The sequence below is a fragment of the Mustela lutreola genome, chromosome 2 (assembly GCF_030435805.1).
Source record: "Mustela lutreola isolate mMusLut2 chromosome 2, mMusLut2.pri, whole genome shotgun sequence".
NCBI classification, from domain to species: Eukaryota; Metazoa; Chordata; class Mammalia; order Carnivora; family Mustelidae; genus Mustela; species Mustela lutreola.
The window spans coordinates 22,516,341-23,091,589 of NC_081291.1; the positions used below are offsets into that span (position 1 = coordinate 22,516,341).

General features: G+C 46.4%; 5 protein-coding genes and 2 long non-coding RNA genes across 35 annotated transcripts; 4 read left to right on the plus strand and 3 right to left on the minus strand.

Annotated features, from left to right (window-relative positions):
* Positions 1–100,610: 100,610 nt before the first annotated feature.
* Positions 100,611–398,059, plus strand: CACNA1D (calcium voltage-gated channel subunit alpha1 D). 19 transcript variants are annotated; one of them, XM_059161179.1, is made up of 50 exons: positions 100,623–101,200; positions 103,384–103,693; positions 107,474–107,579; positions 242,289–242,428; positions 251,623–251,765; positions 256,184–256,336; positions 256,850–257,046; positions 263,455–263,558; positions 293,934–294,103; positions 308,783–308,870; positions 309,173–309,232; positions 310,292–310,318; positions 313,590–313,750; positions 314,667–314,892; positions 315,026–315,233; positions 317,882–318,002; positions 320,946–321,060; positions 321,442–321,511; positions 322,358–322,424; positions 323,170–323,317; positions 325,887–326,016; positions 329,397–329,456; positions 332,160–332,266; positions 333,659–333,746; positions 334,565–334,672; positions 334,765–334,817; positions 336,236–336,382; positions 338,110–338,311; positions 340,305–340,463; positions 341,797–341,907; positions 350,198–350,281; positions 350,777–350,860; positions 357,769–357,813; positions 358,212–358,340; positions 360,902–360,967; positions 362,530–362,621; positions 363,746–363,905; positions 364,473–364,600; positions 364,739–364,835; positions 367,122–367,224; positions 368,525–368,626; positions 373,679–373,809; positions 386,850–386,966; positions 387,648–388,015; positions 388,689–388,715; positions 390,218–390,367; positions 390,688–390,851; positions 393,463–393,584; positions 395,126–395,446; positions 395,922–398,059. In XM_059161179.1, the coding sequence occupies exons 1-50, from the start codon at positions 101,134–101,136 to the stop codon at positions 396,213–396,215; spliced, it is 6,630 nt and encodes a 2,209-aa protein (XP_059017162.1). In that variant the 5' UTR covers positions 100,623–101,133; the 3' UTR covers positions 396,216–398,059. The 19 variants fall into 19 exon arrangements, with proteins under 19 accessions (XP_059017177.1, XP_059017176.1, XP_059017178.1 ...); XM_059161178.1 differs by lacking the exon at positions 263,455–263,558 and adding an exon at positions 264,109–264,212 and having other exon boundaries at positions 100,624–101,200; XM_059161181.1 differs by lacking the exon at positions 263,455–263,558 and adding an exon at positions 264,109–264,212 and having other exon boundaries at positions 100,624–101,200; positions 323,173–323,317.
* Positions 397,073–432,747, minus strand: CHDH (choline dehydrogenase). 5 transcript variants are annotated; one of them, XM_059161203.1, is made up of 10 exons: positions 432,613–432,716; positions 428,472–428,529; positions 407,396–408,153; positions 406,675–406,826; positions 405,946–406,075; positions 404,879–405,013; positions 403,574–403,716; positions 402,976–403,078; positions 401,830–402,288; positions 397,073–397,783 (listed from the first exon to the last, which is right to left on the minus strand). In XM_059161203.1, the coding sequence occupies exons 3-9, from the start codon at positions 408,096–408,098 to the stop codon at positions 401,870–401,872; spliced, it is 1,785 nt and encodes a 594-aa protein (XP_059017186.1). In that variant the 5' UTR covers positions 408,099–408,153; positions 428,472–428,529; positions 432,613–432,716; the 3' UTR covers positions 397,073–397,783; positions 401,830–401,869. The 5 variants fall into 5 exon arrangements, with proteins under 5 accessions (XP_059017186.1, XP_059017190.1, XP_059017187.1 ...); XM_059161207.1 differs by lacking the exons at positions 428,472–428,529; positions 432,613–432,716 and adding exons at positions 428,577–428,632; positions 431,195–431,328; XM_059161204.1 differs by lacking the exon at positions 432,613–432,716 and adding an exon at positions 431,195–431,298.
* On the plus strand, positions 403,693–405,952 carry LOC131824043 (uncharacterized). The gene is made up of 3 exons (XR_009350735.1): positions 403,693–403,765; positions 403,854–404,560; positions 405,259–405,952. It is a non-coding gene; the product is annotated as an uncharacterized LOC131824043 (long non-coding RNA).
* Positions 429,560–430,263, plus strand: LOC131824042 (uncharacterized). Its single transcript, XR_009350734.1, has 3 exons — positions 429,560–429,650; positions 429,805–430,077; positions 430,166–430,263. It is a non-coding gene; the product is annotated as an uncharacterized LOC131824042 (long non-coding RNA).
* Positions 432,748–432,979: 232 nt separating the features above from the next.
* Positions 432,980–447,720, plus strand: IL17RB (interleukin 17 receptor B). Of its 3 annotated transcripts, XM_059161208.1 has the most exons (11): positions 432,980–433,126; positions 435,109–435,133; positions 435,873–436,013; positions 438,017–438,144; positions 438,526–438,652; positions 440,415–440,462; positions 442,162–442,304; positions 442,688–442,756; positions 443,750–443,849; positions 445,003–445,098; positions 446,283–447,720. In XM_059161208.1, exons 1-11 carry the CDS (start codon positions 433,067–433,069, stop codon positions 446,828–446,830), a joined length of 1,485 nt encoding a protein of 494 aa, XP_059017191.1. In that variant the 5' UTR covers positions 432,980–433,066; the 3' UTR covers positions 446,831–447,720. The 3 variants fall into 3 exon arrangements, with proteins under 3 accessions (XP_059017191.1, XP_059017192.1, XP_059017193.1); XM_059161209.1 differs by lacking the exon at positions 440,415–440,462; XM_059161210.1 differs by lacking the exon at positions 435,109–435,133 and having other exon boundaries at positions 433,047–433,126.
* On the minus strand, positions 444,985–466,298 carry ACTR8 (actin related protein 8). Of its 5 annotated transcripts, none has more exons than XR_009350733.1 (15): positions 466,041–466,297; positions 461,937–462,107; positions 460,388–460,498; positions 459,441–459,545; positions 459,037–459,210; positions 456,697–456,790; positions 456,350–456,482; positions 454,517–454,670; positions 453,718–453,813; positions 452,893–453,033; positions 451,705–451,969; positions 450,813–450,976; positions 449,807–449,992; positions 448,156–448,257; positions 444,985–445,118 (listed from the first exon to the last, which is right to left on the minus strand). XR_009350733.1 is itself a non-coding variant. In XM_059161199.1 (13 exons), the coding sequence occupies exons 1-13, from the start codon at positions 466,161–466,163 to the stop codon at positions 449,849–449,851; spliced, it is 1,875 nt and encodes a 624-aa protein (XP_059017182.1). In that variant the 5' UTR covers positions 466,164–466,297; the 3' UTR covers positions 448,456–449,848. The 5 variants fall into 5 exon arrangements, 3 of the variants coding, with proteins under 3 accessions (XP_059017182.1, XP_059017184.1, XP_059017183.1); XR_009350732.1 differs by lacking the exon at positions 444,985–445,118 and adding an exon at positions 445,144–445,349; XM_059161199.1 differs by lacking the exons at positions 444,985–445,118; positions 448,156–448,257 and having other exon boundaries at positions 448,456–449,992.
* Positions 466,299–469,519: 3,221 nt separating this feature from the next.
* Positions 469,520–476,244, minus strand: SELENOK (selenoprotein K). The gene is made up of 4 exons (XM_059161211.1): positions 476,094–476,244; positions 471,733–471,823; positions 470,185–470,268; positions 469,520–469,610 (listed from the first exon to the last, which is right to left on the minus strand). Exons 1-4 carry the CDS (start codon positions 476,110–476,112, stop codon positions 469,520–469,522), a joined length of 285 nt encoding a protein of 94 aa, XP_059017194.1. The 5' UTR covers positions 476,113–476,244.
* Positions 476,245–575,249: the final 99,005 nt, after the last annotated feature.

Consider the following 575,249-nt stretch of genomic DNA (forward strand, 5'->3'; position numbering starts at 1 on the left):
CCACACTTCCTGGTACATGGCCCTCCATGTCCCTCAAGAGCCCTGGGGCCCATCCTAGCCTTCAAGAAGATTAAAGCACAGCAGAGTTTAGGACTGAAAAGTGCTGAGGCCAGGCATATATGTTACAAAGTGAGGACATTTGTTAGCCAAGGACAAGGGCATACTTCTAGGTAACTAGAAGTTTCCCAGTGAGCCATTCCAGCATGGAGTTACTTAATTTTTCTTGCATATATTTTCCTGGGGGGCATTCCCAAATCCTCTACTAGCGCAGTCAGAGAGGGCAAGACATTAAACCTGCTCTTTACCAGCAGAGAGTGGGAGAAATAGCCTCTGTGCTCTATTTCATTGACTAAAATATCTTACCGGGAAAGTGGCCACAAGGAAGGGGAGAATCTTGTTTTGGTTGTAAGACTAGGAATTGAAGAAAGGGGGTGCTTGCGTTGTCACAGGCCTCCCTCCCCCAACCCCCTGCAAACTGGATAATATCCCTATAAAAGCTAAACGGCAACGAAGAAGTCAAACTCTCTCTCTTCGCAGATGACATGATTCTTTATATGGAAAACCCAAAAGACTCCACCCCCAAACTACTAGAACTCATACAGCAATTCAGCAACGTGGCAGGATACAAAGTCAATGTACAGAAATCAGTGGCTTTCTTATACACTAAACGTAATTTCAAAGTGAGTCGGGGACATACCTCAATATCCTGGGTCCCTATGCTCCAGGGTTTTGGCTGAATTAACAACAAAACCAGTAACACAGAGAAAGTATTTCCAGTCAGAGAAATGGATCTAAGCCCCCAAACTGCCCCCAACCCCCAAAGGCGAAACCACCTGTTTTAACATGTGCTGCCACTCTTGGAAGGGAGGGGCTCTGTGGCTCTGAGGAGTGGCTTCCGCAGACTCACCACATTCTGAGTCTGTAAGGGCCTCTGTTCGCTCTCCCTTGGACATGGTGGAGGGGAACTGAATTTATGTTGAAGAAAGTGTTTATTCTCTGGGAGATGAGGTGTTAGGGACAGAGTCTTAGGAGAAACTCTTAGAGGTAAGAAAATGACATGATTATTTTTTAAGATTTTTATTTTTGTATATTTTTAATTTTTTAGTTTTCTTTATTTGATGGGGTGTGGGGAGCGTGAGTGCAAGCAGGGAGAGCCACTGAGGGAGAGGGAGAAACAGGTTCCCCGCTGAGTAGTGAGCCAGGTTCGGAGTTTGATCCCCCTCCCCACCCACAAAGATGGATTGTGACCCAAGCTAGTGAACCACCCAAGAGCCCCTAGATTTTTATTTTTTTAAAGTAATCTCTACAACCAATGCAAGGCTCTAACTCACAACCCTGAAATCAAGAGTTGCATGATTGAGGGACCGACCGAGCCAGCTAGGTATCCTGAAAATAATGTTATTATTATTACCCTCTTTTCCTTTTTCTTGCCTTATCATTAGTGAAAAAAAAGATCATTAAAAAACATATTCGAAGATAGCCTTTTTATGTTTTAGGCAGATGACTAAACTCTTGTTTAGAACCCCTTTTGGACTGGAAAGTTGAATAGTTACCACGTAGAAAAGAGAAATTAAAGGTAGTTTTAACGATGTGAAGAAAAAATTGATACGCTCTTTGTATCAGTGTTATATGCAGACTCCATTCCGATGGGGACCTGAGCCTTCCTAAGGTGATGTTCTCAGACACCTCAGAAAAGTATGCCCTAATTAGAGGAGAGGATTTTAAAAGTGCTAGAAAAATGGATTTTCTTTAGGGAGGGTTTTTGCCATTCCAAAGCCAAAGGACAAATTTCTCTGTCCTTGAGCTTCCTTATGTTTTTGAAGCCCCTCATTAATTGATGGTATGAGGAATTCTCTATCCCTATTCAAAGCCTGGATTTTTGTTTAGTTTCGTTTTGTCCTCAGTGTAATTCAAGACCAAACATCAACTCCTCACTATGTAATCTAGGTCAAATCTTTTTTTTTTTTTTTTTAAAGATTCTATTTATTTATTTGAGAGTGAGAGAGAGCATGAGCGAGGAGAAGGTCAGAGGGAGAAGCAGACTCCCCATGCAGCTGGGAGCCCGATGTGGGACTCGACCCCGGGACTCTGGGATCATGACCTGAGCCGAAGGCAGTCGTCCAACCAACTGAGCCACCCAGGCGTCCCCTAGGTCAAATCTTAATTTTTTAAATTAAGATTTCAAATTTGAATTTAAATTCAAATCTTAATCTTCATCTTTTTAGTTGAAAACCTTTTTCAATGGAAATTGAAATTTAATTCCATCCTTTTTAAAACATTTGAAACAAAATATTTCAGTGTGTTCAGATTGTCAGTGATAGCTGACTTCATACTGAGCTATTCCTAAACAACCAACCAGGCTGAGAAGATGTGCACATATGCTAAAAGTTAGAATGAATTAAAAGCAGAGAGTGACGCTGATGAAAATGTTGTAGATAGACTCAGGTGTAGCAAAACTGGAAGGTGGCTTTTAACCTGGGGCCTGTGGATGGCCCTTAGAAATTCTGTGAATGTCCTGGGATTAAAAATAAGATTTTGTGTGTGCTTTTTTGTCTCAGGAGAGGATTGGCAGTTTTCATGAGATCTCAAAAAGGTCCATGTTGCCCCACCTCCAAAAGATGAGAAACTACAAGCATTTGAAAATGCTCAGTACATTGGACTAAATTTAAGAAACTGCTAAAAAGAAACTTCTCTATCGGGGCACCTGGATGGCTCAGTTGATTAAGTGTCTGTCTTTGGCTCAAGCCATGATCTTGGGATCAAGTCCCGCACTGGGCTCCCTGCTCATCGGGGACCCAGCTTCACCCTCTCCCTCTGCCCCTTCCCCCGCTCGTGCGCTCTCTCTCTCTCTCAAATAAGTAAATAATATCTTAAAACAACAACAACAACAAAAAAAACTCCTCTTTCTACTTGGAAGTCTTTGAATATTAGGTACAGGATCTACAACTTAACAATCTATTAAGAATTTCAAAGCCAAATGCCATGGTTATAAAAATTATGTCATAAAGAAACTAGATTTAAAAAGGAGATGCCTGTCTTCTGGTGTGGGATGGTCTTAATTCAAATGAAAAATTTACCGAGAACTGGTAAATCTGTCTGGAGCCTGGAAGCCAGGTGCTGTAAGAGGAAAAATGCCAACTGAATGCCACTAGGAGGCGCTGTGGCACAGGGAGAGAAAGGAATTCCGGGTCGACTTCCTCAGCTTCCACCACCCGGGAGACCTTGGGCAGGTCATTTAATTTCTCCTCGGGTCAGCTTTGTTATCTGCAAAATAAGATCTGGTCTCAAAATGTTTCAGTGAGATTAAAGTATGACAGCAAAGCGCGTTTAAAAAAAGTGCGCTATGGCCATTAAAAGAAACGTTGATAAAGGTTGCTAAGATACATGATTAAAGAGTTGAGATACAATCCATGTGCCTTAATAAGAGTCACTCTTTTAAAGTTTACAATGCAGTGGTTTTCGGTTTATTCACAAAGCTGTGCTGTCATCGGCACTCTCTAATCCCAGAGCATTTTCATCAACCCCCAAAAGGAAGCCTCATACCGACTAGCAGTTTCTGTCTGTTTCTCCCTCCCTCTAGTTTCTGGTAACCACTAATCTACTTTCCGTCTCTGTGGATATGTCTCTTCTGGACATTTTTGACATTCCATATGTAATGTTCATATTCTGGACATTCCATAAATGGAATCCTATATGTGGCCCTTTGTAACTGGCTTCTTTTACTTATCATTGTGTTTTCAAGATTCCTCCACGTTGTGGTGTGAATCATGAGTGCTCATCCCGACCGGTCAGGGGCACTTGACATGACAATCGCTTTCTTTTCCTTTCGATTTCTGGAGCACCCTCCCTTTTATGTCCCTCCTGCTCCCTGGTTACAACTCTCGGCTTCCTTACCTGTTTCCTCCTTATCTTTCAGTCCTCTTCATGTCAGTAAACCCCAGGGCTCAGACATCGGACGTCTTCTCTTCTTTATTCCTGCTCCCATGGGGCCCTCGTGCAGGCTCATGGGTTTATATCCCATATGTGCCATCAACTCCTAAATTGGTATCCCCAGCCCAGACTTTCTTCTGAATTCCAGAGCTGTGTCTCCATCTCGCCTTGGGTCTCTAATATGCATTGCAAAACCAGCATGTTACCACACCTCCTGCCTTCCAATTTCTCTCACAGCCTTCCTTCAAGTTGCCTAGACCAAAAATTTTGCAGTCATGCTTGAGTTTCCTTCTGCACTGCATCTATGAGCAAATCCTGCTTGCCTTTTCTTCAAAATTCACCCCAAATTCAGTCCCTTCTCATTGCTTTCATTGCTAAGCCCCTGGTCTAAGCCCCTTTCACCTCCTGTTGGATAATTGGAATGAACTCCTGACTGGTGTCCCGGCCACCACCCCTCGCAGTATATTCTTAGAAGCTTGAGAGATCATTTTAAAGTTTTATTTGTTTATTTGAGAGAGAAAGGTGGGGGAGAGAGAGCAGGGGGAGGGGTAAAGGGAGAGAGAGAAAATCTGCAAGACTTTCCTGCTGAGAGCTGAGCCCAATGCAGGGCTTGCTCCCGGGACCCTGAGATTGTGTCCTGAGCTTAAATCAAGTATTGGCCACGTAACTGACCGAGCTACCCAGGTGCCCCAATTATTCAGTGGATTCCCATGTTGGTTAGAATAAAATCCAAACTTCTCACAGTGTCTTACGAGCCCTACATGACGAGCCCGGTCCCTCATCCCATCTCACTAACTGCCTGCTGCTCTCTGTCTTGATTTCTTAGATTCAGCCGCCCTGGATTCCTCGCTCTCCTTCACAGACAACACACATGTTCTCACCTCAAGGCTTCTGCACGTGCTGTCCCTTCTGCCTAGAATGCTCTTCCTCCAGATGTCTCAGTTCCTCATCTTTTAGTTCTGTGTTCAGATGTCACCTAACGAAGGAAGCCGACACTGACCACGATATTTAAAAGGCAACTTGCACCCAGTCTTGCCCCCACATTTCCAATGCCAATTTCTTACAATTTCTCTTTCCTTTTTCCTGCAGTACTTGCCTATTGGCAAACACAGATACACAGAAGTATAAGCAGCCACAGGTGCACGCATTTTCCACCTCTAGACCGAGAGCACACGTGTGCACACAGGTTTGCACCTATGCAAACATGTATGCACACACCTGCACTTGATTGTTTGTCTGTTACCTGTCCTCCCCACTAGCCTTGTTGTTATAGGAACTTAATTTTGTTCCCTGTTGTATTCCCAGGGCCTAGAATCCTGCTCAGCACATCGCAGGCTCTCAAAATATTTTCACCAAATGAATGAATCAACTGAATATATACTTCATCTCCCCCCAAGAGATAAGTGGCAAGAACAGAAACTTAGAGCATTATTTTGATTGCCTTCTGCTTGAGGTGAAGTGGTAGGGGGCTTTCTGTTTCCTTGCAAACTCAGGCTGATCAGGGATGACACAGCCCCTCTGAGCTCTGGGCTAACAGTGATTTCTCCTGGATGTTTAAACAGCACATTTCCCATCTTTGATCTCCTGCAGTCATTGGGGAGTGAACATTGATGCCCATCTGTGAGCCTGGCACAGAGCCTTCCTTCCTTCCAGATGTGTGGATGCTTGACTTTTGGGTATAGATGCCAAACAGAGAAAGGAAGATTATTTGGGGGGCTAGGGATTACTTCCAAAAGCCGAATGTGATAGAAGTGTTATCACAAAGGCTAGCACACATAAGCAGCTTGGAACCTGGTTTGAACAATTCTGCTGGCTGTAAGTCGAGATGAAAAGAAATGCTAAGTGTAGTTCCAAACAATCGGACTTTCAGAATCAGAAGGGCATGTCTTGTCCTCACTCCTTTTCTCCTTTCCTTCCTCAAATAGGACACCAAGGGCCAAAGAAATGAGGCAAATCTCCAGGATCACACAGTTAATGGCAGAGTCAGAGCCAAACTCAGGTTTCCCGATTCTCACTCTTTGGAATACATTATGCTGCCCTCTCAGTCAATATTAAGGGAAGAGTCAGAAAAATGCTCAACTAAATATCTTGGAAAATTTGACTGCCTAGCTCTCACAAACTCAATGCCAATGGGCAAGTAGCTTGAGTGTCACCCAAGAGATGGAGAAATGAACATTTCTTGGCCTTTAACCACTCTGAAGTTTCCAGTTGCTCTCTCTAATTTTTTAGATCTCTTCCAAGGTAATTCATCTTTAGCTCAAGACATCATCTGCTCACTTGCATAGAGCTTGTATTCTTCTATGGGCAAGAGGGAGTAGAGAGTGTCCCAAGGAAAATGCAGTGTTGAGAAAATTACTACCAAAAATGTAATGTACATGAAACATAGTAAAAGTAATAATAGCCAACATTTGTTGAGCATCTTATGTGTGACCAATGCTATCATTACTTTTCATAGATTATCGTACCTAATCTTCCTAACCTGAGGTGGGTACATGTTATGGAGACGAAAGCTGAGGCTAGGAGAGGTTAGGTAACTGGGCTTGAGGGTTTTTTTTGTTTGTTTGTTTGTTTTTCCCCAGTCTTAAAATATTTATTTATTTGCGCGCGAGAGACAGCATGAGTAGGTGGGAGGGGCAGAGGAAGGGGGAGAAGCAGATCCCCCTCCAAGCAGCAAGCCTGGTGATGCTACTGAGCTTGATCCCAGAACACCAGAATCATGACCTGAGGTGAAGGCAGCCGCTTAACTGACTGAGCCACCTAGGCACCCCTTAAAATATGCTAGTAATAGGGGCGCCTGGGTGGCTCAGTGGGTTAAGCGGCTACCTTCGGCTCAGGTCATGATCTCAAGGGTCCTCTCTACTCAGCAGGGAGCCTGCTTCCCTCTCTCTCTCTCTGCCTGCCTCTCCATCTACTTGTGATTTCTCTCTGTCAAATAAATAAATAAAATCTTAAAAAAATATGCTAGTAATATTATATCAAGAGGCAGTTCTTTTTTAAAAAAAAATTTATTTAGTTATTTTGACAGAGAGAGAGAGACACAGTGAGAGAGGGAACACAGGTAGAGGGAGTGGGAGAGGGGGAAGCAGACTTCCTGCTGAGCAGAGACCCCCAATGTGGGGCTTGATCCCAGGACCCTGAGATCATGACCTGAGCTGAAGGCAGACATTTAACCAACTGAGCCACCCAGGCGCCCTCAACATAAAGTTCTTTTCCCATTCACATACACTTTGTCTCTCTCTGTCTTGGGGGGTATGGGAATATATCTATATACAGTTTCTGGATCCCCCCCTCCACATTAGTGGTTTCTGGTGGCAGGACAATATATTACAGTGATGTAGACTTGGATAAACAGATCGCATAGAGAATAGAACACACATATAATTTGTATAATCCTTACACATGTTGAATCTAGGATTTGATGCCAGTGGCTACATTCCAAACAACTATGTTATAGAAGGTAAAACTAGAATATATTTTGTGTGATTTCTTTGTATTTTTTTAGCACTTATAATAGAAGATCCTTAGTATGACAGTTGTCTTATGTAAGTCAAAGGATCATTTAATACAATGGCATTTTACCAAGCTATACAACTCTGAGCAGAAACTATAGATGTGAACCTTCATGATGGTGGAGTAGGCAATGGTTTCTTAAATATAATACCAAAAGCATAAGTAACTGAAGAAAAAACAGATAAATTGGACTTTTTAAAAGTTGAAAACTTCTGTGTATCAAAGGACACTACTGAGAAAGTGAGAAAATGATCCCCAGAGTGAGAGAAAACATTTGCAAATCTTGTATATCAGATGAGTCTAGGAACCACAATGCATAAAGAACTCTTACAACTCGATAATGAAAAGACAATCCAATTTAAAACTAAAGGAGGGGCACCTGGGTGACCTGATGGGTCAAGCGGCTGATTCTTGGTTTCAGCTCTGGTCATGATATTGGGGCGCTGGGATCGAGCCCTGCATTGAGCTCTGTGCTCATCAGGGATTCTGCTTGAGGATTCTCTCTTCCTCCCCCTCCAGCTCCCCACACTCATGCACATGCACTCTCTCTCTCTCTAATAAATAAATAAATATTTTTAAAAAATCAGCAAAGGATCAGAATAGAATTTCTCCACAGTAGTCTTACCCGTGGCCAATGAGAGCAGGAAAAGTTGCTCAGCATCATTAGTCATTAAGGAAATAAGTTGAAAACACAATGAGACACCACTTCATCCCCAACCACCACCAAGAAAAGAACAAGGGACAAGAGCTGGTGAGGACATGGAGAAATTGGAAGCTTTCCGTGTTGGTGAGGGAGAAGTAAAATGGTGCAGCCACTTTAGAAAACACAGACTGGGAGCTTCTCAAAACAAGAGCTACCTTTACAAGAAGTAAAATGGTGCAGCCACTTTGGAAAACACAGACTGGGAGCTTCTCAAAACAAGAGCTACCTCAAAACAAGAGGACCCAGCAATTCAATTCAATACATGTATACCAAAGAAACATGTTTCCATATGAAAACAAGTACACAAGTGAACTTGTACATGAAGACCCATAGCAACATTTTTGGTAGCCAAAGGGCACAAACAACCCAATACCCATCAACTGATGATGCATGAACGAAATGTGGTGTATTCACATGATGTAATATTATTAAACCAAAAAAGGAACAAAGAACTGACGAGTATGAACTTTGAAAACATCGTGCTAAGTGAGAGAAGCTAGACACCAAAGACCACATATTGTCTGATGCCATTGACATGTAGGGTCCAGAATAGGCAAACCTACAGAGACTGAAAGTAGACTGGTGGTTGCCAGAGGCTGGGAGGAAGGGGGAATTGGGAGTAACTGCTAACAGACCAGGGCTTTCTTTTTTGGCATAATGCCCCAGTCCTATAGGTACATAGTGTTGATGGTTGTACAACTCTGTGAGTATGCCACTGAATTATACATTTGAAAATGGGAGATTTTTAAAAATCTCAATAAAAAATGGCATTTTGCAGGCTTTAAGTGATACATATATTTGAATCATCTTATTTAAATTAGGTTTCTGTGCTCTTTATTACAAGCAAACGTTGCCTTTTTTTTTTAAATATTCTGTCAGGGTTTGGTTTTGAGGCACTGCCAACGTGGGGTGAGAACATGTGTGTTTTGAATTGTCAGGACCTGTATCCTAGTTCTTTTGCTTCCACTCCCCCCAGCTCATTTTACAGAAGAGAGGGAGGAGACCGGCTCATCACCCAAACTGGGTCTCCCTAATGGCAAAATGTTGGATGAATAGAATCTAAGAATCAGACAAGAGAAAGTGGACCTTGGTAGTCAGGATTGCGGTTGCCTTTGGTGGGGATGATTATGACTTGGAAGGAAACAGGAGGGACATTTCTGCAGTTCTGGACATATTCTATTTTTTGTTCTGCACACTGTCTACAGGAGTGTGTTCAATTTGTGAAAATTCCTCCCGGGGTGTGCACTGTTCTGCATATTTGTGATACTTCAATAACAAGGAAGCAATTCAGTCTGACCTCCAGATCTGTGTCTGTGATATCAGCAAACTGGGGTGGTGAGCCGGGGACCAGAGTTCACTGATTTGGCCTGCTGCTTTGGAGGTGACATCAAGCCATGGCCATTGCATAAGGTCTGTTTGCATGGACACGATTTTGTAGGTGCTCTCTGAGTCCTGCTTCAGGGCCCTGTCACTCTGATAGTGATAGTCCTCACTATCTCCTAATGACTGTTTTCAAGAGCAAGGTTGTGGCTAACCTGTGCTGCTATGCATTGGAGCTGCTGGACCAGGTGATGGTGAATCAGGTAGATGTGACCCACTCCCTGCTCAGTCATCCATATCAGACACTCAGAAGTCACCTACCATGTCCTTGCTCTTTCCACCTGGACCCAGAGATGTTCTTGTGGGTGCTGCCACCAAATGACCCTACTGGCCTTCTAGTGGCTCAAGTCCACAATACCATATCGAAAATACTTAGTGACAGATGTCCTTGGGCATCTAGATGTGTTTGGATTTGAGCAAGGTGATACGTTTGTATGTACTGGATATTATGTAACATAGCAGAGACAGCCCGAGGCAGCTCTCTGTAATCAGACAATGATGAGTATTTACAACGAAGTATGATAAAGACTATAAATGGTCTCATGTCAGTTCAGGCCTGGGCATGCTGTCAAGGGCGTTTGCATCAAACTTCAAAAAGCTTTTTGGCTTTCAGAGATTTGGGATTTGGAATTGCTTAAGAGAGAACATGGACCTGTATCAGTTAATTTTACTGTGGAGTGAATGAGTTTTCAGTTCTTTCTTGACAGAGATTTTCATGGCGCAGGTGCTGCGTGGGAAAGGTAGTGGGGAAGTGTATTGGGTGGGGAGGAATTTCAGAGTCCCTGGGCAGTGCCTCGGGGTCAGCAGATGCAGGGGGAGGAGTGGCAGGAAGATACCCTCGAGGAGGCGTCGCAGAGATGCCTGGTGTAGCGCCATCCTGTTTGGGATTCTACTCTCCTTCATGACACCTGCTAAACTGTCAATGCTTGTTAACATTTCATCGATTTCTGCAGCACAGTGGGGGCTTTCTGGAGCGCTCAACCAGAGCCACAATTATAATGTAAAATTTCTGGAGACTAATATTTATCTAAATGAAGTTAATTATAGGCGAGATAAAGCTCACTGAGACATGTGTTTTGAAGAGATTAGAATTGAATTCCTTGAACAAGAAGCAGGGGAAACCATTCTTGGAAAATTGATTTGCCGTCCTTCCTGCTAATCATGCAACAGGACAGAAGAAGTTCACTGTGGGAATGACTTCTAAACGCCTCTCTTTAGAACTCTCTATGCTGGTAGGAGAGGAATAAACAGACAAATCTCTCATCACATGGGGAAGGCGTCTCCCACAACCACACCCTTGTTAATTAATCTTGGTTTAAACAGTTTAAAAGCGGGGCGCCTGGGTGGCTCAGTGGGTTAGGCCGCTGCCTTCGGCTCGGGTCATGATCTCAGGGTCCTGGGATCGAGCCCCGCATTGGGCTCTCTGCTCGGCGGGGAGCCTGCTTCCTCCTCTCTGCCTGCCTCTGCCTGCTTGTGATCTCTCTCTGTCAAATAAACAAGTAAAATCTTTAAGAAAAAAAACAGTTTAAAAGGAACAGCAAAGAAAATGGTGGTGAGGGATTGTTTATATGTATATGGGATGGAAGAGGGCAGGTAACAGTGAGTGTGGTTGGTAAGCTGATTTTAATTGTGATTGGTGATTACAGTTTACTAAAATGTAACATTTTGGGGGCTTTTTTACAACCTCAGAAATCACTTCTGGACTCTCTCTTGCTTCTTCTGTCACCTGCCTATCAATATATTTCATTTTGATCCATTTAATAGATATTTGTTTAATAAATGCTTTCTGTGATGCTGGAGATGCCATGAAGGTGTAGGAGGTGTTAGGGAAATCCAGCTGTTAAGACATGGTCCTGGTCCTCTAAAGCTTATTGTCTGGTGAGGCAGACAAATAAATTTGTTAGTCACGTATGTGCAGTGGGAGAAGTGAAGTCCTGTGATAGACGTATTTGTCGAGTGTTGTTGTGGCTGAGAGGAGGGTTATCTAAATCACCCTGGTGCTCAGGGAAAACTTCTTATAGGAAATGGAACTTTGAATGAAACATTTTCTTGTTGCGTACCCGTACAAAAAATTTAAATAATTTAAACAAAAGGCACAGATTGTGATATAGGTCATTGAATTTTGACAAGTGTATACATCCATGTAAATACCACTCAATCAAGATATAAATCATTTTCACAGAAATTCCCTTCATGCTTCCTTCCAGCCAGCATCCCAGCCCCATCCACCACTGCAGAAGCAATCAGGTGCATTGCCCTTGGTCTAGGCATTGACAGTAGGAAGAGGAAGAGAGAGGGCAATTCCCTGGGGAGGAATACTCTGCAAAGGCATGGACATGTGAGAAATTGTGGCATAATGTAAAGGGCCTCCAGTCCTCTGGTATCGTATTGCTGGGGCTGAGGCATGTCCTCTCTGTTGGGGTAGAATCTCACAGAGATGACACTAGGAGCCAGTTCACCAAGGGATGGGAAGCCAAACAACTTGATTTTCATCCCCTAAAACAAAGGGGGTGTGGAAGTGTTTTGGGGAGGGAGTAGTACTGGTACTATGACCAGTATACTTATTATGCTTATTATTATTATTATTTTTGCTAATTAAACAAGGTAATTTTTCCCCGATTTTTTATTGTAGTGAAATATACACAATGGAACATTTGCTTTCTTAACCATTTTTAAGTATACAGTTCAATGGTCTTTTTTTTTTTTTTAAAGATTTTATTTATTTATTCGACAGAGAGAGATCACAAGTAGGCAGAGAGGCAGGCAGAGAGAGAGAGAGGAGGAAGCAGGCTCCCTGCTGAGCACAGAGCCCGATGCGGGACTCGATCCCAGGACCCTGAGATCATGACCTGAGCCAAAGGCAGCGGCTTAACCCACTGAGCCACCCAGGCGCCCCCAGTCCAATGGTCTTAAATACATTTGTTATTGTGCAACAATCACCACTACCCATCTCCATCTCCAGATCTCTTTTTATCTTATAAAACTGAAACATACTTATGAAATAATAACTCCCCATTTCCCCCTGTCCCCCAGTCCCTGGAACCCACTGTCCTACCTTCCTTCTGTATGTATTTGACTACTTTAGAGACCTCATCTGAGTGGATGCCTGGCTGGCTCAGTCAGTAGAGCATGTGACCCTTGATCTTGGGGTTCTAAGTTCAAGCCCCATGCTGGGTGTAGAAACTATTTAAAAAAAATAAAGGCACCCCGTGTAGGTGGAATCATAGAATATTTGCCCTTTTGTGACTGATGTACTTCTCTTAGCATAATGTCCTCAAGGTTCATCCGTCAAGAATATGACAATTTTCTTCAAGACTGAATCCTTTATATATATATATAGACACACAGTTTACTTCTGCATTCATCCTTTAATGGACTTTTGAGTTGCTTCCACATTTTACCTACTGTGAATAATGCTGTTATGAATTTAAATGTACAAATATCTGTTTGAGACTCTGCTTTCAGTTCTTTTGAGGATATACCCAGAAGTGGAATGGCTGGATCATATGGTAATTCTACATTTATTTTTTTGAGGAACCACCCAACTGTTTTCCACAGTAGGCATCCTATGTTATACTCCCACCAGCAGAACACAGGGTTCCAAATTGTCCAAACCTTTGCCAACACTTGTTGTTTTCTGTCTTTTTTTTTTTTTTTTCTTTTTTGATAGCAGCCACTCTAATGGGTATGAGTGGTATCTCACTGTAGTTTTGATTTGCATTTCCCTGGTAACTGAGACCTTAATTTTAAAGCGGTCACTCTGGCAGAAGTGAAGTTGGAGGAATGGATGGAAACCACAGTGGAGGAAGAGAGACCCTGACAGATGTGATTACTGTAATTTGGAAGTGATGGAGACTCGAGGCAAGATGGTGGTTGGTGGAAATGGAGCAAAGCAAGTAGATGGTAGAGGAGTTAAGGAGACAGACTCTCCACGACTTGGTGGTTAGATAGAGGTTGAAGGAAAGGGAAGAATTTACAAACTAAGGCACCTACAAAGCAGAACACACATGTTTTTCCCTCAGCAACACCAGATTTTGTGCATGCTTCGTGCCCCACCATATTTCAAGATTTTCCTCATTCAGTTACCAGCTAGTTGGTGGCGAACACTAGAACTCAGAACCCTGGCTCCCAGCCCAGGTGGGGAGTTATTTCAACCATATTTTTAGGGCCCCTTAAATATCTCAAGAATGGGCTAATTGTTTTTTTGTTTGTTTGATTTTTGAATAGGCTAATTATTATGCTTAAGCCAATCAGTCTTGGGCTCCTTTCCTCAAGGAGTGACTGGTATTTTCAATCTATGACTTTTTAAAAAAGAAGATGTATTTATCATTTGAGAGGGAGAGAGAGAGAGTGCATAAATAGGAGGGGCAGAGGCAGAAGGAACAAGAACCCCAAGTGGACTCTGCTCTGAGCGCTGGGCCAGAGGTGGGGGGCTTGATCCCTGAGGCCATGACCAAACTGAAACTGAATCCTTATCTCAATAACGATGCCATCCAGCTGTCCTCATCGACGACTTTTTAAAAACAGCTTTATAAAGATATGATTCACATGCTGAATCTGCAATTCAGTCCAATCTGCAATTGGTCCATTTAAAGGGTGTAATTCAGTGGTTTTAATATATTGACACATTGTGTAGCCACCACCACAATCAATATTAGAATATTTTTATCGCCCAAAAAAGAAAGCCCATACACATGAGTATCACTCCCAAACACCACCTCCCCCACCAGCAGTAGGCATCCACTAATTTGCTTCCGTTCCTATAGATAATGTCGATTCTGGAGTACTGACATAAATGGAATCATACAATATGTGGTATTTTATAATGAACTTCTTCCTTTTAGGGTGTTTCCAAGATTTAGCCATGCTGTAGCGAGTGTTAGCACTTTATTTCTTCTTCTTCTCAATGAATAATATTCCATTGTATGGATATGCCAAATTTTGTGCACTAATCAGTGATGGACATTTAGTTTTTTTCCACTTTTGGGCTAATATGAACAGTGCTGCCATGAACACTCATGTACAAATCATCTATGATTTTATTTTTTTATTTTTAATTTTTTAAAACATATAATGTATTATTTGCTTTAGGATTCACAGGTCTGTGAATCATCAGTCTTACACATTTCACGGCACTCACCATAGCACATACCCTCCCAGTGTCCATCACCCAGCCATCCTATTCCTACCCTCTCACCCCCTAGCAACCCTCAGTTTGTTTCCTGAGATTAAGAGTCTCTTATGGTTTGTCTCCCTTCCCGGTCCCATCTGGTTTCATTTTTTCCCTCCATTCTGTCCACAACTCCACCTTGCCTCTCAAATTCCTCATATCAGAGAGATATATGATTATTGTCTTTCTCTGTGAAATAATTGTATTTTGCTTAGCATAATACCCTCTAGTTCCATCCACATTATTACAAATGTCAGGATTTCAATTTTTGATGGCTGAATAATATTCCATTGTATATCTATACCACAGCTTCTTTATCCATTCATCTGTTGATGGACATCTAGGCTCTTTCCATAGTTTGGCTATTGAGGACATTGCCACTATAAACATTCGGGTGCATGTGCCCCTTTGGATCACTACATTTGTATCTTTAGGGTAAATACTCAGTAGTGCAAAGGATAGCTCTATTTTCAACACTTGAGGAACCTCCATGCTGTTTTCCAGAGTGGCTGCACCAGCTTGCATTCCCACCAACAGTATAGGAGGGTTCCTCTTTCTCCACATCCTTGCCAGCATCTGTTGTTTCTTGACTTGTTAATTTTAGGCATTCTGACTGGTGTGAGGTGGTGTCTCATTGTGGTTTTGATTTGTATTTTCCTGTTGTTGAGTGATGTGGAGCACTTTTTCTTGTGTTTGTTGGCTATCTGGACGTCTTCTTTGCAGAAATGTCTATTCATGTCCTCTGCCCATTTCTTGATATTTGTTCTTTTGGTGTAGAGTTTGATAAGTTCTTTATATATTTTGGATACCGGCCCTTTATCTGGTATGTCGTTTGCAAATATCTTCTCCCATTCTGTCAGTTGTCTTTTGGTTTTGTTAACTGTTTCCTGTGCTGTGCAAAAGCTTTTGATCTTGATGAAGTCCCAATAGTTTATTTTTGCCCTTGCTTCCTCGCCTTTGAGATGTTTCTAGGAAGAAGTTGCTGTGGCTGAGGTAGAAGAGGTTGCTGCTTGTGTTCTCCTCAAGGATTTTGATGGGTTCCTTTCTCACACTGAGGTCGTTCATCCATTTTGAGTCTATTTTTGTGGGTGATGTAAGGAAATGATCCAGTTTCATTCTCCTGCATGTGGCTGTCCAATTTTCCCAACACAATTTGTTAAAGAGGCTGTCTTTTTTCCATTGGACATTCTTTCCAGTTTTGTCAATGTTTAGTTGACCATAGAGTTGAGGGTCTACTTCTGGGCTCTCTATTCTGGCCCATTGATCTATGTGTCTGTTTTCTGCCAGTACCATACTGTCTTGATGATGACAGCTTTGTAATAGAGCTTGAAGTCTGTAATTGTGATACCACCAACTTTGGCTTTCTTTTTCAACATTCCTCTGGCTATTCGAGGTCTTTTTTGGTTCCATATAAATTTTAGGATTATTTGTTCCATTTCTTTGAAAAAAATTGGTGGTGCTTTGATAGGGATTGCATTAAGTGTGTAGATTGCCTTAAGTGGCATAGACATTTTTACAATATTTGTTCTTCCAATCCATGAGCATCGAACGTTTTCCCATTTCTTTGAGACTTCCTCAATTTCTTTCATGAGTACTTTATAGTTTTCCTAGTACAGATTCTTTGCTTCTTTGGTTAGGTAGGTATCTTATGGTTTTGGGTACAATTGTAAATGGGATAGACTCCTTCATTTCTCTTTCTTCTGTCTTCTTGTTGGTGTATAGAAATGCAACTGATTTCTGTGCATTGATTTTATATCCTGACACTTTACTGAATTCCTGAATAAGTTCTACAAGATTTGGAGTGGAGTCTTTTGGGTTTTCCACATAAAGTATCATATCATCTGCAAAGAGTGATAGTTTGACTTCTTCTTTGCCTATTCAGATGCCTTTTATTTCTTTTTGTTGTCTGACTGTTGAGGCTAGGGCTTTTAGTACCACGTTGAATAGCAGTGATGATAGGGGACATCACTGCTGTGTTCCTGACCTTAGTGGAAAAGCTCTCAGTTTTTCCCCATTGAGAATGATATTCACTGTGAGTTTTTCATAGGTGGCTTTTATGATATTGAGGTATGTACCCTCTATCCTACACTTTGAAGAGTTTAGATCAAGAAAGTATGCTGTACTTTGTCAAATGCTTTTTTCATTATCTATTGAGAGTATCATATGGTTCTTGTTCTTTCTTTTATTAATGTCCTGTATCACATTGGTTGATTTGCAGATGTTGAGCCAACCTCGCAGCCCAGGAATAAGTCCCAATTGGTCATGGTGAATAATCCTTTTAATGTACTATTGGATCCTATTGGCTAGTATTTTGGTGAGAATTTTTGTATCCGTGTTCATCAAGGGCATTGGTCTGTAATTCTCTTTTTTGTTGGGGTCTTTCTCTGGTTTTGGGATCAAGGTAGCGCTGGCCTCATAAATGAGTTTGGAAGTTTTTCTTCCATATCTATTTTCTGGAACAATTTCAGGAGAATAGGTATTAATTCCTTAAGTGTTTGGTAGAATTCCTCTGGGAAGACATCTGGCCCTGGACTCTTGTTTGTTGGGAGATTTTTGGTGACTGCTTCAATCTCCTTACCAGTTATGGGACTGCAGTTCTTCTATTTCTTCCCGGTTCAGTTTTGGTCATTTATATGTCTCTAGAAATGCATCCATTTCTTCCAGATTGTCAAATTTGCTGGTGTATTGTTGCTCACAATATGTTCTTATAGTTGTTTGTATTTCTTTGGTGTTGGTTGTGATCTCTCCTCTTTCGTTCATGATTTTATTAATTTGGGTCCTTTCTCTTTTCTTTTTGATAAGTCTGGCCAGGGGTTTATCAACCTTATTAATTCTTTCAAAGAACCAGCTCTTAATTTTGTTAATCTGTTCTACTGTTCTTTTAGTTTCTATTTCATTGATTTCTGCTCTGGTCTTTATTATTTCCCTTCTCCTGCTGGATTTGGGCTTTCTTTGCTGTTCTTTCTCCAGCTCCTTTAGGTAGGTTTAGGTTGTGTATTTGAGACCTTTCTTGTTTCTTGAGAAATCCTTGTATCACTATATATTTTTCTCTCAGGACTGCCTTTTCTGTGTCCCACAGATTTTGAACAGTTGTGTTCTCATTATCATTTGTTTCCATGTATTTTTAAAATTCTTCTTTAATTTCCTGGTTGACACATTCATTCTTTAGTAGGATGCTCTTTAACCTCCATGTATTTGAGTTCTTTCCAACTTTCCTCTTGTGATTGAGTTCTAGCTTCACAGCATTGTGGTCTGAAAATATGTAGGGAATGATCCCAATCTTTTGGTACTGGCTGAGGCCTGATTTGTGACCCAGGATGTGATCTATTCTGGAGAATGTTCCATGTGCACTAGAGAAGAAAGTGTTTTCTGTTGCTTTGGGATGGAATGTTCTGAATAGATCTATGATGTCCATCTGGTCCAATGTGTCATTAAAGCCTTTATTTCCTTGTTGACCTTTTGGTTGGATGATCTGTCCAGTGGGTGTGTGTGTGTTAAAGTCCAGTGAGGGGATGCTAAAGTCCCCTACTATTATTATATGATTGTCAATGTGTTTCTTTGATTTTGTTATTAATTGGTTTATATAGTTGGCTGCTCCCAGGTTAGAGGCATATATATTTAAAATTGTTAGCTCTTCTTATTGGACAGACCCTTTGAGTATGATATAGTGTCCTTCCTCATTTCTTATTATAGTCTTTGGCTTAAAATCTAATTAATCTGATAGAAGGATTGCCACCCCAACTTTCTTTTGATGTCCATTAGTATGGTAAATTGTTTTCCACCCCTCACTTTAAATCTGGATGTGTCTTTGGGTATAATATAACTCTATATAATAGAGTTTCTTGAAGACAACATAATGATAGGTCTTGTTTTTTATCCATTTTGATACCCTGTGTCTTTTGATTGGGGCATTTAGCCCATTTACATTCAGGGTAACTCTTGAGAGATATGAATTTAGTGCCATTGTATTGCCTGTAAGGTAACTGTTACTGTATATTGTCTCTGTTCCTTTCTGGTCTGTTACTTTTAGGCTCTCTCTTTGCTTAGAGGATCGCTTTCGATATTTCCTATAGGGCTGGTTTGGTGTTTACAAATTCTTTTAGTTTTTGTTTGTTCTGGAAGTTTTTTTTATCTCTCCTTCTATTTTCAATGATAGCCTACCTGGATATAGAATTCTTGGCTTCATGTTTTTTTCTCATTTAGTGCTCTGAATATATCATGCCAGTCCTTTTTGGCCTGCCAGGTCTCTGTGGATAAGTCTGCTGCCAATCTCATATTTTTTCCAGTTGTATGTTACAGACTTCTTGTCCCGGGCTGCTTTCAGGATTTTCTCTTGGTCACTAAGACTTCTAAGTTTTGCTATTAGATGATGGGGTGTGGACCTATTTTTATTGATTTTGAGGGGGGTTCTCTCCACCTCCTGGATTTTGATGCTTGTTCTCTTTGCCATAATAAGGAAATTCTCTACAATAATTCACTCCAATATACCTTCTGCCCCCCTCTCTCTTTCTTCTTCATCTGGAATCCCAATTATTCTAATATTGTTTCATCGTATGATATCACGTATCTCCAAATTCTCCCCTCGTGGCCCAGGGGTTGTTTGCCTCTCTTTTGCTCAGCTCCTTTATTCTCCATCACATGTTCTTCTGTATCACTGATTCTTTCTTCTGTTTCATTTATCCTAGCAGTAAGAACCTCCATTTTTTATTGCACCTCATTAATAGCTTTTAAAATTTCAACTTGGTTAGATTTTAGTTCTTTTATTTCTCCAGAAAGGGCTTTTGTTTCCCCAGAAAGGGATTCTATAGTATCTTTCATGCTTTTTTTTTTTTTAAATTCCAGCTAGCACCCTGATAATCATCATTCTGAACTCTAGATCTGACATCTTAGTAATGTCCATATTGATTAGGTTCCTAGCCATCAGTACTGCCTCTTGTTCTTCTTTTTGAGGTGTGTTTTTCCACTTTGTCCTTTTATCAAGATAAGAATAGATTAATGAGAGAACAAAATACTAAAAGTGTAGCAGTGACCCCAGAAAAATATGCACTAACCAAATCTGAACTTGGTGGTGGTGGGGGGAGTTGAGGAGAAGAAAGGAGGGAAAAAAAAAAAAAAAAATATATATATATATATATATATATATATATATATATATATTAGACTGGTGAATAGAATAGAGCCACTCACTTGATTTTGGGTGTATTTTGGTCTGTTGGAAGAAAGTGCCTCCCAAAATTTTAAAGGAAAAGAAATATATATATATGGATAAACACAATGAAGGGATGGAATATGACTGTAAAGATGAAAATTTAAAAAGATTCTAAAAAAGGATCTGATTATCTTATCTGATAAGATAAGAAACTGGTTGAAAAAAGAAAAAAGAAAAAGAGGAAAGAATGTCACCAGGTTGGAGACTAGAACAAAGTCGTGTGCTAGATTGAGGGTATATTTTGATCTGTTAGCAGAAACTGTATCCCAAAAATTTAAAGGAAGAAAAACCTATGTATACAAAAAATAAGACTAAATATGGTGAAAGACTAGAACATGAGTATAATAATGAAAATTTAAAAAGATTTTTAAGAGATATTGATAAGATAAAATAGTTAAAAAATATTAAAATAAGAAAGAGGAAAATTTTTAAAAATAGAATGAGAAAAAAATAAAGTTAAAAAAATTTAACTTTGAAAGACTAAGGAATCATGGGGAAAAGCCCCATGAATTCTATGTGCTGTATCCCCATAGCTCTGAAGTTTTGCAGTTCTCATTGATTGGTGAACTTGTTCTTGGCTGGATATTCTTGCTGATCTTCTGGGGGAGGGGCCTGTTGCAGTGATTCTGAAATGTTTTTGCCCAATGTAGAATTGTACTGCCCTTGCCAGGCGCTGGGCTAAGCAATCTGCTTGGTTTCACTCTCAATAGCTTTTGTTCCCTGAACGCTTTCCATACTACTTTGGAGGACAGGAATGAAGATGGTGGCCTCCAGATTTCCATCCAGGAAGAGCTGAGAGCTCAGGGCCCCATTCCTCAGTGTGCTCTCAGAGAAAAGCAGTCAATCCCTCCCATCTCCCTGGTCTCTGGCCCCACTCTGAACTCGCCCAGCCTGTGACCAAGCATTCCTATCTCTAGTGTATGGCCCCATTTGGAGTCTCTAATCCCAGCAGATTCCTGCTATGTGCTCCCATGCAGCTCTTCCTGGAGGAAGAAGGAGGGGGTCTCCTGGATCTGCCACTTCTGAGGTTCCTGATCGAAGAGCAGTGGTCCAACTGTGCTTTGGATCATGGTTTAAGGTAACCTCAAGCTGAAAGCCCACTCCTCAGCTCTGTCTCTGCAGCTGGCTTCCTTGCTCTGATACCTGGGAGCTCTGCCACACTCAGGCACCCCTGGTCTTTTTGTGACCCTGCAGTTCCTGAGACCACACTGTCTCAGCAAGGGCTCTACCTCCTGCTTAGCCTCTAGAGCAATGTCCCTCAGTGGAGAAGACTTCTAAAACCTCTGACTTTGTGCTCTGGGACTCTACTGCTTGCTGGGAGCCAACCCCTCCCCCCATGATCTATCTTCCCATATATTGCCTCAGATTCACTTCTCTACACATCCTACCTTCCAGAAGGTGGTCACTTTTCTGTTCCTAGAATTGCTGCTCCTCTTCTCTCCGATCTCCTGTTGAGTTTGTAGATGTTCAGAATGGTTTGATAACTAGCTGAACTCCTGGGACCTGATGATATTTGGGTCTCCTCCTCCTCCTCCATCTTGCTCCCCCTTCCCAAATCAATCTATGATTTTAGATGGGAATGGCTACCTAGTGGGGTTGTTGCAAAAATAAAGTGAGAGAGTACATGCAAAGCAACAAATTCAGTGCTTAATATATGGCCAAGTGAAAACTAAATGGTGTTTCCATATGAGGATGGTGATAATGATGACAGGAGTCTCTTTTAGGAACAAGAGTTTGTTTTTTTTTAATTGAAATATAATTGGCATATTACATTGTATTAGTTTCAGGTGTACAGCATAATGATTTGACATTTTCATGCATTATGAAATGACCACCACAATAAGTCTAACTGGCATCCATCACCATCCAGTCTCAAATTATCTCTTTTTCTTTTAAAGATTTTATTTATTTATTAGACAGACAGAGATCACAAGTAGGCAGAGAGGCAGGCAGAGAAAGAGGGGAAGCAGGCTCCCTGCTGAGCAGAGAGCCTGATGCGGGGCTCAATTCCAGGACCCTGGGATCATGACCTGAGCCGAAGACAGAGGCTTTAACCCATTGAGCCACCACCCCTCAAATTATCTTTTTCTTATGATGAGAAGTTTTAAGATCTATCTTCTTAGCAAGTTTTGACTATGCAGTATAGTTTGTTTTTTTTTTTTTTAAGAGAGAGAGAGCGAGCTTGTGAGTTGGGGCAGGGTCAAAAGGAGAGGGAGAGAATCCCAAGCAGACTCTCTGCTCAGTGTGGAGCCCTACATGGCTCTTGATCTCATAACCCCAAGACCGTGACGCAAAGCAGAACCAAGAGTTGGATGCTCAACCAACTGAGCCACTCCTATAGTAATCCTAACTATGGTCACCATGCTGTACATTCCTAGAGGTGGTTATTAATGTATGCCAAGCATTTCTTTCTTTCCTTTTGTCCTATTCTCCAAATCATGTTCATCTTTCCCTTTTAAGTTTCTCCTTCTTTTCTCTTGTTTTCTTTCCCCTTTCCCACCCAAGTTATACTTTAACGTTATTGATGATTCCCTTATGTATTGCTTAGTGCCTTGTAGCCTGAGCACAGGGCTGTAACTTTTGTTATATTTTGGGAATGACCTGGACCATGTCTTGGGTGCAAGTAGGGAAATGCATGGGAGATTATTGCTGGGGAAGTCTAGAAGAATTTTTATGGACTCAAGAGGCTCTATTTAGGTGGCCAGACCTAATGTAAGGTTTTCACAATTATCCATGTTTTATAATTCCTTTTTATAGCAAATGCTCAGAGGTTTTTGTCCTTAACAGTGCTTGGGTGTTTCTATACTTCCTGTGCAAGATAATTATTTTTCATAGGCATTTGTTTTAATATTAAATAAATTCTTTTTATCAACCCAAAGAAAATGGCAAATAACCATGAAGAAAACTTGCATTTCAAAGTTCAAGTGGTTAAAACATTTTGAGAGCAAAGTTCTATTTTATTGATAGGAAATTGTTAAATTTGTTTCTCTGTAAAATCTAGTAATCTGTTCCCTTAAGTGAAGAGAGATAAATATGTAATTAAATAAATATTGCTTGGCATCAAACAATTGATCAAATATTTCAATGAAGACAATTTTATGCTCAGTGTTGGTGTTGGATGGTGCCGGCATTTGAAACTTCCTTTCATATTAATTCATATTAATTCAATATGTCACTGATCTCTCTCTTTGATTCACACAAAGGAACAGAGACAGTTCTTTTCTATGGGATCTCAAAAGCAAAAGCTGAACTGACACAAGCAGAGGAAATGAAACAAGATTCATTAGGCCTTTTTGAAAACATGTGACGTGGTTGTGCTTTCTTCTGACTAAATTGATAGTTTATTTGCTTTTGAAGTATGAAAAAGGAAAACAGTTACCTGAAAGAAGCGCCAATCTCTGGAGGAAGGACAGCCTGCCTTTGGGAATTCTCAGCCCCTCGTGGACTGTTCGCTTTTGTGAACCGCTTCTACAAAGACAACATTAGAATACAAATTTGTTTGAAAAATTAAGTTGTTTTTCATGCTCTGAAAAGTGAACTTGTATGAGTAAACACTTTCTGGCTTAGTTTTTCTTTCTTTCTTTCTTTCTTTCTTTCTTTCTTTCTTTCAAGATCTTGTTTATTTATTTGAAAGAGAGCAAGAACACTAGCAGGGGAAGGGGCAGAGGAAGAAATAGACTCCCTGCTGAGCAGGGAGCGCAATACAGGGGCTCCATCCAGGGATCTTGAGATCATGACCTGAGATGAAGGCAGATGCTTACCTGACTGAGCCACCCAGGCACCCCTGGGTTTACTGTTTCCATGTGAAAAATAAAGGAACTGTAGACCATGAAACCATGCCAGAAAGACCTGATGGGAAAGAGCTAGATGCAGTGATATACTATTTCAAAAGAGCTACAAGTCAATAAGAAAATGATAAAAGATACAAATAACAGAATTCAAGAAAGAACTAGAATTAAGAGGAGAAAAATCATTTTGGAAAAGAAGGCCAAACCAGAAGGAATGGTAGAGCAGACATAACAGAAGGTAAAAATAATTATAATTAATCAAAAATAAAGGAAAAATAAAAAAGGATTTGAGAGAAATGACAAATAGAAATTATAAGAAAAGTCTGAAATATGGATAATTGGAGACTGTGGAGAGGAAAAAGGGAAAAGAAATGGAACTGAACCTGTGTTAGAATTAAAAATCAAGAAAAATTACCTGTAATATTTTCTGGAGTGTTTTGTCCTACAGATTGAAAGGGCACACCATGTACCTAAGGATTCTGACCCAGAAATACCAACACCAGCACATTTTATAGAACAATTGCTGGACTTTAAAGAGACAGAAAAATTTTCTTAGAGCAGTTAGACACAAAAAGAAAATCAGCTTATTACTAGAATTTTGACAGCAAAGCTTTATTCCAGAGGAAAGTGGAATAATATATTTAAGATACTCAAGGAAGGAAAATATGAGTGAAGGATTTTATATCCAGTAAGACTGACACAAACTTGATCAACAAACAAGGGGAATACCGTTCTTGTGGACCTTTATTAGAGTATCTGCTGGACATCAAGTCCACCATGAAGATTAGGGAGACATTGACACAAGACTGATGGTGAGCACGAGATACTCTGTTGTTTATAGAACTAAGAATTAGTGAGGATTTTAAAAGGGAGATTACAATATGTCTATTGGAGGTAATATGGTCTATCAACATAGATCTGGCACCACTACTGAAAAAGAGGGTGGGGGGACCTATGTGGTACAGTTGGTTGAGCATCTGACTCTTGGCTTTAGCTCAGGTCATAACTTCATGGATTATGAGATTTAGGTCCCTGTCCTCCATACTCAGTGGGAGTCTACTTGAGAGTTTTTCCTCTCTCTCCCTCCCCCTCTGCCCTTCCCCATACTCTTCTTTCTTTCTCAAAGAAATAAACCAATCTTTAAAAAAAAAGAAAAAGAAAAAGAAAAAGAGGAGAGAATGAGGTCCACTTAAGAAAAAAAAATTCAACTATTTTCTCTAATCATAATTTGTGATGGCTTTATTATTATGATTCTGACTATTGTATCATTATTACAGGTAGAGCAAACAATGGGATATTCTGTTCTATCATCCTCTTGATAGATGGATTGTCCTTGAGAAGTAGAAATCTTACTATAGAAGAAAGGAAATGCCATTCTCTAGGAACCATGAATGGCTCTAGTGCCCAGTTTATGGTCTTGAAATACTATATTTTGTTAAAAGAAACTAGGGCTTCTTGGCAAAATGGCTGATTCTAGATCTGGAGTAGGAAATATAGAGATGAACTGGAGCATCTTGACTACCATGTAGTAAGGAGGCTTTCGAAGGATACCAGAGATATGGACAAGAGGCTCAGCAGCCATTTTGAAGAGACCACCACAGGTCAAAGGTGAAACAATTTGAGACCTAATAAGAATAATATTTAAATCCATTATTTCATAATGATATCTAAAAAGAAAACTAGTTGCTCCCCTTTTGAAGATGACAACAAATTTATAATTGTGAAAACTGAACAAAAACAAAAAATTGACTGCTCATTCTGCCTATCCTTTATCAACCTTGCAATTGGGTAACCAAAATGGTAGATGAGGGGAAATATCTTTTTTATAAGATTATTCCAGCCAACCAATGAAAACAATGTGATACAATTAGAATACCACCATCCTCTCTATCTCAAATGAATTCATGAACCTAGGCACTGATCACAAACCAAGGCCAACGTTAAAAAGTGTGAAAAGCAGACATATACTTCCTGGTGCAAGAACACATCACCATTTCATTTTGCCAAAAGAATGGAATTTGTGTGTCATCAACCCTCTGGATCCAGTGGCCAATGTGTAGGAAATACAGAGGATGGAGGAACATGCCAGTCTGCACCATGAGCACACAGTCATCCAAGTCTAGATGAGAGGAAACTCCATGGGTGGAAGAATGTAGGTCCTTCTACAGATACGTTGTAAGGGAGAGAAAGGGACAGAGTGGGGAGTATACCAAGTTAAAAGGGAACAAACTAAATTATGCACCCTTGGGTAATAAAACCCTACATAACACAAGAAGGTGATTATCATTTTAGAGAGAGAGATAGAGGCTGTGTTTAGTATGGGGCACACGGAGGATAGTTCACCAAGTTGTTCCATCATTAACACATTACCATCCTTGCTTTATCACATACATGGCCATCTGTCTATCCCTCCCTCCATCCATCAGTCCGTCTTATTTTCTGATACATTTCAATGTAAATTTCAGACATTTGTAAATTTCCCTTTCAGTACTTTTGTACTTCAATATCATTAGCTAGAGTTCAATATTTTACTTATAGGGTCTTTTGATGTAAAATTTACATAAAATGAAAATCACAAATCTGAGTTTTAACCAATGCGTAACTCAGACTCCTATTAAGATGTACATTACCTGGCAGTTTAAATGTATAAAATTCCAGATATAAAATAAGTCATGAGGATGCAAAATACAGCATATGTAAGATAATAATATTATAATAATGTTACCTGGTGACAGATGATGACTACATTTATCATGGTGAGCACAGCTTAACATATAGAATTATTGAATTACTATTTGTGCCACTGAAGCTACTATAACATTTTATGTCAACTATACTTCAATAACAAAAGTTTTAAAAAGATATACATTATCATCACTCCAAAAAAATTACCCTCATGTCCCTTCCAGTTCTCTAAATCTGAATGTGTTTTTTCTCAAATAATCAAATGTAAGAATGAAATTGATTTCCTTTTGAGTAAAATTTTTAAAATCACATCTTCTACTTCCTCTCTTGATTCCTTGACATTGCTAATTTTTGTAGATCTACTCCAGGTACCTCACTCTGGAGTATTGTTAATAATAGTACTGAAAGACAGTGTAGAATGGTGGTTAAGATTCTGGAACCAGACTTCCTGAAATCCCAGCTCTTTCCTTTACCAACAGTGTGACCTTGCTTACTTAACTCTTCTGCCGCAGTTTCCTTCTTTGCAAGATGGGGATAATAGTAATATCTTCATCAAAGGATGGTTGTGAGGATTAAGTGAGGTAATACAGGTAAAGCACTTACAGTAGTACCTGGCACACAGTAAACAAGATAGAAGTGCTTGCTATTTATGTCATTAAATTACCATTTTACTTTGTGTGTTACTTCTTTCAAGAACTACTTGAGGGTTACCTTCAGATTTAAAATTACATTAATAAAAATTATATTCACAACCTTATTCATACCCAGCCAGATTTGAGGGTTGATTTAAGGCAGCCAGTGACTTAACTCTGGGTCATTCATGTAATCTGGAATGATTTGTTCTAGAATCCTCTTGAGACCATCCATCTGGTGTGGATCCCATGTGGTCTTGGGGAAGGCATGTACCTTCTCTCTTTAGTTTCCTCTCCTGTGAGATGTAAGGAATACTATAGACTCACACAGAAGATTCATCAGACCATCATAGGAACTTGGTTGTAAATTAGATTAGTCATGTGAAAACCTGTGAAGTCTCAGGGAAATCAGTACTCTACAAATGCCTGTGATTGTTGCTATTAATCATTCTCCTGGTGAGTCAGTCCTTTTCGTGACACGGGCTTACCACTGGGTCAGTCTGCAGAAGATCCATTACTGCTGCCTCTTTTTTCCTTCCTCCTTGAGTCATCCTCTCCCAAAAGGCCCCCGTCTCTACCACCACCTTCCAACCACCTCTCCTGCACAACATGGTCAGCAGCCATTATAACAGCTCCAGCCCACCCAGGGCTCTCATAGAGGCTGGATTGATCTTTTCTTGGTGAGTGAGCAGGAAGACTTATGTCAGTTTTTCAAAATACTTAGCTTTGCAGCTATGGAATTTAGTGCAGCCATTTGGAATTCTGTTTGATTTTCACCTTGTGCATTTTTGCTCCTATATTTTGCTCCTCAAAACCTCTGAGGTTTACTGACAGGATGTGCAACAGATACTTTGTCCCATCAAGATGGATTTTTTTGGATCACATGAAGAATCTTTCTGTCTTTTGAGGCTCCTTAATTTCTCCTTTCTCTCAGATGAGAGAACCTAACTTTACAGTTGAAAAACACATCAAAACTATCAATATCTATTGTCTTACTAATTAATAAATCAGATTGAATTTAACTTATTTAAATCTCATATGTTCTCTGCATAGGTCATGTTAAAATTTTCAAAGATTCAGTAGAATTTTATATATCCTATTACATTTAAGTTTTAAAAATGTCTAGTATATGAATTGATGCCTAACATCAGAAAACGGATTCATAATAAGTCCAGCAAACTGGAAGACAGCAAGCCATTAAAGAAAGGACTAACTAGCTGGGATGGTTGTCAATCTACAAAGTTCAAGTACATCATTTCTGCAGAAGGAGTACACTCTCCCGTCCTTTCTGTTGTTCCTCTCCAAACAGCCCGTCTTTTTTCTCTCCTGTGTTCCTTATTACCATCCCTGGAGTGAGATACTCCACGTTGTAGTCTCATGGCTGGCCCCACTTCCATGAAAGAAAAGCAGCTGGATGTCAATTATGGCTCCTTATCTTCTGCTCTCATGGGCTCACACACATGGACACACATGTTTCTTGAAGCAGAGAGTACCCTGTCCTTGAAGATATACAGAAAACTCACCTGCCCCCCTAGTTTTCATCTGGCCTATGAATTTCTGGGCACTTATGTTCTCGTGGTCACCTCTGGAACTATCTTGATCTTTTGAACTATAAATTTCACTCAGGTCTCCCTGCTGTTCAGATATTCTCTCTCTTTCCTTGACCCTTGCTTAGACATGGAACATGACACTTTTTCTTTGCACATCCCAAAACACCTTATGCAAAAGGCCTTGTGCATAACAGATTGATCACTGGATGGCAAAGAATTTTCAGAAAGTGGTTACCAGAGATCCTGTCCTTCCTCAGTGGATCTCCATGGGAATCTTCTCCCTGCTGTCCCACTATCCTTCTCTACCACTTCTCTTTCTTATGTCTCCACTCAATCTCATCCCCCTGTTCCTCTTTGTGTCTTACGCAGAGGAGTTCAGCTATCTCTTGGCTTCTCAGTTTTCTTCGAAGTCATGACTCAGCCTCATTTTGGGACACCTAAATCAGTGTGCACTGCTACATAACAATCCATGGTTCTGGACAGGATTGTGCCATTTCCATTGGGTCAGAAGTGATTATAGTCAAAAGTATTTTTAAGTAGTAGTGTTTTACTTTCTCCCTCTGTCACTAGTCCAGAAGCCAGAAGTTGACTGAGATCATGTTGGAATTTTGCTAGCAATTGATCTGCTCTTAGCTGATTCTTTCTTCAGTTGTAAAGCACTACAGAAGGCCTTGATTCTACCTTATGGCAATCAGAAAACACTACTACACTAACTACACTTCATGTAGTTATTGCTTTTTGTTATACACGGTGTGTCCATGTGGATATTTCTGCATATATCCCAATCACTCCTTTATATAACTGAGAGGTGACAGCTTGACTTGATGATACAGATTTATTAAAATTGATTTGGGCTACTATGTCTGGAATGAGGTAGAGTAGATGCACTTTTCCTGGTCCCTTTCTCTAAATATAGCTAAACACACTTGGAATTATTGAGCAGACAAGGATAAATGGTCTCTGAAGGCTAAACAGAAGAAGCACACTGGTAGGAAAGCTTAGGACCTGAAGAACAATAACATGGTGAGTTCCCTGGGTTCTCTTGTCTCCCACATATTCCCGGACCAGAGATGCCTGCTATCTGGAACCACCAACAGGCATAGACAAAAGAACCCAAGAAAAGCCTGTTCTCTCTCGCCAAATGACCAGGAGAGAAGCCCACAGAAACTCAGTGGGGAGCTGCAACCTCTCTTTTATGTCTTAGGTCAGTAGGCAGTCCTAAATGCTGGTAGCAGCAACCCCCTGGGCCATTGCAGATGCTGCTCCACAACCAGGACTCAGGCAGGCAGTCTGATCTGAACACAGTGGCAGGTGCAGTAAAGTCCTGTGTGTCTCTGCCCTCTACCCTCTGGCAAAAGGAGATGCAAACTCAGTGGTTTCTGCTCCATCTTTCTCCCCCAGAAGATCACCCAGCAACAGCAGCTGGCTGAAGAAAGAGCTTTTTGCCCCCGCAGATGGTACCAATGGGAACCCTGGCAGCACCAAAGAATGAATTAGACCAGAACAGCACTGCAAGGGCTCTGAAACTAAACTCTCATTGGAAATAAAGCCCACAAAGTAGGCCAGAACTTATAGGCTAAACCTGAACAGAGTGACAGCCTGCCAAAAAAGAAGGCTTAAATAGGATCAGGAGTCTCCTACCATAATGATCAAAGGTCCAATGATAAAAGAAGTCACTCATATCAAGAACCAGGGAAACTGCAATTTGAATGAGAAAAGACAATCCAGTGAAGCTAATACTGAGATGAGTCAGATGTTGGAATTATGTGACATGGATTTTATAGGTTGTTTTTTTTTTTTTTTAAAGAGGTGGGAGAGGGGCAGAGGGAGATAGAAAGAGAGAGAATCCCAAGCAGACTCCACGGCCAGCACAGTGCCCGATGTGGGGCTCTATATCACGACCCTGAGATCATGACCTGAGCTGAAATCAAGAGTTGGACGTTTAACCAACTGATCCACCCAGGCGCCTCTCTATGACATAGATTTTATTTATTTATTTAAGATTATTTATTTATTATTTATTTGACAGAGAGATAGAGAGTACATGCAGGCAGTGTGGCAGGCAAAGGGAGATAGAGAAGCAGGCTCCCCACCAAGCAAGGAGCCTGATGCGGGACTCCATCCCAGGACCCTGGGATCACGACCTGAGCCGAAGGCAGCCGCTTATCCGACTGAGCCACCCAGGCGTCCCTATGACATAGATTTTAAAGCAGCCATCATAAAAATGCTTCAGCAACCCATTACAAATTCACTTGAAACAAGGGAGAAAATAGATAACATCAGCAAAATAACACAAGTTATAACAAAGAAACAAAGGGACATCATAGAATTGAAAAATTCAATAACTAAAATAAAAGCTCACTGGAACGACTTCATTGTGGAGTGGAGAATAACAGAAGACTGAACCAGTGAACTCCAAAAGAGATCAAAAGAATTTCCTCAGTTTGAGCAACAGAAAGGAAATGAGCAGGGTCTCAAGGGATCTGGGGGTCACTGGCAAAAGAGCTCACACTCCTATCATCAGAGTTGCAGAAAGAGAAGAACAACTCAATGATGCTGAAAGAGTATTTGAAATATTCAAATGACTGAAAACTTCCTAAACATAGTGAAAGACATAGACTTACATATTCAAGAAGTGAGTGAACCCCAAATAAGACAAAAAAAAATCTCCACCAACTTCTGAAATCTACCAACTTTGAAAAACTAAGAGAAAAAAGATCTCTAAAGTAGCCAAAGAGAAGCAACATGGTATCTATAAAAGAATACTGGGGCGCCTGGGTGGCTCAGTGGGTTAAAGCCCCTGCCTTCGGCTCAGGTCATGATCCCGGGGTCCTGGGATCGAGCCCTGCATCGGGCTCTCTGCTCAGCGGGGAGCCTGCTTCCTCCTCTCTCTCTCTCTGCCTGCCTCTCTGCCTACTTGTGATCTCTCTCTGTCAAATCAATAAATAAATTCTTAAAAAAAAAAAAAGAATACCAATTTAAGTAACAGCAGATTTCTCCTCCGAAACAATGGGGTTCAGGGGGAGGCAGCCCAGCATTTTTCAAGTGCAGAGAGAAAGGAATTGCCAAGCCCAAATCCTATATTGAGACTGATTACCCTTTAGGAATAAAGGGGAAATACAGACATTCTCAAACAAAGAAACACTAAGAGAGCTTGTTGCCAGCAGATCGATCTTTAAAGAATGGACAAAGAAAGTTCTAGACACAAACACACATGATAATAGAAGTAGTCTGGGGTCTTCACAGAGGATAGAAGAACAACAGAATGGGTAAAAATACATGTGAATGTAATAGAATACACCTTAACACCATCTGAGGTGGTGCCCAATATATAGAGGAAATAGTATTTTGAAATTAGGGGAGCAAAGCAAGCTAAATGGACATATGTTAGCAAGACTTTATTTTTTACTTGAAAACATCAGCCCAAGGAGGCTGTGATAAGTTACGCACATCCATGTGGTGATGTCAACAGAGACCAACATGAAACTGCAAAATGGTGTTTTAGAAAACAGCACGAAACAAATAAAAATGGAACTTTAAAGAAACGTACCCCAAAGAATTGAAAGCAAGGGCTCAAACAGGTCTTTGTACATCAGTGCTCATAGCATTAGTCACAGAGCCAAAAGGCGGGAACAACCTGGGTGTCCTTCAATGGATGAGCCAATAAACAAAATGTGTCCCATACATGATGGAACATGATTCAGCCCTAAAAAGGAAGGAAAATCTGATGTCTGCACCACATGGATGAACCATGAGGACATGATACCGAGGGAAATAAGCCAGACACAAAAGAACCAATGTTGTATGGTTCTCCTTCTATGTGGTACTTAGAAAAGTCGGACTCATAGAGATGGAAAGGAGAACCATGCTTCCCAGAGGATGGGAGAGGGGTCATTGGCAGTCACTGCTTAATGGTTAGAGCATTTTTGCTTGGAATGATGAGAGGGTTTTGGAAGTAGATAGCATGGTGGTTGCCCAAGATTGTGAATGTACTTAATGTAACTGAATTGTACACTTAAAAGTAACAAAATAGAGAATTTTATAGTATAGGTATATTTTACTACAATGAAAGGAATGTGGTTAGGATATGGAACTCCTGTGACTCAATGGCAAGGACTGGTAAGGGGGGAGAAACAGATGGCTTATCACCATCCTCTAGAGACCCGTAGGAGAGGAGCTGCCCTCCACATAGGTCTGCTGAACAGACTGTGTTCAGTGAAGCCTCGATCTATTAAGACAAGGCATGGAAAGAAAAGCTACCTTCTGAACCGTGAGGATCTTTGAGTATGAACTTCGGTACTCAGCCACGAAGTCAGCTGAATGAGCAGGGGCAGCTTTGTATCACTTCGTTTCCCTCTGGTTTCTCTGAATACAAATCTGATGATCAGAGAAGAGAGAAAGAACCCAGGGTTTTCAGCCAGGGTTACTGGAAACCCTCCCAGTGACCGTATCTAACACCACTCCCTTTGTGCTCGCACATTCATTCATTGTGTCCCTGAGCCATATGCCATCTCCGGAAAGTGAAATGCTCAGGCTTCACCTCATCATGGGGTCAGTGTGTCATACCGTCCGTCACTGGGGATGCCAGAGAAGTGGCCTAATGTATGAGGTGAGTTCCTTCCTCAAGACCTGGATTCTCAGGGCCCCTTCGGTTGCACAAAGAAGCCTGTTTGGATGGGTTTTTGGCAGAGTTATCTCCAAAGCTTGGCTGTTGAAACATTCCTTTGGCCTTAACCTAATAAAGAAACCAAGAGAACATTTATATAATGGGTGAAACATAAATATACTGAGTTCAAGAACAAGATCCTCCATATAGACATTTGGAGCACATTCTGCATACGGTTATGTTGACCCGCTTAAAGTGCTAATTAAGTTCTTAGACATTAATTATCATGTTAATACATCCGGGTGTGTTGAATGCCATGCAGTTTGTATCTTAGGAATCATCTGGTCCTGGGCATGGCTAGCTGGCAGATCATTCATTAATTCATTAAGCATTTAATCAATTAGTATGTGTGAGGTCCTCTGCTCTAGTTTGGAGCCAGATGTAGAGCCTCTCCCTGTGGTCCTGACTGCCATCAGTATGCCAGGAGTAGGGGATGAACCCGGGCAGCCATGGGCCGGAGCCCTCTCACTGCACAGAAGCTGATGTTCTCCAGCAAAGCCTAGGCTTGCTCTGCTGACTTCTCAGGAATGCAGAGAACAAGGGGACCAGGTGTCGGTGTTTGGGGTACGGCGTTCTTTTTCCTATGGATCCTATCAATAAAGGGTTTTGTTAATTTCGCACTTTCTCCTAAATATCCCTTGAAAGCAGATGAGGTTGATCTCCTCCCCAGAAAGTGGAACTTGAGAATGGACATGACCTGGCCTGCTCAACTCAGGCAGGAGGTCATGGGCAGCAAGGGGACCCCAGGTGCCAGGAAAGGAAGGCCTCTCATGCACCCTTCCAGGTCCTGACTGCCTCTTTTCCTTTGAGACCTTCCTTTACTTCCTAGGTTGGTCCTGATTTCTCCCACCTCTTTCCTACAGAATCCACTCTCTGGGCTGTCGTCGCATACCAGATACTGTGTCCTATTCTGCAACTAGACTGTGGGCTCCTGGAGTCTCTCAAGCAGAGAGTAGCACCCAGTGGGCTCCTGTGGCAATGCTTCCGTATCTTTGCCATCTCCACTAACCCTTCACAACGTATCTGTCTTTTCTATGTCTCATCCTGCATAGGACAGTGACACTCTCAAAAAACATTCTGTCTCTATTACACTTAAGATGGGCTGCTCTTGAGACAAAGCCTCCTGTTTATGTCTCCTAATCTGAAGGCAGTGATCCCCTTGAAATACCTAAGGGAAGGACTGAGAATTGAGATGCACCTGGAAAGCATGGTTTTATGTATGTAAAACTATTTATTGTAAAAAATTATGATGCATAGTGAAATACGTGTATATGTACACACAGAACCATGTAAGTTATGAAGGTTAATAATAAAATGAATACCACTGGTGCTGATACTCAACTTCATAATAAGACAAAACCAATCCTGGTGAAACTGCCTTTGGATTTCTCCTTAATTTTATTCCTCTGGATCCTCAGCCTCACCCCGGGGAACGGCCAGCTGGAATTTCATGTTTATCATTTCCTTACCTTTCTTTATAATTTTAACACATAGGTATATACCACAAAATGCTGTGTTGTTTACTTCTCCATTTTTGGACTTTAGATAAATTATACCAAACAGCATACTTTTTGGTATCTTCTTCTTCTCCTTCTTCTTCTTATTATTTTACTGAGCATTAATTTTTCAGATTTAAATGTTACCACGTGTAGCCATAGTTCTTCTCCCTGCTGTGTAACATTCCATTGTGTGAATGTTCTGCAGGGTTTTGACCATCCTCCTGTTGGTTGAGACTTCGGTTGTTTCCAGTGTTTTCCTGAGGAAGCTGCTCGAGCATTCCTATCCGTGTCTCTTGGTGCAGAGGTGCGAGAGTTTCTCTAAGACACTTGGCAGTTCTTGGTTCCGTTTACCTTCCAGCCTCACTCTTGCCTGTCTGCTGCTCGGCTTTGTGTCACAGGGGGCTGACTCGTTGTGTTTCAGCCTTTCTGTCAGCTGGGTTTGGCAAAGGGGAGGCCCTGGGGGGAGGCTGGAGGGGACAAGGAAGAGAGAAGCCAGGTATCTCTTCTCTCCCTCTGATTTGAGCAGTGTTTCTAGAAAGGGCGGTGCCTGCTTGGTTTCAGCTTCTGTTAGTGACTGTTGTCCACATGGTTCTATAACGTTGCTTTCTCCCATTGTCCCTCTTGCCTAAGTCATCCAACTTTTCCTATAAAGGGCCAGAGAGTAAATATTTTAGGCTTTGCAGGCCATGCAGTCTCTGTTAGAGCTACTCAACCCTGTGAGCGAGTGTGGCTGTGTTCTAATAAAACTTTATTTCCAAAAATTAGACAACACACATATAGATGATCTGATTATTGTTTTATAAATTCCTGAGGCTCAGTTCACTTCTCTGGAGTTTGATTCTTTTTGTTTTTGTTTGTTTGTTTTGCACATCCCTTTAAAGGAATTATTATTATTTTTTTAAGATTTTATTTCTTTATCTGAGGAGGGAGGCACACTTATGGGAATGGGCAGAGGGACAAGCAAATGCCCACTGAGCCAGGAGCCTGATGCAGGGCTCAATCCCAGGACCCAGAGTTCATGAGCTGAGCAGAAGGCAGATGCTTAACCCACTGGGCCACCCAGGTGCCCCAGTATTTTCTATTTACATTACAAAATTAGCCTTGAGTGAATGTCATCCATCCCCTGAATTTCTTTCTTTTTTATTTTTTATCTATTTTAAAATTTTTCATTCCAACTATGCAGCTGTCAAAAGAAATGAAATCTTGCCATTTGCAATGACGTGGATGGAACTAGAGGGTATTATGCTGAGTGAAGTAAGTCAATCAGAGAAAGACAATTATCATATGATCTCCCTGATATGAGGAATTTGAGAGGCAGGGTGGCGGGTTGTGGGGGTAGGGAAGGAAAAAAATGAAACAAGATGGGATCGGGAGGGGGACAAACCATCAGAGACTCTTAATTTCACAAAACAAACTGAGGGTTGCTGGGGGGAGTGGGTAGGAATAGGGTGGCTGGGTTATGGACATTGGGGAGGGTATGTGCTATGGTGAGTGCTGTGAAGTGTGTAAGGCTTATGATTCACAGACCTGTACCCCTGGGGCTAATAATACAATTTATTAAATAACAAAATAAATAAATAAATAAATAAATTTAAAGAAACATTTTAAATCCAGTGTAGTTAATGGACAGTGCTATGTTAGTTTCAGGTGTGCAGTATAGTGACTCAACACTTCCCTACACCACTCAGCGCTCATCATGTGTGTTCTTAATCTCATTCACTTATTTCACCCATACCCCCACCCACCTCCCCTCTGGTAATCATAGCTAAGAATCTGTTTTTGTTTGTTGTGGTTGTTTATTTCTTTATCTCTTTTTTCCTTTCTCTTTTTCCTTTGTGCATTTATTTTCTTAAATTCCACATACGAGTGAAATCATACGGTATTTGTCTTTCTCTGAATGACTTATTTTGCTTAGCATGATACTTTTTAGCTCCATCCGGTTGTTGCAAATGGCTGGATTTTGTTCCTTCTTGTTCTTTTTTATGGGGGGATAACATTACAGTGTGTGTGTGTGTGTGTCTATATATATATACACCACATCTCCTTTATCCATCATCTAGAGATGGACATAGGCTGCTGTCATAATTAGGCTATTGTAGATAGTGCTGTTATAAACATAGGTGGGCATATATCCCTTTGAATTTATATATATATATATAGCCATTGAATATATATATATATATGTATATGTATATATATGTATATGTATATATATGTATGTATATATATTTGTAAATATCCAGTAGCACAATTACTGGATGGTAGGGTATTTCTATTTTTCACTTTTTGAAGAAACTCCATCCTGTTTTCCAGAGTGGCTGCACCAGCTTGCATTCCCACCAACAATGTAGGAGGGTTCGTTCCCCCTTCACCACATCCGTGTCAACACCCGTTTCTCGAGTTTTTTGTTTTAGCCATTCTGACAGTCGTGAGTTGATATCTAGCATGTAGTTTTGATTTGCATTTCCCGGGTGATGAGTGATGTTGAGCATCTTTTATTTTCTTTGTTTTTAAGGTTGGATCATTTTTATTGATTCGTCTTCAAGTTTGCTAACACTTTCTTCTTCTATTGAGCCCAGCCAGGGAAATTTTCATTTCAGTTCTTGTTCTTTTCAATTCTTCGATTTCCATTTCAAGCTTTAAACATTGTTTTATTGCTGACATTCCCTGTGTGTTCACTCAATGGGACCATATGTCCCTTTAAGTCCTGGAACGTACTTATAGCGGCTTAAAGTTGTTTGCTGAATCCAACATCCAAGCCAATCCAGGGTCACACTTTCCTCATTCTTTGCATGTCTAACACTTTTGAATTGTGTACTGAAGATTGTTCCAGATATATTTTAGAGAAGCTGGATTTTGTTATCTTTATCTGAAAGGTAATGATTTTTATTCTAGCAGGCAGTTCCATTACTGGCAGGTCACCTTGAATTTGTGCAGAATTAGTTTTATGCTTTGTTAGGATAGATCCGTGCAAAGCCCGTATCTCTGGCAAGCCCACCCACAGCCCCTCAAACTTGGCAGGACTCAATCTCCAAAACTATGCCTCCCCTGCAGACCTTGTCAAGGCTGCTGAGCCATCTTTTTCTTTCTACTGTTTATATGTTCTGGGTACTAACCTTTTGTTCCTTGGACGTGTTGCCAATACATCCTCTCAGATTATGATTTGCCTTTTCATTTCCTTTATGATATCTTGGTGGATGGATTAGCTATTAATTAGCTAACTAAATTAGTTATTAATTTTAATGCAGTAAAAATGTTCAAATTTTAAAAAAATGTTAGCACTTTCCTCATCTTCTTTAAAAAATCTCTTTCAAAGTCATTAAGAGAACCATTTCTAAAAATGTGTTTGCCTTTCCCAGTTAAGCCTTTAAGGCATCTAGAATTGATTTTTATACCTGGTGTGAAATGTGAATCTGATTTTTAAAAAAAGATTTATTTACTTACTTATTTGAGAAAGAGAGAGCAAGAGAGTACAGGGGGAGAGGGGCAGAGGGAGAGAGAGAGAAAGGGAGACTCCCCAGTGAGTGTGGAGCCTAACAGAAGTGGGGCTTGATCCCAAGACCTTGAGATCATGACCTGAGCCAGAACCAAGAGTCAGACACTTAACCGACTGTGCCACCCAGGGTCCCTGAGGTAGGAATCCAATTTAACTATTCCATGTGGATAGCCCATTGTCTTAGCACCATTATAGCCTGTCTTTTTTTCTCTGGGTCATATACAATGTCACTTTTGAGATATATTACATTTCTGTAAATGCATGTCATGGTTTCACATTGTCTTTATTCTGTTCCACTAGTTACTTTGTCTATCTGTGTGCCAATAAATCTCACCTTAATTACTATAATTTTGCAAGTCTTGGTGCCTTGGCAGAAAGTCTTCTCATATTATTTCCTTTCAAGAGTGTTTTGGCTATTTTGCTATTGCATATATATATTTTAGAATCCGTTTGTCATCTTCCTATCTATTGGGGATCTATCACATTTTCTACTAAAGAAAAGTGGTTTAAGAATAGGTGTTATGGCTTTTGTTTATTGAGAGTTTACATTCAAATTGCAGAGGACGAATACGTGTGAAACCATGAAGAGGGAAAATAGTACGCAAAGTGTGTGGTTGTGTAAACTGTGTTAGTGAATGGGGAAACCTTGAACACAGTCAGACAGAGAAGGTAGAAGAGATCAAGCACATCCCAGACAGGGTGATGGGTCTGGTGAGGTGAGACGAAAGGAAGGAAGGAGGTGATAGAAATAAAACTTAGCTGAGTGTTAAGGTTCTTACAAAGTGCTTTCACATCTATAATTTCATTCAGTCCCCAAAGAATACTATTGAGTAGGACAGGCAATATTCTTACTTTAAGAGACATACAGGTAACATGATTTGCCGAAGAATCCTGTTTGCAAATGCAAAGCGGGGACCTCAGATCTTCTGCGTCTAGGTGAGAGTTCTTTCCGTAGTGCCTCCTCTTATCATTCCGTTTGTAAGTATGGCTTCTTAAGAAAGCTGGGAGACCAGGAATTGGTGGTCTGTGTTACACATGTCCGTTTTTCCTTACCCAGAACATGTCAGGAAGCAGGAAAAGCTGTTTGATCTGAGATCCTGTTTAAGGCTTTTAGCATCTAAGCTCACTCAGTGGGAGGGGGGGCTGCAGAGGAGACTGGGGGGGGGGCAACAAAATAAGGTTGGCAGATAAGAATCACGGAGTCTCCAAAGGATCTAGCATACCTCTTAGGAAATTAAATTTAACATAGGATCTGCTACGTTAACATAGCGGCTCTATTCTTACAGGCTTGTTTTTTCTTAAAAAGAATGTCACAAAGTAATTATATATTTTTATCAGGCAAAATTTGGGGTTACTATAATTTGTTCTCAGCTTACATCTGCACAACATCATTTTGAGCACAGAACTAAGTCTCCAATGCAAAACAGCTGAAGCTGGCAAGGTTTCCACAGGTGTCCCTTGTTTTTTTGAAAGTTCACAGTATGTCGTCTCACTTTTACGAAAACACCTACATCAGTCCCTGTTTTTGCCAACCTAAGAAACTGAAGAGCATTTTCGCTTTCATGAGAAAGGAAAAAAGGCAGAAAGCAAAAACAGTGTTCAGCGTCGTGTTCCTGCAAGTCCTTATGAAGGCGGTACGCAGCCCCACGCGGCCCCATGCAGGCCTCACGCAGCTCCTTCTCAGGAACCACACTCAGCATCTAAGTGTCAAGCCACCACAGATTGAAATGGATCCGTGAGCATCTATGCTTTATCTTGATTTATTTTGTGCGTCTGTTAGCAAGATGTGCCCCAAGGTATCAGAAAGGCCGAAGAGAGGTTATTTTGGGGGGTCTGGAAAGGCTCAAATTCTTTCCATATAAACTAATGATAATTGCTTCTTTTTTCCCCCCCCTGCCATTTTGGCTCAAAAAGGGTTTCGTAAAAATGCTTTACTTTCCAGTACCAGGGGGAAACATACTCATTTCCAGCAATTTCCCTTCGTCTTTCCCCAACCCATCAATTTCCAAGTCCCACCTGGCATTCAGAGTCCTCTTGAAAACTGTCCCTCACGTCTAAGGAACACTAGTGATCACGGGTGAATGTGAACCAATTCATGCTTGGGTAGACTGATTGATGAGAAGTTATTATTTTTTTTAATGGTAAGTTATTTTGCTATTTTTCAAGAGCATCTTCCTTTAATTGAAACGAAGCCACAAGCTAAAGAGATAAAGGTGTGCAGTGGTGGGCTTTCCGGGGGTCACCGCCGTAGGGAGGGAGGCGGGTGGCACAATTGGGAGGAAAATGTCTCTTTTTGTCCACCACCTTATAGCTGAAAGCACACCAAATCAGCAAGTGTTTATTAAGTGCCTGTGAAATGCAAACCAGCAAACGTTCCCTAAATGCCTACAAAATGTCTCATGGGAAATATGGCTTATTCTCAAGACATTTAGGGTCTGCTGGAGCTGATGTAAATTGGGCATTCTTTTATTTAAAAAAATATTTATTTATTTATTTATTTATTTGACAGAGAGCGAGAGAAAGAGATCACAAGTAGGCAGGGAGGCAGGCAGAGAGAGAGCGGGAAGCAGGCTCCTCAATGAACAGAGAGCCTGATACAGGGCTCGATCCCAGGACCCTGAGATCAGGACCCTGAGATCAAGACCTGAGCTGAAGGCAGAGGCTTAACCCACTGAGCCACCCAGGCGCCCCCAAATTGGGCATTCTTAATTTGGGGTCTTTAGATATTTCGTGAGCTATCTGAAGTTTATGCAGTATTTTCTGCATATGTGTGTATGTATGAATATGCACACACATATGCATTTTTAGGGGCCACGCATTAGAATCTCAAAGGGGCCTAGAGTTCCCCACAAAAGCTTCAGAATGACAGGAACTGGTCTGTACTCTGCACACTGTTGTTTGTTCTAAGTGATCCTGAACTGTTTCTGACCTTTTCTGAGAGAGACTGAAGACAATGCAATTTCCAGGTTGGACCACATAGCTGAGTCCCCCTTAATCTGCTCTACCAAAGACAGCACATCTGGCCCAACAGCTGCCTCGGGGATACTTCTTTGTTGAATTTGCAAAAGTCTCCTTTCATCCTCCAGGTTTTATTTCCTGCAGGAGCCAGACTGGTGGATTCAAGGAAGACATGATGGGGACCGTCCTTTCTGTATCCTTTCCCTCTTTAAGGGTGGCATTAATTTTTGCCATTTCCCCTCGATGCTGTATTGATCTGGAGTTATTATCTTGGCTTCTTTGTAAGCCAAAGGGTGGGGATCTGTTTCAGAGTTTCTGTTGCCCCTCCTCCCACCACGATTGCTCTTACCCACTGATGTGGAGCTCCACCAGTGACACATTTGGGCATCAGAAGCATGACTGCTAGGTGGTTTGCAGACCAGCAGGCTTTCTGTGAGTAGTGCCTGGGCCAGGATTCTGGCCGTTACTAAAGTCCCATATGACCCCACTGAAATGGGGGGCCTTGGTGCTGTTTTTGATCTCTGGAAATTAATGTAAAAACTTCAGTCCATATGTCCAACAGTCCTTTTAAGTAGTCCCCTTTTCTCAGTGTGCGGTTACCTGAGTCAGGGTTATAAGCCTATGTGGGGAGGGAACAGGAAAAACATTAATAGGAACACTTGCCATGTTGTTACAGGATCTTTCCATTTGGGGGTCTGACTTCTCCTTCAGGGAATAATTTCCGTATCTGAAAACTGGCTTAGGTTTAGAAACTGGGCAAGGGACCCCATAACCGATCTGGGGAGGCAATGGCCCTCAACCTCCTCATGATCTAGACTTGATTTCTTTTGATTCTACAGTATTATTCAAGAGTAATACTCTTGTTGGCAGCCCACCTACTTGTCCCTAAGGATCTTGTGTTCTAGAACTGTCTCCATAACTCTGTGTCTCAAACCCTTGGGCTGCCCTCACAGCCTTGCCACTCCTTGTGGTGCTTATGTCCAGCTGCCCTCTGACGGATAAGTATCGCCACCTGGCATCTTTTGGGCAGCAGCAAGGCAGGGTTCTGGGGGTGGGTCCTACGAGCCTCAGACTCATTGCTATTAATAAATTCAGTTTCGCAATGGCATCTCTACTATCAGCTCGGGGCCAAGATGGCAGCCACCGTTGAACTTCTTAGCTTTGGTAAGCAGTGCCTTCTCCTCTGGAGGGTTTTCTGGCCTCGCATGTATGCTCACTAAGGTATCACCCGCACTAGCTTTTTCATTCTTCTGTTATCTGCCATGGCACTTCTGGAATTTCTCCTTCCCTTAGTGTGGCCCATTGCCTTTTCTCTGCTTCTAGGAATCATCCTAGTAAAGCGTCTGCACTCTGTCTCCTGGGATCCTTGCCAGGCTGTTCTATCGTGTATCCCAGGAGAGTGCTCCCAAAGCGATAAACCCTCCATCAGTCAACCTTATGTTCTGCCCTCCTTGATGGAGTCCCCTCGGGAGTCCTCCTAGGTGGAGTCCCCTCGGGAGCCAGGCCATGTGGCCTCTCCTCACTCCAGCCTCCACATGCTGGCTAGGTGTCCCTCTCCTTTGCGCTGTGGTCTCCTTCCTCCCTGCTGGGCCACCGGCTCAGATCCCCTTCTCTGCCGGGTTGCCTCAACTTAGACACTAGCCATCCAGTTTCATGATCCTTATTGTTACCATGTTGCCCATCCTTCTCCAACGTGGTACATCACGCCAGCCAGTGCCGTTCCTTCTGAAGTAGACCCTCCCAGGTCACCACTGATAAGAACTTCCCACGCAGTGCCACACAGTCCCACCGGTGATGGAGCCTCACTGCCAACTGGGACGTCCAGCTCCCAATTCGTGACCTGATGTCTGCTTTCTCAGATGACACGTGGTACCAGGTGAAGATGAGCGTGCAAGAGCTTTATTAGGAGTTGCTCTTGGGATCCTGTGGACCCCGTGGAAATGAAGGGAAATCGAGCTGAGATGCAGTCTTGGTAGTAGCCTCAGCTGACCCTAGAGGGAGTTCAGAAGTTGGGGTGGCCTGACCCCAAGTTGGGGCAAGAGGGCTGAGTCTTTAGGCCCCCATGTCAAAGAGCCATTGGATGCAGGATGCTTTGGTAAAGGGTTTTGACCTTGGCAATGTGGTTGTCATGAGCTGGGTTGATCCGTGTGGGGGTTGACAGTGGAGGGCCTTTCGTTGGCAGCATTCCTAGGAGCTGGGGGAGACTTTTATCCCAGAAGGGAGATCAGTGTGGAACATCACAGCATCTAGTACAATCAGTAGTTAGGATTTTAAAAATCTTGAACGTGACATCTCCTGATCCTGTCTGCCTTAGTTTATGAAATAGACGGGACTGTCTCGATAGTAAAGAGTAAATCGTGAATTTAAAGACTAAAAGTTCTTTAGGGTTAGGCAAGCTGGTAGGGAGGTGAGAAGAGCAGGATCTGACCTGGTGACCTAGAGCAAATCCCTTCTTCACCTTTGAGCCTTCTCTGAACACAGTGTCAGCCCCTGCCCTGCTTGCCTTTTGTTGTTGATGGAGGATCTCGTTAGCCACGAGACAATATGTTTGAAAGTAATTCTGATTTTAAAGCTTCAGCCAGCCTCGTGTGGCTTCTTACCTGTGGTAGCACCTGTTGTAGTGATAGGTGGTGGAAGGCTCCCTCTCTCCCAAAAGAGTTCCTTTACACTTAAAAAGTTCATGTCACTCGAAGTCTTTTCAGAATGCTACAGCTTTGGGAAAGAAGGCATGTGAGGTTGCTGTCCTCATCCACATCCTAGGATAATGGAGGAGCCTCCAGATGGGAAGAGAGGGGTCCCAGGAAGGAGCTAGGGGCGTGTTGAAAGTATACTGACCAGCCCTGGCTTTGTGCTGACTCTTGCCTCCCTGGCTAGGTTTGGTAGGACGAGCCGGCTGCGGCTCATGGGTCTGCTCTGATGGGAGCTTGGAGCTCTCCCACGGCAGCAAAAGGAGCATGCCTATTTCCAGTCAGATCCCAAATCATCGAATGTTTCACTCCAGTCCTACTGAATGGCACAGAAACCCGCGTCGCTTCGTGTACTCCAGACCCTAGCTCCGCCCGCGGTGTGAGGAACCGTGCACCATCCTTAGTCTACTCAGTAGAAATTGAGTGGATAAAGGGAACCGATAAAAGCCAGTTTCCAAATCTACCTCATTCATCATTTCTTGTGTTTTAGATTACAGCAAGTGCCCTCCACTCAATCACTCCTCATCTCCCGGTGGGAGGTAATAATGACACCTATTTTGGGCAGAGTGGATAATGATAAAATCCCCTGTGCCCACAAAGTGCCTTTCACCACGTTGCTCTCTGCTCGCAGAGCTCAGCTAACACACAGCCCGCCTTCCATCCATTTGGCACAGAAGCAGGCTGGGAGATGGTGTGTAGAGTTGTCTGTTTGCGGGGAGGGGGTGGCGGGCAGCAGGAGGAGGCAGACAGCCGCACGCCAGTCGGACACCTGAGGAAGGAGGCATGGAAGGAGCAGGGCTTGGTGAGGTGTCTGGGACCACAGAACAGTCCAGAAGAGGGGCAGCGAGGCCAGTGGGGAGTCCTTCAGATGCCACGTCCCACAGCAGGAAGTCCGAGCTGGGCATTTCCATGGCCGCCAATGTCCATTCCTTGCCCTGCACCAATCTCTTCTCCCCACAGCTCAGGGAGCAGCTTCTTCCTAGTTCCCACTGGCCTCTCTTTCCGGGAGGAACCTAGAAGAGGTTAATGGGGTGAACAGTGGCCCACTGTTGTGGTTGGTCTTGGTGCTCCCCCATCTCATCCTACCTCCCCTTCTGAGTTCCCCTCACCCTTGGCAGGTCATGGTGACTTACTGGCATTGGGACTCAAATCTTCGTTGGAGAGGCTGAGCCCTTGGTAATCGTCCCCTTCTCAGGCTGAAGCTGTTATGTCTATCTGCTTATAGTTAAAAGGAGGCAAGGGAGTACCAGCAGGCGCTGCCCCCGGCCCCTGGGCAAAGGGCCAGCCACCGCCCCTGGGCTCCAGTACCTTTGCACAGTCTCACCTCAGGCCACTTCCGGCTTGTGTGTAACTTCAAGCACCGCTCATGACCCCGCGGGGAAGACTTCCCTTCTCTGCCAGCTCTCAAGGCCAACTCTGAATGTGGCCGCAACCCAGCTGCTGTCCATCTCTGCTTGTAACCATGCACAGCTTGTGTCCAACACTGGGAAAAAATAGAGCTGTAATTCACATGCCATGCAGATTTGTAAGTCATCTGTAAGCCAGACTTGGGCCATCTCCTGCCCTTTCTCTGTCAGGCCATAGGTGCAGACCTGGAGAGGGGCCCTGGTGGCGGTCTGGGGTCTGAGCTCCCTGCAGCTTTCTTGTCCCTCTGTCCCTGCTCAGACTTACTCCCAGGTGCACCTCGTCAGTCTCAGGATGAACTGCTGCTGGGCCTATCCCCCTTTGGGACTTGGCAGATCCCACAGAATAGAGCTCTTCATGGACAGCTGTATGTTTGCTGGATTACCTCAGGGCCAAGCATTGTGTCTCTATCAGGGCCCCATCAGGAACCATTTTCTGGAAGGCATAACAACCCTCTGCCGCAGATGGTATGGCCTTGTTCCAGAATCCCGGGGGCCTGTATTGTGTTCTCCTGCTGGGCCTTGCCAGAGGCTCCACAATGCATCCTGTTTCCTCCTGCTAATACCCCCAACATGACGGGTCTGATGGAGAGTATGGTTCATGTAGCAGGGCAGGTCGGCTATATCGGCTGCATTGGGCCTTCCTGCTTGGGGCTCTCCCCAGCCTTCCGTGTTACCCGGCGTGGGTGGGAGCAGAACTCCTGGGTGTGTAATGCATTGCTTCCAGAACCCCAAGAGGTCTACCAGGTACTGTATTTCCTCCTTTGTGGTATGGAATGTAAGATGCAGCTAGTTATTATTACTACTATTATTTTGGTTTAGAAGGGATATTCTGCCATGCCCCTGACCATCGAACCTCTACAAATTTCACCAAAGTCACAGGTTCCTGCTGCTTCATAGGGTGTATCTCTCACCCCCTGCCACATGTGTGCTTCATCAAGGCCTCCAGGACACTCTGTACCTTTTGCTTGGACTGGATCTGTGTGATGTTCTGGGCAATGTCCAGGAGGCCAGACCATTGCATGACAGAGGTCAGGAGAAATGAACCTAACCTCGGGGCAGTTTTGTAAATGAAGTTGTCGTTGGTCCCATGTGAATGCAGAATGGAAAAGAATGCACTTGCCAAGTCAAGTATGTATTCTGTACTTGAGGCCTTGTTAGTGTATGCTAGCATTAATACTATGCCCAGCACAGCACCTACTGTGACTACTACTTGGGTGAGCTTGTAGTCTGTAGACCTCCTTTAGGATCTATTTGGTTTCTGCAGGGGCCAGACTGCTGAATTCAATGGATATGTTGTAGGTCTTATATTCTTTTGGTTTCTAATGATGGCACTCATCTCCAGTTTCCCCCAAGTGATTTTTTTTTTTACTCATTTGAGAGAGAGAGAGAGAGAGAGAGAAAGAACAAGCAGGGGGAAAGGCTGAAGGAGAGGGAGAAGCAGACTCCCCGCAGAGCTGCGAGCCTGACATGGGGATCCATTCCAGGACCCTGAGATTATGACCTGAGCTGAAGGCAGACGCTCAAACATCTGAGCCAGCCAGGCATCCCTAAGTGATATTGTTTTTGATTTATTATCTTGGCTTGTGGGGGTTCAGTTTCAGAGTTCCCACTTGGTCTTTTGTACTTATGATAGCTCTTACCTCCACAAGCCGAGGACCCAATGTGGGATTTACTCCAACTCCCAAGTCTATCAATTCCCATTACACATTCAGAGACTGGGGGGGATGACCACTGGGTAATCCACAGACCCATTGGGCCTACTGTGAGCCAGACTGTAGCCGAGACTCTCTTTGTTGCCAGGTCCCCCTGGGGTAGGGGGTTTATAATGATGTTTTGGGTCTCTAGGTATCAATGGTAGCTCAGATTATGTCAAATTGTTCTTAAAATGTCTGGGAGTTTTCTTACCTCTGCTCAGTAATCCCATGAGTGACTGGCTCTTGCAGTCCCATGGGGAAGAACTGAGGATCATTATAGCATGTATCTTCTATGCTATTATGAGGCCTACCGCTCTGCCCACCTCACCTCTGTTAGGCAGTCGATTTCAGATCTAAAATATGCCTTGAGTCTGGGAACTGAGAAGGGAAAGTAGCTCTTTATTGAGGTAACCACCTTCAGCCTCTTGTTCCTACATTTTTGCTTTATTTTTTCTTCTGCACTTATAGATGTTAAATTAAGTAACGCTCTTGATCTGCTGCTGATCTATTTTACTCCTGTGGATGCTGGGTGCTATTTACCATCTCCAAACTCTGTGTGTGTCAGGCCCCCTTGACTACCCCCAGGCCTCTATGACTTTGGGCCCCATCTTCCCAGAGAGATCAGTGAAGCCAGCTCCGTGATCATGATCGTGATCGCTCTCATGGGCTTGGCTGCAGAGGAGAGCTGCCACTCAGTTGCTCAGTGATGCCAGGTGGATGGGGGAGTCCTCCAACCAAAGTTGCCTGGTGGCAGAGTCTGTGTCTTGCTGGAATGAGCCTGCCTTCATTCCCCTGTTGTGCTCAGTCACTGGCGGGGAGCAGCCAGCGGAAGCCTGGCACAAATGTGGTGACAAATCGAGAGGAGGAGCAGCTGGGGCCATCAGTCACTTATCGTCTCTGCAGCAGGGCATCCGAGCAGGGTTTTCCTGGGGGCAGCCCAACCCCTCTCAGGAAACCATCAAGAGTGAAGAAGACCTCTTGATCATAACATGGTCACAGGAAGGAACAATTGTACCAAAGTCACTAGGCTTAGTCTCTCTCTCTCTTTTTTCTTTTCCTAAAATATTTCTGGAAACTTCACTTTCAAACACTAATTCTCTGTGCCCAGCACTGTCTAATTTCAGAACGTTTTTATCACCCCAAAAAGAAACCCTATACCCATTAGCAGTCTCTCCCCACTCTTCCCTCCCACCAGGTCCCTGGCAACCACCAATCTACTTTCTGTCTCTATGGATTTGTCCATTCTGAATATTTTATATAAATGGAATCACACAATATATGGCCTTTTGTGTCGGGACATCATATTTTCAAGATTCATCCATGTTGCAGTGTATATCTTCCTTCCCTATCCAGGTTAAATGATAGTCCTTCACATGGCTATCCATGTTGGTTCCTCCATTGACCAGCTGGGAGACATTTGGATTGTTTCCACTTCTTGGCAATCATGAATAATGCTGTTCTGAATATTTGGGTATGTGTTTTTGTGTGAATTTATGTTTTCAGTTCTCTCGGGTATAAGAGTGGACTGAAGGATGAGAGGCTAACTCAATGCTTAGTTTTTGGAGGAAATGCCCAACTCTTTTCCAAAGTGTACGCCCAACATTTTTATAGGCATTTTGGAAGATGCACAAGCAAAGATAATCCCTTATTCCAAGGAGCTTACGATTTACAGTAGATGGGGAGATGAGATTAACATCCATACATTGAAAGTATAATTATAATATAGCATATGATTAAGAGCCAAACCATGGAACTCTACACTCACGGGGTATCTATGGTCATATAGTCTTAGAATTGGAGAGAGGCAACAGGCAGGAAATGATGAATGTGCTTTAGATCATTAGAGCTCTGCGCCCCCCAAACCTGCATTTTCCAATCCTCTTCAGCAACACAGAATGGGATTACAGAGACAAAGAAGTAGCCATTGCTTGAAACTCTGGAAAGCCTTCCCTGTGTCCTCTGTGTTCATTCACGTTATATTTTAAGATAAGAATCTGATACGGTGGACATAGTTTGAACCTATGTTTTAGATACCTTCTCCAAAAGCGAACATAAATTTGAGTAGAGCTATTTTCATTCTTTGAACTGGTCTCCCTTGTGACATAGGGAGCCCACTTGCGGGCTAACTGGTGGGGTCATGGTTGGGATCTGTGAACAGCACCCGCTTCACAGCGGAAATGAGCCCCTAACCCTGCTGTTAGAACAATGGAAAGAAGCATCTTGGGGGCATTTTCTACTTCAGGCTAAAACAATCTTATGGCATTAGTGATCTCCCCTATTTCTTCGTGCAGTGGACTTCTTCTTCTTTTTTTTTTTTAATGATTTATTTATTTATTTATTTTCAGCATAACAGTATTCATTATTTTTTCACCACACCCAGTGCTCCGTGCAATCCGTGCCCTCTATAATACCCACCACCTGATACCCCAACCTCTCACCGCCCCCCCACCACTTCAAACCCCTTAGATTGTTTTTTCAGAGTCCATAGTCTCTCATGGTTCACCTCCCCTTCCAATTTCCCCCAACTCCCTTTTCCTCTCTAACTCCCCATGTCCTCCATGCTATTTGTTATGCTCCACAAATAAGTGAAACCACATGATAACTGACTCTCTCTGCTTGACTTATTTCACTCAGCATACTTCTTAATGGATGAAGTCAATAAATTTCCTTATTCTATCCATTTGTCTTTCAGAGGCCGTATAAATGACAGGATACAAGTTATTCCAACTCAGTTATCCCAAGGTACTTCTTAAATAAAACTGGTATCACCTTCGGGCTGCTTCACCTTGATATTCATGAGTGATCTCCCACTTCCTGAACTTTGACATTCCTCTCTCAGCACCCGGAGCCTGCCGCCGTCCTTGGGGAACCCAGCCACCAGCCGCCCCAAAACCCCCCAGCTCACTGCATGCTCACCCGAAATGGCTCACCCAAGGTGTCCACACCCCTCTTTCTTAGCTTCCTCACCTTACAAGGCCGGCATTCATTCTGAATGCTAAGTAACAAAACCGAGGGAGCTGGGGCGAGGGAAGCTGTCTCCATCTGTGTGCCGCAGAGCACGTGGTTCCCCGTGTTGAAGGAGTAGAGATTTGGTAATGGACTGGTTCCTTCCACTTGTTCAAACTCTCATCTTTTAGGATCACAAAAAAAAAAAAACCCAAATTGCATAGTGAATCTGTCTTTATTTTCTCCATGACTGAACACTGCATTTTCCAGCACTTAACAAGTCATTGTTCTGAAAAATTGGTTTCAGATCAGACCCTGCTTCCTAATGAGGCAATGACTTGGGTAATACATTTTTTTTTCTTGGACTGTAAACAGCAGCCGACGTGGGGAAAAAGCACAAAAGATAGATGAGAAATAAAATTATGCAATTGCCCCCTCCCAGAGGGGCCTGTGAGTAATAAAGGATTATGGAAGACCCAGGTCTTTGATTGAAATTCCATTGATCAGCAGATGTTAATTAAGCAATTACTGTAAGACTAGCCCTGGTCCTTGTTTGCGGAAGACCCAGGAAAAGCAGAGTTGCTGTGATGCAGTGTGGGAGGCAAGATTTTAATCTTGTTATTTCTGGGCTTCCTTCCTATTTTTCTATCACATGAAATCTGAACCCTTCTCTTTTCTTGGAGATCTTCTGTAATCTGTGATTCACCTGCTCTTATAACTTAACTTTCGATTTTCTTTCCCAAAAGGAACTCCTAAAATCTGTGTGGGTTTTTTTTTGTTTTGTTTTTAAAGATTTCATTTATTTATTTGACAGAGAGATAGTGAGCAGAAGTAGACAGAGCAGCAGGCAGAGGGAGAAGGAGAAGCAGGCTCTGCTGAGCAGGGATCAGATTGATCCATGTTGCAGGACCCTGGGATTATGACCTGAGCCAAAGGCAGCCGCTTAACTGACTGAGCCACCCGGGCGTCCTTTGTGGTCTTCTGATGGACCATTTTCACTCATTCCATTCCACCTGCCTTATCCCAAACACCAAACTTTCTACCTTTCAGAGTCTGATTCAGGTTCTACTTCTTTTGGAAGCTTCTCCAATCACTAGAGCATTAAAAAAAAATTTTTTTTTAATGTGATATTTTTTAAGTAATCCCTATGCCCAAAGTAGGGCTTGAACTCACAACCCCAAGATCAAGGGTCACATGCTCCCCCAGCTGAGTCAGCCAGGTGCCCCCCAATCATTATATCATTTACTCATCATTTTACTCTATTTTGTCAACATTACAGCACAAATCTATGTTAAACACTTTGGTGTTCACTTATAAGTTATTTTGTATTGTTCAACAGTTCCAAGTGCCCAGTGAAAATTTCCTTCAGAGTTGAGAAAATATCTTACGTTGTTTTTCTATCTCAGAATACTTAACACCCAGGCATCTAATCAACAATATTTACTCTGTAAATATTTACTCTGTAAATTTTACAGAGTCAATGAATTTCCTTATTCTTACTCTGTAAATATGGTCCAGTGCAAGGTACTTGGAGATACAGTCAGATGGAATAAAGTTCCTGCCCACATGGATCTTGCACTCTAGTGGGGGGAGGCAGGTAATAAACAGTCCAAACAAATAGGTGATTTAACAGTGGATAGTGGTAAGCGACGAGCATGGTGTTGAATACAAGTGAGTTCTGAGTGAATCACCCATTTGGAGAACAAGAGGGGACCCATGAGAGAAGAGCATAGTAAACAATCTCACACAAATTCTTTGTACATTTTATGGCGGATCTATGGTACCATCTTGGGCATGGAACTTTGCTATGCTTCAGTTTTCTCCATCTCGAAGATATCTATCACATGACTTCCCCCCCCCCCCAAACCTAGCTGATGGGGAGCTGAATCAGGTCAAGTGTCTAGGGTGTGCTGATTCTTGAAGAGAGCCCCTCTGTTCATGTTCTGCAACATGTACACACAGGACCGCACAGAAGGGAATATCGTTATCTCCCACCACACTCCAGTGATCTTACTTGGTCACTTGCCTATTGCACTGGTCTACCACGTGTGGAAACCTCGCCTCTGAGATCTATTGTCTGTTGTGACTCATACTGGATGGAAGGGACTTCAGAATCACCTCGTCCACTCCCTCACGTTGCTGGTGGGGAAATTGAGGCTCAACGTGTATACATGCCATGTTCCCGAAACCATATAGCCATTTATTGGCAAAATCAGACCTACAACCTGAGCGTCAGCTACTTTCCTCCTGCCCCACCCTGCTGTGATTTCACCATCTGGTCTGAAATAGCTCCTCCTTGACCCATACAGGCTACCAAGGCCAGTAGTACAGCCTGTTGTATTTTCTGGCGTGGGACTATTTTTCCCACCAGACAGTGTGCTCTGAAAGCCCACCTTACTCAAGCTTTCCTTGCACTTACTGAACAGGGAACTGCCAAGCACATGCATGTATCCAGCAAATGTTGGGTGAATGAAGGCATCGGCGAACAATTTAAGTGCATTTCACTTTGGCAAGAAATACCTTTCTAAAAGGCAATTAGCAAAATGAACTTCAGCAAATAGAATGTGAATTTATTTTTGATTATTATTTGGAGTAGAAAGATGACTATCTTCACTTTTTTCCAAAGATTTTATTTATTTATCTAGAGCAAGAAAGAGTGAGAGAGCGTGAGCAGTGAAGGAGGGGGAGGGGCAGAGGGAGAGGGAAAAAGCAGACTTCCTGCTAAGCAGGAAGTCTGACACAGGGTGGGTGGGGGGGCGCGGAGGGGGTCCTTGATCCCAGGACCCTGGGATCAAGACCTGAGCGGAAGGGAGATGCTCAAACTGCTGAGCAGCCCAGGTGGCCCTATTCTTATTTTTTTATTTACCTTTGATTCAAGAGTAGTTCCTTACATTCTAAGCTTTAAGTTTTTCCCCTTAGCTCAGCAACTTTGAAAAGCAGTTTATGGTGTGTAAACTAACACCATCATATACAGTAAGAGCTATCATCTAAAATCACTGTGATTAACTTTGGAGGTTGAAGAGTGATTTATTCTGTCCCTTTTCTCAACCTATTATATGTCTTTCTACCACTCTTGGATTTCACCTACTGAACTTTCTTTGGCGCTCACATGTGTGGGGGGTGGGGAGAGGGACAAGGAGTATATTGAGAATCAAAGCCAAGGTTCGAGGGGCCAAGAGTCAGGAAGAGGGAAGAAGTGGAAGCCGCACCACAGAACCGTCAGTCAGTGTGAAAGGCTGGCAAGGAAGAGAGGGAGCCAGGTCGTAGTCTGAGTCACACTGGAAAGAGCCTTGACTGCCAGAACAAGGACGCTGCATGAATTTTGGAGTCGCTGAAGATCTTTAACAGAGTTTATAATAACCTTGATCTGCCCTCCACTGGTCTTCCTGGCCCCATTCCACGCACATCTGCACTCGCAGGCTCACACCCGCTGAAATGGTGAACTAGCAGCGGATTACAAAGCATCCCCCACTCCACGGCCTGTCTTCACCTTCTCTCCATCCCTTAATTTACGTTGAACTCTAACTTGTTCTTGAGGTTTCTCCTATCACTTCTTCCAGAAGTCTTCCCTGGCTCCTAATAATGGAGTTGGACCCGGGTTCTGTGTGTCCCTCAGACCCCATGGTTACGTTGTCATTCCCCCTATCTCTCTGAACTGCAAGGCTGCTCAATTTTCTGTATCCATGTCCAGAGAGTAAGCTCCTCTAGGAAGGAAGGTGACACACTTGCCACCGGATTCCTGTTGCCTGGCACATATGGCAGAAGCATTTGATGCATGCATGAAAGAAAGAATGAGCAAACCAACGCAGGGATGGAAGCACGTACTTGGTGCTGACTTTAAGGACGTTCCTGGCAAGGCAAATGGGGAGAAGGAAGGGAAGTTAAGACAGTTTCTATGGCAATCTGGGTAAAAAAGGATGAGGCTTAAACTAGTAGCAGAAAGAGTACAGAATGGCGACACAAGAAAATTGCAGAGGAAATCTAGCAACTGATTGAGGGCACGGAGTGAGGACGCAGAAGTAGTTTAAATGCTGAGATTTGGAGCTTTTAAGAATAGTGGCCCCCTGAGTGGAGATCGGGAGGTCAGCAGAAGTGAGAGCTGGTTTTGGCTGGTAGTGGTGGGGAGATAGATGCTGTCTAGGATTGTACAGAATACCGGGGTCATGCACATTTAGTACTACCTACTGAAGCCGACTTTATACTTAGTTTTCCTGATTCATGAAGGTGTATCAGAATTAAGCGACTCATGCCTAAATGGCAGACCTGCCATCTTCATCCTCATTATTGATCCTTGGATTGCCAGAAAGACAATCTTTCAGCGTGGATTTCTAGGTTACTTGGGAAACCACCTAGTTTTTGCCCCTCCATCCAGGTCAGATCCTATATGCCCAGGAAATTCACGTTTTTTTTTTTTTTTGTTTTTGTTTTTTTGTTTTGTTTTTAAAGATTTTATTTATTTATTTGACAGAGAGAGATCACAAGTAGGCAGAGAGGCAGGCAGAGAGAGAGAGAGGAGGAAGCAGGCTCCCTGCTGAGCAGAGAGCCCGATGCGGGACTCGATCCCAGGACCCTGAGATCATGACCTGAGCCGAAGGCAGCGGCTTAACCCACTGAGCCACCCAGGCGCCCTGGAAATTCACGTTTTGAACCTGAACTCAGGATAGTTGGAATTAAGCTCACTTACATGAGAGGTCTCTCAAGTTTCTTCCAGGACAATCCCTACAACTAGTGATAGTTCCTCCCTTCCCAGCACCCTGGGTCAGACATGTGCTGAGAATTTGCACTGGTGGGCGCCTGTGTGGCTCAGTTGGTTAAGCGACTGCCTGGAGCTCAGGTCATGATCCTGGAGTCCCAGGATGGAGTCCCACATCAAGCTCCCTGCTTGACAGGGAGTCTGCTTCTCCTGCTGATCTCTCTCCTCTCATGCTCTCTCTCTCTCATTCTTTCTCAAATAATAGATAAATAAGAAATCTAAAAAAAAGAAGAAGAAGCTGCATTGGTGAATGCATTGGTCATCACAAAGCCAGGGTGAGGTCTGATGGCAAAAGAAATGTCTTCTCTGGCAGGATTACACTCAGGATTAGCATTTAGCAGAAGAATGCCACTGAGGAAGTTTGTCTTTGGCATTTTTTGGTCACTGTTTTTCTCCATGTGCTTTCATAATAGATCTTTCCTGCTCTGATACTCTTCCCAGTAACTGGTCTAGGCAGGAAGCTTCTCTAAACTTCTGGGAAAAGAATAAGGTCATACCATTCAAACTTAGGTGTTAATGTTGGACCGTAACTTATTTTTTCTCCCTTCTCTGTGACACTCCTATCCTAATAGGGGCCAGCTTCTTCATAATGTCTGACAATGTTGAAAAGTTGCTTGGGGGGCACCTGGGTGGCTCAGAGGGTTAAAGCCTCTGCCTTCGGCTCAGGTCATGATCTCAGGGTCCTGGGATCGAGCCCCGCATCGGGCCCTCTGTTCAGCAGGGAGCCTGCTTCCTCCTCTCTCTCTGCCTGCCTCTCTGCCTACTTGTGATCTCTGTCTGTCAAATAAATAAATAAAATTAAAAAAGAAGAAGAAGAAGAAGAAAAGTTGCTTGGTCCATCGATATGGCCCCCAAAGGCAAGAGGGGTCCTGGGTTCTGATCCTAGCACTGTATTAACAGACTCTGTAACCTGGACCAATTGAATGGATGGAGCCTCAGTTTCTTTATTTGTGAAATGAGGCAGTTAAATGGAATCAATGGTTTTCTATCAGCCACATCAGTGTCTTCCTTTTGTCTGAAGCTCCCCTTTTACTAAATGAAATAAAATCCAGGGATAACATAAGTTTCTTAGATACATCATTTAAAAATCAATATAGTGCCTTAAATGTAATAGAGAAAGACAAAAGGGGAAAGTAGTCCCATAAAACATATATAATGTGTAAATGCTCAGGCCCACCCACACTGGGCGGCATATTTGTTAGATGTTCGCATCTACACATAGATGTAAATGTGACAGTTACACAAGCCACAGCTACGACTTTGTGGTACTGGCCCTTGTGTATCATTTTTATGGGCCATCAAATACAACTAGTGGCATTGCTGTCAGTGATGTGATTTTTTGAATGGTGAACATTTCTTGGTAAGTTTCCAAACAAAATAAACTATGATCTTCCCTTCTTGGTTGCTTTCCTTTAAAAAAATCAGTATATATTTAAACTGCCAAAAAAAAAAAATCAAACCAAAACAAAACATGTGTTTATATACAGAAAGGAGTTTTGTTCTAGGTTCACATATTGAAATACACTTTTTTTTTTTTCCCACTTATGTGATTGACTGGGAAGTCAGAGTAGAAGTGAGATGATGCTCTGGGGAAGCAGGGACTTCTGTGCATTGCAGGCTGTTGGGTGTATCTCTCCCCACCACCTACCAAATGCTGGTAGGTTCCTCTAAATTATTAGGAGGTCAGCAAAAGTAATGGTATTTTTATAATTTGCATTGGTCCTTATTATCAAATCTACTTCTTTTAGAAGAGAGCTTCCCTTTTGACTTGGTATTGTTGAAAACTTCACCCTTCCTTTACAATTTCACATGTTCAATAATTGGAAGAATTTTCCATAGATTTACATCTAGTGATGTGCATTTCAAATCTTGTTTCCCCTCCATCTGTCCTGTACTTCTGGCTGGTAGTGTAGCACATGCTCATAGCAATGCCTGGTGCCTGGGTGGCTTAGCTGAACGTCTGACTCTTAATCTCAGCTCAGGTCATGATTGCTGGGTCATGGGTTCGAGCCCTGTGTTGGGCTCCATGCTGGGCATGGAACTTGCTTTAAAAAATTTTCCGGGACGCCTGGGTGGCTCAGTGGGTTGGGCGGCTGCCTTCGGTTCGGGTCATGGTCCCGGAGTCCTGGGATCAAGTCCCGCATGGGCTCTCCTTGCTTGGCGGGGAGCCTGCTTCTCTCTCTGCCTCTGCCTGCCTCTCTGCCTGCTGGTGTGCTCTCGCTCTCTCTCCTTCTCTCTGACAAATAAAGAAATAAAATATTTTTTAAAAAATTTCCTAGTGGGGCACCTGTGTGGCTCAGTTGGTGGGGCACCTGCCTTCAGCACAGGTCATGATCCTGGGATCCCTGGTCAGGGAGAGTCTGCTTCTTCCTCTCCCTATGCTAACCTCCTGCTTGTTCTCTTTCTTTCTCTGTCAAGCAAATAAATAAAATCTAAAAAAATTTTTTCTACTGTATCAGAATTCTGAAGGCATCCTTCCAGTGCTTTTCAGCTTCAGTGTTACTGTTGATAAGTCTAGTACCACAGGATTTCCACTCTTTTGTAGGTAACGTTTCTCCTCACTGAATGTTTTGGTATCCCTTATTTAATCCTAGTGATTTGAAAGTGTACAATAATTTGCCTCACCTGTGTAGGGTTTTAGTCATTGTTTTGGACACTTGGAAAATGGAAAAGTCATTGTTGCAGACATTGTTTTCGAGGACTACGTCCTTTAGTTCTTAGAAATGTCCCTTTTCTTTTTTTTAAGATTTTATGTATTTATTTGACAGAGAGAGATCACAAGTAGGCAGAGAGGCAGGCAGAGAGAGAGGGGGAAGCAGGCTCCCTGCTGAGCAGAGAGCCTGATGTGGGGTTCAATCCCAGGACCCTGAGATCATGACCAGAGCTAAAGGCAGAGGCTTTAACCCACTGAGCCACCGAAGCGCCCCCCTGTTTTTTTTTTAATATATTTTTTGTTAATAATTTTTCTTCCTACTGTTGTTGTTGTTCTCTGGCTGAAATTATTATTCAGAAATTGGACCTACTTTTCTTTTCGTTATTATTGTCTGTTCCTTGGTCTTTCTGCTTAACTTCTATTTTTAAGAAGATCTTCCTAGACTTAAAAATGTTATATATTTTTAATAGGAAAAGGGTTTTTTGTTGTTGTTCTTGGAGTATTACTTCAAAGCCTTTGTATATATTATTATTATTATTTCAAGGATGAAATTTTTTTTTAATTTTTCTGATATTTTTTTTTTTACGTAGGCCCTACACTCGACATGGGGTTTGAACTCACAGCCCTGAGATCAAGAGTCACAGGCTTTATTGACTGAGACAGTCAGTGCCCCTTATTTCCTTGGGATTCTTAATGAGTTTTCTTCTGCTTCTTGGATTTTATCTGCTTTCTCTGAGTTTTTGTTTGTTTGATTTTCTCCTGCCTTATTAGAAATATTCCTAATATTTCTAATATTTCTCAAATGTCTGATGTTCCTAGACTGTCTATTCATATTTAAGGATGAGGCCTAAGTCTTGTCTGTGTATCTTAAAAAATATCTAGAATCCTACAGCTTCTCATCACTGTCACCTGTATCATCTTGTTTCAAACCACCATCATCTCTTTCCTGAATTATTTTAAGACTCTCCTAATTGGACCCTCAGCTTCTATACCAATGCACTATAGACTATTCTCCACAGAGGATAGTGTTATCTTTTAAAAATATAAATCATATTATATCACATCTTCTCCAGATGCTCCAGCTGATGGCTTTCCATCTTGTTCCAAATAAAAATTAAAGTCTCGACAATAATGTATTCATTTTCTATGCCATGTAACAGGTTGCCACAAATTTAATGGTTTAAAACAATACACATTTATTGTTTCACAGTCCCTGTGGTTCAGGCCTGACTTAGCTGGGTCCACTGCTTAGGGTCTCACAAGGCTGCAGTCATGGTATTGACTAGGGTTAGTTTCTCATCTGGAGGCTCAACTGGGGAAACACCTGTTCTGTAACCTTGCATGGTTGTTGGCAGCCAGCAGTTCCTTGTGGTGGTAGGATTCATAGATGTTTGCCTCCTCAAGCCATCAAGGAGGGAGAGAGAGAGACAGAGACAGAGACAGAGACAGAGACTGAGACTGAGACCAGGGTATGTTTTCTAGCAGGACAGAGTCTCACATAACGCAACAGAATTATGACAGTGACATCTTCTCATATTTGCTGTAGTCTTGTGGTTAGAATCAAGTTACAGATCTTGTCCACACTCAGAAGGAAGGAATTGAACAGAGGTGTGAAGGTGGGTGCCACCTTGAGTCTGTGCCACAAATGTTCTACATGGCCTGGCTCTCTACTACTTCTCTACCCTTATTTCCTACACTTATCATTCCTATTCAATCTTCTACAGCCACAAGGGTTTTAGGACTTTTGCATTTTCTCTTGCCTCTGCCTAGAACCCTCTTCTCCCAAGTACCCACCCACATGATCCACTTTCTCACCTCCTTCACGTCTAGTGAAGTGTCTCTTTCTCAGAGGGTCCTTCTCTGATCACCTTATTTAGAATCATTGGCACTCCCTATTCCCCTCTCTTGCTTTAGTTTTCTTCATACACTATGTCGTGTCCTTTTTTGTTGTGTTTACTATCTGTTTTCCCCTACTAGAATGGAAGCTCTATGAAGATAGGGATTTCTATCTCTTTTGTTTATTACAGAATCCCTTGTACTTAAGACATAGTGGTCACTCTATACATATTTATTAAGTGCATGGATGTGTATGTGAAAGAATTGCTGTCTGATGGGCTCAACCAGAGGACAAATGGATGGGTATCTGGCTGGCTTTTCTGTTGGGGACTCCCAAATATCAGTGTCTATAGATCTTGGTTCAAGCTTCATCCAGCTTCTCTAAGAAAGGATCATCCAATCCCTGCCCAAAGATTGTGAGAAGCCTGGCTGACATTATTTTGTAGTATGCAGCCCCTCCCAGGGAGGGGCTAATAGTCTTAAATATGTGTAGAGTCTTACATGCAGTTTGCAAATTATCATTTTATCTCCTGAGTTTTAGTTCTGTCCCTCACCAAAAGCCCTCTTGTCTCTAAGCCTAATATCCTTTAGATCTGCAGGAAGGGGAATCCATTGAATATACAAGGTAGAGGTTGGGATATTGGGGTTTATCTGCTGTCCCTGGCTCACCTCTGCCTTCTATTCAGTGCTTACAATATTCTGAATTCTTCTAGAGTTCTTGTGGGTGAATTAGCTTCTTTTTCACTGGCATATCCTTTTGTTTGCCCTCAGGTTTGACATTTCTCTCTCTCTCTCTCTCTCTTTTTTAGATTTTATTTATTTATTTGAGAGAGAGAGAGAGAGTGAGAGAGCACCTGCGGCATTGAGGGGGGGGCAGTGGGAGAGGGAGAGAGACTAAGTACACTCTATGCTGAGCATGGAGACTGAGATGGGGCTCAATCTCATGACCCTGAGCTCATGACCTGAGCTGAAACCAAGAGTCAGATGCTTAACCGACTGAGTCACCCAGGTGCCCCTGACCTTTCTCTGTTCTGTTAAGTCATTCAACCTTCTTCCGTCTACTTTCTGACTTTACATGGAGTTTCTATTTCTGTTTCTTTTACTCTTTGTTTTGTCTAAACCTTTTTTTTCTTTTTTTAAGATTTACTTATTTGTTTATTTGACACACACAGAGAGAGAGAGAGTACAAGTAGGCAGGGCACGGAGCAGAGGGAGAAGGAGAAGCCTGCTCCCCATGGAGCAGGGAGCCCGATGCAGGGCTCAGTGTGGGGCTCGATCCCAGGACCGTGGGATCGTGACCCAAGCTGAAGACAGATGGTCAACTGATTGAGCCACCCAGGGTGCCCCTCTTTTCCTCCCTGTTTTGGAGAATTTAGAGAGAAGAAGACCATCTTGATACTGCAAAATCCCAAAAAAACATTTGCATCCAGATGTCTAACATCTCCCTGGGGATAGGCTTAAAGTCTAAAAATATTGATGGCAAATGGAAACTCTTATTAAGGCTGCTTGATTTTGTACTAAAGGTGAACAGTAGGAAAAGGATCTCAGATAATTCACATGTTAAAGGGGATTGGAGGAGGAGGTGGGAAGTACTATCTACAGTCAACACTTCAGGTAGTTCATACATTTTGATCCTATAATCATCATTATAGAACTCTCTGTCTTAAAGGCATAATCAGAAACTCAAGCAAATATAGAAGTACAACCATGTTCATCACAATACTAGTCATATGATCAAACCTGGAGAAACCACAACAAGATAAAATATGACACATTCATTGGAATGTGATGCAGACATTAAAAGAGGTATTCTTGAAGCTGTTTTGAAAAGTGAAAACAGTAAGATTTTTTAGGACTGTTTAATGACATGAGAAAGAGCTCATGATATATATTAAATGATAAAACAAGATGTGTATATATTACTTTTATTGTAAGAAAGCTTTTAAAAGGCACAACTAAATTAGAAGCCATAGATTTATTTTAAACCATTAAAAAATATTTCTAAGGTACAAAAAATGAGTATTATATGCACCAGAAATTATCAAGTTGTGGTTTATAAATTTGTTCTAAAGAAAACATGTTTCCTTCCTTAGGTACCTTCTTCCTTTCCTTATACTCCTCTAGGTAGATGTGGAAGGGAATGAAGTGGTCACTCCTTTTCAAGGAAACCTATTACCTTTCCTTCAGACTGTTTGGTAAACTTATAAGCCCTCACTTTCCAGCTTTCCAAAATAATCTTTGTATGTACTTTAAAAGAATGGCCTTTTCCGATAGTCTGCCAAGCTTTTAAAGAAAGAACTATTCTTGACCAAGTTTGGAAAAACGTGGAAGTGTTCACTGCACATAAAATCAGTGTGTTTGTTTCAAAGGAAAATTCTCAAGTAGGACAATTATAGGTATGCAGATAACACTTACTCTAAAATTAATTGTTAGTACTAGAGGAGTTTAGTTCAGAGAAACATTGACTTAGGGAAGAGGCCCGTCCCTCTGCCTGAACTCTTGATGACATAAAGTAGATGTTGGGAAATGTCATGGTTCAGGAAATAATCATCACAACGAGCTTTTGTGCTCTGCTAGCATTCATCTACACAATTCACAGGCATAGTGAGTATGAAAGTTCTAGAGGGGACCTTTAGCCCTTGGGGGGAAGCAAGAGCTAGGCTGGCAAGCAGAAATTACATCAGGATATGTTCTGTGCCCTGTCAGCTTTCCGTTCTCTTATTGTTACTCTTCCTCTCCCCCCCCCCCCCAACCTGGCCCCTTACCTCCATTAGAAATGGGGAGGATAAATCCTATCTGTTTGCATTTGCTGTTCTAGCCCAGAAGTGCTTCTCAAACACCCATAAGACCCGGAAGTGCTTCTCCAACACCGACATGACACTGCGTGCCTCACCAGTATGAGCTTCCATCCTTCATCTCTCATATACATTGATGGAAAACTTTATTACACAAGGCGTTAGGCGGGGGTACCTGGCCCCAAGGAGCTTATGATCAGGCCCACGATCCAAGGTAGTTCATGTACAGTGAAGGCAGGCAGGAAGAGAGATCATTGTGGGTAGGTGCCTTAGGGAATAGCTCCCGCTCTGTGCATTTAGCCTTTTGGAATAAGGGGACTTCCCTCTTCGTTTAGCTTGAATTTTATTTTTGTAGTCGTGCTTTTGCAACCACTCAAGGAGCTGTGTCCGTTGGACCTATGCTTAGCAAACTGACTGCCCAAGGACGATGTGGGTTTGCTCCTGCAAACTTAAAGGGGTGAAATCTCCCTGCATGGGTCACCACGGGAGAATTTGTTTGGTAGAATTGCTAGATCCGAGCACTTTAAAAAATAAGGATGCTAGATTAATTAAACATAGGTTGAAAGTTTCGTTTTTTTACCTATTTCAAACACTTGCTGTGTTTTTGTGGAGGACGTGTTACTGATTGGAGTGGATAGTCACATTAGAGCTTCCCTATTTCAGATCTTCTGATTCTCTGGCTTGCCTTTGGAGGACCCAGCATCGCTCTCCCATGCCTCGATCCACGTGGTGGTGTTTTCAGGTTATCTGAAAGGGGAAGTTTGGGGTGACTGGATCTTTTCTCTAGTTCCATTGTTGAATCTTGTTCACTGATTTCTAAATGCAAAGCTGATCGTTCTAGAATCCTACTCCGGTATCCGCAGTTGTAAAGGTGAATTCAGAGTGGACTCGGTCAGTCTTGGACCTTCCCAAGGACATTTAGTTATGGGAAGGCACTTCGAACAACACTAAGCACACAGTGAGAGGTTAATACATGGTGATTCCACAAACCATGAGTCTTTGGGAAGCAATGCTACTGTCTTTTAAAAGAATTCACATATTTCATGTAAAGCAGTGGTTTTTTAGAATAACTTGTTTGTGCCGCTTCATGGGACCAGAAAGGTACAGCGGATGGTCGAGACAGGCTGCCCTGCAAGGAGAAACAAGGGAAATCTGGATACACTTCAGATCCCGGCTTAATCCTGTGAAGGTTTTTCTGTCCACCTGAGGCTCATTGCTCTCTTCCGGCTTTCCAATCTTACAGCCTCTCCCTATGATTTCTGCCTTCATTCACATGCAGCACAGCAACCCCTGTTCTGGAACCTGCTTTGCACCAGGCACTATCCTAGGTGTTAGGGAGCAGAACAGTCATTCCTGCCTTCCTGGACATTAGAAGGAAGTGAGAGAGTCGGACAGCACGTGAATAACAAAATAAACAGTTCACGGAGGCTTCTCATTTCATTTGAGATAGACTTGACACAGATGAATTTTTTTCCGGTGACTGCTTTCAACCTTGTTCACCAATTCCCCATTTCTTAGCGAATGTTTGGCATATCCTGCAGCTTTCTAGTCAAGTCAAGTGGTTAAAATACAGTCCAGGCCAGCTCAGAATTCTACGAGATGGCCAATTCAAAGTAAAGCCCTCCCCCACAATGTACTGTGCTTCTGTTTACCCCATCTGGGAAAAGATCCTGGGCTGGTCTCTTTTCCTAAGAAAACCTGTAAGAGCAAAGTTAGTGGGAGGAAATATCTCCCCAAGGCAGCTAGTGCTGAGGCTACAACGGGTTTCACTGTGTCCTTTTGCTGTACCCATTCTACAGTCTTTTCACACCGAGCTCACCCAGCTGCTGGCTTACCTTACGTGGGAAGGGCTGAGCCCTTGGTCATTCCTGAAACATCTGCGGTCCAAGTCTGCCGTATTGTCCATGTATCATCCAGTCGGGCAGGGGAATGCCAGGACAGGTATCAATAGGCCACCTGGGGTCAGGCACACTCACACTCTTCCCCGTCCCTCGTCCTACTTCCCACGGAGGCTCAACATCAGTGTCCCCTGCTGGTATGGTGTCACCTTTCCTTGCCTGTTGTTCTTTTAGAACAAGGAGCTCCAAGTGACTAGGGGGCAGCTGTAGCTACAATGTCCCCTGGTGGAAGTATGGGAAACAAGATCTTTAAACCCACTGCCTCTGAAGTTGCAGGGGGAAGAAACACAAGTTCCTTTCCTGGGTTGCTGGGGTGATGGCAGGTGGGGACACTCTTACTTTTATCCCTTGGTTCCAGACCCATGTATTCCTCCTCTTGGGGACACAGCCCAGTATAATGGTCACTGATCTGGCTGGAAACTTATTTATATCCTGTGGGTATCACTTCTAAGCTGCCACCTCAGATAAACCTTCAACATGCTGTCCTACCATTCTGTCAATGTGGCAACTTCTAGAGAGGAGAGCAATATGGTGGGACCAGAAGTATCATGGTTACACGCTATGTGGCTTTAGGTCTTCTGCCGTAAGATGAGTCCCTTGGTCTAAGGTACTGTCGTGCAGGAGCCTGGGTTGGTGACTGCATGTTCTGCCAACCCTTGGGTAATTGGGCTGGTCAGGGCCTTGAGGGCATAAAAGACAAGGGTAAGCTGTCAAATCCCAGCAGATGAAATGCTGCCCCTTCCAGCTAGTAGGGGTCCAATGCAATCAACTTGCCACAAGCTGGCTGGTTGGTCTCCAAGAAGGATGCAGTTTTAGGCACTCAGAGTTGCTAGAAGATTAGATATTTTGTAGCAGCAGCAGCAGCAGCAGCAGCAGCAGCAGCAGCAGCAAGATCAGTTGAATGAGAACCCAGGCACAACCTCCATCCCTGAGCCACGGCTACTCCCTTCATGAGCCCACGGTAGCAGCACTGTGACAGCTAATGACAAAGGAAGGTCAAATCATTCTGTCTACGTGGTTGTTCAATGCCTTTCTGTGGCAGGCGCTCTCTGGTGAACACTAATATGGGATACAAGTATCTCCACATTTTGTGTCTCTCCCTATAGATCCATTCTTGTCTCTTCCCCAAAACTCCTTGTCCTTGAGTTTCCAAACTTGTTCCTTCCATGCCCCTGACCAACAAGTCAAGCCATTCCCTTCTGCCCATAAGTCTATGTATATTCCTACTTTAGGCTACTTCTCTTCCTACATATAGTAGGTGGCCATGTGCAACACACACACAGCTTCTGTCTTTCACTGTCACCCCACAGCGCAGCGGGTCCAGTAGGGGCTTACTCCTATACAACGAGTCACTCTCCCTGTGAAACAGTCTTCCATTTTCCTCCTCTGTCAGCTGTTCTGCCAGGACATCCCAGGTGGCCAGAGGAGTGAGTTGAAGGAGATGTGCTCACCATGGTGGTGGAGGAGGTGGTAGTCTGGGTTACCTGCTTCATGTTTTCTTTTGTTCCTATTTCTGTTTTTGTTTTTTTGTTTGTTTTTTGTCTTCTGTCGCTCAATGTACTACTTCAGTCTTAAGAGGTGTCACGGTTGGGCCCATCCGACCTCATGACGTGGTGGGACTGATAGAACCATGTTCATGTTGGGCAGCTGCAGCCATATGGTCCCTCGAGCTCTCATTACCAGACACTGCCTGTCCCAGACCACCCAGCAGCACATGAGAAGTTAAAAAAAAATGGTATACAGTTCTCTACTGTAGATATCATGGCTTTACTCTAGAACCCACGGGATCTATGTTCTGATTCTCCCTTGGGAATTTCTCCTGCAGGAGTAGACCCTAAACCCCTCAGGGCATTTGCTCCATGTCCCCCGAGTCCCTGTCAGTATGCCTCTAGAGTCACAGGTTCTGCCAGGTTGGGTGGTTCGAGGGACAGGGCTAAATCGCTGCTCCCACTGCTCAGATTTGCTACGGAGTCTTTCCTACCCTAGACCTCTTAGAACTTGCAGCCTTCCTGCCGCCGGGTGAATGAGTCTGAGCAGCGTTCCTGGGTGTGGGACGTGCAGCTTCCAGAACTCAGGGGCAGACATGGTAAAGGAAGATGTCCAAATATATCCAAGCAGGGAGGTTTGGGCAGGGTGGTACAAAAGTAGGAGAGGCAAGAGTGTCAGGAGGATTTGTAAGGAGGTGGTTATAGAGACGGAACAAAGAGCATAGGAGGGAAGAGGAGGGAGAGAGGTTGATGGTTGTGAAAAAGTGCACAGTAACGTCAAAGTGATGTTAAGAACCACTGTCGTTGGGATGCTCATGGAGGTAGAACAAATAAGTAGGAGGTTGGAGTTTGACTTGGAAAAACAGAAGTGATATTGTGTGTGTGTGTGTGAGTGTGTGTGTGTGTGTGTGTGTGTGTGTATGTGCATGTGTGATGTCAGCATGAGGGTAGGTAAGTGCAATGGAGCAGAGGAAAGATTCTCTTGAAACCAGAAGACAGAGAGGCCAATGCACGTCTCTGTTTTGGTGGTTGTTGATTTCACTGTGGTGTGTATCTTGACAACCAGACTCCATGTTCTTTTATATTTGGCACTGAACAGTGCTGTGCCCATTGTAAGGATTCAATGCATACACAGAGGAATAACTTTAAGATCTCATGTTACACATACAAAGAAAAACGTGAGGTTCCATCCAGGTCGAACAGCTAGAGCTGCTTAAACTGAGTGTACCATGGGGCGCTTGGGTGGCTCACTCTGTTAAGTGTCTGCCTTTAGCTCGGGTCATGGTCCTGGGGTCCTGGGATTGAGCCCCACGTCGGGCTCCCTGCTGAGCAGAGTCTGCTTCTCCCTCTCCATCTGCCCCTCTCCCCTGATTGTGTGCGCTCTCTTTCGCTTGCTCTTTCTCAAGTCAATAAATAATGTCTTTTAAAAAATAAAAAAAAAAAAAGAACTGAGTGTACAGTGATGAGCTTACTTGTGAGCAGACATGGGGTTACAGTCTGCAAGGAGGCTAGAGGAGAAAGCGTGGAGAGGAGGTTTGATGATGTTTGATGTCCGCCTTTGGCAGAGTGCCCAGTGAATGGGCGATGGGACCAGAAGACAGAGTCAGCGCAGGTGTTTTCTTAGGTATTATTTCCAAACTGATTTTCCTCCCTTGTATACAGTTGTCTGGTTCATTATTTTTAATGTCAAGGAGAGGCTGAATAAGATTTTTTTTTCCCTTATGCTATAAATCCATATTATTTGTTCTTTCTTCCCAAGAAAGCCGGGGATGGCTTTGGATTTTAGGGGCACTAAGAAGCTTCTTCAGCTTGGGGTGTGTTTCTGTTGGGGAGGGGGTGTATGCAGATTTTCCCTTAAAGTGGTTGACTAAAGCTAAAAATTCCCTTCGTTAAGGTGGTGTCTTTCTTCCAGTAAAGAAAAGATTGAAAAGGCAAACTCCTGAAGGAAAGATAATATAATGCCTGAAATACGTATTCAGGTGCCATGACTGAGGCTAGAGTCTTCTCTGAGTCAAAGGGGAGGAGGGTCAGAAGACGGTGATGGGGGGCGTGTGGGTGTCAATGGGTTAAAGTCTCTGCCTTCAGCTCAGGTCATAATCTCAGGGTCCTAGGATCGAGCCCTGCGTTGGGCTCTCTGCTCAGCGGGGAGCCTGCTTCCCCCTCTCTCTCTGCCTGCCTCTCTGCCTACTTGTGATCTCTGTCACATAAATAAATAAAATCTTAAAAAAAAAAAAAGACAGTGATGGTGCAGGAGTGGGGAGAAACTGCTCTCAGGTGACAGAAAGGGACAGGAGCTAAGCTCTTTGCTCTGCCCTCTGTAAGCCTCTGGGTGGCGGGGTTTAGTGGTGAGCATCATTTGTGAGTTCTGAAGACTGAGCTAGTGCTCTCAGAAAGTTGTTGAGACTAGCAGAAATATTTACCTCTCTATTCGGGCTGGGTTCTCCTTCTTTCGCTCTTCTGGGATGTCACCTGGCTCATCAGACTTACGCTTCCTCAAATATGTGGGACTTCTATGTCCATCTAGTCTCCCTCTCTGTGTACTCCACTCCCGTCTTCCAGCGATTTCCTAGCCCCTGTAGGCAGAAACAAATCCGTTTATACAGGAACTGCCCAGTGATCAAACTAGAAGAAGCTGAATTCAGAGATTTGAAACAAGCAGAATTTTTTTTTAGAAACTTTTTCCAAACTAAAGTCACCTGAGATTCCAAAGATCTGAGTTTTTGTTTCTAGTTCTACCACTAAAGAGCAGTGTGACCTTGGAGAAGCAATTGTGCCTTTTCGGGGAGCCTCAGTTCCCTCACGGATCAAGAGAAAAACTTCATTGATGTAATTAATGACGTAAAAGTGCTTGTGAATTCTAAAGAGCCAGGTGACGGGTGGATGGCATTGCTAAACGGAGTGGTGTGGCTCTCGGTGAATATCCCACAGTTCACAATCACTTGGGGAATTTGGTCCGGGTTTTGCCGCCTTCCTCTGATCAGTTTTTGCACCTGTTTTCGGTGGTTTAAGACAACATTAGAATCATTGATGAGCGTTGTGTTGTTGTGTTTTATTTTTCTGGCCATGGTATCCTCCTGAAAGCTAATTCCCAGGCTTAAGAGTTATTGCTGAGTCCGATCCCTGCCCCGCCCCTGCTTTCTTCTTCCAGAAGTGGTGTTGACGTTTCTGGCTTTTTATTTCTGTTCTCCTTTGAGACCTCTTAAGTTGGAGAACTCATTTAATTACCCCGTCTCCAGCTGGGAGTGTTCTCGAGTTCTGTTTTTCCTCCAAGATCTGTGAGGAGACTGTTTGCTCGTTCCTGGATATTCTTTGCCTCGTGTTTTCAAGCCCACTGCTTGACCTCCGTTTCTCACCGTTGTCTCTCCCCGACCCGTCCCCCGTCTCCACCCACTGTTAGCCTGTTTTCTAAACATCGCTGTTGCGGCAAGAGTCCCCTTCAAGGCCTTTAGTGAGATCGTGAATATTGGACAATGTGGTTCTTCCCTGGCCTGTTACTACTTTTTTTGTAATTTTTTAAAAAAGATCTTATTTTTTTATTTGACAGAGATCACAGGTAGGCAGAGAGGCAGGCAGAGAGAGAGAGGAGGAAGCAGGCTCCCTGTGGAGCAGAGAGTCCCATGTGGGGCTCGATCCCAGGACCCCAGGATCATGACCTAAGCCAAAGGCAGGGGCTTTAATCCACTGGGCCACCCAGGCATTCCCTGGGCCTGTTATTTTTAACCCAGCTCCTCCACAGCAGTTCAGACCTAACAGTTACCCTTTCTCCTTTCTTTTCATTTCTCACCCTATGGCTCTGGCTTGACCAAGGAGTCTGGCAGCGGGCACAGGATTAGAGCAGTTGGTGTTTTGGATGGCTGGAGTTGACCTACCGACCTTGGAGTCACAGAGGTGATTTTTCATCCCCAATTGCCTCCTACTTGCTGTGGGACATCAGGAAGTTGGTTCACATCTCTGAGTCTTCCGATTCCTTATCTGTACAGTGGGTATTGTCACTTCTTGCCTGCTTCACAGTTAGGATAAGGAAATGAAGCAAACTTGGTGATCTGTAAAGTACTCTCTCTATATAAGGGATGTTTGTCATGATTATTATTCTTGCGGCTTATTTTCTGGGAGTTTGCCACCCATATCATCAGTGCTGGGGCTCTGAGACTGGCTGGTTTACTGAACCCCAGATGGGCTATGTGGGAGTGGTGGAGAGAGGGCACAGTGACGGAATAGGGCTGTGGTACCTGAGATTCCAAAGGATGCCAGTGAGTGTTGATGAATATGACTTGGGCATGAGGTCCCACCTGTCATCCCAAGATAAGGGTTTCCTTAGCAACGCCGTATCAGTCATTCTCTTCTGGGGAGGAGCTGGCTCACAACTTCATTTCCTAGAGCACTGCCACCCCATAGCACTTATCTGATTATGTCAGGGTAAACCTGTGCCATTTATTTGTTCAATTTCTATCTTCCTTCTCCCCTATTGGATTACAGGTGTTTCAAAGTCTGCAACCATGTGTATGCACGTCTGTCATCCCACAGTGACAGCACGTCACGGTGATTTATACATGGTAGACACCAGCAATGCATTGTATTTATGTGAAGCGAGGCCGTGTTTTCCTTTGTTGAGGATGGGAGGGAAGAAAGTCTTCTGAGTGTGTTCTGTTATTCTGTAAAATGTTTTATTTTTAACGAAGTCATAAATGAACATACATTAGAAAGTTAAAAAGTGGTACAGGCTTAGGAAAACAGTAGTCCCTGCCAACCACACATTCTAATCTGTTCCCCAGAAATAACCACTTCTTAACTGTTTAACTGTTTTCCCTCCTCGATATTATCCTCCATATTTATAAATATTTTCTGTCTGTAGACTATCTCCTCGTTTATCAATTTTATACGTTATCTACTAACTTTAAAAATTGGAAGATGAAAACTTTTTTCTTTTAAGTAGGCGCCATACCCAGTGTGAAGCCCACCACGGGGCTTGAACTCACGACGCTAGGATCAAGACCTGAGCTGAGATCAGCAGTGGGACACTTAACTGACAGAGCCCTCCCAGATGCTCTGGTAGATGAAATCTTTTATTCCCCTTTCACTCCCCTCTCTTTGTTCCATAATCCAGCCTAGTTCTATCTCAAAGTTTGGTTAACTCGATTGCCAATGTCCCAGCTACCTATGGCCATGTAACAAATAATCACAAACACTTAAGGGCTTAAAACAACTACGATGATTTTATTTTCTCCCCTAGCTCCTTGGGTCAGGAATTTGGAAGGGCTTGGCATGCTGGTTCTTGCTCTGGGTGTCTCGCACAATGGCAGCAGCCAGTGGATCTAGGTGGAGTAGCAGGAGGTGGCCCAAATGTCGTATAGCTGGAATCGTGCAGTACGTAACCCTGGTAATTGGCTTCTGTCACTTAGTAATATGCATTTACATTCCCCCATGTCTTCAAATGGCTTGATAATTCATTCTTTTAAGTTCTGAATACTATTCCAATGTCTGGGTGTCCCACAGTTTATTTATCCATTCATCTACTGAAAAACATCTTCGTTGCTTCCAAGTTTTGGCAATTATAAATAAATTTGCTATAAATATCCGTGTGCAGGCTTTTGTGTGAACATAAATTTTCAACTCTTTGGGGTAAATGCCATGGAGTGTGATTGCTGGATTATATGGATAGAGTATAGAGTATGTTTAGTTTTGTGAGAAACCACCAAACTACCTTCCAAAGCGGCTGTACCATTTTGCATTCCTACCAGCAAAGAATGAATGAAAATTCCTATTACTCCACATCCTTGCCTGTATTTGGTAGCATTGCTGTTCCAGATTTTGGCCATTATAATAGATGTGTAATGATATCTTCATTGTTGTTTTAATTTGCATTTTCCAGAGGGCATGGACTATAGAGCATTAAAAAGAAATACTTCTTTGTCATTTGTATATCTCCTTTGGTGAAGTGTTTGTTAAGGTCTTTGGCCCACCTTTTTAATTTATTTTATTTTATTTTTTAAATTAACATATCATCTATTATTTGCCCCAGGGGTACAGGTCTGTGAATCGTCAGCTTACAGACTTCACAGCACTCACCATAGCACATACCCTCCCCAATGTCCATAACCCCACCACCATCTCCCTACCCCTTTCCCCCCGGCAAACCTCAGTTTGTTTTGTGAAATTAAGAGTCTCTTATGGTTTGTCTCCCTCCTGATCCCATCTTGTTTCATTTTTTTCTTCCCTACTCCCACAACCCCCCACCCTGCCTTTCAAATTCCTCATATCATAGAGCTCATACGATAATTATCTTTCTCTGAAGGACTTATTTCGCTCAGCATAATACCCTCTAGTTCCATCCACGTCGTTGCAAAAAGCAAGATTTCATTTTTTGATGGCTGCATAGTATTCCATTGTATATATACACCACATCTTCTTTATCCATTCATCGGTTGATGGACATCTAGGTTCTTTCCATAGTTTGGCTGTTGTGGACATTGCTGTTATAAACATTCAGGTGCACGTGCCCCTTCAGATCACTACGTTTGTATCTTTAGGGTAAATACCCAGTAGTGCAACTGCTGGGTTGTAGGGCAGCTCTATTTTCAACTTTCTGAGAACTCTATGCTGTTTTCCAAAGTGGCCACATCAGCTTGCATTCCCACCAACAGTGTAGGAGGGTTCACCTTTCTCTGCATCCTTGTCAACATCTGTCATTTCCCGACTTGTTGATTTTATTTGGCCCCCCCTTTTAAAAAAATTTTCAGCATAACAGTATTCATTATTTTTGCCCCACACCCAGTGCTCCATGCAATCCGTGCCCTCTATAATACCCACCTGGCCCACTTTTTAATCAAGTTCTTTGTTTTCTTGTTGTTGAGTTTATATATATGATCTTTTCTTTCCCCCTTCCTTCCTACTTTTTTTTTTTTTTTTTTTTTTTTTTTTTTTTAAGAAAGAGTGCTTGTGGCTTGGTTTTACCACCCTGAGAGCATGACCCCAGCTGAAATCAAGAGCTGGATGCTTAGCCAACTGAGCCAACCAGGTGCCCCTAGTTCTTTGTATATTTTAGATAACAGTCCTTTATGAGATGTACCTTTTGCAAATATTTTCTCTGAGGCGGTGGCTTGTCTTCTCATTCACTTGATATTGTCTTTCACAGAGCAGAAGTTTTTCATCTTGAGGAAGTTCAGTTTATCAATTATTTTTTTCATAGCTCATGCATTTGGTGTTTTAATAAAAAATTAATTACCATGCGCAAGTTAATCTAAGTTTTTCTTATATTATCTTCTGGAAGTTTTGTGGGGTTTTTTTGCATTTTACTTTTAGGTCTGTGATCCGCACTGAATTAATTTTGTGTATGATCTGTGTGTAGATTCAAATTTTTATGTGGGGATGTCTGATTGTTCCAGTACTTCTTGAAGAGACTGTTTTGCTTCCTTGTATTTCCTTTGCTTCTCTGTCAAAGATCAGTTGATTTTATTTATGTGGTCTGATTCTTGGGTCTTTATTTCATTGATCTATATGTTTATTTTTTCACCAATACCAAACTTTCCTGATTATTGTAGCTTTATAGTAAGTCTTGAAGTCAGATAGTGTCAGTCTTCTGACTTTGTTTTCCTCCTTCAATATTGTGTTGTCTGTTCTGGGTCATTTGCTTTTCCATATACGTTTTAGGATATTTGTCGATATCCACAAAATAGTTTGCAATGTTTTGAATCTACAGATCAGAATGATGGCATTGAATCTACAGATCAAGTTGGGAATAACTTACATCTTGATAACATTGAGTCTTCCTATCTTGAATATGAAATATCTCTACATTTATTTAATTGTTTGATTTTATTCATCAGAGTTTTAGAGTTTTCTTCATACAGGTTTTGCACATATTTTGTTAGACTCATAGCATAGTTAAGTCATTTTTAGGGAGGGTGTAATGTAAATAGTGTTCTATTTTCAATTTCAAATTCCACTTATTTATTGCTGCTCTATATGAAAGTGATTGAATTTTGTACATTAACTTTGTATCCTGAAACGTTGCTATAATTGCTTATTAGTTCCAATAGTTTTTTTTTCTGATTCTTTTGGATTTTCCACATAGACAATCATGTCTTCTTTGAACAAAGACAATTTTCTTTCTTCTCAATCTTTATACCTTTTATTTATTTTTCTCATCTTATTGCATTAGCTAGGACTACCAGTACAATGTTGAAAAGATGTGATGATAGGAGACATACTTGTCTTGTTCCTGATCTTAGTGGGAAAGATTCTAGTTTCTTTCCATTAAATATGTTAGCTGTAGGTTTTTTGTAGGTATTCTTTATCAAGTAGAGGAAATTCTCCTCTATTTCTATTTTACTGAGAGCTTTTTTTAAAAAAATTGTGAATGGGTGTTGCATTTTGTCAAATGCTTTTTTTGTATTTATTGATATTATCAAATTATATTTCTTCTTTAGCCTATTACTGTGATGGATTACATTAATTGATTTTTAAATGTTGAACCAGCCTTGCATTTGTGGGATAAATTTCATTTGGTCATGGAATATAATTCCTTTATGCATTGTTGAATTCAGTTTGCTAATTCATTGTTTGGGATTTTGCATATATTTTCATGAGAAATATTAATCTGTAGTTTTCTTTTTTTCCTAATGTTTTTGTCTGGTTTTAGTATTAGGGTAATTCTGGCTTCATAGAATAACTTAAGAAGTATTCCTTCTGTTTCTATCCTCTGACAAAGATTGTGGAGAATTGATATAATTTCTTTTTTTTTTTTTTTAGAGAGATTTTATTTATTTATTTGACAGACAGAGATCACAAGTAGGCAGAGAGGCAGGCAAAGAGAGAGGAAGGGAAGCAGGTTCCCTGCTGAGCAGAGAGCCCAGTGTGGGATCATGACCTGAGCCGAAGGCAGAGGCTTTAACCCACTGAGCCACCCAGGCACCCTGATATAATTTCTTTCTTAAGTGTTTGGTGGAATTTACCAGTGAATCTTTCTGGGTCTAGTGCGTTCTATTTTAGAATATTTTAAATTATTGATTCAATTTTAAAAGTAGATATAAGCCTATTCAGAAAGCTTATTTCTTCCTGTGTGTGTTTTGACACATTGTATCTTTCCAAAATTTGGTCCATTTCATCTTGGTTATCAAATCTGAGGGTATAGAGTTGTTCATACTATTCCTTTATTATCTTTTTAATGTACATGGGCTCTGTAGTAATGTCCCCTGTTTCATTTGTGTCCTCTCTCATTTTTTTCTTGATTAGCCTAAATAAAGGTTTATCAATTTTGTTGTTCTTTTCTAAGAAGCAGCTTTTGGTTTTGTTGATTTTCTCTATTGGTTTCCTGTTTTTTATTTCATTGATTTCTGCTTTTATGTTTATTGTTTACTTCTTCTTACTTTGGATTTAATTTTGTCTTTTTTCTTTTTTAAGTAAACTCTAGCCCATTGTGGAGCTCAAACTCATGACCCTGAGATCAAGAGTCACATGCTCTACTGACTGAGTCAGCCAGGCACCCCTAATTTTTTGTCTTTTTCTAGTTTCCTGAGATAGAAGTTTAGGTGACTTATCTTAGATCTTTATCCTTCCTCTTTTCTAATACATACTTTCAATGCTACAAATTTCCCTTTAGGCACTGTTTTCACTTTATCCTATAAGTTTTGATAAGTTGTGTCTTCACTTTCATTTAGTTAAAATGTTTAAAAATTTTTCTTGAGACTTCTTTAATTCACATGTGATTTAGAAGCATGTTGTTCAACCTTCAAGAATTTGGGGATTTTCTTTCTATTTTTCTGCTATTGATTTCTGGTTTAATTCCACTGTGGTCTGAGAGCGGACATTGTATAATTCCTTTCTGCTTAAATTTAAGATGTGTTTTATGGTCCAGAATGTGGTCAATGATCCATGTGGTCTTGAGAAGAATGAGTGTTCTGATGTTGTTGGATGAAATAGACTATAGATGTTTATTATATTAATTGATTGGTGGTGTTGAGCCCAGGCTATGTCCTTGCTGATTTTTGGCCTGCTGGATCTGTCCATTTCTGAGAGAGGGATGTTGAAGTCTCCAACTATAATAAGTGGATTTATCTATTTATCCCTGTAGTTTGATCAGTTTTTGCCTCATGTGTTTTGATGCTCTGTTGTTAAGGACAAACACTTTAAGGATTGTCATGTCTTTTTGGACAACATTTAATCATTATATAATGCTCTTCTTTAACCCTGATATCTTTCCTTTTTTATTAAAGATTTTAATTTATTTAGTTGAGAAAGAAAGAGAGAGAACAAGGGTGCAAGCATGAACTGGGGGAATGAGCAGAGAGAGAAGCAGCCTCCCAACTGAGCAAGGAGCCTGATGTGGAGCTTGATCCCAGGACCCTGAGATCATGACCTGAGCCAAAGGCAGTTGCTTAATCGACTGAGCCACCCAGATGCCCTCGTCCATTCTCCCTGCCTCCCTAAATCTTTTTTTACTCTGAAGTCTGCTCTGTCTGGAATTAATATAGCTTTTTGAAAATTAGTATTAGTATGGTGATTTATTTCCCATCCATTTACTTTTTTTTTTTTTTTAAATGAAGAAGGTTCTTAAACCCCAGGGGATGTGAGAGATCCAAGATGGAGTAAACCTGGTTCCCTAAATATGAGTGAGAAATAAACTTTTATTTTATTATGTCACTGACATTTTGAAGTTTATCACTAGTTAGCATTACCTAAATAATAAATATATCACTGCTAGTATTGCTAATTTATCTATTCTCTTTTGTGTGTGTGTATTGACCAACATTGTCAGAGATTTGTCTGTTTTATTAATATACAATTTTAAAAAGATTTTATTTTTCTGGGAGATAGAATGAGCAGGGAGAGAAGCAGAGGGAGAGACAGAAGCAGAATCCCCACTGAGCAGGGGACCTGACATGGGGTTTGATTCTAGGGTCCTGGGATCATGACCTGAGCCAAAGGCAGATGCCTAATAGACTGAGACACACAGGTGCCCTATTTTACTAATATTTTTAAGAAACATTTTCTGTTTTTGATACTATTCTCTATCATTTCTTTTGTTTCTATTTCATTAATTTATACTGCCTTCAATAATTTCTTCCTTCCATCTGAGCTTAGTTTTTTGTTCTTTTTGTAAGTTCTTAAAGTGCTTGAGTAGATCATAATCCTTAATACTAGATATATTTTAATATACATGTGCAGGCACATCAATCATCATTAACTTAGTTGCATTTTACAAGTAATTCTAATTATTTAATAATATTAATTGTTTTTTAAAGCCATGAGTTATTCAAATGCATGTTTTATTATTTTTGTAATAGATGAGCTTTGGGGGTCCAGTTTTGTTATTGCTTTCTGGTTGTGTCATGAGAAAGGCCATCCATTTATTCTTTTTTTCTAGAGTATTCATTGTTTTTTATTTTATTTTATTGGGGTATAATCAACACACAATATTATATTAGTTTTAGGTCTACAATGTAGTGATTTGATATTTGTACAGATTACAAAGTGATCACCACAATAAGTCTGGTTACCATCTGTCAACATACAAAGTTAATACAATATTAGTGACTATATTCCCCATGCTGTATATTACATTCCCATGACTTATTTTATAACTGGAAGTTTGTTGATCCCAGTCACCCATTTCCCAACCCCCTTCTGCAACCTCCTTCTCCTCTGTCAATTACAAATCTGTTTTCTGTATCTGTGAATCTGGGTTTTGTTTGTTTGTTTGTTTGTTTGTTTTGATTTGACATGTAAATGGAATCATGTAGTATTTATCTTTCTGTGTCTGACTTGTTTCATTTAGCACAATACCCTCAAGGCCCATCCATATTGTTTCAAATGGCAAAATTTCATTCTTTTTTATGATTAAGTAATATTGCATTATGTCTCACACATTTTTTATCCATTTATCCATTGATGAACACTTGGGTTGCTTCCCTATCTTGGCTATTATGAATAATGTAACAATGATCTTATGGGTGTATATGTTTTTTCAAGTTAGTATTTTTGTTTTCTTCAAAAGGTAGATACCCATAATAGAATTGCTGGATCATATAGTAGTTCTATTTTTAATTTTTTAAGGAATCTGATATTGTTTTCCACAGTGGATGCACCAATTTACATTCCCCCCAACAGTGTACAAGGGCTATTTTTTTCTCTACATCTTTGCCAACACTTGTTATTTCTTGTCTTTTTGATAATAGTCATTCTAACATGTATGATATGATGTCTCATTGTCGTTTTGATTTGCATTTCCCTGATGATTAGTGATGTGGAACATCTTTTCATGTGTCTGTTGGCCATCTGGATGTATTTTTTGGAAAGAGGTCTATTCAGATTCTCTGCCCATTTTTTAATTGGATTGTTTGGCTTTTTTTCTTATTCAGTTGTATGAGTTCTTTATATACTTTGAGTATTACCAGGATGTGATTTTCAAATACCTTCTCTTATTCAGTAGGTTGCCTTTCATTTAATTGCTGGCTTCCTTTGCTGTGCAGTAGATTTTTAGACTGATATAGTCCTTTTTTAAAAATGTTTCCTCTTTTGCCCTTGCCTTTGGAGTCAGATCCAAAAACAAACAAATAAACAAACAAACACACAAACACATTGCTAAGATGGATGCCAAAGAGCTTAACTGCCTATATTTTCTTCTTGGAGTTTTATGATTTCAGGTCTTAAGTTCAAGTTAATTTAAATTAAAAAAATAATTTTTTATGTGATGTAAGATTGTGATCCAGTTTCACTCTTTTTGCATGTAGCTGTCCAGTTTTTCAACTGTGTTTATTGAAGAGACTGTTTTTTCTCCATTTTATATTCTTGCCTTCTTTGTTATAAATTAATTGATATATGTGTGGGTTCATTTCTGGGCTTTGTATTCTGGTCCATTGATTCATGTGTCTGTTTTTATGCTAATACCATAATGTTTTGATTACTATAGCTTTGTAACATAGTTTGAAATCAGAGAGCATGCTACCTCCAGCTTTGTTGTTCTTTCTCAAGATTGCTTTGGCTATTAAGGGTCTTTTGTGGTTCCATACAAACTTTAGAATTATTTATTCTAGTTCTGTGAAAAATGCCAGTGGAATTTGATAGGGATTGCACTGAATCTGTGGATTGCTTCGGGTAGTATGGACATTTAAACAATATATTAAGTCTTCCAACTCATAAGCATGAAATACTTTTCTATTTATATTTTCTTCAAATTCTTCCACCAATGTCTTATAGTTTTCAGTATATAAGTCTTCTATCTCCTTGGTTAAATTTATTCCTAAATATTTTAATCTTTCTGATGTGGTTGTGAGCTAGATTGTTTTCTTGATTTCTCTTTCTGATAGCTCATTATTAGCATATAGAAATGAAACAGATTTTTTTTTCCCTAGAGGGATAGAGAGAAACTAGAGAGAAAGAAAGGGGAGCAGGGAGGGACAGAGGGAGAGAGAGAATACCAAGCAGGCTCCATCCCCAATGCAGAGCCCAATGCAGGGCTCAAACCCACAGCCCTGAGATCAGGATCTGAGCAAAAATCAGGAGTTGGTTGCTTAAGTGACTGAGGCACCCAGGTACCTACAACAGATTTTTGCAGATTAATTTTGTATGCTGCAACTTTTCTAATTTATTTATTTATTTATCCACTACCTTTACTACAGATTTGTCTTTTCCACTGAGATATTTACTTCTGTGTATTTACTAATTTTTAATTAGCGTCATTTCTTTTCAGTTTAAGGAAGCCTCTTTAACATGTCTTGTAAGGCTGGTTTAGTAGTGATATACTCCTTTAGCTTTTGCTTGTCTGGAAAATTTTTTATTTGTCCTTCAATTCTGAATGATTACCTTGTTAGATAGAGTATTCTTGGTTAGATTTTTTTTTCCTTTCAGACTTTGAATATGCCATGCCATGTCTGCAGTTTCTGCTGAGAAATCTGTTTATAGCCTTATGGGATTTCCCCCTTATGTAACAATTTACTTTGTCTTGCTGCTTTTAAGATTCTCTTTCTATCCTTAACTTTTGACATTTTAATTATAATTGTGTCTTAATGTGGATCTTTTTGTTTTCCACTTACTTGAAACTCTCTGAACTTTCTGGAGCTGTGTATTTCTTTTCCATGGTAGGGAAGTTTTCAGCCATATTTTTTTCTTTATTTTTGTGTCTCTATTTCTTCTTTACTCTTCATACCTTACAGACTATGGAATTCTACATTGGTGGTTTTTCTCTTTCAACACTTTTCACTCCATTCCTTTCTTGTTTGCATGCTTTCTGAGAAGCCAGGTGTAATTCACTATAATTCTTATCTTTGCGTCTCTGTAGATAAAGTGTTGTTTTCCTTTGATTTCTTTTAGGATATTTTCTTTAGCTTTGATTTTTTTTTTTTTTTTTTTTTGTAGTTTGAATATGGTGTGTCTACAGATAGGCTGTTTGTTTATTTATTTTTGCATTTATCTTGCTTGGTACTCTCTGAGTTTCCTGGAATTGTGGGTTGGTGTTTGACATTAATTTTGGGGTAATTCCGAGGCATTATTGTTTCAAATATTTTTTCTGTTCATTTCTCTTTCTTCTCCTTCTGGTATTACCATTACATGTATATTATACATTTTGTAGTTAATCCAGTTCTTGGTTACTCTGTTTTCTTAATTTTTTTTTCTCTTTGCTTTTTAGCTGTTACAGTTTCTCAAGCTTGGAAATTCTTTCCTTACCTGTGTCTATTCTACTAATAAGCCATCAAAGGCATTCTTCATCTCTGTTACAGTGTTTTTTTCCTCTAGCATTTCTTTTGCTTTTATTTCTTAGAAATTACATCTTTCTGCTTACACTGCCCATCTGTTTTTATGTGTTGCCTATTTTATCCTTAGAGCCATTAGCATAATAATCATATGGTTTTACTATGATAATTCCAATATCCCTACCATAACTAAGTCTGGTTCTGATGCTTGCTCTGTGTCTTTGGACTCTATTTTTTGCCTTTTAGAATGTCTTGTAATTTTTTCCTTGATAGATGTATCTGATGAACTATATAAAAGAACTTCTGTAAATAGGCTTTAGTAATGTGGTGGTAAGATGTGGGGGAAGGGAAGTGTTTTATAGTCTTATGATTCAGTCTCAGCCTTTTAGTGAGTCTGTGCCTCTAGACTGTGAACTTCCCAAGTGCTTCTCTGTCTTCACCCCCTTAGATGGGACAGGATGACTATAGTGACGTGGAGTTTGATATTTCCCTTATCCCAGGTAGTTAGGTTTTGATACAACTACAGCAGGCAAGGCTTTGGTAAAATATTTTCTCATGGGGGCAGGTCTTTTTAAGGACAGAATGCTCTGGACTATTTCAGAATTGTTCCCTTTCCTCTCCCATTTCCAGAAGCACAAGGGGATTTTTTTTTCTCTGATATTCACTGAAGGACCTGGTAGAGCTACTGGAGATAAAGCTTACAAAATTATGGGGCTCCCAGGATGACTAGGGCTCCCAGGATGACTAGGTCCCCCTGGAGTTCTCTCTCAGGCTTGTCCATACTGAGTCTCTAGCAACCTCTCACTACAGTTCAGATTTTCCTAACCTGATACCTGATTCCTAAGGAGGTTTCTTTTTGTAGATGTTTGCTCTGTAAAAGCAGTATTGCATGAAAGTTGTGGTTAATCCATATCCTTGCCAAGATTTGATGTTGACTGTCTTTTTAACCTTTGTTGAATTGTAGGAATTCTTCATTTTGGATATAAGCCCTTTTCCAGTTATGATTTGTCTGTCAGTATTTTTCTGCAATTTGTGGCTTTCCTACTCATTTTCCTAGTGACTTTTTCAATGAAGAAAAGTTTTAATTCGATGAAGCCTAAAGGTTACTTTTTTCTTTTTAAGGAATATTGCTTTCTGTGTCCTCTCTAAGAGATCTCTGCCTAACTCCAGTTTGTAAAGTTAAAAATCCTGTGTTTATTTCTAAAATCTTTAGTTTTAACTTTTTATGTTTTGGTTTCTGATCCATCTTGAATTTTTTTTTTTTTTTTTTTTTTGTCTAGTGTGTGGTAGGAGATTAAGTTTCATTTTTAAGTCTTACATAGATATCTAGTTGTTCTAGTATCATTTACTAAAAAAATTTTCTTTTTTAGTTGAACATTTTTGGCAAATGTATCAAGAGCCAGTTGATTGTATGAGTCAGTTTCTGCACTCTCTTCCCACTTTTCCATGGACCTATTTTTCTATTTTTATGCCAATATCTTATTGTCTTGATTATTCTAGCTTTGTGATAGGTTTTGAAGTCAGGTAGAAGTCCTCCAAATTGTGGGTTTTTTAAAACTATTTTTGTTTTGACTAATCCACATCCTTGGCACTTATATATACAAATTTTGGAATCAGCTTGTCAATTTCAAAATAATGAAGATAATAATATATAGTATTTGGATTGTATTGCATTGAATGGATAGATGAATCTGGGGAGAATTGACATAGTTCACTTCATCTTGTTAATGTTTTTTAGCCTTTTGTAGATGACATGTAATTGGATTAGGCTTTCTTCTCTAGCCTGAAAAACCTATTTCTTTTAACTATTTTATTTATTTAATCTACATTTAAAGTAATTATTGGTACATTTGGATATAGGTCTCTTTTTCTTTTGTTTTCTATTTGTCTGGGCTCTCTTTTCTGGGCTTTCCCTTATAACTTTCTCTGGTAACCTGAAGTCTGTCTCTAGCACTTCAAGGCTATGAGACTATAGCTTTGGACCAGCCCACGCTACACAGATAAGGGCCTGTTCTCAGGCCAAAAGCCACAAACATCAAATCTCACTCAATGTAGTCCCCATCTTGTAAGGGTTACCTTCCCTCCAATTTCTGCCTCCTTTAGATCAATATCCAATGCTTTCAGAGTTAAAAAGTTTTTTTGGTCTTGATTTTATAATTGTTACTTGTAAGCATGACATTTTGATCAAGTTTCTCTACTGTAGTCAGATTAGAACCTCAACCACAGCTCTTTGTAGTATCTGGTACACCAATTCCTATGACTTTCTGTGTTTTGAGGGGTGTTGAATTGGTTTGCTTCCTGCTGGAATCTCTCCCTGGAGGTACTAAATTTTTACTTTATTCTGCTCTAAGTCATTAACATTTCTTCATGTGTTTTTTCTCTTCATGTATTGTGGCTCAGGGTTACAAATGTCATTGAGTTTCAACAAAGTTGGATTTTTTCCCTTATTACTTTTAGAATTAGTTCCTAGGGATGCCTGGGTGGCTCAGTTGGTTAAGCAGCTGCCTCTGGCTCAGGTCATGGTCCCAGCGTCCTGGGATCGAGTCCCACATCGGGCTCCTTGCTTGGCGGGGAACCTGCTTCTCCCTCTACCTCTGCCTGCCATTCTGTCTGCCTGTGCTTGCTCTCTCTCCCTCTCTCTCTGACAAATAAATAAATTTAAAAAAAAATTTAGAATTAGTTTCTAGAAAGGGAATGGAGGTGGAAATACTCTGTCCTCTTGAAACCTGAAGTCTTTTGAGTTATTCTTTAGCATGTTTAGATTGTAAATTTTGGGGCTAGGATAGTGTGTCTTTTGCATTCTCTCAACATCAGGAATTTATAGGAGCCACATTCCCAAAATTCATGTTGAAATCCGGGTGCTTTGGGCACACAAAACTCTCTTATGGGTCAGTGTTTCTGGCTGTTTTGGCTTAGTTGTTGTCAAAGAAACAAACTTCAATATTCCTATCTTCTCTGAACCACTGCCCTTGGCCTCTGCTTACCCAGATTTCTTCCAGGGCTAGAGCTGTACCCTATGCCTTCTCAGCGATGTATAGATCATACTGACTGAAAGGTGAAAAGCTTTTCAAGGAGAAAGCTTAAAAGATGAATTCTCTCAGTGGTTTCAGGAAAAGTATCATCCCTCAAGCCTTCAAAACTTGTGTGTGTGTGTGTGTGTGTATGTGTGTGTATGGACGTGTGTGTTGTGGGGGGGGGGCAATCTTAAAGTTCAGCATTAGGAAAATATGTTTATTCCCATGGTTTTTTCCTAAGGTCTTCCTGAGAAAAGTAATTCAAACAAATCACTTCACATATCTAGTGGCAGATCTGGTCTGCCAGAGCCCTACTCATGCTGAAGATGAATCTAGAAATCCGGTCCACACCATACACTCAGTCTCAGAGTAACTTCCATGGGTTCTCCTCCTTAGCCATGAGCTTTTCATAGACTGGTAAACTCTTTGGGGCCTAGAAGCAGCCCACAGACATCCTCCTGCGCCCTGGAAATGTCTGGGTTTCTGTGCGAAGTCTCTGTCAATCCTAAGATGAAGGGGGTATGTGGGAACTTCCATTTTTAATTAGCCTTTAGGGCACAGCCTGCTCTCTCCGCACTGTCACAACAAAGGGAGCTTTCTTTCTCTGGGAAAGAGTATTAAGATGCAGAATTGAAATTGTATACCTATCATGTATGAAACAGCTTTTATCTACTTTTTCATCACTGACAAGTGATCTCCAGTTCTGGCTCAACCATTTACCAGTTGTATAACCTTGGGCAAGTTCATGTCTTAGCCTAATTAATCTAGTTTGCTCCTTTATAAACTGGGGATGATCACATTTTCCCTGACCATCTACCTCAGACACTCAGCAAGGCTTACAGGGTGGCCTGGAAATGGACAAGTGTTATTAAGAATATAAAAATGGGGGTGCCTGGAGAGCTCAGTCTGTTGAGCATCTGACCCTTGATTTTGGCTCAGGTCATGATCTCAGGGTGGTGAGATGGAGCCTTGTGTCAGGCTCTGTGCTCAGCGGGGAGTTTGCTTGGGATTCTCTCTGTTTCTCTGTCTCTCTCTGGCCCTCCCCCTCACTCTCTCTCATCCTCTCTGTCTAATAAATAAATAAACTGTTAAGAAAAAATAGAAAAATAAATTATTGATACTACTGCTGAGAGAAAAATTTCTTATGAGGAGGGATGAGTTAAAAAGGAAATCTTGGGGAGCGCCTGGGTGGCTCAGTAGGTTAAAGCCTCTGCCTTCAGCTCAGGTCATGATCTCAGGGTCCTGGGATTGAGCCCCACATCAGGCTCTCTGCTCAGCAGGGAGCCTGCTTCCCCCTCTTTCTCTGCCTGCCTCGCTGCCTACTTGTGATCTTTCTCTCTGTCAAATAAATAAATAAAATCTTAAAAAAAAAAAAGGAAATCTTGGGACACCTGAGTGGCTCAGTTTGTTAAGTGGCTGCCTTTAGCTCAGGTCATGATCCCAGGGTCATGGGATGGAGCCCCGAATCGGGGTCCCTGCTCAGGGGAGGACCTGCTTCTCCCTCTCCCTCTGCCTGCTGCTTTGCTTACTTGCGCTCTCTTTCTCTCTCTCTGTCAGATAAATAAATAATCTTTTTTTAAAAGATTTTATTTATTTATTTGACAGACAGATCACAAGTAGGCCAAGAGGCAAGCAGAGAGAGAGAGAGGGAAGCAGGTTCCCCACTGAGCAGAGAGCGCAATGCAGGGCTTGATCCCAGGACCCTGGGATCATGACCTGAGCTGAAGGCAGAGGCTTTAACCCACTGAGCCACCCAGGTGCCCCAAATAAATAAAATCTTGGGAAAAAAAAAAAAAAAGGGAAATCTTGGTTGCTTTCTGAGACAGCTCAGTTCTGGGACTAAAAGCAGAATATAGGGCAACGTGGCAGTGAGTTTACAGAAGGCTCTACGGCCACTGCCACATGTCCCCTCCTTTCCTCAGCCCTCCCTGTCCCCGGGAGGAGACAGTAATCTACACTGGGCAGGACACCCCTCCCCCGTGCTGCCAGGCCACCTATGCCGCTGGGCCTTGTCAGAGGGCTGACAATCAGCTCCCTGCTGCTTTCTCATCTTTTAAAATCCAATTAAACATCTCTGGCCACAGCTTGACAATTGTCTGGGCTCCACATGGTAGAGCTTCACCTGAGGTGGCATTAGGAAGCCAACAGAGAAAAAGAAAAACTTCTTTATCCTGGAAAGACCATGCCCCCAGTTCCTGAAGGGGTGGAGCCATTGTGAGGTCTGACTGAGAAGGTGCCTGGTTCAATTCTGCATGTCAAGATGTCAAAGGTCAGGTAGCAGATTTAAACTCATCAACGTGGGTTCCTGTGCCTAGGAGCGATCTGGTGGTTTAAGCGTCAGCAATGGCATAAGGTATGTGTGACAAACAGCAGGTCTGAGTGGGATGTCCGGGCAGGGGGGGATGCTGGAAGCTTAGGAAAGGACAGATGACAGGGGACCTTGAATCTAAGAGTTATGCTGAACCGTTGGGCCTGACCTTTTATAGAAGGCGGGAGGATTGTGCTGGGCGCGGGGTGTTCCACCTTACAGGTTGCCATCTTGTAATGTCTAGCCATTCCCGAAGTTTTCTGAGGTCCGTCCGGCCCAGCTAATCATAGTGCACTGGCACGGTTTTTGCTGAATATAATGTGGCTCCCTAACCACGTCAGAGGACGAATGCTACATCTAGAAGGATCAAAGCTTCTTGTTCTGAAGAAGTGCTGTATGGTTACTGGGTCAACCAGGCCAAACCAACCCAGGAATCTGGGGTCTGGTCCTGAATCTGCTACTAACCAGTTGGACATATGAGGAAGTTCTTTTCTGGGGGCCTCAGCTTTCTTGCTAAGAAAATGATGGGGAAAGGGACAGCTTGGACTAATGATCTCTAGAGCTCCTCTAGGGGGCACCTGGGTGGTTCAGTGGGTTAAAGCCTCTGCCTCCGGCTCAGGTCGTGATCCCACATCTTGGGATCCAACCCCGCATCGGGCTCTCTGCTCAGAGAGGAGCCTGCTTCCTCCTCTCTCTCTGCCTGCCTTTCTGCCTACTTGTGATCTTTCTCTGTCAAATAAATAAATAAAATAAAAAAAAAAAATAAGGAGCTCCTCTAGAGCTAAGCCTCCTCTTTCTTTCTAACATATAATCTATTATTTGCCTTTGTGGTGCAGGTCTGTGAATCATCAGTCTTACACATTCACAGGACTCACCATAGCACACACCCTCCCCAGTGTCCATCACCCAGCCACCCTATCCCTTCTACCCCTTTCAACTCCAGCAACCCTCAGTTTGTTTCCTGAGATTAAGAGTCTCTTATGGTTTGTCTCCCTCCCTGGTCCCATCTTGTTTCATTTTTCCCTCCCTTCCCCCTACCCCTGTCCTGCCTCTCAAATTCCTCATATCAGAGCGATCATATGATAATTGTCTTTTTCTGATTGACTAATTTAACTCAGCATAATACCTTCTAGGTCCATCCATGTCCTTGCAAATGGCAAGGTTTCATGTCTTTTGATGGCTGCATAGTATTCCATTGTATATATACACCACTTCTTCTTCATCCATTCATCTGTTGATGGACATCTAGATTCTTTCCATAGTTTGGCTGTTGTGGACATTGCTGCAATAAACATTTTTGTGCACGTGCCCCTTAGGATAACTATTTGTATCTTTAGGTTAAACACCCAGTAGTGCAATTGCTGGTCGAAGGGTAGCTCTATTTTCAACTTTTTGAGGAACCTCCATGCTGTTTTTCAGAGTGGCCACACCAGCTTGCATTCCCACCAACAGTGTAGGAGGGTTCCCCTTTCTCCACATCCTCACCAACACCATCGTTTCCTGACTGGTTAATTTTAAGTGCTCCACTTTCACAAAGAATAGTTTCTGGTGATGACATGTCTGCATTTTAGTACCGCCATTCTTCTCACACATCTGGAGAACCATTTGGTTGGACCAAGTTTTTGAGGAGATTTTAAAGATAGAATAAGTGATTAAAAAAAAAAAAAAAAGACCACTGCCCTAATTTAGCCTTTAATAGATGGACTTTGGCCAATTTGGAGCATGTTTCAGAAACGGAAGCTGACTTGCCAGCAGACACAATGTGTCAACAATGCAGCCCAGTTTCCGTCTCTCTCGCCATCCACTTCTCTTCCTGCTCTTGGCTGCCGAGCTTACTGTGCAATGGGAGGGGAGACCGAGGGGAACGGGGTGAAAAGACCCTGGAGTGGTTGAGGAAAGACTGAAGGACAAGGCCTGGGCTGGAAACCAGCAGAGGGGTGGGATTCAACAAGACAGAGAGAAGGGAGTCAGGCTTTGGGAGGAAACCAGATGGGGAGGCGGGCCTGTGTGCTGGGGCAAGTTGGGAGCAGGCCTGGTGAGAGCAGGAAGCCTGGGAAGGGTCAGAGGGCCTGCAGCCTCCACTGCCTCTGGGCAGATGAACGCTCCCACACTTGCTGGACCAGGACTTCAAGACCCAAACTGGGTCTCATTGCCTGAGGGCCTGTTAGAAACACAGCATCTCGGGGCCCATCCCGGCCCTCCTGAATCTGAATAGTCATTTTAACGAGATCTAAAGGAGATTCCCATGCACCTTAAAGATGGACAAGTACTGTCATTAAGGCCCATGGTTCTCAGTCATACTGATGACTGGGCTCTCTGCCCAGACCCTCCCTCCCCCCACCCCAAACCAGAATTTTCTAGTGATGGGGCTTAGACATTGGAAGTTTTTTTTTTTTTTTTTAAAGGTTTTATTTATTTATTTATTTGAGAGAGAAAGGGAGTGAGAGAGCACGAATAGGAGGAGAGGCAGACTCCGACTCCCTTACTAAGCAAGGAGCCCAATGTGGGACCCCAGGATCATGACCCACGCTGAACACAGATGCTTAACTGACTCAGCCACCCAGGCGCCCCAATAATGGAAGTTTCCGGAAGCTCTATAACCTGTAGCCAGGGCTGAGATGTGCTGTTCTCAGGGCTATAAAGCAAGAATGAAATGTGGGATTGGAGAACAGCATGGTGAAGGATTTTATAAGGGTCAGTCAGGCAGCCGTGTGAAGAAAGTCCTCAGCAAGCGGCCATCAGTGATGGCAAACCAAACACACGGGATGAAGGGGAACGACTTCGCCATGTTGAGCCTCGATGGTTGAGAAAGCGGTTATGCTGGAAGTTGCTGCGGGGAGCTGGCTTGTCGAGGATAATGAGAGCTTAGTCTGGTTTAAGACATTGCCACTTAGATACGATGGCGAGCACGCCTGGCGGCTTTAGGTGGTGTGGAATCGGAGCACAGGTTAAAAAGGGTCAGGACCAGATTTGTAATCTATCATCATGGAGAGGGGAGCTTGAGTCATACAAATGGTACCTGGTGACCCGATAACAAAATAAAGCCTTTTGTTGTGTATAATATTAGGATGGTAGCCCAGAAGGAATTTTAGAAAAATGTAAGCCAAACTTCCGTGTGTGAACCAAGTGTCCTGACCTCAGCGATAGGGCAAGGGACGTCTTTCCAGCTTGACCTCAGCAACCCTCTGCTCAGGCTCAGGGAAGGGTTGTGTCCTGGGCCACCTTGCAGAGCCGTGGAGTTCATTCCCAGAAGAGCCTAGCCTGCATGAGTTTCCCTGCCAACTCTGTGACTCAGCTACACACTTCCACTGTGGTATTTTCAGAGTACAATTATGTGTAGCAGAATCTCTTCCATGGCTGACAGAGTTGCCCATCTGTGGAGTCGTTAAGCTCTGTGCTCTAAAAAGCAGGCAGGAGGTACACAGTGGGAGCAGATCGGGGACCTGATCTGATGATGGTGGCGGGGGATTCAGGTTCTGCCCCAGGGCTCTGGGGCCCCAGCAACCCTCTCCCCTAGGGACCGCGGGAGCTGAGCAGGAATGCACAGATCATCTTGGCAGGAGGCTGCAAAACAGACTGAAAATACACATTGAGACAAAAGAAGCAGGCTTGGAGTCAGAACGTCGGGGTTCAAATCTAAGTCGGGGTTCAAAACTCTTCTCCGTATTGCCAGTAGCCTTGCCTGTTTCTTCCTCAGCGAAATGAGGGATTTTCTCTTCCTCAATGAGCTGCTATGAGTAAATGCAATGTTGCATGGGAGCAGTGTAACAAAGACACAGATAAGGAAGAAGAAGACCAAAGAAAATGAGACTACCCATTTCCTTGACAGTCTGGGAGGTTTGGTAACTTTCCAAGGGCATCACAGAGTAAGAATCAGCCCATTTGGTTCTTCTCTGTGCTAGTCTACCCAGGTTTTCCTCCTTCAGCCTGTGACTACCTCCCCCCGCCCCCGCCAAGTCAGTCCTTAAGGTTTTCTACACACCTATGATCCACACCTGGTTCTGTTTGCACACCTGGCCTTTGGCAAAACTGTGAAGTTAGCAAAATCACCTGTAGTGACCCTAGATCCTCCTTTTAGGGTGTGCTTCCCAAAGTAGGGTGGGCACCCCCTTCCTGAGAACAAGACCCTCCCATTCTCTTCCGTGTCCCTCCTTTACCTGAGAAGTAAAAGGCTCACTGTGGTATTTCCTGGGATACTGGCTTTCGGATATTGGACGAAAGCTTTAAGCCTTCATGATGGAATTTCTGGCATCAGTGCCCTGGATGGAAATGTGTAGATTCAGATTTTTCTGGTATCCTTGAAACTGTAGTGCGCAGGCTTCTAACAAGTCATAGGGCTGGCCTCGTGAGCGAGTTTTTCCCAGCCCTCCAAGAAGGCGTAAGTCGTGCCATCCACATTATCAGGGCTCTGGGATTCCCTAAAATGGGCCCAATTGCATCACTTTGCCAGGATCCCGTGAGAATCAAGCAGAGGACAGAAGAGCGTGAGTTATCATGCTCCTCACACGATACAAGCGAATTTGCATTTCTCACACTGGCAGAATCTACCCGGAACTGTATGCAGAAAGCTACAACCAGAAGAAATCTCATGAAAATCAGTTCCTCTGTGGAGTGCCGTGTTCTCAAGCATTAGTGTGAATCAGAATCACTTGGAGGACTTCTTAAAATACAGAGCGCTGGGCCCCACGTCAGAGTGTGTGATTCAGTAGGTCTGGGGTGAGCTGAAGAATTTGTGGTTCTAGCAGGTTCTCAGGTGGTGCTGATGCTGCCGTTGTGGAGAGTATACTGTCCAGCCACGGGTCTTGTGCTTTGTATTTCATAAAACGCCTTCCCATCCCAGTGTCCTGTGGACCTCCAGCTCCTTGTGACCTCGAGAGGTAGGTCCTTCTGGAGGGAGAAGCCCGTTCAGGAAGACTGTGGGTGCTGAAGGTCGTCCTGCCCTTCAGGGGCGATGATCAGTAGAGCCGGGAGTCCAGCCTGTCAGTACTGCTGCCCTTCCTCTGGTTCGAGCGTGTCCCACTGCCAAGTTGTAGGACGTCAGCAAAGTGGGGCCAGAAGCAGAACCTCAACCTTCTAACTCTTTCGGTGGGATTCTTCTCATCCACTTTGCCTTCAGCAGTCTACTGTAAGCTGTAATAATCGAGGTATTTTGGACATTTACAGAGGAATATTTGGAGGGTGAAGATGAAGGGGCTGGGGGGTAGAAACTTCCAAGAAGAAAGGTCTCTGAGGGTTGAGAGGAGCCTAGTCAGGCAGGGTCGGGGAAATGAAGCCAAGGAGGGGCCTGCTGGAGGGCAGGGTGGGGGGAAGAGAGAAGGGAAGAGGGAAGAGATGGGGAGCAAACTTTGGGTAGAAAGTTAAGAAACCAGAAGACATTTTATACCACTCAGGCATTTAGCTTCATGGGAAAAGATGTTCAATGTTCTGTCTGTTAGCTGCTTGGATGCTGGGCCACATCAAAGGTCTGGTCTGCGGCTGATGTAGTGTGTTTGCAAAATCCCTCCCATTCACTCTGGCATTCTTTGCTATTTACCATTAGAGTAGTGTCAGTATTTGAAAAATTATGGAGCCCTTGATGTGTTTCCCTTTCAGCCCCATGTGTTTCTTGTATTTATCAAAATGGAACACTAACAAATATTTATTCAGTTTTATAAGACATGTTGACAATAAAGACTACCATGTGTGTCTCCCTGCTATGGTGATTATTTTGCTCAATACATGATTGACTAAGATGTCTTCAGTGTATTATAAACACAAATTAAAAATAGCAACCTTAAAAAAAAAAGATAAAACTGACAAATGGGAAGGTCCATATTTTTGGATGCAACACAGTGCCAACCTGGTTATTAGAACACGAAACAGATAATCCTTACTGAGTTATCTAAGTTTGTATAATGAGTCTTCTTCAAATAAGTATTTTTGGCTCCTACAATGTTCCTCTTCATTTATAAAAGTCTCTCAACTTGGAACCTTTTTTTTTCTGCATGTATGTTCTAGTAACCTTGGATCTTTAAAGATCTAGCTATTTTATCAAATTTTCAAGATCAAGGTCCAATTCCGATTTTTAGCACCCATTTAATGACCATAATCACGAAGCAAGGCAGAGGTTACTGCATTTTCTTAATGCATTTTTGTCAAACAGATAGAAACGATTCCCAAAATGGCTAAGTACTCTCTACTTCTTTAGTGATAGGGGATGTTGGCTTTTGGGGGTACAAAGCACTCAAGAGTTGTATTGCTTATTTCTAAGAGTTTTATTAGTAAAACTGACAAAGCAAAGATTCTTAATATTTTTTATCATTTCCTACTGAATATTCATCAAACACATTGATTTAGAAGCTGAAGAGACTTATGTCAGGACCAAGGATTTTGTGACTTAGATTTTTTCCTTTAAGTAAGAAATGGAAGCATCTCAACCTATTACACGGAGCCAGGTCTGACACGTACTGGGGCTGTTTCACTGCAGTTTTTGTTTCATGAATTGAATATTGAAACAACTGTTCTGAAGAAACAGAGAGGAAACTATAATTTTTTAAAGATTATTTATTTGACAGACAGGGAGCACAAGCAGGCAGAGAGGCAGGCAGAGAGAGTTGGGGGAATTAGACTCCCTGCTGAGCAGAGAGCCCGGATGCGGGGCTCAATCCCAGGACCCTGAGATCATGACCTGAGCCGAAGGAAGAGGCTTAACCCACTGAGCCACCCAGGCACCCCGAAACTATAATGTTTAAACCATAGCATTTCTGACATTTATTGACTGAATCTCCCAAACAACTTCCCATCCTCATAAATTTGCTCCCGCGGTTGATTAAGATACAGACCTGTGTGATTTTTTTCCGTCACGGTGTGCGCATCTACCAGTTTTATTTCCAGAGTTTAGCTAACGCTTTTAACCTGGAGGTGGCCGGGAAATACTGTTGACCACAACCAATGTTGGGTGTGTGTGTATGCGTATGTGTGTGTGTGTTCATGTCCACATTCAACATGTGCCATGGGGCTGCACTTATGTGCGTGTATGTAAATACCCATTTTATTATTATCTCCACCCTTCTATTTGATCTGATTTGGGGTTATGAATATGGACAGTTGAGTCTTATATCCTAAAGCATGTACCAGAAATTAAACTTAAGCAAAATACAAAGATTATTAAAAAAAAAAAAAAAAAACACGCCACTGGGTTCTGTTGTTTTGAGACTGGATGAATGACAGAATGCTGTTAACAAAAAGGATTGGTATTGGAGCGCCTGGGTGTCTCAGTATAGGTTAAAGCCTCTGCCTTTGGCTCAGGTCATGATCCCAGGGTCCTGGGATCGAGCCCCTCAATAAGGGCTCTCTGCTCAATGGGGAGCCTGGTTCCCTCTCTCTCTCTGCCCGCCTCTCTGCCTACTTGTGATCTCTGCCTTTCAAATAAATAAATAAAATCTTAAAAAAAATATTTTAAAAGGATTGATATTAATGGGGTAAGGAGTTAAAGTCAGGGCAGAGAGGTAAGAACTAAAACCAAGTGGAGGAAGGATAGACTCCTGATACCATTATTTAAATGGTGCCCTCTGTTCCTCTCTTCCTTTCTCTCTCTGTAACTGCCTCTACTTGAATTCATATAAGGCCCATGATTCAGCTTGATAGTATGCATCAGAAGCTCTACAATATTGTTTTAAATCTTTGCAGTAAATCAATGAGATGGGTGATGTTATTCCAGTTTTACCCCAGGAGGGTAAATGACTTCCCCCCCAATAACGTAGCTGGTGACCTGCAAGACCTGGATTAGAGCCCCTTATGAATCTGACTCTAAAATCTAAGCTGATACACCACATTAGAATGCTAAGAACCTTTAGAGATCATGTTTTATAACCCAATTTATTTCACAGATGGGAAACTCAAGGCGTGCCCCCTGCATAGCTTCCCTCCGTCAGTGTGGATAATGGGGAGTTGACTGTGCCCACTAGGCTCTGCCAGGACTTCCCAACCGGGGAAATGGAGAGGATTTAGTGCTTCAGAGAGTCCTAGATAAGATTTAAGAATTGGGTCAAGGGGGGACGGGAATGAACCAGTTAAAGGAACGGGAATTACTTAGTTTGATGTGAAATGTAAATCGTTTGCTCTTCAAGGGAAGAGTTAGCTGATGAAGGATAAAGACCAGCTGGCATCTACTTTCCATTTCGCCAAAGCAAGAAGGCAAAATAGTGCTGGGTGGGGGCTAAGTCAGTTACAATCAAGAAGACCTGAAAAGGGGAGGGTGTTGGAAGGAGGGTGGCTAGGTAGGGGATCGAGACCCCCACCAGGCTGGGAACTGTTTTTGGCCGGTTTTTCTGGTTTTTGTTGTTTTTTTCCCCCCACGTTTAGAATAGCATTGCCCCTCTGCACAACTACCCTTAAGAAGTAACATCAGAATGGGGGCACCTGGGTGACTCAGTGGGTTAAGCCTCTGCCTTCAGCTCAGGTCATGATCTCAGGGTCCTGGGATCAAGCCCTACCTTGGGCTCTCTGCTCAGCAGGATGCCTGCTTCCCCCTGCCTCTCTGCCTACTTGTGATCTCTCTTTGTCAAATAAATAAATAAAATCTTAAAAAAAAAAAAAAAGTAACATCAGAATGTCCTGCACCTGCAAATCTTTCCACCCTCTGATCCATCTTGCCTCCTGTTTTAGAGCTGTTCTCATCTCTCCAGAGAGGGTTTCTCTAATAACTTCCATGTAGAGCTGTTCTCATGAAGCACAAATCTGATATTAATTTTCTGCTCCAAATGACCCCATAGTAGCTATGTTTAAGGTGTAGTCTGTAGATCCTGAGAGGTAAGTTTGCCAGTTGAAGCAAACTAAAATATAGGACACCCCATTAAGTTTGAATTTCAAATAAATGGTAATTATTTAGTATAAATATGTCCTGGGAAATATTTGAGCATCTTGTAGATTATCTAGTGACTCCAGCTGTGGAGACCTAAAACCCTTTCAAGGGGTCTCTGCAGGTCAGATCTATTTGCATAGTAACATGAAGACTTTTTTGTCTTTTCTAGAGTGTTGGTATGTGCAAATTCAACTGTAGTTTAAACTGCTGGTGTCTTAGCATGAATCAAGGCAGGGACATTAAAGTATACCGGGGGACGTTGCATTATGCACAATGTCTGCCATTGACTCACAGTAAAAATGTTGCCAATTCTATTTAAGAATCTCCTTGATGAAGCAGTAAAAATTATTAGTTTTATTATATCTCAACCCTTGTATAGAAGTCTTCTTAACACCCCAGGTGAAAAACTAGGACATATACATAAAACACCTCTGCTGAATACAGTGGTTGTTTTTCTTTGTGATAGTTTGGATAGGTTGCTTTTTCCATGGAACACCATTTTTTTTACTGACAAATTTTGGTTATTCATACCTAAGCCTTTGGCAGTTATTTTCCTGAAAATGAGTGAAGTGAGCCAGTCACCTCAAAGAAAAAAAAAAACAAAACTTGACAGTATTTGTGCCAATTATAAAATTTGAGCTTTCAAGTGAAAATTAGAACTTTGAAAAACTTCTTTCTACCACTGAGAGCTTGACAGCTTCCCAATATTTAAGACTTTCTGAAGAGATTGGTGGCGATAACAATGAATGTGGAGTTTTCTTTTATACGGTATAATGAGATGTGTCAACATTTGGAAAGTCTGTGTACCTCAGTGAACCAATATTTTCCAAATGACCAATATGTGTTACCAAATTATGCATGAGTAACAAGATCCATTCAAAGCACAATATAAACTGGTAGATTTTAATGTAACAGTATGAGAAGTTTCACTGCTATGGTTTCAGATTCCACATTTCAACTAACCTTTAAAAGTCAAGTTTAATGTCATAGCAAAGGAGTATATCTACAATTATCTGAAAAGGCTATTAAAATGGCTCTCCCTTTTCCAACTAGATATCTGTATAGGGCTCGATATTATTCATACATGTCAGCCCAAGTCCTGTCACTGTGGATTGAATGTATGAGAATCCAGGTGTCTTCTTTTCAGCCAGGCAGTAAAGAGATTTGCAGAAATGTAAAGGAATGCTCTCCTTCTCACTATTTTGTATTGGGAATTATAGAAACTTTCCTTAAAAAATGTTAACAGGTAGGGGCACCTGGGTGGCTCAGTGGGTTAAAGCCTCTGCCTTCGGCTCAGGTCATGATCCCAGGGTCCTGGGATTGAGCCCCGCATTGGGTTCTCTGCTCCGTGGGGAGCCTGCTTCCCTCTCTCTCTCTGCTTGCCTCTTTGCCTACTTGTGATCTCTCTCTCTCTGTCAGATAAATAAATAAAATCTTTTTAAAAAAATGTTAACATGTAATGAGCTTTTTACTATTTTTAAGTGAATGATAAATGATTTTTAAATGTTCTTAGTTCGAATTTTACAGATAAACACCTATTGATAAAATCTATCCGGCAAAAGCTCTTTGAGGTCTACCATAGTTTATCTTTAAGATTTGTTTATTTATTCTGGAGAGAGAGAGAGAGAGAGAGAGAGAGCAAGCAGGGGGAGGGAGGCAGAGGAAGAGAGAGAGAATCCTGACACAGACTCCCCACTGAGCACGGAGCCCTACAGGGGACTCAAAGTGGGGCTTGATTCCAGGACTCCCAGGTGCCCCAAGGTGTACCATAACTTTTAAGAGTGTAAAGGGGTCCTGAGACCAAAGGGCTTGAGAACCACTAGACCACAGGAGGATACCCTGACTGGTGAGCCAGATGTTTGGGAATTTCCACCATCCCCTTCACTTAATATCACCATCTCTGAAGTTACCCCCATGTTGCAGCATAACCATGTTGCTGATTTCTGCACACGTTCTGGACTTTGGGGCTGAACTTTGTGCATACCATTTCTTTACCTGGAACATATGTCCTGTACCCTTTATCTACTTATCTAGTGGTTAGGGGGTCAGAGCTATCATCTTAGCATGAAGGCCTGAGAATGCAGAGAATCAGAGACCCAACTTCAGTTTGTTTATAGGTATGCTCTGCATATAACCTTTAGGATTTTTGTTTGTTTGTTTGCTTGTTTTTACCATCTAAGGGCCAAATGTCCTGCCATAAACTTATGGGGTTTTTGTAAATATTAGCTGACAATTTCTAGTGATATCTGTGGGCTGTTTTGATCCAGTGCAGATTAATCAGAGTGTTTTGCGCCTGCTGTGAGCAGAACACTTGGCAGTGGGGGCAGGGACTTAAGGACCTACACCATGGTTGGAGACACAGGATTCATAGTCAAGGAGTTAATTAAACAGGACACAAGAAAGCATGTAATTGAAGGGGTAACCAGGTGCTGTAGGCCTTTAGGGACGGGGTGGTGGAAGCAGGGGTGGGCACATATGTGTTTCCTGTGGCTGGAGAAATCAAAGAAGGCTTCTGGGAGGAGGCAGGGACTTGCTGGGGACTTGTTAGGTAGGCAGGGTTTAGTTAGAGGTCAGCAAGGCAGGATTTCAGGTCAGCGAATAAACACGAGCCAGGGCAGAGAGTCAGAAATGAGCACAGCATGTTCACGGCCTAATGAGACTGCTGACCATGGCGAAGGTGAATGGTGCGAGGTGATAAGGTTGAAAGCTAGTCAGAGGTTTTTTAGCTTGGACGTGGAAGGAAGGAGGAATCAGCCTTTTTTTTTTTTTTTTTTTTTTTTTTTTTGGTTAGGGAAGGGGCATGGTGTTTTCTGAGCATGGGATGGTTTATTACCGAATGGATTTAGGGCATCTAGTTAGTGATGTAGGGATGTGAGGTGGCAAGGCTCTGGACTGGGGTAGCAGCAAGGTTTTTTTGGTTTGTTGTTTGTTTTTTAAGATTTTATTTATCTATTTGACACAGAGAGAGAGAGCACAAGCAGGGGGAACAGCAGGAAGAGGGAGAGGCAGGCACCCCGCCGAGCAGGGATCCCATTGTGGGACACTATCCCAGGACCCCAGGATCATGACCTGAGCTGAAAGCAGATGCCTAAACAACTGAGCCACCCAGGTGCCCGAGGATTTTTAAAAAATGAAATACATGCAGGGAACTGCTTCCAGAATGCTTGCTCAGTGCCTTTAAATGGGAGTGTTTTACATATGAGGACATGGGGATTAAAGCCCCACAAGAGCATGTTTGTGACATAACTGGGTCTTATGACATGTGGCTGCCTTTTATTCGAGCCTTTCTTGGGTCTTATCCTCCCGGCCACTAAATAATCATCTGGGTTGGGGCAGGTCCTTTAACTCCTCTGTGTCTTGGTTTTGTCATCTGTAAAATGAGGGTGTTAATAGGCCTTGTCTCCTGGACTTGTTATGAGAATTGCATGAGTTCATACATGTAAAGTGTTTATTTTTATTTTTTTTAAAGATTTTTATTTATTTATTTGATAGAGAAAGATCACAAGTAGGCAGAAGGCAGGCAGAGAGGCAGGGGGAAGCAGGCTCCCCGCTGAGCAGAGAGCCTGATGTGGGGCTGGATCCCAGGACCCTGAGATCATGACCTGAGCCGAAGGCAGAGGCCTAAACCACTGAGCCACCCAGGCGCCCCATGTAAAGTGTTTATACTGGGTCCTGGGACATAGGAAGCCTTTAAAAAATACTAGCTATTATTTATTTATTCAGTCATTCGTGTTATGTTGGGAATATAAGTATTTAAATTACCCAGTGGGCCAAAGCATTCAGAGCTGTGCTGAATCAAATCTCTTCACCACCTGCCCCCCCACCCCCGCACCCCCAAAGAAAGCTGGCTGGAGACATTGTGAAGATGGGACTCAGGATCTAGGGTGGAACAATGTTAAAAACTCTAATTCCACGAATACCTTAAGATCTAAAGTATAAAGCCCGGAGACCCGAGTCACAATATAATCCTGCCACTTCACTGGCTCCCACTGCAGAGAAGATAAATCTGGATTACTCAGCGAGCCAGCAAGCCTTCTTGACTGGCTTTGTGTTGTCCCGGCCTCCTTCCTCCCCCAGCCTGGGAGGCCTGCCCCTCCAACCTGCACTCCTGCTTCTTTTCAAACACATCCCACCCTGGACGTGGGCCTCCCCCGCCTTCACTCTTTCCCCCAAAGCTCATTCCTCTTACTCCACTTGTGCCCAATAAAATTAGTCACCTGTTTTTAATAGACTTTATTTTTTAAGAGCAGTTTTAGGTTTACAGAAAAAATTGCAGAGAAAGTGTAGAGTTCCCCTATACTCTCTCTCCCAACTGTTTCTCCTATTAGTAACATCTTGGATGAGTGTGCTACATTTGTTACAATTGATGAGCCAATATTGATACATTGTTATAAGTACATTGTTATATAAGCCCATAATTTACATTAGGGTTTACTCTTTGTGTTGTACATTCTATGGGTTCTGACAAAGGCATAGTGTACTATAATCATGACAGTATCATACAGAACAGCTTCAATGCCTTAAAATTGCCCTGTGCTCCATCAGCTCACTCCTCCCCTTTCCTCCCCTCATCAATTTTTAAGAATCTGAATGCCATGTCTTCAGTGAAAACATCTCGAATGAATCTCTTTGATGCTTTCGTGGCATTTTCTTCATACCTATGACAGCTCCTGTGTCCCACATAGTACTACAGATGGACCCACACTCTTCTTCCTTCCCTAGGTTGTATCTCCATGAGGGAGAGAATGTACTATGGATTTGGACAACACCTAGCCTAGACCCTGTTCTTAACAAGTGTCTTATACATGCTGGCTGACCTGAATTGTGAGCAAATATCAGGGTGGGTCTTTGCAGAATAGAGGCAGGGCTTTAGACCTTGAAGTCTGGAAGGGACAGGTAAATGAATTTAATACTTGCATCAGCACTCGAGGTCTGTGGATGGGAAAGTTCTCTGAAGGCAACTATCTTCGGTCCCTTCAGATTGGGGCTCAGGAGCAGGCTTACTGCTAGGCCACAGGGCTCTTCCCCTGCCTTGCCACCTCTCCAGAAAGAAAAAGTGAAACAACAAAAGAAGAGAAAGGAACAAGGAGCCTGATTGTTTTTATCCTTCCATCCTTGTGCCCCTATCAGGAAGGCCCCTGGAAAGCCTTATGTTTGGTCCTCACTGTCTCTTCCCAGGTGGCCCCCAACAATTGATGCCCAGAGCGCTTTCTTTGGCCAAGGAGCACCTTCTCATAAACGCTCATTTTCTTAAGTCACGCTGAGCTTTTTGCTTTAAAGACGCTGTTCTCAGACGTTCTAAAACGCTGTAGGAACATGCAGATCGGAACAAAAGCAAATAAATCGAATCTTGTGAAGTAAAGCAGAAGCCCTTCTCCAACAGCCAGCACAACGCTAAAAGAGAAATAATCAGTCATCCACTAGATACAGTACTTTCCCCTCTAGACAGGAGCTGCCCTTGGCAGAAACCCCCACCCCAAATACAGGGAAGGCACAGGGAAGGCGACAGGGAAGGCACTCTCCTCCGCTGCCACACGAGAGGCCGCAGTTTTAGCGCACTACCTATTCCTTTAACCAACACTCGCTGTTTGAAAGACCTTGGCCTTTACTTCCTCGTACCTGCCCGCAAACACACGTAAGGTGGGGGGAGGGAGAGACGCAGACAGAAAGTGCCCCCTGTCACTCCCCGAATCTTTGGGCCCACAGTGGCGCCAGACCCGGCCCGGGTTAGAGGCGGGGGACACTCTGGAAACCCGGTTAGATCTCCAGGTGCCCTTACCTGGGACAGTGAATGCTTTCGAGAAAGCAGGGCTCCCCCATCCCCCCGCACCCAGGAAAAGCCTGAGGAAGCAGGAGGGGGAGTAGGGAGGTAGCCTGGCAAAGCCCCTCCACCCACAGACGACCGCCCGCGGGCACCTGGGCTCCCAGGGGGCGGGGCTTCCTCCAGGTGTGCGGAGGAGAGGGACGCCGAGGGCCGAGGCCAGCGCGGGAGCCTAAGCAGCGCACTCTCCAGCTCTCCCCCTTCCCATCCCCATTCCCATCCCCAACCCCGCCCCGCCTAAATGAAGGGGAGGAGCGGTTAATCCGCAGCCGGCGTCCGCGGGCTCCGCAGGCCCCGCCCACCTCAGTCGGGCGACCGCCCGGAGCACGCTGCGGCGCGCAGGGGGTTAAGCGGCAGCCGGCGGCCGGAGCGCGCTTAACCCTTTGGCGCCCGCGGGTCCTCCGAGCCAGGCGGGGTGGCGGTACCCCAAGCCCCACGCGGCGGCCACCCCGGGCGCGCGGGCCGAGCGGGTACAGCCGCGGGCCGGGCCCGGCCCCTGGGGTGCGGCGCGGCCCGTGGGAGGCTCGGCGGGCGGGGGGGAGGGAGGGGACGGCGGCGGCGGGCGCGCAGCGTCGCCAGGGCGAAGCCGGCGTGCGGCGCGGCGCGGCGGGCGCGGAGCGAGCGAGCGAGCGAGCGCCTCCGTCCCCGGATGTGAGCTCGGGGCGCCCGCGGTCCCGAGCCAGCGGCGGCGCGGGCGGCGGCGGCGGCGGCGGGCACCGGGCACCGCGGCGGGCGGGCGGGCATGGGGGGCGCTCCGAGCGGCCCCGGCGGCCGGGCCGGCATCTCCGCGGCGTCCCTCCGCTAGAGGAGGGGACCAAGCCAATTCTCCTTTGCAGCAAAAAATTACATGTATATATTATTAAGATAATATATACATCTTATCTTATTTTTTTAAAAAAGTTTATTTTGCTCCATTTTTGAAAAAGAAGGAGCGTGGGTGGCGAGCGGTTTTTACAAATTATTCTTATTTTCTGCTATCTGTCCCCGTCCCTCCCCACCCCCTGCTGAAGCGACAATAAGGGCAGGGACCGCGGCTCCTATCTATTGGTCACCCCCTTACCCGTTCCTCCCCCGCCCCAACGCCCAGCACCGTGCCCTGCACACAGTAGGCGCTCAATAAATGTTCGTGGATGATGATGATGATGATGATGAAAAACATGCACCATCAACGGCAGCAGCAAGCGGACCACGCGAACGGTGAGCAGCCAGAGCCTGGGCACCCGCTGCCAAATCTCATCCTTGTCATGGTCCTCCTCTTCCCACCCCCTCTCCCTTCCCACCCCCTCCCGTCTCTGATGCGCTGGGTGGGTTGAGGGGGTTGGAAAGGATGCTTCTAGCTCGGTGCCATCTACACAGAAAGGGGAGATGCGTGACAGCCACTCCGTTCTCCCCTTCAGGCCTTGAATGTCAGAGTTAATTCTGCATTTGTGGGGTGGGGGCGGCCGTGGAGTCCTTGGAGTACTGTGCCGCCGGAGGGGCGGCGAGCCGAGGTGATTCGGGTTCAGTGTCCTCGGGCTCAACTTTCCTCCAACGCTTGCGAGCGATGGAAGGGGGGGATGGCTGTTAGTCCTCAGCCTGAGCCCCCTTTTCAGCCTCTTCTCGCCTTCCCCTCCTTCCCCGCCCCCTGGTCTCCAGTGGCATCCGGAAAATTCTAGGATTGCCCGGTTTCCCTCTTCGCGTCGGTGGGCGAAGCACACCCCGCCCCTGGAGAGGGAGGCCGGGTCTCGGAATCGCGGCCAGGGGGTCGGGAGGAGAGTATTCCCGCTCCCAGCGCCGCGGTGCACACGTCGGTAACCTAGCAATGCCCGGGGAGTCGCGGCCGCTGTGGGGCTCCCCTCCCCAGCCCGGCCTGGGCACCACGTGCAGTCACCACGCCGGCCTGGCTGGGTCGAGACGGTGCCTGGAACAGCTTCTGGTCAGCCCTCCTACCTCCTCCTTGGAGGCCGGGGGGCGCTCCCCCACCCCCCAACCTCAGTGGGCTCACAGCCTTCCCGGGAGAGCGCTTCCCAAGGGAAGGTTCCGCAGGATTCCTCCCCAGCTCGGTTTGCAGCTGGGGACTGCTGCTGCCCCAGGCCGGTGGCCCCCTTCTCTGGTTGCTGGGCAGGCAGACTTGTGCTTGCTTCTACTCTCTCTCATTCTTTACTTAGCAAGAAATGGTTTTGCCACGGCCCATCCCTCTACCTTTGCCACCACTCTCACTTTGACTTCTGTCTCAGTAAGGAGGTTGTGACTCAAGGTAGGCAAGTGCCTGGGAGACCTGCCTAGGTGGAGGCCTGACCCAAAGTCTGAGGGGGCTTTGCACTTGCAGCCCCTTTGGGGTTCTGCCCTGTACCTAGATGCCAGCCTGCAGTTATGCCAGCCTGCACTTCAGTGACTCCTGCTTGGGCCTTGAGGGCCCCTGGCATAATCCATCCTGTCTTTCCTAGGGATAGGGGTGCAGGCTGTCTGCCTTGACTGTATCTCTGGATGCTGGCTTGGCTGCTGCGGCTGCAATTTAAAATGCAAAAAAGCCCTAAAGATGTTTTCTGTTTTCGGAAGCCTGTGGAGGAAATGAGTCCCAAGCATCATGAATTTTCATTTGCAGGAAGTGTCAGTGCATAATCTGGATATTTGTTAGGGGCTTTTGGTATTGCCCTGGTGCCAGTGGAGGAGTTTTTTTTTTTTTTTTTTCTCCCCCTATGCCGAAAAACATGCATTTGTGGCTGTACAGAGATGTTGGAGTGACATCCTGAAAATGATTAAGACTATTGAGTTATTGGCACTGCCGCCCCCCACCCCGTGGGGGATCTCATTAGAGATCCATGGTTTTTTTTTTTTTTTTTTTTTAAAGATTTTATTTATTTATTTGACAGAGAGAAATTACAAGTACACTGAGAGGCAGGCAGAGAGAGAGAGAGAGAGAGAGAGAGAGAGGGAAGCAAGCTCCCTGCTGAGCAGAGAGCCCGACGCGGGACTCGATCCCAGGACCCTGAGATCACGACCTGAGCCGAAGGCAGTGGCTTAACCCACTGAGCCACCCAGGCGCCCCAAGATCCATGGGTTTTTAAATGTCAGAAAAGGTGGGATAAATGTGGATGGCCTCAGTTTGAAGAAGGGCACCAGCGGAGTCCTTGGGAAACCGTGAATATAGAAAGGAGCTCACCTCATTGCACCAGGGGGTCCCGTGGCGCCCAGGATCTAGCGCGAGCACTTCTTTTCCTGCTCTGGTTGACCACATTCCTGCTTCTGAAAAATAGGACATGAGGTTCTAAATGGAAACATGGGAACCATACCCCCCCCACCCGTTATTGATGGGAGACAGCCTTTGCTTTTTTCCTGAGACTGGATTCTCATTGTTTGTTTGTTTGTTTGTTCATTTTTCCTTTTCTCCTTCTTCCCAGAGGCAAACTATGCAAGAGGCACCAGACTCCCTCTTTCTGGTGAAGGACCAACTTCTCAGCCGAATAGCTCCAAGCAAACCGTCCTATCTTGGCAAGCTGCAATCGATGCTGCCAGACAGGCCAAGGCTGCCCAGACTATGAGCACCTCCGCACCCCCACCTGTGGGATCTCTCTCCCAAAGAAAACGTCAGCAATACGCCAAGAGCAAAAAACAGGGTAACTCGTCCAACAGCCGACCTGCCCGCGCCCTTTTCTGTTTGTCACTCAATAACCCCATCCGAAGAGCCTGCATTAGTATAGTGGAATGGAAGTATCCTTTTTTTTTCGGGGAAGTCTTTCTCATTTTCTCTTGAACATCTGTTCTTTAAAAGGATCTGCTTTCCGAAATGGCACTTACAAAGTCGTAGCCGTCTGGGATGTGAACATGGGAAAGCTCTGTGTACAGGGTCTCATTGTATATACCTTCCTATCTCCTCGGGGTGTGGAGGGCTGGCTCTCTGGGTATATTTAGCCGTGTGTGTGTGTGTGTGTGTGTGTGTGTGTGTGTGTGTGTGTTGTGATGGAGGGAGGGGGTGACAAAAACTTCAAAGTGGCAGTCAAATAGGAAGCTGACATTTGGTCATTTGATACTAGGTGGTTAGTTTAAACCCACCATTGCTTTGGGGATTGTGATAGGCATGGAACCTCTTGCAAATGAGGTATGCTGATTTAAAACAAAAAGACTGTATGAGACTTTGCTAGAAATAGATACATTTTTGACCTTTAGTGGCATCTTCCCATTCTGATGTTTAGAATTTTTTTTCTGCAACTTCCCACGAAGGCTGAGGTTGCTTCCAGCTCTGACATTTGCTGATCTGATCGTTCAGGTAGCTACAAATATGAACACTTGCTTCATGGGGAGGGAGCAATTTGCTCATCAATGCTATGACTTCCTGGAATTTCCTTTTGACATGTTCCAAAAAAGCATTTGAAACGTGAGCGTGAGGGAGCATGTGGAGGGAGAGGCTTGTGAGCGCCTCTCCTTCCCAGGCCCTGTGAGCTAGAGAGCAGTCTGTCAGTGGGGGAATTTGCAGTTGCTGCCTTTATAAAACATTCTGTCTGTGTCCTTGGACTGGAGTTACATTTCTGAGTGTCTCCTATGTATTTTTAAAACTGAACTCCAAATGCCCCAGGATGGTTGTTAACATCCCAGATCTTGAAAAACTGGGGTGCTTGGCCTGATCACCCCTTCCCCAAATCTGGAAGCCAGTCTCCAGTTACTGTCACCCTCCAGAAACGTTGACTGAGGCCTCCTTTCTGAACAAATGGCTTTCTAATTAGTCAGATGATTCACTGGTCTGGGTAAAACAAAGCATTTCCTTTTCCCAGAAGTGTATTTGGGACTACAGGAGCCTTCAAGTAGCTCCTAAGCATAAGGAGGAGTGAGGAGGTCAGGCTTTCCCCAGCACCCCCAGGGTGAAGGAGCTCAAAAGGGAGGAGCTTGGCCGCCAGCTGGAAGGTGGAGCTGTAACCCCCTTAGAACCTGGGCACCTAGCTGGGCTCCTCTTTGCAGGCCTTCTGTTGTAGCTGGTGGTTTTCTGTGCTCACAGACACAAGTTAAAATGAGGTAACTTTGTGGAGAAAGGTTTTGGAGAGGGCAGCCAAAGGCGAGGGTAGGATTTGAGGGGTTTTCGTGAGCTTTTCCTTTTTAGAACAGATGTCCGCTCTCTAGAGGGAGTTATGGTATCTCTCGCATAGCTGGGGGTGCGTGGACCTGTTTTCTGTGTAAGTTCTCTTCTAGTCTGAGAATGAATGCTAGTGTCAGCCCAGAGGCAGCTAGGCGCATGGGGGCATGCCTCGATGGCATCGCTGCCAGCAGAAGCATAGTTGCACTCAGCCAGAGAGATCTCCTCCTCCTGAGGTCGGCCTGACATGACTTGGGGTGAGCAGAGCCCTCTCTGGGGTCCTTCATTGCATGTGGAGTAAGGTGGGAGGCCTGACACTGTTCCTCTTCGTGCACAGTAATGTGTATATCGCAATTTATGTGTACAGAATGAATTCCTGGATTGTACAGCTGACTCCCTTTCCCGCATGGCCGGCCACATGTGTACAGGAACTAGGGGATGTGGGCTGCCAATGTAGGGAGAAGCCTGCCTACAAATGGGACAGTCCGTAGAACAGATCTTTAAACAACATATGATCTGTTTGTCTTTCCCAGTGACAGTTCCCTTCTAGTTCAGGGAGCAGGTCATAGAAATCCTCTGAGAGCCAGCTGTGCCAGGCCCAGTCCGCACTGGGAGAGTGAGAACCTTGCTGGTCTGTATACCCAGACAAGGCAAGAGTGTCCTGCATCTTGGGGGGAATGAGGAGTGTTTGCCTTATCAGAAGGACTTTTTGGGAGCAGACCCATCTATTTCTCTGTTGCTCTGTTGTGTGTGGCTTGTAAAAATCTTGGGGCAGTGAGATAATTAACCATCCACACTTGGCAGCTGAAATCAGACCCCCATAAGGAAAAAAAAAAAGTGTTTGGCTTTCCTGAATAGCATTGGTATTTCTTGGATTTGCTGGTCTGTCATTTAGGTACTGGGAACTAAAAGGGAAAGAATGGGGATGGGAGAGATCACAGGGTGTGTTTTCTCTGTAGGATAACAGTGGGGCAGTTGGCTTTTAAAATTGCAGTAGGAATGGCAAAAAAAAAAAAAAAAAAAAAAGAAAGAAAAACGAAAAGAGGATCCTGAAGTCTTCTGAAGGGGGACTGTCTTGAGGTTGGATCCTTGGATAAGAGATTTTGTAATACTAGAAGAGGTAAAAGAATAAATATGAATGAAAGCTAATTGGCTTTAAAAATAAACCCATCAAAATTAGTAAGAAAAGAAAGTCACTCGTTGTCCTTATTTCAATGAGTGTCGAAACACTTTAAAGGGGTGACTTTTCATAAGACTCAGGGTATCCACAGGGAGGTAGTGGGCCTTTGTTTCCTTCAGCATTTTTGGATTTCCCAGAAGGGTATCAGGATGAATGGAGAAGGCTCTGTTCACATCCTCAAAGCTTTAATACTTGGAGATGTTTAGTATCAGTGGCTTTGCCTTTTGTGAGTGAGGTTATGGCAGAAACACTTATAAAATCAAGCCATTCCCCCACCCCACCCCCCAAAGTTGCAGATTATGTTGGTGCTGAGAAACCTTGCATTCGGAAAGCCTGAAAGCCAAAAGAAGAAAAACCGTCATTTTGGCAGAAGTCAAATTTTGCATTGCCAGTTTTGACAATGTCTCTTAATAACACCAGAATGTTGAAGCAAGTATCTGTTGCAAGCTGATTTCAAAGTGATTTCTTCCAGACAGACCCCCGAGATTTAGAATTGTTCAATTGTACTTTCAGAGTGTCTGGTGCTGATTTCTTATGGCTTTTTATTTAATTTGTTTATAAATTGAATGCAGTAACAGCTCATTAGAAACCAAGCTCCAGTCCAGCTGTAATCCGAAACAGTGATAGGCATTGATTAGTAAAGGAAGCAGAGGGGGAGCTGGAGCCTGGCTGCTTGTCACAGTGTCTGAGGTATTGGAACATGCCACGAGACGGTCACAGGTAGAGTGCAGAAAGTTCTGGTGCCTTGGCCTGCCCCGGTCCAGACAGGAGACTGACCCAGCCAAGAATAGCCCCCGAGAAAATGGCTTTAACACATGGAAGCAAGGATTTGTGGAAGAGATTTGTCTCATGGGGACTTCCCTTTGTGTCTATGGCACCAGGAGTGTAGTGTTCTCAGGCCTTTGTCGCCTTTAAAACTCGAAGAAGCAGAAACATGTTTCATAGGGTGCCCTCACTGGATGTGTGGGTAGGTTTCAATATAAAACGCACAGCAAAGCACGAGCGTAACATGGTCCTTGCAAGAGAAAGAAAGGACCCGAAAAAGTCATTCGATAGGAACATCTGCCAGATGACCACGGACGATGATATTTGCTGGAGACAGAGCGGGCACAACAGTGGGTCGAGAGAGGACTCGAGTGCGTAATTTTCGTTTCAAAAGTGATTCAAGAGTGGTGTGATCGAGAGTGTGATGGGAGAGATGGTTTGCGTTTGCATAAGACATATATGCCTTAACAACATTTTCCAGACCATTTGACATATTTATATTATTGGCTATTTTTGCCAATTGTGTGGCCTTAGCTATTTACATCCCATTCCCTGAAGATGATTCTAATTCAACAAATCATAACTTGGTAAGTGTCCTTAGAGTTCCTGCTTGTCCTGATATGTGGTTTTCATTGGCCTCTCTACTTAAACTGGCAGCTGGCTTTCTGGGTGGTGGAAGTTTACAGCTATGCCTGTGATATTTCCTGGAGCTTTGCAACAGGGGGTTTGTTTGTGGGGTTTTTTTTTTTTTTTTTCCTTCTGACCTGTATTCTCAAATTTATACTGAATGAAAGTGTTTAAAGTCATGAATCTTGCATAAATAGATGTGGCACTTTTTTATGGAAGAGGTTTGTAGCAGATTTTAAAATAACTTTTCTCTCTGCATAGGGTTTTGCTGTCTACCATTCTTTTCCGGATAATATTAGCTCCTTTTGTTTTTGTTTTTGTTTTAAATCCAGTGTTTATTTGAGAGTGATGGGTATTTTGTTTGGTCAATTTTTCTGGTAAGTAGAGAATTATCGTAGATTTTGTACATGAACTATTCATTTTTAGAGCATCAGAATACTATAGAATGACTAGATCTACGTTGGAACATAATTTGGAGAATACAGTGTAGTGTTGCATTAGGAGGATCCTATGAAGATACATTTTATTCCAGGATAAAATGATTCTAGGGTTAAATAAATTGGGATACTTCCACATACTTTATTGCCCTCTTAAAGATTTATAGTGCACATAAGCTCAGTAAGAGCTCCGGGAAGGTCTGTAGTTAAAAAACTGGTTTCATTTTGTTTAACTCAGCTAGTCTCTAAAAGTAATTGGTCATGGATTCTTCAAACAGTTTTTTGGCAGACCACATCACGGAACCATTGCTTCATGAAACTTCCTTTGGGAAAGGTTGATGTAGTTTAAAAAAAAAAAAAAAAAAAAAAGACAGAAATTTAAAAAAAAGAAAAGAAAAGAAAAAAAAGCCCGAAGTTGCTCCTGAGTTGGGACTAGGAGCTTGTCCCACTGGGCTGGGACAACTAGCTGTGTTTTGGGGGGGCATTTCCTAAATCCTTTCCACATTGCTGTTCAGCCACTTGTCAGGGGGTTCTGGATGAGGTGATCACTGGGATTGTATTTGCTTCTGACATTCTGTAATCTTTTCTTGATGATTCAGAAGCCATGTCGGGATTTTTCTGGAGTGGCTGCATCCTCCTTGGGGGGCGGGGGGCGCTGTGCAGAAAGGCAGGTGGAGGAGGGGGCTGGTGCTGGGTAACAGGGAGCTCTCTTTCTTGTTTTGCTCTCTCTTTTAGCTAGATTCATTTCTGGTTTTCCATGTTGCAGCTGTATTGGAGTAAGGTGGCTGTTTGTAACTGAGTGAGTGGTAAAAAGGCAGAGCCGGGGCTTATGGGGGGACTGCTGGGTTCTGAAGATACTGAAAGGATGCTCTTGTGATTTTATTGATTTGATTTGATTTTTTAAAGATTTTCCTTAGTTGTCAGAGAGAGAGAGAGAGGGAGAGAGGATAAGCAGGGAGAGTGGCAGGCAGAGGGAGAGGGAGAAGCAGGCCCCCTGCTGAGCAAGGAGCCCAGTGCTGGACTCCATCCAAGGACCCCAGGACCATGACCCAAGCCAAAGGCAGACGCTCAACCAACTGAGCCATCCAGCCATCCCTGCTCTTGTGATTTTAGCTTTAATCATGTGTACACAGGATTTCATGTTACACTTAAAACGTTGTAGCCTATGTTAGGTGTAACATGAGGTCTGTTCATATTTGGGCTTTTGTAATCTGAATTCTAGAGAATGTAAAAAAAGTTTTGGGTATTGCTACTGAAAATATAAGTCAGCAGGAGTTGGATACGCATACACACATTTGCCGTGAGTGTGGGTTTCTGCTTTGCTGGGGGTGATTTGTGTGCTTTGCTCGTAGACGGGCGACATCAGATGATCCTTCTAAAGGAAGAGCAGAAGTGGCGGAGAGCCCCCATCGAAGGGGGTGGTTCATCAGAGGCGAGGCCACAGATGGTGTCAGCCTTGTTACCAAATTTAACAACGTGGATGGTGACCCAGTTTGTTGCTTTTTGTAGCTCAAGAGAACATGATTAAACAAACTTAGAAAATAAATACCTTTCAGAAAGGCCGATTAATTCAGATCAATGGAATAATTAATGGAGCTGCCTGCGTAAGCCAATTAATATTCTGATTTTTCCCAGGGAAATTCAGGGCACTGATATCTGCCGTCAGACCGGTTGGATTTCTCAGGGAATGAGTAAGGGAATAAAATAGAGGAAATGGATAAATCTCTCTCCTTCTCCCTTGCAATCCCTCCCCTGCGGATGCTTTCTTAACCGTTCTTACACAGTGGTATTTTAAGGGGTGGGCGGAGGGAGGCCCTGTATTCGTTTGGCAGGCCTTTCTAAAAACCAACATCTACTCCTTTGACCTCTTACTGTTCTGAAACTCTAGCATTTGAGTTTCTGTCTTGTTTCACTTGGATGGTCACATGGCTAGAGGAGTTTATTCTCTGCTCGACTCTTTAAATATTTCCTTTCCCACTGTGGGAAGGGAAGATCTTTGCGGATTTCCCCCTGACTCTCTGCAAGGTCACAGGCCGTGTCAGTGCTCCCACCAGGGAGCCAGTTTTTTTTTTTTTTTTTTTTTTAATACATTTGACCCAATTTGTACCCAAGTGATTGCTCTATTTTTGGGATCTGTTGAGAGGCGGCTGAACGAAGCTTATTTTTCATCTGTAGTAAATACCTTCCAGTTAACGTGAATGGCAAATCAAAGGGCAAAGAGCGATACGGGTTGCAAAGCAGCACGCGTCAGGGAGCTGGTGGGTTTTTCCTTTGCGCCTTCGCTCTCTGGGAACTGGGTATGTTGAACCCTTAGAGCCAACTTTGTGCCGAGCTCTGTCTGCCTCTTAAGGTCATCTGTAGTGACACGATTACTTCTGTCGGGTGAGAAAGGTGACTAGTGTGTGTTTGGTCTGGCTTGCTTGTAACTGAGCCAGCTTTGGGCATCTGGAGACTGCCTTGGGGGCAGCAAGTTTTCCCAGGCTTAGGTCTCCTCATCGTCGTCGTCTTCTCTTTTTTTTTTTTTTTTTTCTTAAAATATAAACAGTCTCAAGTTTCTAGGCAGTTTCATTTGTGGACTTGCAGGGACTCGCGGAGGTTGAAGCCATGGAAACGGTACGACTGAGTTCCCACAGTGAGATGCTTTTTGGCTCCGTCTGTCGCGCTAGCTCCCCAGTTCCACTTACTGAAAGTGTGTATCACTTATTTAATTTCTTCTTAGCCCGGGGTGGGGAGCAGGGCGAGCTCTGCCTTCCCGAGTGTCAGAGCGGGGCTGCTTATAATACTGTGTGCCTCACTGTGTCGAAGAACTCCCTGCTTTGCTTCCCAGACTTCAGTTTCTCAAGGGCGACGGTGTGGTACCCTCTGGAGCGCTCAGTTGCCTCAGATTAGTAGGACTGTCCCACCTCTGGGTGCTCATCTGCCAATTCAGGCCTCCCCTGATGTCTGCTAATGACACCAGCCACAGAGGGCAAGGCCTCTCTGCCCCTTCATCAGGCATAGTGGCTCTGACCAGGGGCTCAGCAAATGCTCCTTTAATTCAGTGGGAGGTTTTACCAAGTCTTTGACCCCTTTCCCATCCCCTTCCTCATCTTGTTGTTGTGGCCTGTTTTTTGTTTTTGTTTTTCTTGAGCGCCTTGATGTTTTGCCTTTACAGACCCCTTCCCATCTTACCCCTCCTGCTTAGCCATGCCCCCGTTGCCGTGACCAGGCCCTCCTGGGCTGTATGAGCTTTCTGAGTCCCTCCTTCCCAGAGCAGCAGCACCCCCACCCCCCATTGGCGCTCGCCCACCTTCTGGCCTCTTCTCCACCTGCAGTGCCTCTTCCGCTCCGGCCCCTGGAGGAGTTCAGGAATCCTCTCAAACGACGTCTCTTCCATGAGAGCTTTTCCCACTGTGATCGGAAGTAACACTCTTCTCTGAGCCTCTCTCATGGCAGTTCACGTACAAAATACCCGATGTTTTCGGTCTTTATATGCATGTCTTATCTCTGTCTTACTAAGCATCTTCAGAATACAATTCTTAAGTGAGTCATTTTGGGATCCCGGACAGTGCCTGGCCCCGGGGGAACCAAGTAGCTGTTCAGTAAACACGGGTAGTTAGTTGCTGTGGCTGCCCTGAGAAGCACCTCACTCATTCTTTCCTCTGAGCTGTATTTGGGATTTCCTTGGGTGGCAGGTCCTTCTGGGGACTCCTTGGAGGTCCTTAGCCAGGAGTGGGTGGGACGTGGTGAGCGCTTGTTCCTGAAAAGCTTAGGGTCTTGTGACTCTGCTTCTCAAGAGCCTCTGGCTGAAGGAACCTGGGAGCCAAGGTGTCAGGGCTGAACCGTCTAGCGCATTTTGTGCTCAGACTAGCAGAGTGGTGGGAACGCCTCTGACCAGCCATAATGGCCGTGGACTCCTGGCAGTGGGACCATTGTAAGATGCCTTACACCGGCTGGGAATGTTGTGGGACGGTGCTCTCTGATGCTCTCTGATGGTGATCTCTCTTCCATGGCTGAGGTCCCAGTGCACAGTGTTTCCTGGGCTTAGCAATCGAGCTCATTGGATCTGTATGGTCCTGTGGGTTAGGATCTTACAGTTTTTGCACCTAGGGGGATTTCCTGAAACACGGTTTCATAACTTGGTTTGTTGGGCTTAGCCTGTAAGGTGGGTTTTAGGTCTGTACTTTCCACACACCGTGTATTTGCTCCGTCGTCTTTCTGTTTGAACCGTGCGCTCTTTTTTCTGCACGACAAGATTCTGTCTGTTCCAGGACAGCTTCTCTGCTACCTCCTCAGCTCAGCTTCCTCCGAGCCTCACCCACTCCTGCCTCCCACCCCACCTGCCTGAGTTTAAGTACTGACTCTCCCTCTGCCCTCCAATGAGCTCGGTTAACTCCTCTTTATGGACGTTTGCTGCTTTCCGCCTCTTTTTATAACAGCTCTGGGGCGTGGCTAGGTGGGTGGCGGTTCTGCACATGCGCTCTGGGGTCCACTGGTTGCTGCTTCAGCTCATTAGCTAAGTGACTTGGGGTGAAACTGGGGAATGACTTCCTAGAAACAGAGGCTGGCGTCTGATTAGTCTTGTAGTGTTGGAAACTAACCCTGTGCCTGGTGCACAGGAGGCACTGGGAAATGTGTGTGGAATGACGGAATAAGTACATGAATGGATGTCCAAGGGCTTTGTGGTATGTCCTTATGGATCAGTAGTTAATTTTCAACAATTGGCTAATGATTAATGGTTGCCTGAGAGGCTGACTTTTGTTGTCTGATATTAATGAGAATCCCAGGAAACACCTGTCAGAGTTTGCCTCTAATTTCAGGATCGAGTCTTTCTTGGCAAATTTAACTCTTATATCTGAAGCAGGAAGAAAGGGAAGTCCTTGTTGATACTTTTCTAATCCCTAGGTCGTAAGCTGGCTTCTGTGTTCCGTGTTGTGTGTGCCCTGTCTGTGCGTGTGAGCGTCACAGTTCAGGAAGGAAAATGACCAGAGTAGGTAGACTTGTGTAGTAAGGCGTTACCCAGCAGTGGTTTCCTAATCATAAAACGTGTGCCAGTTTATGTGCTGCACAAAACAAATCACATGTCTTTTCCAGTGTTAACCTCATTTTGACAAAGAGCAAGTTACTGGGCCCCATCTTTTACTGAATGCACTTTGGTTGGGTGTTGACAGTTTTTCAGAGACCAAATCCAGCTCTTAAAGAATTCAGATCTACTACTATTAATGTTCCTTAAGAATTTCAAAAGGGTCCCCAGTCTTTCAGTTGCTTTGCCATAAAAGTGAATCTCACTGTTGTATAGTCATACCTTGAACACTGGAACTTCCTCGCTCAGACCCTTTAAAAATGAGCTGGTTGCTGTTTGTAGAGTATAGATATTTGGACATGTTGGGGGATTAGCCAGCCCTTATAGGGTTATGGGGTGCAGAAACACAACTCAGATGGGCTTAGTTGAAAAAAAAAATGTGTATGGGTGAGTTTGTGTGATTATTAACGTAGCTAACTGAAAAGTCCAAGGGGTAGAAATCCTATCAGAGACAGCTGGAAAGGGGGCTTCCAAGAGGGTATCAGGATGCCACCCTGCACCCCGGATGCACCCGGCACCACAGCTGGCGGAGTCCAGCCAGCTCGCAGTGGGTCTGCCTCTCCGTGTCTGAAGTGTGCGTCCCCCTTAACCCATCTGGGGGAGGGTCTGTGGGGAGATGCATTCCTTCCTTAACCTCAGCTCAGTATTCTAAAAATGATTATGTGAGAAACAAGAAACCCCTGTGGTAGATTTGTGGGTAGTTTCTTTCTTTCTTTCTTTTTTGAACTTTCTCATCAGAATTTAATTTTTAACTGTCTGCAAAATATGAGAAGTTCCAGAATCAGCAGGGGCAATTTGCCCAGCACTGGAGGTCCTTATGTCTCGTTAAATACTGGTGGTGGTGCTTGGGATCCAGAACAGACCCCCAGTAGCTCCTCCCCTAAGAAGGTCCCTAAAGAAATTGTGGACGTTTTGGAACCGTGGTGCTTGAGCTCTGGGGAAGGGCCTCATGAGTTGATACTGCTGCTTGGATGCCATGCCAAGGGAGGGGGTGCTGGTGGGTGTCCTTGTGGGTGGGGTGGGGATGGGGGTGGGAGATTGGCAGGTCATCCAGGAATTAGATGTTAGCCTTTCTGCTTCTGCCTCCCACTGTGCTCAGACTCCGGGGGCCTCTCTGCCAGCAACAGCACAGGGTATGTCCCCTGAGTCCCATTCTGCCCACGTGAGGAAAGTGGCAGAAGATTTCCTCTCTTTTTCGTTCATGTGGGATTGGAGTTCTTGCAGTTGGGGTGCTTGGGGACAGTCCGGCTGTGTGGCTGGGCAGGCAAAGCTGGTCATGCCTGGTGGGGAGGACACAGTGAGCAAAGCTGAAGATTGGGGCTAAAGGAGGAATTGTGTGAGGTGACTAGCCCTCTGTGTGTGTGTGTGTGTGTGTGTGTGTGTGTGTGTGTTGTTGGTGGTGGTGGTGGGGGGGATGTGTGTGGGTGTATAGATGGTTGGGTGTTTTTGACACACACCTTGAAGAGTGAAGCCTTCTGGTGATTTTCACTAAGCAGGCCCCCAGACACTGCCCAGATAGGGGAAAATGGCTTTCTTCTCCTGAACCTCCAAGCAGTGCTCTCTGCCAGTTTTTTTTATCCTTCTCCCTATTGGCTGAGTGGCAGTTCTAGAAATCACAGGACATCTGTTGAAATTATTGAATGAGTGACCTTGAGGGGCAGGCTGGAGGGAATTGGGAGGCTGACCTGAGGGAGGAAAGGCAGGCTGCTGGCTGCTCAGGGAAAAGGAAGCTGGCTGGGGGACCCAGCCAGGGAAGTGGGGAGGGGTCTCGAAGCAGGCTGGGTGGAAGGCTCCCACCTTTCCCTGCCTCCTGTGACCACAGGGAAGCCTGGCACAGCGTGCTCACAGGTAATTTTGTAGAGCTGTACGGACCCTGGTTTATGAGGCAGGAAGTCAAGGCACCATCATTCAACAGATATTTTATTGAGACTTGCTCTGCAGGGCACACCAGGTTCCTGTGTCCCTGACTGGTGTAGCCACTGTGGCTCACTGTGCCCAGGAAAACCCACCACACGGGTTCGGAGAACAGCCTTCTTTGTTTTGTCATATCTTGCATTCTTAGAACCGGTCATCATTCGAGATTTGCAGATTTGCCCGAATGCATCCTTCCAGACAAGAAAACAATATCAAGTGACGGCCTGTTTTGGCCCCTCCAGCTCATTTTTAATCAGTCCTCAGTTTGGTGAGATCCTTTCAGAACTGCTTTTCACTGTGTCTGTGCCTGTGCACTTGGAAGTGTGTGTCTCTACAGTTGGGGTATTTGAAATTGTACACAAGTGGGAGCAGAACGCACCTGTTAAATAGCTTCGCTTCCCCCCACGTAATGTAACTTGCAGACCTTTCCACGTCGGTATGTAGAGATCTAACAACTTCATGTTGGTGTAAAATATTCCCTGTGTGAACATGCCGTGGTTGACTGGTTCTCTTTCTGATGAGCCTTTAGGTTAGTTCCTGAAGTTTTGCTATTTCAACGAGTACCACATCAAATATCTTTGTATGAGCTTCTTCCTGCACACAAGGAAACATTCCTCTGGGTTAAGTACTTAGGAGTCAACTCTCTGGGCAGAGGACGGTGCGTTTTTAATTCCTTTACTGCCAATTCGCCCTCCCCTGAGCCTGTGTCGATTTAAATTCCCGCCCTCACATCTTGAGATCTGCTGTCATTTAACTCTGATGACCTCATGTGTTTTCTAGCTTCGGCTATGGGAAGGGAGACTTTGGGAGTAGGGTTCTGCCTTCTTGTTGGATGTCTGGTAGGCATCCAGAGCCCCTGGTTAGAGCAGAAAGTCCACAGCCCCTGAGCACGATTTCTAATTTCTTCCAAACCACAGATCCAGATGAAAGGCCCCAAAGCTTATCATTCTCCCCCATACTTTTAAGTCCTTTGCCACAGGTTTGGTGCTGTAGCGCTTTCAAGTGAAACATTCATTCTAGGCGGCTAATAGGTAAGAAAGTTCCTTACCCTAAAATGGATTCTTCGTTTTGGCTTATTTGCACGCTACCATTTAAAGATGAGCACTGCCTTGGTGTTCCTTTCCACTGGGGAAGGAAAACGTAACCTGCTATGTTTCTACCGTCCCGTGTTCTTTGGTTATTAATTATTTTATTTTCATGCATATTAACATCTCGCTGTTATGATATTTATGATAGAGTTTATGTACCCCTCCTCCCTTCCTATGGCTTTGAGGAGGCTTAGGAAAGTGAAGTTGATGGGATATGGGGCAATGCAGAGTCTGGCTCAGTGGGTTAAAGCCTCTGCCTTCAGCTCGGGTCATGGTCCCAGGGTCCTGGGATCGAGCCCCGCATCGGGCCCTCTGTTCCAGCAGGGAGCCTGCTTCCTCCTCTCTCTCTGCGTGCCTCTCTGCCTCCTTGTGATCTCTGTCAAATAAATAAATAAAATCTTTAAAAACAAAAAACAAAAACAAAGTCGACTTGAAGCTAACCGGTTGCTAACACCTGGGCACTGATCTGGCCTTTAGGAATTCCAGCAGGGGCGGGCCGAAGGAGGCACATCCTCACTTACAAGGCTTTTATCTTCTCAACAATGGGAAGCAGCTGCATTCATTCGGAGAAGCACTTTTTAGGAACCAGCTCCAAGGAGGAATGTGCAGCGTGGGTCCTTGTACAGAGTACACTGTCAGGCCTGGTGAGCCCTGTCGTCGCTGTGCTTTTGTTAGAGAATCAGAAACGCCCTGCGAGCAGATGGTCTCAGGATTTGTAGTTTCTAAAGGGGGACGTTTTAAAGGGGGAACGTGAGGAAGGCGATTCTGGGTTCTAGGAGAGCTTGGCTTTTCGATTATATAAATTACTATAGGAGTAAAGCTGGGAAGCCCAAAAAGCAGTTGAACACAGCTATCGTGAAATCATGCATAAAGTGCTCTTTTTGAGCGTTTATTATGTGTAAAATAGAGGCCATTAAACACATTTGCTTCCTGTCTTGTTTAAGTCAGAATATAAAAGGATACTATGAATTAGCGCAGAGAACCCCTCCAAGCCCCTTGTGCTGGAAGAGATGTGGTTTTATTATTTTACTCTGACATGAAGTGAGGAAGTGACCAACATGTTTTTTAAAAAAGACATCCTTGAGTGCTCTTCGGTAAATAGATAACAATGGGGCATAATGACTGTTTATATTTAAATGACTGCTTTTAAATGGTACAAAACCAGCCATTAATTAGCCCCGTTAGTCCTTTTTTTTTTTTTTCATGATAATGCAAAAATGAATTCCTCTTCCGGCTTTCACAAATTCTGAATTGTTGAAATATAAATGAATAGTGAATCCATCTAAAGCTCTTTTTGGAGGTTTTATCAGGAGGGAATGAAATGAAAACATCTACAGTTCTGAATTAAGATTCCTGGAAGTGGTGACAGCCAGCAGGAATTCGTTAAGAGGTGGGTGGTGGAGAGGTCTTTTTCTAGGACACACGGGGTGGGGCTAGTGCGGTCAGGTTAGAGAAGGCTCTGCCCTGTGTTCCTTTGGCCAGCGGTGAAGCTCGCTGACAGGAGGAAAACCGCGTGGGGCAGCCATCGGTAGGTTAGATGGCACGTTCTCATACACCAGAGTGGTGCTGGTTGTGAGTCGCAGACTGGTGGAGGTGGGGATGGAAAAGGGTCCCCGAAACCTGCAGATGGATGTGTTCCTTTCAGATGCAGCAGCTGACTTGCCCAGGGTCCCCTGGTGACAGAGGAACCAAGCCGGGACCCAGGCCCAGTCTCCTGTCTCCCAGTCTGTCTCTTCCCATGCCCTCCAGTTACAGCTGTGACTCCGGGGGGGAAGCCTGGCACTTCCCCTCTGGACAGGGCAGGGTCTGAGACTACCAGGGCCAGTTGGGACAGCCGGAACATCAGACGACAGAAGAACGCCTCTTCATAGCATGCCAGACATTCAGGCAGTGGACGTCTCATTCTCTCCTCGATTTTTATTTTATTTTTATCTTCCCAGAGAGAGTTTTGATCACTCCTTCCCCCGTTTTACTTTGGAAACTCTTCTCGTTCTTCATGCACACCCAACATGCAGGAATCATTTGACCATACTTAGCCACAGTATTTTACGGAATGGGTCAGGGGAGGGCTGTGGGGAGAGCAGGAGAGCACCAGCGGTTCCTCTGTTTCCTGGTTCTCATGTGGGTCGTATTCCCTGCCTTTTGACAGTCACTGGAGGCATGGAGACTGTTGCCTTTGTGACTAGCTCATGGCTGACATCTCCTGAGCTAGGGGGCTCTGTATACATAGTAGCCTTTCATTTTTATTTAATCTTTGCCATAAACACCTAAGAATCCTCACTGTACAGGCGAGGAGAAAAGGCTCATTCTGAGTGGCTAAATTGCTTCCCTGAGGCTACAAGGCCTTGGAATCAATCTGCAGGACCAGGGTTCACAGCTGGGCTTCCTGACTTAAGCGCCCACCCACCTCGACGGGGCTGTGAGGGGACGCCAAGGCTCATGGCTGACGCCATTTTAATCCTGAGGAGAGGAGGGTGAAGCCAAGGGGCAGAGAGGTGTCAGAATATCAAGGTGGGTCTTTGGGGCCGGTGCCCCGTTTACGATTTTGGTTGGGGTTTGGAGCCTGGGTTTGGGGGTGCTGGCAGAGAAACTTTTCATGCCCACTGCCCAGAGGCATTTCCAGGTAGGTGTTGTGGCTAGAGAGAGTCGGGGGGATGGAGGTTTTTACGCACCCCATAGCCCTTCGCTAACCTTCTGAATCACCCGGTTAAAATGGGAATGAGTAGGGAAGTTCAAGTTTGGGTACGAAGTAGATTTGATGGCATTTTAATTCCTGAAAAGCATGACCTACTAGTGGAAAGTGTGGGAAAACTTGGGTGGTGTGGTCAGAGGTTTGTGCTGAGTTCTGTCCTGCTGGAGAATGAAGTAGTTAGGCTTATGGGTTCTCAAGGCAGGCCGGGTTGAGTCTCCAGAGTTGCTGTCCACTGCCTGTGACCAGCAAGCTGCTTTTTCTCACCAACTTTGTGCCTTTTTGGTAAAAGGGGAAATAAGGTGGCTAGAGGGTGGTTAGTTCAGATCCTGGCTCCTAGAAAACATGGAGTCACTGTGAGTTGTCACTCTGTGAGCCACAGTGACCTGTCCTTAAGCCTCTGTACAGCCATGTGACATAGGGATGGCTGCCCTCAGCCTTAGAGCTGAAGGAAGAAGCCACGGCTTGCAAAGACAGACCCACTTGCTCCTGACCCAGTGATGGTGTGGCAGAACGGGGATTGGGTGAGCCATACCCGAGAAGTTCCCTGGGTGGTTTGCTGGGTTGGCGGTTCGCTCTCCAAAGCCACTCTGTGGGAGGTGGATTCACCAGACTGACCCAGCCCAAGACCGTAGTGGTCCTGGAAGATGATGGGTGACCCTGGTGAGGAAGTCCCTGGAAGTTAGCCTCCCTGAAAAAAGTTAGCCGGAGAAAGACCTAGGCCAGCACCATACCCCACCTTTGCATAGACAATAGGAAAGGGTTGCTTCTTTCCCTGGGAATACCAAGGAAAGAGAAGGGTCTGGTTTAATGGTCAGGATCTGATTGTACCACAGCTGGGAAGGCTGAAGCTTGCCTCTACACACTGAGTCATCTTGAAGCAGGGTAGAAAAGTCCAGAGCTCAACACCCTGCCATGAAGCTTGGGGGTGTCACCACAGACTGTTTTCTCCTCTAACTAGGAATCTGCTTACCAGCTGTGTCTTATTCCTGGTTGGCCCAGGTGGGAGACCCTTGACCATCTCTTGATTTAATTGTTACTTAGAAGAGAAAAGAAAACAAGGTCTAAGTAGCAAAGCAGGTGTCGAGAGTTCTGGCCTGACTGCCATGGCTCAGACAGGAAGATTGGGTGATGTCTAGAGTTGGAATAATGGCCATCGCTAGTGCCCTGGAGGTGCTCCTGTCAGGGCCTTTGATTCCACACTCCTGGTAAGTACTGCTCCCCGGTTACAGGGCAAGGAGCCTTGCTGGGGCAGAGAGGGCGGGAGATCTGACAGCCAGGCAGTGGCAGAGGGAGGATGCAGACCCCTCTGGCTGTGATCCTGGGCCGCAGGAGTCCTCCCTGCTCCTCACTTGGGTGGGAGACTGAGGCCTCCAGTTGGGGCGGGACTTGCCGGCCCTGAGGCTCTCTAGAACCCTGGCTTTCTGTGGCTCTTTGCCATGTGGTTCCTGGCCTCCGTTTCCTCACCTGTGACATGGGACGAGTGAGGTGATACTTGCCTTACGTTGACAGAATGAAAACATGACTTTGGCAAGGGAGCCCTCTGAACCCCAGATGCTGCACTGTTCACTTCCTTCTGCCTCGGGCCTCACTTGCACTTTGGGGCACGCCCTGATCTGCCTCCCCACCCTCCCGTCCTGTGTCTCCTCTTTCCGAGAGCAGAGGCTTGAGAGGACTGAGATCGACTTGGGTTCCAGGTTTCTGCTTGCTGGCTTTGTTTGTTTGTTTAAATTTTATTTATTTGACAGAGATGACAAGTAGGCAGAGAGGCAGGCAGAGACAGGAGAAAGCAGGCTTCCTGCTGAGCAGAGAGCCCGATGTGGGGCTCGATCCCAGGACCCTGGGATCATGACCTGAGCTGAAGGCTGAGGCTTTAACCCACTGAGCCACCCAGGTGCCCCTGCTTGCTGGCTTTGTGATTGAACATTGTACTCCCCTCTCCCTTGTTCTTGGACATGGGGATGGTCGTACCCTTCCCTTGTGGAGTATGGGGTCTTTATGAGGAGGCCATAGAAGAACACGAGGGGGAGCTGCAGGTTACCAGAGACCTTGTTCACTTACGAATGCTCGCAAGGCGGGGGGGCTCTCACTTTCCAGTGAAGTTCAAGGGTCAGCAGTGTCTGAGCGTGGGGGGACCTTCTGAATTCCCCTGCAGGAGTGCTGCGGGGGGGAGGTGTGGGGGGTTAAACCCCACTGACAAGTCATGCCTGCTCAATCCCTGTGCTCTCTTGTGAGCGCTGCTCTCTTGGCCCTTGGGGCCCAGTGCATGGTGGTGGGAGGAGGGCCATGCCTTTGCCTGTTCTTCAGCGAGGGGCTGGTCACGGCTCCTAGCATGGGGCTTGCTGGCAGCTGACCGAGAGTTGGGGAACGAGAGAGGTGTGGGGGGCCTGGTTGTGGCAGCGGAGCGTGCGGCGCTTTGGAGCGGCCTTGGCCAAGCTTGCCCACGTGCTGAGGTCAGCATTTTCAGCAGCTGGGAGCCTGTGTTGATAGTCCTCCGTGACTGGAAGCAGAAAGAGCGAGTATGGCCTGGGGGTTCCGAGGTTGTTATTTGTGGCCACACTGATGTTTCCGAGCACAGCGTTTTGCCATCTGGGCAGGGAGCCCATAGGGCCGGTGCCTCGTACTTTGGACCCTTTGATTTCTGGCAGTGGGCTAGGCATTTTGGACCTGTTTGGTCTGTTCTTCACCAACCAGTTGGGCCACTAGGACTGGCACTTCTGTTGTGCAGATAAGGCAAATCAAGCTCAGAGGGGTTCATGGAATTACTACAAGCCCCTGAGATTATAAACCCATCCCAGGTCACTCTGCACAGCTTCAGGACTGTGCCCCGTGGTGTGTCTGAGGCATGGCATGGGAAGAATGCTGAATTTGGAGGCAACTGAAGTAGCCCTGGGCTCATGCTCTCTGTGTGATCCCTGCTTTCCTCCCTGGTCATAAAGTAGGGCGTGAAAGCTCAGCAGGACACGTGTGAAAGTGTTCTGTAGCTTGGAAAGCAGTGCACACCTGCAGAGCGATATCCTTCTTATCTGCCGAGGGACTCCAAGGAGAGGACACCGCTTCACCTTCCCTTGGATCCCATTAAAAGTCAGTGCAAGGCTGAGTCCCAGATCCACTCTTGTCTCCCCGTGATGCCAGTGCCCCATGGGGCCCCCCCACGGAAGAAAAGTTACCCCTGCCAGTGCAGCCGCGGTGATGGTACTGGGGGTGCTGGGGAGAGGCTTGAGCTGTTGTGGGCAGAGAACAAAACCTATCAGATCTAAGCTCCAGGGACCAACCCCCACGCTTCACGATTTTCAAAGACCAGCTGTTATTTGAAGTCCTGACTGTTCCTTGAGCTCCTTGAGAGTAGTGGAATTCATCGTGCTGTGCTCGTGAAACGCAAGCCACAAATGATTTTGCCTGGTAACGGATAGGCTTGTGACCTAGCCAGCCCTGGAGGCAAGCAAACGGATCTCCTGGTTCCTCCTGTGAATAGAGCCTCGTTAATAGCCTCTCTTCACTCTGTTCCTAGATCTCTCTTCCCTGGCCTGTGATGAAAAACTGAAACACTGAGGGTAGTCCCTGCCGGCAGCTGGGTGGCCGTCCGAGGCTGGGGGTTCTGCTATGTGGGTCCTGACGTGTTCCCGTGCTTGCAGTGTGCTAAAGCTGGAGGCGTGTTCTTTGTGGAAGTTGGAGACCAGCACCTGGGGTGGAAGCATCCGGGTGCTCTGAACCACAGACTTGCTTGCGTTTGACCTTGTGCTGTTCTCTGACCTCTAACAAGAGCGTGAAAAGGCAGGGACCCAGCCTGGCCTGGGTCTTCTCCTCCACCTCCAGGCCTGGGGCAGCTTGGTAAATGATTGATTACTTAATGAAGCATCACTGTGTCTACAGGAGGCACCCCCAGGCTGGTTTAATTGCTGTGACTATTTTCCTAACCCAGGCCTGATGGTGTCTCTTTCCAACCTGGGAGCAGGACAGAGCATGTAGGTGTGCCTGACTGACACCCCCACCCCCTTTGGTAGACTGATTGCTTAATGAAAATATCAGAACTTACTCAAAAAGACAGTATCCCCACCCCCCAAAGTCCTTAGTCTCAGGACTGCATCCTCATCCTGGTGATGCTGGAATGCTTGTCTTCAGAATTCCTCCCGGAGCTAGTTTCTGCTTTTCATTTTGCCTCGCTTCTGGTGAAAAATGGGGTGACGGGGGTTGATCACTGACCTTATTCCCAGCCTTTTCTTAAAGGTTATTCGTAAGAAAAATCCCACCGACCTCAACCCAGTTTTCATATCTTTGAGGATCTTGGAAGGTGAGAGGAAGGTCGTGGACTTCGAAGAGGGTCAGACAGTAGCATTTTGGAAATGTTCTGAGGAATGGCCGTATTACTAAAATTAGGTGTCCTGCTTCCCAAGCTTACTACTTAGAAGGGAATGCCACTTATTTACATGACTCTGGTGTGCTTATTAAACTGAACAGACTCACTGCTTTAGTCCTACTTCTTCTAAGTCTGCAGTCTTTCCATCTGCTAGACTTTCTTCTCATGCCAAGAATTCTTCCACCTAGGCTCTGCTCTTTTTGCCCCTGGCCCCAGGAAAAGGGTCAAGTGAGATCTTTCACTCCCCACAGAGTCTGGTTCTTAAAGACCCCCCCCCCCCCCAATCCCAGGCAAGGCACATTTTCATGTCACCCCAGGGTCTGGGGACTCTGCCATGGGGTTCTGGGGGGTTACGATCGGGGTCCTTAGGAAGAGATATAATGAATGACCGTTCACAGCTGTCATTCAGGGGCTCTACTCAAGCAGACAGAATTCAAGGGCAGAACCGAGACAGAATTCAAGAACCAGCCAAGGGCTCCTTGGGCTGGACTATGAAGAAGACGTAAGTTCCTGGATTTCTTTCTTCTTGCCTTTTAAAAAAAAAATGTACTTTTGATACAAGTTAAGTTAAACATTTTAATCTTAGCAGCAGCAGAGTTCCACTCTAGCTGCCTGTGAAACTGTGCGAGACAACAAAGGAAGCTTTAAAAATAGTCTCCTTGTTTGTAAGAGGAGCTTCTTTGACTTAAGTCCGTGCCCTGTGGCTGGGTTCCCAAGACCACCACTGCTCACTGGCCTGTGGCATAGGGACTGGGGGGGGGGGTGGCAATAAATACCAGGACTGGTCTCTGCTAAGTAGATATTTGCATGTCTCTGCCTGTAGAAACTTTATAATTTGCATACCATACAATCTACTGTTTTAAATTATATAATTCAGGGGATTTTACTATATTCGCAGTGGTGAAACCATCATCAAAATGAACTTTAGAACCTTTCATTAGCCCGTAAAGAAACCCCACACTTGTTAGCTATCACTCCCTGTCTCCCTCGAACCCTTACTTCGCCAGCCCCAGACAACCACTAAGCTACTGTCTGTCTCTGTGGGTTTTCCTAGTTGAGACATTTTATTTAAATTGTTTCATCTACCATCTCTCTACGAAAACTTAAGTTTATTCTCCAGGTTCTATATTTTATCTCATTTAGAAATAGCATGCATTATTATACTTGAGTTGTAGGAGTTCTTTATATATTCTGGATACTAGTCCCTTGTCAGATACAGGATTTGCAAACATTTCTCCCTTTCTGTGGGCTGTCTCTTTATTTACTTGGTGGTGTCCTTTGAGGACAAAAGTTCTTAATTTTGATGAAGTGGCCTGCACATTCTTAGAATCTTAGAGCTGAAGAAGGCCTTTGAGGTTGCCTGTTCTGCCTCTTTGCCATAGTGATTGGAGGCTCTGTGGCTCAGAGAGAAGGGGTCTTCCTCAAGGTCACAGGCCAAGTTTCATCTCCTGATTTTCACTTCCATGTATCCTCCATTTCTACTCCTATTTTTTCTGAAGGTCAGAAGCTTAGTTTAGGTGTGTTAGGTTTGTGGGGCAAGAGAGTTGGTAGCTTCCCTCTCCCTTGAAGCACAATGTCTCTTTGCTCATAGGTGGGACTGACCTTAAGGTGCTTCTCCATGGTTCATTTGTGTGTCCCACCCTTCCCACCCTGACCCTGCCCAGCTTTACTGAGATATAACTGACACCGTTCCTTTATCTGTCCCATCAGAAATTTAGTCCTGTCTCAGAGCGTGTGCTATATGAGAGTTGCTTAGAGCAGTGCTCTTTGGAATGTACAAGTTGCATGTGGCTCTAAGAACGTGAGTTCATTACAATAGAATTTAAAATTCGGCTCCTCAGTCATGCAGGCCGCATTTCCACTGTTCAGAATTCACATATGGCTAACATATTCGCACATACTGGGGGCATTTTTCTTTTTTTCTTTTTCTTTTTCCTTTTCCCTTTTCCTTCCTTTTCTTTCTCTTTTTCTTATTTCTTTTTACTCTTCTTCCTCTCCTTCCTCTCTCTTTTCTTTTTCTTTTTTCCTTTTTCCTTCCTTCCTTTCTTCTCTTTTTTCTTTTTCTTTTCTTTCTTTAGGTGTATTTATTTGAGAGAGCAAATCAGCAACTGTGTGTGTGGGGGGTGGGGGGAGGTTTTTCTGGCCAACTCCCTGTTGCGTGCAGAGCCCACAGTGGGACTCCATCTCAGGCCTCTAAGATAATGATTTGAACTGAAATCATGGGTCGGATGCTCAACAGACTGAGCATCCCGGGCGCCGCCCCCCCCACCCCCCCCCCCGCCCCGGAACTTTTCTAGCCCTGCAGCAGATACTGTTGAGCAGCACTGGCCTGGAGAGGTTGAGGGTCCCCTGCCCACTGACCTTTTGTCCCTGCCCCTGACCCAGGCTGGCATCCTGGACTTGCAGCCATGATCTGTCTTCTCTGTGTGTTCTTCGTCCACCTGCCACTCAGACTACCTGCTTACAGGTTGCCTCTGAGCTTCTTGGTGAACCCCCTGTTCAGATCAGGTGGTTGTGGGCCCTGCTGGCAGAGACCCTTCTTTTCCGTAGTTTCTGGATTTGGTTGCCAGTAAAGAGTCTAGTGCCTTTCCTCACCTCCGCCAATAGACATGACTTGCAGAAATAGAGCTGAAAAGTGCTTAAAGGAGTCTGTGCCCTCAAGAAGTTAGTCCTAAGAGTGAATGAGTGAATCGATCTACTCTTGGACAGGGGGAAGAGGCTGAAGAACTTACAGGTTTGGTTCTTTTGGCTGCATTGGTTGGTGGACTTCAGATGCGTACTTTCCTGTAGAGGTTGTTGGTCTCAAGAATTTACAAGATTGTAAGGCGACATGGAGGTGGGAGGTAGGAAGCATGGGAACCACGGTGTCCTCAGACGGTAACAAGACCGATTCTGGCTAGTCCTGCTTAGTGCTCTGGGGGGAGTGCCTGGAAACCTGAGGGCCATCCGAGGCCCTGATCCCAAGGTCATGAGGCCATACAATCTCGGAAGTGCTTTATGTGAAAAGATGGAAGACCTTGTGCTTGTACCAAATTGGAATATTAGTCCTAAAATGAGTGTCGGGAAGATCTTCAGGGAGAGAGGGAGTCACCCAGGCTCATACCAAGTTAGCGGTGGCAGAGTTGAGCATAGACTCCAGGCCCTCAGGCATGTTCCATGTGCTGTGCCATGTCTCTTTATTGACATAAGGAAGAGGTACTTCAAACACACACACAAAGAAACCAAACAACTTCTTGGAGAGATATTGCGTGGGCTTAGACGTGGATTGACTTAACCCATGAGGTCCTAGGTCTTGCTGGAAGCTCTCCTTTGTCACTCTCATCACTAGAAAGTATTAAAAAAACCTCCCAGTTAAGGTGAGGCCACCCAGGTCCTCATTCTGTCTCTCCAGCTTGTCTTCAGGATCTGTTTTCTGCAGGAACATCTGTCCTTGACCTCAAAGTGTTTGGAAACAGACTTGTTATGGAACTCAGCCTGTCCGCCAGACTGAAGAGCCTTGAGAGCAAGGACCACGTACTGTCTGTCATCCTTTGGGATGTCCCTTGCCTTGGGGACAGGCCCACCATGTTCATTTAGTGAATATATGTGGATGTTCTCTTTTTCAGGAAAAGTCCCCTTTTGATGGGCTTTGGATGTATGAGGCCCCTCCCTTCTCCCTGTGGTCCTGGATCTTTGTCCATTGTGATTTGGAAATCGTGACCAGGAGAAATGGGCTCATTTTTCTTTCCGCCACAGGGAGAGCTGTCCATTTTGCCTCTGAACTTTATAAGAGCTAGAGGACTTCTATATTTGTGCTGAGAAAGGAAGGGTTATGTTTTGCTGAATTGGGCATTAAGTAGACCAATCCCAACAGGACATACTGGGAAGAAGTCCTAGAGCAGTGAGGGTCAAACAGGGAATTGTGGAAGGAATTCCATGCCGTAAACACAGAATCTCTTGCTTAACATTGGAACTTTTCTGCCTTTTCCTTCAGCGGTGGAAGACCGTTCTTGTCAAAGACAAGCTTTATGACTGCTGTGCCAGCAGGTACAATTGCAAGATAAATTTATGCACCGGTTTAGCCCTAGCAATGCAGTTTACAAAAGATGGGACAAAAATCTTAAAAACAGGTTGAAATGTCTTAGGCTCAGCTGATAGGATTTTAGGTGAGTTATTAGGGACAGGGCTCTAGGGACAAGCTCATGCGACAGAGAGGTGAGCCAGGTCAGAGCACCTGTCTGCCTGGCCTTAGAAGTCCCTTTTTGGGTTCATCTAAATCAATTCCTTGTTCAGTTTTTACTAGAACCTGAGTTTCTCTGGTTGGAGCAGAGTAAGTTTTCAGGTTGAATTACTTGGACCATTGCCTGTGTTTTCTTTTTCACATAGCCTGTGGGTATCTGGCCTTTTCAGCCAAGGAAAATGGAAATGGTTCTAAACGCTCACTTGCGCCATGAATTTCAGCCGGGTATTAATTTGCTGCTTATTCCTTGCTTTTTGTGTCTTCTGAGAAGCAGTGAGGGGACCCTAGGGCGGGCTGCAAGGATCCTTTGTGGGTGCTGCGGGGTTCTGGAGCTGGGGGGAGGGCAGGGAAGCGGAACTGTGCCCTCCCACCGTGTTACCCACAGCACATCTCCCTACTCTCCTGTGTGCCCTCTTGTGTGTGCATATGTGTAAGGTTGCACTAAAGATCTCATTTGGAAAGTTTCCAAAACTCCCTATGTAGGGAATACAGGGCAGATTGCTCTGTGTCTTACCCTCCCCTTACTCCGCAAGGAATCTGGGCTGAAAATTTAAGGCTTAGTTCTTGTTCCTTCCTCCTCCATGAGCTGCAAGACAGACTCAGTAGGAGGGTCTTGATTTTTTTTTTGCCTCTAACTCATGGCTACTGCTTGGCTTTTCAGGGGCCTTAGAAGTAAGAAACCCGGTACCATCAGTGAGCGCAGGCCACATAATAAGTGATTTCTGTGTATTACAGAGATCTTAAAGTATTCAGCATTCCCCCAATTTTCTTAAAATATATAAAAGGGTTAGATCAGGGTGTGGACTCATTCCTTTCTTCTTTTATAACTGGTTCCTAAGGAGGAGAAGATCCAGGGATGAAGAGTAGTAGGCAGAAGGCTGTCTGACATGCGGCAGCTTTATGGGCGGGAGTGGAAACACAGTGGGAATAAGCTAGAAGTGATGAATAAATGATCAGTATACAGCTTTGCCCTGTCTTTGTTTTTTGTTGTTGTTTTCTGATTTTTGTTACTTTCTGCATTGGGCATCACTTTTGCTCTGTAAAGCCCAGAGGTGACCTATTTAATTCCTATATTTGGACCTCTCCGTGTGCTGAGGGTCAGCGCAACTCACTGAACGTGAACAGGAGTGAGAAGTCCATGCCTGACCACAAAGCACTCACAGTTCAGAGGGGGAGCCGGTGTGTGTGTGTGTGTGTGTGTGTGTGCGTGCGTGCGTGCGTGCGTGCGTACGTTCGTATGTACGTATTCCCTTGGTCACAAGTAATGAGCCCAAACCCCAGCACAGGCTGGGTTAAGTCCAAGAGGAATTGATTGGCTCCCATCACTGACCAGCCCAGAGATAAATCTGGAGTCTGCTCAGGGACCCAAATGTGGTCCTCAGCACCTGGTTTCTCTCTCCCCATCCTGCCTCCGCTTCCTGTGTGTTGACTCCATGCTCATGCATGCCTCCCTCTGGAACTGCAGAATGGCTGCCAGCACTCTCTAGGCCTGCATCTACCTTTCTTCCAGCAAGAGCGTGTGAGCGTCTTGGTCCAGCCATACGGGACCAAGCCATTCCGGCTTGGGCTCCAATGTGTGCACATCATCTGGATTCCGTCACGTGGGCAGGGGCACATGAAACCCTTTAAGCCCTGATCCTGTGCATTGTCCCTGAACCTAGTGGCACCAACTCTACCCTAAAACCCCAGGCTGAGAATGGAGAAAAAGCACTGATTGCTGGGGAAAGGGGTCAAGCTCGAACTGTGGCCTGTGCCATTGTTGAGGCAGGATGAACTTGGGGCTCTGTTCTCACCTAACCTACCCTGGAGTCAGAATGGATTCTGAAATGAGGACTGTGCCTTGTTACCATGTGGTTTAGGTGGCCCAGGCATTTAGACACCAAATCTTTCCTCCCCTGAGAACATCGCCCTGGCCCAGGATGGGGTGGGGAAATTTATTTCAGGTGGGCATCAGGCCCTTGACTTCAGTATTCGATACCTTAGAGCCTTCTGACTTAGACGATCACTTCAATGCATAAGGGTGAGTAAGCATAATTAGGGCAATGGCACCCCGTCACCCCGCTGCTCTTTCAATTAGCCACATTATTCAGATAAACGTGTTTTAATCTCTCTGGGGTTGATCTAGCAGAGTGGGAGATGGTACAGACTTCTGATTTGGGAGAAAGATCCCAGGGTACATCTTGATTTGGCAACTGAAGTTTCCTTACTCGTAAATGGTAACTAATTCCTAGATCTGTGAAGCATGAAATGATGTGAGTAAAGCACAGTGCCTGGGTTATAGTAAACAGTCCATCAGAAGTGACTTATTATTTTTTTAAGATGGTATTTTATTTTATTTTTAAAATTTATTTATTTTTAAAATATTTTTATTTTTATTATTTATTTGACAGAGAGAGAGATCGCAAGTAGGCAGAGAGACAGGCAGAGAGAGGGGGGAAGCAGGCTCCCTGCTGAGCAGAGAGCCTGATGTGGGGCTTGATCCCAGGACCCTGAGATCATGACCAGAGCTGAAGGCAGAGGCTTTAACCCGCTGAGCCACCCAGGCGCCCTGTGACTGTTATTTTTTAATTTTTTGAATGAGTTGGGTGTGCTGCCAGATAATGTCTGTAAAGTTCGGCGTTACCATTCTCTAAATCTATGAAAAATCTTCCATGCTCATACTCGGTCAGTTTGGGGTGAGGTACTAGGAAGCTCTCAAAGTCCTCATGAAGTATAGTGCTTTATAAGTCATGGTACTTCTGTGTTCTCCAGGGTGTGAATGACTTCTCCAAGGGCACAGGGCTGCAAAGTTGTGGGGCAGGCTCTGTGGCCAGCATCTTCTCAGATATCCCGTGCCCGTAGCATTCTGCTACTCCAGTGAGGGTTTGCCTTTCTAATTCATTGAATTCGTTGGCTATCTACCCTGGTTTCAGATGGATTTCACTGGAGAACCACGCTGTGTAGTTCCTTGAAATAAACCTTGACTTCATTTATTGAAAAATGATTGTCCTTTCACTTTTGTCTTTGTTCATTGGCCTGATTTATTGGGACTGTATCACAAACCTCTCTTGTCCTTAGAGCAAATTAGCTCAATTTGTGTTGTATGAAGTAACACAAATCACGTTTATAACGTTTCAAAGTTCTAGTCAGTAGCTCCTTAATTAGAAACTGGAAAGCTCCCCTAACTGACGTCTGAGTCATTCATCTTGGTGAAGGTAAAGGTTTCTCAGGGAGGATGGACTCCTGTGAAAGATCCCTAAACCCTGCGTTCTTAATCCATTAGGGCGTAGCTCATTTCTTCCTAGCCTTGCTTCTCGGAGCATTGTGTGCTAAAGTACCACTTAAACTATTGGATAATAATTACGATGGCATTAACTATTGGAGAGAAATTGAGTGTGTGCCCAGTAGCCAATAGACTGTTGTTAGAGGCTTATCCAAAAGACATAATACAATAATGTTCTATTTCAAGACCTTTTGAAGGACGTAGACCAGACTAGTCAACTGCACTGTGCATTCTAAGTGTTACTGTCTCATTTATGTGTGAGCTAGTCACAGGAGTCTGCAGAAGCAGAACCATCTAGGGCACGCTTATCAGTTGTTAGGGGGTTTTAGGGTGGATAACATCTGGTTGACCGAGGGTGGAGACTAAAGCCAGATGACTGGCCTCTTGATACACCAGGAATGGGTGTTCTGTGAAGACCCACAAGGCCCTGACTCACATTGCTCGTCTAAGGACACTGTTGTCTCCGTGAAGACAGCTTCTGCAGTAGAATACACCAGCCTCTGAGACCAAAGCATAGATTAGTAACAAATGTCTTTGAGGTATGCCATATGTATGATGAAAGGCATGAAGGGCATAACTGGGAAGTCTGCAGCTCAGTGAATTGTTCTGTACCCATGTCCAGTGAGCACCACCCAGATCAAGGTATAGACCCTTTCTGTCCCTCCAGAGGGCTGCCTCATGTCCTTGCTCACTCCTCCTCCCCTGAATCCTCCCCCCGCCACTGGAAATCACTATTTTGACTTCTCCCAGCATCAGTGAAGGTTTGCCTCTTCATGAGCTTCATCATAAATGGAATCCTACAGTGTGTAGTGTTGTGCAGCTGGCTTCTTTCACTCAACATCATGTCCAGAGGACTGTCTTCTGCAGTCAGGTTTGGTTTGAGAACTCACGTGGAGTTAAAAAGGGTTTGAGAAACTTTGATTTATACTGGTAGACAGCACACCTTCTGAGATAAGAGATGCCCCAGAAACATGATGAAATGGAAGTATAAAAGCCAAGGGAAGTAGACATTGCCTAGGAAAGAACTTCCATGAAATTGGAAGCGTCTGGTATTGCATGTTTTTTCTTGACCTAGTGGAGGGGGTATTTTCTCCCACCACCACCAACCTGGTCCCACATCTTCCACGTAGATGCTGGGGAGTTTGTGTATAACATCATGTGTGATAAATGACATTTGAATGAATGCGTGATGGGGTCAATGAATATGTTAGCTGCCATTTTGTATCTGCTCTCTTCCTATCTTGGAATAATTTCCTCATGTTTAATGGGAGTGGTTGTAAAAGTCCTTGCAGAAAGAGACCTTATATATGTATTTTTTAATTAGTTCCATTCCTTGTTTTATTAGTCCCCTCTCTTCTTTTGACATTCATCATTTCCTGTTTGGTTTTTGTTTGTTTTTTGTCTGCGTAAATCCTGAATAGTCTTTATTTTATCTGTAGTCCTTTAATTTGGAGAAGCTAGGGTTTTAGCTGTATTGGGGAGTATAATCTATGCAACAACTTTTTTTTCTTTCAAAGATCTTAGAACGTTCTGGAAATGTTCTCAAATATACACAACCAGACCCTATTAAATACTAATAACTAGAAGGGAAGACTTGAGTTTGAATTGCAGAATATTTGAAGGAAGAATCTAGTTTTATTACTTTAAATTTTGAACTCGATCTTTGATGTTTGAAAAAAATGTTATGGTTCATTTCACTGTTTTCTTTAGAAGTCTGAAAATTTAGGTTTTACATCTAGGTCTGTGGTCCCATATCAAAGTTTTCCCCTCTCTGGTGTGAAGTGGGGGGTCCAAGTTCATTGCCCCCTCATTGGATATCTAGTTCTTCCAGCAACATATGTTGAAAACACTTTCCTGTCCCCATTGAATTGCTTTGATACCTTTGTTGAAAATCAATTGATCACATTAAGTGTAGCCTATTTCTAGACTTTCTTTTCTCTTTCATTGATCTGTTTACCTTCATGTCATTACTACTGATTTGATTACCAAAGTTTTATTGTTGTAAGTCTTAAAATGAGATAGTATAAGTTGTCTGATTTTTTTGTTCTCCATGCCCTCCTCCAAGATTTTATTGGCTATTATAGGTCCTTTGTGTTTCTATAGATTTTAGACTCAACCTGCTAATTTTTACAAACAGCCTTCTGGAATTTTGATTAAGAGGACATTGAGGCCTTCAGCTCCGGCCATGATCCCAGAGTTCTGGGATTGAGCCCAGCCATCTGGGCTCTCTGTTCGGCAGGGAGGCTGCTTCTTCCTCTCCCTCTGCTCCTCCTTCCTCCCCCGCCCTTCCCCGTGCCCCTTTCCCCGCCACACTTGTGCGCTCTCTCTCTCTCTCAAAATCTTTAAAAATAAAAGTTGGGGGGAAACATTGAATCTATAGGTCATTCTGGGGAGAAGAACATTTTAATAATATTGAGTTTTTCAATCACTGAATGCAGAGTATCTCTTCATTTATTAGATCTCCTCTAATTTCTTTTAACAGTGTTATCCGTGTAGAGGCCCATTATGTTTTTTTATTAAATTTATCCCAAAAGCTTAATGTTTGTTGATGCTATTGTAAATGGAATTTAAAAAAAGGCTCTTCCAGTTATTTATTGCTATTATATATAGACTTGATTCTTACATATTGGCCCTGTGTCTCTCACCTTGTCCAATGTACTGATTCTGGCATTTGTTTGAAGATTCTTATTTTTTAGTATATGTGCTGCCGAAGCGAGTACTTGTTTGAAGATTCTTGAGGATTTTATAGTAATCGTTCTGCGAATAAAGACAGTTTTATTTTTTTGCAATATTTAAGTATGCATGTATATATGTATTTTTCCTACCTTGTTGCATTGGCTAAGACCTTCAGTACAGTGCCAAAATGGAAGTAGTGAGAACAGATACCCTTGCCTTTTTCTTGAACTCAGAGGAATGTATTCAGTTTCTCATCACAGAGTACAATGTTAATTGTCAGTTTTGCATAGATGTCCTTACTGCTTGAGAAGATTTCCTTCTGTTGCTGGTTTGAGAGTTTTATGACAGAGGGTGTTGAATTTTGTCCAATACTTTTTCTGCACATGTTGAGGTTATCATGATTTTTCTTTTTTTCCATTAATGTGGCAAATTCTATTGAATTTTGAATGTTAAACCAAATGTTGTAATTAGGATAAACTCTACTTGGTCCTGCTATATTATTCTTTTTATAGGATTTTTGGGTGTCTGTTCTTGAGGGACATTGGGTCTCTAATTTCTTTCTTTCTTTTTTTGGGGGGGGAGGTGGGGGAAATGTCTCTGGTTTTGGTATCAGGGTTGTGCTGGCCTCACAAAATGAATAGTCTTGTACCAGTACCAGTTATTTTGTCATGACAGCAGCTAAGTTCTAGTTTTTGTACTTTTAAGTGCATAAAGTAAGAGCTGTTAGGTAAAAGAAGAGAAATTCTTTTACCGATGAGCTAAGAATTTCTGCTTATTAATGTATGAAACATCTATAGAAGAGTATATTTATTTTATATGAAGTAATGCATCAAAGTTGTCAGAAAATATTTTATCTTAAGTAGGATAAACAACTCACACCCTCCCATATGGTAAGTTTATATTTTATTAACCAAATATCTATAATCACTGAGGGAATGAATTATCTGATTGTTATTCCTTTGTAATTCACAGAATATTCAATTAATATTGTTTTATATTGTGCTGGTATTTGGGACTTTTTTTCCTCTTTTAGTTGTATTTCCCCCTAGTAAAAGTTCATGTTCATAAGTCGGCTAGTGTTTTCACCTGCTGAGTTATTTTGGATTACGTTGGTCACGTGTGCTCAAAATATAAACTTTTTCATCTGTATTGGGGGCATTGTAGGTTGCCATTATTGCTAAGGTTTCTGTTTTGGGGAGTCTTCTGTCCAAAAAGGATTATCAATTCTGTCCTAGTCCGTGTAGAATCGAATTAGAAGAAATCAAGTCATCAGTTTTGGTGAAGCAGAAATCTGGTGTTAAGTCAGCAGTGCGTGAGCAGCCTTCCCAGTTGCCCTAATGAGGATGCATCTGGGAAAAGTACAGGGATAAAGGGAATCCTTAGGGCAGGGTTCTGGGGCCTGCTGTGATGCTTTAGGAAGCACGCCAGCTTCCGCATCTCTGTCTTCAGAGGACACACTTAGACACCTTTCCCTGCTGTGTTCAGCGACACTTAACTGTGCTCCTCTCGAGCCCCTCAACTCTAGAAGATGGCATCTCTGGGGAGTCCTGTCCCCCTGTGATTTAGAAGGATCTTCTCCTGTATTCTCTTTCCAAGAGTCCAGGGAAGGTGTGTTAGAACTCCCCTCTAAGCAGGGACCCCACGAGATTGCTTGGAGTACCTGGTGACCTCTGATCGACAGATGTCCACTGTCCACGTGGATGGTGGGCCTCGTCGCATGACACCCGTGGGGTGGTGTGCACATTCTCCAGTGCCACGGGCCTGACCTTGGTGCTGCTCCCCGTAGCAGCCCCACTTGTTCTTCTGGGGAATCCTTTCCACAGGGTCTTGGAATTGGAGACGATTCCTATGTTTGCATAGAATATTCCCCAAGCCTAGAATTGTTTTGTTTTTTGGTTTTGTTTTAGTGATTGAAAACTCAGTCTTTTCCTTACTGAATTTTCAATAAGCCTTCTAACCGAGTCCAAGTTTCTATATTTGTTTCTCTTCCTTTAAGAGCATTAATATCTTCCATTAATTAACACATCCATTGCAATATATGTACCATACACTGCTTACATATTAAAGCATTTTAATCTTTTTATATAGTATAGTGAGTTCCACCAACTTTTCTTTTTCAGTATATTATTACATAAAAAAAAATTTGGGATCGATGTGACCATTTTCACATAGACACACACACACACACAACACAACTGAAGTGTTGTCTGAAATCTTTGAATTTTTATATAAAATACAAATTGAATCAGTAGATCAATATGTTTACAATATTTAATCTTGAGAAGTATACTTGAAGTATACTTGAGAAATATCCTTATTTGCTTTTTCTTAAAGATCTTTAAATAAATTTTGTTTCATACATGAAATCCGTGCACATCTTTGGTTATATTATTCTTAAATATAGTAATTATAGCTACTGTAAATCATTTACCTTTTCAAATTGTGTTTTTAATTATATCGTATAAATGTGTGCTCATAAAATTGCTTTTTATATATTGATTTTTGAATCAAACATTGCTAAAATCTCTTATATCAATGGATTCTCTATGATTCCTCTGTTTTCTATGAAAACAATCATTTCATTGCTGAATGAACGTTTTATCTTTTTTCGTTCTTATACCCTTGCATTTTGTTTTCTTTTAACACTGTTCTACCTTGGATCTCAAGGGAAAAATAATAAAGAAATGCTTGTAAAGGCAAAAAAAAAAAAAGAATATTCCTCCAGCACGAAATGTCCCTCCTTGCTCTCATTCTTGAGAACGAGGCTTATTTCCAGTCCAGCCCCCCTTTAGGAAGCCTTCCCTAACCAATGTCTCAAGCCCCCCAGTTCCTTAAGGGAGGATTTATTCTGTGTGTGTTTACCACGGCCTTAAGGATACCGCATGTGGAACTGAACTGAGAGGATGAGGTTTACACCAGCAGATACAGACTAGATCTGATTTTTTAAAAGAAAGCGACACAAAATGGGAGGCATTTTATTTTCTTACTCAACATGCTCAGCTAGGTTTTAGTTGTTTGGAAATCATGAAAAAATGTTTCTGTAGTATGCAAGGGGAAGTGAAAGTTTGCAATAAACCAGAGAATGTAGGTTGTAAAGAATGTCCTAGCGCATAATTTATGCTAAAAGATACAAAGTTAAACTCTCTGGGGTCTCGATGTCTCAGGCGCAACCCTCTGGATATTGCCTTATTTCCTTTACTCTCAGATATATAGTGAGATTTTTCTCCTGAGGTCCCTGCCTGTCATTAATGAATTCTTCCTGCCGCACCCACTCTGTCTGAATTTTTGTTCTTTTTCCCTGTTGGTGTCTGTACCTCAGGTCTTTTTTTTTTTTTTTTTTTTTTTAATTGAGGCTCTTCTGCCAGTTGTTTTTAGGGTCGTGGTGTCCAAGACCTCCCAGGACCAGATCCCGGGTTATGTCCTCTGAGCAAGCCAGTCTCCCTGTGTCTTCCTTCTGTCCCTTTTTAAAGAAGAACTACAAAGTTTGTCTTGCAGGGTGGTGGTTAGAACTTGAGAAGATGTGTGTCCCATGCCTGGTACATGACAGGGACTCTGATGGTAATTAAGTGGGTGTCTCTTTCCTCCACCCCAGGCCTCGATTCGTCCCCGTGCATCACAGGTGCTCAGTGAGTACCCTCCCCGTGGGTCATCACCCTTCCAAGCAGGGTGATCTTAATGGTCAGTAGCCACGGGGAGACGAGTGTCTTTAAATGCAGGTTGGCTCAGCTGTTGCAAAGGTGTGTGTCATGCTGGTTACCCAGTTGTAGGTGGGACACTTATACTAGTCCCACGGCGACAACATCTGTTGGTGTGACACCTAGGAGGCAGAGCCAGAAGTCGTCAGCCTTACTCTTCATTGTGTGCGGAGATTGAAGGCTGCGTAATTAAGGAAGCCAGAGAACATGGTGAGGACAGAGGACGTTTTCCAAAGAGGTGGGACTTCCACCGCAGCCGTGGTCCTTAATGGGGTGCATTCTGTTCCAGGCACTGTCCCCAGTAGTTGCCCCTACATCACGGGGCCGAGGAGTCACCTGGGGCCCCAGAGGCTGTATCAAGGTGGGGGAGTATGGGGTGGAGAGCAGTCAGCATTTCGGGGTAGGGGAAGAGCACAAAGAGACGGGTGAGGATGAATTCTAAGCACTTTGTGGTGACACCAAAATTTTATTGCCTCTCTCTTTAGGATAAGCAGCATCGGGCCGGAGTTTGTGATTATGTCGTTGAATTGACTGTTGTACGGATGTTGCTTTTCTGCTTTTGGTCATTGTTTTTGAAAAGCCTTTACATGGATTGGATTTTATATGCTTAATTTTGAGGCCACTTTGACAGCCAGGAGGAACTGGAGAGGCAGTGAGTATAGCAGAATGTAGCAGGCTGAGATGCAGGTCCCTTTCCTGCTCTTACCTGGCCGTGCGACCTTGGGTCTGGCAATGCCACATCACTGAAGGGGAGGTGTTGACCCTGTGTCCGGCTCGGCTGTCTGGCTCCGTGGCCTTTTCTCTGTGACTGTGGATGGAACACGTTCTGTGGGGGGGTTTCGTCCCCTCGTCCGGACAGCCGGGCAGCGAGGGTGGCTGATGTGGAGCCTGAGAACTTTGCCCTCTGATCCGGGCTCTTGACTAGGTCAGACTTCTTTGATGTCTTAGCTGTGCCCCTCTTGTGGTCTCTCTGAGTTGTGAATATATCTGCACGTCCCATCCTGTTTTTCTTTTTGTCTTGGCTTCAGAGAAGCTTGGAGCTAAATTTATGGTATAGTTGCTGGGTTGGCCAGGATTTTAAATTTTTTTTTTTTTTTTTTTTTTTTTTTTACTTGATGTGATTTTTCTTTTTCTCTTGGTCCTCTTGTTTCTGTGTCCTTTCTTGCATTATCACCTTAAATTCTTTTGAAAAGTAGGTCAGGGATGCATTGAAAAATGATTTCTGAGGGAGGAGGGCCATCAGACAAAGGAAAACAGATTTGGGTGACTTTGATCCATGTTGGGGATAGAGCTTGTCTTTAAACTCCCTTTTTTATGTTATTCACTACCAAGTGGTCTAGACAGCACATCTTACTGCCCTCTCATGTGAGGTGAGCATCCGGGGTGGGGGGGAGGCATGCTACATAAAAATTGGTTTTCCCGATGAAGCTCCTCCCTGGGCAGCCTGCAGTTCTGACCTTGTAGGCAGACCTGGGAGCCCCTGAGGTTGTGGGGCCCACCCCCCTGTTCCTTGTCAGGGTCTGAGACTTCTCCCCCCAGGGTCCCAAGGACCCTTGGGCTGGGGGTGCAGAGGTGGGGTGGGGTGGCCCCCTCAGCAGATCCGATGCGGGTTAGTCCTCCTTGGATATGGAAGGAAGCCTGGCGTTTAGAAGTAGCTTTTATTTGCTGGGGACTGGGCACTGACCTAGGTGCTGTATTTTTTTAACACTCCGTGATGGCAGTAGAGATGCTGGTAATCACAAGTACAGCACATTTCGGAGGAATGCTCTTGAAAAGACTGCTCGTGGCAGATGTGTGCAGCTCTAGTAGAGGAACGGAGGATGTGGGTTACCTTGGGGCAACGTAGGGAGCACAGTTCCCCTCTCCAGATTGTGTTCATCGTGCGCCAGAGTCCTTTGGGACACATCTTCGGAGTCATTCCAGATACCTGGGTTTGCAAAGACAGTGTGTCAGATCACTCAGCTTTTGGTGTGCCCCTCCCCCCGCCCCCAGAGATGCTGGAGTTATTTGCAGAAATGATGCGGGAGGGGGCGGAGTGTGTAGGCTGGCCATGCTTACCCAGCCCACCCCCCACGCCCCAATGTGGCTATTCCTTCTGTAATTCAACTGATTGCTTTTCTTTCCAAATTGCTGGCTTAAGCTTTATCTTACCTAATTTTATCTCCTCCAGCCTCATACAACCGGAACATCATTAGGGCCTGTGCTCATTCTGTCCCTTCCACTTCTCCTGTGCTCCCTCTGCATCCCCAGGGGATAGGGACTGGATTTGCATCATCTACATTTTCTGGCACTGGGAGGTGGCTGGGCTGGCGAGGGCTTTTCAGCCTCTGGAACCTCTCTCTCCTGTGTCCCCCTTGTCATTGTGTCTCACGAACATCTTTTGCTTCCTCTAGGACCGGTCCTGCCTCCTCTTTCCTCCTCTCTCTCAACCTTGTTTCTTTTGACCCATGTCCTTCCCACCCCTGTCCTGCCCTTCTGCTGGCCGCCTGGCTCTCCTCACCTTCTGTCAGATTGACAGGCTCAGTCTTTCTTTTTACTCCAAGCATCTGTTCCTCTAAATCGTGAACTGCCGTTGGTAGAATTAAATATGTAATGTGTTTATTTTAATATCAACATGTCTCTTCATGCACATACTAGTAAGGGACTTGGCTGTCAGTGGGGACCGGAGCACTGTCTGCAAATGTCCGCTCCTGCCAGCCCCTCCCCTCAGGACGCTGGTTATGACCCTCATCGGTTCTCTCTCTCTCTGTGTCTGTCCCTTTGCTGTGTGCATGTCTCTGTGTTCTGTCTTTGAGACACACAGAGCTCAGAGAGGCTGGCCCATTTTTCTCCCCATAAATCTGTTTGGAAACACACACACACGGCGAGTGAGGAGGAACGAAAAAGGCTTAGTCAAGAGGCTGCACACGAGAACCCGTAGAGAACTAGCATTTCAGGCCCCCGTCTCTATGATCCTTTGACTAGGTCCTGTGCTAGGTCCTTGTGTTTGGAACATGGAGTCTGAGCACCCTCCCCTGAGTATTTTGCTGATGCAAAGGAGGGAAGGAGGGAGCAATCCTAGCCTCGCCTCCCTCCCTCGCCTGTGGTCCCTAGTGGTGCCCCCTCCCCAAATGGCAGGGAAACCAGCCCGGCTGTGAGGCATCTGTGAGGCATCTGAGCGAAGGGCCAGGAGACAGAGGGCGCTGCATCAGAATAGATAATGTGGTATTTTCTTGTCACTCCTGTATCAAGGTAAATAAAAATCTATCTTTGGCTTAGAATTCTTGCCTCCCAGCCTGTGGGGGAATATTGACTGACAAGCATTACCTCCCATGTAGAACAGCCTGGCATGCCGGGCTGTAAATGTTGGTATATCTTCTTAATGTTTTCCACAGAGTGGAATTAGAACACATTGTTTCTTCTGAGGTTATAAAAAGCAAACAAGGATCCCCTTCCTCCCTGACCAGCGGAAAGTAAATGAAATCCTGTCTTATCAGCCATAAAACTTCGATGAGAGCTTGGGCAGATGAACCAGGAGATCATGATCTATCTGGGACCACAGATTTCTCTTCCTTTTCTGGAAAAGAAAAACTGCATTTAGACGTGGACAATTCAGTTAAATTTTGCAGGCTATCAAACACAAAGGATACCGGATTAAGTCTCCAGAGTTTCAAGTTTTAGCTCAGGGAGAAGCAAGGCACTTCAGCTCCCCAGGCTCTGGTTTCCTTGGCTCTCCAAGTGGAATAAAAATTCCTGCCTCACAGGTGGCGGCAACAGTGAAGTGAGAAATTTGTGCCAAGCCCGGAATATGTATTAATAAATATTAGTAACTGATAAGCCCTTTAATGAGCCCACTGAAGGCCTGGGGGGGGGTGGTTTTGCGTTTTGTTTTGTTTTGCTCTCATTTGTTGATTTCATTTTGTTGTGATGCATGGTAACAGGCTGTCCGTGCCTCTGTGGACACCTGCACTTTGACCATCTTAACTCTACTGTTGTCATGAATTTTTGAAAGGACCATGACTTCAAAAAAGACTGCAGGAATTTTGAATTTCCTTTTTTCTTTGCAAAAGATTTTGAAGCTTAAGTCATGTAATTAATAACAGGGGAGGTTAAGAGTCAAAGATTTTTCTCTGACGCTGGTCATTTTTTAAGCTGAACTTGGCATGGGTTGAAGCAAATCCATGTCGTCTTGACCATTCACTTTTTTTTTTTTAAGCTGAGAAAATAGATTCTATCTCTAATGAAGTAATTGCAAACAGTCCTATTAACATATGGTACTGATTTTTCACAGAAGCATTGTTGAAATGCTTGGAAACTACCAGGTTAAAAGTTGTAAAAATAGCCAGCACTCTTTAGAGTGCAGATGGTATCTGCAGACTTGAGGGTCCAAATAGCATGAGAATTGTCTAGAGCAGGGGTTAGCAAACCATGACTCCTGGGCCGAACCCAGCCTGCTGCCTGTTTTTACATGGCCTGTGGATGAATGATGGCATTTCCCATGAAAAAATGGTTAAGAGAGAATCCAAAGAATAACACTATTCCGTGACATGTAGAAATTATATAAAATTCACGTTGGTGTCCATCAGTAAGGTTTCATTGGAACACAGCCACACCAATTTGTTGACGTATCGTCTAAGGCTGCCTTTGTACTAATAACGGCAAAACTGAGGACTTGCCTAAAATACTTACTGGCTGGAAATACGCATAAAGAGATTTACTGGTCCCGGGTCTAGATAGTGAAGAATTTCAGTTCTAATACTTATTCACTGGTCTGTGGCTTCTTTTCAACGTTCAGCTTTTGACGGTAGGGTGGTTTTTTAATTTTTTTTTTAACTTTTATTTCCTATTAATAAAAGTATGAAGAAGACCAGGCATGACCCCTTAATGCCACTATGCAGACTACCCTGTTCAACATTTTTGATGGCAAAAAATAAAAATGCTCACAGTAAATCATTTCTCAAACGAGTTAAGAAAGATATAAAAACCTATTCCTGCATTTTCCCTACCCCAATTCCTCTATCCAAAGGTAGCACTGTTAATAATTTAACATTCCAAACATTTGCCGGCGGGGGGTACTATTCAGAATGTATGTATGTGTTCTTTTTTAAAAAGCTTCACTTAGCATGTTTAATTTACTGTAAAAATACTTCTTAATTATTTAACCTTTTATTATGAATTTTCAGAGGTATATGTGGTAAGACAAAGTGAAATGAATGAACCCCATGAATCCATCATTCAGGTCCAACCTTTCAAATGATGACCGAATCTTGTTTCTTTTATGGAATTCACTTCCCACAATGAAGCAAAGCCCAGATACTTCATTTCATCTGTAAAGATTTCTGTACATATCTCTTAAAGATTATGATTTTTTTTTAAAAGATTTTATTTATTTGAGAGAGAGAGTGAACATGAGTAGAGGGGAGGGGCAGAGGGAGAAGGAGAAGCAGTTTCCCCACTGTGTAAGGAACCCAGTGCAGGACTCGATCCCAGGACCCTGAGATCATGACCTTAGTGGAAGGCTCAGATTGTAAGAAAACAATCGCAGACCATTAACGTAGGTCAGAAACAAAACAAAACACCAGAACAAACATTAATACCTGAATGTCAGTTCAAACACTGAGTATTAGTTTGTTGTTGTTGTTTTTATCCCTCTCATTTATCGTTCAAATAATTTCTTTTACTCGTTGAGTCATGATCTGGATAAGGCTCATGCAAGGTGATTGGTAAACCTGTATGTTCCCTCTCGACCTCTCTTTTTTTCTTCCTACTTGGCACTTAACCGTCCAAAGAAGAGAGGTCATTTCTTCTGTCCTGTTTCACATCCCTGTAGTTATGTTTAATGATCCCTCTGTCCTCTGATTAGCTAGTTGGATCTGAAGCCTGGGTCGCATTTAAGATTCATTTTATTTTTATCTTTAGCGAGGCTGCTTTATAGATGATGTCAGATCCTTCCAATAGGGGGCACTTAACATCTGGTTGCCTCTGTGTGATGTTAGCGCTGATTGGTGTTTACCGTACATGTCCAGTCATTCAGTGTGGGTTGTAAAGTGGTCACTGCTTTGCCATTTATCAGCAGAAATATTTGATTTTTCTTATACTATTCCTGAAAGCATTGGTGCATTAGCATCCTTTAACAATGCCTCTTTTTTTTTTGTAATTAAAAAAAAATTATGAAAATAAATATTTACTGTGTTCCATTGAAGTTCATGATGCTCAAAGTGTCCCTGTTTTGGCCATTTTTAGCCTTTTCAGGTTGGTCCCTGAGTGTTTTTACCATGAGCCCAGTAGTTTTTTTTTTTTTTTTTTTTTTTTTTTTTTAAAGATTTTATTTATTTATTTGACAGAGAGAAATCACAAGTAGATGGAGAGGCAGGCAGAGAGAGAGAGAGAGGGAAGCAGGCTCCCTGCTGAGCAGAGAGCCCGATGCGGGACTCGATCCCAGGACCCCGAGATCATGACCTGAGCAGAAGGCAGTGGCTTAACCCACTGAGCCACCCAGGCGCCCCGAGCCCAGTAGTTTTGATAGCTTTCTTTGTATGTGGTGTGACAGGATGTTTTGTATTCATCTTATAATGTTTTGCCCTAGATCTAGAATTGACCATTTCTACAAGGAGTCAGCCCTGTTTCTTTTTAGCCGTGAAATTGTATTTCAAGACTACCATCAAGGCTCGAAGGTGCATATCTATGAACAGAATTTCCATAGTAAAAACTCACATAGAAAATACAGCACTTATGTAACCACCCCCTCTGTGTCAAGAATGTAGAATGTGGCAGAAGCTCGTAAGTATCCTAGTGGATCCCTTTGTGGCAGTCCTCCCTTTCTTCCCCTCAAAGTAACCACTGTCCTGACTTTTATGGGAATCACTTCCTTATTCTTTTTTATCGTTTATGTACACATCCCTAAGCAAATAGAGCTTGGTTTAGTCTGCTTCTGCATATTTATGCAGATGGGTCATTTTGCATGAATTCTTTTGTATCTTCTTCTATTTAACATTGTAAGATCCATTTGTTTTCATTTTCTTTGCAGTATGGTATTCCATGGGGTGAATGAACAGACCACAGTTTATTCTCTTACTGATGTCCGTTTGAGTTGTTTCTGGTTTCGAGCTGTTTAAAAATGCGGAGACTATTTTGTATCTGTTTTTCGGTGTGCGTGGGTGATCATTTCTGAAGGATATACCTAGAAGTAGAATTGTGGGGTCAAAAGGTGTATTCCCCCCGCCACACACACAGAGTTGTACCAACTGATACTCTCCCCAACACTGAGTGTTCTCTTGCCTCACATCCTTGCCCCCATCTGGGATGGTCAGACTTTAACCGTTCCTGCCAGTCTGTTGATTCAACATGGTATCTCTCTGTGATTTTTGTTCCCTGTTTTCCTGATTACCAGTGAGGTTAAACATCTTTTTTATATGTTCAATCAATTATTTGGATTTCTTTCTTTGGGAAGTCTCTGTTCAAGTCTTTGGCTCATTTTTCCTCTGAGTTGTTGTTTTTTTTCTTTCCTATTGAGTTATAGGCATTTTATATGTATTGGATACAGATTCTTACGGGCTGTGTGTTGTGAATGTCTCCTCCCATTCTGTGGCTTTTCACATTCTTTATGGTACCTTTAGATTAGCACCAGTTCTTGTGCCCCTTAGGTCTTATTTTAGGAAGTCTTTCTCAGCCCTGAACTAGGTTAGGACATATAATATAAATACCAAATAGTCTATCTCATGGAAGAGTCTATAGTTGAGTATACATCCTAAAGGACAGGAAGGCAAGCAAATGCTTAAGGGGGCTACCACATGAGCACAGAGAAGCCTCTTCTGACGGCCGCCATGTTCTTTTTGACGACTAATTTCAGTGTGCTTGGGGTTCCTGAGTAATCCTCTCCCAAGAAGGAACTCTTACCAGCCTTTGGATTTTTAATTTTATTCAAATTAAAATGCATCTCCCACCTCTTGTTTTAGTAATTCTTCAAGCATAGCTATTTCTTTGCCAATATTTCCTGAGCACCTTCCTTCCAGGGAATAGTTGATTCTGTGAGGGAGGTGGAGGGTTGGTGACGAGAGTACTGTTGGTCCTGAGACCGTTTACCAGAAACGGACTTTGACCATGAACTGGGTTTAACTCTCTTTAGGACATCATTGAAATCCTAACAGCTGAGCCAGTCACCAAATACCACATATTGGATAATTCCATTAACATGGAAGTCCATGTTAGGTCCCCTATAGGGACAGATATTAGATGAGTGGTTGCTTTGGGCGGGGAGCTGGGGGGATTCTGGGATGATCCCTAAAGGGTACAAAGCTTCTTTCTGAAGCGATGAAATGCTCTAAAACTGACTGTGGTGAGGGATGCACATAGCTGTGAATATACTAAAACCCATTGAATCGTGTACTTTAAATGGGTGAATTGTATGGGAATTCAATGAAGTTGTTAATTTAAAAATTTTTTTTTTACATTTTTTAAGTGCAGCGGTTTTTCCTTGGTTGGCTCAGTGTGGTTTTCCCCGTAAGTTCCATTGTTACTGAAAAGAATGGGTGATATCGAATTCCCAGGTTTGATGTCCATGAACTAGCTGGTTTACTGGCCAACAGATAGGAAAGGAGTTGTGTGATTCCTTTCTTCACTCCATGACTCAGTGTTGTTCAGAGGCTCTTTATTTTTTTTTTAGATTTTTTTTTTTATTAAAGCATAATTAGCATACTGTGTTATATTAGTTTCAAGTGTACACTGTAGTGATTCAACAATTGTTTACATTACTCAGTGCTCATCCCAGTAAGTGTACTCTTAATCCTCCCTCCGCCCCCCCCCCCAACCCTGCAACCACCAGTCCTCCATAGCTATGAGTCTGTATTTTTTTTGTTTTTTTTTTTTTGTTTTTTTTTTGTATTTTCTTCTTGTTCAGAAACGGCTCTTTCAGGTAGAGGTCAACATTCTTTTTTTTTTTTTAATTTAAATTTTAGTTAAACATATAGTGCAGTATTGGTTTCTGGAGTAGAATCCAGTGATTCATGACTTACAAACATCCCCAATGCTTATCACAAGTGCTCTCTTTAATACGCATCACCCATCTAGCCCACCCCCCACGCAGCTCCCTCTGTCAACCCTCAGTGTGTTCTCTGTTGTTAAGAGTCTCTTCTGGTTTGTTTACCTCTCTTTCTTTCTTCTCTTCCCATGGGTTCATCTTTTTTTTTTTTTTTTTTCTTAAATTCCACAAGAGTGAGATGATACAGTATTTGTCTTGTTCTGACTGACTTATTTCACTTAGCATAATACACTCTAGCTCCATTAGTGTCCTTGCAAATGGCAAGATTTCATTCCTTTTGGTAGCTGAGTAATATTCCATTATATATATATATATATATATATATACACACACACACACACACACATATATGGTGTATATATAATGTATATATTATGTACAGTGTATATAATGTATATTATATATATATCCATATAAATATACATACATACCACATCTTCTTTATCCATTCATCAGTTGATGGGAATTTGGATTTTCTCCATGGATTGGCTAACTATAGATAATGCTGCTGTAGACATTGGGGTGCATGTACACTTTTGAACTTGTATTTTTGTATCCTTTGGATAAATAACTAGTAGTGCAATTGCTGGGTCATAGAATAGTTCTATTTTTAACTTTTTGAGGAACCTCCATCCTGTTTTCCAGAGTGGCTGCACCAGCTTGCATTCCCACCAACAGTGTAAGAGGGTTCCCCTTTCACCACATCCTCGCCAACACCTCTTGTTTCCTGAGTTAATTTTAGCCCTTCTGACTGGTGTGAGGTGGTATTTCAATGTGGCTTTGACTTGTCTTTCCCTGATGATGAACAATACTGAGCCTCCTTTCATGTGTCTCGTAGCCATCTGGAAGTGTTTGGAAAAGTATCTATTCATGTCTTCTGGCCACTTCATTGAATTATTTGGTTTTTGGGTGTAGAGTTTGATAAATTCTTTATAGATCTTGGATACTAACCCTTTATCAGATCTCTCTTTTAGGCTGTCTTTTAGTTTTGTTGATTGTTTCATTTGCTGTGCGAAGCTTTTCAAAAAATTTCTCTAGCTATATTTTTTAAAAAATTTATTTGACAGAGAGAGAGAGAGAGAGAGAGAGAGCGAGAGGCGAGCATGAGAGCAGGTGAGCAGGGGGAGGGGCAGAGAGAGAGAGAGAGAGAGAGAATCCTTAAGCAGACCTCCCACCAAGGGCTCCATCCCAAGACTCCAGGATCATGACCTGAGCTGAAATCAAGAGCCAGCTGCTCAACTGACTGTAATGCCTCAGTGCCCCCAGAAACTTTTTCTATTGATGAGCTCCTCATCAATAGATCCTCTGCTTTTGTTGTGCTTGCCTCCAGTGCTGTGTCTAGCAAGAAGGTGCTACGGCTGAAGTCAAAGAGGTGGCCGCCTGTGTTCTCAGGATTTTTATGGATTCCTTTCTCACACTGAGGTCTTTCATCCATTTTGAGTTTATTTTTGTGTGTGGTATAAGAATGTGGTCCAGTTTCATTCTTCCGCATGTGACTGTCCAGTTTTCCCAACATCATTTGTTGAAGAGATGGTCTTTTTTTCCATTGGACATTCTTTCCTACTTTGTTGAAGATTAGTTGACTATCATAGAATTTTGGGTCCATATCTGGGCTATCTATGCTGTTCCCATTGACCTATGTTTCTGTTTTTGTGCCAGTATCATACTCTCTTGATGATTACAGCTTTGTAATAGAGCTTGAAGTCTGGAAAAAGCCTTTAGCTTTTTGTTTTTCAGGAGTGCTTTGGCTATTCAGGGTCTTTTGTGACCCATACAAATTTTAGGACTGTTCTAGCTCTGTGAGAAATGCTGGTGGTATTTTGATCAGGATTGCTTTAAATGTGTAGATTGCTCTGGTTAGGATAGACATTTTGACAGCACTTGTTCTTCCAATCCATGAGCATAGAATGCTTTTCCATTTCTTTGTGTCCTCATTTCTTTCATAAGTGTTCTATAGTTTTCAAAGTATAGATCTCTTTGCCTCTTTGGTTACGTTTATTCCTAGGTATCTTATGGTTTCTGGTACAATTGCAAGTGGGATTTATTCCTTGATTTCTCTTTCTACTGCTTCATTATTGGTGTATAGAAATGCAACAGATTTCTGCACACTGATTATCATTAATATGAACTTTATTCTTTTTTTTTAAGATTTTATTTACTTATTTGACAGAGATTACAAGTAGGCAGAGGGGCAGTCAGAGAGAGGAGGAAGCAGGCTCCCTGCTGAGCAGAGAGCCCAATGTGGGGCTCGATCCCAGGACCCTGAGCCGAAGGCAGAGGCTTTAACCCACTGAGCCACCCAGGCGCCCCTAATATGAACTTTAAATGCTACCATTTTTCACCCCCAATTTCTCAGTAAACCTTTTCTGTTGCCCAGGGTATGTGGAGATAAAGAACTTGAGTGCCTGCAGTTGAGTTAGTATTTGTCATTCCCCAAATGTGCAGGATTCAGGGTCTTCTCATTGGGTAGGTGAAGGGTATATACCCAGGAATTGATGTGTATATATTAGGTCTTAATGCCTGCCTGTTCTTACGTAAGAACTCTGGGATTACCCAGGAATCTAGTACCTCCCTGAGACCTGTGAATAATAACTATCCTAATAATAGCTAACACTTATTGATTGTTTATGATGTGCTAGGCTTGCACATTTAAAAATTGTTATAAAAGCAGGAAAAATGTCTGAGAGGTTCTCATCAGTAAGTGATGAAGGCTCTCCTCACTTCACGGGTGAGGAAGCAGAGATTCAGAGAGGTTAGGTTTCTTGCCCAACATAACATAAGGGGTCGATTCACACCCAGATCCATCCATACTTTCTCTTGTTAGGGAAGAGGAGGCAAGGAATCAGTATCATTTTTATGACCCAGATAATACAACTTAAAAGACAAGGGAAAGCACAGAGAAGAAAATAAAAAGTCACCCATAACTCTACCACTTGGGCATGCCCATCGTTACTATTTCCGTGTATTTTCTTCTAATCTGTTTTTATGCTTTCTGATTTATTTTTACACCCATCAGAACTCTGTCAGCCCATCGCTGAAGGCTGTTACTAATTCATTAAAGGACCTTGGGTCGGACACGTCATAAATCAGGATGTTTCGTGGGCTGGGGGACGGCTGGGCGGGGGAAGACCCAGACCTGAGAAATTCATACGATGGTCCAGCCAGAAAAGGTCTTACTTGTTCCTAAGTGTCCTTCCAGTCTTTCTCCACACCCCCAAATGGTAGACGGTCTCTCCTGGGAAACCTTTAAGGAGAAAGCTCTACAAAGGGGCCACTTTCTGCAGCCCGTACAGAAAGGACATGGTACCCTATGGAAAAGTGAGGGCAGACCAGTGCTGCTTTGAGATTGCCTGGATGTGAGAGGTGGAGGTGTGGGGCCGGATCTGGCTGGAGGCTTCCTGAGACAGATGGGACTGCGGCTGGCTCTCAGCCAGATGAAAACCTGCAAATCTGAGAGTGAAAGTTCTGTGTGCTATGAAAAGGTCGTGAGAGCCTCCAGTCCCAGGAGGATCTAGGTGAGGGGGAAAAATCAGATGGGACTTTGCCCGATGAGTCACCTGTCATTTGCCTGGTGGTTGGTGGGGGTCCCCCGTGGTTGTGCCCACTCCCAGTGCAGGGGTTTGGCAGGAAGGGACGGATTAGAGCTTCCTTTCTGAATTGATATCAAAAGAAGAGCTGCGTCTGTGACCTGAGCTGCATCTCCCGTGTGCATAGCTGTGAGGGGCTGGAGTAGTGGATGCAGACGTTGGAAGGGAGCCGGGTGTCCGTACGGTTAAAGGGTCTGATCCTGGCGTTCCACAGTAACTGTTCTGATCTCAGCAGTGCTGCCTTTGAACATGTGATCTGGCAGAATGCTCAGTCTCTGGTTTGTAGAATGTGGGGCCACCCACGGCACCTGCCTCACCAGTTCCCAGGTTCACGAGAGGGCAAAATGAGATAAGGCACAAAACCACGTAGCCCAGTGCCTGGCATGCAGTAAGGGCTCAGTAAAAATGAGCTGATGGTTCGTAATTCCACAGAAAGGGGAGAGATGGACATGAAGGTTGGAAAATTACAGATTCTTCCCTTTGTGTTCACAAAAAACCATGCCGTGAGTCCTTAGGCAAATCACTTTAATGTTTCAGGTCTTAGTTTTCTTAATAGTAAGATGCCGGGTGGTTCCAAAAATGATCTTAGATTCAACCCATGATTCCAATTCTATGAGTCTGTAGTACTTTTTTTATTTTTGTTTTAACATTCATAGTTACAATCCCCCCCCCCCCCCGGGATAAGTTTTAAGACCTACTCTCTTAGGGACTTTCAAATTAGCAGTGCTGAATTATTAACTAGTGCTGTCATGCTATCATTATATCCCCAGGACTTATTTTTTTTACAACTGGAAATTTGTGCCTTTTGACCTCTACCCATTTTGCCCACCTACCCCCTCAACATACAGTTGTGTAAAAGTGTGTCTTAGTTGAATGCAAAGTTCTTAGAGTAATTCCTTGTATGCACCTCCCCGTGATATCGATAAGGTGATGACTATTCCTGCCATCTTCTGCAGACCTTGGTCCCCCAAGAACTCATATTTTAGGAGAGAGCATTTTCTAGAAAGTTAAGGCTAGGTTCCTTTAACATGAACTTTTTAAAAAAACATGGATGCCCCTTGATGGTTTTTTGACCTTGTCTTGAAACAGAGACAGAGAGGGGTTCTTGGAGAGGTTGGGTGAGGGTTTCAGGAGGAGGGATACCCTGGAGCTTCAGGCTAGGACTGTCCTTAGCGGAGCAGTGACTTAAGAAGCTTCTGGCTGCTCAGAGGTCATGCTGGTATTCTTCAGAGATGAAGACAAAATATCGTTGGGGGGGGGGGTCAAGGACAAGCAGAAGGGCCTGTAAAGACTGACCTCAAAAATCCCTGGTTATTACCATGTAAAAATTCGATTTGTTTGATGCAATTAGCCAAATCTGGACACTTTATTCTTCTCAAAGCAGCTGGGATTCAGCGCGGAGGATAAAGCCGCGTTGGGGGCCGGGGCAGGGAGGAGACCCTCTGGCAAGAGTGGAAAGGCCAGATTGTTTCTGTTGTGCGCCCTGATGTAATTCTTTTTCTTAGGCCCTCTTGATTTATCACTTTCCATTTCACACACCCTTCTTGTGAAGCAATTACAGAAGCGGGGAGAAACAGGCAGAAGCAGTGTGGATCCGTGCGTCTGGAGTTGGTAACGGGCTTCTGCACCCAGGGCTTCAGCTGACGGAGTGTGCTGTGTGCAAGGACAGGAAGAAGAGAGATTCCTTCCGAGAGGAGTGACCATGGCCACCAGGGGTCATGACTATTGCATCCTGGTCTGCTTTGGCCTGTCCTGCCAGCACCTGAGTCCCTTCTAAGCTGTCTCCTGGCTGCATGGGGACAGAGGCTGCCATGGAAGTGGAGCACTTGTAATTTAGCTGTTAGCATTGCTCAGCCAGGGAAGGTCCAGCTTCGGCTGCTCTCTCCGGTGCTGGAAGGGAGATGCGGATCCGGGGGAACTTACTTCAGGATTTGGAGTTGGGTTGACACCAGGAGCCCCTAGAAGAGTGGGTCAGGACTTGAGGTGCAGGTTCCTCAAACCAAACCGTGTCCGTCCCTGATGTGCAGGCCTGGAGTATTTTCTTATTTCGTGGTCAAGGCTCAGATTCAGTTCTGTCCTTGGTTTTGTGTTTCAGAGCACCTTTTGGCTCAGGCTGCTGGTGATGGTCTACTCACAACCATAATTTAGCCCTTGAAAGGCCATGAGAGCCAGGATTGGGCAGGCAGGGAAGAGAAGCCAACTCCAAAGCGTTCCTGTTGCCCTTAGGGTGGGGCGTGTCTCCAGGTCTTGTCCCCGGGCTCCTCCTCCCCGCCAGGCCCCTCTGTCCTTCCTGCTGGCGGTTGGCATTCTAGGGCTCAACTCACTAGCCCGACCTCCTCAGCCTGATGTTAGTCCTGCCCATCCTGGGAGGCCACGGCCAAGGAAATGCACAGAAAACAGCTGGCAAGTGGCTGACTCTGAGTTTAAGTTTCTTTACGATGGGGACAAGGATACCCTTATATGACATGGTTAAGAAGAAACACGTGCCAAAGTTATTCAAATGACAAAACATTTTACAAACTTGAGATGGCGTTTTCTTGCGTAACGTGGGACTTCCCATAGAAAAGTTGTTGGTAGTAAATCACAGTATTGCATACTGTGCTTACATAGTTCTTTGTTTGCCCACGGGGCTTCTTTAAAAAAAAAAACAAATTTATTTGACAGAGAACACAGCAAGAGAGGGGACACAAGCAGGGGGAGTGGTAGAGGGAGAAGCAGGCTTCCCACTGAGCAGAGAGCCTGATGAGGGGCTCTATCCCAGGAGCCTGGGATCCTGACCTGAGCAGAAGACAGACACTGAGCCCCCCCCCCCCCCGCGCCCCCCAGGTGCCCTAGGGCTTCTGATTTGTGATTCCTTTTTGATCCCATCAACCCTTCCCTGTGAGGAAGAGGCAGGAATTGTTACTCCCCCTCCCTCCCCCCAACTATTTTACCTTTTATGAGTGAGGGGAAGGAGGCTCCTGGATGTTGAGTGACGTGTCCAGGGTTACTTACTGAATAAATGCCAAAATATGTCCTGCACCTGGGCATCCTGAGTCCGGCCCAACAGCTCGGCACCGGGTGCTGAGTACGGAGCATGAAGGCTCCTAGGCCTGGTGCTGGCTGCTCATCTGCCTGTGTCTGCCTGCCATCCTCGTTCACGGGCTTCGTCGCTGAGGGCAGCTGGCAGCCAGGCCCTCTGCTGGGGGTGAGAAATGTCATTAACAAGGGAGATGGGGCTCCCGTTCCCTCGGAACATACAGCGTAGTGGGAGGCGAGACAGACTTTAATAATTAGTGTCAGCTGGTCCTTTCTCTTCATCCTGGGAACATGCTGGGGCCAGGGGTGGACAGTGACTTGGTCCCCTCACCTTGGATTTTGTCTGACTGTCTGCTTCGGAGGGAATCCTGGGATGACTGCTTAGCTGGGTGTCTCAGGGAGGTCCTTGTGTGTCTTTCCTCAAGACTTTGTGTACTTGGTGGTTGGAGACCTTGGGGATTTTGCAAGTGTGGGCGTGGGGAGCGTTGAAGCTGGGAAGACACAGGGAGGTTTCTCCAAGGAGGTGCTTCTTTTTTTGTTTTTATTGTAAGTTTGATGTGTACAGCTTTAATTTGACATGTGTGTAACTACAGAGTGATCGCCGCTGCAGGTGTGCTTACCTTTCATCACCATCTTAAAGATGATGACTGTGCTTCCTTGGAGGGCAGTGCCTGTCCCACCAGCTGCCATGATCCTCGGTGGGACCTTGGCAGCTTTCACTGAGATCTGTCATCCTACTTGTGAAGTTTTTGTACCGGTCTGCTTGCTCTGAGTAGAGCTGGAGATGACATGGCCATCAGGCTCAGCCTTTGTCCCTCTAACATACTCTCCTTACCAAAGCTTTCCCCTAAGGGAGTAGTAAAATGTGACCACTTACTGGGCAGCCTTTCCAGCATGAGCAAGAGGTGTGGTTCCAGGACAGAGGAGCATCAGGCCAAGGGAGATTATCCCAGATTTCACAGCTAAGTGGGTGTAAGGGAGGTCTGGGCTCATTAAGTAGAGAGCGTTTTTTTCCCCCCCTCTCTATCACAGAATCAAGGTACTTTGCAGATTTCTCTGTGGTTTGGTGTTCAGCTTCCTCTCTTGGTCCTTTGATTCATTCTGCCTTGTATCTTGCCTTTGCTCTTCCTCTTTGCACTTTCTCTGCTGAAATGTGGTTTGGCAGAATGGTTAGAAAGAATCATGTTAAAGACACTAGCTTTGTGGCTATCGATGGTGCACAAAGTAACGGGAGGGGAATATACACCATGGCGGTGCTCCCCCGCAGATTGTACACTTCCAGAGCGCTGGATTTGTTCCAGAGCGCTGAAACTGAATCTTATCCATTATAAACAACAAAGCTTCTCTTTTATTTTTGAAAATCCGTTTTATAAGGAAGTTCTCTGAAATGTATTACATGTTACACATATGGTGCCTTCCTGAGTGGTCCACTTGAAACCTACCATGATATTTTTGTCTATCACATGGGGTCACAGTTAGGGGTCACAGAATCCAAGGTTCTGCTTTGCTGGAGGAGAGATGCCTTGGGCGTGTTGGCCCCTTACAGCAAGTGGCTCGGCTCTCCTGCTTCGATGATTCTTGTTTCTCTCCCCTCAGTCCCTGGTCTGTTACGTGTTACCATACTTAACAGTTTTTCTCTCCTTCTAATTTGCGTGTTCAGGAACAAGAGAACAATTTATCTAGAAATAGAAGCGCAACATCTACCATATAGTGGGTTCTTATTCTAGGCGCTGCAGTGGGGCTACCCATGAGTGTTTCCAGCTGTAGGAGACAGAGAATATCATCCTCGTTTTACAGGAGAGAGAAATGGGCAGCCGCGAAAGCAACCTCCTATCCCTGCCTGAAATACAGGAAATTAATTCAACAGGCCACCATGGGGGGCTTCTATTGTACTTGCTGAGCATCATTAATTAAAAATAATTGGTGTGTGTGGGGGGGTTGTGGAGCAGTAAGCAGCAAAGAGTTTGAATCATCGGGGACTGTTAAATAAATAGTCCTGTTGGTTACAGGGCTTCATAAATCCTTGTGCTGTTTCAGGACCCTTACAGGGCATTGAGAATGCTAGAAACAGTCCATAAATTAAATCAAAACGCAAATGCAGTCTTTTCCCTGCTGCTTGGGGTTCAGCTCTGCAGAGGACAGCTGAGTACAGTATCATTTTTTTGGTTGTCACGTGTACTGATGTCACAATAATTTGTGTTCATTTATGCAGCCTAATTGTCCTAAACTTGGATGTGCTTTCACTGAAATCCATTTACATTGCTTCTGTCAGATGGCTGCGGCAGCCACAGATGCGAGTGGGTATATGTGTGCAGAGGCCCTTGAAACCCTGTGGATACGGTGAACCCAGCTGGAGGTGACTTGTCAGTAGATTGAAGCTCTATAGTTTTGCCCCTATTGTCAAATTTCTGCAGGTCCCTGAGCAGAAATGTTGACTTTTACTGGGCCTCCAGCTCCTCCAATTTAAAATGAGGGCGTTAAGGACATCGGACAGAACTTCTGGTCTGGGACCTTCTGTGGAGATGCTGTATTATGTCTTAAATGAGTGTGGCTGGATATGTAGGTATGTGAGTACTTGCTCTGAAGAGCGCTGTGGTCAGCAGTGGTGGTTAAATGTAAACCACTAACTTAGAAAATTCTTTGAAAGGCGATACTGATTTGAGAGAGTACAACTGGAGGAGGAGGCAGAGGGAGAAGCAGACTTCCCGCCGAGCAGGAAGCCCGATGCGGGGCTCTATCCCTGGACCCCAGGATCATGGAGCCGAAGGCAGATGCTTAACCGACTGAGCCACACAGGTGTCCCCAAAGGTTGATGCTTTTGAGGCTGTTCGACTTGTCTTTGGAACCTTGTGTGTTCACAAAAAATGTCTCATGTTCTCCTTTGACTTTTCAAGCATTTTTTGTTGTTGTTGTTGCTAGCATAGAAGTGGTTTGTAAACCTCTTTCAGATTAGTTTATCATAAATTCTAAATTGGTAGTTTTTCTTTTAATGATGGTCTCATACTGTCTGTGCAGTATGGCCTTTAGAGTAAATTAGAGCTAAAGAGACATCTTCTTCCCTGCCGGTACTCAAAGGATTATTTTTTTCCTCCTGAGCAGTTCTGCATGTCTGTATGTGATGGAAGTAGAATGAAGGGTGTTAAAGTCGAGGTGTCACATGGCTACACGGAAGGGTGACAGCAGCCGGACATTGTCTGGAACCTCTGCAGAGCCGCTGGGAGGAGCACTGGTGTGTGGCATTGACCCGGAGGAGGGCCCCCCCCAGGGAAAGGCATCCTCGGGGAGACCAGGGTGGAGTAGGGGGTGGGGAGAGCCTGGGATGCCCTTCCCAGGTGATGGCAGGTGGCAGCAGCGAGAACCCTTTCTGCACCTGGGGACTTTTATCCTGACCTGGGGAGTGACAGCACCTGACCAGGGGGCTCAGAGGAGTGGGTCAGAGGAGTGGGCTAGTCCTCTTTTGTGTTTCTGAGGTTCCCTGATGACGAAGATGGGCAAGGGCCCCAAGTGACGTGCTCAGTGACCCTGGAGCCAATGTGCGGGGTTAAGAACAGATGCCCCCTCTCCCAGCCCGGGTCTCCCCCTCAGCAGCCTGTATGACACTCGGGGGCGGCTCAGTCTCCCAGTCCGCATTCCTGGACTCCCCATGAACCATCATCAGGTTTTCCTCTGTAATTGGGTCAGGCAGCCATGTGACCTGCTCACTGCCAATTTCTTTTTCAAAAAGATGTTTATTTCATGGATCATTGTGAAGATTCTCTGTGGATATGCGAAAGGGTTCTGGAAGGTTGGATAATTTTTCATTTGCTCTTTGAGACTGGTGGTCTTTTGGTCTTCCTTGTGATTATAGGCGTTTACAGAGTTGCTCTCTTGGCTGTCTTTATTTTATTGCTTTGTGTCTGAGATGAACCACTGGAGAGGTACCCAAACCCCTATGAGTCCAAACCCACCTGAGAGGTGGTGAGGGGGAAAATAGATTTTTGTGTTAGATATTTTAGTAAGGGAGGGGAGAGGGAGAGAGGGGCAGACTGAGACCTAAACGTGTTTACTTAAATGAGCAATTATATCCTTAACTCGGAGATGGAAATTTGTTTGGAAATTTGTTTTGTCAGCTCCCTCTGAAATAAATAAAATTACAGGGATGATATCATTCCTGTTTAAGATGTTTGAATAGGTATCAGGGCAGAGTGATTAGGGCCTAATTGTTTGCCAGATTTTCTTTAAAGCTACATTGTCTTGGGGGGGGGGATTTCTATGCCAAAAAACATCTTAAACTGATGAACATATAGTTCTCCTCCTTACTTATTTTGGCCGGTGTTTAATTAGATGACTGTTTTCATAGTTGAGGAAATACATTTGCATTGGGCCCGTGCCACAGGGTGCCAGATTTCAAGCCCAGAAAAAAATGTTCTCCCTCCGTTTAGTGCTGATGTACACCTCAGTAGCACGGGAGCAGCGCTTTTCCTCCGCCAAGGTCACATGGCGACTTTCCAGGGGGTTGATTGTCTTCCCAACGGCGCAGGCGCGGGTTTCGGGTCGAGTACCCCTGCTTGCCCTCCCTTCATCCCCAGCTTGCCTTCCATCCGGGCGAGCAGTAAGGCTTTTAAGCCCGTCCTCAGTGCAATCTTTTGAAGAGGGGTCCAGGGTCCTGAGTGTCTGGGCTCCATCTGGGGCCAGAGGCGGTGGGAGTTGGAGGTAGGGAGAGGGTACAGCAGCATGTTGCCGCCCGGTGGCACAACCTGACCTCCACCTTGTACCCACTCTTTTCCGGCCGCTGGGCAGGACTTACCAGTCCCCGGGGTTATGCCCTTGCTCACGCTAAGTGCTTATAAATGAACAGTGAGGTATTTACCTTTTTGCCTCCAACTGTGGTAGTATTGGGGAAGATAAACCATAATTTTCCTAAAACCACAGTCAGGCTTACAGTGGTCACCTTCCGAGGATCTTGGCTGACCCCGGTCGGGCACCTTGGCTGGTTCCCTTTTCAGCCAGTGTGTGAAGGCGAGGCTCCTCGCTAACAGTCCGTCCACATCCCCCCCAAGCTGGTCCTCCCCACTCCCTGCTCCACCCCTGCACGGTGGCTGGGCTGCTGCTCCTCCCAGAGCAGCCGCTGATGGGAGCCACGAAGGCAGGCGGCTTCAGTGGTGGCTGGGTGACTTCTCCCAGATGCCCCTTCTGCCTTACCTGAAAGAGTTTGTCTCTTCAGGGGTTACAGATGGGGTGCTGGGAATTGTTTTCAGTTGTCTTTTCTGCACCTAACAGTCTGGAGTTGGGATGTGGGGTCTTGGCTGGCTGGAGAAGAGCAAGGACAAAGCAAGGGCTCTTGCTGGGGTGGGGGTAAGGTCCGGTTCCTGCTCGTTCTTCTGGTATCCCCTTACTGACCTGCCAGAGCCCACGCTTCCATCCGGGAGTAACCCCACTCCCAGGGCAGCACGGCACCACGCCCTACGAGATGGCAGCCTCCTGGCCTTTCTTCGGTTTGCCCATGTCCCTTGGGATTGTGTAGGTGAGGTTCTATGCCTGGCAGTTTTATTTCACTTCTTGAGGATAGTGGGCTTCCCTTTTCTCTCTGCTTCCCTTCAACTCGGAGCCCATGACCGAGAAGCACCAGGATTTTGTGGATCCTCCTTTGCCCCTCCACGGAGTGGGGGTGGGGTCAGGAGCTCTGCTGCCCTGCTCTTCCCACCAGATTGCTTTCCTGTTCTTGACATATGAAATGTAAGCTTTATTTCTGTTTCTTGTTTGATTGCTCTTGGGGTGTGTGTGTGTCTATGCCCATATGTGAACTTTTTTCCTGTCTTACCTTTTTTTTTTTTTTTGACTTTGTAGTATCAAGAGAAAAGGTTTCCACTTTACCCTCTTCTGAATTTGGAACAGCCATATACATGTTAAAAGGATTTACTAAGCCTGTGAATTTTCTTCCTTTGTGAACTGTAGACTTCTTTAGGCCAGGAACTACAATCCCCCATGTGTATCTATACCTGCTGAGTGCTTATAATCAACACACCCGGGTGATTCCATGCTGAACCTAGAGGAGAGCAGCCTGTTTCGAGTTAACCACTCCCAGGCACACGAAGCGATTACTCGCCTATAGGAAGCGAGCTCCCTGTACACCCATGAAAGCAGGAACACAAAGAACCGCTACGAGGCACCCATTTCAGCTTAGGAAACAAAGTTCGATGTTTTATGTTAACATATTCTAGTTGACGCAGTGATTCAGAATGGTGATTCAGAATGGCCGTGGTACCAATTAGTGGAACATTTTAGTGACTTTTTAGAGTGCATTCCTAGTTTCTCTGACTTGATGAATCAGGCGAGGCTTGGATGCCACACAATCCCTGTCTCTCCGTTATCAAGTTGCACAGAAATGTGATGCTCTTGTCACAGCAGCTTGTCTGTCTGCTTCAGCAGCTGTGAGTCTCCAGGGGCTCACAGCTGTCCCATTCCCTCTCCCACTCTGAGAACAGGTTCCTACCGCGGACCACATGAACCTTTTGCTGGTTGTGGGGGAGCTATCACCAGCACCCTGTCCACTGCCCCCTTCCTACTGCTAGTGGGGGCTACGACGGATGGACCCCTTTACATCGGACCCTTGTCTGAGCAGTTTACACATAGTTTCCTGTTCAAACATTACAGACCCCCCATGAGGCAGTGACCACGATTAATCCCTAGTTTCTGGGGAGGTTCGGGGAGGTTCAGTGAGGTCAAGTGACATGTGCAAATCACACAGCTTGAAAGAGTGGGGTGGCTGATTGGGTAACAAGACTTTTTTTTTTCCTTTAAGGCTACTTTCAGCAAACTGAAAAGTAATCAGAGCCTGTTGGCAGGAGAAAGCCCTTCCGCCAGGATGGAGCACAGGCTAAACATTCCCATCTGGTTAGTGACAGATCCAGAGGACTGGGGCTGGGGCAGGGCTGGGGCCATCAATGGGGGATCACCGGCTGAGAGGCACCTGTGACTCAGGTAGAAAGTGGTGCAGGTACCAGGAGTATGCTCCAAAGTGCAGCTCTGAGGTGTTGCCTCCATGCTCATGGCAAAGCACCCCCACACACAGACCTGAGAGGAGGAAATAATACCAAGTTCAAAATTCTTCTAGGTAGGTACAGCTTAAGTGTTTGGATGTAGGTGTCAGCATCTTTAGATGAGTCCTGACACAGAGCCCAAGGACTTGACCAAGTTGAACTGAGCTATATTGCAAGTCACTGGTACACAAACGCCACCTAAGCCCCTTGATTCTGTAATATTTAGCCCTGTGCAGTCCACACATCGTATTCCCCGGCCGTTAGTGGCTGCGCTGGAGGGGAGGATCAGGATGAGGACTGCTCAGATGGGGTTCACAGGTCCTTCTCTGCACTGTGGCAAGCCTCTGTGACTGCTGTCCATATGCCTTCCAAGTACTTGTTACCTACAGACTGGTGTGAAAGTAGAAATTTAGGGCACAAAACGCAGTTTTATGAATACTTTTTGAAAGCATCTTAAGCTATGTGCACGCACGTGTGTTTTAAAACCAGAATTTGCGGTACCACACCATAGGAAAAAAGATACGGAAGCTAACTGGTAAAAACTGTTTACCAAAAAGGACAGAAATTGTGAGCTAATAGACTGCTTCTCCAGGAACTAGACTCATGGCTATTACCAAGCCCTGGCGGTTCCTGTAAGTCCTGCTGTGTCTAGCCTCACCCACCCCGCCCTAGCCGCCAGGGGAGTTTTTCCTATTCACACCAGGTTGTATATGGGCCTTCCTACTGTCTGGTTCAAGAGCCTCCTCGACTGGGGCCACCAGCTGTCAGTCCACAGTGGAAGGGCCACTGGATGAAATATGCACTTAGAGTTTTCCTTACTGTTTCCTGGGTCTGCGTCAGACACATTTCATCAGCCCTCCTCAGGTACATCCATCTCATCAAGGTTAGGGAGTAGGTGCTCCTTGCTCCTGTGTCCTTTACTCATGGCACGGCCAGTGGAGCTCTTGCTGCATGAGGCTCAAACACTCTAGCGGCTGACCTTGTATTCCTCTCTTGCCACATGGGAACAAGCACATGGTCGTCCACCTTGGAAACAATCAACTATTTTATTGATTAATAATTCCTACAGCTGAGAAAGTTTCCCCACCCTGCATTCTGTTGCATTCGAGGACCATTTGCATTCTGGTTCCCAACGGGAAAAGTTGGTGTTGGGGGGTGGGGGTAGGAAACTCCCTGTGACTCTCATCAGTTTACTCACACATACCACAACGCCCCTTTTAAATTTGCATTCTCCGTGTTAATCCTACCGGCAAGTGTATAGGGTTATGTGAAGCTTTAAGGAACATACATGGAAATGCAACAAGGGTGAAAAAGGACCTTCACTTGGCAGCAGCATTCGGTTTCCTAAAGCCTGTATCCCGCTGTCTGGGGAATGAATCCAACACCAGGGTGCTATCCCCACGCGTCGGGTTAGAAACTGAGAAAGACTTACCAAGCGTTTAGTGTCAGGGCCGTGTGAGATGAGTCACTCCTGGAATCTCCAGCTATGCTTTTTATGGCCCCATGTTTTACAAAACCATGGAAAATATTGAACATCTGGACAAGGATCTCCATCACAGTGATGGAACAAGATGTGGGTCTTTGCTGATGGGGCTCAGTTGGAAAGTGGCTGGGGAGGGAGGACCTCCGGCCCTTTTCCCTCTCGCTTTCTGGATGCTTTTTCAATTTTCCTCTAAGGGGCTTCCCGGGCAATAGAGAAATCAGTGGACAAAAGGCAAGTATAAAAGAGGGATTTATGGCTTTTTGTACCTAAAGCTCAGCGCCCTTTTATTTAATGCTATATTGACTCCTCTCTTTTTTTCCTCTTTATATCATTCTCTGTGATGCTCCATTTCTCACTTCTTCCCCCTCGCTCTTATCAGTTGCAGGTGATCTATTGGGAAGGCAGAATCTGTAAACCCTTTGTGCCTTTCAGCAAACAGCCTGCCTGCCTGAATTTCATCAACGGATCCTCTCTTGCTGGTAGGAATTCGGTCCTACCTGGATAGTCCGTGCCCCGATTCTTCTTGTATTTGTTTTTAAAAATTAACCCACCGTAAACACTTTTCATTTTTGATATACAGTTCTGTGAGCTTTAACACTTCTATAAATCCTTATGCCCCCTGACTCCCTCAAGACACAGAACAGCTCAATCACCTCCCCGGACTCAATTGTCTTGCCTTACTATAGCTCTCCCTCTATCCAAAGCCTTGGCAACCACTGCTCTGTTCTCCATCACTATAGTTTTGTCTTCTCCAGAATGTCCTGGAAAGAGAATCCCTCAGTAATAACGCCTTTGAGATTCATATGTGTTCAATACCATGTATCAGTACTTAGCTCCTTTATATTGCTGACTAGTATTACATTCATAGATTGCCACAGTTGACTTATTCAGCTGTCAAAAGAAAATCGGGTCATTTCCAGTTCTGGTTGATTATGAATGGAGCTGCTATAAACTTACAGATTTTCATATGAATATGATTTTTCATTTCTCTTATGTAAGCACCTAGGAGTGAAAAGGTTAGATAATCTAGTAAGGCTCTGTTTAATATTTTAAGAAATGGCCAAACTGTTTTCCAGAGTAGCTAGACCATTTTTGCATATTCTTACCAGAAACCCATGAAAGTTCTGATTGTTTCCCATCCTTGTCAACACTTAATAGTGTCTGCATTTTTTATTTTAGCCTTTTTGACAGGTATAGAGTGGTATATCACTTTGGTTTTAATATTCATTTATCTAATAGGTAATGATATAAACGTCTTTTCATGTGCTTATTTGCCATCTGTGTATTGTTTTTGGTGAAGTGTTTGTTTACATCTCTTTAGTTTGCTAATTTCAATGGAAAAAACCCTACTATGATTTTAATTATGATTACAATGACTCTACAGATCAATTTAGGGTGAGTTAATACCGAGTTTTCCAATTCATAAATATGGTATATTTCTCCCTTTGTTCAGGTTGTCCTTGACTTACGTCATCAAAGACTACCTTTTTGTTAGTGTCTTTTATATGAAGTACATTCAATGTTATGTTTATATTGAGGTCTGCCATTTTATTGTTACTTCTCTTTCACCTATTCTCCCTTACTTGCCTCCTTTTTGGTTATTTGAATATATTTTTAAAAAGATTTTATTTATTCATTTGAGAGAGAGAGAATGAGAACGAGTGGGGGGAGGGGCAGAGGGAGACAGAGAAACAGATTCCTTGATGACCAAGGAGCCTGATGCAGGGCTTGATCTCAGGACCCTTAGATCATGACTTGAGCAGAAGGCAGACATTTAACCATCTGAGCCACCCAGGTGCCCCAATTATTTGAATAATTTTCACATTTCACTTAAATGTATTTATTGTTCCTAAGAATGGGGGAAAGCATTCAGTCTTTCAGCACTAAGTATGATGTTAGCTATGGGTTTCTGTGAGGACCTTTATTAGGTTGAGATTGTTCCTTCCTATTCCTAGTTTGTTGAGGTTTTTTTTTAATCATGAGAGGTGGTATGGATTGTGCCGAATGGTTTTTATGTTTCTTTTGAGATGGTCATGTGGTTTCTGTCCTTTATGTCATTAATGTGATGTGTTACATTGACTTTATTTTAATATGGTAAGCCAAACTTGCATTCTTGTAGCAAATCTCTCTTGGTTATAGTGTATAATAATTTTTATACATTTATATGCTGAATTCAGTTGCTAGTATTTTATTAAGGAATTTTATATATATTAAGTGATGTTGGTATATTATTTTTTGTGGTGTCTTTTTCCGGTTTGGGTATTGGGGTAATACTGGCCTCATGGTTTTCCCGTGTGTGTGTGTGTGTGTGTGTGTGTGTGTGAGAGAGAGAGAGAGAGAGAGAGAGCGCGAGCGCGCACAAGAGAGAGAGAAGGACTAGTGTTAATTCTTTAAGCATTTGTTAGAATCTACCAATTGGGCCAGTTGGTTAGGCCAGTTGATGCTGGGCTTCCCTTTGTGGGAAGTTTTCTGATGACTGATTCCATCTCTTTACTTATCATACGCTGGTTCAGCTTTTCTATTTCTTCTTGAGCAAGTTTAAGGAATTTGGTGCCCCCCCCCCCCAGAACTCGTCCATTTCATCTAGAACGTCGAATTTGTGGGCAGCCTGTCCTTCACAGTAGGCCTCCTACAAATGAATTCTTAGTTTCCATTCCTCTGAGAATGTCATTTCTCCTTTACTTATAACCATGTTTATCGCTGGACAGAGAAGTGTCGTTTGACAGTTCTTTTCACGCCCCACTTTATAAATCTTGTTCCACTTCTTCCTGACCTCCCTGGTTTCTTCTGAAAAAAGCCATACTTCTTGAAATCCTTGTTCCCTCTGTGTTAGATGTTGTTTTTGTTGTTTTTCTGTGGCTGTTGTGCAGATTTTTTTTCTGTGTCAATATTTTCAGCCATTTGATTATATCTAGATGTGGATTTCTTTGAGATTGTCCATTTTGGGGTTCGTGAGTTTCTTGAAACTGTCCATTTAGGTCTTTTGCCAAATATGGGAGTTTTCAGCCAGTATTTCTTCAAATATTTTTCCTACATAACACTGTTTATTCTCTTCTGGGATGCCAGTGACACAAATGTTGGATCTTTTGGTATTGCCCCTGGGGCTCTGCTTACTTTTGCGATATCTTTTCTTTCTGTTTTATATGGATTATCTCTATTAATCTCTCTTCGACTTCACTCACTGCTGCTTCTGTCATTTCTGTTTTGCTGCTGAATCTATCCAGTGTCATCTAAAATTGTGTGTTTTTCGATTCTTAAGCTTCCATATGGTTGTTTTTATGTCTTTTTTTGACTGAAATTATCTATCATTTCATTCATTTTAATAGGGTTCAGCCTTACTTCTTGAAGCATGGTCATAACAGCTATTTTAAACTATTTGTTAGTGAATTCCAACATCTGTGTTATCTTAAGGCTTGGTGTCTGTTGACAGCCATATTTCTTGCAAGTTGAGAGTTTCTGGATTTCCATTTGCTCAAATAATTTTAGATTGAATTCTGGATATTTTGGATCTTGTGATCCTCTGAGTTCTGTTTATATCCTTCGGAGTTCGCTTGTTGATTTTTCTTCTTGAAGCAGGTGACTGGCCCAGTTGCAGGCTCTGCCTTGCCTTCTGTGGGGTATGTTTCCAACACCAGTTCAGCTTTCAGAGACTTTGCCATGTCATTTGGATCTGGCCACGTGTGTGCAAGCCATTGGCATGCCATTTAGGATCAGATCTATAATGACCTGTTTGGAGGTCAGCCCAAATGTTAACAAATCCCTTTGTGGTACCACTCTCATGAGCTTCCTTCCTTCTGCGAGGCTCTCCAACAGTCTCTGGTTCACTTGGGGCCCTCTTTTGCTCTCCTCCAGCCAGAAATCCAGAACTTTGGTTCCCTCGCTCTGCTGTGTACTTCTGGTGACTGTCCACAGCCAAGCAGCTGAAGACCAGAGAGGAGCAGCAGTGATGAACGTTCACCTTCTTGTTCTTAGAACTATAGTTCCTCCTCCTCCTCTTCTTCTTCTTCTTTTTTTTTTTTTTTTTTTTTAAGATTTTCTTCATTCACTTGAGAGAGAGAGCACAAGCAAGGGGAGCAGCAGAAGGAGAAGGGGAAGCAGGCTCCCTGCCGAGCAGAGCACCTGATGGGGGACTCTGTCCCAGGACCCTAGGATCGTGACCTGAGCCACAGGCAGATGTTCAACTATCTGAGCCACACAGGCACCCTATAGTTCCTCTTTTTAGAATCATTCTCCCCACCCCCGACCCCAGAGTTTTCAGTGTCTGCTCACCTCTGCTCTTTGCTCTGTGGCACTGTGTGATTGCCTGCAGCGGAGGTGGGAGAGATCAGGAAAAAGCAAAAACAATCCAGGGGATTTCTCTCAACACGAGGAGTCCTATTTTTGGTGCCCAGTCTAGAAAGTGAGCGTTTTCTTTTCAGGTCATTTTGTCTACTCAGTGAGCACTACGGGGCCTTTGAATCCAGGCTGGGTGATATCAGAGGGAACAAAACAACAATAGAAGCTCCCCACTGGTTTAGTTGTGCTCTGGGTTCTATTTTCCTCCCCCAGTTTACCTGCTACCAAGTGTTTTCCAGAGTCCTCAGTTACTCTGCTTCCTGTCCAGCTTTTATGTTTGCATTCAGAGAGATACAGGGTGGGGGTTCTTACCCCTTCTTACCTGGAACCAGAGCGTCCATAGTAATCTAAACATCATTGTTTATAAACCAAACCCTGCATCGGGTGAGATTTACTAAGCCTGGTTTTCTGAGACCCTGGGATGTATTTATAACCGGTATCCTAGAATTCTCAGATCACACTTATGATGAAATGAACTTGAATTTCCTTGAAAGGAAGGGCCAAGTAGTAAGCCTTTGTCTTGTGACCACATGGTCTTTGTCACACCTTTTTAACTCATTCTGTTGCAATTTTAAAAGCAGTCATAAGCAGTGCATAAATGAATCAGGGTGGCTATGTTCTAATGTAACTTTGTTGACTCCGAAGTTTAAATTTCTTCTACTTCCCAGGTGTCATGACGCATATTATTATTTTTTATTTTATTTCTTAAAAACCATTTTGTAGTTGGTGGGCCGGTTTTTGTTCATGGGCCAACGTTTGCTGACCCCCTGGCTTTTGTCATGGATGGCTGTAGGGCCCTAACCAACAGTCTTTCTTGATAAGAAGGCTACTTTTCTTTTCTTTATTAATGATGAAAAAGTTTAGATTTCGCCGGCCAAACTCAGCTTAGATGATCCCAATCTTGTTGGCAACATCTGAAGTATCACAGTCAGGAGCTGGTTGAACATTGGCCTTCTCTCCACCAGTCCTGATTAGGGTGTTGACCTTGGCCATGTCAATGTCCTAGAGCTTTTTCTCAGCCTGTTTGATCTGGTGCTTGTTGGACTTGACATCCATGATGAACGCAGGTGTGGTGTTGTCTTCTTTTTTCTCCGTGGCTGACTTGGTATTCAGGGAACTTGATGGCATAGTGGTCAAGCTTGTTTCTCTTGGGGGTGTTCTTTTGAGGTTATTTGGGCTGCTTTTGGAGACAACGTCTTGGGCCATTGGAATGTAGTGATGCGGGGATCCTTTTAGTAGGGGCTGCGTGGTGAACATCTTTCCGCAGCGCTTTCTTGGCCTTCAGTGCCTTTGCTTTGCCTTCAGGTTTGGGAGGGGCCAGGGCTTCCCTCTTGGCCTTCAGCACCATCTTCATGAAAGGGCATACAGCTTATTTTCTGTTTGTTGCAGGGAAACCAAGGAAGGGAAGCAGCACAGGTCTCACAAATCCTATGGAGTATTTTGTAGCTGAAACTTGTAAGCCCGTATGTCTTCGGTGGTGTATCGTGAGAGGCCTTGTATATATCCCATCATTTTATCCCCATATTACTCTGCAAACACTTTCATCCTTATTTCATGGATGTAGAAACTGAGGCACAGAAACGACTACGGGCATGTCCCAAAGCATGACTGAGCTGGGGTTTGTGTTCAAGCCCATCCAGTGCCAGAGCTACTGCTCTTTATGCTCTAGGGCAGTGCAGATCTCCGTTCTCCATTTTGACTTGTCTCTGTCTGCTGCTGCCCACCGCCCCCCCCGCCCCGAGGAAAAAGGCCTTGTAGAGAATGTAGAGATCATCGAAAGATGTGGTTGGCAAGACCCCTGTGTTCTGGCCTGGACTTGTTCATTAATTCTTGGATGACAAGTCTCTTCATTTCTCTGGGTCCTACTTTTTCCTGCTTTTACAGTTGGGGGTGGTGGCAGTGCAGCAGCTAGTGTCTGTTTCTCTGTCGCTGTGGTTCTGTGGGTTTGGGCCGTGAAGGAAGAGATGCTGGTGCCCTTTAGCACCGGAGGACTGGGGAGAGTTGTGGAGCACAAGCCCAGTTTGAGGACTGCACCACAATGACCACCGATGTACAGCTCTGTAGCTATGAAGGGAAGGGAGTACACGTATTCCTTATTCTTGATCTTCATTGTTTCACGGTCTACTCTGAGATTATACTTTGACTTAGTGTTAGCTAAGTTCCATTTTCTTTGACCTTTTATCAGTGAAAGTCTGTGAGATTGCTTAAGACACCAGGGGCCTTGGAGTCCCACACCTACTGAGATTGTAAGAATGGGTGCTGTGTTGGCATATAAACCTCATGATGAGAAACGTTGGGCCATTTGCATGATTTCCTAAAATATCTGGCAAAGAATGCTGCGTCTCTGTTTACCACCAGGGATCACAGCGTGGCTTGGTCTGAGGACCGCCTCAACGCCCTGTGAGGGCCTCCTGACCTCTCGCTCTCACATCTGGTATCTGTAAACACTCTTTTTATTCTTGGTCTTTTTCTTGTATAGTTGATGTTCTTTAAAACTGTTGAGGTCTAACTGGGCTTATGTTTCCGTTAGTTTTCTGTTTTAAACAGAAAGTGAAATGAGCGTGAGCTCCCCTTCCCATTTCAAAGTTGCTACCAGCGAAAATAGTGACCGGACAAAGAGGAAACTTTTGGTAGAACGATTTATTGCCTTGTTGACAACATTGCTTGAATGCCAGTGGTTCTACCCCTTTGATACTACACGGTTTTCTAATAGGTGTTAATGCTACATGACCAAATGCCCTGCTTCCTAGTGCCAGAGGTTCAACTTCATATACATACTCCCAAATCCATGTATTGGTGTGCTTTTTTTTCCAATGGAGCTTGTAGTAAAATCGCCCATCCTCTGCAGGTTCATTCGTGTTGTTCCATGGGCATTCTGTCTTTGCTCAAATTGTTCAAGGATGGTGGTTTGCTCCATGGTTTTTGTATTTGAGTTTCATGTATGTTCTAACATGATAGAGGCAATGCATTATTGTGTAGTCATGGTTTTCTGGAGAAGTTGGTATTTTAGGAATTGGATTTCAGATCTTCAATAAAATTGGTTTCTAAATTAAAACAAAAAACAAAAAACAAAAAACAAACAAAAAAAAACAACAAACAAACCCAAAAACCCAAACCAGAAAACTGTGGGTCTTGATGCAGCTGTGCATCCTGTTCTGTAAGTAAAGCATGCTTTGAAGAATTTATGGGATAGTATGAAAGTGCTCATTGCTGTCTTTGTTCATCCTAGCATCAAAAAAATCACTTTCATATCACACATCTTTACTGTATAGTTGATTTAATGTGCTTTAGAACCCAGATAGGATCATCGCCACTTGGCTCTGACTGCTGCTTCATTTATCCGAGGCCGAGTGGAATGTCACGCGAAGTCCAGTGGGAGTCTGGAGGACAGGGTCAAGGACATAACATGCTGTTGTAAACAGACATAGCATCTTTCTGTTTAGAGATGGAGGAAATCATATTTTTTTTTGAGTTGATACTAAAGATCATCTTAAAAATATTTAATAAGTTCAATTCAAGATACAGTGAAAACCCATGGACCCATCCTGCTTCCTATAAGATAAAGCACTGTCACCTTTCACTTCCCTGTGTGCTGGTCCTTCTCTCTATACACAGGCAACTATTACTATATTATTACTATATTAATCCCTCAACAACGTATCTTTAGTTTTGTACATTTTGGAAGTTTATGTACATGGAATGAAAAATATTTTGTGACTGGTGGTTTCCTTTTAACAATATTCCTGAAATTTATCGGTAATTCACTTTTCTTCTTTATCTAGTAGCATGTACCACCACCTCTTTATACATTTACTGCTGGTCATTTGGAATGTTTCCTTTTTTTCCTAGTTCAGATGGTGCCACCGTGACTAGTCTTCTGGAGGTCCTTTGGTGCACCGGTGCAAAGGATAGGTTTTGGAGTTGCAGGGTCATAGTGTGTGTATCTCCACTGTTAGTGGGTAAAGCCCCGTTGTTTTCAAAGAGTTGTATGAATTTATACTTCCTTCCAATAATGTCTGAGGGTTGTTTGCTTTCATATCCTTGCTAACACTTGATGACACTTTTTAATTTTTCTAATAGAATGGTTTCCAAATGGTGTATTGTTGTGGTTTTAATAGGCATTTCTCTCATGAGTAATGAGTTTTGAGTGTCTTTTTATATAACCATTTTAGTATCTTTTTTCACGGAGTATCTGTTGTCAGTCTTACACCCATTTTCCAATTGGACCATCTTTTCCTTATTCATTGATGTTCTTTTATATGTTCTGGATACTAATTTTTTGACAATTATATGTTCTACAGATATTTCTCCCAGTTTGTGGTTCAGCCTTTTGATTTCTCTTTGATGTCTCTGGATGAGCAGAGTTCTTAATTTTAACAAAACTGACTTTATTCATCTTTTCCTACATGGATTTCTTTTTTTGTTTAACAAGTCCTAATGGAGAACTTTCTATATGCTAGACATTTTTCTGAGCACTCCTCACTTATTTACTCTCATAACAGCATTAGAGGAAAGTACTGTTAACTCCATTTTAGAAGTAGGAAACTGAGGTACAGAACGGGTAAGTGACTCGCCAAGGTCACCCAGCTGGTACGTTGTGGAGCCAGGAATTGAATGCAGGTAATTTGAGAAGTTCTTGCTTAAGAAGTTCTCGCAAAAAGATGGAAGAACATCCCATGCTCATGGATCAGAAGAATAAATTGTTAAAATGTCTGTGCTGTTCACAGCAATCTATACTTTCAATGTCATCATGATCAAAATACCACTGGTATTTTTCAAGGTGCTGGAACAAAAAAATCCTAAAATTTGTATGAAACCAAAAAAGACCCCGAGTCACCAAGGAAATGTTGAAAAAGAAAAACAGATCTGGGGGCATCATGTTGCCTGATTTCAAGCTCTGTTACAAAGCTGTGGTCACCAAGACAGTATGGTACTGGCACAAGAACAAACACATAAACAAATGGAACAGAATGGAGAGCCCAGATATGGACCCTCAACTCTATGATCAAATAATCTTCGACAAAGCAGGAAAAAATATCCACTGGATAAAAGACAGTCTCTTCAGTAAATGGTGCTGGGAAAGTTGGACAGCTATATACAGAAGAATGAAATTCAACCATTCTCTTACACCATACAGAATGATAAACTCAAAAGGGATGAAAGTCTCAATGTGAGGCAGGAACCCATCAAAATCCTAGAGGAGAACATAGGCAGTAACCTCACTGACATCTGCCACAGCAACTTCTTTCAAGATACATCTCCAAAGGCAAAGGAAACAAAAGTGAAAATGAACTTTTGGGACTTCATCAAGATAAAAAAACTTCTGCACAGCAACAGAAACAGTCCGTGAAACTAAGAGGCAACCCATGGAATGGGAGAAGATATTTGCAAAGGACACTACAGACAAAGGGCGGATACCCAAGATCTGTAAAGAACTTCTCAAACCCAACACCCCTCCCCCCAAAAAAAACCTATCAAGTCAAAAAATGGGCAGAAGACATGAGCAGACACTTCTCCAAAGAAGACATACAAACGGCTAACAGACACATGAAAAAATGTTCATCATCTTTAGCCATCAGGGAGATTCAAATCAAAACCATGTTGAGATACCATCTTACACCAGTTAGAATGACAAAAATTGCCAAGGTAACAAACAGCAAATGTGGAGGATTTGAAAGGATGTGGAGAAAGGGGACTCCTCTTACATTGTCGGAATGCAAGCTGGTGCAGCTACTTTGGGAACAGTGTGGAGGTTCCTCAGAAAATTAAAAATAGAGCTACTCTGTGACCCTGTAATTGCACTACTGGGTATTTACCCCAAAGATACAGGTGTAGTGAAAAGAAAGGTCATATGCACCCTAATGTTCATAGCAGCAATGTCCATAGTAGAGCTAAACGGTGGACAGAGCAGAGATGCCCTTCAGCACATGAATGGATAAAGATGTGGTCCTTAATATGCAATATTCCTCGGCCATCAGAAAGGATGAATATCCAACTTTTGCATCAACATGGATGACTGGAGATAATGCTAAGTAACATAAGTCAAGCAGAGAAAGTCAATTATCATATGGTTTCACTTATTTGTGGAACATAAGGGATAGCATGGTGGACGTTAGGAGAAGGAAGGGAAAAATGAAGGGGCGGGGAATGGGAGTGGGAGAAGAACCATGAGAGACTGTGGACTCCGAGAAACAAAGTGAGGGTTTTAGAGGGGAGGGGGTGGGGGGATGGGAAGGCCCAATGATTGGTATTAAGGAGGGCATGGATTACGTCGAGCACTGGGTGTTATACACAAACAACGCATCTTGGAACATTACATCAAAAACGAATGACATACTCTATGGTGACTAACATAACATAATAAAAAAAAAGTCCTTTCCCTCTGTGACATCATGCAGATGATTCTCTTAAGACTGTCCTCTGAAACTTGTACTTTTCCCTTGAGCATTTAGAATTTCAGATGCTCTGTAGTAGACTTTGGGGTGGTATGTGAGGTAGGGGTAATCATTTGGATAATCATTTGCTCCAGCACAGACCCAATTGCTCTGCCGCACAATCTCTGTAATGAATCCAATTTCCTTGTGTGCCCAGAGCTATTTGTGGGCTCTCTCTTTTGCTTCAGGGGTGCGTTTGGGCATCAGCACCGCACTGTGATAACGACTGTGACTTGATCTGGTGGGTCATTCTTCCGCCATGTTCTACACCATCAAGGGTGTCTTGGAGAGTTTCCTACTCTTTGAGGGCAAAAGGGTGGGAGAATTGTTCACTTTAACACCATATTCACTTCCTGGGCTCTGGGAAATGATTTGTCCCTGCGATCGTGTTTACTCGTTTCCGAAAAGTTAAGCAGGCCCGGTTTCACTTTAGTGGCTCAGGCTTGACTGATCCCACAGCAAAACTCTCCTCCTACGTGTGTACCCTGAGCCGCCTCTGGAAGGCTTTGGAGTCTTGTGACGTGGAGAGGGAAGGGATAAGGAAAGGAAGAGCGGTCTGATAGATTGACATTCTCTCCTGTTGCACATTGTCCGTTGCAGAATGCATGCTGACGAACTCCCGAGGGTATGTGGAACCTGGTGTAGTGGGATTCCATCGGTTGAAAAACAGGGTATTTCATCTTAGGATGATGCTGCCTTAGTTGACAAGGAAGAAAGGGACGGCGTCCTGCTGGTCTTAAGTGTCTGATGAACAGTCGGGTGCTTACGTTGTCTTGACTCGTTGAAGGAATCGAGCTAGAATGTTGAGCATCTGCACGGTGGCTATTTCCACTCCCTCAATGTTAACCTCCAGGTAATGGCACATAGAATGGGTCTTCGAGCTACTCAGGCACGGAGCACTCTTTGCTGTGACCCTTCTCTCTGTGGAAAGTGTTACTGACACTGCAAATAGCAGTCAACTTCCAAATAACACCAGTGCTCTGTGCCCCGGCCTTTCCCAGCCTGGTGGGCCAAAGGGCAGCCTGCTAAGGCTTTGTGAAAATAATTACTGTTTCTTTCTGACAGAGGGTTGAGAATGTCTAGGCATCGTTTCCCTAAGTAAAACCCGACAGTGTGTAGCTTTTGCAGTCTTTAGGTCCTAGCAGGGTCCTACCGTGGACTGAAAAGGTCCACCCTCTGCCCGTGCTGCTCCCTTCATCCCTTGCTCATACCCCTTGTCACTCTGCTCCTGCCGCAGTGGCTTCCTGGCTACTCAGAGTGCCAGGCACGCTGTGGCCGCAGGCTTTGGCACCTGCCTTCCTTCCGCCTGCAGTGTGCTTCTCCAGGTCTGTTCACTCCTCCTCATCCATGTCCTCTGCTCCCCTAGTCCCTGACCACACACTGTGAGGTTATCTTCTGGAGGACAGGGACTTTTCCACTGCTGTATCTTCAGTGTCTTGAACACTGAAGCGTGTTCTCCACCTCGCGGAGGCTGCTTGATCACTGTTAGCTGAGTGAATAAAGTTGCCTGCTAGAGAGAGGCACAGAGGGCCTCTAGAGCAGGCTTCTGCCCCACCACCAGCCATCTGGCCCTTTCCCAAAAGCTCTGGTAGCATCTTGCTTGCCTCCGTCAGAAACCTGCAGCCTTTATGTCGCTCTTTGCATGTGTATTGCTTTCATCACCTGCTAAGCGACTTGAGGCAAGAGTTTGAAATTTTTACCTTCCTTTAGGGCTGAGGACTGTACCTTGCATGCTGCTTTGCTCATAGTAGCCTCCCGGTTACTAGGATCCCAGTAGCGGCTGTCTACCCCAGGGAGGAGAGCAGTAAATTAGGCAACGCTGTAATTTCTTATGCAAACTTCTGGCTGAAGTAGCATTTCCACTCTGAATTCCTGGATGTACTTCTCTTGCGTGTTGTGTAAGAAAATCCCATTGACTGCGGTCTCGAGGAGAGAAGGACCAGCCTGTCTCACTCACTATAGCATCTCTTGTGCCTGGCGCAGTGCCTGACTCGTGGTACCCACGCCTGGTAAATGTCTGTTACGGATGCATTGCTGAAGTTAACTTTGGCTTACGTGAAATTTACTATCGATGTCAAAGCCTAGTCTTTACAATCACCAAACTTATTTAGACTCTCCATATAGGATCTGTGGGGAACACCAGTCTCTCACCTGACTTCCTGTGATGTTGAACAAGAGGGTCTGGGCAGTGTGCACCCCATTCTCCAGGCGGGGCATTCAGAGATGTTCTGACGTTCAGAGTCTCCTCTGAGCAATCTGTTGTTTTTACTTCCTTTAATGGTGCCCTGGTGACCTTAAACATTTCACCTGCCTTTCAAAATAGAGCTGTGTTCCTGAGCTCTCCTCACCAGAGGGTTTAAGCCTCGAGTGTTGGATTAATGAGGAATGAGACCTATGGTTCAGGATGAAAGAACTCAAGGGCAGGCAGCACTCCCACTGGTAGAAAACCCTGTATTCATAAAAAAACAGTCAAATATCCATAGTTCAGAACATGTTGCCCTCTTCAGAGCTGAGCGTGCTGAACAGCAGCCAGTGGGCTAACCTCCATGCCATCATGGACATTTCTTGTACCTGTCACCGGGGGTGCAGCTGGGGGGTGCTCAGGCAGAAGAAGGTACTAGAACTTCTGCCACTTTTGCCAGGCAGGCAGAGTTGGATCGGGAATTCCTAGAGAACGAGGAATTCTGGTTGATGGGTTTCTTTTTGACTGGCAGGAGTGTGGCCGGGGGCGAGCACAGGGCTAGCAGGCAGAGGACCTCACGTTGGGGGCCTAAGAGAGGGATTTAACCCACTGAGCCCCCGTGTCCTCCCTGAACACAGGCAGGAACATCATGAGGAAGTGTTTGCCTCAAGTGAGAGGACGTGATTCTTTGTGGACAGTGAAGTTCCGTGACCGGAAGATGGTGAGGTGTTCTTGTCGACTTGCCTGGCAATTCGGTCCTCCTCTGTACCCGCACCCACACAGCTGAGTCTTTATTTATGTTCACAATGTTCTCTTTCTGTATCGAAGTAGCATTGACACAATGTGACATTAGTTTCAACGTGTGCAACACGTTGATTCAACATCTCTATACAAAATGCCATGTTCACCATCAGCGTAGCTCCCGTCTGCCCCACACAATACTGTTCCAGTACCACTGACTCTGTTCCCTGCGCTGGGCCGTGATTCCTGTGGTTTATTTGTTCTAACTGCAAACCTGTGTCCCATACTGCCCTTGACCTTTCTCCCCTCTGGCAGCCAGCAGCTTGCACTCTGTCTGGGAAGGTCTTCTTCTGCTTATTGTTGTTTAGATTCCATGTGGAAGTGAAATCAGATGGCATTTGTGTTTCTCCGTCTGACTTATTTTACTTTGGATAACGTCCTCTAGGTTCAGCCAATGTTTTCACAGATGGCAAGATTTTATCCTTGTTTATGGTTGAGTGATATTCCTCTGTGTGTGTGTGTGTGTGTGTGTGTGTACACACCACATCTTTATCTGCTCATCTGTTGATGATGCTTCCGTATGTTGGCTGTTGTTACCAATGCTGCAGTAAACAGAAGGGGGCACATATCTGGGTGAATGAGTGTTTTCGTCTTCCGCATGTAATTACCCAGTAGTGGAATTCCTGGATGAGAGGGCAGTTGTATTGCTAATTTTTTGAGAAACCTCCATACGGTTTCCCACAGTGGTTTCACCATTTTGCCTTCCCGCCAACAGTGACTGGTAGTCTTTTAAATGACCACCGACCTCAGGAGAGAAGTTAATGTCACGGATATTGATAGCATTTTTAAACTAGCTCGTTTTGTCTCTCTCCTTTCTGGATACCAGTTACATAGAGCCTCTTCTCTCCTTAACCCCCCAGCACCTCCTTCTTCTCCTCGCTCCCCACTGGTGGCCTCACTGCCCATTTTCCCAAGTAGATCAAAGCCAGGGGAACATGCCTACAAGTTCCCACTGCCACATGCCCCCGTCCACATGTACTTGTCTGCAGCTGCTGCCGCGTCCCTGTTGATCTGAAAGAGCCAGCCACGCCGCTGGCACTCTGGATCACACCCAGCCTTGCCTGTTTGTGCCCGTGGCACTGTAGTTCTGTGTCTCCCCCGCTCTGTCAGCTCCTTCCTCCGTGCCGGACCTTTGCTGTCACTACGTAAATATGTTGTCTTCTCCACGGAGGCACAAACCCTTCACCCATCCCTCTTCAGCACTCTGCTACTACATCAGAGTTCTTTCTTCCTCTCTAGCTAAACTTTTCAGGTGATTTTCCATATACCCTGTTGCATATTTCTCCTTTCCTGTTCCTTCCTGCTACGGCCACTCTACAGCTGCTCCCCTCCAGATCACTGTTGCTCTTTGTGTTGCTAAATCCAGTGGCAAGTTTTCAGCACTTGCTATGCTCATGGGCCACATCTAGTACCGCCCCTCCTTGTTGCACTGCCTCCTCGTGGCTTCCAGGACACCCCACTCTCTGGGTTTCTCCGTGCCTCACCTGTTGCTCCCTCTCTGTCTGCTTTCTTGATTGCTCCTGGATCCTGTTGTGTGGGAGTGCTCTGGGACAGGATGTGGTGGTTGGACCTCCCCTGGTTTCTGGCAGTTCTTCCTCCCTCCAGGATCTTACACAATCTGGATTCTTGTGTATCCAGAAACTGATAGATCCCTTGTCCCTCCAGCTCCGGCCTCACTCCTGTGCTCCTGGCTTGTATACCTGCTGGCCCTAGGAAAGCCACGTTCCATCCTCCTTGCCCTGTGTTTTCTCCAAACACTTGTCACCAACTTGGTGGCTGTCATCTTTGTACCTTCCACTAGAATGGATGCTCTGCAAGGGAGGTTTTTTGTTTACTGTGGCATTCATAGCACCTAAGAGTGACTGTTAGGTCTCAGTATTCAGTGCAGACCGTGATAAATCAGTATTCTCATGTGTAGTCTTCATTCTCCCTCCATCCACTGGTGCTCTAGCTCCTCATTGCTGGCTCTGGTCTTGGAAGCCTCTTAATAAATCCATTTGGCAAAATGATATCATTGTTTCCATATAGTCCTCTTTAACTGAAATCAGACATTTTAGTAGGCACTATTAAGTATATTCCTTATGATTGATTCAGGGAGGCTATTTGGAGCAGTGGAAAGATCTTTGCTTCTAGAACCAGATAGTTCTGAGTTTAAATTCTTGTTCAGCCACTGAATAGCAGCAGAGCCTTTGTCAAAACATAGCAACACCAGGCCTTAGTGTCCTCATTGTAAAGTAACATGCTATTTGTTTCATAAGATTGTTGGCAGGAATTGCTGAAGATAGGGAAAGCATCGAGCATAATTTGGTTAAATGATCACCATCATGTTTCCTGTCCTTATTAGCTGGAGAGGTGATCTTTAGCATGACTTGGATTCTGAAACTTCTGAAAGAAAAAATTTTTCTCTTTTTCTTTTTAAATGGTGACAGTTGGTCTTTAGTCAAAAACGTGATTGTTTAATGAAACATTGTTTCTGTGGTAAAAATTACATTTGATTTACATTGCTTCAACTTAGAGTCTTTTTCAGGAATGTATTTTGCTCCAAAGTTCAAGGGCTGCCTTTTGGTAAAATTTACTTAATCATAGTACTTCGGGATGGAATGTTCTGGAGGAATTGAGTCTACTAATTAATGAGAAAGGAACTCGTTTTGTGGGAGAGGCTCTTCCTAAAATGCCTTTATATGTACACGGAGCATAATTCCAAGTGTACAGTGAGTGCTCGATAAGTACTTGGTTGCTTATCTTTACCTTTGAGACATTACCTTAATTTCTATATTGATTGCACTTGACCTATAAGCTATAGGAAGTAAAAGTGATGTTACAAAATACAAACATAACATAGGCTTAAAAAGGCAGCATTTGGCTTTGATCCCTCAATGTCAACAGTAGCCACTTTCAGGATAATGATTGATTGATTGCACCTGTTTGGATAAGAAGGCTTGCAGGTGGCTCCCGTTCAAAAGAAGCGGAGTAAATGGGAGGACGTGCATGTCAACACACCTGTCCACAGGTGTCCACGTGTCCATACATGGGCTCGCACACACTGTTAAGTGGTAATTTAAAAACAAAGTATCAAGTGCAAGATACAGTCCAGTGCGTGTCACCAAGCAGTAGGTGGTAAGTGCCAAATGAACAGAATCCATTTAAGGGCTGTAATTTTAGAGAAGGCGTGTTTAGCAAATGCCAAATATGGTCAGGGAAGACTTCCTGGAAAATGTGAGTTTGGAGCGGGGCGTTGATGGTTGTGTCTCATGATGGGGTTTATGACGGTTCGTTAAGGGGTGGGGGCAAGTGGGTTGTTCTCAGGCGAGTCCATAGCTGCCTCTGGGAGGATTGGGGTGAGTCTGGCAATCCCGCGCAGCTTCCCTGGGCTCCCAGGGTCCCTGATGCCCTAAATCTGATCCTCGCTTACCACTATAGCTTGGGTGTTTTGTGGACTGTGGGTCAAGATGGGGGCTCATACGTTGGCAGAAAGGAGAGGGGGATTTTGGACCAAGTGTGTTGTGGGCACGTGTTTGAACCATTCACAACTGACTCTTGCTTTGGAGATGGGTCCCTGAGGGTCTCCTTTGGCTATGGGCTTCTCTTTGGTGATAGGGTGGCTGATTCTGGGGAAGAAGGCAAAGCAGACCCAGGCTTTAGACAGAAGGACCCGTGTGGAACCATTCACAGATACTTTCCCCTCCACTGAAAACCAAGCACCTGGTCTATGCCCCGGAAAATGATGTATCTATCGATTGACTTGCTCAGCTCTCTGGACTGTTTACTGGGAAATCGTGGCTGGGAATAGTTGTACTGACTGGAGGTGTGGCCAAGAGCCCACAGGCTTTTCTATGAGTCACGAGAGACTCTCTGTTGGCCCAGAGGCTGGGGTGTGGGTGGGGAGGCTGGAAAAAGGGGCTCCAATTTTCATGGGTTCATGGCGGCATTTCTCCACTGGAACCACAGTTGCAGGTGTGTGCTTGGGTTAACCATGAACATGAACCAAGAACAGAATTTTGGTTTTGTGGGCTCTCCCCAATTTAAGTGTCTCTCTATAAAAGACCATGAGCTTTTATGGCAGAGGCTAACTTGAAAGCATGATCCATGTGTGACATTGATCGTGAATTCAAAGCTCTTCTGGTTTGACCCGGCAGAAAGGATCATAGCTGGTCCCAAGCCTGCTTGATAAATACGGTCTATGTAACAAGGGGTTGGGGGACTTCTGACCCTGAGTGGTTGGGACTCCTAAGACTTCCTGGAAGTGCCTTAGACATCACCCTGGTTTGACAGAGGAAAAAAAAAAAAACAACGAATATTTGGCCTATGGATTGATTGAGATCTCTAAGCTCTTTTGTCTACCGTCTCTACTTCTTAATATGTTGTTTGCTAGTGAGTCCTAAATTGATAGGTCTACCCCTGACCTGTCAGTAACCTTGACTTGAATGTAGCCAGGGCATCTCAAGCTTGGTACATCCGGGGGAACCCACATCTCCCTGCCCTGGCCTGGCTGCCCCCTCACCTTCCCGGTCCCAGCCGATGGCATCCCATCCACGCAGGTGCTGAGCCCACAAGTCTGAGTCCCTCTTGGATTCCTTCTCATCCCTATCCTACCATCAGATCATCGACAGTCTTGTGCTGCCTGTCTCTGAATTTATTCTGAACCTCTCCATGTCTCTGCTGCCACCTCCCCTATCTAAACTGGGATCATCTTCTGCATTTCCATTCTCCTCTCCACACAGTGGCCAGGTGGCCTTTTTGAAACAAGCCCGAGCATATTCATTCACCTAAGTACCCCTTGATAGACCCTTCTTCTGTGAATTGAGCTTGGGCTTCTGGGTGATTCTGCCTCCCTCCCACCACCCTGTCTTCTCCCTCCTTTGCCTGTGATATTTCAGCCACAACATCATTTTAGATTCTTTCAGGTAATAAGTTTTGTTTTGTTTTGTTTTTTTAAAGATTTTATTTATTTGACAGAGATCACAAGTAGGCAGAGAGACAGGCAGAGAGAGAGGGGGAAGCAGGCTCCCCGCCAAGCAGAGAGCCTGATGTGGGGCTCCATCCCAGGACCCTGGGATCATGACCTGAGCTGAAGGCAGAGGCTTTAACCTGCTGAGCCACCCAGGCACCCCGGGTTTTTTGTTTTTTTTTTTTTGTTTTGTTTTTTTTTTCAGATAATAAGTTCTGATGACCACAGAGCTTTCAAACCCATTACTCCCACCTGGAAGCTCCTTTTTATCCACAAGTTCTTAGTCTAACAGTCCCTTCCTTTTGTCCTTTGCTAATTCCTCTACCTAAAAAGCTCCTCCACGTTTTTCTCTATCCCTGGGCCCAATTTATTTTCTTGATAGAAGTTGTTTACTTGTTAATTTGGTTATTTTCTGTACTGACAGGGAATATGACAGGGCCAATGTTTGTCTTGCTCACCCATGTGAATCCTCCTCTGTCTCCAGCTCATCTCCTATTACACTTTCCTTTGTCCCACTCCAGCCACACTTGTCTCCTTGCCTTTCTTCAAACATGCCAGGCTTGCTTATGCCCCAGGGCCTTTGCACTTGCTGGGCTCTCAGTCCAGAAAGGTTTTATGGTTTTTTTTTTTTTTTTTTTTAATGTTCTGTTTTGTTTTTGCTCTGATATCTTAATGGCTGATTGTCATTTGCTTTATATCCTAACTCAGAGTCACCTGTTTCATGAAGACTTCTCTGGCCCATCTGTCTTACATTGCACCTGCCCCCTGCCATGCCCCAACACTTCACACTGCCTTTCTTTGCTTTATTTTTCTCCTTTGTACTTACCACCACCTACCATACGACACATCCTACTTATTTATCTCTTTGTCTGTCTCCCCCCACTTGAGTGAACACTCCATGAGTTTCTGTTCTTTGTTTCCTGTTCTTCCCATGCTGTGTGTCCAGGATCTTGGGAATAGTTCTGAGCACACGGGCCCTCTGTAAGTGTTTGTTGGAGAGGATACTTGCATGAATAATGTATGCTCCATGAAGGGCACAGAGTGGGCACTCAACACACTTTTCCTGTTGTGGTGAGATATACATAACACGTACCATTTGAACCATTTTTAAGTGTACCGCTCAGCGGCATTCCATGTGTCCACGTTGTTGTGCAAACATCACCACCATCTGCTTGTTATTTTCTGAAATGAGTGAATCCAAGAATAAGTGAGGAATGGAGTGAATGAAAAGCAGGTTCACAGTAAAGGTCTCTTGACTTGGGGCCCAGTGTTCCTTGTACTGCCTCGTGCCAGGAGGAGGGAGGCTAAGAAGAAGCATCTGAGTAGCCTCTCAGGAGGCCGGGTAACTGCAGCAAAGATGCTCAGACATGTGGCACCTGTCCCCTGTAGCCTGTCGTGAACGGTGGGGGACCCCTCTCCGCCGTGCGCACCTGCGTGCCTTCTCTTCTCCATCTGAGCTTGTGGCTCTAATGTTTCCAGCTTGTGGAATGATGCAAAAGCAAGTGTTCCTTTCTTACTGGCCCATGTGAGGGAGGACCCCCCCGCCCCCCCCCGCACCTCCCTGCCCCTCTTGGTTCTGTTCTCATTAACCCTTTAGGAGAAGAGTCCATTGATGGCAGGGTAGCGTTTATTTTTGATTCTAAAGTAAACCAGGTGTCAGGGAACCCAAAATGTTAAATGTGGGTCAGAATCACGGGCTGTGAAGTTCTCCCGAAGGGATGGAAAGGGGGGGCTCATTTCAAGCCCATCAGTTTCTTCTCATGAGCTTGTGGATTCCGTGGAAATCCACGTTTTCTTGCACTTCGCCATCTTAGGGACTTCCTGTTCCAGTTCCCATGGCAGGTTCCTGCCCTTCTCTTACCACACCCCTTGCCCCGGATACCTTGGTGATGTCGCCCTGGTGTCTTTTGTTCATGACCCCACTCGCATCTTAAGACAGAAGCGTAGGTCTAGCACATCAAGGGTTGGGGTCTTCTCTGTTGTGTTCCCCAATGTTATGGTTGCACCTATGCTCTGCCTGATGCTGTGTTGGTCTAGAGGGCTCTGGGGGCCCTGGAGCACAAGCCTGGCTCTCGGGGGCTTACAGCACCATCCTGCAGGGGGAGCTGTCCCTACCTGACTACTGATGGTGTTCCAAACCCTTCTTTCTGCACAAGAAGGTCCTGGGAGCTGTGAGGAGAGGGAGAAACTTGGTGTGTGGGGGTGGGGGTGTAGGGGCAGGTAGAGGGCAGGGGAGGGTTCTCAGAAGTACCTGTGGAGGAATGAGATCTATGTGTGGCAGAGGGTGAAGCAGAAGGCAGAAGATTTGGGGTGTGGGGTGGGGTTGTGGTTCAGGCCAGCTTCTGTTTGGCCTTGTCAAGGGCAGACGGGAACTGGATTTCGGTGGGTTTTGTTCATTTCTGTTCTCAAGCCCGACTCATTTGTTGTTTGACTTGCTTCTTGCCTTCACTAGACATACTAGTACCTGTTGGGGAGCTCCTGAGTTTCTGCAGATGTGGCCGTGTTGCACAGCCCTGCAGGGCCCAGGGTCAGGCATCATTTTGCCGATGTCAGATGGCATTCAGTGTTACCTCAGCTCCCAGGATTACCCAGCCTGGTAGAAATCTGGTAGTGTCCTTTTAGGTCATTAAATATTACTTCATGAGAGTAAAGATGCACACCAGTTGGTTTAATCTGTTTTGACAGATTTTTAACTAGTTTATGTCCATTAAAATCACCGGTCTGTTCTCTTTATGTGGAAGGGTGCTAGACATTTATAATCACTCATGTGCTAAGACTTGGTGTTAGGTTGTTAATTGCAGTATCGATAATACTTGACCCCCAGCAGAAGGCTCTCCTTTATCTTCTGATGAGCAGAAGTCCTTAAGAGAACCTTCCAGTGTTGGAAAGGGGAAGAATATGCCTTAATTGGCCATTTTTCTTATTCTTAAAATTAAGCTTACCAATGGCTAAATAGATGAAAACCTTAGTTATTTTTCCAAAGCTATCTCTAGGGTTTTAGTTGGGAGGATATTTTCGTGTCTCGTGGTCACTTCCCTCTCACAACTGAGAAATGACCAGGCTAATGGTCCCTGTTGCGTCTTTGCTTCATTCTCGTGGATTACCTTGGAGAGTTACTACTGTGTTTCAGTTGGGAAGTATTGTTTGTTTCCAAACAGTGGCTCAAGAAGTGGGAGGCCACTGATGTTTGCTACATTGTAAAAATAACAAGAGGGCCCTAAAGTTTGACCTGTAGGTCCATCTGCTTGCTTGCTTGCTTGCTTTCTTTGTTGTGTGTGTGTGTTTTTTTTAAGATTTTATTTATTTAGAGAGTGAGCATGTGAGCAGAGGGAGGAGTAGAGAAGGAGGGAGAGGGACAGAATCTCAGGCAGACTCCTTGCTGAGCGTGGGGCCTGACCTCACGACCTTGAGATCATGACCTGAGCTGCAATCAAGAGTTGGACTCTTAACTGACAGAGCCCCCCAGGGGCCCCCATCTGCTTTCTTAAAAATGACCAGTGAACTTTTTCTGGTGAGGGTATCCTCTTAAGTTTTAAATGGATTCAAATAAAATTTGGTCTGTGGATGTGACGATTCTTAGTGTGATCTTCAGTGCGCAGAAATCCTAAAGGCGACCATGTGTTCAGAGAGTCTTTGCTTTCTGTAAGGATTTCTTGTAAGAACATGTGAATCTCCATTCTCTGTCAGACTGATGGTTTTTCCCATTCAGCGCTCTGACACGAAGAGTGGGATTTTGGGGGTGGAGGGTGTCCCAGGAGGAGGGCCTGGATCCTCTTCTGGCCATCACGTTAACAATCTAGGGTGTGGTTCCAGTATGGAGAACTTCCACTAACAAGCTATCATGGAGCCATTATTCCATTATACTTGGAGGTGTCTAGCTGGCTTTGACGGCCGTTTTTATTTTGGCCTCTGCCATCTGCTGGGCCGTGGTGGCCGGTCCGAGCACAAGCCAGTTGGAACGGACCGTATCACCCATGAAGGAGTATGGCCCTTTACCCACTAAGCTCTCACTTCTTCATTTGATTGACTAAGTAGGACTGGTGGATTCATACACCGTTGACCTGTGTGTGAGAGCTTGGTCAGGGCGTGTTACTCTGAATCACGTCACCGGTGGAGCTCCCGAGGCCACTTCCTCGGTGTCATCTTGCAGTTGAGGCTGCCCGCAGGGCACGGCCACTGCTCGATCTCCCTTGTCTCAAGGTCCCCGGATGTGGTCCGCGGGGGTCCATGCTTTCCTGGCCCTGTGGCCTGTGTGCTTGACCAAACTGGAAACTCAGCTTCCACCTCTGTCCAGTGAATGTGGACTCCTTCAGACCCCCTGAGTTGTAGGAGACAGAAGCCCAGCTCAAGTTCTGCAGGACGGGAAGATGCTAGCTCAGGTAGGCTGCATGCCAGAGTGCAGCTGGGCCCGGCTCCCACGGTGCTGGGGAGGGGGCTCTCGATCTCAACAGTGCTGCTCTCCATGTGACTTTCTGTTCCAGTGTGGGGGTGAGAGGGCCACTGGCAGCCCCAAATTCCTATCTTACTAACCTGGCACACAGCCTAAAGAGATTTTTTTTTCCAATAGAAAAATGAGAGAAATCCCATGGTGGCCTCTGAGTTCTTGTCCTTTTCACTGTGGTCAGGGGGACAGAACCTTCTGGCCCTGCAGTGGCCAGGGCATGGAGACCCTGTTTCCCAAACCAGAGGGGGAAGAGGTGCCCCCCACGTGCAGCAGTGGCTCTCCCGGTGGTGGGAGGCCTGCAGCGCCCAGCAGAGAGAATTCCCCACCCTCCTTTCTCTTCTTCCCTTCAATTCCCAGGGGGAGGAAGCTGCCTTCCAGTGCTTCTAAAGCACTTGAACATTAGTGAGGTGGTTCTATCTTTAAGAGTTCTATAAACCTTGAATTTTACTTACTGCCAGCCTTGAAGTGTTTTGAGGGGCGTGGCATGGTAGAGTGAGGTGTTATTTAATCTGTTTTTGTTATTCAGTCAATGGAGAATCTGCCGTATTCAAAACCACTCAGAAGTTCTAAGAACATGGAAGAGAACAAGTAAAAGCCCCTTTCTTACGGTATATATAGCCAGTCCGACATATGTGTTACAAGGTAGGATACAGGGGGGTACTCTGTAAGAGGAAGAGGGGAGGCACTGGGGAGAACGGACTAGAGCAGGACCCCTGCCAGCTGGGAGAATACAGGAGAGCTGATGGGGACATCTGAGCTGAGCCTTGAAGGTAGGGTATGGCGTTGTAGGCATAGGCTTTAGGGAGTAAGAGGGGGTGGCCCAGAATGCCAGGTGAGGGAGAGGGAACTAATCCATTCTTTCTTGGGGCTCACTTTCCGCCAGGCTCTGTGTTTGGCACTAGGCATTCAAGGACCAATAGTCAGCCCTTGCTCTAGTAGAGGAAGAACCTCCCCAAGAGTCACAGGTGGGTCTTCAGAGACAGATGTCTGCGCTGGGTCTGATGAGGGCACAGAGGAGGGATCAGTCCACTCCCATTCAAAAGGTATGCGCAGAGGCGTAGAGATGGGACAGCGGAGGAGGATTCCATGAAATGACTAGTGTTTCTGGAGCTGGAGGTTCACAGGCAGGAAGTAGGGTGGAGCCAGGCAGTAGGACTCAGGACCTTGAATGCCAGAGCGGGAAGTGTGGCCGTGATTCTGGAGGCCCTGGCTCTGCAGGACAGGCTTCATGGGCGTGTGACCTATGCAGCTGCGCAGGACCCCACCTTGGCTGCTGCTCTGCTGCTAGCCTCTAGAAATTCTTAGTGCTTTTCATTTTGCGCTGGGCTCTGCAAGTGACATAGCCTGCAGGGAGGGGGTCACGTGCTAGCCGTCTAGCAGGGCTTCAGGACACGTCCAGCTGGAGCAAAGGGGATTGAGGGCAGTAGTTGGGAAGCTGTTTGCATAGCTTTGAGGGGGGGCCAAGGTGAGGGCAGGTGTAGGAGGATGGGGTCAGGGTGGGGGAATGCATTGGACACCTGTTGCCAGGCCTCAGTGACTGACTGAATGTCATGGGCAGGGGGAGGGAGGAGCCACAGTTAGCCTCAGCTCTCATCTGGGGTCTTTTCTAGCTCAGCACTGCTCTCTGAGCCTGAGGACTTCCGGTGGATAAGGCTGGTTTTCCAAACCGAAATTTAGAAGACTGTCTTAATATTTTTACTCTCAACAGTAAGCGAAAGCTGACATTGGCAGGCTTCTTCGATGAATGTAAAATAACCAGAAAAGACATTCTGAGGCATTCTGGAATCCAACAGATGGACCAAGTAATCATGTTAAAAACAGTAAATCACAACTTGAACTTCAGTTAATCATAATCACATTTCTCTTTCCTTATTTAATTTTCAGGCATCTTCCTAAGTAGTTTCCTTTTTTGGTTTCTTTTACTTAAAAGACCTTGTTATTATAGGGCACCCTAGTTAAGGATGCCTGATATATGACATCCAAGCCAGAAAACCTTATTTGGGAAATGACCTCCTTTCTGAGGTTTCGGAAGTGGTTATTTTGTCTCCTGCAAAGATTCATGAAGGAATTTATTTCTCCTGGTTCACTTAACATAGAAATTAAGATAACATAAGCGTGTATTTACCTAGTGATCTTTGAAAACACCCTTCAAGTAAATCAAGGTTGCCCTGAACTTGGGGTGGCAGCAAGCAGGGCTTTGAGAAGTGGGATAGGAAGGGCCATGGGGTTTTGGCCAGAAACCGGTTAGTCTCTTCAACGCTGTATTCTGCTTCCTGCCTGGTGCAGATGCAGACTGAGCACTTCTGTTGCAAGGACACGAGGTCAGGGCAGTGCCATCCAGGTCCCAGAAGCGGGGCTGGGGCGTCTTGGGATAGAGGAAGGAGCTCAGGGCTGGAGGGCCCTGGGAGGGTCTTGTGAAGAGATGAAGGGGTGTCACCACAGTCCCGTGGAGAGGTCGGCACGCCTTTTATGTTTTTATCAAAAATGGGCTCGAGGGAGTACAGAGGATCCTGCAAATCTTCCTGCCCTCAGGGTGTTGCCTCACATCAGGTCACCCACCATGGCTTTCTCTGACTTGTGTATCTTTCCTGTGGAGGGAGTGATGTGGTGCCATCCACACATGTCCTCCCCTAAAAACGGAGTTTCTGTCCGTTGCTTTTTTAAGGGGAGGAATCCATGATGTCATGAATGGGAGGCTCATTTAGCTCATGTATTTCTCAAGGTGATAGAGAAGAGTCCCCTTGCTCTGCTCTCTTGCCACGATGGGGATGTAGTTGATTTCATCCAGGTGCTCCTGCTTCATCAGCAGTGCTCTGCCACCGTGTGGGGCTGGTCAGTTACGAGCATCTCCTGGCACAGCGAAGAAAGCGCTTGGAGACCTTGGCCAGCTCCTTGGTGTCTCTCCTGACACCATGTACCTTGCTCTGCGCACAGTAGGTGCTGGTTGTTGGGGAATAAATAAATGTGCAGTTGAGTTAATCCTATTTTCTCTGTCTGAAGAAAGGGACATGGACCATCTGTAGAATGTGAATTGTGATTTCTAGGTGCAGGGACAGCTTTGGGCTAAAGTGCCCTCATAACCTTACTTGGCTCTTTTGGGCACCGAGAGCTGTGAAGGCAGAGCCCATTTCTGTTTTGCTCTGCGTTTATTCCCCAGTGCCTCGTGCAAGCCTCGACACATAGCAGATACGAAATAAATACTGGAGCGAATGGATAAATGAATAGATATGCCTGTTTTTCTTACATTTTAGAAGCTCATTTCTAAGAATCATATGGGAATGTCTCCAAGTTCCTTGAGACTTCAAGACCTCGCCCTCGCCTTTCCTCTCCCTCTAGGGCTTCACACAGTGATGGACACACAGTGGTCATTTGGTCTTTGGTATTGAGGGAAGAAGTGAGTGGCAGCAGGTAAAGGAGAGTGCCCTGACCCGGACTTAGAAGGTCTGGAACCAAGGCTACACTTTGGCCACTAACCAGTCTGAGATGTTGGTTAAATGGGCCAGATATTTTGTCTGGGCCTGGCAGAGCCCTACTTTGTCAATGAGGCTCCCAGTCACTGCCCTGCTTGTCTTGGGGCCATTTTGCTCTTCAGAGGAATGAACGGATGTGAAATGCTTGGTTCAAGTTAAGTCTTGTGCCCATGGGGACCTGGTTACCAAAACATGATGGAATCCTGATACGGTGGCTTGTGGCTAATGCGTATACACCTCCTTCCCAGCCCTCCCTGAGAACTGGGGGCTTTATTTTACCTAAGTAAGTGGATAAATACACCGGATACACTGTCAGTATAGAAAATTTAGAAATCAAACAAAAGAGAAACAGGAAAGCTATAATTACGCTAAAGAGGTAGCCCAGAGATAATCACTGTTAACCTCAGGGATTGTGTTAGAACCTTTCCCAGGCAGGTGCACACACAGGTCATACACACATGATAGGATTCCAGTCATTGAACAATTACTTTTGTAACCTTTCATTTTCTTTTTCTTTCTTTTCTTTTTTAAGATTTTAATTTATTTGAGAGAGAGTAAGAATGAGAGAGAGAGCATGAGAAGAGAGAGGTCAGTGGGAGAAGCATACTCCCTGCTGAGCAGGGAGCTCAATGCTGGGCTCAATCCCAGGACTCCGGGATCATGACCGGAGCTGAAGGCAGTTTCTTAACCAACCGAGCCATCCAGGCGCCCTCCGTTCATTTTCTGAAGTAAATGCTGTCTTAGTTCATGCTGCTATGACAAAAGTCAGAGCCTGGGTAGCTTAAACAACATTTATTTCTCCTGGAGTCCGGGAAGTTCGAAGGTCCCAGCAGATCCGGTGTGCGGTGAGAGCTTGCATTCTGGTATGTAGGTGGAGTCCTTCTAGCTTCGTCCTCACCTGGTGGTGGGGAGAGGGGAGAGAGATCATCTCTGTCTTCTCTTACAAGGGCCCTAACCCCATTCGTGAAGACTCCGCCCTCATGATCTAACTACCTCCCAAGGACCCCAAACACCATCACACTGGGTAGTAGGACTTCAACATGTGAATTTCTGGGAGGCACAACCAGTCCATAGCAAAGACCAATAACATGAGAAGAAAGAGCCTTGTCTTAGCATTTCTTCTGTAAGTGGCTTAGAGCCTAGTTTGGTGTGAGACTGCAGGATTTTGCTAAATACTTAATAGATTTCTAGAACTTCAGGACTGGAAAGATTCTGAGCTATAATTTTGAACACCCTCATTTTAAATATAGGGAAAGTAAGGCTCAGGGCAGAAAAACTGGCCCAGGGCCCCAGGGCTGGATGATCGCAGAGCTGGACCTCCAGACCTTGCCTGCTGTCTTCTGGCCTGCTCACCTCCATGCCCTGCTGATGGGTGAAAGTACAAATGCTTGGAGGTCTGTTGGCCAGACTCATCTGGCAGATAAGTCAGTGCTCCGTGAGTTTTGCCCGCATCTCCAGGCTTGTGGGTGTTCTTCTGTCTCAGGATGGCATCTGGGTGTCTAGGAACAGCTGTCTCCAGGAGAGCCTTGTGACTGTTCTCACAACATTATGCTGACTCCTGTGCTCATCAACATCTGGGGGTTCCCTCTGCTTATCACCATTTGTGTGGTGTGCAGACTCTGCATGCTGGATTTAACGTTCTAGTCTTGGTGGGAATATATTCTTCTGTGCTGCTCATGTAAATATTCTAACCTTTCTCGTGCCTTGCCTTTCAAGCCGGGTGGGAAGGGTCCTTCTTCTTAGAGGCGGTCCTCCCCTCCCTCTGTCACAGGTGTGCAGCTCCGTCCCCTCCCCTTCTGTGGCTGTCTGACTGAGCCATCTCTCCTCGACCAGCAAAGATTTCATGTTTGAGGTCCCCAGTGAGGCTACTGCCCTATGGCAGAGTCTGCCTCTGGGAACTCCCTGGCTTTAAGGATCTGAGTCTGAAGAGAGAGGGGACATGTATATAGGAAAATGATAGCTCAATTGATAAAGTGGCTGGGGGACCCGGAAGAGGGGCAGAGAGAGTGCTCTGGATCTTCCTAAGGAAGTCTGTGGCCTCCTTAGGAGCCTGCCAGTGGGAACTCAGGAGACAGGAGGCCTTCCTCATGGTTCCCAGCAGTAGAGAGATGGGCAGGCAAGGCTTTTGAAGGAGGGACATTTGAGCTTGACTTAGAAAGGATGGTCAAGGCTTGAGCCCTTGGAGGCTGTGGAGAAAGGACTGCAGCCAGAGCAGAGAGTAAGGAAGGTGAGCAGCTGGGGTCAGCCAAGAGGGAACTCCAGGAATCCTGAGCTCTGGCACTCAGTAGAGGCAAGTTGAGTCTTCCCCTTTGCAGGCTGTGACTTGGGGGACACCTGGTCTCCCACCCCACCCCTGCAGCAGTGCTGTTGGTACAAATAGTCCAAGTTGGCGCAGCTAGCTTTCCTTTGTGACAGGGCTCTTGGCCTGGGGTCTGTGGCCTCCTTAGGAGCCTGCCAGTGGGAACTCAGGTGTCTGGGACCTACCTGAAATTATGTGCATGATTTTGTATCTGTGGGTACTCCCCCACCCCTAATTGTCCGAGGTCTCTGTAACCCTCAAGAGGACATGCACCTTATATTCAAGGAGAGGAAGCTTTGTGTGTGAATGGATTTTGACAATTTATTTCAAAACTCAAATCCTGTAAAGTGATTGGGGGAAAGTTTGGAGGCTTCATCCTTCTCACGCATGGCTCAACCATCTCTTTAGACTGGTCCTGATGGGCAGGAATGAGTCTGGTTCTTTTCTCTGTCCACCCCCAACCTACTACCGTGCCCAGAACTCAGCCTTGGACACGTATGGTGACTCTTGTTTAGGAAATACAATAGTGTTGACCTGGGCTCTCACCGCACATGCGCGTTGCCTTCGATCGGGTGGACATCTCAGGCCGGTTGGCCACTTGTGGGATCCTGAGGCTGGCCCTGTGGGGAGCAGACCTCTCCAGTGCCTGTCTCCCTGCCTGGTCCCTCCCTTCTCTCAGGGATGGGTCTTGGCTCCTCCCACCAGCCGCTGAGGGCTGGGTCTGTCTGCCTAGCATCTGACAAGTGCAGTTCGAGCTGTCTTCTCCCAGAAGGGCTCTTCAGCCCCGTGCTCCACAGGTATAGGGTTAGACACAAATGTACCTCCTGGCCTATAGCAAAATGGGGGCATGATTGGGAACCTCATCTCCTCCTACCCCTTGATTTGAGAATGACTGGTGCCAGCGGCAGCCCAAGTGTGTCTTAGGCGGTGGAAGGACCCCCGTGACTGCAAAACCACCAGCTGGGACCCTCCTTGGGGCCTCTCTGCTTGGTGCCTGTACTGGTTGTAATTGGGAGCTCTGCCAGGGGGAGGGGAGGGCGGCTGGCAGCTGCCTTGGCATTCTCTTAAGTAGGTGTGCAAGTTGGGGCCCATCGGGGAGCTATAAGGAGTGGGACAGGCAAGGTCATTTGACCCCCAGGTTCATTTGTCCTGACGGAGGCAGGAGCACAGCTTCCTCTATACTCTGTCAGAGTCCTCCTTTTCCTGTTTGGGAAAGCACAAGGAGATCAGTTGGTTTCTATCACGAAGGGCCTCATTTAGGAAGACAGTGACTATGGCTAATAGTGCTTCCAGGTGACAAGTCAAGTCTGACAAGCACTGATCCAGGTGGGATCCGGAAGCCCATGCTGTCACTCCCACACACCCGGCCTCCCGACTCCCCCTACCCCATTCTCACCTGCTCAGTGGTCACTGATCTCCAACATGGGAGACCATGAACAGATACACACCCATCTTACCTCCAGGGAGCTTTTTATAATGCAAGCTAACACCTGGTGTTCTAAGAAGTTTTGATTTGCATGCTGGGGGTGGGGGGGCGGGATGGGGATGTCGTTGGATCCATGCCCTTGCTTCTGGAGAGATGTCCGTATGTTCTTCCTGCTATCTCAGACCCGCAGAATCATTACCATTAAAGAACGTTTCCACCTTCGACATCCAGTTGGTTCTGTCCATCATCTGCCTGTTCATCCTCTGCCAACCATCGTTTTTAGGCCCTCGGACAGGAAGGCAGAAAGAAAGCAGACTCGGTCCCAGTTGTCAGGGAGCTCATCTCTGATTGCCTTCTCGTGGTTTGTATTGCCTTGTGGGTTTTGTTCCGCAGCTTAACTGTAAACTTCTTGAAGGTCAAAGACGATCTCTTCTTAGACATTCTTGGAAGATGGGAAGATTGGTTTGTCAGTGGATTGCTGGAAAGGTAGTCCTGTTGTATTTGCTTAATGAGAGACTGAACAGAATGTGTCTGCAAAGTGTGCCTGCCTTCCCGCTCTGCCAGGCTGCATAGACTCCTCGCTGAGAGGCTCTTAGTTCTGGGTGTGGTGGGAAGGACTTGGGGGAAAAAAAGTACAATGTTTCAATAGTCAAAGATCCCCAAAGTGTGTCTGTGCTCCAGGCTCTTCTGAAGAATGAAAAGCTTAATTCATGCCTTCTCTTTATACTTCCACTTCTTTAAAACTTGGAGGGGAGGGGGATGTGTCAATTTCAGCTGCCTAATTCATTATTCATTTTTAATGTGGGTCAGAGTTGCCGTCTTCACCCGCCTTTGTCTCCTCACACCTCCACTGCTCCTGGAATGCTTGCCTCATAAACGAAGCTTAATTAATAGAGCTAGGAAGGTGACACACAGGGCTGACAGCACTGAGCACGGCTTCCCGCCTGCCCGGAAAGTCTCTGGGGTGGTGTCCCTCCCGAGCCTGTTGTCTGTCATCTGAGACGGATTCGCACTCAGGGAGCCAGGGTCCTGGGAGTCAGGCTGGGGTGTGTATCCACAGTGGGTGGCATTGAGTGGCTTCTTAACAGATGTGGCTGGCCCACTTACAGTCCTAATGCTGGAAAAATAGTCATTGTCTTAAAGGGGGGAAAAAAAAAAGATTTGACTTAAAAAAAAAAAAAAATCGGACTCTGGGATGAGGCCAGGTTTGAATCTTAAAGCAGGTTAACCTATTTTCATCACAGCATCATCAAAGCCTGTTTTGTGACTCTATCTCCTGAATGTGCTTCTCTTGGTGTCACATGAACTGAACACCTGATTTGAGGCGGAGCGTGTGTGAAGACCTTGTCTGGGGGAGCTGGATTTCCCATGGGTCTGGGGGCTGAGACTTAGCCTGCTGCAGCCAGTTCCTGCCCGGGGGAGAGCCGTCTAGATGCCTAGGTACAAGCATGCAGGGTTGTCCCTTCTGAAAGGGCATCTACACCTTCCTGGGTGACCTTGACAGCTGCCTGGGGTAGGAGGCCTGGTAAGCCATGTTCTCCTTGCTCCACAGAGGAGGAAACTGAAGCTTACACAGGCAGGAGGTCAGAGGGCCCAGGTAAGAACATTCAAAGTCACCAAGACCTGTCCAAGCCCCGACCCTGAGTTCCCACCTCCAAACCTTCCACTTCTTTGTTCTCTTCCTCATCAGCTGTGGTTTGGGACCAGAGGAACCCCCATACTGCATGTAGGATCTGTGTGGAATAGGCCAGGATGCTCACTCTTCTGGAAAACCTTGGAGAGTGAACTCTTCTGAGCAACCTTGCCACATAGTGAACCCCTTGGGCAGAGGAGGGAAAGGTCTCAGTTCCTGGTAAAATAGGGACAACCCTGTGGCCAGGACATTAGCCAGAGGAATTCATGCAGAGGAGAGAGAGGAGGCCTTTCCCACTGACTTTTTCCTGGCCTCTGTTCTGGGTTTTTCTCCTCTTGGAAGACAAGATGGCTCCCTGTTCCGATGGGTTATATCCTGTGGTTTATCAGTAGCCTCCATGTCTCCTACTTCGCTTTTCTTGATTATCTCGGAGGCAATGATTCCTTACCCAGTTTTTTGTGATACCCTATAATGATAAGAATGGGTATCATTAAAAAAAAAAAATCCCAAAGCAAACTTAATCCACTTCAGGGTTTTTGTTTTTTTTTTTAAAGTCATCGTATGCAACCAAAAGTATTAACAAGCACCAGAGACTGTCAGTATCATGAAAAGCAACAATAATAAATCCTTCACAGTTTTGTAAAGAGCTTAACAAATTTTAGACTGTCCTTACTTCGGTTGTCCTGTCCTTTCCAGAAACCATCTGGATTAGACAAGCGCATATTTAAATATTTCCATCTTACAGATGAAAGAACCAAGATCTGGAGAAGATAAGGATCCTGCCCAAAGTTACTGGCCAGTTAGTGAACACGCAAACTGAATGAACCCAGATTCTTTAGCTCAGAATAACACCAGTGTGGTCTTATTCTTTAATTTCACAAAGCTAATGATCTACCTGAGAAGACATGAGACGGATACAGGGACAAGTAGAAGACAGGTAGAAGGGGCATATGATGAGGGGCCTACCCTGGTCTCAGGAGTCAGGGTGGGCTTCCCTGAGACAGTGGACGTGGAGGGGGAGCTGAAGAGGAATGAAGACCATCTGGGGTGTGGTGTGTTGAGGGAAGCAGATGGAGACTCACGTGGCTGGATGAGCTGGAGCACGGTGTTGAGGACCACAGGGTCACATCATGGGGGGCCTTCAAAGCCAGGGCAAGGGCTTTGTTTTGGTCCTAAGGGCTGTGAGGAGCCACTGAAGGGTTTTGAGCAGAGGGCTACCTTGGTCACTGGGTGGAGGTCTGCTGACGGGTGGGCAAGGGACACCAAGCAGCCTGGCCACTCAGGTGCTGGAATTGCTCAGGCAGTGGGGGGGGGGCTGACATAAGGTGATGTGGACACTGGTAGGGATGGTGGAGATGAAGAGAAGGGGACAGATTGAGAAATGACTGGTGAGGGGACCAGAGAGAGTTTGGGATTGTTTTGTCATGGCAGAAGAGGAGGAGAAGCAAAGATAGACCCTGAGGGTTTGGGCATGGATGAGGGGTAGGTCTGTTTTCTGGGTTAGGGAACCCCTGGGGAAAAGGCCAGCTCAGGGGGAGAGGACAGGATCACGGGCTGTGTTTGGGACAGACTGAGTTTGAGATGCCTGTTAATTATCCAAGTGGGGACACCTGAGGGAACTTAGACACATTGGCTGGAGCTTGGTAGAGAAAACCGGGCAGATGGTTTGAATTTTGGATATCCGCAGACACAAAAGAGAGTACTTGAAACGGGTTAGGCCACCGAATGCTGTGTTTTCTCATTTTGACCACACTTGCGGAGAGGATGTTTCACTCAAGGCCTGCGTCAGGAGCCAGACCTTTGAGGGCATTATTACCAGGTCTGGATTCAGTTTAGTAAAGGCTACTCCTCAGGTCCCCGGAAAGGCCCTGGAATGCCAAAGGCAAGTCCAGTAGGAGAGCAGAACCAACAGATGATCGCAGCATCCGGAGCCATATTAATTTCATAACCAGTGGCTGGTGGAAGGAAGGCATATAGGGGGTGTGTGGTGCCACTTCTTCATGGCCGGGTCTGTCCAGCCTGTTGCTCTGCCCAGGTGTACTGCAGTACATCCCTGTGGTAACCCTGCACAACCAAATATTCTGGAAGACCTTTATAGTATCTGCAGATTGTGGATTCTTCGGTTAAGTATCCAGAGGCTGCCCTCATTGTTTTTATAGAGGATATGTTTTTTGACGGTTTCTTGTTGAGACACTGTGTGGTGGGTTCAGCCAAAACTCTGGACTTGCTGGGGCAAGAGCTTCTGGCCTGTCCTACTGAAACCCTCAAAAGTGTGCCCTCCCCAGGTTTCCACAGGAAGCCCCTCTGGGGGGGTGGCCTCTGATGACTGGGGGGTAGACGCGCTCACTCACTCACTGACTCATTCGTCAGGGCTGGCTGAGGGCCCTGCATTGCCTCTGTCCTCGCTTGCCACAGGGACAGAAGCCTGACTCAGCCTGAGACCTGCTTGCAGCCCGGGGCTGGCAGGCTCATCGCTGGGTAGATCCCACACTGATAAACGCAGCCAGGGATGAGCTCTGCTTCCTTTGAGTTCCCTGTGAGGAGGGGGTTAGCGTAGAGGAGGGAGCTGCTCCTTCTGCTTGCAGAGTAGAGAAAGGGCTTCACGGAACAGCCCTGTTCTACAGTCTTTTTGGCAGACTCAGGGAACTTTTGCCCAGAGGGCACACAGAGGTCAGCCAGTGGAGCCTCAACTTACCCACACCCACAGTAGAGCCTCAACTTACCCACAAAGACCTGTGGGCAGACCAGTGCCATAGGCCTGGCCACCATTTTTTTTTTTTTTTAATCTATTTAGTTCTTGAGGTATGAATTTTTAACCAGACTTCTTCTGATCTTAAGTTACTTAATGCTCCTGAGAAATCATTCTACGAATTGGAAATCTTAAGTTACTTGGGATTTATACAGTTAGATATATGTACTATCTACCTAAAACGTAAATTCTGCTCTCCTTTGTGTGTGTGGGGGGATCTCTTCTAGTAGAAAATGACAGGAGTTCTTGGTTAAGTTTTGTCGTGTTCACGGTTTTTGGAGAGCGTGTTTCATTTCTCTGCCCCTTCATGTCCGTTTCCGTCCTGCGCAGCGTCACCGGGGGGATTACCGAAGCTTCCGAACAGTGACAGATGCGATTCTTCCGATCTGCAGGGTTTTCCCTCATACAGAAATCTGTGTCTTTTTTTTTTCCAATTTAATTACATCTTTAATGAATATTTTATCAAATGAACTCCATGTCTTGTATTTCATTATTAATGGTGTTCGCGAGGCCCCGTCCTCATCAGCATAATTTAGAAACGAGGAGATTACAGAAAGAGGGTGGTGCTTCAGGGACAATGGGTGGAAAGAGTTCAGGAGAGAGCATCTGCACGCCTTTCTCGTGTGCAGGAATGGGGGTTCACAGGGGCTGCATGTGGGAGGGGCTGGGTCGCGTGTGCCTTTCCCCTGGAGGGACAGATTGTGTGCTTCCTGTGTGACAGCGTTGTCCTAACTGCACACCTGTCCTGCAGCATGTTGGATGCATTGCAGCTGTGAGGTGGCCTGGACTGAGCAGGTCTGTGGAGGCAGGACAGATGTGTGTGGGTCAAGGTCAGTCTCGTCCCCACTGGCTTATTCTAGTCAAGCACCCTTCCCCTGATTCAGGGTCACCTTGACCTGCCCCCTGTTCAGCTCATCCCCTGGTTCCCTGATGACCCTGGCCGCCAGCTTCTCATTTTCCTTTCTATGTGTCTGGGCTCAATTGCATGGAGGCCCATTCAGCACACTCTGGTCGCTTATTTCCAGGGACTTTCTCCTCCTCCTCCTCTGTGACACCTTGGGTCTGTGGCCACAGATGACTTTCTAGCCCCCAAGCCTCTCCCTCGGCACCCTGCACTTGTCCCGCCTCGCCTGCCTAGCACTGCCCTGGGACCTCTTTCCCCTCCTCCCTAATCCGTGTAGACCTTGGCATTCCTCCTTGGATCAGAGTCCAGAACTTTCAAATCACTGCCTCTTCCCTTGTATCTTCCCAGGAAGTTCCCAGCCCTGGGTGAATCCAGCCAGCTCTTCTGGCCCTGGCGGCCTGACCACCCCCCTCGCACCCTCCCCTCCATCTTGTTCATAGCCACTAGGCCACACTAGCCTTTGCTGTTCTGAGTGGACCTCCTTCCTGCCTCAGAGCCTCCTCAAACACTGTTCCAGCTCCCTGGGTTGTCCTTTCCTGCCTTTGTCCATTTCTTCAGGTCCCAAGTCCTCATTTGCTTCATAGGGGGCCTTGTTGGCCTGCCTGGCTGTGGTAGGATCTGCCCTACTGGGTGCTGTCTTGGCACTCTGTCTGTTCCACACTCAGGGTCATGACTTGTTTCTGTGTTCGAGACCCGGCCCAGGGGTCTTGACCACACCCAGACTTCCCAGGGCAGCCCTCACTTCAGACCTGTGTTCCTTCACACCCATGAAACATGCCAGAGATCCTATTACAGTGGCGTCCAGATGTCCTGTTTCAGACTGTCTCTTCTATTCAGAAGCGACTCGAATCTCTTCTTACCGTGACAATCCCGATTTTTGGTTTCCCAAGTCCCTGTGGTCCTCAGGGAGGTCTGGTGAGGTATTCCTGAGGGGCACAGGCTCTTGACCAAGCTGCCCGAGCTCAATCCGGACCTCACCACTTGCCGCTGGATGACCTGGGGTCAGGCTCTTGCTCAGAGCGTGTTTGCTCATCTAGGAGATCCTTGTCTCCACCTCCTGGTCTTGAGAGGACCCAGAGAGCTGATGCTGGTGTGGGTGAGTCTCCAGGAAGTGTGGGAGCTGTTCTCCTCGACGGTGGGGGATGGGGGCAGAGCGGGGGGGGGGATGTATGAGCCTACTGCTGTGTGCTTCCTATGCTTATCTTACCCGGAGGCTTTTGGCTGGAAATCAAGGTCTTGAGAAGGTGTGGGATGCTGGCTTTTGAGCCTACAGCACACAAGCCCGGTCACCTGTATGACAGCGTCTCCACTCCCACCTCCTGCCATCCCCCCTTCACCCTCGGCATCCCTGGGCGATCAGCGTCTCTCCCTCTACTGCACTTGGAACAAACGCCTCTTTGTGTACTTCCTCCTCTCCTCTTGTCTACTCGGGATACTCTAGATCTCTCCATGAAGCCAGCCTCATGTCCACCACTGCCTTTAGGACTGACTTCGCTGGCCCCCGGGGGGTGTCCTCTGACTGGCGACTTTGTATGCGCTCTTCTCTCCATTCAGTGCTGGGGTGATTGGCCTTCGTTTGTTGTTTTCTGACGCTCAGCTTCTAAACCGCTGAAGGCAGACGCGCCATTTCCTCTTCCCTGGGAGCCCCACAAAACAGAGGAAGCATGCCAGTCCTCTCCGGCATCCAGGTGAAGCTCACTGACCCAGTTCTGGTGTGAATGTTCTGATACCCGCATGCCAGGTGGACCCCGAGAGGCTGGTTAAATACCATGTCACTCAGCATATTTTGTCATCAACTTCTGGTACAACTGGGTGACAGGATCTTGTCCCACCCCCTCCCCTCTTTCCCTTTCCCTGCGTTTGCAGGAACGGCTGCTCTTTCTCTACACAAAGGTGTCCCTGCTCTCATTCCTTCGGCAGCTGGGCAGGAGCTCGAGGGCTCACCTCCCGTGTGGCAGGAGAGAACTCACCTGGGCACCACGGAGCAGCAGCGAACCAAAAGGGCCGGGTCCCATGCTACTGGAGTTTCGACCTGGTGGGAAGAGTCCGACGGTAGAGACCGCCTCTCTTCCCCGTAGACGGAGCTTGCTCTCTGGTCAGGGAAATGCAGCGACGGAATGAGGAGATAGTAGGTGTTGGTAGTCCATGGTTTGGGTAGCCAGGAGCGGCTTCTTCCATGAAGTGATATGTGAGCAGGGACCGAATGGGGTGAGGGACCAAGCCTAAAGGTATCCGAGGAAACAACATTTTTTTTAAAGATGTTTTAAAAAAAATATTTATTTATTTGACAGAGAGATAGATCACAAATAGGCAGAGTAGCAGGCAGAGAGAAGGAGAAGCAGGCTCCTTACTGAGCAGAGAGCCCGATGCAGGGATCGATCCCAGGACCCCGGGACCATGACCTGAGCTGAAGGCAGAGGCTTTAACCCTCTGAGCCACCCAGGCGCCCCACAATATTTGAGACAGAAAGCACAGCAAGTACCAAGGCCCTGAGGAGAGGGGCATGCCTATGCCGTCTTGGGAAGATCTCGAGGAGGTACCTGCCATTGGAGCGGAGAGGCTGAGCTCGGCCAGCGGAAGGGGTGGAGACACTGCTAGGGGGACCAGACCTCGTGGGCTCTGAAAGGGCCTTGGATTTGATGCTCAGTTAGATGGGGAGTCCTCTGAGCGTTTTTGAGTAGCAGAGGGACACAGTTTATGTGGTGTCACCTCCAGTCTCTCATGAGCTTAAGGAAGTTGAACGAACGAAGTCATAAGAGGAAGGAAGTTACTTGCATTTTAGCAGAAGGTCACCTGCCTAATTATGGGGAAGGCCCATAAGCAAAAAGGCTGCAGCGTACATGGGATTAAATGACTCCAGATGCCTCCTGCTTCGCTGTCTCCCAGTACGCGTATAGGTGGTACGCTCCTTGGAGGAAATCTACCTGAAGCCAGTGTGGTTTCTTTCTGGCGAGTTCTTGGCACTGCAGAACCGTCCTTTACCAACAAAACCAAAGCACTTTAAACACTTCTTGCGAATGTCAGCTTTTTTTTTTTTTTTTTTTTTTCGGATTTCAACACAGTATCGTGTGTGTACCGTATTTTAAAAGTTAGGCACATTGCGGAAGGCACACGCGCATTCACGGAATCAGCGGGAGATGTTCTGAGACGTGAATTCAAGCCCCGAGAACCCCGGATGAAGCGGATCTCTGTAAAACTCCTCAGCCGCTGAACCTGTCGTGCTGGGAAAAAGAGCTCTCGTAGGAAAGTTTGCTTCGTGTAGCTCTGTATGAAAGGCTCTGCTGTCCTCACCCTGAGGACGGTCGAATTCCCTGGGCCGTCCTATCGGGGTCGGAGTCACGAGCCAGTGAGGGAGGAGAGAGGAACAGAAGGGTGGCTGCCGTCCTTCAGCCTTGAGGTACGACAGGGGCGGAGTTCCGAGGCTGCCCAGCAGCAGGAATTTCTCCCTTCGCTGCCCAGTCTCCTCACCAGGACCCCCCACCCCAACCCCAGCAGGTGGACAGGAGGCGGCGACTCGCCTGACCTGGGCTGAGACGTGGCCACATGTGCTGCTCGCGCAGCTCGGTCACCGGCAGAGACGGCTGCCGTCCCAGCCTCCGCCGCAGGAGCCTCAGTCAGGAGGGATGATGTTTGAACCTGTCCTTCAGGGAGCTGCCGCTGTTCTTAGAAGGCATAAAAAAGCAAAGGTGTGAGGAAGGTGGAATCTTTGAAGTCAGAGGAGCAAGAATTCAGTTGAGCAGCAGAGCCCACCAGGCCTGGCGCAGTCCGGGTGGCTGAGGAGTCCGGGGGGAGGGGGCGCGCCTGGGCGCGCACGGAGGCAGAAAGACAGGACTCGCTTCTTCTTCTTCTTCTTCTTTTTTTTTTTTTAAGATTTATTTATTTATTTATTTGATAGAGAAAGAGAGAGAGAGAGATCACAAGTAGGCAGAGAAGCAGGCAGAGAGAGAGGAGGAAGAAGCAGGCTCCTCGCCAAGAGCCCGATGCGGGGCTTGATTCCAGGACCGGGGGACCATGACCTGAGCCAAAGGCAGAGGCTTTAACCCACTGAGCCACCCAGGCGCCCCAAGGCCCTCACTTCTGAGGACGACGTCTGGTTCGTGTTAGTAACGAGACTTAGAGAGCAGCGTCAAGCTGTGTGTGTGTTGTGTCACCGTAGAGCGTCTGAAATCACCTAACTGGTCTGAAAGGCAGCTGTCTCCGTCTCAACCGAGGATGGGGACAAAGTCACGCTAACACTCTTGGCTACTTGACCCTCCGGACAGCAAGTCAGAGCCAGACTTCCTCAATACCACGTGCTTCCATTAGTTCTGTCAACCACTTCCACAGGTGTGGCTGGAGTACCTAGCGCCTGGGCGGTGGCTGCTGTTCCCGGCGCTGGGGCCCTAGTCTGAACAGGCTCACGGCAGCAGGGGAACCGAGAAGAGGACTTCCCGGAGCACCACCTGCTGAAGGAAAGAAAACGACGCAGCCTGGTAGCACCTGCCAGGGTGTGCGGCGAAGGCTGCTTGGGGCCCCAGGGCAGGGTTTTCAAGGCAGGAGGGTGATGCAGACTTGATGCCAAAAGAAATGCTTTTAGGAGCAAAAGAAAGTCCAGTTGATGCCGGTGTCTTCACACGGAGGAGAACAACAGTCTCCAAGAAGCCCTTGTTTCTCCGCAAACTTGAGTGTGTGTGTGACAGGCACGGTCATGGGCGCTGGGAGCCTCTTTTTCTTTTCTTTTTAAAGATTTTATTTATTTGTTTATTTATTTGACACAGAGAGAGCAAGATCACAAGTAAGCAGAGGCAGGCAGAGAGAGAGGGGAAACCAGGCTTCCCACTGAGCAGGAAGCCCTATGTGGGGCTCGATCCCAGGACCCTGAGATCATGACCTGAGCCAGAAGCAGAGGTTTAACCCACCCGTTCTGATGCTAGTGAGAAGCCAAAGAAGGCTTCTGCAGGAGGCATGTGGGCCCCTGTTTCTGTCCCCGTGTCTGAGATGACACAGCGGCATGTCCCCTCCCAGAGGCCTGAGAGGAAGGCCATAACTGTGGGGAAAATGCTCAATTACTATTATTCTTCTGCAGTATGGCCTTTCTCAGGCAATTTGATTTTCATCATGTAGGAATACATTTTTCTAGGGTGCGACTGTGTTGTCTGAGGAAACTGTCCCTCAGAGCTCCTTCCCCCTCTGCTTCACACTAGTCCCGCTCTGACTGGAAAACTAGGTTCTTGGTCGTAAGACGGGTGGAAGTAGCGTGTTTCAGTATTAAACCCTCACCAGTCATAATTAGTAAGGAATTAGTAAGCTTTATTAATGAGTCTTGGCAGGCTTAAACAGTAGATCTTAGAGATGGTTTTTGGAATGTCTTCTGTTAAAGGGTTTTGAGGAAAAGCCTGTGGTCCTTGAGACCGTGTCCCTTTTATTTCTTCTTGCTGCTACTTCTATACAAAGCCAGAGGGAAGGCTTGCTTCAGAAGAATTGCAGAGTGCACCCCTGGGGCAGCCGCTGTGAGAGGAATTGAACTTCTACTTAATGAGTGAAGGCCCAGCACAGCCTGGGCCTGGGAGACCGGCTCTCTGCACAGCTCTGCGGCTGACAGCCAGGTCACCGTGGGGGAATCTTTCTGGGTCCTGGCACAGTTGAGAAACCCGATGCCATTTGAAAATGTTCTTGGGGGCGCCTGGGTGGCTCTGTTCGTCGGTAAAGCATCTGACTCTTGGTTTTGGCTCAGGACATGATCTCAGGGTCTTGAGATGGAGCTCTGCGTTGGGCTCCGCACTCAGCCCCTTCCCCCAGCTCCTCCCTCTCGACCCCTCCCTCCTGCTTGCTCACTTTTTCTCCTTCTCGCAAAAAAAAAAAAAAAAAAAAAAAAAAAAAACCTCATAAAATGTTCTCAAGGGCTCTAGCAGATTAGCCAGTTATGAAATACATTTTAGGTGGCCACATTTGGATATGTTATCAGTGTTCCTTTTTAGAAAATACCACAGGTATGTTCCTGGTAAACAGGGACATGTATGTAAATGGGATTTTAAGTAGTTTTCCAATGAAAGGGATCTTTTTACTTTTTAAAAAACCTATATATCTTTGGTTCCCCTGAAGGGGCAGCTCTGTCTGCATTTCCTTTCTCACACTCGCTTAAAATGTTTTCAAGTCAAACGTATTCCTTTCCAAACGTACAGGAAACCTAAACGAAAACCCGATGAAAGAATATATTTTAAAAATACGGGATCATGGGGCGCCTGGGTGGCTCAGTGGGTTAAGCCGCTGCCTTCGGCTCAGGTCATGATCTCAGGGTCCTGGGATCGAGTCCCGCATCGGGCTCTCTGCTCAGCAGGGAGCCTGCTTCCTCCTCTCTCTCTCTCTCTCTGCCTGCCTCTCCGCCTACTTGTGATCTCTCTCTGTCAAATTAATAAAATAAAATCTTTAAAAAAAAAAATACAGGATCATTTAAAATAGACCGCTGTGAAACTGAACACTGGACTGTGAATGCCTTTTGGCATGTCGTGTGATCTAGATCTGTCTTTGCTGGCTGCGTAATTTCATCAAAACGGTGGCTCCATTTAACCGTGTTCTGTTGCTGGGATTCGCGGTGGTCGTCCTGTTTCCACCACCGTAAGCCACGTCGCAGGGAGTCTGTGTGGCGAGACTGCCGTGCATATCCGTGATTATTTCCCGAGAACCCATTTTTAGATAGGAAATGGCTGTGAGAACAAGGATACAGATCACATTGATTTTTTTTGGTCTTTGCATTTGCAGAGCATTTGCTTTGTTGATTTTTATTTTTTTTTATTTTTATGTTTTTAAAAAAGATTTTATTTATTTATTTATTTGACAGGCAGGCAGAGAGAGAGGAGGAAGCAGGCTCCCCGCTGAGCAGAGAGCCCGATGCGGGGCTCGATCCCAGGACCCTGAGACCATGACCTGAGCCGAAGGCAGAGGCTTTAACCCACTCACTTTAACCCACTCGGTTTAACCCACTCAACAGGGCCACCCAGGCGCCCCTGTTGTTGATTTTTAAAAGGGAGTAAAAACTGAGAAATGTTGGTGTTGAAGTAACGGAGTCCTCTAGAGCTTGGACGTTTAGGTCAGATCCACGTCAGGCTGCTTCACATCTCCCAACCCGTTTCCTCACTTATAAATGGGCATCGTCATATCCTCTAACTGAATGTGAGCATTAAATCATGTCAGTAAAATGTGAGGCTGCATATGAACTCTGTGTGTGGAAGTTCCTCTTTGTACCTGAACCTCCCCTCGCTGGGCAGACACACCTGGGCCCCTAGCCAGCCTTGTCCCCCCCCCCCCCCCCCCGGCTTCCCGGGCCAGTACTGTAGGCACAAGCCCACCGCCATCTTGGTGCTCTGTGTCCGTCCTCATTCGGAAAGCCTGCCTTCAGACATTTATACATTCAGACAAACTAATCAGGCTGAAATTTCTCATGCTTATTTGCAGCTAGATGAAGCAATCCATTTAGTTGCTTTGGAATTACCCAGGCGTGGAAGAAATTGGTTTCTCAGCCCTGAGAAATTTTGAGGATTTTCTGAGGTACTGACAGGCACCGGGGCCAGCTTGGTGAATTCAGAAACCCAGGGGCCTGCGGTGGCTTTTGGTCGGGACCTCTGTCCTTTATCAACACCGGCACGTCCACCTAGGACGTGACCTACTCATCAGCTTTCTTCCCTCTGCATATATCCTACGGTTATTCCTTCTTTCCTCTTCTGAGAAGCTCTGAGCTCCGGAGAGAGCCTTCCCTTCCCGTTTTCTCGTTGGTTGAAAGAGCAGAGACACTTGCTAATTCTTTTTCTCCCTTGGCTGAATGAGAGGCCCAGAGGCCCTTAAATAGTTGTTTTGTGTTAGAACCAGTATTTGGGGATCAGGAGAGCTTGTGCTGAGTTTGGGATTCCAGAGTGCGTAACACCCCTTGTGCCCATCTTCACGGTCTGTGAGGACACGTGGGGAGACTGAGGTATCGAGAGGACTGAGCTGTGTGGGGATATGCGGCTAGTACCGGAGCAGGTCTGCGGTCTTGGAAACCACTGCAAGATACCGCCTTCCAAGATGCGTGTTTATCAGGATGTGTTTTGTGCCTGTCTACATGGTGGGGTTCATCTTGCCTTCACCATTCACACGACTGTTGTGCAGGAGCCTGCAAAGACACAAAGATAGGGTCCCTGCTCCTCTGTAGCTGCAATAAAGTGGCTACAAATTATTATATGAAAACACCTCCCCTGTTTGATACATAGCTCCAAACCCCCAACTCCCTGGAGAATTCTGTTCTGAATGACGAAAGTGGACGACCTGTGCACACTACACATGTCGTGTATGCCCCATGCCCACCCCAGCTGTCACCTAGCGGGTGTAGGACCCTCACACTGGTTTACCTGCTCTGGGATTCCATAGCGTCCTATAGGTTTGTGAGGAGGGGAAACCGTCCCTAGCATACACCGTGTAGAGTTATCCAGCCCCCCTACACCTTTAAAGGTCACACCCTCTTGTCATGAATGCAAAGACGCCAGCCCCCCTGCTGAGATAGCGATCCTGCTTTCGGGTTCAAGTTCCGTGCATGCCCTCTGTAGCTACCCCAGCCTCCGTGAGGATCATTCATGTGCAAGACAGTCGTCGTGTTCCTTCTCTGTACGTCCCATCAGCAAAGGTTTGATCAAGCTTTGCTTCCTGTCCTATGTATTAAGGTTTTAAGTCTTAAACTGTGAAATTACCTTCTAATACTAAATATGCTCCTTTCATCTACCCCTGCTGCTGGGAGCCTGTCCACTTTACCCAAGATGTGTCCTGCTCTGGGGCGCGCCCCTGGTTAAGAACCACTGGTTTAGTAACAGGGGAGAAGGCAGGAGACTGATTAAAACAAACCCCAGGATTCTAAAAATCCCAGGATTTTGGAAATCCTGGGGTGCTAAAAATAGCTGGGGTGATTTTAAAGCAGGGAAGAGAGCCCTGCAAACCTCAGTCACCCCTGCAGTCACTGTCCTGTCCTAGCTTGGTCACTGCCATTCCTGACTCCACGTGGGAAACGTGAGATTATGTTGCTGGTGACGATGATGAAGGTGATGGAAGTGCGTGCAAACCGTTGTGGGAGGCACTTTCCATACTCATTGAATCTCTACAGCCACCCTCTGCTAGAGGTGTTTCACCCCCATTGTAGATTGGGGCCCTGGCTCTGTCCCAGCTCTCACCTCCCACAACCAGGTAGAGTGCATTTTATTCCGAGTCTCCTGAGCCCGAAGCCCCGTCCTCCTCACCACGACACCGTGCTGCAGCTTGCAGAGCAGGTGCAGAAAAGTCGTGCTTCCGTCCTCTGCCACCTCCAAATTGCAACGGTTTTTACTCACCTGAATTGTCTTGGCTGTTGCAAACCCTTCTGGAATGAGGGTTGGATCGAGTCTCGTTCACTAGGTGAGAAGCTCTTCCGTGGTCAGAGCGGATGGCTTTTATTGTCAGAGTAGCAGTTAATAGAAGTTGATACCAGCCTCCAGGTCATGCTTGGACCCTGGTGTGAGCGTTGAGATTGAGTTCTTGTGTTTAACCTGTCTCTCCGCGGCTTTGTGACTTGGGGAAGCTCCCTGCCCATCCAACGCTGATGGGTCCTGCTTTCCTTCCCTTTGCTCTTCCTTCCCTCTTTTTTGGGGGTGGGGTGGGCGGGGGAGGGGAAGCCTCATGACTTTGCCAGTTCCAGCTGGAACATCAGCTGGAACCTGTAGAGACATGAAGGTAGGGAGGGTCTGGAGAGGAGGCCCAGACTTACACCCAACGGAACTGTGCTCCCGACTGTGGTTTTGAACTTGGGAGTGTCTGAGAGGCCGGAGCCGACACCGGGAGCAGGCGCACTCCCACCTTCAAACGTTTTCCAGTCCCCTCAGTCTTTGCAGTGGGACTCACACTCCTGCTTTGCTCTGAGGGCCGCAGAGCAGAGTGATTGAAAGCTTTCAGAGAGGTTCTAAGACTGCCAGGGTTTGAATGCCAGCTCCGGTATTAGCGGTAAGACCTCGGATAGTTTCCTTCATCTCTCTGTGCCTCGGGTTCCTCATCTGTAAAAACCAGAGGTGATCCTGAGCCCACCCCACGGAGTCGTCATGAGGACTGGGACCTGCTACCTGGAGAGCCCTCAGAACAGCTCCTGGGACATAGGATAGGATAGATGACGTGCTGTTACATCATTTAATTCTCCAGGTCAAATGAGAATGCCTCATAAATTGCAAAATAGCATTCAAATCCTCTTAGTGACAAAAGGTGAAGAGAGGCAGTGGTGTGGCCTGAGCCGTAGCTGATAATCGCGATTTATGCAGCCTTACGAAAAGTGGCCCCTGGGAGATGGTGGAGAGCCAACAGACATGAAAGCGCTCCCCAAAGCAGCGATGCCCTAACTTAGCTGTGTATGAAAGTCTGTGGGGAACTCAAAACACACAGCCTTTGGTTGCCCCTCCCCCTGCCCCACCAGACCAGTAGAATGAGAATGATGCAGGGCATGGGAAAGGTGGACCCAGGAAGCTGTGATTTTACAAAAACCTCTCCAGGTGTGTGTGCTGGTGCAGCAGGTCTGTGGACCAGTGTTTGAGAAGCTCTGGCCTGGGTGGTCTGATGGGATTAGTCGGGTGTACGGAACGAGTGGCGGGAGGATTTAGTAGAGGTCTGACAGCAGGTGTCTACATGTAAATACATTTTCATGAGGTGACGTGGGAAAGGCAACACAGGCAATTCTGTCTGGAAGAAAGCCGAGACCTCTAAAGACACCTAAAGCCTGGGGCTGAGTCCGGCTCTGTTTCTTTTCAAGGTCAGTTTTTACTGGCTGACTGGTCCCCTTGCCATGGGGTAAAGTGACCTTGGAGTCTGCCAGCCGGGTGAGGAGTGGGAGTGAGTGTCATTGAAAAGGGATTTGGAAGCAGGCAGCTTTGGATTCGGGTGTGTAGCAGGGACCCCAGACTCCTCTGTGTCTGAACGTGGGCCTGGAATGGATCTGTGGGATTTTGCAGAAGCGGCAGCTGCGGGTGAAGGGAGAGGTGCAAGAGATTAGGCGAGCAGGCACTGGGACGACCCGCCAGCAGATGGGGAGCAGAGTTGAGTAGAGAGTCGGGGCAGACCCATCCGTCCAGGAGCAGGGAGCAAGCTGGGGGACAGGTGCTAAATAGAAAGAGGGGCCGGCATGCTATTGAGGAGAAAGGAGACGCTACAAATGGAGAGCTTTTTCAAAGTCACCCAACCCTTCCTCATCCCCCTGACTCTGCACATGCAGCTAAAAAGTCTGTAAAAGCCTTTGAGGAGATCATGAAAGTTAAGTGAGATGCTTGGATGGGCCAGTGACGGCCTTTGGACCAGGGTCTAGCAGCCGGTTTGGTTATGTTGGTCCTGGCCACCAAATAGGACTAAAGAGCTTTACTCTGCTGTGCTGTCATAGAGGGGCATGAGGAGGTGGCTTCGTTAACAGTACGCGGCCATCCACGCATATGGAAGGACTGTCTATAATGTGTACAGAACATGGCCCTGGTATTGGCAGGCGAGAGCCAGCTCCGCCCCTGGATGGAGGTTGGGATACTTGCTCTACAGGGGTAGAGACCCAGACATAAAGATCTAGAAACATTTACCATCATGTCTACTTCATGGTCTGAAACATAGGCATTTGGACCTTCTGAAGATCTCTTGCAGGTCAGAGAACAGAGTTCACTCCTGGTGGTAATGGTTTGTCTGTACAGATCCTCACTACAGGCTATGGGAGTGTAGTGGTTAGATTGCTGGTTTTCCCCAGTTGCCCGAGCTCTGAGTGATGCTGTTCCTTTTTCTTCTGTGTTCTTCTACCCAAAAGCAAGACGAGTCATTAAGAGGTAACTCTGAATCTACCTGATTAAAAGAGAACCGAAAACATAATAGAGGATTGAGATTTTGATACTATGTTGTTAGCAATAAATGACCTATGATACCCCACATAGCAGTTGTCAAGGTAAGAACCCTAATTCCGGGTCAGGAGCTCCTTCCAAACGTTGACAGCAACCGTGTACTTGAGACCACCGGAGAGGGCTCCCCATGTGTCTGGCACTGTGGGAGTTCCTGGGGAGACAGACTGAGTATCATTTTCTGGCCCCTCAGAGTACTTCACTCTTTCCAGGAGCAGACTAATCAAAGTTGTCTAATTGATCAAGACACCAAAAGATAGGTAGCTAGCTGGCTGTTGATAATGCAAATCAGAGTAATAACTTCTTTTTTTAAGATTTTTTAATTTGAGAGTGAGACTGAGAGAGAGAGAGAGAGCACGCCTGAGTGGGGAGAGGGTCACTCCCATTGAGCAAGGAGTCTGACACAAGGTTCGATCGCAGGACCCCAGGATTATGACCTGAGCCAAAGGCAGATGTTTAACTCACTGTGCCAGCCAGGCCACCCAGGCGCCACCTAGAGTAATGATTTCTATGTAGAGCATTTACATTTAAAAATTTTCTGCTGGGATCATGAACTCGGACGCCTTCAGGGGCCAGGCAGGTAACAAAATTGGGGAAGCAGTGAGGATGGTGGGGATTGTAGCACCTTAAAACATGGCGATCAAATATTTAGGACAAAAGCATAGCTTATTACTTCTGATTTTCGGAGGAGGTTTATGAATATCTCATTTAATGTTCATAGCATCCTTAGGAGGCAGGACTGTTCCCCTTTTCCAAAGATAAGAAAACATTAGATGCAACAAAAGGCAGAGCTAGCTATGGTCAGAGTCTGCAGTGTCGATCTCTAGAGCACCACGCTCTTTCCCCTGGAGGCCTGGGCTCCTGGGGCTGAGTAGGAGAGAAGAAGGCATCATGCTCTCCTAAATGGTCCCCCCTCTCCCCAGAGCTACCCCAATCATTCTCTGAGCACGGCTCTGGGGAGACAGCTCCTAGACCTGTTTGTTTCTACTCTTACTCTGTTTCTTAAATGGACCCAGGAGAAAAAGGCTGGAAGACACCAGCAAGGCTGTGCAGAAGTTGAAGAAAGCCATCAGCTGAGCCAGTGTTCAGGTCCTTTTGGATCTAATAACAGGTCCCCAGTGCTGAAATCAACTTTGCTGCCACATCTAATTGGCTGATTTGAGATTTCCCAAGATTTCTGTCTCTTTTTATCTTTTTGTTATTTTTCACTGAATGAAAAAGTTAAAAGAGAAATTGAGAAGTCCAGTTGGGGTTACTTGAACCCAACATGAAGAACCCCCATACCAGGGCTGGGAACCCCTGAAAAGGGGAAGAAATGCCCATCACAATTAGTGTAAGCAGTCTCTCTGGCTCCTGAGACCTTCAGTTTCAGCTCCTGTGACAGCATGAATTACCTTCAGTTATGGTGAATTACATTTAACAGCATTATTGCCCATACACCCTGGTGGGAGACAGAAAGGAAGACTTGGGAATGACAGATGCCTGGGGTCTGGTTATGGGCCACAGCATCAGGCCAGGGACCGTGGACTTCCTATGCCATCACAAAGCTTATGTGTGGTTTGGGGTCTGATTCCCACAAGTGCTTGGGGAAGGCCCAGTCACCTCATTTATTTAGGTATAATTTACGTACTATAAAATGTACACTTACGGTATACAGATAAAGTCCCAATAAATGTTTATGCCTCTGTAACCACCACCACAGTGAAGCTGTAGATCATTCTCATCCCTCCATAAAGATCCCCGTGCTCTCTCTAGTCCGTCCCCCCACTAATTCTTTTTTTTTTTTTTTTTTTTTTTTTTTTTTTTTAAAGATTTTATTTATTTATTTGACAGAGAGAGATCACAAGTAGACAGAGAGGCAGGCAGAGAGAGAGAGAGGGAAGCAAGCTCCCTGCCAAGCAGAGAGCCCGATGCGGGACTCGATCCCAGGACCCTGAGATCATGACCTGAGCCGAAGGCAGTGGCTTAACCCACTGAGCCACCCAGGCGCCCCCCCCCCACTAATTCTTGACCCAAGGCAAATGCCGATTTGCCTTTTACGATTCCAGATTAGATTTGCGTTCCTAGAGTTTCATAGACTGCCCTCTTGTATGTGCATCAGAGTTTTGTCCTCTCTATTGCTGGGTGACATTCCATTGTGTGGATACACTACAATTTGTTTATCTACTTACCTGCCGTTGGACACTTGGGTCCAAACACTGGAAACATTGTTTTGGCTTTTACAAATAAAGCGGCTGTGACTATTTTTATACTAGTCTTTGTGTGGAGATAAATTTTTATTGCTCTTAGGAAAGATAGCCAAGACTGGGATTGCTGGTGCCTGTGGTACGGCAGGCCGGTATGTGGCCCCATAATTTCCAGCTGCCCGTGGTGCATTTCTAAATGCTACCATGTAGCAAAAGGGATTTTGCAGATGAAATTACAGTGGTCAATCAGCGGGCTTTAAGACAGGGGGATTATCCTGGGCCACATGGATGCAGCCAGGATGATCCCATAGAGGTATCCGAAAATGAAGCGGGGAAGAGGCAGTGAGAGCCCTTCTAGGAGAGGTCAAAGAGTGAGAAGGAACCAGGCACCACTTCTGATGTTGAATGTGGAGAAAGGAGGCCATGAGCCAGGCAACCCAGATGGCCTCTAGGGGAGAGGAGAATGACCCCAACTGGCAACCAGCCAGGAAAGGGGGACCTCCATCCTATAGCTATATGTAGCTGAGTACCATGAACAACCCACATCAAGTCAGTCTGGAAGCAGATCATCTGCAAGAGCCCACAGATAAGCATCTGGGCTGGCTGACACCCTGATTTTCAACCCACAAACACACAGAAACCAGCCGGACTTACTGAACTTGGCAGAAGTGAGCTAACAAATCTGTGTTGTTTTAAGCCATTAGTTGCTGCAACGAATGGATATGCAGACTAATGTATGTGCTAAGTGCCTGCTTATGAGAAACTGCCAAAGCCTTCCCAATGGGTTAAACAATTTTATATCCCCATCAGAAATAGTTTGTGAGTTGCAGTTGCTCTGTATCCTCGCTAACTCTTGTTATTGTCAGGCTATCTTTCATTTTACTGTTCTCTTGGACATGGGGTCATGTATCATCAGGGCTTTCATTTCTATTTCATTCTTAGATTGTCTGTTGCAACGTGCCTGCTCAGATCTTCTGTGCAATTTTTATTGGGCTGCCGTTGTCCTGAGCTGTGAGATATGTTCATAGATTCTGTATTTAAGTTCTTAGAAGACCTGTGAATTGCATCTGTTCATAGTCTGTGGCTTTTTCATGTCATTAATGGTGTCTCTGGAAGGACATCTTTTGTTTTGTTGAGTCAATTCTACTTTTCTCTTTGGTTCATTCCTTCTAAGTCAGGAACATTTTACCCATGATTTAAACATGTTTCTCCCATTTCTTCTAAAAGTTTTCTAATGTTAGCTTTTACAAATGCCTATGATCTGTTTTGAGTTGAAGTTCATGTTTTTACATGGGTACTGACTTGTTTCAGTGCTGTTCACTGAAAATGCTGTTTTTTACCTGTTTAGTTCTTTAGTCTCGAGTTTGTTGACCATATGTGCGTGGGCTTATTTCTGGACTTTTTATTTTCCACCAATAGGTCTATCCTTATGCAAAAACCACTCTGTCCTGATGACTGTAGCTTTATATTAGGTCCAGAAACTAGGTAGGATACATTCTTTAGCTTTCTATTAGGTCTTTTATATTCTCATCTAGATTTCAGAATTAGCTCATGAACTTCGACCAAAAAAAGCCTTCATGGGATTTTGATCTGGATGACGCTGAATCTGTGTGTGCATCTGGGGAGAACTGAAGTAGAATAGAAAAAGACTTAAAAAAAAAATTCATGGTTGAAAACTTTGGAAATTTAATAGTAACCCACATATGCTCAATAAATCTGAAGGGGAAGAAGCGACAAAGAAAAGCTCACATTGTATCAGTTTTTTACTCCAAAACTTAAATAAACAGAAACTCTTAAGAACAGAAGGGAAAAGACCTATTCTGTAAACAGATTCTGAGAAAATTCCTAATCAGAAACAATACAAGCCAGAAGATAATGCAGTAATACCTTTAAAATGCTACAAGCTGTCAAGTCTAGAATGTTTTTGAGATTTGTTTGTTTGAGAGAGAGAGAGCAAGCGATAATGTGCAGAAGCACCAGCAGGAGGAGAAGAGGGAGAGAGAATCTTAAGCAGACTCTGTGCTGAGCACAGAGCCCAACCTGGGACTTGATCTCATGACCCTGAGATCATAACCTGAGCTGAAATCATGAGGTAGGTGCTTAACCGACTGTGCCACCCAGGCGCCCCACAATCTGGAATTCTATATCCAGTGGAAACATCTGCCCCAGTGATGGTAAAATAGATGACCAGACAAACAAAAAGTTAGGGGTTCCTGGGTGGCTCAGTGGGTTAAGCCTCTGCCTTCAGCCCAGGTCATGGTCTCAGGGTCCTGGGATTGAGCCCTGCATTGGGCTCTCTGCTAAAGGGGGGAAGCCTGCTTCCCCTCTGTTCTCTGCCTGCCTCTCTGCCTGCTTGTGATCTCTCTCCCTCCGTCAAATAACTAAAATCTTAAAAAAAAAAAAAAAAAAAGAGAGAGAGAGCATTAAAGGAAAGTCTTCATACGGGCAGAAAATGACTTCAAATGAAAACTTAGATCCATACAAAGAAATGAAGAACCTTGGAAGTGGTAAATGTGTGTAAAATATAAAAGATCTACTATCCGGAAAAGATTTGTAAAATGGATGTAGCTAATATGGCAAGGGTAGAGATAAAGCGAAATGATAATACTCAGTCGTGCCCCCCCAAAAAGGCAGAACATGTGAGGAAAGGAACAATTAATATATAGAAAAAATCTCAAGAAGATAGACTTGACAGCCAAAACCTGAATGGTCCACGCACTTCAGTTAAAGGACTGCTGTACTGGGAGTGTGTGTACAGCTGGAGAGCCAGGCAGTGTGGCTAGAAGCACAGCCCACAGCAGCCTTGTTACACTTGATCTCCTGCACAATCGAGTGAAGACTGGACTGCAACCTCAGCTCCTATGGTATAATATCACTCTATAACAGGCGAAGACGTTTCCTCCCACCCCCCCAGCTTTCCTAAATGAGGAAAGCCTGTCCCAGGAGCCACAGCATTCTTCTCTGACCCTGTTGATGATGCCTGCCTTGCATCCAGCCACAATCCCACTGACTATCCTGTTACCTAAAGACTGCATTGTCCTTCAAGTTCACTTGCAATAACTTGTACATAGAATAGAAATGGGAAGGAGAAGGAAGAAAATGATCAACATAGACAAAGATACACATATAACCAGCAAGAAGAAAATATGCAAAACTGCTATAGTCCCCGTGTCATTTCTGAAATTGGTCCTGTGACTGCAATTGCTTGTTCTCAGCCACGGTCTCAGGGGGTTGGGATTTTTTTTTTTTTTTTTTTTTTTTTAATCTGGTGGAGTGACCTTAACCTACCTTCCTGAAGGTCCGAGTCCTCATTTTCCTGCCTGGTTTGGATTACTGGCATTTCCTATTAGCCTTCGTTATAGAGCATGGAACACAAAGAGGTGCCCCAGAAAACCATCTGGTTTCCACACTGCTTCCTTGGCCTCCGTTGTGTAAAAGCAACCCAGTTTCCCCCGACTACCCAGAATCAGTTCCTATGGCCAAGAGATGAACACCCTCTCCTCTTTATTGTGCTTGTTGCTCCAGCGGCATGAAGGGGCTAAACCGTCCAGGTGGTCATCTCACATTCAGATTCCGTGAAATCATGGTTGTGTATCCTGGGGGAACCGTTCCTCCCTTGGGGACTAAAGTCTCCAAACCAGCAGACCCCACTTGCTGAGATGGGAATCAGACACCTGGTGAGTTGGTTACTAGATGTAATGGTAAGAGGAGCCTCCTGCACGTGCACCCCTTAAATCCTGGTTCCATGCATTCTGGCTATGAGAGACCGTGCCACACATCCATTTCTGATTCAGAGCACCTGCTGCCTCCTATAAAACAGAATGCCATCTTCCTGGTGCCATCATGGAGTCTTGAGGAAGCCATCCTACCTTTCAGCTGGCCAGCCGTCTCCGAGTGATGGGTGCTGACTGCTTTTCTTGACCCTGGACCAATACCAGCTTTCCCGTGATTTCTCTCTTTCTCTTATGGCTGCCTTGTTGATGCTCACCTTTGCTTATGTCATCTGCTTTCTTCCATGACTGGATGTGCAGCCTTGGGTAAATCCTTCCCTCTCTCTGGATTTTTGAATCTCCATCTGAAGAGTGGGAGGTCTGGACGGGATCATGCTTTTCACATCTTTCCCTTCTGAATTTTTCTCCAGTGACCTTGCAGCATTGCTGTGAGATCTGTAGGGACAGTGCGGGTGTGAGTGAATTGTTAGCAGGAGGGATGGTGTACACGGGAGGGCTGGGGCACGGTGCCTTCTCCTCATCGTTGGCATCTGTATCCAGACCTTGACTTCTGTTTGGTCTGGAGCTGCCCTCCACCTTCATGTGGTCGTGTTTCTATGCCAGGACTCTGGGATCAGTACTCCTCTTTGTGGATGTGGCCTGGGACCTGTTGGTGAGGATGAGGAAGGGGCAACCTTGTGGGAAGGTCAGGGCATGGGAGGAGTCTGATGCTTCCCGTCTGCCTCTTGCTGCCTCCCTCTCCTCATTCCCCCTGCACAGAGGTGCACGGGCGTGCATGCACACTGTCTCTTGCTCGCCTTTCCAAACAGGTGCATGTGCTCTGGAGTCCGCCACACTTAATGAGGAGACAGCCACTCCCGGCTCTTCTTCCTGCCCCTTCCCTGGCCTGATGCTGTGCTTGGCAGTGGCAGCAGGCCTACGAGGAAATACACTATGCTTTCCCTGGGTTGTTTTTGAGCTGAAGACCTAAAAATATTCCCCTCTGTAATTGGTTATCCAATCAACCATGCAAATAAGCTCCGTGCCTGAGCCTATAGGAAACGAGGCAGGAGGCCTGAAACTCCGAATCATGCCAGCTTTGCCTTGCCTTGTTTTTCAAAATGTGCTTGGGATCGGAGCCTGAGGGTCCAGAGTGGAGGGTGTGCTGGGTGCGTTTCTATGGAGACAGGCACTTGACACTGATTTGGGGTCCACCTGGTGGGCTGAGGGCATAGGGGAATAGGGTTTGGGTCCTGGGGTGTTTCAGAGGTGGTGTTACTGAATCTAGTTGGGACAGTTTCACTTCACCTTGAACGCTCTTCCAGCCTCTGGGCCTTTCTTCTGTGTGAAATCCCCTCCCTCCCCCTCTCCCTCCTGCACAGCTGGACCGCCCCATCCTCTTTTCTGCTGTCAGGACCAGCCCTGCGTTGCCTCCCGGCACTCTGTCTGTCACAGAAGCAGCCTCTCCCTGTCCTTGTGCACAGCGCTTCTGTGCACAGAGCTCACTGGGTGCAATGTTGACCCCCCCCACCCCCAACCCCGAGTTCTCCCCGAGGCTCTCCGGTCTCAGTGGTGTTGGTGGTGAGGGGGAGGCAGGGAGAGCTAGGTCAGAGTTTGGGCTCTGAGCACAGGCTTTGGCGCAGCCTGCCTGCTGCTGCTCTGTGACCTTGGGGAAGCTGCTTTGCCCTTCTGGGCCTCAGTTTCCTCACATGGAAAACACTGAGAGGGATATTTCTGGTTTCGGAGTGAAGGCTACTGAACTGATAAGTGATCACTGAAAATACTTAGTGCGTGGCCGGCTCCGGGTCCCAGCTCAGTAAATGCCAGGTGGGGGGGAGGGTAGAACTTCCTGGTGGAGGGAAGGGGGTGCGGGTAGTAGGCGGCTTAGTGCGAGGGTGCGGTCGGTCGCGGCTTCTCTGTGAGGACTGCAGATGGTTGGCTAACTGGACTAGTCCGTGCGGACTCCCTTGGCTAGCTGGTGTGTCCTCCACGAGGGGCACAGCAAGGGGAGAGGAGTACTCCCACGGGAGCACCCTGTGCGCCAGGAGAGGCAGGATGGAGGCATCTGCACGCAGCCAGGGGCTGCGTGACCTGGAGATGGAATAGAAGCTCTGTAAGGAGAACATCTTCTGTCCTCCTCGCCTTGTGCCCCAGCACGCAGGACAGGCCCAGGTGCAGAGAAGGCACTTGGTCTGTGCCAGGGAGGTGAGGAATGGCCCCAGGCTCTCAGTCCCAGCTCCCGGGGGACCCCCCCCCCGCCCAAACACACACACCGTGCAGGAGGGCTTGGGCCTTGCACCTCCCTGGGCTGCGTCTCGGCTCTCCTCGTGGCGTCTGACCTCAGCTGTGCTTTTGGAGAACTCGGTGGAGAGGCGGGAGCATGAAAGGTGCCACGGGCTGACTGGCAGCGAGGGCGCCAGGTCCTGGCAGTGCCGCAGGCGGCGTGTGGCTGTCCTCAGATGGCCGGGCTGGCAGGAGCACTCAGCTTGTGGACAGCCTTGATTTGTGCTGATGCTGAAGGACTTCCCTGGCAGCCAGATTTGCTGCTGTTGCTACCGCATAGTCAGAGTCAAGAGCAAGTTCTGACCACGGGAGCCACACCTTGCCATCTCTCTGCTGGTCAGAAGCCTCACGTGTCCGGCTGGCTGCAGGAGAAAACTGAGCAGGGCATTCAAGGCCCTTGAGATGCTCCGGCTCATTTGGCATTTCTCGTGTCTCCGTTTGCTCACCCCCAGACCCTGGACCCCCCCAAACCATGCTGCAGTCACTTCATCTGTTTTCCTGGTCTCAAGACCTACTCAGAACCCTGAGCTTTCATTGCATCTGTTTCCCCACATGCACACCCTTGCTCTATGGCTTTTCCCCCCTTCCTCCTCAGATGCCTCCCAGAAGGAGCCTCCTCCCCTTGATCAGCATGAATTCTCTCCTCCCACGTCTAGAGCCCCTGAAGCCCCTGAAGCTTGCCGGAGCCCGTCTAGCACCTTTCGTGTCCGTAAGGTAGTGGACTCTTGTGGTTCAAGTGTGGGCTTTGCTGCCGACCAAACTGGGAATTGAATTCAGGCTCTGCCTGTCCCTAGCCGTGCGACCTTGGGTGAGTCATTTAACTTCTTGGGCCATAGTATCATTGCTGGTGAGGTGGGGTGAGCAACTCTGAGGTGACAGGGGTCTGGGACAGAATATACTTCCAGCTCTTTGTAAAGGGCCAGCAATAGGCCCTCACAGGGTAGCTGCCACCACGTCCCCCCTGTGTTGGCTCAAGTCTGTTTCACTGGCCAATTCCACCTCCTACCATGCGGAAGCTGCATGTAGAGTAGGAGCATGATGGCAGGCCCCGTCAGGACGCACAAACCCTGCTCTGAGGTTCTAATTTCTGCCCCCTCGCTGCCCCCACAGCCCTCGAATCCACGAAAGGGGCTGTTCGTGGACCCAGGCTTTTTTTTTTTTTTGGACCCAGTCTTAATAGAAAGTGGGTGAATTGGATTTTGAATTTTCCCATGCTTTCTCTGTCTTGGCCCTCCAAAAATTAAGTCAGAATTGGAATTCGGTGTGGGAAGATCTCCATTCTCTCCCTCATTTGTTACTCAGTGACGATCATAGTTTCAGGTTATTCCCTTGAATTAATTAATTTGGCACATCTCTGTGCTGCATTGGTAGTGTGCCTGGGCCATGAGGTGCTGGAAATGATAACCAGCGTTCCTAGATGGGTGCATTTTCTGGGTCCCTTTGGTGGTGCCCATTGTGGTTCCCACAGTGCTTGATGTGGCTGAGGGGCCGTTGTTACCATAACTGGCCTCATTTCACAGAGGATTCAGAGCCCAAACCCACATCTTCTAGCTCTAAGTCAGTATCCTTTCCCCGCAAAACCCAACCTCCTTGTTCGTTGGAGGGTCTGTGGAGGATATTTCTACAGAGCTTACTGGCCCACCAGTCCGGAATGGAAGGCTTCCTTGTGATCTCTCTCTCTCTCTTAAAGACATCATTATTTATTTTAGAGAGAGAATGCACGCACACCTGAGCAGGAGGGGCAAAGGGAGAGAGAGAGAGAGAAAAAGAAAATGAAAATCTCAAGTAGACTCTGCACCAAGCCCAGAGCCTGACTTGGGGCTCAGTCTCACGATCCTGAGATCCCAGCTTGAGCTAAGACCGTTTGTTAGATGCTTGGCCACCGGAGTTATCTGGGTGCCGCGATGCATCTCTTTTAAGTGTGATGAATGCTGGGCAGGTGCAGAGGAAGGGGGAAGGGGTCCCTCTCTGCCAGAAATTTAGAAACTCCCCGCAGTGCCTAGGACGCATCTATCTTTATTGAATGAAGAGTTATTGTCTGCTTCCTGCCTGGCACTTTGCTAAGGGTCAGTAATATGGGGACAAATAGGACAGAAAAAAAATCTTAGGCTTCTGGCTATGCAAATACGCAGTTTAACAAGGAAAAGAGATAAATAATCAAAATGGCTAGGTGGTTATAAGTGCTATGAAGAAAATTTATGAAAAATTAAATAGCAATACAGGTGGAACACAATAAAATGAGAACACACCAAAATAAATTATAGGTCCTTCATGTATCCATTCTGGAAAGGCCCTGGTCCTGCCTCCAGCTCTTTAAAGCAGAGAAAGCCCGTGTGAGAGGGGTGGGCTTCTAGTGAGCCAGCTTTCCACGGGCAGTGGATACAGAGGGGTCTGGGAAAGGGGAGTGCCTTTTTTTGAAAGGGGTATTGTGATCTTTAATTTCTACCATTTGAACCTGGTTCTGGTCCCTCTTTTAAAGCAGAAGAAAACACAAAGGAAGAACATTTGTACTTTGAAGGTGTGGGAACGTTTCTTCCAACTGTGAACTCCCTCTGAGCATTTGTGATCCTACATTGGTATAGGAACTTGGTTTGCACCCTGCATTTTGGCGAGAGGCTTATAGAGGTGGACTTGTGCAGTAGAAAGGACTTTAGCTCAGGGTGGCTTCTGAACGATTCCACTGCTGTGGGAACTCTAACATCAGCTAAGGACGGGGGGCAGCAGAGATGAGGGGAGGCAGGGGCAGGTTCTGAGGCCTCTGGGAAGAAGGAAGGAGTGCTCTGTCCCTCAAGTGCCAGCCATGACTCTACCCTGGGAGCAGAGAACACCTAGAAAGGACCAAGGGCGCTTTCTAAATGAGGACGAGCATATCCAGTGTGCGTACACAAATTCGGCCTCTAGATCGAAACTCTGTTTCTTCTTCTGTCCTGAACCCTCTCCTTGCCTCAGTAAGTTACAGCTTAGGGGATATATTTTTATTATAAGTGAATACAGTCTTGCCCTAAACACTGTGATAAAAGCCTGAGCCAGCAGATGAAGGAAAAGAACGGAATACACCCCAGTTGGGAATCCACAAAGGTCACTATGTTTGGGGCTGGGGTGTGGCTCCCTGAACTTTCCTCATGGTTCCTACCCGAGGCTGTATGTTGGCCGCTCTGTGTTTCAGCAACGTGTCTCCTTTATTTCGCCTTCTTGAAATCTCTGCCTCAGGACTGAGCCAGAGAGCGCTCCGAAGGGATCGAGGTGTGTCCAGAGCCAGCCTTGCCTCTTTCTCCAGCCCTTGCTGTGTGTAGGGGTGGAAAGGGCTGCACTGAGAGGGAGAAGGCGAGTGTGTGCCGCTTGCAAGTGGCCTCAGGAGAGGAGCTAGAGAAAACGAACCAAGGTAATAGCACAGTTAAATATACTTATGGGAGGAAAATCAAGGATTGGACATCAGCAAAGGTTTTTAAGATCGGCTACGGGCAGCAGTAACCATAGAAGGGAAAAATGGATACAGTAGGACCATGACAAAATGACAAACTTGTGCTCATTGAAAGCTTGCTGTAAAGAAAATGCCTAGGGACACCTGGGTGGCTCAGTGGGTTAAGCCTCTGCCTTCAGCTCAGGTCATGATCTCAGGGTCCTGGGATCGAGTCCCACATCCGCCTTTCTGCTCAGCAGGGAGCCTGCTTCCTCCTCTCTCTCTGCCTGCTTCTCTGCCTACTTGTGATCTCTGTCTGTCACATAAATAAATAACATCTTTAAGGAAAAAGTGCCTAAGCAAGCTGCCAATTGGGAGAAGTTCAGTGCAAAACACAACTGACCGACTTGTACTCAGGATGCAGAACACATTCGGGCAATGGCATGATAATCAAGAACCTCAATTTAGGAAATGGACAGAAGATGTAACGTGCCTTTCACGAAAATGGTCAAGGGCCGACAAAAAGAGTTTCGACGTTATTGACATCCGACAAATGTGTGTTAAAACCAGAGTGGGAGTGCTGCTACGCACCCATCAGAGTAACTGAAATGAGAACAGGTGATAATGCTCTCTCACATGGTTGGCAGGGCCTACAATGGTAGGAACACTTTGGAAAAGCCTCAGATGGTTCTTGAGGGGACCTGTTAACGCAGCAATTTTATTCCTGATTATTGACCCAAGAGAAAGGAAACCTCGAGTACAATTGGTTATAGCAGCTTTCTTCATAATAGAGAAAATCCTGGCAACCAGATAGGGGTCGGTCAATAAAGGAACGGACAGACTGTGGACTGTTCCTGCCACAGAATGCTACTGAGCAGTAAAAAAGGCATGAACCACTGGTCCAGGTCGCATCCTGATGCGGAGCAAAGCCTTCCATAAAAGAGCAAACACTGTACAGTCCACTTACAAGTCGTTGGACAGGCAGAACGAACTATGAGAGAGTGAAATCATGGTTGCTGCCGGAGGAGGTGGCAGGGTCTGGGGAGAAGAGGCCTAGCAGCTGTTTTCGAGGTGATGGTAATGTTCTGTATCTTGACGGGGGCCGAGGGCAAGCATTTGCCCAAACTCACAAATTGTACCCTTCCAAGGAATACATTTCTCCAGGTCTGCCTTTTGCTTTAAAGACCCTGTATCTATCAAATTTCAGAAATCAGAATGGTGCTCAGGGGTTTAGGGATAAAGTATACAGAGGTCTGAAAATAAGGCCCATTAATGTGTGCCCGGAGAGCAGCGAGCCAAAGCATTCCTAGCAAAATCTCCATTGTGGAATTTAGGTGGTGGGTGTATGGGTAGTCACTGGAACCTTCTTTCAGCCCTTCTGTGTGTTTGAAAGGGTTTTTAATGTTAGGAAAACCAGACTCAAGGGGGATGCAGGTTGCAGTAGTACGAGTGGAAAGTAATGGTGATTTATTGCCCTTGATCCATAGGGCTCTTTTGCTTACCTTCTTTGAAATTCCATTAAAGCCCACCACGGGAGCCTCTGCGACGTCACTGATTTATCGAATTCAGAAGAGTCCTTCCACCCTCCTGCACTCATTTGTAGCACCTGGATACCTTTGAGCCAATTTTCTCACCACAGTTATGATTTTCTCCCCACCACTAATGTGATCGCAGCGAAGGTGTGTTTCCCTGAGTGCTTGGAGCGGCTTGGGAAGGGTTGCTTTCGCCGTCTGTGCATTGGGGGGAACAAAAACACCCAAAACATAGGAGATCGGGACCCAGTCACGGAGAAGGACGAGGAGTTCCTTAAATGATCTGAGACCTTCTCAGTGAGCAAAATAAAGCAGTAGATTTTGAGTAAAGATTTACAGAAAGGATGGACTAGGACATCTTTTTCCCTCTGGTGACTGACGCCCTCCACCTCCCTGGCGTTGGCAGCTGTCATGTACGAAAGCTGTAGTAGGTCGCTGTTCATTTTGACTTTCAGGCCATGAGACAAAAGTGTTGGAGACGTTCAAGTTAACCGTATCAGGCAAGCCTTTCTGTGGGGGAGGGCAGGTTTCTAAACCGCCATAGATAATCCTAGAGCCAACTGAGGACAGAGATTAGATCAACACTCCTTTCTTCTTTGTTTTCCTGGAATGAAGTCAGCAGCATTGTTCTCATTTTCATTTGCAGTGAACCTGATTTTTGAACTGATCTATGTCATAATCACAGGAAAGGCAAACCAGAAGAAAGGAGATGCAGGACGTGGGCTGGTTACTTCTTGCGCGATAAAAGAAAACAGCAGAAAGGGACCCATTACAACTTTTGGCTGGCCGAGTTCACTCTACCTTCCTCCCCGCTCTGCCCCAGCCCCTTTGCCTCCTGCCAGGTGGAGATTTCCCCACCCAGGTAGTTTTTCTGGGGGATCTTAACTACCCCTTTCCCTGCCAGCCCAAGCCACTGTAATGACCTAGCTGCAAGGTGTGTTCTCCAGGAGTTTACCCTCCGTGCTATGGTGCTTCCCAAGGGAAGGACTCCAGGGAAGGCACTCTGCCTTATCTTGAAAACCCTCGGGCGGTATCCAGTTTCTTTGAAGATACAGCACAGTCCTCAATCCTAGAGCTGAGGCCTTGATGGGAGCAGTCACTAGACAAGGATTCCTGCAAGGGACAGCGAGTTCCCCTGGTGACAGGCCTGAGACTGGATTTGTCTAGTGGCCATGCGTTTGCATGGGGCCTGGTAGCAGTGCACGCTCTATGGGTACTCCGAGAAACTGTACGAAACCCAGTGCATTTAAATGAGAGCGAAAATCCTACCAACAGGTCAGGGAACGAGGAAGCTGATGAATTGCTTTGAGTTTACAAAGAAATGGAGAAAGAAGAGGTGGAAAGAGGGTGTCTTTCTGCAAACAAGTCCCCCCCGGGGCTCGTGTGTTTCTTCCATTGTTTGCAGCCCCTGAGAGATAACGACAGCTCAACTGGTCTGAGTGCCTGGCAGTCCACAGAACTCCGGACAGTGGACAGTAGTGAGTACAGAGCATGAAGGGGCAAAGACCACGTTTCCTTCATGTCTGGGTCTGCAAGGCCTGGCAGTGAAAGCATGCCCTGGAAGGAGCCCCGAAGGGCAGTGAGGGCTGCTCGTCTAGCCCCTGATACTGAAGCTGGTGAGACGGACCTCGAGGTCTACTGTCCCCGTATTTAGCAGGGCCACCCAGTTACAACTGAGTCCTGGCCAGGTCCCTGCTGTGTGTCCAGCACTTGCCACAAAGCCCTTTGTTTTATTTTCCTTATTGCTCTTTAGCTGTATTCTTGATCGGATGAGGGCTACGCTGGTACTACGGTCCTACGAAGGTTTGCTTCTCCAAATGGGAGTGTTCTCTGCTTCTCTCCTGTACTCTGTCTCAGCCAGGTTTGTGCTGTTTTCTAAAACTGTCAACGTTAGGAGGGTGGGGCAGATTTGTTTACGGACTTCATTAACTCTTAAGTGCCCTGTTGGGTCCAGTGTGGACAAAAGGACTTTGTGAAACCTACAGGTAATTTGCAATCACCCCCATTTCTCTTTGACCTTCAGATCTCTTGAAGAGCTTGCGACGGATCACAAGTCACGTGGTGGGGCAGCTGGTTCCCCTGTGATGTGTTGTTGGGGGAGTGGCCAGTTGTGTGTGCCAGAGGTTCAGGATACCCGATGCAGAGAGAACGTGGGGTCTCCTGGAGTCACTGGCTGTGGCCTCCGCCTTCAGAGCAGATTGGGGAGCCAAGCTAGAAAACTCAGAACGGGTGGGGAGCGTAGCGGAAAGAAGTTTTATTTCTTGTCCTGCTGCTTTGCATTTTGCTAGGTTATCTCAGCCATTGAAGACTGGCCAAGGAGATACACAGAGTTAGTGGAGTTCTAGAGCGGAGGGATCCGGAGCCCACTGGACTCCTCATTCAAAGTGGGGCTCGTCAGAGATGTCTCCAAGACCGCACTTGCCCTGCCTGGTGGGGGTGGGCTCTGTGCCTGTGCCCTCACGGTCAGAGGGGTGGAGAGCCCGTAGGGGCTGACGGCCGAGTTCTAGAAAGTCCTGCTCTCAAGTCATTTCCTGCTGCCTCTGGTCTCGAAGTAGTTTAGTGATTGAGGCCCGAGTATTTAGGGACAGCGTGGTCACAGAGTAAGGTCCTGACGGATTCTGACAGTTAGATGGAGGGGAGAAGAGGGACAGGTGTGGTGGATGATGGAGACAATGGGCCTGGAAGGTGGAGAAAAAGAGAAGAGGGAAAAAGCTGAAGGGTAAACCGGAGTCACTGAGTCACCGGAAGGAGGCTCTTGGGGAAAGCCCTCAAGGAGGGAGGACCTGGAACTTGACCCATGGCCCTGAGCCAATTCCTCGAATCTCTTGTCCCCCTCCAACAGGGATGAAGGGACAGTCAGCTGTTCTCGCCTTAGCTACTGTCTGGGTTGAGGACGTTGGAGAAGTTTGTTCTCTGCGAGCCTCAGTTTACCCATGTGTATTTCACTGGTTGAGGAATCTCCCGTCTCGCAGGGCACGCTTTGGCGTTCGCGATCCCTGCTCCCTCAGCTCGTACACCCCCGCCCCCCAGCCTCTCCTGTGTCTTCACACCATCCTGGGTGGACTCTTCCTTGGCAGTCCCTTGCTGTTCTTCCCCGGGAGTGTTTTAACCTGATTTAGGGCTCCCCCACCCCATGACCACTGTCCCCTCCATTCTCCCTCCCTCCCCTGCCCCACAGCAACTCCAAGTGCTCCATTTTTGAGGAATGGGAGAAGGAAGAGACGTAAAAGGACAAACACCTTTTCTCCTAGCTGGGCGTGACAGAGGATTGCCCCCTGCTTGGTTTTGCAGCCTCTGTAGCTAAAACGGGCCAGGGGGCAGACCCTCCCCCCGACAGGTGTCCAGGTGCGGATCTCCAAAATGGAGTGGGTGTGTGGCACTGGTCTGCAGAGGGCCTGCTGAGGGCCTGGTGACTCTCCCCTACCTCTCAGGTCCTGACCTGGGACGTGAGGCTCTGGCTCAGCCTCTCTTGTCCCTACTGCACAGCCTCTGTCGCTAAGGTGACTGACCTCTCATGGGGACCAGTCCCCTTGGGTGAGGTCCCAGAGATGACTCATGCCTACAAAGTACCCTGTGGGGTCTGCTTGGCTCACGGGAAGTTCACAGGTCCTTGCCAGGCCAATAGGCAGCAGGATGACTGTCCTGCCACTTTGCTTCTCCCTGTTTGGGGAAGGGGAACAGCAGCTCAGGACTATGGGGGACAAGACGCTGGGTTTTCCTTCTTGTAGGCAAGACTGTCTTTATGATTCTCCTGAGTCCTTATAGCTTGGGATTTAGGAAGAAGGGGCCTCCCCAACACTGAAGTCTCTGCCAGGCTGACAGCCAGAGGAATCTGTGTCCCCCTTCTCAGACTGTACCCGTGGGGATGGCTGGTGGGTGATGACAGAGGGCTGGCTTAGTAAGCCCTGGGCAGGGAGCATCTAGTCCCATTAGAAAATGAGGTACTTTGTGCTTCTTTCCATCAGGGAGCTCTGACCTTTAACACCTGGGTGATTTAGAAACCTCTCACCCAGCTTTAAAAAAAAAAAAAAGAAAGTGAAGAATTTTATCCTTACCTCCACTTCCCGTTACATGTTATCTGCACCCGTGCATAAGTATCGAAGGCAGAACCTGTGCCCTTTCTTTAGGACTGTCTTTTGGTGGCTTTGGTGCTCTCTGTGATGGCGTTATTTGTCAAGTCTGAGGATCAGTTCTTGCAGAAGGTTGGATGTTGAGTCTTATTTAAGGTCTTATAATCTCCCCAGCCCCCAAACCTTATCGAGTCGACATGCTCTCTTCTGGGTCTGCTGTACGCCTAACATCCGTGCTGACAGAGCAAATTATAGTACTCCCTAACCCGTCTCTAAAGGATGAATGCCACGGCACTGAAAGTATTTTGTAGAAACTATTATTTTAACTAATTTTCACAGTGGCTATGGTTTTTTTATAGTCTTGTAGGAACTTTGGTTAAATACAGAGTAAAAAACCAAAAGCTTCTTTGGGAATAATGGGGCATCGAGTCCTTCAAGGTCTTTCAAAACGTAAACCCTAAGTAGTGGTCTCTTTTGTGCTTGCGATTCTGGACTATAGCATGTACCCCTAAAGAAAGCTGCACACCGTAGGGGACGGCGCATGTGTGTGCTTCAGAAAACCTCAGCGGTCACTGTAATTGTAGTGCCTGTATGTTTTCACAGGAAGCAGCAAGGAAGGATGACCAGAGCCCGTGTTTTTAAAAAAACGCACCGGTAAAGATTTGTGCTAGCGTCCCACAGCTGTCTTGGCTATTAAGTGGAACTGTTACACTATTCATCTCAAAAGAAGGACCCCAGCTAGATAATCACGAGTGTTCTTCCTTCCCTTTTTCTGGCGGAGAAGTGAATGCCTAGAGCATTCTCTCTGACGGGCAGTAAGGATCCAGAGCAAGGGTCCCCAGACTTTTTCTATCTTGAGAGCCAGACGGTAAATAGTGGAGGTTACATGGGTCTCTACGTGGGCATCGCTTGGGCAGCCACAGACCGTTGGAAACCCGGTGAGCCTGCCGTGCCGCAGTGGAAGTATGGTGACGACCATTTGGTGGTGGACAGGATTGGCCTGTGGGCTAGGGTCTGCCCACCCCTTGTCTAGGGAGAAGTACAAGTTGTGAGCTGTCACTGAGAATCTAATGTCACCCAAGGGGGTGGCACTGCTTCCGCGGTTGCCTTTATGCAAACACGGGTGTCTTTCGGTGATCGCGGACTAGGCTGGACACTCCGGCTGGTCTCCGTTGGGCCCCTCCGATGCAGACGAGCCCATCTGAGGACAAGGATATAGACTCCTGAGAGCAAATCGTATCTCCTTCCTTCACATCACACACAGCTGATGCTCAGCAACTGGTTATCGAGATTAGGACAAAATGCAGAAGGTGAGAATCCTGACCATTTAACAGAAGTCACAGTGACGGTCAGGAGAGAGCAGGCGGCATTTCTGGGGTGATTTTCTGGGGAATTCCTACCAGTTGTGAATCTCCGGCAGTGGCTGCCCTCCTCCAGCCCCACGCGTGCCCTCCCATAGGTCTTGCGTGCTGACATGCACGCACACATTCTTCTCTTCCGTGCCCGCATGCGTTGTCTTACTCCTTTCCTTCATCTTGCCCTTGCACGTAATGCTGCCACTACCACCATGCGGACACATATGCACGAGCATTGCCCCTGCTTGTGCACACGAGGGCAGAAGTGGTGGGAAGCGTGCCAGCATGAAGCCCAAGTACACAGCAGTGGTGGTCCCCAGTGCTCACCTGTGCACCCCAGACTGTCATGAGATCAGTATATTTACTTCGACACACGTGCCCTGGTGACTGGCAACCCCTCTGCACTCGGTGCTGCTATTTGCAGAGACTCACGGCAAGTCAGGTTGCATGCCAGACCTCAGCTGGGAGCTGAGGACAGAGTGAGTCCTGCCTGGGTCCTACAGCCCCTGTACTTGTAACCCCTAAGATGGTTGTTCCAAGAAGGGAACAGTGATAGGGAGGCTCATTTAGAAAGATAGAAGCAGGGTGCCTGGGTGGCTCAGTGGGTTAAGCCACTGCCTTCGGCCCAGGTCATGATCTCGGGGTCCTGGGATCGAGCCCCACAAAGGGCTCTCTGCTCAGCGGGGAGCCTGCTTCCCCCTCTTTCTCTGCCTGCCTCTCTGCCTACCTGTGATCTCTCTCTCTCTCTCTCTCTGTCAAATAAATAAATAAATAAATCTTTTTAAAAAAAAAAAAAAAAAGAAAGATAGAAGCACATCTTAAAGGTTATTTTCACCTAGAATATTTAACCAGACATGTACCTGTCAATCTTTTGGAGTAGGGCAAAGGCTTTTTTTGAGTATTAGGCATGTACTGGTAAGAGTGTCCATCTTCTTTCTTGCATAAACTATGCCTATAATGTGCCTACAATTTCTAGTCACATTTTATTTAAAAATAGAATAAGAACTTAGATCTCCGGGAGGAAAGCTGAGAGCAGTTCTAAAAGCTTATGGGTTTTCCCTTATCTTGTCTGTCATGCCGCTCATGTTGGATTCAATGACAGAACCTTCAGCAGTGTTCTTATCCAGTGCTTCGGAAGGATGTAGCCTGTTTTTTTGTTTTTTTTTTTAATTGAAGCAACAACTCTTTTCTGCACTCCCGTCTTGCACTCCAAGCAGTGTCCACTTAAGTTGGGCAGTGCATCTGCTATAAACTTGGGAGCAAACATAAGCAGTTCTTGGTAAGCATGCAACTCCATTCTCAGGAACAAAAACACAGGAGCTGTCTAGAAACTGACCTGGGAGCCAAGTGAGTTCAGTGTGGCATGGACCTTTGTCATTGTCTTACCCAGAAGGACAAAGAACATCAGTTCATCGGATGCATTGGTTAAAAGAAAATCAATCTGGAGAGCTTCTAGTGTAGGAGAAAAGAAGTCAAGACCTGCGCTGCTCGCCTTCCTTGCCAGTATCCTAATGGCATCCATGTATCCTGTGCTTCGACATTGCACATGGTCTCATTTGTTCCTTGGACAGTGCATTCACTGACCCAGAAACCAGGGCTCAGGAGGGGTGAGGGGCTTGCCCCAGGTGGGATAGCTGGACCCAATGGGAACCTTCTACCCCAGCTGTCTGACTCCACAAATTTACTGAGCTGCCCAGCTCAGGACCAGCAGCCAGACGTCCTCCAGGTAGATTTTGTGTTCCCTGTCTGGCTTACGGATGGGTCTGGTTGTTTAAAAGTCCGTAGCAAACGAGTGGAGTGCGGGCTCTCCGGAGCGGCTCTTTCAGACCCCAGCCCTTTGCTTTTCCTTGTCTGGAAAGGGGGCTTGTCTTGCCTCCTATTTTTATGTGTCTCTTTGGACCCTCCTGTGTCTGCACTGTTTTTAAAAAAAAAAAAAGAGAGAGAGAGAGACAGAGACAGAGACAGAGAAGACTGGATGTTAACAGTTGGACTCTTTGTTCTGGATTTGGATTTTTTTTTTTTTTTAAGTGTGGCATTTGAGCAGAATCACAAGTTAGAGAAAGTAGTAATTTCCAGACGTTTGAGGTCTGATTCACCAGCATTACTGTAATTAAAGGAAAACCTGTATTTGCTCCGTTTTATCCTAACTCACTAGGACGTGTTATAAATAATGAACCTAGATATTTAGAAAAGAGCATCCATTTAGTCGTTTCAGCTTTCCTGGTTCTTTAGGTTCAGATGTCTCGAGGCGATCCTCATGATTTGAGTTTGCTCGAATGCGAACTTCATCTGGCAGTGACCCTGGGAAGTGAACTTTACCGACCTGTCAAGGCAGCTTTACTGTCGAGGAGAGAGATTAAACAACGTGGCACTTAGGAGGTGCGTTCGTGAAGTCCAAGGCTCAGAGTCAGGATTTCAGTTGGTCCCAGAGTGTTAATGAATTTTGAATTGAGGCGGTTATGACGAAGCCTGTTGCCTTTTCTAATACTAATTATTATTAAGATGATGATGGATCTTCATGATTACGAAGCCATTAAAAAGGCATTTGCCTGTGCCTGAATTAATAGGATAGATATAGCTTTGAGCTTTCCAATAGCCAAGCAGGACTCTAGTGGCTGTGATTTCAGGTTCTTGTTTATTCATGATCTTTCCTGTGTTTTCTGAGATTCCAATACTATTTTTTGTCCTGAGGTACAGTGGCAGGGGGTGGGGTGGGGTGGCTGTGTACCCTTCAGTCTTAGCTTTGTGGCCACATAAGGTGAAGTGAACTTTCCGGAAACCTGCCCTTGATTCCTTGATCGGAAAGTAGTCCTCTCCTCGCCTCCCTGCAGAGCTGGGGGAGCCCTTTCATTTCTGGGGGACATTCACAGACACCAGGGTGACGGCTGCCACGTCCTTGAAAGTCACCCAGGCTCCGGGCATCTCCCATCTGCAATACTGTGGGAGATGCCTGGAGGTGGTTGAGGAACCCGCTGCTGGAGGTTCAACCAGTCCGGGCAGGACTGGGATTCGAAGGTGTCCTTCATTAGTCATAGCCTCGTGCCTCGGTACAGGATTCTCCTTTGCGGGAAATCGGTTCTGGGTGTGAAGGAAACTGAGGGGGGACTTCATCTCAACCAGTGAATGAAGACGCACAAACTTGCCCTGCCTGGCTGTAGAGGGGCTTGGGTCTGAGCTGGCTCCCCTTTCCAAAAAGCAGCTGTAGTGATACGAGGAGCCCCTCTCTCTTGTGTCTCCTTGTGAGTCCCCAGTGCCCCTTGCTTAGACGGCTTTGCTCCAGAGCAGTCCCAGGTCTGCCTGAGGACACAGGGGACACTTGGCCACTGTTGGCCTTCTTTGGCCTGCAGGCTTCCGTCTCGGGTGGGGGCCTGTGGCCCAGGTCTTCAGACGTCCCTGTGCTCCCTGCTCGGCTTCTTTCTGACCTGTTGTCTCCGGCTTAGGACCGGGGGTGGAGGAGGTATCATTCTCTTCCTGTCCAGGTTAAGACTCTTCATGAGCCATTCCCCACTGGGCCTTGAGTGGGTCTTTATCCCTACTGGGGTACGCTGGTGGGTTCAGATTATTGGCTTCTAAAGTTGTGTGTTTCACCTTTTTCTTTCTTTCTTTCTTTTTTTTTTTTTTTTAACTTGGCCAACAGTATTATTAGATACATTTTATGTTGTAACTCACAAACACATACACATTGTATCGTCAGAAACATGAAGCTTGATGAAAATACTTACTCTTACTAGATTTTGCTCTTTTCTGTGCATTCTGATTTTTTCCATCCCATTTTCACTTTCCAAAAACTGCTAGTTGTAAACCACAAAATTAATTTCCTGCATGTTTCCTTTAAAAAGTCCTGTCTCTATTACGGTACACATTCCACAAAGACAGGCGAATGTTCGTCTACTTCCCATAATGGATGCTCGGTTCATTTTCTCAGCTGATTCTTCTCTCTATGCAAATGCTCTGGAGAAATATTGTTCTGTGCTGAGAAACAGTTTCATTCAAAGGAGAAGGTGACTTGTGTCACTGGTCTGATTTCCTCCTTTCACGACAGCGGTTAGAACTCTCCGAGACATGTTAATAAAGCTGTGTCTTCACCGCCTACATCTTTGTCATGGTCTTACTCCTGCTTCATTTCATTTTCTTTGTTAATTTTCCTTTCTCCGCTTACTCCTTTGTCTTAAACATTTAGAATTCCAGTTGGTTTTAAAGTAAAAGGCCTTCAATGAGAAAGACTCAGACAAATCAGGGATACCTAAAAGTAGAGAGAAAGTGTTCCATGATCTCACTCTCAGAGCCAAGCCTCTTCATACTTAGCTAGCTGTCTACACTGCGGACTGGTTTATTAAGAGATTTTTCCCCCCAGACCTCGAGGGGATCCTATTCGTATGATTCCTGTGGTAATGTATCTTGGGCCTCCTCTCCTGCCTTTTCAAAACATAGCTATGTAGCACTCCCTTTCTTACCTACATCAAATTTTCATATTCTTGCTGCCTAGTGTTCTTTTTTTGGAGCTAAGCAGGTATTCAACAAAAATTTGCTTTGAAAAGGATAGTAGCGTTGTGAACTCCTCTAGTAACTGCTTCCAGAACCACCCATCTTTCTGGGAGTAGGATTGCTTGTGGAAAGCCCGTGTGGGTCCTGAGCTTGGTGGGGTGGTACGGAGCCCTTCCTCCCGCCTCCAGGAGGTGTGAAGTGATGAGGGAGATATTTGACTGGCAGGACCAGAGCAGCGCAAGTGACACTTGCAGCTTGGAGCAGGTCTGCAGAGAATCTGTTCTGCGCAGTCACTGACCGTGTATTGATTTCCACTTCAAGGCCACGGTTGGGTGGTGCCTGGTTTTTAAGCTACCCAATGTCTTTTAAATTAACTCAATTTTACTTACTAATTCTAAAATAATGGTGAATTATAGGCATGGAGTTCTTAATCTTCTGAGTGAACGTATTACATACTTGATCTTAATTATAGGCTCTGCACGTTATGTATTTTTAAGCTTTGATTCATAAATTTATTCAGAAAGCAATGACCTATGTCCTCAGCACTTTCCCTGGGAAAAAGGGGACCGTGGCATAGGGTCGCTCATCACCCAATGGGCGGGGGGTTTTCTGGTGGAAGGTCACAGCTGACGAGCTGAGTGCTCTGTGTTTCCCACCACCCCACAGACGTTCGTCCTCTGTTTTCACTGTGAGGGGAGGGCAAGTAGCGTGGGGGCCTGTTTCCCCTCCTGACTGTTACGGGGATGCCGCAGATGGACTGCAGGTCGTCCGAAAGGCTAGGAGCAGGCTTATTGGAGCTGCCTTGTCTCTGCAGGTAGAGCCGTGCTCACTGGGAGTGCAGGGACCTGCAGGGCGGGCGGGGAGCTAGCAGTGTCTCTGGACCATGCCCTGTGCCTTTCGTGGGTAGTGGCCGTCGACACAATAACAGGAGCCAACGGCCATAGAGCGTGCTTCCTGCATACCGTGGTTCTCATCTTGTACACATGTGGCCTCCTTACACTCCATGAGAAACCTAGGCAGTGGCTGCCTTCCCTCCCCTCTGCCGATGGAGCAGCTGTGGTGAGGGAGGAGTTGAGTCACCTGCCTGAGTCCACAAAGCTTGGAAGTGGCAGAGCCGGACCTGCCCCAGACCCTCTGCCTCCCCCGAGTGAGGAGCAAGTACTTCCAAGGGACTGCATGCCTTCTTGAATGGGAGCAGCCCCACCCCGAGCACCAACACCCGGCAGCCTGCAGCAGGGACTTCCAGGGCATGTCCTCAGGTGGCTCAGCTGCCTGGCTGACCCTGGGCCAAGGGTGTGCTGGTATGACTTCGGCGGAACAGCCCCGAAGCCTGGGTGAGATTTGGCGGTCACGGGTTCCCACGCAGGTGGGTGTGGTCGGGGCTCCTCACCCCAGAGGGCACGATTGCTGTTCCCACGGCCTGTGGCCAGAAGTGGCTCCGTGTCTGGGACCCTCGCGTGGAGATGTGAGTGGAAATCCCTTCCCTGCCTGTCTTACCCCATCGCATAGTGTGTCTGCTGAGGGAGGAGATGGTCAGGTGTTTCCTCATGCTCCGAGTATTGTGTCCAGCGCACACACGGCACATTTCCGGGGGCCCGAGGGGACGTCGGGGGGAATGTTAGGAGATGTTGTCCAGAACTCTGATGTCAGGGAATTTAAGCATTCGCAGACTGGAAAGGCTTCTCCTCACCTCCGTTAATGAAGAAAAGAAGTGACCATTCTCTTATCACATGAAAATGTTTGGTTCCTGCCATTTTGAAACTTTCACTCATGTCTTTCTTTACAGACAGGGAGGCAGACGTGTTGGAGCATTTGGCTCACTTCGTACAAACTAACCAAAGCCAAGAGGGTGTCTTTTCTAGAATGATGGGTGTTTGACAGCTGGGACATGGCCCAGGCCCCCACATCCCAGAGAGGCAGCGCGTGGATTTGACGAGCCCCACGTAGGTCGTATATGCTTCTTGCCATCCCCCTTGACTTGAGTTGTCAGAACGGGTTGTACAGGCTTGACGTGGTTTGAAAAGGAAGCGAACCTCTGTATCTCCAAGTGGGAGAGGGCGAACAGAATTCTGGCCTGGGCCGTGGAGCTGCTGGCAGGACTCCCTGATGTGGCTAGACAAGGTCTTGGCCCCTGGAGGCTTCGCAGGAAAAGCAGGTCTCTGCTTTTCCTTCTTTGTGGTGGATGCATCATGGTGTTACGGAGGCTCAGTTCTCTGCTCGGGATGGTGAGAGAGTCTGCAGAATTAAATGCAGTGGTTCTCGCCCTCAAGGTACCCACGATCTGCAAATAAGACGAGACAACGCATCAATGGTTATCCTCCCCAACCACACCGGGAGCCCAAAGCAGGGCCATGCCCTGCCCTTCTCTGTTCTCTTTCATGGCCTCATACAAAGTTGGTGCTCAAGAGCAAATGAAACTCCCTGGCCTTCCCTGAAATGGTGACACAGGACTGAGATCAACAGAAGTGCTCTGGGTCATGGAGAAGACCTCAGGTTCTAATGACTATGACCTGTGTGCAGGGTGTTATGGGACAGATGGACGGGAGCCGAGGAGGACAAACGGAGGAGGAAGAGGAAGGGGATGAGGCAGGTTGGGCGCCCTCACCCTGTGGGGTAACGGGTATCAGCTGGTTGTTGGTAGGTAGACCACAGACAGATTGTAGAGGTTCTCAGGGATGCCACGTAGAGGAACTGTGACTCAGTCACATATGTGACACAGTCGTGTGTACTTTTAAAGAAGCTTCTGCAAATGCTTTGGACACAGAAGTTGCCCCATCCCCTCACCTTCCATTTCCACACAGATGATCCCCCGTACTTGACTTTGGCCTTGATTGTCATCTGCTGTGGGTTAAAGATTTTTATACATACCTCTGCCAGGCTGCTTTAGGACACCAAGCTGTCTTAGTTGTCTTTCACTCTGCAGTGCTCAGGACTGTGCCTGGTATGGCCCAGGTACTCCAAGAATATTGTTGAATTGAATTGAAACAGAGAGCTTGAACTGCCACTCACAATGGGCAGAGGCTTGGCACTGGAGCTGGGTGAGGAGACCCATGGCCGCCAGCTGTAGAACGTACCCGCTACCAGGGGGATTCACAGTTTGGGTCCCAGTGTGGGCAGGATGGGAAGCAAGACAAGTCCGAGGCATTGAGTTTTCAAGAAAGAATGTGTGGGGTATGGGAAACCAGTTGGAATGGAAGATAGCAACAGAGAATGGATGGGATTGAAGGAGTCTGTTTGGAAGGCTGAATTTAGATGAATTCCCAGAGGCTACGACCTGCAAGGATCATGGGTCCTATATATAGAGAACCATCCCTGAGCCTGTGGGTCAGTGAGAATCGTCAGAGGAGTTGAATCTTTTGAGAAATGAGCTGCTTAAGTTTCTCTTAGATGTTTTAGCTTTTAGGGAAGCAGAGTGATCCTGTAGGATCACTGTGTAGTTAGCTAGGACATTTTTGTTTAGAATTGACCAAAAACCCAACCCAAACTTGCTCAATGAATTGGTTTTTATAACTGAAAAGCCCAAGGCAGGGGGAAGCATTTTGGCTGCAGGTCAGCTGGATTCAGGGGCTCTTACAAAGGCATCGAAGCTAGATGCTTGCCTCTGAGTGTCTCTTCCTTCCTGTTTGTCTCTCTCCGCACACTTCGGCTCGGCTTTTGTTGGTGTTGGTTCTTCATTCTGTGTCTTCCTGGTAACTCCATGCTTAGCGCCTCTCCGAGCAAAGTCCAGCCAATGACAGAATTTCTTGCCTAGTTGCCAAAGTGAAAGTCCCAGGTGCAGCTCTCACTGGACCTGGTTGGCGGGTGTGGGTCCCCTGCCTGTCCCTGAACCAGTAACATGGGCTCCATGCCGACACCTGTAGCCCCGGGATGGACAGCAGAAAAGGAACCACTTTTAGAGGAGGGACAGGGTGTTGCTGCTACCCTGGGAGGTTTCTAGGTGGCAAGAACCACGCTTAGCCGAGTGTGGTGGCAGAGCAGCAGCTACCTCTGCTCTGCCCATGAGCCAGGAAGCCGCGTCCAGAGAGAGGGCCCTGTTCAGCCTCCTCCACCCCGGTGTGATGCTTGCTGTCCTCCCACAAACAAGAAGCTGGTCTCTGTGAGGGGCCAGCCAGGTCACCTGCTGGCTTCTTCCATTTGTCCTCGCTGGGCAGGGGTCGCTAGGCTGTCATAAGATCTTCAGAAAGTTCTAGAGCCCTTCTCCCCACCACCCCCTGCTCAGGAGTGCAGCCCCCGGGAGCTAGGAGACCTGCCTCGTATCTCTTCCCGTCCAGGTTAGGGGTGGGGAGGCTTTGACTGTGGCAGGTGAGGCAGTTTACAGAACTTGTTCCCGCCTTTCACTTCACCTGATGGTCACCATACCCTGGCTGGGCAGAGCAGGGTCCTGTTCTCCGGACGAGGACGCTGAGAAGCCCAGGGGCAGATGACTCAACCAGGGTGACTCGACCATAGAGTCTGGAATTGGACTCAGGAGACACAAACGTCATCTAGAATTTGTACTTTTAGACCGAAGGTGAAGGAAAATGAAGACCAACTGTCTATTCTAGTCCGTTTCTTTGTGGAACTTCCCTGGAGGCCCGGGGAAGTACCAGCTTCCTTACTGCCTACAGAGGAGGACGTTATCTGTTTCCATCTCAGCAGCCCTGAGCCGAGGCCTGCCTGCCAGCAGCCGCTGTCCAGCCACACACTCTCTCCATTCTGACGACACGTGTTCTGGCTTATAGAAACTGCTACCATAGCCCCACGGCGCCTGCTCTCACTTCCTGCCTTGTGCACAGCGGCTGGTGGAGGGGCCCTCAGCAAGCCTGGCCCCCCAATGTGCAGCAGGGACCTCGGGCGACCCAGCCCCTGGACAGCTCGGCCGCTGCTCTGGGCTGGCAGTCTTCCCTGGGGGGTCTCTGGGCCTCGTGGAACCTCTCTGTGAACCCGGGGTCTGGACTTTGCTCCCCAGGTGGGCAGGAATTGTAGTTTTACAACTGGAAGAGATCATCTGGTTCAGCCTGCTGGTTCTGCAGGTGAGAGACGGAGGCCAAGCCCCACAGCCCGCCATGGGAGGCCCTGCATCCTCCCGCCCCCGGCCTGTCCCTCACCCCCGTGAATGATCAGCCTTTGTGTGTGCCCCTCACTCTGACCGGAAGACCCTGTCCCACCTCTTTGGGGAGGGCCGCGGTTGCAGAGCAGAATAGCTTTTCCCTGGCATTTTGTCTCAGACCTTTTTCTTGGAACAGAGCAAAGCCAAGGGGACCCTGGTATCCTTGCTATGGACTGAACGCTGGCATCCCCTCCTCTCTTTCTCTCTCTCTTCCCCAAAACCCCTATGTTGAAATTCTAACCCCAGCCTCCAGTGTGATGATATTGGGAGGTGGGGCCTTTGTGTGTGTGTGGCGGGGGTGATTAGGTCCTGAGGGTGGAGAGCCCGTGACCAGGATCAGTGCCCTGAGAAGAAGAGGGAGAGAGAGACATCTGCTTCCACAGATACCCAGGAAGGAAAGGTCAGACGAGGACGCACGAGAGAGTCACCTGTCTGCGGGGTAGTGGGAGCGCTTTCACCAGGCACCAAACTAGCTGGCACCTTGGTCTGGGACTTCCAGCCTCCGGGACCATGAGGGATCTCTGCTGGTTAAGCCCCCTGCCGCCCCCCCCCCCCCACCCCGCCCCCAGTCTACGGCATTTCGCTATGATAGCCTGAGCAGACTAAAACAATTACGGAACTTCTTAGCAGGAAGGAACAGTGAATAATGCTCGGTCGAAACCTCGCGTTTTGCTCATTTATTTACTCATTTGTAAATACCGAATGTTTTTTATGGCAAGCCCTGAGAATACTGGGAATCGTCTCTGATCTTATAGAAATTCCTTTCTTGGAGGGGACACACACTGAAGAGATAACTTGAAGGAATTCAGCATTTCCGTGGTGAATAGGACCACGGGGGTGGGCAGGGCATCGTGAGGTCTCACCGCGTGTCTGACAGCGGGCCCTCGTTTTGTCTGGGAGGCCGGCAAAGGTTTCTCTGAGAAAGTGTTATTTAACCCTCCGTCTTGAAGGACAAGAAGCGCTTAGTCTGATGAGCCCGTGGGGTGGGGGGAACTGTTCTAGAAAATGGGAACAGGACGCGGACCTGAAACCGCGGCTGAGCCTGGAGGGCAGCGGGCTGGGAGAAAACAGATCCTGTGGCCACAAGCCCCGGGTTGCTCCTGCTCCCCCAGGTTGCGCTTCTCCCAGTCGTGTGTCCCTTGTGTGCTTGCTCTGGAGAGGGCCGTTGACACACGTGATGGGGGGGGGCACCCTAGGTGGGGAAGCAGGGGGGCCCCTAAGTGGTGTGCCGGGCGCTTGTGGAAGAGAAGCAAGGAAGCTGGAAGAGGAGGTGAGGGCAGGAGGAGTGAGGACATGCCCCGTGGGCTCGGGTCAGGAAGGAGGGAAGGGCCAGCCGAGACGTTGAGATCCCTCGTCAGTTCAGTTCGGCAATGTGACCCTTTCTTCCAAGCTCGTTGCAGAAAGGGTTAACGACAACTTAGATACATAGCCTTGTTTTTGCTTTTTTGATGTCCATGCTAGGATCATAAAACCTCCTGTTTTTCTAGTCTCCTTTAAGTCTAGCTGTGTCTGTTACATTCCTTCCCTTTTTCCTGCATGCTTCCTGTCCAGTACCTTACGAATGCCCCAGGTGGGGGTTGGGGGCCGGGACTACAAAGACCGGAAGAGATGCTCCCTGCCCATAGGGAGCCTGGGGCCGTAGGGTGAGGCGTGGTGGTGTCAGGAGGAGCAACACCACCAGGGTGGCAGCCCGGAGAGCCTTCCCGGAGATGGGGCGCTATGTGGGCGATGACCAAAGCAAGGAACTTTTCTTTGCTCATAAACCCTTGTAATCTTCTGACAGCAGGTTGAGACCTCGGGGAAGATCCAGGTCAGGCTTTCTGAGGAGGACCCTGGGATGGGTGACTGGCTGGCTGGCTGTTCACACCACAGTCCTAGAGAAAGGGCCCCTGAGAACCGGAGAGGAGAGAAACAGGTGTAATCGAGGGGTCCTGCTACCTCCCTCCCATTCCTAGTTGACAGTTCCAGTGTCTCCAGGTTCTCTTTGAGGTTAACAGGTAACAGAGGCTCTTCTCCATGGTGAATCTTCATTGTTTAAAGAAGCTCTCGGGTTTCTGAATTAGATGCGGAGCCTTTATTTCTGATGCCTTGAGGTCTCATGAGCAACTCTCATCCCTACATAAGGTGGTGCCTGGGTAAGAGGAATTTTAAAAAAATTTTTTTAAGAAGGAGATTTGACTGGTGCTGCCCACCCAGCATCTACGGCCAGTGAGAAGGATCCCCGCTGCTGGTCCGGTGAGGGCACGGGCCTGTGGTCCTGCCTGGCAAGTGTTGGGAGACTGAGGTGCAGGAATTATTTCATTTCTGTTTCTCCTGGGACTGTGAGCTTTTATGAAGCAGCCCTGCCCTCAGGATACCTTCTTTTGTGTCCAGTTCTGGAGGCTTCCTGCTTGCCTCTTCCTCAGCCATGCCCCCTTCCTGTGCGTTCTCCTGCATCTGAGGCACAGACCCTGTATCTTCTCTATGCAGCATCTCACTGGGTCTCTCCTGCTGGCTGTGCATTCCCACCTTGCCCAGGTAGGAACCGGACCTTCCTGGTGACTTCCTTTGCAAATGATGAACTCAACATTCCTTCCTCAAATGAACAATTCTTTTGTAAATAATTACCTCTTCAGCTGGTGATGGTTGTTTTGCAATTTTTTTTTTTTTTTTAAAAACATATTTGCTTACTGTGGAGGTATATTTGTTTTGCAGGAGTCCTTTTTAATGGCGGGATTTGGGGGCAAGACCAACACTGGCTTCTAGACAAACCGGTGTCTCTCTAGGCTGTCGTGGTTCAGTTGGCATCCCAGTAGAGGCTCTGTAATAAAGAATCCCATTAAAGCAAGGTTCTATTTCCTACAATCAATTCCATCAGGTAATGCACTAAGGATTTTTGGAAATAGAAACCCAGTTCTTTAAAAGGAGAGACCCATGGGGGACAAGAGAACGAGATATTAAAAAAAAACCCTAAACAATTTAGTTATACAAATGGCCCTTGTATTATTGTGGCAATATTACTTCCAAATAAAAGCCAAAGAGGAAAAACAAGCTGTGTTTGCTAGATGTACTCTCTGTTCCCTGCCTTGTTTTTCTGCTCTAAAGCATAGCACTATGTTGACGTAGGAATGTAACTGCTATGAATATTGATGGCAGCAAAAGCCTTTTTTCTCTGTCTGGCCTAGTAAATAAAGCAGAAAGGATAAAAAGGGAAAAGGAATTGTAAAATCAGCATGCTGTTTTTAGCTTATCTTGTTCCCCTAGAACTCCAAGTCTTAGGAGTATATCGACAACTGTACATTTGGTGGTCAGGGTCCAATTTGAGTGTAGTGGGTTGGTGTTTTCAGGGATTTTTGCTTCTGGTTCAAGGAACAGAGTTGTTCTCTCCTTTAAGCCCTCCAAGTTAGCATTACCTCCTCAGTGAAGCCTTCCAGGATTCCTCCTCCCTAGCCAGAGGCAAAGTTCAAGTCCTTGTCCAGGCTCCCAGGGAATTTGGAGAGTAAATGAGGGAGTCCCAGGAGGTTTGCAGGCTCATGCATGCCCAGAAGGCACGGCTGTGGGGAGGAGAAGGGGCACGTATTCAAGGAAGGTCTTGGCAGCTCCCTGGGTGGGGGTGGGGGGTGCGGTACCTGGGAGGAGCCAGGCTGAGGGCAGGGCCAGTTGGGAGGTCTGGGGAAAGCATGGGTGTGCAGGTTGGAGATGAGTGAGACCATATGGTTGAAGACACGCGGACTCTGTCTAACTCACACCACGAAAGTATTTATTAGACTCTTGGATGGTGTTCAAGGGTCAAAGGGAGCTCTGGAGGGCAGGAAGGGGGTGGTGGGGACCCGGGAGGGAGGAACCAATGACCTGGCTTTTCAGCAAGACCAAAGTGAGGCCAAGAATGGGGGCAAAGGCTGGGGGCCCAGGGGTGGTTGGATAACTGCCCTTGTGGTCGAGAGTGAGGACGTGAGGGACACCCGGGTGGCTCAGGTGGTTGAGTGTCTTCTGTCCACTCAGGTCATGATCCCTGGGTCCTGGGATCGAGACCTGAGTCGGGCTCCCTGCTCAGCGGGGAGCCTGCTTCCGCCGCTGTGGCAGTAGACAGGGGGACAGTCAGGCCAGGTGATGGTAGGAGGGTGGCTGAGGCTATCTTGCAGTCGTCACGTAGCAAAGCAGAGTCCCAGTGGGGAAGGAGGGGACCAGTCCTCCAGCCTTCTCAGAGGGCTCGGGATGCAGCAACGGCCTCTCGACATTCTGTCGTGGGGCATTGGCAGTGTTCATGTTTGGAACAGACTAACCCTCCCCCCGCCCACCGACCCCCTGGACTAAACCTTTCGAGGGTAAGGAGGGCCGTGGAGCTTTTTCTAATCCTGGCTCCTGGTGTGGGGTCCGTCATATGGAGGAGATGCTCACTCAGTGTTTCCTGAGCCAAATTCATTTGACCTCTTGCACCAGGCATCTTTGTAAGTGAATTCCGTGACTTCCATCTTCCTAAGGTATTTGTAATTTTCCTCGGGTCCCACGGGGTAGAATTAATATTTGTGGAGGGCTTTATGGCCCACGTGGAAGAGTTTTAATTGCTGATGGTTTTTCATTGAGTTATTAAGTAGCCTCTTGCCAGGGAGTGCCTCTTATAAAATTAATTGCACACATCCCAGTGGGTCGGTATTTCTATTAAAGCCGAAGCTGCATAAAGAAAACCTTTACAAAAGAGGGAAGGAGTCAACGTTTTTAGACCTGCTGAGGGATGTGTTCTCCGGACCCACAAAGTCGCCCGAGTCGGAACGGGAAGGGTTGTAAGAGTCAGCGAGTCTCCAAGGTCTGGGCAGCCAGATGGGAGTGGCCGTGGGTGGAGGGGCGCTGGCAGGAGGGGAGGACACAGGTGGAGCCTGGGCTCCAAGGGAGGGTGTGTGGCGACCACTGACCACTCAATGGTGTCAGCTGGGGAAGACCGCATGTCAGTACTCAGACAGGAGGGTTCCCATCCTGAATTTGCTCCCCTTCTGTGCCGGTGAGAAGAATGAGGTCCAGAGGAGAGGAGGGACTTGCCGAGGTCACCTTGCTGCTCTGTGGCAACGAGGACCCTGACTTCGAAATCGGGCATAAACCCAAGAGGAAGAGAGAGGGTCACAGCAGCCGCATCTTCCTTTCTTCCAAAGGACATTCTGTTCAAAGCTGCTGTAGGAATCTTGTTGCCCCCTTGTGCTTTTTTGGGCCTGACTTGGCAATCTCAGGAGGAAAACATGCCACGTTTTGCAAATGTGTGCAAATAACAAACATGCCCCTTCTGTCCCCGGCAGACTCATTGCACACGCATCAGGGCAGGTGGCAAAATGCAGTCGTGCAGCCTGGAATGAAAAGTGCTTTACACTTAGCGGCTTATGAGAAATTCAGTGTTAGAATTAAAACGCATTCCTGGCACAGGTGCTGTGTTAATGGTGCCATTTCTCATAATAAAACTTTGCTTGGAGAAAAATGCCTATATCTCAGAGATATTGATTCTAATTTCTGTTTCTTTTTCTTCTTCTCCCTCATCTCCCCCCCCCCTCCTTTTTGTTTCTCTTCACAGGAAAAAGTAGAATATGCCTTCCTGATTATTTTTACAGTCGAGACCTTTTTGAAGATTATAGCGTATGGATTATTGCTACATCCTAATGCTTATGTTAGGAATGGATGGAATTTACTGGATTTTGTTATAGTAATAGTAGGGTAAGTCCCTTTTGTTTTGGGGGAATGTTTGGAAGATCGGAGGCAGGGAATAATGGAAAGCCACAGTGTCTTAAGGGGACATCGTTGCTCAGCACTTGAGGCCAAAACTTTCAGGAGGGTTTTGAAGATGAGCAATGCTGCTATCAGTCTCTGGATTCGAATCCCCTCATTGCTTTTACTTCCTTTCCAGTAACACTTGTAGAAGGAGGTTGAAGCTCCCAAGGTAAGAGGGGTCATTTTCCAGAGGACTTGGGTTTTCACAAATAGGCCAACCCTGCTGGTGGCTAGAGTCAAATGAGTAGAACTCTTAACACTTAGCACCTGGTAAATAAAAAACAAACAAACAAACAAAAAACCCAAAACCAGTAAAATAGTAATAAACCCTTCAGAGCAGCAAGGTACTCTGCTATTTAACAGCCCTGAGCAAAGCTATTAATTTTTTTGCTGACTTATGGGAAAAACTTTGGCATGCTACTGTCCCATTTTAAATAAAAAAGCAAGTGTCTGAATAATGTCAGGTATCTGGCATGAAATGAAATAAATCAGAAAATGCAGAGAAGCAGGCATTCTCCAGAAATTGTGTCACAGGAAGGAGAGACCAACAGTTGAGTTATAGAAGAGTGTTTCAAAAAACATAAAACAAAAAACAGTGGGCTGTGTTGTGTGATTCTGGTCCTGCCACACATGGAAATTTTGCCAGTGAGAGAAAAAGAATGAATCTGCATCAGAGGAATTTTGGGTCTTTGGACCAAAGACCCACATAAGGAAAGACGATCTATCCCTTTGCTGAGTCTTCGTTACCCAACTGTAAAGTGTGTTGCTCCTGAACTTGTATGTGGTCCTACAGAGAGAGGTTGTTAATCTCTTTGTGTTCATCTCCATAACTTTGGTCAACTTCCTTTTGAAGTTGAGCAACGTAATTTTTCTTACTTTTTAAAAATCATGTATCCTGTAGATTTTCATGGGAGACTAATATAGCTGGATGTTAGAGTGGGATCAATTTTGAACCTGCCCTTTCAAACCTAAGGAAATTCAAATGGGATCCAAAATGGCCCAGTGAAATAATTAGACTCAAGGGGGAAAAGTCCGCTTTTGTAAAAACCATCATAGGGCATGGCACCTAAGGCATTAGTGCAAAGGTAGTGCAGCTGAAATGAACAGGTAGTAGGTATGTACCATATCCTGTATTTGCTGACATCTAATATGGAATGGCAAGCAGGAGTCTTGCAGGTCTCTTGGTTCTGGAACAATCTTGATGTGCCTCTCCTGAGCCTAGACTTTGTGGTCAGCTACAGGATGGAGATGCTTAGCTCCATTTCTTTTGTCCTTACCCTACAATCACCTCAGCTTTCTACCTTGAGCTATTTTTCAGACTCTAGTAGAATGCAAAGACAGGGACCCAAACAGAGGGTGGTGGTCTCACTGCACTGAGAAGAATGAGACAAGAGTCTGGGAAGGCCAATGGGGGTTGAAATTTGACAGGCATGGGATAGGAGGGAGGGGGCGCTTGTCAGAGAAAGAGCTCCATAAATATGCCTTGGGGTCCTCTTGAACTTTGCCTGAAGAATAATCTATCCTTACAGGGGGTAATAATCCATGAAGCTAGTCAAATACTACTACTAGGAGAAAAGAAAAAGAGAGCTGGAGACTATTGGCTGAACAATAATTACAAGTCCCCTAGGTCTGAGAGATGTTTGAGTTATGACCAACCAGAATGGAAAGGCCTGGACTATCAGTAGAGACCCCAGAAGGGCCATTAGTAAGTAGTAGGGCTAAACTAACTCTAGGGTAAGGGTTGGTAAACTATGGCCAATGGGCCAAATTTAGCCTGCCACAAATTTTTGTAAATAAAGTTGTACTGTAACATGGTCACATGCATTTGTTTACATAGTTGAGTAGTTGAGGTCCACAAAACATGAACTATTTACTATCTGTTTTGTCAACTCCTGCTAGAAAGTAAAGATCGTGTGAATCCCATGCTAACAATGTTTGAAAAGGAGCAAAATGATATGAAAAGCAAACTGCCTGACAAAACAAACAAACAAACAAAACAACTCAACACTTTTTAAAGGAATAAAACAAAATCCAGACACTTAACAAGTGTCCAGCATCCAGTCAAATCTTATAGCCATTAATTAAGACATATGGCCCATAAGTAGGAGGAAATTCCAGCTATAGAGACAGACCTAGAAATGACAGAGATGGTGGAATTAGTAGATAATTACTTTAAAAGACTTAAAAATAGCTATTTTGGGAAAATATGACCACAGTGAGAAAAGAAGGGACAATATAAGAAAGAACCACATGGGACTTTGAGAGTTGAAAAATTTTCCTGGACTGGCTTAATAGGAAATTAGACACAACAGAAGAAAAAAAAAAATTAAGGAACTTGAAGACCTAGCAGTAACATAAAGAATAATGATGGAGAAACACTGAACACCACCTTGGTGATCGGCAAGGTAATATCAAGTGGCCTAACATACATATATTTGGGATTCCCAGAAGAGAGGGGATAGAGGGGAGTCAGAAAAAAATATTCGAAGAAATGACTCCATATTTTCTTAATGTGATGAGCAATACAGATTCACAGATTTAGAGCTCAACAAAGCTCAAGCAAAGTCAACATGGAGAAACCTACATCAAAATACACCATAATCATCATGAAATTGCTCAAAACCAAGGATAAAGAGAAAATCTGAAAAATAAGCAGAGAAAAAGACATTCCTGGACTTTTCATCAGCATTACAGAAGCCAGAAGACAGTAGAGAGAGATCTTTAAAGTGCTAGAGAAAATGTCAACCTAGAATTCTTACTTAGTGAAAATCGCTTTCATAATTGAAGTAAAAAGACTTTCTCAGACAAACCAAAGCTGAGGATTCACCTCCAGTAAACCTGTACCTCAACCAATGTTAAAAACATTTCTCCATACTGAAGGAAAATGAAATTAAAAAAAAAAAAAAAAGAATTCCAGGAAGGGTAAATGAATGGGTAAATATAAAAACATTTTTTCCCTCATTTTAAAATCTTCTTAAAAATAATTGATTATTTAAAGCCCAAGCCCAAGTAGTAACAATGTATTTTTCATAGCTTCTATGAATGTATAATACGTGACAATAATAGCACAAAGGACAAAAAGAAGGAAATAGCTATATACTATTGAAAAGAGCTTGTACAGCTGGTGGCAAATATGATAAAATATTATTTGAAAGTAGATGGTAATAAGTTAGATATGATGATGTAAACCCTAGAGCACAGGCCAGCACATCTCAGCCCATAGACCAAATATGGTTTATTATCTTTTTTTATTTTTCACTTTGACAAAATATTTTCCTGTCTGCTTGGGAAGATAATTTTATCAGAAACCAGTCACACTCACTCATGTTTGTGGCTATTTGGTGTTAGGATGTCACTGAATAGTTGTGACAGTGACCCTATGGCCTACAAGTCCTAAAATAGTTACTATCTGACAGTCCACAGAAGACTTTTGCTAATATTTGCCATAGAGGAGGCACTAGAAAAATAAAGAGGATAGTTAATAAGCCTGTGTTGGAGATTAAATAGAATTTTTAAATGCTCAGTAATTTTAAAAAGGGATGTAGAAAAAAGGAACAATGGACAGGGCAAAGAGAAAACAAACAGCAAGATAATAGATATAAGCCCACCTAAATCTTTATTAGAATAGGGAGTTTATCAGATTTTACACATTAAAAACCCAGACCCAACTCTATAGTAGCTACAAGAAACCTAACTTATAAAGACACAAAGAATTTGAAAGTAAAAAGGCAGGAAAAAATATATACCATGTGAAAACTAATCTAAAGAAAGGTAGAGTGGCAATATTAGTCCAAAAAAGTAGAGTTCAGAACAAGGAATATTATCAAAGATATAAATATTTCCTAGTGATGAAAGAATTCTTTCATGAAGAAGATGTAATAATTATATAATATTATATATTAATTATATAATTGTATAATTATAATATACAATTATCTAATATAATAATACATTTAACATATGATATATAATTATATACATAATATATATTAATTATGTAATTTTCATATCAAATATGTAATTATAATTATATATAATTATTTATATATAATATATAAAATATAATTAATATACATTATATATATTATATATAATATATATAATTAAAATACAGAACTTCAGAATACACCAAGCTTCAAAATACACCAAGCAAACCTGGAAAGAACTGAAGAAAAGAATCTATTATTCTTATTCAAATCTATTATTGTAGTTGTACATTTCAATACTTCTCTCATGAGTATTGATAGAACATCTAGAAAGAAAATCACCAAGTATATAGGGTATTTGACCAATACCGCCTAACTTGACTTAATTGGTATTTTTAGAACACTCGGGACCAGCACATTCTTTTCGCATGCACATACATGTAGCATTGACCAAGAACTATTCTGGGTCATAAAATAAGTTTTAGTGAATTTAAGAGTATTAAAGTCATCAAAATTATGAATTCTGAATGAATTTAGCAATGTTTCTGGATAGAAGATCAGTGCTAGAACATGTGAATTTCTATATGCTAGTCATGAACAATTGGGAAATGAAATGAAATTTTAAAGACATTATTTACTATAGCATCAAAAAGCATAAATATTTAAAGATAAATAGCACACCACAAATGACTAAACTTTGCTGAGAGCAATTAAAGAATACCTAAGTAAATGGAATGATGTACCATGTTCATGGATTGGACGGCTCAGTTATTCTTAGGATATCAGTTGTTCTCAAACTGAGCTATAGATTGAATCCTAATCTAAATCCCAGGAAGATTGCTCTAGAGATTGACAGTTTATTCAAAAACTTATATGGAGGGCACCTGGCTGGCTCAGTGGGTTAATGCCTCTGCCTTCAGCTCAGGTCATGATCTCAGGGTTCTGGGATGGAGCCCTGCATCGGGCTCTCTGCTCAGCAGGGTGCCTGCTCCCCCCTGCCGCCTACTTGTGATCTCTGTCAAATAAATAAAATCTTAAAAAAAAAAAACTTATATGGAAATTAGGCTGTAGATTAGCTGAAGAAATATTTAAGAACAAAGCTGGAGCCTGATCTTAAGGCTTACTATAAAGCTACAGTAGTCAAGACTACTGTATGATGTTGGCATAAGAAGTAGACTTAAATAACAATGGAACATAATTAGGGATTCTAGAACTAGACCTATATGTATATAATCAATTTATTTTAGACAAAGTTGCCTTGTTTTAAGTGGGTTGAATTTGTTTCAGTGGGTTGAATTATAAGTTGTAGTACTAAATTGTAGTCCATTTTTAACAAATTGTACTGGAACAACTATTTATCCATATGAAAAAAAAAGATGATCTTTATTCTTACCTTATAATATACACAAATATTGCCTTAAAATGGATCATAGACCTTTGTGTGAAAGCTGGAACTATATAATGTCTAGGGGAAGAGCTTTATGATCTTGGGAAAGGCAGAGCTGTGTTTTTTTGTTTGTTTGTTTGTTTGTTTGTTTTTTAAGGATCCAAAAAGCACCAGCCATAAAAGAAATAATTGAAATTTTGGAGCTTACCAAAATTTAAAATTTTTCTTCAAAAGATAGTGTAAAGAAAATAAAAAATTAAGGCACAGGTTAGGAAAAATATTCACAATACAGATAAATGACAAAGGACTTGTATTCAGAATATATGAAGAATTCTTATTACCCCTTAGTAAGAAGACAACCTAGTATATAAATGGACAAAAGATTCGAACAGATCTTCACAAAAGAGGATATGTAAATGGTTAACAGGCACCTGAAAAGATGTTCAACATCATTAGAAATTAGAGAAGTGAAAATTAAAATCCCAGTGATATACTACATACCCACTAGCATTACTAAATATGGAAAGACTGACAGTACTAAATCTTAGCCAAGATATGGAGCAACTGGAACTCTCATACACTGCTTGTAGAAACAGAAAATGGTGTAGTCACTTTGGAAGAGTTTGCCAGCTTCTTACCATGTTAATCATACTCTAACCACAGGACCATATTACTCTTAGTTACTTACCAAGATAAATGAAAACACATGCTCACAGAGAGTTTATTCATAATGGAGAAAAACTGGAAATGACCCCGATATCACCTAACAGGTGAATGGATAGATTCATTGTGGTATATTCATACAATGGAATATCCCAACAATAAAAAGAAATGAACTGTGGATAGATGTAACAACTTTGAGAAGTCTCAAAAATGTGGTGAGCAAAAGAAGTTAAAAGAAGAACTTGTGTTGTATGATTTCATTTGTTAAAGATTCTGGAAAAGGAAAAAAAACAACCCATAGTGATAGACATCCAATCAGTGGATACCAAAGGCTGAGCCGAGAGGGAGATAATTGCACAGAGCTCTTAAAGAACTGGGAGATGGTGCAAATGTTCTCGATCTTGACTGTGGTGTTTGCACTTGGACTTCTACATTTGTTAAAATGCCTCTCATTGTACATTTTAAATAGATAATATTTTATCATATATAAGTTGAGCTGTAATAAGGTTGACTTAAAAAGTGAAAAAATCACCTAGGAAACAAAAATAGGAATGGACTCATTGGCCTTTCTCATTAAATATGAAGAACTTGAGAAGATTATTTTTTTAATCCAAAATATGCACTAAATTATAGTCAAAGAGCGGAAGAAAAATGTAAAAAAGAAAAGTTATTAGGCCTTCATGTGAATCAAATTTCTACTCACTAAAGTTTCCAACTGCAGGCTGTATCTCAATCCAGTGGATTTTCCATTCCAAGCCAACTGTGACCTATTGCTTTTGTCAAGATTCCCAATAACAGAGACATTAAGGAAGTAACTGATACTTCTGAAATGTTAACGGTAATAGTGTGACCACATGAGGACTCAATGTGTCTACCAGAGCTGATGGTGTTCCCTGCATAGGAAAGTTTACTCCACTCACTTAATGTTTCAGTCAACATACATTTCAGGCTCACCACTTCAACTTTTGTGAAGAAGAACATGGGGCGCTCATGCTAGGGCTTCCAACTTGAGTCCGTTCAAGTAGCTCCTTGCCTTTTTCCTCTGCATTGGGGTAAACTTTATAACATTCTAGGATCAAACACTTTCTCTTCATGTCCTGAACTCTCCAGGTGTGTGGTCCTTTTTCTTGTTGGGGGTGGTGGGCCTGAGTGGTGAAGGGAGTAGAATCACAGAATATTAGACTGGGAAGGGCAGGGCTCTGGATCCTTTCATCCAGTTCTCTCCTTTTACAGAGGGGGAAACTGAGGCCTAGAGGAGGAGAGGAACTTTCCTAAAGCCTCCTAACTCTTAGGAATGGAAGCCTAAGGAATGGAAGCCAGCCCCAGCCCCTTCCACCCCTGGCTATCTGGAGAAGGCCACCAGCTTCCCTCTCTGGCTCAGGTTCCTCTGTAATGGGAGAGAGACATCATTCACCTGTTTTCAAGGGCATTGCTGAAGAACAAAGGGGTAAAAGGACCATGAAGTGCGCACTGTAAAACACAGACACTTGAAAGTGATCTTCATTCACCACCTGCATAAATTACTTTCCTAACCCTTTGGGATGAAAATTCCTGTGGCTGCCACATTTCAGAAGAGTTTGAGGTTTTTCTTTCTTCCTTGTTCTTTGTTTTTGTGAAGCTATGAACTTGTTTTGGAGGGGAGACTTTTAACTGGAGCCTTGCTGCAGGGGTTTACAGTAATTAAAAAAAAAAAAAAAAAAAAAAAAAACGATTCTAATGAGAGAAACCGGTCATAAATTTGATCTGTTTCCCCAGTCATAACTAGAGAGAGCCCACCATCTGAAGGTCGGAAAGGATAGAGGTTTGATTTATCCCTCCCCGCGGGTGCCACCCCCTCTGCCCCCACCTAGGTTCACTGCTAATTGCTAGAGTGTTGTTAAAACACATGGCTGGTCTTTAAGGGCCCCAGAATGATAGGACTATGCCTGATCAGGACTGTAATCAGACCACCCTGTATTTTATGGACTTCGTGTCTTGGCGGTCCAGAGGAATGCCAGTGAGGGCAGAGTTTCTGCTTCAGCTCCTAATTAAACTTCAGAAACCTTTTCTTTGTTGCTGGGCCAGTCATCCCCACAATCTGATTGGCCAGAGTTGATTCTATTTGAAATGGGCAAATTTAGATTTATTCTGAAAAACAAGCAATAATTCCAAAGAGTAAATGTTTATTTGAAAGAGCAAAAGTAACTGTCAAGTGAGCAGATTGTCTGAAAATAGCTTTATCCAAAAAACCTTTGGAGAGTAGGAAAAAATGTGTCGTGGCTGCCAGATACAATATTAGACACATTTCAAAAGAGAAAATGATGATATTAATCCCTTACCTTGGGTTACTGCTTTTGGCCTTTGCAGAACTCCTCAGTATCTGTGATTTATATCATTCCTTGAACATCCCTGTGTGGGTAGAGGGGTGTGTGTGTGTGTGTGTGTGTGTGTGTGTGTGTGTGAGAGAGAGAGAGAAATCTTGATTAAGATTTGAGACTTTGAAGTCAATGTTCACTCACCCATTGATTTACTCCTCAGATATTTCTCGAGCATCTTCTGTGTTGAGTTCTAGGCACTAGGCTTGAACAGACTAAACAGCAAATGAACTACACAGACTAAAAGTCCCTGCTCTCATGGGACCTGGATCCTGAGAGGGCCAACCCATCTGGATTCATACATTAGTTCTACACTAATAGTGTGACCGTGAGCAAGTTACTTGTTCTCATCAAGTGTGTTTCCTCACATGTAGATAATAAGAATCTCTACTGCATCATACTTTCTAAGGACTGGGATGGTCCATGTAAAGTGTTCGGCACATAGCAAATGTGTGTATAGAAGGTGGCCGCCATGTTGGTTTTCCTGGCGACTTCTGTTCCAGGGAATCCACCTATGGTGATTGGCTCCCTGGTGAGTCTCCTCTTCACTGGGACCAGACTTGCTCAGGGATAATCTGTTGGCAGGAAAACAGCTGAGATCGGTCCTTGTCCTTGGTCATGTCAGAGGTAGGGGGTGGCTTTTGGGATTCACAGCCTGATTTGTACCTTTGCCCTGCTTCCCCTTTGCATAGGCAGCAGCCCCACAAGCCCCAGTCCTTGTGCAGAAATAACTACTATTATCCTCCTGGGTTCCTTCCCTGGGTGACAGCCTCTAATGTTTCTTCCTTTCTTCTTTTTTTTTTTTTTCAGATTGTTTAGTGTAATTCTGGAACAATTAACCAAAGAAACAGAAGGCGGTAACCACTCCAGTGGCAAGTCAGGAGGCTTCGACGTCAAAGCCCTCCGCGCCTTTCGGGTGTTACGACCACTTCGACTAGTATCAGGAGTGCCCAGTAAGCACGTCTTGTTTCCTAAAGCCAGGAGTTGGTTGACTTGGTTTTACTTCTGGGTGGGGCTCAGGATCCGGGAGCGGAGGGCTGTCAGGTGAGTTGCCAAGGGCCACCCAGACGACCCCGGAGGACTTCACGGCTCATAGCACGCTTCTGCTTGTGTGGTCCCTTTGGACCCCGTGAGGGCCCTGAGAAGGCGCTAGGAGTGATTGTCGTCTTCCCGATTTTGTGGGAGAATCTCCTCTTACAGAGACACTGAGCGAGCGGTGACACAAGGCCTTGAGGCCAGGCCTCCTGATTCCAAGCTACTTTCCCTTCTTGGACACCTCGCGGCCACCACCGCCTCCTGCTCCCAGGCCGGCCTCTCTGAAAGTGGTGGCTTATGCAGAGACACCAAGTGAGGGGGTTGGAGGGCTCCCAACAGACTGGCTTTCTTCAGCGTGAGCAGCAACAGGGGGCTGGACTCTTGGAACATCTGCTTAGCATGTCTGGCTCTGGGGGAAGAGGTGGATGCTTCCGGGTCCTCCCTGCATGTTAGGGGAGGGTTGGACCTGCTTGCATGTGGTTTGGAGGACCGAACGAGATGATGCGCAAGAGCCCCCACAGCACGAGGTCTGAAGCATAGAGGTGGCCCTTCATGGTGAGGGATGCTGTTTTCCTCCACGAGGCTGTGATACTTCTGTGTGCCAGACCCTAGTTTGCTTTTTGCTTCAGACATCTGGGCCAGGTTGAGTGCTGCCCAAGCTGGGACAGAAGCTGTCTGTGCTCTGGCCTGTAGCTTTAAGGTGCTTCTGTTCCCCTAAGGACCATGGAGTGTGCTTCACTGGCCTCTGTCCCTGATGGGACAGCCCTGGTGGGGACTTGAGGGTAGAAATCTTAGCACCTCTCCAAGGGCTGTGGTGACAGCTGCCTCCTCCAGCTGGAGGAAGGATACGGGACCATAGGGTGTGCCTGTTTTCACGACTCATAAAGCCATCAAAAGAGCACAGATCATGTTATTTTCGCCTCTCCAGGAGTTCTTCATGAAATTTTATTAAACCTGTTGGCACTCGGGACACACCAAAAATTCTCTGGAAAAAAAAAAAAAAGGTTTCCAAATTTAACATTTTAAAATGTAGGAAGTGGTGTTTTATGTGTACTTGTTTTTCCAGATGGTTCATTTATTTTCATTGAAAAAGATCAGCACAAGTCAAAACCACAGAGCTGTCTGGAAGCAATTGAGAAAAATAGAAATACCTTGGAAATGACTGGTTTTGTTATGTGGAACATGATGAAATGCGAAGTCCAACGCGCAAGCCTGTTCTATCAGATTTAATTGTTACAGCCTAATCTAATGTCAAAGTAACCACGACAGCCTTTGTCCCCCCCCCCCTCCCAAGAGCAAAGGACAGCCTGTTTGCAGCGCCTGTTGTAAGGGATGAGCGGGTACTATGGCTTCGTACGTGCAGGTCTGGTCGGGGAAGCTTCCTGAACTCACAGATCATTGCAATGGCTTCCCTGTTGCGTGAGGTTTTCTCGAAATGGCTAGGTTAGGGTGCTCTTCGGGACGGGTTTTTTTTTTTTTTTTTTTAAATTAAGATTTTATTTATTTGACAGAGATCACTTGGTTTTACTTCTGGGTGGGGAAGCAGGCTCCCCGCTGAGCAGAGAGCCCGATGCGGGGCTTGATCCCAGGAGAGATCTAGAGATCATGACCTGAGCCGAAGACAGAGGCTTACCCCACTGAGCCACCCAGGCGCCCCCAGAACAGGTTTTAAACCAATTTCTTCCTTTTCTCCCTTGTACCGTGATGGAGCTCTCTCGCATCACACGTTCCCAGAGGTCAGCAGGGAGAAATAGGGACCTGAGTCCAGTTGAGGACTTTTCAGCCCACAGTTATTATTAATTCCCCTCGTAGAGAACACCCACGTCTCTCATCAGCCCCAACTGGGCCAGGGGTTCTGGGTCATGATGTTTTCCGTGCTGGTTGGCAACTGGGGTCTAGTGATGTATTACTAAGAACGCTGAAATTGTTAAAAATGCCAGGGAAGGTGTGACAGTTTACACTTAAACCTGGGAATCGTCTTGTGCCTTCCCCAGAGCATTCAGACTTCCGTAGAAGACACGATTCTGGGCGGGTCTGTGAATACATATTCATTCGTTGGGAGGTAACTGTGTATCGTAAAAGAGAGTGCCCCAGACGTTTGTGGAGTTCTTAACCACCCACACTCAGATGATGAATATGTCCCGGAGTCCTGGACCATCAGATGGGAAAGAACCCTACAGACCTTCCGTGGGCATCATCTCTTAGACGAGGAAGCCAAGGGCTGTGGAGGGCTAGCAGCTGGTGCAGATTCTCACAGCCAGTGGCTGGCCGAGTGAGGATAGACACACGCTGTCCTGGTTCCTGGCCTAGTTGTCTTTCCCTTCCACACCACCATCTCCGGAGCTAGAGTCCCTGGAGCTCTACTGTCCACGCTGAAAACGCACCAAGGAGCCTAATGTCAGGAAAGTCTACACCTCCACATTAAGATACACCCCGTTGGCTCATAAATTTGGCCAATCTGAAATACAGTAGATACAATGAATGAAGGAACATGTTCATGAAACACACAGCGCACTACCATGGAATTTCCAAAGAATTTAGAATGAATACTAGAAGAGAAATCACCAAATGGGGATTTTTGAATGGCCCATCCTTGTCTTGAAACACAAAACCAAAACATTAGAGTACATTAGAGCAGTTACTTCTTTTCCTCTAATGCCTGATACAAAAGGGGAAAATGTCAAAAAACATCCTTGGAATCTTTTTCTTTTTCTTTTTTTTTTCCCCTAAAACCAATTGAACGTTTAAATATCTGAAGGTGATACGTAGGATTTGGGTAGTAATGAGGGTCTTGGAAAAGACGGGCTCTTCCTGAGTCTGAAACCTCTTCCCGGTTTTCCCTCCCCACCGCCTCCCTCTCTTTCCATGAGCTTGCCATCACCGTCGACTCTCGTCACTGTAGTCAATGACTATTCTCTCGGCTCGGTGTGCTCTGACTTCTTTCTTACTCCTAGTGTCTCGCTGCTCACACGCCTTCCTTCTTTGAGTATGTGTTGGGGGAATGAGAAGATACTGTAGAAGAGTGGTGTGAAGGAGGAGAGATGGCAGGGAGTGAGAAGGGAAGTCGGGGAAGAACGGGAGAGCAGGAACAGCGCAGAGCCGCAGCTGCGCTCCCCGGCTGGGGGAAGAGCATGGATGCTCCACCAGGAGTCCGGAAGCCTGGCCGCGCTGCGGGTTCCGGTTTGTTTGCGACCCTCGATCTGCAGCCTCTGCCCACCTGCTTCTCACCTCAGTGTTGCCTCGCCGACCCTCTCTGCATGGTCTTACTCCTAACATCCCTCCCTATGGCCCTGAGTGTTGCTCTTTACAGGACTTCTGGGTGTCCGTGCTCCAACCTTGGCTCTCAAGTCTACATCCCAGCTGCGTGACACCTCCCTCTTGATGCTGGGCCCGTGATCAGACTGGCCTGGTACAGAGCGGCTCTTGTCTCTCTTCCCTCCCTTGTTCCAGGGGGAGCCTCCTTCGTACAGGCTTGTTTGGGTTAGGCACGGGGTTTTGCTGATGGGACTCAAGTCCAGCCTTGTAATCCGAATTTAATACCCAGAGCTACCTTCCTGCAATCTGCTTTTCTTTCCTGATCTTCTCTGCACCGTGTGACCACCAACCAAGGCTCATGGGCACCCGGTCTGCAGTGCCTAGCTCACCTCCGTGCTTCTGGTACTCTTGCCTCTGGCTGGAGTGGCCCCTCTCCCAGGCCCACCTGTGCAAATCCATCTTCTTCCACCTTGAGGCCTTGGCGAGAGGGAGCTGCTGCCCAGTCCTCTTTCTTATCAGAATTGATGTCTTTCGTCCACCCCTCTTTAATTTTCCCTGTTCAACTATAGCGTCTGTGTGCTGCCCTAGGGCCATTTGTGTGTAAATCAGAATTACACGCAATTTACCTTCTCGAACATACCCTCTTTGAGAGAAGGCACTTTATGTAACACCTCGTCATACTCCCCAAAGCGCTGAACTTTCTACTTTCCACGTAGCAGCTGTTCAAGGAACTTGGTTGAATGGAGGAGTGAACATGTGAATGAATCATGTGACCTTGACCTTGGCCAGTCCAATCGCTCTCTGAGCCTTGGTCTTTCCATCTGTTGAGGGACGCAGTTGGATTAGATGGTCTTTTAGGTTCCTTTTTATCTTATCTCACATCCAGGTTTAATGTTAATTTAATGTTAAATATTTCTTTGAATTTTACTACTGTGTGTTACGTGGAGCAGGCATCAAGGCATTAGGAATTTTATGTATATTTATATATGTGCGTGTACATGTAGATCTTTGTGTGTATATGTGTGTGTATGTATCCTTGAAGCATCTCCATGACTCACAGACTTATTTCTCTCTCTCCTAGGTTTACAAGTTGTCCTGAACTCCATTATAAAAGCCATGGTTCCCCTCCTTCACATAGCCCTTTTGGTATTATTTGTAATCATAATCTATGCTATTATAGGATTGGAACTTTTTATTGGAAAAATGCACAAAACATGTTTTTTTGCTGACACGGGTGAGTAAGGAAAACGGTAGCAACTTACCTTTAAAAAAAAAAAAAAGTTAATTTTTCTTCCCAAAATAACTTCTTTGGTTTTGGGAAAATCTAAAACAAAATGGGAGGGAGGGGGGTGGAAGCCAAATATACCAGTAAAACCAGTAAGAACCAGCTAGTTTTCAGCGTGAATTGTGTTCAGAGTAAATCAGGAGTTTTATCTCCTTTTCTATTCTGATTTCCTATGTAATGCATCCTGGCAAATGAGATGAGATGTCCCCAGTAGTAGAACATGAATGGAATCACCACCATTGTTCTATAGGGTCAGGGCAGAAGAGAGAGCCATGGACTCGAGAGCATATGCCACGGGGGCGGGGGTCTTTGAAGTGGACCTTGAGGGTCGGGGGGGAGGCATAGCATAGCAGAGCTGGGAGGCAGGTGTTCCAGGCTCTGCAAGGGCACTCAGCTTCCCCTGACTTTGGGTTCCCTGGTGTTCATGTCTGGAGTGGTGACTCCCACGTACTCTATTTGCAGATATCCTAGCTGAAGAGGACCCAGCTCCGTGTGCGTTCTCAGGGAATGGACGCCAGTGTGCCGCCAATGGCACGGAGTGTAGGAGTGGCTGGGTTGGCCCAAACGGAGGCATCACCAACTTTGATAACTTTGCCTTTGCCATGCTCACCGTGTTTCAATGCATCACCATGGAGGGCTGGACAGACGTGCTCTACTGGGTAAGCAGCTGGAGGACAGTGTGTGTGGAATGTTCTTTTTTTGGATAAGAGTGTTCCATTCGTTAGAGTGAAAAGAAACCCTGGCAGTCCTTTCTTGGGAAGGGAAGCAGACCCTCTCCTCACTCAGTGAAACTCCTCTTTCTTCCTCAGGGCCCTAGTTTCTATTCCAGAAAGCCACTGTGTAATGTTGGCTGCCTCACTCCCCAGTACTGCCTGGGGACTTGCTGCAGAGTATGCCCACGAGTCCTAGCTTTCGAGGAACTCCCAAAGTCAGGGCTGTTCTAGATTAAACTCTTAGAGAGCCAGGGGTTATTTTCCAGGTTAAGAGGCTCCTGGACTTCCATGAGTTTTGTTTTTTCATTTTTTTTAAACATAAAGGTAGGTTCTCTGCCAGATCCTAAACAGAAGATAGGGAAAGTAAATTGGATCCCTTTTAGGCTTTCCATGAACTTAGTATAACTTTCAGGTCAAAATGGATTTTTCCCTTATTATAATTATTTCCCTTTTGCATCTTCAGCATTTCCCTAAATCAGCCCAGCGAGAGCCCCTACCTCTCTCTTCCTTTCTCTTTGGAGCTCTAGAAGTCTGGCAGAGAGGGTGGGAAAGGCACATAGGATTTCCAGGGCTGGTGGACCCATCCAACCAGCTATGAAAACAGATGCCCTTTCTATGGCTGAGGTCTGGGTCTTCTTGTTCCTGACAGAGCCAGAAGGGTTTGCTGTAAATGAAGAACTGTAGTATTTTAACAACTATTTCCCAGAGCTGAGTTTGTTTGTTTTCTCATTTATTTGGTAGAATTTGAAAAAGCTCACAGAAGCTTAGAAAGTAATTTCCATTGCACAGATTATGGGGGAAAACAGCTGACATGCAGATTTTGAGCCTAAACCCAAGTTCAAATGGGATTAATCAGGATCCCAATAATGACTTGTTAAAAGGCAATTAGTAATAAAGTACTTCTTGAATGGGCAGTCTTTAGTTAGAAACTGAGCAGTAGCTTCTGGCAGTATCTAAATTTTAGACCATAAATGGGGTTCCATCTTCCTTTACAACTTCAGAGAACCTGACGCATGATGGTTATAAATAGGTTTTCGCTTCCCTTCCCCAGTGTGCACTATGCTTCCAGGGTTGTAGAAGTTCTTATATAGTCACTGTTAGGCAAAGAAGGTATGTTTTTATTTGCTTCCCCACAGCGTTAGTTTAGTTGTGTAGAAAGTTTTGAGTATCACCAACATGTATCTCGTTTCTCTCTCTTCCCTTCCTTTTTCTCACCGTCCTGTGAAAGAAAGCGTGTGTGTGTGTCTGTATGTATGTGGGTGTGCATGTCTGTTTTTTATATCCATAAGATAATGCCTTTCATAAAGAGGAAGGAGGAGGGAAATTGTATCGGATGAGCTAGGATCATGGCCATGGCAAGGCGACCTTCAAATTAGATAAAGGGTTCATTGTCAGCATTATCTTCAAAGATGCAAATCCTAGTTAGATTACTTGAGGTCTCAATCCCACTCTTGCCTGGAAGTTTCTGATACATAGAAAAGATTCCTCCAAATAGCACAAACTTTGAGCTCTGCCCCCTCCCCACCAAATGGGACAGAAACAATATTTTGATTTAAAAAAAAAATCTGTGACTCCTCTCAGCTCTGCTGTTCTCTCTGTTGTCAGAGTGAATTGTCCACTGCTGATCGAACGTGCCTGACTAATACACAATTTTATACTTTGTTAATTCTGGCCCATGGGTTCTCACACGACAATTTTCCTGTTGTCAAGCAAGCAAGAACTGTGGGTATGTGATTAAAGGAGAGAAAACTCCATGCACCCAGAAACAAAAGTTCTCATTGCTTTTTCCTCAGAACATTTAAGTATCACCTAGGATTGTATCATTATTATCTCTAGTGTTAATACGACAATCACAGAGTTAATAATTTGACAATATAATAATTATATTCTGGGTGAATTACAGGGCATCTTTATTCTGATGGAGATTCTCAAGAAATTTATCAACATTATCCCAGTCTATATCCCTTTCTTAGAAAGCCTGGGATTTTGTGTAGAGAAACCACTATCCCTAGGATCCTATAGCTAGGGACTTGGGTTCTTGATCTAGAACAGGGATCTATAGACCTATAAGGGGCCAGATAGTAACTATATTTGGCCTTGCAGACCATAATATATTTGTAACAATGACACCGTTCTGCCTTCTGTCTCCCCATGTGACTCAGAAGCGGGTACAGATAACACATAAACAAATGGTTGTGGCTCTGTTCAATTAAAATTTCATTTCTGGACACTGAACTTTGAACTTTGTAGAACATTTATGTGTCTTAAAAGAGTCTTTTGATTCCCCTCCCAACTATTCAAAAATGAAAGAGCTATTTTTAGCTCAAGGGCTGTGCAAAGGCAGGTGATGGGCTAGGATTGGCTCACAGGTCATAGTTTGGTGACCCCTCCTCCAGAATGGAACCCAGCACTCTTTCCTTGGGGGTCTCCAATGTCAGAGGTTTGTGAATCATTCTAGAACGCAAGAGGGCAGCTGAGTGATCTCCCATACCGTTCACAAAGATCTTATCCTCTGAAACACATCAGGTTGTTTTTAATTATGTGTTGATTACATTTAACTCATCAGGGAGATAGACAAGAGCCAAGACACCAAACATTCTTAATATTTAATGGGCCATGGTCAGGTGGAAGATACACAGCTGTGTTCCAGAACAGACCTCCCTTGACCAGCGTAGTTCCTGGCACAGAGCAGGTGCTCAGCAAACACTGGTTATTCCTGCTCTTCCTGGTACAATCCCCTTGCCTCAGTGTAGAGGGGCCATGTTTGGATATCAATTTTTTTTAAGATTTATTTGACAAATTTATTTGACAGAGACACAGCAAGAGAGGGAACACAAAGAGGAGGAGTGAGAGAGGGAGAAGCAGACTTCACACTGAGCAGGGAGCCCAATGCAGGGCTCAGTCCTAGGACCGTGGGGTCATGACCTGAGCTGAAGGGGGACGCTTAATGACTGAGCCACCCAGGTGCCCCAAAATATCAATTTTTTGTACAACTAGAATATAAAGGGAACATCTTGAGAGAGAACTAAGGAGATTAGTTTGTAGATATTGATTGAGAGTGAGTTTCTCAATCCTTTAGGTGTTTGTATATGGCTGACAGAGTCTTTGCCAGGGATTACTTCCCATCTTGTCAAGATTACATTCAGTCAGTCAGTGTTCTCAAGCTCACTAATGCCTGACTCTCAAGAATTTCTTGCAAAGAGACGGCTGGGTCTTGAGAAAAAGGCGGGTGGGTCTAATATGCAGGAAGACATACTTAGAACACTTTGGATATGTGGGAGTGGGATTAACCATTTCTGGTGGGGGGAAGAGGTCCTTCTACAACTCTTTTATAAGCACTCCATAAGCATAATTACACTGTCATCTGACCCACACTTATTTGTTGTCTACGGAGGCAGCAGGGTGTAGGGCAGGGGAAGAGCATGAAGGCTGGATAGGGCTGAGTGCGTGACCTTGGGTAGGTCATCACAGCTCTCTGGGCTTTAATTTTCTTGTCTGCAGGATGCACAGTTAGACTCCATGATCCAATTCTTCAATTCAGAGGAAATTTTTTTAACGGTAGGAAATTAAAAGAGGGTGGTTTTAGGAGAGTGCTACCATATGTAAATCACCCATGACCTTTTGCTTTTGCACCAAGCTCTTTCCTCCGAGAACACACCTCTGGAGGGGCGGGCTGCCAGACTCCAGCAGGAAGTTCTCATGGTCAAACTGACCACCTGGGTAATTCCTCTCTTGTTGGCTGAGGGCATCCCTTTCTCTTATTCCTTCCTTAAGGGGAGCCACCACCAGTATACCAGGTTCCCAGTAGTGTTTTCACCACTTAGGGGGAAAAAACGCCTTAGGTTGGTCTTTAATTGGAGATAAGATTGTGCATCTCAGCCTTTGAAATGAAGGGAAAAACATAAACTAAAAAAGAATCTTGTTTTCTAGGCATCAGGTGACCCCATATGATGACTTTGATGTGAATCTTTTAAGAATGAGTCTAAACTGAAATCCTTCAGCTCATGCTGAGTTTTCCTTTGTTGATAAACCTGTGCAGACAAAACCTCCAGCAGAGTCTCTATTGTTGTTTGTGTATTTTGGGGAATAGCTTGCTAGTTCTGACTCGTCCTGTGTACATGGTAAGGACCGAGAAATGCTAGCCTCTTGAGAAGAGACGTGGGTTGAGAAGATTGAGTTTTGGAGAAAGACTGGCCCTTGGAGCTTCAGTTTTGTTTGTCTTCCCCCACCTTCTGGAGAGTTCGAGACCACCTTCCCTGGCCTTCCCTCCAGCCCCCAGCTGTCATTCCAGTTGGTATTTCTGCTCCAAGTAAATGCAAGTCTGCCCAACACCTACTCGTAAGATGTTAAAAGCTTCTTTAATTAAAAAAAAAGTGCCCTCCTAAGTGTAACAGACCGCCGTTCCTAGAACATTCGCTGGAACAGCAAACAGAGATCTGACTGAGCATGGGTAAAGCAGTAGGCCTGGCCGCTGACCAGCCCTCTTTCACCTCATCCCAGCCAGCCGACAGCTGGCGCCAGCCCTCCCAGGGCGGGCCTCCAGCGCCCGAGGTGTACAAGAGGGAGGTCTCCTGATGAGAGTCCCGGACTTTGCCCTTCCTTCCCTCGCCCCGCAAGCATGCTCTCCCCTTTTGCCTGCACTGCTCCAACCCAGAGGAAACAGGCTCAGGGAGGTCTCCGTGGAAGGTCCGGACTCCAGGTGGGGCTCCGGCCACCACGCCGGGCAGCCTGGTTCTTCTGCTCCACACACGGCTTTTTAAAATAAGTTTAGCGGTGTCGTGGCTTTGGAAGAATTACCCTCTGCCTTCCTGCTGAAATTAGTTTATCCAGCTGAATTAGATCAACAATTGCAGCCACGGCCCGGGCTCATTCATTACTCTAATTGCCAATGTGAGATGTGCAGACTGATAGGAGTTCTATTAAGCACATCAATTTTCATGTGGCCAAACAGGTGTTTCATAAGGGATTTAATGCCCTCTCCCTAGACTTCAGCAACAGATGTTGGGTCTTTTTTTCTTTTTCTTTTTTTTTTTTAAATGTTCTCTTTTCCTGTTTGGCTTCTGCATGAGGCAAACATAGTGAAACGCATACACTTCATTCTGCAAAGCTAAAGCTAAAATCAGGAGACAGGTAAAATGGGAGAAAATCCCATGCTTCAAGGTCGAAGGGGTTTGCACCTGCAAGGCAAGAACCATGACTCTCACAGACCACATACAGTTCTGTTGGGCAAGATTCTGGGTGCTCAGCAACGTCAGGCCTGCGGTCTTTCATTCTGTCCCTGGACTGGTCCTGAACACCTCCTTCCTGGGAGAAGTGTTTGCCTAATTTAACACAGACCTGTGCTGCTGGAAAGTTCCATCTCCAGCCATGAACCTTGAAGCACCTGTTTGCTCCTGCATGAGAGCTATTCATGACCAAACCTCCCTGATGAGGGTCTGCCACGGAGTCCACCTCTGACTGGGATACTCAAGATTGTTTCAGAAGTAGTGGCACAGGTTTTCTCCGGACTAGCCCTCTTTCACCTCATCCCGGTCAGCTCACAGCTAAAGCCAGCTCTCCTAGGGTGGGTTGTCTATGTCAAAGGTAGGTGTGGGGGATAAGCACGTCTTTCTTTTTCCTGTCCTTCCTTGGGTGCAGTTGGCAAAAATCTCATTCCCCAAAGCATCTTTGAGTATATGTCAGCTAGTCGACTTCTGAACACTTTCCTCTTTGTGTTCATTGAGCCGTGCATGCCCTCACTGAAGGTAGATAATCTAGCTTTTAGGTGGGTTAGGTTTCTTGGGATAGGCTGACTCCCAATAGAAATTTATTATTTTAGGATTTTTTTTCTTTTTTTAAGGAAAAGAATTTATAGAGTCAGGTGTTATAAGTTTGTCTCTCAGACTCTCTAAGACTTTTCCACCATCACAAATTTTTAAAGCAGAAAGTTCTAACAACTTGGGTAGACTAGGAAATACTTCCCAGCTAAGCACTAGCTTAGAAGAGCTCGACCAAGATCTGTTCTGAAAATCCATGATCCAAGACTGTTTCCAGTGAGAAAGAGCCAGATCCCAGCTGATTTCCATGCCTATGTCAAAGTCTGCTATTATTTGCCCTGAAAGCTTTGATGACTCTACCTGGGCGTGTGTGCACGTGTGTGTGCGTGCGTGTATATGTGTGTGTGTGTGTGTGTGTGTGTGTGTGTGTGTGTGTGTTGGGACTATATAATGAATGTGCCTTGGCTACTGTTGTCTCTGATCCAAATCTAAGCAAATGTTTAATTCAATGTATAGAATGCTGTCTCTAACGTGACCGTCTCTCTTTATTAGATCCTCTTTTTAACCCACTCCTATGAGACCATCTTATTTCTTGCAGATGAATGATGCTATGGGATTTGAATTGCCCTGGGTGTATTTTGTCAGTCTCGTCATCTTTGGGTCATTTTTCGTACTAAATCTTGTACTTGGTGTATTGAGCGGGTAAGCTACACCTCTTTCATCTTGAAAGCGGAGTCCTAAGGGCATTTGCCAAGACCACACAGGTTTTGCTAGGTGGGGGCGACCTGGTGGGTGCCGGACACGTCCTGTGTCCCCTGAGATGCTTTCTCTCCTGCCGAGGCTTCCCGAACCGAGATGCTTCCTGGAACCTCACCAGCCTTGACTGAAAGAAAGCTGTGGAACGGTTATCGACCAGAAACTAATCAGCGCTGTTGCTTGGGATTTAAATAGATTTCATTGCTTGCCCTTTTTGTCTGTCCTAAAATGAGATACATTTATAATTGCTTTATTGGTCTGGATCCCAATATGCAGATTAATTGGTACGAAACAGTAGGCTAAACGAGCTGGTCCTGGCCGACTCCAGCAGCAGCACTTGTCCTTACCCGAAGACAAAAAGGAAAGGTCCTGGGTGGGTCCCTGTCCTCAGAGCAGAAGTGTTCCCTCAAAGCCCTGAGTGGTCTGGCAGCTGCCCCTGGGACTCTGCTCTTTAGTAAATGGATAACTGATAACTGGTCTCCTTACATTTTTACAGGTAAATGATGCGATAGGATGGGAATGGCCATGGGTGTATTTTGTTAGTCTGATCATCCTTGGCTCATTTTTCGTCCTTAACCTGGTTCTTGGTGTCCTTAGTGGGTAAGCAGTCAGATGTGTGTTGCACAGTCCATTGCTGCCTTGGGTGGGGCAGCTCCGCGCGTCCCCCAGCTGCGCCCTGCGGCTTCTCTGCATGTGTGTGGACTCTGACATCCCTTCTCTGTGTTGCTTTTGGATTGAACTGTGATTCTCTCTGCCTGTACCTTGTCTGTGAGACTCCATGTTTCTGATGCTTGCCACATGTTATTAATCTCACGAAAGCGTGTCCCTGCAGCCAGACTCATGTGCAGAAGCCCATGTGCAGAAGCGGATTACAAGGGACTGAAAGGAGTCCCAGCCTTGGTGACCCCCCCACCCCCACCCAGGAAAGGGCCTTATGTCTTTTGTGCCTGTGTTCCCATCAGTATATAACCTGGCCTTTTTGAGTTACCCACAACCTATCACGAATATATCCAGGGCGCTTCAGATGTTATTGAGAAGGAGGAATGAACCTCGATTACCACATAAGTCCTGAACAATTTCAGAATCTTAAATCCTTCAAGTCATTTATTTGCTTGGTTTTTTGCTGCTGTCACTGTGTGAATTGTCCCTCTAATTCATGATTAGTCTTCGCTTGTGGAATCCCTAATGCAGAGGAATGAGCAGCTTTTGCATACACACTTCCTGTGGCCTTAGGGTCCTCCTCACTTAGTCACCGTATTTGAAATGTCAGTGGGCTGCCGCTACTCCTTGGATGACCTCGTCCCCCCACCCATAGAGAGGACTCTCCGTGGAGAGTGGAGGCTGACTCAGGAAGGGGTTCCTGGTGTTTCTGGGCTCTGCCTGGCCTGTGCCCAGGGATGCCATCCCAAGCCCCTGGGGTAGCTCTGTATCCTCACCTCCCACAGACACCCAGAAAGAAGGGCACCCTGAGGAGGAAGAAGGGGCTCTCTGGGCTCTCCCAGAAGCTGCTATGAAACTTAGCCAGTTTTGGAAAGCAGGGGCCCCATCTCCCCAGAGGAGGCTTTGTCACACACCCGGCTCACACTTCCTCAGGAAGTACTGGTGGGACCCTTGATTCCAGGTGATCAAATTCTCACCCCTTTATCTTCCTCTTTCCAAGTTTGTGTCTCAGGGTGGGGGCGAGTGGCTGCCTTCACGGACTGCCGAGTCGGCGGGGTGCCCTGTATCGCACTTGACCAAACAGGGTCTTCTCCAGAGCAGAGAGCACAGCAACTTGTCCACCCTCTAAACTGCCCTGCCTGTCATCAGGCGGTAATATATTTGCAGTTCTCCTTGACCGAATATGGTCCATTTCACACCATGGACTGTGCATCTCAGGAAGCCCCTCCCTAGAGCCCAGGCCCCCAGGGAGGGGGTAGGGCCGGGCTGAGAGTGTGACTGCATTCCCCCCCTCTTCCACCACCACCACCAAGCCCCCACCCACAGAGGACCGACTCTGCAAGGCTCTGCGTGAAAGTCTTGGCACTTGGAAGGTGCTTTCAGGCCCATGAAGCTCTTTGGCCGTAGGGTAGTGTCGGGCTGTTACCGGTGGACTTGATCCCTGGGGAAACAGCCTGCTGCCTCTTTTGCCTCAGGAACGGCCCGCACGAGGTTCACAGCAATGCTGGCGTTCATTCCTTGGCGCCCCGTGTCTCCTAAGTTCCACCAAACTGACTGAGGCCATGGAAACTGCTAATTTTAACAGTGCCAGTGACATGCCTTATCTCCAAGCTTCCCAGAGCAGGAGCCACCGCCCGGGCATATGATGAAGCAGCTGGAGATCGGGGAAAGGGAAAGGTGGGCGGAGGGGGGCTCCTTATCAGAACGGCCGGCATTAAATGTGGGCCCCCATGGAGGCTGACAACAAGGAACACCCCTGTGGGACAGCCCGTTTGCTGGGATCTATTTTAGGGACAGTAATCAGTAATTTTGAAACCTTTTGGTATCAGAACAAAAGTAGATCCGTTCTGAGGGAGACTGCAACGGCGTGGCCGGCGCCAGGCCAGAGAACAGAGGTGCCGGGGTGTCTAAGCCACTGACGGGGCGCTGGGCTCAGGCTCTCCTTGCCAAGTGGGGAGAAGGCTGTGAAGCAGATCAGGAGGCTGCTCCCGCCTTCCTGGACAGCCCCCTGCCCCTCCACCTTGCTCCTCCCCCTTGACTGGGGGAAATCAAAACAAGCACTTCCTCGTTGCATCTTTTAAAATTTTGCTTTACTCTTAAGAGTCTTCACAATTTTTGTAGGGAACACGGGAGGGAGGTAGAGGTAGAGGTTAAAAGGACGACAGCTTGTGTCGCGTGGCCCCCCGAGGGGACACCAGACCAGCGCACACATGATCCTTAAAGCGCGGAACTAAAAGCCTCCCATTTTAGAAATTTGGAACTGTCGCCTTCTGTTGAAGATTCATTCAATGATGCTTGTGTGTCTTTAAGTCTGTTAACCCATCGGAAATACGTGTTTCTGCCCTTGACTGTGTGTGTGTGTGGCCATGCCATCCTATTGTATTGGTGACCTGGTTTTAACCTGCACACTGGGTTTGGTGTTGGTCCGTGTTGAAAGCATTCTAAGACGGATGCTTTGGAAAAATCTTTGGTTGTACAACAGATGGCTTTTCTCAAGGTGAGTATGAAGTTTATAAAGTGTGCACCCTGTGTAACCAAGCATGAACACAGATGAAGACTTTTTTGTCTCTGACGAGAGCGTTCTCTGGGGAGGGGGAGCTGAGAAGGTCTGCAGCTCGGGCTGCAATTCCACGTTGTCATTGAGGAGATGGTCCCCTCATGCCCAGGGATTGGAAAGAATGTCTCATTTACGTCTGTAAGTCAGGCAGATTTGTCTCTTCCCATGCTGGTTTTTTTTTTTGTTTTCTGGTTGGTTTTTTTTGTTTGTTTGTTTGTGTGTGTGCGGCTTTTTGGTTTTGTTTTGTTTTTAGAAGCTTGATTTTTTCTTTTTTCCTATTTTAAAAATTGTTCATTTAACGCCTTGTCCCTTTTGAGGTTTTTGCCAGTAAATAGAATAAGAGAATTCACTGGTGTCCCAGTGCTTGGTTTCTTTAGAATCACTGCCAGATTCCCAGCGGGGGAAATGGAGGTCCCGGGCAGTAGGCTCTCTTCTTCACCTGCAGGACCCACCAGATGCCAGGCATACCTGTGGTAAGGCCCCCAAGGTGTGGTTCAGACCCCCAAGAAGAGACTGGTAGAGGTGAAGGTCTGAGTTCTGGTCCTCCCAGTGTCACTCACTAACTCTGGGACTTCATTTTGTAGCCCTGAGCTTTGGTCTCCTGGTCCCTCAAGGAGCGATGGCCCTGCTGCACAGCCCTCCCCATGGAGGGGCTGGCTTTATCTCAGCTAATGAACGTAAAAGTAAAGCAGTGAAGGATTATACTCAGTGAATGCATCTTCATCCTAAATCCACGGACCTCCTCCCTGTCCCCTCTCTGGGTGAAGTGGGGACAGACACAGGGAGCTCTTTGGAAATCAAAGTGGGCCGTTTTCTGGATTTCCCAGGAAGTGACCACAGGGACCGAGCTTTGTTTACGCATGAGTCCTGTACTCTGTGCCCCCAAGAGGAGGCCGTGGAAGTTCGTTGTTAGCCACAAAGCGTTTTGCAGCTCTAAATTGTCGTGATTCGTGTTCTCTCGGACAGTGATTTTTTGCACAATGTAGAGGAAAGGCCTTCCTGGAGTGTTGTGGTTAATCATACCAGGTTTAGAGTTGGAGAGCCAAGACGTGATTCTGCTTGAGCCTCAGTTTCTTCATCTGTGCAGTGGAGCTGATCACACCCACCGCGTGGGTTGCGTGAGGATTCGGTGCACTTGAGCGGAGCATGCTTCCTCTTTGGCACTGTGGTGGCTCGCGTGAGAGAAGAGAAAACGTGATCTGATGCAAGAAAAAATCGAATCAACTCAGTCCTTCTAAACTAATAATAACGGGCCAAGATCGGCCTACATTAGTGGAAAGTCAAAGTTATATAATATTTTTAAATGTTTTGTTGCGTCCACACGTGTATATATAATGACATAAGCCAATGATTACCAAAGGATATTGTTACATAAACCACCTCCTGGGCCTGCTTTAAAGAATAGATTAAAATCATTTGTAACTCGCCTATGAATTTGGAGCTTTGGTTTTGCCAGCATCTTAGGGAAAATATTTGAAACACTTTCTTAAGCAGGCTTTGCATGTTAGAAGAGAAGTGTTTCTTTGTAAAGCAGATTTTGTGACCTAAGACTGAATGTGAACCCAGCCCAAGTCTCTCTCTGTTCGGTTCGAAGCCCGTCATCTCTAAATGGTGTCCTTTGTGTCCCAGTGAGCTCCAATCCACCAGATCACAGCTATCTTAAATCATTGTTCCAATCGTGCGTTACCGAAGGCCCGTTCATCTTAACTTCAGAAGTTTTGAAGGAACATGGAGGAGGTGAGGCATTATTGAAAAGAAAAGGCCATTTTCAAGCCAGGTGATGATTCTGAGTTTCACCGTTGCGTTCTTTCTATACCCCCCCACCCCCTCTAGTTGCACCAAGTCCCAGGGCCTCATGAAGACTCAGGCAGGCACCAGGCAGGCACCAGGCAGCTGTGGGCACGGAGGGAATGGAGAGGGAGGGTGGTGGTAGCCATGGGACTCTGGACTGCGTGATTTGGGGATTTTCCAGAGCAGGATCTGGTTTGGGTCCTCATCGTTCGCACCCTGGTCCATTTAAATCCCCACCATACTGAGCCACGGGAGGTCAGAGATGGCCTCTGACTTCTCCTTGAATACTGACTCAGGAGGCAAAACACAGCAGGTAGATGGTTGTTGTATCACTTGTGAATGTTTTCTAAGTGGAGACATAACCTCTGGGAAGAGGCAGTCTTATAAATTATTCATGACCAGAATTAGGTTTTGCTCTCATTCAACTCTTGACCGGCATCTGCTGATTGAAAACGAACACCAGAATTTCCTCCTATACATAAGTGCTCTGACGTAGCTGCGTCTTAGAAGAGTCGTGGCATTGCTTACAGCATTTGAAAATGCGTGTTGTTAGGCGATGGGATAGTCAGGCTGCCCATGGGATTGGGTGTCCCTATATTACGGAATGAAGTTGTATTGATTCATGACTTAATTCTGTATCCTGACCAGCAGACTAGGAAACCACATCGAGGTCTAGTCTAAAAACGACATAGAGAGTACAGGGTTCTTAGTAGATCTTATCACTCAAAAAAAAAAAAAATCTGTATGTAATCCATGATGATCATGCTACCAGAATTCCAGACAAAGATGCGTTTAATGATCAGTGGCAGCAAAATGTATTTTCTCCCATTTACCTGGGTTTGTCTTTGGTCTGAGTAGGCTAAGGTGTGAAAGATCTGTCCACACAGTTGGAGGTCTCTCTTGCATTTAGAAGTCATGCCATGAGAGAGGTTGAAGGTCAAGGGACAGCGCCCTGGGCCCTCTAATGCCTTCACCTAGTTTGGCTTGGGTAGAACAAGGAATTGAGCCCCGCCGCAGTTACACGTGGAAGAGTGCTATCTTTCCTCTTTCTCAGGAAGAACCAGGCTAAACGGTTATCTGTACTTTCAAACCCTGAACTTTCCTGTTGCAGAGTTAAAAGGCTATTGGGGAGTAGCTGGCAGCTGGATCCTGGTGCTGTTGGTACCTCAATACCTGAGGGGCCCAGGATGCTAGCCACACCTGACATTAACAAGTGAATGGTAACTTCCCTGACGCTGGCTCACAGCTACTGTTTCCATAGAAATGGCTGTGGGGATCTGTGGAAGCAGAGGTAAGTGAAAGTTTTCGCTGATCCTTGTTTCCATCAAGCTGACGTCTGTTTCCGTGGCAACAGCAGTGGCCAGCGGCCAGCCAGGCACTAGCAGCAGCACATTCAGGAGAGCCTTCTCACTTGTCAGCTGTGGCTGTCATCTGTTCCTGACCGGGTTCCTTTTTAATAATGCAGAGCAAAGACCTCGGAGGACCGGGAGGCACTTCTGGCCACGTGTGCCCTCCTGGGCGTCCGTCCTGCTGATGGAGAGCTCTGTACTAAGCAGCGGCTCCACCGGCAGGCAGCCTTCCCTCCACCGCCCTCTGGCGTGTTGATGGGCAGTTAGGAGAGGGGGAGAGGTAGTGCCGGTGTCGGCGTTGTGTACGGTGGGTTGTTGAGTGTTGATCCCAAGTCCTAGGGGAAGAGGATTCACTACAGTACTTCTATCCACAGACCTAGCTCTTCATAAAGCTGCTGGTAATTTAATGGTCAAAATTAAAGCCATAATTTTCCCTGTTCCCTATGCGATCGGTGGCCTTAACTGTTGCTGTCACTTTTACAACGGAAGGAATGTTTATGAATTCAATAATTTGCCTTCTTGTGAGAAACATACTGATGCTTGCTCCTAAGATGCTACTGTCAACCTTATGTCAGTCTTTTTTTTTTTTTTTTTCACCCCTTCTGTGAGATGTTCTTTTGCAGGCTGGTAGCCTTGCTGCCAGAGATCATCAAATATTGGTCTAGCCTGGCAGCTCTACCTACAAAGACCAGGATGTCTGTAGTACAGGGAGCTTATCTTTACTCAAGTCTGGCAGTTGCTCCTTTCTTGGAGTTTCATGTTAATATTTAGCTGATGCATGCACCCCAGCCCCAAGTAGCCTCCTCCCGTACGAGAGGGCTCTCCCAGGCCCCCGAGGTGGAGGGGAGCAGCACGTGTTGCTCTGATATCATAGGATGGAGAGCACGTGCGTAGAGGCAGGGAGTGAGGTGTTGAGCAGTGTCTGATTCTAAACCCTGACAGATACCATCAAAACGTCTTCCCTCTGAAGCAGAACAAAACTCTGATATTCAGAGCTGTATCTGTGAGGATCAAATGAAGACACAGAGCCACCACATTATGAGAATTTAGACTGGCTCTCTAGAAGCCCCGAAAAATTGTGGATTTCTTGTCTCTAGAGGGCTTTCTGACTGTCTGTCTTCCTCCACAGTTTGGACGAAGGCAATATGCCTAGAGGCGGTATTGGGGTCTGACCGTGTATCTGCTGGTTGGCTTCAATATAATGGAATAATAAGAAGCAGGAAATCTTGCTAGGTACTTCCTACCCCCCCTTAATTAGATTTCTTAAGAAAAAAAAGTGATGTCATCATTTCATGAATATTTTTTACGTGCTTACACGATAATGTATTTGCGAAACACCTTACTAGACACTGGGTTTCTAATAATGAGACAAAGTAGAGTTTTTGTCTATATGAAGCTTTTATCTAATGGGGAAGACAGAGATTATAATGATAACTTCTATAAATTCTTTGAAAGAAAGGTATGGAGTGCTGTGAGAGTGTTTAAACGGCACAGCTGATTTCCAGGGGCTGAGGAGAAGCCTCCTGGAGGAAGAGAAGAATGAACGAACAGCTATCATATCCAGGCAAGATGGGGGAGGGGGTGGCGGGAAGGTATTCCAGTCAAAGGGAAACTCCTCCAAGGCCTTGCCATGGGAGGGAGCAGATGTTGGAATAACTGAGCAAAGCCAGGGGGACAGGCAACCAGGGAACAGGGAAAGGAGGGCGGAGAGAAGAGACTGATCAGCAAAACCCAGATCAAGAAAGGTCATCCTAAATCACATCACAGTCATTAGCTAAAGGGTCAACCTACTGATGAGTTTGAAGCAGGAAGTTTGTAATTTATGTTTGTGTTTTAGAAGAATGATTCTATGTTACGATGTCTTCAGCTTACCTTAAGGTAACAACAACAAAATTAAATGACTTTGTGAATGGATAGAAGGTGGATAGAGAGGTGATAAAGAGAATCTAGAAAATGTTAATTGCCGAATTTAGATGATAGGCGTATGGGTATTGACTGCATAATTCTTTGTATTTCTGTGAATGTTTGACTATTTTCTTAACAAAATGGAAAAGTTCACGTATAAAAATCACTCTGGCTGCTGCAGTATGCATGGACTGGGTTGTTAGAAGATTGGATATGGGGAGGTCAATTCAGACTGTTTTATAATTGACTTCTAACCACAACACAGTAGCAGTTCCAGAGTGGACCTTTTACCATAAACGGCTATAAAACTGGCCAAAGCATCTGAAGCAGGTTTTTTCCACCCCTGAGGACAATGGAAATAGGCAGTATAGGATTGGGATCCCTAAGAGAAGGGAAACGCATCAAGTAAGCCCCCATAATTGCCCTGGTCTTCTGCCTGAGGACACTCTTAGGATTAAGGCACAGGGAGGAAGAGCCCAGCAGAGGACAGCAGACTATTTGCTGAAGAGGCAAAGAGCAGACAGTGGGCTGCTGAGACAGCTGGAATTTTCAGGGCAGGGTACTGAAGAGGGGTGTACAGAGGAGGGGCTCTGGAAATCTAGGGATTCTCTTAAATCTTTGACTGTAAGCTGCTGTGTGCCACATGAGACTATCAAAGCAAAGTGGAGAACAGCCGCTAGAAAGCTGTGAGCTGCTGGAAACCTCACCGTGCTGGGAAACGGGGGGTTCTGATCAGCTGGAGTGGACTGACCTTGAGGCATACATTGGATGTTCAGTTGGGGCTCCTTTCACTCTGTAAGAAGAGCTACTGTTAGACCTGCCCTAACAAAGCTTAAAAACAAGTTTCAAAAGGCTCCTGTTAAGCAGCCGATTAATTCGATACCTGCCAGAACAAAAGTCAACACCCGTTACCGAAGACACCTGACTCCAGATGTTCTCCCCAGTGTTTCTCCACATCATTAAGAGTCACAGGACAGGAAAAGAAACAAGAAAACATGATTCATAGTCACAGGGAAGAAGTCAGTAGAAACAAATGGAGAGATGACAAAAGTGTTGCAATTAGAAACCAAAGACTTTGAAATTGCTACTATAAACCTACTTAAAGAATTGAAGGAAAGGTTGGCTATATTAAAGGAACAGATGGCAAAGCTCAGTGAAGAAATAGAGGAAATACTATATCTGGAGTCAACAGTTAGAACACTGGGAGAAAAAGATAAAATGTCAGTGAAGAAAACTTAATGATTTCCAGGACAATATTAATCGGATAATTGTGAAACTGAAGTTCCAGAAGTAGAAGAGAGATCGAAGAAGAAACAATTTCTAAAGAAATAATTTTGCCTCAAATGTTGCAATTTTTTTGAAAAACTGAATTCAAAGTCCAGGATGCTTAACAAACCCCAGGCAGTATAAGCACAAGGAGAAGCACATCTAGACCCATCAAAGGCAAATTGCCAAGAATAAAAACTAGAATATTTTAGAAGAAACCAGAGAGGAAAAGGCAATTTTGTCCTGGGAGAAACTAAGATTATACAGTGACTTATTCTCAGATACGATGTCAGCTGTAGAATAATGGAATGGCATCTTTTGAGGGCTTGAAAGAAAAAAAAAAAAACCAAAACAATTCTGTATTCAGTTACATGTTCCTCAGAAAGTTCAGATGAATTAAAGAAATTTGCAGGGAAGGATTGGTCACCATCAAATCTGCAATATAGGAACAGTTAAAGGAAATTCTTCAGGCTAAAGAAAATAATACCAGATTTTTAAAATATACATTAAAAAATAAGGAATGCCAAAAATGGTAAAAACCAGTAGGGAATTTTCCTCATTTCTGAACTACTTTAAAAGATGATGAAAATGAAAGTAATAACCACATTGTAGGGACCACAGTATGTTTAAAAAAATATATATGACAACAATAGCACAAAGATAGAATTAAATGGAATTTTACTATTGTAATGTTCTTACATTATATATGAAATAATATGAATTCATGATAGTCAACTCAGGATTTACTGAATTTACTGTAGTAAATTCAGGATGACTATGTAAATCTTTAGAGCAGTGGTTTAAAAGTAAAGTGTTACCTTAAAAGCCAAAAGAAGAGTTAAAATGGAATGCTAAATAGTAATTATACTCAGTTATCCAAAGTAAAGCAGGAAAGGAACAAAGAACATGTGGGATGAACCAAAAACCAAGAGCAAGATGGTAGACATAAATCCAACCGCATCAGTAAGTGCATTAAATGCAAGTGGACACAATTTAATTAAAAGACATGTCAGCTGCATATAAAAATACAAGAGGCTATAAATTTAAAGATTAAAAACAAAACAATGGGGTAATATTAATACCACACAAAAGAAATTTCAATGCAAGCAAGCATCTCATAAAGGGATCAGTTCATCGAGAAGATGTGAGGATTCTAAATGTCTTTAAAATACATGAAGAGGGGCACCTGGGTGGCTCAGTCGTTAAGTGTCTGCCTTCAGCTCAGGTCATGATCCTAGGGTCCCGGGATCGAGCCCCACATTGGGCTTTCTGCTCAGCGGGAAGCCTGCTTCTCCCTCTCTCACTTCCCCTGCTTGTGTTTCCTCTCTCACTGTGTCTCTTTCTCTGATAAATAAAATTTTAAAAAAATAAACAATAAAATACATGAAGAAATAAGCTTTAATGTGCATGAAGGGAGGCCTGTAAAGTAAAAAGCACGTGGAGAAACTGAGAAATCCACAAACATAGATGAAAGTTCTTATTATCCCCTTTCAATAATTAATAGAGTGGGGAGAAGAAAAACACTAAGTATAGGTAATACCCAAGCACTATCAGCCAAACTGAGCTAATTGATAATTATAGAACACTATATCCAGTAACTGCAAGAATACACATTCTGTTCACAAGTACATGGAACATTAACCGAGGTAGATCAAATATGGGCATCAGAAGTCTCACTCAACATAACAAGATTGAAATCTCAGAAGTGTGTTTTTTCTAACAGCAATAAATGTGAAGTAGAAGTCAATCACAATAAAATGTCTAGACAGTTCTCCAAATATTTGAGAATTCGATGACATATCTCTAACGTACAATTCAAGGAGAAATATTACAGTAAATGTGATAAAATATTTGATCCTAGAAAATGAAAATGCAGCATCTCAGAATTCGCGTTATCCGTCTAAAGGAGTGCTGAGAGGGAGAGAGGAAAGCTTTAAATGCAATAGTCTACATTCTCGTTTAAGCATCTAGAAAAAGGGCAAAAATTTGTCCGAGGTAAGTAGAAAATAAGAAAGGAAGCCAATGAAAGAGGAAACCCAAATAACAGGTAAAGTTAACAAAGACAAAAGTGGGCTCTTGGAAAAGCTTATTCATACCAGATCTGTATCAAGACTCACCAAAATAGAAAAAAGCAAATTTTAAATTATTAGTAATGAAATAGGGACATCGCCACAGACATTAAAGCAATAGCAAGAGAATAGGGTAAAACATTTTATGAGAATAAGATTTTATGAGAATAAGATCCTAAGATTTCTTAGGAGAAATCGGCAAATTTCTTGAAAAAATACAGCTTACTGGAATGGACTCTAATCAATAAAAAATGAATGAGCCCCTTTATTTGCTTTTTAAATAGAATTCAAAATCACAAATCGTCTTTCAAAGAGAACTAGAGGCCTCGATGATGTCAAAGGTGAATTATGTCAAACGATTGAGAATGTCATTCTTAAAAAAAAAAAAAAAAAAAAAAACACCTTTGGCAGATAATTGAGAGTGGACATTTTCCATGTCCTTTTATGAGGCCAGAATAACCTGAATATGAAACCAAACAGCCGTTATAACATCTTTCATTAATATGATGTAACAATTCTCAAATATTAGCAAATCTAATCAAGCAAGATGAAAGGAACAATACTTCAAGAACAAATGGGATTTATACCAAAAATACAAGGTTGATTCACCACTGGAAACTCAAACAATGTAATTTGCCATATTAACCAAATGAAGGAGAAAAACCATATGATATTCTCAGTAAATACAGAAAATGCTACTGACCGTGTTCTGTAACCATGATAAAAACTCAGCAAACTAGGAATACATGGGAACTTCCTCAGCCTGAAAAATCTTGTCTACAAAAAAACAAAAACCTCACAAGATTGTACCTAATACCATCCCTAATGGTGAAAGACTGAAATGCTTTTTTTCCCTACGCTTAGAAACAAGGTAATCCTACCTCTCTCACCCCTTTTTTCAACATTATACTATAAGCACTATCTAGTGTGTTGAAACAAGAAAAAGAAAAAGCAGAATGATTAGAAAGCAAAACCTATTTCTATTTACAAAGTGACCAAAAACCTGTTAGAAGTGGGAAATGAACATAGCAAGATCACAGAATATAGGGTCAATTTACAAAAATTAATTTTATTCCTGTATACAAGCTGCATGTGTGTGGCAAATGAACTTTGAGGAAGCATTAAAACATTGACAAATTAGAATACTTGGGCATAAAGATGAGGAAAAATATGGAAGATCTCTACGCTGAAGAGTATAAAACACAGATTAGTCAAATCAAAGATGCTCTAAAATAAATGAAGATGTCCCATGATCATGGGTTGGAAGACACAATATTATGAACATGTCCGTTTCCCTCAAAATTTCTACACATCCAGTGCTATCCCATTTACAAATCTTAATAGCTTTTTTTTAAAAGACATTGACAAGCTGATTCTAAAATTCACATATAATTACTGATTTTCACATAACCAAAATAATCTTGACGATGGACAAAGTTAAAGGGCTTACACTACCTGGTTTCAAGACTTACTCTAAGGCAAAGTAGATTTAGTGTCATCCTGGCAAAAAGATAGATATATAGAATACTTGAGTGGAATAGAAAATCCAGAAATATAGCTATGGTCATTTTTTTTAAACAAGGTGCTAAGTAATCTGACGGAGAAAAAAATCTTCTTAGTAAAATACAATGAATTAATGGACCTTGACCGTTAGCTCACACTGGACACAAATGCTGACTTGAAATGGACCATTAAAAAGCAAAAAATGACCTTTCTAGATGATTTTGCCCTTCAGAAATAGGAATTTGAGAGGGAAACCACATCCTAGGGGAAATCTTTCCTCTGTCTATAGATAGTTATCTGACAGAATTGTAGCTATAATATACAAAGAACTCTTAACAACTAAGAAGATAACCCAATTAAAAATTAGCAAGAGACTTGGACAGATACTATATAAAGGAATATATAAGAACAGCCAATGTGCATGTAAAGATGATCAAAATCCTTAGTCACCAGGAAAATGCAAGTTAAAACTGCAATGAGAGACCCATAACAAGAGTAGAACAGCTAAAATTAAGATGAACAATATCAAGTGTTGACAAGAATACAGAGCGATTTATGCACTCATACATTGCTCATAGAAGCATAAAATGGCTCAACCACTTTGGCAAAATATGTCAGTTTCTTATAAAGTTAAACAAAAACCATACTGGCCCAGCAGTCCCATCCCTGTGGGTAATGACCCAAAAGAAATGAAAACCTATGTCCACCATGCCTTGTCTATGAACATTCAAAGAGCTTTGTTCTAGAGGCTCCAACCTGGAAAAGCCCCAATGTTTGTCAACAGGAAAGTAAATAGATTGTAATGGAATCAGAAATTGGCATACTATCCAGAGGACAAAGAAATGGAAACACTAATGCCTTGTTATTGATGAAGCTCAAAAGTGTTGTGCTGAAGGAAGAGAGCCCAGTACAAAAGAGAGTAGTATATGCTGTGAGTCTGAAGTTCTAGAATAAATAAAATTAATCCATAATATAGAACTTAAATCGCTGACTTTTTCAGGTAGGAGAGGGGCAATTGGCTGGGAAAGGAAATGAGATACTTGGGCTGTGGCGTATGTGTTCTGTATATCTTGACGGGGCTGTTGTCAGTGAGGAGTGTCAATGTTCGCTAAACCACAAACTTGAAACACATGCGTTTTTATTCATAACTGGAATTTTTTATAAAAGTGATCGTAAAATACCATCAATGTGGAATTAAGAGAGACTTTGCTTCTGGTGAGGATGTAGTAGCAGATGCCAGATTTACCCTCCTACCCGAAGCAACAAAACTGAAACCAGACTATGTATGTGAACACCAGACACCAGGTGATGAAGGACAGGGACCAATCCCTGAGAAACAGGAAGTAAGCTGCACAAGGACCGTGACTGCCCCCGCTCCCTGGCTTGAGAGAGTTCTGGAGCCACCATATCACAGGAGGGAAGGACCCTGGTGGAGCCCTATGACCTCCCAAAGTTGAGAAGCTAAGTATCTGCAGAAACCAAGGTGGCCAGAGTATGCGGGAGAGCGTGTAAGAGAAGAGAGAATGGCCTAGAAGGAGCTCTGCAAAGACCAGCAGAGGGTCCCCCGCAAGGTGTGGCAGAGTTTACTATTTATCTCTTGTCGGTAGGAAACTACCCGAGGCTGAAGAAAGAGCACTGGAATGGATCACAGAGGGTGAGGGTCCGTGCTCACGCAGGCCAAGGCACATGGCCTACTCCCACCAGCCACCCTGGAGAAGCTCCTCATTCCTAGGACGTTGGGTAAAGTGCTCAAAGGACTCGCCCAGTTACTGAGGAATAACTAGGCCTCCATGAGGAAGTGTTCCAGACTGATCCAACAAAACTGAAGCAAGACACACAGGACCAGTGGGATCCAAAAAACTGGATCCCAGAACAAAGCACTAGAATATTTTTAGAAATACAGAATATTGAACACCCACCAAGAGGGAACTTACCATGTCTGGCATTCAATTAAAGGTGACCAGGCAGAAAAACATGACCCCTAATAAGAATTGATCAATCAATTGAAACCAACCCAGAACTCACACAGATGCTAGAATTAGCAAAAAGAACATAAAAACATCATTATAACTGTAGTCCATATGTTCACAATGTTAAACAGAGGCATGCAAGGTACCAAAAAATATAGCTTAAAAAATCAAGATCCCAAGAATCTAATGAAAGACGTACATGACCTCTTCTACACATAATTCTGCTGAAGGAAATTAAAGAAGACCTCAGGAAATAGAAGGTAGATGATCATGGATTGAAAAGCTCAATTTATTAAGATGCCAAAGGACAGTATTAAGAGAAGGTGCTTTCTTTTGTAAAGACAGGAAAGGAAGAGAGGGTGTAAATTTGGTTTGTTGGTGGGAAGCTGAGAATATTCTTGCCTAATTCTTAGTTTTTCTGAAGCAGAAGGCAAGCTCAACTGCTGAGGGGAAGGGGGTCGCTAACTAGCAGGCGGCGGCGTACGTCTGAAGAGCATGGAGAAGGCTCGAGTGAGTCACTGAGAAGGCTCAGATGGGCTGGGAGGAAGTGATGTGCTGTGCTGAGATCTTACTTGAAGCTGGCGATGAGGGACTTGCACTGATGGCAGCCTGTCCCAACCATCCCTGCCCCAAGGATGGAAGAGCGTTTAGGTTGCCGGCAAGAACTCAAGATCCCAAGAAATCTAAGTTCAATTAGGAGGAAAGGAGAGACTTAACAGACTGGGAGACAATGGTCCAATGGATTGGGCATTCCAGAGAGGTTAAAAAAAAAAAAAAATTGTCTAGAGTGGCAGTGAGGAAGTTGGCTGTTAGGAGATTATGGTCAGAACGCAGAAGGCTGGGGTTTCTGATAAAGTTAGGGATGGTGAACATTTGGGATTGGCAGGGATGGGGTGGCTGAAGCAGCATGGGACGGATGGCTATTGGAGATCAGTAGGTCAAGGATTGCAATGCTGGGTGTTGGCAAGAGTCCCCCAGGAGGATGGGAGGAGTGGAGAGGGAGGCTGGGAGCCAGGAGTCTTCGTTGAGGAGGTTGACCCAAGCCGACCCTGAGAAGGCCACGTCTTCCACTGATAAACTATCCCTGCAGGAACAGGGTTCTTTTGTGCGATAGACTTGTACAGCCAAGCGAAGGAGTGGGTTAATGAAGATGTTAAGAGGAACAGAAAAGCAAGCAACCCCACCTTGAGGAGGGATCCGGAAAGACCGCAAGGGAAGCAGAGTGGGAAGCTCCAGGGTGACCCAGATTTCCGTCCAAGCAGGGAGGATGGGGGTCCCTTTGAAGAGGTTGAGGGTACAGGAGCAGGACTTCCAGAGGGCACAGGGAAGGGCTGAAGAGTGAGGGAAAGCCGAGTCAGTGACAAGGTCGTGCGGAGGAATGTGGGGACGGGCCGCCCGGGGAGAGGGATTGGGCATTGTACGTGTGCCTTGCTTTGTGCAGGCTTTCGCTGGTCATCAGCAAAGGGCGTGGAGGCTTGGTGGTGAGGTCTCCCGACGGAGGAGGGTCCTCAGCTGGCAGCCACCCTGGCCCACTTGGTCTGGCTCACCCGGCCTGAGGTGTGTGCTAGAAGCTTCTGTCTCTCCAGAGATGCTCTCCCAAGACCCCGGGGTGGTGGTTATTGCAGCCGGTGTGACTAGCCCAGCCGCAGGTGGAGGGTTGAGGGTTTTGGGCAGTGGCTCCCCCCGCCAAGCGGATTACCAGTTACTGCGGTGACTGGTTCCAGCATGTCACCATGGTGGGGACAGCACAGGTTAGCAGGGTCCTGGTTGTCATGCTGGTGGCCTCTTCCTGCTGACGTGACCTTCCCCGGTGGGCTTCCCCTGTCCTGAAGGGGGTGGCCTCATCTGCCCTGTCACTTGTCTTGTAGAGCTGTCCTCAGAACCAAGGAGAGAAACAGACAGGAAGGGACCTGGGAACCGAACAGACCGTTCCCAACGCAGAGTTTTCAGTGTTGGCCGGACTGTCATCTCCTCGAGACAGACTGTCTCTCGGCCTTTGAAAGCCTCCTTCTTTACACTCTGGATGCTCCCTCGCCGGTCCTTCCCTCCAGGACGTCCCAGCTTCCCGGGACTAGAGCAGCTCTGGAAGCACTAACCTAATTTCTCTAAGTCTGATTATCCCAAGAGTTGGGTTTGAATTCAGGGATAAAATATTAATCTGCTCAGAACTAGATCATGTCCTGTAAATTCGGCGTTAAACCCAATCTTGGTCTAAGCGGAGTTCTCTGCTGCCACCCTTGGAGCCTCCAAGCATTTGCGGATTCTTGGCTTCTGAGTCTGGGAGGCTTTTGCTCTATCTGAGGAGTTGAATCTTGGGGGGCAACGGCCTTGCACCCACCCACGTGTGTGCTGTGCCCTGTGCCCGACCCGGGCTTAGATCCTGTGCGGTTGCTGACGAGCCGGCTGACGGAGGCGTAACCATTGAGGGGCCGCGGGGCCCGCCCTGGGGGCCACTTGCACGCTCTTCCTGTCTGGCCCTCAGTCACCCGCGTTTGGGCATCTACGCCGCCCCCAGCAGCATGGCCCAGATGTACAGGAGAGGGCTGGCACATCGGAGGGGGTTCTCCCGAGGAGGCCGAACTCTGGCTGGCCGTGGAAGGGAGGGCATTTGCAAGTGTAATGAAAGATTCCAGCACATGGCGAGGAACACAGGGCCCAGTGCACACAGTGTATTGGGACCTGGGTGCTCTCTGCCAGCTGGTGTGCAAGGGGTTGGAGGGTCAGAAAGAAGCCGCTGCACTTGGGGAGCCCCATGAAGGAGGCGGGAGTTTTTGCTTCCGTTGACGGGAGCTGTGGAGGTGTGTGAAAGTCAAGTGATGATGTGGAACCAGGACTGGAAAGCAAAGCTGGGGCCCCGCAGGGTGACATGGAGTGAGGGGGGAGCCAGGAGGTTGGGGGGGGGATCTGATGGAGAGGGGGTGAGTGGACAGGCAGCGTGGCGTGGTGGAGATCAATATGAAGGAGTCGATGCAGAAGGCGCTTGGGGGCCTCAGAGGGGAGGCGAGATCTGTGGACTTGATGGTCAACTCTGGGTACGGATTGTGTGTGAGAGTTTTCCTTTGTTTTTTGTTAATAGAGCGGCTAAGACAGATAACCGGCACCCGGCTACATGCTTTGCACAGTTTACTTCTTTCAGTCTTCTCTAATACCTTACTGAAGCGCTTTTGCCTCAGTTTTATAGCTGAGGGCAGCGAGGCTCAGAGAGGTTTCAATTTTCTCAAAGTCACACAGCTAGTCAATCAGGATTCCTAGTAAGCTAGAAATCAAATTCCGAGCTGTGTGTCTCCGGGGCCCAAGCTACTTCTCCCATCAGGTGGAAGCTCCTTGTGTGTCAGGCGTGGGGACACCTCCTGTGGGACCCTGTCTCCCCCGGCTGGATTCTGGGCTGATACAGCCTGAGCTGCTGTGTTCTTCCTGTTTTACCTGTTTCTTTATCTCCTCCAGATGACTCCCCCAGAGCAGAGTGGAGTAGTGGAGTATGGAGGCTTCAGAGAAATTGGTTTCTTTTTCCTCTTAAAAGTGCTTGTGATGGCGCACCTGGGTGGGCTCTGTCGGTTGAGTGTCCAACTCTTGATTTCGGCTCAGGTCACGATCTCAGGGTCATGAGATCGAGCCCCACACAGGGCTCCCTGCTCAGCAGGGAGTCTGCTTGAGATTCTCTCCCTCTCCCTCTTCCCCTTCCCACTGGCTTGTGCATCTATCTATCTATCTATATCTATTCTTTAAAAAACAACAACAAGAAAACGAGTGCTAGGGAACAAGTTCCATTCTAGCTCAAGTGGTCTTTTTGGATCCTTTTAGTAGGGATGGATGTCTCTGAATCCCCGAGTGTCCCTTAAAATATGCTCATTCCCTTGGTATCAATGAAACGTGAAGGTCCACAGAGGGCACTTCTCACCCATCCTGCCCTCCAACGAGGAACCTCTCCTGGGAGGGAGAGGCTCCATCTCCTCTGCGAGCCTCTCACCAACGGGTTCACCGCTGACAAGTCCAGTGGGTGGGATTGGGCTGAAACTCTTAGTGATCCCAACAGTTGGGTTTGGTCCCAGCTTTTCCCCTGGTCCGGTGTTGCTTACCTGCAGTCAGATCCTGCCCCCAGACAGGCACAGGCAGCCGTCACTCCGTTCCGAGCAGCTCTAACCAGGCTCATAACGCAGCAGACGGTGTCCGTGCATAAGTAGGACAAGCGTGGGGCTGCTGGTACCTTCCAACAGGTTTATTTGTTAAGGGTTCTGCCACCATCCAGAGTCAGACTTCAGGTACACATTTTCCTCATTTTTCCTTTAAACACTGGAATCGGAGAAGTCTAGCGTGAGGTTTCTCAAATCACTTCTTAACTAACACATTGCACGCCTGTCATGGCAGCTAACGATGTAGGCTTGGCTCATTTGATTGAAGGATGTATTTCATTCGGAGAAAGTGATGAGATGAGAGAGCCCATGTTTTCGAAGAATGCCTCTTAGCACACGTTTTCTAAAAAACAGATTGAAGCAAGGAATCTGTAACTTTTAGTGTGCAACCTGCATGGGAAATTTTCTTCCGGAAGCACTAGAATGTCTTTGGTAGCCATGGAAACTTAACTCTGCAGAGAGAGAGCGTAGCTCTTCTGTCCTCCGACAAGGAGATGCAGTCAAAGGAAAGGGTAGTTCATTCTAAGATGCCAGATACACTTTCTTCCTTTCCATGGAGGACTTTTTAAGACTTGGCAGGACAATGGCTGTCTTTGTTTCTGTTTTAATGACGATGGTGGGTACAGTTTTAGGTGCTAGAACGTTACATGGCCATTTGTTTTCAGATATGCCCAGTCTAGTGCAGAGCCCACAATCCATGTCTATGAAGTGGTCGTTATTAACCTAAGACCTGAGTCTGTAGGGGCACCTGGTAGCCCAGTCAGTTAAGTGTCTGACTCCTGATTTCAGCTCAAGTCATGATCTCAGAGCTGTGAGCTCAGGTCCCCATACCCGGCTCTGCACTGGGTGTGGAGCCAGCTTAGGATTCTCACTCTCTCTCTGCCCCTCCCTCTCTTTCTCTAATAAAAAAAATTAAAAAATAGAAAAATTGAAAGAAAAAAAAAAAGACCTGAGTCTATAAAAGCATTTATTAAAATTTAACCTATTCCTGGGGTGCCCGAGTGGCTCAGTCAGTTAAGCATCTGCCTTCAGCTCAGGTCATGATCCCAGTGTCCTGAGATCGAGTCCCACATCGGGCTCTCTGATCAGTGGAGAACCTGCTTCTCCCTCTGCTGCCCCCTGTGCTTGTGCTCTCTCTCTGACAAATAAATGAAATCTTTAAAATAAATAAAAAATAAATAAATAAAATGTAGCCTAGTCTTCCCAAGCAATGGCCACCACTTTTGATAAGGAATTGATATACAAAGATAAGACGCACACGGCCCCTTCTTCACAGAGCTTACAGGTTAGTGTTAGAAGAAAATACTAGAGAACAGTTGTTGTGCTGTGAATCAAATTCCACGCCAGCGAGATTCATCCAGGAGACTCTAAGGACGTTAGAGAAATGTGCTCACGGGCTGACCCAGCAGCGTGGGCAAGAATAGGGACGAGCAGCTGAGGCTAACTTGGGGAACACCAACATACAGCAGTAATACTTCTGTGCCTTGGAGGGAATGAAGGAACTTGAGGAGGGTTGGAGCAGGTGGTTAGAGAGGACCAGGAGAGACAGAAGACCAGACTGATCCTGCATTAGTGGGCTTTGTCCCTCCTGCTCTGGGGGTGGGGGAGGGGAAGCGCCACATGTGCCAGGTCCCTGAGGTTAGGTGTGGACATGCCCGCTCAGCTGCGGTTCTCAGCAGATATCCTTGTCATTAAAAGCTGGGGGAGAAAAGTTAGGAAATACCTACTTTGAAAATGATTTGTCTTCTCAAAAGATGGGAATTGTTTTCTATTCAGAGCATTTTCTCAGAGACTTTTATGTCCAAAAGGGCTGTCAAAGACATGAAAAAGTTTGGAACGTGGGTTTGAGGACATCGCTTAAGAAACCCAAACCTGTGTGAACAGAAATTAGGAGGCACTCCCTTTACGGAAAGACTCACCACAGCGGTTACTTCAGGATCAAAGAATGGTCCTAGTGTGGCTGCCTGGAAGTGTGACTATTGGATACTTTCTCCAGCCTCTTGCTGTGGTCAACCAAAGCCCTCCGTTTTCTCTTGTCCCTCTGCCCAACCAGTGGCTCACTTGCCGTCCAAGACCAACGCCCCAGATGAGCTCCCCTCCCCTGCAGCCCTGTGTCACCTGCAAAGGAGCATGTCACAGTGGGGTGCATGACCTTCTCCTGGGACGCTGGCAGGCTCTTCTCATGCAAAGACAGCCTCCTGGGGGCAAATCCTGGCCTTTTGTGGTTGAGGGAAACTGGAACAAAGCCAATGATTTTGATGAACTTGGAACCTGAGCCAGTGCCACTCATTTAAAATATTTTTCAAATTGTGAAGCATCACAGGTTGTTGATTTTTTTCCCTCCCTTCCTCCCTACCCACCCCACCTTCTCTCCCTCCCTCCCTGTTTTATTTTTTTTTTTTTAACAGAACACCTCATTTCCTTGAACGACACTAAACTTGTGTGCTTCCCCCCAAATTAGATTCAAACATAAAAGTATGTTTTGAGCCCAAATACTTTTTTTATTCTGTTTCATTTCCTTTATGTCTACATAGTGGAAAGAATTAACACCTAAGAAAGACTGGCCTCCACTGATCAAAACCACTGGCTTACTTCTTCTGCTTCCCCACTCTTTTTATAAATGTTGCATGTGAATGTGTGTGTGTGTGTGTGTGTGTGTGTGTGTGTGTGTGAGAGAGAGAGAGAGAGAGAGAGAATATTCCCGAGTCCTCTCTTTCCCTGGAAATCTGAATCCTAGTAGTTCACATGTGGGCTTTGCTCACTGAAGGCTTTTATGCTTGTTGGTGTTTGTTTTCTCTGTGTGTGTGCATGTGTGTGTGTGCATGCCCAAATTTCAAAGCATTCGTCTACATTTTATTTGTGTGGGTCTTGGTAAAACAAATAGCATTACAACCCAAGAAGGAACCCTATCTCTAAATCATCCCGACTTCCAGTGGCCCGTTTACTTTATGGGGCGTTTGAGAAATAACAAATTCCAGAGCCAACTGTGTGACGGCAGTCCCCTATGACCTGCCCTACCATTTGAATGCAGTGGTTTGCTTCAGGCTACGTGCTCTCTCCCCCGTTGTGTTGGCTGAGCTGGGGCTCCCAGAGCGTGGGATGTCAGGACCTGTAAATCCTGGCACTGTCAGGGTTTAGGAAGCTCTCTGCAGTGTGGGGCATGTGCACGGGGGCTCCTGGGAGGGGGGGAGCTAGTTTCTTCCAGGCAGAGTGTGTCTTCCTGGAGCAGAGCTTTCTGGGGCGTGTACTATCCCTGGGCTAAGCGCGGAGTCGGGGCTCTGGAGGAAAACCAGAATGCCGAGGGTAAGCAGAGCCTTCCATCTTGACCCAGCCCTCCTGGTCCTGACCAGTAAGTGTCCTGTCTGCACATCTTCCTAAGCCGGGAAGCAGAGGGATAGGGAGCCCTGTGGAAAGGATGCTTCGTTTGGAGTCCAGTTGTCCTGTTTCCTAAGCCTGTGGTGCAGGGTCAGTAACACCAACTTGTTGAACTTCAACTTTGGCTTTTGCAAGATGAGAGGACAGTCCTTGTCCTCCTGCCTGTCCCGCACCAAGGTAGTGAGGACCTGTGAGACAGTGCGCCTAAAGATGCCTGGAGGATCCCAGATAGAAATCCCCATACGTAAGAGGTTGGTTTCTGTTATTTACTAGAAAGGGGCCGTGACCTGGCTGACCCTCCTGCAGGAAACTGACGCAGCATCCTGCTGCACGAGCGCAGATCCTGCTGGCACTGATGTTGGTTGGCAGGTGGGCCCCGCGCCAGGGTAGTCTCGGGTTAGGGCTGCTCAAGGCAGCTGTGCATTCAGGCTCTGCCTGCCTCCGAGCCTTCCGCGTGTGCTCTTCGCTTTTCCTCTCCCCTCTGCAGGGCTTTGCTGGGGCCCGTGTGACTGCCACCCGGGGTGTGGCTGTACCCTTGCTCCGCAGTCAGGACCTCTCCTGGCCATTGCTTCTGACTCCCTTGGCCCTTGGGCTTCTTGATGCCACCAGACATCTTGGCTGGCCGGACTGAGAGAGGCACCGGCGAGGAAGCAGACGGTGAGGAAGGGACCACTTCGCAGCAGTCAGGGGTCTGGCTTTCCCTTGGAGCCACAGAGGAGGCCAGGAGACTTGAGTCACAGTCATGGCTGGACACCGTATGGGGCAGTGTGTTGCAAGAGCTGGCCTGAGTGAGATGGGTGTTGTGTGGGCCTGGGGAAGAGATATGGGCAAGGTTTATACCACAACCCCTGCTCCAGCTTCCCTACCGAGGTGCTAGCCCTCTATCAAAGACCCCCATCTCCATGGCGCCCACTCTAGAAGCTGCTGTCTCCCATGGCTTCCTGTTTCATCTTCGGAGCACTTGGACTATTAGAAGTTTCTGCCTTCTCTTGCTCTGAAATCAGTCTTACTCTGCTTCTGCTCTCTCCCTGGGGCCCACAGGAGGTCCACTTCCTCTTTTCTATGGCAGCCTTCTGGAGACTTACGGACCAGAAATGGGGCTCTTCTGTGGCATCTCCTCTATCCCCCCTCCTGTCTGGCCTTCCTCTGCCCCCTGCCGGCGGACCTTTCTTTCCCGAACAAGTGGGTGGGGAATCTCCCCATGGGCGGAAGCGGGGAGGGTATCATTTGGCCGTGGAGGAACGGATCCACACTCAGGGAGAAGATGGCTCCCGGTGGGGCCAGATCCAGGAGACCAGCGTCAGGGGACAGAGGCCAAAGTGACCGCCGTGTGAGGCTGACTGAGAGTCAGTAATGGCGGCCCCCACAGGTGTTCTTTAGCACCTTCCACAGAAGTTGGAAATTTTGTCAGAGCCATGTTACTTCTGACTCACATTCTGTTGGTGTTGAATCAACCCTGTCACCCGGTGTTTGCTGAATGCCTTCTGGCTTCAGCACCATTTTCTCCCTATTTTGATCTCATCTTCACGTAGAACTCCCATAGAACAGAGCTGATAAGGATTCTCTTCTGTCAGACTTCTGGTGGTTCCCCATTGCCTACAGGGAAACAGTCCTGATTCTGAATTTGAGATTTAAGGCTCCTCCTGGGCTGACTCTAAACTGCTTCTTGGACCTCAGCCCTTTGTACTTCTACCTGATTCTTTCTCTGCTTCTTGGTTACCTGAGTCAAGGTCCTTGGGAGGGTCTGTTCAGGAGCTCGGTGGGCTTCTCTGACCAATCTCTCTGAGTCTCCGCTTCCTCAGTTTCTATGTAATGAGGGTCATAACGGTCCCTCCGTCACTATTGATCCTCTGCAGTGAGGATGGGGATAGGGCACTGTGCTGGGCTCCCATCAGGGATATCTCGTTGAGGAGGCCAGCTGGCCTGGGCACACACACACACACACACACACACACTTCTGAGTCTTGGTGTTCACCAAGCAGAGTGCCCTGGGGATTCAGAGGAGGGCAGGACTCTTCGTTGATGGGGGGGATAGCCGGGGGGTAGCCAGGAAACCTGGGTCTTGATGGGTGAGCTGGAATTCAGAGGTGGGAGAAGGCTTCTCAGTTGGATAGTTCTGTGGACAGAGGCTCTGAGAGTTGAGGAATTGAGAAGAGCACAGCCAGAATACAAGGTGCTTGTGATGAGGCAGGGAGGTAGAGCTGGGGTAACCTGTGGGAGAAGCCTAGGAGGCCTCGAGGGCCAGGCTAAGTGGTTTTTGCCCCTGGAGTGTTGAGGGCAGCAGTAAGGAGTCCTGAGGCTTTCTGAGCAGGACAACATCAGGATGAAGCCTAGATCTGCAGTGGGAGCCTGAAGTCGAGGGGGAGGGGAACCCTCATGGACACTCCAGCTACAGCTCCTCCAGCTGCCTCAGCAGGTGAGGTGTGTGCAGACGGGCTGGCGTAGACTCCTGGTGGTTGTGATGTCCAACAGGCAGGAAGATTCCTCACTGAGAAATTCCCCCTTACAAAGGACATAGACTAGGAGGAAAGATTATCTAGCAACCAGGATTCTTGAGCAACATGAGGCCTGTAAATGATAAGGGGAAAGGGCAGGCTGATGGTAGAAGCTGGTCCAGATGGTGTGTCTGGGCTGAGACACGCTCATTTTATCCCTCTAGGAGATCTCAGGAATCATGGGCTTTCTCCCCTGATGCATTCTGGCCTCTTAAGGAATGGGGCTCATTTCATGTGCCTTGTATCTAGACTTTCCCACATGCCTACTGGAAGGGGGTGCATCTTGGGAGAGACAGAGATGTGGAAAGGAAAACATAAGCGATGGACAACATTGTCTGTCTGGGAAGAGCCTACAGTCTAGCTGGGAAGCGGAAATGCATATGTGACATAAATTTGCCATTTGGTTACCCTGGTTACATTTTCCCAAAGCTTGAAAATCCTTTCTCTTTGGAAGTAATTTCAAAGTACAGAAAAGTTATAAGAATCAGATTAATGTAGTGAATAATCCATGTACCCTTTACCTGAATTCCCTTATTAATATTTTATCTCATTTGCTTTTGCTTGTTTTTGTACTTCTAAAAAATTTGAGTATAGTTGACACACAGTGTTACGTTAGTTTCAGGCATACAACATAGTCATTTGACAAGTTTATACATTACGCCGTGCTCACCCCAAGCATTGTCACCATCTGTCACTGTACACTGCTCTCACAGTAGCATTGACTCGTTTCTCTGTGCTGTACCTTGTATCCCCATGACTTACTCATCCCCTAACTGGAAGCCTATATCTCTCACTCCCTATCACTCATGTTGTCTACCACCCCACCCCTCTCCTCTAGCAATGATCAGTTCATTTGTTTTTTCATTTATCTGTCTATTACAAGTGTGGACTGATTTTTAAAATTTTAATTTCTGTTTCTCATTATTTTGGGGCCCAAACTATTCTAGATTTAGCCAGTGTGAGATACTTCCCTGGCTCCTGTGGCCTTATGGCATGTTCTTATCATATTTTTGTTTTGCTTTTAATTTTTATTTATTTATTTTTGGTACTTCCTTACTTGTTTCATCCTGTACCTACTTTACTCTGGCCCTCAAATCAGTCGTTTTACCCAAGATTTCTGGTTCCTTTTCAGAGAAATGATATTAGAGACCAAAGTCTGGGTGCCAGGTGTGCTCATAACTACTGGGATGCCTTTGCTTCCATATCCTTTCAATAGAGCTACGAAATAAATGCATTTATATATACATATACATACACATATTTACAGATACATAGAAATCATGAATTCCCACCAACACCTCCCATTCTAGTCCATCCCCAGAGAATCCTTTCAGTCTTTCTTTCTTTCATGTCTCTAAGACCCTCCGTCTACAGCAAAAACCTTGGCTCCCAACAACATGGACACATTTGCTCATTTGTTGAGTCCTATAATACATCTGGAATGATTTCAGTACTATTTTTGTCCATAGCACTACCAAACGCAAAACTCCCTGAAGGAGTTTAGCATTTATTTGCTGTTCTTCCCTCACTTGGTTCTATCCAATGGTGAGAGCAGGCAGTCAAGAGATCCTAAGCTACCTGAGCTAGTTTTGTCTTTCTCTTCAGGATAGCTATGGTATTCATTTGACATACAATCAGATTCTTTTGTCTCAATTCAATTCCACTTTAGGGGTATTTTCCCTGTATCCCATCCTTGGTGATTTAATTAAGAAATTATAATTTGTGGAACATTAGCATGGTCCCGAAAGTCAAAACTATAAAATTACACTTAACAGGGTCCCTCCTGTTATGTCCCCTCCCTTCCACTGGTCCCCATTTTGCATTTTCTGCTTTATCTTTTGGATACACCCTGAAGTGTAATATGCATGTTTTCTTATTACCCCTTTTTCATACATAAAGGATAAAATACCAGGTGCCTTTTTGTCAAAGCCCTTCTTATATCTTTTTTTCTTTTGATTGAATGTATCATAAATAGAATTCTGATCTGGAACCAGTAGGTTTCTGTCACATGCTGAGTTGTTAGATTTCTAGTCATTTGTAAAAAGTCAGATGGTTTCTACCAATAGCTGTTTAAAGTCAACTTTTGTAGTAGTGACTATTATTCAGTCCCTTAGTAACAAGCTTTGAAAATGACAAGTTCTCATGCAAAATGGAGAACTTTTTTTCTTCATCCACTGAGGTCGATGGAAGATTCGGAGGACTTGGGTGGGATTTTTCTGGAGTGGAAGGTTTGTCAAGATGGGACTGGGTTATTTCCAATGGGGCAGAGAGTGGTACAGAATTACTGAGGCACTGGCTGGCTCATGGAGGTCACTCTGAGTCTAGGATCCTATGTGTCCTATGTTTCTCTCCGTTCTGCTGGGATCGTGTAGCTTAGAGCCCACTCAGAGCTGTTGGCAATTTCCCCCCCTTTAGTATTGGAAAAAGCTCCTCCTGTTGCCTTTTTCATGTCCAGATTCAATGTAAATATTCTATTTTTCAGCTTCACATTTGTCCAACGCTTTATGATTTCCACAGTATTGTCTTACTTAATCTGTGTGAAACGGTAGACCAGGTCGTATGTCTGTTTGCAGCTGCAAAAAACGAAACTCAGAAGAGACCAGTGACAGAGCTGAGACTAGAATCCAGGTCTTCCACCAGAGAGCCCAGTGTGGTCTACAGGTCCATCACAGGGACCCCCTTCCCCCGCCTCTTTCCCCCCAGCCTGTCTCAGAGCCACCAGGAGGAGATTCATGCTTGCAAATCTCTGTTCTTCCAATCAGCAAAGTTTGCCAGCCTGCTGAGTATTAGGCCATTCAGAAACTGCTTCAATCAGTTCTGAGTGCTCACATGAACAACTTTGTCACTTGAAGTTGTGTGATAGTGACTGTTATTTAAAACAAATGGGCCATGAGCCAGGTTTTTGTTCTCAGAAATTTTACTCATAGTAGGATTTTACCAGTGCATGTGTTACCATGTCTCAGCAACCAAGAATGGGCAACAGTGGTACCGCTTGTTAGAGTTCTCTCTCTCTTTCTTTTTCTTTCTTTTTTAATTTCTAATGCAAAGAAAGCAAAACAAAAAACAAAAACTTTATAAAATATTTTAAAGCAAAATTCTCTTTTGTAAAGCCCTTGGGTTTTCAGGTAACTCTCTTATTATCTTTGTAATCTTTTTCAAGAACTCAGATGAGCTATGGATCTAGAAATAAGAATACCCTGTTTTTATTATAACCATGTAAATTTCGTACTCCAAGTTCAAAATCAAAACACAGAGATTTGGGCTTAGATACTTCTGGTGAACAATTGAAATGAGGCCCACATAGTTGCTTTTTACGATGTATTTAAGAAAACAGATGGCATGATGCATTTTCATGTTGACACATGAACCTCCAGGGCCTCCACAACATCCTTCAGGGATGTCATTATGGATTGGGTGTGACTTTTTTTAAAACTCAAATTAATTTGGTGAAATTACCCAGAGCCGAGTCACCGTGTCCTTGGGAAGCCCAGCGGGCCTGGCAGCCCCTCATCCTCCTAAGGATGTGGTTTGCCTGAGCAGCAACGTACCCTGCCTCTCCTACAGGAGACGGACAGGGATTCTCCCTGGAGGAAAGAGCCCTGGGTGAGGAGTACAGAAAACATCTCTGAGTCTTTATCAGCTTTGGTTCACCCTGCAAACCCCCTGAGGTCATATCTTCTACAGGCCAGGCCCAGGACGCCTTGCAGCCCTGCCTCCCCCACTTCCCAGAGGGGGCAGGTGGGGACGGATCAGCCCTCACACAGACAACGACAGCTTTTGGGGCATCCAAAATGTGGGTGATTGGGGAGCGATGAGTGTCGTCCTTTTTCACTGGGCAGAGGGTGGCGCCTTGGTGAGGGTTTTAGTTTCTTATCTGAAGTATCAGCATCCCTGGGCTTTCAAGTATCTGTTCAGCACTTTGACAGACCAGAGTGGAGAGGGAGAGAGAAGAGAGAGAAGAGGGGTTGGGCTTATGTAAGCAGATCATTTCCCCCTTCGTTCATTGGGTTAGCTGGGTTGGGTTGTGTTGGGTGGGGTTGGATTGGGTTGGGTTGCATTGCATTGGGTTGTGTTGTGTTGGGTCGAGTTGGGTTGAGTTAAAGAAGTCCCTAATAGGGAGATGTGCCATCTTTGGGCTAGAAGGAAGGCAGAAGGAAGACAGATGTAACCTCTGTTAGAATCCAGGGCTGTGTGTGCGAAAGCTGTGCTGTTACCTCAGCTGCTTTCCTTAGCAGCTTTTTAATCGTACTTAGGAAATCCATAACTCATGTAGCTTGGCTCCTATAGCTATTCCCGGTTGGAAATGCAGATGGTTCCTTGGATGTGAAAATTGGGTAATCACCCACCTGACTCCCAGGCTTGCCGGAGCAAATGGGGGATTCTGTATGTACATGTAGATGGAGGATTGCAGACACCAAAGGCGGAGTAAACAACAAGCAGTTGGGAATGTGTACATGTTCTGCCAAAGCCTTTCCAGGACAGGTGTTCCCATAAATGGGCAACAAATCGTATTGCCTCTTCGTCTCCTATGGGGAAGACTTTTGGGAAAAGATCATGGCAAGGAAGCGGGGTTAGGGATGACAGTAGTGCTTCTTCGGTGTTCTATTTTCTGTGTGGGGAGGGAGAACGGGGCTGTGAGGTGGGTCTGTCCCAACCCTGTCCACTACTCTGGCGGGAAGCTGCCGGTGCTGCTAGAGGCACCTGCTCCCCCTCCTGGCTCTCAGTTTGGACGTGAAGGTCAGGAATGCTATAGCCAAACACACAATACCTGTGTTTGGCTACAGGTATTGAAGAAGCCCTACACCTGGCGTGTGAGCTCTCTGACCACAGCCTAGCCCTCCCAGGTCCTTGCTCTTTGACGTGTGATGCCTGCGCTCCGAGGAGGCTCTGGGGGAGGTGGGACATGTCTGAGTCCAGGCTGTTGGTGGGGGAGAGTGGGAGTCAGCAAGCCTGCCACGATAGCATGTGGCATTTTGGGCCTGGGCTCCTTGGGATCTTGGGGATTGTTGGTTTTCTAAGGGACAGCGCATGTGTGTTGGTGTCGTCTCTGCAGCTCTGACAGCCACGGTCTTGCTTAGGAAGACACTGTGCTATGTCCTGTCCACGTGTGTGGCCTCTGTTGCTGTGCTCGCGTGGCCGTACTCAGCGCTGTGTGTCCTGCCACAAGCCTGTTGTGTGGCAGGGCAGATGGCTCACGGTCCAGGTCCCCGAGGACGTCCTGACGTGTGCTTGTTCTCTCTGCTGCCCTCAGAGAATTCTCAAAGGAGCGAGAGAAGGCTAAAGCCCGGGGAGATTTCCAGAAGCTCCGGGAGAAGCAGCAGCTGGAGGAGGATCTAAAGGGCTACTTGGACTGGATCACCCAAGCTGAAGACATTGATCCTGAGAACGAGGAGGAAGGAGGAGAGGAAAGCAAACGAAACAGTATGTAACCCCTTCCTACTCCTGACCAGAGAGAGCTCAGGGGTGACTCAGGTGCCCACTGGGCGGAGCTGTTGCTCCCCCTTGACCCAGCCTGAGAGACAGGCAGCCTCCTCTCAGCAGCCCGGTTCTTTCCGCCAGCCCATCAGAGGGGACCGGGGCATTTACACCAGCTCTGAGACTCCGCCTGAGGTTTGGGACTCAGATTCGTGCCCGGTCACAGGGTCTGCCGCAATCGCTTGTCAGGAAATCGGGGACCCCCTTCTGTGGGGGCACCAGCCACAGTAGGACTCACGGTGACCCCACGGCATGGTAGCTGCAGCTCCTTCCCTGCGGGGTGAGCCATGTTCCTGGATGAGAACTTGAAGAGCAGGGTCCCTCTCTGTCCTCATGCCGCCTGGAGTGGCTCGCACCCGGGCTCCACACGCAAAGCCAGGCGCTCAGCCATTGTTAGCTGGGAAGAAACCAGCTCAGCCGACCGGGCAGGGCAAGGACGCATGTGAGTTGGCGTGGCTACTTGGAGCCCACTCCCCTCGTAGCCCACCATGGCACCAGGCCTCTCGGGCACATTCCGCAGTGGGAAGGCCCCCGGTGGCCAGCAACCCCTGGAGTTCATAGCCATCGTCAACCGAGGTGTCTCTTTTCCCTCAAAGAGGAGCTCGCACTCTTCCTGGGCCATCTGTGCCTCAGGTAAAAGCCGAAATCAAAATTCAATAGTAGATTTGACTGTGAGGCTTGTGGTTTGTTTGTAATCCAGAATAGTTCATTTTAAGGACAGAAAAGCTGTGTCAAAGATGCATGTCCCTTGAGAGGCCTGGGGAACCAAGGTGGGCCCTACCTCCTGGAAGATGGCGGAACGAGCGCCCCTAGGGCAGGGCCCCTGAGACATCATGCGGTCTCTCCTTCATCCAGCAAGGAGGACGCTTGTTGCCGGGGGCACTCGTGGGGTGGACAGGATGTGGTTTGCTCCTTCTGGGGATGGTTAGGCCTATGCATGCTGAGATGCTGCCCAGGGGGACAGAGACGCAGGTCGGGAGGGGTGGCATCTGTGTGCCCAGTGCTGAGGGGCTGAGGGCCGACTGCGGGGCTCCAGCGGGGAGCTGTGGGGCATTGGCCCCGAGCCTGGAAGGATGGAGGAGCCTGAGGTCAGTCAGTGTCAGGAGAAACCTTCTGAGCCACGGCAGAGTGTGAGGAGGGCCCGGGGGTGGTTCATTCGTTCGGCTGGTTGGGGGAGACGGGGCAGGGAGGCTGGGCGAGTGAGGCCAGTATGTGCCTCCTCTGTAGACAGCGGATCACACAAGTGAAGGCCGAGCGGCCCACGGGTGACTGAGGTGGCCTTTGGTTGCTTCTAGCGGAGGACTCTGGGTCTGTGCTACCATTGGGAGTGTGAGTTTCCTGTTCTCACTGTTGCAAATGACGGACTCAGTCCTGTGGGCTCCTGGGGGGCCAGCAGTGGGCAGACAGACTCCTCTTCTCCTCTCCCCGCTGCTTCCCAGGGTCACTGGTGCTGCTCCCTTGAGGAAGAGACAGGGGACACAGTGCCTGAGCATCAGGAAGCAGCTGGAGGATTTCTAGAGCAGCCTCTGTGTGCTGACTCTGAGATGGGAGTTCATGCAGGGGTATTCCTTCCAGTTCCAAACTGGGTGGTGTCCTCTGGGTCAGTGAGTATAAGAAGGGTGTCTGTGTCTTCAGGGCATTTGAGTCCAAATCCCAATGGGCTTCTTGCGGCTTCCGCGCCTACCATATGGCCGGCCACAGGCTGTTCTTGGAGCAGGAGGGATGCCTACCCCACTGTCTCCCTGCTCATTTCCAGACTGCAGCTTGGGTGCTGACCTTGGTTTCTGGGGATGGGGAGGGGTGGTGTGGGGTGGGGGTGTCTGCCAGCCACGTGCTCCCTCTCCCAGTGTAGCATGTCGTGTGTCAGTCAGCACAAGTATGGGTCCTTCTCCTGAGCACACCCCCTTCCTTTACCAGTGGAGCTGTGGCTGACGGGTTGCTGGGTGAGCCTTTCAGGCGGTGTCTTTTCACCCCTTCAATGCCCTAGCTTTGGAAATGGACAGGGTCCCCGTTCATGCCGCTAGCATCAGGTGTGGTGAGACTGTGCTTGTGCCTGGGGTTTGAGGAGTGGGTATTTTCTGTGGGCTCAAGGCAATGTCTTCTGATAGTCCCGAGAGCTCTCGCTCACTTTGTCTTGGCCCAGTACTTCCGGTGCTGCCAGCACGTGTGAAGGACCTGGCCACATTGTGACAAAACTTGGTGCCTCTGCCTTTGGAAACCTGGCTGTAGAGGGAAGTGGAGAAGCCAGGCCTTAGTGTAAGATGGAGACAAGCTGGCCGTGTGATCAGGGGGCCAGCAGTCTGCTGTGGGAGCCCTGAAGGGCACAACAAAGCAACGATGGGCACATCGTTGCAAGGGCACAAGGATGCAAGGGGAGGCTCCCTGGAGGAGGTGGTGTTCCTGCTGAACTCCAGGGAGGTGCTTGTCTGCGGCTTCCAAAGGCACGGGGGAGAGGCTTTTTTCTTAGGCTGGAGAAGTGGCATGAGCGAGGTACAGAAGGTGATCAGTGTTGCAAGCCCTGAAGCGCTGTGCTCAGTAGTATCATCAAGGAAAGAAACAACGGCCCTTTGAAAGTTGTCCATCCTCAGACTTCACTTTGTAACTAGGACTCCTCCCCCGGTAACGCCGCGCCACGTCCCTGTGGTTTGTGCTGGGCACGGTGCTGTGTGGCTCAGCCTGGGAACCAGCTGGACGTTCGATCCTGAAGAGCACATGCTTCCGTGGGTACCCTTGTCCTTTACCAGGCTCCTTTGGCCAGGTGCTGCGCTTTCCTGGACAGTGAGGTTCTGATCTCCTGAGCCACCAGATTCCCAGGACATGGGTGATGAGGGTCTGAAAGGAAGTCCTAGATCTCAGGCTGTGGGAACCATGCAGGGAGTTAACCGACCGACAATGAGAGCCCCAGGTCTCCTCCCGATGAGGATGTGGGCCTCCTCGAATATACTCCCAGCAGCCCAGACCTTTTGGCCAAGGAGAGCTGTCTTTTTCTTCCTGTCCATCTTCTTCCTGTCACAGCAAGAAACCCGAGGGGGACAGAGGATTTCCACAAGGCCTGCATCATCCCTTCATCAGCGGATAGTGGTTGGTTCACCGCCCGCACACTCCAGGTCTGGTCTCTGCCACCCGGTAGCAAGCAGTGCAGCGTGGGCAGGGCCATTACTAACGTGCTTCCTGGGTGGGTAAAAGCCAGGCCCACACTCCTAACATCCCAGCCCCGCTCTTGTTTTTTTTTCGGGGAGACGGGATGGGGCCCTCCCTGGGTGTCCTGGCTTTATTCTTGGTGCCTCAGGATGCTTAGCCACTGACTGCCCTTTCCAGCAGGGTCCTGGATGGGATTGGGACAGGTTCCTTCCAGGCATGGGGGAGTTAAGTGACAGTGTGGTAGTGTGACAGTTGTGACAGAAGCCCTTGCTATAGCCCAAGCCTCAGGCTGTACAAGCAAAGGCAGGACCTCAGGAAACATGAATGGCAGATGTCATAACCTTTGGAGGTGGGGCTAGATAGCACGCGGGTGTCCCTTCTCTGGAACTGGCTGCCATTGAGTTTTGTGACTCGGAATTTGGACTTGAGTGATAGGCAAACGACCCGATGTCTCTGAGCCCCCATTTCTCTGACGGCAAGAAGGTGATAAAGATACTTGCCTAGAGGTTGTCCTGAGGATTAAAGTTTGATTCGTGGCAGGAGTCACTGTAGCCACGGGAATACTTGGTACCGATGCTGTTATTAGACTACAGGATAACTTGACCTAAACATTGCAATTCTCGCAGATCCTCCTAGACCTCTAACCAACCTCAGGCTAAGGACCCCTTTTAGCACCACGTCCCTCTACTTTCCTGTTTGGGGACTGTGAAGTTCTACGTATTGATGAAAAACAAACCTGTTGCCCGGTCGGTCATGTTGAAGGTAGCGAGGCACGGCTTTCTGGCTCAGCGTCCGTTGGCGGTTTGTTGATGTTTGCTGTCGGAGAGCAGATGCCAAATCCAGGGCTTGGGCATGTGCACATCTCATCTCTTCTCTCTGATCTGCTAAACATCACCATCTGCTCCTGCGGTACCCACCTCTGGCTGTACATGACAGTCACCTGGGGAACGCGGACATCCTGGTGCTGTACCCTTCCCCCACCCCGACGAAGACTGGTCTGTGTGTGGCGGGACCCAGGCATGGCTTGATCTACTGCTCCCTGGAGGTTCCCGCGTGAAGCCGAGGTTGGGAACCCCTGAATGGTATCACACCGAATATCACACTGTCACAGGCCTCCACTGGAAGGAAGACAGACGGAGAGGCAGTCGGCGCCGTAACTGGGCTGTCTGCTGGCTCCCCTGGCTGGTAGCTCTAGCTTTGTGCGTTCGTGGAAGATGGAAAACGTCCATTCTGTAAATTTGCTCTTAGGAAGCTGGTGTTACATGGTTAATTGAATGGACAAAATTCCCTTGGAAGTTAGTTCCTAAGCATTTGGGACATTTTCAAGGATAATTTATTTAACTTTTTGCTGAGCCTCAAGTTTCTTAAGAAACCCTGCCAAATCTCAAAGTGATTTTTTAGACGTATGCAGCTGCTTCTCTGTTAACAATGGCGTTTTTCTAGGGCCATTAAAATCTGGAAGCCTAAAATTCTATTTTAAACTCTTCTCATTGTCAGTGATTAGTCTTTTTTTTTTTTTAAAGGAAAAAAAAAAAGCATTAAAAATAATGAAATCGTTTTAAAGGGAGCTCATTCTAAAATTCTGGCCGGAAAAGCAGGGCCGTTTCACTGTGGGAACTATTAATGTTCAATGATCAGTGTAAGAGGGTATACATGCTGCCCACAAGGAGGTCTCTTGCTCAGAGATCCCAGAGGCTGCCCCGCCCCACCGGTTAGGACTCTGCCCCTCCCCCACCATGTGTCCACACCCCAGGTTGCCACAGCCAGTCCCCTCCCTTCCCCGTGCACCACTTGTGTGCCTTTTACTGAGATGTTTGATTTGGGGGTGGGCAGGAAACCAGGGATGGTGTAGCTGTTTCCCAGCATGGAAATGTGCTGGTCCAGTTTCAAAGCTTGTGTCTTCCTAAAGCGACTTACCGAACTGCTTTCATCACAGTTAAACCAGCTCAGAGCGCAAATTCAGAATGCAAGACAGTCCTCTGAAGGCTGTAAATTCAGCAAATAGCAGCACTTAGAGTGGCATGCCTCAGGAGGGTTGCCCTGTTTCTGGAGGTGGATGGGAGTGCCTCTGACCAGGAGAGCTGATGGAGGTGGGCCCAGCACTGCAGCCGGCTGGGAGACCGCCCCCCCCCACCACCACCACTGGGCTGGTGGTACAGGGAGCAGAGCCCACCCTAGGCAGGTCTTCTAAGAGCTGGCAGGAGACGGGATGGTCGCCCCAGCATGGACATGAGGTGAAGGCCCTCCAGCCAGGTTTGTAGACCCCAAGTCAGGCTGTGTGTGCTTATTTTTAATATATTTTAATTGCAAAAATAATATTTGCTCATTGCCAAGAATTCGTATATCAAAGTGTATAAAGGATAAGAGAATGAGACTGGGCCATTGGGGGTCTGTTCTTTGCGACCTCACCTGTGCACGTGGGAACATACGTGCTTTCACGGGCAGCCTGCGCATGTGTCCCCACATCATCAAGCTTGGGGGGGCACAGCCACTTGCCTTTCTCACTGAACCATGTGCCACAGACTGCGAGCTCCTGGAGGTAGGAACAAGGTCTGTTTCTGTCCTTCACTGTGTGGCAGGCACCTCGTGTGGTCCAGTGAGTCTGTGTTTCATGAAAGAAAGCAGAGTAAGAATGCCTCATTTATCAGGGCCTTCCTGTGTGTTAGATGCTGTTCTAAGGGTCAGGGGTGTATGTGAATCCATTATTCCTTCCAGGGTTCTGGGAGGCAAGCACTTGACAGATGATGGGGAAATTGAAACACAGAGGGGTTAAGTAGCTTCCCAGGGTCCCACGCCCGTCACGTGGCCAAGTGGGGTTTGAATGCAGGTTTCGCTGCAGATGAGCCACCATTAATCCCCGCAGATGTGTGCACCTGGGTCTGCACACACATGCTCACAGTCTTGTGGGAGAAAGTTCCAGAAAGGGATTTGCTGGGTCAGAGAGGATGCCTGTTTTAGAAATGTGTCCTGCCATTGGTATCCATTTACATTCCCACCCATCATGCTCGTGAGTGCCCATGTCCTGTGTCCTTACCCACACGGCATTCCTTCTGCTTCCCCTCTTGCCCATGAAGCTCCTTTCCCTGAGCACAGGGCCCCATCCTGAAGATCAGCCCACCGGCTAATATCGTGATATCCTGTCCCAGAGCCAGAGGAAGCTGGAGACCCTAGAATCATTCTTCTTGGGACCTAGTGGCCACAGGGCCACTGTACGTGTTGTACCTTGCCAGCACCTGTGTTACTGTATTTACTGTTTACCACTTCCTAAGGTAAGCAGATTAGCAAAAGCAAGTAACCTGTCTGTGCTCATCCAGTTGGGAAGTGGCAAGGCTGAGATCAGACCTGGTTTGTCCAAGTCCAGAGCATGCCCTGTAAACTCCCACATGTCCTTCCCACATAGCGGTACCGGCCAGACTGCCCAGCTGGTCAGCACCCGGGACTCCTGGCCGTGGCTGAATGCCCTCTCCTGAACACCCTTCTTGGTGGGGTGGCCAAACCCTGGGAAGCCTTGTCTGGTGGTGTGGTTGGTTGGCTGGTTATTTGGGACAGGCACCCTCACTGCAGAAAGCGCTGCTCCGCTCCACTGTTCAGACCCTGAACTATAGATGTCCAAGTAGGACTCTTGAGGTTTCGCGTATCAGAGCCGGTGGCTGCAAGCTGCCTCTCTGGGCCTAGGGCTCTGTTTGCGTTGCTCCTGCTGCCCTCTACCGAGTCATAACGACATTGCCTGTGTTCCACCTGAAGGAGTCACGGTGGCCGACCTGCTAAAAGAGGACAAGAAGAAAAGGAAGTTTTGCTGCTTTCGCCAACACAGGGCTAAAGATCACGGTAAATGACCGGGGGTGAACTCCAGTCGGGAGCCTCCTCTCCTGAGGCTTCTGGAGCCTTCTTGCACACAGGCCTGGTGTGACGTGCATGTGTGTGCTGGCGTGGTGTGTTTGTCAGACGCCTATGTTTTAACTGCTTGATTCCTCTGAACTTTGGTCGTGTTCTTTTCTTCTTGTCTTTACCCCAACTGTGTGGTTTTGCCCAGACAGCATTGCAGTTTCCTTTTTGTTTGAACTATACCTTTTAAAGAAGCAGCGGAACCCACTCAGAACATTTATTTAATTCAGCATGAATATTCTTAGACTGGAAGACAGACTTCTTAAACACTTTTCCCCAATGATGCTTTTTCATCTAAACTGTTTAGAAATTCCAGTGTTGTTATTTGATTGATTTTGATTTTCCAGGTTACATTTTTCACAGGGCCTGCTGGTTTTTCACCCTCGGGCTGGGACATACTAGAGCTCATAGTGCCAGTTTCAAGAATGAAGTTAAAAATAGACTTCAAGGATGCGAAGATTGTGGGGTGGGGATGGGGGTTGGGGAGGCACTTGCCTTTGTGAGCGGGGAGGAGGAAAGGACTAATGTGGGGGCACAGTTCATTTTCGAGCTCTGCTGTCAAATGAATGCTACACGCAGACCCTCGCTGGAAACCCTGGGGTCAGTGTCAGGACCATCCGCGTGCAGGGCGGTTAAGGCAGACGGCTTGGGTCCTGTCCTTGCCAGGCCACCACTGTAGTCTTACAGCGGTGTAGCCCCCTGCCCATGCACACCGCATGGTAAACAACCAGGTTTACCTGGTTGCTGCCACCGAGGTCGGCCCTGGTCAGACAAATCTGGAGGAAGAGTCTCTTTGACTGTAAATAGGGCCACAAAGCCAGCTGCCAAGGGAGCAGAGGGGACACGCTGCACTGTTTTCTTGGTAGTAGCCTCTGCTACTACCAAGTAGGACACTTGGGGTTTTGCATATGAGAGCCCATATGGGATGGGGACGTTGTCCTGGAAATGTTGAGCTCGTAGGGTGTAGGATTTGGAACAAGCCACAGGTGGTCAGACTGAAGGCTTTTGGAGCAGATGAGAATAGAGAGTATCAGACATAAGCCCCCACCCCCGGCCTCCGGAGAGCGCACTGTGGGCCTGAGAAGAGAAGGAACCTGTGTGGTTGGGGGAGGGGGATGGGGGCATCCAGTTAGGGCCTGGGGGCCCAGGGCTGGCTCAGCCAGGCTTAGTGTCTGCAGAGGCTTATGGAAAGAGCTGGCCTTGGTGCAGCCCCTGGAGGCCTCTGCAGGAAGAACAGGCGTCAGGTAAGCAGGACATTCTGTTACTGACGTAACACAAAAGCATTTTCAAAGACTGACGGAGGGCCTAGGCTCTGGGGCATTACTGTGAGAAGATGAGAAGTCTGTGTCCAGAAGAAAGGAGTCCTCCCCTTGGTCATGCAGGTGCCTGTCGTCCTGAGCAGGGGCTCGCACCGTGTGACTTTTTGAGGATATTTTGCTAGCTTTCTGAGGCATATGGGGAGAGGAAGTAGCCTCATGTTTTCAGGAAACTTTCCGTTTTGAGTGGGAGAGGTCTTTTATTGACTGAGATACCCAGACACCCTAACAAAGGCCCTGGATAAGGCTGGGGGTGGGGATGGCCCTAGTAGGGGTGCGGCGTTCCTCGCGTCATTAGTCACACAGAAGTAATTCTTGTCAGGGCATCATTCTGGCTCTAGACACAGAAACCTTGGTCTGGCCTTGACCCACATTTCCCAAGAAGAGGCTGGCTTCTTCACAGCAACCAGAGTCTGTTACCTTGTGACGGCTAAGCGTGTCACTACTGGCAGGCACAGGCAAATTCCTTCAGGGGATGTCATGGCACGTCACATGCTTGTCAGGAAAATAAGATAAAAAAAAAAAAAACCCAGGAGATCTTGGCTTCGGATCTGCTGTTCCCAAGGAAGGCAGCCATGACTGTCATTGCTCAGCTGTCCAGCCTCCTGCCCCCACCCGTTGAGAGGGAGGCATGAGAAGGGTTGGAGGCAGATTTGGAGAGGCATCCCTGACCGTGCAAGGGTGCCTGTCCTGTGGAGAACGGGGCGCGAGGCTCCCAGACGCCCAGGGCATCTGTGAAGGAGGCTGTTTGGTGTGCCAGGCTCAAGAAGGAGGCTGGGGTCTTCCGGGCTCAGCTGGCTTGGGTCCCCGGACTCCAGTGGCATATGAGCACTCTCGGGGAGCGGGGGGGGGCGGCGGGTGAAGGGGTTGCTTCTCCCTTCCCCAGTGGCTCTCCCTGGAGGAGCCTTGGGAACGCTTCTCCTGACTGGGCTTCCTGGATCCTGGCGGTCCTCCTGAGGGGCACTGGGCGGGGGCTTCACAACACTGCTCCTTCCCTGCTCTCTGCGCCGAGCTGGGGGACGGCAAGGGAAAGCCACCTGGCACTGGTGAAACCAGACAGCCTGTGGGTGTTTCCTCTTCAGAGCAGTTCAAGCAGGTCAGAGGTACGTGGGTCTTACAGATAATGTCACCCAACAGCTCGTGTTCTAGGTTAGCCAACGGAGCCCAGGGTGGGAAAGGGAAAGGACTTGTCCCCACATTTCTGACAAAGGCCCAGCTTCTCTGACATTCCTCTTTGCGTCTTTTGACCCGAGTAGCCTCTGTGATGCTGTGCCTGTTAATAGTGAACATAAGGGGCGCCTAGGTGGCTCGTCCCCCCTCTGCCTGCGGCTCAGGTCATGATCTCAGGGTCCTGGGATCGAGCCCTACATCAGACTCTCTGCTTGGCAGGGAGCCTGCTTCCCTCTCTCTCTCTGCCTGCCTCTCTGCCTACTTGTGATCTCTCTCTCTGTCAAATAAATAAATAAAATCTTTAAAAAAAAAATAGTGAACATAATTTTGGGGCTGCCTATTTCAACCCACATGCAGACCCATTTACCACGTGTGTGTGATGGGCACGCACACTCCCATCCATGAAAATGCTAGCTAGTTGTGCTGGCCTGAGAAGCCGTGTGTTTTCCCACTGTATTTTGTGCGGCATTGCCCATAATGCCATCCGGGCCCAGCAGCAGTTCTTAGCAACAGCATGGCATGCCCTCCCCTGAGAGTTCCAAGTGGGCCCCCCACCTCCCCACCCCCACCCCCCCCCAGGCCAGGGTAGCTTTCATCTGCCGTCCAGGGCCTGCCGGGCTGCTGTCTGGCTTCCCCTCCTCCCTGGCGGCAGCAGCCGTCATGGCCTTTGCGTCATGTCCTTTGCTCGGTGCGTCCACATCGAAGCCTCGGGGTCTGGCCTGCAGCTCTTGGAGATCGCAGCACCTGGGAAAGCTTGCGAAGCCTGGGCCTGCACTTCCCCAGGTTTGCAGAAGGCAGGTTGCGGTGCAAGTCAGCACCCCATTCTAGGTGTAGGCTGGTCCTAATACCTGGTTTCACCCCAGATTCTGGAAATAGTTTTAAAACTTGAATTTTTTTTAAAAAATGAAAACTTGCTCTACAGAGTTCCCGAGTTCCCTGGAATGTGTGAGAGAAAGGATTTACAGCTGCTTTGCCTGCAGATGGCCCCTTGGCTTGCTTCTGTCTCTAGAGGACATGGTGGGACTTGGGGCAGGGGTGGGGGGCTGGGCTCTGCCTGCATTCCTAACCAACCCAGCGCTTGTCAGCAATTATTGTTGACTGCATCCTGAAGGGGACAAGGTGCTCCCCCTGCACTTGGGGCAGCCATGAGGCTGTGGCAGCCAGTTGAGGAAAGGGCGTGTGTTCCAGGAATTTCCCCATGGGCCTACTTACATGGATTTTCGTAAAGTCCCAAAAGTCACCACGACGACTTGACCTTTGTTCTCTCTCGCTCTCTGCTGGGGTGGTCTCCTGGAGCCGGTCTGACTGTATACCAGGTTTCTGGGGGTTAACTGAGGTCATCAGGACAGCCAACCAGGCTGATGGACAGTAGGCTTGATTGGCTTTGGGACTTTTAACGTGTGGCATTCTGAGGATCTACCACCATATCCCAATGTGTACCAGCATATGTAAGTAAATTAAGTATGATTTTTTTTTAAGGGCATACCAATATACATGTTAACATGTACTGATTTTAAAACGTATCCCAGTATATCTGAGCACAGCCTGCAGGCACAGGGGGCATGGCCAGCTGGAAAGCTGGAGAGCTTTCTCACACCTGAGCTGTGCGTCCCGAGGCAAGTTGGCCAGGTCTCTGATCTGTGAAATCACAGAGCTGCTCCGTGGGATCTCAGAGGCCTCTTCCAGTTCTAAGAGACTGTGATCCTCCTGTCTTGACAGTAAAAACACAGATGAAGTCCCATTGGGATGAAGTGAAATGAAACTCATATCAGTTTTTTAGCTTTAAAAAATAATGAATGCCCAGTATGAGGGAAGGGTGAAATGCTGATGTACAAATGAGCTCCTTTTGCCTGTGGTGTGGTCTCCATACCGTGGGGAAAGGAAACGCTCCCATGTGACCTAGAGGGAGAGGTTAGAGCAGAGAGAGAAGGGCTGCCAGGGCCCCATCAGAGCCAGATTCCTCTGCACGGGTGAAGCGACTGGATCATGGTCCATTTCTGGGACCAAATGAGGCCACCCAATTCTAGCACAGTCACTGTGCTCTTCCTCCCCCTCCCCCTGGCCGCCTCCTCAGCTCTGGTTGATGTCATTCCGGAATTTGTTTATTGTGGGACCATGGTGCTCTCCGTGTCTAACCATTAAGACCGAAAAGTTGCTATCTCTACAGCAGGCAACCATCAGACAGAAATGACTCGCTCGAGATAGAAAAGTTACAAACCAAGAGTGGAGGCCAAAGCTGACTCAGGTGTGCGGAAGACTGTTTACACTAGGGGTCTCTCTGTCGGCACGGTCACAGCAACGGGACCCTGGGTTTGGGCCGTGCACCCGAGTGTCCCTTTGCATCCAGGAGGCTCCAAGAGAACTTTCTTGAGGTGACAGCTCTCATATCTGAGCCTCACCGATTGCCCAACCTTGTGGACCCACACAGAATGACCCAGGACTATGAGGAAAACTCACCATGTGTTCTGTCTCTCTCAGTTCTGCCAATAGCCCCAGAGGAGAAGATGGAGTTTTGGAGAAGTTCAGCCACTGGGGTGGGGGTGGGGGTGTTAAACTGGGATCTGGCCAACTTCAGCATCCACTCTTAGCTCCCAAAGGATGGAGTCCAGCTGGGGGGCAGGGAAACTTCTCTCCATCCGTGCAGCCCCGACATCGTGCCACACCATTAACTTGGTTTCTATCTGGGAAGTTCGCCTTTATTTCTTATCTTTCTACCCACTTGGTTGTCATGTCCAGGGACCAGCTCGTACATTTCAGTCACTGATAGCTGGCATGGAGCCAGAAATGCAAAATGCCCCCCCCACACACACACACACATAGGCAGGGTATAATTTATCTGCTTTGATCAAACGGTTGGAGAAAAAAAGCTTTAAAGAATCGTGTGCAGCAGGCACACTGCTCTCATCCCGGGACGTGGCCGCAGAGGCTGAAAAGCCACAAAGACTGAGCCTGTTTGGAAGAAGTTTGCTCTTTTGGAAAGAATACAGCCCTAGAGTGATTGGTGGTAGAACCCGTGAGAGGCAGAAGTGGCCCTCGAGACTGTATAGTTAGCACCGCTGCTCTCTGCGTGGGACACTATAGTCCACAGTGAGGTTTGACTGTGCCCAGCCCAGTCAAACGCTAACTGCCCCCGGCCACGGACCCCCACTCCTGGCCCCAGGTCAACTGCTCTCAACTTCTGTCCCCTTAGTAGTGACAGAAAGTAACAAGAAAGTGACAAGAAAAACTAATGTTCCACAGAGATGACTCACGGTCATATCTGTCAGAGTGTCCCACTGTGATTTTCTTTGTCATCGAAGAAAAGGGTGACCTATGGGAGGAGCCCATAGCAATGAACTTCATCGGATTTTATAATATTTTCATCTTTTCAAGTCAGTCATGGAGAAAAGGATTGCCTGAGCAGCTTTGTGCCTCTGTGTGTGTGTGTGTGTGTGTATCTTTATGGAGCTTTTGTTCAAGATTTTTCTGTAGTTGGGTTGTGTGTGTTTTTTAGGTTGTTTATTTTTGTTTGTTTTTTGCTTGGAGTCATAAAAAAGTCAATCAAAGTTTGTAGTTGGTTTGTTTTGACTTAATTGAGGAAGAAAGGTTATTCTAAGGGAATACCAGTAGTGTGATGTGGGTCTGTTCTGCTCGTTGTACCTTTGCCGCCTTTGCCTAAATGCTTCCGGACACAGCTGTGGACTCCCACCTGGGCAGGCGCCGTGTCTTGGGTGCCCACAGAGGGGAAAAAACTCTCTGGTGCCCTCAGAAGAGCAGTTTCTCGGCTCTCTGGGTCTCTTGGGTCAGGCCTTTATCCTTGTCATTCACAGTGTCCCTGGCCTGAGCAGGGCCCACAGACCTGCAGCCACAGCACAGAGGTCATGGACCCAGCTCCTCTGGGCTGTGTGCCTCGGGTCCTCAGGATCGCCTGTGGCACCACAGAACCACTACCAACTTTTGCAGGTCGAAGTTGAGCATCCTTGCTAAGAGGAGCTGTATTGGCAGAGCACACAGGAGGAAGGCCTTCCTGTAGATACCACCGATTCTAGAAAGATGGTCGCTACAGTTCAAAAGGATGCATCAGGGCAAAGAAGTGCATGTAGTTGGGTGATCCCCCCCCATTTCTATCTTCAGTGACCCCCTCGCTGAACCCTAGGGCAGAATTCATTATTCCTTACTGCAGGTTTCCAGAACTTCTTGCAGGGATCCCCAAGGTGGCTCATTTTGTAGTTCATGGAAATCTGTGGGCTTTCCAAGGCAGGTGCAATGTTTCGTGTTCTCCTTCTCCTTCAAGACCTGGCTCCAACCCCTGCTTAGGATGCCGATAGGGTTGAATCAGGTGGATGAGAAATAATGCCCACATGCCTAACGGTGGGTCACTGGGCCTCCCAACACAGTTGGTGCACCTCTGCTCAGGGTCCAGCTGCAGAGGGGTGAGACATGCCCACAGACCCTGGACACTGAGACCATGATCAGGCTTGCCCGCTGGTCACCGGTTGGGAGAAAACCTTCTACCCATAAGACTGTACTTCCTTTTTGCTCTAGTTCTGGCTAGTTTGGAAAGACCCTTCTGCATACTGTCTTCACACACTCATGGGAAATGAGCAGACCAATTAGCCAATAATGAGTAGAGCTCTTAAATTTTTTTAAAAAGATTGTGTGCGTGGTACCTTCATGTTCTCCTGCATCCATTGCCTCTTCTCCTTCTGTATATTTATGATAAGAATTCATATATCAAGTCGTGGTCTAGTCACAGATTTTCTAGAGAGAAGCAGCTGGGACCAGCGAAGATGTCGCTCTTTCTGGTGGCCTCTCAATCCTCTCCTGGAAGTCAAGACAGTAAGCTGGTCCCAGGCACAGTGACTGGATTCAGTTTGGCCCCTAGACTTCTTTGCCCTGGGGAGAGTCGGAATGGACAGAGCTTCCTCCTGTTGGGGAGGGGAGGGGTGCTCCAGGGGCTCTCTCGGCAGATTGGCACATCACGGAAACAGACTCCGCAGTGGAGGTGCCTGGCCTCTCACTCTTCCTCGCCCTCCTCCTGGGCTCCCAGGGGGCCTGCCTGGAGGCAGCAGGCCCACACCTGGGCATGCAGCACCTCCAGCATGCCAGCTAAAGCCTTGTCTTCTCCCTGCAGCCAGCATGCCCACCAGCGAGACGGAGTCGGTGAACACGGAGAACGTAAGTGGCGGAGGCGAGAACCAAGGCGGCTGTGGGAGTCTCTGGTGAGTGTGGAGGCCACTTGCCCTCCTTTTGCCTCCTGTCTTCTTAGAGGAGCACCTGTGGGGCAGGCATCCCCGGCCACGGCCTCAGACGCACGAGGGGTGGGTGGGCTCACCCTGGACCCCTCGGTCCCCCTCCCCCACCTTCCCAGGCCTGGACCCCTCGGTCCCCCTCCCCCACCTTCCCAGGCCTCCAGACCCCCAGCATTTCACATGCCTCTTCCCCCCAGAGCAGCCCGTCCTTCCGAGGCGGAGCCTGCGGCAGGGCGTGCCAGGTAACCCTGCAATTCCACTGTGTCCACTAGGTGCTGGTGGAAAAGAAGAGGCACGGCCAAGGCTGGGCCCTCGGGGTGTCGGCGGTGGGGGTAACAGGCCTGATTCTCCTCCCGGTCTGGTTTTGGCATCGGTGCTTTGACGAAGAGCTTGTATGGCACAGTGGCTGACAGAATGTGCTGCATATTTCAATTTCCCTTCCCTGGCGGGTTCCGCCCACCTCCAGCGTGGCGGCTGGCCCCGGAAGGGCTGCCCTTCTTTGCTCACGGCACTGGTTTCCGGTGCCCTGCACCACCCTCTCCTAACAGCGGAGGGCGCCACCACATCCACCCCCCCACCCCCCACCCCCCACCCCCGTTGGCTTCTGTCTAGATGACCTGGTCCCCAGCGGGGACCAGTGGTGTTCCATGTGCAGAGTCCTGCCTGCTTTGGGGAGCCCATGCAGTTTGGTTTCATTTGCTTCCTGCTGGTATCCCTGAGGTCTTATCTCTGTAAAGTAGAGGCGGTGTTTTTAAGAGAGTTTGATCATCTTGGCAGTGATTAATAAAAATGTTGTGTTTAGGGCAGAGGGCTCAGCTGTTAAAGAAGTGAATCTGCCTCTGTTGTCTCGCTCTGCCCTCCCTACAACATTGTGAAGTAGGCGGGGGGGATGGGTTCGTCTTCCTCATTTTACAGATGAGAACACTGAGGCTCAACCCGGTGTGCTGCTTGCCCAAACCCATGCAGTTGTTGAACAGCAGAGTTGGGACTCCTAGTCCAATGCTCTTTTCGCTGTAGCAGTAGCACATGCTGCTGCTAGAGTGGCTGAGATGCGAGCAGGGGAGGCCCCACTGACTTCACTCTGGGGAAATGAGGTCAGGGGAGAGGAGCCCCTGGGCATCACGGCCCCTGACAGGGCTGCGCAGGGCCGCTGGCTAAGAGTCTTCTCTTACCTCGGCCCTGGACCCCTGGACAGTGTCAGCCTGGCCTGCCTGGCCCTGACAGCGCCTTTTCTCCTGCTCCGCTCTCACCACTGCTGGCTCACTGGGGGAGCTGGGAATGCTGAGCCCAGGCTTCTGTGCATGGCTTTTCTGATCTCTCAGCTGAAGTGACCAGGAGAGTCTGCTCAAGCCGTCCTAACAGAAATCCTCTTCTCTTTGTCTTTCTTGCAGCCAGGCCATCTCAAAATCCAAGCTCAGGTCAGTATCTTCTATTTTTTCCCTAAGCCTGCATGTTGGTGTTTTACTTTCTCACTTCTCTATTCTACATGGAGTTGTTTTAGACTTGATCTTTACTCTGTGGGCAAGGACATTCCTATCAAAGAGTGGTCTGTACAGTCAATATTCAGCACCTGCCTTGGAGAGCAGTGTAGCAGATGCTAAAGATGTTGCCTCAAAACAAACCAATGAGACACAACAATGAAAAACTTCTTGTCACTAATCAAGTCTTTCATATCCCCCCCAACAATGAGTCATTTCTCAAAGAGACATATTTCTTGTCACTTTTCTGCTTAAAAGTCCTCTATAGAGAAGGAGGTTCGAGAGGTGTTCTGAGATGGTAGTGATGTTCTGTTCATTGCTCTAGATGCAGGTTACGTGTTTAGTTGCTAAAATCTCATTGAACCTGTACCTATGATTTGTGTACTTTTCCATGTAAGTGTTATTTTTCAACTAAAATGACATTTTATCATTATATACAAAAAGTACCTTGAAATGGACATGGAAGTACATGTAAAACCTGAAATTATAAATATTCTAGAAGAAAACCTACAACGTCTTTGTGACCTTGGGCTGGGCAAAGGTTTCTTCTTGGATACAGCACCCAAAACACTGGCCATATGAGTCGATAAGCTTCAGACCAGAAGAAAAAAATATTTGCAAAACATTTGATAAAAAGGACTAGTAACCACTATATAAAAAGAAGACCATGTAAATACAATGTGCATAATAAGAAAACAATAAAAAAATGGTCAATAGATTTCAACAGGCATGTCACCAAAAAGAGATAGGGATGGCAAAGAAGCACATGGAGTGACCATTGGTCACTAAAAAAATGTAAATCAAAATCGCAGTGAGACACCACTGCATACCTTTTAGATCATTTTTTATACCTGTGGGTCAAATTTTAAAATATGACAATACCGAGTTCTGACAAGGATGCAGCTCAGCAGGAATTCCCACCCATTCCTGCATGGTGAATGGCATGGCCATTTTAAAAACAACTTGGCCATTTCTTAGGAAGTTAAACATATGTTTATCGCATGACCCAGCGATCCCACTTCTGACGTATTCATATAAAATGAAGGTATATGCCTGCATGAGAAATTTTTATATGAGTTGATAGCAGCTTTATATACAATTGCGGAAAACTGTAAATAATTCCAATGCCCATCCGATGGTGAAGAGGAAGACAAACTGTAGTTCATGCATATGGTGAAAGGATGCTCAGCAATAAGGAGAAAACTGCTGATAGATACAACAGCACAAATGAGTCTGGAGCCTTTCACTTTTGCTAAGTGAAAGGAGCCAGTCTCAGAAAGCTCTATTATAGGACATTCTGGATAAAACAAAACAATAGGAGCAAAAAGCAGATCAGTAGTTGCCAGGGGCTGAGGTGAGGATGGGTTAACTCTTATAAAGGAAAGTCCTTTGAGTGATGGAAATATTCTACCTCTTGACTGAGGTGGTGGTTAGAAACCCTGTACCTAAATATTAGTAGTTACCACATGTCGATTGTATCTCAACAAACCTGACTTTAAAAAGAACAATCGGAAACCCTTCCATGACTCCCTGTCTGCCAGACGGCATATAAATTCCTTCATCATTTGGCCCCTGGCTCGCTCACTGGCCTGATCTTTTGATACCCCTCCTACCCTCCCCACTCTGTGGCTATACTGGACCGCTGTCCGTTTTTACCAAGCTCTGTTTCTTCCCACCTCAATCCCCTGGGCCATGCAGTCCCCTGTGGATGGAGTCCCCCCCCACGCCCCCCCCGGTCTGCCCCCTAGAGAACTCTTACCCTCTTATCCAGAGCCAGCCCACACTGAGAGGAGCCCTGAAGTAGGGATTGATAATTATTTGCCCCACCCTTGCATGCTTTTCAAGGGAAGAGGTCCCGGGACAGTGCACCTTCTTCACCTCCGTAGACCCAGTGTCTGGAGCCCCATGAAGGGTAGGATGGGGAGTGCTGCAGGGCTGCTGGGGTTGAGGCAGCAGGCCTCTGGGATTTGGGAGACACCTGAGCCTTGTCATGACAGCGTAAATTGACCCAACGTGAGTCCTTTTTCAGACCACCTTGCTTGTGTGTACTGAAGTATGCATCACAGCAGAAACCCAGCCTCGGGGGGTGGGCTTCAGCATCCTTGGTGGGATTTTTCTACACTGGTCATTGTGTTTCCAGCCCGTTACCGCTGGAAACCATATAGCAAGAGCAAAGCGCACTTCTCTTGTTGCAGGTCTTGTTGAAGAGTGGGCCCAAGTCTTTCTTTGCCCGGTCCCTGGGTTACGGTGCTTTCAGCGTAGCAATGCAGCTGGGTCAGCCTGGGCTGCAGCTAGGAGGCAGCCAGGGTATTGCTCTGTCTCAGGCCCCTAGAGGACATGCCCACCACCCCCCATCCGTGAGCACAGCCTGCACAGGGCTGACATCCCCTCTCGATTGGCCTTTTCCCAGGACCCACTTCGCCAATCCATCCTGAGGCAGGGAACGTTTCCCACGGAGGGGAACAGGCTAAGTGGGGGGAATACTTACCCTAATTACACACCGGAACTGAAAGTCAGTGGAGGACACGGTACTTGTCTGTCTGGCTCGGCTCATTTTATTTGTATGAAAACACAATTCAATATTGGCTCTTCTCCTGAAAGTATATTTTGAGCATCACTAGTTAGAAAGGGCACCTGATGACTCAGTATGAAGACTCATGTCCTACTCGGCTTTGACAAGTCTGCCAGGCTCCAGAGAAACCTCCCGGATTTAAGAAAGGACCAGAAGTTTCCCTAAAAGGAAAACTGGGGTTGGAGCACTTTGCTGCCTGATAAATTCCGTATGATGATCAAGATGCTGCAAGAGATGTGCACGAGAAGCCAAACGGCTCTCCGCACCCCAGTCTGAACAGATCCATGTACCATATGGTGGGAATGTAAATTGCATATCTGTGTACAGGCTCCACTTTGCATCTGCCGACGAATCTATGAATATCTAGATGTTTCTAGCTGGTTTGAGGACGGTGCATGGCACATTATGGAGTCGTCTAAAGCCATAGGTAGGAAACCGATAGCACGATCCAGTCAAGATTACACGTTAAAAGTTGTATTTGAGAACCAACATCATTTCTATGCTGTGCATTCTCGCCTTTCCCTCCTGCACCCCCTGATCTGGGTCCTCAGAGTTAAAAACTGCTAACATCCCCGTGACGTCCATTGGACATTCAGACGCCGCATCTGCTGTTCACGGTCGCGTTTGCTTCTCTTGCAGCCGCCGCTGGCGCCGCTGGAACCGCTTCAATCGCAGAAGATGTCGGGCTGCTGTGAAGTCTGTCACGTTTTACTGGCTGGTTATTGTCCTGGTGTTCCTCAACACCTTAACCATTTCCTCTGAGCACTACAACCAGCCTGACTGGCTGACGCAGATTCAAGGTGCGAGCAGAGGCTGTGTTCTTTTCATTCTGATTCAAAATTAGGGCTTCCTGAGACTGTCCGGCTGCAGTTTCGTCTTAGATGATCTGTGTGTAGTGACAGGACATTAACAGGGGTACTGGAAGACCGAGGAACCGTCCAAATCCAGGCTGTACCCAGAGTTTGCGGGGGGTGGGGCCCCACAGCCCACATGGTGTGCTGGGGCCAGCTGATGCCAGAGCATCTCCTTGTCTTAACCCTATGACAGCCTAGGGGCAGGGAATCTTGCAGTTGGAAGGGACCTCATGTCCCTTCTCCCTGTCCCCACTGGCAGCTGTATTTTCCCATACGGTATTCTTGACAAGTGGTTATTGCTCCTCTACCTGGAAGCCCTGCTCCCCACCGGTGCCAGACTGGAGCTCATCCCCAGAGACAACCTGTTCTGAGTAGGTCTGTTGTGATCCATGGGGAGGCGCTATTTTGTCCAGCTCTCCAGCCTGCTGGGTGCTGTTCTCTGTGGTTAGAAGCCACCTTGATGGACAACTGCTTCTTATGTCATGATGCCCTAAGCAAGACCAGACTGGCCTTTCTGGGACCACTGAAACAGAAAATATAATACGCTGGTGTAAATGCAGAATCACAGGCTCGTAGGGCTGCAAGCCTCAGAGATGGTGTGGTCAGCTGCCCCCCCCATTTAATAGTCATGAAATTGGGGTACAGGGAACTCAAGGGACTTCTCCAAAGTCCCACATCTAGGTGGTAGCAGAAGCGGGACTAGAAGCCAGCACACAGACCATAAACATGGTGCCCAGTGTCTTTAATGGGGGCCGTCGCGAAGACCGGGGCAAGGCACTGGGGCGTTTCCAGCAGAGACTAGTTGGGAAGACGTGGGGGGGGGTCTGAGCCACACCTACGAGGAGACCCTCTGTCTTTCCAGATATCGCTAACAAAGTCCTCCTGGCTCTGTTCACCTGCGAGATGCTGGTAAAAATGTATAGCTTGGGTCTCCAGGCCTATTTCGTTTCTCTCTTTAACCGGTTTGACTGCTTCGTGGTGTGCGGTGGGATCACCGAGACCATCCTGGTGGAGCTGGAAATCATGTCTCCCCTGGGGATCTCTGTGTTTCGCTGTGTGCGCCTCTTGAGGATTTTCAAGGTGACCAGGTGAGATGGCGTGTACCTCGCGGCAGGTGTTTTCCGGCTGGGGTGTGACGAGCCGCAGCGGCCCAGCCCCGCAATGTCTGCTGTGTCCCATGGGCGTTGTGCACTCACCACCACCCCCCATCTTGACTTGTAGGCACTGGACTTCCCTGAGCAACTTAGTGGCTTCCTTGTTAAACTCCATGAAGTCCATCGCTTCGCTACTGCTTCTGCTTTTTCTCTTCATCATCATCTTTTCCTTGCTTGGGATGCAGCTGTTTGGTGGCAAGTTTAATTTCGACGAAACACAGACCAAGCGGAGCACCTTTGACAATTTCCCGCAAGCCCTTCTGACGGTATTCCAGGTGAGCCCTCGTGAGGAGGCTGTGGGAGATGTTGCCTTGTCCCTTCGCCTCTGGGGAAAAGACAAGATGATTCTGCTGGGATTAGAGACCTCTGCCCCGGTAATGCTCCGACAGCTCTCGCACCCCTGACATGGATTGTCGCACACTCAATTCCGGCTGTTCAGGTGGCGTGATTTCATGTTTTGTAAGACCACTGGATACGCGGCAGGATAATAAGCCAAACACATCTGTCTGATTTTGTGAGGTTTCCAAGGTTTCAGGGAGATAGGCTCTAAGATCCTCTTTCTGTTCTTTGTGAATTTTTGATTGCAGGACAGTTTTGTGATCCTGGACTCGAACAGCTGTGTGCAAAGAGGTGGATTCTAAAAGCCCTTGTGCTTTGTGTAGTCAGAGGAATCAGGGTGATAAGAGTTGTGACAGCCTTCCGCCTCCTTGCTTCTCCCTTCTGCCGTGTAAGAAGAAGGGGGGTGGTAGGCTCTGACGTGTCCGTGCCAGGGGGGCCTGTGCAGGTGATGAGACTGAGACAGAGGGACGGTGGCAGGTGTACAAATGGCCCCGTACTCAGGACACGAGCCTCCACGCCCCACCTGGCGTTAAGCCGAGGCATTCTAAACCCCCTCTTCCTATGTTGGGAGCTCAAACCTTTCATTAAACAGAGAGTGGCAGAGACATTTTAAAGACCCATCTGCCCTTGTCGCTTTTCACACATGAGGTCTGTGAGGCCCGGAGCCCTGCCCAGGAGGTGGAAAGCTGCCTGGTGGGAGAGATTACAGACATCGAGGTCCCCTCCTGGCTGTAGCCGTGCTCAGCTCTTTAACCTTGGAAAGTCACTGTCCTTTGTGGGGAAAAAAAAAATACAAAAACCCAGAGACTAGAGGGAATGATCTGTAAGATTCATTTCCACTTGTTCATTTTGAGGTGAATAGAATTACTCTCCCTTTTATACGTCATACTTTTTTGAAATATACTTTAATTTTGGGGGAGGGGGTTACACTTATTTTTTAAGCCATTGATTAGTTATTTTTTTTTCTGTTTTCATTCAAAGAAACCTGTATGGTGGTGGTAGTTTTTGGTAGTACCTGTCTGTATGGCACAAAATTCAGATGTTTACAAAAGGATATAAAGTAACAAATGAGTCTCCTTCCTACCCAGCCACCAATTTCTTCTTTGGGAAGCAACCACCCTTGAGTAGTTTCTATGTGTTCTTTGAGATACATTTGCTCATGGGTGTAAATCAGTGAACTTACCTACCAGCCTCCCTCCCAGTAAATGTACTATGATGTAGATGGTAGCTCATTTTACCTGCCATTTTCCAGCTTCTCACTATTTCAAGTGTCCTTAGGAATCTGACTTAATGATCCATATGAGTTTGCCTCCTACTTTTCGATTCTGCATAAATTCTGTGGTGTGGATGTCCCCTAATTCCGTAGCCAGTCCCTAGCCGAAGGGAATTTTGTTGTGTTCAGCCTCGGCTCAGTTGGGTGACCTTGAACACACACCATGGGCACGTGTGGGAGCGTAGATGTATGGGGTAAACTTCCCAGAGGTGGAATCACTGTTTTGAAGGGGTGTGTCCATTTTTGACGCTGATACTGTTGCCTGCATGTTCCTCAAAGTAGTGGGTGTTCAAACTGCGGGATGGTTGTCTGACAGGTGAAGATGATGTCTTGTAGCTTTAATGCCTCTTTCTGTTATCAGGAGTAAACCCGAATGTCTTCTGACGTGACTAAGAGCCACGAAGTTCCTTTCCTGGGAATTGGCTTTATCTTTTGAAATCCTTCGCCCATACTTCTGTTGGGTTGTGAGCTGTGACAGTTTTATTTCTTAAAGAGTCTGGTGCAGATGGACAATAAGAAGCAGGAGTACACCTTCTCTCTCTCTTTCTCTCTCTGGAAGAGAGTCTGGTTTATTTATATTTACTTATTACTCTTATTTTTTTAGGTAGTATCTTTTTTAAATGCTGTTTAGGTTCACCTGATCCTACCTCCAGGATAGACTGAGTTATATCATCAGTAGAGAAGTTTCCACGTGAAATTTCAGGGAGTTAATAGTGTCTGCTTGCTGGGTAGTTTGTAAATTCACATGCAATAGTTGGAATTCCCTGCCTCTACAAATTCAGGGGTCTAATTCTCCATTTCCAGTGTAGAGGAACCATGTGGGATCATAGGCAGCCATTGAAAGGACTGACAGCACTTACTGACATGGATCTTTAGAGTATATTTTGAGTGGGGGAGAAAAAAAAGGCAAATGCAGAAAATTCATAAAGTATGACATGCTTTATGTCTAATAAGTCTGAGAAGACATCAACTACCTCTTTCCTCTGGGAGGGTTTCTGGGTGCTCCCGTGCACAGGGGTTCTGGAGAAAGGTGCATCAACAGCATGCTCTCGGGGCATGGGTGCAGGCTGGGGGCATCATCTGAGACTAGGTAAGTCTTATATGTTGTGTTGCTTTATTTTCATGTGAAGCATTAACTCCTGGTTTGTGTAAATGAAAAAGCGTTTTGAAAATTCTACCCGAAGTATTTGTTGAGCACAGTGAAAGGCAGCTAGAACCCGATGTGGGCAGCCCCCAGGGGGCTCCGGCGGGCTGTGGGGAGCTGCGGTCCTGCTGCGTGCATGTGGGCTGACCGTGGTTTTGGCCTCTTAGATCCTGACAGGGGAAGACTGGAACGCTGTAATGTATGACGGCATCATGGCCTACGGCGGCCCCTCCTCATCGGGGATGATCGTCTGCATCTACTTCATCATCCTCTTCATTTGTGGTAACTGTATCCTTCAAGCTGGGCTGGGGCTTGGTCCTCACCATCTCATTTTGTTTCTCCCTGTCCACACTTCCATGGTGGTGGTGGCCCGTGGCAGTGGCGGCCGTTGGGATGGGGAGGTGAATGCTTTTGCTTCCTTAGCCCCAGTATCTGCCTCCTTCACTGTTGCTGGGACGGCAGAGGGGGGTCAAAGTCCCAGTAGGCTTTGAGGAATGAGCATGCTGGGGAAAGGAGCATGGGACTGCGCATGGGCTGTTCCTGTTGTCGCCCAGCTCGGCGGCCCAGCTCCTGTGCAGGTCCCAAGGGAAGGCTTAGGGCAGAGCCGAGTTGTCTTCCATGCCATCATGCTTGGGTGGTTAGGGGTACATCTGTGTCTCTTGAGACCTTTCCTAAGCAATGGGGACCCACTGTTGGTGGCTTGACATAAGCTCCCCGGGCCTGATTTGGGTTTGCTGATCTGTACATCTCTGGGATTAAGTCTCCACTGGCTGACTGCTGTTAGGCTCTGAGCTCCTTTCTGACTCCTTTTATTCCTTTTCCCTGGCAAGAGGCAGTCCCCAATTCTAGACTTCTGGAACTCTGAATCTCTCTTTCCTTCAATCAGACCCTTTATGACCTTGTAACTTTCGGTTGTGTCTTCTCTCTCTCTCTCTCTGACCTCGCTGACTGGCATAGACCTGGCACATGGGACCCTCGCTGAGGGTTTGGGTTTGGTGAAAGAGCGTTTGTACAAATATGTGCACACCTTCTCTTGGTCTTCACTTTTTTATTTTAAAGAATCCTACCTGGATTCCTCTCCTAAGAAGCCCCAGATTCCTTTAGCTGTTTCCCCCTTAATCTTCTCTGGTTCTGGTTCATTAGTGAGTTGTCTTCTGGGCAGAAGCCCCAGGGCAAACTTCTAAGGACAATACCTAGAAGCCCCACTAGTCCCTCAGGCAGCTCGAACACCCCCCTGCCTACAGGTGAGCTCTCCTACCGGTTTTATCCTTATAGCCCCCACCGCACGTGGGGAGCCAGATCCTACTGGATTTGGGATGGGGGCTTCTCCGTCCCGCCAGCTCAATGGTAAACTTCTCGAGTCAGGGGTCTCTTTATATTCACATCTCTGTGGCCCTTGGTAAATGCTTGTTAAAGGAATGATCAGTGTTTTCTTATTGTACGTTCCTCTGCAGACCCTTGGGGCCAGAGCAATATACCGGCTTTAGGTCTGTGGAGAAGTATTCTCTGGCCACACTCATTCTTGTTACATGTTGTGTGTTTTGTTTCTTTTGTAATACATGTGCGACTCTCTGAAATGCTTAAGTAGTTTATGTTCTGTCTTCCCCAACTAGAATAGATGCTACATGAGAGTAGGGGCTCTGGTCCATCGTGTCCATAGCACCCAGCACAGTCCGCGGCATGCTGGAGATGCTCGGATCTTTCTGAATGAATTCCAGACCCCACCACTCTTTGAGAGGGTCTGGGTAATGCCTCTCAATAGAGATGATGGGTGTGTGCTCTTGGAAACCATCTGTACAAACTTGCAAGATTTTCTTGTGGTTTATTACTCTGGATGTGCCTTCCAATACTCAGAAGAGTCTGGTGTCCTTGCAAGACTAAGGGTACATGATTTCTTGACTGAGATCATCGGTAGGAATTCTCCTTACAGTTAGTCCTGCACTGATCCCTACCTGAGCCACCATTGCCCCACGTGTATCAGAGGGGAGCTTGTGTTACCAAGTCCTCACCCAGCCCAAGACAGACTGCTTCCTTGGGCTCTGCTTAATGCATAGTCTAACATATCAAAGGCTTTTTGAAAGTTTTAATACAGCTTATTCATGTTTCTATCCTCTTTAAAGACTTGAATAGATTCGTCAAGCATGATATTCCCCGGAAGCTATCTCACGTCAGTCCCTTGTTAGGTTACACTTGTGTTACCCGGCTGAAATTTCAGATTGCACAGGGCCTGGGGTTTCTGGGCTCCCATAGTCCTGCGCACAGATGACCATGCATCAGCCAGGGAGAAAGCATCGTCCCAGAAGGAGCCATCTTGACTTATGTCCCTCTGATCCCCGTGCTTCTCAAAAATGCACTTAACTGCTGGTGAGTAGGAAACAGGCATCTTCCAGGAGACTTGGGAAACTTGTTCGGAATTACTTTTTTTTTTTTTTCTATCACAGGAAACCACACATATAACATTATATAGTAAGAGCCAAAATCCTGATAGCTTGTTCAGTCACCTGACTTTTTAGGATCTGAAAAAATAAAATGCAACCACCACAGTAAAAGATATAGCTATAGTGGGGCCATTCAAAAGAACAGGTGGGCACCATCTGGCAGTACATCAGCATTTGTGGGGGGAATGAATGAATGAGTATCCGCAGACTGAAGACCATTTCAGATGAGAAAGACTCAGACTGCTTTGTGCAGTCATCATCTTGAATAATGCATAGCCTTTAAAAGGGTCTATTTGAGAAAGCATGCACTGGATTTATATGTTATAGGTACATGCGTGTTTTAAAAGAAACAAAATGCACAAAGCAAAATGCAAAACGCATAACATCTATGTTCATGGAATGGATTGTTTCATGCAGTGTATATGATAGCTGGGAATACGTCGGTGTGCAGACACACGTGTTGGTACAAGCACACACACACACACACACACACGTGCCTATCAAAGGAAATGTTGAAGTTTGTAGGTGTTCATGCATTTTAGGTAGATCTTAATTTTGCTTCTTTCCAGACTGTCTTCTACAGGTTTCTGGGGTGTTTTGGTTTTGTTGGTTTGGTTTTGTTTTTTTTTTTTAAGCAGGCTGTAGCCTTCTGGTCTTCCCAAATGAATACAGCTCTCAGGGGACAGTCACCTGTTACCAGCCTTCCAGAGCACAGAGGGGTGTGACATTGACATCGTCGACCACCAGTAGTTGCATTTAGAAATCGTGCCATTCCCTTAATATGACAAACTAGATATCCTGCTGAACGTCTTCTTGGCCATTGCTGTAGACAATCTGGCTGATGCTGAAAGTTTGAATACTGCCCAGAAAGAGGAAGCCGAAGAGAAGGAGAGGAAAAAGATTGCCAGGTAATCGTATTTTCACCCGAGGAATGAATCTTGGGTAGAACCTGGGCCCTCAGCTCTCCTTCCCTCAGAGCTAAGAGTAAGAGTCACGTGGTCCCATGCTTAAAGAATCCCTGTGGTTAATTTTGGTGTCATAAAATAAATGATGCGTTCGGTGCTGATGAGCTCTCACCGGAGAATTTTAATAAGGTGATCTGTGTAATGAACCCAGCGCACCGAGGGGAACGGGAAGCTCTGAGTGTGGGTTGTGCTCTGTTCTCGCTGTTAGAGTTGTTTCCAGTTAAATTCTGTCCGTCATCAGGCCACTGTGGATTCCGAATCTGGATTAGCATTTTTGTGCATAGCAATACGGTTATTCGGTTTCTCGTGTTCTTTTCTCTGTAGAAAAGAGAGCCTGGAGAATAAAAAGAACAACAAACCAGAAGTCAACCAGATAGCCAACAGTGATAATAAGGTATACGTCCCGCAACAGTTCTCTGCTTTTTGTTTCAAAATGAATCTGTTGATCTCATCATAAATGTACCATTTACACCATGAGAAGTATCCTGTGTGATGTTCTGGTGGGTGAGAGTACGGCACACCATTATAGACACTGGCTTCCCAGGGGGATTCTGAGTGAATTTAGGCAGCTCACTGGTGATTAATCAGTGTTTCACCAGATAACTAACATGATAAGTATTTGACTGGGGGGACCTCTTTTTTTTTTTCTTTATTGGAATTGTGTCATCAGACCTGACCTTGTCAGTATCTTCTCACTAGGGGTTAAAATTGAGGATTGTTAATAGATGTCTGCCTCCAGAGGGAATCTTGGGATCGGGGATCTGGGTGCTTGGGGCTATGGTGTCAAATTTCATCCCACTCGGGACAGCTCTGGATTTTTCATTCATTTGTTTGTTCCTTAAGTGGTTACTTGTTCTTGAGCAGTTACTGTGTGGCAGATACTGGAGCTCAGCAACGAAGAAGACCAACGAGGTCCCTACATGCATGGAGCTCGCATGCTAGCAGGGAGACAGGAATCTGCTGTGCAGTTACCATGCAGTGTGCAGGACAGTGCTGGGTAGAGGGGGGCGTGGATGGTGCTGCCAGCCACGGCCGGTAGGGGTTATACTCGTTTTCTTCTCCTCTGCCCTCAGAGCTCTGTCTGAAGTAGAGTCATCACTGGGGACACCTGTCCGTGTGCACGTTGGAGAGAGCGTCTCTCTCTGTGCTGAACGGCAGGGCTGAGTCTTGAACTGGGTCCTCTGCAGTGCATTGAAGTCAGAGTCTCCCCTCCTCCCAAGACCTCTCTGTCATCCCCTAGGTTACAATTGATGACTATCGAGAAGAGGATGAAGACAAGGACCCCTACCCACCTTGTGATGTGCCAGGTACGGTTGCAGAGGCCGGTGACAGGCTCTCATTCATAGGTGATATGGCTTTGCTACCATGCTGTGATCAGGGGCTCCGTCTGTGGCTGGCCAGGCCAGCTGGGGTGCTGGTGGGCGGGGAGGCTGCCGAGACCATGGGTCCAGGCCCCTTGTGGAACAGTTAGCCCTGTTTTTGGTTTTTTTTTTTTTTCCCCTTGGTCACGCAGGTAGCTTACGTAACCCCTGTTCCAGGTGGGAAGAGAAAATGAGAGTGGATCCAGGCAAGCCCCTCTTCTTCTGGGAAATCTCTCTAAGGGGGCAACCAGCCATTCCTACCATTAGCACTGCTTGCCTGACCCTTTCACATTGGCTGGTGCTCTTATTGGCTGAAGTAGCAGGGACTGCCGGGGACAGGATGTGGCGGATGATGGTCCTGTGTGGCTTGAAGTCTCACACACAGTTTTTCAGCCTGAAGTGGCAGGCTACTGGGGAAACAGTGAGGGCTGGCGAGCAGGCAGTGACAGTCCCACTGCAGATTACCTCTGCCTGAGCTCCGACCTGGAACTGCTAGGAACCTCCTTCCCAGAACCGCACTCAGTCACAGACAGGCACACTTCCTGGCCACTCAGTCCGTATTCAGAAGGGTTTTGATTCAATGTAAGCTGAGAGATGGGAAGGTTTACTCTCCACGTGAAACGGCAAACCGTCATTCAGCCCCAAATGCGATCATGATTTCATGCCTGTACAAAAGGTGTCTCATTTAAAGTAGGGGAAGAGGAAGAGGAGGAGGAGGAGGAGGAGCCCGAGGTCCCTGCCGGCCCCCGTCCTCGCAGAATCTCAGAGTTGAACATGAAGGAGAAAATCGCCCCCATTCCGGAAGGGAGTGCTTTCTTCATTCTGAGCAAGACCAACCCGTAAATACCCAGTTTCTAATTTCATTGCTGCTGTGTCTCCGTGTTACCCTGCAGATTGCTTGGGGGTGGGGGGAGGTTTGCTGGAGATGGGCTATAAGAGGGTGGTTCCCATCCCCCTTCTGTGCCTATGTGTTGAAGTCCTTAGGTCGTCTCTGACCCCTGTCTTCCTCCAGCCTTGCCTTTGTCCTTTGTCTCTTCCTGGCTGTCCTGTTCCTGGGTGGAGGTGCTTTTAGGAGCATGACTAGCCCCTGGGACCAGCACCCTTCCAGATTCTCCTCCCCTTTGGCCCCTGTGCTGGCCAGAGCCCACGGCTCAGGTGTCCATGAATTGTCACCCGTGAAGTGTTTTCCAATCCAGAGGACCCTTCTTCATGAGTGGGTCCTTCTGTTGAGATTCCTTGGGGATGAGAATCTCGTGGCCAAGTTCCCCGCAGAATCTTTATCCTGTAATCCAGTTCAGCGAATCACTGGTCCCTGTTGGGTTCTATGGCAATAAAGGGATATTGCTCAATGATATTTTATATTTATAGGTGGTAGCTATTCAATTCAGTTCGACGCTATCCTGCTTAAAATAGCATTTCTTGTGTTAAAATGGCAAGGTGCTCACCAGGAGCGCAGTCCTTACAAGGACCGCAAGAGGATGACATTTATTTACTAGCTGGTTTCTAGGTTTTAAATCATCTGAGACAGATGGCATACTGGGGGAAATGAATGGCTCCTGGAAAAGTTTCTAGAATTATAGAAGCAGTTCTTGGCTGTCAGAGAAAAACTCTATGGATTTCACAGTCCTCGAGGAGACACAGGTGGGAAGCGAGGCTGCCGTCCTTAGTAACTGGAGGATTTGATGGTAGTTTTTATAATTCATCCCTGTTGAGAGTTTGGGTGTCTATTTTTTTAAAAAAAGATTTTGTTTACTTAGAGCATGAGCAGAGGGGAGAGGCAAAGGGGGAAGTAGACTCGACGCTGAGCAGGGGGCTTGACATGGGGCTCGATCCCAGGATCCCAGGATTGTGACCTGAGCCAAAGACAGATGCTTAACTGACTGAGCCACCCAGGTGCCCCTGGATGTCTTCTTTTTTTAAAAAAAAAAGGTATTCGATTGATATACTGAAACCCACAGCTCGCTCGATCTACATATATTGAAAGAATGGATTGATTTCCACCCTCCACCCCCCAAAGCTGTGAACATTCCTGCACTCACTGTCTTGGGACGTGTTCTGCAGACTCAACTGCTAAGTTTGCAAGCTCCCTGCACCCCCCGCCCCCTGCCCCGCCGCAGGGCATATTCCTGCATGAAGCAGCTCCCAAAGGGAGGTTTCTCATAAAGTTGAGTCCAGTTTTGAAGGTGAAAAAGGAAAATATTTTCAAGGGAAAACATACATGTATTCTACAGGCTCAAAACAACATCTTTAAATTCGAAAGTGAAAAGTTGAGGTCAAGGGTAGTCTGGCACTGACTAGCCCATGGGATGTCAGGGACGGCAGGACCCTGAAGACGCTGTCACGTGTTGCCTGAGATCCCTGTACAATTCCTGCGTGATTCGACTTTTGCTCCACGTTCTCAGGTGTGCTTGGGGGTCAGGTCCAAATTTTAAAAACAAAAACAAAAGGGGCGCCTGGGTGGCTCCGTCAGTTAAGCATCTGCCTTCGGCTCAGGTCATGATCCCGGGGTCCTGGGATCGAGTCCTGCATCGGGCTCTCTGCTCAGTGGGGAGCCTGCTTCCCTCTCTCCCTCTGCCGGCTGCTCCCCTTGCTTGTGTTCTCTCCCTCTGTCTCTCAGACAAATAACTAAATGAAATCTTAAAACAAAACAAAAAACCAAATTTAAAAAAAAGGCACTTAGAAGCTCCACAAAACAGGAGATTTTACCAAGCCCATCTACTAGTCCTTTTCATACAGCCAGGCTGCAGTATAAGATTTTAATTTTTATTTTTAACCGAAGTATAGCTGACATACAGTATCGTGTTCGTTTCAGGCATACGACGTAGTGATTTGACAAGTCTATACATTACGTGGTGCTCACCACGATGACATCATTACTGTGTTACTGATGAGCGTCCCCGTGCCGTACTGCTCATCCCCATGACTTGTTTATTTTCAGGCTGAAAGTTTCAGCCTTTGCTCTCCCTGTGAGCTGCTGCCATGAGCTCTGGGCTCAGGTTCCTTCCTAAGGAGGGGATAGGAAGCCATGGGTAGGGGCAACTGTCACCGTCCAACTGGTTTGGGAATTACCCTCTGTCTCTACTGGCTGCGTCACCTTAAGAAATTTCAAAGGCGTAAGCCTCGAGTTTCTCCATTTGCAGCCTGACAATAATCCCCACTTTTAAGGACTTGATGACTGATGTCTCCAGGAAGCCCACCCACAGAGCCGTAGCACTGTGGGCCCTTGGGGTCTGCCTTCTGGGACTTTCCAGGGGCTCACAGTCCGGTAACTGGGATTGGCCAGGTTGGGGAACAGGCAGCACAGCAGACCGCTGTCCTTTGCCTGACCTGTCCCCAGCAAGTAGTCCCAGCACACAGAAGGCACCCGCCCCACCTAGGGCCGTGTCCATGCAGCAGCTTTCCCTACAGGATCCGCGTGGGCTGCCACAAACTCATCAACCACCACATCTTCACCAACCTCATCCTCGTCTTCATCATGCTCAGCAGCGCCGCCCTTGCCGCCGAGGACCCCATCCGCAGCCACTCCTTCAGGAACACTGTAAGCCATGCGCCGGGGTAGGGGGGCGGGTCATCGGCTGGGCCGAGCCCTGGTTTCTCTGGCAGGGGCCGTCACTCAGGCAGGGCTGAAGGCTAGAGGCGGCCTCTCGTTCACCCGGAGGCAGCTGGTGTTAAGGGTCATGCATGCCAGGGGGGTTGTGTCTTAGCAGGACAAGCCTGGTTTGAATCCTGTCCCCTGCCTTTCCTCTTAAATACTCTGCAGTGACTCACAGTGCATTCGGGAGCCCTGCTTCTCCTTCTCTTGGTCCCTTGCTGCCAGCATTTTGGTCCCTCTTTCCCCCTCCCTGGCCAAATTCCCATCTACGTCTATCTTGAGATTTCTGCCCTGTTGGAAACATCCAACAGGAGAGAAAGGAGAAATGGAACCAGGTAGGTCGTGTGCCCAGAAGCTCGTATTTAAGGTTGGTGGGAAGACGTCTAGCCCACACGGGACCACTTGGTCTCATCACTGGGGGAAACGTAAGTTAGGGGCAGATGGTGTGTGGAGCCCCATGGTGAGGTGGAGAGGAAGAACCATGCTCTGTGGGGCCAGGAGGCAGTTTTACAAAGAAAACAAGTCGCCAGTTAAGTTTTCTGTTCTGGGCTGCTCAGAAACTATCTAAAATAGTTCTTGCCTAAGCTCTCCCATCTTAACAGTTCAGTTTGTTCAGCACTGAGAAATTCCAAAGACTGAGAATGCTTCAAAGCTTCAGAAGACCTGTAGTCTGTTGCCTGCTCTGGCTTGGATCCTCTAGCTCAGTTTCAGGCCATTATCAGGAAACCCAAGAGAGGGAGGCCCACAGGCATATGAGGCCATGGGCACTGTTGCCTTGCCTGGTTAGTACCTCTCTGTGGTCATCAGATTTTTAGAGATTTGAGAATTAAGACAAATCCCCAGATCGGCCTCCCAGGATTTTGGTTGTGACCATCAAGCCTTGTGTTGTATCGTTTCATTTCCAGGGCTGTTGGTATGCAGCCTAGCAACCCGAGTCTATAAGACTGGTAAAGCATGGGCACTCTGATATGCAGATTTTAGAAGAACTCCCCTCCTAGGGCACATGTTGGTGTTGATGCGGAGAGGAAGGCCCTGCACCCATCCCAAATCTGCACTCACAGGTCAGGGCTTGTGTTAGAGACACTGAGGCTGTCTCTAGCTCAGTGTTCAAGTGGCACGAAGACCTCGGTGTCCTTGAGGTCTATCATGGAAGTGAATCACAAGGGGAAGAAGCTGTTTGGAAAAAACAAAAACAAAAACAAAAAAACCATTATTGACAGAGTATAGGTCAGGAGCTAGTCTAGAACATAGACTGCCAAGGAGTTCATTTCCATGGGACCTCATGTTCTCATTTTTTATTGTAATTACTTCCCCATGAGTTTATTTCCCTGCCCTTTTTCCAAGAATGTTATTCTTTTTAAACAGATGCACATATGGGTACATGTAGTGCTTGCAAACTACTACAGTGTTTACTGTGGTAAAAATGCTTAACAGGAGATCTACCCCCTTGATAAATTAAGTGTATGAGCCAGCATTCTTAACAGTAGGCGGTGGTTGTAGAGCAGGTCTCCAGAACTTACTCATCTTACGTGACTGAAACTTGACACCCATTGAACGTGGCCCCATTTCTCCTTCCCCCAGCCCCCGACAATCTCCCTTCTTTCCAACTAAGGGTTTGGCTACTTTAGACGCCCCCCCCCCCCCCCCCCCGTGTAAGTGGACTCATGCAGTGCCTTTGTTGTTGTTGTTTTAACATTTGCTGAGTTATTAGCGGAAGTGGGATGAATGAGGAAAGGACAGAGGAGCTCTGGCCTCCGGCACCAAGCTGGATTGCTGGTGTGGGGGCCACAGTATCTGCCTTGGCTACGTGGGGAGTTCTAACATGAACAGTCCTGCTGTGACCTAGGATGGAGGAAGGGCCAGGGGCTTGCAGTGTGCTGGAAACACCGTCATCACCTGGGTAGAAACACAAATATACAAAAGGTGTCCGGCAAAATTTAGACATCTCAAAACAGAAAGAGTTGGGGCAATGAATGCCCTGTGGAGAACTTAAGCTGAGACAGTTGGCCTTTGCAAGGGGGTCCCTGCCTTCACCGTGGTGGAGCTATCAAGGACTCCCCTGGGTTGGAGCCCAGACTCGCATCACAGGCCCCGGGGCTCTCGGCTAGCACTCCCCAGATCCCACTCCTTGAGGATGGAGGTTCCTGGCTGCGCCGCTTGAGCAGCTGCTGCCTGACCCTTCCCCGGCATCCTCCTCTGTTACCTGAAGGAAGTTGGTCTGGGTTGAGCGGGGTGGGGGTCTCTCCACAGTCCCTCTGGCTCTGATCTCTTCAGTGTTCTTGAAGCCGGAGGGCACGGCTGTGAAGAGCAACAGCCAAGATGGCAGCCAAGACAGCAGCCAAGATGGCCTCTGCAAGTGGCAGCCTCTTGGCTGCCATCTTTGTGGCAAAGGGTTCCCTTTGCCGAGTAGCCTCGGTCGAGCAGTCAGACTCTGGCCACTGCCCCCCTCATCCTCCCTCACCTGCCCTCCTCCGTGGCTCTGAGAAGAACCAGGGACCCCAGAAGGGTTCCCTGAGCAGGACTCAGTTGGAGAGTAGATGACATTTTCAGGAACTCTGATGTGACTTGTAAGCTGGACTGATAATTCAAAGTCCAGGTCAGTCTTGTCTTTGCTTGGGCCCAGCTGGGTAAAAACCAAGCAAAAACCCAGTGCCAGGAGAGGGCGGTGTTAGATACAGAGCAGAGGCCAAGAGTTGTACTTTCCAAGTTACTCGAGACGTAAAAGCACAGGTTCACTTGTAGAGTCAAACTCTTCACTGAGGACTTTCCCAGCCCTGCACTCCAGGGAAGGAAGGGCGTTGACTCCCTGATGACATGGGCTGGAATCCGAAGGGGCACGTGGAAGCTTCTGGCCCCCCTGGATGCCACTGGCACCTTTGTTTACATTTCCCTACCAACCCGAAGCTTAGCTAGATGGCAGCCTGTTCTATTTGGCCAAAAAGGCAATGAAAAATCCAACATCACGTATAACAGTCGAGGTTACCTGATGTTGCCAGTCGGCCAGGGCCATACCCTGACAAGCAAAGGTTGTGTTAATAAAACACTTCTAGAAATGGGCCTCTGTCTGTCCATGACCCGAGATAGGGGAGCGAGTCTGCATGCGTGGTTAGAGGAGGTGAGTGTCCCCTCATGCTCTTCTCTGGTCACAGAGCTGACCCATAACCGGCCAGGAGGGGCTGCCCCTGTCCTCCCCCACCACCCCAGCAGCGGACCTGTCACGGGGGACGGGGGTCTGCCTGCATGTGGGGGTTCTGCCCCGGGGGCGCGCGGCTGTCCCCACTTGTCTGGATGCCTGTGTCTCATGCCCACCATGTTGTACCTTGCAGATACTGGGTTACTTTGACTATGCGTTTACAGCCATCTTTACCGTTGAAATCCTGTTAAAGGTAATGGCTCTTTCCTTGATCCTCACCTGCCCCAAAGCAGCCGTAGCAATAATAGTTGCAATTCTTTGTTTACCTTCCAGATGCTAGGTTACGCAGATTATGTCTTCACTGGCACTTTTGCCTTTGAGATCATTCTGAAGGTAACAGGTTCCACAGCCACGTGTCTCAGGGGCCCGCTCCTGTGGGACACGCGGCAGAGAAGCGTGAAGTGCTTTTGACTATTTTTATTTTTTGCCTTCTGTGATCAAGCTACACTTTTTTTTTAACTAAAGAATTTTACCACCCCCCCCCCCCCGTAACCATTCAACTTGTTTTTGCTGTTTCTTTTTAACCTTGCAATGCATGTAGGACCTATTTTGGCTTCATCATAGTGACTGGAAATTATTTTGCTGCTTTTTAAATATATCCTCTGAAACTTGTCGTCTGATGACAGATACATCAGTCTGTGTGAACCTTCTTCCGCCTTTCCTGACCTCAGAGTCAGAGGAGAAGCATTTATCCTACGAAGGGAATGTATCTCTCTTCGTTTCTTGGACTGAATTGTTTTCAGTGGCCTGAAATAGTAACACACTATTTTCTTGCAATGGTATTTGCAAGATAACCTGGGTCTTTTTGTGTTAAGACATTTTATATCTGTTTTAATGGATGGGCTTACATTTATGCAAAGAAAAGGAGCGCCCTTTGGACGGGGTACCCTAAATGTACCGCCCATGCATGAGCTCAGAGTTGCCATTGCCGCATGTGGTTTGTGGACTGAGTGTGAAGGCCCCCGAGGTCTGGAGACCCGCAACAGACAGTCGAGAACCCCCCGACTTGCTAAGCGGTGTGGGTCACTGCCGTACCAGGACAACTGTCAGAGCAGTCGTCTCGGAGTGGGGAGATAAGCAGGGAGATTTTCACCACAATTGTCTTTAAACCATTTTGAGTTTTTATGTGTGCATCGTGGGGAAAAAAAAAATGTATTTTGTGTTAGACTCCTGTGGAACTTGGGCTCTTTACAAAACCATTTATAAAATGAAACCTCGCTGAACTTTGCCAGGGAATGGGGTACTTAGAGTTCCTTTATTTTGGTAGTGGTGTTTAATAAAAACAACAGCACAAAACCAACCAACCTCTGTTTGAACCTTTGTTTAAAAAAAAAAAACCTAAAAATTCACATTCACTTTTCTGCCTTTAAACCAGAGACTGTGGTTGAGAGTTCTCTCCTCAGTGAGAACCTGGCCAGTTTAGTAACTCTAATGGCATCACCACAGTGAGGAACCCGGACACATACATACCCAGGTCTCGTGGGTCAAGGACACTCACCCTGCCTCTACTTGATTCCGAGCTGCCCTTTTTTTTCTTTTCTTTCTTTCTTTCTTTTTTTTTTTTTTTTGGTAAAAAAACTGAATAGGGGACATGTTCCCCTCAGTCTGTTAGCAGGGTTCTTTGAGGTTTTATTTTACTTCCCACATTTTTTTGTGTGTGTGTGATTAGATGGATATGGTTATTCTTGGGCTTGAGGGCAAACGAGATACAGAATTATTTAAAAGAAATTTAAAACAACTCCTGCTTTTAAATCTCTGGATATTTGCCTCCGTGACTTCAGTCTTCCAAGTTAATCTTCATTTTAAGGACATGTTAGAGGGTGAAAAACAAGCTTCAACCCAGAAGGATTCAGAGAACGCAGACTCGCCAAGAAGCATCTCACATCGGAAGCGGCAGTTCCTGCCGGCCGTGGGAAGGCTGGGGAGACTCTGTGACGATTCTGTTGAATCGTATGAAATTGGCATTTTTGTCACTTAAGAACAGTGGTGTGCTGGCAATTTCATATGGTTCAGTGTAATATTTTTCCTGACTCTGGCCCTCTATCCCGGACTCACCTGAGTCTTCTCCGCCATTTTTTTTTCTTTCTTTCTTTCTTTCTTTTTTTAAAATTCGCCATGAACTTGGTGTACTTTTGCTGTTTTTACTCTGGGAATTTCCTCACTAAAGTCCTTTTGCATTATGGGTAGGCCCCTGTCTGGAGCCCCCGTAGTACGGGCTCTAGGTGCATGTGGCGTGGGACTCCAGGGCAGGGCGACTGACTGCCCAGGGAAGAGGCCTGTGCTGGCTTCCGGGCCACCCCTTGCATGTGCTGGAGTCACTGGACCTGGCGGTGCCTTATAAACTGGATGTCTCACTGAGGACCACCCGCTGGCAGCAGGCAGGGGCCTCTCGGTAAAACCGTGCAAGTCTCTGAACAGAGAGTCTGGGGGCTCCGGGCTCCTGTGCTTCTGCTAGCCCCACTAGGAAGGCATGCTGGGGTGACAGAGGCTGTCCTGGGGTCTCAGGGGCCAGAGCCAGCACGTTGTGGGGCAGCCGAGTTATCTGGGCAGCGATGATATCCTAATGAGCGAGGCCACACACACCCTTCTGGGAGGCTCTTTGGACCTGCCCATGTTGGACTCCCACACGCAGCTTGTCTTTGCTGCCATGGAGTCAGACTGGTCTCTTCTTTTGAAACCCATCTGAAATCGGCTGCCCCTTTTCCATTTTTTAACAAATACTCTGTTGCTCAGCCCTGTTGGTTGACATTTCTGGCTTCCTAGTGCATGCTTGTTACCAAAGTCCTACTTTCTTTTCCTCAAGGTTTTGTAAAGAGCCCAGGTTTCTTTTCTTCTGAGAAAAAAAAAAAAAAAAAATATATATATATATATAAATCACTCATGGTTCTGTTTATAGATGGCGACTTTTGGAGCTTTCCTCCACAAAGGGGCTTTCTGCAGGAACTATTTCAATCTGCTGGATATGCTGGTTGTCGGGGTGTCCCTGGTATCATTCGGGATCCAGTAAGTAGTCTGGGGTGGGTGCATGAGTGGGGGCACAAGACTCTGGGGCAGGATGGTTAATGTGAGGAATTTTAACATGATTCATAAAGGCTAGGCATCACTTTAACAATTACCTTCAGTTATCCGGGAAACGGTAGCTTGTGTGCATGCTGGAAAGCGTTGGGACAGTTCATCCTTTCTCCTGTTTCTCCTCTCCACGCCCCCTGCCAGGCGGAGCTTATTACTCTCTTGTGATCCTGGCTTTCAACAGTGAAGTCTTGACTGGGAGAGAAGGAAGCCGGGTTCTAGCTCGGGTTCGTCTAGGACCTCAATTCTTGGGTCCTAGATTCTCAGGATGGGGAGGGGGCCTCTGGGGACCCTTTTAGCTTGGCTCCTGAAGGTTTCCCTCGATCTCCAAGACCCCTTCCTCTTGGCTTCTACAATTTTCAGCTGGGAGGGGGCAGAGGCTATAAGTTAGGGCCCTAGGGATGGCCCAGTGGCAGGCTGCCTGCCTGCTCTACCCAAGGGGTCCTGGGCAGAGGCTCCAGGTGTAGCCAGGTGCTGGCCTCAGTACCCTATATGAGAACATGTGTTCACCTACAACCTCTGAGTTCCATGGGGAGGCTGCATCCCCCTCAGAAGTGTTAGTCCTCACCTCCCACTGCTGCCCAGAGGGAAAGAGCCAGGAGTTGCAGGTGGAGGGGACATTCTCACAGCATTTTTGCAGCTCCCTAAATTCCCAGGTGTGCCTGCCCTCTCCCCCTGCAGCCCTTGCTGCTGCCTCCTGAACATGTGTTCTGGCCACCTGCGGGGCCCGGTCATCTGCATTTTCCAGCCTGGGGCTTCCTAGCTCTGCTCCCTCTGCCTGGAGCCCCTTCCCCCTTAGTCTAGCTAACCTGCCCCTCCCCCCAGGGTGCCACCTCCCAGGCTCCCCCAGGATGTACCCTCCTAGCAGCACGTCCCACATCCCCTCCATTGTCCGTTCCCCAAGCAGGCGATGACTGCATCCCAACAGTGAACTCCTCAGAGGCTGGAGAAGCCCCACATGGAGCAGGTCTCCCAACTTAGAAAGCAAACCCCACCAACCAAAATTGCAGCCTAAAAGCCAAGTACTACCTCGTGTTTATGTGGAGTGAAAAGAACAAAGCGATTTCCTAACTTGTGCCTCTGCTGCATTAGCTGGGTCCCTGAGTCAGGGCCTCTGGGAGCGTTCCTGGGCTTGGCTCAGGAAGTGCTTTGGAGTGTGGACAAGACAGAGAAAGACCTGTGCATGCATGTGAGTGTGTATGTCACGGCGAGAGGTGAGCTCAGCTCCACACGGGCAGTGGTCCTGAAGTGAAAACCAGCTGAAATAACTTCAGAGCATCTCATCTGACTGTAAAACACGGCCTTTGTTCTGTGCTCTTTCCTCAGATCCAGCGCCATCTCCGTTGTGAAGATTCTGAGGGTTTTAAGGGTCCTGCGGCCACTCAGGGCGATCAACAGAGCAAAAGGACTTAAGGTCTGGGTTTCTGCCCTCTGGGCTGGGCTACTTTGGTTGGGGCCAGAGCTGGACTGAGGCTTGATGGGTTTTTACCTGGTTGTACGTCTAGAAAGGACATCTCTGACCAGCAACACTGCCTCTGGCAAGTGCTGAAAGTATTTTACAAATGACTTTATCTTTATTTTCCTTAATATGATTGCAGTTTATCACTTTTAAAAATTGTTAGTAATGTTTTCTTGGGTTTACTTTGGTCTTTGAATCTATTCTCATGTAGGTCGTAAAAAAGGTCTGAGGTTTTGCATTTTCTGGAGTCTGTTTATGGGGGGCTTGGGTCCTTGTGGACCCGTGTGCCTGTTAGCGTTTCTTCAGACTAAATCACTTTGTTTATTTTTTTAAAATATTTTACTTATTGGGTAGAGAGAGACACAGTGTGAGAGGGAACACAAGCAAGGGGAATGGGAGAGGGAGAAGCAGGCTTCTCGCTGAGCAGGGAGCCCGATGCGGAGCTCGATCCCAGGACCCTGGGATCATGACCTGAGCCGAAGGCAGACGCTTAACGACGGAGCCACCCAGGCACCCCCAGACTGAACCCCTTTGGAGAAGACCAGGGAGGGGGCTGGTCTCAGGGGTTCTTCTCCTGGGTGGCCACGATGCCTCAGGAGTAACTCCTCACAGATACCGACCTGAAAAACGAGTGCAAGAGAACTCAGGGTTGGAAAATCATACAAAAATGCACACGAACCTGGAAAATCTTGGCTAGTGTGAGATTAGCCCGAGGCTGAAAGCACAGAGCGGGTAACCCTCCTCCGCCTTCCCCCGGCCCCCTCTCTCCCCAGCATGTGGTCCAGTGTGTCTTTGTGGCCATCCGGACCATCGGCAACATCATGATCGTCACCACCCTCCTCCAGTTCATGTTCGCCTGCATCGGGGTCCAGTTGTTCAAGGTAAGGGGAACGTACATGCCGTCTGGCAGGAAGCTCAGCTGATTGCTCGGCAGGGAGCCTGCGTCTCAACTGCCTGTCTCTTGTATATGCAGGGGAAGTTCTATCGCTGTACAGATGAAGCCAAAAGTAACCCCGAAGAGTGCAGGTGGGTGTTCTGAACGCCAGAGTGGGCAATGAGGAAGAACAGAAAGTTTCAAGGATCCTTTTGTGCTAACATTTCAGAAATTTTCATCATGGACTGCAAGAGAGGCTTATGTGCTCAGCCCAGGGCTGGAGAGTTGGGTGTGGCAGGAGGTGGTTATTAAGGTGACCTTCACATATCATAAAAGTAATCATTTTAAACAGTCCAATTCAGTGGCATTTCGCACAATCACACTGTGGTACAAGTGTGACCTCAGTCTAGTTCCAAACCTTCAAACCCCAAACCCCAAAAGGGTGGATAAATGGCTTTTGATGTTTACCATGGAGTCTCTAAATGGGGGGGTGCACACCAAACCTAAAATAACAAGTAACAAGTGCCCCCAGAGAGCCCCTCCCTCCAGTTGTATGGGCCATTCCTCCCCAAACCAGAACTCGAAGGTCAACTCCCTGGCGTTCAGGAGCTGGCTCGCCCCTTCTGACAGGTTCTCCCGGCTCCCTTTCACCCCTCGCTCCCGGCTCCCACATCTTGGGCATGTCTTTCTTCACAAGAGTGGACAGAGGAGGGACTAGGTGGGAAACACCTGTGTCTCTTCTCCCAGGATGTCCAGAAGAACATGAAGACAGACACAAAACCACTGCCCAGAGCTGTAAGACCGTGGGGTAGTCCACGTTTCCCCATCCTGTGGGGATGGCACCCCTGAGGTCTGGGTGCACTTGCTGGGAGCAAGGCTGCTCATACTTCTTGCGTGTGTTTGGGGTTTCCGTCCACTAGAAGGTGCAGTCGGAGTGTGCCGGCTGCACATGACTGGTTGTGCACCCCCAGGGCCACCATCTACACAGGCGGGGGCGGGGGGAATACTCTTGCCACTGAGTGGCATGGCAGCAGGCAGAAGACCTCTTCTCTTGTCTCGCTGAGTCTCTGCTTCCCCATCGGTGACATAAAGACATGGGTCTCTTTCCAGAAATGAAACTCAAGGACAGATCTTGTGTTTCAGAAACCATAGAATTATTTTAGAAAGAAAACTGGGACTATTGTTAGTACAAAGTGAAGGAATTTGAAGACAACCAAAATGCAGTTAAGGGGATACCTGGGCTGGTTTCCCAGAGCTTCCAGAATGCTCCATCCTGGAGCTTCTGATCATTCAGTGTACGCTCAGAGCCCTTGCATATGAGAGGTGTTTATCGTTTGGTAGTTTTCGTGTGTTATCAGGCATATGCCGGCTGGCTGCCTCATTTTTCTGGGGGTGCTCATTAAACTAGTAGGTACTCAGTGATTACTGGAACCTTAGAGTAGAAGAAATGCACAGCAGGAGGAAGACAAAGTCACATGGCGTTCAGCTGTGGGGCTGGGATGTGGGCTGGGGGCAGCTGTGACTGATACTATGTCAAGCCAGGATGACCCACACTTCTTTTCCTCTCTAGGGGGCTTTTCATCCTCTACAAGGATGGGGATGTTGATAACCCTGTGGTCCGTGAGAGGATCTGGCAAAATAGTGATTTCAACTTCGACAACGTCCTTTCTGCTATGATGGCGCTGTTCACAGTCTCCACATTCGAGGGCTGGCCTGCGTGAGTATAGAGAACCTCCTGAGAGTGTCCCAAGCCGTCCGTCTGTCCGTCCGTCCATCCATCCATCCATCCATCCATCCATCCATTCCATCCTTCATTTCGAGCTCTAACGTGTGCCAGCCACGGATGGCTGCCAACATGCTGTTTCTGACCCTCTCGCTCATTCATTAAGAGGTGTGTTTGGTACCAGCCCCGTGCACTGTGCTGTGTCAGGCACCGTGGAAGAAGTAGTTGTCCAGACATGCTCCTGCCTTCAAGGTCCAAACCTAGTCAGAGTCTCAAGCAGTTAGACCAGGCAGGAGGATCTGTTGAATCAGAGATGAGCAGAATAGGGTTCTGAAGAATGGCTAGGATTTTGATGAGTAAAGCATAAAAGAAAAAAAAAAAAATCCAGCGAGAAGGGAAAAGCTAGAATATGAAAAGAAAGTCTCTTGAGCCTTTGTTTCCCTGCTCTGATGCCCATGTCCGCTCCGGCCCCCGCCACCTGAATGTACTTATGTACACGGAGTCCGGATGCCAGGTTGCCACACCTAGAGGAATGGCGGAAGATGGACGGGCTGGTTCTCGGGGCTGGTGGAACTCTCTGATGCATGGGAGAGTTGGAGTTACTGACAGGAGAATCCTGTGCAATGCAAGGACAGTTGGGTGGAGTTTGTTCATGAGGGAATTAATGGGTCTGGGAGCAGAGATGCAGGAGGGAGCCCCTTCCTGCTGGCGGAGGCACTGGCTGCAGTCGGGTTTTCAGCAGTGTGCTAATCAGGGTGGAAGCCGAGGGGAGACCATGGACCTGGGCCTTGGCACTCAAAGCAGCTGGGCTCGTCTCCTGACTCTGCCCCTGAGGTGTGTGACTTTGGTCACTTAGATCGCTCTCTGAGCTTCCATATGACAGGGACGACTGTAGTATCTGCCTTTCCAGATGGATGGGAAGGTGGCTGGCACAGGGTACCTCGTGGTGCGTGGCTGGGCAGGGCTGAGTCTATATCCATGTGGGGGTGAATTTAACTTGCGGTGTTACAGTATTCCCCCCCCCATCCTATTGAGAGTTCTGCTTGGTATATATTTAATTTCTGGGTCTATTTCAGTTTGGGGTTCCTCTCTTAGTTCTTTGGAAATCCCAGGTTGCTGCTTATTCTCTTCGTTGACATACATACAGTTTTCAGTTCCACTAATGTCTTAGACATGCTGTCCCTCCTCTGTCCTGCCAGGACAAAGGAGCACTATTGAATCGCCATGAAAGGGCGCCTGGGTGGCTCAGTGGGTTGAGCTGCTGCCTTCGGCTTGGGTCGTGATCTCAGGGTCCTGGGATCGAGTCCCGCATCGGGCTCTCTGCTCAGCGGGGAGACTGCTTCCCTCTCTCTCTCTCTCTGCCTGCCTCTATCTACTTGGGATTTCTCTCTGTCAAATAAATAAATAAAATCTTTAAAAAAAAAAAAGTTTAAAAAACGTTTTTAAAAGTTTGAATCGCCATGAAATCTTGTATTTTTCAGCCCTCAGAACATCAATCACCAAGTGTATCTCAGGTGTTCCCTCCTCTGGGTGCCTGGCCAGCTGGGCCTAATGCCAGCCGAGGAGGGTGCCTCGGAGACCTGTGTGCATCCGGGGGCTGGGGTGGGCTCCTGGGGAGGGGTTGGACAGGCAAGGCCCACGGAGGGGGTCAGAAGAGGCACACAGTTCAGCCGTTTGGGCTGAGTGTGGGGCAGGGCTCAGCAGGTCCTTCTGTTCTCCAGGTTGCTGTACAAAGCCATCGACTCGAACGGAGAGAATGTCGGCCCCGTCTACAACTACCGCGTGGAGATCTCCATCTTCTTCATCATCTACATCATCATCGTGGCTTTCTTCATGATGAACATCTTTGTGGGCTTCGTCATCGTCACATTTCAGGAGCAGGGAGAGAAAGAGTATAAGAACTGTGAGCTGGACAAAAATCAGGTTAAAGTCACACACTGTTTGGGCTTCCGTCCCTTGAGCAAGAGAGAAGCGGCTTGTCTTTGGCCAGCTTCCTCCATGCCCAGAGAAGGGCGTGCGCCCGCTCTCTGTCCTGGGGCTCAGATCCTGTTCACAGCACCTTCTCAGCCGATTTGAGTCCTTGCTGGGAAGAGTCAGCTTTCCAGATACAGACGAGACCCTGTCATTGTGAAAATCTACCCGACCCTGCAGATGAGAAATCAAAGAACGCTTAGGCCACCTTCTGCGGGTGTATCCCGTTAGTGATAGCTCAGAATCAGGAAGTACCTACTGCCCCTCCCACAGTCCTCCAGGGGATCGTGTCTGACCTCCTCAATCTCAGCACTACTGACATTTTAGGCCAGATAGTTCTCTGTTGTGGTTTTATAGGATATTTAGTAGAATCCCTTGCCCTCTACCCCCTCGATTTCAGTAACAACCTACCACCCCAGGTTTTGTGACAACTGAAGGACCTCTCCAGACATTGCCCAATGTCTGCCCCTGCTTGAGAACCATTGACTCAGGAAGAAATAACCTATCCCACTGCAGGGGAAGTTAGTAACATTAAACCTGGGCCCAAGACTGTACTGGGGTCAGTCTCGTTATCTGCTGTCTTGTTCGAACCAGTCTAAACAGCAGCAGGGCCTTTGGCTCTGATTGCATGAAGATTTGAGGGGAGTCAGGAGAACTGCTCGTCTCTGGGCTTGCTTCCCTCTCTCTAGATTGAGGACACCCCAGAGTTACTGTTAGAGGTCCCTTCCAGCCCTAAAAGATGGAGAGTCTTCTCTGGGACCTCCCCCAGGCCCTGGTTCGGTAGGACCTCTGTTTCCTCTGTTTGATGATGACATGAGGAGTGGGGATCATTTGCCAGCCCAGGCTTCCTGTGGGGAAGCGGCCATGTGTCTTGGGCTACAGCTGTGCCCACTGGGGCCGTGAGGACAGGGCCAGCTGGGTTCATAAGAAGGTGTTGCTTGGATTTGTCAGGGCACCCCTTCCGATCCCATCAGTGATGGTCGGCGGGAAGCCTGGCTCGGCTCTTCATCAGCCCCCCTCCCCCTACCTCCCAGCCCCTGGAAGAATCTCAGGACAAGACCCAGGCCAGCCAGAGAGCAGAGCCAGAGCTGGACCTCTTGAGGTCCAGAACAGGTTCGAACTGGGGGTTCCTGGACTCCGTAGGCGAGGTCACAGCAGGGCTAGATCCTGGACAGAGGGAGGCTGTCTCAAGACAGAAGCCAGGGTCAAAGCAGGCGACTGGGAGTAGGTCTGGGTCTAGGAGCAAGCGGGGCCAGTGGCTGAGCCGAAGGGGCTGGAGGCTCCCGCCGGCCTGCAAAGGGCGGAACAGCCTCAGCCCCAGAGTGAGTGGAAAGGACAGTGCTCTGGCCATCATGGCTACCACAAGCTCCTGAGTCCCAGAAGGTCCCAGGGAGACACACAGCTGGTTCACCATTAGACACGTGTGGTTATTACAGTCTGGCTCCCAAGACGTGTGTCTTGTGGATCGAGTCTTGGGGAGCGAGCCCAGCCCCTTGGGCTCTGGAGGGGTTTTTGTGCCTCTCGTTCGCTGGCTTCCTTTCCTGGAGGTGGCCCTGGGCAGAACTGCAGGCACGATACAACGCCGGTGTAGAGGAAAGGCAGGGAAGAGGCCGGAGTCCGGTCTCACTCCTCTGCTTCTGCCTGCAGGGCCTCAGGCAAGGCACTTCCCAGTCTGGACGCCTGTTTTAATAAGGAAAATGGAGGCACACCGGGTGCTCCTCTTACCCACCCCCCAGGTTGCTGGGAGGAACTGAGGAGGTGGCCGAGCTAGGGTCCTGCGGCCAGTGACGCAGGGTGGTGTCCGCGGGGGGTGCTGTCATGGTTCTCCCCGGTCCACAGTCCCTCGCGATGGGAGTGCGTCCGCCCTCGCCGAGCAGCCGAGACCGGCGTCCTCCTCCCGTGGATGTGCTCAGGACCCCTCCTTGCTCTTTTCTGCCCGTTGCAGCGTCAGTGTGTCGAATACGCCTTGAAGGCACGTCCCTTGCGGAGATACATCCCCAAAAACCCCTACCAGTACAAGTTCTGGTACGTGGTGAACTCCTCGCCTTTCGAATACATGATGTTTGTCCTCATCATGCTCAACACACTCTGCTTGGCCATGCAGGTAAAAATGGGGACAGCCGCGGGGGTCACGTCTGGGCCTTCTGCGCAGCCCCCTGCCCCCAGTTCTGAGGGCCGAGTGCCGCCCCCTCACATGAGAGTGGGTTTGATTTTCTGATGAGTCTGGGCTGTAGTCTGGCCAGAGCCCCCTTCTGGCTAACGGTTCTCACGGTAGGCACTTAAGATGGCTCTTTTGTTTTAAGAGACTGTCTGTACCGCACCACCATAGATGACATTCCCATGGAGCCCGAGTCTGGCATTCAGTTCTATCAGCACTTCCTGTGGGCCCCTGAAGCCGGGGAGCGTTTAAGGACTAAAGCTGGGTCTGTGTGGAGTAGGGCAGAAAGGCGTGGCAATCCCGCCTTCACTCCTTACCAGCTGGGCCATCTCGGCAAGGCAGTTTAAGTCCCCTGAGCCTTGCTTTCTTCCCTGACAAAATGGGAAATCTCTCATACCTAGTCTGAGGCCAGGTTTGCGCTGGATGACTCACCCCTTGGCCAGGCACTTGGCCCTGGGTCCAACCCAGAGTGAACACCCAGTGTTGAAAAACAAAACATAAGCCATGTCCCTGTCTGCAGGGAGCTCTTAGAATGGTTAGAATAGTGGTGGACAATCTTCCAGCTCGTGGAGTCGAGTTTAGCCTGTATTATAGCTACCTCTCGGCACCCTGGGGCTGAGGGATGTGACTCCTTTCAGTTGGCCAATTTGATATTAACAGTGAGTATTTCCAGCAGTTATGCTGTGAAGTTGATACTGCCCTAGGACAGAAGCAAAGGCCAAGGTCCAGATCCACTTCCTGCACTGACTTTAAGAACTTAAGTAAATCAAACCAGCTCCCAGTGCTGTCTGGAAAATGGATCTAAAAGCCACCAGAGATACATTCTCTGGCACGTTTTTCAAATCAAGTGTTTATGAATGAGCAGGAAAAAATATGAGGTCAAGATGTTATTGCCTTCTGTTGAACAAAGTGGACCTAAATGGCATCAGATTTATCCCCAACCAAATCCTGTCTTTAGCCAAAGGCATTTGGGTGGGTTCTGCCTTATGCGTGGGTCAAGTCCCTGAACAGAACCCCTGCTGGGAGGAAGGGTGGGAATCCCTTCATCCTGAGCAGAGGAAATGGATGTCTTTCCCCTTCATCTTCCAATCATCCTCATTCGTCAAGGCCCCCCTGTGCTTTGTGGTGAGTTGACCATGTGCCGTTGGAACCAGTGGAGGTTGCCTCCATGTCCAAGCAGAGGGTGGATGCCTGCAGGCAGCAGGGGGCTGGGGAGCCTCCTTTCGTGAGGCTGGCTGGGCCAGGCCCCTGAGAACCATGCCTCTGCCTTCACCCACAGCACTACGAGCAGTCCAAGATGTTCAATGACGCCATGGACATCCTGAACATGGTCTTCACAGGGGTGTTCACCGTCGAGATGGTCTTGAAAGTCATCGCGTTTAAACCCAAGGTGAGTCTCTGAACCCACTTCTCAAAGGCTGTTGCCGAATCACCCCAGAGAAGCACAGGCTTCCTGTGTATCTTGTGTTACTGAGGGACGTTGAACTGTTCTGGCCAATAACTAGGTTATCACCTGAGAACGTTCAAATCTGATTAAAGCATCTGAGTACATATGGGAAAACAAAACTACAGAGTAAAACCTCATGAAAAGAATTCTGAGAAAAGCGGGGGCAGAATTGGGATTTGTAGAATGGAGATGGGCTTAAAGCCGGATTTTCTGTCTCTAGAAGAGCTCATCATGCTGTCTCAGGGAAACTGGCCTCGTTGCTTGAGCACTAGAGAAACTGCTTTAACAGAACCCGTCAGAAAGAATTCAGCCTCGATTTAACTCTTAGGTTTCCAGGAGAAAGACCTTGGTTTTATTTGTCCTTGGTCTACAGCTTCTTTTTCACCTTTTATGGAAAGTTCTACCTGTTGGAGAGTTCTTACCAAGAACTGTTGGAAAGTTCTACCGGTTGGAAAGTTATACCGGTTGGAGAGTTTATTTGACTTAGAGAAATGTCACTTGAGTTTAAGACAAAACAAGACATGAAATTGTTAAACACTGTTGGACTAGTCAGCATATCGTGTCGCTTTCGGGAGGGAGCAGATCCTGCCCCAGGGCTGGCAGAACGGTGCCGGAGAATGCATCCAGCTCTGGATCCAAACCCATATTCCCCACTTGCTGATGCGAGTGGGTTCCTTCATGGCTCTGTGCTGCGTTTTCCTCCCCCCGTAAAGTGAGGACACTACCAGCCCTGTTTCACAAGGCGGGTGGGAGGGGTGAGGAATCACTATCTGTGCCATGCTTAGAAGAGTGCCACCACGCAGTGACATGCTGCGGACACGTCCGTACTGTTACTGTGACCGCCACCACCATCATCATCAAGTCCCGATATCCCCTCGTTCTAAAACTGTAGACGGAGCAGCAAATCTGGGCTGAGCTGGGGGACATTGGACCTTTGGCTTCTTTGCTAGCAAAGCTCCCAAACTCTCAGTTTGTGTAAGTGACAGAATCTGGGGACCCGGTTGTTGGTTCGTCTATAAGGCATTTTGGGCCTAAAACGCTGGTTTTACTGAGAGTCGGATTATGAGAGGATGGTTTCGCATACTCTGAATTTCCTTAGAATTCTAATCCGAAGCTGTTCCTTTCTTTAATTTGAATTAATTTTTATGCAATCTCTATCAGATCTTTGTGGACCAAAAAGAAAGGACACTTGTAAGTGATCACTTGGGGTGATTGCAGTGGGGTCAAATTTGGCAACTTATGCATGGCCAGATGTTAACTTACTGTGACTTGTCCATATCTACATACATAAACATCTCCTCCTTTTCCAAATCCATTTAATTTCCTTTGAGATTTTTGGTTTGCTTCCCTGTCACCTTTACTTCTCTGAACTATCTTTGTCTGGATTGATGAAAAAGGTTGTCCAGTAAGAACATCAAAAAGACTTGAGAGAGACAACACGGAACCCACCTATGGAACGTTTCCAGATCCCCTTGCTGTGTCTTCCCTTGCCTGGTGGTTAAGCTCCGAAATGTTTCAGAGCTTGCTCTGGGCTGAAGAGAAGACACACTTGCCCATGGCATGTGTGCGTGAGAGTGCGTATGTGTCCGTGTGCGAATGTGCACCTGCTAGCAGGCCAGTGCACCCAAGGGCTCATGTGCCCTCTGCCCAGTAAACCGCTGCTATCAGACCGGGAGGAGGGTTTGGTGGCATGTGATCAGACTGGTGATATCAGGAGGGAAATGAGTAGCTAATTTTTAATCAGTACTGATTAATCAGAGTTTTAAAATGAGTGGTTTCCGTTAGAAATTGTGCTGCGTTGTTGTTTTGCCCAGCAAGATAGTTCCATAACATGAAACAGCAAACAGCAGTAGGAGCATCTCTGTGCATGAGCAGGATGGTCTCTGCATTCACCAAAGCCGGGATAGGCAGATTTTCTGTTGAGGAGGGGGAGAGAATCCGTTCACCAAGAAACCAAGCCCTTCTTAAAATGCTTCCCGCCTTGTCCTTGTTTTTCTCTTCTGGGTTGACGAAGCAAGCCCAGGGGAGTAGGTTTTCACCAAGAAGCTGGTGAGACCCCCTCCTCTCTCATCAGCAGTCAGACTGAGGAGCAAGGTTGTAGAGGGTGCCAAGGAGAGACTCTTCCAGGAGATGGCTGCCTGGAAATCCTAGCCCATGTGTCTCATCTCAGGAAAGCCTTTGGCTCTGTGAGGAGTCTGTTGAGGGCCCCTTGGGACAGTGTTATCCACAGTGAGGGGCTCACCAGCATCTATCAGGAGAGATGGGTTGCAGCTATTCTGGGATTCAGATACAGAAAGCAAGTTGGAGAAAATTCTTCCTGATGGAGAAGAAGGCATTGTGAGGAGGATGGGCTAAAAGAAGTCAGGAAACCTGACCATGGGGACTTCTATATTCAAGGACCTGCCAGAGACATGGAACCTCCCAAGAGTACACACCTTGAGGGAGAAGTCGTTGGCGGACTCGGCAGGTCAGGTCATCCCGCCTCCATAAGCAGGGAGGGCTAAGGTGGAGAGGCACAGGCAGGAAACCCAGAGCTGGGGAGCTGGCCGGCCCCTGCGTGGGAAGAGCTGTTCTGAGCATTGCTTCTAGGTAAGAGAGCGAGGAGGCCATTGAGTGAATTCTCTCTGCTTCCCAAGGGAAAACCCACCATCTGACATTGACCTTGTACATTCTGGATTGTGCTTTTGACTTGGAGGTGACTGTGCCATCCTAGGCTTTTAAAAGAGAGGTCCTCATTGAAGTAAGATAAGCCCACTTCGCTGGTCTTTCCCTGTGGTACTCCCAGGGGAAGCCACCGGACTTCTCCGATGAATTCTCTTGCTCCAAGGAGGGAAACTGAAGAAGAAGGGCCTTCTCAAAAGTACTGGCTCTTACAGGAATAAAGAGCACTCCCAGTTTGCTAAGACTCCCTCTTCCTCTTTGTCTGTCTTTGTCCAGTATGTACCTGAGGCCAGGTTAGCTGCCTTGGCTGTGGGCTTTTCCCCAAATAGCCACACTTTGTTCCCAGGTCTGCATTTTGATCTTGGTTCTAACCTCAAAAATGGCTAATTTATACTCCTGACCGCCTGGGCTTGGGAAAAGTCAAGGGTAGTAGGGTTTGGAGGAAGAGAAGACTATTTCAGCACCCTTCTGCTCCTCCAGTGCAGAGTTGCTGCACAGTGGATACTGGCATTGGTGCCACCAGCCTCCTGGGATGGCATTCCCTGTCCCAGGGCCCCTGGTAGGAATATGGGCTCTTGACAGAGCATTAACAATCTTTTTGGAGGACACCCTCCATTTCCTAGAAAGAACATTTGATAGTCTTTACAGTTTGTCAGTGACCACATCTATTTTAAGTGACTCATTTTATTTTATTTTATTTTATTTTATTTTTTAATTTATTTGACAGAACACAAGTAGGCAGAGAGGCAGGCAGAGAGAGAGGAGGAAGCAGGCTCCCTGCTGAGCAGAGAGCCTGATGCGGGACTCGATCCCAGGACCCTGAGATCATGACCTGAGCCGAAGGCAGCGGCTTAACCCACTGAGCCACCCAGGCGCCCCTGAGTGACTCATTTTAATGCCAAATAATACTTGAAACCGAATATTCTTCTCCTTAGCTAGAACGTTGCTCCAGACCTTGTGGGCTCAGCCCTTGCCTCCAATGTCACAGTTTCTCGGGGTGCTCTCCTGGTCCCCTTCTCCCCTGGTAAATGTCTATAGGCCCAGAGCTTCGCCAGCCGTCCCTGTCATGCAGAGCTCTCCTGCCCTTCCTTTCCCTGGACTGCTGAATCTCCCCTCTCCCCTTCCCCGACTCAGACCCTCTCTGCTCATCAAACACAACAAAACCTGGTATAGCCCCATGTTGCCTGAGGGGGGAAAAAAAACAAAAATGAGAAAACAACAACAACAACAACAAAATGAGAATTTTCTTAGTCTCACGTTCAAAGTCCTCTACCGAACGTTGGCCTATTTGAACTTCTGCCTTGTTTCTTAGTTGGTTCCCCGCTAATTCCTTCTACGCTCCCCACCCCCAGCTGTTAACAAGCCAAACCTTTCCATGGCACGTGCTTCTGTATCTGGAAGCCCTTTTTTTGCCTTGCTGTTGCCTGAGGCCCATCTAAAATGCGGGATCCTCTGTGACCTCTTCCCCACCGGCTCAGCCAAAGTCTGCTCTTCCCTTCCCCTGCGTGTCCACCGGAGGCTTGTGGGTGATGTCCTGATCAGTACTTCTCTGGATCTCCCTGTTAACGGCTGAGTGGCTGCTTGAGGTCACAGACTGGGTCTCATGTGTCCCACACAATGCCTGCTCCACGCTGACCACTCAGTAAGGATGGGTGGGGTGAAGAAAGGTGTAAATGGATGAGCCTGTAGGTGCAGCCTCCTGGCATGAGATGGTACGTAGCATATTTTCTGTCACAGGACATTTGGTCAGAGTAGAGTGGCCAAACGCGAATGCTTTTCTATTAGCCCCCACTTGACCTCCGGAAAGTCTTGTGCTAGTTAGAAAGCAGTCAGTTATGGTGTCTCCTGAAATCTGGTTCCGTGGGTCATCTCTTGGGTCCGGCACTACCCAAACAGTCCCGGGCAGAAATTTCTGAGTGATATGGCTGCCATGGTAAATCACAAAAGTGGGTGATTTGTGTGGGCTCCTTCAGATCTGCAGATGAAAGAGACTCCAGGAAGCAAAAGAACCCAGACTTGGGCTGCTTCTCTGGCTTCTGTTCTGCACACGTCACCCCCAACGCATGTGCCACACCTGTGTGCTATAGACCGGCAGGGGTTCCAGCTCTGCTCCCAGGAGCCCACTGTCAGGAGTGACATGGACACTGACAGATGATCAGAGTTCTTGGAAACCTTGTAAGTTCCTGGCCCTAATGGCCACATGAGTCTGCCTTATGATTTAAAATTTCTAAGTCAGACATATTTCTGAAAAATGAAGATTATTGTGTGTAGCAGACTTGCTTGGTGTTTCCAAGCCAGTAGGACAGAACAAAAAATAAAAGCTGACTCTGGCTGAATGCTAGGGACTGCTGATTCCGCTTGAGGGCCCTAGCCTGGGCATTCAGTAGCAGGAGAGCCTATCATTTTTGGCCAAGAGGAGAGGACATAGGGATGGGTGCTCTGTGAGAAGCCTTTGTCTCGTCTTCTGGTTACCCAGGCACTGTGGTGGCTTTGGTGGGAAAGGGGCAGGGGACTGAGTCGTGCTCATTCGACAGTGATTTGATTACACAGGAAGCTACTAGACAGAGAATCAGATGTGGGGAGAAAGAGAGCCTGGCATTTTCTGCCTCTGTTGGCCCAGTGGCACAGCCACCTTGTCTGAGCCCGTGACTCCAGCCCCCTGCATCAGCCTGAGCCCCCCATTACCTGGATTAGGGGTATGTACCTTCAGTACAGGAGTCCTCTAGAACTGGGGCACAATTTGTGAGTGTGAGGGATCTTCTGAAGAGAGTTGACAAGATTGTAAAAAATGTTCCAGGACCCCAAATGAGAAGCCTCTCTTGATTTCGTGTACCACAGTGGACCAGGATGAGCCAACTGGAGGATAGTGTGTAGGCCAATGGGAATGATTCTGTGGTAAGTCCTGATAATTCTGGAAAAGCAGGGAGGAGCTGTTCAGAACTAAAGTCCAAAGTAGGTGCATGGGGGGGCATCCTTGGCCTTGGGAGAATAGCCTACTATAGTGGGAGGAGCAGCACGTGGGGTACAGCTATGGGCAGGGGCTGGTCCTATGCGCGGACAAGAGAGGAGGAGCAACTTGGGAGTCTTCAGCTGCTCTGCATACCCCTGAGGTCTGACTGTTACAGGTGCCCAGCTGTCTCAGTGAGGCATTAGCCCTTCTCTAGGGAAGATGGGAACAATCGCCATGCTCTCCTTTGGAGATGCTGTTAAACCCAGGAAGGAAGGGATAGCCTCTGGCCCTCAGAGTAGCCTCTGGCAAGGTTGCTGGTCAAATGCCTGTTTGTTACCTATTCACACAATGTAAATAAGGGACCCTGCCAACCCCACTACTGTGTTCAGCACTTGACCCAACTGACTTTTGTGTTAGGAGGCCTTCTCTGTGAAGGAAGCAGTGTACTCCTTTGCGTCCAGGCACAAGCTCTTTGTGCCCTGGCTGGCCAGCATGATCAGCACGCTCAGCGGCACTAGGCTGGCCCTCAGAGTGCTGGCCTTGCCCCAGTCTGCCAGCCAGGAATCACGAAGCATTGGAAAGAAAAGCTAGAAAGTGCAAAAGGTAGTATTCATCAAGATTTGTCCCATTAGACTTGTGTACACAGGTCGGCAGGTTTGGTACAGGCAGTCTGTCTTTGTTTACTTGTTGGATGCCTGAGATGAGGCGTCGGGGAGGGGTGGTCAGCGAGACAATGTGTGACAGAAGAGGGGAGAAGTGAGGAGTGGGTGAGAGGTCATGGCAGGTTGGGTGCGAAAATCTTACATTATTTACAATGAAATTTTTTAAAGTCCAAACCATCAATTAGTGTCACAGCTCCCCCATAATTGTACCTGGAGTGATCAGCAGGAACTAGAACAAACAGCCCTCCTCCAGTTATTAGGAGGGCACACTTTCTATGATGTCATCAAAGGCCCGGGCTCCACAGTGGCTTTCTTGGGGCCTGCATGTGATCACAAGTTCGTGGGACCTGACACTTCAAAGTACCTTCTGTTCTGGGTTTCTTCATCCTCACTAAGTATATCCAGTTGTAACCGTGCTTGGCCCCTTTTTATAGATTTCAGACCTGGATTTTTTTTTTAAATTTCCAAAACATGTTCCAACTTTTTGAAAAGACCATTGATTTTCAAAGTTGTTGACCTTGCAACCAGAAGCTTCTATGTGTAGTACCCACCCCTACACTTCTGACCAAGGGTTTCCAGGGGGTGTCAGGAGACAGCAGGCATGAATTTAGCACCTACTGTGCTGAGCCTACAAGAAAGCATATGTAAAATGTATGCCACATAGATATACACGGATTTACAAGTCATGGTCATAGAGACGGCTTACCTCCATGCTTGTTGCAAGATAGAAAGATCTGAATGATGGCAGGATGCTAGGTCAGTAGAAGAAAGAGGCATTGCAGTGTATGGAGCAATGGGCTCAAGGCTCTGAAGGTAGATAGTGGGGCTAGTGGAGGAGGAGACGGAAGAGTCAGCATGGTACTTATCCTCAGAGGGCTTTCAGTGGGTTAAACCTATAAAAACCCTAAATTCCGTGATGACATATGAAAAGCAGGGCAGGGGGCAGGAGGATCTGAAAAGGTCCCTTCAAGGAGCTGGCATTTGGTCTGACCTTGAAGGAGGAAGTGGATTTGGGCAAACCCAGTGGGGGTGGGGAGGTGGGGATTGCCTGGCAGCAGGAGAAGGGGGAGGAACCTGCTAGTGGTTCTGAGGGATGACAAGGAGTCCTGCTAGTCTGGAGGGTGGAAAGGGAAGGGAGGAAAGCTGGGGTACAAGGATTCTCCCAAGGCCAGTAGGGGCCTTAGCACATCAACACCGGTTGACTATCTTCCTTTTTAAGACCTGTGTAGGCTTCCCGCACAGCCCCCTTCTCCGCATACCAGAGTGAACCCACCCCACCCCCACACCTCTGAGCCCTGGACTGCGTGCCTCACTGTGCCCCTGTCCCAGGGAGACCACCGTGGGCTCTGTGAAGACAGAGCTCACCTTTCATCATCCTTGCTGGTGAGGAGCAGGAGGTACTGGTTTGGTGGAAGAGCGCAGAAAGAACGTGCGAAATGCCCGGCCACCGTGCTCTGTAATTGGCAGAAGAGAGAAACTGTGGAAGGAGCAGGGGGAGGGCCTGCTGACCCTTCTGTGTAAGGGTAGCCAACTTAGAAGGGTCGCACGCCCTCCTCTGAGGGTTTGAAGTTGTGGCCCTAGGGGCAAGGGCAGGTTTTTCAGAGGGTTCTCTGCCCTGCTAAACTGCTTGGTCTGGGGCCCCGGGTCTGCGCTGCACAGGCACGCGTGTGCTTGTGCGCATGCGTGCGCTCTGCCTGCGTGTGCGTGCGTGCGTCCTGCGTGCGTGCGTGCGTGTGCGTGCATGGGTGCGCACCCTCTCTCACACATGCCGGTGCCCCCCCCCACCCCAGCCTGTGTCCCTTCCCGCCAGCGGCCAGTCCCCGCGGCCTCCCTTCGGCCCTCCCACCCCACCTGGTTGCCATGGGTACGGCGGGGCCTCCGCTACGTCCCCGTGGGACCCGTGTGGCGTCGTCGTTCCTACGTGCTCATCAACGTCTGCCCCCCTGCCTGCTCTGTCCAGGGGTATTTTAGTGACGCCTGGAACACGTTTGACTCCCTCATCGTAATCGGCAGCATTATAGACGTGGCCCTCAGCGAAGCCGACGTGAGTATGCGCCCGCCGTGGCCGCCCGCCTCGTGTCCTCTCTCTTGTCTGCACATTCCGCTCCCCCCCACCCCCACCCCCGCCGCCCCGCACTGGCATCACCTGGACAAGTCACAGGCCCCAACCTCACTCGATCTAAAACCAGGCATTTCCTCCCGAGAGCTGCGGACCGGAGGCTTGTGAGGGTAGAACTTGACCCCAGGCCTTGGCAGACACAGAGCACCTTCCGGAGGGCTGGCTCAGGCCGCGTTCCCCGAGTGGCTGGTAGGCAGGGCGAGACAGGCGTCAGCGGTTGTTTTGATTTAATGTGTCAGCAGCGGCACCCAAAGGGACGAACCTATAACATTTTTGTTTTAGGGTGATTTTTTTTTTTTTTTTTCAAGTAGCCGGGTGGCATAATGCTAGAATGTTCTCTATTGATAACACTGTCCTTTTCTTCTTTTTTTCCTGTTGTGCTTCCTCTCCTCTGTGGCTTCTGAATGCTTGCCCTAACAGCACTATTTCACTGATGCATGGAACACTTTTGATGCCTTAATTGTTGTTGGTAGCGTCGTTGATATTGCTATAACTGAAGTGAATGTAAGTAGCAAACTTTGTGTCCTGTGACGTGATTGTTTTTGTTAAGTCTGGCGCTCAGGAGCCTAGAAACCTTATCCGTGGGTCTCCCTACCCTCCAGAAATTCGGGCACACCTTTGTTTTGGAAAGACGAAGAACATTGTGTAGCCTCCCTTCTTTCCCTGCCCCATCCCCTGTCCCTGAAAAAAAAAAGTGGAGAGGGGAAATTGGGAAATTGAGAGGGACCACTTTGGAACCAAACATGATTTTAGAAAGAAGTTCTTAGGAACCCGTGAAGGGCCGGGCGGGAACTTCCGTGATCATGTGAACATTATCACTCACTAGTTGGGTGACCTCGGCCGGGCACCTGACGGCTCTGTGCCTCAGTTTATCCAGCTGCCAAATGGAGTTCATAACGTGTGCCCTGGTACCCACGATGGTTCTGTGAAGGCACAGGGGGAAGCTTCACAGCCACTCCATGAACACGTGGCTGCTGCCGCTGCTGTCCTCATCTTTATTGTGTGCACCTCCAAGTCTGACTAGTGACACTAGGGACTACTCTGTGTCCTGGCTCCCTGAACGATGGTGATCTCATGGACCAGGGGAAGGAGGCCTGAGTGCGTATGAGGAGAGGGTGTCCGTTCTCCTCTGTTGCACTTGATCGAACCCTTTAATAAGGAAACAAGTGCAGTGGCAGTGTGGCAGGTGGAGTGACCCCCCCCCCCAACCTTCCAGAAGCATCCTGAGGACCCTCCTTCAAAATTAAGAGGCTCTGGAAAGGGGAACACCACCCCCTGCCAACAGTTCTTGGATCTAACCCAGGCCTGAACCAGAAGGGCCTAAGGCAGGCAGAAATGGCTCTACTCGCCTGGTCTGTTCCATTTTGTTAGCAAGTCTTAGTGGGTGTCCTGTGTGTGTGCCCCAGTTGTGTAGAGCCCGTGTCGGGGATGAATGGAGCATGGGGTGGGGCTGCTGTGTGGTGTTGGCTTTCTGCTCTGTGTGGCCAGCCCCGTCCTCCTCCCCCACCCCTGGCTGGGAAGGGGCCTCCTCGCTCTGCCTGGCTGACATCTGTAGGATTGTACTGCCCATCCTGGTGTCCAGACAGCCTGTATCAAATAAGGATGGTGCAGTGTCTCTTTATGCCACTGCTCTGGGGCCAAGCTAAGCCTAAAAACCTGAGAATTCTGGTCCTGGTTCAAAATTGATTTGTTGGACCCAGGCCTCAGTTCCCCCATGGACCAGCTAGGGCAAATGATATCTGCCCTTCCTGCTTCATAGGTATGTCAGGGGGATAAACTGATGCAGTGTTTGTGAAAATACTTGCTACAAAACTTAAAATATTAGGGAGATACCAGGCTATTATTCAAGCATAGATTTTCCATGTACTAACAAGTGAAGTGGACTGTAAGACCTATCCACAAGAGTGTGATGTATGCCGCACAGCACCCCAGTCCATGCTGTGACAAAGTGGTGTTTTCCTTGACCCCGGGGGCCATATCCCCCAACCTCTGTGAGCCCTGATGTAGGTAAATTCTACTTTATGTGAAATAGTCCATAACACAGTTACAAAATTGTCATTCATAATGTGTAAATTATGTTTGGTTATAAAACAATCTAATGCTAATGTCAGAACAGCAGGACCCTAACTGGGCTGTCATGGGCTCTCTCCTAAGTTTATGACCCGACATCTGCCTGCTTAACCATCTCCCGATGTAAAGCAGTTAAAACCTTCATCAAAGTCTACTTACATGAAAATGCTGGCACAGACCCCCGTGTAAGTCAGAGGTGGTCTATAATGGAAATGAAGATAGAATAAACTGTACTTTCAGTAGGTCTCCCTGGAGTGCTCCGTGCTGAACGGGATGTACAGGCAGTTTGCATAAATGCGGGGTTTCTGGGTACCAGGATGTGGCCGAGGTTTGTTCACTGAGCAAACAAGCCAGCTCTCCAATGCCTCATCTCCCAATCCCCGTTGGCTGGCGGGGTGTGGCGCTAGTGCCCTCAGGTTGACAGCACGTACCCAGCTTTCTGGCTGCCCCTCCATATGCTGGGGGCAGGAGCACACCATGCCCATCCCTTGTGCCCCCGCCTTGCTCAGCAGTGTCTCTCTCAGACGTATCCTTCTTCATGTATCAGGGGTAGCTTCAGTAAACCCACACTGAACTTTCTAGTTAGCATTTGACTGTGGGGTGTCTGCACAAAACAGGCTTTCATTGGGCCCATTTCTAGCACTCAGTCAGACTTTCAAAATCACACGAGTGACCGTTCTCATACCATTTTCTAGTCAGTGACTTTTTTCCTGGTCAGATACAGCCCGAGACAAAAGTTCCCCTCGGCTGGTGGCAAAACCAGCTGTCCGCCCCAGGCCTGTAGAACCCCTTGGGAGGTCTCAGCAGTTCTGGGCTGGGCCACAGTAGAGAGCAAATGGTCAAAGCCGCCTTCTCATTTATTTAGTCTTTTAACACATGTGTCCTGGGCATGTACAGTTGGTCAGTTATGAGCACAAAGATAAGAGAGACTGCATGTCCCTAATGTCTGATGGTCTGTTAATGGTGAAGCTGTTAATTCCTCTAGCCCCCTCTCCTCCTACACATGCCAGGTTCCCCAGAGGAGCAACATACTTCCTATCCCTGGCCTGGCCTTACCCCCTCCTGGGTCAGCTCAGCTTGAACATCCTTTGTCCGTGTTGGCTGTTTTTAGCTACGATAAGTCATCATTTTTTGCAATATTTAACTTGCTGTGCTCTCTCCCCCAACCTCTGTTGATCTTTCTTTTCTGTTGCCTAATTGATTTTCATGTTGGTTTTATTTTTAGAAAATTGTAGCGGCAAGTATATATAAACATATATACGGTGATGTCGTTGTTAAAGCAAAAGCACTTTAAAGACTGTGTACCTGTTTGTGGTTTCCCCACCTTTGGTTTTCACTGAGTTTCACAGGGTGTGCTATCTATGGGTCGTGGTCATCTAAATTGTTTCCCAGCCCCTGGGTCTCAGTCTCCGCCTGGGGTCTGGGCCAGGGCCATCTTGGCCAGTCACGTTTGCCAGCATCATCTTCAAAAATAATTGATCTGGCCTGCAAATGAGAAATCTCGCTTGCGTTTGTACTGTTTGCAAAAACATTTTGGATGGCCCTTTCTGTTGTCCTGCTTGATGCCCTCTTAGCCCCCTCCTGCTGCCCCCTGCCCATGTACCTCCCGCATCCCTTGCTCTGACAATGGTTTGATGGCTCTCATGGATTTGCCTTTTCCCATCTGGTCATAACATCATCAAGCTGCTAAAATGTCAGATGATGACTGGCAGGCTCGTCTTTGCTCACCCTCGGATGCCTATTGGTTCTTCGAATGGTAAAATGACCCAGCACTCCACTCTCCCTAACCTGGGCAGTGGCTGTTACCAGCACTGCGTCCTTTCCCACTCTCATTATTGCTGGAGAGGCCAAATGCTTTTGCAGAAGCCATGAGTACCTTGTTCTTACTTATGGAAGAGCATGTGAAAAGTTATCAAGGAGCTCCCTCCCAGGGATCAGTAATGGTCTCTGATCTGGTGACCGACAGCTGTACTCAGCTTCTGGTTGTTCACCCCTCTTTTCCAGGTGCCAGCCCTTTTCTGGGGACCAGGTCACTGATTTCTGGACACAGGCTCAGCATTCCCATATACAGAAGCCCTCCTTTCCAGAAGTGTTATGTCAGATGTAGCAGGAAGGGGCTCTCCCCGACCCCCATCCCCACACCCACGCCCAAAGAGCTGGTTGTCCAGGATGCCTTGAGTTAACTGGTTTGCTTCCTTTCTGGAAAAACCACATTATCTAAGCCTTTCTGGGAAGAGAGGGGGATTAATACAGCAATTGTAGACTGGTGTCCTTGGTTGCACTTGGGAAGCTCAGGGATTATTTGGCTCCTATATTTGCTGGGGGCTAACCCAAAATCTGCATCTCAAGAGCCTTCCTGAAAACCCTGTGAGAAGGGGCTGGAGGGGACATCAGGTGCACCCCCGAGATCTAAGGAGACTTCTGGACCCAGGCATACAGTTTGGCCTCCTGGGACTGAGGTCCTTCCCCCTGTGGGGTTCCCAGCTGAAGGTAGTGGCCCTCAGGGTCGGAAGGAGCTGCTGAGAGCCTCCAGCCCAAGCCCAGAGATGGCGCTGGAATCTCCTCTACTGAGGACTGACAATGCAGCCCTGCTGGCTCTCTTTGGAAAACAACCCAGGGAGTGAACCCTTTCCCACTCTCAGCCTCTGAGGGCATTCTGTCATTCATCCCAGAATCACATAGGGTATCCACTCACCCATGTTCCAACCACAGCCTCCAAAGCCTGCTGTGTTTCCAAGCCTCCTCCATCCTCTGTGGGCAAGATGAAGATGCAGTTAACCCGTTTGCATCATCTGGGTACTGAGCCCTCATCAGCTCCAAAAGAACCCACTGTTCAGCTGTAACAGCTTGAGTGGGCTTTTCTAGGGGCTCCCCTCTGTATGATTCATCCAGACTAAAAGGAATTTGTTGACGTAAGTGACCATCTGAAGATGTGCCCAGCTTTACCCTGGCTTAGGACTGTAGTTCCCATTCGAGCAGCACCTTAGAATCACCTGGGAGCTTTTAAAACTGCCAACGTTCTGGCACACCCCAGTCCAAGGAGATAAGAATCCTTGGCGTGGGAACTGGGCAACAGATTCTGCAAAAGAGCCAGCCATGGGCAGTTGGAATGTGCAGCCCAGGGTAAGAGCTGGCTTACCCTTTGCATCTGGCTGGCATCTGTTGTTTGGGCAAAGCCATCTTCAGGGTCCTTCCAACTTGTAAGATATTTTGGCAACTTGCACCTCCCCCCAGCCCCAGTGCTGCCAGCAATATCCAGCCTGCAGCGGTGCTCCCTGCCCAGCATGGCACCAAGGAAAGAAGGAATTGTCACAGGCTGCACTGGGGGTGCATGTGGCTTGGTGTGCTGTTTGTGCTGTCCTTCCTTTCTGCATGTTGTGCTGACATGTCCCTCCACAAATGCTGTCTCGTTCTCCTCTTCATTTTTTTTCTTAAGAATATCCAGGGTTACAAGTTCATAGTCCAAAATGTGTCATACTTCAAAGGTATCAGTTGGAAAAGAGACACGCACTTCAAATGTCAGTTTGGCCACCAACTTTCCCACATCATGTGGGAGGGGGAGGGGTCCGTCAGACTTGCAAGGGAATGGGGAGGACAAACAGAAGGGGCTGGGCCAGATTATAGCCGGAGAGTGTCTTCCCTGACCAACAGCCCTCCTATCCTTGCAGGTCTAACACACAAGTTACGGACATCTCCACAGTATCACTGTGGAGTGCTCTGTCTTAGGCACACCCTGGCCCCCTTGGGCAGAGGCAGGCAGAGGCGTGCACACACACACCCTCACATACTCCCACACCCTCCCACTCCAGCTGCATAGGTGAGATCCAGAAGCCTCATGCACACAGCCTTAGGGAGATTGGGAGGCAGAAGTTTGGCGAACTAATTCCTTCATTTGTTAAAGTCATAGGTTAAAACCATCATCTGCCCCTCTAAGATGTTCTTTGTCTTGAGGTGAGAGAAAAGAAGAGGAAAATAAAAGATGGTGATCGGGGCTTGGACCATGCCATTGGAGGGTTCACCTTCTAAGCGTCCCCGGGTGAATCAGGGACCCCTCTGAAACCCTGTCAGAACCTATTAGTTCTGGGTTTGTCATCACATTGCTAATTTCATTTCTGATAGGATGTGCCGCCATCTGCTTATTTTCCATGAATTTTATGTTTGGTCTCAGGAGGCAGCTCCTAACAAGAGTGAGAATTCGGAATGGAGCCCTTATTTTCCATGTATCCCCAGGGAGGAGAACCACTCAGATCGGTGTGCACATCTATGTGCGTGCATACATCCCTTAGCTGTGCAGACACACCGTGCAGTAGGCTCCCTAGAAACCCTGGGGACCAATCAGCAGTCCCAGGCCCCTAACCAGAGGAAGCTCATTCCTCTGTCAGTTACCAGGTAGACCAGCTACATCAGTGGAGGGGACCCTCCTAAAGGGAACAGAGAGGCCGTCACTCTTTGTCTCTTGTTCAGCCCTTACTGTTTTATTAGAGCTTGCTTATAACCTCTCTCCAATCTCTTCCAACACTGAGCATCTAAGAAGTGCCAGGGCACTGAGGGAAGCAAAGTCCCTGCCTGAAGGGAGGCAGGTGCCCACAGGGTGATGAGCACTGTGGTTCAGCTCTAGGTGGCTGAGCTCTAGGTGCCCAGCCAGACCCCAGGTGAGGTGGAAGTGCAGAAACTCAGGGCAAACTAGTCTTCAGCTGCCACTTCCCAAGAGTCTTACAGGGCTGAGCGCTGTCTCCTCTGACATCGCTGTGGGCTGTAGGCTGGTCGCTGAAGGCTTCTGCGAGGAAACCAGCCCCTCTCCCACTCCCACTGACTTGGTTTGCCCACCTCCTCAGCAGCCCTGCCCAGGTATGTGGCTCAGGAAGCACGTGCGGTGTAGGCCAGTGTCAGTCTATTTGCCCTGTTTGGTAGATTCCTCCTGTTCATCGGGGTTCTGAGTGGCCCGCTCCAGTGCAGTTAGTGTCCTGGACCCACAGTCCTGCCTCAGCAGAGAGCTAGCCTGCCCATGAGAAGCTGGGTCCCTCTCTGCATGTCTGTCTTTGGAGACAGCTGAGGTCTTGCAGCCTTCTCTTTTACTGGATGCCTGCCAACCTCAGAACATCATGTTCTGGGATGTGAATTAGAGAATAATGTGTCTGAGTCTATATCAAAGCCCTTGACTGAGCCCACCCTCAAATCCAGGTTCAGACAGAGCCCCTGGCATTTTCTCCGGGTGGGTACAGCCATGTTATCGACAACTAAGACACCAAGCAGAAGTTTTTAAAGTGGGGAGGGGCCCATCCTTCTGAACCACTGCTTCCTTTCCATTCATTAATACATTGTCAATCTTTGATTTCTTAAAGCCAACTGAAAGTGAAAATGTCCCTGTCCCAACTGCCACACCCGGGGTAAGATCAGTGACGAGTCCCCCGGGGCTGGGCCTTTTCCTTGACCATGCTGAGTTTCCCACTAGTGTTTCTGTATTCTCCATGGTTGTCCTTCCAAAATGGTGTCTGCGGTGGTTTGCATTCATCATCAGTGTCCAGTACTCTCGGCCAGCCCAGCGTTCTCTTAACACACTCGACCATGTGGACATGCATGTGCTGTGTGGATGCGATTTCCCAAGCCCTATGTTGTTAGCATGTAACTCTTCCTTTCACGTCCTGCTTTCCAAGGTGAAAAGGCCCTAGAAATACATTTTCCGTTCTTACCTCTGTCACCTTTGTTTGCATCTGTTGCTGTTTTTCTGAAAGTGTTGCATGTTCTACTTTGCATTGGGTTTGACCTCTCCATGATAACCCTTCAGAACTCTGAAGAGAGCAATAGAATCTCCATCACCTTTTTCCGTCTTTTCCGAGTGATGCGGTTGGTGAAGCTTCTCAGCAGGGGGGAAGGCATCCGGACGTTGCTGTGGACTTTTATAAAGTCCTTTCAGGTAAGAGCGAGGCCAGGGGCTTTTCTGTTGCTCTTAAAGATCACATGTGAGCCAGTGAGTGTCCTCTGTTGTGGAGGATCCCAACTCCCTTCTGCATGGCCACTGTGACCCTCTAGGTCAATAGAGGATGTGGAACACGTGGCCAAGCCATACTCAGTGAATCAGACAGGATTACTTGCTTAAAGGAAACAGAAGGCAATAAGGACCCACAGCTGAGGAAAGGTGTAATGTTTTTAAGATGAATAGAGATGGGGAGTCTCCAAGCCCCTCAGTCCTCTCTGGAATGCCCAGTGGTAAAGGATGACATCTCAGAAAGGGCAGGTCCCAGTAGACCTCCCATAAACTGAACAGCTTCTTGCCAGGACATCTCGTCCTCCTAAGGCTGCTACAGTCCTATCTGTTGGCTGGGCTGGATCTGAATCAGAGACCACTCCACCTGAGCCAGTACACCATCCCCAATCTCTGCATTACCCAGGACCTGGAAAGATCCTAGCACTGAGGATATTTGGGCATAAGCCAGGCCTTACTTGTTATTTGTGACTCACCAGGCTGGTGCAGCCTGATTCTGGTCTGTTTCTGAACCAGGACTGACCCAGCTTCTCCTATACCTTTTAGTACCCCACCCCAGATATTCTGGTCTTCCAGACTGAATTAACTAGAGACAGAGTACAGATTCTTGTTTAAAATATTCGTCTGTGTAAGAGAATTGTAACTATGTATAAACATTAGAAAGTGAATCATGAATCTTTGTGACTTTTCAATTTGAAATAAACACATTGACGTGAAGCTATCCAAAGAAACATAAAGAAGAAGTTTAAGCTAAGCCCACCACCACTGAGGTAACTGGCGTTAACATCCCGGGGAGCATTTTTCTGGTTGGGTAAGATTTTTCTCCTTGGGTAAATTAGAAAGAGATGGCATCTGGGGAAGAGGGTAGATCCAGAAACTCAAAGAGGGGAAATCACAGATCTTGGCGGGGAACCTGAGGTTGTAGGAAGAACTGAGGATGCAGCTCTGGGGGAGAGTGAGCAGGGCCTCACTTGAGCCTTGGTCTCGGAAAGGGGTCAAATCCCAGACATTTGTTATTAATATAATGTACCGTTTTTGAGCGAACTGCTATAGAAATAGATTCATGTAATAATGTTATACTTCCTTTTAAGGAAATTATTAAGCTTTTTCTTTTTAAAAGTTTGGCCACTGTGGATAAATTCATTGCACAAAGTGGTAGTTCACAAAAACTGAGCAACGGTGCCAACAGAATTCTTAAGGATTCAGTAATCTAGGAAGAAAAATGCGTATAGGTATGGTGAGGAAAGCCTGGAACTAACCCTGTGGGGTCCTGATCACCGGTCAGCCATCAGGATGGTGCTGCTACACTGGGCTGGGCAAGCAGTCCCAGATCCAGAGCTGGCACACAGTGGGGAGGTTTTTAGCCATTGGCTTTCTGATGACCTTTTGTGGATAAGGGAAAGTAGATGCTTTAACCATGTGTGTTTGGCATTAAGTTCAACAGTCTGGCCACTACCTGGAGGTGTACCATGTGAATAGACATTTTCTGTCACAGGACATGTTGTAGAAAAGTAGTTGAGGCACAGGGATGAGGGGACCAGGGGTCTGATCCCACACATACAGCTGTATTTAATGTTCTTAAGGAGAGCCCAGGTTTGGCAACCGCCCCGCCAGCTCCCTTACTTTTCCCTGACCCAACCCCCAATTCCTGTTCTTTCAGAAAGTGTGCATTTTAAAAAACGCTGCAGCAGCAGCCAGAAAGTGGTTCTTCCCCTTGGCCCCAGTAATTTCACTCCTAGGACCTCGCCTTATGCAGACATGGGTGCTTTTGCATAAAGATATTCCTTTGCAGTGTGACCTACAATAGCCCTTGCCCCCACCCCAAACATGCCCACAAAAGAAAGTAGAAGAGATCTGAATATCCAGTGTTCTGGAATGGTTTGGTCAATTATGATAATTTAACAGGAATCCAGTGATGCATATAAACATTGTTAGGAGGGCAATATGTCTGCCTTGACACTTTTTGTTTAGGGTCAGCATACACTGTTAATGATGGTGGAAAACATATTCTGCCATAGCTTCGTAACACTAGGTGGTGTGTGCGTGCCTGGTATACTCAGGACTAAAGTTATTATGCTGGCCTGGGGTTTAAAAAGTCCTCCTTCAAATGAAACAAGATGGCATCAGGAGGGAGACAAACCATAAGAGACTCTTAATCTCACAAAACAAACAGGGTTGCCGGGGAAAGGTGGGTAGGGAGAGGGTGATGGGGTTATGGACAGTGGGGCAGGTATGTGCTATGGTGAGTGCTGTGAAGTGTGTAAACCTGGCGATTCAGAGAACTGTACCCCTGGGGCTAATAATACATTATATGTTAATAAAAAATAAAAAAATTATATAAAAAAAGGCCTCCCTCACCGTCGATGTCCTTTCAACATAACCCAAAAACGAGAAGCCCATGGCCCTGTGTTGAGTCTTCATTCTACACCCGAGCAGTCAGTGTGGGAGAGGGGGGAGAGGTGGGCACTGAGCCAACTGCTTCCTTCTTCCAGGCACTGCCCTATGTCGCCCTCCTCATAGCCATGCTGTTCTTCATCTACGCGGTGATTGGCATGCAGGTGAGCACTAGTCACTTTCCCCCTGTGCCCCCTTTGCTGGGTAGCCCCAGATCTGTGGCAAGATGTGCCTTGGTCAGGGAGAACGGAAAGCCAGGGTCCTGATTTTCTAGGCAAGCATCTGTGCCCGGGACAGCCAGGCTTAGAAGAGCCGGGAGAGGTTGGGACATGCCACAGACGGCTGGGTTTAGTGGTACTCCTCACCCCCAATCTGGGCCTTGGGAGAATCAACTGATGGAGAATACCCACAGTTGGTTTCAGCAGCAGGAAATGTGATACTGAGAGAAGCTGTAATTGTTCTAGTTTCTGTACTGATGTTACTAAGAATATATTTAATGATACAGAAGTCTGTTGATAGCCTGGAAAGTTGTGTTTTATCACCACCACCTGAGATTCCTTCTTGAAACCACCAGCTCCCAGATGCTGTGGAAGGGGCTGCACTGGGGTCATTATTTGGGATGGGTAGCACCCTTTCAAAAAAGAAGCATGAAGCTGGCACTTCTGTGACAATGGCTAAGGGGCTACAGGATTCTTCCCTGCTTCTCCAGTGTGTGGAAAGGGATTTGGGCTTCATTCACTGCAGAGCCCTCATGGGAATGCTACCTGCCCTGCTGTTTGGGATGCTGTCTTTCAGATAAGGGGAGATGCGAGTGTCAAAGAGGTGGGGTGATGCCAGAGCCAAAGGGGTGGCAGTGCTAACTTCTCTGGAGGCGTAATAACATTTGCAGTTCACTAGGGATCTATTTGGGAGCTAGGAACTTTAGCCCCTGTAATTCAGCATGGGATGCCATGTGCCCCAAATGGCCTTTTAAGACCTGATGTTCTTCTACAAAACAAGAGCTGTCACGGAGACCTGCAAGCTGCCCCACACACACCACCACCAGTTTGCTCAGGAAGCTTTGCCAGATTCTTCTAAAATGGCCTGCTCTTCTACAAGTCCCACTGCTAATTCCCCCACACACACACACACTTCCAGGAAAGGCCTCTCTCCTTTCTGTGGCTCACTGGCCCCTACTCTTGTCTGCAGCCTGATCTTTTGTCTTTGCACACTCCCATTCTTTTCATTTCCTGGGGCTCCTGGGCCATGTCCCATCTGCACCTTTGCAGGCAGTGCTTCCTCCGCCCAAACACCTCACCCTCCCGCTCACCTGACTACCTTCCACTGTGCCTTCAGTTCTGGGCCTAAATGTCACTCCTCCAGAGGCCTCTCCTGACCCCAGCCCCTGGCTGCAGATCTGTTCTGTGCTTCCCTGTCCAGCTGGATCATGCCAGCTCTCAGCAGGAGGGGCGGGCTCTCCGGTTGCCTGGTAGGAACTCCCCGAGGTGAGGATGCGCCTGACTTGGGCACCGTGCTCCTGGCGGTTAGCCTGGGTCCCGCCCCATGTGTGCCGAGCACTCCGAGAAAGCCCTCCTGGCTGTGGATCAAGCTTGTGTTCTAAATTCACCTGTGAATGTGTCGTGGAGATTGTTTTGGAAGGGAGGAGATATTATTATTATTTGTGGTTTTTTGTTTTTGTTTTTGTTTTTTACAAAATCTTTATTTCCTTAATAATTTCTCCACCTAGATGTTTGGGAAGGTTGCTATGAGAGATAACAACCAGATCAACAGGAACAACAATTTCCAGACGTTTCCCCAGGCGGTGCTGCTGCTCTTCAGGTGACTGAGTCCCACAAGGGCACATCTCTCTCTGGCTCTGGGCTCCAGAGTGACTCAGGACATGTGCTCTGTTATAGCACTGCAGCCCCTCCTGGTCGATGGTGGTGGCTTACTGTGTTTGTTTGTATTCTTAAACAGAGACCGTAGCCTTTCAGTCAGAGGAATTTCACTGAATTGTGGAAACTACTATAGTCATTCAGACTGGCTGTCTTAAGGGTTATCCCTTTGGAAGCTAGTAGGTCTACTAAGGTCACCAGGAAAATGGTCGGATACACACTTATGCATGGGAGCATGCACTTGAACACACCCAAGAACATGGAAATTTAGCAGGAACAGAAAGGCCTTTGCACAGCCAACGGGGAATAAGATGCACAGTTTCAGATTTTATAGGATTGTTTCTAACCCCAGTTAACTTGCTTTGTAAACAAAATGCCTTGAAGTGAGAAGACTTTCTAGAAATTACACAGGTAATTTCTAATGAGTTTCGTGATTAAATAATGAGTCATTTACAATTTGGTAGTTTTCAGTTCTTTGCTTTCAAACAGATTGAATGGGGATCTAATCAAGTTGTCGGGTGTTAGGTCTTGAAAAAATTATTCAAGATTGTGACATGAAGGGGTGCCTGGGTGGCTCAGTGGGTTAAGCCTCTGCCTCCGGCTCAGGTCATGGTCCCAGGGTCCTGGGATCGAGCCCCACATCAGGCTCTCTGCTGAGCAGGGAGCCTGCTTCCCCCTCTCTCTCTCTGCCTGCCTCTCTGCCTACTTGTGATCTCTGTCTGTTATATTTAAAAAAAATAAATTAAAAAAAAAAAAAAGATTGTGACATGAACATTGAAAGAAGACACAAAAACATCCATATATATGGAAAGAATTGATGTGCTTGTATCAAATGATTTTTTTACATCAAAGGGAGCTGTAACAGGGCCTCCACTCAAAGAAGTTGCATTTGAAAATAAGTAGGAATTTCAATTTAGGAATTTTCACTGATTCATACTGGCTTTTCCCCCAAATCACTTAGGTTTTGCTCTAATTACAAATTTTGTTTTTAAAAAAAAAGTCATGAAGTCTAAGCTTCAAATCACTCCTTAGTCTACTAAAGCCCTTCGTCTTCTTAACCTAAACAAGGTGTGCCACAGGTGAAGCCTGGCAGGAGATCATGCTGGCCTGCCTCCCCGGGAAGCTCTGCGACCCTGAGTCGGACTACAACCCTGGAGAGGAGTACACGTGTGGGAGCAACTTTGCCATTGTTTATTTCATCAGTTTTTATATGCTCTGTGCGTTTCTGGTAGGTGATCACGACAGCTCTCTTTCTCAACCGACAGATGCTTGTGTAGCATTTGGGATTCAGACCATGGGTGTTGCCCTGTTGAACTATTGTGGGGTATCATACGTTGCTGTGCACTCTAGACTTCATTTGGTGGTGGAAGGTTTTTCCCCAGCAGGTGTGTGTTACTAGCACCTTCATTGTGAACAGGGTTTGATGCTCACTAACAGGCTTGGGACAGTCACCACCCCAGCTTCTCAGGGATGCCAGTGTCTTTACAGAAGTTCCACAGTCACTGCACATAGCAGTGACTCAGCAGCGTGAGGCAGTTGGTGGCCATGGAATTATAAAACTGCAGTGTGCCTCGAAAGGGCCAAATGACATGGCCCTTGCCTTCCCCTAGGAATTTACCAAAACCAAAACCATCTGGAGAACCAGCGTTCTCCAGAAAGAAAGTTTTTTGGCCTCTCTCAGAGAAATGGGTTTCAAATGTGTCATGACCCTTGTAATTAGGAGGCTCTTACTGGGGTCTAACCCCATCTGCTCCACTACGGGTGAAGCACCTGTGCTCTGATTTGCCTTTTTCAGATCATCAACCTGTTTGTGGCTGTCATCATGGACAACTTTGATTATCTGACCCGGGACTGGTCTATTCTGGGGCCTCACCATTTAGATGAATTCAAAAGAATATGGTCAGAATATGACCCTGAGGCAAAGTAAGTTGAAAAGGCTTCCATGTGACTTGCGTGAGCTGTTTCTAAAGTGTTGGCTGTGATTTTTGTGCAAGGTGGGCAGGACTGAAGGTTCAGGCCGGACAGCTTTTCCCTGGACCTCACACTGTACTCTGTCTTCAGAGGAAGGATCAAGCACCTCGATGTGGTCACACTGCTCCGCCGCATCCAGCCTCCCCTGGGCTTTGGGAAACTGTGCCCACACAGAGTAGCCTGTAAGGTAAGTGTCCTCTATTGTGTGTCTGATGGCCTCTCTGCATGGACTCCCTGCGTCATTCAACACACACTAAGTGGCATTCTGCCGAGCCTTCCATCGGGCATTGGGGATGCAGAGATGAATCCTGTGTGGTTCCTGTCCTGAGGAGCTATCAGATTTGTAACTCTTAGAGGACACCCTGTCAGCCAACAGTAACAATAGGAGGGGATTGTGTCACTGGGTGGGCAGATGGAAAGGTGACATTTGCATCAGATCCAAAAGGACAGAAGTGGGAGGGCATTGCAGAAAGGGGACACAGCTCAGATGTGGAGGTCGGAGAATGGCCATCATGTTGGCACATGGAGAGTCACTGGTGTGGCTGGAATGTAATGGAAAGTGGCGGGGGACTACGGGCGCAAGCCGAGCACAGCTCCAAGGAGCCCTCTGTGCCAGGCTGAGTCCCACAGAAGAAGCATCAATAGAGTCTCATGGTATTAAGTTGCCCCTTGGCAATGGGAGAGTAAACAGGAGACCACCCAGAGAGCTACTGGATTCACCCAGAGTGAGGTCAGTGGAGGTGGGGACAGAGGAGCACAGAGCTGAAAGGTGTGCTTAGGAAGTAGGATGGAGAAGACATGGTGCCCTGGATATTTCCTAGCTCAAGTGACCGTGGACATGGTGGCGTACTCTGCCACCATGGTGCCTGTCCCCATAAGCCATACATCAGTGGTGGCCTCTCAGAGTTGGGTCCACATCTCCTATCCCACCCCACCCCACCCCACCCCACCCCACTTCTGTAGTTTTCACCCCAGACCATGCTCTCTCTAAGACCTAGCTGAGATTTGTTCTTCTTCCATAGAGCTCCCAGGGAACATAGTAGCAACAGAAGAGAATTCCCCTTCCTGAAGCAGACATGCAAGATTTGCTTACTGCAACTGCCCCTAGAAATCCAGCCAGCCACACAACAGCTGGTCACCTCTCCCCATGGGTCTGAGACGATTCTGGGTTCAGCCATTTTACCCAGTGTTGCTGGGCCAGCTCTGGGCGGAGTCTACAATGTACTGCAGGCTTTCAAAGAAAACTTTGGAGGCAAGCTCATTGTTCTCTGCCCCGAAAGTCCAGAAAACCACATTGGCGGGTCCTTGGGTCTTTGCCCACATCGTTGCTTCTCTGTAGCCTAGACTCTGGATGAAGGTACAGAGAATAAGCCACAGAAGTTAACTTTTTTTCATAAATTTTTCAGTACCAGCCTCTTTTCTGCTTTCCAAAAGTGAGATGGGTTCCAGCTCATGGCTGTCGTTTTGTGTTTACTTTTCCAGACTCTTTTATATAAAGGATCTAAGTATCCTTGAGGCACAATACAGTCCCATTTTGCTGGTTCAGGAACTTACCAGGGAAAGCGAATGGACATGCGGTCTCCCGTGGCGGCCTGTGCTGGGTTTGGAGACACATGGTTGACAGTAGGACTAGAAATTTAGGTGGAATGAGTCATGCAAATGCGAGACTCTAGTCCCTTAATAGGGAAGAGAAAAAGTGTTAAAAAATCTCTTAGGACACTTTGCCAGCCCAAAATAAGAAATTTGGAACCATTAACAATTACAAATACCACTTACTTAGCTCGGATTATGTGCCAGGCATCCCCTGAATCTTTGCATCCATGATTCCCCTTAACCCCAGCTGGGTGTGCCATCTGCATCTGCAGCAGAGGTAACCAGGGCCCAGAGAGGGTGTCACTCCCGCAAGCCCCCTCCTCAGCTCCCAGTGCTGGTGTTCATGGGACCAGAAGGGAGAAGATAAACAGGAAGTAGGGGTCCTGCTCTGAAAGACCAGACAGAGCAACCATGTGGAGTTGTAGGAAACACTGCACGATGGACCCACCAGAGCAGGGTTCCCCAAAGGACACTCCCTGTGTTAGGAATAGTGAGGACCCAAGTCCCAGGACCTGTGCCTGGCTTGTATCTGTTGTATTGTCTCACCCTCACCGCAGCTTTAAGGATGTGCCCAGAAGGGAGGCCTGACCCCAAAACATGGGGAGGGACAGAAGAGCACCCGGACAGTCAGGTCTTACACAGTTGAGGTTAAAAACAAGCAGAGCGTACGATCCACATGCCAGCATGTGTGTTTCACGACTAAAGCCTTGATCGGTGTCAGCTCCGAGTCCCCCCCCAGATGGTAGGTCTTCCCCAAGGAGTTGTAGAATTGACCTGTTGACTAGAAAGAGTCAAGGGATAAACAGAGAATCAACACCAAAAAGGGACATGGCTGTCATCCATCATTCGCCTTCTATTGAGAAACGTCTTCTGTTTACAGAGACTAGTGGCCATGAACATGCCTCTCAACAGTGATGGGACGGTCATGTTTAATGCAACCCTGTTTGCTCTGGTTCGAACAGCTCTTAAAATCAAGACAGAAGGTGAGCATTCCTGGGACAAGAGGGGAGGGGTGCCATATCTCCCCTTGCATTCTCCCATCTGGGCCTTTTCTTGTCAGAGGGGAGGCCCTGAGAAAGGGGGCAGCGAGTACTAGGCCAGCTGGCTGTCCCTCCCTGCCTTTATGCTCCACTTTGTCCCAGAAAGACTTGCAGTGACTCCTGCCACTGCTCACGACAGAGCAGGAGAAATGCGGTGGACGGAGCAGGGCTAGGGCAGAGACAGGACCACCACAAACGTGCTCACTCCAGCTGTCCCTTTCTGCTGTGTGACCTGCAGAGAGGGATTTCCCAGTGGTGAGCTCTAGCTTCTTTCTCTGTTGAAAAGGAATAAACATGCATCTGTCAGGAGGAGTCCCGAGGCCAAGAGGAGAGGATGTCTGCAGGAGCCCCTCTGCCAGGGGGAAGCAGAGAGCTGGCATCGGGGACCATTAGCAGCAGCGTCTCCCCCACTGAGCTCAAACCGCCTTGGTCTTCATGGCCACACTCAGTCCTGGAGGGTGGCTGCTGGGGTTGGCTCAGTAATGATGTGAGAGTGAGACAGAAAGCAGATTGCAGCAGGTTGGGGAATGACAGGAGACGGGAAAGTGGAGGCTGTGAAGGAGCCAACTCTTGACGCACTCCGCGGAGGAGAGGGAAGAGGGGCCAGCAAGGCACAGCTGCGGTCTGCAGAGGGCTGTCTGCTAGCAGCCTCAGAGCACTAGGTGAACCTCTGCACGAAGCCAGTCTCTCCGAGCTCCCAGTCCCCCTGGCAGTGTGCTCACCCATCCCTGGCCCTGGCCAGCCTGTCACCGGGTGAGGTAGAAGGCAGGGTGGTTTTAGGGACTGACAGGTTAGCTGAGGAGATAGGCTTCAGCCCATGTAATAAAAGACCTAGATTTTGGGGGTGCTGACGAGTACCTGCAGTAGGTATTGAGAGAGTCTCATGTGGGTGAATTGGAGGCAGAGGGTTTGGAACAGGCAGTGGAGGAATAGAAGGCATCCTAGCTGAGGGCAGTGGGGAGGGATAGGCCTTGGCTAGGAGGGTAGGACGAGATCATGCTGCATAGGCCTTGAATTCCAGAATAAAACACGCTTCCCACCGTGGAGTGACTGTCTGGTAGAAGGCTCACCCACTACTTGCCTGTGACTCCTCAGCTGGAGAGCCCTGGGGGAGGGGAGCCCCATCTCGTCTGAAGGCTCTGCTCCAGGCCAGGCTGGGAAGGAAGCAGCCCTCGTGGGAACAGACAGGAGAGCTGGCTGAGAGAAGCAAGGCTCCTTTTCTCCTCTTGCTTTTTGAATTCAGGGAACCTGGAACAAGCTAATGAAGAACTCCGAGCTGTGATCAAGAAAATCTGGAAGAAAACCAGCATGAAACTGCTTGACCAAGTTGTCCCTCCAGCTGGTGGTCAGTGCAATCTGTTTTCTAAGTGGTTCTTGACCTCACATTGGTTTTAATGCAAGGATCTCCAGCAAGCCCAGAGGGGTTTGCAGAATGCTTTACATATCTGCTAGAGCATTTGGGCCCACAGCTAAAGAAGGCTCTTTGGCCTTTTGGTGTAATTATTTAGGGTAACAGGAGGACCATTCCAGACAAAGGAGAGGCTTCAGGGGGAAGGAGACCCAAGACCCAGATGGCTAGGGCAGGGGTTTTCTGGTTGGCAGAAGAATTTCCGTGGGAAAATGAGCTTACTGTCTCAAAGAGCCTGTATTTTTTCAAACAAAATGAAATATTTAAAATTAGTTTCCATTTATCCTTCAACATGTTCTTGAAAATGTCTCAGAAAAAATAGTTTTCAGAAAATGGTATTTTTGAAATGTTCTCAAGACTGAGTTTACCATCATAATTACCAAAAATGTCCCTTTAACTGGAGTTTAGAGTTAGAACTAACAGGCATGCTTATTTCCTTTTGTTATTTGTCATAAAATAACGGACTAAACTTTTTCAGATGTATATATATATATGACACACATATATATAATATATATACTGTTTTTCCATTTTTGTTTAAGTACGCCGGACTTAGATGTTGAGGTGGTTGTTTCGTGACTATTTTATTTTCACGTTTTAAAGGTGCAGGATCCGTTCACTCCGTGCCACAGCCCCAGTATTCTAGCTGCCCCTAGCCCCAGGCACATGTGAGCATTTGGTGTGTTTTGTAACCAACCCCACTTTTCTAGCATCACCGCTCCTGCAACTTTCGGGATTTATCGGGCTCAGGGCTGGAAGCCGACTCCGGGACCCCAGGCCAGGATGGTGGCCAAGGCCTCTCCCTCTGAGAAGGTGACAGTCTCTGGCTCTTGGGAGACACAGAGAGAGAGAGAGAGAGAGAGAGAGCAGCATGGCGGCCAGCTCTGCTCCCCAGCATGAAGCCAGAGCAGTGTGAGCTTTTGTTGTGGAGGGGGTCACCCCTAGCTGGTGCAGCCAACTGCTCAAAGCCGGGGGAGACAGTCCCAAAGAAATGATAAAGGGAAAGTGCACACACAGAATGCCCCCAAATCCAAAGAACAGAAAACCCCTAGCTCCCAGCTGGCCCCCCACGGGAGAACTGGTACTGCACATTTAAAACGATTCTTTGGTTTTGTTTTCCTTGCAGCTGCGCACCCAGTGCTCGCATGGCTTAGAGAAATTGCTTTTTAAGACTGTTGTAACAATGTGCTTGAGCTTTTTCTGCAGCCTCCATTCCTTTCAAGTCTCAGTCTTTCAGAATATTCTGAAGCAATTCTGTTTTAGGGTGGTGGCATGGAATCAGGGTTATCTCTTGGCAGCCGTATTCCCCTACACTGTTTCTCAAATCCAGATGCATGCTTCAGAATAGCGGCTGCGCGTCCCGGTAAACCCAGCCCCTGACCCCACCACCCCCCACCCCTGGCCCCGGGGCTGGCCTGCCCTGCCCCAGCGCCTCTCAGCTGACTGGCCCCCTTCTTTACAAATCAGTCTCACCCAAGCATCTGGGGGGGAGCGTAGCTGCATTATTGTGAAGCTTTCTTTCTTTTAATTAGACCAGGAAAAAAAGGTCCAGAGTTTGGCTCACCATGCTAGCATCCTCAAAACATCCAACTTTGAGCTCTGTTAGACTGCTAGTAAAACATCTCTGCGCTTTCTTAGCCTGATACCTGGGCCCGGCCTTTTTTCTGCATTTCTAAGGAAAGATTGGGGTTTAGGATGACAGGTGTTTACCTATTTCAAAATGGCAGCAGGAGGCATAGTGAAACCCAAGGAGAAGGCCCTTAGGAAATGACATGCCTGTTGGAGTATGTCCCCACGTTGGTGCTCTTCCAGGCCAGACCCCAAGTGCCACCACACTGGAGAGGCTCAGAGCAGGCAGGGACTCTGAGGCCACCATCAGTGCACTCTGTAGGAGGTGTGTACGCAGCAGGGTTTTTCCGCCTGCGTTCCACCAGTTCTTTCTGTTTCTTCTTTTCTCTTCCCATAGACTCATCAGTTCCCAGCCTTGTCCCACATTGTGGTACAGTTGGAAAATGGGAATATTTGTTCAGCCAGCAGATGGCTAGCTCCCCGGGGCCGAGGGGCTCTGTCCCACAGGCTATACCCTGGCCAGAATTGCAGACCCCGCCAGGCCAGCTGCTCCTAGTACCCGGGACCAGCCCATGTGGGGCATCGGGGAGCCCCTCACAGGCTTAGTGACAGTGGGGCAGGGGCCCATTTTGGGAAGCTTTGTAGCTCAGGGTGGTGTGAGGTGCCCCCCCCTTCTCTGCCCAGGTATTCACAAGGTTCTGAGAAGGAGCAACCCCAGGATTCAGCCCCAGAGGAGCAGTGGGGAACTGTCCTTCTACACCATGGCAAGGCAGGGGCCTGTGGCTGCAGGCACAGCCTGCCTGTCCTCTCCGTCCCCTGTGCTCAGTGGTCCCCTTGCCCATCTCCCAATCTTGCACATGTTCTGGGCTCCACTCTTCTTCAGTCTTCTGCCGTGTCATGGCTTTTCCCCCTTTCTGTAGGAGTTCCCTATTCTCCTGGGGATGTCCTTCCTGTGGGCCTCCACTCTGACTTGGATCTTTGGTTCCTTTGCCTTGCAGAGCTCAAAAAGCTGACCCCATCTATTTCTCTCCAGGCCTGAGCCCAGATGGCCTTAGCGCATCCATTCCTTCTGTCCCTTCCTTTTCTAACCAGCTCTAGCTTTGATTTTTTCCTGTTTCTGAGAGCTTGTCCTCTGCCCAGCCACAATCAGCTTAGCATTTTAGTGGAGAAGACCAAGTGGTGGCCTGCCTCCACTCCAGAGCGGCCAGTTGGTCAGAACCATAGTCATCCCCTGCCTGAGCACCCTACTGCCCCCAGTTCTGGGCCAGAGAGAGCCAATACCCTCCCACGGGAGCTTCCTGGACCCCTGTAGGCCAGCACCGGCTGGGTTTGAAGGGAAAAAACGATTAGGTGTGCATTCATGGGAAGCATTCCAGTGTGGAATGAGGTGGGCATTCTGTAAACCTAGTGTTTTTTTCTGGGACCCCCCAGAGAAGACTTGATACCCAGGACTGCAGGGGATAGCTGTGGCACAGAAGGCAGAGGCCCCCTGGATCCCCAAGATTGTCAGCTGTGAGCCCACCTCCCTGCATGCAGCTCAGTAGAGAGGCTTGTACTCTGGGGGAGGCAGCCCCAAAGAAGTACGTGGTCTGTGTGGCCAGAGCTGGGCTGTATCTGAGTGGGTGGTGTGGAGGAAGAGGAAAGCCTACGCTCGGGAGGCCTACTGCCCTGGGCTCACATCCCAACTCAACCAACCAGGGCTGGTCATTCAGCCCCGCTCCACCTGTTGGGGGTTGGGGGCGGTGGGTAGGCCGCTTCACCATCGCAGAGCTGTTTCAAAGAGGCCATGACACCCACATGGAGCTCCTCTGCGAATATGGATGCCCAAGAGTAGAGGCAGCTGGAAGGCATACCAGATGTACCCTCAGCAAAAGTGAGAGCAACTTGGGAGCAAAGTTGGTGTGAAGTGTCAAGACCTAAATGGTCTGTCCGCCTCTCCCCTCCTCCCCTCCCCGCCATGGGCAGTGCATCATTAGGCCATTTGCACCAGTCTGAGACAGACACAGGACATGGTTTCACATGCTACCTAAAGCCTTCATCCCTTTGGTGGTCCCTACACCACTTCAGGACTTCTTGGCTGGGGTTTGGGAGGAATGCAGCTCTCGTCTTAAGGCAAACCTCCCCAAGGCATCTTCTTAATCAGTAGCACTGAATGGCTTCTGACAGGGAAGTGTGGAGAGGCTGCATACAGCACCCTGGTGATATCCAGAAGGGGATGGTTCCCACACGGGTACTGAATGAACCCCACACAGGGTGCATTAGGGAATGCATAGGGTCCCAGTGGCCCCCAACCCATCATGTTCCACATCCATTTCAGTGGATGCCACTGTCAGCAGGCTGCCAGCTCACTCTCATCCAGCCCAAGCACATTGGACTACCCTAGCATGGGGCTGGGTGCTTCCAGGCTTCCTCTTGGGTCATGCTCACGCCTCCTCTAAGAGGTGTAGCCCTGTTTGCAGAGGAGAACACAAGCCCCTGGCCCCAGCTCTGCCTGCGACTCTTGCAAGGGCAGCCTGGGTACAAGCTCAGCTGCTGAGGGCCCGCAGCCCTTCCTCCTCCCGTCCTCTACAACTCCTGGCGCCCTAAGCTTTTTGCCCAGGGACCATTGCAGATCTGGGGGCATGCACCCCAGGGAGGACAGGGCTGGTGGAGGCCATTGGGCAAACGCATTGTGGTTTACCATGAGACAGCCAGAGCCTCTATTCTGCCTCATGCATCACTTTTAAAACACTCAGCGGAGTTCCAGTTCCCCAGCAGTCCATGCTGGAGTTGTTCCGAACAAAGCAGAAATAAGCTCAACTTCGAGGTTAGTTGGAGCTGTTGCTTGCACTGCCAAAAATAAGCAATTCTGGGTTACAAACAGAGAAATGGCATATGGAGGCTATTGGAACAGAATCACAGGGGCACGTGAAAATCTGGGTTTGCAGCCACTTTCCTGAACCTTCCTCCTCTTCTGAGCTTGTCTGTCACTTTCTGAGGTCTCTGTCTTTATCTCGAAGCATCGGGATTTGGATGGTTAATTGCTCTTTGGTGTTCATGGTAATTACACATGCAAATCCCTATGTGCAGGGGTGAAAATAGGACCCAGGAAGTCTTTTTTTGTTTTGTAATTTTTATTTTAAGTAAATAACCAAGACAGCACTCCATAGTGTTACTAATACCCTGCTCTAATAAACTCATAACAAACATATCGTTTTCTGCAATTTTGAGTATCAGTTCATGGGACTGACTCTAATTTTGAGCCTTAACTGCTTTGCAAAACCTTGCTTTTTGCTAGATTTAGTCTCCTGTGTCCTCACCCAGAGCTCAGTGCCCTGGGCGCTGTCCCGCCCTGCCCCCCACCCCAGCCCCCAGAAAGAGTTGAGGCTCCTGGTGCAAATGTGCTGATTCGGGAGAGCTGTGTCTGGTCTCTCCGTTTAGATGATGAGGTAACCGTGGGGAAGTTCTATGCCACTTTCCTGATACAGGACTACTTTAGGAAATTCAAGAAACGGAAAGAACAAGGCCTGGTGGGAAAGTACCCTGCGAAGAACACCACCATTGCCCTACAGGTGAATTGTCCTTTTGTTTTATTCTCTTTTCACTAACCATTTTACAAGCTTATTTGAAATACTAGAGAGCTGGCTATTCATGGTTGAGCAGTGCCACAAGGATTTTGTTTAAACTGAGGTACCGTACACCCCCCAAAATGTGGACTAGTCATTCATTTCTGGGCTATGAGGTAAGTGCCCACCCCTTGCTTTATCTGTTGCACCCACACTGGCTGTGGCCCCCGGGTGGCAGGGCCCCCAGGACGGGGGTGGAGGCCCAACCCTGGCAGGCCCCAGGGGGCCAGTGGTGTCTTGTACCCTGTCTCCTCCCGGCTTCTCCAAAGACAGTGTCCTTAGGCAGGCCCCCACCTCCCCCCAGCCCTGGGCTTGGGCCGTAGCTGCCCAGGAAACGGCTTTCCATCTGAACGCAAGTGCTTTGTTTTGTTTCTGTTTGTTTCTTACCCCACTGCTTGTTGGTTTTCGGTCCATTTCAGTGACATCCATCACCTCCTGGTGTGCGTGTGCGTGCGGATGGGTGTGTGCGTGCGTGCATGTGTCGCAGTGTGTCTCTGTGTGTGTGTGTTTCCTGGTGGCCGTGAGGCTTGCTGTGCAAACGCTGCTCTGTGCCCAGGCCAGCCTCTGGTCCTTTTCCCTGCGCCAGCCGCAGCCTGCCCCAGGCTCCTGGAGGGTGGACGTGGCTTACAGGAACTTCTGGTTCCAGCCAGGGCCCATTTGCATTTGAGATGTAGAACCCTAGGTAAGCCCAGATCTCTGGCACGGGAAGCAGGTGTATGGAGGAAGGGGGTCCCTGGGAAGCTTGCAGGAAGAGGGGCGAGGAAGGGAAGTTCGTGAGCAAGTGTTGGCAATAGAGAAAGCAGGGTGAAGAGGGAATGAGATGTTAAGAACAGGCAAAAGGGAACTACAGAGGTTGGCAAGCTACAGGAACACCTGTCCAAACTAATCAAAGCCCATCCTCTCTGCTACCCAAGTGTCTGAAGTCCATCACGAATAAGATAAGAGTTTTTTCCATCTTCATTTGTTCACTCTAAAATGACTTTTATGTCTGTTAACGTCACGAGCTTTACATTGGATTATATAGGGTATTAGCAGGATTCAGCATGGAATAGTCCTTCACCTTTTTCTGGAGAAATATGCCCAGCATTGTTTTGTGTTCCAAGAGATGGTGCAGTGAAGGGAGGGCTTGTCTGTGAGCTTGCTGTGAGAGAGGACCTGAACGTGAATGGCCATGAGTGAGGGCATGTGGGTGCATATGCAGATGGTGGGTTAGTCAAAGTCCTTCACGAGGGCACCTCTGCTCTGCCCAGACAGCTGCAGAGCCAGGGGAAGAAGCCAGGATGCTCAAGCTAGCCGAGGATGATTTCCGATCTTTATTTCTCTGATCATCTCTCCTAAAAGTGGCTCAGTGAACCATGGGCTCAGTCCAGCAGCCCATTGCTGCCTCAGGTTGTGGAATTTGTGAGTAAAACTTTCCCTTCCGTCCCCTCCAGTTTGTAAAAGGGACGGCCTTCCTCCCGACCACTGTTCACAGGTAGCCTTAGAAAGACAAAAGCAAGCTGTAAAGATGTGTTTGTAAATCTGAACAGGCGTGTGGTCCATAGGCTCTTGAGGGCAGCGTGGCCAAGCTGGGTTCAAGGAGACGGTGTGACGAATGACCTTCTGAAGATGCTTCCCTAAAGTGGCCCTGGGCCTGGAGTTCTAGACTGGCTGGATTTCCAGCGTCATGGTCTCCTCCTCCTGCAGGGAACTGCCTGATGTTCTCGGATTCTATGTGGTGGGGTTGGTAGGACTTGATGACTTTTCTCAAGGGGGATGCATACTCTTTCATGGATGACTAGGTCATAATTCCCAGGAACCAAGTTAGCTCTGTGCTATGAGACCTTTCTATCTTCTGGGGAAGGCATGCATAGTGACCACATGAGCAGAGTTCTCCCTTCCCTGAATCCCCAAGACTTCCCCATCAGATGGCTTCAGTTGCTGCTGCAGCGTCTGGACATAATGTTTTGATGTTTTAAAGCCTGAAAACCAACACATGACTAAGTAATTACCATATTTCATGGATGGGCTTCCCTGAGTCTTTAAAGTTACAGTTTCAAATGGTGCTAAAACTGCCTTTTTAAGTCATGAGGTAAAAGATACTGTTATATCGTGTTACCATAATGTTTTTCTCCTCAACATTTTTCATTTTGTTTTTTGTAGAAAGAGTTTCATTTCCTTGGTGAAATCAAACATTTCCTGTTAGATGATGATATCGGTGCATCTTTACCCGGTTCTGTTGAGAGTTGAGGCTATGACTATAATTTATGTTGAGTACACAGCCTAGAAGATAAAGTTGTTCATAACTTTGACAGATAAATTCTAAAAGTATATTGGATTCCGAAGCAAACATTAAAAATAGGAAATTCTGGTCTCCTCGAAGGGTAATTCTAATTACATTTTTGGCCTCCTCTGTCCTAGAAGTGGCTTTAAATGTGATTTGTCACTGTACGTTTAATAAGCACAAGGAGGTGCTTCCTTTCTGTGTGAAGAAACATTCTGTGATGACATAGTAGTTAGGGACACGGGGTCGAATGGCAGTGGAACCCACAGTATCCCTAGGACAAGGACACAGATGTGCCAGGAAGCCCCTACACGGGGGCTGGGTGGGATGAGGTGCTTTTCCCCACACCAGGGTGCCGCGTGGCTGACAGATGGCTTGCTCATGGGAGGTGGAGTGTGAGCGCAGACGTACGACCTAGGCATGTGCGTGTTTGTGCTGCGGAGAGGGCAGTCTGTTTGAGCGGGATCAGAACTGGTCCACGTTCTCTGCTCCCCATGGAATGGTTCTCAAGGGCACACAGATGCACTGGAGTTTCCAGCCCTGGGGGCTCCATCTGGTCTCCCTCTGTTCAGACCTCCTGCAGTGTTCCCTTCTACACGAAGGGGATCCTTGTGTGGGGAGGAGCTTGGCACCCAGTGTCCTCTGGCCTCTGTGGTCTGAATGAGTGTGCAGTTCCCATCCGTCCATCCATCTTCATTAAAGCCAGCCTTCTCTCCAGCCTTCTCCTGAGGGTCAGAGAGAAGCTGCATCAGGCTGCCTTTTTGTTTTCCTCGCCACCCACTCTCCCATGTGCCATATACCCACTTCAGTTTGACTCCACATCTGCTCTCCCTCCATTCCTGCTGCATCGAGTGACCTGCGAGTTTCCACCAAGAGCAAGTCAGTAAAGGAACACAGCTCTGCAGCCTTGAAAGTGCTCAGTCCCCTTCCCATCGAACAGCAGTGCCCCATCAGATCTTCCAGATGTAAGATGCAGACATGAATTAGTCCAGTGCCTCATGGAAAAGGGAAAAAAAAAATCGCAAAGTGGGAAAAGTTTTGTTCATTTCTTTTTCTTTCAACACTCAAGGATTCCCTTTATGCCAAAGATACTCTGGTAAAATCTGAGGAGACACTATCCCCCAGTCATCCCAGATGGGAGCCTGCCTATCTGTGATGACAGGAAGACTTTAGAGGGATAGATAGTCTTTCTCACCTCTTTGGAGGTTGGGTTTAAGGAGGAAACCATGATTTCCAGCTGGTAAAGAGTTAGGTGGTTAGGTTTTCTGTGAAAGCCTGCACCGCAGCCAACAGATGGTGATGTGGGTGGTCGAGTGGAAGGGTGGGCGCTATAAAGAACCTAGCAACTCTCAGTCCCTGCTGTGCGCTGATGCGGCCACCTTGGGGAGGCTTGGCGCAGGAGGAGAGGAAGACACGCTCTGCAGACGTTTCATCTGTGGGGTAGCACACTCCTGTTAGTTAGTTACCTTAGTTTAAAAAGTAGCAAGGTATTTTTCTTTTTTTAAAGCATGAGTCCATTTCAAGCCATAAAAAAGGCTTTTTTTTTCTTTTTTAATCTGAGAACAGATACTAACAGATGAGATTTCACTGGCTGATTCATTTGTTTCAGATGCTTGAACGGATGCTTTAGAATTTTCTGCCTGAGCTACAGCACCAAGCTCGTTAGTCGGAAGGCGTTTGTGGCTAAGGCCTTGAAAGGGAAAAGTCTCAAGTGGGCTTATTTCTACTGAAACAGCATTTCAGGAGAAATGCAGGAAAAAGCAAACCCAAGGCCCCAGGGAGACCCCTTCCAAGCAAAGCACTCCTCCAGAAGGTGGAAGCAGGGTCATGGCTCACCTGCAGAGCCATGGCCTCCTGTCGCGGATGCTGCTCCCGGTGGCTCTTTTTCATGGAAGGGAACGTGCAAAAGGCTTAACAGTTTTTCCCTTCCAAGCAGAGACTCAGAGAAAGGGAAAGAGAGAGAGAGAGAGAGAGAGAGCAAAGGAGGGGGGCAGCCGCCCCCCAGAGAAATGAAATGAACACAACTTCCTGACGCTGGCCAGTAAAAAAAAAAAACACACATAATAAAATGATGAAGCAGACCTGCCTACGGTGGGCAGCTGACTTCGTTCCAAAGTCCTGCGTCCCTAGTTTGCCCGAACTCCCAAAGACTGGCAGGCCCCTGGGCACTGAGCTGACAGAGTTCCTTTTATATGCCAGTCCGCCATGACCTCCTGACCCTCCGGCCCCCACTCTCTGCAGTGACCCAGTTGAGAATGCAGTGGGAAGTGGGCAGGCCAGGAAGCTCAGACACACCATTGAAACTAACACATACACCCGCATGCCAAAACCAGTCCAGGTAACACCTCAGGTTCCATCTTAACGTGTCCACGGGAAATACCACCACACCCAAACCTCATCCAACATTGTCCGTCTTTAATTCGTGCTCAAAGCCAGTCTGGGGATGCCTCTTTGGAAACAGTGTGGTCTAGTTTCAAGGACACTGGGAGTCAGGGAACCTGGGTTCTAGTCCCAGCTCCAGCGTTCACTTGCTGCGTGACTTTGGGCAAGACACTTAACCTCTCTGTGCCTCAGTTTCCTCCATCTGTAAAATGGGGGTAATAATGTCGACCTACCTCACAGGGCTGTTGTGAGGAATAGCTAAGTGATTGTAAAGCACTTTGAACGTATAATTGCTTATTATTAAGACTACAACATAATAATATCATATGCCTGTTTACTACCGGAACTTTAAGAAATTCTTGTTTTTCTTTGATCTCTGTTCTGTTCTGTACTGTAGTTATCCACTGAGAAAGAGAATTCTACCCCTTTTAAAGAGATCTGGGAAATGTATAAAGATGTACACAGAGTTACCTCTACAGGTTGTGTTTTCACATCTTACAAATTGTAGACTTTTGCCCAAGGAGTTGCTTCATGAGGGAGTCTGAAATTCTCAGTGCTGAGGAGCTTCTACATCCAGTGCTGAGCCCAAGACGCTCCGAGGAGCCAACCAGAGTTTTAAGACCAATATTTAAAAGTAACTGTAGTGGGAAAACTTGACATTTCTGAAGTACGTAGAGAAAAGCAGCTCTTCTTTGTAAGCCCCGTTGGCCTGCCCTCGTCACCGACAGAAGGTTTTGTGGTGGGTGCGTGGGTGCACGTGCGTGTGTGAGAGGGTGGGCAGAACGCAGTGGAGACAGCCAGTGGCATGTGGGGAAGCCCTGTTCCTGGCTGGACTCGTTCCAGAGCCCCCCCAGTGGGCAAGTGGTGCCCACCGCTGGGAAGAGCAGCATTAGTGGAGTCCCTGCAGGCCCATCCTGGGCACCGCTGGCAGGCTCTCTCCCAGCCCTGAGGTCTGTTCCAGTGATGTCCTTTCTGCTGTGACCTTTGGCCCCAGTGGCTCATGTTACCAGGGATCTGGCCTGTCGGCACTTAAGTGGATTCCCTCGCCTCACTTAGGGAAACAGGCCTGGCCCCTGATTCTGCTCCCACTGTGCGGACTGCTGTAAGTCTAGGTGGGTGGTGGGTTTTTATGGATCCTCACAGCAGAGTCCACGGGGCCCAAGAGCAAGTCTGACTTCACGCAGCACCCCAGGCAGTGGTGCAAAGTAGGGTTGAGGGTCGGCCGGCACATTCTGGTGTGGCCACACCCTTGTGAAGATGTTGAAGCCTCTCTCTGTACGGGTGCCTTACAGATTGCCTACATCCAGTCCCTCCCCAGGTCCTCCAGATCCCTCTGTGATCCAGCAACTGAAAGGCTAAGGCCTGGTGTAGCAGGGGCCTCTGGGATCCTGTTCTGGTCCGAAGGCCCACTCTGCCCTGATCGGTTAGTGACTGGGATGTTCCACTTCTTAAGAATTTGGTGTATCATCCCTGGAAAAGAGGCTGGTCAGCCCCATGGGCACAGGTGTGGAGCTAATTCACCATCAGCTGAATGATCCCTCTGTTTCTGACCCACCCCAACGTCTAGTTTATTAAACAATGAAGGGCAGTATGTGCTTGCCGTGTCTCAGGGCCAGGGTGACCAGCTGACTTCTAGAGGAAGTCTCCACAGGGTGAAGTCTCAGCAGAACAGCCCCAAGCGATGGGCATGGCAGGGTTTCCCATATGCCTTCCTGCAGCCCTTCCAACTAAGGAAAAACTAGAAAACGAACTTTCTGAATGGAATTAGAGAATGGTTTCAATGAAGCAAGAGACTCTGGCCCCAGTGTTGCTGAGTGACAGTGCTAGCCATGGCTGCTAGCCAAGAGCAGCTTATGGAAACATCCAGAAGTCATGAGGTCTGCCTCTGACTTAAGCTTCCCTGAAACTTGGCCTGTAGTCAGACTGCAGACACCTCTGTCCTTTCTCCTAACCTTGCCAGAAGAGTATAGCTCTGAGTGTAGGAAAGTTGTAAGAGACAACTCAAGTTTCTTACCTGAAAATCTTCACAGACTCAGCAGAATCCATGGTGCTAGACTCTTGGGGTCCTGGATGGAAAACACGATGCAGGCCGGGGTCCATCGTAGGGAAACAGATGTAAGGTTGTGCACCAGCCTCTTGGTGGTTACACTTTGTAATTACGCCGTGGTGTGACACAGCCATAAATTCACAGCATTGTTGGGTACTGGATTCTCTACTTTTTCTGAAAGGCAGGGGATCTTTTCCCTCTGACAACAATAATGATGATTTTCAAAATCAAATCAAAATAATGATGATTTTCAAAAGTCTTCGAGAAGTTCTAGAACTACTGAAAAGAAGTTAAGGCAGGTTATATAATGTAGTAGCAGAAGGTCTTAATTATTGTGGTGTGTTACTGAATAATACCAACCTAGTGTCCTTCATTAGCCCTAATGTGTCAGTTTTCCACGGGAAGGAGCTTGCTAACACCTCCTAACAGTTCCAAGGTTGGGTAGCTACTTGCGTGAATTCACTCTCTGTGGCACACCTCAGACCTAAGAGAGGTGGCTCTTTGGGGTATTGGGAGGGTATGTCATTCTAAGCCACGATGAAGGCATTAACAAGTGCCAAGGCTAACTCAGAGAAGCCAGGGGAAGGATGTTTCTTCCAAAAATGGAGAAAGGCCAGTGGACTGCCAGGAATCATAGATGAGGAAAAGGGGCCAGTGCCTGAGGAAAGGTTGGTGCTGCCTGTCTGGGGCTGAGTTATCAGCTGTCAATCTTCTGGGTCCTTTTTATGTTCTTAAAAGTTATTGAGGACCCTTGTATATCAGTATGTACATTAGAAATTAAAACTGAGAAATTTTTAAAATACAGAATATACATGTACAAGGGTAGCAGAGAGGTGACACCCTCACATCACGGAGCTTTTGAAGACCCCGCTGTGCTCCGAGACAATGTGTGTATAAGGCAAAGAGGATACTAGTAGCGTGCAGATTACAGCCCCGTTGTGGGCCCCTGAAAGTGTCCCCGGGCCGCGCTTTGGAGAACTGCTACCCTAGGGAAATGCTCCCATTCCCCCTCTAAAGGAAAAGGGTGCTGGAGCCTTTTTATGATCTCCCCGGTGAGGGACCCTCCTGCATTGAGCACTGCCCCCAGCCGGAACTTTTCTTTCCTCCTTGGTGCCACGCTAGCCCCAACCCACTCACCTAGACAGAGCTGCCTGTGCCCTGTGCCCAGCGAAGTCTGGACTGAGAGTAGAACCCCACATCTCACTGCCTGTGCCAATCTGGAGGAACAGTGGTCTGAGTGAGTGTGTTATAGACGGTGTTTTTAAAGATCACCACTCCTCAGAGTAGCCCGGACGAGATAAGGATGTGTGATCACTGGTCATTTCCACGTGGCCTTAGCGATACAAGAGCTCTGCTAAGTTAGTTGGAAGGTTAACCTTGACTGAGGTCACAGGTTGGGTCACAGTCCTTAAGTGAGCACATAATTCAGACTTGTCCCAGCCCTTTTTCTGGTAGACTCGATGACTCTGTCTTGGTGATGGCCTAGGTGAGGCCAGCAGGACTTCCCTGGAGCCACAGGCCTGGGGACCTAAGTCCTAGCCGAGCCTTTGCTAGGAAGGGCAGGCCAATCAACCAAATGGGGATAATCCTGGCAATTCAGGAGGTAGTGTGTGAAAGGGTGTGAGATCGTTACAACAGGTACAGAGATGCTAACAGAACAGAGCTCCTGATTAAAGGCATCTGCTGACTTTGAATTGAAGGAATACTCTGTTACCAGGAAACTTGGAGGAATTTTGGATTCTGGTGTTAAACTTCAAGAATCGAGGTTGCTCAGAGAGCTCTGTGAGGTCATTTGCAGGGGAATGTCATAGATCCTTTTACGTAATTTTTAGAAAACCTTCCTTAACCTTTCAAAGCAGCGGGAACTTGATATGTGCCGCTGAGCACAGCCCCAAGAGGAACTTCCTGGTGACATTATAGCTAACTTTTCAGTGAGGGTCAGAATCCCATGGAGGGCTGAGCTCATGATTCTTACCCTGGATGCATGACTCGAGAACTGTGCATAGTGGACACAAAGGCCACACTGTCACATTTTCCCTGCAGGGAAAGGAGGACAAAAGAAGGGGTGTGCCCACGTGTGATATGTATGCATGTGTGTATGCGGAGGCAGTGGGGGACAGCTTTGCGATGAGCTGGTTTATTCTGTAAGACTCGAACCTCCTGTTTGTTCTTCTGATGGAGCTAGTCAAAAACCGTGCCCTCTGATTCGGTAGGGGCTGAATCCTGACAAAGGGTTCACCAGCACTTGCCCTTCAGGAGACAAGTGTGCAGGGCCAGCCCCAGCTGAGTGAAGCCCTTGATGGAGACCGGGCTCAGCCAGACGGGGGCCGGTTGGCTGGAGTCTGAAAGCCTGGCACTCGTATCCAGAGATGAATGGCCTGGCCGGGTCCGACTGGAGACTCACATCTCGTATCTCCACTGTTACAGTGTAGGTTCAGGAGGGGTTCTGGCCTTTCACTTGGGCTCACTGTGCCACGAGAGCTGACAGCTCCCAGGTGTGTCTCACGGAGCTAGCTTAGGAGGGCAGCCAGCGCGGCATCTCTCCTGCACCCAGGTAGGAAAATCTAACCCTAAGAGTGGGCAAGAGAAAGGAAGGTAAACGGATGCTCCTATTGACGTTAAAATACCATATTTTTATGCTATTGCTTCAAAGATATTTAGAGAGATTTTGTAGTTTGGGTTTTGGGGTTTTGGTTTTTTTGTTTGTTTGTTTTTGGTGATTTAATCATTCTATAGAGTAAATATCTATAAAATTCCAATTAAATGGTGTCTAAAATTTAAAGCAGCAGTCTACAGGCAAAGCGCCAACATTTCTTTTTTTAAAAGATATTTATGATACCATCTAGCATTTAAAAATCAACCAGAAACTAGGCTTGATTCTGTTTAATATTTTATATGATTGGACATCTTAAATCAAAAATGTTTCTATTTTATAGCATTTCTGTGTTTATTCAAAACCATAATTCTACTGTGATGTTAATGGAATGACTTTATACCGCTTTAATTGTGTTGGTTTAAGTGCTAATGACCACATTTCAGATTAAAGTAGTATTTTGCTGATAGAGGTAAACACAGATAATGAAAAATGAAAGAATAGCTCATTTTACTGATTGTAAAGTGTTTATTTCAAGGAAAAAAATGTTCTTTTTCTTAGGGCTGTGGAAAAAAGTAATTTTTTCAAGAGTTTAAGATAGTTTTCTGAGATCAGAACTCGTGCCTATGGAAATTTTGGAGCAGCCTAAGCTACCTTTTAGCTTGATATGTGTGCTAGAAAAATTTCATTATTATGTTTTGTGATATGTAATAAATTCAGGGTGCTGTGTTTAAGCTTCATTTCAGTTCAAGTTTGGGAACCTCTTTTTCCCTCTTTCCCAGACATGGCAGACGACCTACTCCTGACAGACACCCCCCCCAGCAGACACCCCACCCCTGACACCCCCTCAGCAGACACTGCACTCCTGGCACCACCACTCCCACCCCCTGCAGACACCCTACCCACCTCTGCTACCACCCCTCTGCACCGCCTCCCCCCGCCCCCGCCCACCCCATCCTTCCCCAGATCCCGTGTGAAAGATTCAGGTCAATCCCTGACTCTTAGAAGATGTGTTTCTTTTTGCGTGGAGCGAGCAAAACATAATCATGATTTCTAAACCTCTGCTTTCGTGTCAAGGAAGTGTGATGCTTTTTATCCGCCTCTGATGTCTCTTTAATAAATATGTTGTCATTCTTTGTCCTCAGAAGGGGCCTCTTGAGCTGCCTCTCAGTTTTCTCCATGATTTATGTTGCAAACAAATTCTATGTCCTGTGTCTGTTCACCGCACTCTCCTGATCTTGTATACCATTGGAGACCTGCTGGAGACCGTTTTTGTTTTTCTTACGCAATTATGTTATATGTGTATTTCAGTGAAATGTCAACCCGCCAACAGAGGATGATGTTAAAAATTATCCAAATAAATAGTTTTCTATTTCTTTTAATCAGACCTAGTCCAAATTGTTGAATGACAGTGAATAGGATTATGTGGGTTTGTTTTTTTGTTTTTTGGGTTTTTTTTTTTTTCCCAAACTCAGGGGTATTCCAAGCCCTTTGTGCCTCATGACATGGGTTCATATACATAATTTACCTGGGGACATTGACTTAGTGCTTTGTCACCTATGTTTATCTTATAGACACAGCAGCAGGTGTCTCAAAACTGGTCTTTCATTGGGAGCCTCAGACCTGTAGCCAGCCTTTCCTCCCAGTGATCCAAAGCCAGATAATGAAACCTTGGCTTAGCTAATCTTCTCTTGATGGTTGTGCTCTGGAAAACACTGAATGAATGAACTGCAGGCTATTGGACACCGCGGGGCTGGACCTTGCTGCACAGACCCGCAGCTCTGTGTGAAAGAGCTCTCCCCCACTGGACATTAGTGTTGTTGCCTTCTCGATGTTTACAAGAGAAGGACAAGTAGGTCCACGTCCAAGCGAGATGATTCCCCTGGCTCATATGTACAGTCTTGGGCATCCTGAGAGAGGGAAAGCGTGTGTGTGTGTGTGTGTGTGTGTGTGTGTGTAGGTGCGCACCTACATGAGTGTGTATGTGTATGCTTGTACACATGCAGCTCGTGCCTTTGGTCAGAGGGACGGGAAAGTAAGGTAGCCTACTGACCATACCCTGAACTATTCTGGATTTGGTGGCAGGACATGTGTGTCTTTCCTCAACAAGACCATTCCTAGCCAGGAACCTGAGAGTTGTGAATCCAGGCAGCTCTTGCATACCCACAATTCATGAAATGGAAAGACACCCCCTGCCCCGCCCCGGCACCTGCTCCTCTATTCAAAGAATAGACCTAGTCTGGTGTACTGTTTTTAACAGCATTGTCTCCTATGGAGGAGGAGGTGGTTTTCACAGGAACCTCTTAGGAAGTTCCTGTAGGAGTTCACTTTCTAAATTACCATCACCACCACTGGCATCTGCAGACCACCAGTTGTGAGCATTCCCACACCAGGGGGAGCCAGCCCTGTGGGACCTGGCCAGACCACGGCCACCATCCCCACTCTCTCCGCCCCTCCCCACTCCCCACTGCTGGGGATTGTGACGCCTGCCTCCAGGCCCAGCTGTCCCCTGCATCTTGGTGATGGAGTGTGAACTACACATCAGCTCTGTGCAGCGGGGTTCAGATAGCCTCTGCTGTGGCTGCCCAGGTGCAGAAGGACTGCCCGCGAATGGGAGGGTCCTGCCCAGATTTAGGACAGGGGGGCTTAAGCCTGGTGGCAGGGAGGAAATACCTCTTTCAGGTGCCAGTCTTTTTGTGGAAAAGGGTAAAGTGGCTGTAGTGTCCCTATCAGTCTTTAAGTCAGCATGCTATTTTTCTTCAAGTTGATGGTCAGAACAGAACTGTCTCAGAGCCGGCAACTCCACCTCTGCCTGTGTAGCAGAAGCCTCTCTGATGTCTCCCCAACAAAGCTGGGGACAACGGGAGGGCTTCTCCCAGGCCCTGTTCTGGTGGAACCTGGGGCCCCGTGTCAATAAGGCCAACGGTGAGGGTCTCAGGCAAAGGACTCTGTGAGCGAGGGGACGGGAGGGGTCATCCCGCACAGCCTCCAGAGGCTGGTGAGCCCTTTCCAGTGTGCTGTGGTCTTCAAGAAGATGATCCAGCTGTTGGCAAGTTGTTGGCCTGACCCCGGGGTTCCAGGCCAGGGCACCACAGATGGCCACGGTGGCTGGCGCTGCACAGCGGCCTGGGTCTGTGTGCGTGTCGACCCATTCCGTCATGGTCCTGAATGTGCTGGTGATTGCAGTGTGTGCTGTCACGCCCTCGTTCCCATGGCTTTTTTGCAGAACGGGTGGCCCTGCTGGCTGCTTGGTCTCCTTGCCCCTTCACACTTGTACTTAGGTCATGGCGAGTGAGTCCTGGCCACCCTCCCCATAGAGTGGCCCAGGTTGTGCTCCTGGCCCCCTCTAGGGCTCTGTCAGAGGACTCTGCAGGCCCTCCTTCTGTAGACTGTCATTTAGATGTGGGCATGTGCTCTTGGCCACGGCAGACACTGCCCCCTGCAAGCTGGGTTACATGAGAAGGAGGTGACTGGGTCGGAGCCTCAAGTCTAGGACCGTCTGGAACTCCTGACCATACCCTTCAACCCTGGGGCTTCGAGGACCCTTCGGTTACATTCACACGAGTAGTCACTCCTGTGGGTTGCCCTTTGGAGAAAGCTTCCCTTGCCAGAGCTGAACCAGGCAGGAACAGAGCCAGGACCCAGGCCGGGCCCAGCACACCCACATTGTCTAATCCGTTTTGCCATTTTTGTTGATCTAGGCAGGATTAAGGACACTGCATGACATTGGGCCAGAAATCCGGCGTGCTATATCATGTGATTTGCAAGATGACGAGCCGGAGGAAACAAAACGAGAAGAAGAAGAAGATGTATTCAAAGTAATTATTCCACGCCTAGCTACACACTGGCCACTTGGAGATAGCAGGGCAGGACTTCACTTTGGGGAGTCGGTGATCCGCAAAAGAACCTGGAGAATGCACGCCAGCCCCCAGGCCTAGAGGGGCTCATGGACCATGCTTTCCCCACAGCAGACCTTCGGCACCTCCTCTAGGGCCAGGCCTGCTTCCGTCCTGAGCTGGCCACTCTGTCCCATGCTGGCAGCTTCAGAGGAGCCTGGCCACAGCCGCTTGGCCAGTGTGGCTGAGCTTCCTGGGTCCTGCTAGCAGCTGCCTGCCTGTGTGACCCCCTTCTTCCCTGGGCCGGCCCTCAGCCCCCCCAGCCCAGAGAGCATGCCTTCTGTCCAGCCTCAACCGCTGGGGGCTGCCAGCCAGCGCTGCTGGCTATAAGTCCCCTCCACCTGGAGCGACGGGAAGAGCACACTTGTGTGACAGCCAAGAGCTTGCTCCCCAGCTCAGGGATCGGGAAGCTTCCTCATTTCAGGGGGGCCAGCTGCCACACAGACACATCGGCCTGATCTGTGAGACACTCAGATTGCTTTACAGGGATCCTACGGAGCTTACCTAGAGTTTGTGTTTCGTGTAGAAAAAAATTACCTAACAAAGCTAGCCTGCATCAAATACTTGTTAAATTACCTGGTGTTGTCTCCCATTATTTTGCAGAGAAATGGTGCCCTGCTTGGAAACCATGTCAATCATGTTAATAGTGATAGGAGAGACCCCCTTCAGCAGACCAATACCACCCACCGTCCCCTGCATGTCCAAAGGCCTTCAGTTCCACCTGCAAGTGATACTGAGAGACCGCTGTTTCCTCCAGCAGGAAATTCGGGGTGTCATAGCCATCATAACCATAATTCCGTAGGAAAGCAAGCTCCCAGCTCAACAAATGCCAATCTCAATAATGCCAATATGTCCAAAGCTGTCCCTGGAAAGCGGCCCAGCATTGGGAACCTTGAGCATATGTCTGAAAATGGGCATCACTCCTCCCACAAGCATGATCGGGAGCCTCAAAGAAGGTCCAGTGTTAAAAGGTAACCTTTAAAATGTGTTTGCACATGGTGATACAGCGTCTGCCCCAGGCGCTGCTTTCTCCCCTGTGCCCTGGCACACATGGGAGATGTGCAGGGGGCCTAGGCACTCGAACCTCTGAGTGCCGGGAGCCAGTGATGAACCCAAAGGATAAAGGGCCACCAGCCATCCTGTATCCTGCCAAAGGTGTTGGCCTTTAAGACAGCATCAGTTGCTGTAAACTCTACCTTCCCCAGTGGTGACCACATACCTTGGGACAGGGGCTGGCAACCTTTGTAAAGGGCCAGAGGGTAAATACTTTAAGCTTTGGGCACCATACAGGCTCCACTGAAGCACCTGAGCCCTGCTGTTGTAGAGGGAAAGCTGTCATAGACGCTGTGTAGGCACGTGAGTGTGTCTGTGTCCCAAGAAAACTTTATGGACACTGCAGTGTGAACTTCCCAAGGTCACATGCGATGAAGTATTTTCTTCCTTTGATTTTTTTTTTTTTCTTTGCAGTCCTTTTAGAGTGTAAGAACTGTTGGTAGCTCGTGGACCCTATATGGTCTTTAAACCGTAGTTTGCTGACCTCTGCACTAGGAACTAGCCTGATAATCTGCATTTCAAATTTCACTGGCAGTGTGTAATCTTTATCTTCTCCCTCCCTCCCTCCCGTGTTATGCCTTTCCTGGATAGAACCCGCTATTATGAAACTTACATTAGGTATGTGCTCATCACCTGTGTCTGTGCATTGCATGCTCTGTGTTGTGAGTGTAACCCGCGGGCCTCTCAGTGCTGAGGACTGAGAACTCCCCTTGAGGTGACAGCCTGATAGGATAGTGGAGCTTGGGCTGTGGACTCCAGAGGCAGAGGGGTTGCTTTTCCTTCCTTCCTTCCACCTTCCCCTCCCCTCCCCTCCCTTCCGCTCCTTCCCCCCACCCCTTTCTCTCATTTTTTAAGATTTCATTATTTTATTTTAGAGAGAAAGAGCATGCGCAGGCCGGGGGAGAGGGAGAGAAACTCAAGCAGATTCTTTGTTGAGCACAGAGCCCAACTCAGGGCTCTGCCTCACGACCCTGAGGTCATGACCTGAGCGGAAACCAAGAGTCAGATGCTCAACCAGCTGTGCCACCCAGGCGCCCCAGTAGTTGATTCTTTTTAAGCAAAGGAGCTTTTCGGTCCCTCTGTGCATAGGCTGTGTCATCCTCCAAGGACTGGTGTTCACACGCTCATGTGCCCATGAGCTAGCCCCTGCACGCCTCATGACCTCCGTGTAGGGGGAGTCCACGGCACACTTCTGGGCACCTGCCCCGGGAGGCTGGCCCTGCCTGCTGCTGGCAGGGTTCAAGCCTCTTGCGGGGGCTTCCTAAAAGTGTGACCCCAACCTCCTGAAGACTGGAGACCGGGTCTTCTCCTTTGTCTTCCATGTAGCCCTCCACATTCATGCCCTGAGTCCTGCTGTGTGTTTGCTGGACCAGGTTCAATTGTCAGTGGGACAGTCATTTTGTTGGGGACGGAGAGGCTGGGTCTCTTGGTTTAATTATATCAAGTGTAGTCAGCTGCTCAGCAGCAACGTGCGAGAACGAAGAACTTGGAGGGAACACAGTCCTCTCTCTTGGGAGAGAGTCGATGTGACGGAGCCTGGCTGGTTTTCCTGAGGACTGAGGCCAGGATGGCGGCTTTCAGGGAGCGAGCAGGACAGTCTTGCCGTGTTGGCAGGGCTGTCTTTGAAAACCTGGCAGGTGTCACCCTTGTGAATCTCCCCAGGAACACTATCCCAAACTCCCGTCGCATCTCCTGGGTCAGAGTTAGTGGGAGACTGGTCAGAGAGCCTCTTTGTTCTGGACCCTGAAGTCACATGGGCCAGAGAAGGAAGGAGCAGGGATCAGAGTAGCTGGCCCGGGAGCCCAGTGTCTTCTCCCCGTGACTGCTGATTGCTGCAGGCCTCTAGGTCCATTTCCTTATTCTGTTCTCCAAATGACACCCACTCTTTTGGCTCCATGGCCACTGGGCACAGTGGTTTGGCATGGGCACTGTGCAAGTTACTGACAGAGCGACCCCCTCCCAGCACACGCACATGCTCACACAGCACTGCCGCCAGGGGCCTAACAGTCCAGCCCCAGGTACACCAGGGAGGAGCCAGGGGCTCATGGGGCAGGGGTGCTAGCCACACACTGAGGCCCTGCTGGGTGCTCAGGTCCTTGGGCCTTCTCTCACCACTGCAGGTCTGACTCGGGGGATGAGCAGTTCCCCACTATCTGCCGGGAAGATCCGGAGATCTGTGGCTACTTCAGGGACTCCCGCTGCCTGGAAGAGCAGGAGTATTTCAGCGGTGAGGAGGGCTATGAGGATGCCGGCTCACCAACCGGGAGCAGGTGAGCGGCTCTGCGGCTTGGGCTGACATCAGGAGGCCCGGCGGTCTCCTGCCCCTCGTACTCTGCAGCAGGAGCCCGCCGATACCACACCTGGACTGCCTCAGAGGCAGGCAGAGTGGGGGCTGCCTTTTCAGACCAGCTTCTCCCAAAGCTCCGAATCTTCTGTGAAGCTTAGGACTGACTGCCTGGCTCTCAGCCAGTCCAGGGTGTCTGAAAGCTGGGGAGGGGACTGTGACCATGGGTGTATCTGAGCTAAGAGGACTTGTTAACAAAGGTCTCATGTGCCCCTTACCCTTTCTCCTGGCCTTTTTGACCCCCAGGCAAAACTACAGCTACTACAGCCGATACCCTGGCGGCAGCTGGGACTTTGAGCGGCCCCGAGGCTACCATCACCCCCAAGGCTTCTTGGAGGATGAGGACTCACCCATTTGCTATGATTCCCGGAGATCTCCAAGGAGACGCCTACTACCTCCCACCCCGACATGTGAGGCCAGATTTTTTGTTTTGGGTGAAGCCTCCCAGAGAACAGTGTGACAGGTGTGGTCTCACTGCACTAGGGACAGTCTGTCTGCAAGACCAGCAAGACCAGATGGGGTTGGAGACCCCATCAGTATTGGCTTTCCCTTCTGTCTCATCCGTGTCCCACGTGATTGAGCTCAAACCACTTCGGCACCATTCTTAACTCTCTGAGCACAGAGGAGGGAAGCATGTGGTCCCGAATGTGCCCAGTACATGCCCTCCGATGAGGGACTTTTTGTGCACATTATCATTGCCTTGGAGCCTGGGGTTCATCACGTGGGGTAGGCGCGATGTGCAGCGTGGGGTTGTCAGGCCCTCTCTGTGGACCGGGTAACTGACCCTCAGAGGGCAGAAGTGAGCAGCCCCTGTGCAGAGCTGGACCTGAGCCCAGGCCTGTCCCACCAACACCCCCCCACCGCACCTCTGAGGGGCCCCCCTCCGCCACCCCCCATCTTCGCCATGTGTCAGCCAGTGCCCTTCCTCATGGAACAGGTTTTGGGTCAGTGCCCTGATGCTGGGGCTGGAGGAGTCCCATCCTGCTGAGAAAAGGCAGGGGGCCAGTTGTCCCCCACCTGGTTTTCTTATGCAGGTGGCCTAAGTAGGACTGCAGGAAGTGTAGCTCACCCCCCAGTAAGGGGCTTGGGCCTGGGTAAGAAATGAAGCTGTGGCCCCTGCCTGCTTCTGGCCAGGCAGGTGGATTTTGCACTTGGGGGCATTTTGGTGATGGTTAAAAGATACCTATTCCTGGTGTTTCTGAGGAATGAAGCATATTTTTGAGCAGGACTCTAATCAGTAACCAGAAATAGCCAAGCCACATTGTCTCTGAGTCGTCTGACTCCATGTGCCGTAACCAGTCCAGCTGGGTGGTGCCTGGGGCCCTCTTCTCTCTCCTATGGTCACGCTGGAGAGTCTCGCTGGAGAGTCTCATCAGACCCATTTCCACAGTTAATATTTAATTCTGCAGCCCCAAACACGTGCTGCTGAAGAGAGCAATTCTGAACTCCCAAAATACTAGGTGAAGCATGCAGGTGAGCCCAGCAGAGGCCCCTCATTCGTGGAGTGCCCTGTCCTCCCTGGACCCTCCCTATGTCCCCTATGGTGGCCACATTAATGCCCACCATTCGGGGCACCACTGAGCGAAGTGAGGAACCAGAGTGGGCCAGAGCAGATGCCCTCTGTATTTGTAAGGGCAAGTAAACAAAACGTATTTTATTTGCTTTGCTGCCCATCACTTCAGACCTTGGGCGGAGGAAGGTGTTTTTAGCAATGGTGAGATTATCTCCTCTGTCAGAATAGGTTGTGCACAGCCGGTGAGATGATGGGTGTATCCACGGACTGATTTTCAAAACAACGGCACTACCCGAATGAGAGAGATGGTGGTTTCCTCTGTGGGCTCCGAGCTCCTGGCTCTGGCCCGCTGCCCCTAGGAGGGTCATGGAGGGTATGCCGACGGGAGAGGCCCGGCAGTCTCATGAGGACAGCAGCTGTTGTGCAGCTGTGTCCTGCCGAGCTGGGACACCGAGGCGAAGGCGGCCCAGCACGCCTCCCAGGGGACACCTTAAGCCTGCCTGGCTGGGGCTGCCTGTCTCTTCTACCTGCACTGGGCAGGGCCAGCCAAGGGCTCAGCCCAGTCTTCTCACACTTTTAGATTAGATCTCTCCCAGAACCTGGTTCCTGCCACTTCCTGTGATCCCCAGGAAGCCTGGGAGGCTTGCCCCGGGACCTTTCCAGTATAGGAATTGGGGGTGTGGGGTTTTGCTGGGGCATGAGAAATGCCTGGGATCTTAGGAACAGGGATGAAGAGCCCTTGCTCCTGCCTTGCAAACTGTCAGGCCGCCACGTATGTCTGTAGGGCCAGCACCCTTGAGGGTGGACCTGTTCCCAGGGGACCTCTGGCCTGTGCTTGGGGGCCCAGAATTCGGACTGACCTCCCTGGCCCTGTGTCCCATTAAGCCACAAACTTGGGATCTCTTGTCATTGCTCAGGCTATGCATGAGCCTCCGTTTCGAGGCACTTCTAATGGTGCTCTTTTCTGGTTTTGCCTTCGGTGCTACAGAAGCTGGGGCTTCCCCAAAGAAAGATTTTGCTTCTAACCTAGTTGAGCTGATAGCAAGTCACTCCCCTTAAAGCAGGTATAAGCATGGGAGCACCAGCAAGATGCCAGGCACCACAGAAACACTTGGGATACCTGCAGGGAGAGAAGAGGGCAGCAGCAGGTGTTCCCAGGAGTCAAGAACAACACTATGTTCTTGACCTGAAATGCTGTGTTCCCCACAGTGTGTGTACTGGGCCGGAGCATCCAGTCAGAAGAGCTGCCCTCCAGAGCCTTGAGCTCCGCCTCATGAGAACAGGCCCCAGGTTTACAAGAATCCAGCTTGCCCTTAACTAAAAACATCCCTGAGTGAGGCAGCTTCTCCATCCTCCCAAAGTTCTGAGACTTTACCCGCTAATGCTTTTCCTTGGACATATGGTTTGCTTCCTCTGGGGCCCCCAGCTGAGTGTCCAGGGGCCACCCTGAGCCCCCGGGGCCCTACAGAACGCCGGTTTCACAGCCACAGCTGTGCTTTGCTTCTCAGCCCACCGGAGATCCTCCTTCAACTTCGAGTGCCTGCGGCGGCAGAGCAGCCAGGAGGAAGTCCCGCCGTCCCCCGCCGTGCCCCGCCGCACAGCCCTGCCTCTGCACCTGATGCAGCAACAGGTGAGCCGGCCCACCTGGCCTGGACCCCACAGGCTTGGGGGCAGCCGGTGCAGCGACCGCCCTTGGGACACCCCCCTCCCGGCTGCTAGTAGCAGGAGGGAAGAAAAGAGCCTTCACAGACACTCCAGTTCAGTCCAAATCGACATGGTCACGAGCCCCATTTCGCAGATGAGCAAATATCAGGGGGAGGGCTGGTGACATGCCTGAGCTCCACAGGAGGACCAGTTGACCTAGGAGCCCAAGGCTGCCAGCTTCCAAAGCTGGGCCCTGGCCGTGGTGCACACTGTGTTCTCTCCGGGGCCTGGTATAGTCCTGATGCATGGAATGGTGCCCGCTTGCCTGGTCCTGAACCATCAGTGCTGCCCTTTATTTGCTCAAAGACGTTCTTCCTTCATTAAGACACATCTGTAGAGACCTTTGCAGGCAGGGTGCTGGCATCGTGGGTGGGCGAGCCTCCAACCCTGCCCTCAAGGGGAGAGTGTGATCCAGGGAGAACGACCCGGCCACAGTGAGGCAGCTGGACAGGAGGGAGCCCGGGGCCTAGAGAGGTGGTGGGGCTGCAGCCCTCTCACCAGGGCTTTGCTTCAAAGGCAAGAATAAGGCACTTTTTCTTTCTGCAAAAGAGCATGTCAGAGATGTGGTCCACTGCGTCCGTGTGTCAGGGGCCGGAGGGCATGGGGGGAGCCCCAGCCGTGAGCGTGCAGAGCCAGCTCCTGCCCAGCTAGCTTAGCGCCGGTGTCCTGAGCGCGTGAGCACTAGCTTCCATTTCAGGTGTTCTCTGTTCAGGTCTCTCCGCCAACTTCTTTCTTGTCTGCATCAGTTTTTATGTTACTTTTTATTCATGTCCTGCTTTATTGTGGAAGGACAAAGCATGGGAAGGCCCAGCCATCAAATGCCATGAACCAAGTAGGCCTGGACGTCTCGGGGGACACGTGCGTGCGAACACCCCTCCCTCTGCTGTTGCACCCCCCACCCAGGGCCAGATCCCTGTGTGCACTGCCTCCCTCGGGTGGCTGTGGCTTCTGATTGTGGCCCTCCATGCAGAGAGGGAGCGCCGAGGTGGCTGCCCGGGGGCAACTGGAGGCAGGGGAAGCAGCTGGCGCCCAGAGCTCCAGAGCAGCCTGGGTACTGGCTGGTGTGGTGAACTGCACTGGAGCGGAGAGAACAGTGTTGCTTCTGAGGGCTGGGAATGACTCGTTTGCCCCACATGTCCTTCTGTATTTAAACAGAGAGTGAACTGGGTGGTGTGTTCATGCAGCCCAGGGAGAATGTCTTCTCTGATTCTCCACTGCTTGGCCACAATTTCATGAATTAGCAGCTGATGCCTCCTTAGGAACAGGCATGAGAAGTTCATTATGGATTCGGGGAAATGGAAAACAATCTGCCAGGAAGCCAGATTTTACTACCTGTGTCCTTTTCACATCCTTGTCTTTTATCCGCGGCCACCCCAGTGCAGCAGTGCCTCCTGCTTGCTGTGCCTGGGGAGCCCTCGGGCCCACCCCTGAGGATCTCTGGCCCCGCCTCCTCTCTTCTCTCCCCAGATCATGGCAGTTGCAGGCCTGGATTCCAGTAAAGCCCAGAAGTACTCGCCAAGCCACTCAACCCGGTCATGGGCCACCCCCCCGGCGACCCCTCCATACCGGGACTGGACGCCATGCTATGCACCCCTGATCCAGGTGGAGCGACCAGAGGCCCTGGACCAGGTCAACGGCAGCCTGCCATCCCTGCACCGGAGCTCATGGTACACGGACGAGCCTGGCATCTCGTACCGAACATTCACACCAGCCAGCCTGACCGTCCCCAGCAGCTTCCGCAACAAGAACAGTGACAAGCAGAGGAGTGCAGACAGCCTGGTGGAGGCGGTGAGTATGCCACGGACAGGCAGGCTCCAGGGCACAGAAGAGGGGGGCAGGCCAGTGCCGTGGTGGTTCTGGGGATGGGGTGAGGCTTAGGAGTCAAGCTGGGTCCCTCTCCCTCTGGATCACGCCCATTCCTCGGAAGCAAAGATGGTACGTATAGCATGAGTATAAGAATACCACCACTGCCCGTTCTAATGGAGCTGGACCTAGGATGACAGGTGCCAGGCCTGCAGATAGACCTACCTCCTACTGAAACCTTTTCCCTAGTGGGGCTCCCTCTTGTTGGGCGATACGTAGTGTTCGAATTCCATGACTTTCCAAGCCATTCACATTTAACTGTCACATGTGAGGTCTAGCAAACAGGACTGGCAGAGTCCCCAGAGCACATCCTGTGGTTAGTGCCTGAGGGGACTCCTCTGTCATTTTCCCAGCAGAGCCTTATAAAGCATTCATGCCATCAATCCTCTATCCCGCACAGGTCCTGATATCTGAAGGCTTAGGACGGTATGCAAGGGACCCAAAATTTGTATCGGCAACAAAACACGAAATAGCCGATGCCTGTGACCTGACCATCGATGAGATGGAGAGTGCAGCCAGCAACCTGCTCAACGGGACTGTGCATCCCCGGGCTAACGGGGGCATGGGCCCCGTCTCCCACCGGCAGGACTATGAGCTCCAGGACTTTGGGCCAGGCTACAGTGATGAAGAGCCCGACCCCGGAAGAGATGAGGAGGACCTGGCAGATGAAATGATCTGCATCACCACCCTGTAGCCCCCAGGGAGGGGCAGACTGGCTCTGGCCTCAGGTGGGACGCCGGAGGGCCAGGGAAAAAGTGCCTCGTAGTTAGGAAAGGTTAGGCACTAGTGTGGAGTCTGTATTCAATTAGACTTTTGTACAAGTGATGTCATGCCTCATGGAAGCCATAAACCTGGTAGGGGATAGCCGTGTACCCATGCCCAGCCCCAGCTGTGGGAAGCAACAGGTTGAGCCCTCCAGGGAAGGACCCGTGAGGAGGTGGGATAAGCCCTGCCCACTTTTCCAGCACGCCCCTGGGGCTTTCACCTGTGCCCACCCACCAGCTGGCACAGTGGGGAAGGTCAAGGTGATGACGATCACCACACCTGTGTCATTACCTCAGCCATCGGTCTAGCATATCAGACATTCACTGGGCCCAGCATATCCATTTTTAAACCCTTTCCCCCCAAATACACTGCTTCCTGGTTTCTGTTTAGCTGTTTGGAAATACAGTGTGTGAATCAGGACCTACCTACCAGCCATCATCTGGAGAGGGGAGCAGGACCTTATACACAAGGTTTTCTGTTATGTGACCCCGGTTTACAAGAGAGTGTCACTCAGTCGGTTTCTGACTGTCAGCTCAAGGGCAACTGTAAACTGGAATAATCATGCACTCGCAACCAGGTAAACTTAGATACGCTAGTTTGTTTAAAAATTATAGATTACTGTACATGACTTGTAAAATACTATAATTTGTATTTGTAAAGAGATGGTCTATATTTTGTAATTATTGTACCGTATTTGAACTGCAGCAATATCCATGGGTCCTAATAATTGTAGTTCCCCACTGAAATTTAGAAATGATTAGCATTTTTACTTGGGCTGTACAGAAGTAGAAGAAACAGCCAATTCTCATTTATTCCGTGAAAATCTTCTGGGGATGAAATTTTAAGTTCAAAAGAACTCGGGACTATAGAGATTTTTTTCTAAAAATATTTTGAGTCACTCTAAATCTACCTTTACACGAGATATACCAGATGATGATTTACAGCCTTTGCTTCGGGCAGGAGTTCCGGGATTTGATAGCGTACCTTTGGTCCACCATGGGTCGCGGCGGTCTTTGACTTTACTGAGCCTCCGATAAGCTCATCCTGTCGGTCGAGCTGGTTACTCTGACCTGTGGCATTCACAGCTGCACCTCTGCTGCCCCCACAAGACCTCTTTTGCATCTCTGGTGTAGAAATGATGGCACAGGTGGATGGAGTTCCTCTGCTCTTGCTCCCTGAGGATCGCTGCTGGTCCTTGTCCTGAACAGGGGTGCTGGGAGGGGGCGCGGAGGGGCAAAGCGATGATCTGCAGGATTAGAACGCTGGGTCTGTCCGGGTCGTATTGTTGCCTTTTTACACAACACTGCTGTACTGTGTGTTCTCCTTGAGGGCTTTTATATGCAACTGAATGAGGGCTGAAGTTTTCATTAGAACGTACTCACACTCCGGTTGTACTGCCTGATGAAAACCCACTTTTGGACCACGAGACCCACCAAGGCTTCCTTTTCTGTTCAAGGAATCATGCCGACTTTGTCAAGTTACCTTGGCAGGGATTCCCTGCGGTCAAAAAAAAACAAAACAAAAAAAACAATTATCAGTTTTTGGTTTAAAATTTTTAAATATTACCTAGACAACCTGTTAATATTTTGGGTTTGTTTTCCATTTTTTTTTTTTTTTTTGTAAATAACAATACTTTGTTATGAAGACCTTACAAACCTCTTCTTAAGACATTCTTACTCCAGATCCAGGCAAAAACACTTCAAGGTTTGTAAATGACTATTTCCTGACATAAATTTTTTTTAATTAAAGTGCAAAATGTTCTTCAGAATAAAACCGTGTAATAATTTTTATCGTATGAGGGAGCGCTCACTGCGAAGAGCCGCTGTGGGCCGGTGAGCTCTGCAGAAGGCGGGGGCGGGGGGCAGTCGTGAGGGCAGGCCTGGGACGGTGTAACTGCTATCCTCACGGCTCCCTCCTTGATGCCCACGGTCACTCAGCACTGGCTACAGAGAGCACTGTTCCTCCTAAAGGGCTAAGCCATCGTCCCCATCACCTCTGCTGGGCACTGTTCTCGCTGTGTGGCTTCTCAGCAGCAGCCCTACCGGGATGGGGTTTTCTGGTGCAGGCCGCCATCTCTCCCCATCAGGACTCACAAACTAGCCTGCGGATCGACTGCACCAGTCCTAATAGGCCTGTGTTAAGTCTGGTCCGACCCCCCATCTACCATGAAATTGTTCTTTGAAAGAAGTTTGAAGTTACTGAACCATGTGGCGGTGGTGGCGTGTACCCTTTGCTTCGGGGAAGTTTTAAGATGCAATGTTTCTTCTTTTCGGCCCCCTCCCCCTAAAAAAGGTCATTTTGTTGTATCCCCAGGAATAGTGGATTTGGTTTTGTGTTTTTCCTACCACAAATGGAAAGGGCAGCTCCGCTTGAACTTCCAAGCAGCAGGAACCTCATTAACAGCTATTTCTCCTATTTCTATCCAGGCAGCTGGACCAGATGGGGCTTTGTGGCTCTATTCCCACATTTTGGAGCCTGCCAGAGGCCAGGAAGCTTCTCAGTACACAGTGTGGGCTTTACTTGCCTCACTGCTGACCCCATGTCTGTGAAAGGAACCAGGCACTCTACTTCAAATTGTTTCTATGTTATGGTGTTCAGTGTCTTTGCCGGTTGTGTTTCCTCACCAAGGTTTCCCCTGTTGTGATCGGCTGCAGGTTTGTTCTAAAAACTGGTCAGCGACAGAGCTCCAGCTCCTTCCCTGACTCAGAAACAGACACCACCGAGGCTTGCCTGTGTTGACAGTTTTTATTTCTCCAAAAGGATATATATGCCTTCTTTCCTGGGGACGTGAGAGGGCAGGAGGATGGGGAGCAGGCCCGGGCTCCCTGCCTCCCAACGCGGGAGCACCAGCTGAGAGTGGCCTCGCAGGCACCCTGTGGGGACGGCGGCAGGAGAGGACCTGGGAGGCTGCCCGGCTCCCAAGACAAGGCTGGTGGAGAGAGCACGCTTTTTCTTCTGGTTTAAGAAAAAAGGACGTAGGTATTAGAGCTGATGTTAAGTTGGTGGAAACAGGAAACAGCCTTTGTGGGGAGGAACAGGGTTTGGCTGGAGATGAGGCTCTTTTGAGTTTATGGAAATGAGGATTCCCACAGTTGGCCCTGGAAGCAGAAAGGCGGTGCATCCAGGTGCCAGGATCTGGCTTCCAGGACCTGCCATTTCCTGGTTCTGAGCCGCAGAACAGGCGGGCTGTTTCTCGCCTGTGCCTTCTGTCCCCGGTTGGACCAGGAAGAACCTTCTGCTCGTGCAGGAGCTGGAACTCGCAGGCTTCTTCGAAGGGATCCGCACTCAGAGCCTGATCCAGGTACATACACGGCTCCGTTATACTTTTTCAACCATTGTTTACAGAGTACTTCCAGCTGTTAGTATCACAGGCTCTTTGCTGAGGGGCTTAAATAAACTTCCTCCCAGGACCGAGGGCTGGCCTGGTGTCTGGGTGCCCTGAGGGCTGTCTGGCCCAGTGGGCACTCTCCTCCCCTCTCTGGCTTCCTCAGCCAACAGCCCTCTTTCTGAGGTCCAGGCTCCCCTCACAGCACTGGAACCTGGAGACAGCCCGCTGCTGCGGCACGGGCCACAGTTCCCCTCTGCCAGATGGCTGCCCTTCACCTGTCAGGGCTCCAGCAAGCAGCCACCCCAAACCCAATATTCTGCCCTATGGCTGAACCCCAGCAGCACAGCATTCCGCTCTGACTTCCATGGGGCCTGGGCATGGAACACGCACTGTCTTCTCTGAGACTGACTTCTGCAGGTGGAACAAGGCTCAGTGGCCTAGAGTGGGGGAGGGGCCCCGATGTCATCCGGCCGTACAGCCTGACACACCGCCTCCGACAGGTCATTCTGCTTGTGTGACGATGCAGAGACGCAGTAGCAAACCAGCGCCTGTCTCAGAGACTGACACCACCGCAGCACGCGGAGAGACGGCGGAAGGGCATGGCTGGGCCACATGGCCTACCCACACTAGAAAAGTCCACAGGTTCACGCTCAGGCCTGGGACCCCCTCCACCCACTGAACTTGCTACTCGCTGGCCCTCCCAGCAGGGGGGTTGGCTCCCGCACTGCCTCACTGTTCTTTCATCCCTGTAGGTGGTCGGGGCCCCGGAGGATGGTGGCTGTGGACCACGGCTGTGGGGCAGATGGGGAACCTCTCTAGGAGAAATAAATCTCTTGGCCGACTTAGACCCTCCCTTGGAACAGACAATAAAGCAAGAGGCAGGTAAGAGGAAACCAGAGCTCCTTTAAATTTGTAAAGGAAGGAGAGGTGTAATGGCTTCCTTCTTCGCATCTTTCTGGAAGGTCTTTCTCACAAACACAAGTTATGGCTGTCCAGCCTCCAAGCTATCTCAGTCCACTCTGATCCTGGGGAAAAGCTGGAATGCCCCCTTTCCCTCCCCTCCTTGTTCGGGGCAGGTTTCCAGAGCGCAAGTCTCTTCTCCCTTGCCGCAGATGGTGGCTTTGGAAATCTTCAGAAAAATCAATCCAAAATGCATTTAGTTGTCATTACCTACTAAGAACAGTCTGGCTAAGTCCTCTCCATTCAAAAACTGGTGACTGGATTACATTATTGAATTACAGGAAGTTTAAAGATCAAAGAACTATTTTAAATGCTACTTGTATCTGGTTTCCCCCCCGCCAAACTCCAATCTTTGCCAATTTATTTTCATGGGATCAGGTGTATAGTGTGACTCGACTGCTTTTTCCATCAGCCTCAACTCAATCCCGGTCTGCTCCCGTGGACGGCTGCTGAATACGAATCAGCCAGCTTTGCCCACGGCGGGTCATCTCCCCAGACTGACAGGAAAGCATCCTCTTGGGCTAGCTGCTTTGGCTTGGAGCAGCGGTCTGGTCTGTCGGGTTTGCTCTAGGTTTTTAGGTTTCCCTGGTAACAGGAAAATAGTTTAAAATGCTAAATCAGGAAACCTATGGTAATAAAGAGACTCTCCAGACTCTTCTCTGAATAAGGTCCAGAAATCGGGCTGTGTTTAATAAGAACCAGAGTACTGGCGAGGTGGGCCTCAGAGTGACCCCACTGGGAAGGGGACACGAGAAGCAGAAGAGAAAGAAGCCTGTGTTTCTTCAGGCAGGCAGCTTTCTCTCTGAACAGAGATGCTGGAGGCTTAGGCACAGGCCTCAGCAGCTGGCGGCCTGAGGCAGATGCCTCCCGTGGCGTTCAGCCTGCACCTAGCCTCTGCGCACAGCACCCTGCTCCCAGAGTGGCTTGCCTTAATTAAGAGGGAGGCCTGGGAGAGAACTACTTCCTTTAAATCTGAGCAGGACCCAGGGTTGCAGAGTGCGGTGGAGTAGAAGATAAGGCCGTGGCTGCAGTTAGCCATCCTCCTCCACTGGCCAGCCCCCCTTCCCCAGTCCCTTTTACTGCCCCTTTGGGAGGTTGGGGGGCAGCCTGCAGAAAAGTGCTGGGGAAAAGGAACCTGCTTCGCTGCCTGATACTGGTCTCCCAGCCTAAGAAATGTCACATTCTCAGTCACTGAACTGTAATTAACATTCTAGACAGTTTCAGGAAAGGGCACGGGGACAGGGGCTGTGCTGACCCTCTTGGCTTGGCAGGAGGCTTCTTGGGCAGGGACCATCTCAGCGCTGGGTGGCCAGGGTCCCAGGCTTGTAGACAGGGACGTCCTTGTCCCAGAGTGCAGGCTGCCCCCTGATGATGTCTGCTGCTTTCTCTGCGATCATGATGGTGGGGGCGTTCAGGTTGCCACTGATCACGCTGGGCATGATGGAAGCGTCGACCACCCTGAGGTTCTGCACCCCAAGCACCCTGGTCTGTGGATCCACCACGGCCATGGGATCAGAGGGCTGGCCCATCTTGCAGGTGCAGGAGGGGTGGTAGGCGCTGTCGGCCTTCGCCCTCACGAAGGCATCGATCTCCTCATCTGACTGCACGTTGCTTCCCGGCTGGAGCTCCTTCCCCCGGAATGGCGCCAGGGCTTTCTGGGCAAAAATTTCTCTGGTCAGCTTCACACACTGTCGGAAGTCGTGAATGTCGGTTTCTGTCAATGAGAAGAGGTAGGTGAGGCGGCGACTCCTATCAGAGGATTCTGAACTCGGAGAGGCTCAGTAAGCTGCCCGAGGGGACACAGGTCAGTGCCTACCGCCCTCTGATCCCACGGCCATGGTGGAAAACGTCAGGGACACAGAGCCACCAGGTGGTTTGTCACCAATTCCTGGCCAGTTTTACTGCCACCAAGCAGAGTCCCCCAGTGGCAAACAGGCAGCATCCTCAGTGGATAGAGCCTGCCTCTTGCCATCGTGGCTGTGCACACACCGCGAGTCATTACTGAACGATAGGGAGCACTCCTTTGCGCTGTGGGCAGGAGCAGGCCCCGGAATGCAAGCTCCTTTTCCAGGAGGGTGCTCAAAGCAGCAGCAGCACAACTGCTCTGTGGGCTCTACGCATTCAGCCATATCTCCTTGCATCTTCGGGTAGACTGTTCTGAAAGCTGCAGCGCTCCCCTGCTGTGTCAAAGGACATCCCAAGGTTACTTCAAGTGACCCAGGGCACAGACACAGCAGTGTGTGCAAGTGGACAGCCCAGAGGGAGGGGGGCAGAGGGCGACTTGTGTCTCAGGGGTAAGATTCAGAGACCAAGGCGAACCCCATAAAGGCATTCATTCATTCGTTGAATGAATGGCCTGGCAAGCAGAGGCCTGAGGGAGACCAAGAGGGTGGTGAATTACCTGTTGTCAAGTAGTTGGGCTGAATCACAGGGTGGTCCTGGGGGTTGGCACTTCTCAGTTTAAGCCATCCCACACTCGTGCCCCGCATGGTCCCCACGTGCACCTAGAAGAACCAGAGGGAGCAGGACCTCCTTCAACCTCCCGACTTGGCAGCTTAGGCCCCGGGATTTCCTGTGGTATGGGGCTCCACATCCAAAGCCCATTAAGGGCAGACGCTTTTATCATCTGTCTGCGTCTTACCTCTACCCCCCTTCCAAAAGTGATTACAAAAACACCTCCCTCAATCACTTCTGCTTCCTGGCTTTCTACCTGATGGTCTTCAACTTTTAAGAGCTGGAAACCCCAGGCTGCTGGCCACTTCTGTCCATTTCCAGCAGTCTGGATCCCTAAAGCATCTGCCCTGAGCTGGGGCAGGGCTCACCTTTCCACCTACCACGTGGACTGCCTCACACCATTCCTGGCATGGCCTCGGGAAGATTGCAGGCTCCTCCTCTCCCTTCCCCACTAGGACCCACTGAGCAGCTGGCGGGCAGAACACAAGCTCCTGTGGCTCCCCTCCGAGGGCCCTGCTGCAGTAAGGAGACTGCTGCCCGCTCACCTGGTAAGCCTCCTGCTGGGTGGGGACCCGGCCATGGTCTATCACTTGGGACGGCAGGAAATGGAACTGGATGTCCGGGTGAGGGACCCCAGGCCGGCTCCGGATGAACCCACCTGTTTCCAGGTGCGCCGTGGCCCCATCCCCTGAGGACCAGAAGAGGACGAGGTAGCTGAGTGAATCAGGGCGGGACAGGTGGGCTGGCCTCCCCTCTCCTTGACCCTCCTCTGGGCCCTGTCCTGGCACCGGGACTGAGTGCTCAGCGCTGGCATCTCTCCCTCAGGTGGGTGAGCCCAGCACCACAGGTTCCAGTATCCGCTCACGCCAAGGGGCTTTGGCTTTGCCCTCCCCCAGACTCCTCCACCACCAACACCTGTGAGGCCTGGTGTCACTGGAATCTCCAACTTCTTCTGACCTGGCTCCACCCCGACAGGCTGTTCTTTCCCCGAAGGCCTAAGTCAGACATTCCCGCTGCCCCTGCCCCTTCCTCCTTGCGCCACATCTGGCCCTCAGAAAGCCTCCCTGACTTCGGCTCACAAATCTACTGGGATCCATCTACCCGGCAGCAGCACCCCACCCCTCCCTCGGTCCCAACTCAGACCCTCCTCACAGGCAGCTGCCCGGGCATCCCTGCGGTGCCCCCACCTGCCCTCAAGATTCCAGCATCTTCATCGCACCCTGCTCCCTCCTCCATGTGCTGCAGTCTCCCTGGCCCAGCGTCTCTGTTCCTCCAACGCCGGACGCCTAGACCCAGGGCCTTTGTGCGTCTCCCTGCCTCTCAGCCTCCACTTCACTGACGCCCGGATCGTAGAACTTAAGCACGTTCACGCGGTCTCTTTCCACAGATCCCAGCAGCGTGTAAGCTCCCTGGGGGCACCTGCCTTCCCGACACAGCACAGAGCACCTAGGAGTGTGTGAGAAACCCACGCTGAGGGGGGGTCTCCAAGCACCACTTCCTGGCCCGGCCAGTACGCTGGACTCTGGGAACTGGTGAGAAATGGATGCTGACTGTGCCTTTTCTCCTGGCTCCTTGGACCCCAGATGGTGTCTGGCACACAAGGCCACCCTGTCCATATGTAAGGAAGAGGGGCACCTGGGCTCTGAGAAATCTGACCCAGGACTGGCCCTGGGCTGCTGCATCTGGTCCTCACGACAGCCTGCCAGACAGGTCTCTGTATCCCCATTTTGCAGATGGGAAAGCTGAGGCAAAGGGCAGAACTAAGCTTGAAATAAGTAACTTGAGACCAGAGCTGCCTCTCACAGCACCGTAGGGAGGAGGCCACGCTGTCCCTCGACCAGCACACTCACCTGTGAACTTCCAGAGCCACTCCAGACCAATCCGGACTTTCCTCAAGGGCTTCTGCGCCGAGTGCAGGGTGATGGGGCGGGTGCAGGCCTGCTGGATGTACACCTCCAGGTGGTCTTGCAGGTTCTGGCCCACCCCTGGAATGGGAGCGAGGGGCTAGGGAGAATGGCTTCTCAGGGTGGCTTACCTGCCACCAGCCTCTCAACATCCCCTGTTTTTGAAAAGTCCCCTCACCCCCATCCATTTATCTGCCAAGCCAGCTCCTGCTCCTTCCCTGGGTCTCAGCTTAAAAGGTCATCTCCAGGGACTCCATCCCTATGCTCAAAGCCAATCTCAGCTTTTCGGGCGGCCAAAGCCACCTGCCCTTGTCACTCACTTCCAGGGCAGCCTCTGGAACCGTCCCGATGCCATCCTGCCAGGGAGCTCCCTCCCCAAGGGCAGGCCTGGGCATTCAGCAGGCGCCACCTGTACCCCTGGCCGGGGGAAGGAGGGGATCCAGCCTTGCCGAGCCGGGCAGACACTGTGTGAGCTCATCTGAGCACGAGCGGACGCAGGGCAGGCCACTATCCCAGCATTCTGACGGACCTCTCACTAGGAACCCTCTGCGCAAAAAAGGTCATTTCTGGGGAGGTTGGGTTCTAAGAGAGGTGAGAGGCCCTAATGGGTATCAAAGACTGTAAGTGCAATTTTAGGCCCGTGATAATTGTCTCAGCATGAAAAGCATGCCCCAGAGCACCCAGCCAGCATTTTTAACATGAGGGCTGCTGGACTTAAAACCAAGACCCAGACCCCTATCACCGCAGGGCTGCCCTGGGGACAGAGCCGCCTGGCCCAGCGGGCTTTTTAGGCCATGCTCCCTGGTGGAGGGGCAGAACCTCCCAGGGGCACAGGAGGGCCAAGGAGTAGGGGGGAACGACAGAAAGACTTGGGGTCTTTGGGGGGGATAGGGGTGTCCACTGAGGCTCATGGGAAGAACTGATGCCCCCACCCCACTCCACGCTAACGAACTCCACTAAGCCCTTTTTTCTTAGTAGGGGCCCCTGTGAGGAGCGGGGATAAGGGAACCCACCGGGCAGGTGGCACACCACCGGGATGCCCAGCTTGCGGAGGTCATCCGCGTTGCCGACGCCTGAGAGCATGAGCAGCTGTGGAGAGTTGATGGCACCCCCGCTCAGAATCACCTCCGCGCCGGCGTAAACCTGGAAGATGCACAGGTCAGAGTTCCCGCAAAACCAGGCAGCACCCCAAGAACGTGGCCTCGGAGCCCAGTCCCACACCAAGGATGCTCAGCAGGCCACTCTAGGAAAGCCCTGGGCAGGCGCAGCTCTGCCATGACCCGTCCTGTGACAGCCAGGCCGTCACGATGCTCTTAAAACACCAGAGCACGGAGTTTCAGTGACCAGTGACACCCGTGAAAGCGAGCACGCGCAGGCGGTGTGAATCCAGCAGCAGTGAGCCAGCCCTTCTCCTAGCCCAACCCTGACGCACTACGGGGCAGGAAACCGTGGTGTGCAACAGGGAGTGGGTTCACATTTGTGGTTATTACTAAGTCTTACTAAAGTCAGCCATTTCTGAAAAGGTACGGAAGGAACTGGGGGGCTGCTCTGGGAGGAGGGGCAGATGCTCACAGGGGCCGCGACAGGCTCTCTGCATGCATGTGGCTGGCCTGACAGCTCCCGGCCGGCCAGGAGGCCACCTCCCCAAGGCCCTAGGGATCAGAGCCCGAAGCACCAGCCCCAGGGGGGACCACTAGTCCCCCTCCACGTGCGCAGCCTCGTTCTGGCAGGAACTCACTCACCCTGTGGCTCTGGCCGTTCTTGACGTACTCCACACCCACGGCGCGGGTACCCTCGAACAGCACCCTGTGCACGAGCGTCTGCGCCTCGGCTGTGAGGTTGGGGCGGCCCAGTGCCGGGTGCAGGTATGCGCACGCGGCGCTCCAGCGCTTGCCTGCAGGACAGAGCAAGGACATCGGGCACAGCTCCTGCCCCCCTTTCCAGCACCTGCACAGGGAAAGGGGCTGACCTTCCCCGAATACTGAGATCTGCCTCAGAAGGCTGAGACCACAAGTCCCCGCTGGACTGAAGTCCACATCCATTAGCGGTGGGAAAACCTATTCTGCTCTGGACAGGATGACAGACCAGGAGCAGCTAATAATGGGGTGAGAACCCTTTGGAGCCAGGCAGGAGCTCTGGATCAACCCAGGCCTTGCCTCGGTCCTGCTGTGAGCAAGGCACTGTGGTGCCCTGTGCCTCAGTTTCCTCGTCTACAAGTCTCTTCCAACTGTGGGCTCTTTGGGCAGAGTTGACTCCAAGACAACAGAGCCAGAGGCCTAGAGAACGCCCAAGAGTCTCTGTCTCCAAATCGTTTTTCCCACTGGGCCTCCTCTGAGCTCCTGTTTACCCTCACTGACCACGATGAGATCAGGAGAGATGGAGCTGTGCTGGAGTGTAGCTTCCTTTACTTTAAAAAGGGGAAGAGGCAGACCCAGGCAGCCTCAGGACAGGAGCCAGCCCTACCTTGGTGGATGGTCATGTCCATCCACCCGAAGCCTTCTTGCTGGAAGCCGTTCATGTCCTCAGTGAGCGGGTAGCCGGCCTGCTGCGCCGCCTCCAGGAAGGCGTGGTGCAGCGGGTGGTTGGTCTTGCCCCGGGACACGTGCAGGGGGCCCTGGCCGCCGCGGTACGTGCCGGCGCCCAGCTCGTGGCTCTGCGCCTTGCGGAAGTAGGGCAGGCAGTGCGCGTAGTCCCAGCCCGCGGCGCCTTCCCGCTGCCAGCGGTTGTAGTCTTCCGCGTGGCCGCGGATGTAGACCATGGCGTTGAGCGACGACGAGCCCCCCCAGACCCGGCCGCGCGGCCAGTACAGCACCCGGCCGTCGAGGCCCGGCTGCGGCTCCGTGTGGTAGCACCAGTTGTACCTGTCATCGCACAGGTTGGCCACCAGGGCCGCGGGCATGTGGATCTTCCACAAGAGCCGCTTGCTCCCCGCCAGCACGTCCTTGGGCCCGGCCTCCAGCAGCAGCACGCGCTTGTCGGGGTCCTCAGTGAGCCGCCGCGCCAGCACGCAGCCCGCGGAGCCCGCACCCACCACCACGTGACTGTATTCGTCCCCGCTCCGGGAGCCCACGCTGGCCAGTGCGCGGACGCTGGGGGGCTGCTTCCGCCCCTCGGCTCCCCAGGGTCTCAGGCGCCCTACCCTCCAGCCTCGCGGGACACGCCACATGCTTCTAGCCCAGGTCCTCGCACATCCACCAAGAGGAAAGCAATGAATCACGTTCCTAAAACAGGAAAAGCAGCTTTAGAATTTTAACTCGGCATGCACATTGCAGAACTGGCCCAAAGCAGAACTGGCTGGCAGGACCCTGCACTGGGGAACTAGGAGGAGGAAGCCCTACAGGGAGGTCCATGCCAGGACTCCTATGTTCAGGGCTGGAGGCACAGGGGCTCCTCCCCAAACTTGGGAGGAGGGGTGGTCCCCAGAGAGGCTTCTCAATGACAGGTGTAGGTGAACCCAGAGGCTAGGCAAGTGTCTGGCTGCTGGAATGCAGGGGAGGTCAGGGCCTTCTGGGCTTTGCAATCAATGCTCATCCCTTTAAGGTGGTTGTTGAGCCCCTACCTCATGCCAGGCACCATTTCATCTCTAGCAATACCCAGAGAACAAGACATCTGCCCTCAAAGCGGATGGTCTGGGGCCCGGGAGACAGAGGAGACATAAGTAACTGAAGGAAGGTCAAGGTGTGAGGCTCCAGGCTGCCGAGCTCAGAGCCTGTGGCCTGAGGGCCATGGAGGGAGCTAGAAGACTTTTCAGCAGGGCTGGGGAAGAGCTACAGTATTCAGAGATCTCTGTAGGGTGCTGGAGTTTGAACAACACAATGCCAATAGCTTTTGGAGCTGCCTTTCTCAACAATGTGCAAATAAATCCCAACAGTGCTCATTGCACAGGGGTGGAAAAGAACCAGTATATCCCAATCTCCTGACAAAAGCACATCTGAGAAAGCCCCACGTATAAGGTTCAGGCGCACAGGACTGACTCCACAAGAGAGAGCTGAGGAACGTCAAGACACCCCTGCCCCATCCGCCAGCCCTTCTGTGAGCCTGCCCCAGTCCAGCAGCAGCCTAGCCCACAGGCGGGCTAGGAAACGAATGTAGACGATGACCCCGTCCCCCTTCATGCGGGCACACGAGAAAGCAGCCCCAGGCCCTCCTGAAAGCAAGAACACAGAAGAGCCTTCTAGCACTCCGGGCCCCATACTAGTGGCAAGGGAGCTGTGCCCACCACTCAGCTCCCACCGGGGCTGGCTCAACACTCCACACTCACAACCTGGTAGAATAAACAGCATGACCTTTCTAGGCATAAATACTGTTTGCCTCAGTCACTACTATCCTGTTACACACAAGGTCCTGCATTCAGTAAAAATTTGGGAGATACAGAGGAAGAGCAGTGGAGGGTGGTGGTGGAGGACCCTGAGCTCACCTTCTCACATAGACACATGGGGGCAGTGAGGACACAGAGTGCGGCCTGCTCTGAAAAACCACCCGAAGACTGGCAGAGTGGCTATTCCACAGCTAAAACCATAAAGAGAAGACCCCTTCAAGAAGGGGCAGAGAGGCCGGCAGGGATCAATATCCTGGCACCGCGGTGGGTTTCCCGTCACAAGGAGAAGACTGTCACAAGCACCGTGGTCCTCCCTGAAGAGCCAGGGACCAAACCTCACATGGGGCATCCCACATCCTGGGGATCTGCACTGGTTAGATGAGCCCTCATGATGTATGGCTTTGAAAATCCTTGAGGCAGAACTCTGGGAGAGCTGGAGGGCTAAAGGAAACCAAGCGTCTGCCTTTAAAGGGCCAGTGCGCTGTATCACTCAGTCTCAGGCCCCTGCATGGGAGCAACAGTTGGAAGAGCACCTAGCCTATACATGAAGATTTACCGACTACTTTAAGCATGTTTGCTGAGCCAGTAGGGATCTGCAGGAGATTTCTCCAGGTACAGAAGTGCTGGTGATGCCCTTTTTCTTGTCCTTCAGCCTGCTGGATGTGTGGGAGCCACTTTGATATTTCCTCTACCTTGATGGCATTGCTTGCCTCCCACCCCACCAGCATTCCCCTGGAGACCCACACCACTCAGCCCACCTGTCCTAGCACGTATCCTCCAAAGTGGCTCCTGTCCCAGCACTCCCAGCAGGTGGCCTTGGCTGGGACTGGCACCCCTCCAAAGTGACTCTTGCCTTGGGGAAGCAGAGAGCCAGCACCATACCCAGCATGCCTGCAGTGGCTAAAGCTAGGCCCTTCAGCTAGCTGTGCCAGGAGCTAACCCCATACACCAGCATACCTGCAGCAGCTACACTGGGCTTTCTTAGCCAGCTGTACCCGGTCTAAGCCAGCCCAGCTCACCAGTGTGCCTGTATAGCCGGCAGGGCTGGCCCATCTGTGCACCTGCAGCAGCTATGGCCGGGCCACTCAGGCAGCCACACAAGTTGTGGCCAATCACAACAGTAAGGTACAAATAGCCCACATAAGGGACACCCCTTGAATGCCTGGTTCTGGTGAGCCGGGGGGGATTGCACTACTGCGTCCTATAGGTGCCTTCTACAAAAGGCCCTACTGAATACGCAGAAGCCAACAGAGACATAATGAAGATACAGAAGAATGTACTCCAAACCAAAGATGACCTCAGAAAAAGAACTAAGCAAAGAACTAAAATCGGCAATCTACCTGCTAAGGAGTTCAAAGTAACAGTCATAGGATGCTCACTGAGAAGAGTGGGTGAGCTCAGAGACAATGTCAACAAAGAGAAAATATAAAAAGGTACAAATTAGAGCAGAATAATCACTGAAAAATACAATAGAGGAAATCAACAGAAGATTAGAGGATGCAAAAGAATAGATCAGCAATCTGGAAGACAAGGTAGTGGAGAGCACCCACACTGAACAGCAAAAAGAAAAAGAATTTTAAAAATGAGGATGGATTAATGGACTTCTGAAACAACATCAAGTGTACCAACATTCACATTAAAGGGGTGCTCGAGGGGCACCTGGGTGGCTTAGTGGGTTAAAGCCTCTACCTTCGGCTCAGGTCATGATCCCAGGGTCCTGGGATCGAACCCCATGTCGGGCTCTCTGCTCAGCAGGGAGCCTGCTTCCCTTCCTCTCTCTCTGCCTGCCTCTCTGCCTACTTGTGATCTCTGTCAAATAAATAAATAAAATCTTTATTTAAAAAGGGGGGGGGTGCCTGAAAGAGAGGAGAGAATGGAGCAGAAGACTTATTTGAAGAAATAGTAGCTGAAAATTTCCCTAACCTGGGGAAGAAAACAGACATCCAAGGTCCAGGAAGCTCAAAAAGTCCCTAACGAGAGGCACCCAGGATGTCCACATAAAGGCACATAATAATTGAAATGGCAAAAATTAAAGAGAATCATAAAAGCAGGAAGAGAAAAGCAAATAGTTACATAAAAGGAGAAATCCCACAAAGCTATTACCAGGTTTTTCAGCAGAAACTTTGCAGGAAGAAGGGAGTGACATGATACTTTCAAAGTGTTGAAAGGAAAAACCTACAACCAAGAATACTCTATCTGGCAAGGTTATTGTTCAGAATTAAAGGAGAGTTGGTTTCTCAGGCAAATAAAAGTTGAAAATGTTCATCACCTCTAGGCCAACCTCATTAAAGGGATCTCTTGAAGAGAAAAATAAAAGGTCATAACTAGAAGAATATTATGAAAGGAAACAGTATCACTGGTAAAAGCAAACAGAAAGGTAGTAATCACTTATAAAGCTAGTATGAAGGTAAATGACAAAATTAACAAAATCAATTATATCTACAAAAATTCATTAAGGTATACACAAAAAGATATAAAATACGATGTCATATACATTAAAAGATGGAGGAGGGGAGTAAAAATGTAGTAATTTCAGAATATGTTCAAAGTTAAGTGACCACCAACTTAGTACAGATTGGTACATACATAAGATGTTATATATAAGCTTTACGTAACCACAAACCAAAAATGTATAATAAATACACAAAAATAAGCACAAAGGCATCTAAGTATAACACTACAAAAGAAGTCATCAAATTACAAGAAAGCAAGAGAAAAAAGAGAAGAAAATAATTGACAAAGTGGCAACGAGTGCACACCTATCAATAATTACTTTAAATGTAAGTGTGTAAATACTTCAATGAAAAAGTACAGGATGACTGAATGGGTCAAAAGCACAAGACCCATCTATAGGTTATCTACAACAGACTCACTTCAGATCTAAAGACCCATGCAGACTAAAAGGGAACGGGTGGAAAAAGGTATTTCATGAGAATGGAAGAAGAGAGAGAGAGAAAGAAAGAGAGGAGAGGAAGGGGGAAAAAGGGAAAAAGCCGGGGCAGCAATACTTCCATTAGACAAAATGGACTTTAAAACAAGGACTGTAACAAGAGAAAGCATTACTTAGTGACAAAGGGATCAATCCACAAGAGAATGTAAAAATATCTAAGCATGATATAGGAGGACCTAAATATATGAAACAAATATTAACAAAGAGGGAGAAGCTGATAGTAATGCCATAATAACAGAAGACTTTACAATCCCACTTACACCAATGGAGAGATCATCCATGCAAAAGATCAATAAAGAAACAGTGATTTTTATTTTTTTTTTTAATTTTAAAGATTTTATTTATTTAGTTGACAGAGACACAGTGAGAGAGGAAAACACAAGCGGGGAGTGGGAAAGGGAGAAGCAGGCTTCCTGCCAAGCAGGGAGCCCCATGTGGGGTTTGATCCCAGGACCCTGGGACCCTGACCTGAGCTGAAGGCAGATGCCCAATGACTGAGCCACGCAGGCACCCCAGGAAACTGGTTTTTAGTGGCACATTAGACCAGATACACTTAACAGATATATACAGAACATTCCATCCAAAACCAACAGAATGCACACTCTTTTCAGGTGCACATGGAATGTTCTCCAAGACAGTTCTCACATTAGGCCACAAAATAAGTTTCAATAAATTGAAGATTAAAATCCTATCAAGCATCCTTTCTAACCATGATGGTATGGCACTAGAAATCAATTAAGAAAAGTCTGGAAGGGTGCCTGGGTGGCTCAGCTGGGTAAATGACTGCCTTCCGCTCAAGTCCTGATCCTGGAGTCCCAGGATGGAGTCCCAAATCAGGCTCCCTACTCGGAGGGGAGCCTGCTTCTCCCCCTGACCTTTCCCCTCTCGTGCTCTTTCTCTCTCAAATAAATAAATAAATAAATTTTTAAAATATTTTTTTTCCTTGTCTGGTAGAAAGACAACCATCGAGACTAAATAACAGGCTACTAAACAACCAATAGGTCAATGAAGAAATAAAAGAGGAAATTAAAAAAAAAAAAAACCCAGAGACGAATGAAAATGGACACACAATGGTTCAAAATCTTTGGGGCTTAGCAAAAGCAGTTCTAAGAGGGAAGTTCAGAGCAATACAGTCCTACCTCAAGAAACAAAAAAACCTCAAATAACCAATCTAACTAGAAAAAGAAGAAGCCCAAAGTCAATAGAAGGAAGGAATTAATATCAGAGCAGAAATAAATAAAATAAAGCCTGAAAGAAAAGAAAAGATCAATGAAACTAGGAGCTGGTTCTTCAAAAAGATAAAATTGATAAATCTTTAGCCAGATTCATCAAGAAAAAAGCAAACAAAATCACAAATGAAAGAGAAATTTCAAAAAAAACTCCAGAATACAAAGGATTATGAGCCACTATGAAAAATCACACACCAGCAAATTCAAACACCTAGAAGTGGATAAGTTCCTAGAAACATACAATCTTGCAAGACTGACTCAGGAAGAAATAAAAAGTCTGAACGGACCTATTACCAGTAATGAAATCAAATCAGTAATGACAAAACTCTCAACAAACAAAAGTACAGGACCAGATATTTTCACAGGTGAATTCTAACCAGAAGAGTTAATACTTATCCTTCTCAAACTATTCCAAAAAACAGAAGAGGGGAAAGGAATGCTTCCAGATTCATTCTATGGAGCCAGCATTACTCTGATACCAAAACCAGACAAAGATACTGTAAGAAGATTATAGACCAATATCCCTGATGAGCATAGATGCAAAAATCCTCAACAAAATATTAGCAAACAATATACTAAAAGGATCATTCACCATAATCAAGTGGGATATATTTACAAATCAGTTAACCTGAAACACCGTATTAACAAAATGAAGGATAAAAATCATATGATCATCTCAAAAGATGCAGAAAAAAATTTAACAAAACTCAACATCTACTCATGATGAAAAAAACAAAACTCAACAAAGTGGGTATAGAGGGAACATACCTCAAGATAATAATAGCTGTATATGACGCACCCACAGCTAACATCATATCAATGGTGAAAAGCTGAACACTTGCCCTCTCAGATGAGAAACAAAAGATATCTACTCTTACCACTTTTACTAAACATAGTACCAGAAGTTCTAGCCACAGCACTCAGATTAAAAAAAAAAAAATAAGAAAAAAGAAAGAAAGAAAAGGCACCCAAATCAGTAAAGAAAAAGTATAACTGTCACGATTTGCAGATGGCATGATAATACGTACAGGAAACCCTAAAGATTAAAACACCCTATTAGAACTAATAAATGAATTCGAAACCCTATTAGAACTGATAAATGAATTCTGTAAAGTTTCAGGATACAAAAATTACTATACAGAACTCTGTTCAGTTTCTATACACTAATAATGAACTGGCAGAAAGAGAAATTAAGAAAACAATTGCATCAAAAAGAATAAGATACCTAGGAATAAATTTAATCAAGGAGCTCAAAGACCTGTACTCTGAACTATAAGATCTCAATGAAAGAAACCGGAGATGACACAGAGAAATGGAAAAAGATATACCTTGGTCATGGGTTTGAAGAATTAATATCCTTAAAATGTTCATGCATCCCAAAGCAATCTGCAGATTTAGTGCAATCCCTATTAAAGTAACAGTAGCATTTTTTACAGAACTAGAACAAATAATCCTCAGATTTGTATGGGACCACAAAAGATCCTGAATACCCAGAGCAAAACTGAGAAAGAACAAAAAGCTGGAGGTATCATGGGTCCAGATTTCAAAATAAACTACAAAGCCATAGTAATGAGAACAGGATGGTACCGGTACAAAAACACATAGATCAGTGGAACAGAATAGAGAGCCCAGAAATAAAACCATGTTTATGGTCAATTTGTCTATGACAAAGGAGTCAAAAATATCCAATATACAAAAAAAGACAGTCTCTTTAATAAACAGTGTTGGGGGGGGGGTGCCTGGGTGGCTCAGTGGGTTAATGCCTCTGCCTTTAGCTCAGGTCATGATCCCGGGGTCCTGGGATTGAGCCCCGCATTGGGCTCTCTGCTCAGCAGGGAGCTTGCCCCCCGCTCTCTGTCTGCCTCTCTGCCTACTTGTGATCTCTGTCAAATAAATAAATAAATAAATAAAATCTTTAAAAATAAACAAATAGTGTTGGGAAAATGGGGCAGCCACGTTGAAAAGAATGAAACCGGGCTACTTTCTTACACTATACACAAAAATAAACTCAAAATGGATCAGAGACCTAAATGTAAGATCTAAAACCATAAGAAAAAGTACAGCATAGGAAATATAGTCAATAATACTGCGATAACTTTGTATGAAAGTTGATGAAAACCAGAGGACACTGAAAACCACCGTGAGCATTCTGTGATGAGTTAATTCTTGAATCAACATACAGTAAATCTGAAACTAGTATTGTATACTTACAACTAAAATTAAAAATAATAAATATGGAGACAGAAAAGAACAAGAAAAGGAAATGACTCATTATCAAAAGATAAAGTACTTGACAGAACCAGACCAAGGTAGGACCCATCCAGATATCAGAACTGTCAAACAAAGACATCAAAATAACCAAGTTTCACATTTTACAAGACTTAGTTGAAAAGGTGGACAACATGTTGAGCAGACAGGTGATTGCAGCAAAAATTGGAAACTTAGAAATGCTAAAAAAAAAAAAAAAAAATGATCAGAGGGGCGCCTGGGTGGCTCCATCAGTTAAGCATCTGCCTTTGGCTCAGGTCATGATCTCAGGGTCCTGGGATTGAGTCTCACATTGGGCTCTCTGCTCAGCAGGGAGCCTGCTTCCTCCTCTCTCTCTCTGCCTGCCTCTCTGCCTACTTGTGATCTCTGTCAAATAGATGAATAAAATCTTTTAAAAAAATAAAATGTACATAACGATAACAACACCAAGAGTAGAATATTTTCATAAGGCATTTATACCATACACAAAGTGGCACAACATTTGTTGAAGGTGTACTGTGGTAAGTGAAAGATATAACTGTAAACCTTACCACAAACATTAAAAACTAAATAAATCAGACAATAATTGCAGCTAATAAGACAACAGTGGAGATAAAATATTGTAAAATAATCAAAAGAGATCATAAAAGAAAATAAAAAGAGGAAAACGCAAATATATGCTGTCTGCACCAAAAAACTACTTTCAATATACAGACATAATACAAAAATGGAAAAAAAAGATGCACCACATAAAAAGCATATCAAAACAGTATACAAGGGGCACCTGGGTGGCTCAGTGGGTCGGCTCAGGTCATGATCTCAGGATCCATGGATGGAGCCCTGAATTGGGCTCTCTGCTCAGCAGGGAGCCTGCTTCCCCCTTTCTCTCTGCCTGCCTTTCTGCCTACTTGTGATCTCTGTCAAATAAATAAAAAAATATTTTTTAAAAGTATACAAAAAAAAAAGAATTAGCATGACTACATCAATATCAGACAATGTAGACTTCAGTACCGGGAATATTACCAAGGTTAAAAAGACATTTCAAGATGATAAAGGGGCCAATTTGTCATAAAGACAAAATAATTCTAAGTATGTGCCTAATAGAGCTTCAAAATCATGAAGCACAAATTGATAGAACTGAAAGGAGAAATGAATAAATAATCACATTTAGAGACTTCAACACTCCCTATTCTCAATAAGAAATAAACCCAGGCAAAAAATCAGTAAGAATACAGAAAAATTAACATTAGGTACAAATTGATCTAGTCAACAGTTATTATCGAACACCAAACAATAGCAGAACACATGTTCTTTCCAAATATACCTCACTAAGGTAGACCTGATTCTGGGCCATGATAAAACTCTCAACAAATGTAAAAGGCGGAAGTGATACAAAGTGTGTTCTCTGTCCACAAAAACAAAACAGAACAAAACAAAAACACTGATTTAGAAATAAATAAAAAATCTGTATCTGAAAAATCTGTAAGAAATTAAGCGATACACTTCTACATAACTCATGAGTCAAAGAAGACATCACAAGAAAAATTAAAATTTTGCCCTGAATGAAAATGAAAACACAAGAAACCAAAATGAGTGGAATTCAGGTGAAGCCGAGCTTTGACAAAATAGATGGCATTACAATGCTTATATTAGGAAAGTCAGAGCTCAAATTTATGACCTATACTTTTACCTTTAAAAAATATCAGAAAGAAAATCAATCCCCCAGTCATCATAGAAATAAATAACAGAAATAAGATTAAAAACATGTTTAAAAGTAGGGGCATCTGGTTGGCTCAGTGGGTTAAAGCCTCTGCCTTCAGCTCAGGTCATGATCCCAGGGTCCTGGGATCAAGCCTCGCATCAGGCTCTCTGCTCAGCAGGGAGCCTACTTCCCCCAGTCCACCTCTCTCTCTGCCTGCCTCTTCTCTGCCTACTTGTCATCTCTGTCTGTCAAATAAATAAAATCTTTAAAGAAAAAGAAAACATGTTTAAAAGTAATAAATAAGTAAATAAATAAATAACTAAAACCAAAATTTGGTTCTTTAAAACAGTAAGATAATAAACCTCTGCCCAAAGAAAAGAGAAGTGACACAAATTACCAACGTTGGCAATGACAGAGGAGCAATCACTTGCTACCTATTCTACAGACAACTAAAAGACAATATAAGGATAACGTGGAAATTTTGTGCCAAAAAAAAATGTGATAACTGAAAGACAGATTCTCAGAGCTGAGTCAAGAACTATGTTACCTCAATAGCTATACATATCTATTAGAGACTGAATTCATTATCTAAACTCTTCTCACAGAGAAAACTTTAGACTTCATTGGTAAAATCTAAGAAACAGCCAAGATGGAATAATACCAATTCTATAGAAAACAGAAGAATAGAGAACCGTCTCCCAATTATTTTTAGAACACCAGCATTAACCTGTTACCAAACCCAAACACGTCACAAGAAGACGACAGACCAACATCCATCATGAACAGAGATGCAAACATCCTTAACAAAATCTCAGCAAATCAAGTCCATCAACATACACCGTAACCAACCAGCGTTTAACCCAGTGATGTGAAGTTGGCTCAACAGGAGAAAATTAATCAATGTATTCCATCATCTTATTGCAGAAAGTGTTTGGCGATATTCCATATTCCGTCCATAAAGTCTCTGTGTACTCAAGGAATGAAAGAGAACTTCCTGATAAGGAACATCTGTGAGATACCTACTGCTAGCTTTGTACTCAACAGCGAAAGGCCAAAAGCTTTCCCCCTGAGATCAGGAACAAGGCAAGGATATTCACTCCCACCACTTGTTCAACACTGTGTGAAGGTTCTAACCAGCACTTTTTTAAAAAGATTTTATTTATTTATTTGACAGACAGAGATCACAAGTAGGCAGAGAGGCAGGCAGAGAGAGAGGAGGGGAAGCAGGCTCCCCGCTGAGCAGAGAGCCCGATGTGGGGCTCGATCCCAGGACCCTGAGATCATGACCTGAGCAGAAGGCAGAGGCTTTAACCCACTGAGCCACCCAGGCACCCTCTAACCAGCATTTTAAGGTTAATTAACTACTATAAAAGTAAAAGGCATACAGATTAGAAAGAATTAGAAATGTCCTTTTTTATAAATAACATGCTCATCTACATAGAAATCCCCAAGAAATTTACAAAGGCGACTGGAATTAATAAGTGAATTTAGCAAGGTCACAGGATACAAGGTCAACATACAAAAGCAACTGTATTTTTATATACTATTAACGACTGGCAGTTTAAATGTAAAAAGCGGGGGCACCTGGGTGACTCAGTCATTAAGCATCTGCCTTTGGCTCAGGTCACGATCCCAGGGTCCTGGAATCGAGCCCCACATCAGGCTCCCTGCTCGGCGGGAAGCCTGCTTCTCCCTCTCCCGCTTCCCCTGCTTGTGCTCCCTCTCTCTCTCTCTCTCTGTTAAATAAATAAATTAAAATATTTTTAAATAAATAAATAAATAATTTTTTTTACGTGTGAAAAGTGTAATAAAGACTGAGTTTATTTTTGATGCTTGATCACTGATAGCTTTAAGCTCCATGCCTCTCCCTTTCCCTGTATCTGAGCAAGTCAGTAAGAAAGCCCCACCATTCCTGTGCTGTGGGGGCAGGGAGGGGGCCTTTCAAATCTGGCAACTCCAGCCCACCTTGGTTCCACACCCACACCACAGTAAAAACCAGAGCCATCCAGCCTTCAGGCTATCGCAGACCAACTTGGGTTTGTCTGCACTGCTCTCCCCCAGAAAATCCCATTATGGAAAAATAAGGCTTTTCAGAGAGCTACTTGATATATGTGTGGTGTCCTCAGTCTCCAATTTCTAACACATTCTGGGTGGTGGTAGGGTACAGTTGATCCCGTGGGGTAACAACAAAACAAAACAATACCATTTACAAGAGCACCAAGAAATATGAAATACTTAGGAGCAGATGTAACAAAATATGTGCAAGACTTATACAATGAAAACTACAACACGGCTGATAAAAAGTAAAGATAACCTAAATAACCAGAAAGAGACAGCATGAACAGGAAGACCTAACGTTGCTATGATGTCAATACTCTCGAAACTGATTTATTGATAAGATGTAATGCCAATCAAATATCGGGATTCTTTTTTCTAGAAATTGATATTCTGACTCCCACATGTATATGGAAATATCAAGGCCACAGAAAGTTGTAGGAGGGTCATACAAAGAAATGCCATAGAACAGTGAAGATGAACGGACCCAGAAACTCACATCAACACAAATGAATCTTGGAAATGGGGATATTCAACTATAAAAAGCAAACTATGCACAGTAGGACCTAAAGAAAACCTTTATATAAATACAGGGTTTTTTTTTTTTTTTTAAGATTTTATTTATTTAGTTGCAAGAGAGAGAGTGAAACAGGCAGAGAGGCAGGCAGAGAGGCAGGCAGAGAAGGGGGTGGGGGGAAGCAGGCTCCCTGCTGAGCAGAGAGGCCCATGTGGGGCTTGATCCCAGGAGCCTGAGATCATGACCTAAGCCGAAGGCAGAGGCTTCACCCACTGAGCCACCCAGGCACCCCTATAAATACGGTTTTAAAATGTGTAATTCATACGTGTACCTAATACCAGAGCCCCAAAATATCTGAAGCAAACGCGAACGGATCTAAAGGGAATAATAGACAATTCTACCATAGTAAGGGGCAATTTCTATACTCGGATTTCAATGACGGACAGGATACCCAGATAGATCAACAGGCAGTGGCTGACTTGATTAACGCTACAACCCCACTGGACCTAGGACACTCCACCGAACAACAGCAGGTCAGACGTTCTTCTCAAGTACTCATGGAACCTTCTTCCAGGACAGACATATAATAGGCCACCGATCTTAAAAATTTTAAAAGACTGAAATCACACAAAAGTATCTTTTCTCATCATGATGGAATGAAAATAGAAATCAACATCCAAAGGAAAACTAGAAAATTCACAAATATGTAGAAATTGAACAACACTCTTAAAACAACCAATTTGTCGAAGAAGAAATCGCGAGGGATATTAGAGACCAATGAGGAAAACAACACATGGAAACTTATGAGATGGAACAAAAGCAGCACGAAGAGGGAACTTTTTAGTTGCAAATGCATATGTTAAAAAAGAAGAAAGTTCTCAAAAAAAGAAAACCCAAAAAACCCTAACTTTACGTCTTAAGGTACTAGAAAAAGAAAAGCAAAGTAAGCCCAAAGTTATCAGAAGGAAGGAAATATTAGAACAGAGATCAATTAAATAAGGAACGAAAAAACAATAGAGAAAATCAAGCCAAAAGTTGTTCTTCAAACTAACGAAACAAAATAACAAAGGACAAGCCTTTAAGTCGACTGGATAAGAAAAAAGAGAGAAGACTCCAATTAGTAAAATCAGCAATGAAAGCAGGGACATGGCTATTGTTTTACAGAAATAAAAAGGACCATAAGAGCACTAGGAATAACTATGCCAACAAATTAGATAACCTAGCTGAAAATTCCAAACCAACTCCCAGAAATACAGCATCTCCCCGAACTGAGTTATAAAAAAATAGAAAATATGAATACACTTAGAATTAGGATGTCTGAACTAAAAGTTTAAAGAAAGGAAAAGAATGAGTGTTGACAAGGATATAGAGAAATTCGAACTCCTGGGCGCTGTTGGCTGAAGCGTAAAATGGTACAGTCACTGTGGAAAAACAAAAACAAACAAACAAACAAAAAATCAGTTTGACAGTTCCTCAAAAAGTTAAACATAGAATTACCATACGGTCTGGCAGTTCCACTTCCAGATATACACCCAAAAGAACTGACAGCAGGGTCTCAGGTATTGGCGATATTCCATATTCCGTCCATAAAATCTGTGTGTGCACTTGCACTGCAGTGTTTCTAGCAGAATCATTCACAACAGCAGAAAGGGAGGAACAAGGCAAGCGGCAGCCAAGAGGTAACTGAAGGAACAAGGTGCGGGAGATCCATGAAACGGAGTATTATCAGCCTTCAATAGGAACAGGATCCTAATACATGCTATGACATGGACGAATCTCTTTTTTAAGATTTTATTTATTGATTTGGGAGAGCGTGTACACGAGAGAGGGGAGGGGCAGAGAGAGAAGCGGACTCCCCGAGCTGAGCAGGGAGCCAGACGTGGGATTTGATCCTGAGACTCCAGGATCATGACCTGAGCTGAGGGGGCAGTCACTTAACCAACAGAGCTGACCAGGAGCCCCAACATGGATGAATCTTGAAAACCCTATGTGAAGTGAAATCAGTCAGTCATAAACAGACGGCTGCTGTGTGGTTCCGCTTATACGAGAGAAATTCAAAGAGAGAGAAAGGAGATTCGAGGTGACCAGAGGTTGGGAGGGAAGAAATGGCGAGTCACAGGCATGCCTCTCAGATATGGCAGGTTTGGTTCCAGGTCGACACAATAAAGCAAATTTCACAATAAAGTGAGTTAAATGAAGCTTTCAGTTTCCCAGTGCATGTTAAAGTGCTGTTCAGGGTGACTGGGTGGCTCAGTAGTTAAACCTCTGCCTTCGGCTCAGGTCATGATCTCAGGGTCCTGGGATGGAGCCCCGCATCAGGCTCTCTGCTCAGTGGGAAGCCTGCTACTCCCTCTCCCACTCCCCCTGCTTATGTTCCCTCTTTCACTGTGTCTCTCTTTGTCAAATAAATAAATAAAATCTTAAAAAAAAAAAAGTGCTGTTCACCCTGTATTATAGTCTGTGAAGTATGTAATAGCATTATGCTTTTAAAAAAACCAATGTATACACCTTAATTTAAAAATATTTTTTTAACTAAAAAATGCTAACCGTCATCTGAGTTTATGGAGAGTCATCCTCTCTGGGCTGGTGGAGGGCCCTGCCTCCACATGGACGGCTGCTGACCGCTCAGGGCGGTGGTTCCTCAAGGTGGTTCCTTGAGGAACCACCTTGAGGGGTGGCTGTGGCGATTTCTTAAGTAGGACAAGAGAGAAGTTTGCCGCACTGAGTGACTCTCGCTTTCACAAATGGTTTCCCCATAGCATGCGACGCGTCTGGTGGCATTTCACCCACGGTAGACCCTCTCTGGAAACTGGAATTAATCTTCTCACACTCCACTGCTGCTTATCAACTAAGTGTATGTGATATTCTACGTCCTTTGTTGTCATTTCAAAAATCATCATGGCACCCTCACCTGGAAGGGATTCCAGCTCAAGAAACCACTTTCTTTGCTCACCCCTGAGAGGCAACTCCTCATCCATTCAAGGTGTTTTTTGTTTTGTTTTGTTTTGTTTGACAGAGAGAGACACAGCAAGAGAAGGAACAAAAGCAGAGGGAGAGGGAGAAGAAGGCTCCCTGCTGAGCAGGGAACCCGATGTGAGGCTCGATCCCAGGACCCTGAGATCATGACCTGAGTCAAAGGCAGAGGCTTAACCCACTGAGCCACCCAGGCAACCCTCATCTGTTCAAGTTTAGTCGTGAGAGGGCAGCAATGCTGTGCCATCTCCAGGCTCCACTTCTAACTCTGGTTCTCCTGCTGTTTCCACTACATCTCAAGTCACTTCCTCCACAGAAATCTCGAGGCCCTCAAAGTCTTCCGTGAGGGCAGGAATCCGCTGCTTCAAACTCCTACTCAACAGCTGATATTTTGACCTCCTCTCACGCATCACACATGTTCTTCACGGCGTCTAGATGGTGAATTCTTTCCAGAGGACTTTTTACTTGACTTTGCCAGATCCATCAGGGGAATCATGGTCTCTCGCAGCTTCCGACTTAGGAAACATAGTTCTTAAATAATAAGACTCAACCGTTGAAATTGCTCCACGAACCAGGGGCTGAAGAATCGACGTCGTGTTAGTGGACAGCAAAATGACGTGAATCTTGGTGTGTGTCTCCATGAGAACTCCCGGGTGACTGGGCACTTTGTCAGTGAGCAGCCATGTTTTGAAAAGAATTTTCTTTTTCTGAGCACTAGGGTCTCAATCGTGGGCTTAAAATATTCAGTAAACCATGTCATAAACAGAGAAGCGGACATCCAGGTTTTGCTGTTTCCTTCCAGAGCACAGACAAGCATTATTCTTCAGGACCCTGGGACTTTCCAAAGGGAAAATGAGCATCAGCTTCACCTTCGAGTGCCAGGTACATTCACCACTAAAAAGAGAGTCAGCTTAGAAGCTTAGAAGCCAGGCACTGACTTCTCCAGCCATGAAAGCCCTAGATGGCATCTTCTCCCAAGAGGAGGCTGGTACATCTACGCTGAAACCCTGTTGTTGGGTGTCGCTGCCTTCGTGAATTAGCTGAGCTGGACCTTCTGGATAATTTGCTGCTGCTTCTCCGTCAGCACCTGCTGCTTCTTGTACTTTCATGTTCTTCCCCTCTGCCTCGTGAACCCACCTGGGCGAGCTTCAGACCGTTCTCCTGCAGCCTGCCCGCCCGGCTCAGCCTCCACAGAACGGAAGAGAGTGTGGGCCTTGCTCTGCCTTAGGCTTTGGCTTACGGGAATGTGGTGGCTGCTTTGATCTCCCCTCCAGGCCCCTCAGACCTTCTCCATCGCAGCAAGAAGACTGTGTCGCTTTCTTAGCACTCGCGTGTTCACCGAAGAAGCACTTCTAATATATGGTTTTTTTAAAAGATTCGATTTATTTACTTGACAGAGATCAGAAGCAGGCAGAGAGGCAGGCAGAGGGAGAGGAAGCAGGTTCCCGGATGAGCAGAGAGCCCGACTCGGGACTCGATCCCAGGACCCGGGACCATGACCTGAGCCGAAAGCAGAGGCTTTAACCCACTGAGCCACCCAGGCGCCCCGAAGGAGCACTTTTAATCTCCCTCAAGGACTTCCTCTGCGCTCACAACGTGGCTGGCAGTTTGGCTCAGGGGCCTAGCTGCCGGGCCGTCTCAGCTTGCAGTAGGCCTTCCTCGCTGAGCTCCATCCTTCCTGGCTTTTGATTTAAACTGAGGAGAGACGTGGATCTCTTCCTTTCAGAGGCCATTGGAGGGTTATGAATGGGCCTGAGTTCCCTAGTGTTTGTCTCAAGGAATGGGAAGAGCCGAGGAGAGCGTGGGAGAAGGGGAACGGCAGGCCACTGGGGCGGTCAGGCCACGCCACGTTCATGGGCGGAGTTCACCGCCTCCCAGCGCGGCTCGCGGTAGTCCGAGACGAAGACAACAGCACATCACATCAGAGAGCCTGGGCCACAGATCGCCGTAAGGGACATGGGAATTGGGAATCCTGCAGGAATTAGCCAACAGTGACACAGAGACATGTGGCGAGCAGATGCTGTTGGAAAAAGGGCATCAAAAGACGTCGCCTGGCGCGGGGTTGCCGCAAACTTCCATTTTTGAGAACCGAATCTGCGAAGCACCATAATTAGAGCAAAGCCTGTACTGTTTGGCGGGTACGGAACCTCTGTTTGAGGTGCTGGAACATTCTGGGAATGGACAGCAGTGATGGTGGCACAGCATTAATGCACTTAATTTCACCAAACTATATACACTTACAAATGGTTCAACCAGTCATTTTTGTGTTATGTATATTTTGTCATAATAAATTAAAAAAAGAAACTACAAAAAACTCTCCCGTATCACATACAGTACAATTCTGGATGTTGCTGAGGGATGCAAACCTGTGACTGAGGAAAGTATAAAGAAGTCCAGGATCCTGCCCCAGGTGCCTCCCTTGCCCCTGCCTTGCTCTGAGTCTCGATCCAGGCCACAGCTCCACTGAAGGTTGGAAATACGTGAGAACAGAGGTCGACAGGATTGGGAAGCAATGCGGTGCCTTTACCAGGAGGCACTGAGCCTACTGTGGAGAAGTGAAGACAGGGCCCTTATTCATGGGGTGACAGCAGGTCACTTACTCTCCTGGACCCCCGTCACTCCAAACCTCATCTCCTACCACAGCTCTGCCTCCAACACCCCCTCCATGGGCTCCCCCACGGAGGAACCTTTCACTGCTCTCAAAGCTCTGGGTCTGACCTTCCAGTCAGCACACATCTCTCCGGCCTCTGGGCAGGGGCAGACTGAACTGGGATCTATCTGGTTCCCACCTCTGCTGAAATCGGGAAAGTCCCTTGGGCACCTCTGCCTCCCACCCCCGCCTCCTCCAAGAATCCCTGGCCCAGACTTTGCTGAATAATGGGGGCAGGAAAGGGCAATGCACTCTCACTTCCCCTTCTCAGGATGCACGTGGTCCAGCTGTCTGCCCCATGGCCAGGGATGGGGCGGGCTGGGCTTTCCTCTCTTCTGCGGGCAGACAGGCTCGGTGCCCAGGCCCTAGGCCACTCCTACCCTAGAGCAACATGTCCCTGTTCCTGAGACCCATCTGAGGGGACTGGCTCCCTTCCCTCAGAGGGCAGGGCAGGGCTGGGGGCACAGAGGAGACACAGCTCCTGGATCACAGTGTGGGAAAGTGACAGGTCCTCCAACACACTCACTGTGTGCAAGAGAATAAGGGGGTGGTGGGAATGGAGTTGCAGAGGGAGGGCTCACTACCCAAAGGGAGCTCCTTAGTGACAGGGACCCCTTCATCCCTAGTACAGTGCCCTCAGGCTTCCAGACCAAGTGGGTGAACAGACAGACCAACAAGGGGCAGCAGTCACAGGGAAGTAGCCCTTCCTACTTTGCTACCTGGGGCGGGGTGGGGGGGCTCCCTGGTATTGGCCATGTGGAGAGTGAGGGGTGGGGTGGAGGTAAGGAACCAGAGAAAGCCAGGATAGCACGTGTGTCCATTTGAGGAAGCGGGGAGAGAGAGTGTGTGTGTGTGTGTGTGTGTGTGCGCACTGGGGGGTGGGTGTGGAGTCCTACCACAGGTCGGTGGCATCTAAGGCTTCCTTCTGAGTCTGGGGGCCTACACCCCTGACCCGCCTGTTTCCCGGGACAAAACCCTGGCTCTGTTTAGGGCCCTCCCTGTCCACTCCTGGGCTCCGAGCAGGAGAGGAAAGGGCAAGCGGAGACTTCCATCTGTTCTGCCTCCCAGTCCAGGGGAGAAGACCCGGGGCCCAGGGCGGTCACACCGAGCCAGCTCCTCCATTGGGCCCGTCAGCCTGGGGCTGGCCCTGGGGCACTTCTGCCGGCGAAGTGAGGTCCTGGTCGGTTCAGGCCCCCACTCCCAGCCCGTGACGGCCACAGCAGAGGGGCTGAGCGCAGAGACGACACTCGGTGAGGGGGGCAGCGAATGCAGGAGCCAGCCCCCCTGTGAAGTCTCACTAGAAACCTTCATCACCATCGTACTTGATGCCAACTAACGACTCTCATTTCAAGTTCTAAAACCAGCCGGTGGCTGTGTGTGTTGAGTAACTTGCCAAATTTCACCGTCAGAATTTCTTGTAGAACAACAAATTTCCGTGTAATTTTGAGCTCGTGACCAACTGTCCAGCAAGTTTGATAATTCTGGTGGCGCCAAACTGCCACACAAGTGTGCCCAGAGTAAAATGCTTACCTGGCACCTCAGGAGTGCCCACACTGGGGACACAGTCTACCTCCAAAGTCACACGGCTGGAGAACCAACCAAACTTTCTGAAACAACACTTCTAACAGGTTCTTCACGATTTCCTAACATGCACATGTGTGTGTGTGTGTGTGTGCGCGTGCGCGCGCGTGTGTGTGTGTGTATGTCCATTCCAGCCTCTGGCCTGTGCGGTGTACTGGGCCAGGACCAGGCTCTTTGGGCCACTGAAGTCCTGGATTTCGTTGGTAACCCAGGAAGAGATGACCATTCTGGGGAGGGAGCAAGCAGTCCCAGGCTACTCCGGCCTTCGAGAAGCTCCACCGGTGCAAGGCCAATGACAGTGAATCTGCTTTGGGCACAGGTACGGTGTGTGCAAACCTTTCTGGAAGGGAATGGGCCGCCTTTCATCTCCACAATCTCACTTCTTGGAATTTAACCAGAAGAGAAGTCTTCACGACTACAAAAAGGCAAGCAGAAGAGGTCCGACCCGAGCGGTTTCCGCCGCCAGCAAGCAATGATAAAACCTAACTGTCAGGGCGCCTGGGTGGCTCAGCGGGTTAAAGCCTTGGCCTTCGGCTCAGGTCATGATCCCAGGGTCTTGGAATCAAGCCCCATACAGGCTTTCTGCTCAGAGGAGCCTGCTTCCCTTCCTCTCTCTCTGCCTGCCCCTCTGCCTGCCTCTGATCTCTGTCTGTCAAATTAATAAATTAAAAAAAAAAAATCTTTAAAAACAAAAACCTAACCGTCTACCAAGAGGAGATGGCAGAGTGAAAGAATGGGCCCAGCCACAGCAAAGGACCTGTTAAGCTTTTGAACAGTGACCATGTAGACACAGCCTGAGCAGACCCGAGCACGAAGCTCGGCTCCTAGTGACCGTGGAGGCCTTTAGTGCCCCCAAAGAGGCACTGTCCCTGGAGGTACCGCCTTCACACCTGGTTCTGTGCCCTTGGATGCCAGGAGGTGACAGCAGTCACCCCACATCTGGGGGGGGGGGTCGCCCATCCGATCAGGAGAGACACCACACCGACGAAATCCCCTTGCCTAAACACTCAAACCGGAATCTGCTCACATTTCTGGATCCACCCACCAATTCAGAAGAAAGTCAGAGGAGCACCGAAAAGGCCACCTAGAAACCCGGTCAGGGGAATGCCATACATCTCTTCAAGAACAGATTCCAGTGAAAAATAAATGAGACAAGGGGAGAAGAGCAAAGAAATCTCAACACTAACTCATGATCTTACTAGATCCTAGGAACGTGAACACCGGCTGGATTGTTGAGGAGGGTAAGAAAATCCCTGCTTGTCGGATGGGACACTGGCCCAGTGTCCCACTGACATGGTTATGGCGTCTGAAACCCACCTCCCACCCAGATATGACCGGATGCAGGAGAGCCGGCCCACACGCTGCTGCCGATGGTCTGGGGAAGATAAGCACAGAATCGGAAGTCAGAGTTGAGAAACTTACGGCAATTTCACACAGTGGCTTTGTCTGTGGGGTCCCCTCGTATAATGATGGGCTTTCTGAAAAGGAAAGGAGCTGCTGGCCAAGGTCCTTGGGTTCCAGCCCCAAAGCGGTCACCGCATGTGGCTTATTTAGCCCCTCTGGATCTCAGTTTTCCCATCTATACAATGGGAACAGAGCCACGACTTTCTTAGGTTTGCTGGGAGAGCAAAAGTTAGTAAGAGCCAAAAAAACACCCTTCAAAAAATGAAAAGTGCCAAACCAAAGCCCATGGCGACTTCGTCACAACCCCAGTGTGGCCAGGGTCCGGTCCTCGCCCCGCTCCCCACATAGCCCCACTCGCCCTGCTTCCTCCTCCTTCAGGTGCCACCAGGGCCAATAACAATACCACTGATAATAGATTAATTCACGTATCACCGGTCAAAACATAGATCATCAACCCTGCTCTGTGCACCCGGAGTCTCCAGTAAACCTCCCGAGAGCACCCGTGGACAGATGGGGCTTGGGGAGAACAGCAGTCCCTGCCCCCGTGTCCCGACCGGCTTCAGGCTGCCGTGTGACAACACAGGCCAACACCGTGCAGGTGCACATGGGCCGAGATCTCACGGGCCTTCCTCCTGGGACAGGCCCAAGTCCTAGTGCACTGTTCTGGGCCCGCCCCTCCCCATAGCAGCAGAGCAGTTCATCTCCGCTGTGTGGCCCTGCGGGGAACAGTGGGGTGCGGTGCAGGCCTTCCATGTGGCTTCCAGTTGACTCAAAGCAGCCTTTGACCCTGCAAAGCTCAACCAGCCGGAGCAGAGGGGTCGGAGGGCTACCGAGGGCAGGGGTGCGCCCTACAGCCACAGGTCCCAGCTCAGGTGGGCCGCCGAGGCCCTGGGAAGCTGCCAAAAACTGCTTGCTCTTCACGAGACAATGAGTCCACTGTTGACTGGCCGGGGCCTTGATTAATATTTGCAAAAGGAGCACAGTGGAAAATTCCATCTGGGCGGAGGCGGGCCACGGGGCATGTCAACAACCTCAAAGGCCTTGTTCTCTCAGGGATGGATGTGAGGCTGAGAAAACAAAGGCCTGACAGAGGTGACAGGACCTGAGGCTGTCAGGGCCCTTGGGTCCAGAGGAAGTCCCTTACTTGGGTCCCAGAGGCACTAATGTGGTTTTTTTGTCCTGCCTTCCCTGACCCCAAATTTACACGGCATCTTGAAACCCTTCAACTTTCTTCCTATCTCCTCAGAGTCTCCAACAGCCCTGCCCGGCCCGGAGAGGAGATGTGTCCGCCCCAGGTCACAGACAGGGAAACTGGGGCTCCATGGGCAGCAGCTGGTGCGCAGCACAGCCAGGCAAGCCCTGGCAGCCCAGAGCCTGACCCGGGGAGTCTGGGGTCAGGACCCCCATGCACGAGCGGCCGTCTTGTGGGCTCCGGGAGGGGCCCTGACCATCAGTCTGCCAGAGGAGGAGGAAGAGGCGAAAGAGGAAGAAGCCCAGAGCGGCTCTCCTGGGTAGCCAGGTTCGTAAGCACCACCTGGGGGGAAGGGGTGCATCCACGGGGCCTCCTAAATCCCCTGAACTGAGGCCCTTTGACAAGCCCAAAACAGGCAGAATTCCTGGCTGCAGGGCTCAGGCCCGAGGACCTGCAAGGTTCCTTCCCTCCCAGGCTTGGCTCACCTCTCCAGCGGACGGCACTTCACTCTCTGCCTTCCGCTCAGGTCAGGATCCCAGGGTTCTGGGATCAAGCCCCGCCTCAGGCTTCTTGCTCAGCCGGAAGCCTGCTTCTCCCTTTCCCACTCCCCCTGCTTGTGTTCCCTCTCTCGCTATCTCTCTGTCAAATAAATAAATAAAAATAAAATATAATAAAGCCACAGCGTTATTGGACCTATGTAGACAAAGAAATGGTGTCCCTTTCAGCAGGGCCCTCAAAGGCTCCATGCTTGATCCACAAGGACACTTTTTGGAATGACCTTCCAAGCCAGTGTGGACCCCCGGCCCCCCGCCCAAGAAAACAGGCAGCCATAGCTCGCTTGCCCACAGGGAACACCAGCTGTGGCTGCGGGGCCTTCCTCTCCACACCTCACCCCGCAGTCCTGTGTGCAGAGCCGGCGGTGGGCATCCGCACCATCCGGGAGCCCCAGAGGGTCAGGGCGGTGTCGACACCGTGCCCCAGACCTCCTCCCCCAGGGCCCCTCCATCCAACCCCTCCACCCCATGCTCAGTGACTTCCAAACCAAACTCACCTCCCCCCCTTCAGCCACCAGTTCCTTCCCCTGTACAAGGAACCCCCACCTCTTCTTTTCTTAAAACCACCCCAACTCCACTCCCATCTCTGAACCCACTTTCTCCCCTTCTTGGCAAAGCCACCCCGATGCCCAGTGATGTAAGTCAGGCCAACCCTGACCATTTGATCCAGGGGGGCTGCTCCCTCACCCCTGGATTTGCTCCCCCCATATATGTCTGACTCATAAACCCTACCTCCCGGTTTTATCTCTGTAACCCTGCTTGTCCCCGAAACCCTCTCACTCAGCCCCGCGCTCCCACAGCAAGGCTTGCTGGGGCACACAGCTGTATACAGCCGGCGCAGCTCAGAGCCTGGCCCATGACACTCAGCTGTTCACCAAGGGAATACGTACCTTCTTGCTGGTCTTGGGAGGGGCAGGCCTCCCACTGCCCTGCACAGCCACCCAGGTGGCCTTTATAAGGCTTAAAACTTCCCCCCCCCCCCACCTAAAACTCTGCTGTCGCTCCTTGGCACCACGGGACAAAGTTCAGGATCTCCACCTGGCCTGTGAGGCGGTCTCCAACAGCAATTTCCCGGCAGGGCGGGAACACATGCCCTTGAACGTGCACTCATCTCATTCATTCTTGGCCCGAGAGTGCCCATCTGCCAGCAACTGTGTGTCATTCACCTTTGCACCCCAGGACTGGCACCCTACTGGTGTTTGCTGAGAAGACAGATAATTATCGGGGCTGGAAATGGTCTCACGAACCACAGGGCTCAAAGCAATTCGGAGAGGTTGAGTAAGGGGCCGAAGGTGAGGCAGCCCCAGGCAAGGATGAGCCACCGGCCTCACCTGAGCCCCTCTCCCTGGTCAGGAATTAGACCCGTCCTCTAGAGACATCACCTGGAGCCCCACACAGACGCAGGCCAGAGCCTCAGGTGACCTTGAGGCTGGGTCCAGTCCACACAGGCCCAAATCTGAACCCCACAGGTGAGCCAGGCTTGGCACACAGTAGGACCGCAGCAAAGAGAAACAAAAAACAGCTGTTTGACAAAGTCAACCTCTTGCCAGCTGACAGCTCCCTCCAGAAGTCTCACTGCCCTCCCTAGGCCTTGGTCTCTTCATCTGTAGAATGGCGCTAACAAGGCCTGCAAGTTCAAGTGGCCTTGAGTGGGTCCCCTTAACCTTGTCCTTTGCAAGCAGAGGGGACCGAAGCAGCGGAGTTTCGAGCTCTGCGACCCACTGGCAGCCTAATTTTTGTTAACCTGTCCTCACATCACTGTGTCTCAAAGGATGATTTCAGCAGCCAGCTGGCGTCAAAACTACGTGGGCCAGAGCCCAGCGGAACCCAGGGGTCCCCTCGGAATCTGAGCGCGGGCCCGGGATTTGCATTTAAGGCGGCGCAGAGACTCCTGGGCGCAGTGAAACCCGCGCGGCTGCAAGCCCACGGCAGCCCCGGCTTCCGCCTTCCGAGACCCAAGAGTTCGTGTCAGACCTCGTTTTGTGGAAATAAACACACACCAGAGAAGCTGGGGGTTGGGGAGGGGGGATTTCGATCACCCGAACAACATACAACTTAGTTCCTGCGAAGAACTAGTTCTCCAAAGAACTCCACGAGGCTTCGGATGCCCGCGTCCCCCGCGCCAGCCCTTTGGTTTCGGGGGCTGGGCCTCTGCGTAAAGTGGGGCTCCAGCCTCGGCGGCCAGCCCGGCTCTTCCCGACTCCCCCGCTCCCCGGGCCGAGGCCGCCCGGGGCTCCCGGACTGCGGTCAGGCCAGAGGGCGGGCGGCCGGCGGGTCGGAGGGTCGGGGCATGTCCCCCGCTACTCACCCTCGGCGGCCGGAACGGGGGGCTGCGGCGGAGCGGGAGGCAGCGAACCGGCCCCGGGCCCCGCTCCCCTCTAACTGGCGGCGCCGGCGTCCAGCGCGCTCTCCGCGGCCTGCAGGGGAACCGCGGGCCGGCGGGCGGGCGGTTCGACTCGGTCCCGCCCGAGGGCGCGTGTGCAGTCGCGCACCTGGCTCAGTGCTCGCACGTGTGCGCGGGGCCCCGGAGCGCCGCGCCGGCTGGTGCTGGGCCGGTCAGGTGCCCCGCGGTGCTGGGACGCGGCCCATCCCGGCGAGCCCCGGCAGGCCAGGGCGCTCCTGTGTTCCCCACCCAGGGAGGGGTCCGCCCTCGGCCCCGAGCGTCCGGCCGGGGCGGTGCTGTGGGAGGCGGGGCCCCCGAGGGGTGGCCCGGGGCGCCGAGTTAAGAGCGCGGCCGCCGGAAGGCTAGCCCGGGCTTCGCGATGTCGCTCGTGCTGCTGAGCCTGGCTACGCTGTGCTGGGGAGCGGCGTCCCCAGAGCCGGTAAGCCTCCGCCCGTGCCCCTTTCTTGCGTTCGGTCCCTCCAGCCCGGACCCCGACGGCGTCCGATGCCCCCCCTCCCCGCGCGCCCCAACTCAAGCCAGTTCACGGAGGGCCGCCTGAGAAGGGGCACGTCCGCACCACCTGGGGCCGCCAGGCTACCCTGGGCTTCAGGTTGCTGGAGCTAGGGGCGTCGTCAGATGGACCCGGACTCAAATGCCAGCTAGCGTTCTAGACTCAGTCATTCATGCTCCCCGAGGCTCTGTGTCCTCGTCTATAAAGGGAAGAGTCATACCCAGCTCACTCGGATCTAGTGAGAAGCAGCGACAGGGCGTGCAAGACGGCCGCAAAGAGCGTGGCACGTAGTAGGTGCTCAATCAACATTTTTATTGTTCGCAGTCTTGAGGGCTGCCCCACTTTGGGCGCAAGAACCGTATCTCCATCACCACTTGCCCTTTTTGCCATGTTGATGCCCGCTGGGGTAATATGACCCTGGAGCTGGGGAGCTTTCGGACTCTGGCTGGGTTTCCTTTCTTCCCCAGTGCCCTGAAGGATTGAGGGAATCTTCTGGGTTACCAACGAAGGAGAATCTCCCAAAGAGCGTTTGAACCTATATCTCTGCCCTCCTACCATAGCATAGCGCATAAAAGCTGGTGGTAACTTGTTGATGGCTATGGAAAGATAAGCCGCATTCATGTTACCTGATGTCTCCCCCTACTATCCTTGTTGCTTTGCTTCTTCCAAAATTTGTCTCTCCAGCCCTTTGACTAGAACTCAGCTCCCACTATAGTGGCTTGTTTAAAAAAAAAGAAGAAGAAGAAGAAGAAAAAAAAAAGTCTGATATTACATGGAGTTCAGCTGTAAAAAGACAAAGATGAGGGACTAACAAACCCGGATTACTCAAACCATCAAAAGCCTTGCCTTCTTTCATACAAGATTTTGGAAATGTTCAGGCTGAGAGGTATCAGATAGCAAATCGCTGGCCTTTTAGCCTATAGGGTCTTGTTATTGGAACTTGCTGTGCTGCCTGAAAGTTAACTATTTTAGGTCCAGCATTTTATTCCAAAACGAAAGTACTAATTATTATTATTATGAGTATTAATATTATTAATTTTATTTATTTATTTATTTATTTATTTATTTATTGCTTAAAAAGACATGAGCCATTGCCTCCAAGGGATGTAGTACTGGCCTTCCTTGGACACTAATGATACATACTTATTTTTTAAAAGCTCTTTTATCTTTTAAAAAGATAACAGGATGAAATCACAGTCACAGCTGAGTTCGTATCAGAGGAGGACTATTTAAAAGGCCCTGGGAAGGCACCATGGCCTGCCTGCAGTTATGGCTTGCTTCTGTTTATCTTCTTCGCACAGCTTCGTCCTTAACCTGGGGAGAATCAATAAATACTCTAGATGGTCCTGAAAATCTGCAGTTGAACAACAGAGTGTGAAGGGGTCTTCATGACAGTCCAGAGTCACCCCTGCTTATAGCAGGGGAAGTGGGGTGAGGCACAGAGAGGGGCGGCGACCCATCTCTAGTTTTTAAGTGAGGTGATGAGCAGGCTTGAAGATCAAGTACGTAATAGCTAATGTCAGGTTCATCGTAGCCTACAAAGCTTAGCTCAGTCTCCCCCAAACTGAAGTGGACTCACCCCAGCTTTTCTCTAAAAGTTTGCCACTTACATATGCATTTTAAGAAAAAAGATGGTTTTAGGGTCCCCCTGGGTGGCTCAGTCAGTTAAGTGTCTGCTTTGGCTCAGGTCATGATCCCAGAGTCCTGGGATCAAGTCCTGCATTGGCTCTCTGCTCGGTGGGGAGCCTGCTTCTCCCTCTGCCTCTGCCTGCTGCTCCCCCACTTGTGCTCTGTCAAATAAATAAAATCTTTAAAAAAGAAAAGGAAAAAGATGGTGTTTTGTCTAATTTGGCAAATGAAGGCTTAGGGTTTGCTAGCATTCAACATGACACTTTCTTTCTCTCTTGCAGACGATTCAGTGTGGCTCTGAGCCCGGTAGGTGTGCTAGGGAATGGGTATTTGGGGCTTTACACTGACAGAGCCGTTGGACTTTTAGGGGGTCCAAGTCCAGGCAATGGGTCATGGGAGACCAGGTACAGAGTGAAACATTGCTTCGTTAGCTGATGTGGGCGAAGTGTCTCCCTGGCAAGGCAGAGCTCCCAGTGTTTCATATGGGCTGGCTCCCTGGCCAATAAGAGGGGCACAGGCAGCAGCAATCACCATTTAGGGGGGAAGGAAGCGGGCCACTTCTGGGAGATCAAATGCTGTGATAGGCGGTCACTTACAGTTGAGAACAGGAAGCCAGTGTTTCAGAGAAGAAGGAGTGTTTGAGATGGTGGTATTTGAAGGGTGGGTGGGGTCTTGCCCAAGAAATAGGGATGGAAAGGATGAGCTGGAGGAGAGATGGTACCGGCGAGGATTAGGAGGTAGGAAGGGCAGGTGTGGGCCAGCGGGCTGGAGTGCAGGCTGAGGTGCTCCGAAGGCAGGACCGACCTAATGAGCAGGTCAGATTCATAGGACAGGCCCGTGGAGCGGTCCTGAGTGCCCTGTGGGCTGGAGCCTGAAATCTCCGCCATAAATCAGGCAAGCACTAAGAAAGATCAGGCCTGGCCTGCCTTAGCAGCAGGAAGAGATGAATCATGACCGAAGGACAGGTCAGGGTGGGACAGTGAGATGAGATGGCACTGGACGGGGCCAGGAGAAGAGTGTCCCAAGCAGTTTTGCCTCTTCCCAGGACCGTCTCCAGAGTGGATGGTCCAACACACTCTGACCCCAGGAGACTTGGGGGACCTCCGAGTGGAGCCTGTTACAAGCGGCGTTGCAATGGACAACTATTCCATCTCGATGAACATCAGCTGGAGACTCCGGGCTGATGGTAAGTTGGTACCAAGCAATAAAGCCTGAAGCGTCCAGTAGAGCAGAGAAGTGCAGACTGTGCAGCCCAGTCATCCCACCCCTGGCAGAAACCCAAGAATACAGACAAGGCGCACCCAATGCCTCCTACCGTGGTCTCCCTTCATCTGTGGTCTTGCTTTCCGTGGCTAAATGTGGGGCCAGCCGGAGTCTGGAAGCGATGAGCCTCCTTCTGACCTACCTTCTGCGGGTCCACAGGGGCCTAACGCTCTGTCACCGGGTGTCTGCCATTCCCCTCCCTTACCTCCGAGCGCAGAAGGGCGAGCCCAGTACAATCAGACCGTTTCAGAGAGGCCACATTCACGGAACTTCTATTACCGTCTGTTGTTAGAACGGTTCTATTGTTATTAATGCTCACTCTTGCTGCGCTGGGTTTATAAACTTTAACAGAGGTATGTATGTGGAGGAAAACACGGAGGATATATGAGAGTTTGGGACTTCTCACAGCTTCAGGCCTCCACTGTGGGTCTTGGAACATGTGCCCTGCAGACAAGAGGGGACTACTGTTCTAGGTGATTCCTGGTAGCATTATTCTAATAACAGTCCCAGACTGGGACACATCAGAGGCCTGCCGACAGTAGAATTACAAAACCAATCCAGGGCAGCGATGAGCGTGAACAACCTGTAGCTAAACCCAGCACGGGTGAATCTCACGGACCAGAGGAGCCAGACCCAGGAGTCCACACGCACATCTGAACGCAAACCCGAGCGGCTAGTATAAGTCATGGCCGTGGTGACTTTTGGCTCGGGAGAGGCTGGCAGGAAGCATGAAGGGCACTCCCAGGCTGTTTCTCGGCCTCGGTGCTGACTGCACGAGTGCGATCACTCACCACGGGGTCTACTTCGGATCTGTGTTCTCTCCTGTATGTCCTTTCACTTCATGGAGGAAAACTGAGATGATCGCCCTGAGTTTAGGGCAAGTGCTGGCTCAGGTTCATTACTCTTCCGTTTCCCACATGGCATCGTGAAGGTTCTGGCATTGCCCCAAGGCAGCTTGTGAGTTCCTCCCGTGAACCAACCCTGCAGACCGAGAGCCCGTTACCCTGGTTTCCACTGGCTTGATTCTGTTAAAGTCCACCGCGTCAGGCATCCAGGAAGGCCTGGCACAGACAGGGGAGGCGGTTACTGTTACCATGGGGGAGGGCTCTCAGGGGGCAGGGGGCGGCACGCTCAGCCACAGGGGCACAGGGACATGGGCTCCTTGTCCCGGGCACCTGGAAAGGGGCTGTGCTCCATCTGAGTGGGACAGGTCCAGGGCAAGCAGGAGAGGGCCCTCAGGAGGGGCAGGAGGGCGGGGGCCCCGTGCCTCGCACAGGGCGGGCACCAGCATTTGTTAGCTGCTATTCCTGGGGAGTTGGGCCCTGAAGGAGTAGTGAGCCTTAGACAGGCAGGGAATGGGGGAGAGCAGGGGTGCTCAGAACTGGCATGGTCTTGGGGTGCTGCTCTGGGGGGGGGAGCCTGTTCTCCCTGACAGACTCGCACAGTAGTGCAGAGCTGGAGTCCCCTTGGCAGGACCCTGTGAGACTGGGGCTTCACTGTGCGGAGAAAAGAGCGTGGTCTTTTTAAAAAGAGTTTATTTATTTATTTGACAGACAGAGATCACAAGTAGGCAGAGAGGCAGGCGGGGAGTGTGGGGAGCAGACTCCCTGCTGATCCCTCGATCCCAGGACCCTGAGATCATGACCTGAGCCGAAGGCAGAGGCTTAACCCACTGAGCCACCCAGGCACCCCAAGAGTGTGGTCTTGAGAGCTGAGTCCACGTCTACCACTGAGGAGCTCTGTAAGCTTAGGCAGGGCTCCCTGAAATCCCCCCACGCCTCCCGCGCCTCCCCTGTTACATGGGCACCGGGACACCTGCCTTCCGGGACGGTTGTATGAACTGAGATGGGTGGTGAGGCGTTCTAGCATCCGGCTGGCCATGAGTAGGTGCTCGATCCACAACAGCCCTCTTGCCTTTCCCTACAGCCAGCATTCGCTTCCTGAAGGCCACCAAGATCTGCGTGACAGGCAAGAGCAGCGCGCGGTCCTACAGCTGCGTGAGATGCAATTACACGGAAGCTTTCCAGACTCAGACCCCACGGACCGGCGGCCGGGTGAGCACGTGGAGGGAGGCCCTGGCTAACTGTCCTTTCGGCTGGCCCCGTCACTTGGAGGGAGGCGGTGACCGCCTGGAGCTGGCTGCCTGGCCACTTCCGGCCTGTATGCCTTGGGCAAGTCAGCGTCTCCGGGCCTCAGTTTCCCCATCAGCAAAGTGAGGGGTGCTGAACTTAAATTCGATCCTGGCTCTAAAAGCTTATGCTTCTCTGATGCTGCGACTTACCCTGGCAAACTGTGCGGGCTACGTTCCCGAAGCAGACCTCAGCTGGAGACCTCCATGTCAGCAGTAGGTTCAGGACAGGCAATTATAAATGAGAAGGGCAGCACACGAAGGTGTGTGTTTCAGAAATTCAGGGGCTCTTTGCTTTGCCTTTCAGTGGATGTTTTCCTACACAGGCTTTCCTGTAGAGCCGAACACAGTCTACTTCATCGGGGCCCACAATATCCCCAATGCCAATATGAATGAAGACCCCCCCTCCATGTCTGTGAACTTCACCTCGCCAGGTAAGCCCCCCTCTCCACTCTGTCTGGCTAGGATGCCTGCCGCGGGGCGTCTGGTTTGGTTCAGAGAGGCTGGGGGGCCTTGGACAAAGCCTTTGGCCCCGCCGAGTCTGGTTTCCTCATCTGTGATGTACAGACGTAGTAACCGCACAGTAACTGTGTCTCCCTCACAGAGTGGGGGAGAGGAGTAAGTCAGATCATTCGTAGGGGACAGCCCATTCCTGCGTCAGACCCCATGCTGAGCATCTGACACGCAGCCTCTTACTGAAGCTTCCAACAACCCCGAGGTGGGGAGAGCCCCATTGCACAGATAAAGACCCGTGAGCTTCAGAAATTTGCCCTGGGTCACACACACACAGCCCAAGTGATGCTGGCATTCCCACACTGGTCGTTCTCAGTCAATGACTTTCACTGCTCTTAACGTTGAGGCAAAATGTTTCTTGCACAAAGTCTGTTCAGTCTGGGTTAGCAGGCTGTGGGGTCTGAGGAGCGCCTGGGTCTCAGCCTCCAGAGGATCCGGGGCTGTCGGCGAGAGGCAGGGTGGCACCGAGCTGAACACTGGGTCATCTCCACTACTCCACAGCCCACAAGCAGCCCTCGAGTGTCACACCTGCGGCGTCACACACGGGGCTGCCATGAGCGGGACAGAGGATCACGGTGTCGCGTGGGGAGGGTCCAGCACGGTGCCTGGCTACAGCAGTCCCCATGTCACCCTCACCTAGGCTGGGTCACCTCTTCTGTCTTCCAGTCCTGTCCTCTGTCCCTGGCGAAGCATCTAAGCCAAAGGGGGCAGTTCCCAATTCCTTGCTGTTCTTTGAACTCGAGGCCCAGGGTGTTCCAGATTTCTTGATGAGACCAAACCTCATTTTAAAAAACAGAAATGTCTGATTTTGGAATAAGTTTGCAAAGATAGTACCAAGAGTGGTGTAGATGTCCAAAGCATTCCCAAGGGCTCTCACCCCGTGTCCCGCATCGGAACCTGTCACGTTACTGTGGTTACATGTGTCAAAACTAAGAAACCCACAGGGGTACACTTCCATTAACTAAACTCCAGACTTTATTGTGATGTCACCTGCTTTTCCGTGAATGCCCGCTTTCTGCTCCAGTCACATTTAGTCCTTGCATCGCCTGTCTCCTCTGGTTATGACAGGCTTCGAGTCTTAAGTCCTCGTGACCTTGATAATCTGGAGGGGTGGCCGGGCATCCTAAGAATGTCCCCTAGTCTGGGTCGTCTGATGTTCATCTGCTGATGAGCCTGGGGATGTGGGTTTTTGGAGACCATGCAGAGGTGGAGTGTCCTTCCCACTGCCTCCTAGCAGGGGTGGGTGACATCACCACGATGTCGCTGCTATCTGCCAGCCATCTCCATTGACATCTACTGGCTTTCCATTTCTCCACTCCAGTTTTTGAAGACAAGTGACTCAATCTGCCCCACTCTGGGGTTGTGGGTGTGGCGTGTGGGTTAAGCTCCACCTCCGGGAAGGGGCAGTATTTACATATATTATCAAGGTTGAGTCTTCTCCTGGGGCTCACAGGTACTATTCTGATAAAGATTGTTTTAAAATCAGACTCTGGCTATCACTTTTGGGTGATCTGCTTAACAGTCAAATGTGAGCGTCCCATTTAAATTCGCTCTCTGAACCTCGCATCTTGAACGTTCTGGCCATTCGTGGCAAGTGTGGCAAGCCTGTGTTGTGTGTACTTGTTGGCAAGGAAGTGGGGCAGATACCTTTTTCTAAAACAAAACTTTCATTCAAATCTCCAGGCTGCCTAAGCCGCATAATGAGATACAAAAAAAAGTGCGTCGAGGCAGGTAAGTAAATACGGCATTTGCCTTTGTTACTAGAAGAAACTGGAGCCCACACAGCTCAGTCCATCTTCCACGAAGAAACTGAGGCCGAGAGTTGCACAGAGCAGGCTGACCCCCCGCTGGCACTGAGCCCACTGAATCAGCCTGTCCAGAGAAGGGCCGACTCCGAGTAGGTGTAGTCAGTGAGCGGCGGTCATAGGAGAACACCCACCGCCTTGGTGGAATGATAATTTCTGTCCCAACTGCACTGCTGGTGGTGCTGGCGGAAGGCCTTCCTGGTTGGAGGGGAATCCCTGAGTCCTCGCCCCTTCTGGGACAGCAACACCACTGACCTCTGGCCACAGGGGGCCTGGGAGCCTTCTGCTTGGATTAGCCAACATTCAAGGTGGGCGTGTTAGCTCAAGTCATGACCCAGAAGCGTATTCATCACCAGGGTTCCCCTCTCACATGCTAGGCTATTAGAATCTGCCACTGCCCTTTGAATTTTGGAGTAAGTCCCTTCCAGATAACCAGTCCCCAGTGTCTCATTCCCAAGGGTCTTACAAGGGCGTGTGTAAATTTCTGGGAAATAGGGTCTTGGGATGCTGAGGAGGCTGGTGGGATATGAGGGATCCATCCCTATCTTTTAGGTCCCCCAACCCCACAAGGCATCCCCGCGCACCCTGTCAGACTGAGCCCCATGTGGCCTCCTCGGCACAAGGCCGACTTGGAGCTTTGTGTCTCTGCTCTGGCCCCCCACCAGAAGACATCTGGACTGTGGGGGGGGGCACGGTGAGTGTGAGGAGCTCTGAGGACCTGCAGTCAGTCCTAGAGCCCCCACTCCTAAAGACAGTTCTGAGCTAGGGCCCGAAATGCTCTCCCAGGTGGGGGAAACAATCCATGCTATCATCTGGTGGAAGCGAACCTGGTGCTGATTTGCAAGTCACAACAGTCAACTGACTCTTTCCCACAGAGCAGGCCCGTGAGATTTTTTTTTTTTTTTTTTTTTTACACACATAAATATTTAATATATAAAAAATAAAGTGCTTTCTAACAGGTCCCCAGGCAGGGACATTATAAAATATTTCACAAAACTGCCAAACAAAATCAGTACAATCAAAGAACACTACCTCCAACATACATGAAAACAGTCAAACACAGTATGTACAATCTGGTGGGTGCCCCAGGACAAACATCCTGTCATATACATGGTATATACATATATACTCTTTTACCTGCTAAGCGAGGAGGCATTTCCTTATTTCTTCACATTCAGTAAAGCCAGCAGAATGGTCTGATGAACCCAGAATGTTCTAGTAGCTGCAGTTCTGACCCTGAATTCACTGGCCCTATCTTAGCCCTATCTTGTGGCCTGTGGCTCCTCCTCCCCATCCTGGAAAGGAGAAAATGCTGACCCTACCCTTGACTCAAAAATGGATGTTGAGAATAGAAGTGAGTAGTAGAACCAGATCTGTGGCTCCCACCACCCCCAGCCCAGGGAAGCTATCTTATGCAAAGCAGTGACACGGGGCTCCTAAACTTTCATGGGTAGCAGGTACTTTGAGGTTCTGGGAGCAAGGATTAGTACAAAGTACACTGTGCTGTCAAGCCCATATCTCTTGGCTGCAAGTACGCCTGAGAACTTAGATTTTTGTCAAGCCTTTGGGGGACTTCAGTGAGCGACGCTTTGCAACTCCATCCCTGTGGTTCTCTCTTGACTCAGGAAGTCTGTGGGATCCCAACATCACCGCTTGCAAGAAGAATGGGACAGCCGTAGAAGTGAATTTTACAACCAGCCCCCTTGGAAACAAATACATGGCTCTCATCCAAAATAACGTTGTCATTGGGTTTTCTAACGTGCTGGAGGTACTTCTTCCCTTCATTTCCTAACACCACCCCCATCCTCAACCTCCAACCTTCCTCACCTTGGTGACGAAAAATGTAGAAACTCTAGGATGCCCTGAACAGGCTCTCAATGCCAACCGAGCGCAGACAGGACTGTCCGTTGTCCAGACGTGCTGGGCTCTTTAGATTGTTAGAGAAACAAGTCCCGGGGAACATCCCTGGAAATGGCCCCAAGAATTCAAAACCAACAAAAGTAGACATTTTCTAAGTAGGAAGTGGATGCTTGTTCACACGGTCTAGTGAACTGAGAGTCTGGGAAGAGCAGTTCCCTCACTGGCTGGTTGCTGTCCTCATTCATATGCTTCACGATGATTCTCGATTTTGTCTCATGTCACCTGCACCAGAACACACCCCCAAGTCGCACTTCGGTGGTGATCCCAGTGACCGGGGAAAGTGAAGGTGCTGCGGTCCAGGTAAGGCTTAATGAGGTGTTGTGGGGCGGGGCGTGGGGGGAGCTGGACACACAGAGCCGGGCTGCTGTACATTGCTGTTTCCAGCGGCTTCCATGAGCTCCCTCCTGCAACACTCTCCTGTCCGTCACCTGGCACTCAGGGACCTCCGCAGGGGTCCCTGCCTCGGGGGCTACAGAAGTGAGGGCCTGGCCAGAGCCAGGTCACGGTCCCTTTTGCTTTTATTCCTGGCTTTGACTTTCCGTTTTTAGTCACTGAGCCTCACAGTCATTCTGAGACAGCAGTACCATTTAATTGTCCCAACTGCAAAACGAAGCAACAAAGGATTGGAAAGCAGAGGGTTTGTGTTGCAATCAGTGTAGGAACTTTGAAGGGCAGCCGCCACCTTTGACTCTGCTGGGAACAGGAAGTTGGACCAGCAGATGCTCTCGGGTCTCTTTCAGCTCCAGGTTTATGACGTGGGGACATGGAGGGTCATAGTGGGACACAGCCATGCCCAAGATCGAAGGAGCTTTTTGTTGCTCATCCCCTGGAACATAAAGGCAGTACTCAGAGGCGCCAGAGGGAGCAGGTTCCTGTCAGCATATTATGACCGCATGACCGCGCCCCTTTTCCAGGGAACTAGACTTTCCTAGTCCCTGGGGAGGTGTCTGTTACTAGGAGCTCTGCTGCTCTGGGTTTCTTTAGAGGAAGTATTTGCATATGAATTAGGATGTGACCAACCCTTTTAGATAAGGAAACCAGCATGGTAGCAACACTGTACAAAGTTTAGGTTCACAATTCAGGAGTCGGAAGGTGTTCAGTCTTGGGTCCCTAGTTTAGATTTTAGGGCTTTGTTATGAAAGTGTGCCCAAGGGAAAAATACCTCATTACCATGCTGGGGTGGGGGCCCCGTGCAAACCAGAAGAGAAGGAGTTTTGGTGGGAACAGGCATGGGGCTGAGGTTTTGCTCTGAAGCATGATGGAAACTTCCTGAGCCTCTTGTGTTTCCCTCAGCTGACTCCGTACTTCCACACTTGTGGCAATGACTGCATCAGACGCAAAGGAACAGTTGTGCTCTGCCCATCAGCAGGCACGTCCTTCCCCTGGGATAGTCGTAAGTGCCCAGACTTTTCTGCAGGGTTGCCAGAGAGGTTCAGGGCCCAAGGGGCCCCACCAGTGGCGCACCATTCGCTGTGTCCCAGGGCGTGCACCTGCCCCACGGGAGGGCAAGGGAATCCTGCCCGCGCACGCAGGGCTGGAGTGTGGGGCCAGAGGTCGAAGCTGCCCCAGACTGAGAATGAAGTCTTGGTGTATGAATTCAACGCAGGATCCTTTACGAAACAGGGTACACACAGGAAGGGGGGGATAAACAGGGCAAAATGGATGTGTGGAGTGCTACAGGGACGGGCCGGAAAGTCAGCGGCCTTAGAGGACCCAGTGCGGAGGAGAAGGGACCTTTCATGGCACTGTGGTTTTCTGACCAGACTCAGTGGCCCTGGCCTGCCTGTGACAGTAGCGTGGTGTGGTCACACAGCCAACATTTGGATGACAAATGAGGACTATGAGCCCCAAAGGACATGCCTCACTGATGCCTGACAGCAGTAGTTTGGCAAAATGTCTCTCTGCATTCAGAGGTGTCCGTTCTCTTGCTACAGAGAGGCAAATTATAAAAATGTTCCCAGAACTAGCTTTTTTTGACACCTGGTGGAGTCAAAAGTTAGAAAGTGGTATTCTGAGAAACTTAGCCGCACGAACTGACAACCCAGGTGCCTGACAATCCTGACTTCGGTGTGGGCACAGTGCCTGGGAGTTCCTGAGCTTACCTGCCCCACAAGCCTGTGGGGGTGGCACTACCCCCCAGGTTTGTCCTACAAAACAGCCTTTAAAAACAGCTTCCACACGTACTATGTATTAAGTAAGTAATCGTGTCCACAACATCAATTCATCAAAGAACAAAAAAACCCAATGCGAACTCCAGTTACCATGGTGAAAATGCCTGCGTGTATGTGGAGTAAAAAGCCAAAATGATTTTGGGGGAACTTTCTTAAATCTGCTGGGTCCCCTATCCCTTTTGAGAATCTGATGCATAGCCTGCACACTCTGTGGGAAAACGCACCAATCTGCAGACCCCCTAGGTATAATACCAGCTCTTGGTTTTATAGGAATCTAAACTTCTACAAAGTAGAGAATGAAAATCTTAAGCTTCCGAAAAAGGAGATCAATTTGGTTTTGTTTTGCTGAAGGTAAATAAACTTTGTTTTCTCCAGGCAGAGGCATGCTGGGTGGCTGGCTGCCTCTCCTCTCCGCTCTGCTGGTGGCCACATGGGTGCTGGCCGCTGGGATCTGTCTCCGGTGGAGGCGCGGTAAGCGGTACAATTCCATTCTTTAAAGAAATCCAAAGGAGCAAATAAGACTTGGAATTTTTTTTTTAAAAGGCAATCACATTTTGGTGTTAGGACAAGAGTCAGGTCGCCCTGATGTAATGCCAAGGAGCTCTCCAAAAAGACTGGTAACGATGCCAGGGCCACACCTCCCAAGGCAAAGCAGCGATGGGGACCTCCCAATCTGGTGACGACCACTGGTTTCATTTTTACCACTGAGGCATCTACAAGGACTGCAATGGGCAAAAGATAGCTAATAGTGAATTGCATTTTGCCTCTAATGGGTACTCCAAAGCTAGTTCCTAGTTTTTAAAAATAATTCTTCCGTGGCCTAAGAACAACACTCGCTTGAATTCATATACTCTAGGGAGCTTGCCAACTCTAAAATATCAAGGATTTGAATACAGGAATCAGAGTATTTATACCGATACACTGAAAACCTCTGCTTTTCCTCTCCCCCACATGGAGACAAAATATAAATGCACCCTTTGGGTCATTTGTGATGTTGTTGATAGAACAAGATCCGTATCCTAACCTAAGTAAGAAAACCATGTGGAACCTTGACCTTGGGAATACCACTATTTAGGGGATATGGTTTGGCCTGTTAATAGTTAAAATACTTTCATAAGTAGTTTCTATTCTAGAGCACACACAGCATTCCAGTTCGGTTCCAGCTGAAATGGGGTACCAGCTAATCTTATGCAACTACAAAAAACACCTTTACCACCTGCAGATAGAAGTTGGTCCAATCACTGAGCTGACCTGACTCAAAACGTGATGTGAAGGACAGGTCAGTGGCCCTGTTTGTATAGGTCACTAAGGGTAGGACAATTACAACCACCCACCTAAAACAAAGTACCTCAAACCTAAACCTCCTCAATGAATTTACTTGAAAAGATAAGGCTGAAGAGGACCTATTTAGTATAGAAACTTGGAAAACACATCTTTTAAAGCATCTCTAAGGTTCAGACATCAGTGTGTTTCCGGTGATATGTTTAAAAGGAACACTGGGGACATTTTCCTTTGGTAGGAACAATGTCCCTGGTGCTGCTCCGCCAGCCTTCCCTAGCAAGGGATCATTTATTATTTGTGGTTCAGACCAGAGTGAAAGCCTGCTATTTGCTGTTCACAAATTTGCTGACAAGAAATGCTTTCTCTCCCCACAGAAAGGACCAGGAAGGCTCCCTTCCCTACTACCACGCTCCTGCCCCCCATTAAGGTTCTTGTGGTCTACCCATGTGAAATATGTTTCCATCACACGGTTTGTCACTTCACTGAGTTTCTTCAGAACCACTGCAGAAGTGAGGTTATCCTTGAAGAGTGGCAGAAAAAGAAAATAGCGGAGATGGGTCCGGTGCAATGGCTCACCACTCAGAAGAAAGCAGTGGATAAAGTCATCTTCCTCCTTTCCAATGACGTCAGCCCCAGGTGCGATGGCACCTGTGGCAGGAGTGATGGCAGCCCTCATGAGAATTCTCAAGACCTGTTCCCCCTGGCCTTTAACCTCTTCTGTAGTGATCTGAGAAGCCAGACTCCCCTTCACAAATACATGGTGGTCTATTTTAGAGAGGCTGATACCAAAGATGAATACAGCGCGCTCAGCATCTGCCCCAGGTACCACCTCATGAAGGACGCGCCCGCTTTCTGTACAGAACTACTCCGTGTCAAGCAGGAGGTGTCAGCAGGAAAGAGGCTGACGGCCTGTTCCCTGTAGCTCGCCCGTGAGAAGTGAGGGGCCTTGAAGCCTTCCTACTCCTCCATTTACAGGTGGAAAGTATCTCAGATGATTCTGAAGTTTCCTGTGTGGGCTATGTGCAGGAAGACGTCACAGACACCTGCTGTATTTAGCAACAGGAGTAGGAAGGGTTCCTAAATGAATACGTACATCTTAGCTTAATCAAAACGTTTATGCCCAAAAAACTGTTACAAATACTACTGACTACTGTAGCATTAACTGAAGGACAGAAACTAAATTTACAAAGCTAAATCAACTTCACTCCTAAAAGTCAAGGAGAACTGTAAGGCAGAACTATAAGCATTCTGACAACACGATGATAAACACCCTCCAGCTGACCGTCCAGTCCCGAATAGCCCATGCACTGCACAGTAACTAGAACCACTTATTTCTCGGACACTCTAAACTTGGTGAATACCGAAGTAAAGCCTTTGCTCATTCACTCAGTAAGTTCATGGGTAAAAAAACCTTCTATTAGATCCAAAAGCCATTTTTAAAACAGAATAGGGAGTAACAAGCCGAAATCCTCTCTGCTGACCAGATGACGCAGGATATGTGCAGCCACTTGTATTATTGGGGCTTGCAGAGGACCTGCTCCCTCTGAACTAGATTCAGGTCTTAGCCAAATCTTGTACGGGTGACTTTTAACGTAGACACCGACCCCCATTACCTGCAGACCTGATGTCTACTTTTGCCCAAAGTTACCTATTAAAGGTTACTATCAAGAAATCAGAGTTTCTTGTTTACTATGCGACTTCTCATGTTCAAAACACAAATAATTCCTGCTCTGTTCAAAGTCAGCCCTCTTGAAGTAATCTTTTTATAAATGAGTTATAGTAATAGTTTACTTAAATAAAAAATTACCAGAACTAGATATGTATGGTATTTTATGTCTTCCAACTTTTTCCTCTAAAAGTATCTTTTTTGGGGCACCTCAGTGGCTCAGTGGGTTAAAGCCTCTGCCTTCAGCTCCGGTCATGATCCCAGGGTCCTAGGATCAAGCCCCCTATCATGCTCTTTGCTCAGCAGGGAGCCTGCTTCCCCTCCTCTTTCTCTGCCTGCCTCTCTGCCTACTTGTGATCTCAGTGAAATAAATAAAAATCTTAAAAAAAAAAAAAAGTATCTTTTTCTACGAATGCTTGTCTCTCTCAAACAGTACAATACTGAATCTGCCCTAGAATGTGGATCAGCTTCCTTGGATACCTGTCAGTATGTATTTGTAAAGGGTTAAAACTATCCTTAAAGAACCAGGTCTTATGGATAAAATAAAAACCAAAATAAGGAAGCACAGAGTGAAAACTCACCATGTCCAACTTCAGAAGTAGACACTTAGTAATGGCTGAGGCAGTATGTTTAATGTGGTTAAGATCGTTTACTTGCATGACCAGTTTTCACATTTATAAGCGCTGGTAACAGAAAGACAAGGCTTATGTCAAAACTTGGACCAGAAACCAACTTCTTCTGAATCAACACCTACCAGTTATAAGAACAATAGGTTATACTATGTTTTTAAAAAAAAAAAAACCAAACCCCACAAAAATACATTTTGCTTTTGGAACTAGGGAGCCATGAATAAATTGTGTACAAACAGCCCAGAAACAAAATCAATATTGTATAAATTTATTTAGTTAAGCTAAAAAAATAAAGAGCATACAATCTTCAGATTGAAGGCACATATCTTCCATAGTACCCACAAGGTAAAATCCTTTTGTTATTGGGATGGACTCTTCATTCCTCGCCTACTGATCACGTACATGGGAAACTCATCGTTATGCTAATGCACCAGGACCAGCGTTTCTCCAAGCCCTGAGACTTCTAGCCATCCTGTTCTCTCTTACCTCCATCTCTTTTCCAGCCCTACTTTTGTCAACCTCCCTGCCCCTCTGCCACTCCCATTCCACTCCCGTTATCTCCAGTATCTCCAGTTTGGGATGTGCAGATGGTGGACGCAGATGCCCAGCAGGGAGTGGCAGGCATCAGGCATCCCCCCTGTGCTCCCAGCTCTCTGAGCCCATGGGCTGTGCTCACTGACAGCTTCTGTCTCCAGGCAAAGGTGTTTCTTCCACTGACCAGGGGCTCTGAAAGCTTCATCAGGGCCGGGACCACAGGGGCTAACAGCTGTCTGTACTTAGATTTTGCTTCAGATTGTTTGCAGATGAAGGTCAAATGAGCTTACTGAGCACAAAGAGTTCCAGAACTTTTCTCTTGGTTCTTCAGGAAAAGGAAAATTAGGGGCTTGATGACTAAGTTGGTAAGCAGCAGCCACCTTATTTATTAGATAAGGTACGGACGGCAGTCACCTTATTTACCTGCACAAGTGAACAATTACATCTGAATTGTTTCTATTTGGCTTTAGGAAGGAAATGGGTTTTCCTTTTCAGTTTTTGTTCTGTTTTGGTCAGATACGGACTGTCTTCTTTCCCCAAGCGCGCCCTGAAGCATGTCGAGTAACAAAGTCAGCCAGCTCAGCCTTAAGTCTTTGCCTCTGGAAATCCAGAGCTCAACTGGTCACCGTCTTTTTTATAATCTAACAAAAAAAGAAAAAAAGGACCTTTTCTCTCCCCATTTAGAATTCTAAGAGCACACATGAGTCAAAACAATGAGTGCCTGCTGTTAACACACGAGGAAAATGGCACGGCCAGACAGCGAGTCACACACCCACCCTTTGTGGCTGTGTAAGACTGTCTGATGACACTGAGGTCAACCTAAACCAAGGCGTGCCAAAACATTTCGCATCATCAGGGAGCTCCTGTGACCCTGAGAAAGGGGCAGGAGAATTTACCACTGAAAACTAAGTTCATATTTATTGGTAAATGTCCTGGCTACAAAAGAAGATTAAAATTTCACACCAATATCCTATTGTCAACGTAAGTTAAAATTCATTTATTTTCCATGAAACATAAGCATCTAAGTCAATAAATTAAAATATATATATTCTTTAAGAGTCTTTTATACCAGGAAGCCTGCTTTTGGTCTTCTGTGACTTCCTACCCATTTTTACCAGACGAAAGCAGCTCGCTCTCGTAACATGCGGACACCAAAGCGCTGCCACTCTCTCTGGTAGATCCACAGTTCCTGTGTGGTGTCCAAACAAGCCAGCACAGCCCCTCCTTTCCACGCGATCAGCCGGGGATCCATGTCCTAGGGAAGTGAAGAAGATATTTCAGCAAAAGTAGATAAGACGTATACTTAATCATTTCCTTGAATTTGGGGGCTAAAAAACCCCTGCTGAGTCAATTCCTCAAAAGCCGGATTTTTCAACCTGCATTAAAGACTCATCCATAGAGGACCAATGAACTACAGACAACTTTCTGTTCCAACTGATAAGAGAACTTCAGTGTTTATTACTGAAGATGCTACTATTCACTGTTATTCCACAAACAGGCGCCCATATGCAGGAACATACATAAGGAAATCATTATTCTTAAGTTAGAATGGAATAAATATATCCCAATACCCCTTCCTCAGGATTAAAATTAAATAAGAACATCCCCAGGAACTGTTCGTGGGATATAATGAAATACAGACAACAGTCTCTAAATTCCAGGGTCTGTGTTTCTTTCCGAGATAGTTCAAGCCAGAAGGATCTGTAAATATGCCAGGACCAGCAACAAATCCTTGATATGAAAGCAAAAACTGGAGTTGTTCTGGCTGACAGGAGACCAGCCAGTCTTCTTGCCCCTACCCAGTCCTTTTCCAAAGGCATGGCTTTTGGAAGTCAGTCATGCGAGTCTGAAGAGCACAGGAGGAACACCCAGGACTCCAGACCCCTAGCCCAAAGCTCCTTGCACCAAATCTGTGACCTACTGAAATTTTTTCACTAGCCCAAACCTTTAATTAAGAGCTGCCCAGAAGCAAGCTCATGGCTCCCAAGATTTTATCTGTCCACATACAACATTATAATTAGAAAGAATCAGTCCTGGTTTCATGTACATATAATTCAACTGCACCATGAACAGACCTTGGGCCTTGTGATCACATCCACATTCTCAATAATTCGCCTGAATGAAGGTGGCATTTTGTTGAGAATTCTGTGTTGCAGAAATTCTTGAGCTTTATGAAACATCAAACCACCTCCCACCACGAGGATGGAACTGTACATCTTCTTTTTGGTATCATCAGATGCTGAAAAGACAATGATATTCCTTCAACTCTTTTTCAACATATCCACCACCACCCTGGGCCAAGTCACCACCATCTTTTGCTTGTTTAAGAGCCTCCTCAAAGATCTCTCTCCAACCCATCCTCAGAAATGCAGACAGAAGAATCTGGCAAAACACCAACGTGAACAAGTACCATACCACACACCCTGCTACTTGCAGGATTAGGACCAAAATCTCCACAGGGACCTGCAACGTCCAATGTGGCACGTATACATGGCTTCTCTAGCTCCATCCTGGCCCCAGCCCCCCAGCCACACTGCCTCCACACAGGCCTCTTCCTCTGCCCGGAATGCCATCCTGTCTGTGACAGGCTAACCCCCATTCACCTCATAGATCTCTCAAGTGGCTCTTCCCCAAGGAAGGCTTCCCTGGCAAGCCTCCCACCTTCCACACTTCTTTCTCCTAATAAAAATCCCTTACTAAATCCTATCAGAAGCTCTGAAAGCCAGTATCCTTTAGTTCGACTTTGCAGTCCCTGCTACAGTTGTAATTTCCAATTTGTGCGGCAATTTAACTTCTTCGGTCTCCTCTAGTAGGCTATATGCCCAACAAGGCCAGGAACCAATTCCTAATACCAGACAATGCGAGCACAAAGCAGGAGCCCCACAGTTTTTCAATGCACATGCAATGCTGCACAACCACACTCTAGCTTGGCCTCCTTCACCCAACCAGCTTCCAAACCATGCTTACAACAGCAGTCGATGCTGTGAAGAATGGCTTTATCCAGGCCCAGGGCTTTCCCTTCAAAGAGCGAGATGGCAGTCTTCCTGGACATCAGTGCTGTGAGAGCCTCCTCAGACTCATTGCCAGCCATCAGACAGTCTCCCTGGGAGGATCCCAAATCCACTTCCTGGGCATGGAGTCTTTCTGGAAGATCGGAAGACTGGCCACGAAGATCCCCCTCAAATCCAATGGGTTTGGATGCAGACTTTCGGTCAGCAGTAGCTTTGGCAGACTTTAAATCAAGCAAAAGGACAATCAAGTGGATGGTAGGACTGTAACATAACAGTGTGGATGTTTCCCAGCTAGACACCACCCCTCCCTGGAGCACTATTTACACCACCGTAAAACAAAGGTGCATCACTGTGGTGCAAGGGAATGCATGTCAGTTCATAGCCAACCACCCAGACCCACTCCCCGCTCGCCTGGTACTGAAACGTGGTGTGCAAAAGAGGAGGATGTGCTGACAATTCCAAAGTAGTCAATAACAGTCAGGGAAAGTTTCACGACCTTACTATCACCCGTTGGATTTTAAAATTGATACGTCAGCGTACATGGGCATTTCCCCCTTGAACAGAATTTTTAAGTGGAGTATTTCAGTAGGATTCTTGCGCCTGTAGCTACTGTGGAACCCTCATTTTCAGACCTTATCTAACCACCTCATGCTCAGGGACAAGGACTAGAAAAGGTTTAGAGCTCTCCTCTCTCCATCATGAGCTGCTGTTTCATTGGCAGGGAAGAGCTTTTTGTGCCCCTGTATCAGACATCCTATTATTGGGACCATTAGCTCTGGACAAAAGTATTCAGCTTTGTGCCTAGACCACATACTGTTTAAGTTATAATTTTTAAAATAGGTGAGATTTTACTGAGAACATGCCCTACTGAATAAAAACGAAATAATGTATACACCAAAAAGTATCTTCATTAAACTAACTTTTAAATGTATGAACTGGTATTCTGAAAATTGAATTAACGTCTGCTGAAGGAAGAAATCTGTCATCTGGATTTTAAATTTGGACTTCATTTCATATACAGTTCTAAAAACAGTATCAGCTTTAGCATGCAGTCATATTGCAGTGACTGCCAATGATCCATTAACGACAGGCAAACTGCTGCAGCGGCAAGACTGTCCCCTCTCACGCTGGAGTCACTGCAGACCTGTTCCTGCTTGCTCTGCGTGGCTAGCAGGTAATGCTCATCATGAGGATCCTCAGGGTCTCCCTGGGATCTGTGCTGCAAAGTTGTCATTTTCTGTCCTACAATTCCAAAAGTTGCAGGGTAAAACAAAGCCATTGGAGCCTGTGCAAGGAAGGAAAAAAAATGATCAACCAAGGACACTGTCTTCTGAAAAAACTGATCCATTAAATTCTGTTCTTCCCAAAACAAAACTGGCAGATCAGATCCTAGAAGGCGGACTAAATAAGCATTTGTTTTTGGGAGTAGCATTATTTCCTCATTGCACAAGAGGCCAGAAAAGTTACAGAAATCATCCAACTGAGTGAGTGATATGACACCAGAGAGAAATGTCAAAGCAAATGTAATGCAAGTGCTGGGATGCCTGGGTGGCTCAGATGTCTGCCTTCTGCTCAGGTCATAACTCAGGGGTCCCAGGAGCGAGCCCCACATGTGGCTCCCTGAGTAGGAAGTCTGCTTCTCCCTCTCCCTGCTCCTTCTCTCTCAATAAATAAAATTTTTTAAAAAATGTAATGCAAGTGCACAATAAGCTACTTTATAATTTCTTAGAACACTACTCCTCTCTCTAAATAATAACTAATCATATAGTGGCTAATTAAAAAGACGATCCTCGGAACTATTCTAATCTGTATTCTACTGTTGGCTTAAAAGCTGGTTTAGTGAACAGTCTAAGCCAGTCGGCCCTCTGACTCTGACCTCATGAGGTTTCAGACAAGTACACTTTCTCTCAGTCTCACTGAACCTGGATGGCTTTCTTTCTGTCCATGAAAATATACAGCCATATATTACCTGGAGTTTTTCATCTCCTAATCGAAACTGGTAAAGTAGGGCAGGGGAATCTGGATGGCGAATCTGAAACTCATGATCCTGAAGTCCAGAGATGTCCTGATTCCAGGAAAAGATGCTGTCAGTGAAAAGTGCATATAAACTCCTCAAATGACAGTTAAGCCTCTCCACCATCTGAATTACCTACATCAAGGCTGCCCTGCAATTTTCTGCCACCGCCCCCCCCCCCCCGCAATAAAACAAGAGTCCAAAAGGATCCTGCTTCCCTTTCAACGTTTCTGAAATTTCTACCATCTTCAACAAGGACCCAAATCAGTAAGTCAATTCCCTCAGTAACTGGGAAATGATACCCAGTCTTAGGTTTCTCAAAATTTTGTTATTTAGAATTAGATTGCTTGAAAAGTATCAGGGAAAAGAAAAGACCTGAAATAGCATAAGAAGGTAGGAGTACACATATGGCAATGGTAACATGTTGATGACTGTTCACAACACTAAGAAATTGCTTCAACTGATGCCATTCTTTTAAATGTCCATACCTATACATTCATTACACCTGACATCTTCTAAAGAGACAAACTTGCTAAAATACTTTTTCTTTGAAAAGCCAACTGTATTTTCCAGAACCTGAGACAACCTAACAGCGCTGACCTTACCAAAACACTCTCACTCCTTAAGAACTTCAAGTCCCTCTCAACTTAAGTTAAAAGGTTATCATAATACTATTACATTTTTAATTGCCTTTGAAATATCTTAAAATTTTCCCAGAAACAAAAATAACCAGCACTTTTGATTTTGCTCTCACCTGATCTAAATGACAGAAAGTTTCTTTAAGGTGCTGCAGAAGAAGACAATCCATTTTGTTTGTTAGCTGGCATTCTCGGTAAGGGAATCCGGCTCGCTGCATCAGCCAGTAGAAACACCTCGACACGTCAGACCCCCCATAGGCCAGACAGAGTCTAGAGTTAGAAGAAAAGGCAGGTGGGTAATCTGTTGGTCAAGAAGGTACGAAGGGCATTTCAAAAACTCAACCCAGCACAGTGAAACATGACAAGTCTCAAAAGATGTTTACAGTAGGAATAAAAATGAAAGGACAGGGGGCGCCTGAGTGGCTCACTGGGTTGAGCCTCTGCCTTTGGCTTGGGTCATGATCTCAGGGTCCTGGGATGGAGCCCCACATCAGGTTCTCTGCTCAGCAGGGAGCCTGCTTCCCCCTCTCCCTCTACCTGCCTCTCTACCTACTTATGATCTGTCAAACAAATAAAATCTTTAAAAAAAAAAAAAAAGAAAGGACAGGATGGATGGATGGGAAGTAGAAATGGAACTCTAGCAAGCGACCAGTGGTGGGCATTTAGCAGCAGTCATGCTATTTGCAAAAAAGTTTCCAAGAAACAGAATACTCACAACTAAATGCAACTCATTTCTAAGACACTCTATTTACTGTATGAGAGTTGTCTGCCTGTCCATACTCACCAGTATATCAAGTTGACAGGAGAAAACTTTAAAGAGTATACTACCCACTAACTGAATGCGTCTATGTTTTGGGAAACACCCTGTCATATTATTTTAGAGGTGGGAGACCCAGGCGCAGTGTTTTCTCCATATTCTGAGAACCAACAGCCTTAAGTAACACATAAGCAATGGATGAGCCAAATGAATGTATGCTGGATTTTATTTTATTTTATTTTATTTATTTATTTTTTTAAAAGATTTTATTTATTTATTTGACAGAGAGAAATCACAAGTAGTCGGAGAGGCAGGCAGAGAGAGAGAGAGAGGAGGAAGCAGGCTCCCTGCTGAGCAGAGAGCCCGATGCGGGACTCGATCCCAGGACCCTGAGATCATGACCTGAGCCGAAGGCAGCGGCTTAACCCACTGAGCCACCCAGGCGCCCCTGTATGCTGGATTTTAAGATGCATCATAATCTGGGGTGCGAGGCAACAGATCAACCTTTCTTATGGACTGCTTAGCTCCTCTTTTAAATGTTTCTATACCCTGCATCTCGAACTATCAACGTGAGGGATAGGAAGAACTCAGAATCCTGAAGAAGCCTTCCTGGGAGCACAAAATTACTGCAGAGATCTTGTGCACTGCCTGGGTGTGCTCACCTGTGCTGGGCTTGTCGCAGGAAGGAGAAGCAGCAAACCTGCTCCTGAGAGTTATTTTATTACCTCTTGTATCAGTGATGACATCACAAAGGGACTTGACCAGAAAGCTACTAATCACTCACCGAATAACTACAACAAAAGCAAATACTCACAATGCTAGAAAGAGAATTCAGAATTGAAAACCTCTTTTCCCCGACATGACCTGCCTAAATGAAGCTTTGCTATGAGCAAACTGGTATGTCTACAGCAGACCACAGCAAGACAAAGAGCTGCTTCCGTGGGAAAGCACACAATGCAAGCCAGGATTTTCAGGAGCTGCTGATGTGAACTCACAGTGGAGAGTTCTAACAGGAAGGATAAAATCAGTGGTTTATAGCCTTTCTAGAATTTGCACTTCCACAATATGGGTATACTATGCAAACTTTGAATATATAATTCCTTATAAAAATTTTTTTAGCTTCTGATGCTTTATAGCAGAATAGGCTGTGAGGGGAGAAGGAGCAGAGAACGCAACTTTCTAAGGTTCTTACCGAGTATTCCGATGCGAGACCCCATCCTCCACACAGCACACACTTGTCTTCTGGTCTCCAACATCTACGATACATGTGCTGCTTAAGCCACTTCCGAAGGTGGCACAGACAGACTCCTGATGGACCACAATCCCTGAAACACAAAGGCAGAGGAACAATCAGCTAGGGAGCAGTAAAGAGCTGAGGACGAATCATCAGTTAAATTCTGGGAACTCCTGGGCAATTGTCTAAGCAAGGCTGAGACACTCAGAATAAGCATTTCAATACAGCACTGACTTAAATTAATGTCAGTAAAAAGAAAAACAAATCTCATTTCAAGCAGCTTTCTCTGGAATATCCAGACTTACCTGAAAAACCCATCTTCATTAGGATCATATTCACTAATTCTTTCACGTGCTGTTTATTATAGATATCAGGAATTAGCAAGATACATCTATAATACTTAAAAAGAAGAAGAACAACAAAAAAAGTTAATATTAAAATCTGGCCAAAATAAATGTCATTATACTTGTCTTCAGAGAGAATTCTCTCTAAAGGATGGCAGCAATGGTTAGAGGCCCAGAACAAAAGCTCAAACCTCTCTGCTATCTTATAGGTTTAACAAAAAAATAGAAAAATTTGAAATTGTGTGGGTTTTTCCCCCCTTTAAATTATTAAAAACTTGTGAAATGGTATCATAATCCCAGATTTCAAGATATACTACAAAGCTATATAATCAAAACAGTATGGTAAAGGCACAAAAATACACAGATCAATGGAACACAACAGAGCCCAAAAACAGATCCACACTTAAGCGATAAATTGATCTCCAACAAAGGCAGCAAGAATATGCAATGGCATATTATTGAAGACAGTGTCTTCAATAAATGATGCTGGGAAAACTGGACAGCTACATGAAAAAGAATGAAATTGGACCACTTTCTCACACCATGACAAAAATAAACTCAAAATGGGTTAAACACGTAAATGTGAGACCTGAATCCATAAACTCCTAGAAGAAAACATAGGCAAGTTCTTTGACAACAGCCCCAATTTTTCTAGAGATGTCTCCCGAGGCAAGGAAACGAAAGCAAAAATAAACTAGTAGGACTACACCAAAATAAAAAGTTTGCACAGAGAAGGAAACCATCAACAAAATAAAAAGGCAACCTACTTAGCTGGAGAAGGTATCTACAAATGATATTTGATAAGAGATTAATATATTGTCAAAATATATAAAGAATTTACGTAACTCAACCAGAAAAACAAATAATCCAATTATACAGGCAGAGGATCTGAATAGACATTTTCCCAAAGAACATAGGCAGATGGCCAACAGACACGGAGAGATGCTCAACATCACTCATTAACAGGGAAATGCAAGTCAAAACCACAATGAGCTATCACCTCGCACCTGTCAGAATGATTACTACCGAACAGACAAGAAATAGTAAGTGTTGGGAAGGATGTGGAGAAAAAGTGGGAAGGTAAATTGGTATAGCTACTATGGAAAACAGAATGGAGAGTCCTAAACAATTAAAAATAGAAATAATACATGACCCAATAATTCCACTACTGGCTATTACCCAAAGAAAATTAAAACAGTAATTTGAAAGAATACATATACAGCCATGTTCACTGCAGCAGTGTTTACAACAGCCCAGATATGGAAGAAATCTCAGTGTACGTCAATAGATTAATGGGTATAGAAGATGCGGTATGGGACGCCTGGGTGGCTCAATGGGTTAAAGCCTCTGCCTTCAGCTCAGATCATGATCTCAGGGTCCTGGGATTGAGCCCCGCATCGGGCTCTCTGCTGAACAGGGAGCCTGCTTCCCCCCTCTCGCTGCCTGTCTCTGTCGAATAAATAAATAAAATCTTTAAAAAAAAAAAAAGAAAAAAGATGTGGTACGTATATACAATGGAATATTACTCAACCATAAAAAGTAGTAAGATCTTGCCATTTGCAACAACTTGGGTGGACCTCATGCTAAGTGAAATTGGTCAGAGAAAAATAATTACCACACGAATTCACTTATATGCGGAATCTAAAAAAAAAAAAAAAAAAAAAAAAACCAAAAAAGCAGAAACAGACCCATAAATACAGAGAATAAACTGGGGGCTGTCAGAGTGGAGAGAGGGAGGGAGATGGGCAAAATGGGTGAAAGGGAGTGGGAGGTAACAGCCAGTTATGGAATGAATAAGCCATGGGGATGAAAGATACCTCAGCACAAGGAGTACAGTCAATAGTACTGTAATAGCACTGTGTGGTGACAGACGGTACCTACACTTGGGGCGACAACATTATGTACAAGGTTGTCCAATCACTGTGTTGGACACCTAAAACTGATAAAACCTTGTGTCTCATCTATATTTCAACCAAAAAAGAAAAAAACAAAACAAAACCCAAAAAACCTTATGAAATTAAAAATAAGACAACAAATGTGAACTGAAAAAGGTCTAAAGAGAAGATACAAACATGAGCAAGGCTTCTGGTTGCAGAGCAGTAGATAGGCCACAACAACAAAAAAAAACCAAAATGAGAAAAAGAGAAATCAGCAGAGATGAAGTCAGTGAAGAAGGAAAGCTATCCTCAACACCTTAGGATGAGAATGCTTCAAGGACACTAGATTACAATCAACTCACTAATATGTACTTTTACTGATCAAGACTCTTAAAGTCAGTTCAGGTAACTGAATTTAGCTCACCTTTAAATCTTTCAGCGGGATTTCCAAGTATTTTTGGATTGCATGAGACCATATTACTTCAATATCTGCCAGAACAGCAGTAAGGGAGCCCCCAGGTCCTGGGTGAATATTTAACTGACCTCTTCTGATAGGCCAGTGAATATTGTAACAGTCCAATGGATTAACATACAAGGCCTAGAAAAGATGGGGAGATGAATACATTGTTAAAACTTCTCTTGGGCGCTTTCTGGATCCACATTAAAAAAATCTAGGGCCAGAGTTATGATTAACATTTGCTGACTATTCCAAATGTTGAGAGTGGAGTATCTAACATCACAGGAGCCAGTGTGAGTATCTGGGCCTGCAAGAAAGATTATGAACTCTAGGAAACAACTAGAACTGGACGGCACTGCAAATGTGCCTACCTCTTCTCCCACCAAAAACTCCGGATGATGAGATGTGTTTGTCCACTTATTTCCAGAACAGTGATCTAAAATTGCAGGTCGCATCTGCTTGTTGTAGGAGCGTGCCTGAAACAACAAATCATCTGAATTTATGTAAGAAAAATGGGGAGGGGAAGAGAAATGTAGTATGAATCCTCTTTTCTCCGCTCTCATAGACCAGATACAGTAGCAAAACGAAATCACAAATCCTAAATATTTGGCAAAATAATAACTATTCACAAAAAGATTCTTTTGGCCTTTCCCAAAATTGTGATTTTTTTTTCCCCTGTGGTTTTAATACCTAGGCTGTGATTCATAGCCAGTCCAAAATTAATACTGCACTCTGTTTAAAGCTGAATATACATTTATGTATCATACCAACTCATGTCCATTTCTTTCTTTTTTTTTTTTTAAGATTTTATTTATTTATTTGACAGATAGAGATCACAAGTAGGCAGAGAGGCAGGCAGAGAGAGAGGAGGAAGCAGGCTCCCTGTTGATCAGAGAGCCCAATGCAGGGCTCGATCCCAGGACCCTGGGATCATGACCTGAGCCGAAGGCAGAGGCTTTAATCCATTGAGCCACCCAGGCACCCCCTCATGTCCATTTCTAATAGTATTTTTTATCATATTAAAATGGCACATGTAGTAAGAATATTGCTTCCCACCAAGATCCTGGAATTACACACTTAAGACTCTCAAGTACACTCTAAATTTTTATCAACTTGCCAAAGAAACACCATCTTTTAAATTATTCATCTTGCCCAAGCATTTGTGACACTGATTTGGTTATTATGCAGGTGGTTATGAATGGTTTTCTTCATTTTTTAAAGAAATCTCATCTTTAGTTTGCATAATGAAATCATGAATAGCACTTATAGACAGAACAGCAGTGACAGAATGAATCTGAAGAAAGAGTGAAGACTGCACCTGTTCAGGGGACACGGGAATCCGTCTTGTACCATTTGACATCTTTTTAGACCATATTGCTTGATCCACCATTTTAAGGCCATTTTGTCTTTGCTCATTACTCTCTGGTTTCTGGGGAGAAAAGTGAAAGATGAGTGGCACAAAGGATTTAGTGAAAAAAGAACGCAATGTGGCAAACTACTGACTTAATCCATCAAGAGGAAATGCCCGCTCATAAACAAATAGCTGCATTTCCTTAATTTCTGCCATATGTATCAATCTTTAGGATTCAAAGTAATCTTTTTATTATTCATAAATAAAAAATCAGAAAGGAACCCTTACCATAAACCAACTATTTGCAAAAATCTATAACCTTAAGTGAAGTGTGAGTGAAAAAACTGTTCATGGCACTAAGCACTGGGTAGCTACTTAGTATTTACAGAGTATTTTAGAGACTTTTCCAAACATTTCCATAATTCTCATATAACTTTGTAACAATGTTTTATTCACTCAGGTTATTTTGTTTATTCAGCAGGTATTCAAGTCCCTGTAAAGAATACATCTATAAATATCTCCATGGAAAAGTTACTGCTTTCTATCAACTTTTACTCCTGAGATTTATGTCCTATTGTAGAAGTGTAAGATCCAAAGATAGAAATGGATTTAGACTCTTACACCCTCAAGTTACACTTAAGCTTAGAAATGGACTTAGGTAGTCTTGCTAAAAAAAGTGGAACCTTAAAGCTTACTAACAGAAGTACAGAAACTTCAAGTTCCTAAAACTATCTTTCATTTAAAACTTAAATGTGGATTACAATGCAATATGCATATTTTCACATCTACCATGAAAAATGTTTCTGATAATTACTATCTGCAACGTAGGATAAAGTAAATGCTAACTGCAAGGATATATACAGTCTTGCCTTTATATTCTAATTTGATCTAAAACTGGAGAAGGTAATTATAACAATTCAGTTTGCTTATGGATTGAAAATACAAACTCAATATAAACTCTAAGTATCTGAAAGAGAAAAATATGTCTGTTAAGAGACCTTAATGCATCAGTAAGTGAGTGACAATTCTGTACCTTAATTCATACTGATGGGTTAAAATAATTTGATTTGCTTTTGTCATAATTATTTCTCTACAATCTAAAACCACTAGCTCACATGAAAAATGCTACTTGTAACCCTGAATGTTATTATTGTGAAACACATTAAAGCTATGAAGATATTAATTCAAGTATACACAGCATACTTGAAAGTCTAAGCTCTCCCAGGAAAATCACCTTGGGCTTTCTCTCCAGATCCTCCATTTCTTTTCTTTTTCTTTCTTTCTTTTTTAAGATTTTGTTTATTTGAAAGAGAGAGAGAGAATGAGAGAATGAGAGAGAGAGAGAGAGAGAGCATGAGAAGGGGGAGAGTCAGAGGGAGAAGCAGACTTTCTGCTGAACAGGGAGCCTGATGTAGGACTCCTGATCCTGGGACTCCAGGATCATGACTTGAGCCAAAGGCAGTTGCTTAACCAACTGAGCCACTCAAGTGCTCCAGATCCTCCATTTCTGACTTACATTTAGTCCTTCCCTTAGGAGCCAGCTGTCCTTATATAATGGCTGCCCTTGTTGTTTGTGCCTTCGTGCGATGACATGAGGAATGCTGGCAGGAAGTGTGTCTGTGGCTCGACCAATCCTTAAGGTTGTTGAACCTGGATGTATGACAACAATGAAGTTGCTCTGGATTTGCTGCGAATATAAAACACGGGAGTGTGACCTTAGTAAATAACATACAGGTAACAGGCTAGACTAAGAAGTGAGTCTCCTGTAAAGACTATCAGACTCAGGTATTAAAATAATTCAGTAGCTCTCTGAGAGGCAACCAATTATTGCTCTTTGCAGAATGCAAACTCTTTTCCAGTATCTGTGCTCCCAGGATCTGACTCACAGTACACAGGTCAACATCTGTTCAAATGAACAAAACAATAAATATCCAATATAAGTTAACTTACAATTACTGAGCATTTCTGTGCCAGTACTGGGGGTACAATGGTGACCAAGACAAAATCCCAACCACCAGAGACCTTTTAGTCTACTAGGGGAAACAGACAAGGAGTAAGCGTAGCGAATACTATGACTAGCAAAATACTAGTTATATCTGAATCACCTAAAGATGCTTGTAGATTAAAAAAAAAAAAATGCTAGACTCTAAGCATACACTACAAATTTTGATTCAGAATTTTCAGAGAGGGAGCCTAGATATCTGCAACTTTCAAAAGTTCCTGAGGTGATCATCATGATCCCTCAGGTTTAACAACCACTGATCAAACAGGTTAGGGAAGAAATTCACATAAGCACAGAATTATTATTTTGTAATGCTGGAAAGTAGGCTTTATACTTCAACTACTTCTGAGTGAAAGCATAAACCACATTTTGGTCGTTGTTTTGTTTTTGTTTTTTGTTTTTGTTTTTTTATTTGACAGAAATCATAAGCAGGGAGAGAGGCAGGCAGAGAGAGACGGGGAGGGAGGCCCCCCGCCGAGCAGAGAGCCCGACTCGGGGCTCGATCCCAGGACTCCCGGACCACGACCCGAGCCAAAGGCAGAAGCTCCAACCCACTAAGCCACCCAGGTGCCCCAGTCGTTGCTTTTAAAACACTTTACCCCTTATTAGTTCTGTGCTATTCACCTAATCTGGCAAAAGTTTGAGGTTAAAATGCCAGAGTTCACTATTCTGTCCTCAAGGGTCTGAAAACTTTGCTGCATTTCACAATCCACTCTTGGGAAGTGGTGAAGAAATGACAAAGTCGCATATGTCAGGACGTGGAGTGATTCCTGTGGGATTTACTTTTAGATGGTAATTGTTTCAGATATGTAATTTGCAAAGGGGGCAGAACATAATCTGAATCAGTTGGGGGACTCAGAGTTTCAGTGGAGAGCAGGGAAAGAATCCCCGACAATCCCTGTGACAATAGGATCCCTCTTGGAGAACCACCACTCCTGCACGACTTCTTAGCCTGCACTACTCTTCTTCCATGTCTCCATTTACAACATTTCCTAGCTTGCCCATAAGATAAAGTCCAGAACATGTTGAAATCAAGATCTGGTCTACTTCTCTAGCCTTACTTGAGAACCACCTCCTTTCTGGTCTCTTTAACCTTCTTTTTTTTTTTTTTTTTTAAAGATTTTATTTATTTGACAGACAGAGATCACAAGTAGGCAGAGGCAGGCAGAGAGAGAGGAAGAAGCAGGCTCCCCACCAAGCAGAGAGCCCGATGCGGGGTTCCATCCCAGGACCCTGAGATCATGACCTGAGCCGAAGGCAGCGGCTTAACCCACTGAGCCACCCAGGCGCCCCCCTCTTTAACCTTCTTTTTTTAAAGATTTTATTTATTTATTTGACAGACAGAGATCACAAGGAGGCAGAGAGGCAGGCAGAGAGAGAGAGAGAGAAAGAGGGAAGCAGGCTTCCTGCGGAGCAGAGAGCCCGATGCGGGGCTCGATCCCAGGACCCTGAGATCATGACCCGAGCCGAAGGCAGCAGCCCAAACCACTGAGCCACCCAGGCGCCCCCTCTTTAACCTTCTTAATCTAGACCTCTCTTGGTATTTTAACTCACCATCATGACTTCTAGGTCTGCACACAGGTTAACTCCCTTTGCCTGCCATGTCCTTTCTCCCTGGTACATCTTACTTCTCCCTTCAGTTCTGACGTTAAATGCTATTAGACTAGGATTGTTTTCCCTGTGCAATATAATTTTCACGGCAACTGTCATGCTTGTAATTAGTTACTGTCTGCCCCCCCAACAGACAAAAACCTTTATGTAAGAAGGGATCACTTGTGTCTTGTTCACTACTCTGTGCCCAGCAGAAGGCACACAGGAACCTAGCAAGTGTCTGCTGAATGCACCTCTTCCATGGGGTTGGCATGATGTTAAACAGGACTTCCCGAGCTTTTCTGGAATATGGTCGACATCTGTCCAGTAGACTGGAGTAAAAAGATGAAGCTGCTTGCCGTCAGGGACACCTGTACCTCATTTACAGCACACAGGCTGCAGCACATTGACTAGAAAGCTCTGGGGTTAGGAATGGCAGTTTCCCAAAAGTGTGGACAAATGTTTTTTAATAATTCCATATTTATATCAACATATTAGGAAAAAACCTAGCTGGTAAGTCCCACGAATCATTTCCCAGAATAGTACCGCTTAAATAAGACTGAGTAAAAAGGTACTAACTAACAAAAGGGTGTTTGTTTAACAACAAACTAACTAAACTAACAAACTAAAGGGTATTCTACAACGACTGAGGAAATGCCGCTACAGTGATTAAGGGCCCAGGCTATGGATTCACAGACTTGGCTTCCAATTCATACTGCAGCACTTCCTTCCTCTGGAGGAAGCTCCCACCTCACCGTTATTGTGAGGATTCAGCCAGATAATCAGTCTGGCTAGCTCTTCCAAAGTTCTCCACTGCCTTCCAGAAGAGACCCGACTCTGGCTTTGAGACTCCTGTGATAGGCTCTGCTAAGATCTGCAGCATCACCTTCTGCACCTTCTTCCTCACTTCCAGACATCCTGATCGCCAAAACTTTGTATGATCACCAAAACTTCACATTCTCTCCTGGCCCAGGTCACTTCCATGCTGTTCTCCTTCCCTGAGATTCCCCCTGACTCCTGATCATTCTTCAGGTCTTGGTCCTGAGGTCACTTCCTTTTCAACCATCCCAGGCCATCAGGGCTAAAGGGGGTACCTGCGGCGGGTGCCCAACACCTCCCTATGGCCTTCTGCACTAGCCCGTCCCACGCCATGCCCTGATACCTGCTGCCCCCTGCCCAACTGTGAGCTCTACCCTCCTGCCTCCCACTCACAGACCAAGAATCCTAGAGGGTGAGAACTGGCAAGGCCCTTACAGACCAGCCACTCTGCTGCCTCAACTCCATGGGTGGAGAAACTGAGGCCTGTACCACAGGAAGAACCACGCTCGGGGGTTTACGGGGACAGGGTGCTGTATGTATCCTACTGCTGCCTGGCCGGCTGGGGCGGGGGGTTATCCTTAACCCACCCACCAGTTGGGGAACTGCCTCGGAGGCGTCAACATGAAGCTGAACATTTCAATGCCTTCTTACTTTTGCTGTGAATTTGCCCATTTTCCTACGGGAACGTTGATTTTTCTCACTGATCAGTAAGCACGCGCACGCGCGCGCACACACACACAGGTGTGCTCCGTGCTTGCGCTGCAACTCCAAATACTTCTTTCTGGTGAGCAGGATTTGCTCTTGCTCTGGTTCTGACACTCAAACTCCTCACGTCTACTCAGACAGTCGCCTGCCTTGGATTTTCCTAGCGTTCTGCTTGAACGGGACTCCACGCCCCGAGGTCTCTCCTTCACAAAGGAGTACGCCTGCCCCGCCAACTGTCTCTGCCCGGTGCCAAACTACCTGCGGTCAAGGACACCCCACGGCAGCGTGGAAGGCGGGTGAAAGCCCGGTCCCGGTTCCGGTTCCGGTTCCGCGGCCGGCCGGGGACGGAACTACCCCCTGCACGAGCCACCAAGGTGTGTGTGTGTGGGGGGGGGAGGCCCGGAAGCCTCACGTCACCACCTCCCTCCCTTCCACCGCCTGCCTCCCCTCCCCCGCCCGGCCGGAAGGCCCTCAGCGAGACCCGCCCCCGGCGCCGCGTCTCACCTCCTGCAGCGACTCCGGCACTAGCGCGGGCACGATGGGCCTTTTCACACCGCGCTGCTCCTTCTCCTTCTCCCCGCCCTTCTCCTTCCCGTTCTCCCCGTCTCCCTTCTCCGCCTGGGTCATTGCGGCCGCGGACGCCTACCGGCTTCCAACCTCAGGGACGCGCCGCGCCGCGACGCGCCGCCGGAGCTGGAAGGCCCCCGCGCACGCGCAACCTGCCAGCCGGCTTCCCGGCAAGCAAGATGGCCGCGGGGCAGCTACCCCGGAGACTTCCGGGAAAGCGGAGGGGCGGAGCCACCCGGAGGAGGGGGCGGGGCGGGGGTGGGGCGTGATGGGTGAGTATTGCTGCGATTGGTCCTGGCGGTAGCATGCCCACGGCCGACTTGCTTTTATTTCGAGGGCTTACGCAGGAGCAGCGGGTACGCGTCTTTTGGCTTAGCTCACGGCTTCTTTGCTCGCTTCCAAGACCCCACGCATATTCTAGTTCTCATACTGCGCTGGTGATGCTCAGTCCGGCCTCTGATGTTAAGGTGTTCTTGAATTAGGGCGCCTCACTCCACATCCCTTGCGCCAATTTATCCAGTTTCGTGGCTTTACATATGAAGATAACTCCCAAATACGTGATTCCCGTCTGGAAGTCTCCCTGAGATCCAGACTGACAACAGATTGCCTGGTATCTCCATTTGGATATCCACAAGGCATTGCAAACTTAAATGAGCCCAAACTGACTCTTGATCCGTCCGCCCCCACACCTCAACACTACGGTCTCTCTCACCATCTCAGTAAATAACACTTCTATTCTTCAGTTGTCCAATCCATCAGCAAATCCTGTTGTCGCTCAAATACATCTTGAACGAACGCACTTCTCCATTCCTACTGCTACTACTTAGCCCAAACTACCATCTCACCGGGACTGTAACAGCCTTTTAACCCAACTCCCTGCTTGGTCTTGTCCTCCTTCAGTCTGTTCTTCAGTCGGTTGCCCAAGTGTCAAGTTTTAAAGTATGTAGTTAAGACAATCAGTACTACATACCTAGCACTCCATATAATAGCACCAATGAGTATTCTCAAAAATTAAACCCATGCTTTGTTTCCTGGCTCATGGAACAGAATCTAAACTAACCACAGCCTAGAAAGCCATTCTTAATCCAGTCCCTGCTACATCACTAAATTCACCTCATCGCTCTCCTTCTGTTGGCATTTCCAGCTACACTTACTTTCAGCCTCTCAGACATGTCAAGCCCTTCCCATCATTGAGCCACCACTCATGCTGTTGCCTTTTTCCTGGAGTGCTCTTCCTTCAGTGTGCTCATTTTCAGTCTGTCTCAACCCAAATGTCACCTCAGAGAAGCCTCCCTGTTATCTTACTACCTCTGAACCAGGAATTAAGTCTGTACTTGGCTGCTCACCGTTTCCCACACTAAAAAGGAACTTTGTCTTACTCTCCACCATTATCTTCAGCACACAGTAGGCACCCAATAAATATTGGTGGATTAAATACTGCTGAATGAAGAATCCCTTGAAGTAGGAATTTAATCCCCACTTCATAGATGAGTACACTGGGATAGAACGATATGACTTAGTCAAGAACATAAGCTATTGAGTAGCAAAGACAATAACTGAACACTGGCCACTTAATAGGCTACTTTCTGCCCTACAGTGGTCTACCTCATGCTCAGAGAGAGCTAAATACCAGAGGCAGTCAGGACTGTAGAATAGCCCTAAATATAGAGTCCTGCGGAGGAGTTGGGGGGGGGTGCACAGGGATCATGAATCACATGCACAGAGAAGCAATCACGTCCTGAGACTACCCATGTCTTCTCCCCACTTAAGTGCTTTGACAGAATGACCTCTGCCATTCACTAGCCACACAATCACAAAACTTTGCTGAGTCCTTGCTTGTTATCTGTATAATGCAAGTATCGTCTACCTACTGTAGTGTCAGAATATGTAAAAGATAAAATGTCTGACACAGACTTGAATGATCAATAACTGTCTCTATTATCCTTAACCTGAAAATTGTCTTGTAATTGCCCCTTCCCTTATGTTGGAAGATCAGTAGCTCTCATGCCACCACATCTCCACTTCCTGGCAAACAGGGTTGAATAAATATATCCAAGTAAATATAAAAATGCCTTTACCCAGGGTACCTGGGTGCCTCAGTTGGCTAAGCATCTGCCTTCAGCTCAGGTCATGATCCCAGGGTCCAGGGTTTGAGCCCAGTGTTAGGCTCCCTCCTCTTCCTTTGTACAACCAGCCACCCCCGTCCCCCTCAAGTTGTGTGCTCATTCATTCTCTCAAAATCTTAAAAAAAAAAAATGCTTTTATCTGAACACTTCGGTTCAAAGACTGTTAAACACAAAGAATTATCTGTATTATTCATCTTTCCAACAGATAATTCAGTGCCTATCACATGCAGCACTTCAGTAAAAAAGACAAAATCCCAACCTCATCGAGCTTCCATTCTAGTCATAGAATGTGGGTTATCAGCATTTACAGGGTGTGTGTATGTGTGTGTGTGAAAGCTAACAGGCAGAATCTTAAGTAATGTTTTAGAATTCAAATTTGTCAGTATAACACAGAAGTCTATGATTTTAAAGACCACCTAGCCAATCTTCATTTTGTAACTCAGGTTTGTCGGTTATGGCTTTATAATTACCCCGATAATTATATATGATAGCTAATCTGATACTCTGTTTTAAAGATTCATAGGACAAATAGGTTTCAAGATAAAATTGTATGCATACTACTGGAATAAATACAATGTGATTTATTTATAAATGAGAACAAATTAACAATGAATACTATTTCAAGTTAAAAAGGTGACACTATATTCAATACAGAATACACAACCTTTTATTTTTCTTCAAATTTGGAGTTTTTTAATTATACAAAGATGAGAAGTCAAGGTCTGTAACCTAAAAATATTTACTTATTAAAACTATATTAATACTTTCATAAACTATACAAAAAAGATAATGAGACAAACATGTACATTTATAGAAGAACTGCATGTCAGTCATGCCAGATCCCTGGGAAGGGAATTCCCAGCACAACCTCATTCGTCTGTGAGGACACAGAGCAATCCCTGTTCAGGCACACACATTCAATTCCTTGTTCAGCATGGTCAGCACTCTACTTCTTGATGGTTTCCCTCTGTTACGAATGTGCATGTCCAGTTGTCTGCTTCTTAGAGCAGACATTTACCTAAAAGAAAGTGTTATAACAATCAGTTACTAGTTATTAATTTGGGTTTGCACCAAAAAAATCCAACAATCCCATTTTTTGGAACTGTTTTTCAAAAGACACTTTGATAATAAAATACAATAAATTTTTCAAGGGTTAAAATAGAATTATTTTTCCACATAAGATGCCTGAATAGTAACAAAATATTGGATAAGTTCTGTTTTCTTAAAAAAACTTTCCCTAAGAGGATATTTCAAAATGAAATCTCTGCAGAGTAATTTCAAATTATTAAGTTACCTTCCTCATCCACCAGCCATTGGAGGAGGACTAGGGCCACGCAGATGATTAATTCGACCCATTCTTCTGGGAGGGTTGCCTGGTGGCCTAATAAAAGAAAATTTAATTTCTGCTGTTTAGTAGACATGAAGCGATTCCTTCCAAACACTCGAACAGACTATTTAAAATAGGAACTGCCAATTAGGTCAGGAGTTGAGAACATTCAAATACAGGGACCCAACACTTAATGCACATGACAAAAGTGAGTCAAGCAAGGAATTGTGATGATCTGAACAGTCCTCCCTGTAAATGAAAGCCCAAATGAAACCCAGCTTCCTGGAAATGTAAGCCCAACTTCATGCCACTTCATCTTCTCTGGTTTTCTTTACCAGTGGGAATCCAGATTCTAAAGTAAAATCTCTAGATTTAAGGGTTGTCATCAGTTTTCATCCTCTAATTTGGACTTTTCCCATAGGATATTTGATACACATTTTAGCTTTGTCAAAGTGACTCTAATGATCAAATCAGAAGCAACTTGACTTAATTTACAGCAATGCATTAATTTTATGAAATAGAATTTAAACCTTTATTTCCATGAGCCTATGCCTATCCACCTATAATTTTAACTTAATTAAAATTACAGAGTGGTAAAAATATCTATTATCAATTTAAAAAGCTCTACCCTCTTCCATCATCGTATCTGGAATCAGAGGAACTTCCATAGCCTCTTCTCTTTTTCACATCTTGCTGAAGCAGAGTCTTGAAACTGAAATAAGGGGCAGAAAACAAAAATATCACTTCCAACATTATAAAATGTATCTCCATAGTTTCAGTTATGTGTGTGAGCAGTGACTAAAGTAAACCAACTTAGTTCCAACCCCAAAATTTCTCGAAGCCACCTGGACAACAGCACATAGCACGTGTCCACACAGGTGCCATGATGTGTGGAAGGAAGCCCCCATTCCTTGTCTTTCTTACATGCTAATAACTCTCCTTGACGGAGTCTAGGAGTGACTCTGAAACCAGAGCCATCCCCAACTTCCTTTCTCCACTTTACATCAGCTGTCAGGCCTCGTTGTCTGTTCCTACAGCACTGCACATTCATTTCCCCCACATTTCCCCTGTCAACAGTCTGTCCAATGTTACCCTGCTGAGGGAGGAGCCTAGGGTGGTGTGCCAGAAGCACAGGGCTTCTGGGAAACCATCTGTATGGAATTTTCTTTACTTGTGGAAGGGGAAGAAGTTAAAACAATGTTTTAAAAAAAATAATAGGGAGTAGGTGAGATGTGCGAGACTTTAAGGAAGTTCTGTATTGGGTAACTTAATGCCCCTCTGTCCCACTGTATTTTTCTACAGAACGATCTCTTCCATTCCCCCTCCTTCTACTTGTGCTACATGCAGCCTTCAGATTAAATCACAGTGACAATTCAATTAAGTATAAAGATCGCAGTCTGCCATTCAAACCTCTCTGCCATCTTTCCTGTGTTTCCTCCACTTGGAGTAACTTGCTCTGATGTCCACCTCCCACAATCATGCCCAGCCCAACACCCATTATAATACGAATTAAAGTAGATGAAGGGGCAGTCTCCCACATCTCTGCATCCATGCAGCTCTCTGCCACGTGATGTTCAAATATATACATATATTCCAACTTAGCGTGAGTAAGACTTATTGGTAGGTGATGAATAATTTTCACAAAACAAATAGTATGGGAAAGACCAAAAAATGCATTTAACTAAAAGTTGCTTGAAATTATGGTAAAGTTTAAATTTTTGGCTTCTGTGTCAATTCTAACAATTTAAAAAACAATTTTATTACTTGGGATATTTTGTATCAAGATCAAATACCTCTCCTTGGTTTATTGTATAATCTGGAGTAACAGCTGCACATACACACTAGAGCTGAAACAGCAGAGAGAAAGTGGGGCACTGTCATTTGGCATTAGAATGGGAAGGCCCGGCTCCATAGATGCAGACTGAAATGGTGACAACACCAAGGCTAAGCCACAGTCAAGCTTCTAAACTATCATATTCATACTTGTTAGATGTATAAGTCAGCTTTACCACCACAAAAGTCTTCATTTTCCTTAGCAAAGCTAATAATTAAAAAATATATATTGTAATTAAAAACTGTTTTTGAAAAGCTCAGCTTAAGAACCTCAACATAACGTACCTAATGTACTTCTGTTAACTTAAATAACAGGGCTATTAAGAGCACTGTTAACACTTACAACAAAACCACGAACTCTGCTATTCCCCAGAAGAAATCTGTTATGAAAGATAATCTCCATGGGGACTGACTCCGGCTGTCCAATACTTGTCCTACAGACAAAAAAAAAGAAACTTCAGTTAGAACTATAAATCTGACACAAGATGTATTACCATTCTTAGGGAATTACCACTGAATTACCATTGCTTAGGGAATAGTAAGACTCAGTTTTCAACTTGTTCACTGTTCCAGATGGCCAACACAAGGAAAGGTTTGTTATCTGTGTGTCCTTCAAAAGAAGGGTTCAGGGAAGTAAATAAAGCTCTTTGATCTACAGGTCTTTTAATATGTCAAATGTTTTCCTATGTTCCTAATTTTGGTGAGCGGCAATTCAAGTATTTTTTTCCTCTTTCTAAATTATGGTAAAATACAAATTAAAAATTCCCATTTTAACCATTTTTAAGTGTATAGTTCTATGGTATTAAGTACATTCACACTGTTGTACAACCATCACCATCATCCATCTCCAGAACTTTCTGAATCTTCCCCTAACTGAAACTCACTCTCATTCAGCACTAACTCCCCTTTTCTCACTTCCCCTACTTCCTGGCAACCACCCTTTTACTTTCTGTCTCTATGAATTTGACTGCTCTAGGAACCTCATGTGAGGAATCACATAATATTTTTACTTTGATGACAGGTTTATATGTCTTCATGTCTCACCCATGTTACATTGCAGGTATGTCAAACTTATCCCCCCCCTTTTTAAGGCTGACTAATATTCCCATCATGTGTATATGCCGCGTTTTGTTATGCATACATCTGTTGATGGGACACTCGGGTTGCTTCCACCCATTGGCTATTGTGACAATGCTGGTATGAATGCCAGTGCATGAATCTGTTTATTCAAGTATTTTGAGGAAACAAATGGAATGAGTAAATATAAAAGAATATTCACACCACTTGAATGAGAAATTGTAAAATATTTCACAATGTGAAATGTGAAAACATTTTTCACCTGCAAAGTCTCTTTCCTGTATAAAAAAAGCTGTTTATATATACCCTTAAGATCTTTACAGTTATGGGGCACCTGGGTGGCTCAGTGGGATAAAGCCTCGCCTTCGGCTCAGGTCATAATCTCAGGATCCTGGGATCAAGCCCCAAATCGGGTTCTCTGCTCAGCAGGGAGCCCGCTCCCGCGCGCCCCCTCACCCCCGCGCCTGTCTCTCTGCCTACTTGTGATCTCTGTCAAATAAATAAATAAAATCTTTAAAAAAAAATCTTTACAGTTCTGTTAAAATTTCCATAAATCAAAGAGTCTGGATATTCTAAGTACTGAAGAGAACTTGCCCTGTTCATTAAAATAGCCACAATTCTTCTGTAATTCCACTGTAATGGGATGCTGTTGATTCTAATTATGGATTCCATGTTTGTTTGTTTTTTAAGAGTTATTTATTTACTTTAGAGAAGGAGAAAGGAACAAGCAGACTCCCCACTAAGCGTGGAGCCTGACACGCTAAACCCAGGATCCTCAGATCATGACTTAAGCCAAAATCAAGACTTGGACGCCTAACTGACTGAGCCAGCCAGGTGCCCCTATGGACTCATTTTATCTTAAGCAAAAATGAGGATCTATTTTTCAAACCACTTTTAAATAGTGGAAGCTACAACATGAAAAGTTATAGCTCTAGAGTTTTAGCCTTGATATTAAGAGGTCAGAATATTTTGAAAGAACAGCTGTCAACCACCTCTCCTCTCCATTTTCTCAAGGGCTTCACCACACTGACATCCGCCCTCACAGTCAGGGTCTACAATTCCTCTTTGACTGCCTTACTTTCAAGGATCCATCTGGATCTGAGCTCTCAATGGAGCTACTGACAAAAAAGGGATAAACTTCAAGCCAGTGTGTGGGTGATACGCTCTGGTTCTGCCTCTTACTAGCTCTGCTTCATTGGCTGATATGATATTTTCCTGCTCTGAGAAAAGGTATTTCAAAGCTAGTCAACATTTAGGATTGCTGAAGAAAAAGTCATGTGATAGCAAGAGAAATGTTCTGTCACTGTGAAGTGCTAATAAATTCAATCCTAAGAGAGATCTAACCAGAACACAACAATTCTTTCTTTGGGACTCTAAAGAATCCTCTGCATGCACTTGCATTGTTCTATCTTGCTTTAGCACTTTTCCCTCCTAGCTTCTGAAGGCAGAAAGCTCCCCTCCCAATATCTGCAGAGGGAAATAAGTTGCTTGGATATAACTGGCATTTCTCAACTATAAAGGTGAGATAAAAGGCCTTAATAGAACCTTTATGTTATTTATGTGGATCCACTACTGAGTAAGGGACAGGTGAGGCTAGGTCGGGAGAGGTAGGTAGCGAGCTACGGGATCAGGCTCACAAAAATCACAAAAAATGTGGAGGTGTGAGGGAACCAGAAATAAGGGAACAAACTTGACCACCCTGCCCTAGGTGTCAGAAGTGGGGTCTTGTTATAACAGCTACTTGTGACCAACAAAGAATTACCTGACCCTAAAAAGAAAGTAAGCCATTGAAGGTGTTATTACTAGTCCTTACTCTATGGTGCTATCAATAGAGATGTTAGAAGGATTTAAGTTCCCTGGTTAGCTTTCTATAAAAGAGCAGCCCTAAAAACCCTCAGTGGCAACCCTGTTGGGACCCCTCTCACTCCTGAAAGCTTTTTCTGTATCCCCACTTAATGAAACTCTTATCACTTTACTCATTCTCCTATGTCCACGATTCAATTTTCAACTGCGTGAGATACAAACCTCACTCTCCCACTTCACTATGACAATGCACGTACTACAAAAGACGTACTACAAAGAATGACTCCATAATGCATACATAGAAGCTGCCAGCCTTACCAATAAAGGATATAGCACAAAGTCTGCTAAAAAAAAAAAGTGCCCCAAATAAGATGAAACTCTGATGCTTTTGGGTAGTGTCCATCACCCCACTTGTTTCTGAGATTTTTAACTGGAGGAGGAGGCGGGAAGGCATATTTGAAGAGAAATACAAAATGCACTCAGACAGAAGACTTCTTACTCGTCACCTGCATCCTCTCTGAAGATAAACAGATGATTCAAAGAGAACAAGGACCTAGCTCCACGGATCCTGCTTGCTAAGACTGCACCAAATATCACATGATTCCACCTGAGTCAACCAGGTGGCAGAGGGTTTTGGCAATGGTCTGACCCAGTCATATTGTGTCTTTCCTTTTCAAACACTTAACTATTATTAAGATTCATTTGTTTTGGGGCGCCTGGGTGGCTCAGTGGATTAAGCCTCTGCCTTTGGCTCAGGTCATGATCTTAGGGTCCTGAGATCGAGCCCCCGCATCGGGCTCTCTGCTCAGCGGGGAGCCTGCTTCCTCCTCTCTCTCTGCCTACTTGTGATCTCTGTCTGTCAAATAAATAAATAAAAATTAAAAAAAAAAAAGATTCATTTGTTTTGTTGAAAGGACAAGCTAGGAAGCGAGCGCACAGGGTAGGGACAAAGGGAGTGAGAATTCCAAGCCAAGTCCCCGCTGAGCGCGGAGCCGCAGGCAGGGCAGATCCCACCACCCTCAGTTCACAACAGGAGTCAAATCAAGTGTCCGATAACGCTCAACCGACTGAGCCACCCAGGCGACACTTTCTTTGCAGAATCGCAGAACGAAGTCACTCTCAGATTCTCTACTCCAGGAATAGTTAGTTACCTTTGTTCCTACAGGGGGCGGTGCTTCTTCCTGCGCCCCTTGGAATTAGGGCAGAGAAAAAAATTACGTGTATGACTAGCTACCTACTCCCGGGGGCGGGAGAGGGGGAAGGGAGGGCTATCCCACTTATTCAATTCTCCTTCTACATTATAAAGACCGTCTAGAAGGTAACAGCAAGGACGCGGACCGCAGTCACCTCTGCTCCAAAGCCCACTGAGCCATCCTTAACTACCTTCGTGCGGCCAGGCAACCTACTGCGCCTAGCGGCGTCTCAGAATCTCCGCCCCTAAAATCGGGTAACCAAACGACGACCTGAGCAGGGCTGCTGCCGAGACGGAATGGGTTAATAGCGCGAAAGTTACAACAGCGCCCAGACACGGGCGCCACGCAGACAGACGGCGCTAGCCCTGCTGTCATTACTAGCTAAGGACGTGGGCGCCCGAGAGCAAAGAGCGCGTCAGCGACCAAGCTGGGCGAGGACGCGGGGTAGCCGGTACCGTCGTCAGCACCGGGACCTCGGCTCCCCCCGCCTCCGAGCTCAGAGACGCTCGGCTGACGCGGCGCGGGGCCCAGCGACTTCGGGAAATAGGTACTGGGCCGACGGGCGAGGATGGAAGAAAACCGGGTCCGGCCTCCCAGGCCAGCGGCCGCCCCTCAGGACCCTGCAACTCACCATTCGAGATGTAAACCATCTTCGCCGCTTGTTGCCGGCTTCCGGAGGGACTGACGGGCTTGGCTCCTCTCGGCCTCGGTATCTCCCTCTGCGCCCCGCCCTTGAACGTCACAGTCCGCGGTTAGACCAACCAGCGACGGAGGAAGGAGGTGGACAGAACCCATTGGCTGCTGGGAGGAACACGCACACGACTGCCGGTTTTTGCGTCGTCACGCGGGAGACTTCCGGTCGAGCGAGGGCTGCGAGGCAGGTGACCGGAAGTGATGTTTGGGATTTAACCCGTAAGCGCGCGCTTACCTGCCTGCTTTGGGGAATGGCGCTGGAAGGGTTCCTCTTCCCCGCCCGGTCAGGAGAAACTGTTTTCTGGTTGCTTGCCGGACCCAGGGACGGGAAGGCGAAGCTGTACAGTGGCTTGAAGAAGTGCTGGCAGGAGGAAGTTCCTGAGAATATTCCAGAAGTGTTGATATTTGAGGGCGTGGAGGGCAGTGCTCTTGGGCCCAGGCGGTGACCAAACCCGACGGAGCTTTAGTGTCCCGTTTTCGGAATACATAGACAGGCACCCGTTAGATGTGTTCATTATTTGTAAAACCAGTGTTTCTGCTCTCGGTTGGCCAGAAGCGAATGGGGTTCCTAGCTCCTGTGAGGCAACCCTGAAAATAAATCTGTAGCGCGAGACCATTCTCTTGTTCTTACTGGTGGCCACGTGGCAAACTCAGTCCTGTCTCAAGGCCTTTGTACTTGGCTGCCCTACCCCAAGTCATAATGGCTGTGACCCCCCCCCCCCAACCTTTCCCCCACTCCCAAGTCCCAAGTGCTCAAGCCACGTGTCAGCTCGAAAAGGTTACCCCCTCCGGATCATTACATTTTGTACTTAATAGTGTTGGTTAAGATTTTAAGTATGTCCTCAAGCCTAGAGCAAACATTTAATTTAATATTGACTTTTTGGGGAGCAATTACCCCCCCCCCCTCCAAATTGTGTAATAGGACAATATCCTTTACTTTTTTTGAGATTATTTTAAAAAATATTTTTATTTATTCGACACAGAGAGAGAGCGAGCACAAGTAGGCAGAGCAGCAGGCAGAGGGAGAAGCACACTCCGCACTGAGCAGGGAGCCCTATGTGACTCTTGATCTCAGGACTCTGGGATCATGACCTGAGCGGAAGGCAGCTGCTTGATCGACTGGGCCACCCAAATGTCCCTTCTTTTGAGACTTTTCAGCACAATCATAAAGGATCATTTTTGCAAAAATAGTGGGGAAGGTCATTAATTGTACCAAGGACCGTTTTTTGTTTGTTTGTTTGTTTTGTTTTTGTTTTTTAAAGATTTTATTTATTTATTTGACAGAGATCGCAAGTAGGCAGAGAAGCAGGCAGAGAGAGAGGAGGAAGCAGGCTCCCAGCTGAGCAGAGAGCCCCATGTGGTGCTTGATCCCAGGACCCTGGGATCATGACCTGAGCCAAAGGCAGAGGCTTTAACCCACTGAGCCACCCAGGCGCCTCCAAGGACATTTTTTAACCTGGACCATGTCCCCATCATCCCTGACCTGCTCTACTCTCCTTGCCTTCTAACTGAAATACCAGCTTCCACCTTTGACAGCCTTTTTTTTTTTTTTTTTAAAGATTTATTTATTTATTTATTTGACAGAGAGAAATCACAAGTAGGTAGAGAGGCAGGCAGAGAGAGAGAGAGGGAAGCAGGCTCCCTGCTGAGCAGAGAGCCCGATACGGGACTCGATCCCAGGACCCTGAGATCATGACCTGAGCCGAAGGCAGCGGCTTAACCCACTGAGCCACCCAGGCGCCCACCACCTTTGACAGCCTTAACCAGTTTTTCAAACTGCAGCAGGAATGCTTTTTTAAAAAAATAAAAATCATCTCATGCCCTTGTACCTTTAAGACGCTAAGATTTAGTGATTTCCTATTGCTCTTAAAATGAAATCCAGTTTCTTTTCATGGCCTACAGGCTCATCACGACCTGTCCACTTGCTCACACTTTTCGCTGTACCTTCTGCCCCAGTCCCCATCCATATTGTGCTTTCCCAACATTGCTCTTTTAGTTTCTGGAGCCACCCCCCCCCCCCCCATGTTCTTTCATGCCTCCAAGACCTTGCATGCGCTTTTCCCTCCACCTGGAGTACTCTTCCCCTGGTTCCTCGCATTCCTCACAGATAGCTCCTTTTATCCTTTCGATCTCAGTGTACGTGTCACCATTTCTGAGTACCTTTTCCTGGTCACTCATCTCCATGATCATTTTCTCCATAGTGCTTAACAATGGGAAATTATTTTATTTATCTGATCGTTGATTTTTGTCTCTTTTGAAAAAATACAGGATCTAAGAAGTCAGGAACCCCACCTGCCTTGTTGCCTTTTAGACCTTCAATTTCTATCATGACCCTTGGCAGATAGTAGGTACTCAAATATTTGTTGGTTGACCTGGGGGTAGGGAGGATTGGTGGGGTTGTTGTCTTTCTAAAAGTTCCCTGAAAAATTCACCAGTCAAGAAAGGAGGAAGGGAACTAACATCGGGATCTCTTGAGTACCAGACTCTGCTAAGTTACCTCTTCCTTTCCATTTCTCTGTCTTGATCATTTCTTCCCGAGATTTAATGCAGTGATCTCCTAGTGAACCACCTTTAGCTTGTCCCACTCCTTTTTATGGTGTACGTAACTGCCAGTTTAATCCAATTTTGCCTCCTTCCTGCTACCAACCTTCACTTTCTCCCACCCCTGCCACCTAATAATGCCCAGCCTCCCTGGTGTAGCACTGATGGATTCCCTGATGCAGCTCACATTTATCTTCCTGACTTCTAATTTCCTGATAGACCCCTTGTTGTCCAGCCTGTTGCTCCTGCTCATGTGTTTCTTCTTGATGAAAATTTTCCCCACTTCGTAAAATCTAATCCGTCCTTCGAAATGAGACATGTTCCTATCAAATGACATAATGAATGTGAAGGGACTTTGCAAATTGAAAAAAAAAAACTGTAATTAGTAGCAAGGTGGATGGGGGACAAAGATAAGATTTCCTCTACTTCCCTAACCTACAGTGTCTAGAACTGTATGTTAACTACTAGCCACATTTGGCTGTTGCGCAGCTGAAATGTGGTTAGGCTGAATTCATATGTGCTGTGCATACAAAATATACAGTAGATTATAATGATTTAAAAGGAAAAAATGCAAAGTATCTTATCTTCTTTTTTTTTTTTGTTTTTAAGATTTTATTTATTTATTTGACAGAGATCACCAGTGGGCAGAGAGGCAGGCAGAGAGAGAGAGGAGGAAGCAGGCTCCTCACTGAGCAGAGCGCCCGATGCGGGGCTCGATCCCAGGACCCTGAGATCATGACCCGAGCCTAAGGCAGAGGCCTAACCCACGGAGCCACCCAGGCACCCCTTATCTTCTTTTTAATATTGATTACATGTTGAAATTATATTATTTTGGCTATTGGATTACATAAGATATTTTAAGATATTTTATTAAGAGTCCCTTTGCTTGTTTCTTTTTGCTTCTTTAATGTGACTGCTAGAAAATTTTAAATTATATACTTGGCTTACATTTATGGTTCACATTACATTTCTGTTGGATATTGCTGGTCTAGAATGAAGATATTGGCTTGGCACAGAAAAGGCACCCAGTGGGTCACCTTGGTGGCTCAGTGGGTTAAAGCCTCTGCCTTCGGCTCAGGTCATGATCTCAGGGTCCTGGAATCGAGCCCCACATCGGGCTCTCTGCTCCGCAGGGAGCCTGCCTCCCCCACCTCTCTGCCTGCCTCTCTGCCTACTTGTGATCTCTGTCAAGTAAATAAGTAAAATCTTAAAAGAAATGAAAAGGCATCTGATGAGGGAGCAGGAGGGTGGCTGAGGACAAAGCAAAAGCTGGCACCTTGCATCCCCTTTCCACCCACTCCCCTCAGTAATATGTGTCACATTCCTCAGGCACCCCTGACTGCTCTAAAAGAAAAACAAATAGTTAACTTGCAGAGATCACAATCCTGCAAGGCAGGAGTCTCCCTTGGTTTACAAATGTCCTTGAGATTTACAACAAAGAAGTTACCTTATCAAAAGCCCAATTTCCAAAGGCACATAACTCAATTCCTCAAGCCCTAATGTCACCCTTCTCCATAAAAACTGAAGGAGGCTGAGGTAGAAGGAAAAGTAAGTAAAGTTAAATTTCTTCTAAACCCAAATCTCACTAACAAGGACACTTGATAGGAGAAATGTGAAACTTTAGATCTCCAAGATAGTGTCGAGAATCATTCCCAAGCATATGGCCCACTGATAGACATCTAAATGGTCTCACAAGAAGATTTTTACTACTAGTAATGAATAACCTTTCTCCCAACAATAGCTAGCCCTTCAAGGTCCTGGAGACCTTGCTACCAAAATTCCTTAGAGAATAACATCACCCTCTTTGTCCTCACCTACCCAACTCCTGTGTATATAATCAGCCATTCCTCAGGATAACGGCGCAGCAGCATCTCTGTCTGCCCACGGGTCCTGTCCCCCTGCTCTAATAAACCACCTTTTTGCCCCAAAGACGTCTTAAGAATTCTTTCTTAGTTGTTGGCTCCGAACCTCACCCCATTGAACCTCACTTAGGTTCAAGAACTTCATCAGCACCCAGTAAATATTTGTTGAATGAATGAATGAATGGTCTTAATACTGGATAATATTTTAGTCTATGTGCTGCCGATGTCAGCATCACAATGAATAATACACAGGGTTTTATATATTCTGTATGTCAGACACTGTTCTATGCACTTTATTTATTTATTACTTCATTTAATCCTTACAATAATAAAGATAGCTAACATTTATATAGCACTTACCCTGTGCCATGCAATATTCTAAGTGCTTTTCATGTATTAATTCATTTACACTTCAATCTTATTAAGTAAGTTCTACTCTAATTCCCATTTACAGATGAGGAAACTGAGTCACAAAGAGCCCAAGTGATCTGTCCAAGGTCATACAGCTAGTTAAGCAAAGCAGAGGTTAAGACCAAGAGTGTGGCTCTGTAGCTTGTGCTCTTGACTCCTGTACTATAATATGTCTCCACTCAGTAACAGTTATTAAAACAGTAGTACACAGCATAGAAGGGGAGGTGGTTTCTGGAGATTGAATGTGTCTCAGTTTTCTCAAAGTTGCAAAGTAGCTTCCCCTGGGTTTTCTAAACATCCCAATGCTTAAAATTCCCTGGGGCATCAAAGTTAATCACCTTCCCATCTCTGCACCAATCCCCTGGCCAGAGGGCTGGGCTGTTGTGAAAGCTACCTCAGGAGCTGGGGTCAATCCCACTGAAACTATGTGGTTTGGGAATTGAAGAGGGGTAGTGTTTACCACAAGGTAGTGAAGGGAAGCTGGGTTGCATCAAAACAACAAGACGCCCTCAATACTGCCTTTAGGGAACATGGAAGATACTTGACAGATATATTCATTATTAACTTTTTTCTTTAAAGATTTTATTTATTTATTTGACAGAGAGAAATCACAAGTAGATGGAGAGGCAGGCAGAGAGAGAGAGGAGGAAGCAGGCTCCCTGCCAAGCAGAGAGCCCAATGCGGGACTCGATCCCAGGACCCTGAGATCATAACCTGAGCCAAAGGCAGTGGCTTAACCCACTGAGCCACCCAGGCGCCCCCATTATTAACTTTTTATGGGTTTGTTTTTACAGTTATTGTCTTGTATTCTTTGTTGCCTTCAGGCTCAGAAATCTTAGCTCTTTCATTGTCTCATTTTTTGACTAATCCTTAAAAGCAGATTTTTGGTATTTTTAGACTTGCATTCCCTAGTACAAAAAAAGTATTGCTTTCTCAGCCTTATCTCTAGATCCTGAAAAATGGAGTAAAGAAATGGAAATGTACCTTCTATTATGTTTATACCTCTCAAGATAACATTGACTTTTTTATTAATTATATTATTAACATATAATGTATTATTTGTCCCAGGGGTATAGGTCTGTGAACTGTCAGGCTTATACACTTCACAGCGCTCACCATATCACATACCCTCCCCAATGTCCATAACCCAAACCAACTACCCTCTCCCTAACCTCCTCCCCCCAGCAACCCTCGGTTTGTTTTGTGAGATTAAAAGTCTGTTATGGTTTGCCTTGAAAAAATTAGAGTAGAGATATAGGCCCATTGATTTCAAGGAACATATGATTCATTATTCTTCTTCACTAAATGGGTCAGAGCAGAGCATTTAATAAGAGTCCTTAGATTTGTTTCTGTTTTAATGTGATTCCTGAGCAGGGCACCTGGGTAGCTCAGCTGGTTAAGCGTCTGCCTAGGGCTCAGGTCATGACCTGGGATCTAGCCCCACTTTGTGCTCCCTCCTTAGTGGAGAGTCCGCCCTTTCTGCTTCTGTACCTTCCCTATGCTCCGCTTGTGCACGCATGTTGGTGCATACTCTCTCTCTCAAATAAAATCTTAAAAAAAAAAAAGTGATACCTGAGCATGATATAAAAAAATCAAAAGATACAGATACTCCATGAAGAACACGGCTCCTTTCTTTCCCTGTAACTCAGGATGCTAAACTTTGATCCCCTAGGTTAGCAAGGATGTTGTAAGCACTGCTTGGCAAATTCCTCTGGGGGAGTAGTAACCTTCATGGCAGACTCACCTTTCTCAAGTTCATCTTCTCTTAGATCTTTATCGAGAAATTCGATAAAGTTTTGAAAATGTCTTTTTTTTTTTTAATTTCAGCCAGATTCTTTTTAGTTATCCTCTGAAGGAATTTCATAGCAAATTACTTAATCGTCCATAGCAGAAGTCCCATCGATGCATTTATTTAACCAAATGAAAGTGACAATTTAGGTTAAGTCGTAAACTCTGCTTTGCCTTTGAGTTTAAAGATTCTCTTATGGATGTATAAATAAATTTTTTTAGAACAACTGTTTTCCTAATATAGTCAAAACACATTATTTCTCGTGAGCAGAAAGGGCCATTATAAATAGTAAGTTAAATGTGTGGGTGATTTAAAAAAATTATTTTGCCAATAAACATACTGCTTTTCATCTTTCCACAACCAAACAGATAAATAAACCATACTTTAACTTGACATTCTTGGTTCCTTTATTGGCAGATTCATTGGAAAAGGGTTTATTTTGTAGCCTCTTTATAAAAATATTTTTAAATATATTTTTTAAAGATTTTATTTATTTATTTGACAGAGATTGCAAGTAGGCAGAGAGGCAGGCAGAGAGAGAGAGGTGGAAGCAGCTCCCTGCTGAGCAGAGAGCCCAATTGGGGGACTCGATCCCAGGACCCTGGGATCATGACCTGAGCAGAAGGCAGAGGTTTTAACCCACTGAGCCATTTAGGTGCCCCTATTTTGTAGCCTCTTAAAGGAAATTTCTTTATGGCCCAGTGATGAATGTCCCTGGGAAAGATTGTTAGCCAGGCTCAAAAGGATACTGAAGGAGGTCGTTGTCACCTCAACTCAGTGGCCAGACAGTCTATTGCTGATGTCTCAACATCTTTTTTCCTTACTAATTGTATAACACTTTAGCTTGGCTCCTATCACCCAAGGTCAATATAGATCTTAACTTCACAAATTCATCTTTCACAATGATCAGTAATTCATCTCTTTTGCTATGAAACCCTAACTCGTTTTTGATGGGAAGTATGAAACAGAGACTCTGAAAATGGAATCTGGCAACTGAAGAAGTGTTGCTTGATATTATTTTCTCATTTCATTTTGAATGTATTTAGCTTCTTCTTAGTGGCACCCAGTCTTTCACGTTCAGACTGAGACATTTCACAAGTGTGCTGAAGACCATATGCCCAGAAAAGTAGAGAAGCAAGCAGAAATGGATAGAGTCACCTTGGGTCTCTGACCTGTTTGATTTCTGCAGTTCCTGTGCCATAGTCAGCTGGCTGGCAGGGTAGCCGAGCAGATGTCGATGCTGCCAGCAGGGCTGACACATGAGACTGAGGGGCTGTCACACAGGCTTACAGCTGCAGCAGAAGTGGCAGAACAAACAGGTCACACTGGGGCTTAATCAGCTAACCAGGTACTGGGGAGTTCAGCTTCGGGACGGAGGGAAGCCTAGTGACTAGTGATTTCACTGGAGTCACTGCTTTTAGACATGCAAAATTCCAAAGAAACCAAGCTCAATTACATTTTCCATCGGAAGCTTTGAAAATGTTCATATCCTTAACCCAACATTTCCATGGCTGGAATTTCTAAAGAAATGATGAGAGTTCAGATTTATGTGCAAGGATCTTTACCCCAGGTTATTTGGAATGAAGAAATGGAAACCACTAACTGAACAATGGGGACTGGCTAGGTTTTAGAATACGATGGCATATTGTCCATCAAGGTAATGGGAAACCATTCATGCCTTGTTCAGTGAAAAAAGCATATTACAAAGTATGGACAGTATATTAGTGCAAAAAAAAAAAAAAAGAAAGAAATGCATGTATATGGAAATACACTAAAAATGGGATTATGAGAGCTCTAATTTTTTAAAAAAGATTTTATTTATTTATTTGACAGATAGAGATCACAAGTACGCAGAGAGGCAGGCAGAGAGAGAGAGAGAGGAGGAAGCAGGCTCCCTGCCGAGCGAAGAGCCTGATGTGGAGCTCAATCCCAGGACCCTGGGAACATGACCTGAGCTGAAGGCAGAGGCTTTAACCCACTGAGCCACCCAGGCACCCTGAGAGCTCTAATTTTTAAATTTTTTTCTTTGTGCTTTTGTATAGCTCTCACATTTTTGACAATACATTTTTCTTTTGTTATTAGAAATAAAAAGAATATCAAATAGCAATAAAAATCAATCAAAATATCCATAATTTTTTAAAGTTAAACATTTGTTAGAAAGTGAGGGTTCATCTTTGGTTTCATTGAACGGTTTGGGCAATTCTTTAAAAATTGCCCCAATTATTTTTTTCTCTCGGAGTGAGAAAAAAAGTGATAGGCAATTAATAACTAAAGGATTTGCTCAGGTAGTTGTTAACTTTTGGAGTGAAACTTAAAGGACATTTTATTTAATAAAGTTGTGTTTGCTATCCCTAAGTGCTCTCATACACAAAAGTATATGCATAATACCTGTGAAAGTCCACACCTGGGATAAATTCCCAGCAAGTGAGAGAATTTGCAAAGGATCCACAAAATCTGGGTTTAGAGAATACCAACTCAGATTTTGCAGGACCATAGGTAAGAAGTTTTCCAGTCCACTTTGCTTCCCTTCCCATCGCTGGGTGAGTCTGCGACCACAGTAAGCCTGCTCCAGGAGGTGGAGGAAAAAGCCGGACTGTGGACAAGAAGGAACCACCTAGTCACAGACACTTCCTGCCTACGGCAAACCTCATGTGTTTGTCAATATTTTTTGGTTTCCCTTAAGTCCCAACAGAGTCTGGCAAGAATCAAGTAAACATAGTTTCAAAGTCCGTGCTAGTTAGCTCAAAATAATCCTGACAGCTGATCAAAGTGGAGACCAATCTGCACGTCCAAATTGTGCGAATGATCCACTGGCAAGGTTACTGAACAGAAACGTTGGTTTTAAACATGTGTTTTTTCAGAGTCCTCACATACTACTAAATAAAAAAGAAAACTTTTTTTTAAAAAAAGATCGTCTTTATTTATTTGACAGAGAGAGATCACAAGTAGGCAGAGAGGCAGGCAGGAAGAGAAGCAGGCTCCCTGCTGAGCAGAGAGCGGATGCGGGGCTTGATCCCAGGACTCTGAGACCATGACATGAGCCAAAGACAGAGGCTTAACCCCCTGAGCCACCCAGGCACCCCAAGAAAACTTTTTAAAAGCATTCAAAAGGGGTTATGGCCCTTTATAGACCTATAGCCCTTCTTTTGTGTAGCTGATTGTTGACAGACAGTAGAATCATCCTACCAGTGTTTGGACCATACTGAAAAAAAAAATGGACTGTTAATCTAGAAAATTTATGGAATTTTATATAATGGCAAATGACTTGAACCCTGCCCCACCACCAAAGCCTCAAAAATAAAACAAAACAAACTCAAAAGTTTGTTGTATCAGAGTTTGATCTAACAACCTTTCCTTTGATAGAATTTAGATGTTATAAAAAATATGCTGTGCCAACTTTCTTACTTTCAGGGGAATAAATCTGAATTCAGCTCAATGATTTTTGCCTCCGAGCTAGAAGGCACTCTCTGGAAATAGCATACTGGGAGTCGACACTGAAAATAAGCTAAGTTCTTTTAAATTCATATACAGTAAAATGCAAGACTTAAGCTGCCTTCTAAAACAGAGCAGAGGAGGGCTGCAGAGACCGTGGGTTGTGCCTATGTTCTACAAAGGTCCAAGAAATCTGGCAGGTTCTTCTGTGCAGTGCCCACCAAGTGTGCTCTGGAATATTCTCTATGGGCAGTTCGTTTTCTTTAGTTCTCTCACAAATAAGCAGTCTTAGGGCTAAAGAAATGACTGTGCATGGGGTGCCTGGATGGCTCAGTCATTAAGCATCTGCCTTTGGCTCAGGTCATGATCTCAGGGTCCTGGGATTGAGCCCTGCATGGGGCTCCCTGCTCAGCTGGAAGCCAGCTTCTCCCTCTCCCACTCCCCCTGCTTGTGTTCCCTCTTGCTGTCTCTCTCTGTCAAATAAATAAATAAATAAAATCTTTTTAAAAATGACTGTTGAAATTTAAGACTAGTGAAGCAAATGATTTCCAGCAAATGATTTCCTTTGATCCTCTGGGTGATGTGGCGCCTATTTTAGGGCCTGTCTAGTTTTTATGATATAAGCCAGAAAAAAAAGACCTTGATGCCATAGGGAATTCTCTTTTTATCCTTTTTAATGAGCTGTAGATTTCAGGAGAGGCCCTCAGAAAAGTTATGGACCCTTTACTTTTTGCTCTAGATCTTAAAGATCCATTAAGTGATTCAATTACCACTACTATGAGTTCAGTTTAACTTGATAAAACATTTATTAGGCTCTTACTGTGTACAAATCATTATGCTAGGCAACAGCACAGGTAGTAATAATAGCTCATATTTATTTAGGACTTGCTATATGCCAGGTACTATTCTGAGCACTTCTGATAAGTATCATTGTATTGAGCAAGCTAGATCTATGGGTCCTGATAATAATTTTATTTTTGTCTCTCAATACTCCTTTACATTTTCTTCAGTGGGGCTAGTTCTTCTCTGTGCCTAAATGAAAATTTGGGTGTGTCCCATAACTTCTCCGGTTTCTCACAGGTCACACTATCCAAATTTAATAAGAAAAATGTCCATTTAGAAGTAATAGTAAACCCCCTGATCTCGATGGAAAATTAAGGCTTTTCCCTTCCTCAGGTGAGGTTTGCTATAGGCGGGAAACGTCTATGACTTGGTGGTTCCCTCTTCTTGTTACCAGTCCAGCTTTTTCCTCCACCTCTTGGAGCTGCTTACTGTGGCTTCAGACACATCTAGGGATGGGAGAGGAAGAAAGAGGACCAGAAAACCTCTTACTTATGGTCCTCCATAATCTGAGTTGGTGTTTTCTAAACCCAGATTTTGTGGGTCCTTTGGAAATTCTTTCAATTGAATCACAAAAAAAAAACCCTTGATAAGACCAAAAGCATTGGGGTGCGAGGGTGCCTCAGTGGGTTAAATCCTTTGCCTTCAGCTCAGGTCCTGATCCCAGGATTCTGGGATCAAGCCCCACACCAGGCTCCCTGCTCAGGGAGTCTGTGCTTCTCCCTCTGCCTCTGCTGCTCCCCCTGCTTGTGCTCTCTCTCTCTCTGGCTTTTTCTCTCTCTTTCACTCAAATAAATAAAAACCAAAACCAAAAACAATAACAAAACAAACAAACAAGAAGAAAACATCTCAATTTCTGATCTTGGCTTGCTCAGAGCTCATTCCTCTGCTCCGGATAATCTGTGTTTTACCTCCAGCCTTTTCGGCTGATGTCCCTGCACCCTGCCAGGCTACCAGGTCAACATAATCCCAGGCCCTTCCCACATCCTTTGCTTGCCACATTTGGGGAGTGCCAGCCAAGTCAACAGAGCAGCAGCAATGCCTTCAGTCCTGCTTTTAAGGCAGCCATCCAGACCCTTCCTCCACTTTTAGGTTTTCCAGGCAGAAATCGGATACCGTTATGTGAGAAATTACCTTGAGGCAGAGATAGCTTCTGGTATACCATCCGGCAAAAGCTATCTCAGAGGTTACAAAATAGAATCACTCATAGACAAAAACAGGTTACTCAAACGACATGATTTAGTCAATCAATCTAAAACACATGATGAAGGACAAAGGAAACACATGGGTAGGTTTGTCACACCTCGGGGCAGGATACAAGCAGGGCAGAAAGACTGCATGACCTGAATCTTCTGTTTCTCATCATTCATCTGTCCCTTCTCAGCCCCAGTCCTCTTGCCACATAAGTTTCGCCATTGATGGTGTGGTTATAAGAACCAGATCTGAAAATGAGCAAAGCGGCTCAGTGCTTCAAGCCAACATGCTTGCGCTGTCAGAGACACACTTGAGCCATTCGCTTGCCACTTAGCTTGTTGAGCAGCACTGGGTTCTATGTGCACATCTTGGGAAGAACATTGGGTTCGCAGTAGGACCAAAAAGGGTATCACCAGTGGATGAACAATTTAGGGGTAACACAGTTGTCAGTCTGGAGATGGTATGATCCACTCCCTACCTTACAACTTGGCCTTTCCAACCTTTTCTATCCTAAGACGTACTCTTGTATATTTCATTTAAAAAATGATATAGTCCGTTATTCCCTTTATCGTTAACACATTTTAGATGCTACTAACATACTCTCTTTCTAACAGCCACCCTGTTTGTTTTTCTTGTCTTTTACCACAGAACTGCAACTTTTTAATATAATCAACATACCTAACAGTCTTTCCAGAACTCAGGGGGGTACATCTGCATCTTTCTAGGTGGTTTCTTTAAAGCCTCCCTCTGGTGACTCGAGATGAAAGAAGGGAAGCTCCCTACCCATTCTCCTTGGAATGGGAATCACAGAATAACTAATCCCAAAGAAATTCACCTTTTAAAAATTTCCTCCCCGAACCCTTTTGCATTCTTATGTGAAGAAAGGCTAGGGAGTTCAGAACTGGTTGTCAGACACATTCAGGGTGACGTGGCTGGCAGCAGCAGACAAGGAACTGGTTTTCAGATGGCTACTTTGAAAAGATACATCTTGCTCTAGTTCCTTTCGCAAAATGTTATGTTTGTTCTATCCAGACACTGAAGTCAAAATTTCCATCTTAACATCCTGTTACACATGTCTGACTTCAGCGAATCCTCCTAATAACGCTTTGAAATTGGTCTGATTATCATGTCCCTTTCATAGATGAGGACACTGAGGCTTAGAGAGATTTAGTAATTTGTTCACAGGTAACAGGTGGTTGAGCAGGACTAGAAACCGAGGCAGTCTGGCTGCAGAGTCTCTGCCCCTAAGGACCTTCCATTCTCTGCAGGGAAAAGGGGATTAATGAAAGCACAAATAACTCCTGTAAGATGGTCACGTGCCCTAGAACAACCACACAGGAAGTGCCCCTGGGATGTGGTGGAGGGAGAGTGCCTGTTCCCTGGCTGCAGTCAGAAAAGAATTCCAGAGAAGTGGCAGCTGACGTGAATCGTGTAAAGAGTATCTTGGGAGGAACAGTAGGAGCTAGAGATGAAATGAAGGATGCCCGAGATTGCTTCTGTCACTCAGAAATCCTCCCACTTTAGCCCGATCTCTAAGTGATCACATGCCTTAAACCTAGGAAGATTTATGGTTGGTGAGTTAACTGTATTTTAAAGTTTTAATTTAGGGGTTCGGACTGGGTAGCTCAGTCTGTTAAGTGGCTGGCTGCCTTTGGGTCAGGTCATGATCCTAGGGTCCTGGGATGGAGCCCCATATCGGGCTCCCAGCTCAGCAGAAAGCCTGCTCCTCCCTCTCCCTCTGCCTGCCACTCTGCCTACTTTCTGTCAAATAAATAAATAAAATCCTTTAAAAAAAATAACGTTTTGAGAAGGCGCCTGGGTGGCTCAGTGGATTAAGCCTCTGCCTTCGGCTCAGGTCATGATCTCAGTGTCCTGGGATCGAACCCCGAATCAAGCTCTCTGCTCAGCAGGGAGCCTGCTTCCCCCAACCTCTCCCTGCCTGCCTCTCTGCCTACTTGTGATCGCTATCAAATAAATAAATAAAATCTTTAAAAAATAATAAAAAATAACATTTTTGTTTAAATTCCAGTTAGTTAACATACAATATAATATTGTATATATTAGGTTTATAATACAATGATTAAACACTTCCATATAACACCCCATGCCCATCACAGAAAGTGCACTTCTTAACTGAATTGACTTTTTTTAAGCACCTGTTTCCATAGTTTATCTTATGAAAGACAATTGCTCTGTCATTGACGTAGCTTTGCTGTCTGCCTGTTGAAGCCTATCTGGTAGACTGTCACCTTAGAAGTGTTGTAACTGGCATCAAGTCTTACATAAGATATTTTCCTGTCTCGTTCAAATTTTTTGTACATGGGTGAAATGTTACATCTTAAACCATTTTTGTTCTTCAGAACAAAGTGTCTAGCTCCATTGTACATTGATTAAACTCAAGTAAATTAATTTTTTTTAATTTTTAGATTTTATTTATTTATTTGACAGAGAGAGACACAGGGAGTGAGAGAGAGGGAACACAAGCAGAGGGAGTGGGAGAGGGAAAAGCAGGCTTCCTGCTGAGTAGGGAGCCCAGTGCAGGACTCGATCCCAGGACCCTGGGATCATGACATGAGCCAAAGGCAGACAGACACTGGCTGAGCCACCCAAGTGCCCCTCAAGTAAATTATTGATTACTTTTCATTTCATTCCCCATTGTCAACAAGGTTTTGAAGCACCGTAAGACAGGAATGGCACATTTGGGTGACTGCAAAGGCCAGGAAAATGGGACCTATGGCAAATGGAGAGTCCCTTTCCTCTCTAAAGGGTACAGAAACTTTTCCATTCCAGCCAGTTGTCACTGTGTGGGATGTAGGTCCAGTGCAGCCGGAACTTCTGATGGCTTCAAAACAAGCTTGAAATCTGAATGATTATCTGAAATTTCCGTGTCTAAAGCATTAGGATGTTGGTAACTAATTAATATCTTTTTTAAAAAAAGATTTTATTTATTTATTTGACACACAGAGATCACAAGTAGGCAGAGACATGGGGGTGGGGGAAAGCTTTCCCCCTTTGAGCAGAAAGCCCAATGCGGGACTTGATCCCAGGACCTTGGGATCATGACCCAAGCTGAAGGTAGAGGCTTTAACCCGCTGAGCCACCCAGAAGCCCAACTAATTCATATCTTTTTTTTTTTTTTTAAGATTTTATTTATTTATTTGACAGACAGAGATCACAAGTAGGTAGAGAGGCAGGTAGAGAGAAAAGGAAGCATGCTCCCCGCTGAACAGAGAGCCCGATGTGGGACTCCATCCCAGGACCCTGGGATCATGACCTGGGCCGAAGGCAGAGGTTTAACCACTGAGCCACCTAGGTGCCCCCCAACTAATTCATATCTTAAAAACAAAACCAAACCAGTGCTAGCTACACAAAACATGCCTCTGGGCCAAATATAATGCAAGGACCACCAGTTTACAAGGTTTGTTTTAAGATATATCCCCTAGAAATGTCTAAAATTCCTCATAGGCTCAGGCTTGAAGAAATGTCACATTACAAATAACAATAACAACAATGTGCCAAGTCTTTTATGATGGAAGTTTCAAACAACAAAAAGCAGAACAGTATAATTGGTATCCATTACCCAGTTTAGACAATTATCAGCTCATAGTTAGTCTTGCTTCATGAATACTTTCATCTACTTTCCTTGTTTTCCTCAGATTATTTTGAAATAATTCCTAGACATTATGTAGTTTTATTTGAAATACTTCAGTGTGGGGGCGCTTGGGTGGTTCAGTGGGTTAAAGCCTCTGCCTTTGGCTCAGGTCATGGTCTCAGGGTCTTGGGATGGAGCCAGGACAGATTTTAAGTAAAATCTTAAAAAAAAAAAAAAAAGAAAGAAATACTTCAGTGTGCATTTCTAAAAGACAAGAGCTTTTAAAAATACAAATAACTGCAATGTCAATTTCCCACCAACAAAAAATTAACAGTTATTTCTCAAAGTCATTAAACATCCAAGGTTCAAAATCCCCTCCTAATTGTCACTTTTCTTTTTCAGTTTTCACTTTTCAAATCAGGATTGATATACATTGTAGTTAGTTGGTCTTTCTTGATAAATCTCTTTTAATCTATCAAACACAACATTTATTTTTATTTTTTTAAAGATTTTATTTATTTACTTGACAGACAGAGATCACAAGTAGGCAGAGAGGCAGGCAGAGAGAGAGGAGGAAGCAGGGTCCCTACTGAGCAGAGAGCCCGATGCGGAGCTCGATCCCAGGACCCTGGGATCATGACCTGAGCCGAAGGCAGAGGCTTTAACCCACTGAGCCATCCAGGCGCCCCTCAAACACAACATTTAATAAAAATAAAAATTTAATAAAGAAGAGAAAACAACAAAACTTATACCCATGGGAGAAAAATCCACTGTTCTGGTAATGTGATGAATGATCATGTGATAAGATTTCCAGGAACTGGGGAAATATCAAATACCGTGTAGATAGCCCCACATCCCTTTATTACCACAGTACTTTTTAAGAAGTACTTTTTAACTTAAAAAAATCATAAAAATAATACACTTTCTAGAAAGACATCAGCCAAAATAGTGAAGTAAGAATCTCTAAAAATTCTCTTCAACTTGAAAGCAATGAGAAAACTAGCCAAAATGGGCAGAATCAACTTTTTCAGAACTGTGTGGAAATTAACCAAAGGCTTGCAGCAATCTGGAGAGCATGTAATCAAGAAAAGTGAGTGAATCTTAGTAAGAATAGCAATCTTTCTGGCATGTTAACTTGTCCTATTTCCATCCTTCCTCTCGAGCTCTGCCATTAGTCTGGGGAGCTGATAGCCTGACCACCATTACAGGGGTCGAATGGGGTTGGTGCTTCATTATGGTCTCATTCATAGAAAATGGTTGTTGTTTGACCCGTCTGGAGGTTCCCTATAAAACACCAATTGCGGGGTGCCTGGGTGGCTCAGTGGGTTAAGCCCTCTGCCTTCGACTCTGGTCATGATCCCAGGGTCCTGGGACTGAGCCCCGCATCGGGTTCTCTGCTCAGCAGGAAGCCTGCCTACACCCCTCTCCCTGCCTGCCTCTCTGCCTACTTGTGATCTGTCAAATAAATAAATAAAATATTAAAAACCAAACAAACAAACCACCAATTGCAAGGCTGCTGGAACTCAGAGAGTATAGGAGAGACTTTCCCTGGGGGCATTTGTTGAAAACAGTTAAAAGTAATGGCCTTAACTTTGTGACCACCTGTGTCAGCAAATAACAGTTGGGATAAACAATAGGCTAACCAAAAACTTAAAGGGAAAAACCAGGGAGCGAGATGACCATAGAGGCTTTGAAGAGCCCTGACAGGTTCTTGGCAATCTAGAAGGTCACCTTGTATGACGAGGGCTGTGCCCAGGCCCATGCCCATTTGTGGCCCCAGAAGGCCCTACGTTCTCAGCCCTCAATGATCTTGAGACTCCGCACAAGCAGGAAGTAAAGGGTAAGGCAGAACCACCGACTGCCTGAAGAACGCTGAAGACAGACAGGGCTTCGGCACAGTGGGAAACATTGAAAAAAATGTCTAATCACTAAGCTAACTGGGCAGGGACGTCAGTGACGTCACATGAGAAAGGACAAAGCCTTTACAGGATTCCTTCCAGAAAGTCACTAAACAAACAACAAACAGCAACAACAAAGTAGAGGAGGGAGAAGAAGCGTATTTGTGGAGTTGCCACGGTATATTATTGGAAATGTCTGGTTTTCAACAAAAAAAAAATTGGTGGCTTATGGCCATATTTAACCTGCAAACAGGAACGGGATAAAAATTCACAGGCCAACGCACTCAGACAACTCATGGATCCGAACAGCTGGAGATACCAAGGGTTTTGCAGTCAGCCGGAGTCTGCTCCATGGGACCCAATGACGTTTGGCAGATTCATTATCAGGGTTATGATAAAATCTTCAGATGTGTTGAGGTAAAATCAGACTCCAATCACCATATTTTTTGTACATCGACTATATGTGAGACACCATGTTGTAGTTCAAAACTGATTTTGCTGAGGCTGATTATGTTTATAATGAGACTCGACAGGAAACAGAGTAACAGGAAAATTAGGAATGTCTTGAAATGTATCATATCACGGAAGATAGTTTTATTTTTTTAATTTGTATTTTCTGAAAAATTCTTTTTTTTTTTTTTTAAAGTTTATTTGAGAGAGAGAGAACAAGTGGGGGAAGGGGCAGAGGGCAAAGCAGATTCCCAGCAGAGCAGGGAGCCCAATGTGGGCTTGGATCCCAGGTCCCTGGGATCATGACCTGAGCTGGAAGCAGATGCTTAACCGACTGAGACACCCAGGCGCCCCCTGAAGATAGTTTTAGAACACTTAAATTTCTTGTTGTGAGTTAAATTTTGTACCTCTCAAAACTCGTATTTTTAAGTTCTAACCCCCAGCATCTCAGAATGTGACCTTATTTGGAGATGGGGCCTTTACAGAGAGAATTAAATTAAAGTGAGGTAATTAGAGTGGGACCTTATTTATTTATTTATTTATTTAAAAGGTTTTTGTTGTTGTTGTTGTTGTTGTTTTTGGTGTTTTAATTTATTTGACAGACAGAGATCACAAGTAGGCAGAGAGGCAGACAGAGAGAGAGGGGAAAACAGGCTCCCCACTCAGCAGAGAGCCATTGTGGGGCTCCATCCCAGGACCCTGAGATCATGACCTGAGCCAAAGGCAGAGGCTTAACCCACTGAGCCACCCAGGCGCCCCAAAGAGTGGGCCCTAATTTAATGTGACCGGTGCTCTTACAAAAAGGGGGAACCTGGGCACAGAGATACACACAGAGAGAACATGGCATGAAGATTCATAGGAAGAAAATAGCCATCACCAGCCAAGGGGAAAAGGCTCCAAACACATCCTTCTCTCGAAAGAAACCAGCTCTTCTAATGTCCTGATTCTAGACCTTTAGCTTCCTGAATAGCGAGACTGTCCGTTTTTGCTGTCTAAGCCCCGCAGTGTGTGATACTTTGTTACGGCAGCCCTAGCAAACTAACACATTACTCACAAGCCAACCAAGTCTTCAACAATGCTCTAGAAGGCTACAACAAATGGGAATATTTTGTGACGATTTTCATTTTGCCACTTTTAAAGTTGATGAAAATTTACAGATCACTTCTGTGTCGGGCATCTTTTCCCAGTGGAGATCTTTCATGTAATGAGGAAATAAATACCACCTTGGTCTCCTTTCTTCCCATTATTGACAGAGTCCTGTGACATAATGCCACTGGCTAAGCTTCTCCTTGAACGTGTCCCACGCAGGCGGAAGCTCACGTTTGATGTTGTTCTACTTATGGCTCATCAAAGGTCTCAGAGCTTCTGTACATTACGGCTCTCGGCAGAATTCACCTGCAACATAGCTGAGGCCTGAAAGCCATCTTCCCTCGCAGGGCCTTGCAAGACTGATTTGTAGGTTGCTGAATGTAGCTAAATTGAAAACTGCTCTATTTGAAAGGTAATGGATGCCGTCAATCCTTCCAGAATAGCAAGGGCCACAGGACAGATTGCTCACAAAATACAGCGACTGCCTAGAAAACCACCTGTGGAATGGCAGCAAGGACATCCTACTGAGTTTTAATCATCCACTTGGCCTATTTGCTATGGAATCATTTAATTTTGAGAGCCACTTTCTTCACTTCACAGCCCATGGGATAACTTGCACAGACAAAGAAAGAGACCAAGAGACAAAGAAAGAGAGAGGTCTTTCTCCCAGCCTTGTGGAACCTCTCCGTGATACTTTCACTAAATTGTGGCCCACATGCTATTGTATTTCTCAGAGCCAAATAGACAGACAGACAGGAAGAAATGAGCTTCTTCCAACATTATGTGACTCAAGTGGATGGCTGTGGCCTGAGCTTTTTTTTTTTTTTAATTAAATCATTTTTTAATTTATTTTCAGCATAACAGTATTCATTATTTTTGCACCACGCCCAGTGCTCCATGCAATCCGTGCCCTCTCTAATACCCCCACCTGGTTCCCCCAACCTCCCACCCCCCGCCGCTTCAAACCCCTCAGAATGTTTTTCAGAGTCCATAGTCTCTCAGGGTTCACCTCCAACTCCCTTCTTGAGTCTCCTATTTCCAGGTTCTTTGATGGAATGGTGCCTCCAAAATTTTTTGGTGTATCTGAGTCTCCTGAATTCCTAAGTTCACCCAGAGATACATGCTTTTGGGGGGAAATGTGGGTTTGCCAACTCCTTTCAAATGTGTTGAGATTATTATCAAGCTGCAGAGGGAACTTCACTTGTGGGAGGACTTGGAATTTTTATGCAATGACTAAGAGAATCAAATCTTCTGTTGAAATGCCCAGGATGAGGTTGTGGTATGTGAACACTGTTTGCTATGGAGATGAGTGACTTAGAGGTACAGATATGGCTTGATATCTCTTGGGAAGACTTGGGACAGGACTCGGAGGCAGACAAGGGAGCTTCCTCATCTTACCCTACCTGTTTCAATTTTTTTTTTTTTTTAATGAGAGTATGTGTTATGTCATTTAAACTCAATGGAGATAAAAATATAAATCTTAAACTAAAATGAAAACAACCCCCCACATACTTGGCTAATTAACACCAAACATTTTGGACACTTTTTGGGAAAATGAGAAGTGGGTGTGGACTGATGAACAGAAACATAATTTTCTTGTTTTCTCTTTCCTGATTCTCATGTTACACTTTTAAAAAGTCTGTCGCCACAATCCACAAAAAGTAACAGTAACCTGCACTTCACGGAGCACTTACTAAATGTGCTGGACACTGTGTGTTACAAAAGTCTTTACCTCCAGTCCTCACCAGAATCCTAGGAAGGAAAAAGGGTGAATGTCAGAGGGTTAACCACATAGGTATTATCTACAACTAGTGCACCAAATGCGTTATTTTTATTTTATTTTTATTTTTTGTCAGAGAGACAGAGCACACAAGCAGGGGGAGCAGCAGGGAGAGGAAGAAGCAGAACTGACCCCTCCCCACTGCGCTGAGCAGGGAGCCCAAAGTGGGACTCGATTTCAGGACTATGGGATCACACCCTGAGCCGAAGGCAGATGCTCAACCGACTGAGCCACTCAGGGGCCCCTCAAATATGTTATTCTTAGGAATAGGTCATAAATACCAAACTCCACAAAACACCGTTTGGACATACTGGTCTTTCACTGGGTTTACTACCCATTTCATGGACTGTTCAGACAGAAATAGACATAATTTTCTTTTTTCCCTTTTAGTCATTCTGTTGCTGCTACAACATAAATCCCTGATGGGCGCATCAGGAGGTCTCTCATACACCTCTAGAAATAATGGATGTTTTGGAGTCTCGGCTTGAAGATCATATTCCAGGCTAAAAGAAATGAAATGTCAAGATGTATTCAGAAGTGAATTTAATAATATATGAAATTCTGAAAGAGACGGAGCTGTCCCACATGGTAAATTCTTCAGATAACTGATATTCCAACACCAGCACTTTTAAAGATTTATTCTTTCTATTGGAAGTCTTTGAAATTATTTATAATGCCTTGTAGTAAACAGTATACTGCTTGTAATTTAATCTTTTTGTAATTAAAAAAAAAGATTTTATTTATTTATTTGACAGAGATTGCCAGTAGGCAGAGGCAGGTGGGGCCAGGGGAAGCAGCCTCCCTGCTGAGCTGAGAGTCTGATATGGGACTTGATCCCAGGACCCTGAGATCATGACCTGAGCAGAAGACAGAGGCCTTAACCTACTGAGCTACCCAGGCACCCTTATAATTTAATCTTGATAACACAAGCTTATCATTATGAACATCCATTATTGTTCTCTGCCAGAATGGGAAATAACATAATTATTTTAGAAGGCTCTTTTAATGTCTACCTCCAGTTGCATAAGGTCCTTTTCAAAATAGTTGGTTATCTTGTGAGCTTTTATATTATTCTGGCAATGCTGTTACTGTGTACAACATGTTTGAAATTCTTCCTTTCAATTGCTCTACTTAGCCTTAGTCATATTGCTTCAAATGTCCGTAGTGATGGAATGATCTCATCGGTTGAAGGTAAACTTGATTTTTGGAAGTCCATCGTACTCATTGGAACCAAGTCTAAATTACCATCTGAGGTCAGAAACAACCTGTAATTATCAAGAGAAGAATGCAATTGGTTTCTTGCCTTAGGTTTTTGTATTTTTAGTCACTTCTACCTTTGATATCTACAGTTAAGATCTCCCTTTTTATTAGAAAAAAGCAGATACATTTCCTCACATTCTGGAACAGGAGAACAATGCATGAGTATAGTGACAAGTTAGGTATGAGACTTAAGGAACTAGAAGAGTAGAGGGTTTTTTAGAAGGTTTTTCTGTGTGCTATGTCTTTATTTTGTATTTTTTTGTTGATAATTTTTTAAAAAGATTTTTTTTTATTTATTCGACAAACAAGAGATCACAAGTAGGCAGAGAGGCAGGCAGAGAGAGAGGAGGAAGCAGGCTCCCCGCTGAGCAGAGAGCCCAATGCAGGGCTTGATCCCAAGATCCTGAGATCATGACCCAAGCCGAAGGCAGAGGCTTAACCCACTGAGCCACCCAGGCACCCCTCTGTGTGCTGTGTCTTAAGTGGTCCCTCCCAAAAGACCTTCAATAAAGACTCATATAATTTTCCTCAACATTTTCTGTAGATTTCAAATGTACAGAAAAGTCTAAAGAATGCTAGAATGAACACCCGTATATCTACTGCCTATTTTCAACTGTTAACATTTTATGATACTTGCTTTGTCTTTCCACCAATCTCTTCGTTCCTGGACCCATCCATCAGCATTTCATTTTTTTTTTATTCATTTCAAACTTCCAACTTTGTTCTTCCTTTTTAAGCTTTATTCGGATATTCTAGGTCCTTTCCACTTCTTCTTTTTTTTTTTTTTTTAAGATTTTATTTATTTATTTGGCAGAGAGAAATCACAAGTAGACAGAGAGGCAGGCAGAGATAGAGAGAGAGGGAAGCAGGCTCCCCGCTGAGCAGAGAGCCCGATGCGGGGCTCCATCCCAGGACCCTGAGATCATGACCCGAGCCGAAGGCAGCGGCTTAACCCACTGAGCCACCCAGGGGTCCCAGTCCTTTCCACTTCTATATACATTTTAGACTCAGCTTTTCAATTTCTACAAAAAAAAAAAAAAAAAAAAAAGGCTGCTGGAACTATAACTGAAATTGTGTTAAATCTATAGATCAGTGTGGGAAGAATTCACATGCTAATAAGACTGAATCCTCCAATCTGTTGAGCATGGTACAGTTATCTTTAAATTCTCTCAGAGTGTGTCATGGTTTTCACTATAGAGATCTTACAAGAAGTCTTCCTTCTACCCTCTTAGGTTCTGTGCTGGACCTAAGGATTAAACCGATAGAAGACAGATTAACAGGAAAAAACCCCACATTTTATTTCATATTTTTACGTGTATACAAGTATCTTCAGGAGGAAAATGAAGACTTGAGGAAGCCGTTAGGACCCAAATCTTGCATACGCTTTTAAAGAAAAACAATAAATTGTGGGGTTGTAATAAGGCAAAGGGGCTTGGTGAAGGGGCAGTAAATTGTGGGAGAGTGACTATGGATATTTGGAGGGAAGCTACTAGAAGATAAGCTTGTTTTAGTAGTTTTTTTTTTTTAAAGATTTTATTTATTTGTCAGAGAGAGAGAGAGCACACAAGTAGGCAGAGTGGCAGGCAGAGGTAGAGAGAGAAGCAGGACTCCATCCCAGGACGCTGGGATCATGACCCGAGCTGAAGACAACTGCTTAACTGACGGAGCCACCCAGGCGCCCCTTTAGTAGGTTTTTATTTGTGGTCCTTCCCAGTGTCTAGTAATAAGCATGTTTTCTTCCTGACATAGGGTAGTCTTACTGGAAAATTTATAATGTGCTTTTAGATACAAAGAGAGAGGTCAGAGAACCCTTCCCACATCTGTTGTTTCTCGAAAGTGTTCAGCTCAAAATAGTCAATATAGCAAAATGGCGTAGTTTGGGGCGGCATGTTCTGAACTCCTTCGTAAACAAGCATGTTCTGTAGAGACCGTTTCGCTTCTTCCCTTCCAATCTCTGCCTTTTAATTTCTTTTTCCTTGCCTTATCGCACAGGCTAGGACTTCTGGTACCTTGGTGAATAGATGTGAGAAGACACATCCTTATTTTGTTCATAATCTTCGTCTTAATATTTCACTACTAAGAATGATCTGAAACCTTGCGGTACACTATCAACAATGGTCAAATTACGAAAAGAGCCCAAATGTCCATTGACTGATGAATGGATAAAGGACACACACACACACACACACACAGGCACACACACTCTGGACTATTACTTGGCAATCAACAGAGAATGAAATGTTGTCATTTGCAACACCCCAAAAGGTATTACGCTAATCAATGTCGGTCAGTCAGAGAAAGACAAATACCATATGATTTCACTCATGTGTGGAATTTAAGAAACAAAACAGATGAACACAGGGGAAGGGAGGGAAAAATAAAATAAGATAAAAACAAAGAGGAAGGCAAACCATAAGAGACTTGAATACAGAGAACGAACATGGTTGCTGGAGGGGAGGGGAGTGGGGGAAAGGGCTAAATGGGTGATGGGCATTAAAGAAGGCACTTGTTGGGAGGGGCACTGGGTGTTGCATGTGGGTAGTGAGCCACTCGATTCTGCTCCTGAAATCAGGGCTGCACTGTATGTTCATGAAGTTGAAATTAAATAAAAAAGAAGGAAAGAAGAAAAGAAAAAAAAGAAAATAGTAAAAAAAGAAGGAAAGGAAGAGAAGATATAAAAAAGTAGTGCACAGAAAAATAAGTAAATTGTTAAGAAACTTGGAAAAAAAAAGAATGGTCTTATCTGTAGATTTATTGTAGATAAACTTATTTTATCTTGATAAAATAGAATAGAAGCCCACTTGAGAAAGTGGGCTTCTATTCCTAATTTTCTGAGTTGTTAAAAAAAACATGAATTGGATTTTGTTGAGGGCTTTTTCTACATATGTTGAAATGATTATATAGATTTTATCTCTTATTTTCTTAATTATCTATTAAGATAATTATCTATTATTATTATCTCTTATTATCTTAATATTATCTTAATATTGTGAATTATATCGATTAATTTTTGTATTTTTTTAAGGAGGACTTATTTATTTATTTGACAGAGGGAAAGAGAGCACAAGTAGGCAGAGTGGCAGGCAGAGGGAGAGGGAGAGGGAGAAGCAGGCTTTCCGCTAAGCAGGCAGCCTGAGGTGGGACTTGATCCCAGGACCCTGGGATCATGACCTGAGGAGAAGGCAGCCGCTTAATCAACTGAGCCACCCAAGCACCCCTGATTTTTGTATGTTAAGACAAACTTGCATCTTGAGAGAAATCACTTTTGATCATTATTCTTTTATATATTTTCAGACTCAAATATTTCATACAATTCACAGGTCTATTGTAAAAATGGGTGCCTGGGTGGTTCAGTGGCATAAAGCCTCTGCCTTCAGCATCATTCATTCCTCTGTAATTCCATCCCTTCTTTGTCTTTCCCGGTTTCTCCCAGACCGCAAGTCTCCTGAATTGCAATTCTAATTGCCCAAATAATGCCTCGTGGCTTAAATGGTCCACGAATTCTTTCTGGGGTGATGATACTCTTCAGTTTCTGAAGGACGTTTTTCTGTTTTTATAAATAAATAAAAGGGTCCGCTGAATAGTTTGGACCTTCCAAAACTCACTGTAATAGTTTTGTTTTTGTTTTTTTAAAAAACAACTATCTTGGAGTACTTTAAAGTTGGAAACCTGAGTGGGACTGTGAGGGGGTGTGATATAATAACAAATACATGATCGAGCTTCGTCCCAACTTTCTGGCACACAGCTCCTCAAACCTTTGGAATCTCAGGAGCGACAACGATGTAGGAAAGACCTTAGGGTTTGAAGCCCAGGGCCCAGAAAGAATTCTTGAGATGTCTTTGGTGCAAAAAGGTGGTTTTCTTAAAGCACAGGGACAGGACCCATGGGCAGAAAGAGATGCACTGGGATCCTGACGAAGCACCAGGGCTAGGTGCTTATCTTACAGAATTGAAGAATGAAACCTCGTGGACAAAGGAGAGTGAGTAAAGTGATACAGTTTTTATTAAAACTGTAGGGTTTTTTCAGATAGCCAATGACTGATTTATCAGATGTGCTTATAGTAAGAGAACCTTCGTAAAGCTCCCTAAAAATGGGGCTCAGAGAACCTCTGGATTGGTGAACTTGGCCGCATGCTGGGAGGGTGGCCTGCCCCAACTCCATGGGAAAGAAGCACCTGTGCTCCAGCCCCTTCTAGACCAGGGTACAGGAGGGAAAAAAGCCCCCAGGAGTGACAGGGGTCCCAACAGGGTTGTCACTGAGGGCTTTTGGGGTTGGTCTTTTATTGAAGGCTAGCCCCGGACCTTAAATCCTTCTAACGTCTGTATTGATAGCACCATTGAGGAAGGACTAGTGATAAGACCTTCACTGGCTTACTTTTTTTTTAGGGTAGGGTAATTCTTTGTCTGTCCCAAGTAGCTGTTATAACAAGCCCGCACCTCTGACACCTAGGGCAGGGTGGTCAGGTTTGTTCCCTTATCTCTGGTTCTCTCATACCTCCACATTTTTGTGGTTTTTGTGAGCCTGATCGCCTAGTCCTCTACCTAGCCCTGCCTGTCCCCTACTCAAGGAGGAGTGGACAATTACAGACTTTCAAGCTGGAAGGAGATTAGGGAGGATGAACGTCTCTAAGGAGTTTTGGAAGCAAAGTTTTCTGGACCTTGAAGGGACTAGTTGTTGATAGGAAAAGATCATTTATTGTTATCTAATAAAACCTTAGTCACAAGACCCTTCAGATGTTTATCGGTGGTCACGTTCTTGGGGTATGACTGACAACATATATCTTGGGGAGTAGAGATAAAGGAAGTTTCCAAAGGAATTTTTATAGGTTAAAATAGACTTACAGGGAGTAAGTCTAACTTACTGGGGGTTGGTCTAAGATTGCCTTTGCCCTTAGCAAAGTGTTAACATTGAGGCAGCTGCGTTCCTAGAGGAATGTCAACTCTGCCTGTTTCCAGGACTTGTCAGTGGGTCATAGGTAGTAAGGAAATTTAATTTTTCCTTTGTCTTTGTTTCCCACCTCAACAAGAGTGTCCTTTGTACGCTATTGAGATGACTAGTAGCTGGTGGCTCCTACACCATGTCTGTATGAGGGCTGGTCTTCATACCAGAAAGACCAGACACGATAAGAGGATTGGAGGTTTCAGTCCCCCTCCCTGACCTCTAGAGACTGAGCTTAATCACCGATGGCCAATGATAGCCAATGACTGATTAATCAGATGTGCTTATAGTAAGAGAACCTTCGTAAAGCTCCCTAAAAATGGGGCTCAGAGAACCTCTGGATTGGTGAACTTGGCCGCATGCTGGGAGGGTGGCCTGCCCAACTCCATGGGAAAGAAGCACCTGTGCTCCAGCCCCTTCTAGACCTGGTCATACGTACCCCTTCATCTGCCTGTTCATTTATATTATAAAGGCTGTATCCTTTATAATAAAAGTGTTTTATAATAAAAGTAAGTAAAGTGTTTCCTGAGTTCTGCAAGATGTTCTGGTGAGTTACTGAGCCCGAGGAGAGGTTGTGGAAACCCCGGAATATATTGTCAGTTGGTTGGAAGTGATAACCCGGGACTTGACCGGCATCTGAAGTGGGGTAGTCTTGTGGGACGGATACTACTCCAGATAGACAGGGTGAGAATTGAGTGGAATTACAGGACACTTAGCTGGTCTCAGGGAGCTGGAAAGGTGGTATTTAAAAGGTAGTATGTGTTTGGTGTCCAAAGTGCTATGCGCGACCACAATCTGGAGATGACAAAGGGTCTTGAGTTCCTCCTACCTTTCCTCTCATTTTAATTCTTGTTGTTCCCACCCCCAGGCTCTATCTTTCTCCCCACCACTGTGTTTGCTCCATTTTTCTCAGAGTCTAGACCTCCTCTAGTTGCTGTAACCATACAAGGAACTCTTGAGGTCATCCAGTTTGGATTCCATGTCTCAGTTCCCCTTCTAGCTTCTTTGTAAGTCAGTTGGTCTCAGCTCTACCTTCCTCAGAAGGTCAGCACGGCTCTAACTATTACCCGTGTCAGTGATTTGCACTTGGCCTGTGTTATTAAGGGCTGCAGAAAGTCTTCCAGTGCCAAAGGAATGAGCTACAAAGATGGAAATCCAGGCACTGATATAGAGGGGCGAGGAAAGAAATATTTGGGAAGCAGAGAAGTTTTTCCAGCTTCCCTAGTATGCGACTAAATAGGCTGTTTCTTAGCACACCTCTCCTTAACCTCCCCCCCCCCCCCTTACCAGCCGCGGGGCTACTTACCTGCCTTAGGCATTCCAGTCTTTGCATGGCTGGATTCCGGGCTTCTCCTGGGCCTCAGAGGAGTGTCATTTCTGTGGGGGTGGTGTTTTGGACAGAGCAGGGTTTACCGACATCACACCTCTCCACCTTATTCAGATCGTAAATATTTTAAAAGGAGAAAAGGCTCCATTTGTTACCAGCAAGGAAGGAAACTCACAAGAGCTTTTAAACAGGACCTCGTGCCCCACCCCAAGGTACATTTTCTGTAACCTTCATCCAAAGAGTCACCCAAAGCACAAATGTTGTCAGGTTCCTGCTCCCCTTCTTTCTCCCACTAGGTGTCGCTACATGACACAGCAACGCCGGGAAACGACCGTGGAGCAGGACAGGCTTCCAGACCTGGGAGCAATGGTTGCATTTAGGTTAGCAGCACAATGGGCATACTTGGTTTATTTAATAAACTGTACCTTTAAGATAGGAAAGTCCCATAAAATCAGGCCAGAGAGTCAGTTTACCTCTTTTCATTCACTCTCTTAAAATGTGATCAGTCCCAGAAACCCCAGCCGAGAGCCGTTTAGAGTGACTTACTCGATCTGTCCACAGGCTTGGCTGGATTAGATCCGCTGATGACCCTGCACGGCTGAGTGGATCTCACCCCTCAGGATGGTAAGTCTCTTTGTTGAGAGGCTGGATTACCGCTAGATCTCTTTTTTATCACTAGCGCTGAGCTCTTGCGGCTGCTGGGGATTAGACACAATCCTTCTCCATCCACGGGGCTTTAGCTCCCTCCGGCCTCCTGGCACCTCCTTTGTGGTCACTCTTCTGTGAAGGCAAAGATAAGATGCTGGAGATAAGGGAGGAGTGAACACGGCAGCCTCCGCAGCATCTCATTTCCAACACCCCGTTCGCCAAGCTGTCCCGCTGGAAGTGTAAAAGATCCTTCCAATTCCCTGAGCATCCTCCTCTGCTGGCCCAGGCCCGTGGAGATAGCTTGACCTCCAGTCTAATTTAGGATATTGGGATGCTCGCCGAAAAGCAAAACACAGCTCATTCTAGGTATCACACAGGATGAGTGATAAATGCTTGTGAATGTACCTTAGTCTAATGAAGCTAAGCTCTGCTAAACTGACCCCTTCCATCTCCAAGACAGGGCTCTCTGGGTACTACCATCTAACTTCCTATGGATGATGATTTAACATCCAGGGGTCAAAAGCTGGTAGAGTCAGTGATCACTCCGCGTTCTGTTCTTTGGCAAGGACGAGATGCCACGAACATCTGGCCTTCCTGTTGGTGCAGGGTTTAATGTGTCATTTCAGCTAGGTCATCTGAGATTGCTGTAAGAATGTCCTGGAAGTTTGCAGGCTCTCAGAAGGAAAGCCATCACAATGAGCATCAGGCAGCATCAATAAGTTACTCCCTGTTTTTACTGTGGGGCTGGAGGGGGCTTAAATATATTTTGCACGAAATAGAACATCTCCTCTCCCACACTTCTAAATGAAATCTCAAGCAGAACCAGAATACAAGTGTAGTCCTCGGCGCTTAACAATACAGTTGTGCACAACTCCAGGGGGTGCTGTCTGCCTTGTTGGCCGCGTGACTGGTCAGTGGGAAATACACTTTTGATGAAAATAAAAATCTGAATTCACGAGCTATGCTTGGAAGTTGCCCTTTTGTCAGCATCTCAAGTCATGCAGATAAGCAGTGGAAATTTTAAGGACACTTTAATCAAACAGATCCAGACACTCATAAATAAGAATAACAGGGATTACATATTTTGAAATTTGGGTGATCTTTGCAGAGGGGAAGAAGACAATACCTAGCAAATACATATAGTGTTTAACCCAGAAGTCCACTTCTGGGATGTTATCAGATGTAGTCCCAAACATGAAAAATAACCTACAGATAGTTATTCATGGCTGCGTTATTGGTAACAATCTAAATATCTGTGGGGGGCGAATCACACAATGGAGTATGTGGCCGTCCTCACAAAGAAATGAGGAAGCTGTGTATGTGGGGTGGTTTCTAGGACAGGGTCCCGGGAGAAGAGCAAGGTGCAGATATGTGTGAATAACATATAGCCTTGAATGTGTGTGTGTGTGTGTGTGTGTGTGTGTGTGTGTGTGTGTATTTCTCTGCTTGTATATGCATGAGAAATTTCTGGAAAGATATCCAAGAAACTAATAGCACACTTTTCTCCAGGGCAAGATGCTGACTGCATGGGTAGAGATAGAAGGTGCTTATTGGATATCTATTGTACCTTCTGAATTTTGAACTACACGAATGTATTACCTAGTCCAATAACAATAATAATAGTAATATTTACAGTGGCCAGATTTCTCTTGCGACCCCCCCATCCCCTCCCCTCAAGATGTGTCATAATCACTATAGAAATCTCACATATAGTATTCTCCCAGAGTGGCCAACCCATTGCTGATTCACTTGCATGGTATAGCTTCTTGACTAACATGACCATGTAATTTAGTGCTGGGGTTAAATTCTGCCTCTGTTACTTATCAGTTGTGTGACCCAGGGCAGATCTACTTAGTTTCTCTGTGCCTCGGTTCTCTGTTTAATAGATGATGACAAATCCTACGTTGAAGGGTTATTGAGAGAAATTGACGAGTTGGGCTCCGTTAAGTGTTCAAAGAAATGTTTCAAAAGATCCAAAGAGAACAAAGAACCCCACTGTGCTCGGCTTTAGTTGTGATGTGCCTGGACCTGGTGATAGGACTGGTAAGCCAGAGAATACAAGTGTAGTCCTCGGCGCTTAACAAACATCTATTCCCTCCTCACCCACAATTAACTGGGCTGCCAGGAGCTTTATAGACTCTCTCTGAGCAGACTGAGTAGTAATTTTCTACTGGACATATTTGTGATCTCTTCACTTTAGTCTGCAGATGGACCCTTTGAGCTGTCTTAGACTGGGTCAGGTGCTTTTAAAATGGAGAAACTGTTTTCCTCTATTATTTTCATGTCCGTTTCTTCTGTCAGTTTCATCTAAGCAAACATCTCTCTCTCTCTCTCTCTATATATATATATATATATATATTTTTTTTTTTTTTTTTCTCCCATCCAAGATTACGTGGCTTAAGTTGTTGCAGTGGAAATGTGCCAGGCTGTGAAATGGAAAAATCTTTAGGCATAAATTGAAAGAAAGGTACAAGGTAATTATACAAATAATTCTCAGGAAAATGGAAATAAAACCAAAGGTAAATAGCCAACATTTTTAGAATGTTAGGGATCATGCCAAATATTTCACAAATTTTATCTTTAACCCCTTTGAGTTAATTACTACTATGAGTCCTAGTGTACACTTGAGGAAACTGAGGCAACTTGTTCAAGGTTATAAGGAAGTGAATAACAGACATAGGATTTAAATCTAAATTGGGAGAATTTCATGTTCCAGGTTTTGTGTATACTCTTTTTCCTCGAAGCCAAATTATCATCGAATGAAATTCATAAGCCTTAAGAAGAAATTGCTAATTGATTTTAGGATGCAGTTTTCTTTTCCTTTTTTAAAAATTTATTTATTTATTTGAGAGGAAGAGAGAGAGAGAGAGCAGGGCAGGAAGGGGCAGAGGGAGAGGGAGGGGGGAGAATCTTAAGCAGACTCCCCACTGAGTGCAGAGCCCAACACCTGGTTCCATCTCATGGCCTTGAGATCATGTCCTGAGTCGAAATCAAGAGTTGGACACTTAACCAACTGAGCTACTCAGGTGCCCTGGGATGTAGTTTTCTAAGTGAGGAAGAGGCTATCATATATGTACTGTTTTTTACAATTCTTACATTTACTCTGTGAGTTAGGGATTGTCCTCATCATTCATGTAAGGAATCCAAGACTCAGAGAAGTTAGATAACTTGCCCATGGTTACACAGCAAGTAAAGAAGTGGGTGTTTAAACTGAAGTCTCTCTACGTCCATAGCCCTCAGGCTTACAGTTCTTAAGAACTTCAAGTCACCTTTAGTCTTGTCTTGTGTTCTCTCACCCCCCTGCTGAGGCACAAGTTCAAAGAACAGTTTATGCACAGTCCCGGTGCCTGAAATCGGTCTCATGGAATTCTGTTTCTCCTTGTCTAACACCCCTGTGACTCAGAGTAAAAAACAAACCTTCACATGGAGGTAAGTCTGTCTTGCTGTGTCTTGATTCTCTCTCTTCTCTTTCGATCTGATACAATATTTCTCTTTAGAATATAGATTTGTGACATGATTCTTAAAACAATGCAATAGTTTTACTTTGTCAGTGCCTTCAATTAGGTGGAACCCAGACTTCCTTTCAGATTAGGAGTATCTGACGGGGTTTGTTTGGATTTTCTTGACGCGGCTGTTCCCAGCCAGATTCTCCCTGTCTGAGCACCCAGCACCTGAGGGCACTGACAAGGGACAAGAGAGACCCCCACAGGCACCCTCGTTCAGAAGATACTGGAGGGGGAGGCGGGGGGAGAGGTCCCTGAAGGGGTAGAGGGAAACCAGAATGGTTGGAGCTCTGGGCTCTGGACTGAGTTTCACCATCGTGGTTCTGGGACTCCACAGCTGGAGAAGGAGGGAGGGTCAGGTGGTCTGTAAAGTAGGTATGAAACCAGGAATTATGGTCTCTCACAGAAGGGAGAGGAATTCTTCCCGTATACTAACTGAGTGCTTGCCACGGGGCCAAACAATATGTTGAGCACAGTTCAGGGACAACTGCTAGAATCCTCCTAACAGCCCAATGAGAGTGGCTCTGCAAGTACCCTTATGTCACAGATGAAAACCCCGAGACCCTGAGAGCTTCAGTCATCTCACTGATGTCCTACAAGCCAAGAAGAGGCAGAGTGAGGACTCAGAAGCAGGCCAGCTGGCACGGGGCCTTGGGTCTTAACCCCCTAGCTCCACAGCGCTGCAGCCAGAAGAATTACCCATCATTCCACTGCCGGGAGAGAGCCCATTCTTTGTGCAAACGCATCCACGTGCACACAGTAGCCAAAACCGGATCCTTCTACGTGCCCTGTTTGTAACGGGTTTTTCTCTTAACAATATGCTCACAAGTTTATCTCCCTCTTCAAGGTAAATCCCTCACCCCCCCTCCTGTGGGGTTCTCCATGTACAACTAGGCAGACTGAGGGGTGGAAGGCCGAGAAGGGCTCAAGGCGGTGTGGGGCTCATGCAACGGTCCGTGCCAGAGCCTTTTAATGACCCCCAAGCAGCCAGATCCTATTTAGCAAAGGGAGTGAAAAATAATTTTCTTGGCTTTGTTTTATAGCTTCCATTAGCTTAACTGTCATCAAGAACAATGCTGAGTCAGGGCCCGAATTATCTTTTCCTCTGCTTAGGTTCTTGCCTTTGGCGTGCTGCCATTCTCTGCGTGCTACGAGGGATGAAGACAGGTCTCACCACCTCATCCATCTCCCAGGAAAGCGGATAGGTATTCTATATAATTTAATGGGAGAGCAGCGGAACATACGAGTTAGAGGGATGTGTTCCAGTCCTCATTCCTACTGCTGTCGAGCAGTGTGTCCTTGAGCATGTCATTTACTTCAGAGCCCAGGTTTCTTCATGCATTCAGTACAGATCCAGACACCGCCTCCGTCCTCGGGCCATTGTCCCCCAGGGGGGATGAGCTAGGCATGGAGGATGCTTGGCTCAGTGTCCGTACGCTAGTCCCACACTTGGCTCGGGACATGACACCTCTGTGTCCTTCAGAGCCACTTGGGATCATGTTGCTGTTTCCAAGCCACTGGGTAAGGATCACTTTGTCCAGACAAACCTTGCCACACGGGCCCTGGGGAACTCTGGGTTTTGTGATCTATGAGCTCCCTGGGGACAAGGGCATCGCTCTTCCTTTCTCAAATATCCTAAATTATCTAGAGGAGATCTGTCTTCCTCTTCACCAGGAATTTGGTCACAACGATAGGGTACAGGGCCCCCTTCTCAAGGGATGTATCGGCACCTGCCCCACCCCCCGCCCCATCTTTTTCCCACTTGCTCCTTCCCTCCCAGCTTGGGGAATTCTGGAGCAGGAGAGAGTGAGTACTGTTAGGTGGGATAAGCCATTCCCTTGTTCCCTACCATACATTCTTGCAAATCTTTTGACTAATGTAAGGAGATGTTTTTGAAACTCAAAAGCCAAATATTGATCCCTATTTTTGTTATGTTCTACTGTTTCAAAATGGTATCCTGGCATGGGAATACGGCTTTACTTTATGGAGAATGCTAAGAACTCCCTACTTTCGGTTGCCTGGCTAATACCAGTACAGGTTAGCTTTTAAAACTTTCATGTGAGCACTGCCGTGAGAAGCCTTTGAACTCCTCAATCTTCGGCACCCAGCATAGTGTCTGGTATACAGTAAGCACGTCATACTTGCCTGTTAAATGACAGCCTATCTAAACCAAGAGATAAACTTCTCCTACTTGTTACATGATTTTTAAGGTCCTCATTGGTAGTTTTTATGCACAAAGGAGATTATTGATAAGTAACATGATTTTTAATCTTTGATACATTAAAGTTAGAATAAAAATAACTCTTGTATTTCTTAGGCTTTTAAGTTTATATTAGAAATCTTATTATTTTGCATGTAAGCCTATTTCGCATATAAGTCACTTTTAAGGGGCCTTTGATTAATGTTTGTTCCTATTTACAAACTTGGTTAAACTCTTTTTAAACTGTTTTTAAAAATTTAATATATTCAATTTCCTTTTAAGTACTATAACTGTCTGGCTTAACAAAATCTTCTTAAATACTTAAATAACTCTTTTAAATCTAATACATTAAACTTATAAATATGTTCAGCCTTCAGTTCTATTGAATTATTCAGTTCCATAATAAACTTACTATGATTTGAACTTAAAATCACAAGCTTAAATCAAGCACACATTTAAAATTAGAATCACAAGGATGACCTCTCGCTTCATTAGGCTGAATTCTCTTAAACATAAATACATAAAAGGCCAAAAATGCACGGACCTCTGAACCTGAAAAATATTAATACTATACATTTGAGATTCTTAAATATGCCTATAGTTATTTTAAAATCACCCCAGAGTTAAAAGACGGTGATGCACCGAGAAAATAACCATGCCATCCTGAACAACTTTCCTTGTCTTTTTTCTCCTCCATACATCTGTTTTCCTGACTACCTTTCAATGAAGACCTTGCCATCAAGTGCCTCGGTGACCTTCACAAAAGCCATTTCCATCTTAGGGTTTTTGTTCTCTTTATCTATTAAAAATAGAATTAGCTTAGATGGTCTTTAATGTCTTAACCGCAAAATTCTGGAATTTGTATTTTTCCGTTTACTTACAAGTAGGTTTTTTTCCATTTAGGTAATGGGAATACAGAAAACTACTAAACACAGGAGCATATGCTGCCCATGAAAAGCCCTCATCACAGACAATGCTCACTATTGCACATATTATGTTTGAACTCGGCTCCTGCTCAACGACACCCATTGGGTTCCACGGACCCTAATGATTTTTGGGCTTTTTGACTTCAGAGCATAGTCAAGAAGTCACATTGGAAAACATCTAGGAAGAATTTTAAAGCCAAGAGGATCCATTTGTAAAGTATATGTTCCAGTTTATTTTGCACATCATGTGCCTGGTAGATGGATCAAGTCATTGCTATGACTTCTGAGAACTGGGCTGAATGAACATTGTCATGCCTGCTATTGGATGCCTGGTTTCTCCACCAGCATATTGAGTAAGAAATGAATGGGAGGCAGCATGCATCATAGTAAAGGTTGAAGGTATGAATTAGACCTTCATTTTTTAAAATTTTTTCAATTTATTTATTTTCAGAAAAACAGTATTCATTATTTTTTCACCACACCCAGTGCTTCATGCAATCCGTGCCCTCTATAATACCCACCACCTGGCTCCCCCAACCTCCCAACCCCTGCCACTTCAAACCCCTCAGATTGTTTTTCAGAGTCCATAGTCTCTCGTGATTCATCTCCCCTTCCAATTTACCCCAACTCCCTTCTCCTCTCTAACACCCCTTGTCCTCCATGATATTTGTTATGCTCCACAAATAAGTGAAACCATATGATAATTGACTCTCTCTGCTTGACTTATTTCACTCAGCATAATCTCTTCCAGTCCCATCCATGTTGCTACAAAAGTTGGGTATTCATCCTTGCTGATGGAGACATAATACTCCATAGTGTATATGGACCACATCTTCCTTATCCATTCGTCCATTGAAGGGCATCTTGGTTCTTTCCATAGTTTGGCGACCGTGGCCATTGCTGCTATAAACATTGGGGTACAGATGGCCCTTCTTTTCACGACATCTGTATCCTTGAGGTATATACCCAGGAGTGCAATTGCAGGGTCATAGGAAAGGTCTATTTTTAATTTCTTGAGGAATCTCCACAATGTTCTCCAAAGAGGCTACACCAACTTGCATTCCCACCACCACATCCTCTCCAACACATGTTGTTTCCTGTTTTGTTAATTTTGGCCATTCTAACTGGTGTAAGGTGATATCTCAATGTGGTTTTAATTTGAATCTCCCTGAGGGCTAGTGATGATGAACATTTTTTCATGTGTCTGATAGCCATTTGTATGTCTTCACTGGAGAAGTGTCTGTTCATATCTTCTGCCCATTTTTTGATATGTTTGCCTGTTTCATGTGTGTTGAGTTTGAGGAGTTCATTATAGATCCTGGATATCAACCTTTTGTCTTACTGTCATTTGCAAATATCTTCTCCCATTCCGTGGGTTGCCTCTTTGTTTTTGATCTATCATTAGATCCCCTTCGAGGTTTTACATTTATGTTTGGTGGAAAACAGGGTGATTCTTTAAGAGTGTGGTGATTTCCTCAGACAGTTCCTTCATCCTGGTTTCAGTGACTTCAGAGCCTTCACAGGCAGTCCTGATTATTCCAAGTCCTGTATTATTTTCAGCTTATTTCCAACTCGGCTATTCTTGGCTCTGAAAAGCTATCATCACTGGCATCGCTGTATCTATCACTAGAGGACAGTTTGCATCCCTGTTGCAAGAAGGCGTGCAGATTCCCGGTTGCCGCAAGTAATAGGCCCAGGTAGGGAGGGGAAGGCTTCATCGGCCTAGAAGAAAACTCAGGATGGAATTGGACACCAACAAAATAGGGGTGATTTGCCAGTTCAATGATTTCCATCCTCTCTCCATCAACATCCTGACCTACAAAAGTTAAGTCATTCTGCTCCAACTGACTGATCAGGCTCCTTTGCTGTGCAGAAACTTTTGATTTTGGTGAAGTCCCAAAAGTTTATTTTCACTTTTGTTTCCTTTGCCTTTGGAGACATATCTTGAAAAAAGTTGCTGTGGCTGATATCGAAGAGATTACTGCCTACGTTCTCCTCTAGGATTCTGATAGATTCCTGTCTCACGTTGAGGTCTTTTATCCATTTTGTGTTTATCTTTGTGTATGGTGAAAGAGAATGTAGACCTTCTTTTGTTTAAATCCAAGAGTCACTCCTTAAAATCATGTGACTTTGAGGGCCAATTTTATACAAACGAATTTGATAAATTGGATGAAAAGGACAAATTCCTAGATAGACACAAGCTAACTGTCTGAAGTAGAAATTTTATTTATTTTTATTTTTATTTATTTATTTATTTTTAAAGATTTTATTTATTTATTTGACAGAGAGAGATCACAAGTAGGCAGAGAGGCAGGCAGAGAGAGAGAGGAGGAAGCAGGCTCCCTGCTGAGCAGAGAGCCCAATGTGGGACTCGATCCCAGGACCCTGAGATCATGACCTGAGCCGAAGGCAGCGGCTTAACCCACTGAGCCACCCAGGCGCCCTGAAGTAGAAATTTTAAAAAACAAAATGAACCTATAATAAGTAAATAAATTGAATGAGTGATCAAAAATTTTTGCACAGAAAAAATTCTGGGCTAGACAGTTTCACTGGTCAATTTTATTAAATTTCACTATTTACAGAAAAAATAATCCCCATACTGCACAAACTCATCTAAAAAATAAAAGACAATGAAATCTTCCCAACTCACTCTTTGAAACCAGTATCACACAAATGCCATGGCATGAAAAAGACATCATAAGAAAGGAAACCTAAAGACCAATACTGCATATAAATACAGATTTGAAAATCCTCGATAAAATATTAGCCAAATCCAACAATATACCAAAAAGATTATGCACCATGATCAAGTAGGATTTATCCCAGGAATGCAAGGTTGGTTTAAGACCTAAAAATCAACAAAGGTAATACAGAAAAAAACATATGATCATCTCAGTGGGCACAGAAAATGCATTTGCCAATATTCAATATCCTATGTGATAAAGCAAACAAATAAAACTCTTAGCGAACTTGGAGTATAAGGGAACTTCTTCAGTCTGTTAAAGGGCATTTAGGAAAAAAAAAATCAATGAAAAGGGCATCATTGAAAAATCACACTAAATGGTGAAAGACTGAATGCTTTCTTCTTAACATGAGGACCAAAGCAATGATATCTGTTGTCAGTTTTTTGTTTTTTGTTTTTTTTTTAAACACGGTCTTGGCAGTTCTAGCCAGTGAAACCAGGGAAGAAAAAGAAATAAAGGATATGCAGATTGGAAGGAAAGAAGTAAAAATTTTTTTTAAACTTTTTATTTTTTATAAACATATATTTTTATCCTCAGAGGTACAGGTCTGTGAATCGCCAGGTTTACACACTTCACAGCACTCACCCAAGCACATACCCTCCCCAATGTCCATAACCCCACCCCCCTTCACCCAACCTCCCTCCCCCCAGCAACCCTCAGTTTGTTTTGTGAGATTAAGAGTCACTTATGGTTTGTCTCCCTCCCAATCCCATCTTGTTTCATTGATTCTTCTCCTACCCACTTAAGCCCCCATGTTGCATCACCACTTCCTCATATCAGGGAGATCATATGTAAAATTTTTTTTTTTAATTGACAGATGATGTGACCCTGTATTTAGAATATTCTATATAACTACACATTCTACACACACACACACACACACACGTGCGTGCACACGCACGCACACACGCATGCATGCACACACTATTAGAACTAATAAACAAGTACAGCAAGGTTGCAGGATATAAGATCAACATATAGAAATCAATTTTTGTGTATACAAGCAAGCAATGAGCAGTCCAAAAATGAAATTAGAACACACTTTAATATCAAAAATCATAAAATACTAAGCAATACATTTTTAAAAAGAAATTCAACAGTTATATGTTGAAAATAATAAAACTTTGCTGAAGAAAATTAAAGAAGATTTAAGTAAATGGAGAGACATTTCATGTCCAGGAGTTGGAAGACACAATATTGTTAAGATGTCAATTATCTCTAAATTGGTCTGTAGATACAGTGCAATTTTTGTCAAAATCACAGCACACCTTTTGGGAGCAAAATTGACAAAGGGATCCTAAACTTTATATGGAAAGACTTAGACTAGCCAACGCAAATTTGAGGAAGAAGAATGAAATTGAAGGATTTTCATCCCCCGATTTCAAAACTTACTATTAAGCTGCAGTTATCAATAAACTGTGATATTATTACAAGGATAGATATATAAATCAAAGGAATAGAATTGAGAGTCTAGAAATAAATCTTTATATCTATAATCAATTTTTTTTTTGTTTTTTACAGATGCCAAGGAAATTTACTGGGAAGTGGATAGTCTGTTCAACAAAAGGGACCAAGATAAGTAGATATCCACATGCAAGAGCTAAGCTTAGACTTTCACCTAATATCATACACAAAAATTAACTTAAAATGGATTAGAGACTTAAATGCAAGGGTTAAAACAATAAAACTCTTAGGAAAAAAATGTGCATGAGGATCGTCAAGATCATGAATGAGGCAAAGATTTTTAGGTACAATACAAAGAAAACATAGTCAGTAAAAGGAAAAAAATGATAATTTAGATCTCATCAAAATTCAAAATTTTTTTTGCCCTTCAAAAAGACACCATTAAGAAAATGAAAAGACAGGAATAAGACTGGGAGAAAATATTGGCAAAACACATATCCAATAAAGAACTTGTATTAAGAATTTGCAAACATCCATTTGCAAAGAGGTGGACGGAACTGGAGGGTATTATGCTAAGTGAAATAAGTAAGTTGATCAGAAAGGGACAATTATCAAATGATCTTAGTGATTTGAGGAATTTGAGAAATAAGACAGAGGATTATAGGGGAAGGGAGGGAAAAATGAAACAAGAGGAAACCAGAGAGAGAGACAAACCTTAAGAGACTCCTGGTCTCAGAAAACAAACTGAGGGTTGCTGGGAAGTGGCGGGGGTGGGATAGGGTGGCTGTGTGATGGACACTGGGGAGGGTATGTGCTATGTTGAGAGCTGTGAATTGTGTAAGACTGATGATCCACAGACCTGTACCCCTGGGGCAAATTATACATTATATGCTAAATTTAAAAAAAAAGAATTTACAAACATACAAGCACGTTTGAGTTATAAGATAAATAACCAAATCAAAAAAGAAAGGGCAAAGATATAAACAAGCATCACACACACACACACACACACACACACACAGAAGAATGACTAAGCAAAGATGCTCAGCATGATTAGTCATTAGGGAAATGCAAATAAAACCACATTGAGATTCCATTTCACACTCGCTAGAAATGGCTGTAAGAAAGAAGACAGTAACCAATGCTGGTGAAGGTGTGGAGAGATAGGAGTGCTCACACACTGCTGATGGAATGTAAAATAGTACAGTTCCTTTGAAAACCTTTTGGCAGTTTCAAAAAGGTAAATATAAAACCAATGTAGAATATGCAGTTCCACTCCTAGGTAGAGAGAAAGGAAAAGGAAAACAAAAAAAAAATATATGCATGAATGTTCATATTTGTGTTATTCATAATAGCCCTGAATTGGAGCAACCAAAACAGCCATCAGCTGGAGAGTGGGAAAGATAAAAGAGACATATATATAAAATCTTTGTAAATATATATATATGTATATGTATATAATGTATATACACACACACAATGGAATACTGTTCAGCAATAAAAAACAGTGAACTACTGGGCGCCTGGGTGGCTCAGTGGGTTAAGCCACTGCCTTCGGCTCAGGTCATGATCTCAGGGTCCTGGGATCGAGTCCCGCATCGGGCTCTCTGCTCAGCAGGGAGCCTGCTTCCCTCTCTCTCTCTCTGCCTGCCTCTCCATCTACTTGTGATTTCTCTCTGTCAAATAAATAAATAAAATCTTTAAAACAAACAAACAAACAAAAAACAGTGAACTACTGACATATGCTAATTGTGAGTGAACTTCAAAAACATTATGCTAAATGAAAGAAGCCAGACATAAGAGACCACATATGGTATGATTTCACTTACAAGAAATGTTCAGAAATACAGAAACAGAAAGTAGATGAGTGGTTGCCTGTGGCTCAGGATATGAACAAGGATTAACTACAAATGGGCAGGAGGGATGTTACTGGGAGGATAGAGATGTTCTGGAATATTATGGTGATGGTGGTACCACTTTGTAAAGTTAACTAAAAATTATTGAACACTTGAATGGAGAGAATTTTATGATATGTGGAATATACCTCAATAAAGTTGTTTAAGAAAAAACACATGACCTTGGATAGGTCTCAATGCTTTAGCTTTTCATCTGTAAAACAACAACAACGAGATTACTTACCTTGCAGATCATTGGACAGGTCCAATGAGAAAATATGTATGTAATGTTTAAAGTTACAGTGCCTGGCATATAGTAAACAATCTTTTAAATATGAGCTTCTGTGATTATTTTCAAACATCAGAACAAGGGTCTGAAAGAATAAGAAGTTAGTTCCTTTTGTGGATGATCCTGGTGTATTAAAAACCACTTGAAAAGACAGGCAGGAACCTTAAATGCCTATTACTAGGTGAAAGAAGCCAATTTGCAAAGACTGCATATTGTCTAATTCCAACCACATGACATTCTGGAAAAGGCAAACCATAGAGACATCAGTGGTTGCCCAAGGGCGGAGGGTGGGGGTAAAGGGGATGAGTCACTGGACCACAGAGGATTTTTTTAAGTCAGTGAAAATACTCTTATGATAGCATAGTGATGGGTCTATGTCAGACATTTGTCCAAACCTATGGGATGTATAATACCAGGAGTGAACCATAACGTGAACTGTGGATTTGGGGTGAATGTGGTGTCAATGTAGGTTCATCCATTGTAACAACTGTACTTCTGTGCTGGGGGTTGTTGATGGTAGGGGGGCTGTGGATCTGTATGCAGCCCAAGGGTGTGTGGGAATTCTATACCTTCCTCTCAATTTTGCTGGGAACACAAAACTATTCTTAAAAATAAAAGAACAACTCCCCAAAACCCACTTTTTTTCCCCCAACACTAAACTATCTGTAGCACAGAAAACCTGGAAGGTGAGGAATGAACACTTGTGAGAAATACACATTTTTGGCTTAACAGATGAAATAGGTAAAAAAAAATTCAGTTTCAGGAATAATGAAACCAGAAAGATTCATCCTTTCCTTTGATGAGATTCCAAGGTAGGTAAAGTAAAAGCTTTTGTTAGCTAAAGTAAACTTCCATCAAGACCCAGGAAATGTTTTTGTCTAAAACATTTAAGTATGCAAAACATTCATAGGGTTCCTGAGTCCAAAACTACCCAGTAAAGTAGTTCTAGAAATCTAGCTTCTATCCCCATGGCCGTTTACTCTACCTTGCCTCCTGCCCCCTGCCTTCTTCTCGAGGTAACCACTTAAAAAAATTTTGGGGGGGGCGATTATTCTATTTCAATTATTCATTTTCACTTCAATCATTTCATTTTTTTAAAAAGGTTTTTTATTTATTTTTTTGTCAGAGAGAGAGAGAGCACAAGCAGGCAGAGTGGCAGGCAGAGGCAGAGAAAGAAACAGGCTCCCGGCTGAGCAAGAAGCCCAATGTGGGACTCAGTCCCAGGACCCTGGGATCATGACCTGAGCCAAAGGCAGAGGCTTAACCCACTGAGCCACCCAGGTGTCCCCAATCCTTTCATTTTTGGACAATTTAAGTTAACATGTATTTTTTACTTTTTTCCTCCTCCTTTCTTGCCAAAAGATGCCGTACTATAAACCTTGTCCCCCTGCTCCTTTTGTCCCCCACTTTGTCCTAGTGATTATGCTATGGGGGGGAAACGTGGTGCCCATTCCTTTGTCACTGGCATAGTACGCCGTGGTATAGATGCACCGTGGTTTTATCCGGCCAGTTTTTTGGTTGTGATCATTTGGATTGTTTCCAGTCTTTTGCTATTATACATAATGCTGCAGTGCATAGCCTTGAAGTTGCAGTAAATTTAAGGTGTAAACTACAAACATCCCTTGGCATCTGAACACATTTGTCCTTTGGCAAGCCAAATCGGCTATAGCTTATATAACGAACTCAGTACGGTTCGTGAAGAAATTTCACTTGGGGTACGTGTTGGTTTAAATCACTTTAAAATTATTCATTTTCCTAAGCTCCTAAAATATTTTGGGAGCAAGTCCTTGATAGCAAAGTACCCTTCTTATTAACTATCACATGCAAATACTGAATTGTTTAATACCTACAACCAAACTGCTTGATTATCTTGAATATTTCTGGGAACTTCCATTTTATTGGATGAGTTATCAATTCTGTGAGCCATCTTTCACTTGTTAAAGTGTGGAAATTTGGGGTCTAACAAAATTGACCAAGTTAAATGTTGGGTACTTTCAGTTTGACAGAATCTTAGATATATTTTGCAAAGACTTTCAAATATCTTGAGTCTTTTACAAACATTTATATTTTTTACTTTTATTGATTTTTTAAAAAATAAGGTATCTTTGATCAGTAGAGAAAAATTAGGAAGTTCAGACAAGAAGAATGAAAAAAAAAAAAAAAAGCTACCTATAATCCCCAACCCCCAGTGATAACAATATTTCGTAGACTTTTTCAGTGAGCACAAACAACTTGCCTCCCCTAACATATACATGCACATGTAATTTCTTCTCTCTTATGCATTATGTAGTCCAAAATTTCAACTTTTCTATTTATTACCTATTATCCTTTAACTTTCTTGTTTGCTTTGTATACCATATAAATGTTTTTTTCTATTTCTCCATCAAAGTTAGGCATTTTGCATTTCTCTCATAGTATATACCTTAGAAACAAAAAATCAAGTTTTACTTTTTCTTTTTTTTTTTCCCTGGGTAAATAAGTTAAAAATCTGCAAGATTTGTCTCCATGGTGCTCTAAGGCCTTGAACTCCCTCTGTGTGTTTGCCCAGGGCAGTTTACTGACTTCTAAAGGGACATAAGGATATGAGATGACTGGATCCCTGTCCTTGGAGAGACTGGTTATGCAGAAATGAAGGTCAAACAGATGCTCCTTGCTTATTTTTTTGCTATTCAAAATATTTGCTGGGGGAAAAAAACTCCAACAATTCTTGCAAGTGCTTTCTGTGATCATGATAGCTTTATATCTTTTTCTAACTATACTGACATTGCATTTCCAAAACTTGAAAAGTTTAAATATCTGGATGTTTCAGTGTCATGTCCCCAAAATAGTTTCTGATAATGAAATGAATTTAACATTTTCTATGTGGTTGTATTTTGACATTTTGTACCCTAGAGTTGTGTATCTGGGGTGAAAGTGAAACATTTTTTCCCTGCCGTGGGTCACTGAAATCAAAGGTAACAGAAGTTACCTTTGAAAGTAACTTAATATTGTGTTATATGACCTTTTTTTTTTCCTTAGAAAGTAGGACATAAGAAAGATAAAATTAAAAAAAAAAAAGAAAGAAAGAAAGATAAAACTATCTGATTATTTATTTAATATGTGGAAACAGAGAACTTCATTCATAATGAGTTAAAATTTTAAATATGCCTTTATGGCGTGTTCTAGTCAGGTAAACAGGTGGTAAAAGGGTGGTGGGGTAAATGTCGTCTGAGGTGGGGGGCGGGTAGACAAGGAAGGTAGAAGAATGGAAAGGAGGAGAGAAAGGGGAAGAAGACAGATAAGGGTGGGGGAGGGTAGGCAGACAGCTGAAACACCAGTTCCAAAGCAAGAAAGGAACACTGGCAGAGCAGAAGAAATGGGTTATGAAAGTCAGTTTGAGGGCTATTGGGCAGTGTCTATCAAATATTTGCATTCCCAGTTCTTCAACCCCCGCAGCAGTACTTCTGGGCATCTCCACTGCAGGAGGACTTACTCATACAAGGATGTTTCCAGCAGTGTCCTTACAACAGCAAAAAAACTGTAGCCAAAAATGGTACACAAAATGTGGCACAGTGGGAAAATGGTTAAATAGATAAAAGACCATTTATTCAGTGGCATTCTAGGCAGTCTTCAAAAAGAATAAGGATGGGGTACCTGGGTGGCTCAGTGGGCTAATGCCTCTGCCTTCCGCTCAGGTCGTGATCCCAGGGTCCTGGGATGGAGCCCCGCATCGGGCTCTCTGCTCAGCGGGGATCCTGCTTGCCTTCCCCTCTCTCTGCCTACCTCTCTGCCTACTTGTGATCTCTGTCAAATAAATAAATACAATCTTAAAAAAGAAAACAAAAAGAATAAGGAAGAATAGTAGCAATATCCACTGTAGCCAGACTATGGAAGGAGCCAAGATGCCCTTCCATGAACGAATGGATAAGGAAGATGTGGTCCATATACAGAATGGAATATTATTCAGCCATCAGAAAGGATGAATACCCAACTTTTGTGTCAACATGGATGGGACTGGAGGGGATTATGCTGAGTGAAATAAGTCAAGCAGAGAAAGACAATTATCATATGGTTTCACTCATGTGTGGAACATAAGGACTAGTGAAGAGGACCACGGAAGGGAGGGAAAACTCAATGGGAAGAAATGAGAGAGAAAGACAAACCGTGAGAGACTCTGGACTCTGGGAAACAAACTGAGGGTTACAGAAGGGAAGGGTTACCTGGGATGGGGTAACCAGGTGATGGGTACTAAGGAGGGCATGTGTGCTGATGAGCAGCTAATGAATCGTTGAACACTTCATCAAAAACTAATGATGTGCCATTATATATATCCTGGCTAACTGAACAGAGCAATAATAATAAAAAAAAGAATAAGGAAGAGTTATGTATACTGATGTGGAAAGATAGGCACTCTGATCAAACAATAATAGTGTGTTGCAGATCATGGACTGTGTGATTCCAGCGTTGTGAAAACAAGAAGTGTGTGTGTATGTGAGTAAACGTTGAAACACAGTCCAGATGGATACACGCTAAACGGTGGATCTGGAAGGGAACGTTTGAATTTTGCAATGCTATTTATTAGTCTCCCGAGAAGATGAAAATGAGAGAATAAGTCATGTGTCTGGATGCTTCGAGAAGAGATTTTGCAGATGGAATGAGGCTGGTAGGGGCTCAGACAGATTCAGTTGAGGGCTGAGCCAAACCTGCGGCTCTCTTGTTTCCCGAATCTCATGGACACCATAGAGCTCACTGGACAGACAGCCCAGACTCACGTAATTCTGTTCCTGGATATTTACAGGCTATTTTCATCACAGTTGTGGGATTTGGGAGTGTGTCTCTGAAGGAAAGGAGATTTCCTCATCTATCATTTGAGGACAACAATAATCCTTGCCTTCAAGGATTATTTTGAGTGTTAAAGGTAGTAATATGTTTAAAAAAAATGCTTAGCTCAGTGCTTGGGACATGGTCAGGATTCATAAATGGAAGTCACTACTACTATCAACATTTTAGAAAGATTCAGAATCAAATCTCCATTTTTTAAAACCTTCATTTTATTTATTTATGCTTCCCACTCTTGTAGCATTAGAAAGCAATTTGATATACGGAATTGCAAGTAGACAAAATACCTAAGATTTTATGCTAAGCCATCACAGCTATGTTCTAAGTCGGTACGAAGAAGAATCTTTTGTTCATTTTGACTCCTCTCTCCTCACAGCCCAGTTACTTATCTGATCCTTTGTATTTGTCATTAAGGCTGCCCCCCCCACCCCCAAGGATCTGTTCCTTTCCCAAGCATAGACTTTTAATTTTAAAATGTCTTATATAATCTTTGGACATTTTTGTTATTTTTAAACGAAACAACTTTTGACACATTAAATTCATTCCGGGAGATGGCATTAGGCCGCGTTCCTGCGTCTGCCCTCTTGGGTAGAATTAATGCACTTCCATCGTCTTCAAACGTTTTTATAATAGCTTCGTAATTACAAGTGATGCTTTTGCAAAGTGTCATCCTACCAACACGGAGTTACTCTGACTTGCAGTTCTTACGAATTTTGCTAGTTCCTTAACGCTTCAGCTTTAACCAGAATGTAGGAAGGAAAAGGTCACATCACACAAGCAGCCAGTTCAGCTGTAAAAGTTCAGAGAGTCAGGAAGCATTTATATACAGGGTTACTGTGTATCCTAGGAAGGAGGCTGTTGTGTTCTTTCTTTGATTTATTTAATCATTTCATTTAATCATGGAGAAGACTAGGTACTTAGAAAAACAATCGCCCTTCCGCGAAGAAATGTAAATAGTACATTTGTACCTTTGAAATCATTTGTTTCCAACAAATGACTAAGGATTTCTTTAAGTGTAACAATTATCCGGTACCCTTTCTCCAATATTATCAACATCAGATGCATTATCATTGGTTTGATGCTTAAGAGGTACTGGTTCTTGCCCCCTCCAATCCTACTCCCACCCACTCCTTACCCCACATACCCCTGCACCGTCCCCCACCACCCCCACTCCCCTGCCACACATCCATAACGGGCATCACCAAACAGTCAGTAACTCTTTTCCCACTGAGCTAAGTATGATCACAGAAGACCTTTAAATAGGGGAGCTCCTGGGGCGCCTGCGTGGCTCAGTCAGTTAACTAGGTGGCTCAGTCAGTTAAGTGACTGCCTTCAGCTCGGGTCATGATCCCAGGGTTCTTGGGATCGAGTCCCACATCGGGCTCTCCTTGCTCAGCGGGGACCCTGCTTCTCCCTGTTCTCTGCCACTCCCCCTGCTTGTGCTCTCTCTCTCTCTGTCAAATAAATAAATAAAATCTTAAAAATAAATAAATAAATAGGGGACCTCCTGGGACTTGCAGTCAGCTGCTACAGAGGAGGAAACTCATCAAACTTCCAAGATTTATCAAATACTGACAACATAACTAGCCAGTTCAGGCAGGTCAGTTCATTAAAAAAAAAAAAAAATAGCCAAATTATTTTGGGCACCATGTAAACAAAAATAATTTATTTGGGGGCAAAGACATTTACTTTCCAAATGAGTATTTCAGTGCAACATTGGTAAAGTCCAAACAACAAACTCTATCATTAGATACAATGTATGAGTAGCATTACATGAAATAAAGTCAATTGCAAAACAGCTGATGTTTAGGCAGGCTCTTACCGGCAAGTGTGAATGTGCCCTGAACTTCTCTTGCCTTGAAACAGATTTCTCACTGACCTTCCTTCTTTGCTGTCCTCCTGGTGTATATAGGATCGTTGTTCTTTTCTGTCCTATGAAAATTCATCACCATGTCCCAGCGTTGTGGCAGATGGGAGATCTGTGGCCCGGCATCTTTTTTGGAGACCTTCCCTTTCTACTCAGTACTGCTGAGTAGTTTTACAATGTGGGATCCTTTAGTCTGGAAGGGGAAATAAATCTGACTGTCATGCCATATACCAATCATGGGCATGAAAACACCTTCGATCCATCTCTAGCAGCATGGTGCATGGTGCCCTCGGCGTAGCTCGTTTGTGCAGCACACCCTGAACCCTCCTGTTAATGAGAAGGTAGAGATCCTCTCCTCTCACTCTATTTCCATCCAGCCGAATGTGCAGAAGAACATGCTGTTCAGTGTTCAAGGTCAGGGGCTCTGGGGTGGTGGAGTGTCTCCTCTGAAACAGAGTGTCCGGATGGCAGGCCTTGATCTCCTAGGCATGCTGGCTGTGCAAGGAGGGGAAGAGTTACAGATAGTTGCTAGGCTAGTTGCTATGATAGAAAAACTTGCTCCCCATAGATCCCAGCAATGGAAGCTTTGTCCAGCCATCCAGTCAGCTGCTCCTGGACTCCCAGTATAAGAGTAAGTTCCCCCAAGAAATGTATGTCTCCATCACCGTCTCTGAGTCTTGTCTTGTCTTCTTCTTTTTTATTTTTTGTAATAGATTTCATTTGAGAGAGAGAGTGAGCAGGAGAGAGAGCTCACAGGAGTATTAGGCAGAGGGAGAGAGAGAGTCAGGCTCCCTTGCTGAGCAGGGAGCCCAACACGGGGCTCGATCCCAGGACACTGAGATCAAGACCTGAGTAGAAGGCAGACGCTTAACGACTAAGCCACTCAGGTACCCCTCTCTGAGTCTTTTCTTTGGCCTTACCAGACTGTCATCCACCTAGGCTTTAGAGGCTGCAGGGGTGTGGCTGTACATATGGTCAAGGTAAGCGGCAGTTGGGAGCTATGGCATGTGTTTTGCCCTTTTCTTCTAACACTCTGTTGGCTTTGTACTAGAATTTACAAAAACTAGGTGTCCTAGACTGGACACCTGGGGATTCAGAATCCCCGCTGTTCCCCTTTTGCTATGCCCTCTCAGTCTCCTTTGATAGGGACAGAAACAGAGTTAGGAGCCCAGGGGTGCTGGTGTTCCCCCAAGCATAGTATGAAATAAACACATGAAATGAAGAGAGAAGATGTTCAAAAGAGGGGTTCCATTTTTAGATGCTTGCTTCTTTACCCATCTCTGGGGCCTGTCCCTGTCCTCAGAGGCCCCATCCCAGGGCATAATCACCTTAGTCTTAGCCTGCTGGCTATGCCTCTGACTGACCTCTTTGTGTGGATGTGCACCACCTGCCTATTCAGGAACTGGAGACCTAATGCAGGTATAGACGCGGCCCAGCAGATCTCGGTACCAGTGCACTGAGTACACTGTGTTCCTTCTGCAAGAGCTGCCAATTCCTCTCTTCTTCCCTGCCTGCTAAGGTGCCCTGGCAGCCTAAAGCTTGAAGACGGCACCCCAGTTTGTGAATTGAGTTTGTGGCTCAATTTCTGAGGCAATGCAGGGCATGTATGACAATTCATTCTCTTTTATTTTGAAAATTAGAGAATTTTTTAAAAAAAGATTTTATTTATTTACTTGACAGACAGATCACAAATAGGCAGAGAGTCAGGCAGAGAGATGGGGAAACAGGCTCTCCACTGAGCAGAAAGCCCAATGCAGGGCTTGATCCCAGCACCCCGGGATCATGACCCGAGCAGAAGGCAAAGGCCCAACCCACTGAGTCACCCAGGTGCCCCCAAAACTAGAGAATTTTTAAAAAGATTTTTAAAATTATTCATTTGACAGAGAAACACAGCAAGAGAGGGAACACAAGCAGGGGGAGTGGGAGAGGGAGAAGCAGGCTTCCTGTAGAGCAGGGAGCCTGATATGGGGCTTGATCCCAGGACCCTGGGATCATGACCCAAGCTGAAGGCAGATGTTTAATGACTGAACCACCCAGGCACCCTGAGACATTTTGATTAAAGTAAATTTCATGCAACAGGACTTTGGTCTCAATTGTGTCTTAGTCTTGTGTTTGATAAATAATTAATGGTCCATTGTTCACACAAGTCTATGATTACTAATGCCTCATTTGCATATGGAATTAATATGCCCTGTGATTGGTCCAAACATTTAAGCCTAAGGCAACAGGAGGAGGCATGTTGATTTGAGCAGAAGTTTAGGTTGCCATGGGATAAACTACAGGGTTTCTATTTGTATGTTGATGCTCTAATGGCAGTGCTGGGGGCAAGGAACAAGGACAAATTTGGGGGGAATAAAAAAATGTAGTAACAGACTTGTCCTGAATATCAGGTGCCATGAAGATTATCCTATCATTCAACAAGTATTTATTAAATTCCTCTGTGTCCAGAGCACCTGTGCCCAAAGCACCAGCTATCCTAATGGTTGTTAGGAATACAGTAAAGAAAACAAAAATGTAACCCCACTTTAATATGGAATTGGTTCCTAGATCCCAATCACAGACTATTATCAGTGCTTTCAAATTCTCTGGCTGCGGGACATTTGCCAGCATCTGACAGTGAGCCCGTTAACCAAAACCGTTTCCCCCTGAATCTTAGTGCGTCATCAATAAGGATTATCAATTATGATTAAGTCCATCATCAGTATTCTGTTAACAAGCAAACCATTTTGTTATATGATTCAAATTCTAAAGCTCATTTTTAAAAATTGATGTAAGAATTCTACATCAAGGGCACCTGGGTGGCTCAGTCGGTTAAGCATCTGCCTTTGGCTCAGGTCATGATTTCAGGGTCCTGCTCAGCAGGAAGTCTGCTTCTCCATCTCCATCTGCTGCTCCTGCTTCTGCTCTCTAATTCTCTCTCTGTCAAATAAATAAACAGGTCTTAAAAATAAAAACATATAGATTAGGATTCATTCCTTACCATATTGCGGTGGACTTCCATAAATCTTTCAAAAGTAGAACCTGACGGGTTAGGAAGTACATCAAATAAACTCCAGCTTGAGTGTTAATGCCGGTCATGTCCTTAAACAATAATGTTATTATTTCTTCTTTTGGTGGGGGCATTGAGGAGGATACTTTCAGTTTTAAGAGGGGCCATGTACCAGTCATAGCAAGCAATATTATGCTGTGGCAACTCTAGGAATAATTCTCCCCTTACCCTTTTGAGTTCTTGGTTGAGACCCCAGTAATAAAAGACAAATTCACAAGAGAAAAACAGACAAGTTCATTGGCATGTATATGGGAGATACCCTGGGAAAATGAGTAACTCTCTGAGGTGGCTTAGAATTTGGGATTAAATATCATCTTAATAGGGAAAGAGGGGGCATTTTGGCCTCTTCGGGGGACTAAATGACTTTTAGGAAAGATAAGCAGGCCCTTAGAAGAGTAAGTGGTATGGAAGTATCGAAGTTTGTAGCTAAGTTTGTCTGGATATGACACTGACCATGAGTCTCCTTTCCTGGGATAAGAGTCAGTTTTTCCTGTTTTCCCAGGGAGGGGATTTATGATCACTGGGTTTCTTTTGGAAGCTCTGTCTTTGGGAAGATAAGGGGAGATCAGAGAGAGCCTCTCCTTGTACATACTGTTTTCAGATGACTACATTTCAAAATAATCCATATACAAAGGAGGCATATTCCAGGATGGCATGTCAATTCCTATGGTCATATATTAGGACGACATATTCTGTTACTGTCCATAATAAGTAGTCCCCAGTATCACTGGCTTAGCATAACAAAACTTTCTTTCTTTTTAAAATTCTATTTATGTATATTATGGAGAGAGACACAGTGAGAGAGGGAACACTAGCAGGGGGATTGGGAGAGGGAGAAGCAGGTTTCCTGCCTAGCAGGGAGTCTGATGTGGGGCTTGGTCCCAGGACCCTGGGATCCTGACCCAAGCAGAAGGCAGACGCCCAACGACTGAGCCACTCAGGTGCCCCAAAAGTTTATTTCTCACTCATGCAAAATCTGTGGTAAATCAGAGCAACTTTCCAAAGCAGCTGCCCTCAGTGTGTTGACTCATCATTCATCATTCCAGAAAGTGTCAATCTTTTGCCACATCCGTGCTAATATGCTCTTCTGTGATCACCGTGTCAGGGAAAGGAGGTCTGGGGAGCGGAGCAATAATGTTGCACGCTCTTAGCAATGAAATGCAGCAGAAGAACTGTGTGCCACTTCCGGGCTTATGGAAGGATTGCAGGTCCCTTGGCCACGTTCATCTTCAGGAAGTGAGATGTTGTCCTTCCATGAGCCTGAAAATAGGCGATGTCCAGACATTGACGGGCAGGATGCTTGTCAGTTGGCCTCCTTCAGGTCATTAGAAAAATTCAGGAGAACTTTTGTTTCTCCTTTGGTTAGTAAACTGGAAAAACAAATAAATATCCCTGATGAGATTTTCTGTATCGCGATGGTGATGAAATAAGTGAGAAATTCTTCTCAATTCTTTTTTTTTTTTAAGATTTATTTATTTATTTATTTTAGAGAGAGAGTGCACATACAAGTTGTGGGGAGGGGGCAGAGGGACAGAGAAGCTCAACGTCTGCTGAGCACAGAGCCTGATGTGGGTTCTATCTCAGGACCCTGAGATCATGATCTGAGCTGAACCCCAGAGTCAGACGCTTAACTGATTGAACCACTCAGGTGTCCCAATGCTTCTCGATTCCCAAAGTGGCTGTGCCACAGAAATCAAAAGTCATTCCTGATTATCTACATATTTGGATATCTTCAGAACTCATGGACTTCCTCTTAGAGGGCTCATGTGTTGTGCTTTGCAGAATGATGGATCCACACCCACACACACACACCCCATGCCCATGCCCCAGTCTGTGGAAGCTGTGAATTTGTTGTGTGTGTTATAGGGCAAGGAGGATTTTGGGCTGCAGACAGAATGTCATCAGGTGACTTTAAGATAAGGAAATTATCCTGGCTTACTTGGATGGGGCCACTATAATCACAAGGGTCACTTAGGGTGGAAGAGGGAGGTCAGGAGCAGAGAGATGACAGCACGAAGAAGACTTAGACTGATATGGCTGGTTTTGAAGATAGAGGAAGGGGGGGCCACAAGCCAAGGAATGTGGGTAGGCTCTAGAACCTGGCAAAAGGCCAGGAAGTCGATTCTCCCCAAGAGCCTCCAGAAATAATGCAGCCCTTCTGATACCTTGATTTAGTCCAGGGAGACACTGATATCAGACTTCTGACCCTTAGAACTATCACACAATGAACCTGTTGATTTAAGCCACTAACCCTACAGTAGTGGGAAACTAATAGATGTCCCAAGTTCTCCAGAAGGATTGGGGCAAAGGTTGGCATTTCCTGGAAAGCTATGCATGGAAACTGTGGAATTATATTCTCTTCTTGTCCATAGCTTTCCAAGCAGCCTCAAACAGCCTTCTTCCTGGAGGAAGGAGAGAAAGCTGGAAAAGCACATTTTCTGGGAAAATTATAAAGCTGAATCTTTTCTATTTTCCTCTAAGTAGGCTCATCGATTTGCTGAGAAATGTCTGCAGAATGTCAGGAAAAAAAGGAGAAAGGAAAGCACTGATTTTGTAAGAATTTCACATGGCATTGGAAGAACTAAGCTTGGGGCTAAAATTGAGCAGGTGTTCAGTGGAATGCCTATTAGGGGGCTTTGAGGGCTGGGGTGGATAAACCAGAAAATGACTTCATGGGAGATGCTTTATTTGGTTTAGGAAAGAAAAGTGTAGGATTATGGATCATGTGCACAACCTGTCTGTCTTGAACCTAAGGTGTAGCCAAGGTGAATGGGAGAGTTCCTAGTTTCCAAAGAAGATTGGGTATGACAAAAAACCCTATCTTTGCATTAATGCATGACTATCTAGTTTATATATGTGAATATATATGACTATATAAAAATATATATAATAAATACATACAATAGCTAATATATATAAACTTTACATATAAAAAGTTTATATATATATTAATTATTGTATTTATTTATACAAACTTTATATATGTAAAGTTTATATATATATATTCCTAAACAAAGACAAAAAAAGCCAAAAAATATATATATATTCCTAAACAAAGAATGGAAAAATACAGCAAAGCTGTTACTTGGCATATACATGTATAGTGGGACAAGAATTTGACCCAGAATAAAAAACTATTGAAGACTGTTCGTTGAGTGGCTCTGAAGATCACCAATGCTAGACATCCAGCTAGTTTGGTTGTAACAGTCATTTATATTTTACCAGGTCCTGATATACAAGCATCATTATCTATTCTAGTTGCTAAAACGCTGCCTTGAACAGAATTAGAAAATACTCCTAAAGCTCCTTTCTGTCCATGCTAACGTAGACTGCTTGTCATTTTCTCCCTCCTGCTTCCTATCCTAGTTAGCGGGAGCTGTGTTCTACTCGAGAGTGTTATATTTTGGTCATTAGTAGCTGCTTTATTATAATTATGGCAAGAGATAGCTAATAGTTCTATTATGTATTTATTTCCATCCCTGACTTGTTCCAAATAGGATTGAAGGGGGGTTGCATATGCCCTACAACAAGATGAAACAAAGATTAGCAAAGTGGGGAAATCAGGGTAAAGGAAGATAAAGGTGGGAAAATAAGAAAATGGGAGTGTAAAATGTACATGTTCCATGAGGCTCTGAGCCTTGGCCAGGGTTGGACCCCAACTTTGGCCCTGGCTTCCTAACAACCAGTTCAAAAAGAGGAAATGATGGGTCCCATGAGTCACGTGTCAGTCGGTCAGAAGCAGCTCGGTAATTCCTGGAACTTCGACCAGAGAAAAATTTCTTCCACCAGGCTGCACAAAGAGGACCCCTGTGGAATTCTGCCAGCTGAATCCTTAGCAACATCCTCCCAGAAGAAATGACAAATTCCCTGGGGCTGTGTCTTATCACTTGTATCTGCCTGCAACATTATTCCCCAGTCAGAATTCAGCAGAAACTCCCTGCAGAGATCAAAGGGAGGTATTTCAGGTTCTCTGTGCATTGCTGGTTGCAACAGAGGCGTAGATTAAGAGATGGGGAAGCAATGCTCCATAGACACTGTTTCTTCTCAGCCGAGCCCTAAAGGAGTGAAATGTGTGTGTGTGCACATTCTTTCCTGTGCTTTTGTGAAGGGGTAAGTGGTCAAAGACATTTACAGAGAGAATCAAGGTCTGGGAAAGAGCTTCGTTCTCCCTTTTTGTGTTTGAGAGCTTTAAAAGGAGAACCCATCAGGCCCGGCAGAAGATGCTGGGAGGAAGGAAGGGTGCCTGGGCATATGTGATGTGTTGCAAGGGGTTGGAGGTGGTCCGGTGGTAGCTGGCTCTCGTGCTTTTCCAAGGTCAGTCCTCTTCCAGCACCAAGGTCATTCAGGTCTTCACAGTTGCCTTGAAGGTTGCCTGGGTCCACGACTCAGAAGGCTGAGCAAGTTGGCTCGGTGTGCTGAGGATCCTGATGGGTGACCCATGAGCCTGGTTGGCTAGTGCCTGTTGGCCATCAATCAGCAAGGGCTGGAGGTCCTCATCTCAGACTCCCTCCTACAAGCAGGCCTACTCTGAGGCCCTGGGTGTTCATCTGATGTCCTGACATGTTGTAAACCAAGACCACCAATGCTGTCCTCCAGCAGCCTAGCACCTGCTTCTCAAGACCTCCTGAAGCCTTCATGGGGTTTGGGGCCCCTCTGCGCTCCAGCAGTAGGGCCACTCACATCTCTCCAGCGGCATTGTCCTTGTACATTTCTGGCAGGAAGAGGACAAAATGAACATGTGTTTCTTCCAAGAAGACTCTAATGCACTCTCCACACTCCAGGCACCACGGTCATTCTAAAGCGTTAAGTCTCACCATGTCACTTCCTTAATGAAAACCTGTGCCCCTCAGGAGGAAGCTGCAGGTCTGAGTATGCTTACTGGCCCCTCAGCTGCTCTCCAGCCTCAACCCTCCCCATGGCTCACCGCTGCAGCTCTGCACTTGTCCATGCTTTTCCGTTCCTTGAGCTTCTCAAATGCTCCTTCTTCTTCTGGGCCCAGGCATGTGCTATTCCTTCCTTTAGGAAAACTGTTGTTAGTCTTTTTCACCCATTAAATTGGTCTCTGCCTCCTTATGTTTCAGGTTCCAGCCCAGAAATCAATCCCTCTGGGGAGTGGTCCCGGTGGCACGCCATAGCTTCCTTGGATTTCCCCAACCCTAGCATTGTAGGAGTTTGGCAAATGCCAGTGGCAAAGACAAATCTCAAGACCTCAGTGACTTTGTGCAATAGAATTTTATTTCTCCCTCATCTAACCATGTGGTGCAGGTGATCCTGGCTGTTAGGCCGGGGTGATTCAAAGCATCATGCTCGAAGCCAGGGCGATTCCTGGCTGTTCTCTCCAGGGTGATTTGAAGCCTCAAGCTCTTTCCATATTATGGCCCTGCCACCTTCCAGAGGCTCCAGTCCTCAGCATCCAGCCAGGGCAGAAGGAATGAGAGGGGCTTGAGGGCACATGTGCTCCCTCCTGCCTCGCTACAAAGGCCCCCTGAGACCCATCTGTCCCCCTTCTGTTGGCATGATCATGCTGTTGCCTCGTTGCCAGGGGCAGCTGCCATTCAGGGACAGTTATAACACAGAAGGAAGGGTATGGATTTTGGTAGACACACAAGCTCCCGAAGCATTTATTTTAATGACCTGTGACTCCACTCGACTCCGAGCTCAGTGAGGGAAAAGAAGGAGGCAGGACTGCTCACTCTTCTGCCCTTTGCCAGCGCCGTGCCTGGCCCTGGGGAGAGGGGATGCCTGATGAGTAAGAGCGGCCTGTCGGTGCTTGGCTGGAGGTGGGGAGCGGGTCACCGAGACCAGTGTCCTCTTGAAGACCCCCTCCCCCCACCCCACACAGGGGCAGGACAGGCGGGGAGAGAGCCAACAAGCAGTTAGGGTTCCCTCGCTGTCTCTGCCAACCAAGCCCCTCTGAGCGCACTGCTTCCTTCCACAGAAAGGCATTCACTAAGCGCGGAGAGGGTCGTCATCACAGGTGCCCGTAAAGGCATGAGCCTCCTTTGAGCTGATGAGGCTTTCTGATTAGAGACTTGTTATTGGTACTTTGTGGGGCAGAGAGAAAATGCGCTGCCATCCGTCCTGGCACAGCGGTTCCCTAGCACATCTGGCACCTGTCTCCGAGTCCAAGGAGATGGGCGCTGAATGCGTGTTTTTCCCTCTTTAGAAGCCAGCTATGTCTTTATAAAGTGTCTCTTCTCAAGTCTGTTTTTGTGCGTACGTTGGTGCGAGCACATCATGGCAAGAAAGCAATCACCTATCAGATTGTCTGGGGAGAAAAGAAGGAATGAATAGACATGATGTCTAATTGATTTGTGAAATTGGGGAACGAGAATTCGCTGTTCTTAAGCAGTGTGGTTCTAGTTCGGACGATCCTCAGATAGGAGCATAGCGCCTTGACTCGTGAAATGGGGGTCTGGCACTTTATATGGTCCAAGACCCCCCCCAAAGTTTCCAGAGTGGAAACGCTGGAGCACTCCAAACCCACAGTCCCATATGGGGAGGGAGTCTGGTACTTCTCTTCCCAAGGCCCTGCTCTTCCAGTAAGTCCAAGAATCCCACGGCTGACTCAGTTCAAAGGGTTCAAAATGATCAGTCTCCATTGCCTTTGGTGTTTCTCCAGCAAACCGACAGTCCAGGGACCCTAGTGGTAGAGTCCGGGAAACGTGATCTAAAATATAGCATGCAAGCATGTTGACTATTTCAAGCAGGAGGGTCACTCTGACCTCCTCCCCACTCTCGCCCTCCACCCCTGGAACAGGTCATCAACCTTCCATCTGACAGGGGTACCGGGAGGAAAGGAGCATCATTACCTGCGAAGACCAAGGGGTCCCAAGAAGGGTCTGAACCAAACTCTAGGTTAGAGCCCTGACTTCCTACTCCACTTTTCATCCAACTCAGCATATACATACACAGGTCTCACGGATTCCTAAGGTTTTCATTTTCTTATGAAGCCTTTTGTGTCGTGTAACATTACATTAAATACCTTTGTATGCTTTTGTCCCGTTAATGTGTCTTTGTCAGTTTACTTCTCAGACCCAGCCAGAGGCTCTCAGAGGGTCAAGGGGACTGTCTTTCCCCCTACATGCGGCAGGTTCTCCCCCGGGCAGGGGGCAAGGCAGGGACCCAGCTGCAAGTTGCTGCGTCTGGTCTTGCCAGTTCGCTCCGGGTTTGAGAAAGGAGGAAGCCTCCCCTCTCCCGGGCCGGTGGTCCGCTCCTCTGTGGGCACTGCAGGCCACGTGGACAGCAGGGAGTTTCCAGCTCTCTAGTGAGACCATCCTGTTCAGGCCAGCCCCCATCTCTGCCTCTAGAGGAGCCAGGGCAGTGCGGAAAGGCATCGCTTTGATAAGGGAAAAACTGTTTGGCCGACCAAACCAGCAAGGGAATTCCAGACCCCGTGTGGCTCAAGGCTCATCGGGGTTCTTCGTCGCTGCCCCCTTCACGCATGCGCACGAGGTATCGCGTCTGCGGGAGTAGAAGGGTGGAAATCACCTTCCTTGCTCGTGCTCTGGGCTCAGACCTTTGGAGAACTCTCTCTTCTGAACCTGGTGGTGTTAAATCAACCTCCGATCCTCCAAAGTCTCCGAGTGCTGCTTGGCTCTTCCGTCAAGCATCCAGTCCAGGTCCCCTGACCAGGACACCCACCCGCACTGGTCCATTGGGTGATGGAGCGGAGCGGAGAAGGCGCACCCTGCCTGATCTTCGGCCGTCTCCCACCTGGTCGCCTCGAATGGGCCCTGCTCCGCTGTTCCCGCCTGGACTCAAAGGAGACTTGGCAGGTGAGGACCTGGTCCTGACATCGAATTCTGGTAAGGCCCACCCCCCCCACCCCGCCCCTCGCCCCTCTCCCCGGGGCCCAGTCAGGCCCACCCATCAGGCTTGAAGGGGAAACTGATCACCTCCCAGAGATCTTAGTGGTGTCACAGCGGGGGAGGTCCCTCAGGTCAGGAATCCCCCCCCCCCCCGAAAGGGGGGACAGGAAGGAATTTCCAAAAGGAATTCCCCAGGTCAGGGCCTCCTGGGGCGCCCAGGTAGGGGAGGGACTGTAGTAACTTGGGTGTGAATGCATGAGTGAATGTGCTGTTTGACCTGGCTTGTCAGGCAGGCTGAATCTGTGGCTCCACGGTGGGGACCTTTAGGGTCCCCAGAGGCCTACAGAGTCAAGTGGGCCCTAACCTTTAACGTGGTGACCTCATAAGGTCTAAAGCGAGTCCTTCCGGGCACCAGTCCCGGGGTTTATACAGACTCACAAGAGGCACCCAGGTCTCCTCCAGGAGGGCGGACGGGTGGTTATCTGACTGGTCTCTCCTCTGGAGGGACACCTACCCTTTATCTTTAGGCCAGTGACACAGAGAGGGAACACACAGGGTGGACAGGAGAACCCCTGCGGATCATGGGTGGGAGCTCTTCAAGGCCTACAGTCTTGACTGTGTGCTGGAAAAGTTTAAGAAGGGATTCTCAGGAGACTATGGGATCAAAACATCTTCTAGAAAATTAGGCACATTATGTGAACTGGAATGGGCTGCCTTTGGGGTTGACTGGCCCTCTGGGGGTGCCCTGAGACCTACCCACTGTCCAGGCCATTTACAAAATTATGTTCGGGACTCCAGACACCCTGATCAATTCCCATATATTGATTCTTGGATTCAGGTGGCCCAAACTCTCCCACCCAACGGGTCTGATTCTGTGCTAATAGGAAGGGCCAAAGTAGGATATTTGTATCCCAAGTAAATGAGCCCAAAGGCTGTAAAGAAAGCAAAGCCTGTCAGGGAGGCACCTTCCAGGAGCATCACGGGTAGCAACTCGGATGAGCTCTGCACAAGGATGAGCCCGTCAGGAAGTGCAGGGACCGCAGGCCTCTGACCTGTGGCCTAAAGCTGAGCTGCAGGAAGACAGTGCTCCTGCTGCTTCTAAGTGGCAAGTGTGGTGAGATATCTAATTTAGCAGCTCCAGCAGCCCACAGGAAACCTGATCCAGACAGAAACGGGATGTAAAATAATAGGAGCTCTTGTACTTATGTTTAAGAGAAAGGTGGGGGCGCTGGGGGGTTCAGTTGCTTAAGCATCTGCCTTCCACTCAGGTCACGATCCCAGGAGTCCTTCAGGAAGGGACTTTAAGGAATAGTCCCAAGCATCTGTCAAAACTCCCTTTGCTTCTGGGAAATTCCCTATCTTCTCTGGCCTGACAGGGACTGCCTATCCCCACCCTACCCCCGTTGGCGGGAAAATATGGCATCTGCTCCTCTGTTGGAGCTAATGAGCTCCTGAACCAGCAACCCTTTTCCCTTTTTCCTCTGGCCGCACTTTGTCTCTTTCGCCTCCCCCTCCCCCTTTTCCTGGGTTCTGGACCACCTTGGGTGTGGCCTGCATTATGGCTTCTAGACCATCGTTGGAGCCTCAGGCATCATGGCTCCTCCCTTCACCATCAAGGGGTAAGAAGAACACCAACCACCCCCAGCCTAGCACCACCCACTCCAGATTTCCCCTGTCTCAGGTAAAAATTGACCTTGGGAAAGATCCAGGTGGAACATGATTCAGTATACAAACTCAGTTAAGTGTGTTGGTTTAATTAAGATAGATGTGTCTTTTATGTTATCAGCAGTAAACAGGAAACTTTTATTCTATCAAGGTTTACTGAAGGTCAAATAAGCTCATGTTATCTCTGTTGCAATTTGTAAGCAAAAAAATGACTAAACTAATAGTTAATTGTCTCAAAGTTTTCTTGGGTAATTAAAATAGCTTTCAAAGTCTTTGGTAAACTAAATTTGGTAAACTAAATCCAAGTTTTTCTTGGATGATAAATGGAATTAAATTCACTGGACATCTAGGTCTTTTCCAAATAGGATAAAGTGCTAAGTCATTAATTACTGGATATAGGGTTGTGCTTTTGCCTTCTTACTGCAAAGAAACTAAGGATATTTAAATCTGTTGGTAAACATGTTTTATGCTTAACTGAATCATAAATTTTCCATCTAAAGAATTCTGTTGTAATAGTTCACAACTGGTTACTCCTTAGTGTTCACTGGAGATTAAGGTTTCCAAAGAGCGCAAAAGTCTGCTCACCTCACTGTAGCTAAGACTGATGGAAATAATGAAACAACTCTGTATGTAGAAAAGTAGGAGATATGTAAGAAAGATAAGGAATGAGAATGCATTTTGTTGAAGGTAAAAGAAGGTAATTTTGTCCTAAATGAGATGGCTGTTTGGAAAGAAATGGCTTGGGACAAAGAATTCGACAAAATCAGAATGCGAGGGAAAGTTGTAGGTTTATGGAGGGAAAACTTTAGAATGGAATTTTAGATGTGGTCGGGACGGACCAAGATTGAAATGAATGGATTTTAAAGTACATCGGTACAAGATTGAAAGTCTGCTTTCTCTCTGTTCAAAAAGACAAAGCATTCTCCAATTTTTGCTCTGCTCTTGATAAGAAAATGCAAATAGCTGTCTTCTCTCCAGCTGCCCAGAAAAAACAGTTTCTATGTCTTGCCTTTATTAGGTCTTTAACATCCCTAATCCTATTAAGGCGAGTGCTTTAAAACCTTCCCAAAACAAAAATAAACTTCCCCAAGATTTGAATCATGAACAAAGTCTTGTTGACTAATTAGGCTTGCTTGTTTGGTATGTTACCTTCTGGTTCTGGCTATTGAAGTGTTATGTGTCAGAGAATAACTGAGTTTCCTTTTTAATCGTATCATAGTGACTCTCCTATCAGCTCATTAACAATGCCCATTTCTGAATTTTGTTGTCATTTATAATTGTTGTAATTCTCTTGGAAAATGAGATTCATATTCAAGGAAGTTCATAAAAAGGACTCTTAAGACAAATAGAGGTGTTTGATATCTTTAAAATCCTAAAACTGAAATCAGTAAGAATTTCCAGAACTAACTAAAGCTGCATTCCAACTGAACAAAAATCAGTAACATGGGACTAAATGAACTAAAAATACAATTATAGTTTTGTTCTTGTTAGAAATATTGCTGGTCTTCTAACGTTTACTCTTCCAGATTAAGGAAACTTTCTCTTAAGATAGCCATGACTCATAAAAAAACATGATAAAGTATTCATTTGTGAACAAATTGAAGCATTTAACTTTTCTCTCTACTGAGCCCTCTAAGATTCAAAAGGTCTCAATAAGTATTCTTTCTTCCCTGGCAGTCATAGTAATTTGCATAAGTTCAATAAGAATCTATTCTCCTTGTAATAGGACATCATTGAAAACATTGGTTATTTTACCAAGGCTTTGACTGGAAGTCTTGAGAGACATGCATAGACTTAGATGAGACCAAACAGCTTTAAGGAACTAAGGTTGACTTTCTGAAACGTGGAGCCATAAAGCCCCTTGGAAATGTCAGCCTGATCCCTTGCTTACAGTTTCCAGCAGCCTCACCAGGTGAGTAAAGAATGTCACTTCCTGGCAGGTGCAGGAACCTCAAGATATATTAGGGGGCCTCATGAAGAGAAAGCCACCCAAATCTACAGGTGTTGCAGGCATGTCTGATGGCAAGTACTTGGACTGGCTTCTGGCCTGGAGAGGCTACTAAAAGTTCAACCTAAAGATTCCCTGTGACAAATTCCAACAAAGCAGGTTCTATTCTTGCTGAGCTTATGGAAATAATTATGCCATTTGTTAAAACTGGATTAAACAAATCAGTCTTTTTGGCTATCTCCCAGTTCTCCTTATGCCTGGACCTGAACATTGTACTTCTAGAGAACATAACATTGGAGGTCATCGATCTTGTTTATTCTAGTCAACTGTATTTAAAGATTCCCATAGTTATAATTCACCTCAAAGGCTCTATGGCAGCCCCCCATCCCTCCCCCCATAAGCAGGCTTGGAGGAGACCTTGAACAGAATGGTGACTAAGAGTATCCCAACACCTCCCAGCCCTGGGAAAAATTCTAAGGCACATCTCCTGAGAAGCTTTAAAAAGGACCCTCTCAAATCAGTTCTAACCACCCCACTGCCCTCAAGGTTTCTGTCACCACATGCATCCACCACTCTCGAGTAAAGAAGGCTCACCAGCTGGATGAAGAATCACACCAGTGGAAAGTACAACCAGACCCTATGGACCTTCTCCGGCTCCACCTTCGGTGAGACCCCACCAACTGATGGACATCTGTTCGCCATGGTCCCTGGCTATCATTGGCGTGCTATCCCTCACCTCAGGAGTTGGACTTTACACTGTTGCCCCTTCTGATTGCATTTTCTCCCAGAAACTTGTTATCGTTATTGATCATTGGGCAACCTTAGGAACCTCAAGATGGATTGCTAAGTTCATAGAAAACACCACCACCCAGATACTAACCATGCAGGGCTATTGGCCCATAGTAGATGACAATGATGCCCTCTAAACGAGGCGTTTAAAGGGGCATCGAGGGGGGGGAATGATAAGGGAAAAACTGCTCTAGGATGACCAACAAAACCAGCAAGGGACTTCCAGTCCCCGTCTCGAAGCTCTTCCAGGTTCTTTTTCCCTACATCCTTTCCCGCATACACCAAAAGTACCAAGTAGGCAGAAGTAGAAGGGTATAAATTACCCTCCTTGCTTGTGCTCTGGGCTTAGACCTCAAACAGGCCTGTCAGTTTAAATCAAGCTCCGATCCTCCAAAGTCTCTGAGTGCTGCTTGGTTCTTCTTCCATCAGGATCCAGTCCAGGTTCCATAGCAGCTTGATGCCCACTCTGCTCACAGCTGGAGAGCCAGCCCTCTGGACCTGGTTCAGTGGACTCTGAGGTCAAGCTTATGCTCATCTCCCTGGCCCTCCCTGGCCCTCAATTGTAGTTATAGCCCCTCCAGGCCCCAATATACACCTGTGGCTTTGAACCTCAGAGGCTTTCTTGGTTCTTTCTCTGCAGGAAGTCTCAGTCATCTTGATCTTGGACATCCGAACCTCCAGAATTATGAGGAATAAAAGTTTGTTGCTTAACCCCCCCAGGCTGTGGTATTTTTGTTACACAAGCCTGAAGGAACTGGGAGAACTACATTTTATCTTTATAGCCTCTCAAGACCCTGCATGTTTCCTTTGTTTTGCTGGATTGGTGGGTGTTTGGCTTTGAAATGGCTTCCCAGGGACTAGCCCTCTCTGAACAAGGGGTTCCCGCAGGCACTACCACTAATATCCCTAATATTTATGAGCATTTACTATGTGCAGACCTTGTCTTCAGTCTTTTATATGGATTGGTTCACTTAATCTTCACACATACTCTATCAAGTTGGCCTTAATATCATCTTCATTTTCTGTAGGAGGAAATTAAGGCACAGAGAAAGTAATTGCCCAAAATTATGTAGTGCCTGACTTGAACCCACCCTGCCCATGCTGGCTTCTTAGAGATTCCTTGCTGGTCCATTTACAGCAAGAGCTGATTCTTAGAACACAGATGGGCTCCAAAGCCACCGGACCAGCTGCTATCATTATTGAAAATGTAAATGATGAAGTTTAAAAGTATTATGAAGTATTCTTTCTTCCCTGGCAAGAGTAAATCCTCCCAACCCCTACTTATTCATTTCTCATGCAAAAGCCCTCGGCACCTTCCTGGGCACCTTCCTGGGCACCTTCCTGGGCTCATAATTCAGAGAGGTCTTCCCTGACCACCTTCCCGAAGGTAGCAATCCTGCTTGGGACTGGATGTTTGTATCCCCTCCCATATATATGTTGAAATCCTAGTCCCTAAGGTGATGGTATTAAGAGGCAAGGTCTTTGGGAGGTGGTTAGGTCGAGAGGGTGGAGTCTTGATGAATAATGGGATTAGGACCCTTCTTCACCCCTTCCATTGAGAGGACACAGTTGGGAAGATGGAAGTCTATGAACCAGGAAGCAGACTCTCATTAGACAGGGAGTGGACTGGCATCTTGATCTTGGACTCTTCGACCTCCAGAACTATGAGGAATAAAAGTTTGTTGTTTAACCCACTCAGGCTCTGGTATTTTTGTACACAAGCCTGAAGGAACAAGAAGAACCCCCTCCCATCTTTACAGCCTCTTAAGACCCTGTGTTTCCTTTGTTATTTGGTATTGGTGGGTGTTTGGCTTTGAAATGGACCTACCGGCAAATTAATTCCATCCGACACCCTGGGGGTCGCTCACTAGCATACGAGGAGTCCTACTCAGAATCAGCCCCTTAGGCCTGGTTAATAAGCATAGGAAGATTAGAAGTAATGTTTGGGGTGAAATTTGTGGTCCTTAGGCTATGCCGGATGGGCTACACAGTTTGCTGAGTTCAGCACAAAATGAAAATATAGGGCCCCTTGTTTAAAAAAGCAGGGGAAAGTGCTATTAAAGATACTGAGACATAATGCTTTTTCCTTTTGCCCATTGTCTGTCTCTTGACCTGTCATGGTATTTTACAACTTTCTTATTTAATTCTGTACTCCTTCAACAATGGGTACATGTAGAGGGGTGCCAACCCACACGGGCACCCAGGTGGGGGTGAGCGGTCTCCCTCTATGACTCAGTTTGCTCAGAGGGCCCACTGACTTCTCGTTTCCTTTCCTGCCAGTCTCTGTCCCAGTGCACTGTGCCACTGGGAGCCAGACATCTCCTCTTTCCATGGGCCTACTGCCTAGCCCACACTGGGTGGGTGCCCTCCTCCGAAGTATTACAACTTCTGGCCAGCACATGCTAGGTATCTGATTGGGCTGGGCACAAAGCTTGCCCCAGTGACATTGCCAACTTGGGGTAGGGACAGTCATGCTATGTTCCAAGCAGAAACACTGCAGGGCACCTACTACGACAACCCCAACAATCTCCACATTCTTTTTTTTTTTTAAGATTTTATTTATTTATTTGACAGGCAGAGATCACAAGCAGGCTGAGAGGCAGGCAGAGAGAGAGAGAAGGAGGAAGCAGGCTCCCTGCTGAGCAGAGGGCCCGATGCGGGGCTCGATCCCAGGACCCTGGGATCATGACCCGAGCCGAAAGCAGAGGCTTTAACCCACTGAGCCAGGGCTCAGGCGCCCCAGTCTCCACAGTGTTGCCCTGAATCCCCAGTGGAAGCAAAGGGTGGCCATAGTCACAGGGTGGGACAAGGCCTGGAGGAGGAGGCCAGGGCTGAGAACCCGTCCTCAGGAGGCAATAGGAGGTCTGACCATGGCTCTAAGCCTCTGGCATCTATTCCATTGTCCTTTTACACTTCACTTGCCAAACACAAATTCTAAGATAAAAATATTGGGAATTCAGCATGGTGACTGCAGAACGTTAAGCCCAAGTGTGAGCTCTCCTCCGTGTGCTTGCACAGTTGGCCCGCCTATGAGGCTGGCCCTGAGGTCCCCTGCTAGCTCAGGAGTAAGGTGGCCAAGCAGGATAAAGTGTGGGAAGTGGGAAGCCCAGCACCTGGAGCCACTCAGGGCTTCAGGGGTCCTGTTGCAAAGTCTACAGATCTTGTCCTAAGTCTACTAAGTGTCTTTCACAGCAAAGTGCTGGCCCCCATACCAGAGGCAGAAAGGGGGCTCTCCTTGCCTACTAACAGGCTGGGGAGTCTTCCTGCTTGGCAAGAAAAAGTCTACTCATGCTCTGAATTTGATCTAGATTTGCTCTCAGTGCACCTAGTAGCAAGGTTGTAGCAGTGGGGGTTCGCAGCACACCCCGCTGTGTTTAACCACCCAAAGTCACTGATATTCCCAACAGGAACTTGAGGCAGCTTTGCCGCATCTTTCTAGTCCTTCTCCTGATTGGTGATTACATTAGGTATCTTCTTAGCTATTGTCAGTCTGTCCTTTGTATTGTAAATGTCCTGAAGGCAGTGGCTTTGGCTGCTTCCCATTGTCTCTTCAGGGCTCGGCAACCTGTCTGGCCCTGACTATGGCTCTGTACAATGCCGGGGGTCCTCCAGTATGAAGCCAGGTAGTCAGACACTCAAGTTTGTCACGGGGAGAAAGGAGGGGAGGCCGGTTTCGCAAATGTCCTTAATTAAGGACTGTCCAGCCTACCAGTTGTCTGTTTGGCTATGTCTACTTGTTCATGCCTAGTATTGCCTTTAGGTTGTATATTTACGCTTTTGAATATTCTAGGCAGAGATCAAAATAATTTTTGCTTCCATATATAGAATTCTCCTGCCTTCATCCTTTTCCGAGACTTAAATTTTTCTGAGATGGAACAAAAAGGCTGACAAATTTCTGTGTGCCGTGATGGGACCCAGCAGGAGGAACAGGGATATAATATCAGACAGACAAAAATTTGTATTCTGTCCTTTCCATTAAACTTAACAGCATCTTGGGTGCGTGTGTGTATAGCTTTTTTTGAATCCAGAATCCCTTTGTAAAGTAGGGATAATGACACTATTTTGGAGGAAGATTAAACAAGATCATGCATATTAAGATACCACTACAGTTCCTGGTACACAGCAGGCCATCTGTATACAGAGCAGCTCATATTACCTTTGGCATAAGGAAAACTAAGTGACATTTGATTTGTATTTTCCATTCGTTGCTCTCTTGCTCTCATTACTGATATTAGCACCATAAATGGAAAGCAGAGAAATAAGCCTAAAATATTAACAGCCTAAGATAAGATGGTTTTCTCCCTTGTCCTACATGTCCAGGGTTGGTGGACTGAGTACGGTCCTTCATGTCTAGGGTTGGGGGACTGAGTACTCTGCTCCACATCACTGTCATCCTCTCTCAGACCCAGGCCAGGGGAACTTAGCTGTTGCTGCGTGGCAGAGAGAGCTCTGGAGGGTCTCATAGCAGCAACCAATACTCGGCCTGAGAGTCATCGCTCTCACAGCTCATTGACTGGTCACGTGTTTCCACTCAGTGGCAGGAGAACAGGAAGTATAAACTTCCCATGTGCTCAGAAGGTAGAGAAACAGAATACTCAGTGAGCAGTATTAATGACAACTACAGAACAGTAACCACTACTTATTGAGTGCTTCTGCTAAGGACTGAATGTTTCTGTCACCTCCCATCTCTAATTCATGCAGAGAAACCTAATCTCCTAATAATGATATTAGGAGGTGGGGCCTTTGGGAGGTAATTAGGTCACCATGTATTTGGGAAAAGCCCTTCTGAATGGGATTAGTACCCTTGACTGTCCTGCCATGGGAGGTCATGGAGAAGATGACCACTTATGGAGCATGAAGCAGGTTCTCATTAGATACCGAATCTGCTGGTACCTTTACCTTGGGTTTCCTAGCCTCCAGAACTGTGAGGGAAAGAAGTTCGTCCTTAGGCCACTCAGTCTATGGTATCCTGTTACAGCAGGCAGAACCAAGACAGCCTCCTGCATGCCAGGTACCGTACGATGTACTTGACACCCACAGAACCACAGACTCCAGTGAGGCTTTGGTTTTGCTCCATGGCTTATGCTCTGCACCGCTGTGGAAGGAAGCACAAGCTCTGTGAGGCACTGCATCAAACCAGGGTACCCATGTGCTCCCTCCTGTCTTTGCCCAGCAGTTCCTGCAGGAGGAGGGCAGATCTTCCTCGCTATGTCTGCCTCAGGGGCTTTTCTCTCTCAAGAGCAACTTGTCTCCAGTAGCGTACTTTCCCTGTGAGATGTTCCAGTGGGACCTAAAATGGTGGAAGCCTGGACAATGAGACCATTTGCTTCCTGGTCACTGGAACTTCAGGTGTTAGGAAGGGTTACCCCCTGCCCTGGACAGCAGATTTTTGGATTATAATTCTCCCTTGTGCATTTTGAACATTTCATGGTTGACAGAGTTTCTCACCAGCATCCAGGGGCTGAGAGCAGCTCTGAGGGGTTGAGAGAGGGAGGCAGCATCAATATGGTTCATGTGGTTCCAGTAACCGGATAAGTCAGGGAGGGCAGAGCAATGGGGTTGTGTTCGGCCCCTCCCTCCTCGTGCACACCCCCAAGCTCTCTACTGATGAGGTATTTTAAATGCAGCTAAGGAAGCTCCCAGGGGAAAATTCCTCCTCTTAAAGTTTACTCTGTTCCCCCATACTTGGTCATTCTGGCTCCTTAGAATGTAATACGCTTGTGATCTGCTTTGTGGAAGGAAAGAGTATTTTATTTAAGTGTCAGATTTACAAAAGAATTAAAATAGGAATTGATTTTAAGAAGACTCACCTGCAAGCTTTCTTTAAACAGAAAGGTACCTTGGAGGCATTTCAAATGATTTAATTTGCACACAACCTTTCAGGAAGGTATAAAGCAGAGAGAGGAAGGTAGACACCCTGTGATTTGTGTGGGCGTAACCATGGTACGGCTTCTAAACCTTGTACATATCTCTGTGATTCAATCTATCGTACTCTATATGTTGTGACCATTTGTTCTCATGTCTGTTATTACCGTTATAATGTGAGTCCCTTGCTTGTAGGGAGCCCGTCTCCATCATCTGTGTATCTCCAATATCCAGCAGGGTGGTTGATAGCGGGACTCGTGCCTTACTTTCTTTCTATCCTTGGCACCTGGTTTAGGGACTGGCATTTGGGGACATTTGTAAAATATTTGTTGAATTGAAATGGCTAAAGATAAACTTCCCTCTTTGGAAATAGTGTGGATGTTTTTGCCCTTGTAAAAATCCTCTTGTTGGTATAGTCTGTGAAAACAATTGCTGTATTTAATGTCCCCAGTCATTGGCTGTCTGCAGGCACTCTGGCTTCCTACTGATGAGTTCATTTGTTGCATGCCTATGACATGCCAGGCTCTGAACTAGTAGCTGGGGATATGGTGAGCAAGCCAGATGGGGTTTCTGACCTTGTGGTGCTCACGGTCAAGTCCAGGCAGAGGAATAAGAAATAACAAGACTGTGGTACATGCCAATATGGTGGAGAGCAGGACAAGAACAGAAGTGATGTTTGACCTAAGATCTGATGGACGAGGAAGCATTAGTCAGGTAATATGGATGAGAAAGAGGTTCCAGGTGCAAGGTTCCAGGTTCTGAAATGAGGTAGAGCCAGAGCCCAGAGAGAAATGTGCAGAGAAGTGAGAGGCAGCAGTGGAAGTTGACCAGGGTAGGTTGGGAGAGGCCATGTTTCCTCCGTGGTCAAGTTTGGAATGGATACTGAGGAGGGGAAGCAGGAAGGTGGCTCTGACCACAGCATGGAGGATGAATTGGAGGAGACACCAACACCTGATGCAGGTGGGATTCTTAGTATCCAGGGGAGCACTTAACTAATTAATTAATTAATTAAGATTCCATTTATTTATTTGACAGAGAGAGAGGTTCCAAGTAGGCAGAGAGAGAGGGGGAAGCAGGCTCCCCGCTGAGCAGAGAGCCTGATGTAGGTCTCTATCCTGGGACCCTGGGATCATTTCTTCAGAGCTTGCTATACAAGGGGGTCTTCCACTATCACTTGTGTTTCTGCAGACACTCAATGGCTGGCAGAGGAGTGGGAAAGCTTTGGAGTGGGAATAAGGGGAAGAGGCTTTAGATAAATCCTGAGCCACCACAGTTGGCATGGGGAGCTGTAGGCAGACCAGCTAGAAGGGGGACGTCCTATAGCACTGGTTAGGGGTACATATTTGTTTTTTGTTTTTTGTTTTTTCAAATTAGTCTTATGTTGGAAGCAGAAACAAGCATCAGGAAAGCTATCAGTGATTCATTGCTTCCTGGCCACTTTGGGTTGATTGTTACAGAAGTTATTGTTTGACTTCTTGATTGCTACTAGAGATAGCAGTCTGACCTAGAAGTCTCATTCATAGGAGGCCAGTCTCCTTGGCTGGTTATTGCAGAGAAGGTGTTGTTTTCCTGGGCAGGTGACTGCAGATTATGGATCGATGTCCTATTTTTATAAAAACATATCTATTTTTATGTATGGTGTGAACGTTTTCTGTGTATAGAGTCTTGTTATCCTTAGGGGAACCTATTTACAGTTGCAGGTATTTAAATTAGAGTTGCAAATAAGAGCAATCACTTTCATTAATGTGTGTTAAATTCTCCTAAACATTTATCCCTAATTATACCATTCACCAATTAAATGGTCTTAAACACATTATACTACATGTGTAGATTTATTTAATGCATTTGACTTCTTTCAAGCATTCCAAATGCCTGATTGGGAAGACTTACACCCCTCACAGGCAACAGCTTCTTGAGCATTGAAGCATTTCTTGCAAGTATAATAAAATAAAATCTTAAGTATCACAGGCCATATTATTTTAAGCCATTCTAAAAACCTTTATCAGCCTGGTCAAATTTTAATGCATCTTTTAAAGTTAAAAAAAAATCTCCCATCTGTAGTAAATTAATTGCATAGGTCCACCAATATGCCATATCAGTCATTTCATTTTAAATAACAAATAACATCTTGTCCTGAAGACGATAAGACTTAGTCCTCTTAGTAGCACTAAATTATGGGGTTAAGGTACTTCTTTCGAAACTCTCTCAGTTTGTAAAGTCACTTACTCAAGTTAAGAGAAGCAGTTTTGCCACCTTAGGCAGGCTTGGGTCAAAAAAATCATGACCAAAATATTGTTACTTCTCAGCCATAGGGACCTGGTTCTATAGACCTTCTGGATGATTCTACCCATAGCACTGAGGAACACACTGGGCCCTTTCTTAGAGGAGTTTCTGATTTCTGTTGTTGGTGGATGCCTTCCATGGCCATACCATGGCCATACCCTGCCTTCCATGGCCATACCTTCCACTGGGATTTATTGTAACCTAGTGCATTTCATTTCTCTTGGGAGGCTCTCACCATTGCTCATGATTTCCCTTCACTTCCTTTTAACTCATTACCTGTGCAGTGGCTAATTTGTTATCACTTGATTGGATTAAATTATTCTTTTTACAGTCCCATTGGATTCTGAATTCCTTGTATGTTTTGCTTGGCAGCCTCTCCAGGGAGTCAGGTTAGGAGGCTGCCATGGTCAGAGGCAGCTGTGGTGGGTGGCCTGGATTGGGGGTGGATCGAGGCAATCTCAAAGGTACTTAGACAGAGGACAGGTAAGATGTATTTATTTTTTACAAAAGATTTTATTTATTTGAGAGAAAGAGGGAAAGAGAGAACACACAGGGGGAAGAGCAGAAGGAAAAGGAGAAGCAGGCTCTGTGTTGAGTATGGAGCCTGGTGTGGGGCTCGATCCCACAACCCTGAGATCTATGATCTGAGCTGAAATCAAGAGTCAGATGCTTATCCAACTGAGCCACCCAGGTACCCCAGGACAGGTAAGATTTAATGACTGATTAGATGTTGGGAAAGAGGGTGTTGAAGGGAGAGGAAGGAACCAGAGATGTTGCCCAGATTTCTGGTTTGGACAACTGAGTAGAAATATGTTTTACATAAAAAATCCCTGACCACTTATTGAATATTAACTCCTTATGTAAGACTGATATAATTAGCTAAACATGTGGTAATTTGTCAACAGGCAGATGCCAATGGCAACGAGTTGCGGCAAAGATACCCAGAGTGGGAATCAGGCAACTAGGCTCTTTTCCCAGTTTGGCTACTGATTTTCTAGTTACCTGCTGGACAGATCCTGCCTCTTCCCCAGGCTTTCCTTCTCTTGAATAAGCATGTACATGAAAAGTCAGAGTCCTCTTAGCTCTAAAATGCATGAATTTGCCAGGTGAAAGAGTTGGATTAGACAAAGGTTCACAAGTTTCTTTGATAATTAGATGAACACCAAGGAGCCTCTCCCTAGGAAAATGCATGAAGCGTTCACACGCTCTTTCATGGAATTTACCCCTTCTCACGCTCAACACTCATGGATTAGATGGTCTCCCAAGCTCTTTGTCAGGCTCTTAAATTCTCTGATTTTATGATTCTGTGAACAAAGGCGTGCCTCTTCAGCATTTTAAATCACCTTACCTCTTCCAAAGAAACAAGGATAAAAATGGTTCTGCTTTTCTTAGCTTCTAGGTTCTTGCTTTCTCCTTTGAATTACCCAGCCATCTATTTGGAGTGGAGTCCCCGGGGCAGAGGCTGTCTTTCTCTGTCTTTGTATTTGTTCCAGTGGCTAGAGTGCAGTTGGATGCTTAACAATGCCTAATTATAATACTATGGCTTACAGTGTAATGTCATCTGAAAACCACGATAAATTCAGCACAGATTCTTAATATCTTAAAAACCTGCACAGAATAGGTGGATGGGGCACCTGGGTGGCTCAGTGGGTTAAGCCACTGCCTTCAGCTCAGGTCATGATCCTGGAGTCCCTGGATCGAGTCTCGCTTCGGGCTCTCAGCTCCGAGAGGAGTCTGCTTCTCTCTCTGACCTTCTCCCCTTTCATGCTCTCTCTCACTCTCAAATAAATAAATAAAATCTTAGAAAAAAATAGGTGGACAACATGTAAAGGGTGTATATATATATATATAGTATATATATATACTATATATATATATATAAGCTCCTGGGAATGTCCCAGTAACCCTATATTGTAACATGGAATATTTACAATGTAGAGTTACTGGGACATTCCCAGGAGCTTATCTCTAGGAACCTATATGTCACAGAATATCAGAATATATTTAAGAATATATAAGTATATATATATATAGGGAGAGAGAGCGAGAGAATATATTCATGAGTTATATATTGAATATATATATATATATCCCAGAATTATTTGAAGATATCCAGATTAATCATTAAACTTACTGTTCTTTAAAACCCTTTCATATTCGAGGTTGGCTTTCTATATACTACTGGAACCTTATGGAAATACTCAGTTTAGATCGTCTAATTTGCTGAGAATTTACCTCTTGGAGTGTGAAATCTTTTCTTTTTCTTTAACTATTTTACAGAGATATCTTTCTGAAAGGTACTATATACTTAAGTGGCTTCTTAAAACATTATCTGGAACATAATCCCCCCCCCCCCATAGCATTCATTATTATATTATGTGACAGTCTTTAATAATCTGTAGTCTTAAGTAATCTTACTGCCTACTGAATTATATGCAGAATTGTTTGCCCCTGGGCAACAGATTTTTTAGTTTTATTCAAGTTCCAAAGACACTTATTTCAAAGAGACAAGTTCTGTAAGGTTTGTTAGGAAAAACACTGGTCCCCAACCTGCCTTGCCCCTAGTGCCCCACCCCTACAGGGAAGCACTTTTTTTTGGGGGGGAAGCACTTTTAAATGTTTTAGCTGACTTAAAAGTTTCCTTCCAGATCTGTAAATAACATGGTTGTATGCTCCTTGTTTATTTTTCTTTTTTTGGCTCTCTCTACTGCCTTCCCACGGCGGAAGATGAGGATTTAACTCTTGCTTTTTCTCATTCCTACCACACATGCTCACTTCCCATCCTCCAAAGATCATTTATCATAATTTCAGTAAATCAACATTCAGTGTTTACATTATTATGACTCTATATGCTATTCATGGCTCAACCATGGAGAAAACAATAATTGCTTTTCCTTTCCTGTGCAATTTTGTTTTCTTTCAAGTCAATGATTGTCTTTTTTTTTATAATTTGCTTCAGTTTTCTGTGTATTTATTTCTGATTCAACCTATTGTGTAAATTAGTGCTTCTCAAACTGTGATGAAGGACTAGTTCCTTTTTTTTTTTTTAATTTCTAATCTGTCACAGATAGATACTTATAAAATACAACAACCACAAAAATACATTTCTGGAACAGTTCATAGATCACACCAGTCCACCCACCATGCTTTGTGTGGCACGGAGAGATCTCTTATTATCATATTTAAACACACTGAGCATTCTGTCAGTTTTGCCTTCTTGAAAGAGCCTCTTCAAGGACTTCTGACATGCCAGTATGGACTAATGGCTTTCTGTATACCAGGTATGCAGCTGTTCGTGGATCTGAGTTCTCTTCCTTAAGCCTCAGTCAACCCTTTTATTCTGGTTCCCGTGCCCTCCTCATTCTTGATTTACTCCCTTGTTTTTATGGAGCATATCCTCCCATAGCTTCCTGGAAAAGGGTGTGTGGAAAATAAATATCGAGACCTCAAATGTCAAAGACTGAGAAAGTTCCCGTTTTACTCTTTCAGCCTATTCATTTGGCTGAGTATGGAATTCTGGGGTGGAGCTCCCTTTTCTTCAGAAAACCTTTCTTGTCTTCCAGCTCCCAGTGGACTAAAACCATGCTGTTTCCAGAACCTTTTGATATGCTCTGTTTTTATTTGTGGAAGTCTTTAAGATACTTCACACATGGTGTGGATTTATTTGTGTTCATTATGGTGGGCCCTTGGTGAACCGTTTTGGTGGTAGGAAACATTCTCGATTGATTTCTTTCATTCTCTTTCCTTTGTTTCCTCTTGCTGGCAGTGTCATTATTTGGGTGTTGGCTCTGCAACAAGCTCTGTCCAGATGGGGATTCTCTGCGTAAACGGACGGAGTTCTCTGCCGACATGGGAATCAGCATTCTCCCAGCTGCTAAGTGACTTGCCCTTCTGACTTCTCAAATTATGTGTTCTTGCCTCCTCTCCTGTCCTCCAGATCCAGGTAGTAATTCTTTTAATGATAATTTTAGTGGGGATTCAGAAGGAAGCAAAATTAGAGAGGTGTGTTCAGTCTGCTGCCTTTCCCCAGTACCTGCTGTCTGCTTTCTAAATACTGGTGTCTGTTTTGCATGGTGCTCCAGCTGCCAGCGGTGCCTTCCCTTCCGCCCAGGAACGTATTGGTTGAGGATGCAGCTGTTGGCTTTCAAAGACCTTGATGGCCAGCCTCACTGACATCACCTACCAGTTGTGTGACTTTGGCCGAATCACTTCACTTTCACAAAATCACTTTCTTCCTATGTCTGATGGGAAGAATAATCCTACCTACCCCATGTGATTATAGTGGGGACTGGAGAACTGGACATGGCACTCGGGACAAGGTCACCTCTCCGTAAATGGCAGCTGGTATTGCTGCTACTGCTAAGGCTTGACCCTTCTCCCTTCCTCCTCTCTATCACAAATAGTCTGTGAACTAGAAAATTGAACTGCCATTCATGTTAGACTGAAGTAAGACTCCCAGGGGGGCTCTCCTAAGGTATAAGGGAAAATGTTATTCCGTGGACTTGGTGGCATCTAGTTTGGCTGCCTAGAGACTCAGTTCATCCAGGGTCTTTTCTCCCAGATGCAAATCTTTTTCTTTTTTTAAAAAATATTATTTATTTATTTATTTGACACAGAGAGAGAGAGAGATAACAAGTAGGCAGAGAGGCAGGTAGAGAGAAGGGGAAGTAGTCTCCTCACTGAGCAGAGAGCTTGATGCAGGGCTCGATCCCAGGACCCTGAGATCATGACCTAAGCCGAAGGCAGAGGCTTAACCCACTAAGCCACCCAGGTGCTCCCCAGATGCAAATCTTATCACTGAGTCTCCTGACCCTTCTTGATGCAGGCCAACTCTTCCCAAGATGGCCACAGGTCTTCCTGGATCTCCAGCACCTTGTCTCTACCTCCCCCACTGGTGGCTCATAGTAATTATATCCTTGTCCTCGGAGTTCTGCTTGGCAGCCCTGTAGACCCCAAAGCCTATCCTGTTCTTCCAACAAGAATTAGAACAGCTCTCAGCCTTTTTGGGAAGCTTTTCCTGGCTTCTCCTGGCCGCCCCTCCCTGACAGCTGTCTCTCAGAGCCCACTTTGGGTTAGTGAGTTTTATGTACCTCATTGTATCTGTCACACCTCCATCAAAACATTTGTGAATCTCTACTGTATATTTCTCATCTACAAAACTGTAAGTGCTCTGTAGCTAGAGGACGTGATTTTCTTATTATCTCAATCTTGGCACCCAATATGGTGCTGGTACATCCTAAGTGTACACAGTTTTTGAAGTGAAATAATATTGGTTGAGCAAATGAATGAAAAGATCTTGAATAATAGTTTGGCGTGCACATCCTTAAAGAAAAATCCTCGAATCAAGGAACTTAAAAATGTAATTCTCTTCGCAAGTCTTCAGGGTTTAAAACCTCCCCCCACACAGCAATCTTTACTTGGCATTGCCCTTAAAAGCCTTGAGCAGTGAAATCCTTTGGGTACCAAAATTGTAGTTTCAGGTGCTCTAAATGCTCTGATCCTCTTCTTCCTACTCCCTAGCGGCTGGGTGCAGCTATCACGAGAGCAATCACCCTATTACAATTGTCCAACGCCAGACACAGGCAGCTTTGTAACATCTCTAATCAGTCCAGCAATAATATTTCGGTCACATTCCTGGGTGCTCATTGCCCTTCCTAAAATACAAACGATCTGCATGCTGTTTCTAGCCAAATTAAGACGGGGCAAGCTTTACATGTCTAATGAAGGAACAGCTCAAAAGATTAGGAACAAAGCATTTCGGTCGCACCAACACGCATCGCAGACATGTGAGGGCAGGGAGTTCTGTTCCTCCACCAATAGGGTCTGTCAGCCCCGGCTTTTATCCTCCTTGCTCTTGAAGGAATCTGGATTAACATAATGAGGGGGCTCATGAACCAGCTCATTATCATTTTAGAAAACTTCAGGGCCGAATAAAACACCAGACTTTATGTTCAAGCTGTACTACCGGCAGACATTTATTTAATGAACTATTTTCCGCTTACAGATGGAGGTTGAAGTAGCACTCACATGCTCTGAATGTCAGCCTACATCTTTAGACTTGGAGGGAGGAGGAAAAGACAAAACAGGGCACTCTGAACTTCGTTATGTTATCCCAAAGGTGGGCATCCAGCTTCTGGTAGCATACCCTTATTTCTCTCTTGGCCTCACTGATGGAGGAGAAGCCAAGACAGGGATTCTGCAAACGGAGGCAGAAGCAAGTCACCCATCAGAGGTCTGATTAGGGCTGTCATTTTAAATGTAAATAATACCAAGCAGCCCTCTGGATTTGAGGTGAGAACGACACTCTTCACAGATACAGGTTTTATCCGCGGCTGTACTCAGCAAATTGGACAATCTCGAATTGTATATCATCAGGAAATTTTTCATCTCTCAACATGTATTCATGTTTTACCCAAAGAGCGGGAAGATCCATCCATAGCCATCATTTAGGAAGGTCACAGGAAACTGGCAAAGCAAGACGCAAATTGCAAAATTGACATTGAGGAACAATGTGAAGCAGCCTTATCATTATTAAAAGGAATAAAAAGTCATTAAATGCATAAAAACCCAAAGCTAAATTGATCAGAAGAGTTAATCACCCTCATCAAGTTACATTTCTGGAAGTGCCCTCTGGGCGCAAGTTATCACTGCTGTTGGACACTGGCTGTGCCTCTCTTCAAGGGCAGAACACTCAGAGCCCTGAGCCCCCCTGATCTTCAGTTGGGGCTCAGGAGGAGGAGAGAGAAGAGGATCATTGGCCAGATGGATTCCATTTATGCTGCTCAAGATGTCCGTGGTTCCACTGACTCCAACCAGTTTGCACCCATAGGTATTAAAAAATAATCTCTGTGTTTAAAGGGCTTTTAGTGTCTTTTGGGGAGGTGTGACATGTCTTTGTATTTCAGGTAAATTGGATTTAGTTGTTGAGTCTGTGAGCCACGTGCAGACAGGGAGCTTTATTGAAGAGTGACGTTGATTGATTCACAATCCCTTGGCCGCAGGAAAGGCACGAGGGAGAGCTAATGATGGCCAGCCAAGTGTGTCCATCGCACTCCCTGCTGCCCTGGGCAGGAGCTGGTGGAGTATGGATCCAGCTCTCCTTAAGGCATTCAGAGTCTCCAGACTTGTCCTGATGTTGCGTTATTTTTGCTCCTCTCCTATGAAATGGATGTAAAGTAGCATTATATCTTAGACATTTAAAACACAGTATTCTGTTGTTTTAGAAATCTGAGAGAATAGTTACTATTTATCCATTGCCTATAGTCCAGGCACTTGCTCATCGTCATGTGCATCTGTAATCAAATTTTCACATCCTCAAGATAGATTTTATTCTTTCCATTTCATAGATGAGGAAACTGGAGCTCAGTGAGATGAAGTGATTTGCCCAAGATCTAGTAGGTGTTGCAGCCAGGATTTATACCGAGGTCTGTCTCAATTGAAGGGCCTTCTCTTTCCACACTGGTTCAATAAAAGATCATGTGTGAGTGTCACTGTGTGTGTGTGTGTGTGGTGTGTCTATATATTTATTTATATAAAATTGGGGCCATAGAGAGAAAGTCTAGATTTCTTACAGAGAATGTCTAGATTTCTTACAAAGTCAAACAGAATTACCATATGACCCAGCAATTCCACACCTAAGTATAGACCCAAAAGAACCAAGAATAGGAACTCAGATACTTACATACTAATGTTCATTGCAGCATTATTCACAGTGGCCGAAAGGTGGAAATAACCCAAATGTCCCACTGATGGACGAATGGCTAAACAAAATATGGTATAGACATGCAATGTAAGATTATCCAACTTTAAAAAGGGGTGACGTTCTGATACATGTACCATGTGGATGAACCTTGAAGACATTATGCTAAGTGAAAGAAACCAGTCACAAAAGGAAGATATTGTGTAATTCTACTTTCATGAGGTATCCAGAATAGGCAAATCCATAGAGAGAGAAAGCAGAATAGAGGATATCAGGGGCTAGGGGAGGGGGAATATGGGATCATTGGATTATAGAATTTCCATTTTGAGTCTTGAAAAAGTTTTGGAAATAGATGGCAGTGATAGTTACACAACGTTGTGAGTGGCCTTGATGATACTGAATTGTATACTTAAAAATGGTTAAAATGGTAAACTTCTTGTTATATCTATTTTTACTATAATAAAAAAAGAAAGTTCTGGCAGGATGGAAAGAGTCAAGCAGACATAGGTGTGAATCACAGATTGTCCTCCTACCTGTATGAATTGGGCAAGGGACTTGGTATCTCTGAATCTTTATTTTCTCATTTTAAAATGGAGACGATAATGCCTAGCTCAGGAGGTGGGTAGGATGTGAATTATGTAGCCAGTATTTAGCACAAAGTATGATTTTCAGCTCTGGAGTTGCATACCAGAAACCCAGACACATGGGTGGCAAGCATTTCCCACCACACACACCGAGGAATGGTTAAATGATAACTGGGATTTTGTTCTTGTTTTGGAAGAACTTTTAAAGACAGGATGCCAATAAAGAACCAGGTGTTTGAGAAATGTGGCTGTGTTAAGTTAAATGAGTCCCCCCCCCCCCCCCCCCACCGAACACCAGATAGGATCATAAAGCTATTTGAAACCCCAATGCTCTTTCCTGGTTGATGCTCAGATAACTGAGAAATGACTGGCCACAGCGCAGAGGAGCTGCCCACATGCTTGGGCTGCGGGCTCCTTTGCTGCTATTTCAGAAAAGAAGAGAAGTTAGAGCAAAAACTCATAACCTTTGAAAAGAAGAGGCTTGTGATAAGAGGCCCCTGAGATAGCCTTTCATCATGGCATTGCTGAGGCGCTAGGCTAATCACAGGGCTTGCGGATGACTCCCTTCTGCTGAACGGAGTCCTCCTTTGCCTCTTGTATCAGGAAATGGACCTGTGGGGTGACAGAAGAGGAGATATCTACCTAATTAGGGAAGACCCACAGAAAGCTTTTAAATACAGCTATTAGACTGTTGAATTTTTGTGCCCTGTGAAGTGGATGATCAGTCTCCCCTTTCCATACATATTAAATCTCCTTTCCACGTACGTTAACATTTTCTTGAATAAGTTCATGCCAAATTCTTACGGATATTGACTGTAGCTCCCTAATAAAGCACAGCTGTCGACCTGGAAACTTGTCCTTTGAGCATTTGGAAACAGCTCTGCAGGTTCCTTACTTTGCTTGAGACACATATGGCCCCTGGAAAATAATACGCCTTTGTATTTAACCCTTTGGGTCTTAAAGGAACGGTTTTGTGGAGTTGAGCTTTAATTTATTTAGCCGTTCCCTAATGATCTGCAAGAGTGAATACAGCCTCCTAAACGTCCCCTTAGGTCCTTCCGTGCTCCACATGTGCCACGTGGGGGACTGCCTTCAGGGATGGCTAGCTATTCCTTTCTGTTTCTCCCTGCTCAGCTGGAAGTGAAGGTGTTTAGGTCATACTTAGTGTCTCACACAGGTCAGATGCATAATAGCTGTTCATGATATGAAATCAATCAGATATTCTGCATAGAAAACACAGGCTAAGGAAGCATGCTGATCCCTATCAGTAATTCGACTACTTCTAGACAACTACTGTTACATTTTGGGGTATAACTCTTTAGACTTTTTTCAATACATAAAGATCAATTTTCATCTTTCAAAAAAAATGAGATTATACTGTGCACAGCGCTTTTAAACCTGCTTTTTATCCAATACCAATATATTGTAACCCCTATCTGTATAGTATAAATAGTATAAATGGCTACTTAGATTTTATCATGTGAATTGAATTAGTTTTCCACTGTTGGACTTTTAGGTTGTTAATCCCATGTACAAGCTAGAAGTCAGCTCAGCTTTATTTACAGAAAACTCCAAACAGCAGAGGCTTAAACAAGGTGGGTGTTTATCCTTCTTAATGTAAAAAGTAGTCCAGTGGTGGCTGGTATGGCAGCCATCCAGAGATTCAGGCTTCTTTCCCCTTTTCACCCTATCATTTTTCTGGATAGCTTCCATCCTTAGGGTCACTTCTTGGCCCAAAATGACTGCAGGAGCTCTGGACATCACATCCGAGTTCTAAGTAGCACAGACAAGAAAGGAAGGCAGGCTCCAAAAGGCTCCTCCCCAACCTTTAAATAGCCTCCCTAGAAGTTCCGTCTAACACTTCCACTTTCTCAAAGTTGGGCCGATTCAGTTGCAGGTGAGACTGAAGGGGAGTCAAAGAGTTCTGCGAAAAGGAAAAAAAAAATGGTGCAGCAACTAGTGGTTCCTGCAACACCACTTTGTGCCCTTGCAATGGATGCTGTTGTGTATGCCCTCTAGCTAAATGCTTTCACACACCTGTGACTATTCGAATTTATGCTAAGGAAATATTCATGCTAGGTCAAGGGGGAGCACATTAAAAATATAAAAATATTTTCTATTTTTTTTTTAAAGATTTTATTTACTTGACACAGAGAGAGATCACAAGTAGGCAGACCAGCAGGCAGAGAGAGGGGGCGGGAAGCAGGCTCCCTGCTGAGTAGAGAGCTGGAAGTGGGGCTCGATCCCAGGACCCTGAGATCATAACCAGAGCTGAAGGCAGAGGCTTAATCCACTGAGCCACCCAGGTGTCCGTTCTATTTTTTTTTTAATTGTTGCATAAATGATGTATGCTTGTTGAAAAACCAAACATCCAAAATAGTAGAAACGTCACCTGTTGTTTTTTTTTTTAAGACTTTATTTATTTGACAGAGATCACAAGTAGGCAGAGAAGCAGGCAGAGAGAGAGGAGGAAGCCAGATCCCGCTGAGCAGAAAGCCCGATGCAGGGCTCCATCCCAGGGCCCTGGGATCGTGTCCTGAGCCGAAGGCAGAGGCTTTAACCCACTGAGCCACCCAGGCGCCCATGTCACCTGTTTTAATACACATCACCACTCTGAAATGTGCCAATCCAATTTAATTAGCAGCATAGGAAAGAGTCAATGTCAGTATATTCTCACCACTTTCCTGTGGCTCTGTTCTCTTATCAACTGGTCTAATAAGTTTAAAAATGTATTAATTTGCACTTTTTTGGTGACTCACCAATTGCCTATTGAGATCCTTTGCCCACTTTTTAAAAAAAGTGTGACGCTCATTTTAAAAATAGTTTTAAAAAGGTTCTTTCCATATTTAATATTTACTTGATGATTATTATGTGTTCTAATGCTCTTCCAAATGGTTGCCTTCTTTTAACTTCATTTACAGTGTTTTTGCCGTGTGAAAAATGTAAGCTTTATGCACTCAAATCTGTTTCTCTTTTCTCACAAGGCTTACCTTGTGGTGTAAGCACTAACACTCAAATACAATGTTTTTAGTTTTCTTGGGGAAAATTAGAAAGCTCTGTGTTGGATTTGGACTTAAGGTCTAAGTGTGGAGAGCCAGGCAGGGTAAGATGGGCAGCTGGAGAAGAGGTCATCTTCCCCCTTGCTCCCAAGCACGGAGCCTTGTATGGATCACCCGAGGGGCCAGAATCCGAGGGTGTCTCCATAAGAACGCAGTACAGCTGCGCCTCGTTTTCTGCAATACTCCGGTTTCTGAGGCCTGGAATGTAAACGATGTCTTTGTTTCCCTAGAATGCTATTTTTCCTTTAACCTACGTTATACCTAATTTCAGGGAAATAGTTCACAAATGAGCTCCCTAAATATTTATTAATTTAAATCGAGCCTCCCTGTGCCTGAGAAGGGTGTGGGAATGCGAGAAAGACAGGAGCCTGGAAACCTCCACATCAAACTCCCTGGGTTGAAATCTTACCAGTGCTTACTACTTCTGGAACCTCAGGCAGGTCACGTGACCTGCAAGGGCTTCAGGCAAGCAGGAGGATGTGGAGAAATAATTGATGTGAAAGCACCTAACTCCAACATTAGCTCATAGTGATGGATGTGGTACCCTTCTGCCCAGAAACAAGTTTATGTGTATTGCTGCTTGATAATCTCTTTGATACAAGAATTCCTTTATGGGGGCGCCTGGGTGGCTCAGTGGGTTAGGCCTCTGCCTTTAGCTCAGGTCATGGTCTCAGGGTCCTGGGATCAAGCCCTGCATCCAGCTCTCTGCTCAGCAGGGAGCCTGCTTTCTCCTCTTTCTCTGCCTGCCTCTCTGCCTACTTGTGATCTCTCTCTCTCTGTCAAATAAATAAATAAAATTAAAAAAAAAAGAATTCCTTTATAATGCAAATAATCACCTCTTACTTTTTCTGCTTGGTGGTTCACATTTTATTTATTTATTTATTTTAAATCTTTAAAATTTTTTTATTTTTAAAGATTTTACTTATTTATTTGACACAGAGAGACACAGGGAGAGGGAACAGAAGCAGGGTCGGTGGGAGAGGGAGAAGCAGGCTTCCCGCAGAGCAGGGAGCCTGATGTGGGGCTCAATTCCAGGACCCTAGGATCATGACCCGAGCTGAAGGCAGACGCTTAATGACGGAGGCACCCAGGCGCCCCAGTGGTTCACATTTTTAAATATTAGGGTAGCCGAACTCTAATAGGACCTCCCTGGTCTTCCTTGCTCTGTGAGGCCAGTCTTGTACATCCCAGATTACGGTCTCTCCTCTTTCTGTCCCGCAAATCAATGCCAGATCTCTAATAGGTATCATGTGAGGCCACAGAGCTAACAAGTCATTTGAGCTAGTGATCAGCCCCACATCTGATCCCTGCTTTGACTTTTAAGAATTCACATGGTTCAGATGTCTTAGACCCACTAGGGTCTTGATATCTGGGGTGAGAGGTGGATGGGGCCAAGAGGGCCAGGAGTTTTTGTTTTTTTTTTTAAAGATTTTATTTATTTATTTATTTACTTGTCAGAGAGAGAGTACACACAAGCAGGCAGAGTGGCAGGCAGAGGCAACGAGAGAAGCAGGCTTCCTGCCGAGCAAGGAACCCCGTTGTGGGACTCAATCCCAGGATCCTAGGATCATGACCCAAGCTGAAGGCAGCGGCTTAATCCACGGAGCCACCCAGGCATCCCAGGCCAGGAGTTTTTGCTGATGCTCTGGACCTGGAGAAACTGAGGCACAGGGACAGAAAGAACCTGTGCAGTTAGTGGTGGGCCTGGACCCAGGCCTGCAGCTTTATCAACCCCTCCTCGCCCTCCCGGTCCCTTGCTGCTGATGACCTGACTTGGTGAATAGCTCCCAAGTTTGCACATCAGAGGTCAAGATATCCATTAGATGCAACCTTGAGAAGAGCCATTTCACATCCAAGGGGAATAATATGCCAGATGAATAGGAACATTAGTGATTTTCATTTGCTATGCACTAATTTCTCTTGAGAAAGGTGAGCGGATTTTTTAAAGCCACAAGCTGGCAGATCTCACTCTGTGCTATTTCTGAGGTCTTGGCAGCAGAGCTGACTCTCCATCCCAGATCTCTGAGAACTCCAAAGAATCTGGTGCAGGGTGTTCCTGTGAATTAAGATTTTGACAAGTGTCAACAGAATCTGGGTGAGTGGAGTGGAACGGGAACGCGTGGTCAGCTGCTCAGGCCCCCGAGCCCACAGAGGCTTCCGGCGAGTGAGTGACAGCCAAAGGACTCAGGAAAACCATCTGTGGGGCTCTTACTGCTGAGATGGGCATGGAGGGGGCATGGGAGTGGGGCCCGCTGGAGTGGGTGACCTGCCACGAGCCACCCAGGTTTCCCCAGCTGTGGAAAGCATTTTCATAAATATCAATTACCAATTTTCCATCTGCGCCTGGCAGGTTCCATGAATTTACAAGCAAAATGGCTTTAATAATTTCATGTCTGGAATTCACTCACCTGGAGCTTTTGTTTATTCTCCAGGAAGGTCATACACATTTGTGTGAGAAGTGGGTGGGTTGACCCCAGAATTTATTAGTAAATTTAGGATTGTAAACCAACTACTCGGTCCCTAGCATAGTCTTCTCTGTGGCTCTTGCATCGTTTTGGAATGCCCACGCTGTAGAGTTGGTTCAGGTCATCCTGACTCTACGCCCTACATCTCTAACTCCATCTGCTTGGGGGTATATGGGGTAAACCCTCTTGGAAACAGCCCAGAGGTCATGTTCCCTCTCTCTGTTTCAGAGGGGGTCCTTCTGAACTACTCTCCCCTTGTGTCCCTGTCCCTTGTATTTTATCAAGTTGCCTAGCCTCACAATGGCGGTGGCTAACTGAGGAGCAGGGGTCCAGGCTGGGCCGGTGGTGGAGATTCTGACCATTCAGGGTGTATCCGATGAGTTAGTGGGGCAGGTGGCCAGCCTGTGTCTCTCTGAGGAAATTAATTTACACAGCCAAGGCAGACTTGCTCAGAGAGGAAGTTGTACAGCTGGGAAGAGATGGGGAGGACGGGAGAACAGCATGTTGTATGTTTTAAGCGTGAGTCCTCCCACAGGGCCCCTGGGTCTCATCAGTGCTCTTTGGAATGGCCTACAGGCCCAAGCCAAGCAGCAGTTTTCATTAGGACGGTGGCCTGTGGCAGCACCAGTATGCCCCTTCGAGGCCCAGGAGACTCAGGACAGACGGGTGCCGTGGAGAGCTGCTTTGCTGTGATGAAAACGCCGTGAAACTAGCTTGCGTTGGCGCCTGCAGGAGTGTCCCTCTGGGACGGTCTCAGTGAGCACTCGGGGCATGGTCACGTTCCCATGGCGGGTGGGCAGCGGCAATAGGAGGGATGAGTCTTTGCAGAGAGCTGGCATCGTCGGGGGGCTCAAGTATGACTCCAAAGGGCTGATAGTGATTCAGGCAAGACACCTGAGGATGTCTTAGAAGTCTCTGGATAAGACTTTGTGTGGGACAAGGGCCAGTGAATTTGGGGCCCTATTCATATGAGTTGCAAGGTGCCTGGGAAATCTCAGGCTACTCTGAAGTCTCTCCCTTCCTCAAGAAGAAGAACAGCCAGTGAGTGTGTGGTGTGGTGGCCATGGGTAACAGTCTCTGGTTTTGACTCCCCATCCACAGTCTTTGGAACCCAATACCCTCAAGCCCTGTCCTTGCCTTCCTTTGCCAGGTCTCTGGAACTTTCTTCAAGTTGTCATTAAAATTTTCTGCCTGCCATATTCTGCTGCTCACTCTTTCTCACTGCTGTTCCCTGTCCTTCTACACTGGCTTCTTGATGGTGTCGTCAAGGTTTTACCTAATTGTTTTTCCTGCTGCACTGACTCCAGTTTCTCGAACCTGTGTTGGTGTTTCTACCATTGTAGACCTGGATGTCAAAGCCATCCCTGCCGAGGCAGGGAGTCCTCTAGAGCCATCAGAGTTAAACTTTTCCTGGGTTCTTCAAAATAAGCTCTTTTTGCCCCAAATCATCTCCTCCTCCTCCTCCTTCTTCTTTGTCTCTGTCTTCATCTTCTTCTTCCTCCTCTTCCCCCTCACCGTTCTCCTCCTCCTCGCCCTCCTCCTCTTACTCTCTCTTCCTTCTTTAAATATTTATTTATTTATTTATTTGCGAGAGAGAGAGAGAGAGAGAGAGAGAGAGAGCGAGAGAGAGCACACAAGTGGGAAGGGCAGAGGAAGAGAAACTCTGAAGCAGACTCTGCTGAGCACAAATCCAACTCAGGTCATAATCTCAGGATCCCAAGATCATGACCTGAGCCAAAACCAAGACTTAGCTGCTTAATAAACTGAGCCACCCAGCACTCCTGCTCCCACGTCCTCTGATAGCCTCCCCATGCAATGGACTTAAGAGCAAGTTACCACCGAGAGTGGTTGCACAACACGTGAACAGCTTTGCAGTGTCTCATGGAAAAGTTTTCTGCACACTCATAGTCCGAGAGGGTCATCTCAAGTTCCCTCTGCTATGGGAGAATTCTCTACTCACGCCCCTCTGCTCATTGCTCATTTTTCACATTCATTTTATGAATTCACGATTCTAAACCTTTGGCATTTCTCCTTCCAGACTGGAATTCCGTGAAACAGTCTAGTGCTCTTCTTCAGAAGCTTTTCCTTATGAAATATTTGGCAGTTGTTTCTGTTTGTTTAAACTTCGAAAAAATCAATGATTTCAAATTGCAAATTCAGTTAAGATCTACTTTGTGATAATGTTGTAGGATAATATTGCCAGAGTTTGGAAGCAGAAAGCAAATGAGGCAGGAAAACAAGATAATCGAGAGGATGATAGAACAGGATCTCTGATTAGTGAAGCACATTACACGGAATAAATACGATATCGATTTTTGTGTAAAAATCACCCACAGAAGGGAAGAAAAAGGAGGGTGTTTGTCATCTTTCCTTTTTTTAATTTCCACTTTTTGAGACATTTTCGACTTTTCTGAACTGGATGAGGTGGGTTTTTCTTTTTTTAAACACAATTCTGATTTAGATGATTGATAACTGCTTTAAATGCCTTTGGTATTCCCTATTTGGAAATATGTGTCATCGGAACCCCCACAACTCTGTGTCAGTTCTACTCTTTGGCCGTTCCTCACTTCCTACATGGTGTTACTGGTATTTGTGTCCGTGACTTCACTCCTTTGCTAGATTGTGAATTTATTGAGAGTAGACACAGACTTGTATGTGCTTTATCAACAGTGAATTCTCCAGTGGCATGAGTAGGTGGAGTTCTTATTTTAAGAATATGATTTTTTAAATTGAACTGTAAAATAATTTTATAATGAGAAAATTTCTCACGGAATGCATGTTTTGGTGACTCTGAGATAGAGAATTCAAAGTCCATTTATATCTTTAATAATTTGTAGGAGGAAGAGATGGATGTTTCATCTGTAAGCCATTTTTTTTTAACTTATGTTTGTTTATGATTCCCAGGAAATATGTAAAATTTAAAGAGACACAGAAACACACTTACACACACACACACACACACACACACCCCGACCTTTGAAGAAAGTGGGGATCCTATGGTGCTCTGTGGGAGGAGAACAGATGTGTTCGTAATTCCGACACTGAGTAGAAGGTTTGCCATTCCCAGAGGGCTAGGGAATCACGGCTCCCCAGGGATGAGTTTGGTTACAGGGCTGTGCTGGTGTCTAGAGGCAAGAACCTGCTGGGAAAAAGGGAGGGCTGGCTGTGGCTTTGGTTGACCAGAAAGCCCATTTGTGTTCCAAATGAGAACACCAAAAAAAATGCAGAGTTAGTTCCTACTTCTTTTCTCTGTTTATATTTTGACATTTGATGATTTTGAATTTGTCTGAGGACTCTTCACCTGGTTTTTAGCTTAGCCTTTTTGAACTCACAGTTTCTGTGGAAATTTTATTGGGTAAGTGACTTTACAGAAAGCATCTTGGGTATACTTTTGGCATCTTTATGGAAGAACATTGCTAGAGGAGAACACCTCACTTAACTGGAGTTGTACACTCCAATGTGTTAATTTCTTAGGTAGACAGTATGAAGAGTGGAGGTCAATCATGTGCTCAGGGCCTAGAGCCAATCAGTTTTTGGATTAGGGCTTCCCCACACAATAGCTCTGCCCACACCTGTTTATCAGGAGTTGGGAATAATTCAAGTTTAGGGTGCCTCCTTCCCTGGAGGAGAGGTGGATACTGAGAAGCAAATTGTAACAAGAAGTTTCAGGTCATATCAAATGAATTCAGTAATGGAAAGATGAATCTTATTCATTTATTTAGCAAAAAGGAAATATCAACAAGAAATAATGAAGAAGCACTTGGAATTTTGATAATTCAGTTAATGAAGAGGAGAGAATCAAATAGCATGTTGGGCAAATCAAATAGCATGTTGGGCAAGAAATTGTTGCAGTTTCTTTCCTCATCTTAATTAAATACTCTCTTATATACCTAAATTTTTTTTAAAAAATTTCATTTATTTATTTGACAGAGAGAGAGAGAGATCACAAGGAAAGATTTTATTTATTTATTTGACAGACAGAGATCACAAGTAGGCAGAGAAGCAGGCAGAGAGAGAGGGGTGAAGCCAGCTCCCTGCTAAGCAGAGACTGATGCGGGACTCGATCCCAGGACCTGGGATCATGACCTGAGCCCAGGGCAGAGGCTTAACCCACTGAGCCACACAGGCGCCCCATTGGGAAAATATTTAAATTACTTGTTGATTTGACATAGAACAAAGATAACATAAAATTCATACATATATCATTTAAGTGATGATGTCTTTTGACAGCAAACAGGTTGATGGGTGTTGTCAGCTCAGTGGTATTGATTCAAGATTGGTCATTGACAAGGAAAGTTAAAGTGCCCTGAAATGTTTATGGCTCAGATATGAAAGAGACTCAATAGAGCTTTTACCCAAATTTGATGACAACTGTAAGGAATTTCCTACAATCATCTATAATGAATCATGAAGCTAAAAGATATTTCCTCATCTATCAATTAAAAAAGCAAATTTTGATCAACCACAATACAGGAAAGATAAATCATCTTTTCTCTTTATAGAAAAAATACACAGTCAACAAATGCAGGGGATAATATGATAGAAATATGTCAGGCAGATGATAAAAATAAGTTATTTTTCCAGATTTCATGATACTTACAATACTTTTACATTTGTGATTTGTTGCAATTTCTTTCCTCATCTTAAGTAAATACTCTCTTATATACCTAAATTTTTTTAAAAAAATTTCATTTATTTATTTGACAGAGAGAGAGAGAGATCACAAGCAGGCAGAGAGGCAGGTGGGGGGCCGGGTGGGGGAGCAGGCTCCCCGCTGAGCAGAGAGCCCGATGTGGGGCCTAATCCCAGGACCCCGAGATCATGACCTGAGCCAAAGGCAGAGGCTTAACCCACTGAGCCACCCAGGTGCCCCTATACCTAAATTTTTATTTGGAGTTTTGTGTTCCTTTCCTTAAATCAGAGATCCTCAAACTGTATCAGTTTCAGGTTCTATAAAACCTGAATCTGCCTTATAGCTAGCTAACCCTGGAGAAATGATGCCAGTGTTTGAATCTCAGTTTTCTCATAACAGCGAGGATCGAGGATCGTATGGATTCCCAGTTATCAGGTCAAGAAGCTTATGTGAGATAACAAGGATGAAGAATTTAGCACAGAATCTGGAATGTGGCAAACACTCCTTATCAGTACGTCCATCCATTAGTTGAGTAGACTAATTCAGCACCTAAATGTTCAGGTATCACAGATTCAGCAGGGAACAAGATAGACAAAGTCTCTGCTCTTAAAAAGGTTCTAGTTTATTCTAATCATTATTATTATTATTATTTTTTACTACTCTTGTTATTGGGTCTCTTTGTGGTCTTACTAGAAATGTTATTGGCTCCTTACCTTTTTCACATGATGTGGATTGAAGTTCGTTTGTTTTGAAAATTATACGCCACCCTTTAGATATCTGGTCCTTCCAGTGATGTTGCAAAACCAGTGTTGGAAACTGACAACTCAGTGTTCTTTCTAATCCTGCGGTGGGGGGGGGGCATTCACAGTTTGTGACTTGGCCTTCTGAGTGGTTAATGATGGAGACGGAGCGGAGCGGCTCACAGGGGTGCTCATCAGAGCATCTTGAAAGAGGGCTGTGGCTCTCACTCCCAGCTTCCCTTAGAACCTCAGGGTAGAAGAGACTTCTTGGAACTAGGACATAGCACTCATTCACTTCTCTATGGGACTACCTATTTTTGCATAGTTTTCTGGGGTAACTCATCATTTTGAAAATACTGTTTTCTGCACTAATAGCTTCCCAAAGCACAGCTTTCTAAAGCTGGAGAGAGGTCAGGGAAGAAGGCAGCATGCAGATTCTGAGGACCAGAGGGTTGGCTTTCCACTTGGACTCTGAGTCCAAGCATCTGCTGGAATTTATTTATAGGTTTACAGAAAGGGTCTTAGTTATTCTACAGCAGAAGCCCAGTGTACTGGCTTTGGTCCAGTTTTGGAAAGCTAAAATGTTTGACTCTTTTTGTTTTATTTTAGGTGTGTACTATACTGGTGGAATCAAACGAGGAAGGAGTGAGTTGTGAACACCATGTGGGGGGTTTGTTTTTTGTGGGTTTTTTTGCTTTTTGTTTTTTTTTTGTTTGTTTGTTTTTTTTTGTTTTTAATATGGATGACTTGCTCAGAGGTCTGATAATCATTTGGTCATTTAGTAGCAGCTACACTGAGTTCTTAAGAGAATCTATTCAATCTCGTCTTGTGCTGAGATTCTGTTTTTGACACCTGAGATTTGACTAATAGATGGTATTCTGGGTGCCTTCTTTTGAACAACCCTGGATACAGACTGTGAGCCCCTTCAGAGAAGGAACCTCATATGCCAAACCCTCGGAATCAGCAGGATGTCTGGTACTTAATAGGTTCTCAATAAATCTTTCTAAGTGAAGGAATGATGAATGAATAAAGGAGCGTGTAAAGTGAACAAACAGCATTTCCATGACGGAGAAAGCCTCTTCCACCAGAATAAGTCATATGGTATTCATTTAAAGCATGCTAAGAAAACTCTGTTAAATACAAAGTTCCCTTCAAAAATCAATGTTGTGTTTTGAGAATAAACCGCTTCTTGTATTGGTAGGTAACAAACTGCTTTGCAGCTCCAGCTACATTTCTCCAAACAGGAAACATTCAAATATGTGTCAGAGTATCTGAACTGTTTGCTAGGGCTTGGTATACAGGCCTTTGACTCGGGTCATGGGATTTAAGTCCGAGAACTTGGGCTCTAAAGCCAGTTCTGACACACACCAGCTCCCTGCTCTCGGCTAAGCTACCCAAGCTCTCTGAGTTTTCTCATCCGTATAATGGGAGTAATAAGAACGACTTCATAACGTTCTTGGAAAGCGTGAATGAGACAGTGGTGGCACAAAGTAAGTGTCCAGTAAAAAGTTCTCCCCCTCCACCTTCCTCCTATTCCTTCCTCTTTCTCATCCCTTCCCTCCGGCTAACGAAGCCGGCCAGCGGCAATTTCTCCTGCTCACTTCCTCAGCCGATCTGCCCTGGAAGCAAGGTAGAGTATGGGGAAACTTCCTGGAGGCCACCATTCGGTCCCACCTGGCAGTAACATTTTGGCATAGCTTTTGCATGTTCAGAGAGGAAGCACATAGAGATTTTGTATCCCTAGATTTTATAAAAGAGTTCAGCACTTAGATTTTTGCTCATTTACTTAGTGGCTGTCCCCCCTCCTACACCTACCCTCCCCGCCAAGTTGGATCTCACCAGCATTCCAAATCCTCTCGGATGGCTCTGAGCTCCTTTTTCTTCTTGGAAGTTAAGCCTACTTTTATTTTCCTTTTCAGGGATTTTACTAGGTGAGAAATTGACATTGAAGACAGTTTCCTTAGGGCTTCCGCCTTGAAGGTGACTGACTTCTTACAAGCTATTAGTGATGTAGAGAAGCCAAGCAAAACCTGCCCTTCTGGAGAGAGCCCACACCTCTCCAAAGCTGCCCTTTCTCCTGGCTCCACCCACCGTGACAGTCCAAGGTCAAGCTCATCCATGGCAGCGGCTTGATTTTGCTCATTTTGTACATTATTTATGTAACATGCGGGTTGCGAGGGAGTGTGGATGTAGATGATTCATAGGCACAAGCAGTTGGAAACAGATTGCAGAGGCCCGGCTCCTTCACTTGGGTGTCCCCCCACCCCCTGCCCCCCAAGCTGCTTCATGTGCTACCTCCTGCCTGCCCTGCCCTGGCTGCTCAGGCTAGATGCCGTCCTGGCCCCCCACAGTCCTTAAGGAGCAGGGAGCACGCTGGCCCTTTAAGGCGCTAAACCTGCGACAGATTCCGGGGACACACCCACTTCCTCAGATGTAATTCTCATAAAAAAAAAAAAAACCCTACACCATAAAATAGCATAAGGAATTCTGAAAAAGTTAGGATGACTACTTCAGTGCCTATTTTTTGAAATATCAAGTTCTTTAAAAAATTTTTCATTTTCATGTTGCTGCCCCTCCTTTCTTGGCATGCCTGGCCCAGTGCTTTGCTTGCCTCTTGGGCAGCCCCATGACAGTAGGCATTGCTGTTCTCTACAGCTAAACTGCAAGGGAACTCTCTCTTAACTTGCTAAGAGCTCTGTCCCACCTGGGAGACCTGCCCTCTGGTGACATCTAACACGGTGTGGTGCGTTGTGGGGCACAGACTGTAAAGTCAGACAGGTTTTGTCAGACGACTCATTAGTTCTGTATGTCAACCAGCAATTGTGAAAATAATGCCTAGGAACAAAACCTCATAGAACAAAACCTCTATGACACACAAAGCATTTATCACTCACACTTCAGGGATGGTTAGCTAGGCAGCTCTGTTGATCTTAATAATCTTCGCATTTAGGATGGCCTAGGCCAGGGTAATGGGATGTCTTGGCTCTGTGCCACTTAATTCCCAGCCTACAGAAGGCTAGCCTGGGAATGCTGTCATGGCAGTGGTAGACCAGGACTGAGAATATCCCCAGTCACTCAGGCACTGCGTAAGCATCACATTTGCTAACATCTCAATGGCCAAAGCAAGTCATGTGGCTGAACCCAGCTTTGGGGTAGATGGAACCCTACAAAGTTAGGTGGCTAAGAGCTTAGAAACAGAAAGAGTGAAGAATTTGGATCATTTTTGCAATCTACTATACTGTGTGACCTTGGGAAGGTTAATTGACCTCTCTGAATGTGACTTTCCTTTTCTTTTGAAATAGAACACTCATGATCCCTAAGCCATCAAGGCTGTGTGGGAATCAAAGGAGGGTACTGGATTGAAATGGTGTGATTCATAGCTATTTAAGCTCACAAAAGTGCAATGAAACTGGTATTAGCCAAGTTTCCAGGCTAAAGAGGGTACATACATACTGCTGTGGCTAGTTTCTCCATTAGCAGCTCAGGTGCTATATTATTCAGGGTTGTTCTGAGAAACAGAAACAACAGGATGTATATATACAGGGAGAGTGAAGTTTATTTTAAAGGAAGTGTATCATGTGATTGCAGAGGCTTGGAGGGTCTAAAATCTGTAGGGCAGGTAGGCAGGAGATTTAGGGGACAGTTGTAGTCAAGTCCAAGGGCAGTGTGCTGGCAGAATTCCTTCCTTCTTGTTCAGGGGAGGTCAGTCTTTTTTTTTTTTTTTTTTTTTTTTTAAAGATTTTATTTATTTGTCAGAGAGAGAGAGGGAGAGCGAACGAGCACAGGCAGACAGAGAGGCAGGCAGAGGCAGAGGGAGAAGCAGGCTCCCTGCCGAGCAAGGAGCCCAATGTGGGACTTGATCCCAGGATGCTGGGATCATGACCTGAGCCGAAGGCAGCCGCTTAACCAACTGAGTCACCCAGGTGTCCCAGGGGAGGTCAGTCTTATTCTATGAATAGGGTCTTCAACTGATTGGATGCAGCCCATCCACTTAATGGAGGGCAAGTTGCTTTACTCAGGGTCCACAGATTTAAATGTTCATCTCATTCAAAAACACCCCCAAAAAACACAGGAACATCCAGAATAATGTTAGCAAATACCTGTGTGCCATGGCCCAGCCAAGTTGATACCTAAAATTAACTATATATATATGCACTATGGGTGCGGGTCTAACTTAATTATGAGTTCAATGAATATTTAAGGAGTGCCTACTGTGTGCCTGGAACCGGGTGTTACCCATTGGAATAAAGCAGGTAATAGGTTGCCAATACCGTCTTCAAAGAATTGGCAATCTTGTAAGCAGTAACTAGGCAGGTAAGATAATGAGCCCGGCGAATGCTGTGGAGAGCTTGTGGGGGAGTGTGCTTCCTCTCTGAAGGAAGTTTTTGGCATGCATCATCTCATTCAACCCCCTCAGCAAGCCCAGGAGGCAGGCATTGTCGTCCCTAGGGTGCAGATGAGGAAGAGGAGGCCTGGAAGGATCCGTCGAGCTGTGCAGCGGGTCACTTAGCTAGTGCGTGTGGAGCCCAGACTGAGGCCATCCCTCCCTGCTGCCCTGATGGAAGCCTGAGGACACCAGGAGAAGCTGGGGGAGCTCAGCTGTTCTCCGGAAGCCCAGGCCTCCCGCCCCAGCGGGCTGGTTTGCCTTGCCACTTCCTGAGCCTCTGGGATGTGGGCGGCAAACAGGCCACCAGTATTCTCCTGGAGTCTGCAAGTCCATCTTGGGAAACAACCCTCTCAGTATCCTCGTCTTTAAAGGGACAAATGAGCATGTGTCTGTGTGTAGGTAGGGAGAGGGACGATCTGAGCTTTTTCCAGGAAAGCCACCCCTTCATGCATTCCGCTCAGGGACATGCTCTGGGTGAGTGTGTGTACAGACATACATATGTAATATTTTCAGACTTTATCCACTTCCAAACTGCTCCCAGCAGGGGTGCAGATGGAGCTGTATGCTAATGGACGTGGGAGAAACACGCTTCCCACAAGAGGACTGCTCCTATGTATGTCGAAAGCAAGCTCTCCTCCAAGGGGCTTTTCTCCCCTAGTGGTTAGCGGGCCCTCCGTGGCTATGCACACACTGGCTGCTGGTTTGGTGCTTGCTGGCCCGAAGCCTGACCCGACCCGCAGATGAGGAACCTGTGGAGGCGAGGGAGAAGGGGGCGCTTTATGTAAGTGGTTTTTAGACAGATGGAAGGCTCATTTTAATTGCATAAGAAGCAATCTTTCCTAAGTAGAGATGTAGGTCCTCTTGCAGACCTGTGCTAGACAAATCTTTGCTGCGGCATCTTTTCGAAATGCACCTTTATTTCCATGAGGGTTGCTCATCGGTGTGTTGAGTTGTATCTGGGGCGATTGCTGCTCCTAGAGGCTCAGCAGCCCTCCACATGCCCCCTACTCAGTGCAAGTTCACCCCAGTGCTGATGATGTCTTCTCAAGAGTCTGGAGCCTGGGAGGAACCAAAATGGTGGTTTCTGAGAATGGACGGGTGGATGTTCATAACATGGGCCAGTGGGCTGTTTGAACAAAACAAGGTCAGAGTGATGGTTTTCAAGTCATGGTCCTGTGGGTGGCCCAGCTTCCAGGAACCCATCAGGTTCTTTATCTTTGCTTCATTAGAGTCCACCATCGACAGAACTTCCATGTTCTCCCAGAATAGGCCCCCGAGACTGAGAGGACCCTGGGTCTCAGCATCTCCATCTTCAGAGCTCATGCTGGAAGCCAACGTCAGGGCCCTCAACTCAGGGACCTAAAAGGAGAGTCTGGCTTCCTGGATATACAGTTGGGCTGAAGAATTCTGAGTAAAACAAGAAAAATACCAGCTTCGATCTTGGGTTTCCTAGGCAGCTGTACTCAAGCTTGAAATCATGTGTCCCGGCTGTTTATTTTATCAGCGGCAAGTGAGTAAAACCTGGTCTTCTTCAGCAGGAAGCAGCTCATGCAAGCTCATGCTCTGTGGGATGAGATTTTCTCAAGAAAGGACAAACCGGTTTGAGGTAGCTTAGAGGGAGAGCCTGTGCCCAAGGTCATTGCATGCGCGAGGGACAGGAAGGAAGTTCATTCATCTCAGGTGTGGGTTTTGGCCGGCACTGTGCCATTTGTTAATCTCTGTCTAGCTGGTGGGCTTCATTGAGAGGCACACAATAGATGTTTGATAGGAGGGTGAATGATTCTGTTGAGAGCAGCTGGAACGGAGGCGGTCTCAACCAAAATAATCCTTCCCAACTATAAACCAGCGCGCGAAACCAAAGTTCCTGTGCAGGTTACTGGCGTTGGCTGTCTCGGGGAAAAAGGAGGGGAGCAGAGCTTCCTGGCCAATGTCACCAGCCCCTCCACACTGCCAGTCCGAGAGCTGACGAAGTTGAAATGTCCTTCTCTGGCCTGTGCATCTGTACCAGGTTATTTCTTCCTTGGAACTTTGGCTTCCCCCATAAGTAGCACATGGTTTTTTCTCTCCAAGTCTTTGCGCGCATTGTTACCTCTTCCAGGAATGCCTCCCCCAACCTGGTGGTCCCTGACCTGGTGTCCATCACACACCTCATGCTTCTGTGCAAGTGGGCGGGTGTGGATGGGGGCCCTCAGGCTCAGGAGCCGGCTGCTTGGACTTTCGTGCTGGGGTTGCTACTTCTTACTTGTGACCTTGGCCGATTGTCCAAGCCACCCAATCATTCTGGACCTCCTTTTTTTTTTTTGGTCTGGAAAATAGGAATTCTAGTACCCAAGGCAGAGGACTGTTTTAAGATTGAATTAATGAGTACAAAGAACATAGCCTGGAACATGGCTCTATAGTTCCCATCAGCCTCCATGTCTCTTGACTTCGGTACCCGTGTTTGAGTTGTTTTCTCCTTCACCTCCACCATTTTGTTCTCCCCTCTTTCCAGCTGGGCACCTTGGCTGGCCCACTTCCTTATTCAGTGACTCGCAGGGGCCCTCCAACACCTACCCAATGATGCAAAAAATCTCCTTAGCAGAGTTCAAGGCTTTCCATTTTCCAGGCCAACCAATTTTGCTGATCTCCTTCCTCTACATTTCCTGCCCCACACCTAATGTTTCTGCCTAATTGCACTTTAGCTTTATTCCTACACAGGCTCTGCTCTCTTTCACGTCCTTGCTCTGGCTGGCCCTGTTCTCGCCCTGCCTCTGCCTGCTCAGACCTTGGCACGTGGCGAGGGAGAAGCAGCAGGCCAAATTTCAGGGCTCACCTTCCTTGACCCGCAGGCTTCAAATACTCTTAGCTTGTCTTTGGAGGTCAGATTCCGCACTCACATTAGAAAGGTAGTACGTCCTGGGATCATATTCAGAGGTACATCTGTACATTGTAGCAAACTGAGCTCCATCATTTTTCAAGCTTATAAAAGGCTAATGTTCCCTCATCACCCAAAGTACCCTGATTTGCTTGCCTCCGCGTGACATGGGTTTTATTACACCAAATTTGGTTACTTCCAGGGCCAGGATTGGTCATCTTGAGGGATTTTAATTTATAAAATATGGAGGAGGCAACTTAGGCTATAGAGAGGGTCACTGAACCCTATTTGTCCCTGCATATGTATGGCTTTGGAAATCACCATTTAGTAATTCGTTTATTGCAGAAAATGCTTATCATATGATGTTAGCTGAAAAAACCCAGAATACAAAATTGCATTTACAATATGATTATAACTGTACAAATCATGTGGGTCAGGACTGGAAGAAGCTATGGTCAAATGACAATAGTTTGATTTTGGGGGGCAAATGGGATGAGAGACAACTTTTTTTTTTTTTTTTTTTACCATCACTGTGTTAATGTTTCTACTATTATGCAAAATGGAAA

Coding starts and splice junctions, on each gene's coding strand:
- CACNA1D (XM_059161179.1), top strand. CDS start 101,134: ATGATGATGATGATGATGATGAAAAACATGCACCATCAACGGCAGCAG. Junction 256,337..256,849: donor ATGTTTTTTTGCTGACACGG/GTGAGTAAGGAA, acceptor CTCTATTTGCAG/ATATCCTAGCTGAAGAGGAC. Junction 363,906..364,472: donor ATATGCTCTGTGCGTTTCTG/GTAGGTGATCAC, acceptor TGCCTTTTTCAG/ATCATCAACCTGTTTGTGGC.
- CHDH (XM_059161202.1), bottom strand. CDS start 408,098: ATGTGGCGTGTCCCGCGAGGCTGGAGGGTAGGGCGCCTGAGACCCTGG. Junction 406,827..407,395: donor GGACATGACCATCCACCAAG/GTAGGGCTGGCT, acceptor TCTGTCCTGCAG/GCAAGCGCTGGAGCGCCGCG. Junction 402,289..402,975: donor GCCCAACTACTTGACAACAG/GTAATTCACCAC, acceptor TCTCATTGACAG/AAACCGACATTCACGACTTC.
- IL17RB (XM_059161208.1), top strand. CDS start 433,067: ATGTCGCTCGTGCTGCTGAGCCTGGCTACGCTGTGCTGGGGAGCGGCG. Junction 435,134..435,872: donor TCAGTGTGGCTCTGAGCCCG/GTAGGTGTGCTA, acceptor GCCTCTTCCCAG/GACCGTCTCCAGAGTGGATG. Junction 442,757..443,749: donor GTGAAGGTGCTGCGGTCCAG/GTAAGGCTTAAT, acceptor TGTTTCCCTCAG/CTGACTCCGTACTTCCACAC.
- ACTR8 (XM_059161199.1), bottom strand. CDS start 466,163: ATGACCCAGGCGGAGAAGGGAGACGGGGAGAACGGGAAGGAGAAGGGC. Junction 462,108..466,040: donor TGCCGGAGTCGCTGCAGGAG/GTGAGACGCGGC, acceptor TTATATTCGCAG/CAAATCCAGAGCAACTTCAT. Junction 453,814..454,516: donor CTTTCTGTCATTTAGATCAG/GTGAGAGCAAAA, acceptor TCCTGGAATCAG/GACATCTCTGGACTTCAGGA.